Below are 576,716 nucleotides of genomic sequence, written 5' to 3' on the forward strand. Positions count from 1 at the left end.
CTGGAAAATATATTTTGATATCTATGAACATATAAACTCTCCCCTTTGTAGTGTTTTCTCAATCTATATCAAGTCTGCTTGATGTAGAAGAGAAGAAAACACAATGGAACTACAGAACCTCGAACTGTGGCCAAATGGGGCAAGTCCATCATTCTCTATAAAATATTAGAATCCAGGAATTTAGCAATGGATGATTGCTAACACTTACTTCCACTTTGGAAGCAACAGATATCTCCAAAATTTGAAATCCTGGGAAGAGAAGAAATTCAGAAGAATCCCATGGAGAACTTGATATATAGAAGGTCTTTTGTAATTTACTCACTAAGATAAGTATATTTTTAAGAACCTAAGAAGAACCTTCTAGGAAGTGATAAAAAAATCCAGAAGTCTAGTCCAGCATTTTGGAAGGAAGGAAGGGAGGGAGGGAGGGAGGGAGGGAGGGACTCCTGGCCCATTCTGCCATTCTGAGTCCATATAGAGTCCATTATGAGCCATTGACTATTTTATCCTCCACAAAGTTGTATAAGAGTTCTCCAATATTACACCTTTAGAGCCTATTTAACAGGTTTGAAAATCGCTGAAGCCATCCATCCACTAAATGGCATCTACAGTTGGTGGAGTTGGAGCACAGATTAAGTCTGAAGTAAATGTTACATTTATTTTCATAAGAATTGAGTCATGGAGTATGCTAATGCTTCCTTTTGTCTTGACTCTTCTTAGAAGGAATTTAGTTGCAGATGTGAAAATGATGGTGATTGTTACCCTTTTTATTACAAGATCAACCAAAGAAATGGTGCCTAAAGTTATTCACCAGCCATTAAACACATTATTTAGCAAGGCAAACATGAAGCAAGAGAGAAAAATCCATATAGATTTACTTCTTATGTGTATTTATCTGCATGTTATAAAAGAAGTGAGAATGTGCATTTGGGTAGTATTGAGATGAGTAATTATTTAAGGTTTCCTCTCTTTTTCATTGTTTGTATTTAAAACAAAATCTGGTTAAAAAGTCAAATGTTAATTAAAGAGCTGAATCAATAAGAGGAAAATTTAAAAGTAAGTTAGGTTTACTTGGTACAGCTGTCCTCACAATGAATTGCTCGAAGATACACTCCACAGTCTCACATTAGTATCATCAAGGACACTTTAAAACAGATTTACACAGTAGGAGGTATTAACATTTCTGCAAAACCTTAATGGGGGACTTTCACACCAAGGGAAAATTGAAAAGGGAAACATTTAAACAAAATGCAGATTAATTAACCCACAATTTTCAACATTCATCTGGCTATTAAAAGATGAGCCTGGTTGCTTAGCCCATCCTTGGAAGTTTCATGGCCTATTCTCTATCCATTCAGTAGTGGAGCTTTGAAGCAAAAAAAGGAGACGGAAGTAGAGGAGGTCAAATTCTAGACTGCATATAGACCCCAGTGATTGGAGATGTTATCATTCTCCTCCAATGCAATTGCCTTCTTGCTTCTGTTCTCACCTGGAATTGTTTTCATTTTATCAGTTAAGATATTCCCAGTCATTGTCATTTAATGTTTTTATTATCATTGATTGGACATTGACTTTTTTAATCTGTCCAGTAGAAGAGTTCTGACGAGTCACATAGGTTAACACATTTATATTCAAGGCAGAACTGGCTTCAGGAACCCAAGCTCCCTTTTACCTTGGAAGAAATTGGACACGCAAATTGATTTTTTTAATTCTTAAATAGCACTGATTCTTCTTGAATACTCCATACAAAGAGAAAAGTGTTGTATTGGTCAACCTAACCCACCTCACAGCACTGAGGAGGGAGAGCCAAATTTCACATGCTGAGCTTCTCAGAAAAAAAAAAGATCTTTCTTTTTCCCTTTCCTAGCTTTTATACCCCAGTCTTCAGATCAAATGGCTCCCAGAATAACATATTATTGCAATAAAGCTCAGATTATCCTTTTGCTTAGACTTATAATTGAAACAGATACAACATGAAAAGGAAAGGAAGGAGAAAGAGAAGGGAAACATGATAACTCGAGCAATAATTCATAATAGCATTCATGCTAATCACAATATTCAGTGCTGGGACTTAGATAGCCAACATTTCACCAAGAGACAGAAGGTAGAGATTTTTAGCAAACCTGGTATAACCCCAAGATTTACAGAAGGACAAAAGAATTCTTAAGAAAATCAGTAAGAGAAGAGAGAGACTCTACAAATAGCCCAGTTCCATGGACTGCTGACTATTGGGCGTGGGGGAGCAAAGGAATATGAGATGGGTGGAGAAATGGAATAGAATCTGTGGAGTCCTTGGAGTTCTCTGAGCTTGGTTGTTTTCTTGCAGACGTTTTGTTACCTGACCAGGTAACGTCTTTGGTGCTAGAAGGCAGTGGGATTTGCTTTCTGTTTATATACAGTAGCTTGCCCTGTTTAACAACAGCCTAATCAAGGAACTATCAAAGAGAAAACCATACCCCCACCAACACAGACAGGGCAAGCTATTATACATCAACGGAGGGCAAACCTCACTCCCTTCCAGCCCTGAAGATGTTAGTTAGGTAACGAAATGCCTGCAAGAAAGCAACCAAGCTGAGGGAACACCAAGGACTCCACAGTCCAACCTTGAGCTACATACATTTTCTTCTACTGGAATAGAATTTCCTTGTAAAGGCCTTGTCTGAGTGAACAGAACAGGAAACAGGAGGCCTTTGCATTAAAGCATTTTTATTACAGACTGGATTTTTTGCCAGTGCTATTGACTTCATATGGAGAATGAAAGGTGGACGCCCCCCCTCCCGCTCCCTGTTTAGTGAAGTATGATGCAATTCACAGATATGCCAATTGGTTTCTGCAGAACATCTAAGCCTAAAATGAAAGCTACAAGATTAGACCCAGCGCTACCCCAAAGACTTGATTTGTTCTCTGCTGGAGTCTTCATCTAAAACTCCATTTGACTAATAATGTGATGCCTTTCAAATCCTGTCCTGTATCTTCACAAGCGTGTGATGTTTGGCACAGTACTTATGTAGTTAACCATAGTGGCCGACATACTGATATCTCATGTCGTCTACAGCTTGGGGGAAGGTTAATTTTTTTTTTTCCTTTGGAGGGAGAAATTATTAAACTGACATTTTATTCCTCTTTAAAGCATGGTGGACTTTGAAGAAGCAGGATAAGAAGAATATTGACGCTTTTGAACTTTGGTGTTGGAGAAGATTCCTGAGAAAACAAACCAATGAATCATCAAACAAATCAACCCAGAGTTCTCACTCAAGGCAGAAATGACCAGGCTCAAATTGTCCTACTTCAGACATACTATGCTAAGGTTCAGCCCTCTGGAAAAGGCTGTAATGCTGGGAAAGGTGGAAAGAAAGAGAAGAAGAGGAGGACCAACAGCAAGTGGATGGACTCAGTTACAGCAACAATGGATGAAATGTTGGAAGACCAGAAAGACCAGGTTAGGGACAGATTGTCATGGAGAAAATCTATCGATGTGGATGCTAGGAATAAAACATGACTTGACGGCATATAATCAAGATCATTTAATTAAATCATTCAAAAAGTAGATATTATCTCATGCCAGTGGGGTCTGCAGGCAAAAGGGTGGTAATTGTGGCATCATGATCAAAACCCCACCTTTTGTACATATATGCAACTTCAGTGCACATAGAAAAGGGGTGGGGTGTTCACCGTTATGCTGTAACTGCCATCTGGCCTTATTTGACCCTCCCCTCCCCACAAAGGCTGTCCCATGCCTCTTACTGAAGCCTGTCTATTAGCTCCTGTTGGCCGTTAATAATTTTCATATTATTTTAATGTCTCACTATCTTCATATAAGCAGAAAGAATAGCACTCCTGTCCCACAGCATCTGTGTCTTCCAGCAATGTCTGCCTTCATTAACAGTATAAGCTGAGTCCATGAGCAATCCTGCAAAAGTCGTCGTCGTGTTCAAGATAGATGTTAAGAACTTTTATAAAGACCAATTAAGTTCTTGGCAGTGAAAAAGTGTGCAAGTGTGACTACCTTTCTGAAAATTAGAGAAAACGTTATCGCATCAACACACAAAGAACGGGTCTATAGATACTCATCTAGATTGTTAATTACATACCTGACAGCAAATCCAACAAACTATATTGAATAGATCAATGGGTTTAGCAGACATTTTTTTCAACAGAAAACTCCTACCTTAAGCTTACATTAGAAGAAAGACATCTGTTTTTCTTTCTTCCAAAACTGCAGATTTCATTATGCCCTCCCAAAATCCTATGAGTAATCAATCAAATATATCCAGCCATATTTTTGTTCATTTTTATTTGGGGGAATAAAACTAGTATCAGGAGGTACACTATTTTCCCCCTACAAAAATCTTTCTCCTTGCGCTCTTATCCCTAGCTTATCGTGTTTGATATTTCAAAAATAGTTTTGCAAGAACTGAACTTGCACAATAAGTTGCTCAACAGGAACATTTTGTATAATATTCCTGCTTCCATAATTTATCAGTTAACGCATTAAGCAATGCAGCATCTGAGATATGTGTATTAACTGACCTATTTTCTTCTTATTGGATCTGTGAGATGTGTGAGCACAGAAACTTTTTAAGACTTGGAGAGACGGGGGTGGGGGAAGCAAAATGTTCAAATGAATGCACCCCCCACCTGCAAGTGTGCATTCTCTTTGCTGTCTGCCTGAATGTAATTTTTTCTCCAGTGCTTTTTACCACTGAAGTTAATAGTCCAGAAATAGGGAATGGGTGGAAAAACCTTAAATAATTCTTGCTATTATATTTTAACGTCTTACTTTGGCTGCCTTGAATGAAAAAGTCTCACCTGCTCATTACAGACACTACATTGCCCCCTCCAATCCCATCCCCCTTAAAAAACATCCTACACCAATGGCTTTAAACTGTTTTTGCCAAAACACCAAGAAGAAATATATTTTTGCATCTTTTTTCTCTCTGTGTATGCATTACCTGAAGGCCTCCTTGTTGAATGTTGTGGACCACTGTAGGGCAACATCAATGTCCACCACTCTAGGACAATGTGGGTTGGAGAGGGATGTCTGTTGACTTCTCACCCTCGGTCTGGAGCTGACAGTGACTGCACTGGAAAGCAGTACAGTAAATCTCTTGAGAAAATTACAACTCCCACATTCCCTTAGGCAGCAGAAAGGCAGAGGAAAGAAGAATCAACACGGCGCCACTTGATATTCCCAGATTAATATGGAAATGTGACAGAATGGATTTCTAAAAGGAAATATGCAAAGCTAACTCAGTTTCGTATTAGAACAAACTTCCTATCTCTGCTAGAAAGACATGTCCAGATTTGTTATTATGCATTTGTTTTTTGTTTTCAAAATGTCATGCCTTTGGAGTAAAACAGAAGCTAAAAAACCATTCACAGTTCAAGGAGATTTTTCTCCTATATTTTGTTTTTAGCGGAATGGCTATTTTAAGCATCTTTACTTTCTTAATTTTATCAAGGTGTTATCCGGGATCTCAGCAAAGGGGGCGGGGGAAGGAAGGAAGGAAGGAAGGAAGGAAGGAAGGAAGGAAGGAAGGAAGGAAGGAAGGAAGGAAGGAAGGAAGGAAGGAAGGAGTTGTAATCAAAAAGTATAGAGTAATTAGATGGAGTAGGTGTTTGGAATTTAATATAGCATTTCATCTGAGTGCATGGAATAGTTTCAAAGGTGAGTCTACACTGGGTTAAAATCCTCTCATGTTATACAGTAGCATCCAGTCCTGGTTTTCTGGAAACTTTTAATTTTATTATATAATAGGAGAGAATGGGTTGAAATGGAGACAGAGTGCTTTATGTCCAGGAGGGAAATGTATGTAAGTGTGCTTATGTAAATGGAAGTGTATGTGAACTCATACACTTCCATTACATAAACACACTTACATACACTTCCCTCCTGGACATAAGGCAGTCCTAGACCTTATCAACATAAGTTTGCAGTGGCAAAGAGATGTCATTCACCTCCAGAAATAATTGCTGACCATTGAAATGCTTTGTATTAAGTTAAAGAAGGTTGGATTGGACTGAAATGGGATAGACTTGGTTTAACTTATAGCAGAAGATATGAAGCTTTGCCCCTCCCGCCAGGCAAATAGAAAGGAATGAAAAGTAGCCTTTATATAACGGTGGATGGGTGCATCTGGGGGAGGGGATATTTATTCATTCATTCATTCATTCATTCATTCATTCATTCACTCACTCACTCACTCACTCACTCACTCACTCACTCATTCAATTTATATGCCACCTGACTCCCAGCAACGTGAAAGAAAGAAAATTATTATTTCTTGCAAAGTGTTTGTTCTGGATGAGTTTCATTTGGCCGTTCTACTTTTCTTTGCTTTCACTAAGCCCTCTCTCTGTCCTTTCTCTCTCTCTCTCCCTCACACACACACATGCAAAAACACACTCACACACAAACACACACCTATTGTTACATTCATGTCAAAGTTATCTGGTTTTAGAGTGCCATTAAATCTTGCCACCATTAAAACAAGCATTACAAAATTAAGTGTATTGCCCAACTCTGCAAGATTACCATCCAGTTTAGGGTTTACTACATGACTGCAATCCCTTAATTTATGAAAGGTAGTATGTCAGCATTAATGCATGATATGTCATGAACATTAATCTCATATTATTTTATTTATTTTCATTTATTAATCAAATTTGTATAGCCACCCATCTCACAGAAAAGCAACTCTGGGCAGCTGACAATCCAATAAAAACAACAGATACATAAATAATCAGTATAAAAATATAAAATCAATATTAAAAGATAAATATGATTAAAAAAACAAATATACAAACTCTAGGCAAGAGAGAATAAGGGTATCTAACTCAGCAACTGAGCCATCTAAGTATGGGAGCCCCATGCCTGGTGACATAACCAGGTCCTGAGGGACTTCCAGAAGGTCAAAAGGGGTGGAGCTAATCTAATATCAGGGGGAAGAATGTTCCACAAGACAGGTGGCACAGCAGAGAATGTATGTCCCTAGCTTATGGTGCCCTCAACATGCCTTCTCTGCTGTTGTAAAGTCACCCATTAGGTGGACACATGGAGGAGATGTTGAACCGCTTTGTTCCCCAACTTTGACATAGGGTATGGGATCCAATCCTTCTAGAAAAAACAAACTGGCAGGTATGTAAGATTTTATGCAGATCTTTTGAGGAATGTCGGGAAGTTAAAGCAAGAAGGTGGAATACTAATCCATACCTGTAGAAGTTCACAAGTTGGATGGGATGGTAAAAGCACAATCAAGTTATTTTCAGGTTTTGATGTTTTTCTTTCCTTTTTCTAATAGCAGCCAGACAATTCTGGGGGTGAGGGTGTTCCAGAATGTGGGAGAGCTAACCCATGCCTTTATTGTGGGGTGAAGAGCCACATCATTCTTCTGAAATATTTATTCCCTTGGGAAAGAGACTACTATAAATTCATAGCACAGTTTTGGAACAGAATATTCCTAGGGAAAATTGCTGAGAGAAAGTTTCTGCAGTGCCAGAACTTAAAATAAATAAATAAATTACCACAATTAATTAAAAGTATATATAATATTTATTGAAGAAAAGTAATAACTTCAACAATAATGAGGTCCTGTTCATGTCTACTCTGGTATTAACTCCACGGACCTCATTTCATTTATTCAATTTGCTGTCATAGCCCAAAATACAAAGTCCACTGATTTTTATTATCTACCTGATCAGTACTCAGTGGATCAAAATCAAGTGTGATCCTGCACTTTGCCTATCCTTTAGGTTGGTCTTGTATTTTCCAACAAAATAGCATGGGGTCTCAATTGGATTTTATTTTCTCATCTGGTTGCTACTATTCATTCCTAAAGCAGGTATCTATAATTAAAAAAAAAAAAAATAACCAAGCTGACATTTTGGTAAGCTGACTGTAAGATAAATTAGATCCCCCCCCCTTTTTTTTGTTTGATGTGAAGTTTAACTTTGCAAAATGTTGCAGTGTTTCTTAATAAATAAAGTGTAATGTATCTGTTTTATTCTGGGTATATGCGCCAATTTTAAAATATGTGTACTTTCAAGAGCATGTATTTTTGAGCAAGAGATATGTTCCACCTTTCATGAGATAGGACATATACCCTTTTCTCATATGTGTGTTGATACTCAAATCAAGGAAAGAGGGTAATATGTGGCAGGGATGACATTAGCTCACATTTCTAAAGAAATTTGAACTGGGGAGTCCTTGGTGCTCTCTGAGCTTGGCTGTTTGCTTACAGACATTTCATTACCTGAGTAGGTAACATCATGATGATATTAACTAGTTGGGTAACAAAATGTCTACAAGCAAACAACCAAGCTCAGAGAGCACCAAGGACTCCACAGTTCAACCTTGAGCTACATATATTCTGTTCTATTGAAGTTTAAACTATTTCTCCAGATCTCTGTAAAATCAGCAGACGGATGCAGTAGCATAAATGCAGTGTTAAAAAAAAATAACATTTTCAATTTGTGGAAAGTCATGAGTCTTAATTAGGAATTCTTCGCTTATGTATCTCCACACATGTTGGTCGTGACTTTCCCCGGTTGGCTAAGCATTATCATTGTAATGGGGGCACTTTTTCGTGTTAGAAATCAACGGTACTGATGCTTTAATATTAGCACACAGTATTGTGTAGGAATGGAAGAGGTGCAATCCTTTTTAACTTACCCCAGTTTTCCCTGCTTGCTGTGAATGTGTGCTGATAAAACTCAGAGAGTCAGTTCCTGCATATCTGTTTTTAAGAATATAATTTTTATTGTATTGATATACAATGAATTCAATCAGCTAAGTAAGCTATTAGCTGGTTGTGTTAAAGTAGAACTTTAGCACAAATCAATTCGTTGCCTTCCATACAGCCATGATGAAATGAAAACTTTGTAAGATTCTGCAAGTTGAGCTTCTGACAAAAGGACTGAATCCCTGGTCCGTCATGGGGAAGCTACAGAGATGGAGTTGATGCCTTTTCAAAATTGTGTAGACATAGCATACTTATATACCATTGTCAAAGGGGTGGGGCTAGACCATTTGCTCCATCACACTGCTAACAAATATCCATAAAAGAAAAAGGTGATGATTTTCCTTGAGTCATCCTTAAATCCTGGTGACTTCATGGATACAAGCAAGGACATCCATGGGATAGTTAGAAAATTCAACATGGCAGCCACCACCACATGATCAAAACCTACTCTTCTGGAACATGCATCAAAACTATATGCACATACACAGGGGTGAAACTTTGATCATCCAGTCATAGCCAACACCATTTTTGCCCCCTCCTGTGCTGATGACCCTGGATATGTTAATATTGTTTTCTTGGCAAGAACAAGGACATATTTTGCCTTACCTTCTTCCAGAATTCTTCTTTTCAGTTTCTCAGTGGAACCTATGAACTGGAATTTCATGTTGGTTTCCTGCTGAAGTAGTAATCAAGTCCAACCTGATTAGTGCTTGGATTTTTGAGGTTGGCGAAGAGTTGCCATCTGTTGTCACTGAACATTCCTATAAATGGCATAAATCAAGCTACCATATCATGAAAGCTAGAAAGTCCAGTATATCTTTTTGGGGGAGGGGGGCTTACCAAAAAGTCTTTTAAATATTTGTACTCTTCAACTTCAGTTGAAATTTCTCTGTTTTGTATCGCAGCAGAATTGTCTTACAAGATCATAAGGCTAATACTTACATACTGTTTTGATCTCCTAACTTCCTCTCCAAGATACACAACAAAATTGGGGAACCTCTAGGCCTTGTCAGTATAGCTACATTGTTTAATCAAACCTTTTCCCCCAACATTGACTGATGAGGATTCACAGGATTTTAAATCCCTAAATTCTCAGTTGAAATGAACTGTGTAAATCAATGAAATATACACTTCAAACTCCTAAGATTTACCTGGTGGATACATTTTCACAAGTCTGATCAATATATGATTAGGCTAGTCTTAGAATAACTGATTGGTGCTCAAGTTGTCCTCTGAATGTATATTATTAGCAATCCAATATTGACTTATATACTCAAGCAATGAATTATAGTCAAAACACCGCAGGTGTCTTATTTCAAATTATCACTAAATCAATATACTTTTTTTAAAAATGTTATTTATAATTCCTCAAGCTCATAAAAGTAAATTCAAGTTAACAGCAGATATACTTTCATGTTAATGTGCACAGATGATACATGATACAAAAAACAGGCTGTGCAGGCTTGGTGTAAGCAGAAATATAAATATTAAATTTGCTCACATACTTTGGGTAATTAAAATGAAACACACATGCACAAATGTCCTTTAAGGAAATCTGTATAAAACTTTGCCTATTGTGAAAATACACTCCAAATCAAATCAGCAACAGGTATTAAATGCATAAAACTTTCCTTGAAACTTGATATTGTCTTCTTTTATATATATCAAATTTGCCACAATTCATGATGTGTACTGTGGCCAGTTTCCATTAATGGGAATTGTTAATGTTCCAGGCAAATTGATTTTTCTACATGCACTTAAACTGTAGTCTTCCCTCCACCCCCATTTATTTGTAATTCCTTTTGCTGATTTTTTAAAACTCTGTAGATTAGAGGAAATTGTACACAAAACTATGTAGTTATTAGGGAAACTTGCAGATGTCAACAAATGTAGCTTTCCCTGCATTTTCTTTTAAATTGCAACAGAACTGATTAAAATTTGAAAACTTGAAACACTTTTTTAAAGATTTTATTTAATCCCACCTTTATTATTTTTATAAATAACTCTAGGTGGTGAATATACCTAATACTCTTTTCTCGTCCTATTTTCCCCACAACAACAACCCTGTGAGATGAGCGGGCTTTCATGCCTAAGATGGGACTAGAACTCACAGTCTCCTGGTTTCTAGCCTGGTGCCTTCACCACTAGACCAAACTGGGTCTCCTTTTGTCCATCTATGGACTAATTCCATAACTTAGGTTCTTCTACAGTTGTTCTTGTTCTCTAAAGAGAGACTAGAGAACACAAAATTCTACTCAGTGGAAGCCACCAGAGGTGGAAGACTTCTAGTGGTGGAAGCTGGGTTGGAAACCTAATATGATGTCAGTTTCATGCTAGACAATGTCTTTAAAAAAACAAACAAACCCTAGATTTGTTAATTTTCAGGTTTTCTGATGTCTGCATACTGCTTTGATACCATTTTTCCACCGTAGCATTTTTAGAATGCAGTGCATATCCACTGACCTGCAAGTAAGGCCCATGGAACTTATTTTAAAATTAACTTTATCAGACTGCCCTGTTAATTATCCCACATTAACATTTGGTTTTTGTTTCAATTTGTTTTAATGCCATTTTTACCACTATGTTACATGCCCCGAGAAACCTCAGAAGAGTGGACTATAAATCAAACAAATAAGCTGTGTATTTGATAATCTAATCATCAGAATAGCCTATTGCCTTTATAAGTGAAGGTTTGATTTGTCCTTCATGACTAATAACTAGTGGTAGATCTATGTGCATTTTAAAACAAACCATGTAAGTTAATTATTCATCCTGTAGCAGTAAATTCCAGAAAATAATTATGCAAATCAAGGGCTCCTTCAGCCCAGTTATAAAGGCCATTTTCAATTTTTGTGCCAGAACATTGTGACACCAATTATAAAGTCTCTATTCCTTATACTTGATTCTAACATTGTAGTTGCACAAGCAGATGCTTCAGCTGGGAATGGAATTAGACTGTAATTTTTTCCTATTCAAATATTTATCACATTACTCCACACAATCTATTTCAGTCTTCCTCATCAATTTTATTATGTTTGTTATTGTCTGCATTGCTTTTCCTATTTCCATTTCTTAATTATTTCGGATGCCTCCATTAGTATATTCATACTTAAGAGTTTGCCTCGATATTTACCAATATCTCAACTTTTAGTAATGGACTTTTAAAGAAAAAATGGAGCCACAAGAGTTCTACAAAGGGGGGAGAAATGGCAATTCCCATAAACCTGTCTCCATGGTCCTTCCTGGCTAGCTAATTATATTTTAGACTTGACTCATTAGGAGGGAACCAACTGTAAAATATAAGAGATGGAACTCAGTGCAGACCATCCATGATTTGCATTTAGCCTAATTAAAAAGACACAAAGTAGTTTGAGTAGTGTAGCAGGCAAACTATGGTACTGAGTTGCTATTCTGTTGGTTATTTCTATCTGTTAAGCATTCTACTTTGTACATCATGATCATTTCATAGAAGTTACTAAGCTATAACAATGTTCTCTTGGTTTAGTACAAGGGTAGGGAACTTCTGGGACCCATCCTTAACTTTTGGGAAGAGCCTAGAGGTTGCAAGAGGTACAGTGAAGATGTAGATGGGTTTTGTTGAGTTTTGGGGATGTCTGCTTTTGAAAGCTCTAGTAAGCCTAGTTTAGAGCTTACACTCATTTTAATGTGTTTCCTCCTTCAAAATGCCAGGCCACTGCATTTTCATACATTTTCAGCCACCATGGTCAAAGAAATTCTGAGGACTGCCAACAAACAAGATTCAGTTTGTCTACTCCTGGTTTAGCATATTGCCTGAACCCAGAGATTGTAGTTGTCAACCATGGTTTGGGTTAGCCTGCAGCATAAACCTAGCCAATTATTATTGATTCAACGTGCAGCTTTTGTATGAAAGCTGTGCTTGCTTGCCCTTGTATATGGAGGTTGAATCTGTATCACATGTGCTATTAAAATGTTCATTAAGTACCCAGTGGTGATTGAAATGTACAGCCCCAACTGTCAGAAATTTTAATTGCTCCTGTAATTATGAAGTAACAGTTTTCTTTTTCTTTTATGCGATCAGTTGTCAGAAATCTCAAAGAAGCTCGCAAAATTCCTGTAGCTTTCAGGAATCACCTGGTACCACCTTCTCATTGTTAATTGTTTCAGGATTTTCTCATTACTGCATTAATTCATTTAGCATACCTGTTGTATTTCTTTTTATGACTGGTTTTGGAGTGTAATGAATTTTAAAAATTCCATAAACTGTTGTTTATGTTGTAGTTAAGCCATGGTTTAGCCCAAAGTATAAACCTAGCCACTGGGTTCCAGCTCATATGCTCTAGCTCAACTTCCTGATTTTCAGCTAAGGTTTTAACTTCTAGGATGTTAAACTGACACTATTATTTTTCAGGGTTTTTTCCCCTCAACATAAAGGACCCCAAATCACACTAGTGATTTAACTGGAGAGTCATGCTAATTTCCATAAATGTAACATGATCTCTACCATAACAGTACTTGCACTCATTAGCCTTCTCCTGTTGGCCTCTTAACATGGTATTTAAAAGACAGAGAGAGAGAAAGAAAGAAAAATTCAGTGCTTAATTTTGCAGCCTTTTTCTTCTTTTTAGTGAGGTGGACAAGCAACATAGGGTACTTCTACAAGTCAGAAGGAACATTCCCTTGGCAACGGTTACGCTGATGAAATTCCAGAAATACAATAATCACCAAAGTACACTTTGATTATTGGAAGCATGACAAATTGTACTCCTGAATTTGCCTCTGTCTCTAAATGGATCATATCTTATTCTGGCCTTCTCAATCTGCCATCATCCAGAATTTTGTAGGACTCATCGTCTAGTACTTCTGGAAAGCTCCAGGTTGCCTTATGGACTGAGAGTGATACATGCATTTACATACCAGGCCGTAGCAATTGTTAAATGATGGTTGTCACCACCTCTCCCAAATTATTAATCTCTTCTCCAGCATGGTCCTCCTTGTTGAAATTAAGTGCAAAAGGAAACAGGATTTCATTTATTCATTTAGATAGTTATAAAGCCTTTCATGCTCTCCCAGTCCTGGAGCAGGATGACCCGGGAGAATTAAAAATCATGAAATAACAATAAATGAAAGCCTTAAAATCACAACAAGCAACTGAAACTATATTAAAATGCTAAAACCAAAGTTACAAGAATCGCCACAAAAGATCCAGGAATGAAGATTCAAGTAGAGACCTGGATGGACAAATATTTTACAGCCTGCAAGATATGGTGCATGGTGCCAGCTGCAACCAAACGGGCAGGAAATTTAACTACTAAAGCACTAGGCTCCTCTATTGTAAGAAAGAGACCTGGACAAATCTTACAGAATCTCTATGGCACCCACTTCGTTCTTAGCAAAGCATTTCCTAGATCATTTCACATTCCCTGATGTTCAGATTACATATAATATGCCATAAATGTCTTGATATTATAGATCACCAAACCGTCCCTTTTTCAGTTTGTGTGGGCTGCTGTCAAATCAAATAAAAGAGCTCTATCACTGCAGGGGCTATACCATAGGAGCATATTATGATCCTTGCTCCCTGTTGTAATATCATCTACTCGTCCTATTTGAGATGGCATATCTCCAGCCTGAGAAGAAGCAGGGCAACTTTCAGACATCTATGGAAACATTCAAAAGATGTCTCAAATATGCCTACAACCTAGGAGATTTCGAGAGATGAACTTCACTGCTGTTTTGTTTCTCAGCACATATTTGTTTACTGCATATTAATAGATTAATTATAAATAGATGTGTGGCCTAATTATTATTGATGAGCAGTTCATTTAGTTTGTTTTAAATTTTGCTCTTTGCCAGGATGGTAAATTTATGTATAAGTATCATTTTAAGACACAGTCCGAGAGAATAAAAATACTTCATTGCCAACACGTATAGTGAGCGCTCCGCTTTGTTATGTATTGATTATTATTTTTCTATTCCATAGTTTCTTGACGCTGAGAGAATTAACATGCCATAATTAATAACATGTTGGACTTAGAAGAAGGAAACCTGGGTTGTAATTTTTGACCATATGTTAAGCCAATCATCAAAGGAGCTATTATGAGAATAAAAATGGTGACCGTCTTGGAGACAAGGACCCCAAGAGAAACTTGAAGTTCTTTGCAGTTATGAAGAGTTTCATATAGTCTAGTTTGCATACTTGGCTGATCTCCCAAAATTGAAATTTGCGATCGTCTAAGTGGAACATCAACAGTTTGACCCTAGTGTCTTCTCAATAGTGGGAATGCAGAATTAGGCATTCCAAAAGATGGCCTTCCAATTTCTGCTTGAAGATCTTTTGTGAAGGAGAGCTCAGTGCTAATCTCGGTCACTAACTCTAAGTCACTAATTACATATGTTCTCCTAATGATCATTTCCCTGTAATTTAAGACAGATTGAATACTGCCCTCTGGGGCAATAGTAAACCATTTTTGCTGAAATAATTCTTGTCTTTGAAGAATGCACTGAAGTCTTCAGATTCCTTTCTCCAGAGTATAGATTTATTTTTTTCAATCCTCCCTCACTGAAATGGAGTGGAAAAACAAAGCCATTGTGGGTCATGCGGTGAAACAGTAGATACCTTCAAGGGTGTACCACAGAGCAATAGACTTTCTCCACTCTTGTTGCGCAAAAGTGATATTTAAAATATGCTCCATCTGATGCTGGGTATACTAAACTGCCATCCAGAGTATTTTTGCTCCTTCATCAACTTGATCTGGCTCCCTTTTAAAATCATCTAATTTGAAGGCCATCACCGCATCTGATGAAAGTGGATTCCACAGTTCGGCTAAGCATTTCACTGCTTTCAACAGTATCACAAATCTGTGCTGGCAGGAGATAAGATGGTCAAATTTTCCTGAAGAAATCCTTTCTTTAGGTTGGATTAAGGAGGATTTAGAAAACTGAGTGCACATGACTATGAAATGCAGGCTACCCTCCCACTTAAGCCTTTGTTTCATTCTATTATAAACATTGCTTTTTAGATGAAACGCATGCAGTGAAAAATTATAGAAAATGTTTGCTTGAATGTGAAAAAAAAAAAAAGGAGATTTCCATAATCCATGTACAATATGGATTTTTTTTAATGAACAAATTATATAATTCATCACATTGGGTAGCTTTTGTCGGAAATCATACAATGTGTGAATACTGTAATGCAAACACAACATGGAAATTCACATATTCTACTAACTCTAGCAAAATATGAAATTTCCATGCTGTGCTCCCAGCAGTTGGCCAGCACACTTTTTAAAAAAAAAACAATATATATTATTTTCTTTCATTTTCCTGGCACATTCCCCCTTCCCCCTTCCTTCCTTTTCAAAAGCTTCATTTCTGAATTATTATTGGGGTTTGAATGTAAGGCATGCCACATGCTACTGAGAGCATGTTGGTATTTGAACATTACAGAGCCTCTTTACTTATATACACAGAAGCGTTCCCTTATTTAGAAATACAAATAACCAATTTATTTCTCAGGAGGGATAGCTCTGTGGGGATAAAAGACTGCAAATAAAACAATATCTTTAAAAGACCAGTTTGACTGATGCAGTCAAGCTTCCCTATCACGTTGCTAGTTGTCTGCCCATCCTCCATCTCAGAAGTAGAGAAGGAAAACAAGCTTGGAATTTGGGAAGACTACTGTAGTTGATCTCACAAACCATTCTTACACCAAACAAGGCTTGCCTAGTCAAGATACAGGTGGCCAGTGATCAAACACTGATTTACCAATGAGTAAACTGGTCAAGTTGTCATTGTCATCCTTCTAGCACTTGCACCCCCCAGGAAATTTTCTATAATCTCAATTTACCTTTGTCTTTGTTCAGGATAGGTGAGCACACTTTGAAATAAAGCTCTTATTTGGATGTGGAAAGTAAGAAGAGTGCAACCTGGTTAGTAATTAGATGAGAATCCATTTGAAAATACTGGGGTTATAGACAGGACTAGGATCCCAGTAGAAGACAATGGCAAATTACTTCAACATTGTGGCCAAGGCAATTATAGTTTGTTGACCATTCTGAGGCCCACAACACTGAAGTGTTCTCATATATTGATAGAAAAGGCTGTAGTCAGTAGTTATCCTGTAGCCAATTATCTGGATGCAAACAGTGTTAAACTTCATAGGGCTTCAATTTAATGAATTTAATTGAATATATTAAATGTGTAAGGCCACCCAATTTGAAATGACTCTGGGCAGCGTACAGGGTTGAAACAGCTAAACAACAACAGCAATTAAAAGATACAACAAAAGCAATTAAAAGATACATGACCCAGAAGACTTATCTTAACCCACATAACAAGATGATTGTTGAGAACCCTCTGTCAGTTAGCCCAAGGTTAGGGAGAAAAACTAGGTTTGGAGGGCTTTCAAAATAAGGTCAGGGGTTTTAGTAGACATTTATAGAATGCCACAGTTTGGACATGAAATCCCCATTTCTATTTCCCCATCAATAAAATAAACAATACCCCCCCCCAACACACACACACACACACTGTTCCTTCTTAATCAGCCTTCCTTCTTAATCAGCCTTCCTCAACTCTATCTTTCTCAACTCTTATCTTTCTCAACTCTATCTTTCTACTATGTAACACTCAGAATTCTCAACCCCCAAAGACCACATTGGTTGGGAAGTCCAGCTATTACAACAATGGCAATTTGGATGGTTTTAAAAAGAGATTGGACAGGTTCATAGAGGATCTTGAGATCAATAGGCACTTAGTGCCTCCTGAATCCAGGCAATGAATCTTAAATGCTGATTGCTGGGGACAACCAGTGGATGGTGAAAGTCACTCCCCAACCCAAGGTTCTCCCAGATTCATCTATTTGGCCATTGTGTGACATCAGATTTTGGGCTAGATGGGCTGACAGCCTGATCCAGCAAGGCTTTTCTTATGTTCTAATATTCCTATCTATATTGAACCAACTGACATTGTTCTCACAACCCTCAAAACATCCACCATCCACACTAATCCATACATTGTAGGTTGCTAGTCCCCCCCGCCCTTAAATGCACTTTGATCCTGTATCCTCAATCTACAGAGATGCTAATGTGAAGCTTTCCCTTTTAGTTTGGCCCTGGGCTGTAAACAAACAAACAAAATCCCATTTTGTGGCATGTTCACAAGTCTACTTAAAAATAAAAGTTCATCCCATTTGTTCACTGCATCCATCTACATTTGAAAAAGTTGGTGCATTTTCTGTGAAGAAACCTCAAATGGATCTGGAAATCAATAATGGTAAAATCTCATCAGGAGATTCTGCTTTGTGTTCACAATAACCTTTGTGTTACAATTCCTTTGTTTCACTAATGACTAATATAAGCTAAAAGTGTCATCTGTTTAATGACTTGTTTTGCTTCTGTAAATGCTTCAATCATTCACTTACCTTTGTTTACACAAGGTAATCAACAGATGCTTAGGGGAGGAGTCACCAGGTTAGTTACTGAAAATTCTGTTGTAGTGTCTGTGTGTCCATGTGTGTTTGTGTATATCTATGACAGCTGTTCATCTTCTATTTCACAAATTCCCATTATTTCTCCAATGACTGAAGGAATATTTCAGTAAAGACCAACCAACAATTTTGAATTCAGATTTCTAAGATCTACAGCGAAACCCTGGACAGATGTATTTCCAGTCTATCTCCATTGTATTTGTTTTTATTATTTCTTTTATTTTATTTGTTAAATCACAAATCTATTCTGTGTAACTTAATGCCTTTTTTAAAATGCAGAAACATTCAACAATCTTGAGTAATACCCAGCTCAAGTCCTAGTCTTATTGAACAGATTATTTAAAATTAAGACCAAAGGAAACTTTAAATATATACATATTTTAAATATTTACAGAAACCACTCTTCTACAAAATGGGTCAAAAGAAAACAATGACCAAAACATGGCCTGAACTAAACCCAATTTATTAATTTCCAAGATAGCTTTCTCTTTATCCATTCTAGAAGGTAATTATTTTAACAGCCTTCTTAAGTCTATTATGCATGTTTTATTACTTGTCCAGTTGAAGTAGAGATTAGATTGAAACTGCTATCAAATTTAAGGAAATCCTTAAATGAAACCAACCCAAAGTTCTATTTTTGTACATTATTAATTGAGGTTTTGCAAAGCATAACAAGAATTAGATTGCAAAAAGTATTGATTAATGGATTTTTTTTTCTGTTTTACTTGCATTTATACTGATGCATGAGTATAACAAATCCTATTGTTGAGGAGGCAGAGGAGGAGAGAAATCTAGAAGGATTCGTGAGATTACATTACATTTATTTTGTGTGCTATCTGATCCACCCACTGTACAAAATGAATTACATGCAGATAAAAAGTACTTCCATCTGACTCTTTGGGGGGGGGGGGCAGTGTTTAATCAATACACAAGGGCAGATTTACCAGCTGTTAATCATTTAAATTATGGTTACTACAGTAATTTTACTACAGGAGCAGAAAAGAGTGCTTAATGACTAATATAGCCCAACTCTGCATGCCCCATGCAATGTATAAAATCCAGTAATGAGAAGTAGAATAATAGACAAGTCCTGATACATCACTATGGCTTCACAAACAAGGGCAGGTAATTTGGGTATCCAAACTCTAGGGAGAAATTCAGAATTCTGGAAGCCTGCCTAGTTCTATACATATAAGTGACAGCTACTGCTGAGATGGGTTCCCATAGTTAAGACTCGTCAGAATTCTAACCTAAGTCAAGGTCCTCTCTGTTTTTATTGTTATAAGAGGGACATTGGTCATATCCAATGCCATGGTGGGAATGAAAAAATGCAGAAATGATGAAGGGATAGGAAGAAACAGTTTAACCCTATTTTTATTTAGATATAGATATTTCAGAACAGCTTATCTTCAGTTTTAAGAAAAATAATAAAAGGCATGATGATAAAAATAAGTATGAATTCGTCTTGGAGTCATCTGGATGGATTCCTGCCAGGGGAAGAATATTTATTTTAATTATTCATGCATTTAATTTATGAAATATTAATATATATTGGGAGAGACCAGTCTGGGCCTTTTAAATGTTACTGAACTACAACATCCACTACCCGTCCCTGTTGGCTATGTAGGCTGGAAGGTGACATTCAGCTGAATCTGAAGTTCCCTGCCCTGATCTATATCCTGCCTTTATCCCTGCCCATTTCTTTTGTGGCCATGCCTTTGGCATGTCACTGAAGACTGCATCTGGCCCTGAAAGTTGGCTGTATATTTCTGCCTTTCTCAAAAAATTGAGTTTCAACATATTGTGAGAAGGAACTTTGGGAGGAGATATTTTCATTAACATTAGGCATGGTCTCCATAGCTTTAGATTTAGACATGTATTTTTCATAATTTGCTTTCTTCTTTTTTATAAAAAGATACATTTATAAACAACTATCTTGATTAAGCATTCATGAATGCTGGTGAACTTATAGCTGCAAATAATTAAAAAAAAAACGTTGATGGTTGCCACATCACTTGAAGTGCCCTTAAGACCAGCTAGGTATGATTTCATGCTGAGCAGTTGCTGTAATATAGGTCAAGGTGACATGGATCTTGAAACCAGGACTTTTAGACATCAATGGATATTGATTAGGAGTTAAAATACATCAGGCATTTCAAGTCCCAGCAAAAACAGTCCAGAGGGGTTTGGGGTACTTTCAGACTAGAATTAAATATTGGCTTATCTCTCTCTCTCTCTATCCTATCATCTATCAATCATCTATCATCTATCTATCTCTATATCTATCTATCATCTATCTATCATCTCTCTCTCTCTCTCCACTTGGAATATGTCTGAGTGGTGTCTTAACTGGAAATTGCCAAGGCAATGCTTCCACAGAATCATTAAGTGAAACAGAAGACATCAAGTCAACACAGTGGCTGAGGTCTTAGGCAAATGAATTTGTTCCTGGAGGTAATAAAGCATCCTTATCACATAGTGCACAAGTTAATTAGAACCATATGAAGATCCATTCTTTGTGTGTGTGATTTGCACCTTCAGGATATGGTGTGTGCTTATACACTAACATATGACAATAGAGGTATCCTCCTGGGACTTCTGACTGTGTTGCTAAATCCTGAATGTAAATATGTACTTTGGCTCTGAGTTTAATATCATTCTGGGAACCAAACAGGCCACATCTCTTGGGTGAAATCCCTGCAATGTAAAGTTTAAGTACTGTGTCACTTTTTTTTTTTTTTTTTTGGCAAATGAAGAAGATTCATATTGCTTAAACAGTGGACGATGTTAGTGAAGTCATCTCAAGATATGGGGTTTTCCTTCCATTTTTTGTTTGTTTCTTGCTTGGCACGACTGCAGTTCTTTCAGAGCTCTCCAAGGTGAAAAATGGGGGAATATCTGAATCAAAGGCAGCGGGGAATTGGACTTCGACCCAGGATTACGCCAAGGAAAGCAAGTACAGGAAGACAAAATGATGTAAAGGCTGTCTCTGTATTGATTGCTATAGCGGTGGATTACTTTTCAGATAGCAGAATCTCGGAGCTCATTCCTTGGCATGTGCTTAGTTCAGCATCTGCACAAACAAATTATCATTTCTCAGCGATGCTTGCATGTGGAAAATCTCAGTGTTAATAGCATGAGGGAGGAGATAAGGAGCTTCCTCGAGCACTGTAGAAGTCAAAGGTAATTGTGGAATACAACGGCTTGCTAACTTTTCCACCAGCTAGCGACGCTGCACCTCTTGCAGAAACTCCTATGCAGACGTCAACAGGTGAAAAGGTTTATCAGGACTGTGTGAAATCAACCCTGATTTGGTTCCAACTGGTGTTTCAAAAAAAGCATGGCTCAGTTTGAGTCCATGCTTTGAGACTCCAAGAGCAAAGGGATTCAAACTCAACCTCCTTTGAATGTCAAGATGAAGTTTTAAAACATTGTCCTTGGGCAATAATTAGGAAACATCTGCTTCACTTTGGGGTAGAATAGGATAAAAATGGCAGGATAGTAGACTCTTTAGAGAACATTTATTAACAATTATTTGTTACCTTGTCATGATTGTTTTCCCTCATCTGAAACCTGCCAATATCAAATCTGCTCTTTTCTTTTTTCACTGAAAGACCAGCATTGTAGGGTGGAGTAAAAGATTTTTCATGGATGGAGCTGAAAACATGGATCTCTTCCAGCCTGCATTTGGTCCTATTGTGAGGCAGAAATAGCTGTAGTAGACTAGTTAGTTAGCGATATGTAATCTGGTTGGTCCTTCTGGAACTCTCAGTAGCATTTTGCCACTCTGATCTCTTCCTGAGATAGCTAGTTGATGCAAGCCTTCAGGACACCGTTAAACAGCAATACACATCCTATTTAGCTGAGTATTTCTAGATTATGGTGCTGTTAGACTTTTATTCATCCTTAGGTTTGGTTTCTTTATTTAATTAATTCAATTGGGGTGCTACCCAACTCCAACTAACTCTGGGGAGCTCACAACAATAAGTAACATAAAAACAGCAAAATACAAAAAAAAAAAAAAAATTAAAATGGTACAAAAATAACTGCAAAATTAGGTTAGTCTGTAGAGGTCCTCGTGGCTCTACTTTATCTCTCATACTACTTAACATGTGCATAAGATCACTGAGGAAGGTTGTAGAAAAGGTCTGGATCAATGGGGAAAAGAATGCCTTGCAGTTCTTCCCTTCCCTTCCTTCCCTTCCCTTCCCTTCCGTCTCACCCTCTCTCCTTTCTTCCCTTCCTTTCCCTGTTGTGCCCCCCCCCCCACATACACTGATGGAATTTTCTTGATAAAAGCAGGAATTTACAGCCGAACTGGGATGTGGGGAAATGAGTGTACCTTGGAAAATAGGAAAACAGAGTGTGGGAAAGTTTTACTTGTGATTTGAAGCTGGATGAAGTAAGAGAGAGAAAGTAAAAGATAGTGAAGTTTCTCATCAAGACAGTTGGGCAAACTTTTTTCCTGTAAGCTATATACTTGGAAGTTAAGCAGTGAAAAACCAAGAGGAAAAAACAGCGAGCTAAGAGCACCTGAAGCTACAGCATCTGAAGCCAGAGAGATAAGGAGGTGTCAAGGTGAGAAAGACTCAGTGGAAATGAAGCAGCAGCACTCTCTTGGAGAGTTCAATGGCAGGATACCTTTGAAGAGACGTATGGTTGGATTTGGCCTGGGAGGCCAGAAGCAATCTGTCAGTAGTATGTAAGAAGGCCAGAAGTACAGCAAGTGAGGCCATCAAAAAGGGAGCAAGTGGCATTTCAATGAGTCCCACCAGGAGAGGCCCACTGAAAAGGCCACACTAGCTGATGGCAGAGGGTAATGGGTGAGACTTGCCAGGGTGACTTCCTGGGAGAAAGGCATAGGAAATGGTAGGAACCCCAGGGTAGAGTTCATTCTAGATCTTCTGGCTGAGGTAGACTCAGTAGGCATTTAACCAACTCAAAGGTAAGCACTAATAATCTGTAGTGGGATTACAGGAACTCCTATATTTAACCAGGACAGAAGAAGAAGGCAGTACAGGCCTAGACCCCTGTGTACTCCCTGGTGAGGGAATTACACTATCATTCTGTAACCAAACTGCCAGCCTGAATCATGGGACATGTCATCCTAACTGCCTGTGCTTATTACCATCCTAAAGCAATTCTTAAAATATTTGAAATCTGGGAATTAGTTTGCATCAATGTCTCTTGACTACTCTGCTCTATTTCTTATTGCCTACTGATGTCAAGGAGTCTGTAAAAAACTTAAACAGTTATTCCCACACAATCTGGGGTTAGATGTGTTTGACATATGGAGTCCCTATCGATAGGTAGGTAATCTAACCCAGGATAAGGGATACAATATATTCCAGACAAGCATCCTTCTGTCTCCCCAACCTTTGCTCCCTCCCTCTGAAACCTCAGATATGATCTTAAATTCTGAGCTCCTCCAAGAAGACCAGGCTAGGCATGGCGTTGGCATACTCTCTTTCTCCTTCCTTAACAATGAAAACTCTAGCTATTGTCATTCACGTCTGCATTTTTTAAATTTAAGTAACTATGACATGTTGTTCACAGCTCTGCTCCTGCAAGTGGTTTGCAAGCTCTGGTGCAAAAAGCTGTTGTTGGAGGGTTCTCCTGAGGAAGACTCTTTACAAAGTATATTGCATCATTCACTGGATCCTATTTTGTTTCCAGCAGGGTTGAAAGTCTGCTGGTCTCGCTTTTCAAACGGCCACTTCTTTCTTCCGTAAGACCTTGTTCATAATGTATAGCCATTGGATTTGCTGCTATCCACCCAGCTTCTCAGAGCACTGAAACTGATGAGTGCTTGAAGAAGAGGATGGGTTTGGTAAAGTCCCCCAATTATGCATCTCTCCTCACAAGACCCTTCCTAGCTCTGCTTTAGATGAGCAATAAAGTCCACTCTGCAGATCATGTTTTTAGTCCCACGTGATGTTTGATCGCTCTTTAATTTTAATGTCACGCTCACCTTTTTTTATACTGGGTTGATATTTTTCTTTTAAAGCTCTGCTTCTAGTAGGCAGAGAGTGCAATTTACAAAACAACCAAATAATAAAGGCATAAATAAGTCACAGCTTTTTTTTTATTTTTTTTATGGTGACCGGTCAATAAATATTGGGCAACTGAAACTTCTCAACTGGATTTCAGTTGATAAAATTCTTTTATGTTCAGTTAGTGGTGACATTTTGAGACATCAAGCGTTTGAACTTATTCCCAAATATGTTTATAGGCCCTGCATAATAAAAGGCTTTTATTACTTTTTAGTATGGGGGAATGAAAAGGAAGCTTTAAATCTTGAGTTCTGAAGTGCCACTTTCTGACTTTAAAAACAGCAAAGCTGGAGGGGGTATGTGTGAGGAGACATCTTCTAGAAAAGGTAGGTTATGATATTGCTGCTTTCTTGCCTTAGTGGCTCATATATTTTCAAAAAAAAATGTAATCTTTTATGCATAAATGAAATGATTATCTAACCAAAAGTACTGTTTTTGTAAAGCCAGGCCAGGGTTTTATGGCCTACGAGATAGAAATGCATAAAAGGAGGGAGGCGGAAGAGACAAGAGGAGCTGCATTGCCTGATTATGAAATGTTGATGTCTTTCTATATTTTTCTTGTTAGCGTATAGATAGCGATGGCAGAAGGGAGAGAATGAACAGCATTTATCATATTATTTCGGAGAGTAGAACTATAGCATTTTAAATCATAAAGTTGGAGGAGGCCACACATCCAAATTAAATCCTCTCTGACAGGTATCTATGCAACCTCTATTTGAATATTCCCAGCAGACGGGACCCTACCACCTCATGAGGTCATTGGTTCTGCTGTTGAACTGCTCTTAATGGAGATTGGCATTGTCATTTCTCTACAAACCCTAATTCCTTAGAAGACAGGACTCCACCACCGCTGAAAAGGAAGGTCACGTTAGAGAATTTCCTCCAGATACTCTCTACCAATTTTTTAACAGACATCATTCCCCTCTTTGTTCCTCTGGAAGATGCAGAACGATCACCAGCCTTCTCAAATAGTTGTTTCTGTTGCAGAAAGAAGGCAGGGAGGGTGGGTGGCGTTTGCTGCCATTGCTAATGGTGAATCCCGCTCTAAGCCCTTGCTAGAAAACATCTGCACCCCCCTGGAGAAACTCAGTAGAATATAACCTCTCAATTTTTCTGCTGACATGAAGCAGGATAATTCAGGTTGCTAAATGCATTCAGTCTTTAATTGTATTTAATTATAATGTTCAGCATTAAGCTGCCCAGTTTGCTCGGAATCACTTACATACAGTAGTTCTTTACTACAAACCTGGGAACAGAGAGAGAGAAAGAGAGAGAGCAAGCAAGGTTTTCTAGCAAATGGGGGCTTCCAACCCAGCTCTATTTGATCCAGAACTGAATCTGCATCCAGTGCAGCTCCTTAGGAGTTTCTTGCATTTTGCTGACTTTAGCTGGAGCTCCCTTTATAGTGCAGACAGATGGTACGCTTTCCATATCAGCCAAGGGATGGAACTGCAGTATGTTGTGGCTAGACTCATAAGTGCTAGAGTGTTGGACTTGGATCAGGAAGACTTGTGCTGAAATCCCTAATCATCCATAAAAATGGTAGATGGCTGAGGTCTAATCACACTTTTTCTCAATCTATTTTCTGAGGACAGACGTTGTAAAAATAGAGAACTATTGACTGGACTCTTAGAAGGGCCAGACAACAATCGATTCATGAATGAATGAAAACAATAAATCAATCAACCACTTGGTTGCAGAAGAATAGGTTCTGTTCCAGCCAGGGTCTGCTGGTCTTCTTCTGGCAGGGTGCTGTGACCCATTGCCCTCTATCTCTCTACATAGTTGGTTCCTCTTTCCAGGATTCTACCACTTTATTTCCACCTGTGTTCACAGGCTAGAAGAAAAGCTGAAGTGCTCCTTTTGTGAAGGAATTAGGGGAAAAGCTTTAATTTTCTTTTCACAATAGGGGAAGAAATGCAAAAGAGATATCTGAACCATGACACGCTGATTGTCCAACCTATGCCTGTGTATTCAGAAGAAAGTCTGAATACATTGGGCCTTACTTCTAGAAAAAGAAATGGTTAAAATCCAGTCAGCAGAACATGTAAGTATAAATGGAAAGAAAATAGCAAGGTGGAAAGATGTTTCAGTTACATGCATATTCTCTTGATTTTGCTTGGTTAAAGAAGGATTTAAAATGCTACAAAGCAGTCTTGTCCCTGCCACCCACCCAGATTAACTGCAGATGGATTAGATCATAAATCATTTGTTCAAGGCACTACGTGATTTCCAAAGAAGAGCCCAGAGAGACCTTGTAAATAAATAAAACACTGTGTGATCTGGTCATTATGACGATTATGGTCAAATTATCATTGTTGAATTATTTGTCGCTGCTATACCTAGAGACAAGGCTGCAGGTGGCTCACTTCATCTAAGACATATTGAGGGTTCCCCCTGCCTTGCCTTCATGTACCTTAGTGAATATAGACAACAACTGACTTCATCATCAATTCACAATACGTGAAATATCGCTAATAAAAAAATGGGGGTGGGGGTGCGTGGAATAAGGCTCAGCTTTGGTAGCAAATCCATCTTTGGAAATACCACAACTATCCTTATTTTCCAATCCAGTTCAAAGAAAAGCACTTAAATTATTTGTAGAATTAATTAGAATTAATTTGAAAGGATTTGGCGGGGGGGGGGATGTTGGTCAGATGCTTTCTAAAAACAGCCAAAACAGAACAAAGGAAAAGCAGATCAAAACAAGGCAAGGATGCCTGCAGCAAGTCTAAAGATATACCAAGGGTTGTTGAGGGTTTTTTTGAAGGTACTTTAATGAAGCTATTGTTTATGTCTTGGAAACTCTCATGAGCTCATTATGTTGAGTGTCTTCACCTCTGAAGGGGTCCTAACACATCAGCCAGGACTTTGCCCTGCTGACTGGTAGGATAGTACAATGATTAGCGCTTCAATCAGTTTCCCTTCCCCCCACACATTACTTCTCCATATTTATTCTGGGGGCAAGGGAGGGAAGGGAGATATATGGAACAATGGCAAACAATGCTTAGATCAACCAGGAAGGATGGTGGAATAATACTAAGGCAGAAGGGTACCTTGACTTCAGTAGATTGGGAGGGAATTGGGAGCAGGACAACTGGGAAATCACCTGCCCCACAGCTTCTAGGGAAACAATGCAAAACTGTATGCAGTTTTTTGGAAGCAGCAGGTAAGCTGAAACTTCCTTGGACCAGCCCAGCTGTAGTAGACTTTCAGAAGCCTTTTGGTGTTGCAGGGATTCCATGTGAAAGGGGCCTCAGATACATGCTGAGTATTTGAAATGTAGAATACCCTATCGAGTACAGGTATGTGCAAATTCAATTTCATTAACAAGATTTGTTAATTGGTTGGGGATGGGGATAGTATTTTCTTCTGGACATTTTTTTAAGGATTTCAGGTGTCTTATAACACTTATGGTTGCCTGTGAAAGAAACTTAATTTTTCCCAAAAGCTCAAGTAGCAAAAATGTCTGTCCAGGAAACAAAAGAGTTCTTGCCAGTTGAACTCAGAAGGACTAGGAGATCTCCCAGTGATTTATTCAGCTCTTAATTAAATTTGCCATCTGCTTTTCTTGATAAATCCTATATGTTAAATTTTTAAAAAAGAAAGTATCAGAAAAGAGAAGGAACGCAAGGCTGGAGCACAGCAGTAGAGATTCAGTTCAAAGTGTGGATGGAAAGTAAGCTAAAAGTTCATAGGAGTCACCATAGGTAGATCCATTTATTGTGTTCACCCAAAGCCAAACTACATTATAGTCCATACATTGCTCTAATCCAAGTTTCTGGGAGTTGTAGTCCACACAACCTAAAGCTGCCAAGATTGAGAAACATTGCTCTAATCTATGGTTTGTTTTCATCATGCTTGGTAGCATAAGCCACAGTTACTTGATTCACACATCACTGCAAGCCTTAAGCCATGGTTGTAAATCACACGGCATGATAAGTCAAAACTAAACAAATTGCAGGATAGCTTAGCATAATGTGTAAATTTGATTGTGGTTTAAACAGAGCTATGAAATCTAAACAGTACTTAAAAATGGAGGATGGAATCAAAATTAAGTTTATAAGTTTTTATTATAGGGTCCTTACCACTATATATATATATTCTTTCTGTCATTAACACGTGATTTGTAAGCCTTTTAAGTCTTTATAAGTAGGTCTATCTCTTCATTCCATATGAGGAACAGGTGAAATGTTATTTATTGTACCTTCCTCTCAAAGCTATATGGAAGTTTTAAAAGATTTATTTTAAGTTGAGATGAAATCCCTTGATACTAAAAAGAGTGGATATAGAAACTGATTTGTTTTTTGAGGTATCTCTTGGCCTCCTGTTGTACATATAGTCACAGTTGAATTTACGAAGGAACTTTTTAAAACCTTTCCAAGAAAACGTTTTCCATTTTATTGCAATGCAGGCCAGAGCCAAGGTGGTATTTGGGGGAAGCAATTTTGATGTTATTAAATCATGTTGAATTACTTGGAAGTGCTGAGAAAAAAATCTGCAATATTTGCTCTGCCAAGTGACTGTTAACAGAGGTTTTTTTTTTTAATATTTAGTTTATAGCATGTTATTTATTCAAAAAATTGACATATTTGTTTTTGTTTTTCTTAGAAGAACATAAGGCAAATTGTATTAATTAGGCTATTTACATGATTTCCTAATTTAGAGAAAGGAAACTTGCCTTCAGCTAGCAAATAATTGGAATTACAATTGCTAGAGATATCACAAGTTGGTTAATTATGTTAGAGTCCATCATGCTCAGAGGCTAAGTTAAATGATTTAGTTTCACTGCCCTTCTTTTTATTTCCTTTGAGCTGTGGTAACATTATATGCACAATTTCATTGATGGGTTCACTATGACAACTCCACGCCTTTGAAAAATGAGCAGAACAGAAAACTGAGGCAAGAAATGGATGGGGTGGAGTCAACAACTTTAACAACTTTTCTAGACTTAAGTATAGGCTGGACTCACTCATCACAGTCAGCCCTAACATATATTGGTTTTGTTTTTACCTTAGAGTAAGGTATGAACTCCACCACTTTAGCTTAATGTCATATGTGAACATGACCATTACAATTTCTTCAGCAAACCATGGTTTAAAATCCAGGCTTAGCCTCATGTGTGAATTCATCCATTGCCTTAGTATCCTAGCTGTGGGGTTCAGAAGCAAAAATGCAAAAATGCACACCTACATACTGAAGTTCAGGATTGTCGTTCTCTAACTTACTGGAACATCTGTGGATCCTAGATCTAGATTCAACTTTGAGATAGGGAGTGCAGAGATGATAATGGAACAGGAATGATTTTGCTTTGCTTTTGACCTGACAACATTCATGGAGACTGTAGCTATGGCATTTGCAAATGCTTTATTTCACCCTTTAGCAATACATTCCAAATTTCCTTCCCCAAAGGTGGACAACTTTTTGTATCACTCAAGAACTATACCAGGAGTGATCTGTTGGGAGATGAACTACATCCCAATGAGGGGCAGAGATGATGCAGATGCTGGCTGGGCCAAAGCTGAAACTGGATGTTTCAGAAAGAGTTCTGGGACCCTTTTTGCTTTTCCTTTATCTCTTTCTGACACCATCACACAGAATTGCCAGGGTAGAAGAAGAATGCTCTTGTCAAGGGTCTGATTTGACCCCTTGCAAAGGACTTTTGGAATTAGGCTGAGGGCTGTATGGAGCCTCAGAGTCACAGTCTGCCAGATGTTGCCTTATAAGTTTGCCTCTCCTTTGCACATAGCTATCATTCCTAATTAATCCTGCAAACACCTCATGTAGTTTGGTCCCGGGAGAGGTAGAAAAACAGAAGAAAGAGAAACTAGCTTAACTGCTTCAGTTGCTCAAAAGATAGAGTGTGGGGAAACTGATTTGAGGAAAGTTTAGGTTCAGAGAGGCAGGTGGGAGATGAGGGGATAAGTAGGAGGGAATTTTATCCAGCTGTGTTGAAGTTTATTTTGGCTTTTACCAAGGAGCAGCTTGTTAGCCCTGAGAGGTAGTTCAGACAAGAAGCACACCCAGGTGTACTAGCTCTATCTTTATTGTAAGGTTACATTAACAGAACCTTGCAAGACTGAAAGTATTTCTCCCCTCCTCTCCTTTTAATCTCCAGAAAACTAGGGAGGCCACCCTCTGAAATGTTTCCCACACCCTCCCCCCTTCTATGGGCTAAGACATCTTTTACACACTGCCATTTGTCCAGTCTACGACTCTCTCTCCTGTCTCCCAAGGTCATTCCCACATTACACAGTTTGTGACTAATTCCAACATGCCCCATAAACAAGAACAAACCAGGGGTAATCTGAATTGGTTATTCTAGGATAACCAATTTGGCCTCTTGGATACACACACTCCTACCAGAAATTGGAAAGATTAAGATGTGGCACTGCTAGGAAGGCCACATAACTTACTACATTTTAGCTGTGCATCCAACATATTCATATTTGGATAAACAAATATATTTAAAGTTTATATTTAACAAATAGAACAAAAATAAGTGGCATCATGTACAGGCACACTGTTCAGGGAGTCATGGGCCACATATAGGTGTAACTATAATACAGCCATGTCTGTATATATTTAATTGATTTAGGATTGTGAAGTTGTTGGGAGAAGAAAAGAAAAAGGAAGTCACATTCATAAGTCTATCATGGAGCTGTCTACCTACATCTACAGAAATTCTCCAGAATTCTGGGTCCTATATATCTTGTCAAGCCCAGTGATTTCTCCATATAACCTGAATACCTTTCTAAAAGATTCCATAGTTCATGAATGAGCATTTCTGCATTCAAAATCTTCTACCAATGGTCTCTTGGACAGTAGGTGCTTTCTTTAATACTGAATGTGTTGACATTTTGGCCCTTGCCCACTGATTAACAGACCTGTCTGATACATCCAGGCTGTCTACGTCCTACTGTGAAAAGTTATGGGACCGCTGTTTTCAGGATTGAACAAGAACATTTTTCTCAAGGTTGGAAGATATAAATGATCTTCTGGAGAGCCTAACGGTGCAAACCAAGCCATGCTTTCTTAAAAGCAAGTTTCTCTAACTAACATAGGCTTAGTTCTGAGTAGAAATACTCAGCATTGTGCTGTCATTAGGTTCGAGACCAAGATGAGCTGTGTATTGACCACTTCCTTAGTCTTACACACATTAGGATAGTCATAAACTGCCCAGCTCTTTATAAGAAATTTTAATGAATTTTAAATGATAGTATAACGAGAGATTTTCTTTCCCAACAGGAAACCAAAGCTAAGAATGACACTCTTGCTCTGCCCACTTATTTTATTCTCATTAGGTCATGCAAATCATATTTCAAGCATGCATTTTGCTAGAATGGGACTGTTGGGGAGCAATGTCCTCTGTTATTCTGGGAGGAAAACCAAATATTCCTGCTCCTTTAATTTGTGCAAGCTGGGGATAAACAAGCCACTGGCTTCTAATGTAATTATTTCACTGGAAACCACAAGGGTATAAGGAGAGGATGGTTACTAGTTTTGATCATTAAAATCTATTTAAAAAAAAGAGGAATGGAGTTCACCTTCCCAGGACCTAAGCAATTTAAATTCCCATACATGTTGCATTCCAGCTGGGAGGTTGGGTTTGCAAACTCTGCAGGGCCATGTTCATCTAGGACAAGGTAGAGAAGGAATATATCTGTATCTAGCAAAAGAATATCTATTCTCAGCCAAGATCCAGGAGAAGCACTGGAGTGCTCCACATGATGAGATCCTATTTATCCAATATTAACATAGAGATCAAACCCAAGGCTGCCTGTAATCCCCTAAAAATCTCAGTGTAGCCATTTTGAATTAGAATAAAAGGAAATATTGTAATACACAGGATCATGACTTCATTATATTACAATTTATGAAGATACTAACAGCTGCCTATCCATCACAGTGGACTGATCAGACGTTAAATATTTTCATGCTACAAGTTTATTCTTTTTGTTTTTTAGGGTGATATGTTTTTTTCTAATGATGGATTTATTATTGTTTTTACTGCTTTTTGCAGTTGCCCAGAGCTATAAAGGGCCTGAGCAGCATGTAAGTTTTCTAACCCCATAAATAATACTCCAAACAACTGAAACATCTAATTTACCTATTCAGAAAGTGACCTAAATCTGATACGATGGGATTGCTCCTGATTTTATGCATTGAAAGAGTACTGTACCACCCGATAGCATGATGTTTTTGAAGATTGGGTAACTATATTAAATAAGGAATATCTACTCAACAGTTAAACTTGGGTCAGACTTGCTTGCATGTTTGAGAAAATGAATTAAACCAATATAATATTTAAAAAAATTAATCAGTCTCCAAGCTGGTGTAGCAGCCGTTCTTTGATAACACAGAGATTCAGATTTTTAAGTGACTGAGCTTCCATGGTCCAATGAAGAACAGGCAGGGAGTATTACTAATCTTCACAGCTTGATTGCTTTTTCTGATAGCATTACAAAATTAGCGGATGAAAGAATGTGTAATTTATCTGGGTCTACGCAAAACCATGGATGCAAAAATCTTCACTTGCAAAATTAAATTCAATTTGGCTTAGATATGGAGCACTGCCACTTGGATTTTAAAATGGCCAGTTGAGTGCAAACCCAATCTAATGAGAAATGGCACCACACCAAATTATGGGCAGTTTGTTTAAAGTGGGGTGTTATAGTAGTCCTGCTTTATTTAAAATCTTCATTAACAATCCAGTGAAGGTGTGATGGCTCATGTTAATTAAATTTCCCACTAATGGTTAATGAGGAGCAATTGAATGTACCAGCAAACATGAAGAATAATCTGAGATGTTCTCAGATCTTGGCCTACCTCCAAGATGGTCTACTGCTGGAATTTTGATGGATGGAACTCAAGAAGGATCAGAAGAGTGACAGATAGTCTTGGGATAAACAACTTCTATCAAATGTTGAGTTCTGGGGCAGAGTGATGGCAACCAGAAACAGATCAAGGTCAAAAACAGGCAAAGGTTACAGTCCAAGGCAGTGTCCAGAAACAAGTAAACAGAAGAACAAGTAATATTCTCATATCCAAGACTGAGCAGTTACCAAGGATCTTGCTGTGTTCCAAATAGCTCCTATATTCAGAATTAGAATTGGGGTTCTTCAGTTTAAGGGGTTAGACTTTAATCAATGCCTGAATCTAGAGCAAATCTAGAAAAAAAAAAAAACATGAGTCCAACTCTGGTAGGCCCAATGTTATGAGAACAGGCTTTCAAGGAATGAAAATCCCCTGAGCCAAAAGACTGACTACTAGATGATGGCTCTCTCATTTTCTTCTACACAGAGAAAGGAACACTTAGAAACACTGTGGAGCTGGGTGGTTTAGAGAAGAGTGCAGGAGACTGTGAGGAGAGAAAAGAATTAATGAACTTGATAGGACACCCTGTAAGCCTGATTAGTTCTGTAGGCCAGAGATTTCCCACACAAGCTCTTCAGTGCTCAAGATGCAAGAAGCACGATACTGGCTGAGGTAACATAATGAGCTTAACCCGGAATCCAGATGACCAAGCACAATTGCTGTGCTTGTATAACATGAGGTACCAAAATGTGGTTTAATGTGAAGGTTTTGTTTTATCAACATTCTCCATCAACAGAAGGTGTTCTAATACCCTGAAATACAAACTCCCCCCCCTCACTTTGGCCTAATTTAGGACACTGTGAGAACATAGCTAGAAATAATCTGCTGGAGGACCCAATCTCTCCTCCCCTCCTCACCCAACATCTCAGCAGGGCTTCAGAAAGTTGGCTCTGAGCTTTACATTTTAAAGCTCACTATTTTTAAATAAAATCCTTTCAAGAAGATTATGAACCCCAGAAGATGATTTTCGCTGATTCTGGGCCTTTTTAACTTAAGGGACAGATAGAAGTGGGCCTGGTGAGGTGTAAGTGACAAATAGGACAGAAGTGAAATAAAACATTAACATAGAAGTACAGGTGTTCACATGTGAGGAATAAACAAAAATAATTAGGTGATCATTGCACTGTGAAAACAAGATTATAGAGGTTATAAACTAATTTCACAGGAAAGTATTTTAAAAATATGGTTTCAGGTGATTTATTTGTTTTTTGTAAACAAACTCAAAGCGTACCCTCTCATTTATAGAATAAAAAGGCAGGGGGAAAAATATATTCCTATCACTCATCAGTAGCTTTAGGGATTGGTCAGTGTAGCTCATATTCATACAACTCATGAATCTCATAAGTGACAAAAGGAGGAGACAATGATTAAGTCATACATCGGGCCAAATCATGGTTGAATAAGTTACAGCTGGATTAGTTCACACATAATTCTAATTCTTAATATGGTTTATAGCATGATATGTGGAGTCAGGTATTGTGGACTGTTTAAAAAAAAACACACATGGCTTAGAATCCAGCCAATGAGTTCTTACAGCCAGGAACCTCCAGATCAGAGTTTGTTAATCAAAAACTCTGAGATCTGGCATAAAGTAATACATAATAGCTAGGATGAAGCTGTTCCTGACCAACTCAAGAATCTAAAGTCTGCAAATTGGTGGATCTTTCGAGTCTCCCAGTAGAGTTATTTTCTTGCTTTTTCAACAATCCAGCTGCCAGTTGTAACATTCTAATATATGGTAACTTCTGAAATATATCAGAAAAACACAGCTAAAGGTTTGTTTTATGTATGATTACAGTAGTCCAACTGCATTATAAGGAATACAAGTCTACAACCCTGCAGACTGGAGAGAAGGATTGGTGGCATCTTTTTAAAAAACATATATATATTAACAACAGAACCAGAGAAAACTTCCAGCTGTGCTTCTTATTTATCCAGAGTATACGTAAGTAGAACACTTGGCCTGGCAAACTGAATGAGATGACAAGGGCATGAATGATCATCTGCAATGCATCCTGTATATTCTCAGTGTATCCAATTAAGGTTACAACTAGTGAACCAGCTGAAGAAAGGCCAAAGGCCTCCTGGCTACAGTTTCCAGTTGCTCCACAAGTAGGGGTTGGAAATTTAAGAGGGCCCCCAGATTTCTGGGAGAGCATAACCCCATTGGGAGCCAAAGATGAAACAATCTTGGAATCAGTAGACTTCTAAATTAACAGCCATGCCATCTTGCTTGGGTTGAGTCTGAGGCTGTTTTCCCCCAGCCAGACCCTGACAATCTCCTGGCCCAAGGTCAGGATTTCTACTGCATTTCCCTCATTAAGACTGAGAGCCAGTTTTGCCTCGGGGTTAAGGCACCAGGCTAGAAACCAGAAGACAGTGAGTTCTAGTCCCGCCTTAGGCATGAAAGCCAGCTGGGTGAGTTTGGGCCAGTCCCCCTCTCTCAGCCCAAGTCACCTCATTGTTGTTCAGTCGTTAAGTCGTGTCCGACTCTTCATGACCCCGTGAACCATATCGCGCCAGGCCTTCCTGTCCTTCAACTCACCTCACAAGGTTGTTATTGTGGGGAAGATAGGAGGAGGAAGGAGTGTTAGGTATGTTCAGCATCTTGAGCTATTTATAAAAATAATAAAGGCAGGATTAAAAAATCTAAAAAGAAGATGAAAGCTATCACCACCTTATCTCTTTCATTCCCTCTTTGAAAAGAGAAGGAAAGTATGCAATCCCCACTTAAAACAGAGAATTTAATTCATATTCAGACATGAGTACAGTCTTATACAGACTTCACCCCTCTCTGTTCAGAGCTGAGGCAAAAAAGAAGACTGGGCTTATACAAGGATATTTGGAGTATGGCCAGTGTAAATGTCCCTATCTTTTTTACAATCAAATTTTACAATACCATTACATTTACAGTGTGATTCTGCCTAAATTCTTGAGCTTAGTGAGATCTCAGAGTGATCCCACTGGAGGACAGAGACAGAAAGTTGCACTCCTGAAATTGAACATTCCTCCAGCACTACAAACATATCAGCTCGGTAAAGAATTTGCTTAAATGTGTATTTACGGTTGAGATTCAGGACAATGGCATGAAATGCTAATTCCATTGACTGGAGACATCCTCAAACATGGAACAAATGTAAGTATCATAAAAAAGAACTCTTCAAAAGACTGAATAATAATCCAAAAGAGGGAAGGATTTAGCAGCCGCTTCACAAGGTTCTTAGCTCCTGACTCTTGAAAGACTATAAATTTCTTAAATGAAAACAAAGCAAAATATGAAAAGGTTACTTTGGTCCCATCTTTTCCTCTGTTAATTTAGTCTCTTTCCTCCCAATCAGGATAATGGCATCCAAAAATAGCCCCTGTTTTCTTTTAATTGCCTAATTCTCACCCTGAGAATTTCTTTGATAATTCCTGAGATGGTGGTCAGGAACTACATGCAATTGTTAGTACCAACAATGACATTCAAATGGAATCCATTTGGGGAACTCCAATCCATTTGTAGAGAAATAATTAAGCTGTTCCATTTGTAAGATAAAAATCTAGAGGGAATATGGGGAAAGTCACCAATGACCAGGGTCTATGCAGTAGAGAGAGAAAAATGTCCATTGAACAAATTGGTTTCTGTCTATCTGTCTCTTGCTGCCATCAGCTGGACTTCTCTCTTTGTCGGCATTTCTCTATTTTCATATTTGTTTAGCACAAAAAACCAAAGTAACACAAAATTTTTAAAAAATATCCACATTTATACCATAGATCTAACTATATACTCTATAGCATACACACACACACAGGGTCTAAACATTACTATTTGTCATTTCAGAGTGTTCTGCATTCTTCCTTTCAATCAGGGTTTTTCACAGGCTGTGCTACCCACATATTCTAACTGTCCATCTCTCTCAACAAGAAAAGAAAGGAGGGGAAAAAGGGCTATTTTTACAGTGCAATCATTTATTCCCATTGGAAGTGTAGCGATTCTATTTTCAATTGCACATGAAGTCATTTCAGGCAGCCCAAGCCGCAACAGTTGTACTGTTCCTTTTCATTTAGCGTAACTTTACAAAGAAGGTAGGCTCCAATGTAGTCATACAAAGAATAGAAATATCTTTCTCGTGGACAAAAGAGGTCGACCCAAAAATTTCTACTCCACGTCCCTTTTGCATGTATATCTTTAAAATGTATATTCTGCTTCTGCCTTTTCCCATGTTAAGAGTCTTAGGATCTTATACACAAAAAATCTGGGCTCCCACTAAGCTTAGAAGACATAGAATTTATTTGGAAATCCTTCCTTGTATGCAGTAAGTTGTGCTTTGCTTCGCCATTCCATATATACTGTGGGGCCTGCATTCTCTGTGTTTAAACTTTGGTCATTCATAAATCCTAGTCTCTATTAAGCAATGGGTCTGCTCAAATATAATAACTTGCTTTTCTTTTTATGTAAACTTTCAGGTATTTATATCCATGAACATCTAGCTTCGTGTAAATACTTAAATACATAGGTTTGCTTAGTTTCTATTGCATTTTTATTATGCCTTTTTGGTGAGCTGAGAATTGTTTTGAAATATTTGGAAGAGCAGCTTCAATAGGTAATTATATTCTGATTGATATCGAGCCTGGGAACTGGGGATCCATATCAGAACTCACAATTTCCTGAAGAATCAAAAGCTCATGAAAAGATAGGAATTGGTTACAATCCCTGTTGAGTCACTGGAGCCCTGGCAGATACCAAGGGTTGGTTAAGAGAGATACTCCAGGCATGGAGACAACAAAGGCTACCAAATTATCATTTAATTTGTTCTTTTATTTTTAAAAAGCAAGAAAGGGAAAACAATGGTTTGAAAGATTTTCTGCCTTTAGGGATGACATAATTTTACCCATTGGGGTACAATGAAGCATTTCCTGGAACTGTCTTCAAGTGTTCTGTTAAGTCTCCTCTGGGGCAAATACAGAATCTTAGAAATGGTAAAAGGAATTTCCCACTCTTGTTTATAGTGAGTTCATTAAGGTAGCATTGCTTTGAATGTTTTGAAACAGTTCTTCCCAGGTTCATTGTCATTTATGAAATAAGCTGCCAACTGACTTATCCTCTATTGCTTGATTACTGATATCTACTCTTGTCGTCATTTATTTCCCAGGCTGTCCACAATCTCTTGTCTGTTATTCTGGATAATATCCATCTCAGATTTGTTCAAGTTGCACATGAAGTCATTTCTGGCAGCCCAAGCTGCCAACAGTTGTCATAAACCTGGGAAGAAAGTCAGTTTGGACTTTCATTCCAAATTCTCACATGTCCTCTGTACATTATCTTCTCTGGGATCTTACCTCGACTGAGATCAGAAGCAAGGCCTCTTCACTGGCGGTACAATTCTACAATATTTCTTTCCTAGCAAAGTTCACTTTGACTGAGTGCAGATCTCAAGTCATTTAAGAATGGGATAAACAATGGGAAATAGTGTAATTCTGAGTACGGCAAGCTGGTGGGGCTTCCTGGGTATTGTGTGCTGAGTGACAACTACACAACTACAAATGTGCAGTTACTCTGATTCTTTCTTTCCAGTGAACATTTTGGCACACTTGAAGGTGCTGCCTGAAACTTTCCACACTAAAAAGTTTTTTTAAAAAAAATTCTCTTCCTTCCCTGTATTCGCCCCATCTCTTAATATTCAGTGGAAACTCTTCAGGCACCCTATATCACACTTTAGAAAGAGATCACAAAGAAAAGAAAAGATCCCACCATCACACTTTCTGCACAGTCCTGACAAAATCAGATTGTAAATTCCTCTGATTCTGACAAAACATTATTGCCTTACTGCACAGACTATTTATACCGTTTCTGTAAACGAGTTTCATTTACCAGTAAATATGTTGTATTGCTGGCCTGCATTCAGCTGTGAAAATCTGACTCCGTTCTTTCTGTCCCCTGCAGCAAGGTTTCTAGAATAGAAAATGTCTCTGGTAACCAAGCAGCAGTAACTTTAAGGCATTTAAAATGCATCCAAATAAATAAACATCACTAGGGGGGAAAAATAAAAATCTCAGACTAAGTACAAATGGTATAGTCCTCCACTGGATTGCTTCTTTTCAGAAAGGCAGCCTTGATTTAGCAGAAGGTAAATTAGAGTAAAGGAATTTGAAAGTTTCGGTGTGAAAGCTCATTTCTTCTTTTTCTTTTTAAAATAATATTTTTTTACACAGATAAAAGCTAATAGAAAACTAAAAAAGATATACAAACAAAAAAGAAAAAGAGAAAAGAGAAATACATCCCCCCCCTTTTTTTTTTTGAAAGCTCAATTTTTCTGACATAGGCAAGGCAAGCAATCTTCTGAAACGAAACCACCCACTTGGGTTCTAGTTGAATCCCCCCTTTGCCCTGTTCTTCTCCAACCGAAAGGATCACGCTCATCTTTGGAAGGGGAACTCTGGATGGCATACTGCAGTAAAAATACGATATAATAAAACCCATGAAAACAACTGAAAATCACAACAACAGAACACACAACCGGAGAGCCCCACTGCATCTCACGTCTCACAGGATGAGCTCAGTAACTTCTTGACCCCAATGCTCAAGGGAATATCTAGGGCTTCAGAGCCTTCCTAAAGGCTAACAGGATCAGGACTTAGTTAGATCTCAGCCGGGAGATCATTCCACAGGGCAGATGCCCTAAGGAGAATCAGTCAACCATCAAACACTGGAACTAAGTGAAGCCAGTGATGCTGCCATCAAGGTTACACTATTTTGCCACCAAAAATCATGCGGTTTAACTAATGCTTTCTAGGGCGGGAGAAAAACCTGGCACTGTTCAATTTGCTGAAAGAGAGTTTGCTTTTAAAAATGTCTTCAAGGAGAAGAGCATTGTAATGCAATGCTGAAAGATGGAGACTCGTGTCTTTGGACTTACTTAGTGACAAAGTAACCCTGCAGTGGGAGTATGTAAATGTATTTTTTGGATTTCCTGCCTTCCCATGCTTTGGTTAGATCCCAAGAGCCTGAATGATTTAAACAGTGAGCTGGGAGTTGGAGCCTATGATTTATAAGATCCCCTCTGATTCTATGCTTCAATGCACCAGCTTTTATTTCTGGGGGAAACTTAAGCAATTTTGATATATTTAATAAACATTTTTAGAGGGAATTGGTATGTTTCATCATTTCGAAAACAACCTTTAGGGGATGGTAAGCTTTCAGAATTTATTTTCCATGAAACCCAAATCCATTGTTTTGAAAGATCTTGTCATAAAAACTGGAAAAATGCAGCTGCTTTCCACTAAAGGAGCAAGGGGCATTTTGTGATGAGCCCCTGCAGATTTCTTGTTATTCCAAATTATGCATGGGAAGATCTTTTCCTAGGACCACAGGCATATTTCAAATTGAATTTCATGCAATCCTTGGCTAAAATTCATAACCTTTTGGCAGGATGATCGTTGCTATCTGCTCCTTCTCTCAGCCTGTGGAGAGAAAGACCATGTCAGAGACAGAATAAAAGAGGATGCCAGGCCAAAAAATGAGCATCATCACCTAGCTGATTCTGGTCCCATTCTTGCTTGGTTCAGCCCCATCCATGGGGCATCCTCAACGTATTTCCCCTGAATGAATTTATCTTGCAATAAATGAATGTTCTGGTTGAAGTACATGTGCGATTTGTCTTGAATATCTTTAGTATTGTCTTCAGCAGCTAAACAATTATGGAGAGGAAATATGTGTAAGGGTATGTGTAGGTGTTGTGTAGGTGTGTCTGTGTGTTTGTGGAAACAAAGTTACAAGTACCTACTAAGTTAAGATGCTGGACTAAGAACAGGGAGACCCAGTTTCTAGTCTTCTCTTAGGCATGGAAGCTGACTGGTTGATTTGGAGTCAGTCATTCTTTTTCAGACTGGGAAGTTTAAAAATATCTACCAACCTGCACTGGACCAGGGTGGTAGATTACGGTCCATAACCTTCAGTGAAGAGACTCTGATTTCAGCTGATAAAACAGCTGCTTCCCCTTGATTTGTCTCAAAGCCAGGGGAAGAAAACTATGTTTTACCACTCTGTGAGTCTCTCTTCTCTTTTAAAAACAGACAGCATTGCCATCCACCCCTTCCAAGTCATTTTGATTGTACAATAATTTAAGTCATGAATTTAGGACCCACTGCTGTTGGCTATTCCTCGACTCACTTTGTTTGGTCTGCTGTGAGATTCGGATCAGAGAGGCAGAATAACTCAAGAACAGAGAGTGATTTGGCATTATTTTGGGAGAGCAAGCAGGCATTGACTCTGGCATTCTCGGAGATCTGCAAAGTAATAAATCCCACTTCTGTCCTCATCTGGTTAAATGGTAGCTGCTGTCTGTGAAACTAGAAAGGCCAGGCCAGATCATTCAAATGAGACATTCCGGCTGGGTCCCCAAGTCATGCTAAGCCTTGGTTCTTAATAATGTTTTGTTGGACAAACTACAATTGGTGGGCTTAAGGTGTTATACTAAGCTATACTTTGTTTAACCATGATTTATTCTTTAATCCCAAGTAGCTAGGTTCACAGAAGATATTAAGTTGCTAATCATGGTCTATATATAAACTTAAGCCAAAATCCACCCCCAAAAAGAGCTTAAATATAATGCATAAACAATAAGTTCCCTAAAGACAGAGCTTCACCACATCATTCTTAACAGAAAGGTCAAGATGTTTTAAGCAAAGCCAGATTATTCATTTGTTCCTTTGTCCTCATCACTAATGCTTCTTACATTCCTCTCATCAGAGCCAGGAGTACTTATTTTCTAAACCCATGTTGTACATGGGAATTGCCATGACCCAGAATTAAAATTTGGCTGATAGTATCAGTGAAAGGGAGAAAAAAAAACCCTGAATATTCTTTTCAGAGACATTGTCAACAACATTGTCAACTGCAAAAAGTGGAACTTTTAAAAATTATTATTATTTTGGAAAGTTTTTTTCTCTTCTCTTCTCTTCTCTTCTCTTCTCTTCTCTTCTCTTCTCTTCTCTTCTCTTCTCTTCTCTTCTCTTCTCTTCTCTTCTCTTCTCTTCCTTTCCCTTTCCCTTTCCCTTTCCCTTTCCCTTTCCCTTTCCCTTTCCCTTTCCCTTTCCCTTTCTTTTTGTTGTTTTGGCTTCTTGTTAAACCTTTAGATACAAACAGCTGAATGAAGCAACCTGAATGGAATACCAAACTAGTGCATGCCTAGGGCAGCAAATATGTTTTAATTTTTTCCCCTGACTTCTGTCTCTCTGGTGTCTTTTTCTAATGGATTATGTATCAAAAGCTTCTCCATATTCTAAATTCAGAGTGTTCCACAAATGAGCAGAATAAAAAAGTTGTGCACATCTGCTTTCCTAGCCCTGCTGCTACCCTTTAGCACTGCCCCCATTACTTAGGGCTTAGGGACCTTTATCTGTCTAGCAGCTGGCATCAGAAATCAAAATCAACCCACTTATTCCAGGGAGTGTCCAGCACTGCAGCTGCTTGGAAGGTTGGCCTTACTGAGAGATCTGTTTTACTCAACAGGCATTCATAAAGAAGCTTTCCACTTACAAAGTTGATTTTGATTCTTGTTGAATGGCAAACTCTGCATCTTTGAATGGACGGAAGGTGTACCTCCATCAGACATTTGTTTCCAATTATTGACCAAGCATCTAGATGAAAAAAATAGCACTGAATGTCTAATCTTTGAATCATTGGTTTGGGTGTATAATTTCCTTCACTTTCAGTTCTTGAAATCTTAGGCAACATTTATCATGAACACTACCCCATTCTTCATTACCAGATTCATTGGTCTAATGACTGGTCTTTTCTGAGCTTTGGTGAAAAGCTTGATTTAAATCAATCTGCAAAATTGTGCTAGTTAGACAATGCTGATCCAATGAACACTGGAATAACTTCTGGTTTTACTGTTTCTTTGAGTTGCACTTCCCTTCATGAATTCAAGGTTATGCTTCATTTGTTCTTGTAACCCTAATATGTTTTCCATACTGTTGTCAGTGGGAGATTTGAGGGGTTCATTCACACAGTGGCTTTGCTATACTTTCCCTCCATCTAATAGCTGGGAGGAAATCATATTGGCCAACACTGCACTGCCCTATAGTGTGCCTTTATTGCACATTTGGAAAGAGGCACCCTATGTTACTCTTGGTATAGCTCCTCTGGACAACACTGTAAAGAGAATGATTGGCAGTTTTCCCCACTGAAATTTGAATTTCATCAAACGCAGGAAAAGCCACCACCAAATACTGTATAGAATGTTTGTCTCATGACAGCAAAGAGTTTGTCTCACAAACTGAAATGTAGCGATTGCCTGGATTTGCACACCCAAATGCAGCCGTGGCATAAAAGATCTTGGAGCTGGAGTTCCAAAGAAGAGTTTTGAGGCATGTTCAGCAGTGATGTGCTCTTGGATACATTTGCATAATTTTTCCAAAATATTTATTGATCTATTGACTGGTAGACCTATCAACAAGACGGCAAAGGAAAAATGAAGTTTTTGTTGCTTTGGGCATCTAGTCATTATCTGGATTTATGCAGGTAAGGTGCAGCCATTAGATAAGTGTGGTTGAAGAGCTGCAGTTTGAAAAATGGCTTTACTGATTCCTGGTGATTACAAATCACAGAACACATCAAATTCTGATCATCCAAAAGGGTAGAAGAGGAAGCAAATGAGGAAATGAGGCTTTCCCTGAGTGCAATGGCCGCTAGGAAGCTATTTCCCCACTGTGTAGAATACAGAAGCTGATCAGTGGAGACCTTTCAATTACACTTTCAGTTGCATCTGTTAATTTGGAGATGGGCTAGTCAGTTTAAAGTCCTTGCACTCACTAAGTTGCCTGTCTGGACAATCCATTAGAACAAAGCAAAGCTAGGATTCTGTTCTCCCTTGAAGTCAAAACAGTACTGCAGGACAGGTGCCAAACCCAGGAACCAGATGGAAAGGAGCAATCCCACAGCAGACCAACTGTAGCTGGACAGATAAACACATCCAGCTGTATCACCTCAAGTCCCTGCACCATAGATTGTCTGGATGGGAGATCTTTTTCCATCTTCCCTGGGGAAAACCCTCCTTTGTGCTCAGATATCTTGAATTAGCTTGAGCTTGTCCAAATTGGAGAAGAGGCCCACATTTTAAGTAGGGTGTGTTTGCACTGTGATAAGCAAGTTGTATGCATGAAACTTAGGTATTCAAAACAAGGTAAAATACACCCCCTTATTAATAAACTATTTAATGCTACTGATTTATGAATGAAATCCACAAAAAGTAACCCAAGAAGTAACCCTTGTCCTAAATAAATAGGGTATTTCCCCCCCATCAAGCCATTGCTCATTAAAAGACAGTGGCCATCAAGGAGTAAAGAGAAAGAAAGAAAGAAAGAAAGAAAGAAAGAAAGAAAGAAAGAAAGAAAGAAAGAAAGAAAGAAAAGTCCCCAGATGCCTAAAGTCACTTGATTCATGAAGTTACTAAACAATCAGTCATCTACCCTCTGTAGCATTTTTAATAAGTTCTTTGCTCATAAAACTGTCAGTCACATAACACCATGGAGATGAGCCTTGCGTTACAATGTGCCTTTTCATTTGGGAACCCCTCAACACTTTCAATATAATCTGTGCAAATAGGAGGCATATGATGAGTAACAAACTGGAAGGCAAAGTCAATAATGATGGCAGGTTTCATGTGCTGCTCCATCCTAATTTAGAACCTCTATCTTTAATAGGAAAGGTAAACTGGATTTCACGGTTGAAGATTTCCTCTTTAGTCCCAACCTGAAGGCCCTATTTCTTCAAGTAAAGTTGCATGGGTGGGGCTGGAGCTTCCTAACTTTTCTTTCATTTCAGTCTTTTACAACCCCATCCATTCCTACACATACTGATCAGCCAGTCCATTGCTCTTTTCTTCTATATATCTAACTACTCACACACACATTCATACATATTCATTCTATTAACTTTATCTCCTTACCTTTCTCTTGACCTTTTTGCTCTCTCTCCCAACTTCCCTCTAAAGCTGCCATTTCTTCTTTATTTTGCTCTCTGTATTGCAATTAAGTCTGGGGGGAAAAAAATCAAGGCTCCCTCTGGCATCTATGGGAACTTTCTCCAGCCCAGTGAGAAGAAAATTAATATGAACAAAACCTGGACTGCTTCATGAGGGGAAGGAGAGTCAGCTTAATATTTCTAACCCTCTCAGCCAGAATGTGCAGGCTTTCCATCACCTTCTGAACTCTTACAACCCTGAGTAAACCTCTATCTCCTCAACTAAAAACAAAGGAACAAAACTTTGCCCCACCTCACCTCATGTCAGAGTTCATAAGCAACCATCATAAATCAAATAAGTAGTGTTGTGCCAGATAGGAAATCTCCTTATTTTAATGGTGCAGAAGGGCTTTCCCCCTTTTGCACTGTCTTCTACCAATTGTGCTTCTTCATCCTCCTTCCCTCCACAATTTCAAATCCTGTTGGCTGATTTTCCATACTGACTGACAGGTGGAGAAAGCTTTCTGCTTGGAACTTTCACTCACGCATCCCGTAGCTGTTCTGCCTTCAGATTTTGGAATTATTTTTAGTCTAGACCAGACACCTGTACTTCTCCCCAAAACTAATGTTCAAGGTTGCGCCAATACTTTCCATGATTCCATAGCTTCATAAAGTGATTGTTGAGGTCTTCTGAGTATCTATATGCTCCTTGACTATTTAGCAAGATTGAAAAATAGGCTAGATAATATTCTGCTGTCTTATTATGATATCCAAACCCACTGCCTGCTACATTTACCTAATAGTACAACTGGCTACGTTAGTGGCTGAGAAGTATACTCCAACTACCCTCAAGGATGCACCATCGGAAGCCCTGAAGTTATTTGAATTGCTAAGGCAGTAAAACATTTTCCTAACATTTTGCCCCACTTGGCACCAATGTTTTGCCATCAATACCTGAAGATACCAGTCACCTTCAATGCAGGCATCGATACAGATAGGCCTGTCAGCAAGTTTTGGATTTATCCATTGAATTTGCTCTGTATTTTACAAACATCTGTTAATCAGCAGTCTGCTGTGAATTATAATGCAATAAAAGAACGTAGGACCCCTCATTTTATCCTTCAGCTTAATGCTCCAGCTGACAGTACTGGAAATGTGACACACATCTGAAATTCATGACTGTTCCGGGAAGTAATTTTTTTTTTTAATCATTCCTGATACCTAGCCAAATTTTCACTGATGTCTGAAGTTTACTGTACACCCAGTTCATCCCCACCAGTGAATATATCTTCCTCCCTTACAATTCATTTCTGGCTTTCTTTTTACTTAAAAAATGTAGTGACATCTTCCAGGAAGGCTGAAAATAAGTTGTGGCTGTTCTTTGGAATGATGTTCTGAAGCACTTCTCCAAGGGGGTTAAGATAATAGAAAGTGTAATGCAATGAACAGGACACTGGGCCTCTGAGGAACAGGGATGAGTCTAGGAAGTGGGGTGAAGCAAGAACTCTCCCTCAGGGGAAAACAAGCCATTCATAAGCTCTGCCAAACTGCAGCATTGCAAAGCAAACACCAGTTTTGATCCCATTTCAATTAATCCAGGGGGAAAAAATAAACCTGTTCATTCATCTCTGAAACCTGACTCTGAATAGGTGCAACGCTTTCTTTGAAGGTACCCCAAATGCTTACCTGCTTGCCTGTTTTTCTCCCACCCTCCTTCTCTTTGGATTTGTAGCTGTATTGGCATATCTGCCACCTCAAATGGCTACCTCTTATGTTTTTCCAGCCCAGCTTAATTTCGGTTTATCCCGGCACTGGTTAAATCTAGTCTGACTAAGGAGCTGAGTAATTGTTGAAAGGTTCTGAGTGTGCAGATCTGAATAGTATAGTTTCAGTGCTCTTCTTGGGCTTGTGTATACATTGTAGTTAGGACACCTGACCCTATTCCACTCCCTCCACCCTCATACACACAAGCACACTTGGCAAGTTGTACTACTGGCACTTTGTGAGCTAAAAAAGATGCTTGTTTCCTATGGAATAATACAACAGAAGCAAAAGTATAAAGCAGGGACTCAAAACCCATCAACCAGATATTCATTTACACTCTAAACTTAGTGTTATTGTTTTGACTTTTGTTTTCTTCTCGCCTTCCCTTTATATATCTATAGCTGTCCTCCTCCTTTGGAATAATATCTCACCAAACATTCAGATGGACCCTTCCTTGAGGGCGTTCAGAAAGTCTATGGAGGCTTAGTTACTCCAACAGGCCCTGGGGAATTGAATGATGGGGTTAGCTCACTAGCAATGGAAATGGCTTTGATTGTGGTCGGTCGGTCGGTCGGTCGATGTCTGTCTGTCTGTCTGTCTGTCTGTCTGTCTGTCTGTCTGTCTATCTATCTATCTATCTATCTATCTATCTATCTATCTATCTATCTATCTATCTAATTTGTCACCGTCCATCTCATTGAAACGACTAGGTTTAGTTGTTGGTGGTACATTCTTACCTCATATAAATAGATTTATATGGTGTATTTTTAGTCTATTTTAACCTGCATTACAGATGAGGAATTGTATGCCACTCAGATCTGTTTTGGGACTGGAGTGGCCCATAAGCCCTGTAAAATACTTACACCCATACATTTGTTTCATGTTGTTTTATAGTGTTTCTGCGCCACTCCAACTGACGTAGACTCTAGGTGGAGCCGAGATAGATGGACTCCCTCTGGCAGGTTTCGCACTCTAGGTTCCCTCTAAATGTATGACCCATGTTGGCTGGAAATTCTGGTTCTTCTAAGTTATAATCATAAGTCAACTGTAAGACACCACATTTTAGAAGGCTGTTAAGTAATGTGTATGACTTAATCCAAAGAGGAAGCTGTTGAAGTTGTTGAGTGGATCAAGAAAATAGTTCACATCTGTATGAACTAGAGCTGCATTTTTGTTAAGTTACAGTCTTCTTAAAAACAATGTCTAGAATCAGTTACTCATGAGCATACAAAAGTATTCATCATTAATCTGCTTCTCAGTGGATAGATAGATAGATAGATAGATAGATAGATAGATAGATAGATAGATAGATAGATTTTCCAAAATATCCAAGATAATGTGTGAGATAATATAAGCCATTTTGGAGCTGTTTTTAAAAACTTTTTGTTAAAATTAACTAAATACAAAAATTAAAAGACCCAATACATAGATTATAAAATTAGAAAAAAAAATTAAAAGGAAACAGAAATAGACAAAATGTATTTTTACAGATATACATATATTGATGAATTGAAGTCATGATTCATTAGTCATCCATAGCTGATCTGTATTAATCAGTTCTGCAAATCACTAAATAGTTGGAGCCATACGCTTGGGTTTCTAATGCCAAAGAATAAGTCTTTTGATTATGCATTCATTTTCTCTGTCCAAAGGTCAACTCTCATGTGATTGAGATAAATCTCAAGGTTGAATTAATACATGTAATTGCTTAATGAAGCTGTGATGGAACAATCACATAAAAAACCTCCTTATTTATATTATTTAGTGTGATAAACAAGTATATGTGAAACTGGTTCCAAAAGCACACCTTTGTAGATGTTCTGTAGATAATTGCTACTGTATACATGCATTGAAAATTCTACTGGATATGAGGAACATAGATAGGATGAAGCTGATCAGGGCAGGAACTATTTCAGATATTCTAATCCATTGATCTGAAGTTGGAAAAATACTGTTTTCTGAGTTCCAAACTTAGAACATTCAAGGATTCAATCAACAAGCTTGCTTCATTAAATCTCTGCTGATCTAAGCATCAAATGAAAATTCTAAGAATAAACATATCACACTGAGTGATTCATGCAAACAACATGGAAGAAAGGTATCATTAAGTTAATCTTAATAAGGTGATTGAAAAACAACCTAAGAAACAGGAGTGAGTTAAATGCTCTGAGAGATTTAAAAGTTGCTTTAGCATGGTGAGTGTCAAGATCCCTCAAACAGTGTTTGCTTCAAATTAAAATTTCTTACTGTAAATAATAACGGTGCTTATAGAAGTCACAATGTTTACGATTCATTTGTTGAAATCAAACATGGGGGTGTGTGGGGGAAGAATACATTTTCCCAGCTGAAAAGAGACAATTTAAGACAAATTGAAACTATTTAGAGGGGAAAGATGTGAATGAATGTGACAGGCATCTGCCAATTCTTTCAGGTTAGTCTTTCCCCTTGAAAATTCTCACTTTTGCTTTTTTACCATTCCCCCTCCTTCTTTTTCTTTCAGATTTTATTTTATCTAACAGACAAAAGAACTTGGAACACTTTTGCTTTATCTGACTTAGAAGAATGGAAACATAGATCCAACAAGTGATGTTCTTTCACAACTTGATTTAAACACAATGTTCCCCCCTGCCCCCCGCCCTCTAATCTCTGGCACAAACTGATTGTATTTTTTTTCCCCTTCAAAATCATTTGTAAGTACCATCAAGGAACTATCAGTTAGGTTGCATGGAAGAATGTGGAGTAAAAATAGTCACGTTCCTCTTTTTTCAGCATACAAAATTGTTTCCAATTTCATTTCATCTTTGTAACAACCCCTGGAAGTAGATTAGGCTGCAGGAAAAAATTGACTTGGCCCAAGCTTATTCCATAAGATGCTAAATAAAATAGAAAGATATTTAATATAACAGCATGAATCACTAATATTGTTTAACGAGTGAAATTCTTTGTTTCTTATGTCTACCCCCAAAATATAACAGGTACATGGCATGTCTCCAATATGAAGTTGCAAAAGGAGAAACTTTGCATGTTGTATTTCTGTGAGTCATACTTATTAGAGCCATATAACCCACTTAAGATAAGAAAAATGCAAAATTCAGAGACAATACCTTGATTAGCTTAGTTGTAGTTTTACAAAAGAGTCCTGAGTATGGATGGGCAAAATATTTTGAATTTGAGCTTGAAGTATTTCTAAGATGGTTGGCCAGCTTGTTCCAAGTTGAACTACTGGTTCAAATTTGAGCCATTTTGCACAGCCCTATGTTCAAGCTTTTGAGTTTTCAAAACTTCTTCATTCCACTTTCATTTTTTCAAGAGGAAGGGATAGATGGAAATCATTTGTGTAAGTCAGAATAGTAGCTTATTTTAGCCAGCAATTTTGTACCTTACAAAACTGTCTGCAGAACACAAAGAAATTTGAGGCATAGCATAATAATAGTAACTAATATAAATATTATAGTTTTTTCTCCAGCAAGAGTCTAATTGTGGACACTGGCCTCTTTCACAAGCTTGGTGAATTTCAGCTGCCTGATCTGTATAAAAGAAAGAGAGAGAACAGCTGTTACCCTAGAAGTGGTCTGTATGAGAAAAAGTGTGTGTACAGCAAGGGGAGTCATTGACCAGAGTCAAAATATTTCCACGAGGCTTCCTATTTTCATACATAGTCTCTTTGAGTTGAGGACATGGATTGCAGGAGAAGCGAACTGAAGACTAAATTAATTTTGTTTCAGTCACTGATTATACATAAAAACCAACAGTAATATGTGAGCCAAACAGACATCAATATGAGTGTAGTAATATAAGCTAACTTCAGATTATACCATTGATCAATACCTCTTGGGAGTGACATGCATTTGAAAGAAACTTAGCAACTTTCAATGAGATTTTTTTTTTCATATTGATAGGAGAAAAAGTAACTTAAAATATGTCAGGCCAACTTTTTCTTGAGTTATCCTTATAATATTTGCCATATTCCATTTAAAAGTGAAAGAGATATTTATTTATTCAATAGAAATAAATTAGCATTTGTCTTATCATGTTGTGTGACCCAGCCATTCTATATTATAATTTTTAGATAACAGCAAAGTCTGCAAACCAAGAACCTGATTGATCAGTTCACATCATGTCCTGCCTCCTACCCCATTCTTTGAGATCCTTAACAGAGAGGTGATTTTACAGAGTCTCCTTTCCCCTTCACCCCCAAAAAATAAATAAATCAGATGTGGTACAGAGTTACCAGCAAGAGCAACTAATCAGTGGTAATGTCTACGTTTGGAATAGTCCTTCTAAAAATACTGGAAGTTGAAGAGTTTTTTTTAATTCTACCAGGCTATTTTCATTGCTTTCTTTTCCCTTGGAAGGCAAATTTTATACAGTTACTACTTTAAATGCATTTTATGGTATTTTAAATATTTTATTGTAAGCTGTCATGGAAACATATTTGAGTATCAATCTACATGATCAATAAGTAAGATAAATGGGCTTCTGGCATCTAGTCTTGACTTGCTATAGAACTTAAGTAGTTTTTGCTCGCTTCCATTCAGTTCAGATAGTTGGCTTCCAGTTTCTATTTTAAAAACAAACCGTACACCCACGTATATAACACACACGTACACTGCCAGCGAACTTGAGGAACTTTTGTTTGCTTCATATAGAATTAGAGTATTGAGTGTAGATACTCCTGCTCCTCTTGATTTATGAGACTGTCTATGTAAAATATGGAGACGTCTAATGCTGCTTACAGAACAATCGAGTAATAAATGGGGATTGATATTGTAATTAGATCGGTGGTGTACCTAAATTACTGAACTATTGCTATAAGCTGTTGTAGGGTTTTGTTTTGTTTTTCTGTCCAGTTAAAGTATAAATCTAGAAGGCAACTTGCTTTTCTTTTTTAAAAAATGTCTTTCAGTCTGACATGATCCAGACTTGATTTCGATACGACAGATTTCAGCATTTTGTTTAAACTGATGGAATTCTGGGCTGCTTTGTTCTTCAGGCTGGGCCATCTTTAATATGTGTTTAGATATCATTTATAGGCGACTATACTGTATTCATGGGACCTACTGCATATCAGACAGTTGGTAACCTGTTACCCTCAGATGTTTTCGTCTTCAACATTCCTGAGCCCCCACCAGCACTGCTAATGGCAGATGATTGTGGGAGTGATCAATCTGAAGGGTTTTTCCCATTACATGCCTTCCAGATCTCCCAGACTGTAATTCCTAACTTTATGGACATGATGGCTTAAGCTGACAAGATCTGTAGTTCAAAAGCTGAGAAGGCTGAAACTGTTTGGCCTATTTCTTTGGAGGAACATTGGATATTAATTGGTAACAGGTTGTTCTAGTGTTTTGAAACCTAAATCATGCTTCCTTAAATCCACGCTCAGCCATGAAGGAATCTGGGCTTCTTCATCCAACTCACCACATGTTTCCTTTATGGTGTCTGTGGGAGAGGAGTCAGATTTGGTAAGATGGTGGATGGAGCATCATGAAGCATCACAAGCATGTTCATAAAAGGTGGAACTTACATCACGGCACTTCATCAGCCATCTTGCTGATTTTGAGGTACTCATACCTCTGCAGACTCCATTGAGTTTGCTTCTGGGGGAAAATTGAAAGACCACTAGATATATTGCTTGAGCTTCTGGATGAAAAGTGGGATAAAAAGGTAATAAACAGACAATGACATAAATATACATGGAGATCTGGATGTCAGCAGTATGATTATAGCTAGAAGAATTTGACTTGAATTTGCAGGCCAGGGATGTAATACATGAAATGCATTATTTTTAATCTCTCTCTCAGTATTTGGGTAGAAACTGCAAACCTATCACAAAGACTTCTCTAAAGCCAATAACAATATTATTTAAAAACACATTGGCTACTCCTTGTACCACCATCATAATTTTTTTCCCCAATATAACACATTATGTAAAACATAGAAAAATAATTCCATGCCTTCAGTAGATTACATTTTAAAATTAAACAGAGAGAAAGGAAGCACTGGAAGATGTAAACTAGAAGCATATGCCTTCTTTCGTTATACAAAGTGGGTTCTTATATTATCCTAAGGTACAACTGGATTTTTAAATCATGGTTTTTGGAACCAACCAACAACTGAGTTTGGATGTAGTAGTAAGACAGAAACCACAGATGAGCTCATATTGCTGTGGTTGAACTCATAATAAATTGAAAAAATATATAAATAAGTTATTAAGCAGCAATATGGTTTGGTTGGATTTGGCCAAGCAGGATATGTGAACTCAGAAGATATGCACTTATAAGGCTATCCAAAGGCTTTTCCTCCAAGGGAGAAAATGAAAAATCCAAAGCCAGACCAGATTTGTGAAGACAGAGCAAAAGCAATGGGGAGATACAAGGGCTGACCTGACCCAACATGCTAAGCCAAGTCACTTAAACACTTAGCAACTTGATTAAGTTTCCCTGTATCTACAGAAGAGGACGTGCTAAACCCTAAGACGATGAGGATCCTTTTCTGGTGACCATGGGATACCAAGCTGATTTAGATTTCTATGCATGAAGATCTTCTTCATCCTAGCATTCTCCCGCAGGTGCAGGGCCTGCTTTTTGGATCAACGCATGTGATCAAATGCAGCAACCAGGTCCAGCTAGATGATTTTCATGTCCACGTTAATTGTGCCCTGCCATCTTGGCTTCGGCCTTCTGCTTGAGCATCTGCCATCCATGTTAAAGTGGTAGGCAGTGCAGATGACTCTGCACGAAGATCACGGGTTAGCAAAACTTTACACTCTCATTCATTTATTCATTTTTAAGAAGTTTCTTGTAGGTTTTCTAAAGGAAGATGCCTGCAGTGAAATGTTATTATTTCACTATGAGGAATGAGCAGAGATGATTATCCTAATAACATTTCTTGAAGCAGGGGAAAAATATGGCTTATTTATATAACATATTAGCATTTGTGCCATATGCAAAACAAGTAAATAAATGTTAAACTAATATATTACTGAAAAAGTCAATATTGATTACTTTGAAGTTGATGTGCCAACTACTAGGCCGTAAAAATATGCTCAACGTCCAGTGAGGAAGAAAAATCTTACATTCAGAGTAAAATAAATTGCCAAGCTATAATTTAATCATTTAATCCATTGCAATAATATTTTTTTTGCTGTAATTTATTGTGCTACTACAGAAGCTTTTTTAATATTCAAAAATAGCACATTACCGATTCAGTGATGATGGCTATTGTAAGGGTGACATTACAAGAATATCATTGGGGCCATTTGTCTTTTAAACTAATAGTTCATTATTATAGTACATGAATCATTCAAAAGGGTTTTTTTTTTACCATTTTATTCTTCAGTATTGAACATGGAAAGTATAGTGGAGGAAGCAGAAGCATACCTGGTCTTCCAAAAACCTTCTTTGATCGGATGAGATCTTAGATAAGGAGGGGAAATTATAGCTTATTGCTATATTATTATTATTATATATATTATTGCAATGTGGGCAGGGTAGGGACTGAAGCAAATTCCATCCAGAATCCTGATATTAGTAAGTCTGGCTATTGTGTTCCCTGTGCATCCTGGCCAGGCTTGATGTTATCCAGAACAAATTCTAGATAGCACCCTTTGTACCCCCCCCCCAAATCTGTGATGATGGTAGTGGTTTACCTTCACTTAGGAGATTTGCAAGTTAATTAAAAGGCACCTTTGATCTTTGCTATAATATTTTCAGACACCTCTAGGCTTATAATGGACCAGGTACTTTGAACAGTGCTATCTTCTTTACTACCACATCCTCCTCAAATGGTCATCTGATGAAGGGACTTTGCCTGGTCACATAGGCCACCCAGGAAGCAGTGGGAAAAGAAGACTATGCTTTTCTTTTCTCAAAACATATACTAGGACCAGACCCTTTGAAGACTGTACTCATCTTCAAAGAGTCTGGATCTGCTGTGAGCACCCCAGACTTCTTAAACATAAAAGAAAAAAAAATAGAAGAGAACTCTTAGCTTTCTTGCTAACTTTTTAAGGCAAATGGAGGCCATCTGTGTTTCTGGATATATCCTGGAAATTTTTGTCAGGCAATTTTGCCAGAAGAAAAACTACCCATAAGAGATCATGAAACATATGACTCCTGTAGTTTATGAATCAAGGAGAGGTTGCAGATGTTCCTGACCAGATCAGTAGAAAGAAGGATAAGAGATAGTGCATTAGAAGTGTTCTGATTTTCAAACCCATCCTGTGATGAAGGTCACCCTGTGTTTTTAGATGATGGTCAAGAGCACCTAAACCCTATTTGTGGACAGATGATGGATGGATGGATGGATGGATGGATAAAGATAGAAAGATAGAAAGATAGAAACAGAAAGATAGATAGAAAGATAGAAAGATAGAGAGATAGATAGATAGAGAGAGAGAGAGAGAGAGAGATATTCTGGCTCATAACTCCAAACACTCCAGAAATGTGTGGTTGTGGTAGGTACTTATCCATCACATTATTCACTTGGTCCTTAGTCATGAGTTGAATTGCTGAATGTTGAGGGAGAAAAAAGCATCTGATCTTAAAACTTTGCTTTCAAACATTTCCATAAATGGTGGCATTGGAAAATTCCCCTGATTTATGCTTGCCAATTTCTCTTTGCGTTCTCCCCATGTGCAGACTGTTTGGATCTGACCTGCTTTTCAACACAGGTTGTGACAACTTTGTATGCTCAAGCTCTCAGCTTTTAATGAGCCTTGATTTCTTTTTTAAATCTATTCTTCAGCATTTCTTGAGCAAAGTCATTTCATTTTGCTTCACATTAATAATGTACATGCATTTAGGAGACAAAGCAAGAGTGTATTGACTCATCAGCACTGAAAAATTCTGCAATTACAAAACTTGTCTAATCTGCATAGACAGCAATAGTTTGGGGACTAATTCATACATGTTAACTCTCTTTTCATTTACTGCACGGCATGAGGTGAAATGCTGGTTGGTTGTCATAAAGCTTGGATATAAATTTATATCATTTCCACATATGGTGTTATCGTCACTATGTATTCTCCATGGCAGCCATGTACTCATCCTGAACGGCTCTCAGTGTGCAAAGCCACATACCTCTCAAAAGGCCATGGAAATACCCCAAACTAAAATGGAAACGCTCATTCTCTGCAAGCCTGTTTTATCAAAGAGCCATTTCAATGAACATGTCATTCTGCTTTCTCTGTAGACCAATGTCTGCAACATATAAACTTCTTGGGGGAGGGGGAATTAATAGATTTATGGAATAAGCCATAATGTGTCCCCACTCTGATGGGTCCAAATGGCTTTCTACGTTGAGCAATATGCAATCTGATGACATTTTCAGGGTTTTTTAAAAAAGGGAAAAAACAATTTATTTAATCGATTTATATGGCTACCCATCTCAAATACATGACTCTGGGCTGCTAATTCAACATGTTATATGTACAGGATACTAAACTCTGATAACTCTTGTTCTCCTTTTGTGTTATCTATCTGTCTGTCTGTCTGTCTGTCCTGATTTTAAAAGATTACATCAAATAAAGTTATTTGTTATGTGATTATACCTATAACTGGCATAATATTTTTCTTGTGCTTGGAGGTCATAGAACTTCCTGACCACAAAATGATTGGCTGCAGTATCTGAGAGACAACCATTGTTCTGCCCAGCCAGTGGAAAGGGGGACATTGTTATAATGGACTTTTATGTATGGCTCAAGAGAAATCAGATAGGACTGGAGGTTGTGGGGAGGGACTCACACACACACACACACACACACACGTTGATTACAGCCCTAAGGCCAGATACCATGGGGAGGGGCTCTGCATTTCCCCAACTCAATTAGCATCATTGTATGCTGCCAGGTCCAACATTGGTCATGAATGAAATAGTCATGACTAATGAATAACTAATTCATTAGTCACTTTCATTCATTTTTGGTGCAAACACAGCCCCAATTTGAATAATCTATAGTTTATCCCATAACTACACTTGATAAATTGTTATCTTTTCCTTTTCTCTGATTATGAAATATACAATAGCACTACACACTTAAACCTGTTTACTAAAAAGTCAGTTGCATTGAATTCTGTGGGTCTATACTTAGGTTATGAAATTATAATCTTGGGTTACAATTATAATCTTGGATATTGCATCATCTCTTCACATCTGTGAATTGTTTTGACTACTAAGGCAATGGTGGGAGACAAGCGAGGAGAATGGCCTTCACATATGTCTGATTCTAACCTGGCTTATTGTTAGTTAAATGAGTCTCTGTATTTAAGAGAAAAGGGGGAACTTCTTGATTCTTTCCCTCTCTTGTGCTTTCCTCTCTTCATAAATCTAATTTTTACTTTAAATGTTATGAATATCTGTTAGCATTCATTGACTGTTTGACTAAATCCATAGCCTGCATCCAAGACAAACATATTATGAACATTTTGGTTTTTTTAATGGGATGTTCTGCTACTTCATTACTGAGAATTTTTTCAGCACTGTGCTTATCTTCAGGACCATATTCTGTAACAAGAGCTTCTGCTGAATGCAAATCTCCAACAGCCTCAACCCTCGAAAATGATACAAGAGTTAATGGAGTTCTCCCTTCTCATCCAATGTCTTCTTTAAAACACATAATTAATTCCCAATTCTTCTTTCATATGAATAATTGGCTCAGCAGCCATTTTGTTATAAATATAGATTGGGTTTACTGCCAAAAATACCCCACCAAAAACCTATATTTGTATGACTACTTCTAGACCGTTTTTATTTCAAAAAATTGGAGCATTGTTTCCTTCTACTTTTGATATCTTGGTTCTGGCCATCTACTGTGGTCTCCCTCTCAATTTAAAGAGTCTTAATTGCAGAATAAGAGAGGGGTCAAAGAAGACCATAACTTATCTTTCCAAGCAGTTGAAAGAGAAGTGAAGAAAGACTGAAAACACGTTGTAACTATGTCAAAGACCTTTCTCAAGCTCAGAAAAATTGGAAGGCCTCATCAGTGGAAACAATTGGGAGCAGAAAGCATTCAGGAAAAAGAACTCTGAGCCAAACTCTTCTGCATGAAAAGTGCCAGGTTTCTCCCACCCAAACAGATGAATTTCCTGACCTGAAATCAGGAAACAATGTATTGGTCATGAAAGCTAAATCTATTTTGTCAGGAGGTTAACAGGGTGCTGCATGTAAATTGCAAATGCTATGAAAAATAGATGGAGTGGAAACATTTAATTTTATGAGTGCATACAGTTAGCTTGCTGAAGAGTCAGAATTTCAGGGTTGGGGAAGTGCAGCATGGCCAGAATCTCATTAACTGTTTGATGTGTTTGCATATGTGTGGTGCACATATTTAGGGACCATGTTTAGAACCGCTATATGTTAAACTGTTATGAAGAACTCTTTTATTTCCGAACTCTGTTGGCTATATTATTGACCCCCAGGAGAAACAGCATTAGGGACCATCACGGTTAAGAGATAAAACCAGAGCTTAGCACAAATGGCTTCTTTGAAAGTGTACACCAAATCTGTAGGCAGAGAAATGGACAATTTCTCCAAATTTCTGTATGGAAACAATTTCTCAACAGCAAGAATGATCTTTAATGGTGACACAGACACTACTACATGATGTCTCCCCTTGGAATTCATCTGGAAGCTGCAGATTGCTGAAGATCTGATGTATAATGAAAGCCAGGACATTCACATATATATTGTTTGGCCACCTGGTAGCTAAAGAAGTACAAGAACCCTTTTTTCTCCTTTGGGGAAATTTTGAAAGCAATTTCTCTTTCAGCAAAGTGAAGGAAAACTGATAAAGGAGGGGGGAAATCCTGCAAAATGTATCTGTCTAGCATTAGATAAAGGCCACCTAACTAAGCAGAACCTTTCTTATTTATTGCAAATGCCAATTTCTTTCACCACCATCTTTCCTAACCTATCTGTGTTTAGAAGAAAAATCCCTCACAATGTTGTTATCATCTCTCTGGGATGCTGCTCAGCAGAACCTTTTTTGGTGGGGATGGAGAAGGGTGTTTTGTGGGGGTGTACAAAACGCAGTCTCATTATGCATTGGAGGGGAAATGAAATTCTTGGCAACTTTGTGAAAGAGGTTGAAGTTCAACAGTTCTCAGTGTCATTTGCATTTAATCCTCTGTAAATGAAACTCTTTCAATTTTTTTAAAGGTAAAAGATCCCTTACAAAACAATGAACAATCAAGGATTTCTTACCTGTATTCTTTTGTTTGTTTATTCACTAAGGCTTCTTTGCTGTTATATTCCTGTGAGCTCTAAGCAACTTACAGAATACCTAGATGTAGGGTTAAAAAATTCCAACACGTTAAACACAAACCAGCATATCATGATAGAATGACCAATGGGGGCAGCACTTCTAAAGAGCCACATTTTTACAGTCTACTGGAGCCCAGTAAGGTAGCAAAGAACTAGATAATCAGGGTAAGCTGTTTCATTATTTTTCTGTAACTTGCAATTTCTTCTAAAGGCAAGCCATTTCTAAAGATCTTATTCCCAAAAAAGTGAGAGCCAGTTTAGTGTCGTGGTTAAGGTACCAGGCTAGAAACCAGGAGACCGTGAGTTCTAGACTCACCTTAGGCACAAAGGCAGCTGGGTGTCCTTGGGCCAGTCACTTTCTCTAACCCCTAGAAAGCAGGCAATGTCAAGCTACTTCCAAAATCTTGCCAAGAAAACTGCAGGGACTTCTCCAGGCAGTTGCCAGGCATCAACACTGGCAAAATAAATACCATTTAAAAAAATAGTCTCATATGTCCATAATGCTAAAATTATAGACAACCTTTTTATGCGTGATTCATGTTCTTCTTGTTGCCCAAGAACCAAATCAATAAAAATGACCACCCCTGCTTTACATAATGATGATAAAGTTCTGTATTTCTGCCATTTGCCATGTTTGTAGGAATGAATAGTAAAACCCAGATTTTCTTATTTGTATGGACTGAAAAATGTGGCAGGTGGAATACTACGTTGACTGTATAGTCTGTCTCTCTGTGTAGGGTGATGAGAAACATTCCATTTTGTGGGTGACAGGTTTGTTCTAAATATAACTCAACTGTGTTTCAAATCTGCAGGAAAACAAAATGAAAAAGGTATTCTTTGCAAGGTAATCTCAACTCAAAGTTCATTTTGTTGGGCTGCCTCATTTAATGAAAAAAATGTTTTTGCCTAATTAATCTAAAATTTGGCTGTGCTAAAGGCAAAATAGTTTTGGACTGAGCCTGAAAATGCAAACTGAGCCTAATGCCTTCTCTTAAGAGATTCTGAAATTTTAAACCACCCGCAAATATATTTAGATGTCTTGAAAGTATATATTGCTAACATTATTAATACAGTATCTCTAATTATAGGATGATTTTCATATAATTATGGAAATGTCACTAGTGCACAATGTTATACTATAAACAGCATAAAAAACCTTTTGGTAGAACATAACTGTTCATATAAAGGCTTTTACTTCCAAGATGGAGGAAAAAAAATATTAAGGGCATACAATTTTACTCATACCCAACTTTATTATAGCACTATAAGAAACCACATAGTACTGAAGTAGTACATTGGACCATTAGCTGTTGTCTTATTCTGTTGGGCAATAACTCTCTGAAGATTCAGCAGAATCTGGACTATATAAAGGCACCTGCTGTGTAAAGAAGCAGTAGAACAAACCCAGAATACATGTCTTTCAGGAACTTCTCAGGTTCAACCCACCAAATTTCTAGTTAAAAGGCTTAGGTATCAGTAATGGGAAAGACAGAAGAAGAGCTGTAATAAGTCAGACAATAGACCTATCTGGAAAACTCTAGAAATTCAGAATGTTTGAGAAAGCTGATGAATGACCATCACCATCTATGGATGAGATCTGGTCAGGTCAGGTTTCATGAAGATTACATTCCATGAGCATTCCTACAGCTGATCATTGAAATGACTGTTTCAGTATATAGCAGTTTCAGCACAACTGAATGTATTATCCTCAACCCCAATATCTAAAATTCTGTGGTTGCAACTGTGTGCATAATCTAATTCATGCAGGTTTTTGTGAGGTGGTGGAACTCAAATATCATGTGTTCCCAAATACAGCAAGAACAAAAGAATTCCACAAAGATTAATTTTTACTTGGAGCGTGATAAGAGGAAAAGTAAGTGACCAAGCAGCACAGTTTGCTATTTTTCATCTGCCAATGAAAAATTGCTTTCACACTCTGTCTATCTGGTTTCTTGCTGTGTCTGATTTTTTAAGAATGAAGAGCTGCACAGATTTGCCTAAAAGAAACCATATTTCTTAGCAATGGCAGACAAGGGACTCTTAAGTGTTCTGATAAGGAATTGATGATTAAACCATTAGAATTCTAAAAGTGGAGACATCAATCCTCATACAGCCAAAGGAAAATGACTTAAACATGTTATTTCTAGAGCTGAGCTGAAATTTCTTGGGAAGAAAACAGATCCTGCTACATTTTCTGAGAATTTAATTTCTTCAAGCTTTCCCCAAATTGCTGGAGATCCTCAACTCAACATTTTGCAGGAAGTTCCCACCCCCATACAATTTCAACACCCCCAACTAATTTAAAGCAGAAAAATAGACTATTTTCATATTATGGAACATTATTTAAATATTATTTGAAGGAAACACAGCTTTGATCCTTACTCCTTCTCTTCAAATCAGTTCCTTCCTTTATGATGAACCAGCAATATTTTTCAATCAAGTATTCACTGAAGTGAAATTTCTCAGAAACAAAATAAAGGTAAGAATGAAGAAAGCTACTATAGACCAGATTCAGAGGTACAGCAACTAACTAAATATTATTTTGACCAGCAGTGATTGTCTTGGAGCTGAGGCAGAGAAAGTTCTATCTCAGCCATACTACTTGATGGTGATCCAGGTGGTGGTAGCCCTTTGATTGGTGATCCAGGAACTGAACCTGAGACTTTCTCAATGAAGACTTCCTCAACACGGTGTCTTCCGGACATACAGCTTCCTTACTGCTATTTAATAGCTAATAAATGACTTTCATTGACCTAGACTGTATGTGTATATTAAAAAAGCACCCTGATCTCTTTTGGTTTTGATGTTAGAAGATTTGAAAATCCTGACCTGAAACATCTCCTGAACAGGAAGGCAGAATGAACAATGGCTCCACCTTCAAGGAAAAAGTCAGTTCAAGGCAACTATGTATCTTTGATGTGGCTCTTCCTTAAGAGAAGGAGGAACATCTCTGGCAGAGGAGATAGAATTCTGCAAAAGCCCCATGCTTTAGAGTTGATTAACAAAATGCTATGGCACCATCTTCCTTATCGATTAACCTCACTCATATGTTATCTAGACCTTCTTAAAAATTATTTCTGAAATTGGGTGGTAAGAACCACTTTCAGTATCCCAAAGATGGCCTTGTATTGACAATAGAACATGCATAATAATGCATAATATAACTTTGGTTTGTTTGCAGAAGGGAAGAAGGATTCTGATTGGACACAATATCTGGGAAATGACAAGGGAAGTTGGAATACTTGCATTAAGGCTACTGCAATTCTCCACAAGCTTTTCCTTTATCGTCAGAAAAGGATATTCACAGAATTCCCAGTAAAGAGTTTTGCTACAGCTCACCAAATTTCTACCAAGCTGTTGTGTACAGCTTGTGTGCTTGTGTGCAAAAGTGGAACATATCCCTCATTAGGCAGACAGGGAAAAGACTTGGTTTCAACTGTACTTAAACAACAAAGCAGTGTGAGTCCAAAACTTTAAAAGGTTATATCTACTGTGTATATTCAGTCAGGGAGAGATCAATACTGCTATTTAGTAGCTAATAAATGACTTTTATTGACCTAGACTGTATGTATATATTAAAAAAGCACCCTGATCTCTTTTACCCTTGTTGCCATATCTGCTTGCAACTGGAGATCTGTGTAATGCCTCTTCTCCTCCTTCCTTCAAATCTTCCCCATCCCATCACCTTTTCCATAAATCCTTTGACACAACTTTCCTGGTGTCCAGGCAGTGCAATAATTCAACCTAAGTATCTGAAATAACTACTTTGGCTTCCATTTTCTTTGTCATATCCTCCATCTTAACGTTAGGTTGCATCCTCGGTGTTGAATTTTTAACACAGATTGGAACAAAGACCCCTCCTTTCTGTCCCCTCCCTTACATAACAAAACAATCATAACAGTTGCTGCTCAAAAACCTTCAGAAAATCAAATCTATTCTAAAGTTGAAAATCAGAACTCTTCAGCTTTGGGAATTTTCTCTTTCCTGCTTCAGAATTCTCTTTTTAAACCTCTCATTTTGCTGCTCAATAAACCTCACAATGACATCCACTCTGCTGATTTGGCTAATACTAGTCAATGTGAAAAGTCAGCATATGAACTGAAAGTTCCCATAGCAACATAAATGTCTGTTCATCTCCGTCTTACAGTGTTTGACATTTTTATATTGATATGCCATTAATGCAATCCATGAATGCAGCCCTAAATTTCAGGTGTTTAGGGTTTGTCAGTTCACTTCAGTTCACTCCTGGCTTCAGGTTACTGTATTTATGCAAAGAGATGCACCAAAAGACATTTTCATGTTGCAGAAAATATTATCCTTTCTCTCTTGTACTGTAAATAGAGCATGGTGAGCGAATATAGCAGTAAACCTGAAGCTAGAGATGCTAACTCTTACTAAATCAATGCAGAAAAGCAGGGAATTCTCTGGGCCCACCAATGAGACCGAAATAACAACAGGTTTAGAATGGACATAATTGTAGTGTTTTTCATAATTGCAGGATGTACTTTAAATGCTGGTTTGAACTGAAAAACAATAACAACAATGAACACCCAGTCCTTTTCAAATAGTCTGACACTAGGCTGGGGGGGAGGGAAATCTGTGAAAAGGCTCCTAGGAGAAGTCTAAAATTCTGGATCAATAACCATCTCTCCTAGAGAGACCCTGAAATATAGAACAATATGAAAATGTTCTAGAAAGGGAGCCTGAAAGCAGGAGAGATTATTCTATAGAGGTCACAGCCATGTGGGGGATGACATTGTATTTTTTATATGACCCATCTTCAATAAAAGACTTTGGAATGAGAGTCTGCCAAAGAAACTGAATTACCATTGATTTTATGCTCGCCGTCCATTAGGACTGCAATCTGCCAGTCTTGTAGGGTAAAAGGAAAATGACATTCCTTTAGATGAAAGCAGATGCATCCTTAAACCTCCTCTTTTCCTTAACAGTCATTGTTTACACTGTTTCCCCAATTCCTTCATCTTTTAACTTAGCATTCTGACACTGTGTTCATCTAGTATGCTCTCGTTTTCCAAACCACAACACCATCAGATCCAGGAGGAAGTCCATGTACAGCCAAGGTAACATGACAGCACAAAGTAGCTGGTAGGGCTGGTGAGAAGATTGACTTTTCAGATGAAAGCAGAGTTTCAGATGAAAGCATGCCAGAGCAATGCTGAAAACTGCAAAGAAATCCTTTGAAGAGAGACTGGATGTCTAGAATGCAGCTGGCAGATTTGGTGATGATTTGTAAAGAGGAAAAGAGATATCATTGAACTAGCAGAATGAATGTCTCTTGTTTCTGAGTCAAAGCCAAAAAAGTAGACTGACATTTGCTTAGTGTCCTTTCCTTCACTGGTGGTTCCTGATGAGCTTATCTGGAGCCAGGAAGCATTTAGTGGACTTACCTTGAGAACTCAGCCAGAATAAGGCACATATATCTATCTACATATTAATTTCTCTTGACATGCTCTGATGTGCTTTAGGCCATGAGGGAAATTAAAACTGTGTTCCAGTTCTACAGTCTTCCTTGAAGGATAAAGCTCCAGATCAATGTGCTATGCCTGGAACACCAAAAACAAACCAATACACAGATAGCCATGTATCTTGACCACCACAAAACAGAATCTATGTAAGACAATTCAAAAATCCCCCAAACAGTTCATTTTGGAACTTTGAGATTTCTCTGTTAGAAAAAACATAGCACTGGCATTGACCTGGTATTAAAGTCCAGAAATCTTCATAGCTACAGTAGAACCCTTAAGATGAAATGTGGAAAGAGACTGCAAAATTCAAATCAGGTGCAGTGATGATCTCAGACAGATTGCATGCCATTCAGCCAATAGCATATAACACACAACCATGATTCAGGCATGTATTTGTATGGCAAAAATCGAATGTGTTCAACTAGTATCTGTATCTATGTGCAATGATTCAGATCTGTACTGTTGCTTGGGGTTTTGAATAAGGGACTTGATATCTATATGCAGATAATAAAGTACATGAAGCATACAATAGGGTCTTAACGTGCTTGATGTACAAGCATAGACAATAATGTCCATGCAATTTGGAATGTGACTGATGAAAATCAAAAAGTGTATCTACTTTTGCAGGGCTCTTGATATTCAGTTTTCGCCTCTGGAAAGACAATAGGATTCATACACCAGACAAAAGGGATACCATGAATGACTTTCAAGAATTCAGCATAAAGGCAGAGGAGAACCAGGCACAGTAGGTTGCTCAGATACAGTTAAATTGCCAGGATTTGCAGCCGATAAATGGCAGAGATGTTCTAGCAAAGGCAAAGAAGAGATGAAGCAGATTTACTCGAGATCAGGGTTTGAAGTTGTGCTATGAACATATGGGGCAACTTTCACAGGATGAAGCAAATTTAAGCTTCAAACCAAGCTTTTAAAAAATGTTGCTGCTGGTCTCTGAGGAAGCAGTTTGCTTTTGCTCTCCCTTATATTATTTAGGCCATTTGTGGAAGGTCAGGCCCTTGAAAAAGGATGGGAAGCATTAGTTTTAACTGATAGAAGGGGCAACAAAGAAGTACTCCTCACTGTTATGGCAAAATATGATTTGTGTCTGCTTAAAAATAAGACCGAAGGCAGGCCAGTGGTACTTCTAGATAAGTGTGCATGAGTTTTTAGCTTCCATCACACAGTAGCTTCTCCCCCCCCCCCCCGGTATTCCTTCACCTATCATTTCACAAAGGTAAATGATCTTTGCACTCCAGTTTTAATATGATAAATCACGAGCTGAGAGCATTTCTCTTACATGATGCTGGAATCTTTAATAAAACCTATACCTAGTAGATTCATTTACTCTGTCTTCTGCTAGTTTCAAAGCCAGGAAGCTATGTACTTTATTTTATTAGAAAAACATTATTATCCCACACAGCCCACCCTCTCCCCAACAGTAACACCTCTGTCTTGCCCATCCCTCTTCTGCATATTTCTAAGTAGGAAGAGCCAGTTGACGCAAGCTTGAACAGGCATAATCAGAACTCCGGCTTCCATGCAACTTGGGGTAAGAACAAGTTTAATCCATGCAGACCATGGCCAAGAGTTGCCATATAAAGCCCAGATCATTTTATTTGGTCTGTAGGTTCTGTAGTTGATCATATTATTCTGAGAGCTCCTGGCCACTCAGTCAGCAAAACATATATGGAAGCTTCAAAATACAATTAGCTACAAAGAAACATGTATATGTAATTTTATAATTTTGATGATATCAGTACCATTGAAGTGCTCAGATTATGAAGTACTCTGTTTATAGATTAAATTTATATTTTCCTTTCCTTCTGTGTTTCTATCTATGAGTCTATCCTATATATAAAATGATATCTAGTATTGATACTCTATTAGACAGCTGGACATGCTAATTTTGTTTTCATTAGCTCTGTGCATTCACATTTTCTTTAATGCTGCCAAATAAGAAAAATATGATGATTTTCCCCATGAAAGAACATGCAGCTATAATTATTCCTAAAGCAATTATTTTTAAAATGTCCATGCATTAAATTTCCAACTATTTTACATGGAATTAAAATGAAATGGATATATATTATTGAAGGACTTGAGTAGGATAGGTAGGGAATTGAGGTTTTGGTCCCTCTTGCCCAAACTGGCAAGAGGTTCAGAAGTTAAACCCTAAATTAGCAGCATGAATTTGGCTGCATCTTGGATACCAAGATGGTGCAGCATAAATTGGAATGGATTTTCATTTTCTTGGGCTAGGACGGAATACAGTGCTAATTTCAGTTCTGGACATTCATGAAGTTCCAGTGCCAATCTGTTTCTCTGAAACTCTACCTTCAGACCTAGGATGCAGCTACACTTTGTCCTGTCTAAAATGTGTTATGGAGATTCCTCAAACGATGGGCTGCCATCACTGCACATTCCATTACATTCTGTCCAGCAAAGTTAAAAATGTGATTAAAAGCGTAACGCCTGTGCTGATTTCTGCGGAAGGTAATATATGTCATTCACCCCTCGTATGCCTGCAGTCTTCATCCAATTGGGTTGAAAAAGCAGGGAAGTTATAGCTATTTGCATTCTTCTCTCAGCAAACTGGAATCTGTTTTTCTTTGCAAATGAAGATATTGCAACAGATTGGGTAACTGTACAGTTATCTGGATCTTATCAGACCATTCCTTGATAAGGTTGTTCAAAAACTTCTCTTTCTTCAGCTCTTGCATTAATGCAGTTTAGGGGAGATCTGATAGACCAAAAAAATGGAGGAGTCATATAGTCCCTGGGGGTTGTCACAGCTATTTAACTGGATTTCCTATTTGTTCATGATCTCGCATTCATTCTCATAGCAAATGCTTGTTTTATCCTTATCAAAGATTCTGCTGTGCCGGTGACATTTTTGCAGTTCTCTCCTTGTTGCTTTTGCTGCCAGATTTTGATATTTTTTTAGATTAACAAAAGATACTGCTATGACACCAAAAGCTTCTCTCCACAACCTTTCTTGGCACACAATTATCCCTCATTACCTGGTCATTGTATTCTGTGACAGATTAAACAACAGCCGGTTTTCTACGGTGACAAAAGAAAGCTTGCGCTCAGATGCCTGATTGTGTTAAGCAATAGCGTCTACTTTTCTGTTAGTTATTTCTCACTTTCTGCCCTGACAACTCACTTCTCCATTTCTCATGTTCTAGACATGGAAGCACCATTAGCCGTAATATTACCAAAATACAGGAAGAAGAAAGCAGGAGAAGACAGGTAATTCTGTTTTGCTAAGGAACATCAACTATTAAACATGCTGTAGACAAACCTCTAGCTTGTAAAATACCCCACCAAGAACAGAGTCCACTCAACTGCCCTATCCAGAAACAACCAAAGAAAAAGGAAAATGCCAAGCTCTTTTGAGGAACCTTCACTCAGCAATTCTTATAGTATATGTGATGGATGAACACAAGGCGACAAACAAACCCGTTCTCTGAACTTCCTGAAGAACAGATTGGACATATGTTCAATTTTTTATGAATATATACTTTTTAATCTCACCAGTGAGATGAAACATGGTTACTGCTTTGTAATCTTTAGAAAAAGTTTGGATTTGTTTCTTGTTCTGATACAAAGCAAGGAATAAAAAGGGAAGAACTTGCATGCAGCATAAACATATACTGTACATATCTCAGGTTCGTTATGAAAGCAGTGCAGCTCTTTTGATTTTTTTTTTTTAATAACCTAGTTGGGAGCAGAAAGAAAGCATAAGATTGCCTCTGATATTGTTCTTTGCAAGACATCGAATAAACATAATGGATGGTCTGAATCTCCCTCCCACTAGATTTTTCTCTAACCTCCTGCTTTGAAATAATTGTAATTGACCACATTGTTTGATAGGGCCTTCCCAAAGTTCAGCATCAGCTTTTATTTACAAGCAGGGAAGCTTCTAAATCCTTAGCCTCTCTGGACTCTGGAGTATCTTCCTGTCATTGACCATTTCCTACCTTCTTTGTCTTACACAGAATTAGACCATCTATTCTTCCATCTGGGATTTCAGGTGAGAGTTTCTTCAGTTCTACAGTTGAAACTTGGGATATTCTTCATGGAAAGCATTGCCTTACCACTGAGTTGCTGCCAGAAGAAGAAGGAAAACAAGTAGATAGGAATGGCCAAGAGCCCATTGGTACCTTTCATAAGTGTAGCATGTTTGTTGCCTCTGAACAATGATGGATTCAACAATCTCTGCCTATTCATAATCATACACACATGGAAGAGGGCAAGGAAGCTGCCTTCTATTGAATAATACCATTGGTGTCTCTGGTCCCTAATTGTCTACTCTGAGTTGCAGCCACTCTTCAATTTTAGATTGGAGGCCTTCTGAGCCCTTTTTGGTTAGGCAAAGAATTGAACTTAGAACCTTCTGTTTGCAAAGTAGACACTTTCCCGCTAAACCAGGCCTGGACAGTTTCTGGAATTGTAATGTTTGATGATATCATAAATGAGAACTGGACATTACTCAAGGGGGAGAGGGGAGAGGTGCCAGGTTTAGCCCTCTCTTGTGATGGGTAGTTAGGGAGGCCTTGGTCTGCAGGAGAATTAAGCCTCTGCCCTTGACCTCATAGTTTTTAGTTGAGTTTGAGTATGTAGAGAATAGTTATTGTGGTTTTCTACAGCTTTTGAAGGGTAGGCATGGTTTGTAGTGTCCATAGCTTTTAGTCAATTTCTCTACCTTTTTTCTTTTTAATTTCCTTTATGCAACTATGTATGAAATGGGGGGGGGGGATTTGCCTGGAGTATACTCAAACTTCCTTATATTAACATTAGTTGAATAGTTTGGATCTGTTTTTGTTTAATTCCCTGCCCCCTTCCCCACCTTTTTAATGTATGCAAGTTTTAAATATTGATTTAAGTTATTTTAATTTATTTTTGTAAATTACTTAAGGATATGATTGTATAGAAGCAGCGTATAAACATCTTAAATCTATCAGACAAAGAAATAGAACTAACCAATCTAAAGCAGCCTTGTTCAATGTTACTTGCAGCTCTACTTGTCAAAAAGAATGGAATTTATATTCATTTTTGCTCTAATCTGAGCTAAGCAGCCTACGTGTGGGACTCATGAATAGCTCCTTCATTGCAAAGAGTCAGTATTGATGAGTATATCAAAACCATATTTTGGTGGAGTAATACAAATACAACACATTTTCCTCTAATGAGATTTTCTGATTTCTTCCAACATTCTTGATCTTTTTCCCCTAAGGAAAACACACACACAGGCACACACACAAACACAATCAAGTGGAACAACCCAGTGTCTCAGCAGCATTTCACAGTTGTTTGGAATTATGAATTCTGATTGACTACCTGATGCTAAATCAGTAGAAACTGCCTGTACAATGATTGCCAATTGAGCAAGAACCCTCTTCAAAGTGGTCTGGATCTTTTCTCAGCAAACTGTTCAGTCTGTTTAATGCTGGCATTTCGTTATCCAAGATGTAGAACAGATTTCTATTTACTGAAATGCTAGTAGCATTCTATTGCTTGCCCATGTATTCTATCTAAATTAACACCCACCTCTCGTGTTTCACTTCAAGGAAAGAAACATTTACTCCCTTCCCAAGCTTTTGAAAATACAGCAGGGAAGAGAGAAACAAAGAAAGAATATAAATAACAAACATCAATAGTGTGTGTGAAGAATATTGTACATTTTACTTACTGAATTGTAAGGTGGGGGGAACAGACAAACAAGGCTGCAAACATGAATTTCTTCAGCAAGAACATTGTTTTTGTGCTTTTTGTCACCAACGTCTCCTGTTGTATCTGGGATAAAATCTTGAGAACGGAACAATCCTAGCAGTAGAAAATATGACAAATACCTTGTTGATAAGAGCAGTATTAGGGTGAGTTTGCGTTCTGTCAGGATATACGATAGGCCGGGATTAGGCGGTCCCACCAGAGTATTTGCAGAACCACCTCTCTCCCGTTGTCTCTGCTCACCTCAGCAGATCTAGCAGGGAGGGCATGCAGTGGCTCTCTTCTGTGACATTCAACAATGTCATCTTGTTGAATCCCAGTCATGCCTTCTTTGTGGTAGCTCCTTCCTGATAGAACAGCTTCCTTCCCAAGATTAAGATGGACCCAACCCTGTTAGCCTTTCATAAGACATTAAAGACCTGATTGTCCTTCATAGCATTTGGGCGATATGGTTTGGGCCACACTAGTTAATGTAGTTCAGTTGTTCTTTCTCAGTTGGATTGTATTTCCTTGGGCATTCAGTTTTGTTAAGCTAAAGTTGTTGTGTCTGCCACCCAGAATAACTTTTGGGAGATGGATGGTCATACAAATTGAATGAATGAATGAATGAATGAATGAATGAATGAATGAATGAACAAACAAAATATTTGTTCAATAAACCATGATTAAAAGAAACCATGGCTTACTATAATGTGTGTGCCCAACCAAAAACATCAAGAAAGGCAGGACTGAAAGATAATGAAGAGGGTGAGCATAAGACTTCAATGAGTGCTTTCAAAAGTGCTCAAACATATGCAGGGATTCAGGGAGGGCCCACCATTTAATGGCAAAGCACATGCCTTCCATGAAGAAGATTCCAGTTTCAGTCATGTTAAAATGTCTAGTCTCTTGTAACTCCCAATGATTACAAGATGTCCATGTTGTTTTCTTGGCAACAATCCTGAACAGATTGTCACTGCATTCTACTGGGACTTTTCTTTTTTTTTAAGCTTCCCAGTCCAGTCTACAATTTTGGAGTTTCCTGGTGCTCCTTTTGAAACATTAACTAACTCATGGCATCAGACTGGGTTATCTGAGGGACCGACTCTCCTCAATTACATCAGCCTGTCCCATGAGATCTGGCAGAGAAGGCGTGTTGAGGTTACCATCTGCTAGGAATTTACATTTGGTGGACCCCCAGAAGCAGGATTTCTCTGCCATGGTGCCTGCTTTATGGAACATTCTCCCCCGCCCCAAAGTCATTCCATCCCTGTTAATGTTCTGGAATCCCTCAAGATCTGGTTATGTCACCAGGCCTGGGACCCCCAGGGAACTGGTGACATTCTCAGATGGCTTCACTATTGTGGTTGATATATTCACTCTCTCCATGCCTTGTGGTTTGTACATTTTAAATTTTTAATAATAACTTAATTTTTAGTAACAAATGTTTATATTTTTATAATGATTGTTTCTAAGTTTGTTGTTTTATTTATTATTATGTGCCACCCAGAGTTATTTCTTATGAGATGGGCAGCCATATATATTTGATCAATCAATCAATCACTTGGTCCAACCTTGCTTCATTTTTCTATATCAGCCAAAGTTGTCTAGGTTCTGCCACCACTGCCACACCAAATAAGGAATCTTGGCTGAAACTTTGGAGGCATGTTGATGGAACAGACAGTATTGGGCTACTTGGAGTAATAGTCTGATCTGGATAAACAAGTCATCCTTCAGAAATTTAGGAAACCAATAGGAAGGTAAAAGAGAGTTAAAATATGCCTTAGTCTAACTCTCTTTCACCTTCCCACTGGTTTCCTAAATATCTGAAGGATGAGTTGTTTATTCTCACCTGCTTGCACTCTTCTCCATACACCGAGGTTGACTATATGATAGAGCACCTTCTATCAATGGAGGGTGTCCACCTCAATCAGAACCCTGAAAATTCAAGATCAAAGCTTGCATAAAGATCTTTCAAGGATAAGAAAAGCTCCTTAGAAACAGTCACCTTCTGAACATAAGAAGTAAGACAATGTGTTACAGCTAGCACTCACATTTATATATAGATAAATGTAGAAATATTTGTAAATGCAAGGGTACTATGTCTAAGGTGGGCTAAAGAGTTTCTAGAAAGATTACTCACAGGAGTCAAAGGTGCAGGACTCCTTTTTCTCCAGAAAATTGAATCTGGCCTCACCAATGTCATCACCTGCCTTGAATGAACAACTTCATGTCATTTTTTTCTCACAGTGACAAAGCCAAATCTTCTAAGCTCTCCTCTGAAAGAAACAAGTTTATATCCTGACCTTTTCTGTTAACCTTTACATTCCTTTCCAATTATTTCAAATCCATCTTGATAGAATAAGGATTGTGCTCAGAGCATTCTGACTACGGATAAACATGGTTTCATATTGTGGCATAAAGAGTTTTCCCTATATTTTCTTTACCATTCTGGAAGTAAATAAACTGTTTAACATTTGGACCCCTGCCACTCCTTAACTTAGATTTTCAATGAGTTATAGAAAACATTTGAAATCCTCAAAAGAAAGATTAATGATCATTTCATAGTACATGTTGATTCGTTTTTAGCCAATAATTCCTATTACTTCCAACCTGGAAAGGGTGAATATTTTTCTGTACAGTTGTGATGTTGCTTTTTGTTTCTCTATCCATCTTAAGTTTCCATGATGTGCACATTTGGCCATTTAAATCTGTTAACAATGAGAGCTTGAGGACATGTTATGAGCCCTGATGGATTTGTGTTCTCTTGGTCAATAACCACATACCTCTGAAAAGCCCACAGGCAGGATATCACCTTCCTATTTATATTCATATTCATCAGTACAGGTTTTCAGACATGCATTGCCTCTAACAAGGCAATTTGTAGCCACCAGACTACCTGGCATCAATACTCCATGATTTAATCTAAGCAGTTGTTGAAGCTGATGACCAGCATAATGTCTTACATTAACACATTCTAACATGCAAAGCTTGCTGTCACGATTCATACTCTGAGGCAGGAGGTATTCTGTGTCTCCTGAGCCAAGAGTATTTCAAACGGTAAGAAACAGAGGGAGAAGGAATTAAAAAAGAACATTGCAAATAAGAAAGGATAAATCTTGAAAGCAGAAAAGATGGCAGCAAATATAAAACAGCAGTGGTGTATGCCTTGATAAGCTGTTATTATGGAGAAAAACAAGTTGGATTCATCTTTCAAAAAGCTATGAAGGACAGAATGGTCAGTTGCCATGTGAAACTCACTGGGGATGATGAATTTCTCATTCCTGTCCAGGTATTCACTTCATGAGATACATCAGAGAACCAAAAGAAGCCGCACTGTGTACAATGAAATGCTTTAAAGGGCAGGCAGATACAATCCTGGTGGATTCAACAATGATAATGTGGTGCTTTGCTGTAACCAAGGGCAGCTGAACAACACAGCAGAGCATTGAGAATGATAACATAGTCGACCTCTTCAGTGGGCAACAGCTGACTAGTCCTATTGCTTACTATGGCAAAAGGGACTTTCATCACCAAAGTGAGTGGAGAGATCTTTACACCTGCCTGAACTTAAGAAAATCTAGGTGAACCAAACAATGATTTCAGTTTGGAGAGGTGAATCAATTATGGTATGTCAGAACCTAAAGTGTGGAGCTACACTGTGAAAGCATGACCTCTGCAGAGGTGAGGAATCCTGAAGGAGATATGATGAATACAAGGAACAAAAAGAGGCAATCTTTTTTTATAGATAAACCAAGGTGTAAAAATAGTTTGGGCAGTGGCTGATCTCATTCTCATCATCCCTTTGTAAGAAACTTATTGCAAGAACTTATAGTGCATCACTTTAGAGGTGCAAGAGTGGGATTCACAGTTCATCTGCACCATATCTAATCTGCACACAGCATCTAGACCAAGAGATGTATACTTCCCAATTTGCACTTCCCAATTCTGCATGGAATCTGGAGCACAGGTGTATGCCAAGCATTACATTGTTCTGCTTGTTGCAATACAACTTGCAACTGAAAAAAGATTTACATGAATACCCATATTAAAGAAAATTGAATCCAAAGTACATGATGTTTGGAAAAGAGAACTGCTTGGAAAAACCATGTACAACATGTGATGTGTCTCTGAACCAAATGCATACGTTGTGAGAAATGTTCAGAAATCTATTTAAGAACTTTTGCCCCTTTTTTAAATCTGTAAAACGGAGACAGTAAGTGACATCGAACTTGACTTATTCATCCAATATCATTATGGGGGTGATAGTGCCAGAATGTAGCTCTATCAACCCCAAGTATTGTCCACGCTGGCAGGAAGGGATGAATGATTCAGGATCCCCACCTCTGTGGTAGAACTTTGGCACTAGCTTTAAATTGTTTCCAAATTTTGAAGCAAGCAAGAGATGAATAAATGAAGTGATGAATAAAGAGATGAATGAATTTTTACATGGGGGATCTTGCAGTTTAGTTTCCATATTAATTGTAGGTATAGGTATGGCATGGACAAAGGAGTTTGGCTTTCTGACTCACGATCATCTCCAAATGAAAATCACCGTCCCTTAAAACTGCTGTTTGCTCCTTTCAGAAAAGCATAGTGGGTACTTTGCTGGAAGAACTAAATTTTGACCCTTCTTCAGGATGGGGGCTGGGAGGATGGGAAGCAGAATGAGAGGCAAGCAACTCCTTTCTCCAACCTTAAAAACCCTTCCCAAAGCTCCTAAGGTCACACTGCTGAAATTTAGCCATTATGCTCCTGAATTTCTGTGATGCAATTTTAGGGTATTGAAGGTTGAGAAAGGATTGCTGGTGGAGTGCTTGTATGTCACCAGCTGCCCGTTTCTGACCTGTGATTTTTGCCTCTAATGTGTGTGCACTTATTAAAAAAAAAAACAACCAACATGAGAGTTTAACAGCTAGCCATTAGCAAGTCAAATATTACATCCTCTTAATTTAAACACAGCTTGATTCCCAGGACTCATCTCCTACAGAATAAATGCCATGAAATTACCCAGGTTTTGCTCCACATGTAACAGATGAAGATCTTTATGTCTTTAGCCTCCTAATTTATACAGGGAAAAATCCAGAAATATTTAACAGGTTGGGTAATAATTGTCCCACGCTGCACTCCTGAACTGAAGCCGTTTCTATTGTGGGATTCTGGCAGCTTGTAACTCCATAAGGTTTAGCTTTTCTTTCCCCTACATAGAGACTGCCTGATGGTGTGAAAACATTGCTAATTAGCTATAAATACCTACTAGCACCCAAATACAAAGTATCATACAAAGAACAGCTGTGGTACTCGATAAACTCTTATTTTTTCTAATAAATCAGGTGGTTCAGACAGTTCTGAGATTGGAAAAAGAAGATTTGGTTTCACTCCCCCCCCCCTGCTTTTGTGGCTCGATTCAATTAATGAAAGATGCTTTAAGCGGCTGCTGCTGAAAAACTACATAAAGCAAGGATAACATGTGAAGATTTGTTTGGGGAGTTGTATAGACACTGCTGAAAGGTTTTGTGCAGCATTTTCCCATTCATTGGCCAAAGCAAACAGAATAATAAGTAGAAAGAAATGGAAGAGAGATAGAAAATAGGGAAGAGAGAGGGTTTTTTTCAAATGGAGGACAATGACAGAAAAAAGATGCTTGCTTCCTTTTTGTACTATTATCACCTTAAACACAAACTCTCAGCTTTCTTTGCACTCACAGGCTTTATGTAGATCTGAAGATTACACACTGGCAATGCCCTTTCCTTCTCAGTGTTGCTAAATGCAGATCCAGTCTTTAAATTGATCCCTTTCAATCAACTGTACATATGCTTAAAAGCCTTGTCAGGTTTGCGTGAGCAAAACGCATGAGTGGATGAAACACTTCAGATCTCAAGTGTTCAATGTCATTGTGGTTAATTAATCAATTTTAATCAGGTTTTGCATATTTATATATAAATCTTCTCAGAAGGGCCTACAATCAAAAAATTAAAATATAAGCAATAAAGTATAAACATTGCAGCTTACGACCACGGATATACTCCCAATATAAAAAGGTTCTTTTTTTTAAACAAAGAAACCTTGATTAAACCTGAAAAAAAGTCCATCACAACAATCTGCAAATGAAATATCAAATTAGTCAGGAAGAGATGGTTTAAACATGCAACTGAAGCATACCAAGGCTGGTATTTTTTTATTATCACAGAAGAGGTGACAAATTAGCATTATTATCTGTCTATTTCTTGGTTAGATTTATGGTCTACCGTTTATTTAGGAGGCCATAGTGGTCCCTCCTACCTTACAATCTTGTAAGGTAGGTTGGACTCAGAAAGTGAGATTCCATGGCTACCTGTTGACTTGAATGTAGTCTCCCTAGTGCCAGTCGAATATCTTAACTACTATGTGTATCTTATGAATATTGAGGACAACAGCAATCCTTTGTGCAAATTAAAAGAAAACTAGTGTTGGACAGGAAGAAAACTACTAGCCAATTTCTATATACAACACATAGATACACAATGCAATTCACTTTCGTCCGGTGTGGTGATGGTCAATTATTCCTTAAATTCTAGAAACAAGTAGTTAAATTTCTTGAAAGGCATTGCAAATAACAGTTAGTAGCAATTACATACTGTGTAAGCTATAAAACTCTCATAAAATCAACCATATGCTTAAAAAGAATCCTTAAAAAAACCATTAAAAAAATCAGTGCAAAAACATCACCATTTATTTCAGTGATTGACCAACAAAATTTATATTCAGTACTAAAATTAAAGCCATCTCATTGTGTCCATGGACTAATCTACAAACTTTAATAATATCTAAAATGTAAGGTGCTAGAACAAATACAAAAACATAATACTAATATCACTAAGATTAAAAATAGGAAATCAACTAGGAATGCAGTGCTATATAAATCTAGGTAATTGGTATGTTATTATATAAAATTATATATAAAACTAAAAATAACCAAAACAACCAAAAGTACAATTGGCTAACACAGAATGTAAAATTGCTAAATCACTAAAATCTACAGGCATTTCAAAACTGAATAGCTTTATAATATAACTTCACAATAGCAAGGCCCCCTTAATTTTTTTTTTTTTTTCAGCACCTAGTTCTTCTCATCTAAGTATTTTCTTGAAGATATTTCCATTTGGAAAAAAAAAAAGCCAAAAGTAATGGAAACCAAAGCTTAAAAAAAAAAAAAAAAGAAGACTGACTTAACTTCACAAAATCTTGTAAACAATTTTGTTTTGTTAAAAGAAAGAAAAGAAATGCAAAGAAATAAATGAGCTCAAACGCAATGGCAGAAATTTGAAATGAATATTTACCCCCTGTTGCTTTCTGAGAAATGAATGTAGCTAAATTTCATAGAAAGTGTGACTATATGACTAAGTGAGTATGTGTTAGGAGATCAGACTGGCAGCCCCAGGGTGAAATCTAGACTCTTGGGGAAAATGATTCATCTGCTTCTTTCAGTTATCAACCCAGAGTTAAAGATGGGTTGGTGGGGGAGAGAAAGAATGCCTATGTTTCTAAGGGACTCAACATTCTAGGGAAAAAATGGTAATAACAATCACCAATTCCTTCCTCAAGTTAATTTCACACTAAGGCTACATTCGGATATCTCACAGGTGTTTTACAGGAACACAGAACTTGCCTGAACTTAGATCAGATCATCGGTCCATCCAACTAAGCATTGCCAGTGTTTCTCAATCTTAGTAACTTTAAGATGTGTGAACTTCAACTTCTAAAATGCCCCAGCCAACATGCTAAGTGATAGCAGCTTTCCAGAGCTTTAGATAGATTTCATTTCACGTTACTTCAAGATGCCAAACACTGAACCATGGTTCTTTCATTTGCAAAACGTGTACCGCCATGTCCCAGGATCCCAAATTCTTCTTCAGGTTTATGTTAAGGAAAAAAGAAGAAGAAGAAGGCAGATTCCAGCTGAAGGTTAGATCAGTTTGACTAGAAGCCAGTGGTTTAGAACAGTGATGGGCTCTTTTTGGATGGATGTGTTCAAGTAGGGATTGGAGAGCCACCTATCAGGGATATTTTACTCTGGGTTCCTGCACTGAGCAGAAGACTGGTCTTGATGGCCTAAATGATCCTATCCAAAGGAGTGATCTAGATATCAATAGATATTCCAAGCAGCTTTTTCAGCATCTATTTATAAAATATCAAATAGGAGCATGCTGAATTGGAGGTTCAGGTTCAGGGGTTTGAAATATCCAATCCTCTTCTATGTAAACCAGAGTTGATGTGTCCCAGGAGACTAAGCCGTCACCCGTCATATACAACAACCCAGTAAGATCTTGATAAAGCTGCACTATCATCACGGACATGGGAATGTATTAAGCCACAAGACATGGCAGATCAGCTACCTTTAACGTGATGGTTCACATGTTATTGCCCTGACACACCAGGTAAGACACATGACAGGCTTCCAAGTGCAATTCAAGGTGCTGATTTATCACCTATAAAACTCTTCATGGTGCCCAGCCTGGTTATTTGCAGGGCTGCTTGTTGCCAACTGTCTCTGCTCCACCCATGAATCTCGCACAGTGGGCATGCTTCAGGCCCCCTCTACGAAACAGTGGACCCCAGCAGACCTAGGAAGCATGCCTTCCTCTATCACAGGACCTGCCCTGTGGAGCAGCATTTCCCCATAATTGAGATCATGCCGCAAATCTGTTCCCCCCCCACCCTCCAGGCATAGGGCCAGAGCTCTGGATAAGCCCATCTAGAAATGAAATTATTTGAATGAGAATAGTGAATGAGGCTTGGTGTTTCCATTCAGGTGTATGTTCTGATTTTGGTTCCTTTGTTTTTATGGTTTTACCCATATCTAAGTTGCCTAGAGTCACTATTGCCAATGGGGTGGCCATATAAATCATCAAAATAAACGAACACATTTCCTGGGATGGGTGCAAATAAGGAATGAAGGGTCAATGCTATTGAGGAGACAAAGAACAAATAAGGAAAAAATAAAGCACTTCTTCCATTTAGCCATTTCAATACTGGAAGCACAGCTTCCCATGGCTGTATTTCAGTTTTATTTCATTTTTTTAAAATCAGGGAATCATTCATAGACTTCCAACAAACCTTCACATTTGACACCCTCCCACACACTCAGATATACATAAATGACATTACTGATCAAGATTTTAAAGGAACTTTCCTACATATATTTAAAGCATAATGCCTGGATGTTTCTTCCCACTTTTGCATAAAAACAAGCAAAACACGGCTTCTTGAAAGTTGAAATAAGCTTTTAGAAGCATTAACACATCTTGCGTTTTCATGGGTCAAGAAAAGAACATGCTCTAGAGAAAAATATGAGATTTTGTTTATGTATGGACAAATGTTTTCCAGATGTGCAATCTGGAAACCAAACCACACTGTAGAGCTAGCCAACAATTGCAGGAAAAACACCCTGGTCTAGTCTATGTAGCTCTCTCTCTCTCTCTCTCTCTCTCTCTCTCATTCTCTCTCTCTTCTTTCACTGCATTACAATGATTGCTTGGCACTTGGGAGGAAAAAAAATTTTAAAAATCAAAATGACCATTTCAAACTTTTTAGGTCATCCAAGAATATCTTCTCTGCAGATCAATAAAGCTGCTACTGCGCTCTTGAACAAATTATTTTTTCTAGCGTTAAGACTGGCAAAGCATGAGAAATGTACATGATTCTCAGTTTTTACATAAGCTATCCTAATTTGCATTTCCTGGATTTAATTCCTATTGTGGGGGAGATGGGCAGGGGAGAAATCCAATAAATAAATAAATAAATAATCTGAGAGTTAGAAAATAGCCCTATGCCCTACCAAATCTTGTGATGTAGTTCTTTGTGGACCAATGACGTGCCTATCTGCCCTGTCCCAAAAGGCCTGTGAAAGTGTGCATTTCTCCAGACCTGAAGGAAGGGGAAGGACACCAGTGGTGGGATAACCTAAGCCAAGATTAGTTTGAACAAGATGACATCAAGGTATGTGTATTTCCTTTGTGGGTACTATTGGAGGGCACCATTTTAAAAATGTGGCCTTTGCAATAGAGTCTATTGGAGTTGGATGGCTATACTAACTCGAATGAATGAATGGATGAACTTGATCTGAAGTTTTTTGTTTTCTAAAGTAATTGGGCCTGTTCAATGAATTCATGACAGTAGAAATGGGAGGAAAGACATTTTTATTTCTTCTTTCTCCTCTCCTTTGCTACTGCTCCCATGGTTAGCCCCATTTATGCCTATTTATTTCTATAGTATGCAATAGGTTTTTGAGATTGAGAAATGTTTCTAATTATGAAGGAGGAGGGTGGCTACAGGGAGAAGGAAGACTGCATGGTTTGACCTGCAGGGGAAGAAAAATAATCCTCACATAATTGATTTTTCAACACATATTGAAGAAGGAGGGAGGGAGGGAAGGAGGGAGGGACTATAGCCACAACAAGAGTCAATGGAAATGTATTGTGTTTTCCAGAGTTGGAAAGAAACACATAAAGTACTTTATGCAATACAGATTTCTGTACAGAGATGGCCACAGAATCAAGCAGTTACATCAGAATCCAGCGGTTTCATTAGAATGATGAAACAAGTATTGAAACATTGTTACACAAGCTCCACCCCGTATGTGTGTGTGTGGGTGTTTCTCAATGCTGGTTTTATTTGCCTCCCCTTGCCCCTCCCTCCTGGGCAGATGCCCATAGGATTGTTCAGAGTGTACTCTATGTGAAGCAACTCTCTACTGGTTCTTTAGAATCAATGGACCATGACGTACAGTCAGGTCCAGAAATATTGGACTTTGACACAATTCTAACATCTTTGGCTCTATACACCACCACAATGGATTTGGAATGAAACAAACACAATGTGCGTTAACTGTAGACTGTCAGCTTTAATTTGCGGGTATGTACATCCAACTCAGGTGAACGGTGTAGGAATTACAACAGTTTGCATATGTGCCTCCCGCTTGTTAAGGGACCAAAAGTAATGGGACAATTGGCTTCTCAGCTGTTCCATGGCCAGGTGTGTGATATCCCCTCAGTACCCCAATTACAATGTGCAGATAAAAGGCCCAGAGTTCATTTCAAGTGTGCTATTTGCATGTGGAATCTGTTGCTGTCAACTCTCAAGATGAGATCCAAAGAGCTGTCACTATCAGTGAAGCAAGCCATCATTAGGCTGAAGAAACAAAACAAACCCATCAGAGAGATAGCAAGAACATTAGGCGTGGCCAAAACAACTGTTTGGAACATTCTCAAAAAGAAGGAACGCACCGGTGAGCTCAGCAACACCAAAAGTCCCAGGAGACAATGGAAAACAACTGTGGTGGATGACCAAAGAATCCTTTCCCTGGTGAAGAAAACACCCTTCACAACAGTTGGCCAGATCAAGAACACTCCCCAGGAGGTAGGTGTATGTGTGTCAAAGTCAACAATCAAAAGAAGACTTCACCAGAGTGAATACAGAGGGTTCACCACAAGATGTAAACCATTGGTGAGCCTCAAAAACAGGAAGGCCAGATTAGAGTTTGCCAAACGACATCTAAAAAAGCCTTCACAGTTCTGGAACAACATCCTATGGACAGATGAGACCAAGATCAACTTGTACCAGAGTGATGGGAAGAGAAGAGTATGGAGAAGGAAAGGAACTGCTCATGATCCTAAGCATACCACCTCATCAGCGAAGCATGGTGGTGGTAGTGTCATGGCGTGGGCATGTATGGCTGCCAATGGAACTGGTTCTCTTGTATTTATTGATGATGTGACTGCAGACAAAAGCAGCAGGATGAATTCTGCAGTGTTTCGGGCAATATTATCTGCTCACATTCAGCCAAATGCTGCAGAACCCATTGGACGGCACTTCACAGTACAGATGGACAATGACCCAAAGCATACTGCAAAAGCAACCAAAGAGTTTTTGACGGGACAGAAGTGGAATGTTATGCAATGGCCAAGTCAATCACCTGACCTGAATCCCATTGAGCATGCATTTCACTTGCTGAAGACAAAACTGAAGGGAAAATGCCCCAAGAACAAGCAGGAACTGAAGACAGTTGCAGTAGAGGTCTGGCAGAGCATCACCAGGGATGAAACCCAGCGTCTGGTAATGTCTATGCGTTCCAGACTTCAGGCTGTGATTGACTGCAACGGATTTGCAACCAAGTATTAAAAAGGGAAAGTTTGATGTATGATTATTATTCTGTCCCATTACTTTTGGTCCCTTAACAAGTGGGAGGCACATATGCAAACTGTTGTAATTCCTACAACGTTCACCTGAGTTGGATGTACATACCCTCAAATTAAAGCTGACAGTCTGCAGTTAACGCACATTGTGTTTGTTTCATTCCAAATCCATTGTGGTAGTGTATAGAGCCAAAGATGTTAGAATTGTGTTGATGTCCCAATATTTCTGGACCTGACTGTATTTCAGGTTGAGAACAACTTTAAAAGACAAACAGTATAAACATTTAATTTAATTTAATTTAATTTAATTTAATTTAATTTAATTTAATTTAATTTAATTTAATTTAATTTTTCTCTGCTCAACATTTTCTCTTGGAGGATGGGGGATATCTTAGCCATTGTCATGTTATTACATCGGGGGCTGTCTATGTTCTCTCAAAGGGCAGGAGTGGGAAAATCTAATACTTTCTATGCTTTCACTTAGAAATTCCATGGGGCACAGTTCTGAAAGCAGTTTTATCAAAATTTTAAGAATTCTACATTTCTTGGCTATGTTTCAGAAAGAAACTGTTGAACCAGGAGTAATCCTTCACTTCTCCAGCTTCATTCCATTTTATATAGATCATTCTGCAAGCAAAGTCAGTCTTTGAATCCCATCCATTTGTAATAACGATTAACTAATTATTCCTAATTGGGAACAGGTAATTCAATCTATTCTATTTCCAGATTGTGTCATTTTGCATGCTCTTAACTACAGTGTTCTTCTATTTCTGCACACATATTTCAGAGTGCATAATTTTCAGAGATAGATAGATAGATAGATAGATAGATAGATAGATAGATAGATAGATAGATAGATAGATGATAGATAAATAGAGAAAGAGGAAATTGGGGATTTTCTTTCAATAGTTGTAGATGAACATGAGAACATGTGGGGTTTTCTTTCATGGTTTAAGGAAGTAACGTGCTCTATAGAAAAAGATACTTAAACTGATGTTTTGAAGCATTAGGACTGCATTGGAATATTCGGAGAATGGCAAAATCTGTTGAATAGCTAAGCTCCGTTATTCCTACTAGCAACCTCTTATTAATACCTGAGTATTCCATTTTCCATTCTCAGCACATTTGGTGGCCACTTTTTAAAAAGAAACATAAGTAGTGAATTCATCATACCATGACTGGTCATCAACTATTGAAGACATTTTACGCAGTGTAATTGTTAACATAACATCCATTCATTACCAACTGAGCACACCATGATAAATGTAATGATGGAGTCATCAATTTAAGCGCGTCGCCTCCTACTATTTGCTAGAGCAATGGGTGACTTAAGACGACTTATTTTTATGGCATTGTACAGAAAGGTTTGATTTTGTTTCAACAGATACAGTTATTTGGGGCTTCCTGTTACTATTAAGGTTCTTCTGAGATGGACCTCATGAACTTAGAAAACATCATTATATTATTAGTATAACCCATTACAGTGTACCTGGACTGACAGTGTAGCTCATTTGTAGTGCACATACTTGCATGCATACTTTTAATTTCCAGTACCCCATGTAGTTTTAGAAAAGGATTCACTCTGAAATCTTGGGAAACTACTACTAAACAGTGTAAATCTGTGGTAGGCAGTTTGATAAATGAATACATTGATACTTCCTATACACCAGAACCAGTGAGGGATTTTGATAACTGCAGTTGGCATAGACTAGTCCATGCCAGTGTTTCTTAAACTTTTTGCTTTCAGGACCCTTCCCACTTTTAAAAATTATGGCAAACCCCAAAAGAGCTTTTGTTTGTATGGGTTATATTTTCAATATTTACCATTTTAAAAATTAAAATGGATGCATTCATAGAATACTTATTTTTTGAATCATGTAAAAATAACAATATCTAAACCCATTATAACCCCAAAATAAAATATTTTTCAGGAAAAAAAACCCTATATTTTTAAACAAATAAAAATAGTAATGAGAAGAGTGACACTGTTTTAACATTTTGCAAATAACTTCAATATCTGGCAAACAATTTTGATTTCACTGACCCCAAAGAGGGACTTGGGGACTCCCAGGGATCTTCAGACCACACTTTAAGAAATACTGGTCTATGGGACCAAAAATTTCTAATTTTTTTGCAATATTCTAGTTTTGTCTTCAGAAATCCCTGAACACATCCCTTGCCCCCATGGATTTTTGCCATGCTCAGGTTTCTGATTGCTGCCCTGAATGTAACTGATCAAAACCAAGATCAGCCCTCAGGCTGATGGAAGTTGTGAATGTTTGATTTAGACAATACAGCATTAGTGATACCAACTAGAAACTGTCTTGCAGCATTTATATATATAAAAAAATCACAGCAGTAAGTTTCCTGGAAGAGTAACAGCAGGAGGAGAGATTTTAAGCTTTGGGAGAGGTTTGGTTCTGAATGTTAATATTATTTAACCTAGTTGTGAATTACATCGTTTCCCATAATGCCAAAAGCAATCTCACATTTTGCTTACCAACTTGCCTCCTTGTATTGATAACTATATTAACAGGCAAACTTCCCTGGCCTTAGGTGAGCTGGTAAAGTTTTACAATTGCACAGCAGCATATCTTAACATTGGACATCATTTGCTTAATAAAGGAACGATGTGAGCAATTCCACAGAAGTCAACTCTTTCCCTCCCTACAGCTGTTGAGTTTCTGGATACAGAAACTGGTTCTAAATATTTTCCCTCAAGTGAAACAAATCTAACTAACCTCCATTTTGGAGGTGGGCCAGGAAGGGTAAAAAGTGAGTCAGAAAAAAAAAAAGGAGAAGAAAAGTATGTGAGGTCATCACCATTCCTCCACTAACAGGGTTCTTCCTCTTTTCTTTCCTTGTTTTTCTTTTCTTTTTTTACTCTTTCATTCTCTTCAAAGCTTCTCTCTCAAGCAGCAACTTTCAAGGAAAAGGCATATCCCTTACTAGATTCTGAACTTTTTGAAAATAAGCCACGGGCTGGCTAGGCCACTTGGGCAAAAGGTTGTCCACCCCAGCTCTAATGAATAGTTGTGCCTTTATACAGATACAATAGATACAGTCTGCTCTATTAAACTTACTTCAGAATAAGAACCACTAGGAACAGGTCTACAGCTTAAGTAACACATGCACATACACACAACTTGTACAAATGATGAGTGAGTTAGTAAGCAATGGCGTATCTAATATACACAATACAAGAATCTATTACAGAATTTAAGTGAGTGGAACATTTCAATTGCTGTTTGACTTTTTGTTTTGCTTGCTTAATGCCTCCCAGTTTGGGTCTGGAAGTTGAATTTGTGGGACAGGCCCTGCACCTGGAGGCCAACACGCCTTTTCCATATTTGCAGAATGCAACCCGTTCCCCAGCAAGCATCACACTGTCGGGTGGCAGTGGGGAGGTAGAAGCAGACGAGGCACTGCTTAAAAAGGTGGATGCCGAAACAAATAGTGAATTCACTGAGGCAGCTAACCAGTTTCCTCCCTAGTCTATTAAGAGACAGACTTTCAGAAAAGGAAACAAAGTTATAAAACAAAATTACAATGCATGCTGCAGCATATGGAACCAAGTAATAACTGAAATTACTACATTAGACTTAAATATTTTATGGTATTGTAATAGGCTCATTCAATAGCTCTTGATGCGGAAGTTAGTAAGACATTCGGCACACTCTCACTCACTAAAATCCCTTCATTTCCTACTTTAAAATCCAACTCTTTCGTAAGTGTTTTAACATACCTCTATGTAAGCCTGCCAGGGAGAGGGTAGCCTTAAAATTAACCATTGAAAGCCATTAGAGATAATTATCTTCAAAAAGAGCAAAGTTATTTTTCCCCTATGAAAACCCTCAGTCTCTGGAACTCCTTTCAACTCGAAGTTTGATAGGCACATTTGTTCGAGAAAAAGGAAGGACTGCTGTTTTTATAATGTGCAATTTTCAACTATACCTAAAGCATATAAATATTTTCCATGTGTAATCAAAATAATTTAATCGATTTACACTGGTACACAGTCTGCCCCTCTGGATGTAGTGAAACAGATGATGTTGGCATCTTTTAAAAAGTCAAACATGCTGAAGGAGAAAAAGAAATGGAAATAACATATTTAAAAAGAGGAGGAGGAGGAAGACAATTGCAATTAATTGAAAAAAAAAAAGTTTCATTGCAGAGTGAGACAAATCTAGCATAGAAAAATCCAAATCATGGTTTTTCTTAGCATGAGCCATTTCAAAACCATGGAAACTGGAAGCAATTTAAAAGTAAATTGATCCCCAATAGGGAGCTATGTAAGGAAATTAAAAGATAATCAGATCTCTAGTAAGAAAGCAGACATATACTGTGTGTGCAGTTTTGTCACTAGACCCAATGCTAAGATGAACCTAACAAGAAGGAAGTAAAATAAAAAGATAAATTGGCCAAATGAATGTCTCAGGAGAAATGGATAAGATATATAATGTTACCAGCTCCATATCACCAGCTCTGTTTAATGCAAATAAAAAAAAGGTCCCCTAGAAAACAAATTATTACTGATTTTCACATTTCATTATTACTGAAAATGAAAATGCACAAAACTCCTGAGTTTTGAGTCTGGAGACAACACAGCAGTCCCACAGTATACAACAAAAGATGTATTGTTATAAAGGTTTTGGAAAATCCAAATGAAAATAAAAGCCGAAGTCGTGTTTTTAGTCCTGATGGATCTGCTTTTTAAAGAAATGTTAAGAGCAGCCCACTGAGGGATGAGTAGATTGGGGATTGCTAAAGAGAGACTGCAACAAGGCAATCGGTGCTGGTGATTTCTTAAAAATGTAAGTCAAGCTCATATCATAGAAATTTGATGAAGTTTGACTTGGTCTTGCATAGAGAGAGAATAAAATAGTACCTGCCACAGGTTTTGGTTTTGTTACCCAACACATTTCTCCATCTCCTCTAACAATTCTCAGATGAAAATAGGGCTGACTTTGTAACATTATAATTGAAACACCAGGGATGACCCGAAGGATCTTTCTTGCTCCAGCACGGTCAGGATTACACATAGCAGAATATTCAACCATGTCTCCAAATGCTATATTTGGATTCTCTGCATTAATACATCCACCGCTGCTTTCAGAAGCAAAATGAGCAAGTTATTCAGGTGAAAGATGTACTTTAAAGACATATGTTGTCTACAATGCCTGACCAACTGTTCCAAATAGAATTCTGTAGGAGTATGTGAGACCAGTCAACGCGCCTGGGCTTTTCAATATTTACAACCCACACAAAAAAGGAGACATTACCGGCCAGAGATATCCAAACATACTGTACTATTTTATTTTATTTATTTATTTAACAAATGTATATGGCCGTCCACCTCATGCACAGTGACTCTGAGTAGCTTACAAAGTGAAATCCCCAATACAAAAACCCATTGACCCATTTTGTGTACGCTTACCCATTTTCTCCCTCCCCAATGTTCCACCCAGGCTATTTTGGAAAGAACAGATTAATTCAGGCTATTGAAAAGGTTAAAAAATGCAAAATAGATTTGTGAGTGTCCTGTCTGACAACATTGGGCCTCTGATTTTTGTGTTGCTACTACTTATAGTAGAAGGAAAAGAAATCTTGGAACAGGGAGTAGGGGAGGGTGAGAAGCCATACCTCCCCTACTCCCTGGCTTGGCAGTCTTGCTACCCTTCTCCTTCCAACAAAGTGGTCTCATTTTCACAGAGGCTATGCTGGAGAATTTCCAGGAAGCATTTTTCCACTCAGCCATGAAGTCTCAATATACAGTGTGCCATTGAATCCTAGTTGCTAAGATCTAATAAAGGAATAGTTATGAGTTATTCAACTTATGAATTTGTCAAAGATTAGGTGGACTGACTAGCCGCTCTAAAAAACAAGTTATTGGATCACCCAGGCCATTCAATTAATACAACAACCCTTTTTCTCCTCTTATTCCTCTTTTCCTATTACATTCATTGTAGTTTTCCTGAATCAATTTTCTCTTTCTTCCTCCTGTCATTCAGGGATTCATCCTCCACTTTTTATCAGAATTTTCAGGTTAAAAAAAACTCCCTTTAACCTAGACAAAATTTTCTAGGAATAGAAATATGGAGAAAAGAACTGGTGTAAAGAGTATAAAACAGAGCTTCACAGAATAAAACTGAGCTATTAAGCACTCCATTGCTTAATCTGAATACAATATTATTTCTGTGTTTACTCCCCAAAACACAGACTTTTAGAAAGCCACCCCATTACTAAAAAGTACTCCTCAGTTCAAAATAATGTTGTCTTTAAAAAACAAAACAGAACTCAATTTTCAAAACTTAACCATTTAAATTGTCAAATTGTTATTCGACCTGTGACTAGAAGGAAATATGGCCTTTTTGAACGTTTGCGCGAAGAGGACTAGGGGAGGGGAGGGGAGGAGGAGGAGAAGAGAAGAGAAGAGAAGAGAAGAGAAGAGAAGAGAAGAGAAGAGAAGAGAAGAGAAGAGAAGAGAAGAGAAGAGAAGAGAAGAGAAGAGAAGAGGATTTTTCTTAGCTGAGCAAGTTATGGCTGTTTTAGACATGCTGTTGGTAGGAAGGTGTTTGTGATTATAAGATATTAATTAGATACATATTACACAGAAGTGGAAGTAAAAAAAGAGAACCATAGGCCCATGCTGAATTTAACACAAAGACCTGGAGTTAACACCTATATGATGACTCAGTTCACACAACAAACCCACAGCTTTGCATGCTGTGGTAACCTTAGTTAGGGTGAGCTAAAGCCTGAACTTCAGTTACCACAGCATGCAAAGCTTGGCTATTTTTTAACTTGGGTTTTTGTTTGTTTGTTTGTTTTTGCAGCTTATAGAAACCTGCCTTGTTTACTTGGTTGATTATTCAGGGCCATGTGCAAACCCAGAAAATTCTTCAATTCTGTAACGTAAGTGTTTTCTGCAAACCCAAACAGAACATAGAGTAAAGCTGGTCAATCTCACCCCTCAGCCTTATCTCAAACTAACAGAATGTTTTTTGGGTTTTTTTTTTAAAAAAAAAACCCTCCCCCAAAGATAAAAATAAAGGTGGAGATATAAAATAGTGATTTACCAGAGATAAGGAGCAAAAAAGGATCTCTCGTTAATAACACTTGAGCGTCTATTCCTGCAGTGCTACAAACAGCATATTGCCTTTGCTTGGTGTGGATTTATAGGTAAAAGCAGCCTTAGATAAGAGTACAAAATAACAAATTTTTGGAACCCTGAAGATACGCTTCTCTGTACAAAGAGCAACATAAAATATGTCATGGTGTGGGAAGATAAAACTTTTATTAGGATTTACTTAGGACAAATTGCAAAACTTGTCAGACAAAGATCCTAGTTCCCTCTCTGGTCCATCTTTCACTTGGCTGCATTGAAAAAAAAGATGAAGTCTTCTGAGGCCACTTCCCAGGCCACCAGCTGAGGGTCCAGAGCAGAACTGCAATAGTGTTTTGATGCTCTACAAACACAAACACACAAGCACACCTAAAACAACTCTGTGGGTCTATCTCCTGCTTTTCCCATTTTGGCAGTTGCTGTTTTATTCCAACTTTAGCGTTCTTCTCTCATATAACTAATAGGTTGGTAATATTTGGTGTTGGGTCAATAAAATTTTTACTGTTCACCATAGAACCTCCCTTTCTTCTGCATCTCTGACTGAAGCATAGTTTTGGATCATAGAATTTCAAAAGCTACATCAATGATAACAGTAGAGTAGCTCTCAAAGAATGGCAAAATTATCAACTTTTTTTTTTTTTAAATGGAAACAATCATTTTGAGGCAAATGTGATATTGGGGTGCATTAGCACAGAGGAAAGTAATTGTTCTCCTCCCTGATCAGTTCCCATTTGCAATACTCTGTCCAGTTCTGGACATCGCAGCTCAAAATTGGAGCAAGTCCAGAGGGGGATTAACAAAGACTAGAGTGTGAAGATCTAGAAGCCAAGCTCTATGAGGAACAATTGAAAGATTGGGATATCTCTATCTACAGAAAGGTTTACTAAGGGGGCACAGGATGACAATCTTTGGAATATATACTCTATTGCCATAGAGGGCAGGACCAGAACCAAAGTTAAAATTACAAAATGAATTAAAGCTAGATGTCAGAAGGAACCTTCTGACAAGTCAAAGTTGTCAATCATTGGAAGAAGCTGCCACATGACATGGTATATTCTCCTTAGCTAGAAGCCTTCAAGCAGAAGTTGAATATTTGTCTGTCAGAGATGCTGCAGTACATCCTGGACAGTGGGTTAGATTGGGTGACCTCTATGTCCCTTCCATCTCTATGATTCTATGAATTTAAAATCCCTATTTCAGAACAATGCCTTCTTAGATAAATATATTTTGCCTATACCAATTCTCTCACCTAGGCATCTTCCTTCCTACAGAAATCATTTACAGAGATTAAAAATGACATCCCAACAGTATTTAGACCTTCTTCTCCTAAAAACATTTTAACTCAGAATTGCTTCTCGCTTCTGCTTTCTCCTCCTCCTGCCCAATTTTGTTTCCATTTGTTCTGTTACTGAAAAACACTCTAGGAACCTTCTTCAGTGCAGAATTAGGTATAAATAGCCAAAACAAATAGAACTAAATAATCAGTTCATTCACTTTGGCTGAGGTGTCTTGCATCCAACAGCAGGTCAAGCATAGGAAGAATGAGGGGCGGGAATTAAATGGAAGGTTTATATTAACTTATAAAGACAAGTTTGTGTTATTCTATCTGTATACTGAGGTCTAAATTTTGGTTTGGAGAAAGCAGTAGGGGTCATCCAGGATAATTTGGTAGATCCAGTTCAAGATTCATGCATAGTTCTGTGATCCATTCATCCATACATATGTACATACCAGCAAGCAAACAAGCATATATGAAGACTAGTGCTGGGAAAAGGAAAAGAAATCAGCTGCATCTTTCCAATCACTTTGATTAAAGAGAATTTCCTTTCAACATTTCTTCTAAAGGATAAACTGTAGCAGGGAAAGAAATTTTCTAGTTTTTTGTTTTTTGGTTTGCTTAGATTGCTGTGGTTCTGCAACCATTAAGTGGAAAATCTGCTATTTGAAAATAATTTGGGGAATTTCTTCCCTCGTAGAAATTCAGAGAAATTAACCTCTCTGGCCCAATTTCAAAAGAATTTCAAGAGGCCATTTGTCCCCGGCTTTAATTAAGAAGAGCATTGATTTTTTGTTTTGTTTTATTTTTATCACATCACACGCTCCCCTTATTTCTGCAACATGAACAAGCCATCAAAGTACATTTTAAAGACTGCACTAGCAAACAGAACATAGATTTTCGAATTTACTAGCTACTGTGTAAAAGTTCACCAAGAAACAGATGGGAAACATCTTGAAGGTTATGGTTCCTTTTTCAAAGATACGCTCGACTTCTTAAGGGGGAGAGACAGCGAGAACAAGAGATGTGGTGTGAAATATATTTATGTGCAATTCCTGTGATATATATGCGTGCACACACACACACAATTTCTGTGATATATGCACACAGAGTACATACAAAGTGTACACACAAAGTGTGTGTGTGTATGTGTGTGTGTATCTCACACAGAAATTGTACAGGAACCAGGAATCCATAATATATATAATCTGTAATCTATCAATAATGTGTGCGTGTATACCTATGTGTGCATATTTATATATATGTGAATCAAAGGAATTGTGAATGAATCCCTAATATTACATATACTATATAATCCATAAAGGGTTTCCTTTTATGTTCCATTATCAACACAGATAAATCTTATTCTTTATTCTGCAGATTATTGGTTAATAAGTCTCTACACTAGAATGAAAATCCATTTTGCATTGTCCTTCTAAGGCCTCAGGCATTTTTCCTTTACCAATAGAGCAATATCAAATGTAGTTGTTTCTCTTCTGCAAATGCCCTTTGGAACAGAGGTATCATTCAACATTTATGAGCTATATTAACCTTTCAGTCCCCAAACTTTCTGAGAACTCAACTTTTCTAGCAGTTGTAGCTTGGTGAACAACAACCATGAAAAAAGTATTTTCCTGTGTTGATTTCTGGTAAGACACCTAGATGTTTTTAAGTTGAAAGAATAAATATCATTTCTATAAAGCAATTTGTGGAGAAGGTGAAAATCAGTAATGTTAATTGGTTTAAATTAAATCAATCCTGCATCTCCTCTCAGCAAAACGAATCCATTTGGGATACATTCTAGACCATGTGTGAGAAGTTTATCTGGATTTTTGCTAGGAATTTTCACCTCAGATCCATTCTTTATTCAGATCACAGCTTTACACTTCACTTCTCATTTGTCCTTCTAATTCTGACATTCCTTGTTTGAATAGCATCACCATCACAATTGCCTTTGCATTTCCCTTGCATAAGCCAAAATGTTAGCCAACATTTTATTGCTGGCTGGTTTCCCCTAAGCAGTTAGGGTTTTCCCAAGTGAATTCCTGAATGAGGCTGTTAGCAGTGTCATGGTATATTCTGAAATGTGGGAACTCAACATGAACCTTGGAAGAAAAGGAAAAACGGTCCCACAAAGATATAGGCACACTATTACTCATAAAGATATCTTGTGTTTATTCTGTGGTTTACTTTCAAAGAAGTTAACATTGTAATTACAGCTGCCATCATAAAATACAGATTCTGAAAGCAAACCAGCAAAGCACTGATAAACTATCACAATTAAGTTTATAAAGCAGAGTTGCATCATTACCTTAGATAACATTGGGTTGAACTCACAAGTGCTAACTGCTGACTGCCTAGCTCAACTTGCAGAACAGGTTGAGTACAATAAACTATGTTAGCCAGCTAAAATGCAGATTTGAGTTGTTGATTATTAGAATTGCCAACTACTGCAAAGATGTACTATCCTTCCATTCAAATGGTGATCATGAACTAGGAACGTCATGAAAGATTAAGAAAGTAGCATCCGGACTCTACTTGATTATTTCCCTTAATGTTTTATTTCTTTTCTGACAATGCATCAAAGAACCACAAAACTTAAGAGCCTCTCTATCTTCTCATTTTCTCACCAGACCAAGGAAGGTCCACTTGCTACAGTGGTGCTCTGGCAGATGACATTGCTGTTCCTGCTCTGAAAATTATATGGAAGGGATGCTCCCTTATGTTCATCTCTAAATCATTCTTTTGCAGAGATATATATTACTCAGGATCCCAAATATCCTATGCCTTCACCATAGCATTATACTCCATATATATTAAGGGAAAAAAATTGTCATATCTTACTTCTTTACTCTTGATTTCTGCAATTTCTAATTCCAAATTTGTCAGGATGTAGTCGGGGATCTATCAAGGTTAATTTTTTAATACAAGAGGTTCATTAATTTCATGCAAGAGTCACTCAATAGCACCAAGATGTTCAGATAGATAGATAGATAGATAGATAGATAGATAGATAGATAGATAGATAGATAGATAGATAGATAGATATAGATACAGATACAGATACAGATACAGATACAGATACAGATACAGATATAGATATAGATATAGATATAGATATAGATATAGATATAGATATAGATATATAGCTTTTTTCCAAGGATACAGATGATGTTAAACCAAGTTTGAACTTCTTCTCCCACAGGGTCAATAATTTAGCTTGGGGAATACAGTAAGCTATTACTGGACACATGATGATAGAATTTTAGATAGCACTATTTTTTCACTTAACTCTTCAAGAAAGCATCTGGTGTGAAATCTATCTAGCCGTAATTACTAATACAGCTCTGCGCCAGGACTTCTGAGCTTCTTTTAATGTGTCCTTTTTAAATGTATAGCTTTGTATCTTGAAGTTTTACTGCTTCCTCTTTTTATCTTCTTCTTTTACAAAGACAGAGAAGCACCACTTTGTTCCCCAAACTCCAAAGACAGCATTTGCACAAAGAGATGAGATTGTAGAAAGGCTAGAACTGGTGTAATGTTAAGCCACATCAGCCCCCCCAATCTGCCATGTTCAGAGAATTTCCACCTGTCAGGAAATCTTTATTGAAGTTCTCTATAATTGTCTCCTAATTATCCTTGACCATCTTGTTTGACCCTGGATTAAGAGACCTTGTTTTTAAGTGATGAACCAGCTTAGTTAGAAGAGTGGAGGGAGAAAAAAAGTTCCCCCCACAAAGATAATAAAGGCACCAAGTTAAAATGGCATGCATCAAAATTATTTATTGACTACCTCACGATTTGGATGAAAAGAGTCACACTTGCATATCACTTGGAGCAATAGAACAATACTATTTAAACCAATAAGAGACACATCTTTAATTTGGAGATGGGAAAAGGAAGTAACTATCTTGTCCTGTTGACTACAGCGGCAATTTTTGGAAATCATCTTAGGAATCTGTTTGTGAAGATGGCACTCTTAATACATATGAGGGTTGTTCTTAACATTTGTGGACACTGTGTTCAGAAAAGTCTAAATGAAAAACAGTAGCATATGAAATAAAATGAATAAAACATGGAAGAAGTAGATAGAAAGCAAATAACCCTCTTCATTACAATAGAGAATAATGAGGCTTTCTTTCTTTCTTTCTTTCTTTCTTTCTTTCTTTCTTTCTTTCTTTCTTTCTTTCTTTCTTTCTTTCTTTTTCTTTCTTTTTTGGAAGCTAGATGATGCATTTAACTTTTGTGGACCAGATGAGAGCTGCATGAGTGATGCAAACCATGTAAAGCCACGACACAAGAAGACATTTTCTGATACATTCATTCCCCCCCGCCCCATGATTTTTTTTTTTCAAGGAATTGGAATCTTTTTAAAATAAGCTGTTATAGTATATACTACAATGATTCAGTGTTTCTTATCTCAGAATGGCAACAAAAGCATCTCTTTTTTTTTCTACAATGGACTCATCGAGATTACAAAAAATAGCACAAGAAGGCTGCATATGGCTTGAAGGTCCACAAGTTGTTCAAAGTTGCACTTGAGCTTCAAAGAATCTGAAAGATAGAAAAATCAGAATAGCCAAGGGGATATTTGTCTCCACTCAGCCCAGACCTAAATATATGACTTAAACACAAGACATAATCACATGATACATGATGAAGAACGACCTGAAGATCTTTAAAAGAGCTTTAATTGAACTCATGGAGGAGAAGACTACCAATGGGTACCACTTATGGTGAATAGAAGTCACTGCTCACTGTTGAAAGTTGGTTTCATGATATCAGTTGTGAACATGAATCAGAGACATTATTACTTTTATACCCCCATGAGTAAGAGACTGGCCAATTTTAATGGCTGGATTTTTGATAGCACCATTGCGGCTACCATCTTAACTTTGTTGACCATACCCTGAGGATACCCAGGATTCAGTAGTTCTTCTTTCTGATAAAAACATGCCACAATTAGCACATCTTTATATATATAAATGGAAAGAACCTGAAATTTAAAATGCCTGGAGAAAAAAAGCAAGATTGACAGGAATGTACACTCAAGCGGCAAACTCAGAATACTATTTTGCAGAGACTTGGATACCTGTTTGTGTTTTTATTTTTTTAGTCCCCTAATGCCTTTCAAAGTAGAATATCATTTTGAAATCATTCTCAGGGATAGAGTGTGATATTCTTGCACTTAACGGGAGTGGATGAATGTCCTGTTTTTCATTGCACAATCATCTCTCTAGCAGTCTGCATAAATCTCTGCCTACCCATGTTGTCATTAAATCCTAAGAATTTTAAATCCTCTCCCCTCCCTGGCTTTTTGAGATAGGGAAATATAGTCAACCAGGAGTCTTGAGAATGATAGAAACTTGTGTCACTAAACAAGCAAACACCAGCAGGAAAATCATCCTCCATCATATCCAGCAAGAATGCAAACTCAAAAACACCACCAGGAGAAATCGATATACTACTAAAACTTTCAGTGTGTTTATCTGTCTGTCTGTACCCTCAAGTTAGCCCAAATGGTACACTATACCACAACAATGTTTGAATCAAGGTACCTAAAATCCGCTAGCTTAAAGAATGCATAAAAAATCGGGGACTTGTGTGGAATTGAAATTTCCACAATGTTCAGACCAGCTTTATTCACAAAGTTGTGGCTGTTGCAGTGTCCCCGCCGTCAATGTGATTGTGATTTCTGATGCTCCCTACCCACTTCCCACAAGCAAAGTCAATGGCGAAGCTGGCAGGAAGTCGGAAGTTGCTCCCGTTCCCACTGCTTTTTTGCCCGCCCGTGTTTGTTCTGTTTATCTGTTTTGGTAAGTAAATATTAACTTATTATTGAAGTTCATTTGCCACTACAACTGTTTTTCTATTTATGATATATACTCTTCTTAGATGATCACAGGACCATCTAGCATGAAGGTAAAAAAACCACGGCCAGCCTAAAATTTAATGTTCATTCTGGTCACATCTGACTGCACTACCTTTCTCTCGAAGGATGACCCAATGGGTCACAGAGTTGTCTAGTGTGGAAAAAATTCTCCAACACCCTTGAGAACAAGAGGGAAGAGCAGAAGCCTCTTTCTCAGGGGAAGAAAATGAGAAATTGTAAAGCAGGTTTCACTGGTTGCTAATTAAAATCCTCTATGCCCTGACAAATCTCAGTGTTCTTATATGAGATCATCAACTTCATAAGCGATTTGGCAATGTTGTAAGATTTTGGGCTCTTACATACGTACTTACATACATAAGTACGTAGGGATACAGATGAAAGGATTTCTCCCACATAACAGAACTCATAAGTTTGAACTCTCTTTTAGAGGGAAGGGAAGAATTGGGTATATAAAATTAATAACAATAATGCTCTTTCTCTTACTGATGTATATTGAAATGAGTAGAGGGGAAAACCCATTATGCATTGGGCTCTTCTCTTGCACTTTGGAATTGAGAATTCTGCAGGGCAAAAACCGTAACTTACTATTTAAGAATATGGTTTGCCTTACGTTTTGCCTCCAAGGTCTGTAGTTCGTAGGATCCTGTAGGGCATTTTGTTAACCCCCATAACTGCCACCAGCAGCTGAAGAGAATGTCAGAAGCTACTTTCTATGTTGAAGACTGTGCCACAGGATGTTCCCACTCAAGGTATTTGCAAGCAAGCAAACACTTTTACCAAGTTAGTTAAGGGCATCATCTGCATATCCTCCTTTATACCTTATTAGGAACAAACAGTGGTTATCAAACAGTAATTGGTTGATGTGGTACAGTACGTGGGAACGTTGCCCTTGATCAGGCACAGCTAACACAAACTGCTTTTTTCTCTGGAAATCACAAAAAAAGGAGGCCAGTTTCTACCCCCTTCTAGTTTGTATACCTTACCAGTTACCCTCCTCCCGCCCAGTACATTGGCTGTGCATCTTAGCTGCATTTGCATTAGCTTCTGGCAAACTCTCTCTGGAAAGAAAGACCTGCTTTGTCTTCTCAGCTCTGGAGAAGAAATCCATCATAGGTTCTCCTTGGCTGCAGGAGAATCTCTGACACCAGTCCTTAAGAGACCGCTTGTTTGGAGAATCCACATCCTCTATCATTTCAATCAGGCACCTTCTCTGTTTCCAAAGGACCTCAGTTATTCTTCACAAGTGGCCTAAAGCTAAGCTGAGATCAGAAGATTTGTTCAGCAACTGACAGTTTTCCATCTCAGGGGAAATGCAAAGTATGAGCCATCAGAGCCAGTGAACTGATTTTGTGATACTTGAATGTCTACAATGCAATTTCTCCCTGTTGTTCCAGCAACCTACATTTTGACCCTTCTAGGCCATCCCCTGAATTATTGGCCATCACCAATAAATGTTTCTCCACTAGTATCAGCCATTGGACAAAGCCCTTCATAAGGCCTCCATTTTTTCCCCCACCATTTTCCATGGTCAGAGGAATATGCCTAGGGGCAATATGGTTTTGTAGGGTGAGAAACAACCCACTTCAACAAATGGCAATAAATTATCACAAGATACTTCAGCAGCATATGTCTTTGTCCAGCCGTGGCTGCAGATTTCCATGAACAAATTTCAGCTAAGCATTCTGACTGATAAATTCGTGGGCATAAAGTATAAATCTCTCATTCCGAAAGCCTATCTTGTCAAACACTCCCATTTATTGCCTGCATACTGCAGTCATTGCACAATGCTGTATCCACTTAGCATAACAATTCCATATTTCAAATCCAACTGTAGGTAATGCTAATTACAAGCAGATGCCAAACAGTATTCACATTTACCATATTTGCGAGCATAATACAGACTTATCCACCAGTGTGAGAGTACCTATTGCTTATTAATGAATGCAACACACGTTTTATTCAATGTTTGGAGGGGACATGTTTTCATCCAGCTTTCAAAGATTCTGAATAACCTAACCTATAAACGCGAACTATATCACTCTACAGATATTGTCAGTTGACAGAACTGGAAAACCTCTGTTTGGGAGATGGCAAGCTGGAACTGTATTTAAACTGCAGGAAGGAACTAAAATGTATCATTGTTTTCTATAGTATCATAGACACAGGAAGGGAAGGCAAACTTTTAGCAGCCAAGCTTGATCTCACATTCTCCTCCTTTTCCCTAGAGTCAAATGGATTAGGCTAGCATTAATAAGTTCAGCTCTTTCTAGGAAGAGATGGCACCATTGTTGGATTGAAATCCCACACAGATGTCACCATGGAGTGGGGATATGGGAAATTCATGGAGGGTTTGCTCTTGCTAAGCTATAAACCTGGATTTAACAAAACATGATTGGAATGCTCACATAATTTGCTATGCCTAAACAAATCGTATAATGCCTTAATGCAAGTATTATCAAATGTGGGGAAACCATGGCCCCCTAAAATAATGAATCAGTTTGTGCACATGAATAAAACAAATAGTTTCTTTGGGATTAGGGTTGGGTAAGACATAAATATTCCGTTTTCTAAAAGTTATGAAACTTAAAGCAGATTTTTGTGATTTAGGCTTTTATCTGATGTGATCATGTTTAGCTTTTCTCCCAATAAAATCTTTTTTCCATTTTGAAAGACTAGAAATTAAAGAGGAGGAGGAGGAGGAGGAAAAGAGGAGGGAGAGGAGGAAGAGGTACAGATACTGAACTTCACTAACACAGTTGATCTTCTACAGACAATCCAAAGATTGCACAGACATCAGGTCGTATACTGTTTTGACAAATAGCTAGACCCTCAGATTTAGCCATTTCTTAAAACTTCATCTAGGCATTGTTCCCCATTTTGCCTGCTTTGGGCTTACTCAGTTAAAGTGAGAGTGAGTTCCTTTCTTGCCTGCACATGCTTAATCAGCCTAACAAAAATATAACCCTCCCTGTAGGTTGCTTGTGATGCTCTATAGACACGCAACTGAGAACCCAGGCTTAATGTGATAGCATGTCACAAACCATCAAGATGATGGCTAATTCCCACAAGTTGCTGAGTCATAACTACTGCATCCCATTTGAGCTCAGCCACAGCCTTGATATTAGTCATAAGAAAATTCAGGCTGTTGCAACAATGGTTAAATCCTCCTCTCTAGCTTCCTAGTTATTCCAGCTGCTAAGGATACTCCAGCTGCAGGCTAAGGACCACAGCTTGAGACAGATTTAGGATTAGGATTTGCAATCTTCCAGGAAAAAAATCTTTGCAGCTCCAAGGAAGTATCAACAGGACCAAAAATGAATCTTTTGAGCAATGAGAAGGATGACAAATTCTCATCACCAGCCTTTCAGTTGGCAGGTCATGAATAAATTAAATGAACTAACATCCTGGGAGCCATCAGACATTTTGTGTGGTTGTAGGGAGCAGGTTATATTATTTTTGACTAGTCTCTACCTTGGGTTCTGAGGATGAAAAGGGAGAATACAAATCTTAGCACTGAGACACTGAAAATCTAGAAAGGGTTGGGATAGAACGGGGATATATAACTCCTGAGTTCCCTACAACCTATGATTTTTATGGCCTGCATCCACTTGTCTGTCTCCATCTGGAGCTGGGTATAACTCTGCTCTATGAATAGTTAAATGGGCTTCACTTTGCTGGCCTTATCTTGCTTTATTACTGCTGTGTCTCGCCTAAGCTAAAATTCCTAGTTAGGAAGGTTTTGTTTGGATAAAGTGTTGAAAGAAAGCAGATTTGAGATAAAACTCAAGGAATTTCTCAGAGGATTCTGCTTGGCATCAAGGGAGAGAAAAAAAAACCAAGTTAGAACAATCTAAAAGCATTTCTATTTAAAGTCCTAGAAAGCCATCAAATAGTGAGCATATGACATTGTGTCAGAACAAAAGGATGAATCCGCAACCAAGAATAGACGGTTACAATATCTTTTGGCACAATTGCCATAAGTACTTATTATGAGTGAAAATTACATAGAGGAGCACTCGGTTGCTATACACCATTGTTGTTCAATCAGGCAGCTGTGGGACCAGCATGGACAGTAATGATACAGATACTTAAGAAGAAATGGAAAGTTTTCTTAAATGATTCTATTTAATGGATGTTTATGACATCAGTTTCTGACATGCCATCTGTAGGCACTACAATGAGTGCAAATAAGTGGTTCGGAAAATGCAGGTACAAAGGAAGGATTACAATGATAATTCCTTCAGCACAACATGAAGGATGCAAATAAGATAAGAAATCACAAGCCTACCTGTGGTAGCCAAAGTTATCCATAATATTTATGTTTTCCTCATCTCATTTCCCAGCAACCTTAAAAATGAGTTGGTCTGGATGTCAGGTTAGGAGGAAATGTAATTTCCTTGTAAAGTATGGGAATAAATTACCCAAAGATGTCACCTTTAAAAAAAAAAACGTATATAAATATTGAGCCAATTATAACATGGCTGGGCACAAAAGAATCTGGGAAATAGCAAAATGGGCAAAATTAATCATGGATACATTTGACCCAGAATGCTGGTAATGAATATTTAAACACTCTTTTTGGAGGGGGGAGGCAAGTGACAAGGAAGAAATGAGTGGTTATACTAAAAAGCACAACCTGGAAAGAAAATATTATTCCCTTTCCTGTAATTAATTTCAGCTTAGAAGAGTCATCACAGGCTCATCATTATGGGACTGGAGACATTATTTGCTAGTTTTCTGGGGGAGGGGAGTCATGTTCAACACAAAGATTTATTCACTGGTTTATTTGGCTTTATTTTGTTTTATTTTTGCTGAAGCAGGATGCTGAAGGTTACGCTTGGCCTTCAGCACTTCGGGGGGAGGGGGAGAAAAGTTAAAATGTAGACAAAATTAAATGTTTGTTCAGGGCAAAAAGATCATCGTGCTCTCACCATGGAGGAAAAATACCTCATATTCCTAACCGAAGAATCCAGAACAGCAGGGGGGAAAAAAGACTTAGTTCTTGCTTTACAGGAGTTTTGATTTAGTTTTTTGATTTAGGATCCATACATATACTGCTCCAACTGGGGTTAATTTGTGTAGGACTAAATTTTATCTGAATCCTGTACCAAGAAGAAGTTCATAGGTGCTTTTTATGCAAAAGGTTTCCAACCAGGGAGGTCAGAAGTCTCAGGGTTAGTTTCTAAAGTTTTCACAAATGTGCTCCCAGGTGGAAAACCATGAATTTATGGCACTGGCCATTTTTAATGGCTGAAATTTGCAGCTATACTTCTCTGTTGTCACATGAGAGTCATTCATGTGAGTATTAAAACTAAGATGGATTACACAAATTTACTTTTACCTCTGTGGGTAGAAACCTATGCAAAACTGAAGATTTAAATTCAAGCACAATATGTAAGTTAGCTACTTGAAATCTTGTGAATACTACTTCAAATGGTATTTCATGTATATTATTAGGAATGTACAAAACTTAACATTCTAGATATAGGACTTTCTGGGAAGCATTGTAAAATTCCATTTTTCTTCAGGATTGCTTTTGACCATTCCAGGGGTGTTTCGCCCTGCAGAAGGAAATATTTCAGAATAAGCTAAAACTTGTTGCATTCAGGTTCTCTTGATAGGACCCTGAATGAAGGTCTACAGCAGAGTTTCTGATACAGAATACTCTACTGAACAGGGAATGGTGTCCTAATCTGGTGAGAAAAGATACTTTCTTCATTCAAAGTTATATCTACCAGCTGAAATAAGACCTGTTGGGCTTATGCTGCCTGATGAACCTGAGAGGGACTGAGTAGAGTTACACTGGTAAATGACTGTTAATTGGAAGGGAACTTGAAGACTCCTTAAGTGTCCCAGGGCGAGTCTGGAGAAGATTTCCAAGGAGAGTTGCAGGTTGGAATGTAGCCCAGACCAGAAAGAAAAGGACATTTTCTATTTTCTGCAGATGGCTTATTAGAAGGTGAAGTGATGGAAGGTAAAAGGTTCTATCAGCCACAGGGTATGGAAGCCAGTGCCAATCTGAGTGGGAGAGAATTTCATCCAGTACCCTTAGCTGTTACTTATTTCTCAGTAGAAAGTAGCATACTTAGAAATAGCCATGTATATGTATATACCAGACCAATATTATAGTGTGCATATATGTTACTATAGAACATTTAAGGTACATAATATTCAGTAGAGGAAAAAGATGTTCAAATGCCATTAGGTTGTCTTCCCGAGAAATTGGGGGGGGGGGGCAGGCAATGGAACGCAACGATCTAAGGTGTAAATTAGACTTGCAAAGCTTGGTTGAAAGTGAAAGTAGATGTTTGTGTTAATAAAATGAGCGGGGGGGGGGAAGCTTAAGAAGAATTTGCACTGTATTTTTAATCAAATCCTGTGAACTCACAAAAACCCATGATGAGGATATTTCACAGGTTATAAAACCTCTGTCCTTGAGCCAGATGGCCTCATGGATTACTTTTAGTGCCTGCAGATTTCACTTGATATTTGTGATACATGAGAAATAAATCTGACCACACAATATAAAAAGCTAAAATTCACTCCAAGTTGATTTAATGATTGTAGAAAACCTAAGGGTGAAGGGATATATGTCTGACCTTGGGACTAGAGAAGGAATAAGTGATCTGTTAAGGAGAAACTTTAAGAAAAAAATTACTCAGTCCTGAAACAAAGGAAAGTGTGAGAAAATAACCATGCCTTTATTTTATTCAGTGTAAGACAGGGCAAGAGAAATTTGGACAGGCTTTCTAGATTCTGATATTCCACCCTAAAATAGAACCCGTGCCATGCCTGTTTGTCAACCTTACCTACCTCAAAAGGCTGACATTGACAGAAATGTTGCCACTAACAGTCAAAAGTGTTTCCCTTGACTCTGGATGAAAAATTGATTTTAGAAACTTCTAAACCATGGCTAAAATAAGCTTTGAGAGAAGAGCCCTCCATTTTTCTTGTGATAATATATCAAATTTCTATAGACATTTAATCAGAGCTTTAATTATCATTGCAGAAGGATGTGGTCTTTTATTGTTATACTTCTGAGTGCTGAATTTTCAGTCTGTTGACCTAATTACTTTATGGGTCTTGACAATGTGCCATCACATAGTTAAAAACAGCTTAGCTTTTTAAAATTTAAAAGTTTTTAAAAATTAAAATCGCAACCACAAGGATTCAGAAAAGATGCCAATTATGTCTTTTCTGACTTGGAATGAAAGCTCTATTTTCTCCTCAAAAGCAAATTGTAGGTAGTCCTCTACTTACAACCATTCATTTAGCAACCATTCAGAGTTATGACGGCACTGAAAAAGTGACTTACAACCAGTCCTCACACGTACAACTGTTGCAGCGTCTCCACAGTCACATGATGAAAATTTGGGCTCTTGGCAACTGGCATGTATTTATAATGGTTGCAGTATCCAGGGGTTACATGATCACCATTTGAAAGCTTCCAAACCAGCTTCTGTCAAGCAGAATCAATAAGGAACTGTGTGATTCACTTAACAACCAGGTGATTCACTTAATGACCATATGATTCACTTAACAACCACTGCAAAAAATGTCATAAAATCAGGTACAGTTATGTGACGCCTTATACTTAATGACTGAACCACTTAATGATGAGTTTTCTGGTCCCTATTGTAGTTGTAAGTTGAGGATTATATGTATTTGGAGTCCCAACTCAATCAGATCCACAGTGGGATCTGATGATAAACCATATTTTCTTCATCTCAGGATATGAACTCATATTGAATAAGATTGTGCTACTTGCATCTTGCTGAGGTGAACAAGACTATCTAAGAAAACAGCTTTTTTGGGGTGGGATGGGGGTCTCTTCCTATTCCAAGTGGAAATGTGTCAATAAGTCTTGTATTTATTATTTAGACAGGACTGAGAGAAGGACAGAGAGATAGTTTGTTGTTGTTATAACCCAAAGATGGAACACAGCAGAAATAAGTTTTCAAAGTCATGTAATATCAGTCAAAGATGTAATGGTATGTGGGAATGACCTTGGGAGACAGGGCAAAGAGATGCAGCCAGGAGAACAAGTCTAGTTGCCTTCTATCTAGTCAGATAGAAGGCAACTAAGCCTGCAGCAGGAAAGTGGACAGGGCAAGAGGCTCAGAAGAGACGCTCTCTAGTTTCTTGGGTGGTAAAGGGGATGAGGGGAAAGATATACTTTCAGATTTGGAAGATACTGTTAAAGTAATCTTACAATACTACTTTACAATAAATGAGAATTAGCTCATCTGGCTGTGTTTCCTGTCCAGTCTACCTTGCAAGGTTGACATATTAGTTTTCAGCCTCCTGTTCTAAAACAGTGGCAAAGCAGGGTCCTCAAGTCATTGACATCAATGCCCAGATGGGGGACAAGGTCATTGGGGATGTGATAGATGCTACTAAAAGTAGTATATATTTATACTATATTATAGTAAATAAACACCTCAAAGCAGCAACTGTCTCTTGATTTTGGATATGTTGTAAGAATTGCAGTGCTAAGATCTGTAAAATTAGAGAAGGAGAAGGGGGGAAAAGTAACATTTTCTACAGGTTGAAAAGAAAAACAATCTGAAAAAAATCTAAAGTAGCCTTTGTGAGTGAACAATGATTCCACCTACACACAGGCTATGAAAGATTAAAAAGAGGAGAGAGAGAGAGAGAGAGAATGTGGAGTATCAAAAACGATTCCTTTCTACACAACAATATACAATTATGACATAGCAGCTAACAAGCTTTAGAGATAAGGAGCAATTATGTTTCCCTTGCTTCTGTCTTAAAACCTTATTTTCATAACCTTCTGAAAGGTAACCGGCCTTCCTCCTCTAATTGGGATTTTTACAATGAAACTCTAGATACTTGGTGATGATGAACCATTACTGACTACTTGCACAGGATAATCATGAGATTGCTGACATTTGAAGGAGCGGGGGGGGATTGCTTAGAAATAATGATTAATTTAAGGCCTATTTTAAAATTACTCCCGGAGATACAATGAAGGAACAATGGACTCCCAACAGTACACAGTACTGGTGCATTGCATTTCCAGCATCGCTTTCAGAAAGAAAAAAAGACTATCATGAGATCAAGAAAGTGGGGAAAACAAACAACAAATCAGTATGGCAAGGCTTTGGTCTGAAAGTTACTTGAATGAATAAATATGTTAAAAAAATAAAATGTTTCTTGTACCGAGACCCATAAAGACATTTTCAGGCACAGTATGGATTTATATCTGTTCCATATTCTCAATACAGCACTTCTAATATAATGATTCTTAAAATCTACATTAACCTTAACTTTATCGTACCATAGAAAATCATGCTATCTGAATCTCAGATCGTGACTTTCTAATTCTAAAATTCTTTTATTTCTCAGCAAAATCCACTCTTTCATCCAAACCAGCAGCAGGCTGCAAAATGCAATTTCAAATCAGATAGTCCCAATCCTCCTCATTCCTTTGCATCTTGAAGTATTTTATATTTAACTCTTGGTTTTTTCCTTGCCATACAAACTTAGATATATCTTTTGCCATTGTTTAAATGGTACAGCACTTGTCAGAACATGCATTGTTTGAAACAAAAACATAATCCTTGGCAAAACATTCATTTTTATCACAGAAATTCTCCTGATCAATGACAATTGTAATTTCTCCAATCTTAACATGCCCTTCTTAATTTTATTCTGTGTCTTAACATAATTATTCTGGTATAACATGCAATTCATATTAGTCATAGTGATACCCAAGTATTTCTTCTAGCAATTCCATCTGTTTTTCATGGTCATATTAACATCTTCATCTTTTGTTTATTAATTTTAAAACCAGCTAATATCCCAACATCCATTAGTTTTTCCATTAATATTTCTATTCTTTCCAGAGGATCTTCCAAAATTATCACTAGGTTATCAGCAAATGCCTGTAATTTATAAGTATATTTTTTAATCTTTATTCCAGAAATTCTCTGATCTCACCTATTGTCTTTATTCAATACTTCCAAAGCTAAAATATATAGTGATGTTGACATGGGGCATCCTTGTTTTCTGTATCTCACAAGGTATTGTTAATTCCCCATTCACAATTATCTGTGCCTTTTGTGAAGAGTAAATTGATTTCACCCATTTGATAAAATTCTCACCAAGTTCATATCCTCCAAAATTTTAAACAAAAAAACTCCAGTTCAAATTGTCAAAGGCTCTAACTCTAACTCTCAAACAGAATTATTTTTCTCCCAGTTTGAGTAATGCCAGATTGTCTAATTCCTTTTCCATTTCTCAGTTTATTATTTCTGTTTTACTTTCTAAAATTTCCACTTTATCATTAATTTGTTTAACTTCTCCTGTAAGGTGCCCTATAGGCTTCCAAAAGTGAATTTTTTATAAGGTTTGATTGCCTGGACCCAAAGAACATTTAGGAGCAAAATGCCAGCACTACCTCTCAAAAGAAACAAAATTAACTGTGGACAAAGGCAAACTCACTTGATTAAAATGGTTCCATGAGAAAACACATGCATTTTCTGCTCAGGCTAGCATAGCAATATATTTGCAATGATGGTGTTGCTGTTTTTGTTGAGATTATAGCATTTGGGTTCCCTGTGTGTATGTATGTTTGGATGACTTAAGCATAACACAATTGTGTCTGGGGAGAAGAAGAACCATAGCTTATATAGTCTGAGTATTGAACTAATAATTTAGTTGACCTCCCTGAACTACTGTCTAGCCACGTGTAAAATTAGGTGCATAGAAGAATCTAAACAATACGAATTTACTCTAGAAAATAAAGATTGATAGTCACCCCTTCCATTAGTGCAGGAATGGGTATTAGAAAAAACAGCCATCTAAGCTACAAAATAAATAATATGTTCACTTTGCTGTTGTTGTTAATGAGTTCAATCAGGTTCCTAAGCCATTTTTAATATCTATTATAGACACTATGTTCTATGTTCTTATATGCTACCTACTGCTTTCAAGAAAAATACAGAAGTGCTTCATGAAGACAATGCAAAGGAAGATAATTTTCCATTAATGAGACATTTGTTTAATGATTCAACTGTAATCAGTATTCTGATGAATCCTAAATTTTCTTAAAACTTTTCAATATTCATTTAATGAGAAGATCAGTAAAGATGAACAAGCTTAAAAAGTACTTTGCTTATAACTAACCATGCTACAAAATTGAGTCTATCCCATAATCTTGTGCTTCTTCATCTGAATATTGAAAACCTAAAATGAGAGGGAGCACACTCCTTGCATTCAGAACATCTTGTATTTGGAATGCTAATGGCTAAGAAGGAAATTAATTCCATTGCCTGGCCATTCAGAGTGGCATTGCCTTAAAAATGGCCATTGATTCCTCTGAGGAACAAGAAAGTTCTCTAGAGCTTCTACTGACCAGCCCAAATCTTTGCCAACCAGCAGAATTCTACTAGTCACTAAAAGCTAATGTTACTATAAATATCTTGCTGTAGCATTCAGAATATATGGTGTTCAGATCTTGATCTTCTAAGCCCAACCCATAAAATTCCTTCATTTGAAGAAACCATTGGAGGGTGCAACTTACTGGCTGAAGATTATGGTCCATGGGCTTGAACATGTTGCTGTGGTGTTTCAAAACAGTATCTTACTGAGCTACATGGACCAATGCATCCACTCAGTAGAAAGCAGCTTCCTAAGTTGTTGTCCATGGTGTCATCAGCACTCCAGCCCTGGGCTTGCTTGTTTGGACCATTGACCTCAGGATTCTTGGTCTGTAAAGAATTGGCTGTAATTCAAGAGCAAAAGAATGCTCTGCCTGTAGAAGAACCCATATTTAGTCCTCAGCATCTCTACTTTAAAAGATTCAGGCAGCAGGCAATGGAAAACACATCCACTGAATAGCTACTGACAGTCAGAGGACATTGTTCCCCTCTATTCCTAATGTCTCCCTTCCTAATGATACTGCTTTCAGATCACTGATTTCCTGATGAGGTGATTCAAAAATTTTTCTTAAGCCTGCTGGAGGAAAACATAGCCCAATCTATTTCAGCCGTACAGCAAAGAGAATATTGTTCTCTAGCTGCCCTTAATACTGGAAAAACAGTTCTGGTTCCCAGCTGACCTGTTAACTAGTATAGAAAGTTTGAGGTAATCCCTAGCTCCATGGATGGTATTTTCCCCCCATAAGGACTATGGGTACTGGCTGCCCACCCTTGTCTTAAAGGTAACCATTTCTTTGCCTCTCCTTTGAACATCTACAGTATAATCACAACAACAATGAAAAAGAAAGAACTTGAATTTCAACATATTTATCTCAGTTGTAGAAAGGGAAGGATTTGCAGAGAGTGGGATCAGCCAGGCAGAATTTGTACAGAATCTACCACAACTGTTTAACTATAGTGTATCTTCCCCCACCCCAAGTATTAATATTTGCTGGATTTGATATGACAAAAGTCAAAGATGTATATATGTATTACCAATAACTAGTATATTTATTAAAATAATGCAGAATGTGGCTGAATCTATTCTGATATATGGTTCTTGCTGATATGAGGGGAATGACAAATGTACTTTTCAATGCTTTACCCAATGATATCCCATTTCAATAAATGCTTCATACAGATGCAGAATGCAGCCAGAATTCTAAATTGAAGGAGAATGAATAAGGGAAAAAATACTGTTTACTGCAGATATGAGTGCTATGAATATTATTTTACCAATAGGGAGTTGCAGTTCAGGCATTCAGCCTAGAAAATTTTCTTGTAACTGCATTGTGTTGAATCTCTGCTGCCTATTTGCTTCCTCCTCCAAATAGGCAGAGTGGGACCTCATCTAATCTTCATTCTCCTACTGGCCTTTGATGCTAAGTTACCCCAAAGCGATGATGACCTTGGTCAAAGCACCAGAGATTTGGTTTGGCTCTTTCCTTAGTCCTAATTTGGAGGAAGTTAGAAGATACAAACATGAATTCTTGTTTCAAAACAGCCCCCTGATGACCTTCAGAATGAGATGGAGTGTGAGTTCATTGCATTACCTAGTGGGTGTCTAATTTTGCTAATCCAGTTCTGAACTCCACAATTAGTTCTAGCAAAGCTCCACCATCTATTTTCAGCAGGGTAGTCATTCAGCTGCTTTGGTTTCTTGAATCTCATGCTTTCTTAAAGTTAGCAGCTGTTTTAGTTTCTTGAATCTCATGCTTTCTTAAAGTTAGCAGGAGTAGGTTCCAGACTTTAGTTGAACCAAGGATCCAGATATCAAATACTAGAAATTAGTTGTGCATCAGGAAGCGAGTCTTGATCTGAAAATTAGGACTGGCTCCAACAAATATACTCAAACCTCAGAACCCTGCAGAGCAAAACGTACCAGCAGAAGATTTACATTTTAGCATTAATATGAGGATTCCCCAAATTGTAACTTGAGAATAACAGGAATGATGAGAGATAAGAAAGTTTGCACTGAAATATCTATCCATCTGAATGACTTTGCAGGCATAAATAAAACTCACTAATGAATTCATACCTACAGCAGAAAGCATAAACATATTTAAACATACATAAACTTGTAAAAATCAACTTTTGTAAGTTGTATACTTTATCATTATTCATAAATAACTGCACAGTAAGGATGCTAGGTCTGTTGGCCGCAGGTTATAATGAATGGATCTTGTTAAGCTAAGCAGATCTATATGTGGATGGGAAACTATCTGGAATTCCTATCCATTCTTGTTGTTTAGTCGTTAAGTCGTGTCCGACTCTTCGTGACCCCATGAACCATATTGCGCCAGGCCTTCCTGTCCTTCACTGCCTCCCTGAGTTTGCTCAGTTTCATGCTCATTGCTTCAGTGATGCTATCTAACCATTTCATCCTCTGCCGTCCTCTTCTCCTTTTGCCTTCAATCTTTCCTAGCATCAGGGTCTTCTCCAAAGAGATCTCTCTTCGCATTAGGTGACCAAAATATCTGAGCTTGAGCTTCATTATCGATCCTTCCAATGAGCAATCAGGGTTGATTTCCTTTAAGATTGACTGGTTTGACCTCCTAGCAGTCCAGGGGACTCTCAAGAGTCTTCTCCAGCACCACAGTTCAAAGGCATCAATTCTTCGGCGCTCGGCCTTTTTTATGGTCCAGCTCTCACAGCCATACATTACTACTGGAAAAACCATAGCTTTGACTATGCGGATCTTTGTCGGCAAGGTGACGTCTCTGCTTTTTAATATGCTATCTAGGCTTGCCATAGCTTTCCTCCCAAGGAGCAAGCGTCTTTTAATTTCATGGCTGCAGTCTCTGTCTGCGGTGATCTTGGAGCCCAAATAAATGAAGTCTGTTACTGCTTCCATTTCTACCCCTTCTATTTGCCAGGAATTGATGGGTCCAGATGCCATGATCTTAGTTTTTTTAATGTTGAGTTTCAAGCCAGCTTTTGCACTCTCCTCTTTCACCCTCATCAAGAGGCTCTTTAGTTCTTCTTCACTTTCTGCCATTAGGGTGGTATTGTCTGCATATCTTAGGTTGTTGATGATTCTCCCTGCAATCTTAATTCCGGCTTGTGATTCTTCCAGCCTGGCATTTCTCATGATGTACTCTGCATATAGGTTAAATAAGCAGGGTGACAGTATACAGCCTTGTCGTACACCTTTCCCTATTTTGTTCCATGACCGGTTCTGACTGTTGCTTCTTGGCCTGCATACAGATTTCTCAGGAGACAGGTAAGGTGGTCTGGTACTCCCATCTCTTTAAGAATTTGCCAGTTTGTTGTGATCCACACAATCAAAGGCTTTTGCATAGTCAATGACCTATCCATTCTACCTTTAGTTATATCATGGGAAGGCCAGTTATAAACATAAAAAGAAAACAAGAAAACTGACTCATAATGAAACTCAGTCAGAAAATCTGGGGAAGCAGGGGAAAAAAAGGAAGATTATTCTGAACCCTTCCCAAGATGATAAGGACTTATTTGTTTCTTGCTTGCTTTCAGAATTATTTAGCTAATGCAATGAAACTGTACTGTCTAAATGAAGAACCCAAGACTTACTGGGCATGTTTGCTTATTCAAAATGTAACATACATAACATGTATGAATATTTGAACTAGCCATTCCATTCCATTCCATTCCATTCCATTCCATTCCATCCCATTCTATTTTATTCTGTTCTATTCATATGGCCACCCATCTCAACTTCATAACTCTGGGTGTCTTAACAAAGTTTAAAACTCCATAAAGAAACATGTAACAGTAGCAAAACAATGCATGTTCAGTCAGCTATGGCAATAAAAAAAAAATCTAAGCTGGTCCAATGGAAGAACATCTTGATTTACTTTTAAAATTGTTGCTGTTTTAAGATGTTAATTGTAGACAGCCCAGATAGTGCTTAACGTATTCATGTAAAAAGCTCCACTATTATCCATGAAACTGATAGCTTGGCTTAGGTAAAGAGGGGTAAGCAGTTGCTATGAAAAAGTATCACAATTTTTATTGAATTTGAAACCAATGCTGAAGAAATGACATGAAGAAATTCTGTCTGATGAATATAGGCCACCCCTGAGCTATACGCACAACATGTGTCAGAAGAAAAGAGACAGAAAACTCTGGATCTGGATAAGAATGGAGCCCATTAATAAATACTGAGTTCGGCTTAAGCCAATATCACCATGCACTGAATTGCAAAGTAGATATTGATTAAGTCGAGTGCAAAACCAATATTTATATGACGTGACAATGCATTAAGGTTGACAAAAATAAAGTCAATGTATTTATATAAACATGATGTTACAAAAATGAAAGCAATGGTTTCTCAAGACTCTTGTTTACTTATTCTTTGGTTTTAAATGCAACTCAGAAAGAAGTTAAGAGACAATCTGGTAGAATTATGAAGGTTAATGTACAGTAGAACCATCAGATGCATGCTTTATCACTTAGGCATGGAAAGTGGTCAGAGATGAGTGAACAACCAGAACCAGAAGCTATGAATGGTCATTGGTCAGGTCAGGACGGGAAGCCAAACAAAAAGCACATTCAATAGGCAAATCCAAATATGAGCTGGAAGAACAGCCAAAGCTACAGGAATACTCCGTAGCTTAGAAATCTACTTGATTAAATAAGACTTAGTTGATAGAGGAAGCTGTCTTTTCCTACTTCTAACCCAAGTGGATATAGCAATTCACTCTCCACTTACATTCTGTCTTCCACATATACATATCTTTTCTGATGCAGGTGGACACAGTTTTCACCAGCTTCAGAACCACACCAGGCTTTGTATCACATAGCGATGGCTACACCAAAAGTGGATGGGGTCACAATCCATTCTGAAAGGGGTTTTCAGTGGTAAAGTGGGTATATTAAGCATGTTCAAGGTTTAAGGCATTCTTTGTCCTTTAACTATCCCGGCCTCTATAAATGCCAAGTGTCTAAAATTGGAGCCCCAACAATACTAGGCAGAAGAAATGCTGGTGAACAACAATTTTTACGCATCTACTGTCAAGTCTTTTTTTCCCCTAGTGTTGCATAAGATACAACATACAGCTCCCATTTTCAATTTCCATGTACTCTAAGATATTGTTTGCTTCAAGATATTGACTGCTATACGCTCTCAAGTTATATTTAATTCATCATCTAGAAACTGAATAATCTTCAGGTATACATGCAAGAGTTATACACATCTGAATATGTGTGCATAGTTCTCCATCCAAACTGCATCTGTGGTTACAGCTACCATAACTGGCCTGTAAAAATCTAGTAAGTTGTTCTTAGATGGCATCAATGACTTAGAGGTTTTTTAGTAGCTCTTTGCTACAACCTAGTATCCATCCAGATTTCTGCAGCCCAGATGAAGTAATCATAGTTTGGCTGAAATTACTCAATGTTGATTCAGTTCATGGCATTGCCGCCACACCCCCCCCCCCCCAAGAAATATCGGACAACCCTGAGGTTTGAGGAAGAATTTTAAAAAATTTAAAAACTTTCCCTCAACTGTCATCAGCAGATCAATACTCATCAAATGGTCCTCCTCCTGAGACAAGTTTTACTCATATATAGTGTCTTACTCTTGAAGAATTCAGCCGTTGGCTTCTTGTATGGCTATTTCTTTGTTTGATTATCAGCTGAACCTGAACTTCCTGCTGTTTGCACTCACTAGGACTAGGTGGTGGATCAACATTCTTCTTAAGGGCAGAGAAAACCTCCCCAGATCCCAAGAGGCCAAGTCCAATCATGACTCTCCTAAATGTCCAGGAGCTTCTTGATCAATGCAGCATATCCAGGAACAATTTACTTTTGACTTGGTAACTTTATTTCAGGACCTCCTAACCTAGACTAGAGACAGTCATTTTGCCTATTCTTTTCAAAGATATGTAACTTTCAGCCCTCACAACAGTGAAGCTTCTGAGACTGTGAACATAGAACAACAGTTCCTTTTTCAAAAATAACAAAAAAGTACATAGAACAAGGATTTTTGCAATTCATGGCGCATAGCTCCCTCTTCAATTGTCTGAAATGTATCAAACAATTTGAGATGTTTTTTTCTCCTTCCCTATGCTGGATACAGGCAGTAATCCAAGGAATGCCAGCAACAGCCATAACTGTCAGCATGAATCTTATTCATTTATATTAAAAAGTATTTTAATGTAAGGTTGCTGCTTGTAAAAAGTTGACAGATTCTGGTTTATCCCCAGGACAGATAAATCAGCCAGATTTGGCATTTTCATACCAGTGGAAAGACATAGGAATTCTCAATGGAAGAGGTCATGTGTAGAGAAGGGGGAATCTGAGACTATAGAATGCTATTTCATATGTCTCCAAAGCACTTTAAGATGATTAATTCCTGCACCCATGCAAAACATACCTTTATCATTAATGTGAATGGAGAATCCACACTACTTTTTTCAGTTTAAGTGAGGGTGGATGTTAAAATTATGAAATCCTAACTCGAACCCCATCATAATGGATGATTCCATGCCAGTCAGCCTATCTCAACCTGGTATCCTCTGGATGTCTAGACCATAAGCTCCAGAATTGCCACCAAGCATGAGCGGAAGGAAGAAAGTGCTTCTGACAGAGTGCTAGAGACTGTCATAAATCTAAATCTGTAACTGAAAGCCTCCTCCCCCCCCAAAATCAATGTGCATATGATGAGCCCTCTGGCTTGAAGGTCAGACAGCACTATGGACAACAGTCCTGAGTTTGACAGTTGCTTCATTCATTCATTCATTCATTCATTCATTCATTCATTCATTCATTCCCAAACCTATAAGAATCCCAAGATTCTGGGCAGCAGTTGGTTATTAATTTCTTTCAGAATTAAATTTTGCTTGAATTTCCCTGAAACTCATGGTTGGCAAGGACATCTGCAGACTCAGAGTTGGGGGGGAATCAAAAAGGTGCAAATGACAAAAATAGCATTGAGCTGTTGCAAGGCAACACAAGATCCACCCCTTTTTATACCATAACAACAATACCAGGCTTGTATAGTCCTAGCGTAATGCTGCTTTCATCTTTTTGACGAAGGTGCTGCATCCTGAAGATGCCTCTACTGGTTGTCCAGAAGTGTTGACATCAAAACTTATGAAGGCCCCATTGAAGAGAATGTACCCCATTTGTCTTTAACAGGGCCAGTCCAAAACATTTTGCTGTCTGAAATGAGAATCAAGATCTATTTTCTTCCATTTTGAGGTACAAGATCCGAAACTGACACTAGTTAAATCAGAACAGTCATTGTCTCATGATAGATCCTGTCTATTTGATTTAATAATTGCAAAGATCTTTTGCCTGTTTAAAGGGTCCAGAGGTCCATTTCAAGGTAAGAAAGCAACTGAAGAGAGAACAGAACATTTTATGATACCATAAATGTGATAACTCTTATTTAGACATTTTAATGATGCTTCCAGCCCCACTAATCTTCTTGGAAAAATGAAATTTTGACTCAAGGAGCTAAGTTAAAGTTAAAGTGATGTTAAACCCCCTGCAGGCACTTCATAGATATGCAATTTACAGACTGGGGATTTTCTGGAAAGAAACGAAGATGGGATACGCAGGGGGCTGAAGAAGATTATATTGGAATTTTTTTCTTTTGTTGTCTACATTTGCATTGGCCAAGATGGAGAATTTCATTCCACATCCTTCGGATATTTATAAATATTGGAATCTACTCAGTTCTTTGCTGCTGGAACCATTTCATTTATTTCAAAACTTGGAGCCGGGTGTACCACCAGCCAAATTATGTGGTAAGACTTCCTTTCTGGTTTGCATCAACTTCAGACAACAGGATGTGAGGTTCAGGATGGAATGTTTTCTTATATAAGAAAAATCAAATCTCCAAGTGAACTCCTGGTGAATTCATGGATACTTCTGTGCTGAAGGGAGTAAACAGTTTGAAGATGGATGTATTCATACCTACAATTAAAATTATACCGCTCTTACTATTTGTGAAAATCTCTTTAAGTAATGGCCAAGTAGTAGTTTCTATATTAGTGTGTTGCATTGAAACAGTTTCAAAATGCCATATAGAGCTAAAATTAAGGATTTCATTAATGGCCCTGAATCTTTTCCCTCATAATTTAATTTAAGTCTTTTCTCATCATTTAATCAACATCCTTTGATTAAACAAGCCTGCATGTGAATAGAAACTTGGAAGAATTGAGTCTGTTCATCCAGTGAAAACATCCCAGGAAAGCTTGTTAAGAGTTCCACCCTCCAGGTGAAGTTATAGGGACATGGACAAAAAAATGGGCATTTCTGTGGTAGCCCCCATACTTTGGAATTTTTTACTCCTAGAGGTTCATACATCTCCCTCCCTCATGGCATTTTGAAGATCTGTCATTGATGATTAGTGGTGTCCATCTTGGGATAAGGTGTTTGGTTCCTTGATACAATTTGTATATTTATACCCATATGTGAGCAAACAAATTTAATTTTGTTTATAGGTTTAGAGGGTACACAGATCAGCACATATGACTCCACAGCTTTGTGAGCTGCACTCGTTACCAGGTGCCATTCAAGGTGCTGGTTGTGACCTTTAAAGCCTTCATGTTACAGGGCCTGGATATCTGAAGGATTGCTTATTTTCAGTCATCTCTGCCCATCCGTATGGTCAACTAGGGTGGGTGTGTTTCAGGTCCCATCAATTAAAGAACATTATCTCGCAGGACCTAGAAAGTGTGCCTGCTCTGTTGTAGTTCCTGCCCAGTAGAATGATCTCCCTCCAGATTCATGATTCCCATCCTTATGTTGTTCAGAAAATCATTAAAACCTGGTTGTGGTGCCAGGTCTTGGGGACAGGGTGATTATGGAGCCCCTGTTTGGTTTGGTTTTGTTCTGGTAGGTTTATGGTTGATATTTTGCACTCCCAGTTTGATGTTGTAAGCCACACAGAGTTGTTCTGGAGTCAGGAGGTCTCAAAATTGGATAAATAAGTAAAGAAATAAATAAATGAATCTTCAGACACATGCATAGAAGTTGTACAAATCAAGTTCCTATTTTATACACATCCATTATCTGTAGACTACGAATGTCTACAAGGCTGACTTAAAGCTTTTTCCAATCTAGAATATAGAGGGACCACTTTCACCTTATGAAACATGACAAAACTAAGGCGAAGGAGAAAAAAAGTCCTACAAAAAAGACCATAGATGTTCTCTTGGATGTTGCTTAGCTGTTGAGTAGGTATTTTCCTTGTCCTGACATGACTCAGGTGGAGTCAGATTTGCAGCAGTTTCCAAAATGTATTATTACAGAATAATATAACAGCTAGAAATGATTTGGATGTGGATTTTATTATGGGGGCCAGGTCAGCTGTACTTCTATCTAGAGAATGTCTCTCCTCTCTCTAGAGAAGGAAAGACACAGTTGCCCAGTTTCTTCAGACTACCTCTTAGCAGATGGTTCATAATTCCTCAGTTCCACAGGAGGCAAGTGCTGAGACAGCAACATTCCAGTGGCTACTGCAAAGTGTGTATTCAACAACCAAATCACCATCCAGGTAGCATACATCCCAGCATGTAACATTGGTGAGCAACCTGTCAGTCAAGCTACAACCGGAGGAGAAAGATAAGTATCTACAATCTGAAGATGAGACTTTATTCATTGTAGATTAGTTTCTTTCAAATTGTCAGACCCTGCCAGATACAGCAATACATTTTAACTCTTCAGACACTGACCCCTTGTTCAGGAATTTGCTTACAGCAGAAACTCACAGCACAATATGGTGAGATGAACTACTTTACTGCAGACAAAAATGAAGCCGTATACATGCAGAAGATCTGCCTATTGCAGACCACAGCAATCCAAGCGTGGTTCCAATTACTTGTCATTATTTTCGTTTTGTTTTAATCCTGTGTTATATTGCTTTCTTGTGAATTGCTCAGAGCCTGCAGGAATTGAGTGATATAGATGCCAAAGTAAATAAATAAATAAGGATCTAAGCTCCAGAGTTCAAATTCAAGGCTTTTTCTTACCCACCTTTGGAATAAAAAAAATTCCTTTTCAAGGCTGTAGAAAACTGATGAGATTTGTGTACATAATGGTTCTCCCTACATTAAAACCTGCTGATCCACCTTATCAGCCCTTTTTAACAAATAAGTAATTCTACCTAGTGTTGATTCTGTTTTATTTTTTAAAAGCCTAATGCAGTGTTGTCCAAACTTGGCCACTTTAAGATGAGTGGACTTCAACTCCCCATGCTGGCTGGGGGATTCTGGGAGTTGAAGTCCACTCATCTTAAAGTGGCCAAGTTTGGACAACACTGGCCTAATGCATTGCCCAAAATGAATTTTCAGCCATGCTATGATTCTGTTTGCTTCTATTTTCCATCTATGGTGGACTTAGAGTTCATCTTTTCAAAACTGGGGAAGTTAATCACCACGTGTGCATTGTGTATGGGCTGGACCCTCCCAAGTCCAAATGGGAGATTCCATAGAAGGTCATGGAGAATAACAGGGCTAGGTTCCTGTGGGACTTCCAGATCCAGACAGACAGGCAGGTATTGGTCAGTCAATCAGACATTGTCGTAGTAGACAAGGACCAGAAGACAGCGGTGGTGAAAAATATAGTGGTGCCAAGTGATAGCAACATCAGGAAGAAGGAGCATGAGAAGCTGGAGAAGTACCAGGGCCTGAAGGAGGAACTAGAGAGGATGTAGAAAGTCAAGGCCAAAGTGGTCCCAGTGGTAACAGGAGCCATGACTCCTAAGCTGGGAGAGTGGCTCCAACAGATCCCAGGAACAGCATCAGAGCTCTCTGTGCAGAAGAGTGCAGTGCTAGGAACAGCTCAGATACTGCGCAGAACCCTCAAACTCCCAGGCCTCTGGTAGAGGACCCGAGATTGAGGAAGACACAGACCACCCAGAGGGGTGAGAGGGAATTTTTTTTTTTAAATGTAAACATTCCTATAAATCTCATGAGGAGAGCATGAAAGCACTGTCTTTTACTATGAGATAGTTTAAGTTTTAGGGCTGAGTGAGATAAGAAAAAAAGGGGAGCTTTCTGTTCAGTTCTGAGGTTTTACAAGTGACTGGTGTCCTTCCATGTGGATGTTTGAACTCCTCTGCCAGTGATATGCCACTAGAAGACTATCTCAGCATATCAAAAGCAGCACAAAGAGAAAGTACAAACACAGGCTACACAGAGCAAGCAAGTAAGTTGTTTTTGACTCCTAGTGACCACATAGATAGATTTTCTCCCTGATGATCTATCCCTGACCTGGTCTTTCAGGTCTCCCAATGGACTCATGGACTATAACTGAGTCCATCTACCTTGCTGCTGGTCATCCTCTTCTCTTTCCTTCCATTTTTCCCAGCATTAGAGCCTTCTGTAAGGAGCTAGGTCTTTGGATAATGTGTCTGAAGTAAGATAATTTAAGCCCAGTCATTTGTGCCTCCAGTGAGAACTCTGGGTTGATTTGTTTGATGATCCATTTGTTCGTTCTTGGCTGTGCAGTACACATTGCTCATCTGAAAATAACACAACCCTCCTTTTAATTTCCAGTTCACATTCTTCTTTTTTTCATTCTTTAAAGACAACTCAAAAAGAAGGTTGATGAAATCATATGCACAACTTCAGGATCTTTTTCTGAGTAGGATCGGTCAGACTTGGGGGTGGCTCAGAATGCAAAGAGCGAAAGGAAGGGGTAGCTGGGCTCAAATATATGTGCTCCCATTTCAGAATTAATTTCAGGAGAACTCTGTTGCTTTATCAGATGCTATAATTACAAGAAGTGCAGTGTTGACTTCAAATGAATATGAATAGAATTTTTCTGCAGGCTGTGTTGTATGAAGTGCCAGACCTGGGACTGAAAAGACAGGGGAGGTGATACAGAATAGGTGCGGGAAAGCCAACCTGCACTGATTTATCAGGCAAATTAGCAGGAGTGCAAACACCCATGAACCTCATTCTCAGGAAACATCACCACAAGTGGAATTTATCTGCAATATAAATTAACATCCACCTCATTGCCCTTTACTCATCTCAAATATCTTGAAGTATTCTCCCAAACTTCTACAAGACTGTTGTCTTCAGAAGACACAGTTTGATAATCATCTGCATTCTCCATTGCCTGTTTTTTTGCATTCACCTCTCCTATTTGATTGGATTTATGAATGAGAGGGAAATGTGTAAAATGATAGATCACCAGAATTTCATTTCCAAATCTTCTTTTTGGATAATTGCCCAGTCAAGATGAGATACATTCTAGCCATGCATTTCACTTGTAGATATCTGGTGAAATTTAATGAAAGAACAACAGTGATGAGAAATAATACAGAGGAATCTTTTACATAATAGAGTAGCCTTGAGAGAAAACAAAGCATGATTCAATAAAATATCAACATATAGTTCAAAAACTATATTTTGTGGTTACAGTACATTACTTTGTGGAGGTGGACAATTGTGGACAATTGTGTGGGGATTGTTAGAAACAATCCCCACACAAAGACAGTTATGTAGGAATGTCAATTGTTGAATTTAGGGGTATTTTTGCATAACACTTGTTATATAAAAATCTCAAACAAAGGAAGAGCACTTTTGTTATTCTTTACTTTTTACTGCTCCCACATACATAACACTTTTTTTCTTTTCTTTTTTATTACATGGAGAGGGGTATCTTTGTAAAGAAAATAAATATCAGTAGAAAATACTGATATTTCTCAACTCAGAGAAAGGTTGTTCAGTAGAGATATTGGATTCATTTGAGTTCATACCAGAAGAATCAGAGTGCTGAAGAAGTCTTCATACTTTATGACAAAAATATTGGTCTTTAAGGAAAAGAAAATATATACCACCTATAGTGGGCCAACACTTTCCTTCAAGTAGCCCAAAGGGGTGTGCAAGTTTTCAAATGCTCCAAAACTTTTCATTAGGCAAGTACTGTTTTCATTATTTAATTTATTAATTTAATATTTCTTTATGTTAACTTGCCCAATAAAGCATTTTTGGAAAATCTGAAGCTTTCACACTTTTTTCCCTGCCTGTTTTTTATTTGCTCTAATTAAGTTATTGCCTGAGAGAGTTTGTTGGAAAGCTAGGGTTGAGTCAGTTGAAAGATGATCTCAGAAATAGCAACTTGCTCCAAGTGGGGAGAGATTCGGGGAAAAGTGTCTCAAAAAGACCCTGCCTTAATTAACTCTCTATAACTGAAACTGGAAAATTCTTCTTGCAGTTTCCAGGATTCTGTATTTACCCCAAAAAGACAGTTTAAAAATCTGTGTTGTTGTTCTTCCTCGCTCTTGCCAGCTATGGGAGGCTTGAGTAAGTCCTACTACAAACGCTGGATCCTTAAATGTGCTTATATGTATCCATTCTGTTCCCCATCCTGCCCAGATGAAAATATTTCGATTAAGATCTGCCCAGGATCTTTCACAAATGATTCTTATACCAAGAAGAACTCCCCCCGAGACTTCAGTTTTCTCATCCCTTTTCCCATATTGATTTTATGAATCATGAACGGATAGCAAAGCCCAGCATATGCTCTGGATATCATGTGCTTGCTTGTGTACCCAAGCACTCAGTCACCCCTCATTACTTTACAAGTCTCTTGAGCACAAAGGGAGAAAGAGTTTCAACGGATTGGAAATCCACACTCGGTTGAGTGCACTGGCACATTAGTGACCATCTGCAATATATACTGAAGGGGAAGTCTGTAAGTTTTATTGGCTTTTCTGTTGGGTTCTGAAGAAAAGCAGATTCTTTTGTAACAGGGAGAAAAAATATGCCATCCAATGTTCTCTGAAAACAATAATAAAAAAACATAAATCTAGATGTTGAGGGAAGTTAATCAACAGCAGTTAAGAAGAGCTGGTGGTTAAGAAATTTATTTCGTAGTCAGAATATTCCATTGCTCAATCTCTCCTCTGTTTTAAATGAATTCCATAGTCCAAGCATCAACCTAGCATCCATGATTATTTGCTCATGGGGTACTATGGGATCCTTCCAAAATAAAGGAACTTAATGGCAGTTAAAGATCTTATTTAATGAGTGGGTTGATAAACAGTCTGTTTGTTCCATCCTACTCTTATTTTGGTGACTGTTTTAGGTTAACACCTGTTTAAGATTATTATGGATGTATTTTCCATAGAGTGTCCACAACAGGAGCAGCTAAGGCAGTCAAATTCTTGGGTACCACCATGAAATGACCCCCTCACCCCATCTTTGTAATATGTTCATGGGCAAAGGGGTGGACTTTGATCTGGGATTGTGCCTACCATTTTGGCCCCCTTACCCAATTACCAATTACCAATTACCCAAAGACACCAGATTCTCTGGGCTATCCCAGAGATTTCAGATGTATTGTTGTGGGATTTGGGTTAATACTGGTTTATTTGTTTACTGGGTTGATTTCTCCTTCTGTGGATCATGCCCTAGGAGGCTAAATACATAGGGCACAATTTAAAAGAAGTGGAAACTGTGTAAAGCAATGCAAAAGTGAACCGGATTGCAGTGTGTAAGTGTATAAAACAACGGCTGTGTGTCGCCTCATGCAGTGTCAAATGTCAAGGTGAATTTCCTGGAATGGAAGGGGATACATGCTGCTTTATGTGCACAGAGGGATATTTTATGTTTTATGAGGAAGAACAACTTTTCCACCAGAAAGCTATAAAATACTTAGGTTCCAAGGTTGGATGCCCTCTAGCTGTACACAGCAGAAAAGGATAAGTGTAGAAAAAAAGTGGAAAGGGGTTTTTTTTGGGGGGGGGAGAGGTTGGACTCCACTTTTATTGTTCCTTGTATAGCCTTCCTACTGATTACTTTTGGCTAGCAGTTCTGGATTGCTCTCAATCAGCCTTTACAAGTCAATAAATAAATAATGTGCTTGAATATTTGACTTGAGTAACAAGCCAGGTTTCACTGAAATTGCCTTTGAACTGGGCAGGCCTGCTCTCTCTCTTTTCTGCCTTACTCAGCTAACGTGCCACAGCATTCATCTGCTACCTGAAAAGCGATGGGCTTGCATCACAGGGGTGTCCATGGTGGGGGTTGAAAAAAGTCAAGATGATGGTTATGACTGTGCAATCCAAGCCCCATCTCCTTTTTACCTGTGTGTGACATATTGCAAGCACGTAAAAAATGTAGAACTTCAAGCCCAATGTCACGTGCTATCTTGACATTTTTCAACCCCACCTGCAAGACACCCTGTTTGGGCTACATGGTGAGGATTCAATATACTGCTATCAACTCAATGCCAAATTAAATTTCCAATCTCCTGTGGTTTTAGCACTGGGAGCTTGGAGTAAAGGAGTATGGATATAACCTTGAGGAAGGAATAAGCATCAACTTAACCCTAGGAAGGAAGAAGGGATCAGGAAGTAACTCAAGATAACCTCACCTTTATTCTGTTTGGTATAAGAGGGTAATCCTGTTAGGCTTTCAAGATTCTGTTGTTATAACCTACAACAACAAAGTAGAGTTCCTGTAGTCCTTGAGGTGCTTAACTCTGAACTGGCCTACTTTGAAGGGCTGGCACTGATCAGTTCCTTCAGATGTTCAAATTTCATGTCAGTATCTATAGAGTAAATATGGGTTGTGGGATAAAATTGCTGTTACAACTGAGACTGTAATCTTACACTATGGTTTCATGAACAAAACTACAGCAGTCCGATTCACTGATAAGCTTTCCATCATAGTTTGCAAATTGCCCCAGACATTGCACCAAGACAGGGTTTCTTCAATTAGCCACAGTTGGCTTCTCATTCAATGTGAACGAGGCAATTTATGACTTCACATTGGCAGGGAATTCAGTTGCATTCCCTCCTCATCTGGAAGACACCAAGTTGAGAAGACAATGGTGCTTACCATTAGCGATGGCATTTCAATACTTTTTTTTCTGAAGATAATTTGTTCTTCCTGCTGTGGCAATCAGAACCAACACTGTTGTTACCTTTAACTGCTATTGTGACTCTCTGCAACAAAGTTGTGTCTCTGCTGGCTTTCTAGTGCACTGTATCGAAAAGTGTTGATTGGTCTCTCTCTCTTTCTCTCGCTCTCTCTCTTTCTCACTCACACATACCCTGACTAACTCCCAGAGGTTAACCTGACATAAGACAACACTAACATATCCACAGTGCAGATTAAAATTTTTTTAAACAAAATTGTATAATAAAAGGGTTAATCCATTAATCAGTATATTAAATTAATGGTCAGATCTAAGCTAGAATGCTCTACAAGTAAACAATGGTGGTTTCAGTGTCTACCTGAAGGTAATTGGGGGCAGGGGCAATCTGATTTCAGTGGGAGACTATTTCAGGGGACCAGCCTTCTAGTCTCAACTCCTTTTGTTTCATGGATGTGGGGGACTATAAGTGGTTTCTCCCATGATGACCTTATAGGTCAGACCAATTCTAGTTGGAGTAAACCATCCTGCTATCTGCCTTTCTTTTCTTAAGAGGCTGAAAATAATCAACAGTTCAGACATTTCCTCAGGGGAAAAAAAAATCTGAGAAATTCCATCGCTGCTTTTGCTGTACCTCTCAGCACAAAAACTTCTCTGTCATTATCTAGTCAAGTTGTCTGAATCTATCCTCCAAAATTAAAGAGCCAAAAGAAGCTAAGCCTCATTGTCATAAGAAATAAAGACAGCCCAGGCCTACCAAATTCTCTTTTTCATTGAAAGCCATTTCCTTATCAAGGTAATAAAATAAAATAAAATAAATAAAATAAAATAAAATAAAAACAGTACAGTAGCTAGGTGCTACTCTATTGCTTTCTCATTAGCTTGGAATAGCTAGAAGCAGCACTTCCATGTTTTTAAAAACATGGCATTTTAAATCATAAGCAAGAATTGAGACTCCAAGTACTTTAAGAATTATGATTCTCCATTGATTCATCCAATTTCTTCTTTAATGAAAGAATTTGCCTGTAATTATTTTTGATAAATAATCCTGGGATGCTCGTTGCATACCTAGAATGCTTTCATAATTTCTGTCAATTTATAATTATGGCTGGAGGGAAAAAAAAACTTTCTTCAATTACTGGCTAGTTTAGCTTTGTCATACTGTCATGTTTTCTTTTCTTTTTTTCTTTTTAATTAGGGGTGTATGAATCAGAGAAGAACATATTTGAATTTGCGATACAAGAAGTCTATTTGATTTTGTAATTTAATGAATGAAATCAATTCCAATCTGTTTGAAGATGTGATAAATCATGTGGGTTCATATGCAAAGGTCCATTGAATCTACAAATTGATTCCAAGGCTTCTGATTCAGTCTAAGGTTCGATCTGTGGGAGTGACTTGACTGAATCCCCTTTGAATCAAAGCATTGCATAGTCCTAGTATGTCTATCCCAAACTGAATATGATTTTCAATTAGAACCATAGAATCATTGGTTGTTTTAGGAAGTCTTGCTTTGAAATGGTGTTTTAAATTCAAAGAATCATAGAATTGGAAGGGACCATAGAAGTAATCTAGTCAACCCCTGCTTAGTGACGGATCTACTACAGCCTTTCTGATAGATGACCATTCAGCCTCTGTCTGAAGACCGCTAAGGAAGGAGAACTTACCACTTCATACAGCAGCCATTAATCAATAGCTCATACAATCAGAAGTTTCTCATGATATCTAACCTGATCCTCCTGCTACCGTATCATCTTTTCTGTAGGTTAAACTTATCCAGATCCTTTAACTATTCCTCATATGGTGTAAGAAACAGGGAGATGTTGTCTACATTCCCATAATGTGCTAAGTTGCAAATCTCAGTGAATGAGCACCTACCATTGTAGACCCCTTGTGACATGTGGCTATTTAACCAAGGTTTGTACATTAACATATTATTGAAATCTTAATTGGCTACCACTTGTGGTTTCCTGAAACTAAAACTTGCACTCAAGTTGTGTGATACACTACAAGACTATTTTCCAGAAAACACAAAATATCGTTTTCAGGTTCCAGTGATATGGTATACCACAAAGCTTGATTAAAAAAACATGATGTTTAATCAAGGTGTTTTTGATTACTGTTCTGTGCACAATGAACCATTGATTCTATCCACATTATGCTAAGATCTCACATATTGAATAACAATTAACAAGCTTGTAAAATATACCAAACTACCACCACCAACAAAAACCTAGCTTCACAGAGAAGTTTTCTAATATTACTGAAACTTAACTTGCCTTGATTTCTACAATTTCATTCATCTGAGAACAAACCCATCTCCACTCCAAGATTCACCTCACATTTTAAAATTCACATTGAAAACCCCATCATTTGAAAACATAGGTATGCATATATGATTTTTAACAGCCAAGCTGAAATAACCCCCATCAAATTTTATTACCCCATCAGGAGGAAAATAAAAGTTGATTCTGTCCAATTTTTCAGAGAGAGGGAGAAATTCAAAGCTGACAACTGGAGTTTGATCTTGTGTATATTCAGCTGTAAATCTCTTCCATCCACTTCCTTCATGAGGCTATAATTTATGCATTAAGAAAACATGCATTTATTTGATATTTATCATGGATTTTGTTTTTTGTTTACATTTAGCTTTATAACCCATTCAGAAAACTCTTATTCTTGGCAGGCAAAAAAAGACAATAAAGAAATATCTTGGGAAGCAGTTTTCCCTAAGTTCCTTGAGTAGATAACTTGATCTTATAAGTACATTTTTGTATGGAATCTGAGGTTAAATGTTTCTTGTGAACTTTGGAAAAGTGCCCAATCTAAATGGCAACTCGGTTCCAATCTACATATTAATTTGGAAGACGTGAAGTCGCTGTTACTGTAACCCACCAATCACTGGCAACACGTAGCAGACCAAGCAGAACTTTCTTCCATCGCGAACAGTGAAGTGTTTATGTGAGGAAGGCACATATAAGTTTGGGGATGGGGGGAAATGCCTACATTTTTATGGCAGAGCAGCTTCTAGTCATCCCCAAATTTTGTAGGCTGCATCTTCTACATGATCATGGCAGATATTTAGTTTATGAGTCTGCAATTCAAGTATAAATTCTGCTCATACAGTTGGTTAATTGCCTAGTAACCCAAGTTGCAAGGGCCAAGATAACAGCTTTCTTGCTGGAAGAATGTATCTCAAATATGAGCACAATGAATAAGCACATTATGACATTAACCACACAGTAATCATAAATGCAACATTACATTCCAATGGGTTATTTTTATGTTGTCATCCATATTAAATCATACCTGATACAGAGAGTAAAATGAGGTGGAAATGCAAGTGGGGTGGAATAGCCCAAAGCAAGGGCCAATCTTCTTTATAATAACACAATGACCATAAAGCTTTCTTATCTATAAGAATGCATTTTTAGAAAATAAAAACAGAAAGTCAATTATTGGGGTTAGTCAGAAAGCTGTCTGATCAGAAATTGCAGACAAAACTGCATGGGCTATTCAAACAGACCATCAGGGGGTCATTTTTCATGATGAAAAGGCAGGATGATTAATTCCAAAACAAATATTAATAGCAGAACTTCAATTAATATATGAGGATTTTTTTGTTGCTGTTAAATAAGAAATAGGCAAGGAAAAACTTTCAGGTTTAGAAAGGGGGACCTGTTTCATAGCTGCTGTTTACTTTCTGAGGGAAGTCTGCAGTTCTGGTGCCAAGAAGATCTCTCCAATATGGATTGTCTTCCTCAAAAAATGGGGAAACGTCTTTCCATGGCACTGGTGGCATTTCTTCCATGATGGAACCCAACTTAGCATGCCTAAGATTCCAAGGGTCTTTCCCAGATAGGCATAAATGGAATCCAATCAATCCATTCAACCACTCTGAAGCTCCAAATTGGTCCAAAGAACAAGTTTACATTTGAAGTAGATTTCTCTCAACTTGGCTGCTTAAGATGGGTATTTTTGTTATTATACTCCCTTGGCCTTGGCCACTTTGCTAAGCAATTTTGAGTATCCTTCCCTAACTTGAATGACAAGGAGCCAAGGAACACAGCTTCCTTTTTCCTGTTAGACCATGGGCTAAGATGCTCTGGTATGAGTGATGGCAGGATAAAGCCTTGGGAAAAGTAGTTTCTCCATAAATTATGACTGCAGCCACAAAACTCCCAAGGAAATCCAAAATAAATCTCAACTTTCTGACATTTATTACACATCTAAATGAGATGCAGCAGATGTTGAACTGAAAAAATAAAGAGAGAGATATCAACAGTGAAGTTCGGCTACCATTTAACAATATTACATCGTTATGGGACAACATGCACAATATCACTGAGTTGTTAGGTACAAAGACTCCAAAACTGTTTCATGGAGTTTTCTAGCAGGTTGGACTCAGGTTGACTCACTGTTACCCATTAGAAGGAAATACTTACTCCATGCCCTGGAATATGTGAGGCAAATGTACCTCATCATCAACTTTTTTTAGTTAATTTTGCTTTGTCTGTAGGAACCAACGTGTCAGGTTCAATGGAGATTGGGTCTAAGTGAATACCGAGGAATAGCAGGGGATTAAACATCACAGAGACTAAAGATAATTAAACCTTCCCCTAACCTTACAAACTCTAGCTATATTTGATTGCCACTCCCATTAACTAGCTTAGTATTATGATGTCTGGTTATAGAACATCTCATTGAGGAAAAATGACTTAAGCTATAAAGCTATGTGCCAGAAATTTAGCATAATATTCATTTTCCCCTCTCCCTCTTTTTCCTAACTTTTCTTTGGTTTCTAAGACAATAGAAGAATGTCTGACTTGGCTTGCAATAACATACTGAAGCACAAACTAACCATTCACATTTCAATCTTACATGCTGTATGAACATAATCTGAGTTAGTTAAGAGACTACTGTGTTGTATGGATCCTAAAATGGATTAATCAAGTAAATCATGGTAAAGATAATCCCAGGTTAGCATGTCATATAAACACAATACTGTATCATTTGTTCAGAATCACACTTCACCTGTACACTTTGGCTTGCTGTTTGCATGGGCAAGGAGAAGCAAAAAATCAGAGTTCAAGAAGAAAGTATTTGAATAAAGTCAATAACAAAGTAAGAAGATCTGAAGCAAATGTTGAAAAATCAGGAGTGATGTACACTTCAAGGAAATCAGATTCAAGAGATAGCAAAAAGAGAACAAGTAAATAGAATCATTTTCAAAGTTACTCCAAAAAAAAAAAAAAAAAAAAAGCAAAACTGAGCTATGAGATTTTAAATTCTAAGAGCCCAATCCTAAACAAAAGTTTTAAACCTTTCCCTAGTTGTATTCCTGAATGATTATAAAGCCCATACCTGTCTCGGAGAAAGTTAGGGCTTTCCATCTTATGGAAAGCCCTAGGTCTAGAGGTCCAATCTATATACTGTCTTCAGTTTGGTGGGACCACTATAACCCCATCAACATTTTTTTAAGTGAAATCAAAATGCCAATCCCGTCAGCTCTTGAATATAGAACAGAGAGGGGTCGCCATCTTGTTATTTATCTCAGCCAAAAATATACTTTGGACTACCTATTCTGATCAGATGTATTTGCTTCCTTTCTGGACCTGTGGGAAGCCTCAAGTAGAACTGAAGAGTTTCCAAAAACAATTGCTCATTTTAATGACGACTGTCCAAATCCACAGGGCTCAAGAGCTTAATTAAAGACAGAGAGAAAGGTGACAAGGGGAGGAAGGAAGGAGACAGAATAAAAGAGAAACTATGAAAAATGAATGCTAAAGTAGTTGGAAATGGTCCAAGAGGGGGCACAACAAAAGGGATCTGGCACCACTGTACATGATTGATGTTTAAAGCTATGAAGTGTCAAGGAGAGAGAGGAACGGAATATGTCATACAAACACAATCCATGGAAATGGCAAAAGGGCAAAATATGTACTGATTTCTTTATTCCTCGGATGACCCAGTAGGTTAAAAACAACCATAAGGAAAACCATTTTCACATGTATAACATAATTTAGTGGTGCTCTAAAAAAATCATTCTGCATTTCTTTTCTTTCTTTTTTTTGGCAGACGCTTGTCATTAAGTGCCGTGAAAGAGAATTTGGTTTAGAAAATATTTCAAAAGAAAGAGAATTTGAGGAACCTTCATATGAAGAATGTGCCACAAAGTCTTTGCAATTCTTTAGTTATGAGGAGGTAAAGGAATGTGGGTGAATGTTATATCTTTCACCGTGCAATAATCTCTCTTTTTTTAAATAATAATTTTATTAAAAATTGCAATTAAAAAGATAAAAACTAATACAAGCTAAAAGAAGAAGAATAAAAAGAAAAATAGAATAATAGAGAGCACAGAAAAGAAAAAAATAGAAAGAAAAATAGTAAAGAAAAATTAAGAATATAGTAAAGAAAAAGAAAAGAAATGTATAAAAAAATTACTTCTCCCTTCATCACAAGTATAAACAATTTTAGTAACTTATCACCTTCCCTTAAAATACAACAAATGATCTCTTCTTCCCATATCCCATCTCTTATTTATAAACAAATCCTTAAAGCCTTGTCATTCAGTCCTGATCAGTCCATTAAGGGTTACCAGAAATAACATATCTATTTTAACCTTAATCAAATAAACCAACGTCATATTCCTTCCTTTTACCTTTAACAAACCCTTCAAATAATGTCCTAGAATTTGATTTCTTTTCATTTTTTTCTTTGTCCCTTCTCACAAAATTCTTCAAAGCTTTAACAAGTCTGTTTTGTAAATCCAGTATAGGAAAGTTATCCAGGTCACTCTTTTGGTATGTTGTTTGTATATCCCTTTTAATTATTAAGACATCAGCAAGTTTCATTTGTATGTCCAGTGTGGCATCTTTTTCCATATCATTCTTGTAGACTGTCATTTTTAAATCCACTGTCAGATCAATCTCAGTCTAGTAAAACTTGTTCCTCTTCCATAACATCTTTTAAACACAGTCTATTTATAGAGGCAGAAACTCTTAAAATTAACTCGCTGGCTCTTTATTCTGCCATGGTCACCAGCACTGCTTTTAGTAGAGCTGTCCTAAGTTCACCATTTCTTCCATGGAAGTCCCACAGTGCAATAATCTCTCCAGCAATCTACACTCTTTCTGGTTTTCCATACTTCCAGTAAATCTCAAGGGAGGAGATCCAGATGGAATTTCTTAATGGGCTCTTTTCAGAGCTCTTGGGAAACTACTGGAGAATTTCTCCTTCCCAAAGTGAAATTTGATGAAATTCTCCAGGTAACAGCTCTATCAACAAATTTGGTGGAGAAGTTTGAAAGGCCATTCATGTTCAGCCCTATGACCATGCAGATAAACTTCTCCTTATAGCACTTGAAGTGCCCTTTGGATTTCAAGACAGGAAAATCAAATAACTAATACAATATGGAGACCTTCCTTCTTTCAGATAAAAAGAAATAAGGCAATGTTCTTCACTAAGGAAAATAAATCAAATACACAGGTAGAGGATGTGGGATTCATGGACTGGCAATATGAAAAGAATTTGGAATAATAATTGGCCACCAATTGAGTATGAATCAGCATGTGACACATCTCCTAAGAAGGCAAATGCAGTTGGCATATTGCATTAGTAGAAAGAATTTACACATCATGGGCAATCATAATTCTACTAAATTCTGCAATATTACACACACCTTAAATCCCATGCTTCCTTCTGGACATGCTTTAAAAAAAAAATCAGAGAATCTGGGATATGGGCACATAAGAGCAATGAGGATTATCAGAGGACTGGAAACTAAGTCTTGCAAGGAGAGACTGGGAGAACTGGTTGTGTTTAACCTTGAGAAAAGTTCATACAGCAGTTAACTAGAAGACATTGGTGGCCGATTAGTAACTACCAAGCAGATTTAAGGCAGCAAGGATTCCTGAACTCTTCTGAGCACAGTAGCTGTTTCATACTGCCAGCAGTAGGGCCTGGGGTTAAACTTCTCCCTGCAATTTCAATGACTTCTTCTATTTTATTGATTTAGTCTTCCTTTTTTAAATAATTCCTTATTGCGATGATTGGTTTGTTTTGATTATTCATGAATGTTATTTGCTGCCTTGGAAGGGAGGATTCCTTTTCGAGCCAGGAGGAGAAATTTTTTTAATAAAGAAGACTGTCTGCACTTTGCCACCTGGCCCTCTGTTCTATTACTCAGAAATAAGTTCCACTGAATAAGAAAGGCTTATTCCCAAGAAAACAAGCCCAGGTTTATAGCTGGCTGCACATTCCAATGGATTGCCTTTTCGTGTCAGACTTATGTGTACAAATCCTTAACTACATGGTGTGTAAGTAATAAAATCTCCTTCAACTCACGCTTGAGTCCTAGGGACTACATGGACACATCCATGTTGTTTTCTTTGCAAAAATGTGGAAATCTTTGCCACTGCCTTTTTTCAGGAAGTTTTTTCAACTTCCCCATCTAGCCCTTCAAAACCAAGACTTTCAAGGTCAACGAGGTGCTTCTGTTTGCTGAAGGTAGGCTGTATGTGTATATATATATATATATATATATATATATATATATATATATTCCACTTTCACTAAACACAAATTTAGGAAGCAGAGAGGAATATAGTAGAAAGGAATGTCTCAATCAACATAATAATGATTCATCCGGCAGCATTATAATCTTGACTGTTTTTTTAACATAGATTTTTCATTTGGTTGGGGTAGGTAGAACAGGGACCATAACATTACTGAATGATACAGAAATCTGTGATTCTTAAAAGAAGGCTGTACTTAATCCAGATAAATACTATGGCTATATGTGAACAGCTATCAGATAGAGCAAATGAATCTGTTCATCCCATAATACAACAATGGCGGCATTCTGACCAGCTGGAAACAAGAGAGTCGCACTTATCTGCTGTAAAAAATTAAGATAGCCATTTTTATTGTAGATTTGAACACAGCATGAGTGCAGTGGATCAAAGGGAATGCATTTCGCTACTAGAATAAAGTCCATTCATATCATAGTTGGAAATATTTGCAGAAGGAAAGAAGCCCTGCAAATTTACAGAAAGATTGAAGGTACAGTGGGAGTATACAATGAGGTTCCTTAGTGGTGGCTGGCCTACAGGGTAAATAATGCTTCCAGATTCTGCTTTCCATTTTCCAAGAAGTTTTCTTCTTGTGAAAAAGAGGCTTCCTTTTTCCTATTTTATTATCAGGTGGAAGTTACAATTTATTTCAAATTCCTGAGGGTGTAGTTTGTAAAGTTGTTATGGAAGGTACCAAAGGACACTGCAGTTGCTATTTTTATCATTTTTTAATTCATTTTTATTTGTTAAAATTGCATACTGCCCTTCAAAACCAAGTTTATTCTGGAACTCTGCTGCTTCCCTATACTAACCATACTTCCTGTCTGAAAAATTCCTGTGGGTGGAATTCTTCCTTCATTTGGACAGGATTTGGACTGGAATGTGAGACATCATGGAGGCTGCAGGGCACTGGAAAGATGACAATACTATGAAATGTAACTTATTCAGCCATATTTTATTTTTTATTTATTTATTTGAATTTATAAGCCACTGAACTTCAATGGACTTTGCTGGCCCCCCTCACAACTAAGAGACACGCAAGACTCTTACACTCCACACATGATAGTTTTGCCAGAATGGTCTTCTCCTCTAACAAGCCGTTGGAAAGCAATTTTATTTTTGATTAAATTGAAGGGGAAATGGCTAAAAAAAAAATTAAAAAAAAATGAGGAAGCAGCAAAGCACTTGGGGAGTGGGAGTACAGCTTAGAATGAGCAATTTCTATGGGGTAATTTTTGCGCCAAGGCCTGCTGTTGGTTTTTCATTTCTAGACAAGAGACTACACAAAGCTTTCCTGTTCGGAAGGGACTTTTCCTAGGCAACACTAGTTACCATTTTTTCCCCCATGGCTTGGATTCCTGGCTTGATCCCATGATGTGACTTATCAGTGATGTTCACACATCTTGCATAGGTCACCAGTTTTAGCTATAATTTTTTATGGCTTAGAGTGTGATGGGAACTTAGATCATTGGGTTAATTAGTGCCTTGGCTCAAGCAGGCCATGAAAATGGGTTAATCCAGTACCCAGGTTAAGCATATAGTGTGAATACACCCTGCAAGCCTGATCTCTGGTGTACCTTTTGTTTTCTGTGTCACAACTGCCTATAAGGTTGGGGTGCGGGGGAAGCAAGCAGCTTTGGGGCACAGCATGACTCAAGAAAAGGTCAAATTTAGCAATTGAGCTTAGTCCGTGACCATCTCTCTCCCTAACCTACTTTGTCTATTGAAAGGACAGAAAGGTTGATTATCTTGAGCTTCTTGAAATGAGGATGGAAGAAAAAAAATTACAAAAAGGACAGCAAAATGGGAGATCAGACTGTTGAGGAATTTGTTACCTAAACTGATATCAGCAGATGACCATACCTGGCTGGCCTTAGAACTTAAGGAGGGTCAGGCCTCCAGAGCTATACATTAGAATGGGAAGTCAAAGAACATCTCAAAAGAAGACAGTAAGAAATCATTTCTGCACTGTTGCCAGTAAAAATCATTGAATGTCCCTGAGGTCATCAGAGGTTGAGCTTGATTCAAAAGAGATTTTACCTTTACCCCACATGATAAGTCTAAAATACTGAAACCAGTTGCCATGGCATAAAATTATAGATCAGCTGTTTCATCCAATCTGGCTGCCCAAATCCAAAATATAAGCACAATATTTTTAAGTCAACAGCAGCAGACTTAGATCGAGAAACAACTTGCAGCAAAATGAAATTGAAATAGTACTGTTCCACAAATGGTTTATTGTGTTCTAAATGCATCTTCATGCTGCACTCCTTACACACAGATTGGTATCTTGGCATTCTTATTTTGTGAAATGCTGAATTGTAGAAAAAGAAGGATCCCAACATAGAATATTAAAAAGATCACAGTAGTAGCAGATTTAGAAGCAAAAGTCTGGAAGAAATTGGGGAAAATTCAATTTATACTAAATACACAATAAGACTATGGCAAGACTGAGTTCCAGCAGGAAGTATTCTATTATAAATATCTGAGGTTTAAGATATAAGTTTCTCAAAGAATTGAGTTTCAAAATGGAATGACTTTACAGTATTAAGACTGACGATTGGGACAGCTGAAGTAATCAATGGAAAACACTGTCAAATCTCTGCCAAAATTTTGCAGCCCGCTCCAGGCAGGAATCTTCCCTGTTTTTTCTAGCCCTCTGAAAAAGCCATAAATGTTCCTCATGGTTGCAGCCCAAAGAGTGGAGTCAGCAATTTTTGCTAAGTACTAATATAAAAGAATAGTGTGGATGGATGGATGGGTGGGTGGATGGACGGACGGACAGACAGACAGTCAGGATCTTCTGAAGACTGGCAGAATCGATTAAACTTCCTATTCATCACTTAACATCCTGCCAAGGAAATTCCAACAAGTTTTGAAATAGCTTCTGGATTCTCTGAAGTACTGCTTCAAAACTAGACTTTTGCTTTGTGTATAAAGCCTTAGTCATTTGGCAAATACTTCTCCATGACAGTCAGGCTTCAAAAAGTTTCACCCAAAGCAGGTTACTCATTCTTTTGTTGATGTCCCTGTTACTTCTAAAGCTCTATACGTTTAGAGTGAACCAGGGAGGGAGAAGAAAGGTGGCATAATTCACTCTCAGTGCTATTTAAAATGCTCACAGGTAACCAACCATCAACCTCCATAAAACCCATAGGTGAAATCTAATTTTCATAAGCACCAATCAACACTGCAGATACTCTAGGCAGTTTGAAACTAATTCATGAGCATTTCACTGACAGAATGGAAAGGTCTAAATCTGCCCAATTTTTTTAAATTTAAAATGAATAATTCAAGTGGCTCTATAAAACATCTATTTTAAACGCATTATACCACAGCAGACAATGTTCTCCTTGGGGTTCTGTATATCATGATAACATTCAAATCATTCAGGGCTCTTGAGAAGCAGACAATATCAGAATGTCACCTGCTAGATATAATACTGCCTTTACATTTGCTAAGACACAGTCTGGTTGCTGCGATAAATAGAGGCCTTGCATATCTCTACCAGTAAGGGGTGAGATTGGGCAAGTAAGGAACAGAGTTTTTGCCTACTGGGAGCAGTATCTCATTTAAGAGGTGAGGCTGGTTGACCAAGATCAGAAGGTTCTCTCTCAACATCTAATCCATATTGGACATTTTTTATAATTAATATTTAAATATAATGGTTTTATGTTATTCACACTCGGAATTGCTGTCAGCCATTCTTTACAACTTCAAAATTCATAATCTGAATTAGGACAACCCCTATTGCTATTGCTTCAGCATGAGTATTCCAGTGGAATCGGATCTTCTTCAGCTAGAGAGAGGTGAGAAACTTTTTACTTCTAGCCTGGAAGCAGTAACAAATGTAATAGGTAGTTCTGGAACATTTTCTTTCCTCTTGATGGCAAATAAATTGGCATTTAAAAAAGAATATTTTAAAGAGAAAATGGATTCCAGTGCAAGTTCCTGGGCAAGCTCATTTGGTCTGATGGAAAAGATCTTATTTTCATTTCCCCTCATGAGAAGGAAAAGAATATTTTGGTGAATGCCTGGTCCTGGTTCCAACTGTATCAAGTAGCTGAAGGCCATATGTGACTATGTCTTTCACTGCATCATCAACTTTCCTGTGGCATTTAGTTTTCCTGATGGACTAACTTCACTTAAATCCTAAAGGATGACAGCACAAGAGACAGAACCCATGCATTTTGAAGACCAGCAGAACACATTTTTTCCTGCTAATTTATGCTGTGATGGGGGAAGAAAGCTCTTATCAGAGCATTTATCCTGAGCGTTTTATTCACAAAGCCAAGGCAGGGAGCTGTCACCAATAGCTCAGAGCCTTCATGGTTAACTGTTCCACTCTTTGCCTTTCTCCACTACCTCTTATGCATCCTCATGCATTTTGGCAATTCATCTACACATTCGCCCCTCTCTGCCAGGGGCCCGGCATTGCTAGAGAGGGAGAAGAAAATGAACCCAAGATCAATTGTTTTGGTCTGGAGAATATAATAGCTGGAGAGAAGGAATGTCATTATGCAATGTTCTTCCAAAAAGAAGGTCAGCTGTGCTTTGAAGAGGGATTAATCCTCCTAGGGGAGGCAAGATACAGGTTACATGGAAATATGAGTAATTTAGCTCCAGTTGGTTGAACAGTTTTAGAAAGTATCTGAACTAATAGAAAGCTTCTTAATTTTTCAAGGGCTAGTCCTTATGTAGCCAGATGGGCATTATCAGCATTCAAGAAGAAGCCATCAGATGGCTGTGGAAAAGAAAATCACTCACATTTTTTAACCTGCTTTTTATTCAACTTAAATGCTCATTCTGGGAGCCTTCAGGGAGCTGTTGAGTGGCAGGAATTGAAAAAGGTTCTACAGCCTTTGGTCACAGAATCTCATATCCCAAGAACATTTAGAAAAAAATTACATTGCCTCCCCTAAAATGCACCTCCCCCCCCCCCCATCTGCCAGCTGCAAACTGAGCGGTTGTGTTTTCAGGGAGAAGATTTGTTTCCCTGGCTGACTGCAAGATACTGGGATACTGGGCCTGTAACTATCTAAGACTCTTCAAACGGAAAGCAGTTGAAAATTAAGTTTTAGGGGGCTGTATTTATCCAGCTTGGCATCTAAAGTTTGTTGCCCTTCATCAGTGGCCAGAGAAGGAATTACCATAAAAGTAAAAGATGATTGTTCAATAGCCTGAAAAGAACAGAAAAGCAGATACACACCTATCCTTCCTTCCTTTCTTCCATCCTTCTTTGAAAGAATTAAAGTATCAGCAATTAAAAAATAATAATAATAATATTTATGTATTTATGTATTTATTTTTCAATTTATATAGCCACCTGAATGTAGCTTGGATAAAACCTAAACAGCCTTCATACAAATATCCTAAATGGAGCAATAAATAAATAAATAAATTTCTATCACCACTATCTATAAAACAGCCCTTAGCCTGTTTGATTTCAATCCCTCTTGAATAAATAGGAATTCCTAAAGTGGTTATAACACATGAGTGGTGTTAGATACATGGTCCATTAAACCTATAATTCATAGGTTATTAAAATGTCTTACAAGGTGGGAGGGGGGTTTCTCCCTTTTTCTGCCACAGGAGGGAAAAAGTTACCTGAGAATCTGCCTAATAGTGTCTCAAGTGGCAGAGATTTTAGGAAGGAAACGTTTTCAGTATTACCTAAAGATCTTGGGAATTCATCTGGGATTCTTTGGAGCAAAGCAAGTGCTTTTCCACTCCTGTCATCATGGTTGGTTGTCCAAACACACATAGTTCTCTTCACAGAATACTTGGGAGAGGTAACAAAACAGTTGGTTGCTCTCACCCCCAGAGGGTCCTGCTCAAATGTGGTCCACTATTTCAAATGATGAGATGGGGTGATGTTTCTCATTTAAGGCAACGAAACCACCTTAAGTAGAATCAGTTAAAATAGAATATCAAGTGATAAATGAGTATTTTCATTTCCCCAAACAATCCCCTTTTACAGACCACAAACTTCAATGCAAAAAAAAAAAAAAAAAAAGGAAGGAAGGAAGGAAGGAAGGAAGGAAGGAAGGAAGGAAGGAAGGGGGGAAGGAAAGTAGGTGAAAGAGAGGGAAATTACAGTGACCCAGAATACAGTTTAACTGTGGTTTAATCAATACACCAGTCATTTAATAACCCAAGATTTGATACAGCCATAAGTCAGGAAGAGACTGTGAAAATGTTCATGTTCGTCCACAAAGGTGAGACAGTTGGGTTGCAGACTCTCAACTCAGAACTGTACATTTGAGACCACCAAGTAGAACCAAGGTTGAATAAAACATTTCCATTATCAGAGAGTAGCATTTTAAGGTTTCTAAAACTCCCTACCCTCAGCACGGATTCTCTTTCCCAAATGAATATGCATCCTAGACAATAGATAATAGCTGCATAATATAATTGTCAGGAGTAGTTTGCTTCATCCTGAATAAACATATGCATATGTATGAATGTAAACGTGCAGGCATATTTTTAGCACTAGTTTAGCACTAGTAATGTTACCATTACTTAACCCCAGCTAACAGGAAAGGAGACATATTTTGAACTGATGAGAGATCTGAACCACTGTAAAGGCAGTCCTACATACCACAGATTAATGTGGACTGTCCACAACTGCCATCGTATGTTATAGAGCCTCTTACAAAACATTAACTATGAATACTGCAGTCCGATGTACTTGCCTGAAAAATAAACCTGCCTATCCATCTGTCTCCAATGTTATCAGCCTTCCAGAAAAAGTTGAAAACTTTTTAAAGCTTTTTTTTGGAGGAGGGGTTGGGAACTGATGCTATGTATTGTTTTGGGATGTTTTAAGATATTTATTTGAGTTTGCTATTATGGTGAGCCATCAAGAGTCTTCTATGATTGCGGCAGAATACAAATGTGATGAATAAAGCAATAAATAAATAAATAAATAAATAAATAAATCTCATCAAACCCACTTCTGATTCCAAGCATGCATGCATAAAATTGGAATACACATTATTCATTTTCATTTGCTCCTTGGTCTCTAACCATTAGATCATAAGAGAAAAAGGGAGGGAGGGGGAGATAAAGGAAGAGCTATAGCATGCTAATTTTCATTGGATCCATGAAATTAATTTTCAGGAAATTTCCTTCTTCTAGATCAAAGGCTTTGAGAGGAATGAGCAATCTACTTCAGGACCCAGTAGACTAAATACCAACATTATACAATTTTTTTTCTTTTTATAAATGAGCTATGTGAGAGACTCCTGTATGAAATACAGTGAAGGAAGAGGTATTCACTGATTAATGGATTAAACCATTAGTTTTGGGTCAAATGAACATGACAATTCAGACTGACAAATACAAACTGAGTTTCAGCTGAGAATTCTTTGAATTGCAATTAAAAGAGGAAACCTACTATGAACAATAAAAGTCTCATTTGAATCAAGGTTGACTCCTGGTGACTTTATCACACATCCATATAGTTGTCTAGATAACAATTGCCTTCTTGAATTTTATTTTATCTACTTTTTACCTTGCAGTCTATCCCACAGCTCTGGAAGCTCCTTGATGGTTTCCCATCTAAATACTAACTAAATCTAGGATTAACAAAATTCAACTAATTGGGCACTATCCAAAGATACAGATTAAAAAAAAACCAACCCTCTGCCATCAACCAACTCAGCCATTTTAAATGTTGGGATTGCCAGCAATGTATGCTGGCTGGGGAATTCTAGAAGTTGAAGTCCACACATCTTAAATTTGCCAAGGTTGAGAAACACTGCTCTATAATCTCGAATCAATGAGAGCCCTTCATGAGTAATCAAAGATCACATTTTAATTGAATCTTCTGTTAAAAAAAAAACCTTTGAATCATTAAAAAGGTCAGAAATTGTTAGAGATTCCATTAACTATTAATGCCTCTCCTTTACCATTGCCACCACAGCTGCCCCACAATGCAGGGGATTATAAAGTAAAACACCAAAATCACCAGAGGACACCATATCATTCTAAAACCACCAGGTTTAATGCATTCAACATTCAGCTATGTTGTTTCATCATTTATTGTGATTTCTGTACAACAATGTGGTTTATGGCATTTACTCTCCATCACCCTGAATAAACAAATAGTAGCTCTATCTTCTTATTAAAAGTTTGCAGAATTATAATATCGCTCTTTGTTCATTTCCACACACATGAGTAACATATACGGTTAAGTGGTGATGATTAAGATTGCAAAAATGGTTTTCCTTAGGCAAGGGAACCTATTACAAAAATGGTTTTCCTTGCAACTCTGTTCCATATTTATAGCTCCCTATAGGATCTTTAAAGGATCAGACTATCATAAATAGTGATTTACAAGCTATTTTTAAACTTGGTTACAGAGAGCAAAACATTAAATTAGTGCGGTGCCAAACATTCCTTATGGGCATTTCCCCCCCTAACATTCTCATTCCCTTTGATGGAAGAGGAATATATTCCGATATTTATTTCCAATGGAGAAGAAAATTTGGCCATTCTTGTGAGCAGAGAGGAACATTCTTGCCCTGTCCTATTAAGTGGCTTGTATAAATATCCTCTTATTTAGTCCTCTCCAGTGATTAATGGCCTCCATGACTTCTGACGCATCAAGCAAATTCCAAAAGAAGACACCACAAGGAAGCACTTCTCGAGGAGCTGTTTCAGACTGGGGGCAAATAGACACAAGCTAGTTGAAGCACGCACAATAGGAAAGCTGCCCTATGTCACCTTGTGATGAAAAAAACAAGCAAATCCACCCAAAGAAATTCTAAAGAAATTCTATAGTAGCCATTTTCATTCACATGCTGTGCTTTGTCTGGCATGTTGAGTAGTAGCTAGCCACAATGATGGAAAAATAACAAAACACATGTCTGACGCAACTATGGAAGTGACATCATGACATCATGGGGGGCATTTTGTCATTTTATCAACTCTCCATGGACGCTTATGGTTGAGGGTCATATTCCAGAAGTGAATCGGGGAAGAGGCTTTAGGATATTTTAAGGATGAAATGGGTCTCTTCATCATCTACAAGGCTTAAGGCAGGCTTTGTGCCCCTTAACTTCCCAAATTTGGGGAGGGGGGAAGCAGTCCACTGAGGATTTAGCCCCAAAGCAACTGGCTGATGGTCTATAGATGCCCCCCCTTTTTTTTGCACTCCTGTCCTAAACTATCCTGAAAATGGGGCAGTAGCTGCTCCATATCAGACCAAGGAAGGAAAGTTTCTCTAACAATTGCTCAAGGACAGGACTTTCCCTTAGCAGTTACACTGGCAGCAGCACTGGGTTGCTTTGTGTCTTCTCTTGAGATCCCATTGATGTGGTAAGGCTGGAGATTGCTGGAGGGGTAGTTTTCTAATGCCCAAAAGAACATTCACACAAACTAACTAGCTCACAACTAAATATATGCAAGAACCTCATAAGGTACCTCTAAGAATTTCACCAAGATTTTCTTTCCCTTTGAAAAAAAAAAAAAAGGAAACAAATGTCCAAAGATGAGTGTTTCTTATCAAACTGAAGTAGAACTGCAGAAGAAAAAAAAAATTTTTTTTGGATCACTTATTTCAGCATTGGTTGCACCCAAGATCTCTTCTCATCAGCTTTCTCCATGGTGTCTTCATCACACACCTTGAGTGAATTAAATTACCTAAAATCATTCAAATCCTAGCAAATGATAAATTATTATTATGGCTTAGGGCATAAGGACTGCTAGGAGGTCAAACCAGTCAATCTTAAAGGAAATCAACCCTGATTGCCCATTGGAAGGATTGATAATGAAGCTCAAGCTCAGATACTTTGGTCACCTAATGCGAAGAGAGGACTCTTTGGAAAAGACCCTGATGCTGGGAAAGATGGAAGGCCAAAGGAGAAGAGGACGGCAGAGGATGAGATGGTTAGATAGCATCCCTGAAGCCATGAGCATGAAACTGAGCAAACTCAGGGAGGCAGTGAAGGACCGGAAGGCCTGGCGCAATATGGTTCATGGGGTCACGGAGAGTCGGACACGACTTAATGGAACAACCGATTGGTTCAAAATAGGGAAAGGTGTACGACAAGGCTGTATACTGTCACCCTGCTTATTTAACCTATATGCAGAGTACATCATGAGAAATGCCAGGCTGGAAGAATCACAAGCCGGAATTAAGATTGCAGGGAGAATCATCAACAACCTCAGATATGCGGACGATACCACCCTAATGGCAGAAAGTGAAGAAGAACTAAAGAGCCTCTTGATGAGGGTGAAAGAGGAGAGTGCAAAAGCTGGCTTGAAACTCAACATTAAAAAAACTAAGATCATGGCATCTGGACCCATCAATTCCTGGCAAATAGAAGGGGTAGAAATGGAAGCAGTAACAGACTTCATTTATTTGGGCTCCAAGATCACCGCAGACGGAGACTGCAGCCATGAAATTAAAAGACGCTTGCTCCTTGGGAGGAAAGCTATGGCAAGCCTAGATAGCATATTAAAAAGCAGAGACGTCACCTTGCCGACAAAGATCCGCATAGTCAAAGCTATGGTTTTTCCAGTAGTAATGTATGGCTGTGAGAGCTGGACCATAAAAAGGCCGAGCGCCGAAGAATTGATGCCTTTGAACTGTGGTGCTGGAGAAGACTCTTGAGAGTCCCCTGGACTGCTAGGAGGTCAAACCAGTCAATCTTAAAGGAAATCAACCCTGATTGCTCATTGGAAGGATCGATAATGAAGCTCAAGCTCAGATATTTTGGCCACCTAATGCGAAGAGAGATCTCTTTGGAGAAGACCCTGATGCTGGGAAAGATTGAAGGCAGAAGGAGAAGAGGACGGCAGAGGATGAGATGGTTAGATAGCATCACTGAAGCAATGAGCATGGAACTGAGCAAACTCAGGGAGGCAGTGAAGGACAGGAAGGCCTGGCGCAATATGGTTCATGGGGTCACGAAGAGTCGGACACGACTTAACGACTAAACAACAACAACAGGGCATAAGGCCTGGTTTAGCCTCTCAACATTATGTATTAAAGGGAAAATAAATAGGAGCCATGGCCTTTTTCTATTATTTAGAGTTCAGTATTTTGTACATTAAATCCAGGACTGGAAAGATTATGCACAAATGCTGCATTTCCTTTCATAGCTAATAGTTATCTCTACATTCAGTTTGTCCATTTTTTCCCAGATTAAAAAAGAGATTGGCTTGCCATATATTCTCAAACCCCTTCCCCGCCCCATCAAAGACCCTCTGTGAGAACCAAAGTAGACACGTGCTAGCAAGTCTTTTGGAAAGAAAGCCATTGATTTTATAATCCCATCAATAACCAGAAGCTCAAACCTGCAGGCCATATCACATCAAAACTGTTTTTCATCTACGTGGGAAAAAAAGATAGAAGACACGTCTGTGTATTTCTTATGGAACCCTTCTTCTGTTGGAAGAAGGGGACACGTGGCTGCAATTCTCTTTCTCCAACTTTGGAATACTTTTGTCTATGTAGAGCAACATTACCTCTGTGTTAACTGCATTACACCCCATAGAGAGGTCAAAACCCTGCACGCTTGGTTTTTAGATTAATTCTGGGAATATGAGCTGAAAATGCTTTCTGAAATTTCCCCCTAATTTTCCTCATTTGATTTACTGAAGAATAAATTATTCTGTATCATCTAGGTTTAATTCATTGTTTAAAAATGGAATCATAGTGATGAAATTACATCATTTTAATAGCCTGTGATAGATAGATAGATAGATAGATAGATAGATAGATAGATAGATAGATAGATAGATAGATAGATAGATATTTTTCTTTAGATGATTGTGTATAGAGAGTTAATTATATATAATTTAAATGTGTTTTTCCGCCTTCAAACTGGTCCTTCAGATCTAGGTTTGAAATTAGCTCCCAAACATCACCAAAAGAAAATCAATTCGAAAGCTTCATAAGTGGAAAGTAGGTAGGAGAAGAAAACTTTCAGGAAATCAGAGCTGTTTTTACTTTTGATTACATGATGATGATGACAATGACGATGATGATGATGATGATGATGATGATGATGATGATGATGATGATGATACCACCACCAAAGGAGAAAAGTTGACATTGCCTGGGGAAGGAAAGGCTTTGTATAGGTCTCATGGTATATTGAATGGGCTGGTTAACTAGTCCAGTACTGGATGGGTTATTTTCACTTTTTACTAGAGTGGTAAATTGACAGTACTATGAGTCCTAGTCAATGGACTAGTTTTAGTGTCAAGAGGACCCCTTCTCATTGGGCTGAAGGTTTTCAGTGTCCAGTGATTATGGACATAACCCAGATGCCATCAAGGAAGTAGATTTCCAGGTAGCAGTAGACATCTGGCACTGGTTAGCAACTTCCAATGGTTCGTATTCTATGGCCTTTTCAAAGCTGGCCATAACTACAGTTGGGTGGAGAATCTGTTGCCTTTCTTCCTTCCCTTCTTTCTTTTCCCCATAATCTAAAGATTTCTACCTGTTTTCTAGGCCAGTTTCCAACAATTGCTGCTGCTTCTGTTTCTGCTATAAAATTGAAGGACACATTTGGGTGCAATATTAAACATTACAATCAGCAGCAATCTGGCATTTCCTATCAACAGCTCATTTAAGCAAGCAGCAACTGACTTCTTAGACCTTGATATGCTTGTCATTCTGATGAAGTGAATTCAAATACCTGAATTCATTTAAATGTCTGAAAACGATAGATTATTAATTTAAAAAGAAAAAAAAACCTTCTGTGATTTCAAAACTTTGTCTGGAAGGAGAAAATAAATAACAAATAACAGTCATGCACTCTATCAGTTTTTACTGAGGATCTGATATTTTTGCTCAGTGAACCCATACCTTGACAGGTGATGCATTACTCACTCCTGTGTTCAACTTGTCAAAATTTCTCTGATTAAAAAGAATTTTGTTTGGCACAGATTCTCAAGCCCTCCATCTTCCTCGCAAAGCCCAAAAGTTGTCAAAGCAACTTCTTTGTCAATGCACAGTTTTATTCAGATACAACCTCCCCGTTGCTGAAAACTCCTTAGTCCTCAACGTTATACTAAAGATGAATCTGACAAAGTCTGCCCTTTAAGGATGCTTCACACATATAGGTACAGTACATATACACATAAAATTTTTTGCAGGTACGTATCAAAATAAGATTGAAAGCACGAAGCAATTTTAATGGTTTGGATAAACTCAAATGAATTCCAAGGTATTGTTTTATTGTTGCATTAAGTAAGCAGAGATTTTATTTATTTATTTGTTTGTTTTTTTGTATGTTTATTAAATTTCTATGCCGCCCATCTCCCCCGGATTTTGTTTGTATTATTATTGTATTATTACATATTATACATGTGAATGTACAATACCTGACTATTTACAGATAGAGACTCTGTATTTGGAGAGATAGGGCTACGCTGTTAGTAATATTAAAAGAAAAAAAATCCATCATAGATTTCTTTTAAATCAAAATTCCATAGCCAATCAATCCGGTCTCTACAGATGGCAGAAAAGAAAGCCGTTCAGTGCCACTCCTATTCTTCTTTAGAAATGTTTGCCCAGTTAGTACCTTTGGGAGAAAGAGACATAGTAGTTATTAGGATGATGCTGATGACGATATTGATGATGATAATGACAGGGTAAAGCAAAATAAAAACAGCATTCACTACTCTATCAACCCATGATGTCATTGATTTTTACAATGAGCCATAATAGGGGAATGGCAGAGCTGGAAGCCATGTAGGTAATTCTGCTGTTTGCTTTCTTAACTGCGTGTCTGTGCTCATTCGCAACCATCATGCTTCCAAGATGACAAGTAATGTGATTTTAAAAACAAATTTAAAAGGTGGGCCAGAGATCCATTTTACTGTGAAGTCTTGCCATTTATTTTTATTTGTTTTATTTTTGGCCTTCAACCACCCTGTCAATTTGAAATGCTCTCAGAAGCCTTGCTAAAAACTGACAACCTGGTTTGTGACATTCTCATTATAGTCCTGGTTTTCCGAAAAGCTGGCAGGAAAAGAAAAGAACTTGGGGTATTTTGTTGTTGATGTTTTGTTGTTGCTGACACAATGCAGCAAGATGAATTCCAGATTCTTTGACTAAAACATACACATTAGTATCGTATGTTCCAGTCACATTTCAAGGATCGTCTCTTGCCCACAGTAAGTATTAATGAGATTATTTATTTCCCACCCATTCTGAGGCCTCAGAGCTGTAGGGAGCCATACAAGCTCAGCTTTTCTCTCCCCAAAGCCTGTTCTGACCACCTCTGCCCAAGGTCCGTTGTACAGCTTCTTGGCATATAGAAGCAGGACATAAAATAACCATGTAATGCTCTAAAATAGAAATATTTTTAAACACATCTCACCAAAATTCAAGGGAGAAAAAGCAGAATAGTTTGGCTCTGCCCACGTATGGGACATTGCCTGACCCACTTTGTATGCCCAGACTGTTCAAAAATATTAAGCATAGCCTATAGCCCTAAAAGGTTATTCAACTGGATCAACACCAAAACATAAGATGGAACATGTAAGCCCAAAAACCTACCTATACCAGTTTAGGCTACTTGTCCAGGTGGGACAGTTTTGACTGAGTTAAAATGTAATTGCAGGAAAGACTAGAGTGGGGCAAGATGTTTTCTCCATCATTAGCTGCCAATACTAACATCCATGTATTGGTGGTGTGTTCTGAAGAAAGATGCTGGCTATACTTGGCCAAACCCTCATGATCTGAGTTCTAAATCAAGTTGGAACTGGAATTACAGATAGAAGGATGGAGAGGAATGGGTCTTCTAGAGACATGACAGAAAGGATGGGGCCAGTGGGTTTGGTCTAACTTCTCCCACTCACATAAACACAATCTGTAAGGAAAGCATACCTGAAAGGAACTAAGAATGTGACCTGTTGACATAATTTACTGCCCTGCTTGTTGGAGACACACAACATACTAAGCTAGACTAAAATGGGGTTGAGTGATTTTCGGGTCAGTGTCTTGGTGGAACCTATCCATTGTTTTAGCTGGTTGGGGGATTGTGTTAAACTAAAATGTGTTTATAATTTTTATTGCTATTTGAATACAGCAACTATCTGCTTAACCTGGGTTTATGGTTTGGCATGTTGTGTGAAGCTAGCCATTCTGCAATGAAATACTGGCTGAGCTCAAACATTCCATTAAGCTATGAGTTTATTATCCCTGGTTTATTAAAAAGTAAGTGTATTACTATATCTTTCTTCTTTTTAGTTTGCATGGTTAGCTTTTTAAGTATATAGCTTTTACAAAATTTAGAATTAAATGTATATGGATTGTTCTTAACTGCTATTATTTGTATTGTTTAAAACCCTCAATAAAAACTGTAATTTTAAAAAAATGTCAAGGTCTTCTTTGAGTTACTTTATAAGTGTCATGGCCCAAGCTCAGGACTCAGATTCTGAATCTGAATCTGACCCTGGAGAAGCTGCTCCAGGATGACATAAGGCCTCCCAGCCCTGCAACCAACAAGTGGAGGAGCAGAGCAGCGAAGGTCTATGAGGCTCCTCACCAAGCAAGGGAGTAAATCTCCTGATTAAATTGGCTGCAACCTGATTTAAGAAGCAGTTCTGACCCATGCTCCCTTTGCTGGAAACAGACTCTTGCATAACCTTCCTGCAAATCCTGTTCATGTTTGAAACCTTGAACCCCTGACCTCTGGACTGGCTGACAACCCTGGATTTGGATTACTCTTTTGTGCACTCCTATTTAGAAAGCAAATTCTTCAGACAAGCCTCAATTTTGTTTACATTCCTTTGTTCGCTGATATCTCTTCAGCCTTTGAGTCAAATTGCTAAACTCCATAAACGGTGTGTGAGTGTGCATGGTTGAAACCTGAAGCAGGACAATAAGATGCTCTCTTTAATTATCTTCTAGTTCTCTGATTTGGCACTCAGACAAGGTCTTCTAGTATCTCATTGTCCTTATCAGAGAGAGATAAGTGTTCATTAATTGGCAAATGTTCAGAGCTTTGGCTGGGATGAGAAGTTTCTGACTCAGCACTGTCAGATTTTTCCTCTGCAGCAAAATTTGCATCCATCTGATCCTGACCTTCATCCAAAGATTCAAAGAACTACGTGATTCATATGTATAAGAACTAGATAGATATTTAGCTACAAGATGGAGAAGAAGCAATATAAGCATAGAAGAATTGTTATGATAATGATTATTATTTATTATGGCCGCCCACTGCAAAATATTCTGGGCAGTGATGATGATGATGATGATGATGATGATGATGATGATGATGAAGATGATGTAGCTGTATTATTCTTTTAGCTTGTGTTTTATATCTTGTCCTCCACCTCTTTTACTTTTAAACAGTTTGTTAATTGTTTCATTCTATATTAGTCTTTGACCAAAATAAACTCTGATTTCACTTGATGCAGCTATCCATATTGTCAAAGATCTTGGCTAACCTTTGGATTGCCCTACGTTTGTTCAAAATCAAACTATGCTAAACATCTCTTCCGCATTATTTTTGGTCTTACTCCTGAAGTTTGGTAAAAAACAGAAAATGATTTTGATTTTTTTCCCGAAAAGAAAAGAACATTGTGTTGAATAGAAGGACGAGTGTTTTGACTAGATACAAAATAGCTTCTATGTGCTATAGAAGACTGTGATTTCTACCAGATATAATCTGAGTTATTCATTCTGCCATTGGCAAACTCTACAGTTTAATTTCACTTACTATGTAGACCAGACTTAACACGCACAAACACCAGTTATAAAAATCCTTCATATATCTTTCCCCAGTTCCCTGAAGTTATTATTACTACATGCCCTTCAAGAATGTCATGTTAAAATATTCCATTTCAAGCCATTATACAATAGACTTTGCCATCTGGCTTCTAATGTCTGTGTGTATTTTATGTGGAGCCATTTTCAATTAGGTCCCAAGAATCTTTTCTCTACCTTCCTTCAGTTTCTACCATTTCCTCCATGATTAAGGCTGAACTGATCTCCGCTCTGCTGTGTTGCCCTCAAGTGGAACTTAAAATTGAATAGGTGTTTCTCATGGATTTTTACACAAAGTGTATGCTAGCGAAAGATGGGTCACTCCTGCCCAGTTGGGCAGATAATTCAATTTATGATTTATTAAGGTATGAAAATGACCATTATATTGAAAAAGCCAAGCTACCTGGAAACAAGTGTGAAACTCCTACACACAGAGAGATACAGACAAATGAAGTACCCTTGAAGAAATTTAGTATCTTAGCTAAACAAAAACCAAAACCAGATTGTTTAATGGGCTTTTTGTTATACAGTAATATTTGAAAGCAAGATGTTAAAAGGAAATACAAAATATGACCCTGTTGGAATTTCATTATGTATGTTGTGTTTGTCAGGAAGGATAGAAAAGGTTGCAGGTCAAACTTGTGTTTAAAAACACACTTTACTGCTGTTTTTAAAAATCCAAAGAGAGAAGATACAAATGCAGAATGAATTTTGAGCATAGTCATCAACGCTATTAAAATGCAAAAATATGTTGCCAATTATTTTTTTTCCAATCTGGAAACAAATGGAACACACACACAGACACACACAGATATGGACAAATGAAGTATCCTTGAAGATATTTAGTATCTTAGCAAAACAAAAAACAAAACCAGATTGTTGTAATGGGGTTTTTGTTATTCAGTAATATTTGAAAGCAGGTTGTAAAAAGGAAATATAAAATATGATCCTGTTGGAATTTCCTTATGTGTGTTGTGTTTGTCAGGAAGGATAGAAAAGGTTGCAGGTCAAACTTGTGTTCAAAAACACACTTTACTGGTGTTTTCAAAAATCCAAAGAGAGAAGATACAAATGCAGTATGAATTTTGAGTGTAATCGTCAATGCTATTAAAATGCAAAAGTATGTTGCCAATTTTTTTTCCCCATCTGCTTTGTATAAACTATGAATCTTCCATCAGTGGCCTCCCCCCCCCCCTTTTATATAGAAACCAATAGTTAAACATCAGAGAAAATGTTGACGTGTTCTGTCTTAGGGTAGATAACTAAATTTTTGATGTTCCGGTCTACACTGTAACATTCAAAGGCGTTCTGAGGCAATAAAAAAGTCTCTGGATGGTCCATGCAAGCTGAGTCGATTTCTTTCCTATCAGGTCTTATTCGGTGTGATGAAAGCTTGTACTTTCAAAATTCCTTCAAAGAAGATAATTTTGAAGAAATTCTCATGAAGCAGGATGGCGTTCTTGCATTTTATTTACTTGGAGATGGCCAAAGGACATGTATGAAAATCCTGTTTTTTATACCCCAATTAACTTTGAAGCCTTCTGTCTTCCCACACACCCATTAAATCCCAAAGGCCTCTTTCATTAGAGCTCCCACTGTCATTCCTCAGGGCAGATCTTATATTTGATTTCCCCCGGGAAGTCTGCAGAAATCACATATCTGATTTCTTAGCCCACAGATTTGGTGAACTTCAAAAGGCCACTTGTGCCCAACATCAGCTGGTTGTGAACAGTATCTAGTAAAGGGGTGGTAGCTACAGCATATTCATGACATTTCAGGTTACTTATTTTTGTTTATAAAACTTAATAGACCCTAAAGATCAAGAGGTAAGAGGTAAAGCTGGGAAAACTGAAGACTAGAAAACTCAATAAATTGCAAGAAGTAAATAAGCGCAAAGATCAGATGGCAAGGGAAGGAGAAAGGGGCACTTAAGAAATATGAAGAAATACTTCATTGCTAGAGGAGGCAGAAAACAGCAATTCTGGATTAGTTGAGCCTTTAGCCCTGAATCTCCATCAGGAGCAGATTGAGGCTTCTCATGTTGAATACATCATGACCAGACCTATCTCAAAACAAAATTCTCAGGACTAATGACTTCCGGTGGGAATATGGTGGCTTAAACATCTCTCTGCAACAGGGAGAGATGACACCACAGCTGGATTGGTGGCTGGCAGCAAGTCCTGGTCACCGAACTTGCTCCAGATTAAGGAGAAAGTGAGGAAATTGATCCATACAGTCTCTGGATGGCCATTCCTTGAAAGCTAATCATGGAGTCGAGCAGCTGGGAGGCAGGGGAACAATTTCCATTCACCGCTGCAGTGCAGCCTTTGATGGACACTAGAGCCAACCGATTCTCATTTCTTAAACACCTTGGTTTATAACTATTTTTCAGCTTAAGAGAGAGACCTTCCTTCACAACAAATAAGTAAATCTCTTGGGGCTTATCCTTATTTTTGGGACTATATTTTTAAATGAAGAAATAGAGTTTTAAATTAAGCTGATTAATTCACAAAAAGCTGGAGGAAAAGTGGAATTTAAAAGAGACTTAAAATTTACTTATAATGAAAAAGGCAGATTTATTTGTTGAAAGTTTATTTTTTTTACAGAACTCCATCTGCAATAATGAGGTTTGTCTTTTTTATGGGAAAATGTCTTGTTTTGTTCAGTTCTGTCTGCTGATTGGTGGGGCTTTAAAAACAAATACATTTATGGAATTTTTGTTCTTATATATGACAATAGTAGTAAGGTTCTTATATTTTTTTAATATATGATAACAGCACCAAGGCTTTTAAATGCATGAACGTGGCAAGATAAGATATTATCTATACTGGAACAATATTTGTGAGGTTGATGGAGTTGGCCAAGATGGCGAAATTGACAGTTTTGACTTAAGATAAAACATCATGTAATTTTAGTATTAATTGGATTGGGGGGGGGGACTTTTGTGGGATATAGATGAAATTATGTTGTATGGGTTTGATGATTAGAAATAATATGATTTAATAGAAATAATGGAAATTATGTCATAAATTTAGAGCAAGAATGTATATTGTTACTTATATGTGTTGCAGGGTAGGTCGGAAGTCAATTCTTTTTTCTCTCTCTCTCCTCCTTCTCCTTTTCTTTTCTGTACTTTTCCTTTTTACTATTTTCTCTTTTTCCAATTCTTTCTTTTCTTTTTTTCTTTTCTTCTTTCTTAATATTAGTTTTGCTTAGTTTTTATTGTTCTTTTTAAAAAATGAAGTTATTATAAAAAAACAAAATTATCAGAATACATTTTTTATTTCAAGTTCAGAACAACTTGAAACAGTTGTTTTGAGGTCGAAACATTTCAAGCGTGAAATATTTTGTGGATCCCTAATGGAAATGTTTTGTGGATCACTCCATTCATCCATTCTTACAAAAACAGTCCCAATAACTCTCAATTTAACAGGCTGTTCTTTCACAGCATAAATTCCTTTAAAATGGAAACATGTTTAGATACTAGCAATGTTCTTATATTGCTTTTGCTTGTTTTTTAAAACAGTCACATGACCGAGACATTCTGAAGGTGAGAATTCAAGTGCAAAATGTTAAGTATATAATTTTAGTAGTGACAGTTAGTGGAAACATTTATTTTACACCCTCCACAATCAAGTGCAAAACGTGTATTGTGCTTTTCACAGAGCTGCTATAGCCTACATTTATTCTAAACAGCTTTCGATAAACCATTGCCTGCAATTTGATACCCCAAAACAGAAAAGCACTAAAAAAAACCCCATTTTTAAAGAACAACAAATCTGGAGTAAATCTGGCAAAGTAAATAATAGCTATTCACAGCTGTGATATTTTAAATTAACAGTGTTGGTTTCTTTTTTTCTCTTTCAAATGTATAGGAGTATATTTGGAAGGGAAATGCCCCTCATAAAAAGAAGTAGAAGAAGAGGTTTACTGATTGAGTTTGGTACCCATCCATCAGAATGTTGTGGGCTCAAAGATTTGTGTACATCAATTTATGTACGTCCATAAATCTATAGTCCATCCGTCCGTCCGTCCATCCATATGTTGGATGGACTGGTGGACAGGCAGATGGTCAGACTACACATTTATGGACCTACGTAGGCAGTCTGCAGGCCCTTGAAGCCCCTCAAATGGCCCTGATTTCACTACTGTGTATTAGTTTCCCATCATTTTGCATCAAAAATGTAGGCCTATCACAGGTTTAATAAAAGGGAAAGAATACACTCTACTACTCTGCATCCAAAGGCAGAAAAAAAGGAAAGAGAAAATCTGCCTCATGAACAGGACACATATCTACCTACTTTGCATTATTATATGACAGATGGACGGACAAACAGACTATGCACATACAGACCTACATACTATGCATAGAAGCATAGGCCTGGCTGTACATACAGATATACAGACTGTATGAACTAAATGGACAGACGGACATAGTCTATCCATAGAAGAAGACATGACTGAGATTGCTGAGGTTGTGGCTGCTATTTTCTGATTCTATTCTTCAAAAGTCTCCTTCAGTAAGTTTATTGTTATAACATTTGGCATCATTTTACAGGCCAAATGTTTTACAGCATTTGTCTTTGGAGGCAGAGTGGCAGTATGTACTCTTTCCCTTTTATTAACCCTATCATAGGCTCATGTTTCTGATGCAAAATGATGGGAAACTAATATGCAGTACTGCCATCAGAGCGCCATTTGGGGGGTTCCAAGAATGTCTATCACTGCTGTAAATGAGCAAATGAATGAATAAATAAAATGAGGGGAACTAGAAACAAAGTACCACCAGTGCTCATGTCAAATGCATGAAGGCCAAACAACAGAATATCTACTGAATCCTGCCCATAGTTACAGGCAACCATTATTTTACCATCTACTTAAAGCCTCCCTGAATTCACCACAGAATCCCATTGCTGTTTTACCTGCCTATAAACAGGAGCCATTTTGAGGCAGGCTAGCAGTATTAATCCTGAGGCTGTCACGAACGCCTACAAACCGCTTTCAATAGCATTGATTTGGCTGTCAGAATGGGGAACATGTCAACATCTCAAGCTATCTAATTATAGTCTAGAAACCACATTACTCCCCTTGCATCTCTAACATAAGTTACAGCTGCGTATAGAAAAGGATATATATTTTGATAGAGATGCTTCATAAATCCAATTGAACTTGGTCTGCAAGACCCATAGAGATGGTGAGCACTATTAACACAACAGAAAGGAATCTGAGCTGGCATGTAGAGGTGGGTTAGAAGTAACCTTTAAAGCTTTTTGGGGAGGGGGGCAGCATTTTTAGAATTTCATTTTGAAAATTTAAGAGTTCCAACTTTCGCCTTTGAAAATGGATTGTTGTTAATGTTGTGGCTGGGGTGGTTAAAAATCACTCTTGTGAAATTGGGGGATGCAGTTTAACATAACTGAAAATACTGAGTGGTGGACTGACGTTGCTGCTCCAATTTATGCCTCTGTTTTAAGGATTATCTTATGTAGTATCAGCTTTATAGAACTAAAAAGCTTGAAACCGCCTAATGATGTGACCATTTATGGTTACACACCCCACTGCATCATACTTCATAATTGGTCAGTCCAATTATAAGATTGTTTATTTTCTTACTGCAATTTATGCTGCCTGCCATCTTGTAAGAAACCGATCTGGATCCTTGCATATGGAACTGGTAAATCTGCTGCATAGATAGTTTTTAATGGTCTTTCTGGAGAAGACTAAAGGTTCATTTAACCCAAATTCTCCAACCAAGGCACCTTTCAATGTGTGGACCCTGGTCCCCAGCTAGATAGGAATTCTAACAGTTGAGATTCAGACATCCTGGTTATTTTGGAGCAGCCCAAATTTATCTAGTCCCTCTGAAATGAAGCCAAGATTCACCTAGTCTTCCCAGAGTAGAAACAAAGATGAATCTACTGTCTTCATTGTAGCTAAAGAAACTGGCTCTGGGAAACAAGGTATATAGGGTAGATGAGTAACAATCCTCTCCAATCATTTGTTCCTAGATTCTCTTTCCTCCAAAAGTTGGATTACAAACAGATCTAAAAGGTACTACACTGGGAAAAGCTACTTGAGTACTCAGAAGATACAGCATCTCCAATCACAGACCTTCCATGTGTGACCAATGATGCTGGCAAAAGTAAAAAAGACAAAAAAAGCTGGGTTTTGCAGGAAACAAAAGCAGGAATTCTAATCACAGAAAAAACAAGGCTTGGTCACTCCTGCTCACCATATGCTGCTTCATCTATTTCTGACATTTGTTTCCTACCTTTTCATCAAGGAGTTCAAGGAAGGGCACTAGGTTCCCACACTCTTCCTAACAATCCTGTGGGATAAATCAGGCTGAAAGAGAGTGACCAACTCCAGGTCAATGCTGAGTTTTATGACTGAGTGAAGTTTAAATCTAGATGACCAGGCTTTTGTCCAGCAGTCTAGCTACAAAATGGCTGCAGACAGAAGTATAAAACAATGCCAGAATTTTCCAATTTTGTTTAGCAGCAAGTTAGATTTGCTTCCTCCTCCTCCTCCTCCTCCTCCTCCTCCTCTCTTTCAGTTTTCCAGTCATATCATGGCATTATTCTAAAGTCAGAAATAAAAGCAAGCAAATGAATAAAATCTGTGCAAACTGAAAAATCCTACTAGTATTTGACAGATTAAGAACAGGTGCATGATCGTGCTAGGCAAACCAACAGTTCACACAGCGTCTTCTCAGTGTGCAAAACAAACAAATTGAGAGGTAAAGGGGGGTTGACAGTAACATCTTCTACCACCCACTTTCCCAGCTGAATTTCTGTAACATTCACTTCAAAACAATTGCAATCTTTATTTTATTTTATTTTGCATTTATGTAACCCAGAAAAGCTAGTTGGCACCAAGGTGCCACGAAATGTGTGTCTATTTTTACTCATTGTCATAAGGAAAATAAAGAAGGGGGAAAGGGGAAAAATGCTCCAGAAAAGAAGTGTTTCAATTACTTAATATCAACAAGTTGGAAGGCCCAACATAAAAAGGAGAAAGCTATGTAAGACACTTGAAGGGCAAGCTAATATGCCCTCATTTTTATGTAGCCTTCAACATAAATTATCCTATAGTTTAACCTCTTTCCATAAAGTTAACAAAATCATGTTTTTTCCCCTTCTGCCCAAAATAAATGCTGTTGTTCATTCAATAACAGTACCACAACACTATACGCTATTACTTTTCCAACTTGAATATTATCTTGACATTTCTTCAGTACAGGTTTCCAATGTACTGTTTCCCATGAGGGTGTATGTGCGAAAGAGTTTTAAACTGAACTGTTTTGCCAATTGTCAAAGCCCTGGCCAGGTGCGAGACAAGTGGTTCTTCTAATTCTTTTAGATCCAGAGACAATGAACACACCAGTAGGTAAGGAGATTTTAAGCTTTATTGTTAACTCTAGCAAACAGATTTAAATACAAGAAGGAATGCAAGAGCATAATATAAAAACATAACATACCAAGCAAGATGATAAAACTTTTCCCCTACTGTCGGGAGCTACAATATGGCAACAGCAGAGAAACTCCAAGATGGTTTAGGTAACACAGCACCTAGCCCCAAGCCCTGTGTCCACATTCCCAATTCCAGGGGCAATGCCAGGGCTCTTCATCAAAGTGACTCTGTTTTGGAGTCCAGGGCTTTGAGAGTGACCTTGACTGGATGTTATACCTGCTCATCAAAAGAATCCAGAGCCTGGGAACTGTATAGATAAGCTAGTGCTTAACCTAAACGATCCCTAGGGTTTTGCTCCCCCTCCCACAGTAAAAGTGAAAAACAAGCCAGCTAAACATGATTATGATTCAAAGTGAGCTTTCTTAATATGTGCAGGACAAATCAAATTATGTCACCTAAACTCCTTGAAATAACAATGGTCTTCTGCATTACCATTACATTAGCACTGTTGCTTCTCCACAGGAAACTCTGGAAAGATGTAAATGGGGAGGAGACCCTGAAAGTCAGCTTGAAGGCAAGTATGAAATTTGGAGGGAATAAAATCCATTATACTAATTTCTGTAGAATAGATATGCCCCAATTTGACCCGATTTCTCAAAACTGCATTCAATTTAGCCTAGGCCATTTGATTTAAACTTCTCAGGTTCTTCAACAAACTAATGTATGGGTCAACTGAACATACCATACATGTTATTTTAGCTGTAACTTTGTCAAAGTTCCTTGGATGTACAATGCCAAATGTAATTACAGTCTAAGTTTTTCCCCTTCCACAGTACTTTGCTGGGGCGGCGGGGGCTGGGGGTGGGAAGGGGGGTATCAAAAGGAAAAAAAAATCAAAATCTATCCAAAATCATCACATTATCAGGGCCAGTGAGATTAACCTAGAAAAGTGTGTAGGCTTTTAGAATTCTTAATCAAGCTAGATTCTACTCAAAAAAATTTTTTTTTAATCTCTTCTTGGTTGTTTTTCCAACATAATTTATACAAATCTACTATCTGTTAATCAGAGTCTACATTACAGAAAGATTGGAATAAATGATATTTTCCATAATTTTTAATGAATGCAAATAACAAATGGTTTTCCATGTTTTATTTTTCCTGTTCTTGAAGATAAAGCTTTGTTCTGTCTCAGTTTTCTAAGCATAATAAAAGGGAAACTGTCCACACTCCTGGCTTTTAATGGAGGTAAACTATACTCAGTAATACAGTTTTATGGAAGAAGAAACTCAAATCCATGTTCATCCTCTCGCTATGCCATCTTAGACAGCAAATGTGAGCAATGCTTCATCATAGTCAAGTATTAGCCATTGGATTAGATAGAATGACAGTGAAATGCTTATTATTTCAATATACGTTCATTGTGTCCAACCTTACTTCATATCCAATTTGTAGAAGAGCTGTTAACCTCTTTTTGAATTTTTCAGCTGGCAAAGGAAGTTCTCTATCTAAAATATTCCAGAACCTGCCTGATATCATTCATATTGTCATAAAAAAAATCGGAAGGAACATTTTATTCTGTACTTGAATATTAAAACCTTAATCCTCACATTTTCCAGCCAAGTCTATTTTTGTCTCATAACCAGAGAACTTAGGGTACAGTATATTCACATATTTGGGTGAGTGGAGATAGCACTCAAGAGAAGCACTTTATTAGAATAAGAAGATATTCAAACATATTTTATTTATTTATTTATATTTCAAATTTAGATACCCATCTCACAAAAAGTGACTCAATATGGATAACATGATACAACTGCAAGTGAAGCAAACTTTAACATCAAGCTGAAATCTGCTTTAGAAAACTGTGTTTTCCATTGTAGAACAGGTTATTATTTTCCTATGTATAATTAGGGTGCTTGGCAATGTCTTCAAATTGTTCTGGGTGGTGCTTTCAAGCTAGCTTTACTATGGGAGGTGGCAGGGGGTGCTAACATGGGTGTTATTGTTTTCTGTTACACTTCTTCCCACCATTTGGAAGACTCTCTAGGTGCCCACGCGTCCCAATCTGAAAAAGCCCCGTGGGAGGAATTCCGTTGGGATTCAGGTGAAGTGTGGGAGACAGGCTGTCTTCAGATTCCTGGAGAGATCAAATCCATCACATCTTTATTACATTCATAGACCAGCATAAGGAGAGATAAAAGACAGGACATCCATGCACACTTCTCTACCTCTTCTTAACGAAATAGGCAGAAGAACACCACACTCTACCTATGAAAATTTATAAAATCAATTCTCTTTCATCAAATGAAAACAGTGAGGGGGGGGGGGGACAAGGAGAAATTTCTGGCACAGCTTTAGCTTTTATAAGGAGAACGAAATATAAAATCCAGCTTATAGCCAGCTTGTTTTCTCATCATTCTTCCTTCTTTTAAATGAACAACATAAGTCACTTGTATCACATGCTCACCCCCTATCTCTCCCCAAAATATCTCCTACAGCAATAGCTATTTTGGCAGCAGCTATTAAATATCATTCATTTATACAGGATAACCTTTCTCCACTTGATCCGGCATTCCTAACGGAACTAGTACATGGTCCAGATGGATTGAAGACTGGATACAATTCTGGACGAGACATTCTTAGTGGTATTGTATGTCACTTGTTGGAGGATGGGAAAATAAATTTGGATGGATTAACTGGATCAAAAAATTCAGTTCTGAGCATCAGCCCTGTTTACTGCAGTCATTTCTCTGTAACGCAGTTTTTTTTTTTCTTCCTCCAGACATAAAAATTCTTCCTCCTTGTCAAACTGTAGACACCCCATGTGTTTTTCTCCCCCTTTGAAGGAAAAGCTGGGAAAACATGTAATTTAAATGCAATAGCACAGTTGCCTGGCTAATACAGGTCTATGTGTTCTCTAAAATAACACAATGCAGAATATATTCTCTATGTTGAAATAGCTTTGCCCCCCTCCCCCCAAGCTTTTATTTATTTACAATCAGGTACGAAGGGCACAAATAGATCCCAAATTTGCACAATTCAATATCACAGTAAAACTTCCTAGTCAACTACCTTGATAGCTACCTCAAGGACACCCACTAAAACAGAAAGGCTTACACATATAGTGTGGTGTTTTATTTAAACAAGTATAAAGCTAGGTGAGAAAAGTTTATATATAAATATATATATATAAGGAACAAGTCTTTTGTGAAATATAGATGCCACGAAGCTGTAAAGCAATTTTCTTTTACTGCTACTTTATATCAGTTTATGGATGCCATTTGGAAAACGCTAGTCTGAATGTGGATATAGGTGTTAGTAAAAAGCAGTTAGAAAAACCCTAGGAGTCCTCTTGATCTAGCACTGATGAATAGATTTGGAAAAACACGTTTTATGCTGCAGTTTTCTTATTTGGAGGGTTTGCAAAGGGTCCAATTCACACATCAGGAGGAACTGGAAATTGAGGTTGTGAACAGAAATACATTTGTTGAGAGGTTGAGTGGTACGTTCATGTGTTGCACACTCAGGAAATTGTTTTGACTCTTTCAAGCATCCCCATTCCCTTTTTTAAAGAAATTGAAAGTATTATTGTATGGTATATGCTTGCCTAATCACGTTTCGCTTCAGATAGGCAAGGCCAAGCACATGCTTATCTTCTTTGTTGAATCAGCTGAAAGAAATCATGCAAAGGAGAGATTCCCCCTTTCATTCCATCATCTGATACTTGACTAGCTTTGACACAGGGCAAGGTAGAATAAGAACACAAGATAGATCAGATACCTGTAAATAGATCTATTTAGACCTACTGAGTTCGTCATTCTGCTCTAACCAGAGATCAACCAGAAGCGTCTGAGAAATTCCCAAGAAGGACATGAATGCTGGGGAAATTGCTCCTCATCTGTTCCATGAATCACCACTAAGAGGCAGGATGCTTCCAATCCTGGAAAATACACACAGTGATTGTGATACACATACCCCTATACTTGCCTTTTATAAGCCCTCAAACCTAGATTCATATGGAGAATCCAATCCCTTGATCATTTTGTCTGTTCTTCACTGTACTTTCTCCAGTTCTGCCACGTGGGAGTGGTGGTGGGGATTATGCTGGCAAGGACAACTAGAACATTGTGAAGTACACTTTTCAGGCTTCCACAGACCTTTAGCACATGCAAGGAATATGAGTATCCACCAGTTCAACAGCCAAGAGCCATAGACATGTACATTCCAAGGGAGGGAGTATTAGTCTACTTGAGAGTGAACTGTGGCCCTCAAACAGCTATGTGTTCTGTTTATGACTCATTAGCACCATCTGAAGGCCTGGAGTTCCTGTAGAAAAGAGTCTGCTAAAGAAATGATGGATGCTGGAACAATATTGGCGACACAAATACTCTATGACCTCAAAGAGGGAGAAATTGTTCATATCCTAGGTGATATTAACAACCTTGTTACCACTTGAATGTGAGCATTGGTCTGCATCTTTTCAGCATGAGTATAAAGACTGCTTTGGATTCCTGTGTTTGACCACCACCTACATCACTGGAACAAGCATGAGGGTTCTCTTTTCTGACAACATGAATTGTACCACTACATTGTATACTCAGCTTCCCACTCAGTTATGCTGAACAGTGATAGTCCAGTCAGCCTTGAAAAAAATTGCACCTTCCCATCTCCCTATGTTCAGAGATATGACTCAGGACTTCTGAATCCCAGGTATTAACAGATCTGTTATTTCCGTGTAAGCTGTGCAAACTGATCCAAAGAATTAAGTCCACTGTAATTTGGAATGAAGCATTTCCAGATGTAGCACACAATTATCTCTCAGGTGAAAGACAAATGTATTTCAAGAATTTCTTGATAAGGATGAAGTAATATTTGCCTTACAGCAACTGTCACTAGCTTATTCTGGAAACTGAATCATGGGTTTTCTAAGTACTGATCATAACAGGGGATTGTCAAAATCTGGCGATGACCTAATGCTTAATAATCTAGGGGGAAAATGTGATTTGCTGTTTGTCTGTATCTCATTATCTCCTGTGAGACTTCTGGCAGGTCACTATACCATCTGCGAGTACCTTGTTAGAACTTCCACTGTCCTTTCAGATCCTTAACTATCTCATCCATGTCATTTAATTCATATGCAGAGAGAGAAGAGAGGGAGAGTGGTAGGGCGAAAGAAAAAGACCTTTAAAAAATCAACTTCTTCAGAAGAAGACTGGTTGAGGGGTAGGAGTTGACACTTAAAAGCAATGAACACGTCTGGATGTAGCTGTGCAAATTGCTTTCCAAAGGAAATGTGCAGGACCTTACGTACAGCTTAGAATAAGCTATATTTAAATCTTACTGAAATTAATGGGATGAGCAAACTGGAATTTTGCCTTCCCTCTGCCTCTCCCCTTCCTCAGTTTCTAATCAGGAACCAATAAAGGTAGCTGGGAGGAATACAGCCTAACCCCCCTACCAGGCACCTGCTGCATTGGGCAAGAGGAAGAAATCAAATGCTGTTCCTTTCATTCAATTCTCCATTCTGCATTCACTTCTACTGCATCAAATCTGCTGGTGATTTGGGCTTTTGATTCATCTGTTGCAGGCAAAAGGAGGTAAGTAGAGAACAACTGGGAGGAGGCTGAAGGACTTGGGGGAAATGTCAGGCCTTTTCCCAGAACCATGTAGATTCTGAGTTGCATGAAGGGACAAGGAGAGTCACCATCTAGAAGTCAACCTGCAGAGCAGATTCTTGTCAAGGTGGATTTTCGTTCATCTTTCTCCTGTATATCTTATTCCACTTAGCCACTGGGACTTTTTCGGTTCTTAATAGCAGCACCTCTGCTCAGTGCCTGCAGCCAGTTTTCCAGGGTGATAGCTCTCCTTGATTGCCGCAGCATTTTGTTTTCCACAGTACATTCTGCTGGTGGTCCAAGTAGCCAGCTGAAGTACAACCCGTCTATTTTGGCATTAAAAAAAAAAGAAGAAGCTCTCCCTTATTTATTTATTTATTTTAATTTTTAAATGGCTTTCCCCCCATCCCCATGAGGGAGTTTTAAAACACTTTTGGCACATACAGATATCCGTTTGTGAATAACATAGAGTTGGAAAGAGTTTCTCAATGGAATAACTGTCGAACATTAACTATGCAGCTTTTTAGCCCCAGCAGTTTAAATAACAGGCAGTGTTGTTCCATGTTATTGTATTAAATCAATTACTACAAAACAAAATGTGGTGTACAAATAAGTGGTTAAGAAATCATGCAAGGAGATAGACTTCATTTTAAGGAGGAAGAGGAGGTGGCTGTTCATGGTGATCTTTTAAAAAATGGCTTAAAAATGTGCAAATAGCCACCTATTGGGGAATGCTCGATGGTTTTTGATCTATGGTTTAATGTGCTTAAACCAGCCACACAATGATTATAAAGTGTTTGATATCAAAGACCATAATGGTTTTGTTCTACCTTTGTGCCTTTGTTTATTTGATTGTTTATTTGTTTATTTATTTTTACATCACATTTATATAGCCACCCATCTCACAAAGCATTATTGAGAGCATTGTCAGTCCTTCCTTCCAGCTTGTCATCTACCAGATGTTTTGGATTACAAATCTGGGATTTTCTAAATTCAGGGAAAAATCAGCATAAGTCACAGGTTATGCTTACTTACATAATTATGTAGCCTGCTCATTAAGAGTGTTTGAATCCAATTTGATCCCTTTTGATTCACTGCTATCATTCAGATTCCTTAATTAGATTATTAGATTGAGTTGATCTAATTTGGAAAGTCAGTTCAATAAACAGCTGCCTGCACAACTATTGAATAATCAGATTGCTTTGGAGGAAACTGATTTGATGCAGTGGTTTGATCCAAACTGACCATTCAATTCAGAAAGTGAATTTATTTGGATATTTGACTGACTTGCTTTTGAACTGCCCAAGAGCCAGTCTTGGAGTATAGATGGCCACAAGATTGTGCAGGTCTCCTGTTTGAAATACCTACGTAGTCCTTCATTTTGCCAGAAGTAGGAAAACCTACAGCGACGACATTGCTGAAAATGTACAGAGGAGCTCATCTGCCATCCTTAAATTCCTTAAGACAAGAGATGGCCACTGTTTACCTACTCAAATTATTAGAAGCCAAGCCAATAGTACCACTTCTTTATGGTCCCCAGCTGGGCCCCTTCTCCAATTTTGCATCATTAGAACTTATACAATCCAAATTTCTAAGGTCAGTCCTTCAAGTCCCAAAATGTGTCTCTAATGCTATCCTGCAACTAGAGACAGGCCTCATGAAAGTGGAGGCTAGAGTGTGGATGACCATACTCAACTATTGGCTCAGACTCTCCTTTTTTCCCCTGGGTCTTGCCCCATTAACTATGAGTGATGACTTTCAATCCACATGGAAACAGGCAGTGGCAACTAAAATCTCACCCTTGGGCTTGTCTCTGGATCTTCTACTCAGCATGGGATATGATCAGGCCATACTACTCATTAAACAGCATGTAGCAGACACAGAGCACCAACTGGATCTAGCCAGGACCCCAACCTTTATTGGAGTGAATCCAACAGGTACTCTGCCTCCCCTATGGCACACTTAACTAAACTCAAAGTACCTAAACACTGGAGGGCCTTTACTCTGGCACAATGTCATGCCCTCCCCTCAGTTGTCCTTGAAGGCCAATACAAGGAAATTCCTTACCCAGAGAGACAATGCACCTGTGACTCTGGACACACAGACACAACAGAGCATGTGCTTCTCCAGTGCCTATATTACAAAGACATTCGTACTAGTCCTATCTCACCATTACTGCATAAATACCCAGGGCACACAGAACAATTTTACACTATTCTGTTGCTTTCAGATACCCACCCTCGTACAACATACAATGATTCTTGTCTTAGAACAACATTAGATGGAGCTTGAGGACTCAGTAAGAAAGTAAAAAAGTAGAACAGTGCTTTATGATGGGGCCTAGCATCAATCAATCAATCACACCAGTAGAATACATTTAAGAAAATGTCTGGGATTTCCTTTTCAAATAAAACAGCAGGGAGATGAATATCTACATTGATCTTTCTCAACCAATGTCCTCCAGATGGGTTGAGACTACAGCATCCAAATTTTTCAACTAGTCTAACTGCCTTGCTGGCTATGAACTTTAGAAGTTGTCGTTCCAACATATCTGGTAATTCTTAGGTTGAGGAAAGCTAACCCTTCTATTGATATGAATGTGATCTGTACAGTACAGAAGCCACAGTATGATGAGTAGAGTCTGGAAAGAACTTCCGGATTGAAGAGCCATTTTTCACTCCAAGGAAATTGGTAATTCAGATGGGCTGAGTTGATTATATTCTGGAAAAGTTTTACTTGAAATATTTCAGTACGAGCTTCACCTTACATGCTACTCTTAATTGTTTGATCCAATTTACCATGTGTCTTTAGTAAACTGGTGGAGTATTTTCATCCTAGTTTTTGAAGTTTGCCTGTTTACTCCTCCTTCCTCTTAATATACTTTACATGCTGCCTTTCACAGTTTCTTCTCAGAGCCATTACCTTGATCTTATGTTCCTTTTCTATTTATTTTCCATTAAAAGAGGGAGAGAAAAAAATAAATTTATAGGAGAAAAGAAATCAGGAGTCTCCACTTCCAGTAATTCTGGTACTGCTTCAGTGAAAGCAATAGGTTGAAAGCAAACCAACCCAGGAATGCCAGATTATAGTCTAGTTAAAAGAGAGAGAGTGAGAGAGAGAGAAAAGGATAATATCCCTTTGTACGCTGATAGATAGGAACAGTTTCAAATAGACTTTGCTCAGCATGTGTAAGGCTGTTAGATGTTTGTTCTGTGGGACGCCAAATGCATCCAAGACAAAACAGTGAGTTACAAAAAGAAAGAATTCTCAACTCTGGTATTAAATGCTCTTCTCCACACAAAGATTTGTCACTGATCCAGTCTCATATGTGGTAACAAGGATGGCTTTTGTCACTAATTAGTTCAGACAGTCAACAAAGCAAGCCAGGGACAGAACAAGGATGGGAAGTAGGAAGGACAACCTCTTTCTCCCCAATATTAACTGTCCTGCAGGTTGAAGAAACAAATGTCATATGGTGGCCACACTCTTTTTGATCTGGAAGTTATAATTGCAACAACCTCAAAAACAATTCTATTTGCCCATCTATCTGTCCCTCTGTCTCTCTTTCACTTACCAGTACACTCCTTTATTATTTCAAAGTTTAATCTACCAAATAGGAATGAAACCAGGCCATCTCCCTCCAGCTGGAAGGAGGAAATGGGAAGTGCATGTATCACTTTGCTGGAGACATACCCACTAGGGAATAAATCATTTTATCTTTTCTCCCGGTCCATTTCAGTTTTACCCATTTGTATGTTTATCACATCTGGTTTCCATCTTAATATTCTGAAGAGAGGCTGTTTAAAAACACCTGCATGAAATTCATATGTAATTAATGTACCTGAGAGCCAGTTTGGTGTAGTAGTTAAAGGTACTAAGCTAGAAACCAATTCAAGCTGGGTGACCTTGGGCCAGTCACTCTTTCCCAACCCTAGGAAGAAGGCAATGGCAAACCACTTCTGAAATCTTGCGAAGAAAACTGCAAGGACATGTCCAGGCAGTCACCAGGAGTCAAGATTGACTTGAAGACAATGAGAACCAGTTTGCTGTGGTGGTTAAAGGCAGCAGGCTAGAAAATGGGAGACCGTGAGTTTTAGTCCTGCTTTAGGCACAGAGGCCAGCTGGGTGACCTTGGGCCAGTCCCTCTCTCTCAGCCCTAGGAAGGAGGCAATGGCAAACCACTTCTGAAATCTTGCCACGAAAATTGCAAGGACACATCCAGGTAGTCACCAGGAATCAACACTGACTCGAAGGTATGCATACATATACACTTATACACACACACACAAACACACACACACACACACACACTCACACATATACTATCTTCACAGAACTTTCTTGATATATTTTTCCAACCCCCAGTCCAATAAATATGCATTTTTGCACATTGTAGTATGTTTTAAAAGGTGAAAAAACTAGATCGCAGGATTCAGGGAAGTGTGGAATAGGAAGGAAAACAATATTCCAATTTACACATTTGTTTTAGATTTGCAAAACTGCTAACTTAGTTTTCCATTGCCAACTGTTTATTTAATATATTTTATCCATTCCGATCCATGCCTTCACTCTTCATATGCGTGTGTGTGTATGTGCATGCATGCGCCTTTGAACCAGTGTTGACTCCTGGTGTCTGCCTGGACTAGTCCCTGCAGTTTTCTTGGCAAGATTTTTCAGAAGTGGTTTGCCCTTGCCTCCTTCCTAGGGCTGAGAGAGAGGGACTGGCCCAAGGTTACCCAGCTGGCTTTGTGCCTAGGCAGGACCAGAACTCCTGGTCTCCTGGTTTCTAGCCTGATGCCTTAACCACTACACCAAACTGGCTCTCTCATAATCTTGAGCTTCTCTTATTTGGCCCCAGTATCTTTCCAATGCAGTTCTTTCTTTTGTACACTTTCGAAAACATCTCCACACCTTGTGTCAGTTATAAGCTTTTTGCAAAGTGGCAAATGTAGTAGGTAGAAAATGGTAAAGTAAAAGCAACAACAACAAAAAAAGACAACCGACAAGGCTTAACTGACAAACTTGTGGCAGCATGAAATTGACTGTTGCGTGAGAGGGCTATTTTTTAAAAATTGCTCTTATTGGTTTGTATCAGAGATTTGCAAGCTGCTTTTCAGTTTATACTGAATGTCAAGAAGAAATGTGTTAAAAGAAATAAAATCCTTTTATTTCGATCAGTGATGAGATCATGCACTGACATACATAAGATAATACAAATTAACAAAAACTAACTCAAAATTATCACAAGACGAAGGTGCACCATGACAAACAATTAAAAGAAATTAAAGAAGCTACTTTGACCCAATCAGGATACACATGTTCTGGGTCTGAATTGGCAATTAAAATGTACATCATGGCACATCTTGGAAAGACCATAAAATTAAGGCAGTACACAATGCCACGTATTCTGACAGGATGCACAGTTTAGGACAGGACATATTCTATTGATTTATCCTCTTCAAAGCCAGGGGCACAAGCTCTCTTACGATCAGAGCTTTTTTGTATTTTCCAAACAGTTCTACCATAGGGAAGACATTAGAAGGTCTTTCTGAAATTGGGGATTGCTATATAGGAAAAATAATCGGCTAACTTCAGCAAGGGATAGCTAGAAAAACAGATGACTCTGGGCAAGAGAAGGAAACACTGAAAAACTGAGGACAGATTTTAGCATGCTGTTACATCAAACTGGAGAGCCAGTTTGATGTAGTGGTGAAAGCATCAGGCTAGAAAGCAGGAGACCATGAGTTCTGGTCCTGCCTTAGGCACAAAGCCAACTGGGTGATCTTGGGCCGGTCCCTCTCTCTCAGCCCTAGGAAGGAGGCAAGGGCAAACCACTTCTGAAAAATCTTGCCAAGAAAACTGCAGGGACTAGTCCAGGCAGTTGCCAGGAGTCAACACTGGTTCAAAGGCGCATGCATGCACATACACACATGAATATGAAGAGTGAATGCATGGATTGGAATGGATAAAATATATTAAATAAACAGTGGACAATGGAAAACTAAGTTAGCAGTTTTGCAAATCTAAAACAAATGTGTGAATTGGAATATTGTTTTCCTTCCTATTCCACACTTCCCTGAATCCTTCTTAGGGATTAGCCCTAGGAAACACTTCCGAAAACCTGCCAAACAAACTGCAGGGACTAGTCCAGGCAATTCCCAGGAGTCGACGCTGACTCAAAGCCATAATAATAATAATAATAATAATAATAATAATAATAATAATAATAATATCAAGCAGCTCAAATGTCTCTGTTTTCACATGTGGGCATGGGATTAAAGAAACTCTGCTTTATAACATGGAGAGCAGCCATCACAGGCTAGTCAGAATAGGCAAATTCTGTTGATGAAAACCAATAGAGAGATAAGCAGTACTATTTATATGCTTCTTTTGCACAACTCCAGTTCAGTAAAAGAGTAGATTTGTAGGTTCTCATTAATGAAAAATAAATAAAGTATGTGAAAGGAGGGGGGGGGGTGGAATAAATGCGCCTATGGTTCTTAATTCCACCCCTGGGCCTTTTCTACACCAAAAATAGTGTTAATTTGCTCCCCTTCTACTGTTGTAAATATTGCTCCCTGAGAAAATAAGTGATTTATTTGACTGGAACAAAATCTATCTTGTGTTTCCAAGTGGTTTAGGGTTGCATGATCTATGCTTGGATTGGCTTACTTAATGCTATTTATTGCCATATGAATGATATTAAGATAGATTTCTTCAGTTGGGTAAAATTACTTTTTCTTCTCCCATGCAATTTTTACTTGCCATAGCAAACAAGACTTTGCTAGTGGATCCATAACATAATTATTACTTTCCGTCTGCATTTTTTTTAATATAAAAAGCATTATATTCTCACTTTTTGAAAGAGATTCACAAGAGCACTAAACCCCTGACCAGATGAATGGTTCTAAAGGACATGAATACAATCACTCGGATCATCTGCAGGTCCTTCAACAGGTTACACGGATGACACGGCTATAATCAAACAAGCCTGAACATCTTGTATTAATGATCAGGGAAAACAGCTGCACAAGATATTTGCCTGGAGCTGCAAAACATCTCAAATTCATGCAATAGGGAAGAAAAAAAAGAAAACCTACACTTTTGCCTTGGGCTGACAAAGCCTTTAGACTGAATTTGGGGATGCATTGATTTTCACTTGTAGCTTTCAACAGGTCACAACCTCATGCCAACTTCTCAGGTTCCAAACACAGATTCTTAGATGATGGTAAAGAGAATAAGTTTGGACAACCCTATACAAACATTGCTTTTGTAGCAAACCGACTGTGGCCTAAGAGGTTATTTGCGGTGCTAAGCATAAGAAAGCTATTTATGGAAAATTGGGTTAAACGTGCCATGGCAAATTGCAGCTAACCTCAGTTTGTTGGTTGCTATCCATTTGGGTTGACACTCCAGTCACCTCCATGGTGGAGGGAGCCACTCTTTTTAGGAAAAAAAATGTGTGTGTGTATGTGTGTGTGTACATTATCAGATGGAGGTTCTCTCAATGTTGGAACTGTTGTTGATGGGTAGAGAAAGCTATCAGGAAACTGGGTATGTGTGTGTAGATCTGAATGCAGTATTAATATAAAGAATATCTTATATACCACACATAGTGACTTTCCAGAACATTAGCAGGGATCCATATTCTTTAGATATGGCCTTCTCAAATGATGGGAGCTTTTGGCACATCTGTTTGGCTTCCCAAACATCATTCTGAAAAGATACCACCAATCTCCCATTAATTCAAGCCTTTACCAACCAATAGCTGTTTATAGTAAGTGGGTTGTCCTGAAACCACAGGGAGCAAAAATGTCTGTAAACCCCTGTCATACAAATGTTTGGCCAGTTGCCTTGGCATGTTTCAGTTATTACACTGTAAGTGGGCTCCTCCGGGATTCTGGAGGAGGCCACATCTGCTCATTTGGGGATCAGAGACTAAACGTTTGTGTTGGACTTCTCCTACCATCCCTGTAATTAGGGGAAACCAGTACTATGACTCCTTGCTTTACCAGGTTTTGTTCTGTTTAGATCAGGAGAAAATTAAGTTCTTGGCTTCTTGCTTTAATAGTTTGTCCTAGCTTATCAACCATCATGAATGCAAGGTTGAATGATTGATAGATGTCCTCTTAGGATGGCTTCTGAATCATCCTCTAAAAAAGAATTACTTTTTCAGTGGAAGCTGTTAGTTTTGCTCTTCAGAGAGAATTCCAAAGAGTCCAATGAATCTTCAGCACGGGGAGTCTGAAATTGCCGCTACATCACCTCACCCCACCACAAATTCCACTTGCAGGAAAATTCAAAAGTAAATTTGAAGACTCCATTTCAGGCAGATAGTATCTTGGTGTGGAAGTCCAAAAGAGTTTTGTCCTTGTAGCTAGTAACAGTGGCACACCGTTTCTCCTGCTTCCTAAAATATCCTGTAGAAGACTCCCCCAACAAGTGATCTCCAGATTTCCATTAGTCATCATCACTGTACTTCTGGGAATAGGAACCAAAACATCTAGTTGTATCTAGTTAAGTTTAATTTAACTAGAAATGCCACCTTGGGATCAAAAGCCTTTCCTATCACCACCTGTTTGGGCACAGATTTGGGGTCTTCTCAAGAGAAGTATGGACCACTACAGAATTACAGACCTTTCCTTGAAAAGATTGAGCTGGGAGCTATTTCAGAGGCAGTTCCTACGTAAATCTTTTCTCATTTTTTTCCTTGGATGGGTATTCCTTCACCTGAACTTATATATTTTCTTTCCTGTGCTCCTAAGTAGTAGACTAGTTGGCACTTCAGTCTCAGAGTAAGAGGAGTTTGCCTCCCAAGTGAGCAGGGCCTCCCTTAAGTGAACAGCTACTTCTCCTGATGCTGGTTCTCCTCCTCCGCTGCATCCATACTTCCCAAGTTTGCCTACATAAGACTCCTGTTGAGAGAGAAGTAAATAGCAAATGACAGGAAGAAAACTCAAGAACTGCTGCAAAACAGAACTGACAACCCTGGCATGATGGGCAAATCCATCTGAACTGGTTTGAAGGAACTTCTTTGTTCCAAACATCGATGCTGAAGCCATCCAGTGTGGAAGGTGTACGCAGAACTGACATGGTGTAATGGCAGAGATGAATATCAGGAAAGAATTGGACAAACCCACTTTTTTTCTTTTTCTTTTCTTTTCTTTTCTTTTCTTTTCTTTTCTCTTCTCTTTCTTTTTTTCTTTCTTTTCTTTTTTTGCTGTCAGAATGGCTAAGTTTTTCTTGGTGCTTACTTTCTCCCCTCCATCACTTGTTCTCATTAATTCATTGAGTGACATATTTCAAAGCTGCAAAGGGGTTAAAAAAAGAGAGAGAATATACAAACAATGATAGGTGTCATCAGGTTGAAAATGAAAAAGAATAGCTGCTAGGGAGGCTGACAATCCAACGAAGTGAGGTGGTTACACGGGGGCACCAAAAATAGGCCAAAAAGAAAACAAGAAAGGAGAGAAGGTGAGAAAAAGAAAGAAAGAAAGAAAGAAAGAAAGAAAGAAAGAAAGAAAGAAAGAAAGAAAGAAAGAAAGAGGGAGGGAGGGAGGGAGGAAGGAGAGAGAGAGAGAGAGAACTTAGGGTCACATTTTGCAAGGGTCACTTCTGGGGACCTGCTGCCAGGTAGTGAGTTGGAATGAGGAAGTAAACAACACATTTCTCTTGAGTGAGCTGGAAGGACATTGTGATATGCTGCCAAATGGAAGGCAACATCCGTTTTCATTTATTTAAATTTTAAATGATTTATATTTCTTAATTTCACCTGCACACAAGCAGCCTTGGAACAATCAGTGCGTCAGAATACCATCGCATGAACGGAGCTGCTGAGAGGGGCAATTGGCAGGGATTCTGGTGGCCACAGATGTAATTTGTTTTTCCAGACAGGATCATGGGAACAGCTGTACCTGGATCTGTTTTTAAAGCCTGAATTGTCTCAACTGTTGGCAGGATGCACTTAGCCAAGAAGAGCTCTGGAAGGGAAAGTCAGTCAGTAAGTAACGTAAACTGTCCCTAAAATGATTTAATTGGCAATTTAAATGAGCCACTTTTTCTTCTCTCGTGTGATAATTGCAGTTATTTTGTGGAAGCACGGTTATGTGAAAAGACTGCCATGAATGGAGGCTACTTATCATACACAATGCTTGATCACTGCCAAGCAAACAAGGATGGGATAAAAGTTGGATTGTACCATCCTGTTCTTTAGAAGATTTTGTAGATGAGGTGCTTTCTTAGAAGTGAGCCATCGTTAAGAAGGCTGCGGGTCATTTATGAAGGCCGTGTGGGTGTGGGCGCACACATGAAAGCCCGCTGGAAAATGAAGATGTTACTTCCCACCATTGTGAGGTGGGATAAAAAGCATTTAAAAATGTGTAAAGGTGTTCATTTAGGTTTCACGTGTTAATGAAACAATGTAAACCAAAACTTGAAAGCTTGCAAAACTAATCTTCTCCTAGAAATCCCAGCCGTATCTACTTTGGTACTGCAATTGTCCCAGTGTCCCAGTGATGACGGGTGGCGGCTACCTGCCCCCTCAAAGATGTGGTTCCTGGCCATTGTGTGTCTGCGTTCTCCTAATGCGTTGACATGCAACAAATCAAATTGTATGATTCTCTGAGCAGATGGAGAACCATAGGCCCATTGAAATCCCTACAAGAAACCTAGAGTGCCTAGATAAAACACATGCTTTCCCAGTTCAACAAGTTGGGAGCAAAATGTCAGCATATCTCAGATGAAGGGAAAAATAGGAGAAATTTTTATGCCACCTTAAATTTTAAAAAATGCAGACTACCACTTTCGGACATGTTTTGCAAAGATCCATCTCTCTGGAAAAGGCTGTAATGCTGGGAAAATTGGAAGGAAAGAGAAGAAGGGGATGACCAGAAGGAAGGTGGATAGACTCAGTTACAGTGGTGATGCGAGCACTGTTGAAAGACCTGAAAGACTAAGTTAGGGACAGATCATTATGGAGAAAATCTATCTATGTGGTTGCTGGGAGTTGAAAATGACTTGATAGCCCATAATCAATCAAAAAACCAAAACCACCAGAAGTACCTGCAGAATCCAATGGAATGAAACTAAGATTGAGACATTGCCTTGCGACCTCTGACCCTTCTACCCAGGCATGTGATGTCATAACAAAAACACAAAAGAGACACAGCTTGGATTGCCTCTTTTGCCATTTGCCCACTCTGCAGACACTCCTGGGTGCCATTGGTTGTAATAAATAAAACATGATAACTAGGAGCCCAAGGAGAAATCATGAGAAACTGTGGGGAAGCTGGGAAAGAAAATTGAGAGATTAATGGTGAGACAGCTGACAGCTCATCTCGTACCAGACAACTTAGCCCAAGTAGAAGAGAAATCTGGAAAGAAGCATTTTAACACATTCAGAAAGATCCCACCTCAATTAACTCAGTATAAAAGACAGCAAGGAGACTGGGAAATTCCTACTGCAATTTCCAAGATTCTACATTTACCCCCAACTAGCATTAAAGACCCCTTACTGAAATTTGCATGGTTCTTGCTTCTTTGCTCTTTTCCCACTGTGTGGAGCTTGACATCAAAACCTTTTCTGGTTTTGCAGAATATATTGAATTATAAATAAACCAAATGAATTCAATTCACAAAACGTCCTGCCCTTTAAAAACTAACCAGAGTTAGAACTGTCTAAGCCTAGACTGTTTTGCCAGTGCTGCAACTAGGTCTTAGATTTGGAACAAAGGTTTGGGGAGGTTCAGGTTGGTTCTGGTCACTTTCAAAAGGATCCCATCGCACTTAGAAAGCCAGAAAGTCTTTTTCCAGTTCAAGTCAAGATTCAGGTTCAGCCAAATCCTGCCCACTTCCTGATCAAAAAGGCGAATACTGCTTTGAAGTCAGAAGCCAGCATTATGATGCATTGTTCTCCCTTCACTGAAAAGTTCTTTCATGCCTTTGTAGGCACAATTGATTTGAAAACCATTGAAGAGTTCCAACCTTTGAGAGCCTCAGATGGAGAATGGTTTATTTTGGCTGGAGGGGGAAGATAAACTTTTATTCTCCCCCCTCCCCCAACAAGCCAGCTGTCTCCAATATGCTAAGCAGTTTGAATTGCAGAAAGATTGTCCCCATGGAGGTGAAAAAGTGTTGGGAAACAACTCTTGGTAGGGTTGCTGGCATTTTGCTCTCTCTTTTAAACACATGAACCCACAACCTGGAACAATATAAAATCAAAGAGCAAAAGGGAGTTATGCACAGTTGATTATATGATGACAGACAGAATGCTCATTTGTTAAAACTATATGATTAGTTAATGTATTGCATTTTTTAATAGTGTCTTTCATTACACACACCGAGAGAGAGACACTCAAGGAGAATAACAATATAATTAAAACAATGAATGCATAATGACAGAAAGTAAACACAAGATTAAAGAAAGCTAGGTATAATTTAAAGCTAAAAAGACAGAGGTTAAACAAAACCCAATAACTTGGTTCATGGCCACATACCAGCCAGAGTTTCAGCAGGCAAGTATGGTGGAAAGACGAAGATGGGAAGGAGACCTGTAAGCCGCCGAGTGTCTTTGGATTGCAGCAGGATAGAAATATGAAAAATAAGATAAGTAAACTTCCTAAGATTGGAGGTTTTAGGAGTCAGGCTGAGACAGCTAAAGACAGAAAGCAGGGGGAACCCCTAACTTTCTATATCCAACCCACTGCTCACTCCAGGGCCCCTTGTGGTCAGCATGGTGCAAGAGCAGAAGAGTCACACTTCCAAAACCTTATCCAAATATCTTTCATTTTGTCCTTAGAATTTGAAGCAGCATGCTGAATCTTCAGTGCTGCAATGAAAATGTAATAAAGTTGCTTGATTAGTTCTATGCTATGTATACCTTAAACATTCTGACTCCATTTTCACCAACAGTCTTCTTCTCATTCTCAAGGTGTGTCCTATCTCTCCAATGCCACTTAAACACTAGTTTCTTCTTCTAGGCAACCTGACAAATTAACTTCGATAAGAAATGTATTTCTATCTTTGAAAAAAGCTTCAGTGAACAAAGAGAGACCAAAAGCTAGAAAGTAGAAGCAAATAACAGCAACCAAGTTCTCTCTCTCTCTCTATTTCTATCTCTCCTTTGTCAGGATACATAGACAAGCTAGAGCAGATGAGATGTTTTGGAAATGAAGTTGATGAAGGAAAACCATGAGCTCAAGTTCCCGCCATCAGTTCTCCCCTGGAGAGGAGCCCAAGACTGGTTCCTGTTAGCTGCCAAATCATGTTTTTCAGTTTATGACATATCACATTAATGCTGACTGGTGCTGGGACCCCCTGGCTTGGTGGACTTGCTTCTGGTTGCCCTGAATTTTCTCACTTTTAAATTCTCCATTGACTTTAATTAATTTTCCTCGGGCTCTTGTGTCTGGCAGGGCTAGACTTTTGCAGTTTCCTGATTAGCTGGCCCCTTTCTCTCAGATCCCCTTCTCTTTATTAAAAGAATGAATTGAACAACTAGTTATTGTGCTCAGCCAGCGTGGTTGGCTGTTTATTCTTCCTTCATTAAAAAGAAGAAGAAGAAACATGTGGAATAAAGAGGAATTAAGGCAAGAATGAAGAACAATTACTGCCAAGAAAGAATGAATGTCTGGAAGAAGATGTCATTATTATTATTCCTACTTTTAATATGATACATTCCAGTGCCTTTAGGGCATCAGATGTCACTCTGCTTTTCATAATGCAGCATAGTGAGGTGATGCAGAAGGATGCATAAACTGTTTTATTAGTAAAAGGTAAGGAAGGAAGGGGAGAAGAGGAAATGTTTCTCTGTTAGCTAAGGGACAGTTAGTTAAGCTGAGAAATAGCAAGACACCCTGAAAAAATATTGTTGCTTCAAGACAGGATATTTCTATTCCACTACTTTGATTTGATTCTTATTTATTTGTTTGTTTGTTTATATTTCAAATTTAGTCACTGCGCATCTCACTCAAAGAGTGACTCTGGGTGGTTTACAATAAGCCATAATAAATGCAGATTAAAATACAATAAAACAATGTACATCAGTCAATAATGTCTTCCAAGGCACTGATGGTAAATAAAGGTTATTAACCTATGGGAGTGTCTTCAACATCAGCTACACAATGGTGCATGCAATTTTTAAAAAGTGCCTTCCTTCAATGATTTCTGGCTCTTATCTAGGGAGTCCCCCCCCCCCCCCAGAAGTGAATATGTGCAAACTGTGTATCCAACTGTATATAATGGTGATGATGCTACATTTTACAGGTAACTTACATATAGTAATTTACTGTAACAGTTCAGAAGAGTGGAAGCATTTTCTGAAACTGGAAAATCAAATCTTTCTAAAGGAAAAATTAGTGGGATGTATTAAGATTAAGCAGGGGGTCAAATTTAGGTGCAGGGGATGAAAGTCCTAAAATGCTTCGAGTTTTTTTAAATGAAACTATCAAGTATATTTTTCATAAGGATGGATAAATTGCATATGCATTTAAGTACAGGTTCCTAATACATGTGAATTTTGCCAAGGGTCTTGCTTAATATAAAGCCATTCACTGAATAAGCACCAAGTTGCACACATTTTTTGCTGATACAGGCCTGAGCTGTGAGACTTACAACTACAAAATGACTGGGGTCAGGTTTATAAATTGACCTGGGAAGTGTGGATTAGCTAAATTCTTATCAAAATGGATACTAAATGAAGTGCCCCCCTTTCTCTTAATTTATGTCCTGCTTTTCAGCTGGCAGGCACAGATCTTGGAGCAGGTTCCAACATTAACTACCGCAATGCACTTGATGTGGACCAGCCTTGATTTTCTAATGTGCAGAAATGGGCTTTTCCTCTATGACCATGAAGAATGTTAGGCCTACTCCTTCATTATATTGGAAAAAGGCACCACTATATCCTTTTCATTTTAATTGATGTTTCTGTTATGGTTCTTTATAGATAAGCTGCCTTGAGTGATAATGCAAACAGAAAGGCGAGGTACAAGTATGATAAATGCATTGTCATGAAAGCAAGAAGCCATTTATCCATCTAAGATCTGAGAATGATGCTCAGATCCTATGGATCATATTGTATGAACATGGCCCATAAGAGGCGGACCTTTGGAGAAAATTCTGCCCCAAATTCTGTATAAAAAGCAAAATGACCTGAACAGAAACTGGAATATAGTGTTAGCTGATATTGGGGTGGATGGAATGGAAATGAACTGTTTGGAGGGTCACAGACATCTTCCTCTTAGCACCAGCCATTCTGAGAACAGAAGAAGAATATTTTTATTGTAACTGTTATTAGTTTTATGCTGACCTACAAGCAAAAGAAACAGACAAAGAGAAGAAAAGACCATGGTGATACTGATCTTTTGAAAACAATCATCTCCCCTGCTAGTAATCCTTGATCCAAAAGGCTTAAGAGCAAAGGTATTCTGGGACTGAAGCCTCCGTTCTGGCTGCAACATTCAAGCAGTGAAATCTTATTTTCATCACTAGTCATGTGGCAAGATCCTCTGCCATACCTGAGATGGTACAGAGTAGCTTAGGGTTCACTCCAAGTGTTAAACCTGGTCACTTTAAGATGAGTGGACTTCACCTCCCAGAATTCCCCAGCCAGCCATGTTAGGACAACACTGCTCTAAGCCAACTGGCACAGTCATTCTGCTTCATTCCATGAAGTTCCATTCAGCAACCCCTCACTACCACGCTCCATCCCCTAGCCTCTGCCATCTAAGATGGTCTCCAATTGTGTAGAAAGTTACGGCTTCCTTTGTTTCAAAGCTTTTGAGCCCCAAACTCAAAAGCAACCAAGAGACAATCATCCATATATTCCTGCAGTCAGTCCATGATATTTATGACCCGTATAAAAACTAAACTTCTTAAAACGATGCCACATTAAAAAAAAAAAAATCTTTATAGAGTGAGCCATGTTGGCAATGAATTATGAAGAGAGTTACTCCTTGCCTCCACTGTTATCTAAGCAAGAAATCTGACAATTTAATCAATTTGCAAAAGTTGGTGATGAGTACATGGAGGTCTACTGTACTGTTCAAACGAATGATGATGAAGAGACATTAACAAAATCCCACTGGGCATAACCCATTGCTTAGAGATGACCAGAATAAATGTCTGGATCACACCTTCCTTCAAAGAAGAAGTAAAACAAGACAGCCTAATCATTATTACAGTAGCAAAAAAGGAAAGGAAAGGAAAGGAAAGGAAAGGAAAGGAAAGGAAAGGAAAGGAAAGGAAGAAAGGAAGAAAGGAAGAAAGGAAGAAAGGAAGAAAGGAAGAAAGGAAGAAAGGAAGAAAGGAAGAAAGAAAGAAAGAAAGAAAGAAAGAAAGAAAGAAAGAAAGAAAGAAAGAAAGAAAGAAAGAAAGAAAGAAAAGACCTACATGCGTCAACCATGAGAGTTCATCTTTCACTTCATGCAAATTTTAAAATAAATGAGTTCATCGCACTTCCCTTTCAAGGCTGACAGACTGCAAAGGTACTGGCTGAACATGTTAATACCCAGGCTTGGTTGTCTACACACACGACTAGCACTCTTCATAATGAAACTGAATTTGAATGAATATTAAACTCTCATTGCTTTGAAAGTTCATTCCCAGGAAATTCTCACAGGCATGCCTTTTCACTTTCATTCCCCTCCACCTCCTCCTCCTCCTCCTCCTCCTCCTGTGTTGGCATAGGGACTGAAAGAATGTGGCTCTTTCCTGCACTACCAAAGCTATCTCTGGGCAGACTGGACTTCCACAAAATTAGGGAGAAGCAACCACAATTTGGGGATCCTCTAATGTGGCCAGAGAGATCTTAGAACACCTTACTGGCACAGAAAGGTGCATCTCATTCCATGGATGGGATCATACCAAAGATCAGTGCTACCTACTGCAGAAATTAAGAACCCATGGAGATAGGCCATGCTGACCTCTTCCTCAATGTTGCGGCCTTAACAGTTGTCCACCCAAATGCTGCAGGCAGGGGCAAAAGAAAGAAACACAACCTTCATTTTCCTTGCTCTTTAGTTGAGGGGAGAAGTGAGAGGAGACACCAAAGTAGCTCAAATGACTGTTAAACATGCTCAGTGAATTATCAAATATTAGCATTCTGTTGGAGAAAATAAAAAGGGGGGAAAAGGAGAGCAGAAAGGATCATTGTGGAACAGAGCATGGATAGATGGAACGTCTTATTGCAGGTGCTACTTTGAACACTCTAAAATTATAGCATATGGTAGACTAAACTCAGTTGTTTCTGTGTGTGGGAAGACACGTACTGGGGCAGAGATTAGCAGGGTGGCAATAAAGAAAGTGGGCAAACATATTTGTCATTCTTTTTGTGAGTTTCTTTTCTGAGGCAACACCACGAGGTTTCCAACTTTTATCCATGAATGCATGCGATTGTTTTGCCACTGTTCAATCTTTTCACTACTTTAGTTCCATCGAGAGCTAATGTCATTTAATGGCTTAGTGACTGGTCCTGAGCCATCCCATAGGCAGCTGGGGTCGAAAAACAATTGAACTTCCGACTCTTAATCTGGAAGTCCATTGTTCAGGGAAGCTGAGGGAGGCAACCCACCTTTTCTAGCTTGATTAAGTGTAGCAAGTATGCCAAGGAATGTCAGTGGAGTCACTGAAAGACAAAGGAAGCAGGGCCAACTTACACCCATCCCTCTGTGTCCACACTGACAAACCAAACTGGGGGAGATTTGGGGAAAAGGATCAGTGGCTTGACTAGGGCTGTGGGGAGATAAAAATAGAAGACTATGATCTGAAACGCAGAACTGCTAATTGTTCAAGAAGCCAATTGGGAAAATAAAATTGCCCATCTGAATTTGGGTTGGAAACCTTAAATCCTGTTTTCTTTTTGTGGGCATGAGGTTCCATGTGCACCCTTCCAGTTAGGTTTTCATTCAAAATCTGGGAACAGCCCAACATTGAGGGTACAAGGCAGACAATGGAGTAGTTAACGTAGCTACTACAGGAGTTGAAAATCCCTTTTGTGTGGGCAGCAAGCAATAAGTTGGCCTTTGCTTACATTACAATATAGAGGCTGAATAGAGAGCTGATCAACGAGTGACAGAGAATCTTTCCTTCCAAGCCCACAGCTGCATAAGAAAGCTGGAAAAGGAAAAAAGCTTTGAATGCAAAGCTTGTTTCTCCCCCCCTTCCCCCCATCTTTGAAACACACAGGGAGGAAGGGGAAACAATTTCATTTCATATTTTTTGAAGCCTGCCTTCTATCCCCATGGGAGCCCTTTTGCTAAAGGGGTCTATTTAAAAAAACATAACATATAAATATATTTATTAGTTAAATTTTATGTACCGCTTTAAACCTGGAGGCATTCTGGTTCTAGGGAAAACTCAGCTCACAAACACACGACCAAATAGCCATTTTTGAAATTGTTATCTGGGACAACACCAAGCACCTCTCCTCCAGGAGCAAATTCAAATCCAGAATGCCTTTACTTGGAAGATCCTATCTTGAGCCACAACATTGTGAGTGGCATGCACAGATGAGCTCACCAGGTGGTCAACAGGACACTGGCAATCCATCGGTTTTGTCATACTCCTTCATTAAGAATTGGGTGATAAACGTTATTTGGACATTTTGACTAGGTTGGCCTTCAAAAATAGTCAAGTACATTGTCTGCCGTAGCAAGCATTTCCTCTCTGGGCTGTAGAAATTAGGGTGATCTCTAGATGGTAGATGCAGAAGACTCTTAACCCTTTGCCACTACCTAGCTGGCATCTGGATTTGTACAGACCAGATATGCCTCGTAACAGTTGGGCCATGGTTTGAAAGAATGAAAGAATGAATACAAATAGGAACAAGCCTGCTCTGTATCTTCAGATGACTGCATCAAGGACAAATGTTTTGGGTAATGTGCAGTTGTGGTTCATTCAAACACAAAGACTCAGAAGGAGATGGTCCAGATTCCATCTTCTTCCATGCCAGAAGGCTGCTGGGGACAAATAGGGGTTAATTTCCATTCCAAGCATTTCAGCTCCTTGGTGTTAAGTCAACCTTTCCAAGCATATGGTCAGTCATATATATATTTCTATCAATATGCACAGCAATCCCTTCTGTAGCATGAAAACAGTTTGGGATTGTATGCTAGGTCTCACACGGATGGATATACAAATGAGTGGACTCTGCAAAGTGACATTTGAAAGAGCAAAAAGCTATGATTTTTGGCAGACATTTACATTCTAACCATGCAGAGCTATCACCTCTCAGGGCAGCAGTGGGAGGGTGGAGAACTGCCTAAAATTCTCAGCTTTTTATTGTTAATTAACATTGGCCTTGAGCCTCATCCAAAGGGTGAAACTCAAATACCACTCTCCCTGCCCACTGTAAACAAATACAGACTTGCAAATTAAATATGGCTGTTGGTTAATAGAGATATTTCCAGCTAGTCTGTACAGCCTTCAAAGTGGAAGGCAGTATAGCACCATTTTTGGCCTTTCCCCCAAGCACCCAACAAAAACTCAACAAAGTGTTACTGGAGAATTTAGCTAGATGGAGAACTTTCCTTATTCAACCTTGGAATTACTACTCTTTAGAGCTGTGTTCCTGAAGTGAAGGAGAAGGTATTCAGATAACACCGTAGATGAATGGTAACGATGCTTTGCATGCTGGTAAGATTTGCAACACCTAGTTCAGAGCAGGGGCAACTGCAGAGGGATCAAAAAAAGTCCAGATGACAGCCACAACATATGTGACACATGTAAAAAAGGGGTGGGATCACAGCTGCCACCATGACTTTTTAAACTCCTCCTATAGATGTCCTGATGCAAAGAGGCATATTTCCAGTTAGGGCGTCCTGTTTTGTCAGAATTCTCAACAAGTCTCCTGCTGCCAAATTATACCCTAAACCTTTATTTTGTTTGCTAGCCTAAAACCAGCTTCCTTTAAAAAAAAAAAAAAAAACAGAATTCTAAACCAATAATATTGGATGGAGCAGGAAGCTTTTATTATGATTATGATTACTGCTACAACAATGATTATAATTACTACTGCTACTATTATCACTATTATGTTTCAGAGAACTTCAACTCAATTGGTTCAGAAGATTATACTAGGAATGTAGGAGAAGTAACAAAAAGATACGCATCTGTTTTGTTTATTGAAAGGAACTATAAAATAAGACCACGGTGTTTTGACTATTCTTATGAAAACTTAAAAAAAAAATCTTTAAATGGATTGTCAGTTCAGACACTCAGGGAAATGTCTATATATTTTCACCAGCACTTTTTGAGTAAATGTTTGACTGACTCCCAAAATTCCTCTAACTAAACTGGGAAAGGTAGGGCCTAGTAACATTTAAAATTCAGCAAGAAATCCTTTCTAATATGTATTCTGGAAACCTACTCTGTTTCTTATGGAAATGTCACAGAAGGAAACCAACAATTGAAAAAGAAGTATGATTTTAAAAAAACACAATTTTCCCAAAATGAAAGTGAGTTTATCTGCTTATTTATTTTATTTTTCAGTGTTTTATATTTGCATTTGTTGTCACCAAATATGATTCTGGCCAGAGAATAGATAGATGGATAGATAGATAGATAGATAGATAGATAGATAGATAGATAGATAGATAGATAGATAGATAGATAGATAGATAGATAATGGATTGATAGATACAAGCTATAAAATCAGCATTTAAAAAAAAATCTATATTTTAGTCATATAGTTCAGTTTTAAAGATTCAAGGTCCTCATTTAAATGTCTGAGCAAATAGGAATGTTTTTAGTTTGCTGCCAAAATATAAAAATTTAAAAAATCACAACCTTTTTGAGGAGACATTATTAAGTTGATAACACATTTTACCACCACTTATACTACAGTGTAAGTCCTAAAATGGGCATATCCCAGTTTTAAGAAAAGAACTTCCCAAAACCTACTTCTTAGATCTCAATGCATGATCAAAATGGCATCATAATCTGTTTGAGGGCTTGGAAGAAGCCATCCATCCACAACCATTATGTCCTCTGAATGTGTTGGACTCCCACTCTGAGAATCATAAAGAATGTAGGGAACATGCGGTACTTCATTAATTAAATAGCCTCCTGCCCAGAAGAATTCTGCCTACCCTAAGGAATTTTCCAAGCATTGGTGGGTTCAAATTACAAGGAAGTAGATTTTGGTTTGACATCAAGACAAATTTCCTAAGGGTAACAGGTATTCAACAGTGGCATAGATGGGGGCGGGGGGGAGGGCATGGACTCTCCTTTGCTGGAGAAGTTTAGTGGTTAGATGGCCATCTATGAGGGATGATGTAGTAGATACCATCACCTGGAAGGGGGCTGAATTAGACATTCTCCAAATTCCATTCTGACTATGATTCTAATTGATTGTTGCAAATGTTGGTTTGAAGGTCATATTTGGACAGCATAGGCTAAGAGGTTTTTTAGCCTTCTGCTTTTAGAGCAGCTAATATTATTCTTTTATATAGTGCATTTTTATATACTGCATTTAAAAAAAATTCTAATAGCCTTGTAGAAGAGAGAAGGGCAGCCTGTGAAAGTACATAAAATTGACTTTGGCCATTAATCAGTCTAAGCCACTGTTATATTTCTGATCAGCATTTTCCCAGTCCTGTAATCTGAGATCTTTTAATTGCATTTTGTTATCATGAAACCTGATTATAGTAATATAAATAACCAGAAATGTCAGCTCTGGAATATAGTACTTACATGGAAAAAGATGGAGTTTTGTCCAATATTCTTGAGAACAGAACAGGGCAGAAAAGAATTAATTGCTGTTTCATGGTCATCCTCTTTTGTTTCATCAAGCCATCTCAAACCATAGACAAATACTTCTCATCATTTCCTTCTCATGGGCTGAGAATCTCAGTTCAAGAAGAAGTTCAAGTATAAATTATATTTATAATTATAACCCAACCTCATCTGAGGAGCCAAGGTGGGTCATCATTGTTTAATCTCATTTTATGGAGCCTAGGAGTTGTGAGTTCTTTGTCATAGTGAATGCCCTATGGAACAGTATCCTGCTGGAGACCCTGATGACCCTAATCCTTTTGGCCTTTCACAAGGCATTGAAGACCTGACTGTTTCCCCAGACTTTTGGGCTGGGAAGTTCAGTCAGCCCTGTTGGCTGATTTATTTAGTTCCATTCTTTGGATTAGAAGTGGAATTATTTTTTAAATAATTTTTAAAATTAATCATTTTAATCATTTACAAGGTAAAATGATTTTTACCTTGTTTCGGGGTGTCATTTTTAATATTGTGTTGATGGTTTTGGCTTTCATCCTCTGTTGACACCTAGAGTTGCTGCTGTAAAATGGATCACTGCACTAAATAAATAAAAACCCAAATAAATAAACCTGTTTAGACAGTGAATTCTTGGGTGAACTGAAATAGTTACTAACAAATTGGTTTCATTTAGAAATCCAATCAGTTCTGGGGTGATAATGAAACTTGCTCCTGGACAGCAGCTGTATATATTTAATATTTTAAAAAAATGACAGTGAAATCAGGTCTTAAAACTATAAATGGATTATATGAAACAAGTAAGCATGTCATGCAAGGTGTGGATCAACAGTGGTAAATCCATTTCACCAAATCACAACAGAGGGATATGAGATGGAAAGCGGAGTCTCTACAGCTTCAGAGATCATCCAGCACCTTCTTCTGCGGCTCTGGATTCAGACTATCATCCAGTAAGAATAAATATTTAATTTTAGGCATTGGCACCAGAGTGAACTTTTTTCCTGTCCCCTCCCTACTCCTTTGTCCTTCCATATCCTGATTTTTACCTTGCAAAACTTTAAGAAGGAGCTTTTTGCTTCCATTGATAAGGGGAAAACTAATTTTGTTTTAAAGAAAGAAAAGGTGTTCAGAAGGCAGCATAAACTGGACTAATGAATTAATGCAAAGCTGCATTCCCCCCATGTACCATTTTTCCCCCAGACATCCTCCAGTGTGATGTCATCTTTGCACTGCATCACTTAGTGCTTGAGCAGAGTTGGCCACCATGTATAGCTTTGCTAAACTCTGGAGATCTTCCACAAGACTAGTTTTCCCTCTCCTAGACAGAAATAGATTTTCCTCTTCCAACAAAGTTACAGAGTGGACTATAGCTGCAATGTGCACATAGTGATGTGACTAATGAGAGAGGGTTCCCCCCCCCCCTTAATGTTGCATCTTTTTGCAAAGGAAACAACAGTGGAGAAGAATTGGTCCTGAGAAATGCCACAAAGTCAGCTTGCCTCCACTACTGCTGGAGGCTATTGTCAGTGTTGCTAAGTAAGCAGTGAAAATCGTTTCTTTAATAGGAAAAGGCTTAGGTACCATGGTGATAGCTTTTTATAGAGCACCTAGCAAACAGTTTCAGAAGGAGGGGGTCTGCCACTAAGACAAGGGTTGAGAATTGTAACTATTGGAGATGTTTTGCAGCTCTCTGTTTAAAAAAGCAAAAGCAAAATTGACTTGAAGATTTTTTTTTTGGTTAAGATGCACACATATACACCAGTAGCTAGGAACCAAAGAATCCCAAATGCACACCTGAATAATTTGAGCATGCTTAAAGAAGATTTTTGCCCTTCCTCTGCAGCTCCTTGCGCATGATGACCCTTCAGAAATTTCACCAACCTTCAAGAACAGCACCTGGGAATTGAAGCAAGTTCTGGTGCACATGAGGAATATTATCTGAGATCCTTCACCAAAAAAAGAGACATTCTGGATGAAAATAAGGATGTTCTTCATTGAGCATTCTGTTTTCCAACATGGTTAGCAACAATGCAGAATACGGTTTAGATATTACAGAAGGTCATAAATGGCTTCTTGAAAGTCTCCACTACTAAAAAAGCCTGTGGGTGGAATTTCTTCCTAATGCTTTCCCTTAGAATTTCATGGAAGAAGGGTAACTAGAGAAGTTGCAGACATCTGGAGAGATGAGTGTGCAATGAAAGACACACCCATACATACACACACACACTCACCACTTGGCCACCTTATAATTAACCAAGTTCAAATTATTTTCTTGAGTAAAGCTATACTTTACTCAAGAAAACAATTTCAGAAGTTCTCTTTTTCTCCTTAGAAAGAGTTTCTGAAACAAATTGTCTTTCAAGGAACTGAACAAGAAGAAAAAAAAATGCAGGATAATTTTTCAGTTTGGACCTAGCAGATATTCTTGCTCTAGTAAGAGGACCAGTAGATGTAATGGAATTAAAAAGCTTAACCCTGTTCAAGTGATAGGAGGTAGAACTGAACCACTTGGTAAACAGTAGCTCAGGTGATTCCTGTTTGAGCCTCACTTGGGAATTTCTTTGTTCCAAAATGGCCATATTAAGGTCAGCATCAAACTATCCTGGGAGACCAACTTCTCTGAATTCCAGTTTCTTTGCTATCAACTTTTGTGTGTGTGTGTGTGGGGGGGGTGCCTTCGAGTTAAGCGACTGCCTGGAAAAGTCTCTGCAGTTGTTTTGGCAAGATTTTGGAAGTGGCTTGCTATTGCCTGCTTCCTAGGGCTGAGAGAAAGGGACTGGCCCAAGGTCACCCAGCTGGCTCTGTGCCTAAGTTGGGACTAGTATTCAGTCTCCTGGTTTCTAGCCTGGTGCCTTCACCATTACACCAAAGTGGCTCTCCTTGCTATCAACTGGCCTATTATTATTAATGTCAGTCACAGTTCAACCCTTGTACAGCCTCTTGTGCTCCACAGCTGAGTGTCTACTTCCATCTCAATTTCTTTGCCTTCACAGAAAGGGGAGCGTGAAGGTCCATGCATCCTGCTTTGCTACATTCCTGCAACTGACAATGTGTACATACAAATGCCATCAGCTTTCAATCAGGGACAATCATTTCCACAAGCCTACCAAGTAGAGAAATGTAATACAAAAGCAGCCGACCAGTGCTACTTGGGAAACTATTACAAAATGGTTTTGAGAAAGGAAATGAATTTTAGTCTCACGTAGAAGGAACTCAGATGAGAGGCCTCTCCCTAAAAATATAAAAATAAATAAATCTGGAACAGTAGGCTTTCTTTTAAGACAGAATATGAAATAACCAGTGCAATTATGTTCTTGTTTGTCATCACCTAACGCTGAAAGTATATCGTTTCGATTGCTGCAGATTTCATATTGCCACTTTGGATAATAACTACTGCAGGTGGTTTGGTTTCCATAGTTTTTCAGACTATAATACGAATGTTCTTTCTCAATTTCAGTAACCATTTCTGTCAAAGGCATTTCAGGATTTGCCTCTTTGGAAAAATGCACAGAACCTGCTTAACCAGCTGTAATAGTCTCCTAAGAACTTCAACTGTGCTACCACCTGACCGATTCTCTGACTTCTTGTAGAGTTTGGCTTCTGGGAAGATGCCTGATGGAGCAGGACACAGTCAACTGGGGTCCTTCAGATGCTGTGGACCAAAACTCCCAGCATATTCCATTAGTGGCCTGATTCCCAGCGGCTGCTGGAAATTGGGATCCAACATTATCCTGAGAAAGCAGCAGCCACAGGAAACCCTGATGCCAGAATAACACACATGTAATGCTAAGAGTTTGCACACAAGTGAGGAATCTGTTCCTGGCTGGACTAATGCTGGTCCTAGGGCTGACACATGTGATCCATCTGTCTCAGAACAAGTATGTACTGTTGGCAATTTCCCAAGAGCAGGCAGGCATGATATCATCCTCTAGTCTGTCTGTCTTTCCTGCTATGCATTAAAAGCAGTGCTGTCCCATTCACTTCTCGCACTTTTCTTCACTATAAGCATCTCTGTTCCAGTTGGCTACTCTGCACTGTGGCAGGAATGCCTCCTTCACTCTGGTCACTAGAGGCTGCCTTCCAAGCCTTTTTTTCATTTTCTTTTCCATTTTCTGAAAGTCTGAGGTCGGTTGGTTGGTTTTTTTAAACTAAGTTCATTAATGGAATAGTAACATTGTGGATTATACATTAAAAAAAAAAAATGGTGAAATTGACAAGAGTTCTGTCACTTTCCACTTCTATCCCAAATGACAAGTGAAATGGTCAAAGGCCTGCCTTCCTTCCTTCCTTCCTTCCTTCCTTCCTTCCTTCCTTCCTTCCTTCCTTCCTTCCTTCCTTCCTTCCTTCCTTCCTTCCTTCCTTCCTTCCTCGAATTTGTCACCGCCCATCTCGTTAAACAACTCTGGGCGGTTTACAAAACAATTAAAATCAATTAAAATTACAAAATTACAGTAATAAATAAAAAATAAAAAGATCCAAAATAATTGGTGATCACTCAGAAAGCATTATCAAGGCGCTAGCCACCCCCAGAGTTGGGTAGAGTTGTTATCTCCCCACGCAAGCTGGCCCAGCCAGGTCTTCAATTTTTTCCAGAAGGCCGGGAGGGTAGGGCCTGCCACACCTCTGGGGGGAGAATGTTCCAAAGGGCTGGGGCAATGGCAGAGAAGGCTCTGCCTCCTGGGCCCTGCCAGTCAACATTCTCTTGCTGATTGGACCCGCAACATGCCCTCTCTGCCTGACCAGGTGGAATGGGTGGATGTGATGGGAGTAAGACGGTCCCTCAGGTAACCTGGACCCATGACATGTAGGGCTTTAAAGGTGATAACCAACACTTTGAATTGGACCCGGAAGCAGACTGGGGCCCAATGCAGCTCACATAGTAAAGGTGTTATATGGGCTGTTCTTGCAACACTCAAAATGACCCGCGTGGCTGCATTTTGGACCAGCTGTAGCTTCTGGATACTCTTCAAAGGTAGCCCCATGTAGAGTGCCCTTCCTTTCTCCCTCCCTCCCTCTGTGAAGGATATGATGGGGAATAAACCAGGGGTCTCATACAAAAAGCTCATCAGTGCAAACCAAATGTCCTCAAAGACTTGCCCACAGAAAGGAAACTGATTGGCCTTTGTTCATCCCAGCATGGGGGCAAAGAATGAAGAAGCCCGGGCATCCACCAACTGGTAAGCATGGCCTGGACAGAACCCCAAGCCCTCGCTGTAGTGGAAGCAGATGAAAAAGTTGACATCTGGAAAGGGATTTCTCAAGACAACGTTCTTTCCATCCAGTTTACACACAGGAGTCAAGCAGTTGAAAAAGACAACGTGGAAAAGCCCTAGACAGTATGGGTAATGGTTAGGAATCATAGAATCTGGGAACCAGCAACATATCCATGTTGAAGTAGTATGATTTAAGGGAAGAAGAACTGACATTAACTAAGAAATAAAAAAATCAGGCAAGAAAAGGGCATCTTGACTACATATGCTTTCCAAGCCGCCTTCAAGAAAAGAACCTATCAGGAAAGGGCCCTTTCCTGGTTTTCTTTTGTGTGACATATACTGAAATTAATAGATTCTTTCAGCTTTAAGCTGCCCAAACAGTGGTACATTGGATGTATAACTTGTTAGGCTTATTCCTTATCATGATTAATGGCAAATCAGTCTGTAAAACATGGGTCATTCATCAGAAAAAGAAATGTGCCCTTAAAACAGGTGGTGGGAGAATTTGGCAGACTCTGTGGTGACAAATATTTAAATTTCTGTGTAATAGAACTAGGGATGGGAATTCCCAAAATGATTGGAGACATTAAGACCTTGAACACAGAACTCGGTTGCTCATTGGCTTACTTCTGCTTCCTATTTCCCAAGAATTCTACTTTTTCATTGCCCTGGAAAACCAAAATATGCAGCCAGTTACCTAATCAAGATGAAAAGGAATATAATTTGTAATTGCAGGGGGGGAAAATGTGATCTTGGGATGTGCAGCTTTCAGAAAGCTTGAAAATTAAACATAAGGGCCCTTTCTGAGAAGAAATATTATTAAGTACATCCAGATACTAGCACTTTTTTCCCCTATAAATTTATACTTCTGAGCTGAAACTCAACGTTAAAGACAACATAATCTTCAGATCCTCAAAAGTAGCATCAACAAATAGTAGATCAATTGTAGAGGTCTACAAGTAGGTCCTTGGTTCATACCTAATGGATCTCCAAGGGACTTTCCCTCTCAGAGCAAGTAAAACTGGAAAGAAAAAAAAAAAGCCTCCTGCCATTTTTGGTTTTGTGCTAATTTCCTGTCCATTAGCTCCAATGTTCCTCACCTGGGAAATACTAATAAACTGATTACTTTGTAACCACGCATCCACTCAGTTGTGTTAGTTTTAGAAGGCTGATCATTCCTATCTTGTAAATCTTGTGTGTAGTAAGTGAATAATTGACTCCATACCTTGAGCAGCCATGTTGCTTCAGTTGAAGAAATTATTCTTCTGAAATGCTTCTGCTGATCCAGCTGTTGCCTATAATACCTTCAGGTAGACAACTGAAGCCGTAGCAGTCTCTCCATAATAGATTTACATTTAGTAATAAAAATAATGTTCCCCTTATATTGCAATAGAACATCAGAGGGAAGAGGAGCGGGAATTCCTCCACTGATCCGGAGGATATGATAGCCTTTGCAACCTCCAGTTTCATGATTTTAGAAATCTGTATTTCTATGGTGCTATTATTCTGAATACTGTAGGAGACAGGAAAGTGGGTTTGTTGGTCTGGAGCATCAGTCTGAAGAATTGTCAGCTTTTCCAAAGGAAGGAAGGAAGGAAGGAAGGAAGGAAGGAAGGAAGGAAGGAAGGAAGGAAGGAAGGAAGGAAGGAAGGAAGGAAGGAAGGAAGGAAGGAAGGAAGGAAGGAAGGAAGGAAGGAAGGAAGATATTGCACAAATGACCTTGTCATCTCCTTTCTCCTATCCAGTGTTTCTCAACCTCAGCAACATGCTGACTGGAGAATTCTGGGAGTTGAAGACCACACATCTTAAAGTCACTGAGGTTGAAAAATGTTATACTAACCCACGAGGATTGGTCACTCAAAGAAAAGAGAAGAGGAAGAAGGTATATATTCTTTTTCCTGCTGTCTGGAAAATGAGAAAAGGAAAACATGGCTTACTTATTCCCTTTCCCTCCGTGATTTACTAGGCAGAAAACAAGGAGCAGCCAGTCATGCACCACAACAAAAATTTATAATATGCCTCCTATCTGGATTCAGTCCAACCACAATTCAAATGATTAATTAAGCTAAAACAAAAGTAAGAATTATGAGTGCTATAAAATCAATATACATCATAATATATTTACAGTCACCATAAAAATAACACTTACACGAATATAAAATCCTACACGGATACCCTGACACCCTGCTTCTGACTTCAGTAGCATTTACAACAGGAGACCCTACCACCTAATTTTACTCACTGCCATTCTCAACATTTACCCCAATCATTTCTACCTACTATTATCAATTTCTAAACAAATACGTATACAACTCTTTATTAAATGCATTCAAAAATGTATGGGACTGGAGAAGAAAAGGATGAAAATCTCATAACTGGGGACTCAGGTCCTGAAAAGCATGCAAACAGTCCTTCCTTCCCTCTCATTTTTTAAAATTTTTAGCAGAGAAAGAAGAAAGCAGAGTGGCGCATGGGAGAAGAAAAATGGGGGGAGGGCTGCTGAGATAGAAAGCATTTTATCCAAGGCCCTCTCTAGTCTAAAAGCCTGCTGTTTTCACTAGCTGGTCTCCTTAATGACACTTGAGATTTTTCAGTTACGAGAAATTGCCATTAAGAGGTAATATTCTGCTCCCTTATTGGGTTGTGATACTATCTCTTGTTTATCAGAATTAGCCCACCTGCAAAATTGCTGGCAAAGAAACATAAGTTGGTAGTGAGCACAGATGCTGTGGAGAGGTTAAATCAAAGTCCTTCTTGGAAAACACATCTTAATCCATCTCCTGGTGAAATGGCCTGGGCATGAGGAATTGAAGGTTGAAGGTTATCCAGAAGGACCTAAACAAACAAGAATTGTCTGTGAATCTACTCTGGTCCAGCTGTGTGAATAGAAGCTCAAGTTTAAGCTTGGAGGGAGTGTTTTTTGAAGTGTGAAAAAGTTCATGACCATGAGAGGACACCTGTCAAGAAAGAGAATTACCAAAGGAGGATTTTTCAAGAGAGACATTGGACACTTTTTCTCAAGAATGAAAGCAGTGCCTGCAAAAAAATAAACAGTGGATGTCTTGGTTTTCAAAGTTGGAAAAATATGCTCAGCTTGCATGACCTAGGTTTGGTTATTATGTGGCCATTTGCCTTTTTTTAACAATCCCTAAGTGGCCACAGTTCAGACCTCTGGGAAGAGTTCTTTATTGTCACTGAATTCTTAGCTATCTACTCAGCAGGAAAAAAGGGGTGCCGAAAAAGTTAGAAACTTGTAAGCCTTTCCTGCTTTTAACTGTAAATTGGCTTATCATCAGTTTCGACCATGCTCACTAGGGCACATGGGCCTCTAACAGATCATCTGTTAGAGCAGCTTTTCCTAACTCATTGTCCACCAGATCTCATGGAGCTACATTACCCATAATTCCAAGACAGCTTAACCAAAGCCCTGTTTTCTGCTTGCACTCCTATCTACACTCTTTATTATCCGCTGGCTGATTTCTTGTGTAACATTCATGTACACTCTAACCACCGTGGGGGTGATAGAATGTTGATGAAAAAGCAACTTCCGTGAGAAAAATGAAAGATCACCTTAGGTTGAGGGATAAGTCTCTTAAAATGCAAGAAGAAGGCTCTGCTGATGGCAGTGGTATAAATCACAAGCAAAGGTATTTGAGGAACTGAGGAATTATAGGCCTGAAAGCATACAGTCAAGAAGGCAAGGAGGAGGCTAGGACCTGTCTAGCTACAAATAAATATTATTCTACATACGTTTAATTATAAAATCACCGCTCCTGGCACATCTTTCAAGGCTCAGCAAGGTCAAAGGGGTGTCCAAATGATAGCAACTGTGACTTCACAAGGAATCAAAGCTAGGCTTAGTGAAAGAGTTAGAAATTGGATATGGGGAGAAGGGGAGGGGAGGGAAGAGAAGCTTAATCAAAGATGTAAAATTAATGTTTACAAAGTGCTGTAGAATCATGAGTTGGAATGAGCTATACTATACATGGTCCAAAAAATCTAATCACTCGTTATTATTGTCCATGTATTGCTTTTGCTCTTGCTCTGATTCCTTCCCTACATTAGCATGCAGAGACATTTCTCAGAGTCTGGCTTCCTGACACAAACATCATTGGTGGGTTTGGATCCATAAGCTACTAACAACAGAATGATTTGTTAAGGACTTCTTCCACTCTTCTCGCAGACACCAGAGAGGACGTGGTTTCTAACACTTCAGTAATGGTGCAAGAAATCATAGCAGCCATCAATATGTATTCATTGCATATACATACAACAGACATGCAGGTTGTTCTGCATAATTTCAACGTGCAGCTTCTGGTAGATATAAAAGCGTTTAATTGTTTTTTCACTGGGAATTGGAAGCTTTTTACCTGCTTTTCTCTGTTTCTTTGTATGTGTGTGTGTGTGTGCATATATACCAACTGGTTATTACAGGGCTGGATCTGTTCATATTTGCTCTTGCTGATACACCCAATTATTATTGTTGTTGTTGCTCACACGATCACCCAGATGTTTAGACTGGATTTGGGATTTTTATCCACCTATCGAGTCCTTCCTAAGGACCTGGGATGGGCAGATGTTGTTTGATGGTGTTAAAAGTATCATTGCAGGATGTAAGCTGTTCCAAGTAAAACTGCCTTTTGCAATTATTATTATTATTATTATTATTATTATTATTATTATTATTATTTTTACTTCCTGTTTTTTCTCCTAAGCTCCCTATTTACAAATTGCTCACCTGAACTTCCCCAACACATTGCAGATGCACTGGGCTATATTCTTTGAATTTGCTATGAATTTATGCAAGGAAAATATAATGCCTAAGGTGGACAAAAAGAATTAGGAAGGTGTGAATTGGTTTGTATCCACAGGTCTTTTTTTTAACAACAAAAAAGAGTGAGGTAAACCAAGTTATATTAAATTACCCTTCTAGGTATCTTGAGTCATTTAGCATGCGTCCTATAAAGAAGTTCATCGTATGGACCTTTGCACATGTCATGTATGAACTGATGATGAGCAATGGCTCTGCTGCTGCTTGCCAGATTGAGGACCCACCCGCAAAGCCTGAACGGTGCTGTGAAACATCCATCAAATAAATAAATAAATAAATATACTCAGACATATACACACACTAATCTCAGTGACCGTCCTCTTGAGTGCCAACGCAGTATTGCCCCATCCACCCAAAAATTGGAATTGTTAACATGCTCAGGTGAACCCCAAAGATGTCCCCCCTTTTAATTTAATGAGGAAAAACTCATACCAGGAAAGAATTCCAAAGATTCCCCAAAGACTAAACACACTGGCTGGAGAAGCATGAGAAGCTGCAGTGGAATGAAATGGAGCATTTTGGAAAAACGCATAGCTGAATCGATTGGATAAATCCTAACCAGAAGCCCTCTGAACTATAAATTGTGTTGCGATCCCCTTTGGGATATTATTTCAAGACCCTGGATATTGTATGGAGATGGTATCCCGTGCTAAGAACTCCACTTAGTTAGAAGTACCTTACTACTGGTCTTAGTATGTTATTCAAGCAGTATCAATACGTCTGACGGTGACATTTCAAGGGGGACAATCTACACCAAGATCATGCAATATTTTGTTATATATGCTGCCCTATGTTCATACTAAAGATTGATTTGATCATTTTATATCTTCAGTAGGTAATTTGGCATCTGTCATTATTAAAATTGACTCTATTCATTATTTTACAACCGGCTTATTTTTGGGGCCTATACCTACTTCTATAATCCTTCAACTTTTTTTTTTTACCCCAAGGTGAAAGGTTCTGTGTTCAACAACCATTGCCACATGAAATCTATGTCAAGCTATTGTAACGTCATCCCCCTCCAACGGAGCATAATACAGTCTAACAACTGCCAGGGGCCACTTGCTTTGCAAGTACAGTAGTAAAGAAAACAAGATCTTTAAAGGCAAGGTGGTGATTGAATGTATTTCCACATCTTGACAAAGATGCAAGTTAGCATTCCTTGTTGTTGGCATCCAGTCAGACCCTGGAGTGATTCTGATAACAACTCTGGGAGAAGGAGGGGAGAAAGCATCTTTAACTATCAGGGTGCAGTTTCACTAATGTTTCAGCCATAAAAAATAGATTAATATGTTTTGCTTGAAGGTTACTGCACTCAAGAGATAATTCCCCCCACCTCTTCTCTGTGTGCAAAGCCTCTTTCTGATTCATCTGCTTTATGGAATTTCAATCCAGAATGCTGGCACACAAAGTGAAACTGGATTTTGCAAATCAAAGTGGGGAAAATGACGATTATTCTCTATTCCATTTGCAGAGGCTGCTTTGCTGTGCAACCACTTAGCTGAAATATTTATTGGACTCTTAATTTCTATTCCTGGTGGAATCAAAACTCCAACAGCTTGTTACCCAATAAAATCTCAATGGGTTTTCTCCCCCTCCTACTTGTAATCTGATTAGAGGAGCTGTCATTGACTTAAGAGTGTAAGCAGCTGATCTGACTTGCATCTTTTATTGAAAAGCTCCATTAACGGTCCCTTCTCTCCAAAAAGTGATCAGTGACTGACATACTTAAATGCTATAGAACAATTTAAAAACAGAATGCAGTATTTTAAATGCACGAGTGATGGGGGTAACATTTCTAAAGTTACAATTGAATGATCTGTTTTTGCGGTATCTGTGTGATAGAAAGATAGATGGGAATTGCAGTGGGTTGCTCCAAGAAAGGAAACCTCATGTTAGGACATCTTCAACAGATGGTCTCCGCCAGATAACTGATTGTATTATCAAATCACTTTTACCTTTAAGAGTTCTATTCTAATATTCAGCCAAATGTATCCCTCAAACCCTCTGAAGGGGTAGCAGAGAATTAATCTGACACATCAGGCTAAGCTATGGTTACAAATCACAAGGGTTCATGCCTAGAGTTGCCATATTTGGGCTGCGGAAATCTGAGTATCCCCTAGATGGCAGCAGAGAAATTCAAAAATCTTTACTACCGTTTAGTGGTAAGTCCAAATTACAGGTAGTCCAGTGACTGTTTGAACTTACGACAGTGCTGAACGAGTGGTACTTATGACCAGCCCTTGTAGTTGTGGCCATTGCAGAATACCTGCAGTCACATGATTGCAATCTGGGCAGTTAGTGACCAGTTTGCAATTACGTCGTCACAGTGTCCCATGGTCATGGGATCACTACTTGCAACCTTCATTTTTGCTTCCCACAAGCAAATTCAATGGGGAAGCTGGCAGGAGGTCGCAAATGGCAACCATGTAACCTCGCATTTAATGACCATCTGGGATTCACTTAACAGCAGCAACCAGAAGTGCTGGAACTGCTGTCACTAAGCGGCACAGTCATGTGACATCGTGCTTTATGACCACTTCACTTAGCAATGGAAATTCCGGTCCCAAGTACTATTGTTAAGCAAGGACTACTTGTACTAAAAGAACCTATATTAATGAGAGCTATGAACCTAGGCAACCTGTCATTGCTCTGTTCTATATTATTTCTTTTCTTAATCTTTTCTTCTCCAGGCTAAAATATACCCAGTTCTTTCAATTCCTGCTCAGCAGATCTATATTCCTATAACAGCCATTTTCATCCTCCTCCTCTGAATGTTCCAATGTGCTTGTTCACATTCTTGAAACATAACAGACCAAAGCATCATGGGTACCTAACCAAACCATGAGTATCTGCCATCTAAGCATTATTTCTTATTAAATATTTGTTTTTCAAGGTTGGAGAAAGAGTGTTTTGTGTTTGGGGCTTCTCAAAGCTGATAACTGATCCTAGTTCACTTCTTGACCATGTTTGAATAATACACTTATCCATGGTTAATTTAACTTTTGGTTTTGGACCTAGCTGAAATTTCTGGGTTGTCATAGCACACTACACCATTAACTAACCATAGCTTGCCACAATACCTATAGTCACAAGCACTGTTTGCCTAGTGTGTGTTGCACAACCCACATTTTAGAGGATATTCGACTTCATGTGAAACAGAGCAGAGATTTGATCTGGCTGTTGTGAGGATGATGTAGTTCTGTTTGCTGTATGGGTTTTAATGGCTCCCAGACCGGTTTCAAAATTCACTTTGAGTTTTGGCAGAGACCCTCTTCTATGACTCAACACTACAAGAGACACCATTGGTGGCTAAATGGAATTAGGATTTCTTCTCTTTATCAGAAGTATTCATTAAAATTTGGTGCGCTGGGAAGCTGAATTGTTGAACATCCATCAAAGAAAGATGATGCCTTTGGCCTGGAGAGCAGAAGGCCTACTTTCTTTTCTTGATAATCATAATTCATAGTAGTGATTTTTAAAATCTAGGGTACAGTATACATTTATGGGGTGTGTGTGTACATTTTTAATTTGGCTGGCTTACAGGTACATTCCATGGTCAAGAAAAGCTTGGATGTAAATAATAAAATACATCTCTATTTTGTCACTCAGTTGCTGCAAACTGTCACTGTACTTTTGAGAAACCAGTACAATTTTTCCAGTTGCTGAGATTCAGCTTTGTGGCTGATCAGAAGCACTGCAAAGCTAACCATATCTCCAGCCAAGAAAGCAGAACCTCAGAGCTACCAGTCTCTTTTTCAAATCTGCAGGAGGGGCTGATTCTTGGAAATCAGTATGATTTGAGATTGCGTGTAAGGGAGGAAGCAATAATAAAAGACTTCACACAACATAATGAGACCAAGTTGAGGGGCTGCATTTTATTTGTCTCAAATGCTTCAGAAAATTGGATTTTTATTAAGTTTTTTGCACCTTAATTTCCTCTCCCCACATTCCTACAAAAGATTATTACATAAAACACTGGTTTAAAAGCGGCTGCACAGCCGGAAGGAAGATAGTCTGTGCACTTCAAGATATTTTATTGGTTTCTGTGAACATTAGGCATGGTGTTCTCACTGGCTACCTACCAGCAGACTGAGGAGGAAAAAAAAGAAAAGAAAGAAACCCAAGTTGCAGCAATAAAATTAAAAAGTTTGCAGGACACTTCTCCTTCCCTTTCAACTCCAACCTTAAGTTTAGCTGTGCATGATTTCTTTATTCCTCCTTTTATTTGTCGTCTTCTTTTTAACAGACTCTTGATCTCTTACTGCTATGAAAAACCTCAAATAAATTCAACTCACTTGTTTCTTTTAGAGATTAAGTTTTTACTCCCCTGCTATGTTTTAGCATTTGTCACATATTCAACCTTTAAAAGGAAACGTTCTTCTTTCTGTAAATTAGTAGGGGTTTAGTGGCTAATATATGCATAGCTATGGATTCTGATTAAGCTGCGTTGGTGTTTAGTGAGTTGGGGTTAGCCATCTCTTGGTAGCCAGAAATAGAAATGTCTCTTTTGTTGATGGATGCATTACCCAGCAGAGATGAAATGGCCCCAAACGGTACAAAAAACCAGATGTTGACAGATTTGGATATAGAGAGGTATGGAGACAGTCAAACTGTCTGCTTGTCAAGGTAGGTCAGGCCAGGAAACAGACACCACAAGAAATACTAAAACGGTACATTTTTATGTAGGCTATAATAGGATATCATCTTGAAAGTCTGACAGTGTTTCCCCTTCCCTCCGTTTGATACCAAAGAGAATCAGGGTATGAAAACTTTAAGCTTCTTTCTCATGCTGTCCTTCTTCTCCAGGAGTTAGCTCATGTTTTGCACATCTTCTCCAAGGTCCCTGTGTTCCTCTACACCAATGTTCTTCAACCTTGCAACTTGAAGATCTGTGGACTTCAACTCTCAAAATTCTGGATGGGGAATTTTCAAGCTGCCAAGGTTAAGGAACACTGCTCTACACAAATGAATTAATTTGAGGTTCTACTGTTTGAACTGATATATGTACCCTAGTAAATTTCCTGTTTTGGTGCTGTATGGCTGCATCTTCTGTGTGCAATAAAGCAAAAATGGCAAAGCAGCTTTAAATTCTCATTGTCCTCTTCTTCAAGCAAAGTTAGGAGTAGTGTTAGGTCTGGAAATTTTTCTCACTTGCTGAAGTAGAAAGCACCAAATAAAACTATCACCCACAAACACTGAAATCCAACTGTTTTCAGGAAGTGAAGATGGGAGACAGCACAAGAAGGAATATGTTCTGCCAAATGTTTTTTTCTCCTCTAGTCCCTGTATCTTCCTACTTTGCCCCCTTCTCCTTTGCCTCATAATCTACCCTTTTTCTGTTCTTTTCATTTCCTTTTTCTTTTCAACTCTTTTCTTACTTCTTCCTCATTCCTGTTCAGAGATCATTCATACAACTAACCCATCTTTCTTCCTTTTTTTAAGAAGCAACTTCCAAATGTGAGACAATATTGATATTAATCAGATGAGCCAAGTCCTTCTAGTCAATGATAAAACTTAAGCATTACATCTTTGAAAGCCCATTTGTCCATTTCCAAATGAAAGTATGTCATCTACAGCCATGAATAAATATCCCCAATCTGCTAGTTAGTGGGCAGTTGCTCTATCAACACACTGCTACTGCAGCACTCCAAATCAGGTATTGGCATCTTTACCTATGAACTCCTTTATCCATGCATATTCTGAGGATTGCAGGGTTGGAAGAGATATTGGAGGTCTTCGAGTCCAACCCCCTGCCCTTTGTCAGAAAACCTCTAGTGATGGAGCATCCATCCAGGCAGGCTGTTCCACTGCCTAATAGCTTTCACAGTCAGAAATTCCTCCTGATTTTAACTTTGGGGTTTTCTCTGTAGAGCTTCCACCCATCCTCAGGCATTTAGGAGAATATATTCATACCCTTTTCCCTGTGACAGCCCTTCAAGTCTTGGAAGATTGTGTCATATCTTCCCTTGGCCTTCTCTTCTTTAGGCTAAACATGTCCCATTCCTTCATAGTTCTTCATAGGACTTAGCCTCCAACATACACACACCTCTGTTGTTCTTCTCTGCACTGTTTCCACTTTCTCAGCATCTTTCTTATATTGTGGCAACCAAAATTGGATACAGTATTCCAAGTGCAGCCTGACCAGTGTAGCAGAGAGCAAATGATCACTTCCTGGGACCTCAACATTATACCTCTGTTGATTCTGCCTTGTGCCATTCTTATTTCTGTGTTTTGTATGTCTAAAGAATATAGCAGCATTGATCTGTCAGTAAGCTCCTTTGGAGAAGCTATTAAGCATAAAGAAAATGTTTCAGAACCACTTTTTTCTCTCCCTCCCCAAAGCTCAGGACATTTTGCTGTCCTTCTTGATACATGCTGATCTTTTTAATGAAATGATAGATATAAGAATGACAACGGATCCCTGAGTAGCATTAAAATAATTCTGTGTTAAAACATATTCCACTCCAAACCTAAAAATTATTTGATAAGGACAATTACCTTTGCTTTTCTTCTTTTCTTTCCTACCCAAATCCCAAGATTTCCCAGATGGTATCACCTCTTCTGAAACATCTTATAGTGTTTCAGTTTTTCCTATGTATATATTTATTTGATCATAACAGTATTTCTACCAACATATTTCAATCAAATAGATCTTCCCCAAGGCAGTTAACAATATAAAAATGATAGTAATAACAAGCACAAAACAGAACTCAAAAAGCCAAAAGCTATATAAGATAGACATAAATTTACTGATAGTTCAGCAGCCATTCAACACTATTCATGAAACCAGCCAGAATTAGAAGCAAATGCTTTCTGAATGAGCTATGTTTCTGTTGCCTGTGGGATGGGGGAACAAAAAGCGAACATAATGGAAGCGTGCTAAAACTGTCATGTTTCTGATAGCTGAAGTATAAAGACACCCCTGCCCCCCCAATAATAATTGGAAGATATGGAAATGCTGAAATAATAATAAGCCATGACATCAGAAGAGTTAAAGACATAGGGAGGTAGAAAGGAGCACTCTCCAAAAATGCTCAGGTCCAAAGAAATGAGTAGGGATGGGACAAAACGTAAATCAGATTAAATTAATATTAAATGTGAATTGAAATAAAAGTTAATTATTGAAATATGGTGAATAACATTTTCCATACATTTAACTGTTTCTTCTCTTGTCACCTCAATAGCAAATTTTGAAGGGGTTCTAGAAGAATCAGAGCTTTGGGAATCTACACACAGCTCTTCAGGTCTCAGAATGCCTATCTATGAACAAAGCAATTACTTCTCATTTTAATTTGCAACTCCTCAGCTCAAGCATTCTTCTCCCCCACCCACCCATCCATACTGCCTGCTAATTGAACATTTTTTTCTGGTGGTATGTGGGTCCCCCAGTGTGTATATCATGTGCTCAACTACTGAGCATTTGTCAAGATCCATCAGTGTGGATTTGACACAAGATTTGACACATCCATCAGTGTGAGGAATCCATGGAGAAGGTGTTGATATAATGAATAATAAGGAAGAGATGGAATAGCTTTGAAAGCTAAGAGCAGAATTGACACAACTGGATCCTAAAAGCAGAGAGGAGGTGTGCAATCAGGTTTAGTGTTTTCGATTGTCAGTGAGGTGGGAATCCATTAAATTGGTCAAATAGAGAGTGGTCAGTTAAAACAGAAACCTAGTAGCCACAGATATCCAGTGTGACAATTTTAAGAACAAAGAAAAAAAGTTGGAGTGGGAAAGTAGTATCATTAATTGTGTACTCAAGGCAACACATTTCTTCGGTTTGCTTGAAGAAAACTGAACTGACTTCATAAAGTATTACCTTCTCCACTGGAACTAGAACTGAAGATAAGAGAATGATGGGAACAATAATCAGTAAAATTATGCATGGAAAATGACCTAGGAAATCAGAGAGAACATGGAAAGGAAAGTCCTTTCAAATCATCCTTTCTACAGCTTCTTTTCTGCAGCAGTGCCCTGGGTTCAGATCCTTCAATATCTCATCTTCCCCCATACCAGATCTATGATTATTAGAATCCCAGTAATGAACTGAATGATGGATTTTGTGGGTAAATTATTTTGATTGCTGAGTTGTCATTGAGCTGTGATGCATATTTACTGAGCACATGCTTGTTTGCTGATGGAGGGAAAGGGGAGAGAAATCAATTTGAATGTGATAGCTGAAGACTGCTAATTTTACTAAGTGACTTAATAGTTCTTGTAAATTCCTTCCTGACGCTCATTTTGCCCCTCTTCAAAGCTGCTTAGTTAAATTGATGGCCATACGCATTATGGAGCCAAACAGCAATGCTGTTCCTTCCCATATCAAGGAGACCAGGAATCAAAGGGAGCAAAATATGCTGGGTATACACTCAGCTAAAAAGAATGGCTAATGAATGATGCAAGGAGAAAATTCTGTAACTTTTCAGTGACTTACTAGCCCTTTTAATAGATTCTGGGCACTCAAGAAATGGTTATTAAATAGGATGTGATCTTTATTGTTGGTCACAGTATTCAAAGCAAAGGATCCATGATGTCCATGATGAAAACAACCAGAACAGGTAATAAAATTTTGATATTAGTTGACAGGCTGCCAAGATTTCAATGTTCCTAGTACTGTATTTCTATAGATTTTGGGTTTTACAACTTCCATTCTTTATCAGGCCGTTGAATGTGAAAAGCAGTTATTGAGCTGTAGTAATTGGTTCAGCTCTGCTCAAAAAGAGTCAGAAAGGGTGGGGGTAGGTGTTCCTACCTTCAGGGTTTTAGGATACTCAATGTGGGTCTCTCCAGATATTGTCAGCTTGCAATTCCCTTGCTTTACAGTCTAGAAGATGGGAACTGTAGGTCAAAACATCAAGAACTCAGATTGGGGGAAATTGTATTAGAACTATAGGGTAGAGAATGTCTGTTCTTCCAATGATGTGGCTCTATATTTGTTTATTGTGTGACTGATTTGCTCTGTCACTGAATAGAAACAGTCTATTTCACACATTTTAAGGCCGGATGAGATGTGGTTTGTATTGATCCTTTCTTATGAACCTTTCCAACTGTGATTGCTGAAAACTGGTAGAAATTTTTCCACCATTTTTAAAGGGAAAACATACAAAAACAGTAATGGATGCTTTAAAATATTTAGAAAGGAAATAAAGCAAATTAGTCACACAATAAACAAATATAGAGTCACATCATTGGAAGAACAGACATTCTCTACCCTATAGTTCTAACACAATTTCCAATCCAAATCCAGGGGAGAAGTCTAAAATCCTAACCCCGTGCTCATATGACCTACAACTTTGCAAGCTTCCCACACTTTTCTTCCCTAAAATGCTAAACACATCGAAAAGATACCTATCCTTGTTTTAAAGGCTGGAAATCTTTAATTGTGCCTTCCCCAATACCATAGAATTTCTGTTACCATAGCTGATTTGCATTTCCTGGAGAATCATGAATTACAGCCGGACTTAACAGCAACTCAATAAATCTTTCCTTCTAATAGCAAGCTGAAATGGTTGGGTGTCAGTCAATTTGGAAGAGAAACAAGACCACACAGAAGCAAGACAGGGCATTCTCATTGCATACCGCGTATTCAAGGAACTTAAGCTACTTGCAGAAATAACTCCTAACTCATGTTTTTTGCTGGTTCTTTATATATATATATATATATATATACACACATATACACACACATACATACATACACATACATCTATTAAGAAAACCACAGGAGAGTCAAGTTTTTAAAGTGGGACTTAGAAAGTATGCAGCTTGATTTACAAAGTTTTTGTTAATTCCTCATTTGTTCTAATTAGCTGCACATTTCTTTATTTGCTTTGCTCTAACACCTTACCCTATTTTATTTCACCACCTAACATTTTAACTCATTACCATCACATCCACAGCTGCTATATACAACAGCTGCTGAGCCAGTCCAGGAAAAGAAAGTTTTGACAAGCCAAAGGCATCCAGTCAAGGCAGGAAGACCTACATGATAAGAAAAACTCATTATTTTTGTGAAAACTGGCAACCAGTTCACAACCTACTGGGCCTTCTTTTTTCCCCCTCTTCTGTGTCACTTTACAAATGAGGCAGACTGGTGAAGAACCAGTATAATATAAAAAGCTAATGAATACTAACCAAGCTGGGGTTGAACTGTGCAGAAATGTGAAATACATTGGCTGTAATTAAAACTGATGTTTAGATATTAGCTTCACGGATAAGTTTGTGGCTATACCACCACCTCAGGATTTTGATTGCTAGTTAAGGACCTAAACATTCTGAGTGGAGGATAGTTCTTAGATTTATCCCCCAGAGTCCGTATGTAAAGAATTTAATTCTGTATCTAATTTAATTGTCAGGCTGTATCCATGCTTGCTGTGGTTTAAACAATTTATTAGCACTTAAGGCCAAGCCAGAATTGATGGTATCGATCACATGTACTTAGAATAGCTAAGATGATCAATTTTAGGTTGGAAATCTGAAATATTCCAGGGCACTACCTTAATAGTCTTCAAGCGTGAACGATTGTCAATCCAATTATTCCACAAAATGAAGTTATTTCAAATAAAATATCTATGAATATGCTATAAGAACGTTTGTCAAATCAATGTTTTCTTTTTGCATTGAGCATCCCTTACAAGCTCCATTGGTCTGCCCATGTCTACAGTTTGCTGCTGACTTGGCATGGCTGGGAAAGTTTAGGAATACTGTTAGCACACCATTCATTCCCTGCCTTGAAAGTTGGGATAAACAGAAAAGTGGGGTATAAATTCAAGAATGCATGCACATTTCCTTTGCTACAGCATTCTCAAGATGTCTTAGACTTTTTTTTCTTTAGATGGCATTTTTGACCTCTACGTTACACTATGCCCAAACCAAGGTTCCAGCATTGGGAGTTCTGCTGACAGCCTGTATTTACAAAGGGAAGGACACATATTTGTTCCAGTTACAAGTCATAAAATTCTAGGGATGCTTTAGGATAGGCAGCTCCATTTTTTTTAAAAAAGTACATTATTATTATTATTATTATTATTATTATTAGTAGTAGTAGTAGTAGTAGTAGTAGTAGTAGTAGTAGTAAGATGGAAGAAAACTTAAAGAAAACCACAAGACAGTTCCAAATTAAAAATGCTGGCATTAAAACATATCTCTTAGTTGGTTTGTAACTGCCCAGAGTTGCCGGGAGTTGGTGGCATATAAATTTAATAAATTATTATTATTTTTATTTTGGTTGGTTGCACAGTCAGCCAGATGTTTACACTGGATTTGGCATTTTTATTCACATATTGAGTCCTTCCCAAGGACCTGGGATAGGAAGATGTTGTTTGATGGTGTTAAAGGTATTGTGGCAGGATATAAGGTGTTCCAAGTAAAGTTATCTTTTGCAATTGACTGATGGTGATTTTGTCAATGCTGATGGTCTTCAAGTGGTGCTCCAGATGTTTTGGGATTGCACCCAAGGCGCCTATTACCGTGGGTCTTATTGTTATTATTATAAGTATGTGCCAGAAGACCATACTGCACTTATGAGAGGAAGAAATATCTAAAGCAAATTATTTTTCATCAAATGGAATGAAAAATGCTAGACAGTGAAAAATAAAATTGTTTTGCACCAGACTCATTGGGTGCTATAAAACGAAGGAAGCCAGGGTGATTGTACAGGACAAAAAAAACCACCTTTGGTTTTTTTTAAGTACTCACCTTGTGCTGAATATGATTCTGAATGTCCCCACTAACCTGTGGTTTTTCTGTTTAAGTTTCTCCTCTAACACTAGTGATTTGGAGGATTTTGAAGACAAACACACTTGTTCTGTGATTAATCACACACGTCTAATTGGTGACATGCACCATACTCTTTAGAGAACTGGGGGAAATGATTTCCCTTACTACAACCATTACGTTCAGGAAGTGAGGTGAAGTACATAATTTTTAGGTTTGCTTTCAGGCACTAAATGAAAAGGGAAGATTCCTCAGAGACCAAAGCACTGTAATCATGGATTCTTTCTTTCAGTTAACATTGTAATCTACTGTTTAATTGCTGCAAGATTTTCTGGAGAACCGGTGATGTTCCATTGTTAAGCTTTCCCTACTGAAACATTACTTGTTCAGCCACAAAATACAATTTTTTTCCTGATTGATAGTATTGAGGAATGGGGCAAAGATGGGGACCCTTTTCATTTTGAAGTGTGGAAAAAATGTGATTAGGAAGCATAAAACATCCACTTCTTCAAAAAGAGGAATACAGGGGATTAAATCCTGACTTGTGGGAACTGCATTCCCTCCTGCAAGAACCTTCAGGGCCACTGTTATATTGTTAGAGTGAGATGTTGGTTTAACAAGCTTGTTAGTTAAATCTTTCCTCAATTTTCAGTTGATTTACAGAGCAACCCAAACTACCATGGACAGCTCCTTGAACAGTTGTCCAGAGAACAGTTCTGGAAAGATAAATCTACCTATTAACAATACATTTTTTTACAAAAAAGTGTTGGAGGGGGTGGTTGGAGGAAGTTTTAGATTATCTGAATTTTGCTTCTAGTGCTCCAAAAGGGCTGAATAAGGCCCCTATTGCTACTTCAACCTGGAACTGGTGTCACAAACATCCCCAATTCATTTCAAGTATGGAAAAAAAATTCAGAGTAGGTTGGGCCAGAGTCATCTTACATCCCCACTCTGAAAGAACTTCCCTCTGATTCCTGATGACCTGCTTAGTACAACACTACTGGGTACTATAATTTGCTCAGATCTGTTGGTATAAAAGTCCAAGGAGAAGCAAATAAATCAGACTTTTCTGAGGGTGCTGCTCTCCTTTTGAACAGGGTTCCACCCAAGATCAGATGGGCACCAACACTGTTGGCATTCAGGAAATCCATCAAGACCTGGTTTGGGAAGGCCTTTGGGGATTGATGGTTTGGTGGGTCCCCTCTTTTCTTCCTCTCTGTATACAAGTCCTGTGACCTATAGAAGTCCATCCTGCCCACCAAATCCTAGACAGGGACTTCTCAGCTACAAAATAACCAGGTATAGTAACCATATAAACTGTCTTGCCACACCTGACATCAAATAATCTTTTGATTCGGTCTCTGCCTTTGACCGTTGCTCTTTATTCTCTGGACTCAGTGCAGGCTTCCACTTTCTCTCTCTCCTCTGACACGTTATAGAATGTAAGGTGTCCGAGAAAGGAAACTAACTTTTTGAAACAATTCTTTCTAGCAGTAGGTTCCCTGTGTAGACAGTGGCCAAGGTTGGAAGCCAATAACTGTTGGGGGGTCTTCTAGTTTAGAAACATTCTTCCATAGTATTATGCACACATAATATATGAATAATGCATCAAAATATTTGTTGCTTAAAACACAATGTTAATGAGGCATTCTTCTAATGTGCAAGATTCAGTACCAAGAGAGGGATTTCAGACAAGTGCAGCAGTGATTCCTCTTCAGGGCCATTCTTGTCATTTACTCATGTGGATCGTTAGCCCTCCCAGGTAAATCATATAGGAAACATGACCAGATGAGCTACTTCTACTTTAATGTTAGGCTACATCAACCGAATCTTGAAAGTCTGAAAATACAAATCTCCCACTGTCCCTTTTTACCACCTGGCCAGCTATGACAGATCCTTTCTAGGTTTCTTTCTCTGCTGTTACTCAGTTGTGGGCTCCTCCCCCTTTTATCTGACCATTCCCTAGGTGGCATCTCTTCCCCCCATCTTCCAAGGTCATTCTCACATTCTATTACATGGATGAAAATAACTTTGAAGAAGACCTTCCTGTACCTGTAAATTCATAGATCACGTAATGGGACTGGATTGCAGGTTTCCTTCTACCAATGACAAGAAGAAACCTGATGTCCTTCTTCCAAATTGTGGAATTCCCTGTCCTGCTTTGGTCAGCAGATATCTACATGAAGTCCATAAGCTGCTTAGCCATACCAACCACAAAAGCAGAGATTTTCCTTGTTTTTTAATGCTGATCCTCTGCTTCCTCTATTTGCACGTAAAGCTTACGTGTGAGGAAAATTCCTCCTATTGACAGTCCAATTCTCTATTAACTGCCCAGGTTTTTTCCCCCCAAAACCATCTAATGGTTTGGTGATCCTCAAATTAGGCTTAACAGTCAACTTATCTCATGAATGGCAACTTAGCCTAGCTGACAAGAAACCTGGGAGGAGTTATTCAAATTATTTTCCACCTTAATGAACTCACTGTAAATTCCTCTTGCTGTTTCCAAGATTCTGTATTTACCCCAAGACTAGCATTAAAGAGACCTTCTAGAAATCTGTGTAATTACAGCTTCCTTGACCTCACCCAGGTGTGTGGGGCTTGACACTGTTGGGACAATTGTCTATCATGATCTTGCCAATTCTTCAGTGGGTCAAGATTCTTCTGTTGAGACAATAGCAGCCTCCAGATGAAGTATCCATGAACATGGCAATCAAAGGAAAGGTTGGTTATCCACAATAACTGTTCTTCTTTTTCCTTGGTAGTCTTTGAAAGATCCAACAAGAGAGAAAAACAGCTTTCTAAGAAATAGAATTTCCAACCAGCAATTCCCAAATTATTTTCTATTTCCATTCTACTCCAAAGCAGTTGTTCCAATCATCTATCTTACTCCAAGGCTCCCCAAAGTGGAAAATGTTATTATGTAAAGATATGCTGCCACAATCATAGAAACTTTGCAGAACATTCAGAAAAGTGACTTAAAAAAAAAAAAAAGGAAATATTCCCATTGTAGTCATTTTGCTATCTCATCAAGCAGAAATTAATTCCACATCTATGGAAAAAAATATTACAAGGATACAATTTATTCTCTGCTATTTAATACAGGAAGTAATAAAATTTTCTTGTTGTAATATACAGGATTAAGAGACCCCAGTGATGGTTTAACCATCAAATTTGATCTCTCCTCACCCCTGGTCAAATTATCTGTAATTTGGGTAAATGCTCGTACTGAATAACAAATGTTAATGTTCCAGGAAAAACAAATTAAAAATAAAAGCAAAGTGAATGAATCGAGGATTTAATCAGATCTTTGGGGTGTCCGCGTGTGTGTGTGTATGTGGAGGGAGGTGGTTATAACAGAATCAAAAAGTTAACTGTAAGGGGATGATGACTCATTTTGAATAGATAAGAAAAACAAAGTATTTTTTACAGTGCCTTCATTTTCTACTGCCAGTGGTCCCAAAAGAAGTATTATAGTTGAAAGAGGAAAAATGCAAGCTTGGGGGGGGGGGGGAGGAATGAAATGCCTCTTAGACTTAGAATAGAGACCTCTGGTGAGAGAGATCTGGGAAGGGAGGGAGGGAGGGAGGAAGGACCAACCAACCTCTGGTTCTGCTCCCTGCTGGCTTGGAACAGATTATGCTTCATGGCATGTGACTCTTATAAGACAAAACACTTTCTTATCCTGTAGTCTAGACTGGGAAATCAGATATAACGTCCCAGAAGAAGCAGTGTGAAACCACTTCCAACTACATGAACATATCCATGAAGTCACCCAGAGACAATTCAACTTGAGGAGTTTTTGACTTTATCTTCTCCTGCCCCTAGCATCATGTTTAATTACACAACTATGAGATGCCTCCATAGATAGAGAAACCAAAAGAGGTTGCCTTGGGGAAAAAATGCAGATTAGGGCTAAATGTAACTCCTGCTATAATTCAACCTCTCCTAACATGCTTTTGTGTGGTATCATACAGCCTAGCTTATGTCAAGGCATCAAGGAACAAAGAACAATTCAGCTGTATGGCAGAGTTTTGCATTCCAGATTGCAATGAGGAACATGTGAAACTGCAGCTTGAAAGTTGGAAGAATCAAAAAAACACCAATGGAGTGAAGAAAAGGAAGCTGCACTATTAAATAAATATGACAAAACTGTGCAAGCATGGTAAAGTGTATGTTTTTGCCAACGAAATCCTTGTGAGTACCAAAGTTGGGATTTTGTTTTTGTTCTTTTTAATTGCATTACTCAACGTCTTTCCAAAACAAGCCAGTTCGCAAAGAGGGGCAAGCTCTTTTGTTGGGTGTTTACTCATTCTCTTGTCTTCTTACAGTTTTCCCTTACCAGTCTGTCACACTACAAACGGTATAACTAGCAAAAGAAATTGGTGCATTAGCATCTATTTATTTTTAATGCAACTTTCATACATTAATTCTTTTCTGTGGGTGGTAGCAAGATGAACAACATTGCTGTTCCCTGAATGATGATTCTGATTTGATTTAAAATGAAATGAAACAAAAACGCTGCTTTAGAAAATCCCAGAAAGAGGAATTTATACTAAATCACTGGATTTAATTGAGTGACAAGAACAAAAATCTATTACAATCTTCTTGTTTGACTTTTTGGGATTGTAACAGCAGTCGTACTGATTTCTATCAACTATCCGCACATGGGGCCACAAATAATGTCTCCCATCCACAATGACCACTTGCAGTCCCCAGAGAATGGTTGCCACTTTTAATTGAATGCTACTGTCACCCAGAGGGACAAAAATCAACCCAAGCAATGACATAGTATTTCAGCTCAGCCAACCAAGAAATCCTGTTCTTTGGCTGCTTAGAATAATATTTGGGCGGTTGCCGCCACCACCACCACTTCCTCTCCTTCTCTAGAGAAGGAAGTGGAAGGCAATTTTTGAAACATTCCTCAAGAATTTCATCAAAGCTTCAGCATCTTTCAATGTTAAGCTTTCATTTTAAAGAGGCACTAATGGGCTGCAAGAACCACTTTAGAGCACTCCATTGAAGGTGTTCCCCCCTCTCCCCATTTCTGGCTCTAAAGGGCAGTGCTGGGTAATAGCAAACAGCTGCTGTTCTCCTTCCTACAGGTAGCAGTATTTCAACAGTGAGCAAAATAAGGCCTGTTGAAGACAGTAGCCCATATGCTCCTCTTTTATGGAAAGGAAGAGTGACTGAGTAGCAGGTGACATGCATCCTTAGGCCTCTAAGCTACATTGGGTATTTTTTTACCTCTTTCCCAGAATTATCCATGACTGTGTGCACATAAGCTGTATTTAGGCAAAAAGGGAAGGAAGAAACATTATGGAGAAAAAACTATGGGAGCTCATATGTCATGCGAGCGGATAGAATTTGTCAGCCTTACCAGGTAGACCAGACAGGAAACATGACCAGATGAACTAATTCTACTTTACTGTAATGTAATTCTACATTAATAGAATCTTGCAAGTCTGAAAGCACAATTCTCCCCCCCATCTCCTTTACACCCTGAGAAACTAGGGAGAGTCTCTTCTGAACCTCTTGCCCCACCCACTATGCAGCTGCAGACTATGCTGTCTCTTATCTGGCCATTCCCTAGGCACTGCCTCTTGGCCCACTCTCCCAAGGTCATTTCCACATATCACTACAGAATTTTAGCTGCTGTAGCTGAATTCTCAAATGCCTTGTTGGCAGCACGCACTGCATCTCAACTATGGGTAACCATAACTTGCAGTAACCTGTAGCTCCATGTGATCAGTTGCATTTTAGACAAAGAACCCAATCACTTGTTTGTGTCAAACATGCTTCAGAGCACATGCAAGGCCAAATGGAAGTCTTGGCTGTGGTGTAATTGTCCAGAACTTAGGTATACAACCTCTGGCATTGTAGAATGTGTTGGGGGGTTTGCAAATGGACAAAGCAGGAGGGACGTAGGTGGGATTAAATCAGAATGAAAATTCATTGTGTCTAAAAGAGGGGTGGGGGTCTAGATCTTCTCTGACACTATTTTTTTTCCATAAAACACACCCACATTTTTAAGGTTAACTTGTCCCTTCCCCTCTCCCTGGTTTTTGAGATTTAAACCCCACTATACTTAACTACTTGGAAATCAACAGCTGACATTTCTTCTGCAGCCTGAATTCATCATAGAAAGCTGGCTGGCTGTGAGGTGCAGAAAATGAAGAAGGGGGTGGTTTCTCACCATTGTTTCTTTTCCTCTCTCTGTGTTTGTCTTTTAAGTTGTTGCTTGGCTGAGAAGAATGAGCCCACGCTTGAGGTGGTGTCAGCTGAATTTCATCCTTTTAAATTAAGCATCACTTGTCGAAGTGGCTTCAACCTGTATTCTGCTAAAGCAAATGCAATCCCAGATTTATTCTGTTTGTGGACGAGCTAACACAATCAGAAGCAAGAGCAACTTGCTGGCAATCCCCTTGGGTCTTCCGTTCTACAGTGATTTGATTGGGTTTCTTGTAGGACTCTCTTAAATTTTTTGCCTGATTTGATTTCTGGTTGGGGTGTGTGTGTATGTGTGTATGTGCATATGTGTGTCCTGCAGAATGGAGAAGGCAAACTAAAAAACACAGGTAAGTTTTGCTATCTTTACAATAGCAGCAGAAGTATCAGCACTAATCAATCAGCTCTAATACTACTAATAATATATTGTGTTCTATTATATTGAAAGAAAGAGGAAAGTAGATTTGCCCATCCGTGTCTGTCGCATTTGCAATTTCATCTGCTAGAAAAAAACTGCCATTTTTTTTAAAAAAACATCAGGCTACCTGCCAAATGCCTAATGTTTCATAAGCAACTCCTAATTTTGAGACACAACAAGAAAACATTCTGCATGTTTATATCATCAAAGAGCTTACACATTTCAGGGCATTCTAGATTGGTTGAATTTCAGCAGCACAATTTAGGCCCATCTTGGAGGTCTGCAAGGGGGGGTGGGAATAGCTTGCCTCCCACGCCACTTCCAGTCCTCTCTTTCCTTTCTTTTCCTTTCAAGAAAAGCAAACAAGCAAAACATATAACGTTGTTAAAAATAAGCCATTCGGCTGTTTTTTGTTTTTCTTCCTTTTGGTGACCACCACTTCCTCAGTGAGAAAAAGTAATATATATGCAAGTTTTAAATAAGGTCCATGTCAGGCCTAACCCAAGGAACTCCAGGAGACCATGTAAATTCAGTCCAGCAATGTTCATTAGCTACAACCTCTAGCAAGAATCTTCCCAGACTGAAACCCAGCTCCCAAGTAATGCCAGTCACAACACTATGAATTCCTCAGGGAGGTGCCAGTCTCATCCTCTTATCTCTCTCCCGCTCCTCAGGAGATGAAAGAACATGTTTTCCTCCCTGAGTCTGGCCTCCATAATTCCATTCCATCACAGTCCACCCATTTAAAACTAAGGAAGAACCTCAAACATCTTCTAACCTCCACTCCTCAAAAAGTGAAATATTGTGTGTATGATTTGCTGTCCTCCCTCCACAAAATTAAGAATGGTCTCTAATCACTTCAGGGTTGTCAATCCCACATGCTTGATGAAAGACACATAGAAATGGAATCATAAAACAAATTCATCAACACAAGCATTACTGTGAGTCAGAATAGGGAGCCACTGGCCACCTGGGGAAAGGACAAGGTTGATGTGGGTCTTCTGTATGTGAAAAGGAGAGAGGGGAAAATAAAAGTTTTTTCTGTTGTTGTTTGAAAACTCCATTCCTTGACCTCTCAGCTTGTTCAGAGGTGCCAAAACCTCCTTGTGACCACTTAAGGGGTTCTTCTATAAACAACTGCTCCTAGAGAAATCAACAAGGAGATTCAACAGCTTTCTCTCTTTCTACTTTGCCAAATGGAATTAGCACCTTTAAATTCCACTTTGTCAGCAGGATGCTTCTCACTTTTTCCAGGGTTTGTCACCTTGTTGTATACATTCATTCCACTGTTTGTAACACTACCTGTGTACTTTCAACCTGCATGTGTCTTTTTCTGCTTCCGGATTGTATTTGGAACAAAAAGGTGTAGACAATGGAAGGAGCACAGAAGATATAGCAAGTTCTGCAGGATGGGCCTTCTAAAAGGAATGTGTGTATCATGACAAGTGATGATCATGATCATGATTCGTACCATTAGCATTCACGCCCTTCCCTTCAGCTGGAACAATGGCCGGAGGGTACTACAGATCAGTACATGCAACAGACCTTCTTATCAGTATTATGATAAAGACAGGACCAGGAAGGAAAAAAGGACGTGGATGGAAATGTAAAGAGAGAGAGAGAGAGCAAAAAACCTTTATGCACCCATTCTTCATGAAGAAAGGTCTTATGATGACTACCCATCATATAACTGGGCTTGTTAGCCTTTGTTCCTCTTGTAACCAGAAGAATTAGGACATAGTTCAAAGAGAGAAGCCAAGAATCACTATTCTTACAGCTGAGGCAATGGAGGGATTCTTCTTTCGGTTTTTCCCAATGCTGCAGTCAGGACAACTGAAGAAACTGGTGAAACTATTACAGGATGACAGCTGATCATTGATAGGTATCAAAAGCAGCTTTCAGGAGGTCATGATATTGTTATATCTATGCCACTAGGTTGAAAAACTGAGCAAGAATCAGTGTTCTTTCTCTTCCTCCTCCTCTGTGGAGAAGTTCATGGAACTGTGGAAGGAAACACTTCATACAGTAGTAGGAACTAAAAAAGCCAGGCCTCATTATAACTGAGACACTAGAGGAATACAGCTTTCAAAAAGTTGAGAGATTCAATTTGAAGGTGATTCAGTTGTATCAACTATCAGATTGAATCAGATGCCTCTGAATTAATTTTTGTTAATTAATTCATAAAATCAAATTAACCCAATTTGATGCTTATGGTTATTCAGACTGCACTAGAACCAGTCTGTGCATCCATAGAAAACCAGTTACCATGCCCGGTGCCATTTCTGAGACAATCGTAGACTTAATTCATTTTAGGAACTCTCAAGCTTCAAGTACGGATCCCCTTGGGACTGTGATCCTAATAGACAAAAAATATTTCAAGAAATGAGAGGTAGCCCCATTTTTATTTGAGATCCCCTAAATTGATCTTAGGATATCAGAGATGTCAATAAATAAATATTGACATGAACCCAAAATGTTTGGGTTAGGACTGGGAGAGGGACTGAAAAACAATGCTCAGCCATACATTTATTATAATGTAGAAGTGTAATGTGACAAATAATTTCAGGGAAAATTAAATGCAATACGAAGAAGCTGATTAAACTGATTGCTGCTGTGTTCTATTTTATTCACATTTCTCCTTGTAAATTCTTGTTTGTTTCACAGCCAAGCAGAAAGGCTGCCAAGAAGTTGTGTATTATCTCCAGGGTACTGTAGTTTCTCATATGGAAAAAAAGGACCTCAAGGCTGCTTGGGGTGGGGGGAGGCATCACATCTTGATTCAGCCTCATTTGTAGCAATGTGGGAATGAAGCCTTGGTGATCTTTGTTTACTGCTTTTGTTCTAGCTACATCTCCTCAATTCTCACAGGTGTGGGAATTTTGAATTGCTCTTCATCAAATTGTTCCAGCAGATGCTGCCCAGGTTATGAATTTCCTCAGTTACTACTTGCCTATGGATAGTTGTTGCCATATTGATTTTAACAGTTGCTCCAAGGAAGATGTGTGTGTTTTTTAAATTTCCTGTAGCTGGGCAAGGTGAACAGAGCAGCTTTGCAAACTACATAGACTGATTACAATGGAGAAAGAATATGGAGTTAGAAGTTGCAGGGAATATTCAGTTAAGAGCCAAACTACATGTTACACTTGATGCATAGCACAACCCTGTATTTCTGTTTTCTGTTTGATTAATTACATGTCTGCTAGGCACTGATTCTTAACAGAGAGTGTTTCTCCTTAAGGGTAAACTTATTTCCTCAATGACATTAGAAAAATCTTCCATTAAGCTTCTGGTAGTTTGGGAAAGGAGGTTCTTCCAATTGTGCTGAGCCAGAAGAAGTCTCCTTCCCTCCCTCCCTCCTGCATGTATGTATGTATGTATGTATTTTGCATGCCACCAATTTCTAGGCAGCTAACAATCTCATCATCAAACAAAACATCAAAGAAAGAGAAAGAAAGAGAACGACAAAACAACAAAGTCAAAGTCAAGAATAACACCAGAAAATTACAGTAATCATGTGCTCACTACACCAGTTCCAATCGAAGCATCCCTCTCTCCTGTGCAAGATGGAACAGGTGGTCTTAATAGCCTTCCTAAAGACTAGGACCAAATTGGGGAAGCACACTTCCAAGGCCATGTGAAATCCACAGCAAAATTTGCAGCAGATTGCAATCAGAGAGTGATCTGTCCACAAGGTCCAAAGTTCTCCACTTTCAGATCACATTTAAGCTGGCCCAAAACACAAAACAAAACCTATCTAGTGTAGAACCTCTCCAGTGTGTTGTGCTCCCAACAAGCTGGGTTAGATTCATGGTTTTCATGGCAGCCATGAACTCCTGGGCCCTTCACAGATGCAGACTGCCTTTCTAGAATTATAAATAAAGAAAAAAAAATCTGCAAACTAGGGATCATGCAAGTATATAGTTTGTCCAATGACTTGGCAAAATCCATACTTTTTTTCAGATGCCTTCAAAATGGGAACAACCGGTTATATATAACATAGTAAAAGTATTAAATATCTGAGGAGCAATCATCTTCAGTGTATTGAACTTGAGGTTTTAAGTCAACTGAAATTTAAATTACATCAACCTTAGCTTTTGTTCTAGCCTTTCTCATTTCTTGGTTTTGCCCCACTTACTTTTCAGTAATATTTCAACCAGTGGTCAAGGGTCATCCTTGGCCTAATGAAGTTGCACTCCTCTATATTAAGCTAGTGGGTTGCTGAGGGGTGAAATAATTTGGGAGCTTCATAACCCACTATGTAATGAGATTGTTATGAGGAATGTGAATGGCGCACACGCACACAAACGCACACGCACAGAAACACACTGCTTCAGAAAGCATTTCTGCACATCTTTCAACTCTTCCTGAATTCCATTTTGCTCACCTGCTAGAGTGGCCCACTTTATGTGCAGAGAGACCTGCAACATCTGTACTAAGAACTGGAGGGTCTTTTTTAGAGCATGAACTGTGCAACTTTGGTAACGAGAGTATTCCTGGCCCAGTCACCCAGAACAAAGGTTGTACGGGCTGAACAAAGGAAAGGAAAGGAGTTTTTGCTGGGAGAAAAAAGAAGTTCTACGTTACCTTGGAAAATGCTATGAAAGATGTAAATATGCAAACAAATTCTATTGCTGATCATTATATTTAGTTTAAACTTTTAAAACTAATGATAGAAGGGCTTGCCTTGATGTCCCATCTCTGAATGTTTGGGGAATTGTTATTTAGCCATTTTTTTCTCTTTCTTGCTATCACTGAAAAATATATTTAGAACTGGGATGACATCATGTTATTATTTAGAAAAATATGATATTTTAGTTTCATACCTTCAGGAGAGTTCGTCTCCTCTTGGGGATCCTGACCAAAGAGCTCAAATAAATGCATGTCTTCTGTCTTGACTATCTGTAGTAGGGAACATAAGTAGAGTTCTGCATACAGAATAAGAGTTTAATATAGGTTCTATTGTTAATCAGTGTAGCCTTTACAAAAGCTGTCTCTATTACTTATCCATCTTTTGAGCTTTATTGGGTATATTGACAGCCAGCAATTATATATAGCACTCATTCCTACAACCTGGTTAGGATTTCTGGCCATAGCTGATGGGTAGTTGGTAGGAAAAACAGCTTCAATCAATTTCCTATGGGGTTGCAATGGATGGAGAGAGAGTACAAATGGGAGAAATCAGGGTATTTTCTTTTTTTCCTTGGATTTAAGGAGAAGTTTAGGAATTTTGTGTTTTGAAAACCACAACAACCCCTCATTTAGAGCTTTCACTACAGTTCTTGAGTGTTTATTTTCAAAATGGCAGAGAACTATGCCATTAACTAGTATTAGTAAGAGTTATGGGGAGAGATTGTTCATGGGTTCAGAAAGATGGCTTTGAAAGCCTCAGGTCACTCATGTCAGCCTAGGGATTTGTGGAGCTAGGATGCTGAATTTGGACCAATAGGAGAAATACTGACTATACCCATGGGCAATAGAAGTCTTGCCTCTTTGAGCTGGTTGTCCTACCTTGCTTCACCCAGAAACCTTGCTGCTTCTACCAGCTTAGGAAAAACTTGAGAAAAAGAAGTTGGCAATATTTTTCTAACATCTCTGTAGCAGTAGCAGTCTTTGTATTAAATGGTTATGATCTGCAGTGAATCTGCCTTATTGGGGATCTTCTCCTTGGCTGTTTTTCAGTGTTACCAATATTCATTAATCTTCAGCGAGGCCCATAAAATCTAACATTCAGTCTTAAAAACACCAATGTTCTTAAGCAAGAATTGAAAGAAGAAAAAATACAACACAATCCTTTTCGAATACGATGCACAGAAGACAGTATTGGAGATAAGAGATAACTTCCTACTGTGGAGACTTCAGAGGTAGGCAATTCTGCCAAACCAGTAGGGCTTCTCCTTGGAAGAATAAAAAGCTAATATGGAAAAAAAAACAAAAAAAACTAGGGTCCTAGTTGTCAAGCAGAATTGGACAGAACAGAATGGCGAGGAATCATACAAATTCAAGACAGAGATTTGGAGCCAGTCACTTCTGAATGCACACTCCATTTCAGAACACTGAGAATGTCTGGCTGTTCTATGTTTATTCCAGATTCTATGGCCACAAAGTTGAGGTTCCAGGGGTGCTGGGGCCCTTGAAATCCATGGATTCAGCCCCTGACACCTCCAAAATTATAAATTTTGGATAGGAGCAACCGTATTAACCAAGCAGAATATTAATTAAGTGTAAAATTAAATAAAACTGTTGGGTTTTGTCTTGGTCCCATCCATAGCCTCTAGGAATGTTGCTTCCAACCCATCAAAGGACAATTTCAGTCCTTAGTGAATGGGTCAACATTGAGCAGGGAGTAGGCCAAGGCTTTGCGCTGACTCTTCGATTATTTAATGTATTATGGCTAATGTATGAAGACTGCTTTTGGTGACAAAGTGTATTGGTTGGGGAGGGACATGAATATACCGTAGATATATTTTTGTATGCAGATGATGTTCATGTTGGCTGAAAATCTAAATGATTTGCACTGAATTTTAGATTGTATGAAGCAACAAGAAGTATGTATCTGAAGATTAATGGATTAAAGTTAGTTGTGTTTGACAGGGAAAATGGGAGTGAATGGCTGAAAGTTATATATAAATGGAAAAAAACTAGAGCAAGTAGATGAATTTGTGTACTTTGGTAGAATATTTACTAAAGGTGGAAAAATGGTTGGAGAAGTATTAAAATGTGTAAATGTTGGTAGAAACATAGAAGGTAGTACGTGGTCTGTTGTGAGGAATGAGTATCTGTCAAAAGGAGATATAGGGAGATACAGCAAATGGTGTTGGTATAAATTAGATTTAGCTGTATTTCCTTTGCTTATGCCTTTAATTTCTTTGGCTTGCTATTTCTTACTAGGTCATATCCCTATCCATATGGAAGAAAGAAAGAAAGAAAGAAAGAAAGAAAGAAAGAAAGAAAGAAAGAAAGAAAGAAAGAAAGAAAGAGAAAGAGAAAGAGAAAGAGAAAGAAAGGAAGGAAGGAAGGAAGGAAGGAGGGAAGGAGGGAAGGAGGGAAGGAGGGAAGGAGGGAAGGAGAGGTGGATGGTATGGTTGAGAAGATGTCCCTAACTATCCCCCCCCCCATAGTTCCATTTTATTCCATTTGAATTCTTTCAATTGCATTATGCTTTCTTAAAACAGATGATTGCTTTTGTGGGGGAGAGTAACTTTGAGAGGCTTGACCACAAAAGTGATAGATAACAGACAACATACAAGTAAACATGAAAAAAAAAAAAAGTTTGATCTGGAAGAAAAGACATTGTTGGGTAATACTGCCCTTCCATTTAATTGAGGAATTGAAGAATTTCTCTAACTCTTTCTGGAGATATTGAGGATAATTGAACCTGGGAGGTTCTGCATGCAAAACATGTGTTCTCTCTGTTGTGGTACATTCTGAAGCAGAAGCAGTAAGGAATGTAAATCTGTGAATTTTACAGGGCTGCAATCTTAGTTTTGAAGCTCCATCTGCTAGGGTTTGCATAATTCCATTGAAATGTGGGACATTATCCTTTGGAGTGGTGCTTTTCTTTCTGTGAAAGCAATTATACCTCTTGAGATTTGGTGTTCCTTCCAAGGAGCCATGGCAGTATAAATAATACTTTTGGAAAGGGGTGTATATAGTGTGGAGTGCAAGGCAAAGCTGAGACTCTGGAAAGCACCTGAATTTTTGCAGAATCACTTAACTCACATCCACTTTTTCATGTCTCACAGCTACTGAAGTGAATGACTAAGTCAGGAATATGATATTTTGGAAGAATCCAATTTAAAGAAAAGAATAAGTACAGCTAGTCCTCAGTTAATGACTGCTGTCAACAACCATTCAAAGTTGTGATGGCACTGAATGAGTGGGACTTGCGACTGGTCTTTGAAGTTCTGGCCATCCCAGCGACCCCATGGTCACATGATCACAATCCAGGCACTTGGCAACCAGCTCACACTTATGACGGTTGCAGCATCCTACAGTCATGTGATTGCCATTTGCGACCTTCCCTGCCAGCTTCCGAGAAGCAAAGCCAGTGGGGAAGCTGGCAGGGAAGGTTGCAAGTCACTCCCACCATTTTTCCTCCCAAGGAGTCCCCTATGGAGCACCCCCTCTCCAGCCTGCATGCACCTGCTGCAGTACCCCCCACCTCACTCCATAGTACTCACCCACCCTCCAGTCTGCTTGCGAGCTGCCGAGGACTTGCAATTTCCATCTGGCTTCCCCGCTGGCTTTGCGTATGGAAAGCTGGCAGGAAGTCATAAGTTGCGGTCACGTGAGGTCCTTGTTTAGTGATCCATGATCCTCGCTTAATGACAGTAACCAGGACTGCCGGAAATGCAGTTGCTAAGCAATATGGTCATGTGACATCACACTTTATGACCACATCACTTAGCTATGGAAATTCTGGTACCAATTACCATTGTTAAGCGATGACTGCCTGTATGTGAATTATTTCTACCAGCCACCTCGCTTGGATATTTAATTTGTCTGACGTGTAGGAAGATAGATAAGTCTCTCACTGGACTACAAAAAGTCTTCTTGAAACCAGTGCAATAAAATCATGAGCATTGTCTCTTCCCCTACCCCTTCCCCTTCCAGCATTTCCATGACTTGTACACAGACTACTTATTTCTTTGTGTATCAGAAGCTAGACATTTAGTACACAATGGTTCTTTCACAAAGGCTCTTCTTTCTCTTAACAGTGGTTTTGTGTTTCGGCTTGAGGTATCACTAAGAGGAAGAGACAATAAATTACCCTTATTACCTTAATCATTGCAAGATTGCTGAATAAGCTTCACTCCATCATCTAGAAATCACATCCCACCAGCTGCTACAGCTTTTTTAAGATTAGCTGCTGCTTCCAAGGAGCAAGAATATGAGTTAATCAATATAAAAGGCATTACGAGTGCTTGGAGTATCATGTGCAACCAACCCTTCCATATAGTTCAGATTCTGATTGTATCTCTGGAGGGTTTACACATTTGATGTGAATTATTTCAGTAATAGGTTCCTTGGAGGCATTTCCCTTGCAAATTGCCAATGCAAATCTGTCTGATAGGCCAGATTTTTCTTCTTATGCCTCCTTCTCAGAAACGTTTCTCATAGCATTCTCACTCTCCATTTTGTTCCAGAGCTTGGAACTGTGCATGAGTTCTTACGCGTGAGGATAAAAATAGTTATGCAGACTGCCTAATGAAAGAAATTGGCCAAAATAGCACCCAGGGTATCAAACATAATCAGAACTTGTCTTACTAGAGGTGGCTCATCCAAAAAGCCATAATCTTTGCCAGCCTTTCTGAATCAAGGAAAGCAAACTAGTAATTACATGGGCAGCAATTTTCAACCTGACTGGAGGCTGCAACATGTTATGTTAACAATTCATTGTGGTGCAATATGTTCACCACAGGATATTTCTGTCAGTTAGCAATTAGATGCATTATTAGTAGTAGCAATACAGCTTGGTTGACCAGGGCCTACGTTTGATGCATTACTTCATTCAGTAAAATGCGGGATATCATCTTGCAAAGTGGTTCTCTGTTGGGATGTAAACAATTTGCACAAAAATGGCACAAATACTTGAAAGCATTAGGTATTCATCTCCACTTATTTCTAATGCTCACATCCATATGAATACCTGAAGGTTAAAATTGTGTAATGGAGAGGCAAAGCAAATACTTAAATCTCATCTCCAAAATATCTGGTCATGATATTTAGGCTCCCTTAAAAACCTTTGTGTGCTCAATAGGAGGGACTGAGACATATTTAGAACCCGCAAAACCTGTGAATGAGACTGTAATGATTCCAAGCAAAGGTCTTCCGAGGAGCCTGTGTACTAGAGGTGATGTGATTATCTTACAGGTGTGCCCCATCCCTTCCAGTTTTAGCTCTTGCATGGAGCAACAAGGGAACAAAGCAAGAAGTTGATTGTGTGATGTAACCAGACCAAGTTTATTGATATCTCTATTGATCATTTGTTTTTACCCTTTTTCTGTAATATTTCCTTCTTCATAGAATGTCTCATCTAATCCACAATTTAATTCTCAATTCCTTCAGGAGCAAAGGGGCAGCTGGTTCATCAACAGACCTGTTTACTTACCCTGAAAACAGTAACATGCCCTGGATTCATGACTTATTTTCAAAAACACAGCACCCTGAGAGAATAACACTGTCATCTTTTAGTTGGGTTTTACCAATTGCAGATGCATTTGATTGTCATCATGGGGCAGTTGAGAGCTGCAAAACATTACTTGGGATTTTATCAGCCTTGGCAGTATCATCTTCAATGACAGCTTTTTGGTTTGAGAGAGATTAAAAGAATACAAAAGGAAAGTCAGGCGTTTGAAACAGCTTGCCATAAGGGCACTCCACCAGCATCCTAACCAACTGTCAACAAAATTGATCTTCGCTTTTACATGGGTGGGAAATATGGGCAGAAGACTGCAGGCATATCAACCAACTTGAAAGATTTCACAAAAACTATCTTGTAGGTCTCCTGGCAAAACACTGGCAGATTTCACAGCTGTTCAGAGAATGAAAATAACAGATCACGAAGACATTGATTTTGCTAGGTTCATTTCTTGCAATGACCTATATCAATGCTACGCTTGTGGCTAATACTGTAATCCAGGGTTTGTCCTTTTCAGGGTTAGCCATCATCACTGGTTGCTGGTTTACTAACCAGGTGTGATGCTGGGTAGTTTCAGAATAACATGCCATTACTATTATTACCATATATAAAGATTGGTTTGCATTACAGCAAGACTGGAGAGTAGATATGGTTCTAGTAACAAGGCTGTTTCTTAATTGTTTAACAACTACAGCCACATCTACCTTCACCCCAACATATTACTGAAATGCAGAAGCTTGGGTTAACAAGAAGTTTTACTCTAAGCATTTTTGAAATTCCATTGAAATTTCTGGGTTCCAGAATTTTAACAAAACTTTATCTGTCCCACCTGGGAGATCGAAAGCTGAGTAACTTGCAAAAATCATAAGAGGACTTGCACTGACATGATGGGAGAAGGGAGGATTAGTTTTTTCCTCTGTTTTTAATTTGAAGAGTTTTTTTCCTCTTGCAATCTGTGGCAGGGAGCAAATCTCTACTGTGCTATTTTATTTGCTCTTTTGGCCCGCTACATCTTATACCCAATGGGAAATCTTCCTGGAATCAAGGAACTGTAAAGACTACTTTTGGGAATTATCTGAATAAAAATTCAGATAGCTGCTCTGCTTACCTTAGATGGGAACATCATGTTGATTAACTATCTGCATCTGTAATGCACATTATTTGTGTTAGAACTGAGAAACTGAATTTGCGGCACTGTGTTCTGCTGTCTTCTCTGATCACTGCACCCAGTGGGAACAAGATCAAAGGGGAGGAAATAACCTCTGTTTTTTCCCCTCCCAAAAGACTGAATGGAATATTTGGCATCAGGGCCGACCATGTCTTAATATGGAAACCAAAATTGAAGAATAAATTTGTTCTGAGTTAAAATGGCTTGAGATGCCATTAGAAACCTAGTGTCATCTAGTTCTAGGAACAGGAATTTGTGTTCCAAGAATGTCTGGTTCTTATGTAACATCAGATGCTGTCCTTCTTCAACCAGGCCTCATGATAGTGCTTCATCTTCAACGCTGGAAAAATATCTACAAATTCCAGGAAATGTCAGTTTTCTGGAAAAGAAACTTGCTATTTCTGATTTCACCTGCAATGGTCCTAGGACCAAACTTTGCAGTAGTACGTCTGCTGCAGAACTGAAATCTGGTTGCTGATTTACATGTTGCTGTCTTAATATGGATGATTTGCAAACAACTTTACCTGGATGATCTGACTGGCAAACAACTCTCTTTTATTTCTCAACCCTCATTTTTCAGAATAAGATCTCTTCTCAAAATGGTTCTGGTCCAAAGTTTTCTATTATGTTCTCAAACTACTACTTTCAGTCTGAAGCGTTCATTTTAGCGTCATAAATTATCTGAAACTGAATGGTGACATTTATCATGTTATCACAAGAATCTCAGTAACTCAATGCATTTGAAATAAAACAGACTGATTTTAATGTGCTCAATACAATGTGTGTTATATTCTTAATGTGTACCACCAGCAACTGACAGTTTAAAAAGAATATAATCATTTAGATTTTTTTTTAAATTAGTTATACAGAAGGCATTCTCCATTCTAAACAAATATATTTGATACTTTAAAATTTAAAACAAACAAAAACAAATCACCTTCCAAACCCTCAAATCTATAATGGTGTTAAGAAATATTAAATATATACAATATATTTGAAAGCAAAAGCATTTTTTTTTAAACAAGTTAAGAAGATCAGTTGTTGACCCAGCTCTAAAATAATCAAAACAAGTTTTCATTTGCAAATAAGGAATGTTGGCATTACACAGAAATAGTTTAGGCCTTTTAGTGCATATTTATAATGTACTCATCTTACAAAAAATATTTAATACCAGCCAACACAGAATTTTGTGGTTAATGTGTATTGAAACTGATGGAACCTAGAAGAAGTTAATTTTTACTAGATTAAAATTTAAATACAGTTTGTAAAGCTGCTCACTAAGAGTACATGGAAAAATGAGCAGTGTACATATCCCTGGCCCTAAAATTCTTTCTTCAAACTTTTTAAAGTGCAAAGATCTATGGCTATAACTAGCAAATATAAAGATTAGGGGAATATTCCCCCTGTCATGCATCCCGAGAAACATGTGGAAGAATTGCTTGAAAGGAGATCATTTAATGAGAAATCAGAACTCAGATTATAACCAGGTCACAGAAAACTGTTGGTGTCTAATGTAATGTGTTTTTTGTTGTTGTTGTTTCAGAGGTATTTATTCAGATGTGGGAACCATCAAGTATCTCAGAAACCCATGGTTTCAGACATCCATGCAGTGTTTAAGCAGCCCAGTTCAAAATGAGACATGGATTCCTCTCCCCTCACCCCCAAATATGTATCTGGAACTTTTTTGCTTCAATATAAGGTAGTCCCCAGAAATAATTGGGGGACATCCTGATATTGAATAATCTTTCAAATCTGCTGGGATGAATGGAAACCAATATAGGGATCCCACATACAATGCTGTTGATAGGATCTTAGTCGTCTCACGCTACTAAGTTATTAAATGAAACATTTTTGAGTATTAGAGCATTAATATTAATTCATACCTCTGTTTGTATACACAGCTTTATATATATTAGAATATACATACCAGGTACCTCATGCCTTATTTATGTGTTGATATAATGTGTTATAGTGAGGGTTTCACTATCCCTAATAGCGCTAGGGATTAACATAGGTTTAGAACAGTGTTGTCCAAACTTGGTCACTTCAAGATGAGTGGAGTTGAACTCCCAGAATTCTGGGAGTTGAAGTCCACTCATCTTGAAGTGGCCAAGTTTGGACAACACCGGTTTAGAATAATGCTGGAAACGGTGCTGTAGAATGGGAAAGTGACCTCAACATATTGATATTCCAGCACTGACCGCTATGCTATGCTATGGGAGTTGCAGTAACAGACTAACAGTAGAGGGGCAATTTCTGAAGTTTGGAGTTGTTTCTTTTACTTAAAAAAAAATACTTATAAACCAGGAGGATTGCAACCAGTTCTAAGTCTAGCTACCTTATGGATATAAATATGTGGAGATCAGTGGTTTGAATAGTTTTAACAGCTTTTTATTTTGATCTGTCACAGGACCAATTTGAATCTGTCCAGACAAGTCGGGAAAACCATCGACCTTCATCCATGTCTGACAATCAGTGCTGCTGAAATGTCTGTGTTTCCTCAGACAGCCACAGCTGGACTGCTTCAGTGGAAGCTTTGATGAACTTTACCTCAACAAAGTATTATTTAAATTCAGTTGCCTTGCTGCTTTTCTTCTTGTTATTAAAATGGAACCAACACATTTTCCCTAAAATGCAGATTTATGGAAAAGAATGGTAGCCAACGCCACACATTTTCTTATTTAACCCCGGAGTCTAATCAAGGCCGATCAGACTGTTTATTTTACTTGCTAATGTCCTAAATATTACCTTGTATTAACAAAAACAGTAAGTTGTGGCAGAAGCAAATTTTGCAGTTTACTGGAAAGGATGCCAGCAAAAAGCAAGCAGGGAAGCAATAAAAACTGTGAACACCTGGTTCAGATATGAGGACTACTACTCACTCTGGGGGAAATTGTGTCTTCTGAACCGGTTCCTAGCCTGGGAACAAATAAGCAAACTCATGTCAAATTAAATTTATAATGTCACTAATACCAAAGGAGAAAAGTAGCTAAGATGCTAGATATCCACGATGGGATTTCAAGCATGGACTTTGTTATCTCAAATGGTTCATGAGGAGCACCTCGACTGGATCAGGCCTACACTTTACTGACTGGATTTTTACATACTGTTGCTTTCCAGAATTGTGCCATTCCTCTTTTGGCTGTTCTTTGTGTCCTAATAGGAAAGGGGCAACAACTGGAGATGTGTTATTTATTACTTTATCTTCGTTTCTATAATAATATATTAATGGGTTAGTCTGAAAACACAGTGTGAGGAGACAAAGGGAAACCATCTTCTCCAATTCAAGGTGGCCCCAATCCAATTCAGGTCTCCGGGGGGGGGGGGGAGCATGTGTTAGATTTGAACTTTCTCATCCAGTGTGGCTTGCTGGTTTCTTTTTATGTACTTGAGAAGGAAAGGAAGAAAGAATGGCCCACGTGTAATAAAACAGCACTCTGAGGTAGGGTGTGTGTGTGTGTGTGTGTGTGTGTGTATGTATGTATGTATATATATATACAATATGTCTGTGTGTGTGTTTTGAATATAGCTAAATATCTAGGTATACAACATTATATATATTATATATATACATATGTCATAAGCTGGTAAATAGTGGTTAGCACTAATAGGTAAACTTCAGTCACTGTCATCTACATTTGTAATACAGATTTAGAAGCGTGCTGTTTAAAGTGACTTGTTTATAAATTTTTCATAGTGGTTTGGTTACAACAAATCAGTTAGCATTGTCTACAAGAGCGTTTAGCTTTTGGCGAGCTTTTATTTCTGCCTTTGCACTATCACTTAAATGCTGGATAGGGTGGTTGCAAGATCAAAGCACAAACTATGTTTATGTGAGGTGTACTGCATAGCCTCCTAAGCATGTGTGGGGGATTTTCCTTGAAAAATGACTAGTAGTTACTGATAATTTACTTATTTTTAAGTAAATGAAAGTGTGTGTGTGTGGTGTAGGCTCTACCCAAAGATATAGAACCAGAGAATTTAGCTTTATTTCATATACCTAAAGAGAGTTTTAGAATGATAATACTTGCAAATAGCTCTATATGCTATGAATAACTTGGAGCCTCTCCACTAATTCCTTTTTTCTTGGTTTATTCTTTTAAATTTCTTTCCCTGCGCATAAATAGATATGTGTGTTATATGTGTGCATATGTGAATGCCCATGCATTTATATGTCTCTGTGTGTTTTTGTGAGTGATGAACACATTTTTTGGTACTTTTTTGTTCTCAAAATTAGCAAATAAGGCAAGGGCAAATTAGGAAGATGTTCGACTTCTAGACTACATTTTCCTAGGAAGGAAAGTAAACATATGACAAAACAGGAATCACATCAATAGCAAAATCAAGGTTGTTTTTTTTAAAAAAAACCTTGAACATTAAAGTGAATAAAAAGTTATCAAAAGATTCAATTATCTGACATGAAGTTCAGAAAATACTTTTTGATTTTATAAATACAAATATCCTCTATTTACAATATATATTTTTCTTTTTGCTTTATTAAGGTACATGCCTTTTAATTTACATAAAATATTCCAAAAGCAGAGTGAGTGGGCTGAGAAAATTGAAGTACCAAAACATGCTTAGATGATATTCTGCATTTGCTCCTTTTTTAGATTTTTGTTCTTTAAAATCTCTAGTTGCCAACTATTGGCTTGCTCACCAGCAAAATGTCAGGAAATGAAAAATAATGCAGCCATAATCATTAATGGTACAGAAAAAAAAAATCTGTAACATGTTAAGAAGGTTATGTTTATAGATGCTCTGATAATTTCATTAATGTTTTGGCTTTCAATTTCTAGGAAATTACTTACGTCATTATGAGTTTCAATGCACAATTGAAAACACTGTAGATTAGAAAACACTTTGTACATTCACATGAGTTATCATTTTGACTTTATGTATTAAATGAGTTTTGAGTCTCAATGTGTGTGCCAGAGAAATGCAAATTAGACTGATAATGAAAGAACATCATTGCTTACTTTATGCCTATTAATAAATTCTTACAGAGTGGGAAAAAAATTCAGAATGCTATCTCTTTTACTAAAACTATTAGTCATTGTCGGAAAGATCTGTAGCAATATGTCAAGTGTGCCATTTGCTAAGCTGACATCCTATTTCTACAAAACAACAGATCTTATCCACTCCCTGTGAAATTAGTATGAGTTTCTGAACTTTACAGCAGACATAAGTAGACCCTCAAGGTTTGGTTCCTCATACAGCTGAACTTGTAAGCAACTCCAATACTGATAGATGAGTCTAAAGTACCTATGAGATGCTGGTTTTGAATCGAGAGGTTGCAACCTCCTCAAACAAGTTTGGTCTCCTTGTTCAGCTGGAAAGCTTACAAGGTCATCTTACAACAGTTGTCTACTGTAAGTGGTTAAAATCTGTAAGAGGATAAAACCTGATCTTCATCTTGCCCTGTGTTCTTTGGAATAAGAGTGGGCAGTACTGTAAGCAATGTTCTTTTTTCTTGGGCTAACAGAAAGTTATGGATAGCATTCATCTAGAATGTCTCAACAAGGAAGACATTCCCTGTTTAGCCCCTGCAGGAGGTTTTCAATAAGCAAACAATACATAAGATAGGTATACTTTTTTATGACTGATGTTCTAAGAGGCACAGAAACTTCAGAAAATTAAAATGGAAACTTTATGCATTAATGTAGGCCATTGATGTATACGGTCGTGGTTTTGAAACAACTTATTTAGGAATCTTAGCAATGGTGTGATGTCTTTTTAGTTGGTTTGCCTGAGTTTTAAACAACACTTAGAATGGTAATAGCTTCCCTCCGTCACCTTCAAAGTGCCTCAGAGTTGCTGCTGTAAACCTATTGGTGAGAATTGCTTTAAGGTATCTTTTTGCACCTCTAAGAATATTTCTCTAATCATCAGCAGTAAACACAGCACATTCCTTCCTAAGAGAGACACTTCATTCTCTGAAATATGCACACAGACATGCATACACACTGGGACAGAAAGTATTTTTACAGCATACCGCAGAAGTGTGATATTTTCAGTCCATTGAGGTTGATAATCTTTGGGCTAATCAAGAAAAAGTATGGGTCAAAATAGTCCAAAGACATAGAGAAGTGATATGATAGAGGTATTAAGGATTCTCTCTCTCTCTTCATTGTTATTATTCTAGCCCAAAGGTTGTGTACAGTCCATTTGAGTAAACCTAAGAAAACTAATTCTGACTCCTTACTCATTGATAGATTTAAACTCTGAAACTAAGAAAATACAAGAGTACTGGAAATCTGTAGCTGTAAAATTTATATAAGTGCCCAATTAAAAAATCCTTCTTTATATATGGTTGAAACTTGTTCTGCAAATGGTACAGTTTAACTTTGGTTCAATCCTATGATCTTGCTTAAAGCAGTGATAAGTATCTTTCTACCACTGAGGCTATAGATTTGTAATAAAGTTTTGATTGAAACCCAAAGAGCTGAATCCATCATGTTTATATCTTGAAATAGGATTCGAGAAAAATTGACAGGATACTGTCCCCTCATGTTTGCAAAACACAGTGTCTCATCTACTGTATCAGTACATCTAAATTCATTAATATGCAGATTTTTTCTTTTAATGTCAAAATAAGAATTAAAACTGGATCGCCGACCTGATCTTTTGATGCTGTTAATTTAAACAGAAAAATTATCATTCACATCATTTATGAGAACTGCGAATAACTCCCTTAATCATGTCTGCATTCTTAGTTGCCCATTAACAACTACAATACCAAGGAGAGAGAAAGAGAAAGGAATAGAAGCTGATATTTTAACACTGCTTTTAGCTCTTGGATATTTCCTTCGTAATATACACTAAGTGGTTTTTCTTCTTTTCTACACAGGAATGTTTGTAAAAATACATATTTATTCTTCTGGTTTTTATTTTCTAGAATTCCTTTTAAGTTTAATTTCTGCCCATGATTCTTCACACTCTTTTTACACCGTGTCTCCATTTAAAGTAAATAAAACAGCAGTTCTTTGGCACGGGGTGGGGTGGGGGCAATCATACCGCTGCGACAGTTCCATTCTGACGGGAACGTGACCTTTCCAAAGTTACTTTTCGGTTATCTGGAATATAAAGGAAAAGGAAAGAACCGTGTTAAAATTTTAAAACATGGATATTGCAATGTCAAGAGGTTTTCAAGCAGACTGAAATTCATATCAAAGGAATATCTAAATAAATTATTAGGATGTTAGATCGCAGCCATGTTAGAATGCAACTGCCAGGTGGAGTTAAAGAGGTATTGCAATCAGCAATAACTTGCTTTCCTAATCGAAGAAGATAGGGTGATAAAAGCATTGGAAAAATTCCGCTGAATTCTCTCCTAGGATATGGCAAGTGACAGCTAAGTGCTATGGAAAGTGTTACTGTTTAAAGAAGCTTTTCTATCCAGATGCTTTGGGAAGAAAAAAAAAAAGCATTCTTTTCAAGTGCAGGAAATTCACCAACTCTTACAAGAATGATTCCAACATGCAGATTATTCCCTACACACATTGCTGTCATAAAGAGATAGGATCTTCAATTTATAAGGAGTGAATAGTCCATTCCTACACATCCCTCAGATGGGTGATATTAAACAAGATAAACAGCAAATTCAGGATGAAATATTCTTACCTAGCAATTATTACAATGCATAATTATCACGCAGGGAAGGCCTAACTTAGCTAAAAGCCCAGTGTGAATCACGCATAACTGCAATACGGGCAGGATGAACGTATTCATATTTAATATAAATGTGCTATTTCCTTAAACTTGCTTGGCAGATTGTTTGCCCAGGATATTCAAGGGATGAGTAACATTTTCGCTTGGTGTAGACCTCGTACGTCAGCTCAAATCGCATGGCAATGAACAATTTATCAATTTGGCAATAAATCTGGCAGCTTATCTCTTTGAGGAGATAAAATAACGATAGACATTGAAAAGAGAATTAAACATTTGTTGGGCAACAAATGGCTTCAGAAGTATCAGTGAATAGTTCCTTAATCCACTCTTAATTAAGATACCAGAACCAAGTCTCTGAGAATTCATCCTTTTCTACCATCTTCCATTTTGGATACTCTCTGAACATCCTACATTCATGTATGGTACTGACAAAACACACAACTGCAGCTTCTTGATTCTATTACAAAATGGATGATAGGCCTAATCCTTTCCATGAATTCACTGGTTGTGACTGATGGGTTAGGAATTTGTCAATTTGAGTTCAGCTTGCACAACATGCTTAAATAATTCTGGTTCTCCAACAAGCAGAGACACCAGGCAAACATTTTGAAGGATACAGGTAGTCCTTGTTTAAAAACACCAACTGGGGCCAGAAACTCCATTTGACGTGACCATAAGTCGAAAAACCATCTGAGCATGCCGCTTAGCGACAGCAGTTTCACCAGTCCCGGTTGCCTCGTTAAGTGAGGATTACGAGTTGCTAAGTGAGGACCTTACATGATCTTGACTTTCCCATTAACTTTGCTTGTGGGACGCTGGCAGGGAAGGCTCCTTTCTCTTTTATCTGATTGTTCCCTATGCGGCGTCTCTTTCCCCCGTCTCCCAAGGCCATCCTCACGTTCCATCACAGAAACAGATGTAGAATATGTGTCGAAATGAGAAAATTAGATAGGTCCGACCCACACAGCACTCCAGGAAATCAATCCTTTAAGGCCACATGTTTTTGCATAGAAAAGGCAGAGCTGAACAGACCAAGATCCTATATGAAATGAAGTAAAGGTCATCTGGATGCCCGTTATATTTCTACTCCGGTAGCAGCCCATAACACTGAACAAGCAAACAGGGGAAAATGCAAACAGAACAGGTAAATGGGAATGATAGAAGCTGGTGACAAGCTCCTTTGGGCACAGCATTTTGTGCCCACTTCAAACACAGGCAGACAAATTAGATAGTTCTATATTTTTTAAAAGATCAAAGGGCTGGGAGACTTCTCTCCCATAATTCTCCCTACCCCCAAAACTGGGTTAAGACAAGTTTAATCATTTTACATGTTTTAAAAAGTAAGATAAAAATAGAGGAAATCTAAAGAAAACGTGGAAGGCCCAATCAAAACCAGGGTCCTACTGAACATGGGTAAAAGTGTTTATCAAGTTTTCTTCCTGAATCAGATTTTACCTCCTCTCAATGCTTGTCATTTCTAGGGTCAAAAGTTACTGCTTTCAAGACACGTAAGCAGTAATTTGGTCTTCAAAGTGGGAAAGACATGTCCAAGGCTGCTTTGGAGTGGAATGTACTATGAAAATGATAAGGCAAACCATGATCAAACATAGTTCTTGGGTGCTGGGTGAGGGGAGATTTCTCTAAAAGCACAATAAGCAGCTCTGTTACACATATGGTCAAATAAATATTTTAGGGAGAAAGAAATGGACCATAAATGTCAGGGGTCTACAAAACAAGAGGATGGTATATGTTTCACAAATCTGCAGTCTTATATATTGCTCCTCTCAATCATAGAAGAACATTTTGGAGATTGAGGGTGCAAGGAAAACAAATGTCTCCAGGGCACCAAAATTCTCTTGACATTTTTGCTGATTTATGCTGCCTTGAAGCTAGGTATCCTGGGAGTACAGCAAACTCTTGCTGTCAGAACACAATAGAGAACAAGTTGCTTCAAAAAGACTTATCTGGCACATCCAATTCTATCTGCTGGAGCCAAAATCTAATCAAAGTAGCTAAAAGGAATTGGATACAAAAGCAAGGTGGGATGCCCACCATACAGTGACACATGTCACTATAAAAGTCTCCATATCAAGGCACAACTTATATATTTTGTTCCTTTTTTGTATGAACAGCAACACTGGCCTCAGCTTTTGATAAGCTCATGGACAAGCGATTGCTTTGCTATTCCCTTCCTCCTGGCCTTGCTTCCAAAGGAAAGATTATGTGGATAAGTGAGAAGACAGTACTGCACCTTCCTGAGCTTGTGTTCCTTTTATGGGCCATGAGAATAGAGAAGGGAAAATGCATAGTTGTGAGAAAAAGTGGAGGAAGAGAAAGGTTGGGTGGGAAGGACTGTGGTGTGAGCTTGCCTTCAGTGGTGTCCTAGGGAAAGTGACAGTTCAACTTGGGTTACTAGCCAATGGATTTACAAGCAGAGCTGCATGGTGGTATGGGAGCAGACATCTGAAGTTTGCTCTTAGTCTTTGCCAAATATACTCATGCGTAATTAAACTAAATTATGCATAATATACACATCATTAAACTTTGGAATTTGCTACAGCAAGATAAGGTGCTGGCTACCAGCTTGGCTGGCTTCGAAAACAGGTTGGGCCAATTTATGAAAGTCCTAGGGATCAACGGCTATTGGCTTTGACAGCACCGAGAGACTAGAGGAATTCCTTGTGCAGTTGGCTGGCCACTGTGAGAACAGACTGCTGGACTAGATCGGTCAGGACTCTGATCCAGCAGGGCACTGCTTAAGTTCTTATGTCCTTAACCTATAGTATGTACCACCTTTACATGAATGTGACCTTAGCATGTCTTATTACCTTTTTATTTATTTATTTATTTATTTGACTTGTCCCCGCCCATCTCCCCACAACGGGGGACTCTGGGCGGCTTACAACAAACTAAAATCAGAAATACAATTAAAAGTTATAAAAACCAGACATTACAAAAATAAAAAAGCTAAAAAATCCAAGAGGCCAATAGGGGCCACACTAGGCTGCTAAGGGGCCAGCCAACCCCATTTCTGATATCCTCCCTCCCCGCCCCAGGCCAGATGGCAGAGCCAGGTCTTCAAATCCCTCCGAAAGGCCTGGAGTGAGGGGGCCTGTCTTTTGCTATTTCTGCTGTAATTCTCTAACTCTTGTTTGGGATGGTTCAGCTAGCTATAATGCAGTTTTTAAAAAGAGAATTCACTTGCTATCTTAAAATATATTAAGGATGGGCATGTTTGAGAAGTGTAAGAAGTAGCCATTTAGTCATGTTTCTGCCTTTAATAATTTTAGCTGAAACTTCCAGGGGCATAGGCAGATGGGGCCAGTAAATCTGCCACTTTTGTAATTGGGAATAAATTTCAAATATCTCTGCCTGCTGGTCCCTCCCTGCAATATAATAGAAGCATAAAAAAACACACACAAAAACTAGTCAGAAAGGGAGCGAGTGAAATGCAGACCTCCTTTTTAGTTGCAAAACCCACTTAGAGCTCATTTGGATACTGTAATAAAATGTGCCAATGTAGAAATGCACCGATATTGCATCCAATAGGCAAGCATAATGTAAATGCTTTCATTCATTTTTAAGCTTTGTCAGGCGTGACTGTTGTTCTTGCAACAGCTAAAATACAACAGTACTCCAGTAACTCAACTGATGCCTGCAAAGCAAGATGTACCTAGCTTGTAAATCCGAGCTGGAAAAGGAATTATTTCTAGGTTTCGCAGACACCCATGGCTGGATTTTTTCAGTTTGTAGAATGCAGGAGAACAAATCCTAACCTACTAGTAATTTTACAGTAATCTTTCCTTGAAAGAGATAGTCACTTTGCTGCACTCAATAAATCTTTGATATAACCCTCTCCAGCCTTAAAAGCTGATGGCATTTCTCAAAAGACATAACAGCATTTTAATTTCCCATCTCTATAAATCAAGTGAAGAGTCGCCCTGATCAAAACTTGCCATCCATTTCAAAACTGGAATTTTTGCATCTTTTAAAAACTGGGCTTTTTGGACTTCCTATACTTGAAAATTACACACTGGGGACAAAAATGGGCTTGTTAGCATCACCTTATGGGGGGGGGGGGAAATACACACACACAAATTTAAAAGCTCCCAACCTATGTTAGGTAGCTTGGGAGAAACCTACAAAGATTCCAGAGAGAAAAGAGTTTGCTCCCATCTCTCAGATTAGACTTTGGGTAAGTTTAATGTAGTACACAATGATAAAACCAGTCATCTGTACTTCGCAAACAAGAAAAGGAATATAAAGTTAAGTACAGAAAGTGTGAAATTGATTGAAAAGTCAAAACATTTTAGACAGCAAGGGAGTAATCTGACTGGAATTTCTGCACAAACTCTGCAGAAATTAATATGAATTGCAAGTAAACTTAGCAGCTCTGGATGAACAGATCAAAAGTGGGGAGGAAAGGAGAACTGGATCAAGAATGTGACTGCCCTTTCTTCCTTCTATTCTAGAAAGGGGGAAAATGAAAGATTATATGAATTCAGAAGGGGTTTTGGTCCCATATTTCCCCCAAAATACAGAGTTAAGTATCTGGGGAGTATTACTTTTATTTTCTCTAAACTGGGGTGAAGGAATAAGTTCAAAGACTGCCATAATGGAACAATATAAATTGGTTAAATCAAAGCTGATAAAGGTAAATAAACCACATAAAAAGAAATGAATGTCTCCTTAGCAATAACTTTAAAAGCTTTGCAAAATCTGCTCCTTCAGGGTTATTTGTAGCTGAAACAGAAGAGAAGATAGAAAGGAAGCACCCTTGTAAAGGCATTCATATTGTGTACACCTTTGGGAGGCCATGAAAGTGTTAGTATCAAATATTTATTTGTTCATTTAAATCTTGGCTCACCAAAACGCCCTAATGAGATGCACATTTTTTTTTTAATGATTTCATACAATTCCATGGAACTTTAGTACAGTAAAACCAATTGAATTGAGATCCACTTTGGTGTAGTGGTGAAGGCACCAGTCTAGAAACTGCAGGATGATGAGTTCTGGTTCCACCTTAGGCACGAAGCCAGCTGGGTGACCCTGGACCAGTCCCTCTCTCTCAGCCCTAGGAAGGAGGCAATGGCAAACCACTTCTGAAATCTTGCCAAGAAAACTGCAGGGGCTTGTCCAAGCAGTTGCCAGGAGTCACCTCTGACTTGAAGGCACCAAAAGAAAAGGAGCAATCCTAACCCTAACATGGCCAAATAAAGACATCCAAGTACATTTCATTTGCTGCCCAAAAGCTCTGTTATGGTATTTAAAATCAAATCAAATCTGGAGAAACAAAGCCAAACCCCAAATCAAAAGAGTATGACAGGAAGGGTGGTGATACCTGCTGATTCTCAACAAACAGGAAAGAAGCCACCAGCTGACTGTGGTCTGCAATCTAGACCAAAATAAAACTACCACCATTCCCTAAGAAGTAACAGGTTTTGCCCCCAGGAGTGAGAGGAATAAAGTATTTTATTAACATCACCCAGTAGACTGCATATCCTTCAAAAGCAATCAAGGTTTTGTACCTTTTAGAATATGGGTATGCAATCAATGCCCACCCATCCCAACCACTTTTGTGCAAATACCAGGCCCCTAGCATATTCCACAAAACCTTTATGCAGTCCTTGATCCTAAAAGAGTTGGGTATCCATGCTCTGGAAGTCAGTCCCAGCAGTACATCCATGAAGCAACTTGAACAGATTCTATTCTGTCATCCTTTGTTTTCCTTTAAGAACCATCTGACAAAGTTTGCAATAAGGTAACCTGATGCTGTGGTAGATCCCATCCCTTTGTTCAGAACTCCTTCCCAGGGGTATTACAGAAAGGATGATGTGAACTTGCAGAACAGAATAGCATCTCTGGGAAGATTTGGTACTTAATTTGTTCACACCTAGCTTTTGACAGATTTCATTATCTAAGATTAAATATAAATGTTTATTCCACATTAAGCTAGCTTAGGACCCAGGGATTTTGCTTCTTTCTTGATTTCAACTGCTTGCGACTATCATTCATCTGCTCCGTAAAAGCTGGCCTTGGGGAGAAAGGATGAGGATGATGGAGGTAAATGGAAGAAAATTGAGCCAGATGGCCTTTACTCTCTTCTCAAAGTATGATTCAATGACATTCCAAATTGATCTAAGGAAGGGCAATTTTGTACTTCACTGATTAATCCTTTTGTTGCTGCATAGTTTATACAGCATTTTTAGTCTACAATATACAGTATGTTATAAAATTAGATGTTGCTTGTGGCAAGAATGCCTCCTGTCATCACATAGTCAGCCTTGGGGATGTCAGACCATTAGTTTCAAAGGTCTCCATCTGTCCAAGGTAACCCACATACCTCGTGGACATTAAAGCCACCTTTGTTTATCATCCAGCTTGCTTCTCCTTAAGAATTAAGTCAAAACCTTCATTGTCTCAGGAAGTCACTGCCAAGCAAATACTTCATATGGGGTCATTTTAGATGAAACTGCACTAGTAAAAAGAATTAAAAAGCTACTGTGTCAAAAAGGGATTACTTTGCAAAGTAATGTACATTGTCAGCTGCTATTGCTCATAGTAAAGTTGCTTTCAAGAGATGGGTTGAGTTTAGCAATGAGGAAGAACTTTGGAGAAATAAAGCTAACTGTCCATAGGCCAGTGTACACAGAAATTTGACAAGTGGTTTGTGGTTAGCACCTAAGATAATGCTGAATCCTGAAAGGAGATTGAGTAAAACTAGTCAGCTTTTAGGAGAAAAGCCAACTAAGCAGGGACTTCAATTGTCTTGGAATAAAGCAAGCACTGAATGTAGGAAATACTGTGATGATCTCTCTTGCTCTAAGTTACAAGCAAGAGCTAGGAAGATTTAAGGCCTGCCTTCAGCGGAATTAAGTGCAGGGGACGGTATGACTATAGCAAAATCTGCTTCAGGGTGTCTATCAGGAGAGACTGCAGAACAATTAAATTATTTCTATCACTTTTAGTTTTATATCCAGCACTGAATCCAAACATAATGAAGAGGGATTCGGTCTGTATACCTCATAGGGGACTGTCATGGGCCAGTCTGAGCTGTAGCTAAGATGTGTGCGGTAAGAGTAGTGATTACCCCAAACTGCTAATAGACAACAGCAGGCCATTTGACAATCTCTGCTCTATATATGAGCTTCCAGATTAAGCCTATTTCTTTGGTCTAAATAATGAGATGAACTTTTCTTCCCTTCACCAGATGCCTTTTTTTCACACTTGTCTTTTTGCCTTATCCCATCCTTAATTATGTAATGTATACCACTTTTGAACTGACTTACTTGTCTGGAGGAAATTAGATTAATTGTATGTCTTCTCCTCTCCCCGCCGCCCCCAAAGACAAAGATACTATCATGACAATACAGTTTTTCAGAGCAATTCTCCCTAATTTGGTAACTGGAACTGTTCACAGCTGCCTACCTGCTTTCTATTAAACCAGACACAGGCTCATGCTGAGAATTTAAGAATTCAGATAATCCAAAAGCACCAAGTTTTAGTTTTGTCCAATGTACTAAGTCACATTTCACAACAACCAGGGAGAGAGACTCCATAACTGTACAACTAATAGTTAAATAGCATCTCTCTTGAACCTGCTAAGAATTTATAGCTTCAGGAAAGCTAATGGACCCATCATTGTTTGTATTCTCTTGCTGCTATTATCATAGTCCCTTTTCTTTATTCAAGCTCCACCTTTCATTCTAGTTTAAGTACATTTTTGGATGAGGGTGGTCAATCAGATAGCCCTAATGGTAAGGCAGCTAGTAGTAAATCCTTTGGCGAGTCTTAAAGCCATCTGTGGGTGAACTGAGATCAGAAAATATTCCAAGACAAGCAATTCCATTCCTTAAGTCTAGGAACCAGTTTTCTTATTATCTCCTCTGAACTTGCAGATCAATACAACAATTGTACCTTGCTGATTTATTAAATCCCTAACAGACTCTGAGACTAAAAAGAGATTTTTAATGTATCTGCCTTCTGATATCCAGAACAGTGGCACCCTTTCTTTTGGCTAATTAAACTTTTAAATCCCAACTATTTTTAAAAGTAATATAGTTTGAATAAGGCCTCCTAAAAATGCACAGTAAAATAAATCTGAGTGTGACCTTTCAGGATTGACTTAAGATGACATTTATTGGGATTAGTTTCCTTTGTAATGAGAACTCAGAGAAAGATCAAGTGACACTACCTCGCAGCACGGAGTCTGGATGATAATCTATGGGGTGCTGTATTCTATAAGGTCAAACTTAGGGAAGCTGCTGTTTTGGTATGTTGAAACGATGCAGCTATTATATGCATGGTTCTACAGACTTGTTAGAAAAGTTATGCATTGTTAATGAACAATTTTGTGCTCATCTCAACCCATTGGAATTGAGGAACCTACAAATTTAAATAAGTCAATATATCATTCCTTGGCTCGGATGTTGAGTTCATTATTAACAATCACCATAAACATTTATTTATTTGGTTAAATTTTCCCCATCAGGCTTTCTAACCAAAGTGTCCTTAAGGCAGTACACAATAAAATTAATGAAATAGAACATCGTACCTTACAAATCAACCATAAAGCCAATGGAAGGAAAAAGACTACATCAAGACTTCACAGGAAAACCAACCAACCAATCAACCAATGTTGATCATCAAAAAGCAGGTTGTGAATAGATAGGCAAAATGTTCCAAGATCTGGGCAGCAAAACAGAGAAGGCATTTTTTTTCACAATCACTTTATATGTCACAGATGATAAAGGAATATTGAATGGAGATCTCCAAAGGAGGAAGAGTTCACTAAGTAGTTCATATGGAATGAGATAATTCCAAAGGTATCTCCTTTTCAGTCCATTTGGAACTTTTCTTTTTAACACTTTAGCCATTCTTAATGAATGTTAAAAGAACTTGGATTTAAAAATGCTTAAAGTCCTATGTTTTAAAGTCTCTGAAGTGAGACTACTACAAATGTCCTACTAGAGTCCGCTCATGATATGAAGAAAGAGCATTAGATGCCATATAACTGATACTTCCACAGATAATCAATGGACTATTCCAGTACAGTAGCTCCATAATCCTTGATTAATCTGAGCCAAGACTTGCTATGTCTATGCCATGGAACCCATTTTATTGTCTGTAATTGTATTTGCAATATGTAGGACCAATCACACCAGAGTTATAGTTTTCTTAACACTGAGGTCCCACACAAGGGAACTAGAAGGAAAAAGAGCCTTAATTAAAGGAAATAACTCTCAAACCAAAATAAGTGCTGGTACACATATTTAGAAAATAAATGTTCTGCCCACCCACATCAAGATAAAACAGAATATCTTTGGCTCATAGGATAAAGTAAGTTTACGGAAATCTTATCTACTGTGTTACTTTAGTAAAATCCTTATGTAATATCCAGAATATAACAAGGAATAGACTTCATCTCTTGAAATAAAATTAATAAGGAGGCTATGATTGAATTCTAATTACAAGTTATTCTTATTGTGACTCTTTATTCCAGTCTCTTTTTATGTACTGTTTGTGAATAGCATCTTCTCAGCATCTTTCCTTTCCAAAATAAACTCTTGATTACAGTGCTAAATTCAGGCATAGGAAAAAGAAGAAGCAAACGTTAAAACCCCATCCAATACGTTGACATAGGACATATTTGTCTTCAGTAGGAATTGGCCTTTCTGTGTAAGAATGTGTTAACAGTATGTGTTATTAATAAACATTAGATTTTCTACTTTATTACAGATAAGAATGTCTTAACAATATGTGTTATTAATAAACATTAGATTTTATACTTTATTATGAATTGCTCTGAGTACGGTTTACACAGAAAATATACAAATTAAGTGACAATGAAACCATAAATAGCACTGTACAGATACTTCTAATTTATCCTGAATAATCCATTTTATACAGACAACTTGTCCTTTGAAAACTACGATCTTATACAAGTTAATTTTGTTTAAAGAACAAAAAAACTTGGATTTTTTTTAAACATCTACTTAATATTTCAAAATTAACTTAAATTTCTTCCAGAAATGCCATTACGTGGGACATTTTTTAAATGACTGAGAGCTGTTCCATTTCCATAACTGTAGCCAAAATTAGAATTATTCTAAAAAACTACCATATGCTTGCCTCAAGGGTTACAAGACAAATCAATCTCTTCTTTCCTTCCCTCCAAAGTAATTGGACTTTTAAATCACCCTGGAAAATAGGCCTCTTTGACAATACAAGCTGAGCCATACGTAGGCTTTCTCGGTTGGGATGCAGTGAGAATAACTTGGACTTAGAATTCAATCATGTCATCTGTATTACTTCTATTTCAACAGTACCAGAAGCATTTCTTTTTATAGTCTAGTTATTACACAACATTTTCTCTGTATGAACAGGGATGATGGTTGAGCTATGTTCCTGTACCTGTTGAATCTACAGTCAGAGGAAGCAGTCTCCTGTATCCAAGTTCAGCAGTGTGAGGGATACAAATATTGACTGATATCTTAAGAATATCTTTGCCGGCATATACTTTAAAATGACTTTGCACTATATGAAAACAGCTCAGGACTAAGTTAAGTGAACCACTGCCTCCTTCCATATTACTTATCCAGACCCCAACATCATTTTCAGAGGTCATTTGAGGGTCCTCCCTAGCAAATGAAGTTTGGTGGAAGTAACAGAAAAAGGGCCCTATTTTGACAGGCCATGTTGTAACTTTTCTAGTGTCAGGCAAGATGATATCATTCTTTGTATTTTCAAATGTTTATCAGAAGATCTTCTAAGATCACTTCTATTTAATTCTCTGCTGTGGATATTATTTTATTGTTGCTGCTTTTATTTTATTAAGTTTGTACTGTTCTTAGGGATTTTACCCTAGTTGATGTTCAGGGTTTAAGTCTTTTATGATTTGAAATGTTGCAAACCACTTAAAAAAACAAAGGCGACTGAGCAATATTTGAGGGTTGAAAATAAATAACTTTTTAAATAAATTCTTATTCAAAACCAAAACATGCTTTGCACTTGAGGTAATCTAATTCCCTTATTGATTGATTGATTGATTTTTAATTTCACTGGAGATTCTCTCCATGCCCTTATTTTGGGGGACAGTAAGTAAAAACAAGGAAAATCTCAGAAGAATATCAAGAATAGGAGCCGATAACAGGTTGTATCAACTGAGAATAACCTCTTAGGAAATAAAAAAAGGTGTATTTCTGAATGGCCTTACACTATTATCATTATCCAAATAACTCATCCATTTGACTTCAAGCTTCCAGCCATAAGCTAGAATGCTAGACATCTACACTTATCCCTTTTTAAAAACTGAAATTGATATTTCTATCAATCTGCAGGAACAGTAGGGTCCTATACTAGCTAGTTCACATCATAACAATCTGGGTGTAAATTAACAAATATTTTCAATTACATAATTGAAAATAACAATAGTCAGAACCTTCAAAGGACACTAAGTTTGTACTTCCTTTGCTGACCACCTTCAGAAATTGCCTATTAACTGCTTTAAAGAAACTATACACCTTCAAAATGATAACGCTGGAAACACCAGGTGAATGCCTTCAATCCTTAATAAAAGAAAATGAAACTGTATCTTTATAAGCTTTAAGAATTCAAAATAAACAACAAAAAGTAAGACAAAGTTTTAGCTATAGAAATTTTTAAACAGATTAAGGGCTCAAAAATTTTTGGAATATTTGATTTTGAATATTAAGACTTTGAAATTAACTTTAAATAATAAATGCATTTTCATGGGAAAGAAAAATTATTTTCGATATTGGAGACATAACAAGATAAGCAACTTATAATGGCGTTCAGAGATATTGTTGAGGAATGGCAACAGGACTTTGAATCAACAATGTCAGCTGTGTTGTGTTTTTATGAACATCCTGCTCCCACAAGAAGCTGTTATACCAGAAGATTCTGTTACAGAAAAAGATTTGAAACAAAACTTATCTGACATGATTATGGAAAACAACATGAACAAAATTTATCACTGGATATACCAAAAAAAAAAAAAAAAAGAGGCTCTAAAAATTAAGAAGGAAATAAAAATGCCAATTCAAGAGAGTAATTGGAATAATTTCTTCCTGCTGGATTTACAAAAGAAGTTTGTTAAAGTTTTGAAGAAATTCAAGACAAAGGATCACTTGAATGGATTAAAGAGCAAGACTATTTTATGTAAAAGGAAGGAACATAAAGCTGGCTTATTTGATCAGGGTTAAAATGGGACATGTTATTTTGGGGGGTTCTTTCTGGGCTTGCTGACATCTGGACTGGAAAAGACATTCTGGATTAGATTTGCTTACAGTTAAGAGTTGAAATAAGGAATGATGAGTTTTATATTTGTTAACTAAAGTGATTATTTTAGGGTTCTGTTTAGACTTCTTGCTGACAACTGGATTGAAAAAGACATTGTTTACTGGACTTGCCTATAGTTAAGAGTTGAGTCATGGGATGAAGAGTTTTATATCTGTTAAGCTCTTACTTATGAAGATGAAGAAATAGTGAAACTGTTTATACTTGTCATGGTGAGGGTGGGAAGTCACTTTCTTAGGTTTTTCTTTTCTCTATTTTTTCCTTCTTTTTTCTTGTACCTTTTATTCTCTTTCTCTTTGCAGTGAAGATGGACTATTATGATTGTGTGACATGTGGCAGCATTGTCACATGTAGCTTGCACTCTTCTCTGGCTCCTAAAATCACTAACGCATGGAGATGATCATTTTTTCAATATTGCTCTGTTCTCTCTCTCCTAGAGTTACTCTCTTGATGATCCACTCAACAAATCCCCAAAGGGCTTTATAAGTCTATGTTTTCTCCCACCGTTAAGTGGAGTTTGCAAACAGAGGATTCTTTACCCTTTACATCCTTATGCCTTTTGTTTTCCCAGGCAACATTTGGGCAAAGCTCTGTAAGAAATACCAAGCACCTAATCTGCATTTTACTTTTCATCATATTCCATATGTAATGTTTTGTGCTAGCTATCTTTGACACAGGGACAGAGTTCAGAAATATTGCTCCATAAAATTGAATATCTAGATAAACCATGGTTGTGTTAATGTATCTCTTGTTATAAAGCAAGGTAAGGTAAGGTTTTACTAAGGTAAAACGTGCAATGCTTTACTAATGTTGGAGTACCTATGAAGAAAGATCAAATACACACCATGCTAAGAGAAGCTGATGGGAAACACACACACACCCCACTTTCGCAAGTGAGGCACAGGCAGGCTGTGAAAGGTAGAGTGAAATCCTTTTGGAGCCCTCTCTTGAAACTGTTTTACTAAAACTTCAGTGTGAATTTGCTCTGTGGGGTTGTGTATACAGGTGCAGAGCAATTATTAAATGTGATATCTGAATGAATTTAGGTTCCCTTTAGAGCTTCAATGCTTCAGTGACCCCATTATTTTTCTCCCTGTACTCCCAAACCTGATCAGCTTAATTATTTTGACTAGTGAAACATTGAGGACATGAATTGCTGATTTGTTTAAAACCAGTGGGACAACTGAAAATACTCCACGGAAAGGAAAAACAGCCAACACATGAGCGGAAAAAAATGATGTCTATAATGTAGCACAGCTTGGAGATGGGACAGGCTCTGATACCACTTTGCATTATTGTAGTTTCTATATCATGCTGCATTGAAATTCCTTTTCTGTTTAAACTGAAATATGGTCTCTATTAAGTCTTAATTAGACTGTCAGAAAGTGGCAGTCTGGTAAGATTTACACAGAGTGAGGAGGTAGCTGATGTGATGCATTAACTAAAGCAGAATATGTGAATTTGAGGGAGAAAAGAACCGTTGCCCATAATAAGATATTTGACTGGGAACTATCGTTGCTTCGTTGAGAACCTATGTGGTTTAATGTCTATCTCAGGAAAAGGGCTGGGCTAGGAATGGCGATGATGGAATGGAACAGGATGCACGGGAATGCTAATTGCTTATATTACAGGTCTTGCCTGTTTCACTCAAGGTCATCTCCCTGATTCTCTATATCTGTCCAGCTGGAATGACTGCTAGCACTCCCGTGCATCCTGTTCCATTCTACCTGGACAAATGTAGAGAATCAGGGAAACGCTTTTGAGGGAAATAGGTGAGAACCATTCCATAAGCAAAGAGGGATGACATATTCCTTTGTCCTGGGAAATAAGACAGCATTCAGAACAGCCTCAGACAGGCTCCTTCTTGGTTTCCTGGGATATAAGAGGGAGGGGACGTAAAGTGCAATCAAGAATTTTGCAAGAAGAAGGTCAGCCCTTCAGGGTAGACTAGATCAGGAACCAGACTTCACAGGAAGACTAAAACTATACTAATTATAATAATGATAATAATAATAAAAAAACTTGCAATATAAAGGTTCTCCACTTATGGAACAATTCTTGCCTATTTCCCTCAAGGTCATCTCCTTGATTCTCTACAATAGATGAGAGGCAGGGCCTCTCTATTAGCTGTGCTAAGATCCCAACTGTATTTATTCTCTTAATTGTCATCTAGCAGCTGCTACTCATCAGGAAACAAGGAGATGAGATCCATATGACAACAACATTACTCCTTGAACTGCTTCCACCAAGGCCTTTGCAACCTCTCTCTCTTTCCAAAGAGGGTTAGGAGAGGCAGAGACAGAGAATCACATATATCATGTCTTCAGAATTATAGGCAGCATTCCCTAAATACTAGCAGAACAACAATAGAAGAGAACTATCACCTTCATGTTGTTTGTGAGCAACCTGCATGAATCTAGTTGGCTACCACGTGACAGAATATTTAACTGGCTAGATCTTTGTCCTGGTATAGTGTAGAGGTTCTGGTGTTTCTGGGAACTGGCATCTCTGTTTACTAATTTCCCCGATCTATTTATACTTAGAGAATATGATTTGTTACAAATCTTGTGAAAGCTGATCCAGGAACCATAAAAGAACTGGTCTAGAGTCTGGTGCAGATCTCAAGAAACAGGAATCTATCCAGAGGTACTGGGCTTTATATGAAATATATTTTCCATATTGCCCTTGGAGTTTCCCTTCTTCTTTTTCTTACATGCTACTTATCTGGTTGGTTGGTGACTGATGAGTAGATAAATGTGTTTTAAAATAAGTAAATGTGATTTTCATATATTATAGTGAAAATATGAGTGTCAGGACTATAAACCACAACAGCAGTTTACATAGGGATATAAATAAATGCTACATTTTAAGGCAATTAAAAAGTTATGACTATAACAGATGTTATCCTGCTCCCACCAAGGAAAGGGAAAGAAGGAGAGAAGGTAGAGAAACAATCCTGCAATACATACTGAAATTCAAATTTGTTCACATATTGACACATGATAATCATCCAATAACCAGACATTTTTCTTTTTTGAAGTGAGATAAACCTGAAACAGGTGAACAGATGACATCTACGAGGAGGACTTTTTGCTGAAACCTATGGGGACTTGTCTTTTTCCTAATATCTTGTTGTTTCCTGGCCTTCGGGTTAAGATCAAGTTTGTACTGTAATAATTTTGATTTGGCAGACTTCTCTCTTTATGGAGAGGTCCATTTGCTTGTGGTTCTTTGGGGCTCTGAAAGAGAAGCTCCATCCAATGGACCCTTCCCACCGTTCCACTCATAGACTATTCAATGGAAGAAAGCCTGGGCTGAAAAATGACTTTCAAGTCATCTCTCCACCCCTGACACAAGCAAAAGAATCACCCAATTTTACCAGGTTCCAAATTCCTGCAGTCCCTACTATTTTCAGTTTAGATGTATGCATGTATGTGTGTGCGTGTGTGTATTTACAGAGTGAATTGCTACTACATAACTACAATGTAGTTTAGATATTAGGCATTGAAATAATAAAAACAAGTTTTGTATTAAGTCAAGGAGCATGGAAATAAAGTAAGGACTTTTGAATTTTAAGAAAACAAGCTGTCATCATGCTAATTGTTTTTTGAACAGGATCGATTTGTCCTTAAAGGAATAAACCCTGACACCAGGGTTGTTCCTCTCCTTTTTGTTTCTCCCCCTAATGACATGCTCTGCTTGGCCTGCAATAAATATGTCTGTGCCATTTTACAACCCAATCTGCTTCTCTCTTGCTCTGTCCCCCTAACTTTTTTTTCCTTTTTTTTAAAAAAAGGAAATCACAAGAGACCGGCACCAGCATGTGCTTAAAGGCATTTTCTGACATCAGCTTTCACTTCACACTTCAGCTGAAAGCACCAGATTTGACAAAACACACGAAAGCATGAGAAGGCACTTCGCCTCCTAGCCAAAAGTGCCCTGACAGGAGTCAATACCGATTCCATCACAGCGCTGCAATGATAATAAAATGCTGCTGGATGAGAGTCCAGGGGAAAGCTTTTGGGCTTAAGATACTCTTTACAACGTTTTATTAAAGATGAGTATATAATAATGTATTTGCCTCAGCAGGACACCCAACCATTTTCAACAGCTGGCAGTTTATATTCCGTATGTGGGTTGTTCCATGGAGCTGGGCATCGTGTTTCAGGGTGAGAATAATTATTTCATGGAGAAGATAAGTCTTTGCTATGGAAGAGAGCTTTTGATCTGTTCATCTGAACCCTTCTACCATCTCACAGCAGCCAGCTGTAGCCAGCAATTGCTGGTAGTCCTTGTCAAAAACAAGTAACTTTTCTACACATCACTGCAGTAGCTTTTCTCTTGTACTTGTAATTGAAACATTTTTGGTCCCCTCCCTTCCAATAGCAGCAACTTTGCAATGGCCTGTAACTCACATGTAAAATGAAATGTTTTTAAATAATACAACAAAGGCAGCCTATCTATAATTATTATTTTTAGAATAAAATAGCAACATTTTTATTCATGCCTGGGCTAACATTTGCAATTCAGCAGTTTGCAATATTTAAATGGCATTGAATATGCAAGAAGACGTCAGAAGACTTGCTGGTGCAAGGAACAATAATTAGTGTCTGCCCACTGACTTCTTCATCGAAAGAAAAGGAGAAAGGGAGATCGTATTACAGGTTGGCTAGAGAGCCTTGTCGCTTACCTATGATTCCTCCACTATGCCCATCTATTGGAAAAATAAACAATACAGCATGATTCTCCAGCTATAAATTATTTGTGAGCAAAGATTCTTCCAGATTAAAACAAACATACAAACAGCTGAATGGAGAATACCCTGGGGTGACAAAACACACATTTCAGTTCGTGCTTTGAACGAAGACAGGCCCTTCTGTGTTACTAGCTGTGTATTAGTGAAACACTTAGCATTTACTACTAATGTACCTGATTTGTTAGATTTATATCCTGCCTCTCCAAGAGTTTTCCTCCTTCCTTGACGTTTTCCCCACAACAGTCACTTGGTAAAGGACAGAGTGACTGGTCCAAAGTCATTCTGTGAATTTCTCTAGTCAAGTGTAGACTTCAACCTTCCTGGTTCTAGTCCAGCATCTTAATCCAGTGTTTCTCAACCTTGGCAATTTGAATGCCGGCTGGGGAATTCTGGGAGTTGAAGTCCACACATCTTAAAGTTGCCAAGGTTGAGAAACACTGTCTTAATCTAACAACACACTGACTCTGGGATGACTGTTTGGGGATTCTTGCCCGCTCTCCAAAGGCCTCATAAGATCTTCTGAGATGTACGTTGGACCACTAAGAGGGAGATCAGGTCAAAAAGAGATAAACAGACATAAATTTACATAGGAATCTGGGATATATAGCATTTCAAAGCACACAAGGAGCTTTGTGGGAAACAGCTGGTTAAAATGAAATGAATAGACTTTAATAACTTTACACCACATCTGCTATTATTGGGGTTTCCGGGTGGTGGTGGTGGTGGTGAGTTTATTTAAACAGCCAGTAGTTTTATACAGATATTTGTCTGTACTATTTGAAGGCTGAACTGAGAAAAGCTTGGGTTAGGTTATCCAACTTGTGCTAGAGATCTTCGTGCATTTAGCAGGAAATTTGGAAAAGTCTTTGTAAGGATGAATGCTGTTATTATCATCCCAAGAACACACAACTAGGAATAAGACTTGCATGCACTCAATGTTTTCACTCCAGTTTAGGCCTTAGTATGTTCTCAGAAAGATTAGCTCTGGGTGAGATCCCTGGCTTTGAATCGTCGATCAGCTGATTAGAAAAAGAGAGCAGCAACACGAAAATACTTGTAGCATTACACACATACACATAACACAGATCACTGATTGCTAGACTTAAAAATACTCATTTTCTTGCCAATGCATGCAAAAATAGATTAGTTCCAAATGACTCACTGTAAGCTTCTAGATGAATTACACACATATCAATAATTTTCTGTACACCTTTTTTCACAGGAGTGCAAAAACTCCTTATAAGAAGCACTTGAATGCATCGTGTTTCCATTAAATTCTGAAATAGATTTTTGGTGGGGTCAGCAGCATGTATTCTCAAAGCATCTAATGTATATGCAGAAGAGGAGGAGGAGGAGGAGGAGGAGGAGGAGGAGGAGGAGGAGGAGGAGGAGGAGGAACTGTTCCTCTCTCTTGGAGGTATGGATCCATTCTGGATACCACAGTTGAAAAATACAATAATAATTACGATTAATAGTACTTAGTTTATTAAACTGATTTTTTTAAATGAAGGATTATTTCAATATTGCCCATATCGAATTAGTAGTAGTTGCTTGCTGGTTGTAGTGAACTTCTAAAAGAGTTTCCTTCGTTGAGATTATTGCTGTTCAAGCTACAACAATATGAAAGGCAGGAAATCTCACATACTCCTCCTTCAGTATCAGGCCACAGGGATAATTGGCAGGAGGTCACAACGTCCTCTGCCAGGACCATTGTGCCCAGGAGCATCCCAACAGCATCACAAAGCTGTTAAGTGCTCCTCCAAGTGCCTAGGCAAGAGAGAGAGAGAGACAGAAAACGGAATGGCAGCTTCAAATCCCTTGATGCCATGACATCCCGTTTTTTACACCAAAAAGTCTTACAACATGTACTGCTTTTAATGGAATGAACTTGGAATGAGACAGTGCCAAGGTTAACTTTGCTTCTGCCAGTGCCAGTTAGCGTCATGACTGTTGGGTGGCTGGAGAGCAAATGTTGCACTCTGACATCTTGTGGAATCTCTGCAACTTTCCATTCCATAATCCTGCGCTTTGGTTTCAGTTAATTTCCAACAGACGTTTAGTTGAATGATCAGAATGTTAAGCAGAATGTATAAACTCCTATAAAAATGCACTTTTATAAACTCAGAGAATATGAATTCTTTTTACTCTACATGAAGAGACACTGAGGGCATTCAGAATACTTTCAAAGTGAGTTCTTCAACATTCTCCAACAGAATAAGGCTAATTTCTTTGCCACTTAGAATTACATTAGGCTCGTTTATATGTTCAGTAGTGTAAAAGAAGATACTAGTTGGGATGACAGTTTTCTACACTTTGACCAAGAATTTTCTTAAGAAAATTATTCTGGATTATTTCTAACTGGGCAACCGCTTTTTCATTTTATTTTCAAACTCTGTCCCACACAAAAGCTGCACTACCATTTCGTTCTGAAATTCAATAGTAAAGAATTAGGAAAAAATGTTTGCACCTCAAAAATAGATTCACACATAAGTCAATAAGTGGTTCGTTTAATTTTGGGTTAGTGTATTGTGAGAAATTAGCCACCATGATTTGTAAACTGTACTCTCTTAGTGCATTGTATGAACCCAGCCACTATGTCTTTTTGGGAGAAGACTCAATTAAAGAAACATATCTTATCCCATCTCTTTCAGGAGGTTCCCATTACTGGACTTTTTTGAGGGGTCCCTTTGAGGCAGTGTTGACTCCTGGTGACTGCCTGGACAAGTCGCTGCAGTTTTCTTGGCAAGATTTCAGGAGTGGTTTGCCATTGCCTTCTTTTTCTTAGGGCTGAAAGAGAGGGACTGGCCCAAGGTCATCCAGGTCACCTCATGCCTAAGGTGGGACTAGAACTCACTGTCTCCTGATTTCTAGCCTGGTGCCTAAACCACTAGATCAAACTGGCTCTCATTTCTGCACGTAAGAAAGTCAAATATAGACAATATTCAGCATGGACATAACTAGATGTTTCTCTCATTCAAATGTTGTTAGCTTTTTTAATCTTTGAAAGTTTTCCACAATTTTCACCCATAAACACACGTGATGAAAATAATGACTGTGTTCAAATGACAGGCTTAATCGTGTTTTCCTCAATTAACTCAGTTTCCTGGGTTTGCACAATCTACTGAACCATAAACTAAGCCTCCAGGCTGGGAGCACCCAATGCGTTACACTGAGATGGGGTTGGTTAGCTTGTGGTTCAGCTTGCAGTGAACCAGTTCAGATACCGACTTCGTATTTATGAACCTCGTATCTTCATACACCCTATTCCTTCCCATCCCTTCCCATCCTGGCAATAACAAAACACTGTACAGCAAACACAAACAGAACTCTGCTTCAGAACCTTGCCATTCAGATTGCCTAGTCAGGGTAAGGAAAGAGATGACAATATCAACAGCCACTGCCTATCCTTTGATCGTCTATAAATACCTGAACAAGGGAACAGAGATTCAATGTGCATATATGTTGCAAGCAGACAAGAGGAGGAGATCGAGTAACTATGATACAGATAACTAAGAAAGCAGAAGATGTTTGTTTCAGAACAGCTGGTTAACTATTCTATTTTAAAGTGCCTGTTTCTAAATTCCTGCACAAAAACATTGCAGTTGGGTTGTTTATGATGGCTGCTTTTTAGTGATTGTAAGACGGAATGATTCCTTTGGACTTCTGGTCCATGATAGATTGATTGTGATCGTAATTTCTTTTTCATTCTGTTTTTTGCTTGTTTGATTTAATTTCTTGTTTGCCATCCAGAGTCTCACTAGGGAGATGGGCAGTCTTTATATGACTTTATATTTAGTAAACCAACAAACAAGCAAATAAGAATTGAGCAGCCCCCGCTGATTATGAATGATCACAATACTGTGACCTTTAGTCAGTTAATTATTAAACTGGCCTCTTTTCCATTTTGGCCTTCCATACCTGTCTTTTAAGCATCCCGCTGAACCTTTTGGTGCACATAAATTGTCTTCCTTTACAGCTGTTTTAATTGGGCACAGCTTCAGGAGGTAAGTGGGATTGTTCATTTAGACATTTTCCTGTATGAATTTGACTAGTGGTGTCCTGAAGCACACTTTCTGTTAAATGCATTTTGAAATAAAAGACATGGATCCACAATCCTATTCTGACTTTTACATTTAGCAGTTCTCCAAGAGAACTAATTGCTCAGAATGTTAATTTGAGCTTGGAAACAGCTTAACAGAATACTATTTTGCTAAACAGAGTACTAAATGAATTGAATACATGCGACAAACAGAGTCTTTCCATGCCCAAAGTGATCTGAATGGCCAAATGTAGGATGCTACACTAAAAACCACGAGAAAAACTATTAATATTCTAGCAATATTTAAAATGACTGTATTTCCTAGCTATCCTGGGTGTAACCAACATTCAAGACAAGAGGGCAGATAAGTGAAAAAGGAAACAGACAGAAACACTGATTTTAACTTAGACATTTAAAAAAAAAAAAACGTTATGTAGAGGAGTTTCTTTGGCCTCCTGGTTAGATATTGATAGGAAAACTCAGTTTCAAGACATCTGTATATATGAATCTAAATTCAGTGGAAATCATAATCTTTAAAATTATCACTTACAGCTAGTTATATTTAAACTGCCATAAACTTACATCTCAGAAGAACCAACAGATTCACTTTGGTGAGCTATTTTTTTTTAGAAAGGAATTTAAAGCACATACATTTAATGGAGAATTAAAAAAACAACAACCCAACACTCTGATCTTTTAAGATTCCTCCCAGGATATCAACTGGACAAATGCTCTAAGGGATACTGTTGAGTCTTATCAGAATATACAGTAATTTGTCACCAAAGTAAAGAAGGATCATTACTTGGAGGTTGACCATACAGAAAAATGCTTTAAGAAAGATCCATTAACACATTGTCTGTGAAAGTGTTTTTTACAAAGACTCTTCTGGTAAGATGTTAATGCAAATATATTCTTAATCAGATCAGAATCGTGCTTGATTAGTTGGTTACTACTCAGAATTGTAGTGCATGTGTTAGCACTAATTTTAATCTACACTTACAAGGCATCCCAACTGTAAGGAACTCCCTTTAAATAAAGCAAACATAATGTAATCAGGCAATGATTTGCCCACAATATTTGCAATGCTAATTTGGGGCAGAATTGAGCAGCACATTAAATTTCAGACCAGAGAATGACAATAAGAAGTACTGCCAGAAGAGAGAGTTGGGATTAGCTTTCTGTTGAAGTATAAAAACCTCACTTACAGTTTGTTAGAATTAATTAACTATTCAGCCCAGCCCAAACCGTCATTAAGCAAGCAAAAGTGACAGCCAGAATAATTGCAAGGCCTTTGCCTTTCAGCCCATGTAGTCCAAACTACATATTGTAAATTAATTTGAAATTTTGGTGGCACGATCAATCAAATGTGGTATGAACCAAATGAAGTGTAGCTTGATGGGAAAAGATTGCCCTCAGAATCCATGGTGGGAAATCACACTCTATTTAGTGGACAGCCTAATAAGCAGGCAGTGAATTGAAAGCATTAACTGGTGTAAAGGTTATGTCAGGCTTCCCATGTGCACCGCTGAAAACCTTGGCTCTCCAGACACCATCCCTGTATTCAGGAATTTACTTGGCTGAAGGTTCATAAATATGACAGCTTAGTTTCTTCACCGCAACCAAGAATGAAGCCATGTACACATAAAAGTTCTGCCTTCTCAGTCAAAGCTGATGTATAGGTCTTTAGATAAGGTTTAAAATATAGGCTTTTTCCTCCTGTGTTTCAGTCAATGGAAATTTTGCATTTCGCTTCCTGGTCTTGGTTGAAATAACAGTTCCCTCTAGCCTGAGAACTGCTGGTTCTTGCCTCACCACCTTCATTCCTTACAGGTTAATTTATACCAATTTGCCTTTGAGATTTAGAGAAGTAAATTCTGCAAAATGGAGTTACTAGATTCATCAGCACAAGTGGAAAAAAAATTATTCCGATCCCACACGGCTGACATTTCACGATAGAAATGGCTTGCTTTCCAGCGCTTTGAGCCCCTGAAGAATAAATGCTATTATTGGCCAAAAAGCAATGGCAAAAATCAGCTGGGAAGAATGGTTATTTGGAAGCGATAACAACTTATTTAACAAAGAGCCCATTTGACAGATGAGCTTGCAATCCCTCATCTGTTTCTGGCCTGATAAACCCAATTTCTAAATGAGAGACCCAGTACACTTAACAGGAGTTTTTACTTACACAAAACAATTAAGATTAACTTTAGACCAAGGGGATTGTGGAAACTCAGGGTAAAAGCAGCTCTTCCTGGTACCCTGAGGGCAACTGAGCTGAAAGCTCTTTTTCTGAACCTTAGCAGAATAGCTGATAAGGTACAAACCAGGCTGTGCCACCGCTCAGAACACACACACACACACACAGATCTGAATATGCAACTTGGATTCTTGGACTTCTATCAGAGAAATACTATCCCTGAAAAAAATAATGGTAGTATTTTACATTATGAAAAGGGAGATCAAATAATTAAGGAAACTGGAGAGGAACTTTAACTCATTAGATACAGCCACATATCAACATCTTCCAGTAGAGAATATTAGTATTGTTGAAATATATACACGCATAACTCAAATTTAATAATATTTAATTTTGTCTAATGATACAAGGGTTCTGGCCTCACATCATTCTGTGATACAGAGATGAGACAGGGCAGGGTCTGGATACTGAAATAAGTTTCTGTATCCCCTCCGTAGATCTGATTTACTCTCCAAGGAAACCGCCACTATGCAAGGTATACAGTAAAAGAGCCTTTTCTTTCCTGCTGAGCTTTGTTTATAATCCAATTTGCTTTATTAGTAGATATCCTCATGTGACAACCAGAAGGAAGAGAGCGCTATATCTAGCCTGGCCAGTTACAACCAGATTAGAAAAATGCGAAGAGAAAATAAAACGTATTTCCTGCTCATTTGTTGTTTTAATTGATTTTCCTTCAGAGAACATGAAAACTGAAACATAACCAAAAAAAAAAAAAATCTAATAAAAGTAGTTATTGAAAAAGCTATAAAACAAGCGATGTCTTTGAAGCAAACATTGTTGGATGAGTGAATAGCAGTCCCCAGAAAAAACAAGAGTTAATAAAGAGGTGGAGCAGAAGTTGTTTGTCTATCTATCTAATATAATCTCTCTCTCTCTACACACACACACAGAGACAAACAACACTCATTTAAATCAATAACTGCATTACTTAATTAAATTTGCTTTGATTTTGGTGTATTCACACTGTTTGTATTGTTTGCATATTAAAAAAAATAGTACACTAGGGTTTGAAGAGCGTGAAAAGTTGTTGAGGACAGAAAGTAGAAATGGTTCCAGTCAGAAAAATGGAAAACAAAGAAAATATGTACTGAATACATTTCTCAAGCTTGGTTATATATAAACGGTGTAATTTAACTTTAAGATGCTGTTGAAACATTTTAACATGGCCACCTCCTGCTTTTAAATTCACTTGGAAGTCCAGCTGATTAATTTCTTATGACAGAAAATCAAGATTTAATGAACAGTTGATAGACTTTAGGGATTTATAAAGTAAATGTAAATGATAGTTCAGAAAAAATAGGTATTATATAATAAATAATCTTATGTTTAAAAAAGAGGAATGAGCGCTGAAATTTAGTTTAGGCAGCTTCCCTTGGGATATTTTAGAAGTCTGAAAATGTTGATTAAATGAAAGGAAAAATCTGTGCATGTTTCAATACATACAGTATATATGTACAGTACAAAGGTCTATGAATTCATGGAAGATTTTATGTTATTTGTTGAAATACTACCACCCTTTGGCAAAGAGAGAAATAAAAGTTTCAGAAACATTAAAAACTAATAGTAAGTAATGGATTTATGGCCAGTTTGGCTAATTCCCCATATATGTTGCATCTGCTAGGAGAACACTAAAACACATCTACTGCAAAGCTAAACAATTATAATGAAGCCTTTCAGAAATTGGGAGTTGGTACTGCCTTATAAGCAGTATCTAATGAAATGGAAATACAACAAGAAGGTAGTCATGTCCAAAGCCATGTTAAAGGAGAAACCATAGTCATAACAAAATTATTTCAGTTTATACAAACTTTCAATGTGCTTAGCCCTGATCTGTTCTTAGTGAGAAAGGCAGTATGTAGACAGTGGCTTCAGCAACAAGCCACAAGGACATAATCACTGAAATGCTGTGATTACATACTTGTTTCTGATGTAAGTCCCTAAGTTGCAGAATTTGTACAACTATTTTATCAGACACATGTCGTCATTTCACTGCCGTTGTGCTCCAGTGTGAACCTCCATGAACATAAATCCTTTTAGCTCCATGGGATGCTATCATGTTCAAAGTGTTTTGACCATGTCAAGATAGATCTTGTGTTTGTTTTACTCAAAGAAATCAAATCTTGATTATTGAGCATACATGGAAAGAGACCAAGCCTAGACAGGACAAAGTATTTGTGAATATGTGTGGCCAGTTATATGTGATCCTGGGTCTTTAACAAGTACAGCAAGATGTCATAAAAATCAACTGTTGAGTTGGAGGGCATCGTGTACAAACTTTGTGCACATTTTATTCAACACATAATCTGGTGGCTTGTAGTAAGTAAAATAGCATAGTTTAAGCAATTTTATATACATTTTTAGCTTTCTTTCTCCTTAGGAAAACATTTTTTTCCTTCTATCTTGCCTTTACAATAACCTGAATAAAATCCACTTGTATGCTAGCCATATCTACCTAGAAAGGCAACAAAACATAAATTAGTTAAGGATGATTAAACAATTATTCCTGCACTTTCTTAATTTAAATACTGTTTAATTTTAACATTAAAATAAATAATATTTTCAGCACTGAGGCTGTTGAAGCATTTAACTTGACAACTATGTTTAGGAATAATCTGGAACACGCACACGAATCTGATGTCTCAACAGAAACCAATTTTGTAATTCAGTTTACCTATAAATTTCTAGTAGCAGAAATGAGTTCAAACTTCTAACCAAATTATTACAACCAATTCGTACAAATTCATTGTTGCTCAATAAATACTACCTAAACACTTAGCAATAATTATTACTGGAATTATTATCCATTATTGCCTTTCCGTGTCTTAAAAAGGTAGACAATGCTGATCAATGAACATCTCTACATTTAAAAGGTCTTTGTTCCCTTAGCTGGTAAGAGAGATGTGAGAACTTCTTTATTAACAGCAATATTTCAATCATGAGGAAACATAAATACACTTTGAATTATCATAAAAGATACACATCCCTTAGCCATCTGTAAAAGTTAACTGATTATATAGGATATTCATTAACAAACATCACAATCAGTGTTAAGTAAATAAGCAGACAATTAAGGAATTCTCAACACATAAAGAATAATGTTTTATGCAATGGATAATGTAGCCCATAAGACTAATTTCATATGATAATATACTTTTATTTTACTCACGACTACCATATCAGGCTAGAAAACTAGACTGCTTCTGAATTTAAAAAGTACAAGTTCTAATATAGATATTTTGGTGTGTACTGTGTTTATGTCCCCTTCACTGTGGAACGTATCAGTTTATTTCTTTTCTCTGTAAAGATCTGTAAGAGAACCACTTCTCATATCCGTGCTTGTTATTTCATAATGTAAGTTTCATATTATTGATTTTCTCATCTAATTTAAAGGAGCAAGACAAAAAGAGACATGCTTCATTTCTGCCACAACATAGTTCTGAAAAAGCCATCCTCATCTGGCAGAACTTTAGCCATTGATGGTGGGATTGGCGCACGCTGTAGATTCTGCCAACCCAGGAAAATGAACACTGTTGTTCCAGCAACCTTTTCTAGCAACAAATATGGACTATGGAATAAGAAGTATCCAGGATTCAAATAAAAATATTGTAGAATAACATTGAGAACCATTGCAGCTTACCGAAATAGAAGTCACTGTGGAACATGCAGGAATACCAAGATCTACATTTATTTTAGCATAAAAATCTTCCTTTTATGACTCAGAACAAAACAGAAGTCTCATTCAGTTAACTAAAAATGATATTCCTACTTCAGAAGCTTAGCATTAACCAACATAATAGCCAGCCATATGAAGTAAGGCATAAAGTCTAAAACTCTTACTATCATCTTACATACTGAATCTTATTAGCTCTACTTCTGGCAGGAAGACCAGTATGAGGGCATGTGACCAGTCTTGCAGGTCAAATGAACAACAACAACTCCGAAATAGGCTTGTGCAGGAGTCTGCCCTAATGGGTGTATTACAGACTGCACTTACTGAACCTTTACATCAAATTATTCCATCAATTTGTATAAACATCTATTCATTTATTTCCTGAGAAACTGAGAATTTCAGAATTTCTCAGACAAATTCTTAAGACAAATTAAATGTTATGGCAGTATTAATCAAGAATATGAAATATAAAGTGAACTATAAAGACTGGTTGCGTGATACACCTTGGACTTGCTCATGGTGGATGAATGTACCATGGAAGACCAACTGTTCCTTCTGCCACCTTCCCATCCAAGCTATGTAGAGTGGAAACAATGATCTGTGGCTAATTCTGGATTTAAGAAGTTATGTGACTAACGCATGGCATGGGACAGAAACAAAAAGGAGATCCTCTCCATACTTTGGGAGAATTTTTTAATAAAGACACTCTCAAGATAAGCATTAATCAGGGTAGGCATTTTCAAACAGGCGGCTCAGGGCAAGGAATGAACAGGTGAAGTTGTTAATCACTTGTGAACATGGTCCTATTAGGCTTTCTATGATGATCAACTAATAGAAACTAATAGAAAATCATGAAACACTCCTTTTAATGGAAGACATTTGTAGCATATCCATTTTGAAGGAGCATCCCCTTAAAATTACTGACTTTTAAGCGAGCTGAAAAAAAAATACTACCTAGGTTTCTGATGTAGTAGTAAAGGCATATAGAGATATAGAAGACTATGCATCTTGCCCCATATTGTGCCATATAAGTACTTAAAATTATTTTAAAGAAGGAACTATTTCCTAGGCTTCAGTTATAAAAATATGAAATAGGAAGTGGCTGGAAAGGAATACAATATTCAATGACGTGTTAAGACATTTTGAAAATAAAAAAGAAAAATGTAAGAAACACCAAGATCCCCCCCCTCTTTTGCTCTAATCTTTAAAGCACTTCAACTTTCCAAAAACAAGAACAAAGAATAATTCCCCCTCCCCCCAAAAGCCCCCCATATTTTAAGATTCAACATATCTGTATTAATTGTAGTAGAAATTAGAATTGATTCCTAGTATTTCAGCTCAAAAATGTGAGTACATTTTGACTAACACACTTTCTCTGCTTAATTATATCATGCCAGATATAAATGAGTTCAAGCATATTTATTTTGAAGAATCACTAACACTGACATTTCAACTGTTTGTGGCCCTTCTCTTTCTTTCTCACGGTATCCAAATGATACAGTTGTCTAGCTTCAGGCAAGAGTATTTGCTTCAAGTGTCTTCCATGTAGCATTGGGTAATAATTTTTTTCAGAAGATTTTTCCTTATGGATGCTTGAAAGGTTAGAATGCATATCCTACTAGCAATTCCTCATTGCCAAACTTTCATGTAAGTTCTGTAGTAATTGCATTTTGTATCTACTTCTGTTCCTTAGAATCAGAAACTTTAAAACATCTTATCTATATTTTAATTCTGCATTCAAGTGTTTGTGTAAATGGTACATCAAGACTTCTGCTGAGAATGTGGAGAGAAATCTGGAACAAATGTTAGCAATAATGACCAGGGGTGCTAGAAAATTTGCACTCTAGTTTTCAAGTTTGGCAGAGAACTCTACTAATTCAACACTTGAGCACATCTTCTTCCATTTCTTAAGAGTCTCATATGCAGTGTTCTACGCATTTTTGTTCTAATGTGTACAGAACTGAATTATATTAATTACATACAAGTCCCATGTATGGCTATAGGATCCAAATGATGCCGTGCTGTCAGCTGAAATTAACTGTAAGCATAAATAAATGATTTTGTTTACACACAAAACAAGACACTAACCTTCTTTGTGTAAGAGGTATTCACGCTAGCTTGGGAAATTAAGTTCCAAATGAAGTGGCTTTTTGGAAAACAATTCACCTTTGCTCATAATAACTAAGAGCTTCCCAATCTTGAGGTGTAGAGAATTTTAAAGCGTAAGAAAGCAGTACGACCGAGGGATGGAGTGCTCCCAAAATGTTAGACTGGAGATGGGAGTGTGTGCTGTGTGCGCAGTCAGAATTTCTAGAATACTAAGTACTCAGTATAAATTCTGGTCCAGGTTTTCTTTTAAAAAAAGAAAAAAAAAATGCAGCTCTAGGCATCTCTGCCACATCTACTCTATATTAACAGTTAGAAATATATTCCAAGCCTGTTCTTCTTAAATCACGTAGCTTTAATTATTTATGAACATTATACAGTGAGCTGCAGTCGTGAATGGAATTTCCATTTTTGGCATGCTCCACAAGTGAAATTTAGAGATAGTGGAACATTTTATCTTTCTGAATTTGCTGAGGATCGTATTTTAATTTGTATGTTTTTTTTCAGCATTGCACATGAATCGATGAAAGTAAATGACCGGTCTCAAAAGCAATAAGGATAAATACATTCTGAAAGATGCACAAGATAGAAAAAGAGAAAATACAGAGAAAATTAGGCAATGTAGGAAAGAATAGAGAAGCACAAATCTTTTTACAGTATAGGAGTGCAACCTGCAGAGCTTTATTCAAAAAATATATATAAAAAGCTTAAATGTGACCCATCAAGTTGAATCAATGAACGGATTCAGCTGCTAACAATAATTTACCTTAAAAAGTATGATGGCACAATGTGGAACATTAGTGTCTTGTGGTGACCTGCAGGACCTCCACACTAAGAAGAAAGGCTGCTTAGACAAGCTAGTTCTTCCTATTTGCCTTCCAAACCAGCAAGCTGCTTCTCTGCTTTGTGTGAGCTTCAAGAAAGCAAACTCCCCTCTCTGATCCCACTTAGATAAATATTTCTAGCTTTTGCTTTAACTAGGCACCCGATATCTGCTAGATACTTAACAATATAGCCAATCCTCACCAATACATAACCTTCCCTTGTTGATGCTTAAATTAAGCAACCTCTGGGGGTGGGAGAAAGAGGTTGAAGGGCTACAACACTTGCCCAATGAAGACAACTCCTGTGTGAGTGTTGTGTCATGGCAAACTTTCCTTGTTGCTATTTTTGCTCACCACAGCTGATTGAGGAGGGATCTCTCCTGTGCAAGTACCTAGACTTAATACATCTTTATGATCATGTCTGCACCCTCTGTCCTCTCTAATATCCAATCTATGGTTGCTTTAGCCAACAATAATAATTGAAACAGGATGCTTCCCAAACAGGTTGACAATCTACAGTAGCCTGATAAGACAATAAGATGGACCGATCAGGATGAGCTAACAATGTAGGGCAGGGTTGATGAAAAGAATAGAGCTAGTGCTAACTCAAGGTACAGGTATCTGATCTTAGAATTCTCCTTCCTATGGCCAATCATAATTAACCTAAAAGCATGTTAATATTTTTAAAATTATTTAAAGCTGTAGAAGTTAATGCTCCCTACAGCAGATGAAAAGGAAGAAGGATATGTTATAGAAATGCTAGGCACTCCATTGAAATCTAATTTGAAAGAACTGTAGATGGAAATTTCAGTTCAGCGGATGAATCATCTTGGTGGAAAAGGAGGGGGGAAAATCCCTACAGCCTTTGCTACCTAGAGGAATTAACTGGCACTAGAAGCACCTGTTTAAACATACAAGCTTAAACATGTGTTTGTACTTAGAACTGACAAGAATGCTAGATTTAACATTCGGAGGCTATCTAGAGACATTAAAGACTTGAAAAAATCCACTGCTTTGCTGTCACTTTCCCACAAACATCATGCAACTCTAAACCTGTAGATCTCACTGAGATTGGCAGAATCATAAAGCTCCACAGATGATGTCAACATTGGGAAGTTAATCTGTATTAAACTTTTTAGCTTTTAAACATTACTTAATTATACCATAAATGAATTTCTTCAGATTCATGAAAGAACTACCAAGAACGGAGCAATGGATATGTGTACAATTTATTAGCTTTTTTAAAAGAGCTGAGCTAGCTGCTATATTAATACTAGATTTGTGGTATGGAAAATGGTAGATGCTGTTCTACCAAAATGAAAATTTTGAGTGCTGTCATTGTAATAATTGAAATACAGGATTTGTGTGGCTCTATAGAAATCTGAAAACACCTACTTTGTACCTTAATGCAAAGGGCAATGCCATTGAAATAATACATTTATTGTGATAGCTTGTTGTTGGCTGACATTTTCTCTTATTTCTAGAGATTTTTATGTAGTGGAAATTCATAATGGATTTGCACAGAGCATGTAAGTTGTGGAAGGAGAAGGAGTAACATGGATGGACCTCAAATCAATACAGAGATTATACATGTTAATTGGTCCTTGCTCTCTCCAAGTTTCACTCTAGAAAACTAAGTAGTTAAGCTTGTTAAAGGGTGGTAAAGCTGATTACATTTATTAGGCATAGGTTTGCAAATTGATCTTGAAGAAAGAGCAAGTTTGTCTTGCTTTTATGTATACACTTCCGAATGAGCTCCTATTTGTTTTCTAAAATTCAGATGAGCTAAGCAAGAAGTTGTTCAGAAGAATTAAAGAAAATGTCAAAAATAGTATCCTGGATATTCAAACTACCTGATATTTTATGACACCCCTCCCCTTCCAGATTTATGGTGGTCCCTATCAAGAATCTAAAAAAACTTACTGGGCTACAGCCCAAAAAGATATAAAGACTTGACTATAGATCTTCCAAAGTGTCAAATATCATAGCAAAAATTACAAAAATGTCAAAACTCATCCATATTTAATACAAATTAAAATTATGGAATCCATTATTTCTCTGACAGCTGTGACAAAATCTTAGCCTTAGGTACAGTTTATTTTCTAGATTTATAATCAGAGTATGTATGCATGTATATGTAAAACCACATTTCATATTCTGCCAAGTATGATCTAATAGGATAGAAAGCTGATTTTATGTATATATCAATAGTAAGGGATGCTGAGCTAGCTTTTCCCACCTCAAAATACAGCTGGCCGCACTTCATGTTTCCACTGGCAAATTATATTTGACATTTAATTTAAAAACTAAGCTACCCTAATCTAAAGCTCTAGTACAACAACAGTGATAAAGCAGTGAAGCTGTCTACAGATCACATTTTTCCTAGTTCAAGATAATTTTAGTTAGAAGTAATTGAAAATACAATTTAGAATTCATTACTTTTGATGGTTAATTACACTAGAACAGCCGCCTTTCCCAATGATGATGAAGCAATAAAATATAATAATTTCCCCCTTCAAAAATTTATTAGATACATAACAGCTAAGAAATAATCTAAATGATTATATGCATTTGACCCCCCCCCCCAAAAGTTAAGGTACTCAATTGTGCTCTAGGTCTTATATACACTTATTTGTATATACTGGTTTCCTAAATAAAATATTTAGTGAATTGCACACATTTAATGTGTTACAATACAACTTTAAGCAGGCTACTCATTTGCAACATAAATGCAGTTGCATTTTTATACCACTTTGTGGAATGCAGAGCTTTTTTTCTTACAGTATTGGGGAATTTTGTCCCCAGAGCTTCCCATTTCAATACACACAAGCAACAGTCATTTCTTTCTGCTCAGGTTTTGGTACATCGCTGGCCTCTGCCTCTTTGGAGAGTAGTAGGAGAGAGATGACAGAGCTGATTAGATTATAATTAGACAATATACAATAATCTTCCCCTTCTTCCCAGCTCCACTCATCTTAAAGTGGCCAAGTTTGGACAACACTGTCATAAGGGAACCAGTCAAATCTGCACTTAAAGGAAGACTACTAGTATCTCATTTTACTCATCAAATTAATTTAAGAGTTTACTTCTTGTGTACGTGCTCTTTCCATTTGTCATTCAGAAACAAATGGTAGACTTCTTTATCATTTTCCAAAGCTTGTAGAATGTTATATTTTAGAAATATTTTGATATCTGGATGCTAAGTGTGAATTCACATGTGAATTTCCCAAGAGATGGGTTATAGATCCTTTAAGGTCAAAGATTCTGAGAGATTGGAAGAATTCTTGCCACTTAGCAGACATAAGACCTTAAAAGTATCTCAGACATATAAGCTTCAACATCATTTGTTGAACAAAAAGATGGAGAAATAATAAAAGTAATCTAGCCTTAATTGGTTATATTTCCAAATTAGCTTCTGTTGTGCTTGAATGCTGAGATAAACAGAATCCTTTTAGTCCAACCTCCCCCCATTTCATTGTAAAGTGACTTATCACTATTCAGATATGATGGCATAAGACTCTGAGTAAAGTTAGTTGTAAAATACCAGACACTGAACAAATTGAATCTGCAAAACAGAACTAAAATAATTTATGGAGCATCTCTCTATCTCTCTGAGTATCTCTGTGTGGTAGAGGAGAGAGGGAATGTCTTCTATTATATTTGATTCTAGCTGAGATCTCATTAAGTGGTAAATGTGCATTTGGGCTGTAGCTTTTCAGACTACAAATGAAAGCTCACATGAATAACTGTTCTGAGGTCCTGAAATTATCCTGAACATACACTCTTTTCTTGTCATTGTGGTTCGTTGGTTCTAATAACATTATTGTCCAGCCTTAATTTACTGTGGCCTTTAATGATAAATAAACCTTAACAAACTTTAACTAATTGCCCAGCTTTGGACAGAAAAACCAGTATGTCAGAGAGAAGGCCTTTCTTCCTGCTATGCCGGTTTCCTACACTTAGGAGATGATGGTGATGATGGCAACAAAGACAGTGATGATTATTTGCATAGAAGCATTCATTTCTACAACCTGTTCTACAATTTGACCTCTGAGAGGCCAGACCCAAACTTATCACTTCATTTGAGACCTAGATCTTAGATCCAAAGATAATTATAGAAAAGGAATCCCTAGGAATTAAACTTTCTTAGGTATTTTAGCTATTTAAAAACAGAGTAAGGGTAATCATATGCTTTGTTTTCATTATTTCAAGGAATATCTTCATCAGAGGAATTCTGTTGCTGTTGCTCTTCTAGTGACACTTTAACCACCTTTGTCAACATTCCTTTGTAAAATACTGGATGTGGGTCAGCTGAATGGATGAGCTTCACAAACCAAAAAAACCCTTGCATGTCTGATTTGCTCAACCTATCTCTTTTCATGTGATTTCCCAATGCGTGAGCCTAATCATTACTGAAAACTGCTTTCTTTATCTTCCTCATTAGAAAACATCAAGGCAGTTTGTCTTAATCAGAGGAGGCTTGCTCTGTTAAAGTCATTGCCATAGTTTGCTTAGCCTAATTTGTTAAATAACAAATTTCCTACTTTCAGGTGAGCAATATCACAAGCTTTATCATGGTTTTTTTATATATTTTATTTTCCTATGGTAAACTTGTCAACACAATAAAAACAAAGCCAGATGCGTGTTACAGCATTAAAGGATCTACACGGCTTCGGGCTTGTTAACTGTACCAATTCTGTTATATAACCAAGTCAATTCAGTTGTTGGAGACCTTACATTACAGATTAAAAAAAACAGGAGTATTGTGTAAGTGCATGGCCATAGTAGAAAGTCACTGAAATTGAGAAAGACTTTTTTTTCTTTTCATTTTTCAAGAAACAGAACAAACAGGATATGAAATATATATCCTTAGGCTACAAAACACTGTTCTGCACAATGCAGAAGCTGTTCAGTCAGAACAACAGCCCATTGCAGATTTAACATGCAAAGAACATTGCATTTTCCTGGCAATTTATTTGCTTGTACTTTCAAGAAGTATTGTAACAAAATTTTGGTATTCTTTTGACATCTTTAGTTGCTTAAGCTCTATACAGAGACATCCCTTCTAAAGCATAATTTGCAGAGGCTTAAACATAAATTATCTGTACATTTTACATACAGGTTTCACAAAATGTTGTATAAATAAATGGATATTTTTTATGTAGTTCTGAAACAGCTATGAAAACAGTCTCTTGATAACATAATACAGCACAGAAAGTTACAATGGCAAAAAATGGACTGAGTTTAATGTCTCCAATCATTTATGAAATATAACTAGTCTAAATCAAGCTGTGACTTTTTACACAGAAGTAAACAGTACAATAAAACCCCCTCTAACTATAACAACTACAAAAGTCCAATTGCTGTTACTGAGATGAAAATGCTAAATGGCATATATTATCATGTAAAGTAAATGCAGGTGGTGTTTAGGGCAGAATAATTCCCAGTTCACATTCTCATGAAACTCTGCAGGGAGAGAGGTGCCCTAACTTAATCTTCATTTACAGATACGGATGTGGAGTTGTATATTTTTTAATATGATGAAAGCCTGCTTTTACAGATGGAGTGGTAGCATTTATACCTCAGAGCCTTGGAATTTCAGAAAAGTATTGGGTAAAAACATACACCCACAGCCACACCACGGTGAATAATTAAATTATGCAGGAATGGAACTTGGGAGAATGAAAGGAACTAAAACTGACTCTGAAAGCAGAAAAATGCAGTAACGTTTTGAACATGGAAAACTTTGGCAGGATTTTTTGGTAATGCTTGACAGTCCATAAGGAAAAAAAAAACACAATTTCAAGACAGTTAAATATGCAGTGAAGGAAAAAACGCATACATCTTAACTGAGAAATTTCCTTTTGCAAAATCTAATTAGAATGCAAGTCTGCCAGTTTGGTTGAGCTGTACCATGGGGGGAAAAATGTTTATTTTGGATGGGTAAATAATTATGAGTTTACTTTCCAGGCATACCTTGGGAGAGGAATACTAAGAATCTATTCACTTTTTCCTAAACCAAGTAGCAAAACTGGCGGAAACCATACTGTTTCGTGGATGTGTAGCACTTTCATTTACAGTACAAAAAACCAGCAAGACAGCAAAACACTTTTCTGGATCCTTGGTATCATCCGAGATCTTGGACAATGGATAAAGGTAGTCATTTATCAAGAAATTTTAGATTGCCAGCTAAAGGAATAACCCTAATTGAATTAAAAGAGTTTTAACCAACCCTGGGGGGGCTGGTGCTCTGACAACATTCCCCAAGCCTTATAATTTTTAGTCACCATCAATTATCTTGGAGATACTTATTATTTATTTAGGATTAATTATTAAATTGTGATATTGTATTTTTAATTAATATTTATCTTTTCTGTAAACCGCCCAGAGTCATTTTTTAACAAAATGAGTGGTGACACATTTGATATATAAATAAATAAATTAAGCTTGATTTACTTCTGAATCAACATTCATAGGATGAGTGATAAATTATTCCTTTTTTTGTTTTGTTTTGAGGAAGGGAAGAATAAAATAGCTCCTCTGTAACTGATCTGAAAACACTGAGACCAATTTTTTTAGAGTATTTACATTTAAATGCGCACCTCTCATGTTCAAAGTGGTGATGGGGATAACATTTTCCTGAAATAGAGGAAGTAGAGCAAAGAGGATGTACTGGAAAGAGGAGTGAAATTTGTTAACACCAAAGCACAAGTACCAAATTTAATTTAAACTGCAATTTGTTTTCTAGGTTCAACGGCTGAAAGCCTAATGCAGTGTGACACATCCAGTCAAGCTCATAAAGGTTTATATTTGCCAATATTGCATGGATTGCTCACTTTACAAACACAATTTATGATATAAATATATTTTTATAGAGACTTTTCACATGCTAGTGATTTAAAAACTAAAAAGCAATCTGGATGAATTGATTACGTATTATCAAGTCAGACTCAACTCTTAGTGACCACCTAGAGATATTACAACTGGGAACTCTATGGTGTCCCCAGTGTCATACCAATTTGGTACTCAATTGGGCATCATGACAAGGCACAGATGATTCCCAGTTGTGGAGTTTTATATCTACATTCAATTACAGTTCCAAGAGACTTATTCAGCTACATTACTAACACTTGAATGATAAGTATTATGCCATCACAACAAATGTTCTATTTTGTAAGTTGTGCGATATGATCTGGTTTGGAAGAGGCACAGTTGAGAAAATTAATATAGTTCATAGAGTTAAAAGGTCTAGAATGGTTGGGAAACCTAAATCCTTCACGGTCAGGATACAATGCATTGACTATACCACCAATGTTATTACAGATTAATATTAAAATCACTACAGAATAAATCTCTTAAAGTTTATCCTTAGCTTATGACTCTGTCTTTCTGGCAGGTACTCCCACCCCTGGTTTATAGGGATCCTGACTGAAAAGGACTGATTCACTTTCTAACTTATTTGTGGAAAATGGATCAAAGATAAAAAGTGTACTGTCTTTCTTAGGTATGCTGTTTCTTGAACATCTTCTAGACAGATTGCTTTGTGCTCACAAGGCCTATTATATTCATTTTATAACAGAAGGTTGGCTTAGAAGGAACAGTATTTACATTTGAGCAGAGGCAGTATCTTCATAGATTCAGACTGACAAGTTAGTTTTGAGTTCTCTTTCAAATTGTACTCCAGCCTGTTCTACAGAACTTGAGTTACATCATGGACTAAAAAAAGGTACAGAGTTTAAAGTGTGTATACCCACACACACATATACAGATATGGGGCAGAAAATAAGTACACTACTTTTCTTTCTGAAGACAGTTTCTGATTAAAATTCATGTTGTGAGGGTTTTAGTTAGTTTCCTTTATTCTTTAGGACAATAACAGACTAAACAGCAGACATGCCATTGGAATTGGAGGTCAGTCATGGAACTGAGAACCTATTTCAAGCATTTCTCGCTAATCTGGCTCTTTATGTATCTAAATTATTCATATCAACAGGGGAGCTATGGATGAACAACGCCCTCCAGGAGCAGAGAGAGACAAGTTTCATTACCAAATATTATTCCAAGTAAATAAAGCCAATAGGTGTTCATATAATCCTGGGGTATATATATTGTCTTTCAAATTCAATTATTGTTTCATTTTTTTTCCTTCTGGTTTCTTGGCCATTAATTTCATTTTTAACAGCTCGGAAAAAGTTAAAAGGCTTTACAAAAGAGGAAACAGTTTTGTCCTTACACAAAGACTAGTGAGAGAGAGCGAGAGAGCGAGAGAGAGAACGCGGGAGAGCCTCCTGTGGATTAGGTCCGTTAAAAATCAGATTATTTCCACAGCATTCTTTCATTATTCACCTGCCAGTAAAATATGTACTCACATTGTCTCTGTTTGAATGCCTATTTTTATCCATCTGAGGGGATATGGTCATTTCTGTATTTTATTACTGAGTTCTTGAAGATTTCTGCCCCTCCCTCTGCGTAAAGCAAGCTTTTCTTTTCTCAAAAGTGGGCCATGTGCCTCTAAGGAGAAAGTAGTGCATTATTTCATTCCCACCTTTTCCTCTTTTTTGGCATCTCTGAGCCCTGCTATGCCCAGAAGTGCTTCCACTCAAGTTGGACCATCAAATCAATTATCTCATCAGTCTGCTTTCTAAACATGAATGGCAATGAATGACAACAGGCGAAGCAAACTTCAACTATGATTTGTCACTGGTAATGTAATGTTTTTGAATAGACACAGTTAGATGAATGAGGCTGGCAATTTGGCCAAACTCTTCCCCTTGCAGATGCACTGTGTCACATAACAGGTTTTGCTTTTTAATAGAGGTTATACCTCTTTGGAGTCAAAGTCGCAAAGAAAAGGGGGAAAAATGGTATTAAGAATCATTTTAGCTACATAGACATGTCCTCCTGACCTCCTTCTATGGATTGCTTTGGCCTTGCAGGAAACACCGTAGAACAGAAATACCTCTCACTGTCTCAACTTAGAATTCTTGTTCCTGCACTGTAGAAAAATTCATTTGTTTCCTGCTGCCAGCACTCCATTAAAGGAAGTATTTGTTTTCCCTAGTTTTTGAATTGCCTTCCTGGAGAGGTTATCAACTTTTTGGTGCTTGATGAAACTCTTCTTTTCTCCAGATCTTCTTATGTATCGTTTTGATTCTGTTTTTTATTAGGTAATTTGATTGCTAGCTTGCTTAATACTTTGGGGTTATTGTTTATTGGATTTATAATTATAACAGAATTGTACAATGTTCAGTTAATCTTTGGAAGTGCAGAGACAGAGATAAATTACTTAGTGATCTGGTAGGATGATTTTCAATTTTTGGTTACTCACACTTTTACTGTGACACACAACTGATAAAATTTTTACATTAAAAAAAAGGGGGAGGCACTTATTTAAAAGAGCTTAGCTGTAGATCAGCTCCGGTTGGTTCCGTATCAGGAAAATAAGGCCACTGCATTCTGTCACCATGTCCCTATTTCACAAAAGCTGTTGCTCTGAAAACAGAATTATTCATTTTAGACTATTTATATGGTAACAATGTGTAAGGAAATGTCCCTTTCAGCCCATGTCTCTCAGCATTTCAAGGAAGAACATTTCATGTGTAGACCCTGGATGATGGGCAGAAATACTTTTGGGAGAATAAATTACAGAATGCAGCAATGTAAGTAGAATTTGCTACTGATTCAGAAAGTCTGAAACGTATTCAGAAAGCTCAGGTGTTAATTCCAGTTCTGTTTCATGCTATGCCTTGAAATACAGAATTCAGTGACCCTGGACAGAAAGATTGAACTACCTGTTCTACAGAATTAATTCCAACCATACAAGTAATAATTTCTTTTCACGGCCAGGGTTCAAAATACAATAGTTTAATGGATTTCCTTTATATATGAACTCTTTTGCACCTGATTTTTAAAAAATACCTTTCCTTTGAACATGAGTCGCAATGCTGTAACATTGAAAACAGAACCAGGCATATTATGGCTAAATACTTTGAACAGAACTAACTATACCCCAGTTACTTAGTACTCATAATGCGAATGAATCAATTTTCATAATTTTGGCTTCACATTTGGTCCTTTGTCAATAGACTGACAAATATTTTAACTGTTTTTTAACTATTTTCTTGAGTATCATATTCATACATGCTAAATGGGTAGGGATTGCTAGAAAGACAGGACTGGTTCATTAATGAGCTTATTGCCCTCTCTCTCCCCTGCTAAGCTTCCTGCATGCACCACCCTCATTTAAGAGAAATGCATAGAGGTTGGGCAGAGAGATGTAGCTTTGTACGGTCCTCTCCCTTTCTCTCTACTCTGCCAGTTGCCATGACAGAAGAGGACAAGTGCTCTCATGGGTTGGCAACTGGGTAAAAAAATAAGAAACAGAGAATACGGATAAACAGGCAATGATGATATGGAAGAGATTTTAGATGCCATTTAGTCCAACCCCTGCTTGGTGTAGGATTCACTACAGCACAGCTTACAGATGAACATCAAGCCTATTTGAAGAACTCCAGTGAAGGATTACTCACTATTTTATTTGGCGGCTAGCAGCTTATACAGTCAGGAAGTTCCTCCCGAAATCTAGCCTGAACCTCCTTCCTTGTATTTTTTAATCCACTGATTCTGGTCATTCTTTCTAAGAGAATAATACTGTATTCTGTGCGACCTCCCTTCAGACTGCTTCATATCTACCTTTAGCTGTGGTTTCTGTAAGGCTACTGCAAAAAGTAATGAAGATGATCTTGATAGAGATCTTTTGACTGCTCCAATTTACATGGGTTCTCCGGCACTGAACTTCCTAGTTTGGCCCATCCAGTGGGGCTGACAGCTACACATATTCAGAACTTTTAACCATTCCCCACAGGACTTGGTTTTCAGATCCTTCACCATCCTGGTAGCCCTCCTTTAACACTGGAGTCCAATCAGAGCAGAGAAGAAGGCAACAATTATTTCTTGTGGACTCTATGTTCCTGTGAAAGCACCCTAAGATAGATTTTGCTTTTTTTTAGAAGCTGCATCACACTGGCTTATGTTTAACTTGTTGTAGACAAGGTCACCTAGATCCCTTTCACACATATTACTGCCAAGCCAGATGTTCCTCATCCTATATTCCAGGAACAGCAAAACAGAGGCTATGTTATAACCTGTATATAAATGATATAGAATTAGGGCTAAGTAGTGAGATGGTCTCTCCCAACTAGGAGAACAGGTTCAATGTTAGCAAGGATAAAATGATGCAAATTGGCACAAACGTCACCTCTACATTACTGAATCTGAACTAACCATGGTGGATTTGGAAAAAGCCTCATAATGTCATGGTGGACAATTCAGTGAAAATGTCAACAAAGAATGCAGCTATTATTAAAAAAAAAAAGAAAAAAAGGCAGATTCCATGCTTGGAACCAAGCAACTGAAAACAGAACTTCCAATGTAATAATGCTGTTATATATTTCTATGATGATAATACACTTCAACTATTGCATCCAGTTCTAGTCCCCACACTTTAAGAAGGATAGAAAAGCTTCAAAAAGAATTAGAGGGCCAGAGCAGCTTTCTTCCAAGGAGAGATTATTGCAATTGGGGTTCTTTAGCTTGGAATACGTTGAGGAGATATGATAGAAGAATATAAAATTATGCACAGCAAAAATGTGGAGAGAAATTAGTTCTCCCTCTCACACATGGTTAGAACTCAAAGTCACCTACTGAAACTAAAAGGCTGCCAGAAGTTGTGATGGCAGCTAATTTAGATGATTTTAAAAGAGAACTAGACAAGCTTATACAGGATCAGGCCATAAATGACTATTAATATTGACAGCTGCTCACTATTTCCTGAATCATAGGGAGCATATCTTAAATACGGATTGTTGGGAATCAACACTGGAAGGGGGTTCTCATCTTCTAGTCCCTGTCTGAAAGCTTCCCCAGTGCATCCAGCTGGCTGCTGTGTGACACAAAATGCTGGATTACATGGATCCAAAGCCTCATCCAGCAAGACTCTTTTAATGGTCTTTCAATTTGCAAGCTTTTTTTACTTTTCCATTTAGCACAAACCATAATTTACCACTATGTCTAAATAAATTGCAGTTTCTGTTCGAGCTGGAATTGAAAATCTATTTTAAACCATAATCCCAACAGAGAATGGAGCCTCCAGCTTGTTTCTAACCTTCCAAATTCTGGTTGCCTGTGCTGTTCAAAATGGATCATTCACCTCTTAATTTAAAATTTAACAATTTGACAAAGCAATTGAAACAGTGGCCTGTAACTTCACATTTCACTTAAAGAGTGAGGCCATAAAGCACATGGGGGAAAGGATGAATATGCACGTATATACCACTGAGGCTGGCACTGGCCCTCAACCTAGAAATATCTGAAATCTAGCTATTTTTCCTTGATTAATTAAGCTGCTGTCACCTAACTATCCCTTATAAATGCAGATACCTAAAACGACTTAAATTTAACCTGAATTTTCTCATTTATTCCTTTAAAAACAGGCTTGCAAATATATGTTATTAGTAAAAGTACTATCAAGTTTTCCTCATTTAAGGATTTGCCTTTCTTTTAAAAAAAATTGAAGAAAAGTAGTCCTTACTTAGCACCTTAATATTCATTTCCTTTCAGATATGACAGCTACCATCTTGGTAAAGCAGCTTTTTTTTTTTTTTAAATATAGAATCTTGGTTTCAACTTCTAATCATCAACTGGCCCTAACAAGGCTCCCTATACAAAGCAGCTAAACAACTAGCTAATTTCAATTCATTCTGGTGAAGAATTAGAGCAAAGTAATACATTTTTAAGCAACTCATCTTCTTCTCGAACAACATAACATCCATGGGTGATCTGGATTAAAAAGGAATAAAAAGAAACTATACTCAACTAAATACATAAAAATGCTTAAAGCAAACAAAACATTTCCTGCTTTCTCTTACAAAGAGAGTTTCTTACAGTGTCCTTCATTCTATGCCCGTCTATTAAAATCACATTATATTACATAGTAAGACATGTTTGTGGCCCAAACGGCTAACTCTACAAAAGCAAGGTTATAGATATCTGATGTTGAGTACACTGCTGGAAGAAACATATTTTGCATTACCTGAACTTGTAAGTGTGGGAACTATTTTGGTAGGATTTGTGAACAATAAAGCAACAGGCAGGTTGTAGAAACATTGATATGATGAAAGCAAGTAGAATACTTTTGAGTGTTCTTTTCAGATCAACTCTATTTTTCAAATACTAGTGAGGCAACAGCAAACAAACAGGCAAAAAAGTGTTAAAATTTAGAAGCTGGGCTGCATCAACTTGCACTAGCAGGTTAAAGACTATGGTAAGAACAACAGATGAATCACTGTGCAAGAAAATTCCATGATGCACGGTTACTGTATGACACGCACATCAGTCTCAAAGCCCCAAAACATAGGCTCGGTGCCCTTCCACAAAAGTTCCTATCAGTAAATCTTATTAAAGTAACCACAGTGTTTCATCTACTCGTTCTCTATTCTGGAATGCAATTCCCCTTAATAAACCTTAACTGTTTTGTGTTATATCTGGAGAAAAAGCAACAAAGAATTTGGTGACATCTTAAAGATTCACCTGTTTATAATGGTATATGTTAGTGGTCTTTAAACTTAAATCCATGACAACTCATCAAGCATCCCACATTATCACAGTAATGCTACCTCCAAGGTATAAGTGAAAAGGATTCAAAAACAGCTACCTTGACACAACTTAATATTGAAGTATACTTATAATATATGCATCTGGCAGACAGATCTTGGGCATACATTTAATGAGACCCTTGTGCCTGATAACTAACAGCCACCTCCTTAGTGTTCGGTTTATTTGAACCTGGTATTTCTATTTTGCATTTACGGCTATTATAGTGGAGGATGATGCATACAATGAGAATTATGGCAAGGGCAGTTACTTTTGCCTCAGTCGCTATTTTATTCCTCTTCATGGCATGTTCTATTTTTTAAGAAGATGGACTGAAATTCAGGATCTGGGATTTTAACCTTGGGACAAGCTGAGTAGTATATAACAAACCTCCTCTGTTGACTATCAAAATCCATTGCAAGATAAGAGAAGAAGCTACTTAAAATCCCCAATCCCCCTTATTCCAATGTTCAGATGAAGTGGTGTCCCACTAGTCCAAAAAAGTTTATGCTATAACGGTTATTCAAGTCATTGTAATATTGACTGTTCCTGTAGATCAGGAAACTTGAGAACTCCAAAAGGTATTTGCAGATAGTCTTAACAGAGCTGGACCTGAATGTCCCACTTTGTATTTGACTAGCTTAAGCTAGGGCACTCACTACAACCTATATGTCAGATAATATAATGATACGTGGGAATGACCTTGGGAGATCGGGGGGTGGGGAAGGAGAGATGCTGCCTAGGGAATGATCAGATAAGAGGGGGCATAGCCTGGAGATGTATAATGGGAAGAGAAAGAAACTCAGAAAGGAACCTCCCTAACTTATCAGGCCATAAAAGCGATGGTGGGAGATTTCTACTTTCAGACTTGCAAGATTCTGTTAATGTAGCCTTACAATAAAGTAGAATTAGCTCATCTGGCTGTGTTTCCTGTCTGGTCAGGCTTTCCTGGGAAGGATGACAGATAATGAAACCATCTGGTGAAACGGAATTGGTGGTCAAATCATGTGATATTGATATTGTATCAGCTACGCTGCATGCCGGCCAGTGGATTTCAAGGTCCAGTTTGGTACTGACTTTTAAAGGGCTCAAAAGCAGAGACCTGAAATACTTACAGAGGTGCCTTCTCTCTGACCTGCCATGTTGTAATAGAACTACAGACAACAACGGTTCAAGTGGCTGCTCTAGGGGAAAGCAGAGTCCCAAGTTTCTGTGTCTCTTTGCTGCCATCTATTGGTCTTCTGGATCTCTGCAACCTAGCTGTGGTAGCCCTAGCCTCCATACCAAGATCTGCTTCTCATGCTGAGGTTGTGAGTTTTTCAGCAGTCATTTTAACAATAACCTGATGTTTGTAGAACTCTGTTCCCAATGAAATGTGACACACATCATCATTATTTGCCTTTCAGGAAGAGATGGAAACTTGCTTACCACTGTTTTTTCCCCTAATTTAAGGATTTTATGTGGGTATCATTGTGGAATTGCATTTGGGCTGAGTGCTGTGTAGTATTACTGCTAGTCCCTACTGTTCCATTCAATTGTGTTTATATTTCTAGCTTCAACATTCATGCTTTTTAGGAATTGTTCTAAAAGACAGAAGGAGCAAGAAAGGTAAGTAAAATACAGCAACCTTCTGGGTTTGGCAACAATTTTATGTGTAGGAAAAGAGAGCCAGCGTTCCTTTCTTAATCATCTAAGAATCTCTCTTTAGCTTACATTCATTTTCCAAACTCAAATATAAGTGCTTTGGTGCATCTCTATAAATAGAAAGTCAGAAAAGGCAAACAGAAGGAAATAAAAAAAGCTAACACAGCTTAGAGTAGGTCAAACCCACTAGCAAACAATCTGTACAAGCACATCACTGTCTGCCATATGTTAAAAGATAAATGTTTCAGAGACTGTTTAAGAGTACAGGTGCAACTTGCAAATGTTTGGCCTTAATATCAGTTGACAAGGTCTTTCCTTCATCCCCCTAGGCCCCTTGCTACAGCTGCTTTACGTTATCCATATGGAATAAAGCATTGCCTGTGGCTTCCCTAACATACCTTCACTGGTTTTTAATTTGCTTGCTAGTCCTTACTGATGTTCCATTCCTTGCCACCTTCTAGGAACATGATTATGATTTTCACTCTGTTAGTTTGACTACTGCCAGGGTGATCTCTCTACAATATTTCATTGTATATTAAGACAGTTCTAGTTCCCTGTTTTCAGATGTTTATTAGGATTTCTAGAATCTGAGCAGTTCAAACACAGCCCTTCTGAGAGGTGAACGTTGCTCCTGCTCCATCATGTCACCCAATATACCTAGAACTTTTCTTTTCCATGGAATACCTGAGAGAACTTGGGTTTTTTTTTTTCATCATACATGAGAATATGTTGGTTCTCCTCCTCATCCTCCACAGTTCTTCCAGAACCTACATTCTACCACATATATGAATTATTTAATTAATCTAACTCTAGTTGTTAGACATTTTGTTTCAAGCTACTCAAGGAAAATAGGGATAACCCAAGAGGGCAACTCATTATTTCCTGATATAGACTTCCCTTAGTATTAGAAAGCTTCCTCATCCAGTGCCCAATATATATTCAAATAATTGCATTTTTCTCAAACAGGAGGCTTAGATTATATATTCCATTTACACATTATTTAATTTTCTTCAGTAGAGCAAGGCACAAGCATTTTGCTCAGTGTCCTTTTCAAGATGTTTACTGTAATTGATGAACCATGAAAATCAAGTCAGTAATATGGGAGAAAGTGCTTTAAACCATCTTATTTTGAGATAGGACTGCTGCTAAAGAAGCGAGAAATAGAATCTTTAGATATCTGAGAAATGTACCCATAAAATAAGAGAAGCAAAACGAAAAACCACCCCCAAACCTGTTTAGGATTTATGTTTCTTATCTGATAAGCTCATTTCCTAAAAATTAGCTGAAGCTACAGAAATGCTTGAAAGTCATAAATCTGTGGCTTATAATACTTGATACTTTCACTGACCTTACACTGTATTCTTCAAAGCCTGATAATGCCATACTAATAAATATTGATTCATGCTTACATTACCAGACATGCCATTCCAATTTACAGTTCATCCATAATTCTTGCAAAATTAAAACACCTGAGAGCTCAACAACATTTACAGTAGAGAATTCATGCTACCAGGAGCAATTCTGGTCCTTTTCTCGCCTGCTTGTCTGCCTATTTGAGCATATGGGCCGAACCACAATTCTGTTTGGAGAATAATTTTGAGTTTCTAGCAATATGACTGCACAGCGGAGGACTCCAAAATTTACATTTGATGGAGGCCAATCTTCCTACAGGGTTACTGTAAAATTGATTTTTCTGTCAATTCATCCACGCTGGAAGCATTTCAAATAATATATAGTCAAATGTGTAACAAATTTATAATCTCTTGTATATATATTTCAAAATTCAGGAAGATAGTTGAAAACACGCTTTTCTTCAGTCAATTATATCTAAATAAACAAAGTATTCTGTTTTACATATTAAGCTGAACTACTCCCCTCCCTCCTCCCACCCGGGCTCCTATATAAAAAAACTATACAAAATGATATGATGGTGTGATCATGTATGTGCATTTAAGTTGGTCGTGGAAGCAACATCATGGTTAATACCTTTTCAGTATCTACTCTAGTCTAGCAGACATCTGCAAAAGTTATCTATTTATGTATTTATTTAACTCAGAAAAGAAATTTACTTCTGAGGGGAGGAGGTAAAGGATGGCTATGCGGCAGCCAGAAGCCAAACTTGTATGCAAAGATTAAGCCACAGCCTAGAGCTGATAAGAAGCGTAAGAACTAATCAGCATTCACAAAATTTCTTGAATGAAATTGAATGGAAACATACTCAGCTTTCTCAGAAGACCAAGAATTTTCTGAGAAAGCTCAGCAACACAAGTTAATTATCGATACCTTATTGCAAGGTTCTCAAATTCCACCTACCACAGTCAGCTTCCTTGAAACAGGTCTCCATCTCTGCATATTTCTCCCTGTGATTCTACACGGAGACCTTTAAAGTCATTACGTGTTCTACTTTGTGCTGCTGCATCGTACGAGATACTTGCAATGCAGAAATGCTATTCCTTTTCCAACTATATATCTAAACCCCTTTTTTTAAAAAAAGGAGTATCTCCATATTCTCATATTATAAGTATAAGACATTTCCAATTTCCTTTATTGTATCATTTGTTATGCTGAGTACAACTGGATCTGGTTATTAATTTCCCCTTAAATCAAATTCTGGCTGCTTAGAATTTCAATTTCACAAGTCTTTAATGATCTGAACCATATCTGGACCTCATATTTTCCGCCCATGTTCGCAAAGGATTAGCAATGAGCACTGGCATGCTACGATACAAATTACAAGTGTATAGTGACCACAACAATATGCGACATTCAATTAAGCTTTTGTTATAAAGCAATTTCTTCAAAGTTCATAGCCCAGAAGCTCAGAAAATTGCTATTTAGTTAGGAGATACTATTCATGAAATCAGCTTGATGCACAATAGAGGGTTGGTAATGTATCTGTCTGAATTAAAGAACTACAATCTTACCCCGGGATTTATGTTTTCACCATAATGCAGAGTTCCCAACGGTTAAAGGAAAACCGGTAGTCCTGCTCACCTGTTTGTCTGAAAGGCTACCAGGGTAGGACTTGAATGTTGACTCCACATAATGCTACTCCTTTCGGACAAAGAGCTGGAAATATCCTCCCAAGTTCCCCGGTTCTGTGCTACCATCTGTACAATACACTCCACTATTATTTAGAGTTAAAATTCCACAACATAGTAGCCTACCTTGATATATTTTGGCACTGTTATTTTAATTACTAGATTAAATAATACTGTTTTGTTTTACAGATATATATAAATGTAAGATGGTTGTTATTGTATATTTTGATTGTATCTGGCCTTAGGGCTGTAATTAATGTGTTTGTGTGACTCCACATCCGTTCCTTGTATGCCTGTCTCTGCTACCTCACTTCAGAACTGCCTCATGTGGACATTTCTGTTTGCATTCAACCTGCTGGAGCTCCACGAGGCAGAGAGCTATTGCATTCATATCTATTATGGGCTTCCTTTAGACCTCTGATTGGCCACAATGAGAAAGAAAAAATGCTGGGTTAGAAAAGACTTTGGTCTGATCCAGCACATAACTGACAACAGTTTATGTGTCAAATGTAACTGGGAAAGAAAAATAATACAATTATTTGTCCCACAGTTACTAAATTCAACAGAACAAGATGCTCAAAAGTGAGCACCTGTATGGTTTCTGGAATACTGCAAGAACTTTCTGTTGCAATGATAGTACACATTGCGTTATTAATTTTAACATATTCATTACTTGGGAATGCAACACTGCTTTATAACCTGCTTTAAGAATGAGAGGGGTGGCAATATCTGAAAAAGTATTATAAATCAGAATGAATAGCTTCATCCATTGGATACAGCAATATAATAAGTTTTGATCTGACTTCAATTATTGGAGATAGAGGAGGTCTGTATTCCATTGTATGTTAGCAAGTAAACTTACTGGGTCAAGGCTCTTATCTCTCTGGCAAGCCTAATTTGCAGGATCTTTGTAGGGCTTGATGAATTAAGGAAAAAATAAAAAGAACTGCTATCAAATCAGCAACAAAAAAATGCATTGTGTTCTTACAGCCCTGGTAACTTTCCAAGGAGACTGTAAAGAATACGGATGTTTATGTTTGCAGTTTAATGTTTTGTAAGACAAAGTTGCAATTTGAGATTTGCTAGAGCGGAATGCAATAATTACAGCTGAAAACTAGTGATGTGCGTGCAAGAAAAGAGGCAGTTCAATGTGTCATTAGAGCATTTATTAGCTATAAGAAGTAGGCAATATTGGAGGCGATGAAAAAGGTACCCGATAAGCTTTTTAAACAAGTAGAGAACACTAATAGAATTATGCATTTTGGTTTAGCTCATCCACCTTTTAAACACACACACACCTAAAACAAGTATTTCCACCACAATCTGGGTTTAATATGGATACTGCCAATTTCTCCCTTTTCTAAAATGCTAAATACTAATTAGTTCCAAACTCTTTCCTCAAGCATCATGCAAGACACATCTGCTGAAGCAATCAGAATTAGAGATAAGATTCCGGTGGCTATTTTTCTTCCACTCAGTATTATTTGGAACCAGCTTAGTACTCTCTAAGCATGCAAATCAGCTGGTGTAAAAATCCCAACATTTTTGAAATGGGAAATATTATTAGGTAAGAGAGATACAAAACAAAAACAAATCAAATTCTAAATACAGAACTATTCACTGCTGGCCATGCATTTGATATTTATATGATCATTTGGCATTATTAACGACAAATTATTAAGACAAATGAGGTTGCCATGGCATCAATTCATCTTCACTCTTTCCAACAGCAGATGATTCTTTTTCTGAAACACTCTTCACAAAAACAGAAGGAAAAAATGCTTTGTTTCTCTCAAACTGTGTTTCTGTGTATCTAGCCATCTGTTTATGGAGTAGACTTCTCTGTGGACTCTAAGAATGGCAAAGATAAAGGAACGGAAGACAAGAAAATCTTCACAGATGGTGCAGATCTTCTACTGATATAATAAATGAGAAAGTGGTTGAAATGACCTAGTGCAGTGTTTCACATCCTGTCTGTACTGAGGTCCTCTAGAAGAAGCAGAAACTCTGGTGGCCTACCTCTGAGTCCAAAATAACCACTTCGAGGATGAAATAACAGCCACCTCTTTGCTAGTCAAGACAGCGGTGACCAGGAAAGAATTTAAATCCCCACTCTGTATTTAGCTTAAAGACTAGACATACCTTGATATTAAGATTTAGGAAAGAATATCAAAGATCTGATCCTTCTGTCTGTGGGCAGACAGAGAAGCAACATGCTGTATGAAATTATAATGGATATTTTCAAACATAGCAAAATAATCTATGGATAAGAATTGAGTAAGTCTTGCATGCTGTTGAAAACAATTTTTAAAAGTAATTGTATTTCTTACAAAGTCAGCCATATATATTCAGTGCCATACAGAAGCCCGGGTTCTAATCACCCACCATTCCACAACTGAAAATCTCTGGCACAACATCTTAGTAAAGCTATGTGCCCCATTTCTATTTATAATGGATCACTGTGGGTCAAGAACATTTTAAAAAAAAGTTTATCAGTTGGGAAAAAGAAAATATTAATCACAAAGATCAAGCCACAATTCCTAGTGTAAAAGAACAGAGACTTATGTCAAGAGTTCAAATATCAAAGAGAAACTGCCAATGATTTACATATGCAAAGATGGTGAGATCTATACTCCAAATATCTACCATTATACATTTGTTCAGTGTTCGTGAGATGTTTTCCAGTGTTGTTCAGAATTGGGAACACTGAAAAATAAATACATTGGAGAAAACATAGTCTTGGGAGAAGTTTAGTATTTACATAACTATTTTAAAAAAATCACTACTCCATATTATGTAATTTATAAGCAAACAAATAAAACATAGCAGTGTTTCATTCCAAATGTTATTTTGCACTGAATATAACTGCATAACAACTTAAATAACCGCATAATAGTCATGCTATTTATTCTAAACTTTGCAGATGGCTGTCTCGAAAGAGAACGAACTTCTCTTTGGTTCAAAGACGTTAAATACAGGAGTCCTCGATTTATGACCACAATTGGGACAGGAATTTCCACTGCTAAGTGATGAAGTCGTAAAGCAAGATGTCACTTGACCACATCTCTTAGCGACCGCAATCCTGGCACTCCCCATTGTAGTCGTTAAGTGAATTCCACCAGTCATTAGCTGACGACCCATCCCAATCCAAGCCATTCGATCCCTCCCAGTCCTGAGCCTCAGTAAGGTAAGGGACTGCCTCCAACTCCCCCCACCTGCCTATCTCCCCTCCCCCATCTCTGCCCTTTTGGCCATCCCGGACCCTGCCTTGCAGGGCGGCAAGCGGCCCCAGAACTGCATGGTTCTGGGATTGCTTGCCACACCCCAGGAAGCTGCAGCCGCCCCAGCCCAGTCCTAGCCACAGTTGCCCTTATCACCCTGCACTCTGAGGCCTCTGCCACCCTGCGCTCTGCCACCCCAGCTGACCTTCTCCATCTTCTTGTTCCCGCCGCTTATGAGGCGTGCCTGGCCTGGCTCTTTGTGAGGCAGCTGCTGGCCACATCTTCCCCAGGTCTTGCAAGATAGGCAGGCCAGGGGAGTTGAAGCGTCCCTGTGGTTGTAAGTATGGGCAGGCTGCCAGGCACCTGAATTTTGATCACATAACCGTAGGGGCGCTGCAACAGCCGTAACTTCAGGCACCAGTCGTAAGTCCCTTCATTCAGCGCCATTGTAACTTCAAATGGTTGCTGAACAAATGGTCATAAGTCAAGGACTACCTCTATGCTAGTCTTTTTTTTTTTTCTTTTCATAGAAAAAGATCAATAATGGAAGTGAAATATTTTGGTGGCTTCTCTCAGACATCAATGTTCTTTCCTAAAATGAGCAAAGAACGCACAAGAATGCATACTGGAAAAACAGAAATATTTTCTACTGGAGTTGCCTATGGGAAAGCATATAGTTAAAATGTAAATCTCCCACCTGAGCTTCTCAGTCCTCATAGAGGATTGTGTTACTGCTTTACCCCCAGGTCAGCCACACAGATGTGAAAACTACAGTAGTATGTACTAGTCCTCTACATTTCAATACTATATCCTCTGCATCTGATTCTTGGATAAACCTGCTGCTAGAAAAGACATAATCTGTTTTGATGGGGAGGTTTGTGGACAACACCATGGACTAATGGAAGGAATAAAGGTTGTACCTGAGAATATTTCCTTCACTTAGTATGATTTGGTTCTATACTAATGTAGTATCTAGCATCCTTCTGTATTAGCCTAAGCCATATTGGGAATCGTTTTGCCTGGAAGTGCTCACAGAATTAAAAATCTCTACTCTTGTCATTATCATCTTTTATCTTCCTCCTCTTTCTCTTTGGAAGTAGCTGGAAGCGTACAAATTGAATCTGCAGTAACAGCATTTTGTTTTCTAAGTAGATGCATAACAACAGATATCCCATATCCAACTTTCAATATTAACAGAGGCAAGGTTATCAAAAACAATTCTCTCTCAGCAAAGTCTCTCTCTAACCTGCAAAGAGGGGAGGTAAAACGAGCTACGCCATAGGACTATTGGGCAGGAGCAACTAATAATACTGAGAGATTGCCACAGAAACAGTTAACAATGGCTTCAAGTTAATCCCCAACCTGCAATTGAGTTCTAAGAGCTCTGAGTGTTGCAGGACTCTGAGCGTGGCCTGCAGTGTTCTGCATAGATTAGCATTTTCTCCCAGCAACAGTTTCTTCAGATTTACAAAATTGTTAAGATGAACTGCATTTGCTTTGGAATCTGAATTTGTATTAGAGTTATAAACTATTAAGAATGCTTACCTTAAGGTGCTGTCTGTGGAGTATTGCTACTTATTCCCTTCCATACTTGCTCCTGATATAGGAAGCTAAATAGAATAGCTCACAGCAAAAGTATTTGATAGTTGATAACCAGAACAAAGTTGGGTAACTGATGGCTGGAACCACAAGTAACACGGGGGCTTTATGACAAGGGCCACAGGGAGTCACTGGGGCTATATTAGCATACCTGGAAAGCCCAGAAGGGATTGGTGTTTTTTAATTATGCAAAGGCTATTTTAAAGGTTCACTATATTTTTCATATGCTTCCCATTTCATAATACTAGGAAACTCTACTGCTAATCAACTGTGTGGAGATAGAGGGACCACAATTTGTTCTCCTCTGTACAACAGTTTCTACTCACTAGTTGATATTAAAGAAATATGGACACAAAATAGATAACTAATTTATGGGTGCAATTAATGTGGAAAGAACTTTTTCCCCTAATGTAGTCATAAAGGCACCACCAATACATCCAGTGGCTTATGGGACACCTAGTTATGAGGCCGCTACTATTCTTGTGCATTTTGATACTGAAGCCAATGAAGATGCAATGAAATAGTGAGCATTTTAAAGTATTATTCAGGCAGCTTTATCATTTTTGCATTTATTTGTTTGAGTTTAAACCTACAGCAATCAAAGAAGACTCTTGACAGTTTATAATATATCCAGTTAAATACAATATAATGATCCATGATAAAAATTAAACAAAAATATTTCAAAAAACAGCCTAACCATCTCCCCATTACACACAGATCAGCAAATCAATGATAGCTTCACTTCCTACCTTACATTTAAATAGCTGATGGATGGATGGACAGACAGACAGATGTTAAGTGAACTTCTACAGGGAGGCTGCCACACAAAGCAGGTCAGTCAACCAAATGTGGGTTTCCATCCCTCTTACTTTCTGAAGATACTCCCTTACTTACTCCTTTTCAAATGAATAAACATTTGAATCTGAACAGTATGGAATTTCTATGAAAATAACATTAAAACTGCAATCAAGTTTTGTTAATGTAAAACTTGCTTTGCGAACAATTTATAATTTAAACCAAAAGATAATGTTTCCCTTGTATTTCTGCTCTAGTTATTATAAATCTTGGTCTATCAAATAAAGCATATGAGACAAGTGATTTGGGTATGTGTGTTGGGTTGCTTGAAGATCTCGTTATAAATAAAACATTTTTCTTTTATAATTGTCTATCTAAAATATTACATCTCCCTGACAGTTTTAACTATTACTAGAAGTCTTTTCTCCAAATGCCACATTGCTAGTGAAGGCTCAGTTAGTGAAATAATCTGCCATTACAAAGAATTTCTGGATATGCTTCATTTTATCAAAGTGTTATTTAAAATACGGTGTCCAGAATTCAACACAATTCTCCAGAAAGTTTCTGGAGAATTGGGACTCTATTCAAGAAGCCTACTGTTGTGACCACAAGTCACAACATAGCATAAAAAAAGGAATGAAATTAGTAATTAGAAGGCGGGGTGTGTGTGAGAAAGCACACAAGAGAAGTTAAGATGGAACCAATACCTCATTTGAGTGCTTAAAAATTTCAATATTCAAAAAGAAAACATGGCAAAGATGACTTGACTGCTAAGAGTTGGAATCAACGAATTGATTCCTAATACAGCCAAAATTAATGCAGCTAAAGAATGCTTCATTTTTATTTAATAGTCACTTTACCTTGTTGGCTCACATTCAGTTCCTGATGCATTAAGAATCAAGATTTACATAGATTCTTTTTACCAGTACTTTTTAAAGCAGAGAAATCTCCATGATTGGCCATTACACAACGGAAGAATAATAGCAACACTTGAGCAACATGCCCACCCTGATGGGTCTATATTTTCCCAACAAGTCACTAGTTCATCCTTTTGCTTTGGACCAAACTCACTCCATCAGTAGAGGGAGATTTAGAGGACTTTTTTTTCCTCCTTCTTCCGCCACTACTGTCAGTCAGCAAGGATCCACAGCAAAGACCAGCAGTGTGAACTTCCATGTAATCACAAGCTCAGTGATGAAAGTATCTTAAATGGGCCTTCTTTGATGATAAAACATTCCACAGAGCAGATGATTTGGGGATCGGCCCTTTACATCTTAAGGCATTCCAGGCTGTGCATCCTGAACTATGTAACTGTTTATATTGCCACAACGGGATCCATTTAATATCCCATAATACATAGCATGCCACAGTAAGAAAGCTAGTTCCAACCTTGAACTCTGCAACAGGTTATGAGAATGACTGAATGAACTGATATGTTGACATTCTACAAAGGCGCAACATCTTTCTTCTGCAGCCTCTCACCACTGAATATGTGGCATAATATAAATGTTTCCATTGTGTCAAACAAATATAATGTTGGTGTTATTATTTATGCTTCTAGTAAAAATGGTTAGCCTTGACCATTTGCTGAAATCCTAGCTATGCAGAGTTTTATTCCCGTTTAAACAATATAAGGTAACAAAATATATTTTTCCTTCTGCTTTTTCTTTGATAACGAATTTGTACTTAAGGGTATCATTAAAGGGCAGAAAAGATATATAATGTAACCTGATTCACATCATTAAAAATCCCCTCGTAATTTTTTTATTTGCAGCTGATACACATATCAGAATTATAATAAATCAAGAGTACATACATAAGTTATGTAACCTAATAAATTGGAATATGGTTAATTGGAAGACATTTGCACTATTGCTGTTTTCTATAGCTAAGTGGTTGTTTCTTATAAATTATGAAGGCTTTGAAAACTATTTTATGATTTTTTAAAATTTTATTTTCCATGGAATTCTCCACATAACTCAATAACTTATTGCATTCCAATAGAGATAAATAGATAGAAAAATTCTTCATTATTAGATGGTGGACATCAGTCTAAAGAAGAAACAGAAATCATATATAATATCAGCAAAATGGAATAAAGGAACCACAGAGCTAATTCAGTAAAAATAAGCACGCCAACAAGTGTTACAGATGGTGAATGTTAGAAAAAAAAAAGCTGGATTTGGACAGGTTGCCCTTGGCTTATGTCTCTAACGTGGCTTGCTGTGGAAGAAACAAGCCAAGGTTTCCATTTCATTCATAAAATTGAATTGATGACATATCAGTATTTGGGATTTTTATCTGCCATTGATATCCAACTATTTTTAACTGTTATCTCAGCTGATGCAAACACATAGTCAGATCTTGAAATATCTAAGGGTATTGAACCTGGTTGGTACTGGATGCAGGACTGACACATGCCCTCATCAGCACCCGCTTGGAGTAGTGCGATGCACAGTGCATGGGTTGCCCTTTGAAGAATACTTGGAAGCTTTAATTTCTCCAGAACGTGGCAGCCAGGTTGCTGGATAGCACATGTTGGCATAAGCTCATAACAACTGAACTCTGGGCCCTGCTCTGGCTCCCTGTTTGCTCCTGAGTGCAATTCAAGGTGCTGGTTTTAATGTTTAAAGCCCTACATGGCTTGGCATCATAATATTTACCAGGCCACCTTCTCCAATTGTTTTTGGCTCATCCAAATTGAACATCCTGGGAGAATCTGCTAGTAGGCCCTGACTTCTGGAAGGTAAGGGGTACAGCTCCATTTCTCAGTTGGCATGCCTGTACTTTGGAGCACCCTTTCCCAAGGAATTTATTCTTCCCCAAAGCTGTGAGCTTTCTATAAGCAATTACAAAGAGAGCATTTTCAGAAAGCCTTTGAGACATAAGTTGATATCAGTTGTTTTAGCTCTATGCATGCTAGGATTCATTTATATTGCTATTTTGTTATATTTATTTTTAATAGATCAAACAAAATAACAACATAAATGATTTTTTAGTGTGGACATTGTATTCTTTGTATTGATGGAGATTGTAACCGCTAAAAATCTCTTTGATTGTGATGGGGATAAACCCATTAAATACAGAAATACAAAATAAGGTGAAAACAAAACAAAACATGAAGGAGGCAAAAGTAAACTGCTTTCACATTGTTGTCAAAAAAACAACTTTGATGACTCTAGTCATAACAGAATGAATGTCTATATATACATAGACATATATACATAGAGAGACTTGTGATACTATTGTAGACTGAATTTATACTGATCTGTATTTTTCTAGTTGCTGGATCCAAAGAGAAGTGTTGGCTGATCTTACAATGAGAAACGATTTTGGAAGATCATAATTCTGAATTTGAAATAGCTCATGATACTTAATCAATTCATAACACTATTCCAACAGATACATCACTCAAGGTTAAAATGAATTTTGCTAAACTTAAGCTGATTTGAATAATCAAAGATAAATATCAAGTCGAGTTAGGAAGAAATCAATTATATTTAAAGAAATACAACATTGACATAATTTTGAATTAAACAGGTTTTTTGCTTGCCATAGGACTACACACCTCGCTGTAGGATGGAGAAAAAGAGTGAATGCTCTAAATGAAATAGATCTTTCAACTAATTCCTAGTTCTTGGACAAAATGCAAATTCAAGGAGCAATTTTAGCTAATTTTAGGAGGTGGTACTGAAGAGCAGGTTAAAGAGATGCATTAATATGCAAGACAAAGTCTGTGCATACAATGGAAACTTCCTTCCTTTCCCTTTTTTTTTAGTAATCTTCCAAAACATGCTGAAGACAATCTTCCAGCCTTCTAAATTAGATGGTGGTGGTGGTGGTGGTGGTGTCTGGAGATTGCAGGGAGAAGTGGAACTGCCCTGCTTCTTATGTCTCTGTCAGGAATTTGTTTAAAGCCCAGTTTGATTTTTTGCAAATACATCAGCAGGTGACGTTTTTTATATAATTTCTCCTTGTAGGTCAGCACCGCAACATCCAACTGGGAGAGAACTGAAAGATTAAACTTCCTGGACCAAACTCATAACATTTTAAAAACTCAGTATATCCATATTTTTATAAATGGAGTTTTAATATAGTGTGGCCTGATTTTAGTCTTCGCTCCCAACACACACTGCATTACCTATACTCACATCATCTCAAGTGACAGCCTCCTCTTCTCTACATGCACACATGCAACTCATCTGTGAACTAGAGGGTAGCACTACCGATGTTATCCAATCTCTTTATAATTTGGGAAATGCTCCCTAGTCACCTGCTATGTGTTTTAACACCTTTCAGTTTCATTTAATTCCTTTCTCTTTCCTACCTTATTTTTCTGAATTCAGCATTGGACAACATACAACTGTATTAAATACAGAAGATTCTCTCAAGAGCCAAATTTCCTATTGTTATTATATTAAAATGCCAGTTTGATATTGTGGAGCTCCTCCGCGTAAAAGAGACACATTGCCATCTTATTCTGCTTCAAATACCCCTCTCACCCAACAGATCCCCCAAATGCTATTATTTTGAGAACTGGCATATGAAACTAAATGGCAGCAATGGGACAAAGAGACTTCATACAGTCAGGTTCATATCCTGTCATCCATAGAAATTAAACAGAACATTATAATACGCTCTCAGTGAAATAGTGTCAATGTTTTTATTGGAGCTTCCTCTTGAATTAGTTGAGTTTGCATGTCAGTACATGAAATAGTCAAGGCACAGTCTCATGACACCAGTGATAACACCTAGTTGACCCTGAAACATAGCTAGATAGACAGACAGACAAGTTCTTACTTGAGTGAGAAACCAGCAGGGAATCCCAGTAGGTTAGACTGGGAAGTAAAGAAAAATCCAGGGGGAGGAAATGCAACTACTTCCGTATTGTTGCCAAGAAAATTACATGGACATGTAGCTAAACTTGACTCAAGGGAATCCTTATCTAGAAACAATATTGGGGGTGAATAGAAGAACTCTGATGGTTCAATGGCACTTGTGGCTAAAGGACGTGAATTAAAAGTGGATCAGAACAGACAGATTAAGCACAAGTTATGGCAATTATTAACAGCAATTACGTTTTAGGAAAATTAGGTAGCAAATCACCTCTGTACTTTAATAAAGAATGTTGTTGATTGTATCTCTACCATGATGAAAAGCTTCTTCCCTTCCCTTCTAAAAATTCATTTTGTACAAACAAGGTCTGAAGTATTGTGTAAAAACCTATCTCTAGTTACAGTGTTCTTTTTGTAAGGGCATAGATCATAAAATTAATTACATTCCAAGAGTAAGATTGGGGCCAAATGCTTTTGCCTAAAGTATTTCAAAGGAAAAGTTGCTGGCCACAAGTATATCAGCCTCATTAAAATATCACTTTGGGGAACAGAAAATGCAAAGTAAAAATGTAGAACGGCAGTACCGAAAATTTAGTAATAAAACAAATGCTGTAGAAGATGAATTAGTTTATATAATCCTTTCCTAGCATGGCTTCCACTAAACAGAATTTGGCAAATAGTTTCCTTGTTTCTAATTAATGTGTTTTGTTCTCCAGGGCACTTAATATTGACAATATAGGTGGAAGCCTCTTGCAAAATACTAAACATATAGCATAATATGTCTTTTGAAAGAAACAGTCTCTCCTCTCCCACACCATTTACACCTACTGACCCCCAAAGTGTTCCCGCTTTTAAGCTTCACTCAGCAGGAACTGCAGAAGTATGTCAAGGAGAGTAGCAAAGGAAGCAATCAAGCCAATGGGACTCTACTTTAATCTCATTAGTGCTGTCAGGAACCTTCTTTTGGAGTTTCCTACAGAATTCCTGTTGTCTGTTTTTTCATCCCACTTCATGTGTGAGCCTGAGAGCAAAATCACCCAGAAATACAGATTTGATACTACAATTGTGGTGACCATATGCAAATCACTCTCTTCTTTCTGTCTAATCCAGATGGTCATCAGGACCCTACTGGATATAGGTGACATATCTGAAAATGAAATCTGGCAATTGATTTCCTTGTTTATTGGGTTTTTTTTAAAGTGCTTATTGTTGGGATTAATTTACTTAAAAATTATTCTGATTGTGTATATCTCTGTTGTCCTCAAGTAAACCACAGACTTCTTCAATTGTTCCATCTCGTATTTATTAGGGCAGTGCAAATCTTCAGAACTGATGCTTCTCCTCAGCTCCTCAGAACGGCTGTCATGAAGAAGGAGACTTATTCTTTACTGCCCCAGAGGGCAGGGCTGGAACCAATGGGGTACAACTACAAGGAAGGGGATTCAGGCTTGACATCAAGGGGAGCTTCTTGGCTGTAGAAGTTGTCAGCCATACATATGTGAGTCATACTAGATACTAGAGTATCCATTCTCTGTTTGAAGACCTCTGTTGATGGAAAACTCACCATTTTATGCAGCACCTCATTCCACTGGCTGAGCAGGGAGATAGACTGGATGATTTTTAATGTCCCTTCAAACTCTGTAATTCTATGTATGAGTGCACAGAAATGTCTTCCACAAATAATGCTGGAAAAGTAACTAGGAGTGATGTGAAGCATCTCCATAAAAAGAAGTATGTTACTTACATGGTGGGAAGTACCACTCTGGAGAAAATTGTGGCTGCCTTGCAAAGGCCTTATATTTTTAAGCTGTAGAATAACGTGCCACAGCATTTGCATGTAGTACAGAGACATTACCAGTCAGATGCATCTTAGTTCAGCCTAAAATACGTAATGTCTTACAGCCTCAAGAGTTAGTAGCTAAACCATTTCACAGTGATAACTACTCGGCAGCAAGAAGGAAATTATAGCATGGAGCAAGCCTGCAGATGCAATATTTCTGAACTAGGACACTCCTAAAAGGGCAGTAGCTATTAACGTTTCTAGAAGTTTAATTTTATAGTAAAAGATTTAGCAGCATAGTGAAAAGTAAAAAAAAAAAAATGATAGAACAGTTAGCTACGAAGGAAAAGAAATAACTTAAGCTAATATTAGAGAGAATATATTTCAGAATTGGTCTTGTTTTATCATCTCATAGCTTATGGCTAGGATAAAAGGTCATGGATAATTGGTGAAAGAGTGAGGAATGCCTTTCAAAATGTGACCCTTTCATAGTCTTAGTTGAAGCAGGACATGCAGGATTGTTAAAGGAACAGGCATTTTAGGACACTGACATTTTTAATCACTGAATCATTAAATCACCGCCTTAAAAAAAAGTTTACAGAAGATTCAGAATCTACACTAAAATCACCCCACACCCCCAACATCAGCAATGTCTATATGTAAAAGTTGGAGGAAAAACATTAACAGGTGAAAAATCTTTGCATATGTGATTCAAAGTGTATCTGATGCAAATATACCATGTAAACATTTTGTTTGTAAGAAGTTAATTAAAGTGCATTCCCATAATCAAAGCAGACATTTTAAAATATGTCATTCAATTAAACTCAAATAAAACTATATATTTTTTTAAAAAATAGAAAGTTAGATGCATATACAAAAACTTCCAATTCTTTCTGCTTTATGTAGGCTGCAGTCTTATACCTACTTAAGAAGATAGCCTACTTCAGAAGACAGCTTTGCCTCTCATGCAAGAAATATTATGAACTTCAGGGGAAAGATGAACAAATGATATAAAGAGGTTGTTCTTCTGAACTGCACATACCCACCAAACTTTGCACTGGGACACCATGCTGTCCAGCTGTGCAGAACTTTGGATTTGATTTCAAAAAGATGCTTTGGACCTGTGGGAGGCAGCCAAGTAATCTCAGGAAAAGACACAGTTGCTTTAAAGAGCTTCAGATATGTGCTATATTTATACCCCCATGTTGGCATGCTATACAGAGATCTTGGGCATGAAACACTAGCATGTAACATTTTTAATGGCATGCCTGCTTCTATATGGGCACCTCTATCTAGCTGAGGCTTCTGGATTTGGTCATGTAATCTTCAGAATGCACAGAGTACTAAGTGACATTTATAGTACATTAGCATGGGATCAATATTACAGCCGGCTAGCTAATTTACTCTACTGGGTAATCGGGGAATTTGTGGAAACCTTCTTTGAAACTATCAGATGACATTAAGTCAGTAAACAAGTTAGAGAAAACATAACTGCTTGTCTTAGCAAAGAGAATCTTCCTTTATATCAGTGTTTCTCAACCTCGGCCACTTGAAGACGGGTGGACTTCAACTCCCAGAATTCCCCAGCCAGCCATGCTGGCTGGGGAATTCTGGGAGTTGAAGTCCACCCGTCTTCAAGTGGCCGAGGTTGAGAAACACTGCTTTATATGTTGAAATATTCAGTCTTTTTATTTATTTTTTTTCTTTGCTAATTTCATCGTTCAGTCACAAATTAATCATGATGACTTTCTGAAATAATTACGTTGATAGTATATAACTCTACAATATCATTTAAGGAACCTGTCCACTTATTTCTCCCTAAAGGTTGCTGTTAAAAGTCAATATATATGGCCATAGTAACATGAATGCAAACAGGAGGAAGAAGATGTAACCACATTCTCCACTCAAATTACAACCCATGGAGCCTAAATGCACCAGGGTCAGACATTAGATCCTCTGAGATTGAGAGGATGAATTTTCTAGAGTGTATATTTTGATCTCTGTTCCATATAAAACATAGATATGCATGTCAAAATGCAACCCCCACAATGTACATATTTACATCAGATGTTGGCTTGCAAATATGTAAGGGAATATCATGTCACTGTGCACATGTCATTTTTCTGTCCCTGTGGTTTGCCGCAGACACCTAAGATGCAAAGTTTGTTCCTTCCTTCATGTGTTGACCACATTTAGAACAGATCTGAGTCTGTGGAAAAGAAACGGTGGCTTTCAAGTAAACTACGATTTATTTAAATCACATTTGCCAGACTCCAGTGAGGCAGCAAGCTATGGCACAAAACAAATCAAGCCCAGTAGCTTCCAATAATGGCACATGAGGGATTGGTGAAGAGAAACCTGCTATGTGCCATCCTTTAGCACTGCTTCTGAAACAACTCAGGAATGTTCATTAGCATGCATTTAACAAAATTAACAGTCTGAAGGACAAGGTACAAATTTACCATAAAAAATGAAGATTCATAATTCATATAGGCTAAGGATTGCCGTTGACTCAATTTAATTATTTTGAACATTTTTAATGATTTGCCACAAACTGTGGAGCATTATTTACTTTTATTTACAGTGGTATCAATCAAAACAGGAGCACCTTGAACTTTTTCCTGTTGCAGTTATTATAATTATCCCATTACATCCGTTGATTGCATACTGATGTCCTGCTGGTATTTCACTCCTAAACCAAAAGATACTTCCACTGAAACTCATAAAGGCCTTGCCCCACTACTAAGACCCTTGCCCCACTACTTTGCTTTCGAACAGCAGCTGTATTTTCTCCCCTTGCCCCAAATTCAATCGTTGTCCTACCTTGAGTCCTTGGCATTCGTTTCCTGCGATCCCTGAATGCTTCCCCAGACTGCAGTGCTTCCAGAAGATTATCCATCACTCCCGTCTCATCGCCTTCTGTGAACAGCAGAGGAAGTCAAATTAATTGCTTTGCAATTAAGGCTGTAACACTGGGAAAAGTAATATGGAAAGCAAAAGTAAGGTTACATTTGCATGCCAAAAAGCACCAGATTAAAGACATATATTACAGGGCAATGAAAGCTGTCAATTTCATGCAGAGGTATTGACTACTTTGCTTGTTAAGTTCTATTAAGTGAAATTGATGCAACCCAGCCTCACTTCTGTTTTTTGAGAACCTGTCTTGTATCTTACTGATAACATGGAACCCAGACAAATAAACAGGTGTTGACTTGCAGCTGCTGTTATCCTGTTAAGATCCTTAGGAAAGATTCCCTGAGCAAGAAGCTGGAAAATCTTGCAGCAGAATTAATACATATTAAGAAATTTGAGACTGTGGTACCATCAACACCAGGTTCACCCGACAGTTAGTAACAAGAAGGATTGTTCCACTATTTTTCAGTGCAAACAGAGAGTTTCTTAATTTTAATGAAGGAATAAATACACATAAACAGGCATCTGTTTGTACCTGTCAGTTTCACTTAAGTATCCAGGAAAGCAACTGCCGGCAAGAGTTTTGTTTCTATTAATCTGAGACATTAAAATCACACTTCACACTTGTAATTTTTCTCCTCGCCTATCCTTATAATAATTATTCTCTCAGACATAATTTTACTACTATTTGTTTACTCTGACAGAGAAGCTGTGAGAAATGTCCATAAAAAGCAAAGTTAACTGTTCAGAAATAAATAGGCAGGGATGTTTAAGTTGCAAAGGTGTTTAATGTCTGAAGCATTCAGGGAAGCTGGCTGAAGTTTCTCACTTTGTCTGTTAATCATTGGCATGTTTAACTTTATTTATTTTTCCATTACTTACTGGCATTTTTAATTTAAGTTTTTCTATTCTGAGAACTTTGAACAGCTTTTGACAATGTTAAATCACGGAGGGCACAGATACTGATAAGGTCATAGAAGACCAGTCAGCCATGTTACTTATTTTATCCATATACGACTACAGGGTCAACTTCAAGATAGAGGGTGATTTTCTTATACACGTTAGTGGATTGACTAATCAAATAAAATGTCATCACAAATTAAGGCCACATAACATTACATTAATTTCATTTCTCTAAATGCATTTGATTATTATTAAGTACACCAAACACCACTTAGTGAGAACTATACTATATAAAGTATTAAATCTAAAGTCTCCTATCCAGTGTAAGATTTGAAAGAAAAAATAATCATAGAGAACTATAGCATATTCATATAAGTATTACTACTGTAGACCCCAGACAGAAATGGAATGATATAAGTACTTGAACTTGGTTGAGCCAAAATTAAGCACTTCTTGGTATTAGAAGATTCCCTTGGTGGCATACAATAAAAACGATTATATAATACTATTTTAGAAGGAGGAGGAGGAGGAGGAGGAGTGGGAGGAGAAGAACTGCCACCACTATGCAAATGCTGGAAGAAAAACCATCGTGAAAGGAGTCAGACACGTAGGACCCACCCTCCACTCTGGTCAAAGGCCTGGGGAAGAGCTATGGTTTCAGAGGTCTTTTGAACACAACCAGAATGGGGCCTAAGATATAAGGCCTGGGAATAGGTGTTCCAGTGGGCAGGTGCTACGACAGAGAAGGCACACTTCCTGGGTCCCATCAGGTGACATGCTTAATGGATTGGTGAAATATGGTTCTTAGCAGAAGAGTGCTGACTAGCTACAAGCATTCCTGAAAGGATAACACAACCACTTTCAGCAATAAGCAGCTGCTTTATCATGATGTACTTACAACCTGCCATTGCAATTTATATTTCTATCACCACAATAAGTAGCAAGGAATGAAATAATATTGAATTACTGTATTCCAGCTTGAAAAAGCACATGCAATATTAATTTAGGTGTACTTTTTATACTAATTACCAATTTTGTGAAAAGCAGTTTTCTATTTAATGCTTCAAATGTCTTTCAATATATTTTAAAAGCAACAGAGAGAAGGGGAAAAAATGAACTGAATGTTAGAAATCCTTTATAAATCAGTTGCATTGCTATTAAAAGAGGCCCACTTAATTGCTGATAAAAGCTATTTTCTTAAAGTGGATTTTCTATTCTACAACTAGGAACTATTCAGAAATGGAACACTCCACTCCACTTCATACCCAGCGATAGTTTATAGCAATTTGGGCATGAACAGAACAAGCTATTAGGTGGAGATCAGGAACAGTGCTCCTCAATCACACCAGGTTTCCAACCTACATGAATAACAGTATGGATCTGACATTTAATCCATCTCAGGAGCAGCTCAAAGGGATTAAACTAGGTTTGCTTTTCATAAATATAATTTATTGGAAAAGTCAGTGCTTGTACTATACAGCAGATGTTTCTGAAGTATTTGTAAGTCCTGGGAAGCAAGCAATTTCAGCATAGCTCACAGACTGCTAAATTAACCTAATGAAATGTCTTACAGGGGTAGAAACCAAAGGCTGAGATATCAACCATATACATAAATCAGCATCATGATCATAAGCATATATAAGAAGTATACTGTTTCTTAAGCCTTAAAATAATTTATGGCCATCAGTAGAACAATTTTCCCTCAGTATTTAGATATGAACTTATTTTCTTTATCTAAAATAGAATATTTATCTCTCTCGCCATCCAAGGTTTTCTTCCTGGATCAACAGTTGATAGTCCATTCCAGTTAGGAAGAAAGCAACAATCCCCCCACCCCCCATTTATTACAGTGTCAAGTAAAAATTCTAATACTTTCAGCATTAACTGTAAGATGAATGAGAATGAGAATATTAAACATAGGTGGGTTCTGAAAACTTCCAAAACAGATGGTGACAAATGGAAGCAAGTTCAGAGAAAGCAACCAAGATGATGTAGTCTCAAAACCACACCCTACAAGAAATGGTTAAAGGTTATGGGTGTATTTAGCCTACAGAAAAGGTGACTGAGGGGAGAATATGATAGCACATATCTGAATGGCAGTCACATTATTGTCTAATTCCCCAGACAACAGGACCAGAACCAATGGTTTAAAATTACAAGTAATGAAGTTCCAGCTAAATATCAGGAGGAACTCCCTGACTATATGAGTTGTCAGCCAATGGAAACAGGCTGCTATGTAACTTGATGTGTTCTCCTTTATCTATTTATTGAGTGTGTGTGTGTGTGTGTGTGTGTTATATGGCCACCCATTTCACTAACATGTGTCTGGATGGCTAACAAAGGTTAAAAAATGTAATATATAAAATACACATCATGATAAATTAAAAATACAAAGTGGCTGCCAAAGAAACCATGCACAAGAAAGGTGGGCTCAATTACTCTCCCAAGCCCAGGAAGACAGCCAGCTCTTCCAGGCTTTCTGAAAGGTGAACATGGTCAGGGCCAACCTAACTTTGAGTGATATGGTGTTCCAAAATGCAGGCACAGCTACAGAAAAGGCACAGTTCCTGGGTCCTGCTGTATTACCATCCCTGTTTGGTGGGACTAGGAAGCAAACTGGAAGCAAGCTTAGCTTGCAGAGCAAAGGTGTAACAAGGTGCATTCATAATAGCCCATGCTACCACATTCTGAATTGAAGCTTCTGGATGTTCTTCAAGGACAGCCCCATGTAAAGTGCATTGCAGTAATTCACTCAGGAGGTGACCAAAACATGAGTGACCATGTGCAATGCTTCATGATCCAGGAAGGGACACAACTGGTGCATAGCACGAAGCTGTGTAAAGGATCCCCTGGCCACAGTTGCCACCTGCCCTTTGCTAGAGGTCTTCAAAGAAAAACTGGATAGTTATTTGTCAGAAAAGCTGTAGTGGATCTTTTACTAAGCAGATTGGATAAATTATCTCTATGGTCCTTTCCAACTTTAGGAATCTATCTAAATAGTTAGGGGGGGAAATTCATTACTGTAGGTTCTGTTCTATGTAAGACACATACTACGTAAATCCAATGATCATTTTACAATCTAGACAGAAAGAGACTGCACTTCTGAATTTTGTAACAACTACAAGAGCATCATGACATAGTCCTGCATCAAAGATTATTCTGATAAAAACTTTAAAATCTATTTTTCATTCCACCTGCATTACAGAGACCACTTTTATTTTAATTTTTGGTTATCATTACACATTTGACTTTCTTTTGTTTTTGTTTTTTTGCCAGTTCTGAATGCCCCACTGCCAAAGAAATCATGATGTTGCCATTGTGGCACATCTCCTTAAAAAATGATCAGTCCAGAAGCTCCAATCAAAAACCAAGTAGTAGTAAAGTCAGCAACAGACTTTGCACAAGGTTAACATTTTCATAAGTCCAAATATCAGCTACCATTTGGGGATACAGAATTTAAAATGAGCAAAAAGTATGATGAAATATTTGCAAATGTTAAGGCTTGCAATAATGGTTGTAAATTCCAACATTGTTGGCAGCCCCTAACTACCCATTGCCTCTACTTTATTCCAGGCTCTCTTTTTCACAGGCAGAAAATGAGTGTAGGCTGTGTTGGCATGGACTGCAATGACATCACCAGCCAACAGGTGCTGGCTCTGGGCTATTTCTAATATGACACAAGCTTAATTCTTCTCAAAAAAACCCTTCAAACAATTATAAATCCACTATAAAAAGAAATAGAGGGTCCATCCTATATTGTACATACTTAACTACTTTATGAAATATGAACAAAACAGATACTGGGATATTCATATAAATTCATTGTAGTGCAGGAATAAAGCTTTCTGGATTTATTTTTGCATTTTCCAACTTCTCTGTTTATGCAACCTCTGCTTGCTCAAACATCCATGCCACGGGGAAAAATCTTACATAGGGTATTATGAGATGGTATAAATGGTCCTTTCCAGGGCTGATTCTATTAAGTCATTTGCTTGAAAATTTCTCCTCCATCATGTTCTTTTAATGGATTCCAAGATAGCCTATGCTGCAATTTAAATAGATTAAAGCATTTGGCAGTCTTACAACAGTTAACTATCTTACCATGTGGCACTTCTGTCAACAGGAAAAGAGGTCATTTGTAGCCTACAGCTAACCATAACTTGTTAGTTGCATGGAAGTCCAAGGAAGCTAAAAGGTGCTAAACTAAAGTCTAGGCTAGCTCCTGCTTATGACAGTTAGATATTTACCATGAAGATTTATAGTCATCTGAAATCAGTGTTGACTGTATTTTCACAGCTTCCTAAATGAATTCTACATGCTTAGAAGGATAACCTTGAAGGCCATGTTTTCCCATACACATTTTTCTTCAAATATGTATAGAATAATAGCAACTTTTTAATTAAAATAGGACGAGGTATCCCAACATAAATAGGTGAGCATCTGTTCTGAGTTGGAAAAGAATGTGAAATCTTCCTTATATCTCAGTTGACTGACTGACAACACCACAATGGCAGGGTGGGGGGTTTTTTTGGTCAGCAATATACTAATTGAAATGTTCAGGGTTATTCCAAGGAGATCCTTCAGAATGGACCTATGGCTTCCCTCCTGGCTTTTTCATTATGTTTTAAAACAAACAAAAAGTTAATTACAGAGCACACAGATATAGTTAATAAGGGCAGTTAGGGATTTGGGTAGTAATCAAAGAAGGATATACATGCAGAAAACTTTAGAAGCTTGACAAGAGGATGACCTATTAATACGCTGCATATTTTACAGAGCTATGGAATAAATAATCTGTGCCCCCCTGGACAGAAAGAAAAAGGGTAATCATCCTGACATATTTCCCTTGTTTCCAGTAAATTATATATGAATGACTAAATACTGACAGCCTTCACAGCATCAAGTAGGGTATAGTCATGGATAAGATTGTAGCCCAATGGTTGGTAGGTAAAATTTAGCTTCTTGGGGTTGTCCTCTTGCAATCCTGATAAGGCACAACAATGGAGAATTCCAGCTTATGTGTGTTATTCAACACCGTCATAGAATAAGCAACATGAACGTAATCATCTTTTTCTGTTGATGGTAGACTTTCCACATCGATCAGAGAGCAGGGGCTATAACTCTCCAAAAGGGCATGCTGTGTCATTTTAAGCCAGGGTCCAACTTAAACATTGTACCCTGTTTTGTTCCCTTGGTTTTTATACATGAAATGGTGCATAACATGTTCTTGCCTGAAGAACTGTATTATTGGAGACTATTATTTCCCTGCCAGACAACTAAGGAGTAAAAAACCACTCCTTGGTCCATCCCCTTCAGGGTCAAATTCAAGTTCCAAGCAACAGCCACGTTGTCTTCCAAATTTTTTTAAAAATGTTTGCACTGTATCTCAATCACAAAATAATCCAGTATACTGGAAGAAGAATAAGGGCAAGCAAATTCATTTCAGTGCCTGGAAACTTCTAATGTTACTTGGCTGATCTTCCTTCACAGGCTACTTTTCCCTATTAAATAACTTCCAGAGGCAGACTGCTATGCCTTGCTCGCTTTTCTGCGTAAATATCATCATCTTATTTACAATGGCGCAAGAAAGGCTTTACATTTGGAGTCGCCGACTGAGAATGGACTTCTCTTTCAAATTTCTGTCTTTTAGCATAGTACCCTCTTTTGAGAACACAGGGGCACAGAGAGCATGCCTTGAGTCACCTTTGCCAACCATTTCATCTTTGGGGCTTCAGGATCATTCCGGAGGGGCATTATCTTGATTCTTTCAAAGCCTGAAAGTTCGAAGACCATCTTCTGTCATCTCAACAGGAACATACGGTGAGGAAAAAATGGCATTTAAAAAACAGGATTGGCAGGAATAAGAATTGAGGTGCTAACCGTGTACATGCAAACTGTAATAGAGATCAGATGATTTTCATGGTACCGTAAACCGAATGGCTCTATTAGCAACCTTGCTAATATTATTTTATTCAGGATTTGAAAGATTCACCCTAACCTAAGCTGGGAGGGAGGGAGGGAGGGAGGAGACAAACCCTGCATAAATCTACAGGACCACAGAGATAACTTGAGTCTGATATTTCACAGTACTCTAGCCTCATTAAGAAAATGAAAGCACAGAACTGGAAGGTAACACAAAAATAGCACCTAAGGTGATCGCCTTTTACTTGTTTAGCTTCATGATACAACAAACATGCTAGCAAATGTTCTGTACACTCTGGAAAGCATCAAAATAAGCACACTGCTTGGTTTCTTGTCTTTTTCAACTTTCTGTATCAGTGTTACAATATTGAATATTCCGTTTTCTTTGCCTGTCTCCCTGGAGATAAGAAATTAAGAAATGCAGGAGTGCATTCCTGAAACATTGCTGTTTGCAGTCATGTATTTAGATTTAAGTATTTTCTAGAACTTCAGAGAAAGATTGTGTAATATTTTAAATTCTGAATAGTGAACTCTCTTATAGCTGGGTTTTAAGATGTCTGAAACCACATGCTAGGGTCTTTTTTTCCCCCTTCAAATTATGCGTAAAACACTTCAAGAAGTAGTCATATCTATCTGGCAGAACTAACCATATGAATGGAGTTTAAGAGAGTTACTGTAGCTTTTAAGAATGCAGTAACATGAGGAAAGGAATCCAGTCATTTATATATGCACAATTCTCCTCTCTTGCTTGTTAATAGCAATAAGCATATGGAAAAGAAATTGAGTAGAGCGAGACAGTATTTTTCTTCCCTTGGCTTAAATAAAACTGACCATGTTTTATACTAAATAACTCATTACTTCATATTATATGGCATATCATCAAACTGAATATATTTAATAGAAACTACAGCCAGACTTCAGGATTTATCTTTAATTAGAAGAAACCTATACAGATGTAAAAGGGCACTTTCATCATTTGTGAGTTGCTTCTGATGCTGATCACCAAATGTATTATTTTTTTACCAGGAAAACATCACAGTGCTAGGAGACAAAGGGAATAATGACTTTAATTGGTCAGGATTTGTTTTAAGGTTTCATGTGTAACATCATCATCATCATCATCATCATCATCATCATCAATTTATTTTATTGCTTAAGGGATTACTTCCTTCTGTTTGTTAGGGTTTGGTTCGCAGCGTCCCTTTAATACAGGCCTGAATAACATACCCCACTAAGCCCACTCTTTTGGACTGCCCATCAAATATTCCTACTACTTTTTGCAGTTGCAAAGAAGTAGAGCTAGGGGAAAAGGAGGCTTTTCTAGGCTTTTTTTAAATCAGTATTGGCTATAATTTTTTTCTATCTGCCAAAAGAACGGCAAAGAAAGTTCTTTGCTCAAACCATGTGTTAATATGACGTACATACGCAGATACATTATATGGACTCCAACAGAGAGCACTTTACATTTCACTGTCAACCTGAATAGGAAATGAAGATGTCAGAGTGTGTTGGGTTGTCTCGAGGTGTTGGTAGGGTATGACTGGAAGCTAAGTAGAAAAAAAAGGGACACAGTTTTCAGTGGAATATATGTATTAGAAAATCTATGGAATTACTGTGAAGTCCTTGGGGTTCTCTGAGCCTGGTTCTTTTCTTGCAAACATTTCATTACCTGGCTAGGTAACATCTTCAGTGCTAAAATGGGATGGGGTTTGCTCTCTATTTATGTGCTGTGGCCTGCCTTGCCAGTGCTGGTGCTGGAGGGGGTGGGGGTTTTGTTTTGCTCCTCTGGAAGTTCCTTGAGTAGCTTATGTTTACTGCTTGATTGTGTGCCTGGTGGTAACCTTTGCTTATCTAGGTGATGATCGCTGATGATTGATTGCTGGTGAGGCGATCTTCTGGTCTTTTGTCTCTTTTGAATAGTATGTAGATGCTGTTTATCTCTATGTGTCCCTTATTTGCTGCCTTGTTTGAATACCAGGCTTCCAAGAATTCTCTTGCATATTTGGATTTGGCTTGGTCTAAAATGCAGACAGTTTCCCAGTTAAAATGATGGTTGAGTCTGTCCATGTGTTGTGAGATTAAGGAATTTTCATCATGTCTTCTGACTGCTCGTTGGTGCTCGTGGATGTGCTCTGGCAGTCTTCTGCCTGTCTGTCCTATGTAGGGTTTGTTATAGTCCTTAAGCTGTCTGTTGTAGATGACTCCTGTTTTTTCTTCTTGGGCTACTGGATCTTTTGGTTTACTTAGGATATTTTGGAGTGATTTTGTTGGTTTGTGTGCTACAGAGATGCCATGTGGTTGTAATGGTCTGTTGGTGGTTTCTGAGACATTTCTGATGAATGGCAGTGTGATCCTTTTCATAGCTTGTGTAGGTTGTGTTGTAGTAGATGGAATTACTGCCTTCTACCAACTATGCTCAATCTACTGCTTCTATACCTTCCTTCGAAGCACACACAGTACATTTCCAATGTGCTGATAAACTCATTTATTATGTATGTGTATTGTTAAACTAAATATATTATTTTCTCTTTTTTAATGGGTTGACCACTACTATGATATCTGCAGCAAAGTTTTATCATTTTTCTATATCCTGGCATTGCTCCTAAAAGTACTTTGAGTCCTACTTATTCCTCAGATGTAGGACAATCAGGTATCAAGTATACCAAGATGCCAAATCCAGACAGCAATTATTTCAAATTTCCCTTTGCATAAGGGAAAAGTGTTCAAGGGACCGTAGTGCTTGGGTTACAAAGCAAGGTATGTAATATTTCTGTGGTATACTACTCACTAGAAAGGCACAGACTGTGCTATACAAATGGTCTTGTGAAGATAGCTGAGGTCATGATGACTCTATGGTGATGGAATGAAATGGTTTCATCATTCATCCAGATTAGAGTGGTCTTACCCTCAGAAATCCTGTTTTAGCAATCCATCAAGACATCATTTGTCCTTGTGATGTTTCAAGATTTTTTTTCTCCTTTGATCAATTATCATGATCAATGAAACCAAAGAATGCTCATGCATGTGATCATCAGACTGTTATAAACCAGATGGTTTAGGTGCATTGCAAAGGCAATTAGATGACAGATTCACTACAGATAAAATGTCTGTTACAATAACTATACTTCATACATTTCAGAACTGCATTAGTTACCTAGATCTGTCAAGTGAAGTTAAAACTGACTGATGTATCTATTTTAACAGCAATTGGGTCTCTTTACATTGGATTGTTAATCAGTAGGACAGAATTAACTCTATTGCATGAAGTACAATGAAGCTATTCACAATAATGTAATTTTGAATATTAATAGACATGGGCTTAGGGTTTAGCTATTTGGATGCTAATGTGTTTTCCGAGGCGAAATACCTTGACATGCCAGATAGCCGTCAATCCCCAATAATGAACTCACTCTATTATCTTCATCTGTGTTAAGGGAATGTTAATGTACCTTTCAAAACAATTAATTCAACACTAATTGTAAGTGAGGCAGCTCATTCTTTCTTTTATTCTTATGCCACTAAGTTTACAGGTTATTTTAATTGCCATGGTAATCAGTGATAATGAAGACTGAAATTGTTTCTGATTAAGTAATATGTGCATCAAAATGTTTTCTAATACATTTTTTGCATTAAAACCTTGTGCTCTTCCATGCGGCCTTTGCTCCATTCTACATACTTACATGCCTTATAAGACATTTCATAACTGAATTGTTATATAGGCTTAGTGTTACATAAGATTATAGATTCATATCCAGATTGAATGCAGATTTGTGTGTACAAGTTATGTAATAGCTCCATAAATTTCTAATATTCTTGCCATAATTCAAAGTGGCAGGGAAAAAAAAAAACAACCCTGTGACTTGTGATCTGAATTAGACTTATTATTGTCCTTTGGCCCCTCAACTGTCTCTTTTGTGCAATGAAAGGCAACTTATATCTAGAGGAACAGTGCCTATGTGGGTGTATATATGCACACATACTTAGCGAATTACGTTGGAGAGAGTAGGCAGATTGTATGGTTTGTTTGGGGGGTGAAATGTACTAGATGAACTGGTCAGAACTTGAATCAACAATGAAATATGTCTTAAAAAGACACACTGAAAGGGTGGGGAAATGTGATAATGCAGAGCATAGCCTTAAAAATCCTTTCAATTGGAAGGATCAACAGAACATTAATTTGGAATTAGAAGGGAAAAAATATGAGTAGAGCTTTGCTGAAGCTATCAAAGGAACAAACCTATTACAGCACAGTATGTATACAAACACATACCTTCAATTTTTTACAAGCTAAAAAAAACCCATAAAATAACACACCACTAATTATTTTGCTGAATAATAGATTACGAATCAAAGATGCTCTTTTTTTAAAATATTCATGACAACCTGTGCTGATTTTATTGTAAGGCACATGTGACTGGTTCAAGCCCACAGGAGTCCCACTACCTCAATTCACACTCATTACATGATTTATTCTGATACACAACTAATATACCTTGGCATCTTGTATAATATTTGTCAAGAGAGAAATATTGCTATTTTTACTTGGACTGAATCCCATCAGATTTGCTCACTGGGTAGAAAGGACAAGCTACAGTCACACACTGTGCATTTTTATGTGTTTTATGATTGGGAAGGATTAAGCTGTGCCTCACCACAGAACTGAAATGATCACAGAAGGGGGAACCGCAAACTGCAGAGTGAAGTAATCTCTCGTTCAATCTAATTCATATCTGTGTCATCTCTCTTCTGTTTCGGAAATCCAATGGGATGGAGAATAAAGCATGCATTTCAACAGTCCTTTCCAACTCTGCAAAGCAGAGATATTAAGAGCCTATTGATTCTTTCCCTCCCTTCCTTCGTGCGCCCTCGCTCATCAAATGCCCTCACACACAATGAAGTGTCAGTTCAGCTACCCAGCAAGCTCAGCGTGGCTTCCTATATCATATCCGATTGTCAATCTGCAAAGCTCACCAATAAAGCTAGCTGTGGCAGCTCACGGAAAAATGGACCATTGAGAGAACATCCATCTACAGTAAGGACAGCCTCAAACTGCAGAAGAAAGGTGTTGACTGCCACTCACCCTCTTAGGAAGACGCTTGCAAAATATTGATAACTTAAAAGCCTAAAACAAATACAGTTATGCTTCTAAAGAAAAAGCCACATGTAAAACTCATTGAACTCAATACGAAAGACCTGAGAAAATGCAACATCTAACAAATAACAGTACGAAAGCGAACACAGCATTAAAAAAGAACCTCTGTGAAAATGTTTGGAAAGAGTTTGTTCTCTGTCATTAATACCGAGTTAAGTGTTTTTATTACCAATCTATCAAATCTTGCTTCATCCAAACCAGTAATGTGGCCTTACCTTTATTCATGTCAATCAGTTGCTTTTTCTTCCGTTGCCGCTCCAATTTTTCACGTTCTGCTTTCTCTTTTGCAAGTTTGGCTCTCTTTGTCTTCTCCTCCAGTTCTCTTCTTTTATGGTTCTCCTTCAATGCTTCCTGTAGTAATAATATGAAACACAGGAGTCTATTGTTATTTATGTACAGCAAATTGAGGAAACCTTGTTTATTATAGACTTGGCTTGTATTCTTAGTTGCCTGGAGGGGAGAGAAAACATACTGTAATGTCACCTTTCAAAGCACCAGGGGGATTACGGTTTCTTTAAGAAACAATACTACATGCTGCATTTTTTAATCTGGTAACCTTTTAACACACAAATCACTCCAGAACAGGACCTCCAGAGAGTAAACAGGTAACTCCAGACAGAAGAAAATTAAATGAGTAACAGACTTTTAATGGATGACTTCTGAGCAGTGGAACAAGTGCTCTATTAAATATGGATAAACTTCAACATAAAGTGGGCATTATACTACAACCACTCACAATCAACTGAAATGTATTTATTTAGAATGGACTGCTTCTGGAGAACCAGGATTTAAAGATGTGCCTGGCCCAACAGGAAAGTAGAGAGAAGATACACACACACACACACACACACATATATATATATATATATATACACACACACACACACACACACACACACACATACACAGAGAGAGAGAGAGAGAGAGAGACTGGAGCGTCCATATGCACTTATGGTTAGCTTTATTTATTTATAGCTTTATGATTTGCTCAGGTCACTCAGACAACCAGGATGCAAGAGTAATAAAAGGGACCAATCCCAGAGAAACACAGCTTGCTTACTGTAACTATCCCCCTACATGAGGACTATTACTCTATTTCTACAAGTTTTAACATAGAGACGAGGATTTTCCAAATAAGGTTTGGAAAAAAGAAAGAAAGATAAACAGTAGAAATGGTAGCTCTGAGATTACCATTTAATACAATCCCAGAATAAGGTAAGCACAAAAAAAAATACTTCGTTAAAAGTTGGAAAAACACTATTGTCGTAGGCGACCTTCTAGTTATCTAGATTTGGGATTAAGGAAAAGACCTCAAATGCTTCGGGACACTTGGGAGCACCTGAGAAGAAGGAACAAGATGGATATGACTCAATGGGCTCTCATAGTGATAGCGAGAACCCAAATGGGGAGTAGAATTTGATATGAATTGTGATTTCGGATATGAGTTTCCCAATTTAGTCTAGGGTTATTTACTGCCTAGCCTGTTTATTATTACATAAGAGCAAGATACAAAATAGTCATATTAATCTTCACTGGGTTAATACAAAATATACACTACATACCCTCAGTTGCTATGGCCTACAAGTAGTTGGCCTGTAGTTTTAAGACCGTGGCAAAATAAATAAATAAATAAAAATAATTCTATGGATTAAGATAGATTTGGACAATGTGACCTGATAATCGAAACAAAACTTCACTATGTCCTCATCGGAATTAGAAGTCTAGTAGCTTAAAGACTTTTTGCCTGCAAAAATGAATATAAGGGATAGTGAAGCAAGAATGAGGCATATATTCAATTTTGGAGCCACTTTCTGAAACAACTAAACTTCTTGTTGTTCCCAGCAACCACCAACCCTAACAAATTTTTACTTTCGTTACATTTTTTTTCTTTTCAATAACCTTCCGGTGCTCTGCAAGTTGTTGTTTTCAAAACTGCCTCAGGCAAGTAAAAAAAAAAATGTTCTGCCCACTTGTCAAAGAGGTTTTTTTTTGGTTGTCGTCGTCTCAATCAGCAGACTTCAGAAATACATAAAAATCCTTACTGATGCTGCGGGGATGATTTCTAGATATTCAGCTTGATGTGCTTCACGGAAAAGGCAGATCTTAGCTAGCTAAACAGACCTGAGCACAGGGCAGGTTGTGACCGATAAATTGTATTGAATAAAAGGCTGTAAAGAAATGAAATTGTTTAGACAAAATAAAAAGCCAGCTAACAGGTGTTAAATTATGGGCATCACTTGCTTCAGTATCAGTCTGTCAGGAAATGTAATTGTAACAGTACATTGGAGGACTTGATCAATCTGTTCCAAAAGTCCAGGATTTGCATCACTGCCCTACCTTAATTTTGATGGCCTATGAAGTCAGCATGCTGAATCTCCCTTGATGAAAGAGCATGAGAACCAACGTACAAGGGCTGAAGCCTAATATCAGGATTCAAAATGTGCATAAAAAATCAATAAAAAGGCTAAGCGTTTCCATTTTAAAAAGCCAGATTACCTTTATCTTTATCTGCCCATTTCATTTGATTTTTTTTTTTTTTGGTGTTTAAAGATAAGGGGAAATGGGAAAAGGTTTTTTTTATTAGCATATTTTGTTCTTTAACGTAACTGGATGACTGCAAGCGCTCCCTTCAAAGCAGCACTGCATTTTCTGCTGAAATTAAATGTACAGTATTAATTATATAAATGCATAGTAAATACTGATTTTCTCCAGGAAAAAAAGAAATTCCAATGTAGAGTGGATACACAGTAAGTTCTACACATTCTATACAAAATTCTTTTGTGAGAAAAATAAACTCTTAACCTAAGTTATTAGGTTAATAAGTTACCTTGTACTGATTCTACTTTGACTAATATTGAAAATATAAATGATTTTTTACTGTTAGGACTGGTCTCTGCAACACTTTTAAATAAATAAATAAATAAATAAATAAATAAATAAATAAATAAATAAATGAATGAATGAATGAATGAATGAATGAATGAATGAATATCGCTCCATAGCAGCAAAAGCACAATTGTATCTTCTTGATTGGGATGGAACATTCAAGCTGGAAGATGCAAATTAACTGCTAATTGAGAGGATTAGTTTTTGGTCCTATGAGTTGGAAGAAATGCTTTAGGATAAGAATAGACAGTTCCCAGTTCTGCCAGTCAGAGCTGTCTAGAATTCTGTGTTTGTGTGTGTGTGCAGAGTGATTTTTGTTTGTTTGCTTAAAAAAATAAATCCTTTCACCAATCTCTTTGTAAGTTGGCTGGCTGATAACAGTCATTATCAAGCAGTTTTGTTTTGCTGGAATGGAAATAAAACATTCCAGGCAGTGTTCTGTTCCAATTTCAAAATAAACATCCTTCCATTTCATATATATCTTTGTGAAGTAGAATAATCCAACAACAGATGCATCTTGCGATCTTGCTAAAGACATGTTTGCACTCATGTCTGAACTTTTTTGGGACTTTATTCTTATTATTTCTAATCTCCTAGACCTCTAGTTTTGCTCCTTTTTCCATAATAAAATGGAAAGCTATCCCACCCTCAAAAGAATAACACTACCGTTGAACAGAAAATAAGCATGTTCAAACTCCTTTATAACGCTTAAAGTGGTCACATTAACGGAAGACCAGGGTGAAGGTGTCAGAGTCACTTCTCTATAATGAGGACAATTTCATTATGGAAAAAAAAATCAATTATAACTACAGAAAGTACAAATTACAGATGTTTGAAAAAAGGAAACAGTAAATTGCATAAAACAGATCAAGTTAGCATGTCTTATGTGGCTACTGTCATTTAACAATAAAAAGAGATGATTAAAGTATAAATAACAAAATGGTAACTTTTCTACTTTCTAATGAGGTGCCAGGAGAAAAAGGCATAAATGAAAAACAAATGAAAGAAAAACAACTTGGTGGCAAGATTTTTTTTCATGCAGAGAAAAATAATAATAAAGAAAGAAAACATCTAAGTAAGTAAGGTTATTGAAGCTACTGACTCATCTAGAAAACAAAGTAATTGGATAGAGGGGAAAAGGGATTAAACAGCACAGATTTTTTTAGGAAAAGTTGCTATCTGCTTGATAAGTCAAAGGGTGAAAAAGTATTTCCTTAATGACAAAAAGATCATCTTTTATTTTCAATGTAAAGTCTATCTGAAACCTCATCTGAGTTAATTGAAGGAAGAAATGAATCCTTTGTTTGGGAAATTGGATCCTTAAGATAAGTTACATGATAACAGAAGGAGTTCAGATGGAGTGGGGAAAACAAGATTTAATAGTCTTCTGTTTTCCTACTAGGATTCACATCAGCTACATTGACTGGTATTTTACTGCTTCACCACAAATAAAACAGAAATGAGTTTATCACACATCATACCTATTTTTACAGGTCTGACGAACAGATCTTTACACACTGACATGGTTGAGAAGAGAACTGCAATGATAAATTGTTAAAACTAAGAAATCACAAATCTTTTTTGGTATTAAGTTATAAAGTAAATGTGCAGTTATATCCAAAGACCAGTTGTAGTCCTAAAAGCTTTCTTTGACATTTACTAATCAACTAAAACCCCACAAAGAGGAGGAGGAGGAGGAGGAGGAGGAGGAGGAGGAGGAGGAGGAGGAGGAGGAGGAGGAGGAACCACCACAAAACAGACAAAGTAATAGGAAATGAAGAAGCTAAAGTGCTCTGGGACTTTAGAATTCAAACAGACAAGCACCTGCCACACCACACCCCAGACTTAACAACTGTTGATAAGAAAGACAAAAAAGTCTGGATAGTGGATACTGCAATACCTGGAGACAGCAGAATAGAAGAGAAAGAACTGGAGAAAATCACAAAATATAAAGACCTGCAAATAGAAGTAGAATGACAAAGATACGGCAAAAGAAAGCAAAGATAGTGCCAATAGTTATAGGCGCCTTAGGTGCAATCCCAAAACATCTGGAGCACCAGTTGAAGACCATCCGCATTGACAAAATCATCATCAGTCCATTGCAAAAGGCAGCTTTACTCAGAACACCTTATATCCTGCGACGATACCTTTACACCATCAAACCGTCAAACAATACCTGCCTATCCCAGATCCTGGGGAAGGACTCGATAGGTGGATAAAAATGCCAAATCCAGTCTAAACATCTGGCTGACTGTGCAATCAACCATAATAATTTTAAAGTTGCAAGATAAGGAAATGTGTTCTGTGTTGCGGGCCATTACCTCAATAAATTCTTAACTCATACAAAATTAATACACAATAGAAGGCCAAAGTTTAAAATGGCTAACCAGATATTTCCCTAATACTGCTGAAAAAAAAGTGCATGGGCGCACAAATGAATCCATCCATCCATCCATCCATCCATCCATCCATCCATCCATCCATCCATCCATCCAATCTATCCTTATGAAACTGAAAACTCATCCCCAAGGAGTGAATAGAAGTTCTTGTTTCAACAAAACAAAAATAAGCAAACAAGACCTTTTCAGAAATTGGTACCAAAGCAGTAGACGAGCTCTGTGTTTCCATGTTTCCCAGTGGGTGGTGTGAAACAATAACAACAGACCCAGTTCGCATTCAACATTGCACAGAAACATCAAGCTTGACATGGAACTTCTGAGAGATGTCATAGAAGATTATGATTCTTGGCAAGCCAGATTATTGTGATAAAGCTTCTCTAACTGGCAGATAAAGACTACGGAAGCAGCAGTATGGAAGAGCAATACAGCAAAATACTTCATTCTGTAAGGAGCTCTATCCTTGCATATAGAATCCCAGTGATTTTGTGAGTTAGCTGAAAGACGCTCAGTACAGAAGTTGCATATATTATTATTTTAACACAAATTGGATCAAAGGAGTCAGCTCAGAAGCACTAAGACTGCTTAGTGAAAGGTGAAAGTGAGCACCTGAATTAGCAACATAAAGATGTTGTGTCTGGAGGTGAGCTGGAGACCTAGACTAAGGTCCAGGTTGTTCCAAGACTGACAAAATTTAAATTTTTGAGGTAGTTTGCTTTTGCTTTCTAAAAGAAAAAGAAAAATCCTTCTTGCAGGACCACACTGTCACACAAGCACTGTGCCTGATCAACTGCTTGGAAGCTGATATAATTACAATTCCACGTCTTTGGGTTTCTTTTTAAAAGTAGCCCAGGGACAAGTAACAAACAAAAGGAATGGCCACAGATTGTCTCTGAAGATGTCACTGCAGATTCATCAAAGGTAGTTGTGTAGCTACATTCTAGGAAGATCTAGGAATACAAAGAATGCTTTTTCTAAGTGCTATAGTTTCTAAAAGTACTTCTACAAGTTGTTAAAATTATTCGGAAATAGCACCCACTACACAAACTGGAAACAATGCAGGCTAAAAGGCAATGAAGTAATATTCCCTAATTTTTAAAACAACGTTGAGTGCACTCACATTGATGCAAGTTCACCAATGAATCTTTGAAGAGTAAGAAATTCTATAAACTACATTTAAGAAATGCACTTAATATGACTTGGTCTCTTGTTTTGAAAGAATGGAGCCGAAGCCATCTATTTTCACAAGCTGGGGTGCATTCAGAGAGAGGGAAAGAGAGCAACATAGCCCTAAAATGAGCAGGGGCTGTCACCTTAAGTGATTCTGCTACAGATGACAATGAAAAATAATGATGCCAATTCACTAGTTTCAGATAGTCACCAGAAACTACTATGCATGTTTTGGTGGAATACATGGAAATAGTGCAATCTGTATTTTTATTCCATTCCATTTACTTGTAATGGAACCATGCACAAGGGACACACCAAGTACTTCTAAACTGTTTTACATTATTTTTGGTATCTACTGCTTAAAGCAAAGCTGTAAGTCATTTCAAAAAGTGAATACATTAATCGAACTGACAGTTGCAGCCTTTTTGAAACAGAAGATGAGCAAACAAGAGTTGTGTTTAGTCTCTGGATGATAATGATGATTCTTCTCCACGCCTTAGCAAAATGTGTTCATGGGAACTGCAAACACTATAATGTATGCCTAAGTCTATGAGGGCTACCAGATCTGGGTGCAGAACTCTGGACAACTACGAGATGACAGTGTCTTCACTGTTAAAGAAAAAACAGCCAGTTATTTTATCCTCAAGAGTGCTATTGGTTGTATTTGTGTATGCTACTTGTACAGGTTTTCATTGATCTCAGGGAAGACACACACTTCATTGTTTGTTTTACTAAGACTTATGCTTTACCTTCAGACCACCCATCACTCAGATTTCATCAACTTCTAATCTGAGAGAGGGTTCTTCCCTTCTTCCTGGATCTACTTTTGAGAATTATCATCAGAACATTTTCACATTAAACCTTGACAATTAAGAAAAGCCTCACTAATAAGGAATTGGGGAGTTTAAAATTACATTGACTATGGTCTCTGTGGTGTTCTCCATTCATAAAAGTAAGGCTTTAAACTTGATATTTTCCAGTGGGAAATGACGGTGAAATATGCTTCGCTATTGCCAGTGATTCTGTTTCTGTTGTACTCATCTACCTAACCTTGAAGAGTCACCTTCACAGCATTTCATTTCCTAGGGAAGAAATAGCAATGACATGTAAACAAAGCCTGTTTGCTGAGAGTACTCTTAAGATCAAATTAATTGGTCATATCCAATTCATGTTACATAAAAGACTGAAAGAAATACCATCCAACTTCAAACAGCCCTACTTGAAGCAAACAACAAATTGCAAACATCAGGGAGGACTGAAATAAAAACTGAAGAAAAATGAAATAATCACACTTTAAAAATGTCACCATTTTGACTGCATGATGTCAAGACACTGAAGGATGAGATTTGGTCTGTAAATCGTCCAGCCCTGAAGCAGACCAGTTTTATTTCATTAATTAAAGAAGTGGCATTATTGCTAGACATCATGAAATCCAATTCATTGCTAACATTAATATCTAAATTTTGATGTGGGCAGGCCATGCACCAGTGTAATGAAAGCCTGTATTTCATCCCTGAGAATTGATTTTGATTTTAGAATGTATGAATTGTCTACCATTGAATTATTCTGTAGAGGCCCTGCTAAATCTGATCTCACAAGCAGTCCTAAAACAACAACAACCCTGTGTGTTGACTAATTCACAATTAGTGCTTATTGTTATAAAAAACAGCTTTGAATTTGAATAACTTCCACAAAAGCCTATCTGTCTGTATTGTCAATTATTAAACTTAAATGTTTTCCGTATATTTAATTCTGGGATGCAAGGTGCATTTTTAAATCCTACTGTTATGAAATGCAGAATGGATTTTCTGCAGAGCTGATACAATGGTACCATGGGATATTATCTTATAATATTCTATAGATATGCATGCAGATATACACACGCATAGAAGGGCAGTGAGCTTGAGTCACAACAGTTCACAGTCCAATTCCCCTAAAATAATCGAGGGAGGGGGGAAATTTGCTGGATTCAGTTTATTTATTTATCACATTTATATGGCCGCTCATCTCAGAAGAGGTCACTCTGGGCGGTGTACAACAACCAATAAAACAACCAATATATATATATATATATAAATAAAACAGTATTATAAAAATATAAAAAGTCATTATTAGAAATGAAAAGCACTATAAAAAATTTAAAATGTACAAACCACAAAGAGAGAGTAAAAACATCAACCACAGCGGAGCCATCTAAAATATCTCCGGTTCCCCCAAGCCAGATGACATAGCCAGGTCTTGAGGGACTTCTGAAATGATAGCCGGGATGGAGCTAGCCTGACTTCGGGAAGGAAAATGTTCCATAGGGCGGGCACCACAGCCTACAACTGACTTTCAGAATTGATTGACTTAATTGGATTCAGAATTAGCTTGAAACATGAGTTATTTTTTTTTCTTACTGCATTCACTGCTTGTGAATCTTCAGGATCCTGAAGAAGTTACAGGAGTGGGGGCTCAGAGGCAGGGCTTCAAAGTCACAGCCCCCTCAGCTCTGGAACAGCTGGCCTCCTGAGCTGGTTGACTCCCTCCTTGTTAATATTCAGAACAGTGATTAAGATGATTCGTTTTTAGACAGACTTTGGGGCATGTTTCTGTACTGGAACCATACTGCAGATTCATAAGTAGCTCTACCCTGTAACTCTCTCCCCCCCCCCCCTTAATTCATGTTAAAGGAATGAATATGAAACACTGGTTTGGAGAGGTGTGTGTGTGTATGTCTTCACATCAGTATGGACTCCTGGCAACTGCCTGGACAAGTTCCTCCAGTTTTCTTGGCAAGATTTCGGAAGTGGGTTGCCACTGCCTTCTTCCTAGGGCTGAGAGAGGGGGACTGGCTCAAAGTCACCCAGCTGGCTTTGTGCCTAAGATGGGACTAAAACTCACAGTCTCCTGGTTTCTAGCCTGGTGCCTTAACCATTACACTAAAGTGGTTCTCAGTGTGGAGGTACTTAGATGTGTTTTGATGATCTATAAAAATATGATGTCATTCTCTATGGCAGATGGGTAACCTTCTGAGATGCCATTGTGCAATGTCATATGATTGGAATAGGAATACCTATTTTCAAAAAATAAAATAAAAGATGCTATCTTGAAAAATGGCCAAATTCCATTAGATTTTGCTGATCTCATTCTGGACTCTTGTATTCTTTCATTCTGGTCAGCACCCTTGAAACCCTGTGAGATTTCAGCGTAGGAATGTTATTTCAAGATGTGGCCCATTTTAGTGTTTAATTTAAGAAGGGTTTGCTGACATTATTTACAACTATTACAAGTGCTGTGCTGCCAGTCCCTACCCTATAGAACAATGTTTCCTCTTCAAGTAAAGATCATGCAGTTCATGAAGTGTGAAACCAGTATGAGGTGAAATAATAACCTATAAAGGAGATCTAATTACCACTCAAAGTTTACTTGAAATACAAGAAAGTAATTCGTGAATAAGATTCCAAAGCAGCAGAAGAAAGATGAGTAAATAAGCAAGTTGGGGGCACCACATAACATGCTCTTTTCTTGAGTACCAAGTTCTTTCTGTCCCGAAGGCAGAAAACATTTTCATGATAATCTATAGCAGCAACAAAGCAGAAAGGAACTGAGAAAGGTCTGAACCTGTAAGATCCATCCAGCTATCTTTATATCTTCCTTTCTTCTTGATGCTTACTAATAACGTGAAAATACCTTATTTAAAGGGAACATTTCTTTGGAAGTTGACATATGAGAGGAAATGGAAGACCTAAAGGGATATATATGTTCTCGTTTTCATGCTCTCATCAGAAGAACTGTAGTTAACTTTCTTCTTCTAATTTTGAAAAACTTCAGAATTTTCCATGCATTTGCTAATGCTTAACATGCCACTGGCTGACAAATCTTTCAATCAAGATGGGATGTTAGAGCATCTCTAAAATCCCTTGAAGATTAATCTACCTAGTTAGACATCCTTCAATTCTTCTTCAAGGTCTTCATTAAAACTAATATTTAAATCAATTTACTATTACCTAAGATTCTATCACTCTCTGATACTGATTTTATTTATTTATTCATACATACATGCATACATATTTGGGGAATAGAAATCAGAGAAATAGATTGTGCATTGGTTCCACCTCTTGAACTAATCATCCTGAGAGTTGAATGGCTTTTGTCCTCTGTGAAATCTGACCTCATATAAAATTTGTTTAATGCAAACACAGATGTCCTGCATCCATAAATATAACTATCCTTCTTTGTAGGAAATAGGTATATGCACAAGGTAGGAATGAGACACCATACTAAAATAATAGTAAATTGATTTGGAATTTACAAGTGGGGGGTAACAGAGAGAGAGAAAATATTATAATCATCCAGGTCAGCGTTATGCTTTGAATGTAGTAACACAACGTGGAAAAAAATTACAAATACATTGTAACAAGGTTGTAAGGAGAATGAATCTGGACTGTAGATGTATACAACCTATTTGTATCATGTAGCTTACAGAAATCTCTAGCTTTACTAATTTGATTTCAATTTAGTTTTATAAATTATATTACGTTATATTACATTACGTTACATTACATCGCATCGACTCATCCCACCCGGTCAGGCAGGGAAGGTATGTTAAGGACCCCTTTGATGAAAGAATGTCGACTGGTGGGGCCCAGAAGGAGAACCTTCTCTGCTGTTGCCCCCGCCCTATGGAATGCTCTTCCCCCAGGGGTGAGGCAGACCCCTACTCTCCCGACCTTCCGGAAGGGGCGAAGACCTGGCTCTGCCAACTTGCATGGGGCGAGAAGAGGGGCAACCAACCCTGGGGGTGGCTGGCACCTTGAAGATTCTCCCATAACCTTTATTTACCATCCGTATGTTGGAAGACATTATTTATGTATGAACATGTTTTTTATTGTATCTTAATTAATATTTATATACATTTATTTTATACTTTATTTATATTTATATTTTTGAATTTAGACACTGACCATCTCACAAGGAAGTGACTCTGGGTGGTTTACAATAAAACAACAAATAAATATCAATTAAAATACAATAAAAACAGTCTAAAAATACAGTAAAGCCAAACACATACATAAATAATATTTATTTATTATTTTACTGTAAACCGCCCAGAGTCACTCTTGAGCAAAATGGGCACTAACTAAATTTGAAATATAAATAAATAAATAAATAGCTAGCTAGCTAGCTAGCTGTTCATATGCCGATATACAAGTACACAATGTTTTGTAGATACTGTACGCCTTATTCATCAGCAATAATTTCCGATTATTGCAGAACTGTAAAAATGCATTAGAAAGATGGTTGGCTTTTTTTGTCCTTCAAAAATACTGCTGTACTTAAAAATCAACAATAAAATTAAAAATGAATGTAGTAAAGTTATACTCTAAGAACTGTTTTGCGGTGCACACCAACTGTTGATACAGATTAAAAGCTTGCTGCTGGCGATAGTCTTCTGTGTGCTAAAAACTGTATGGCAAGTAGCTGAGCAACACTGATAATTCTAGGCAATTTGAATACTCCCTGAAGGCAAGTATTGTATTCTGGAGCATATGTCTTTTTCCACCCCTTCCTTATGATGCAGTTAATTACAACAACCCACAAGCAGCCACTGGGAACAGCATCCGCAAGAATCCAATTTAAGGAGGAAGGAAGTAAAACAGTGAGACGGGGTGGGGGCTATCTAATAGGTATAGATTAGATCTTAAAATCTTAGAATTCAGTTTGTAGTATGAAATAAAAAGAAGGACATAGGATGATTTACATGGTAAGTAAAGTTTCTGGTTCATTGTGCCAGAGACTTCTACTAATGGATTAATTTTATCTACAAGGAGAATATTATATTAGTTCATCTCAATACACAGAAGACCCTCAATACTGCATTTAATTTAATTCCACTGTCATCAATAACCAGACATGGGGATTGATATTCAACCAAAGCATTGTCAAAAAGCTTCATCAACACTGCAGCCACTTAATTGTGGATTTCCTTGTCTTGTTCCAAAAGTACAAGTTGAGAGCCAGTGTATCATAGCTGCTAAGATGCTAGACTTGGACAAGTTTTGTTTCCACTCACCACTGACCTCATTATGTGACTTCGGGTTAATCACACTCTCTCATCTCTGCATTACAAGGTTATTGCTGTGGAGTTAGTATTCAGAGAAATTGTCTACATACCCACCTTGAACCCTCTGAGAAAAGGCAACCAGTAAATGCAACCAATCAATCAATGAAATAAGCATATTATTACAGGATTAGTCAGACATGCTGTTCTGGAGTGCTTAAACATCCAAGTTGTTTTTTACCCACTCCTCCTATCTCACAGTGGTCTATGAAATCAAATTATAGCTTCAAGGCAGACTACATTAACCCAGTTTTTTTATGGATCACTCAAAATTCTAGTTCTATTTGCCAATACCCCATTTCTTTCCTAGAGTCTAGGATTGTGGGATAGTTCTTTCTCTCTTCTTTGAAAAGGGAGAAATACTTGACTATACTGGGCAAAAACAGACAGTGGTTTCCATGTCTATCATTTCAATCTATAAATATGTCGTGGAAAGATCCCTCAACTATTCTCTCTTTTCTTGCCTTCTGCTTTGCTGTCAGAGTAGAAAGAGGGGCCACAAGTCACTACATAAAGCAGCTATTATGTGATCCTTAAATTTCTTTGATGGTTACAAAAGTCAACTCATTGTTGGATATTTGCTGAACCACATTGAGAAAAAGCTTTCCTGACATTAGCTATCCTAGGAGCACCTCTTCCCTGAAAAGCTATTTCTAAGAGTTAGAACTATTATGAATAGCCTTGGATATGTTATGATTAGCAAAAGCTGGAGGGGATAATAATTAATAAAAATTGCTAACTGGAATAATCCTTTAAAAAAGTGAGAGTGCTTTATATTGTGCAAGTAGTTATTTGCTCCAGCTTAACTGTTCTTGCAAAATCATTCCCCCAAATTAAATATCTCTTAACAGAATCTTGTATATGTTGTGGTTACAAATAACTTAGTTGTTGTTGTTCTTGTGTTGCTGTCTTTCCCACACATATCAGATAGGGATTCGCAAATTTCATATGCAAATTTAAATGCAAGTGAGAAAAATGTGGAGAAGCAATCAATACCTAAATCCTACTGAAATCAATTAAGTCCCCATTAAATGTGCTCAAAAATATTTTTTAAATAGGTCTGAGAAGATGTAACTAATAATCCATCACTGCTTCCCTATCACAGGATTTTTATACAGATTCCCAAAAGAGATTACACATCACTTTCTAACTAATAAATACCACTTACACTGAAAATATAACAAATAATTATATATAAATTCAAGATCTAAGGGCAGAACAAAGATGGAAAAAAGCAGAATATTGAATGGCAAGTTGAATATGCAGCTCGCATAATCAGTGATCCATCTCCTTCAAGGACCCATAGTTCGAAAGAGATGCTAATCCACAGAAAGAGAATTTGTTAAGACAGTGGATAACATTCTAGAAAGAAGCATGCGCAAATATATAATGGCACATGAGTGATTAATCTCTACTTACCAAAAATAATGTCCGGAATGTACTTAGGTCTCCAAAGAATTCCTCAACACTCACAGATTTAGGATCAAAAGTGAAGTAGTCCCCCAAATTATCATACAACTTTATCATGTTGTTATGCATGTTGGACAACTTTTCATATTGTTCTCTGGCACTCTTAGCAAAGCTGTGTTCTTGTTGTTAAGGAAGCTTGAATGAATAATACAACCATCCTACTTTCTAATTTTTCCTTTGCCAATGTTTGATACAAAAAACAAGCTTTCCATATTTTAGCAAGCTTAAAACCAAACCTTCTGAAAATAAGGATGTCTCACACTTGCTTGATTCAAGTTCATTCATGTACAACTGCTGGTTGTTGAAAGAAATCACTGTTTGCTCGAGTTCCTTATCTTGAGCAATCTGTGAACAACTAGGTTGCTGGAGTTTTGAAGCAAAGACAGAGAAAAGAGTTAGCCTTATATCCCACAAAAATGACACTGAACAACACTTATGGGGGAAATATTCTGTGAAATCAAAGATATAATTCTGATGTGTTCCTGTATTTTAGGATTCTGGAAATGAAGAGTCATAAAAATATACCCCCCTTTTTTTAAAGAAAAGGTAAGTGATCTCACACAGTCCAGATAATTACACTCAGAATAAACCCCAATAAACCTTAACATTATCAACACAGGGCATCCTTGGAATGGCATGACACATAAATTGCAAATATAGTTCTGAGAAGTTACATAACTCCTAATCCAATAAAGTTGTGCCTCTTGGCTATTCTGGGGCTGCATCAAGAGTACCCTGAGAAACTCGTATGAACAGGGGTATACTTAAAACGTCGTAAGAATCAAAACCTCCTAGCAATATTTAAACGAAAACATCTGAGGAATAGCTTGCAGAATTACCGTGGGTGTGTCAGCAGTAGCGGGTGTATGTTGGAACTTCTACGCTGTTGCTTGCACGTTATTATGCTTTTTTGTTTAATGAACTAAAATTAAGCAGGGAACAAAAAATAACACTGTTCTAAGTGCTGGGATTGCAGCACAGTGAACATACTGTACTTAAAAAAAAAAAAAGAATAACTGAAGAGGACTTGAAATTAACCTAAGATCTACTTGACCTTCATAACAATTTTAGTTACAAATTGCATAATTGTCACCTGAAGTGGAAGGAAGCAATTTCATACAGAAGTTAAACGTCAAGAACAATGCACATGCAAATAAAGGTTAACATTTTATTAAGGTAATAATTAAGTCATACCTTTTCATTCTTCAACTCCAAATTCAATAAATGCTTCATTAATTTTTTTAATGCCAAAAATAAGGGGGGGGGGAAGCGATTAGTAACATTTATTCTTTACCAAATAGTAGCTTGCATGATGCTGTTAAAGCGGTGGTTTTATACAGCTGCTCAATGCATGTTCTCCCTTACGCTAAGGCAGCTTTTCTAACGGCCCATTCCAGGGGAACTCCATAAGCATTTGTGACACATGTAAAAAAAAGGACAGGGTCATGTTGTCATGGCTTCCATCTTGACTTTTTTTTAACTTCTCCTGTGGATCCTCTGTCCATAATTCTGACAAAAATACACCTGAAATGGAGAAAGATTTAAAAATCAATCCCTTTGTAGTACAGATAGAAACACACAAAGACACACGCATGCTAGATTGAGATGAGTGGTCTACAGACTGTTTGTGACCCACAAACTACTTTTCCCCCCTGCCAACAGAATTGTGCGAAGCATTGGAATGACTAGTTGGGTATTCAGTCTTCAATAGGTCTAGGACACACCAGGCACTGAGAAGACAAATGATACCTATGTTATGCATCCTTGGCCAAACTGTGTTTCCATGAACAGAAATTGGCAGAATGTTTTTATGATATTGTAATGGTATGTGGGGATGACCTTGGGAGGCAGGAAGAAGAGCCGCAGCCTAGACAATGGTCTGATAAACGAAATTTGAGTCTGAGGGAAGGGTGGGGGTAGAGAAAGTGTCTCAGAAAGGACCCTCCCTAGTTTTTGGGAGAGTAAAAGTGAGGGATGGGAGGGGTACTTTTAGAATTGCAAGGTTCTGTTAATGTAATCTTACAATAAAGATAGAGCATTCATTGTTGTGCTTCTTGCCTGGACTACCTCGAAGGGCTAACAGAAGGGCTTTCCCCTCGGCTTCTTTGTGAAATTTCTCTAGCTCAGAAATACAAGAGTATTTCTCCTCCCAGTAATTATCAATAACATTCAATATTCATTCCCAAACCTTTATCTTTCTTCCTCTAAGTACTTCAGAGTTGATTTGGAGGTAAATTTCAGAAGAGAGCCTCTCATTCCTAAAACAAAACAAACATTGGTTTTCTTCTCCACGTGATAAGAGTTGAATGAACTCAGTGGTGAAGAATTATTGCCTTATATTTGCAGACTTTTTAAGGCAGAGAACTTAAGAAAGCCCCTGGAAACTATTCTGGTTCCTAAATTAAATATATGAAAGAAAAAGTGCAATCTCTATAAATGCACCAACGCTAAAGATAAGGATGGAAAAATGTAAGGAGAAATATGCCACGTCCTTCATAATAGCAGCTCTCTCTTGCTGGTGTGGAATACAAAGGAATGCCGACCAACCTGATGGAATAAATTGACATAGAAACGAAGAGGAAAGAAGAAACTGAATAGCTTCCAGAGCACAGCCAACATAACTGATTTATAAAGGACACGTGAAAGAAATCTGAAGTTTCATCCTTCACACTGTAATGTTCTATGAAAGCTGCCGTTTCCGAAGAGTCCCCCCCCCACTCCATTTTCCCCCCCAATGAACACTGATATGAATATGAATTGGACACACTTTGGCAGAAATGGAAAATAACGTGGCAACAGAACTGTTAAATGAAGGCCATGTCACTCCACAATACCGTTTACTTCTTTCTGGCTTTGTGGAAATCCATAGAAGCCCTCCACCTTTCTAACAATCTGCTTTTCTAGCTAGAAAGAACAGGAATGGATGAAAAAAGAGCTGCTGGTTAGAATCATTTCTTCTTTTTGGAGAGAGCGCAAGGACAAATACTATATGATTTGGCAGAGTTGCAATTTCTAAGCCTTCATTTTCATATTACGTATTACATATTACATGTCCATTTGATAATAAACATCTTTATATCTGCTGAGCAGCTATTAACAGCATGGAGTTGCCTTGGATGAAAAGGGATGGAAGAAAGTCACAATGTTGTGTAGACTTTTTTTTCCCCAAGTGAAAACAGTTAATATAGGAATGGAATTCAGCTGGCCTTTTCTTAGTTATAAACAGGAATGTATCATTGCTGAATAAAAGAGAAAGTAGTGTGGGTAACATGTTTCTCTTCTTAAAAAGGAGGGGAATATGATTATATAGCAACCATGAAATGAAGCAGCTGAAAAATGGCCACCGGCACATGAAGCGTTTTTGGCTACTTTACTCTTTCATTAACAGCAGCAATGTATAAATACACATAAATAGAGAGAGAGAAGATGATTTCACAATTTTTAATACTGTTCAATATTCATTCATACTATTTCTTTGAAGAAACCTCTCTCAGAAACATATACAGATTGGGATAACATCTCACACTAAGCACTAATGTACTTGCCTTAGTTTCAGCTTTGCATGTTCTACATATCCAGCCATAAATTATTTGATTAATATCCTACCTTTATGTTGTTCATTTCAGTATGGCATACATAATTCTCCTTCCTGCTATTTTCTTCACAACATTGTGAGGTAGGCTGGGGTAAGAGAGAGAGAGAAACTGCCCCAAAGTCACCCATCCAAGTTCTGTGCCTAAGAGAGAACTCGTGGTCTCCTGGTTTCTAGACCAGCACCTTAACCGTGACACCAAACTGGCTCTCGTTTTGAGCCATTATGTTATAAATGGTTATTTATGAGATACCATGTTGTATGAACCCAGTCAGCTGTGGTTGATCTTAATTAGACCCCCCCCCCTTTAAATTCTGAAACTTTAGGAGGCCATTATTTCAGGATAAGCTCTTCTTCCATAATCTGAGCTAAACCAATGCTTTACTATTGCTCAAAGATGGGTAGTGGTATGTGGGAATGACCTTGGAAAATGGGATGGAGAGCTACCAACTGGACAAGCAGCATGTAAAAGCTATCTCAGCCCACAGAAGGAGAGGAGGCATGGGAAGTGTTTCAGAAGGAACCCTCCCTAGTTTTCAGATTAGCCATACAAAAGGCTCCCTGCTAACATCTGAAAAATGTATTACTGGCTATTCTTATAAGGTATTTTCAATGATTTCAAAGCACGTAGGCTAGGAAAATCATGGCAAGAGGGGGATGGATTGGAAACACACAAAGAGATTGGAAGAACCAGTGGTGTTTTGTAGCCTGTCTTTTAATAGGTTGTTCCTCAAGATCTATCCAGTTCCTTTGATTTGTGTATTGCTCTTGTGGGGTGGGTAGTTTCGTCAGACTGATTGGTTTAATTCCATTGGCTGAGGATTTCTGTCCAGTGGGTCAGAACAAACATGATTGTAATGTAGAGCCTGCCCACAGAATATATTGGTGTTGCGTTCTGGAGAGAAGCTGGAAGTGTGTAGGTATGCTTGGTGGTTTATAGGTTCCCTGCACAATGTGGCATTTCTGTATCCACTGTGTAGTTCTACTGCGACATCAAAGAAGTGGGCTTGTTCAGTACATAGTCTCAAGCTAAGACTGATGGTGAGATAAAGCTGTTGAGCTGATTTTTGGCTACCACAAACCAAAACGACGGTCCTCATATAATGTATACAATAGCTTTATCCACAGTACATCCCCCTTTCCCCCCCGTTGTATGTACGGCATGAAGCTGGCCATCCCTAGTATTTTGCCTTCCCAACGCTTTTGCCAGATTTCCCAAATCTCCAGCTGGTGGTCCTAGCTTTCTTTCCAACTATAAGGTTTACAACAACAGCAAAGGGCCCCTTGGTAGTGATAGCAATGAACACTCTCCGAAAGGTAAAATAAACTTTCAAAACATTTTGGAAAACTAAACAAAAGATTCCTTTGAACTGAGTTAATAGTGACTTCATAAACATGTCCAGGTACTTTTCAAGTGGGAAACAGTTTGGCAATGAAACTGAGGTTTCTAGACAAAGGCTGAGACCTGCCTCCAATACACAACTTTGCAGGAAGGTTTTTGTTTTGCAAGGAAACCTGGCAGCAATTGAAATACAAAGGGTCTCCCAGATGCATCTCCCTGATGCTCCTGTTCAGTGTGACAAATTGCTTACTGTTGCTACTGTTTGTTTCCTTATTGACTCTTCTGCAAAGTGAGACATAAAACTCTCCCAGTGACAAAGGACAGATGAGAGCTTGCTCAAAAGCAAAAAAGACGAGAAAGCAGAACAGCAGTTTGCTAAACTGCCTGCGCCCAAATTCGTGCCAATTTCTTGTAAAAAAGAACTCCCGCTGGTTTAGAGTCACAGTTATATAAAAGGAAATAAGGTTAATCCGCTCTGTCAAATTATTTCCGATGTCCCAAAAAGCCATTTTAGATCCCTCCTCATGAAAAGAATTTGACTGGCATATTAGATGAAAATAATGTACTTTTTCACCCAATAAATCCCCAAAAGATATCAATTAGTAGATATTACTTCATAATCAACATTTATTTTACAAAACAAAATCTTCACATATAGCTTGCTGGGCTGCAACATGCCAAAGCAAAACCAAAGCCACAGGAAATTAGCTAGCAGATTCAGAGTAAGCACTCCAATATCATAATGCAATGTCAATGTTAATGCCAACCTAAACTGGAACGCTGCCAATGGGTCTAGTGAAGCTAGGGAAGAAGCCTTTAATTCCTCCCCAACGTGGTGTAGTTGCAAAGCACATGAATGGGAAAACACAAATGTAATAAATATCACATGAGCGATCAGGAAAATAATTTGGTCCACTCAAAACAATTTGATCCACAATTGGTTAGTTATGAAAGCCAGTTTTAAGGAAAACCGGAGGTCTTCAATCAAAGAAGCTGGTGTTGCTCCTAAACTTCATAGTTTTAAAGGACCATGAAACATGGCGGACAGTAACAACTGGGAAATCCAATGCGACTCGGATAGTTGGCACACAGACTGTAATCCCAAAAGTCAGTTAAGACACTTCATGCTTAACCCAGTGTTGCATTTCTCAAATCATCAGGTTTTGACTTGATGAGTTGCCAGGTTCACATTATCATTAATATATACAATGATGACCCAGAGGAATGGAGCTACTTGATCAGCAGTGATCATGAAAATTCTATGTAAACTCACAGAAATTTGATTTCCATATTTGGCAGTGGGAACTGAACTGAAGTCACGGTAATGTGAAAGATGGCAGCACCAAGGGCTGATTATTATCTAATGTTCAGTCTAATGATTGAGTGCCTCTGACTTGCATGAACATGTCAATGAGAATTAGAAGCAACATGTGTCTGAGTCTATCAGTGTAAAAGAGTGGAGGAATTTGAGGAAAAAAGTGCAAAATCTTATGCTCACAGGCTTTATATATCTTTAAAATGAGATATTCTGTGCAAATATATCTGCAGGACAAGTTCACTTGGATTTCCAATTCCCTATGATTTGGGTACCATCTTAAACATCATTTGAGGTTACTTGCAGCAATGTTCTTAGTTTTTGGTTCTACTGCTAGTGTGATCTCTGAACATCTGTTTCAGGTGATGTGTCACAACAGTGCTACACAAGACCAAATTGATTCTCACAATTAAAGAGGCCAACAAAACTGGTGCATGACACTAATTATACCACATTTATTTTTAGAAATATTCTGTCTGAAATCTAATAATGACTATACACATTAGCATCAAGAGATTAGAATAACAGCTCAGTGATGGAAAAATTCACAATTACTCAATTGACACATTGCATTGATATAAATCAGCCACTAAGAAGGACAATGATCCAATTTTCCCAATGGAGAAAAACATGGTTAATAGTACAATTTCTTTATTTAATGACATAAAGAATGGGTATAAAATGGGTATAAAATCTGCAGGCCAAGAATTATTTCATCTTACACTAGACTTGAAGTCTGCCTGGAATAAGTGGAACAGCTTCATCTTATCCTGCAAAGATATCAAGGAAATGATAACCCAGGCTCTTGCCTTTATGCAAGATAGGCAGAAGGGGCAACATAATTTGTTTATGCCAGACACATTAAAAGTCTAAAACCATTCTAGATGGATCCCACAAGAGTATTCATTTTTATTTCTCAAGTAAAATCTTCTTTAAATGTTTTTAGAATTCTGAAGTCAAAATTGATTTGTCATGTTGGGTTAATGCAAATTAACTATTGGTAGATTTTCAAAAGATAAACACTTTATTAAATTTGGATTTGTGCTTAATGGATTCTGAGCAATTTGAAGGTCAAGCTATATTCAAAACCAAACAATGGACATGGTTATATTCCCCTATTTTTTCCCCATTTTGATTCAAAACAAATGAAATTATACTCTCCACAGTATCATGTCTGAATTGCCATATTCAAATTGACAGTCCAGGCATGCTTCCTGAGAATTTGTCTAACACTTTGATATATGTTATAATTTAAAGGGGAAAAAAACCTTAGTGGGTTGTTTTAAGCTCTAAAGCTGTTATTCAGCGCCTACTGAAACTGTATTCATTTTGTGAGAATACAAACATCCATTTCTCAAAATTGAGAAAAGTCCTTTGTTTCTAAGAGATTGGCTGAGGCCGAGGGGAATGCCAATGTTTGTTTTTCTGTCTTCGACTTCAGTTACTTTTACTTAGTTCATTATTTATTTGTTTGTTTGTTTATTTATTTATCACTTTTATATGGCTGCCCATTTCACAAAAAGAGACTCTGGGCAGCGTAAAACAATCAATAAAACAACAAATACATGCAAATGCAAATATATAGTTAGTTAAGTAGTTAGTTAAGTCATAGTTAAGACTAGTGGGCTGAAAAGTTGTGGTGCCTCAGCTCTTTATACAAATATATCAACTTGGAAGGATAAAAGAGGCTGCTGAAATACAGAGGCATGTACACTTTGATCACAATGCAGATTACATGCACTCAACACATCGATAAATAGACTATTGAAAGCAGGACCCAGTTTTCCATCTTGTTTTCTGACATACTGATGGATGAGGGAAGCACTCAAACAAGGAAAAATGTATTATATTTCATGTACCAAGACCTCCCAGAAGCATTTCCCCCTCCTTGGGAATTCAATCACATAGTCATTTTGAAACTGGAAACTATATTATGGCATAGTGCATGATGCTTAAACTTCAGTCATCTTTCCATCTTTCTGATAATATCCCTAATACGCTGGAATTTATCCTACTGCTCTTTGAGAACAATACAGTGGGATAGGACAAATTTTCTCCCCCTTTCTCTTTCCTGATATCTTGCAAAAAAAAAAAAAAAAAGCTTTCAGCATAAGACAAAAGGACAATAAAAGCCATTTGGATGTCTGGAAAACGGTCTACGTAATCTGCCCATTATCCGTGTACTCTATTTTCCTTCTTTCTACATATAGTCAAACAAGATTTTGAATATTACAAGATAAGAGGAGAGAGAATGAATTGAATAGATTATGTATATGTAAAGCCTCCCACGAGTAGCAAGGGAAAAAATTGAAAAAGGAACTGGAAGAGTTGAAACACAGAGGCTTCGACAATAAATTACATCTCTAATATTTGAAGTTTGAAAGTAAGGTCTGCATGAAACCATTTAATGTAAGAGGCTGGTGACCTTTTGACAATCCGCCCTGCAATATGAGAGAATAGAGATTGGTCGTGTAAACCTAGGTTTTGCTCATTTTAGAATTGTTTTTCATCACCAAAGGCTCTTTTCTGTTTCTGTAATACGGTAAAGTCAGATATGGCAAGGCAGCTTCGTTCGAGAAAGAAATAAAAATGAACTCCAGTTTAAGCAATTATTTTTGCAACGTTTATGCCATCAAGGCTTGGGTTAGTCACATTAAAACATTTCAAAAGGAGGAGATAGCACATTTCTTGCGGGAAGAAGCAAGTAAAAAACAAAACTTGTATTGCTGATGTAATCAATTGTGGGGGAAAAGGACAAATAGCATTCCTTAAGCCTCTTCAAACCAAGTAACAAAGCTTATTATTTGCATTTATGGGGGGTTTTTTGTTTTGGTTTAAAGGTAAAGTATCTGTTTTAAGGAAATCAGGAAACGGGACTGTGAAACAGCATTAACTGAACACTGAAAAGACCCTCTTCACAATATTCTCAAGATGGCTGGCTACTAAATTCCTGTTAAACAGAAATGGGAATGCAGTTTTGTCTTCACCTATAACAGCTTGCTAAAGATCCCTGTTGTGAGCTAGACAAGACATCATATGCTGCATTATAATCGGTAGATTATTGGCTAGGGAAGTCAAATAGCTTTGACAGTGACTGCTAGTTTAAAGTTCGGTTGTTAAAGGCCCACTTGGAAATCCTAGAATTGAACCTGTAATCGTTGGCATAAAAAAAAAAGCACTCTTATAAGCTAAAGACATTTGACCTCAAAAACAGCAAATGGTCATACCTTGAAACAGATGAGCATTTAATTTATCCAAACGACTGTTAACCCCGTGCCTACATATTATTTATTTATAAAATCAGTTCCAAGAAGCTCTTAAATCTCTTAATAAAGAGAATCTCTCTTATTCTTGCTTATTGCCCTTGCCTCCTTCCTAGGGCTGAGAGAGAGACCGGCCCAAGGCCACCCAGCTGGCTTTGTGACCAAGATGGGACCAGAACTCATGGTCTCCTGGTTTCTAGCCTGTGCCTTAACCACCACGCCAACCTGCCCTTCCTTCACTGACTATTTCCTGTTATTTCCCCATATTTAACTCCACAAATAACAAAACAGCAATAATAAATGCTACCAGGGTTGGGTCAATCATCACCATTGTATCTTAATAGTTTTCTAATTTTAGGTTTTGTAAGCCACCCAGAGACTACTGGAGCGGGTGACCATAACCAATATAAATGAATAAATAATAATAACTTTATTGGCAACGATTTGCAAGTGATCATGAATACTGTTATTTTGCCATTTATAAACTGTTCAGATATTTAACCTGGATACCCAACTTGTTCCATTAAATCTGACTTCAAATGATAAAAATCTAGATTATCTCAGTTCTAAATATAGAACACTGGAGCAGTGTTTGAAATTCATATTTTCTTCATAATTCATGATGGATGCAAAAAACAGAAATCTCTATCCATACACAAATTAGAAAATAACTCTGGGTATGGTAACAAAACAAAATCATAAAATCAAGAATACTGTAAGAATAAGAGTTGTCCAGTGCATCTTCCCTGGGGAATAAATTAGGTAAAGAAAAATCTGCTGCAGCAACGATTAAAAGTTCAAAATTGAAACAGATTCACAGATAAAACAAGCAAGGCAAATATACATGCGCCTTGTGCCTTAAGTTTACATATTGTTTCCACAATAATTAAATATAAACATTGTGAACAAATTTGTGAAAAATCATACCACCAGTTGTTTACTAAAACAATGAGAAACTAGCACCAAAGCAAATAATTAAAGAAAGAGGACAAATTGTGTCTCTAACCATTCTTATTAAACAAGTCAACATTGATTTTCTTATGCGCTATTTTTTTTTCCTTGATGGATTCCTTTTTTTTTTTTTCCCTTTTCTGTCCCTCTCCTGTCTCTTTTCCCACCCCTGAACTCAGTGAAAATGAAGAACTTTTGGAGCCAACGGAATAGAAAAAAAGATTGAACTACAACCAATCAATTATGTATTTGTTTGGGGACTAGAATTAGGGAGAATAGCTGTGCCTTCCTTTGTGGCCGAGGGAGAAAAACTGACACTAAAAATGACAATCAGTGTTGCCTTTTGCTATGGTAGTGTTACAACCTATTTTATATCGCCAAATCTCCAAAGCTCTTTGTAGCATCATGTCCATAAAGCAGGGGGGGGGAAAAGAAAGATTAAAAACAATCTGCATTACATTGCCCTAAAATGGTACATTTTCTTGGTCTGCTGTTGCTTTTTTTCCAGCCTTCCAAAGACCACCATGGATCATGACAGAGAGAGAAACCAAGTAGAAAAATGGAGGAAACAAACTGATACGACACTTAATGAGCTCAGGAGACCATGTTCTTGTGCAAGTTATGTTACTTCCAAATGATGTAGAAGTGAGTTGGAAAAATAATCTGCCAAGGACAATATTACCATTAGTCGTGTTTATCCTGTAGGGAAACGTTCTTTTTTTCTTAAACTCAGTTACCAAAGATTTTTTAACAAAATGTCTGTGACTGGAGCCTGATACATGCAAAACATTTGCTCTACCACCGAGTTCATTTAAAGATATATGAAGTACTGTGTTATTGCACAGTACTGTTACACTTTGAAGCAAAACACAATCTTTTGATAAGGTTGCATTGTGAGTCAACAATGGTTTCCAACCAGGAAGAACAGGAAACCTTGAAATAAATGTTACTATGAAAATATACATTGGTGCCACATTAAAATGGGTTAAAAGTAACACTGACTGAAGGAAGGATGTATTGCTGAAGATGTGAAAAATCAAACACAACGGATTGATCTCTGTTTCGTACACAGAGATACTAAGCAAAACACAATAGCAAACATTTTTTTAACACTGAGTCTTTTTGCATTTTCAGCATATGCAATGAAGTTATACCAATAATGAGTCTATTAGGCTAGCAGTGAAATGTGCAATGATGCTATTGTGTAAGCAAGCTCTAAAATTTTTAGAGAAATAAAATGTGCTCTTTTGGCTCTCCTTTTAGAAGTAGTCCTCCATGTCATTTTGATCTAATGAACAAAGTTTGATTTGTGATGTCAGATGTGTGTGCTATATAAAACGCATGCCCCCACATCTTATAGCTTCTAGACTCCATATAGAGATTAAGCACATTCTTGAAATACACCCTTACAGGTTCTTTCCTAGTATGTGGTTTTTAAGGCAAATTTAGCAAGAAAATTCAAAATGTTATGGAAAAAGAACAGATAGATTTTAATATTTGAAAAACTTTATGGTTGAAAACATGCCATCAGTGACAGCAGCCACATGATCATAGTGTAGAGGGGCCTTAAAGTAGGATATAATGTAACTACTGTATATATTCTATGACTCAGGTATCAAACTAGTGGTCTTCCAAGTCATTTTCTGTGACTTCCAACAAGACGTACTGCACTTTCCCATTCAAGAGTCGTGTGCAATCTAGGGGTCATCCTGGACTCACAGCTCCTGCCCGATAAGGAGGTGGCTAGTGTAGCCAGGAAGGCCTTTGCACAACTCCATCTGATGTATCAGTTGCACCCTTCCCTAGATTGGGAATCCTTTCAGACAGTCACTCATGTCCTAGTCACCTCATGTGACTACAGTAATGCAATGCAGTCTACATGGGGCTGCCCTTGAAGACCTCTTGGAAGCTTCAGGCAGTCCAGAATGCAGTGGCGCTGGCAGTTATGGGCATGCCTAAATATGCCCATGTAACAACTCTGCTCCTGTTGAGTAGCACCACCTATTCTCATACTCTGTGAGAGGTGCTGCTTCTGAGGCAGCTCTGAGCAGGATACAAGTAGCGAGGAGGCAAGGCTTGGTCACAGAAGACAATCCTGGAGGCTGGAGCTACCCAGGGAAAAAAGAGGCAGCAGGAAAAGGAGGAGCCAAGTCTGTCTACCCCACTACAAGGGTCTTCCTATCAGACAAAGGATGGATTCTGCAAGCAGGAAAGGGGAGAAACAGAAAAAGGATGGATGGATGGATGGATGGATGGAAGGAAGGAAGGAAGGAAGGAAGGAAGGAAGGAAGGAAGGAAGGAAGGAAGGAAGGAAGGACGGACAGATCTTAGTGGAATGGGTTTCCTGTGTTCTCAAAAAAAAAGTTACATATCAATCCAATAATAAAATAAATATTGGTGTTTCAGTTAATGAGAAACACTGCCAGCTAAGTGGTCCCCAAAATGGTTCTGTTTTGCTGTAAAAGTTTTTAAATTATTTATTTATTTAATAAATTTAGGTGTTGCAGCATCCTGTGTTATTCTTCATTTTCTTCGTCTAACTCGTGTTATCAGCTATGAAAAGCATTCAATTGTTGCAGCCCTCAGGCTAATGCACTATTCTTAACCAGCACTTGTGATGATTTCACGTTGAGACTCTTGCTTATTGGCAACATAGCTAGTACTACCTGTTAAAAAAATGCTTCCTAAACTAAAAGCTGGGAGTGGGAACAGTCATATTACACAACTGTAATATAACTGCTTTTTTCTATTGCAATTCCTGATGCTTTTTTTCCCAAAAGTCCAACAGTTTCACAGTGGAAAACAATGCCTAACTTTGCTTTATACAGGCACAATGGGGTGCTGATACCTACTTTGGTACTAGGGTGGTTTGACGGAAAGAGGATATGAATCCTATCGTATCAATGAATACTTTTTTTCCCCAGTTTGAGTCAGGACTATAGTGTACAGTATGAAGAATACTAATAACCCAGAATCCTTTGTTTCAACAAGCATCCCTACAGACCTTGCAGGTGGGGTGGACTAAAGACTGACTCAGTGATTGCCTTATCTTCCACAAAAGCTTCAGACAGCATAGTTAGCGTGGGAGATGGACATTGATGACAGACTGAGTCTGAATACAATGGAGGCCCTCTAGTTCTCCACATATGTCTGTAGAGCTTAGAAAGCAGAAGTTTGATTTTTATTGGGGTAGGGGCAGTGCCCAAAGGATATATGGCACCTACAGGCTATATTGACTGTCGGCCTCATCTCCTGCCAATGCAAAGATTTGCATTTTTAGAATGATTTGGAAAGGGGGCAGCGTTGGCACCCCCTAAGCTTTGGTATCCTAGGCTAGTAACTATGCAGCCTTAGCTTAAAGCCAGCCCCAGGGAATGGTACAGAGGAGGATTTTACGCAGGAGTGATACAAAGAAGTAAAGGATTACATTCTGCATTTTTTCTCCAGATGCTTAAAGTTGCATTCTTTCAGGAAAAAATCTTCATGTTAAATGCTAAAGCATATTTAATGTAGGTGAAATTTAGCTCTTAACCTGCCAACATGAAGAGAAAGGACAGGTGATAAACATAATGCTAAGCCTACATTATTTATACAGCTCTACCTTATATTCACTCAAAATCTATAGGAAGCTTGAAGTAGTTAAGCTTGAAGTAGTTAAGTTCTGCTGAAAATGATAGGAATATGTATTTAAGTGAGAACATTCCTATTCAAACCACTAACCACTGTTCAGAATGAATGCACTGCACAATCTAGACATTTCTTTTCCTGGAATAATACTTAATTCTTAAATCAACAATAAGATCCTACAGAGAGGTTCCATTATGCAGAACAAAACAAGTGAACAAAATTGCCATGGGAACAATAACCTTTGTCTGTCTGAGTAACCTTTAACTCAAACAAATGGGCAAGGGATGTTTTAAGCATAGTTCTTGTAAGATACAAGTTGTGAAGCCCAGTGAGAAATAACCCCACTATATGAGATCAATCAGAATGATTTGTTCTATATCTAAGGTCTAATTTACATGGATAGACTATACCCACTATATATATATATATATATATTGGTGGTTGTTCTTGTGCTACAACATCCCCACAGAATCTAATACAGCTACAAAGAATTTAACAGGGCCATTAATTGACCTTTTACAGACCATGCTTCAAGCCATATAGGAAACAATAAACAGCTTTGTTCATATAATATAATAAAGATAATATAATATAATAAAATATAATATAATATAATATAATATAATATAATATAATATAATATAATATAATATATGAGCATGAAACTGAGCAAACTCAGAGAGGCAGTGAAGGACAGGAAGGCCTGGCACAATATGGTTCATGGGGTCACGAAGAGTCGGACACGACTTAACGACTGAACAACAACAACAAATATAATATAATATAATATAATATAATATAATATAATATAATATAATATAAATATAATATAATATAATATGGCAAATAACCAAGACCTACCGTATCACAAACAATTGCTCTCCCTTCTTCTGAAAATTGCCCTGTTGGTCATGATCACTCTTAAAAATAAATAAATAAAACCCCAAATCTGTTCTTGGAGTTGAATGCACATAGTGAAAATATTAATTAACCTACTCAAAAAAATCCATTAGGGGTTAAAAGTATCTAAAAGTAGCCATTCCCTTTCATGAAAATGATATTATTTTATTTCATTTTAATTACAGGAAATGCTTTATCTGCACTTTAGGAGAGAACATAAAACTCAACAAAACCATTTAATGCAAAATGAGAATAATCTTAGAAAGAAACTAATTTTACTTTAGAATTTTTCATTTTAAATGGGCATTCCGCAGTGGAAAGAGGAAAACAATTACCCAATTAGAACAGGAATAATAACATAAAAACATTTTATCTTCCATTATTTTTTTAATAACTTTTTTTAAAAAAAATCTGCTAAGCCTAGTGTAGTTACCACAAAGGAAAACAAGTTTTTTTCCCCCCTACCCCACAATAATGATCTTCCAGGTGGGATGGGGGTTGTCTTATATTTTCAAAATAGGAGGATATATTATTTGATGAGAATGATCACAAATGGAATGAGAAGTTGCTTCTGACTCTCTTACAGTGAAGCCTTTAGAAACATCCAAGGATAGATAAATGTTTCCTGTGCTTATTTTACTGGTCTTCACCTCAGTGAGGTGGAAGACTATGATTACTTCCCTACCTCTCTGCAGATACTCACTCCTTACTTAGACAAACCACCTCTCCTCTCCTCTGCTGTTTAGTTTTGTTCCCCTCCTGTTCTCACTACTTTCCTTCCCAAAATAACTTTTTCTTGGAAGGAAGGATGGATGTGTGAGACGTGTATATGGGTATGCCAGTCAGAAAGTGGTTTGTCTGTTTGCAAATGCAGATGGGGAATCAAATGCATAAACAATGGACCTTATTTTAGACGCAACTGATATGAATCAGTAGTTATTCATTTAATTAATATTAATTTGGTCTATCTTCTCTCATACACACATAGCCCAGGGGTTTTGTGTGTAAGAGTGTGTGTGTGTGTGTGTGTGTGTATGTGGCGGGGGGGGGAATATATTTAGAACTGATTTCATTTGGAGTTACAGCTCCAGGCTGACAAAATGAAGAAGCTGTACAATCCATAGGACTTTATGGATATCCATAGTCACAGTTTCCCCCTGTCCATTCTTTTTTTTCTTGGAATTCAGGGCTGCTTTCCTTTCAAGGATCTGCAAACTGGTCATTGCAAAGTATAAATCAAGGAAAGGCCTTAATTTTATTCAGCATCACAATTTCTTTGGGACACAGAGAAATAAAGAACAGCTGGACGCATATTTATGAAGCTTCAGGGAGTCCAACAGGCTCTGAATGGCTTTGTTTATGCCAGTCTATTAAGAATTAAAACTATAACCTCTTTCTCTTTGAGCATGCAAATGTTATTAATTAAATAATGTTGTGTGTCAGTTTCATGACTTATCAATCAGAAGGGGAAGTATCTCCTTTTTTTAGAAAAAGCTACTGGGGGATTTATTTGTTAGTGTGTTCTGTTGCAAGTTGAGCTATGGGAACAAAGGAAGCTCCTCATTATATATGCACAACAGTGTGTGTGTGTGTGAATTCTCTCCACTGAAAAGGGGCAAAGAACACTAAATTAAAGGTTTATTTGGGGCTTTAGCATCCAAATGCACAGTGCTGTTCACTGTCCCTTGTTCACTTCTGAAACAAGACAACAGTTGCATGTTTTCTATCTGGATTCTCTCAACCATTTCTTCAAAGTACGCAGAATATATTTGTAGAATGGATTAATTTCATTAGCTATGTGCTATTGAATTGAGTAGAACCTCTGTGGTCAAATGACAGCCATCTTGACCCATCTTTAATAATAACAACTCAGCTCTTCTAAGGACATTCCAGGAATCTTTTTAATCCAGTCCATCCATTTTATCCATTGTCTTCTCCTCCTACTTTCTTCAACCTTGCCAAACAGTACTCAGTTTTGATTCTCCATTATTTATGCTATTTTTTTCTTGATAGACAATAAAGCATTTAGTCTGCTTGTAAGTAGAGTTTCACATGAGATTTCACAGTTTTCAACTCTGATTGTTACTGATCATACCATTAGCGTAGGAATTAATAGTCTTTGGTTTGATAAAGAACAATATCTGAGATAACAACATAATAATTTATCCTAATTTTGGAGACTCTGGATACCAAGATGTGGAGATACTTTTAATTGCACTTCACCCATGTGAGCCACTTTGCCCCTGCTTCATCGTCATCATCAACCATTTAAGTATTCTCTCATTAAATTTATGCTTTCCATAAAATTTCCTCTGGGGGTTGTGCAGGCAATTTTTAGACTCAACCTCATATTTTATTACTCCCTGCCCATGTTTCAAGTCTCCCTAGGCTCTCTATTATTGCTCTTCCCACCCTATAGTTTGCGTTACTGACACATTTATTATATGTGAATTTAATTAAAATTCTCTTTAGTTTTTCCTACAGATCTCATAGAAAGGTTCTTAAATAAAGTGAAGCCCAACACAGGATCCCTGAAGTACCACACTAAATCTCTCAGAGTAATAATACACTGCTATTCATTACACTCTCCACTCATTCTCTTTCTCTTTTCAAGACCACTGAGGTTCATGATGTCCTCCTATAGAAAAATAAAAGAAAAGAAAATAAAGCTCCCACGTTTGGGCCAAGCATCATAACAAGTGCCACACTGTGGTCCGAAATGTTTGGTGAACACATTTGCTGACAAACTGCATATTAATCTGTATTAAGGGAAGAGGATTAAGTTCCCTATGGATGTGAATGCAACTCTTTTAGTTTCCTCCTATTTCTCTTAGACAGCCTTCTCTCATCCCCAGCTGTTCCCCATCTCAGAGCTGGCATAAGGGTTCTTCCAAATCTGCCAGGGAGGTCCCACAGATAATTTCCTCACTTTATCACTTCTGGATAGCTATGAAAAGAATTGGTCAGAGATAGCTAGAGGTTGAAAAAACTTTCAAAGAAATGTGGCCACATTGAGAAAAACCCTAATATTACCCATTCTCCCCTATGTAATTAATAATCTTGATGGCTAAATCTGAGTTGGAATTTGCGAAGCTGGAAAACAATACTTCTATGACCTAATTTCTACAACTCCCTTCTCAAGTCTTAAATAGATAGTAAAAAAAGCTTTCACCCTAAAATTGTTGCAATTCCTTTTTTATCCCTGTAAATGTAGTCTGGTCCTGAAAACTACAATTTATCATGATTAATCACACATGTAAAACAGATCATTGTAGATATTGATCAGTCATGACAGGAGAACTCAGATCCTCCCTGCCATCTAGGCATTCAGAAATAAAAGTACATTATATATCCTTTATGAAATACATAACCTGTTTTACGTTCCTTTCCAAATGACCAAGTTCCCATTCCATTAATACAGAATTAGTTTTATTTGTAATGCTGAGAGCAATTCAGTCTCAGACTGAAATGGTATAATTTAACACAATAGAATCTCACGTCTATCAGTGTGATTCAATTTGTGAGCACACTTCTACAGGAAAAGGCTATAGTTTGTCTTTGCACACAGAAACATATTGTAGCCTACTTAAAATGTTAATGACACAGAAGAATTTGTACGTATTTGTATGTATAGAATCTAGGTCCAATAGAAAAGGGTATAAGTAGAAAGAGAGAGGTAGAGTGGTGGTGTGAATCAGCTATTTAATAAAATCTATTATATAACTGGATATACTGTAATTCATTTGTAGCATAAATTTCGCAGTTAAAACTACAGATAATACAGGTGAATGTAAATACATGTTAACAATTAGGTTCATCGGATCCATTAATATCTGCGTATATGTGTGAACCTATTTTTAAGATTGCTATTGGATACATTCTGTTATCTGAGCTGATACATCAAATGGAAGGGTCTAGTTTTTGCTTTTTTTTAAACAAAAATCTCAATTTTCCACCTGTTTTCTTGGCAAGCACAGATATGCTTTTAAAGGAAGTTGTACAATAGTTGTTCCTATTGCACACAGAGTGCTTTGTTGTATTCATGACACAAAGAAAGGGCGAAACAGAGAAAAACAGCTCTGTAGCCAAAGGAGATTTATGAATTGACAGAATTGTATATAGCCCAGATTTGACACTTCAGTATTGCAGAATGGATGAGCAGATCTCAGAACCTTAGGACTGACTTTGTTCTTTATTAGAATTGTGTGACTACAGCCAAAGGCAAAACTGGGCTCATGTGTATATACGTGTATGATCTGAATGGAGCTTGGCTTTCAAGTGAGAAATCTGAATATTTTTTAAATGGCAGCCTGTTGAAGAGAATGACCCTTCTCAACCTCTCAATTTGAAAACAAATGTTTGTAACAAATATTTTGGTTCATTTACTTTATATGTTAGATTTATATTCTGTCTGACACACCAGCTCAGTTTAGTGCATATAACACTTCCTTGTTCAGTTTGACGTTCCAGAAAACCCCTGTAGGAAGTTGGGCCCAAAGTCACCTATGCATATCCAAAGCTGAACAAAGTCTTGAAACTGGAACCCATATACCACAGTAACTTTTGATACTGTTCCTTGTGTTATTTTGATATTTTAATCAGACATTCATTACTGAAGGAAGAGTACATGCAGTGTAGTTTTACACACACACACACACATGCATGCACATGCACACAGAGATACACATACACACACAATTTTGTATTATTAAAATAACAGAGACGACATTTTACCTCCACACACTCACAATTAGAATATACAGTCAGGTCCAGAAATATTGGGACATCGACACAATTCTAACATCTTTGGCTCTATACACCACCACAATGGATTTGGAATGAAACAAACACAATGTGCTTTAACTGCAGACTGTCAGCTTTAATTTGAGGGTATGTACATCCAACTCAGGTGAACGGTGTAGGAATTACAACAGTTTGCATATGTGCCTCCCACTTGTTAAGGGACCAAAAGTAATGGGACAGAATAATAATCATACATCAAACTTTCCCTTTTTAATACTTGGTTGCAAATCCGTTGCAGTCAATCACAGCCTGAAGTCTGGAACGCATAGACATCACCAGACGCTGGGTTTCATCCCTGGTGATGCTCTGCCAGACCTCTACTGCAACTGTCTTCAGTTCCTGCTTGTTCTTGGGGCATTTTCCCTTCAGTTTTGTCCTCAGCAAGTGAAATGCATGCTCAATGGGATTCAGGTCAGGTGATTGACTTGGCCATTGCATAACATTCCACTTCTGTCCTGTCAAAAACTCTTTGGTTGCTTTTGCAGTATGCTTTGGGTCATTGTCCATCTGTACTGTGAAGTGCCGTCCAATGGGTTCTGCAGCATTTGGCTGAATGTGAGCAGATAATATTGCCCGAAACACTGCAGAATTCATCCTGCTGCTTTTGTCTGCAGTCACATCATCAATAAATACAAGAGAACCAGTTCCATTGGCAGCCATACATGCCCACGCCATGACACTACCACCACCATGCTTCGCTGATGAGGTGGTATGCTTAGGATCATGAGCAGTTCCTTTCCTTCTCCATACTCTTCTCTTCCCATCACTCTGGTACAAGTTGATCTTGGTCTCATCTGTCCATAGGATGTTGTTCCAGAACTGTGAAGGCTTTTAGATGTCGTTTGGCAAACTCTAATCTGGCCTTCCTGTTTTTGAGGCTCACCAATGGTTTACATCTTGTGGTGAACCCTCTGTATTCACTCTGGTGAAGTCTTCTTTTGATTGTTGACTTTGACACACATACACCTACCTCCTGGGGAGTGTTCTTGATCTGGCCAACTGTTGTGAAGGGTGTTTTCTTCACCAGGGAAAGGATTCTTTGGTCATCCACCACAGTTGTTTTCCGTTGTCTCCCGGGTCTTTTGGTGTTGCTGAGCTCACCGGTGCGTTCCTTCTTTTTGAGAATGTTCCAAACAGTTGTTTTGGCCACGCCTAATGTTCTTGCTATCTCTCTGATGGGTTTGTTTTGTTTCTTCAGCCTAATGATGGCTTGCTTCACTGATAGTGACAGCCCTTTGGATCTCATCTTGAGATCTGACAGCAACAGATTCCACATGCAAATAGCACACTTGAAATGAACTCTGGGCCTTTTATCTGCACATTGTAATTGGGGTACTGAGGGAATATCACACACCTGGCCATGGAACAGCTGAGAAGCCAATTGTCCCATTACTTTTGGTCCCTTAACAAGCGGGAGGCACATATGCAAACTGTTGTAATTCCTACACCGTTCACCTGAGTTGGATGTACATACCCTCAAATTAAAGCTGACAGTCTGCAGTTAAGGCACATTGTGTTTGTTTCATTCCAAATCCATTGTGGTGGTGTATAGAGCCAAAGATGTTAGAATTGTGTTGATGTCCCAATATTTCTGGACCTGACTGTATATCTATCTTCATAGCCAGCTCATATAGTATAGGGTGAATATAGAGAATTTGTATGACTCACTAAAATTGCTGAGAGAGAGAAGGAATTCCCTACTGGATATTATATTTAATCATAGCTGATGAACTGTGTATTTTTTAATTTAAGTAGACAATTACACTGTTTCCAGAATTGCACAAAGGCAAGAAGTGGGTGTTGAGCTTTGTAAGAACTTCCCACTATATTATTAAATCTCACCTAAATTCATTTTTACATTCATTGTTTATTGTGTTTGTGATCACAGTTGCAAAAGATGGATCATGACAGAATCGTATCAGCTTGAAGAGTTTTAGATTTCAGCCACTGTCCAGTGAATTAGTAATTATTACAGTCAAATGCTCTACCAGTGAGTTCCTGTGGTTTCTCCAAAGCTGTGTTTCAGTAAAGTATAGCGTGTTGATATTTAAAATGAATACAATAATTTGTCCCCAACACCCCAGTCAATCTAGGACTTCAATGGGGTGGCAGGAAGGCAATTCTTGTAGAACGTCTTCCTCTTCTTTTTAACCACATCCTACCATGCTCTTAATTGTGAAGATCTGCAGATTTGGTGCACATGCTTCTCTTGTGGAAGAAGCACTCATTTGTTTAAAAATTATTTTAAAAATATTTGGGAAGAAAATACACGTCAAGGGCACATCTTTCATCATGACTCTGAGATCTGCTATTTTGACCCACACACTGCGGAATCAAGCAGATATCACAATGCAGCAGGAATGGGATCATCTATTAACACTTTCAACAGTGAACTTTAATTCATAACCATATTCTCTGGTTTTCCAAATGAACTTTTAAGTCGGGATGGCACCTGGTATGTGAAGAGGGGTGGGCAGGGGTTGGGGTGAGACTGTGTTCTTATTTTACTTAGGGGGCAAGTTGCAAAACGTTCCTTGTTAATCTAGTTGAGTCTACATTGGTGGAAATATGTACCTTGCCTTTTTACTGAGGGCTGCTACCTCGGTTTCATTATCAAGCTTTGTGTGGGAAGAAAGCACAAATCCACCTACCAAACAGGTAGGATGGGAAGAGCTTCTTCATCCTGATTGACTAGTATGAAGATTTGAGTCCAGGAACCCCCCCTGCACCTGATCAGCAGGGCATCATTAGCACACTGACAAAGAATACTGACAGAATGTTAATGACATTTACACCACATCAGCTATCAACACCTGGGATTTCCCGAAAGCTCCTTACGGAGGAATAATTCACTTAAACTATTTTGAGATGCCATTTCTGTACAGCACATTTTCCTTTGCAGACAGATGAGGATTACACCATTACATTATTACTAACATTAAAACCTCAGCATTTTCTCAGCTAACGTCTTCCCCAAAGTGAGCAACAGGGATAAACAGACAAATAAATTGGAGCGTTGATCTGTGGTGATCCAGGTTTAATTCACCACTCAATTATGGAGCTCACTAAATGACTTTGAGCTAGCTTAGATTTGCCTACCGCACAAAGCTATAGCTGTGTGGATAAAATAGAGAGGGCAGGAAGATTCTAATAATTGCCACCTTGAACTCTTAGAGGATATAAACTAAATAAATAAGAAATGTACATGATGGTTTTGTACAGAGGCACTTTTTGTAACACTGGAAAACAGACAGCTGGGGAAAATAACCTAAATGGATATTCTAGATCAGTGCTTCTCAACCTTGTCAACGTTAAGATGTGTAAACTTCAACTCCCAGAATTCCCAGCCAGCCATGCTGGCTGGGGATTTCTGGGAGTTGAAGTCCACACATCTTAACATTGACAAGGTTGAGAAGCACTGTTCTAGATACATCATCTATTACAAGGAAATGCTTTAGGTTTATATACATCACGCTGTATATAAACTTAAATATGAATTTTCATTCATATTGGACGAAAATCAACTGTTCCCTTTTTCCACTGAAGGAAAGGAACTTTTTGATCAAATGGAATAGTTCTGCTATAATCTTTTCTAAGCTCATGTGTAGGTTACCCTGTGATACAACTACCTCCTTGTAAGGAGGAGGGTTCCCCCATATATTGCTATCACTGACTTCCCCACCCTACCCTGAAGTACTGTCATGCAATCTCTAGCAGAATATCTATTTTACGCATGTAGATGTTTCTGCTGTTAATCCATCTGCAATCATAATGTCTAAGCAGCATTAGTATCTGCCCATCTCCTGAACTCTTCAATTCAGAACTCCACTTCTTAGAGAAAATAAATGTGAAATCCAAGATTTTTGTCATAGGTGAAATAGGGAGTAGCATCTTATTCCTCCTCCTTCAAAGGCCACAGGGAAAAACACAAAGGGTTTTGTCTTTGGCCTTAAGACAAGGATGAAGTGTTTGTTACAGAGAAGGGGAGTGATTTGTTTTCTTATTTCTAAGGAATAACAAGTTCACAAATTCACCAGCTGATGGGGATACTTTGGGTCCACGTGCGTATATTAATTCTCATGTTAGATTTTAACCATTCAACCTTCCCTGTTTCTACACAATGGGGAATCTGACATAGTTATGAGAAACTAGGACCCTGCAGTGTTCTAGATTTGATTCCAAAAAAGGTGCTTGGAGGTGTACAGCAGCATGACTGTAGCACCTACCCATAGTTTGTTATGAGCCAATAATCTGTGCTTTAGGGGAAAAAAATACCCCCAAAGTCTGAGCCCCTTTTCTGCTTGCAATTTAACATAGCTTACAAAAATACATATTTGTAGGATTAACAGAAAGGGTACATAAAGTCAGTAAGGAATGGAAATTTGATCACCATAATTTCTCATAGCAGATAACATAGATTTAGCATTTATTACTGCCTAGGAATTCACATTGTTCTGTGATGTTCCTTGGGGTTGTTTTTAAATCTGATGTGATTTAGCAGGTAATGTGAACTCACCCATATATTAACTATAAGTAGTTTTCCATTTCTATAGCTTAAATAATGTTTATATCACAAACAAAGGAAAATAGTATTTTTACTATGGTGGAAGTGACGAAGAATAGATATACATATTTTAATTTACTTCCCATTATGTATGTAGAGAAACTGTCTAGAGATAAATTCAATTTCTTCTTTGGATTAACCTTTAGATTCCTATATATTAAGCAAAATAGGCATCTATTGCTTTTTTAGATTATCTGAAACCATTTTTCCTCCTCTACCATCATCTATTTTGTTAAAAATAACCTAACAGTTTGTGCTTCAAATTAGATACCAAATGTTTTTGCTCCTTCGTTAAGATATTAATGTTATTATCCAAAAATACATTATCTTACCAATTACAGGAGCCAGAGAACAGTTAAATTAGTACAATCAAAAACACAGTACTTGTTTTATTGAAGAGCTTTGGCATTCGCTACTAATCTGCACCATTTATGCCACATGTTTTCTTATCACTAATTACAAAATTATGTAGGAATCACAAAATATTTGACTTTCTGTGCAACTGATAAGTTACAATGCCAGCTTTTCTCTGCTAATAGAATAATGAGAGGAAATGAGCTAAAAGTCAAAGATAATTACCTCACTGGTAGATCACTGTTATGAAACACAAAAGTAATACATATGTCTGATCAAGGGAAAAAAAGGAACATAGTTCAGTTGTAATACTGTGCGTTGGCAATACCATGGGGAATACTCAAATATAACAGTGTCAGCATCATGGCTAGTCAAGTATATGTTACAACCACAGTTCAATACTGTCTGTAATCCTGGACAACCTCAAAAATGAATATTTTTGTAAAGAAAAGGACAACTCAATATCAACAGGCATGTGGGTCTTTCTCTCTTAGGTGCAAGCTGGGACATGATAGACATATAAACTTGTAGAAATGACTGAGGTATTAAAACCTGGAGTCATCTAATGAAGATAAGGAATAGGAGGTTCAAGATAAAAATAAATATTATGGAACTTGCTACCAGGACATACAGTGATGGTCACCAGTATGAATAGGCTGAAAAGGAGATTAAACAAGTACATGGTAGATGGCTACAGTCAGATTATGCATGCAATATCAGAAACAACAGGCCTCTTAGTATCAGTTGCTGAGGAGCACAAGTAGAAGAATGCTGTTGTGACCCCTTCCTGCTTGTGAACTAGATATCTGATTTGCTGCTATGGCAACACGGTACCGGATTTTGATCATATCCAGCTGTTACGTCTAACTAATTCTTATGGAATTAATCAACAAGCCATGTAAGTCATACTCGTAAACAAATCCTATCAAGTTCAATGGGGCTTATTTCTCAGAAGGTGTTTACAGAGTTGCAGTTTTAAATCATTTCAGCTATTTGGTTCTATGATAACCCTGAGTTCCTCTATCTTTCCTTTAAAAGATACACAGAGTAAAAAATGCCACAAAGTGGACAATCCCAATTAAGAACAACCAATCATCTGTACTTTACTGACATGAGATGCAAAGGACTTTTGTTTTAAAATGCCTTAATTACCTGCAGAAAATGAAGCACAGTACAAAAGTCAGTTCCAAGTTTGTGAGTCTCTGAAACTGCCTTTCTTTTCTTAAATTATTAGAGCTAGATTTCTCAGCTTATTTTTGCAAAAGCCTCATTAAAGGATGAATTTTCTCAAGTAGGAAAACCGAGAAAAAATGTCAAAGTAGTGCTGGTAAACCATACTTGAGTTTCAATGCACAGGACTGGAGCATACATGCGTATAACAGTTACAGAGTTCAACAGAAAGTATTCTGAGTTGTCCCAGATGTCAACAAAGAATCAATGAACTTAAAAATTACATCCTGGGAACCATTTCTTTTTATGATGCTCCCTAATTTAAAGGAAGAATAAATTAAAACTGTTGCAGCTACTATAGAATCTTGAGAACAAAAGATAATAGTCAAATACGATAGAGACATATTTTGTAGAAGACAGGTCTGAGGCTCCCTTTATGTTTTCTGGAATGCATGTTAGTCATTAGTTTTTATTCCAGAATGCTAGGTAAATCTGATACCTGCAATAGCTGCTAGCAATTAATTAATTCAATCTACAATTATCTTCTTAAAACTGACTCTAAACAGCAAACCTCAGGGCCTGTTCGTATTGCGTTTGTGTGCAACTATTTTTTTTTTTAACTTTGGTTTCCCCTTTGCTTAATGAAAAATTCTGCAGAACTAAAAAGCTTTCCAACTCTTTGGCATCACTACTGGGCCTAATAAAGATACTTACTATATTCTCCTCTTTGTTAATTATATTATGTGAAGAAGAAAGAAAGAAACAATGTCCAATCATGTACAGTGGTACCTCGGGTTACGAATTTAATCCGTTCCGTGACTCTGGTCGCAACCCGATTTGTTCGCAACCCGAAGCAAATTTTCCCATAAGGTTCAATGTAATTACCGTTAATCCGTTCTGGCATCCGCGGACCACGCGTCAAGGGCGGAAAAACAGCCGCGGACCACGCGGCAGGGCGGAAAAACGGCCGCGGACCACGTGGCACGGGCAGAAAAATGGCTGCGGACCATGTAGTACAGGCAGAAAATGGCCACGGACTACGTGGCACAGGCGGAAAACGGCCGCGGACCATGTGGCACGGGCGGAAAAATGGCAGTGGACTACGTGGCACGGGCGGAAAACGGCCGCGGACCACGTGGCACAGGTGGAAAAATGGCCGCGGACCACGTGGCACGGGTGGAAAATGGCCGCGGACCACGTGGCACGGGCGGAAAAATGGCCGCGGACCACGTGTCATGGCGGAAAATGGCCGCGGATCCGGTTCGTACCCCGAGGCGGAGTTCGCAAACCGAGGTAAATTTTTGCGGCCGGAGCTGGTCGTAACCCGAAAAGTTCGTAAGCAGAGGCGTTCGTAACCCAAGGTACCACTGTATAAATAGGATGCTCATCAATGGGCACAATTCTTTCAGTCTACTATCTGGCAGTCAGAAATAGGTCCTAAATGTGGAGGTTCTCATGGTAACAACTAGTAGATGGGTTTTTTTTTTTAAAAAAAAAGGTAATTCACATATATGAATTTTTGTGATATGTACAAATGCCCCCTTTTGCCAGTTTCTAACTTACCACTCATCATTCTTACTAAATTGAGATCTAGTATATAAACACATATGCCGTACACACTATTGCACATTAATACAATTGCACACACATCAAAACATTTGCCTAATCAAGCTTGCAGGACATAAGAAAGTTAAAACAACCAGACTTTCATCAACGTATCCATCGCCCACTTAAAAATATTTTTCTTGTTCAGTCACCTATAGCTCAAATCTCTTTAGCGTATACACAAATGTGAATGAAAAAAATCAAGAAAGCAATCAATCAATGAACAGGGAATACTGAAACCAAGGTCACTTTATATTTGCTTCCTCAGTTGGAGAGATCCACCTGGTGATTTCATTATGTCTTTTTGTCTAACCGTTCTAAACAATTTGGTATTGTCAGCAAATCTGGCTATTTCATGTCTTACCCCCAAAATAGAGCATTTATAATGAAGTTGAAAGGATTTCTTACCTTATTTATTTCAGAACTGACACAGATGTTCCAAGCTTCATCTTAAACTGCCACAAGTAGCCAAATGAAGTTGCCATTTTCGCTCTTGTCCAGCACAGGCTCAACTACTCTGGTGAGAAAATCACTGAAATACCATTATTTTGATTAGTGCAAGGAATATATCAAGACAAAGCCCAATTCATATATTCGGTACTATAACTAGAATAATCAGAAAGAGGAGGTAGAGATTCCTTTGCAATTGTCAATTTCACTGGCTTTCATATGGGAAGCTTTCATATGGGAACCACATCACATTTCTATATGACCCTTGACAAACAAACAAACAAACACTTTCTGATCAAACAGAGGATTATTTCATTCAAAACCTATTCTAGGTTATGTTACTTAACATTATAAGCAGGACATAATTCACATAGTTCCAAACAGTACTGTAATTATGCAAAGGATATGACCATTTTTTCAAGAAATTTATCATGAGGATCTTCTGTTTTGGGGAACTTCTTGATATTGTTTTCCAAACACTGTATCTGGTGTTGCATGGAATCAAGATTGCCTTTAAGACTTTGAGCTGAAACTGAGGGAAAATATGGTAATTCAGAAACCAGATCTGGACTTACGAGGGGAGAAAAAAGCTATGTCAGAAGTAATATTTGTGAAGGCAGTGAAGATAATTCCATTAATATGTGCTCTCATTTTTCTGAATTACTGCTCATAAAAGTTCTACTATTCATAAAATAAAGGGAGATATATAATATAATATATGAAATCATCATGCTTAATGTGAGAATGTCACTATTTTATTCTGCCATTAGTTCAAACTAATCTAGTTCTATTCAAATTTATTGATAGAAATGCTAATATTTCATTCCTTTGAATCTAATTTGTAGATTAAACAGAAACTAAGTTTCAAAGAGATTCTATCTTAGCAATACATAAAGTTGATGATTTAAAGAAAATCTGCAGAATAGATCTTTTTCTCTCTTTCTTTCACTGAAATGACTAGATCTGTAGAAACTTCTAACTACTGAAAGTTTTTAACTGGTACTTTTAACAACTTTAACCTAATGGGATAATGCAAATTATTGATATTCCAAATAGTTGTAAACAAAGACACATGCACACCATAACACATCACTTTTGTAATTAATTGCAAAGCAGCAGTTATATTGTTCAAATTAATATTAGATGTTAATCAATTACTATTATTTTATTCACTGTGGAATATCTTATCTTTTCTTTTAAATTATTCTTAGCTTATTAGCGTTGCAGCGTAATATTATAAAGTGTAGAGAAAAAAGATCTTCAAAGGTATATATATTTTTCCAATTATATATATTTAAATGTATACCCTGCTTTTGAAATGAGTGTTAAAGCATTTTGTAAATAGCAAGATGATGATGGCAATTGCTGAAACAAAACCAAAATAACAACAACAACAACAACAACAATAATCTATAAATATAGTTTAGGCAAAAGCATTACAGGTGAAAGAAACAAAGAGTATAGAAAGAAAAATGATTTGTTCACAGTCATTTTTCTATGTAGAACTGAACAGGAAAACCAAAGTGATTGTTTACATGTTATAAATTTCAGCATGCATGCATTTGTTTCCATGGCCAATGTTTTAACATATAAAAGTAACAAAAGTACTGTTACAACAAGTTATTTCTTCAGCAATACCTAGGCTCCTGATGATTAATTTCAGATACAAACCATGGCTGTAAAAGTGAAGATTATACATCGTGGGCAAATGAAATATGTAACTGCATTTTGAGTCTTCTGTTGCCAATATTAACAGAAACAGGAGAAAGATTAAATGGTATTCCTATGAACCCAGTGAAGGAACTATGATTCTGAAGATGCTTTCCATAAAGCATCAATAACAATGAATGACTATCTCTGTTATTAAGTAATTTATTTAGTATGATCAGTATGGCTCCAACAGCATCTGGTACTTCTTCCCCCCAAGCACACACACACATATGCACAAAACATCCTATCTATCACAGCAAATGATTTCACAACAATTATATAATTGTTAACATCTAAATAAATTATTAGTGTCAGTTATGTAAAGGGCTGAGTCGTCAAATGTATGAGAACAGAATTGACACCAACTGTTGCTCCACTGTTTTGAAGGGACATAAACCAGAGATCCCTAAAGCTACAACTGGTCCAAAATGCAGGGTGCAGGCCATTCTGGACATACCATAGTATGCCCCTGGAACACCACTGCTTTGCAAGCTAGCCTTCAAGGCATAGGGCTGGATTATTTGTGGGGCTGGGTATCTCCAATTATACCTACCCATCCCACAAGGCCTGACCAAATGGGTATGGTTTGGGATCTCTCTATAACACAATATAATGCAGGCTTGACTTCTCCGTGCAGGGCCTGCTCTTTGGAATAGCATACTCATCCACCCTTTCCAAGCCTCAACTGCGTTGGCCTTCTGTAACACTTTACAAACTTGTTTTTTTCCCCCGGGCATTAGGCTAAGATGTAGACTGAGCCTGTATAGTAAATGGTTTGGGTTGCTATGTTGGGTTCAGCCTCAACCTATGCTATTTTTTTGTTTGGCTTTTACAGTGTTTATGTTCACTGATTACCTTACTGGCATTTTTAATCCTACGTTAGTGGCATCAGAGCCACAATTTCCAAGTTAGGTGGTCATATAAATTGCATGCATCAATAAATACACACAGACACACATACAGAAACATCCTAACTTGTCCTTAAGGGAAGGGGGAAGTAGTATAAACAGTCCATCTTCTGCAAAGACTCCTTCCACCCACAACTGTTCCTAGAAGGGTATCTCAGGAACCTTCATGTCCTGAACGGTAGGAAGAAGTAGATTAAGAAGTTTTCCAAGTATAAAGAAAAAGAGAGTGACAGAGTGACAGAGACAGAGAAGAAACTGAAAACAACTGCGAGGGGGGGGAGGTCATTAAAAGACTGAGAAATAGGTAAACTCCCATTAGAGAACAAACACAATGCAAACCTGATAATCAGACCAGAATATCCAAATTTCCAATCACCTGGCAAGTAAAAAAAAACAGCACTATTGCTATATTTTGTTCCCCCATCCTTCTCCTTCTGAATAATTTCCCTTGTGTCTCATGTCTTTTATATTCTGAAATTAAGAACAGTTCAGTAGCAGGAGCTAATTACTGATTTTTGTAAAGCTCTGGCTGAAGGATGCTGTATGGATACTACAAATCAACAGCTAAATAATTTGGACTATAGTTAAGTACAAACACTTTCATACTGCACATTTATGGGCAACACTACACCAGGAAGACACTTTCAGGGAAAGAGGTTTGCAGATTATAGTCAATGCTCATTGAAAATGTTACTTTGTGAAGAAACTCTGATGAAGCTTAAGCTTAAGCTACAATTTTGAGTTGAGAATATGACAAATGCTAGAATGGATTTGATCAACCTTCCTAATGAGATATAAACTTATACAACAATATGAATTACTCTTGTACTTTCCCAGCATATTAGAACTCTAGGACCTGAAACAGATTTTCTAGCAGTAAATTTAGGACAAATAAATTTATATAGCCGCCCAGAGTTACTTTGTGAGATGGGGGCTATATAAATGTGATGAATGAATGAATGAATGAATGAATGAGAATGCTTCACCAAGCACACAACAAACCCTTAACATAAAAACATACTGTGGTAACAAGTTGTCTGAGGGAATATTTTGCACATAACTTGCACTGTCTTAAAGGGAAGAAAAACAGATAAATTGGTGAAGGCTAAATCCAGTCATAAGTATTAACACTGGTAGCCAGAAATAGAAGATTGTTTTTCAAAGTCCAGGATTATATCTGTGCTTGCTAAAAAGCAATCCAGATTCACTAATATTTTTCCAAACACACAAACTCAAATTGCTTGAATGACCATGAGTGGTAGATACACCCGATGATGAAAGACAGGTTAAAGATTTCTGTCACAGTGTAATTTTCTTTTCATCACATCATATAAGCACAAATAATTCAAAACCAGCTTTTAAACAGATTATTACTTAGGGAGCAATTCATCCTCGTGAGTGTCTGGAATACGGGAAAGGTCATAAGACTCATTTCTTTGCCGAGACAAGTAATTTGCTAGACTTTTAAGCATTCTGGTTGTACAAATTGCCTACAGAGAAAAAGAGGAGGCAAGATGGAGAACATTTTCCTCCCCCAGATTGCCTGTCTTGGCAATTTCTCTTGCATGAGTTCTGTGGTCCGAGGTATTTCTTGGAAGAATGTTGAGGATAGTGCTAATAATTTAAGGAAACAAACTTTTATTTTCTTCTGCTAACTCCTTCCAAGTCTCAACGGGAAATCCCTGTAGAGATATGATAGACAGTTATAATGCCTAGGTTCATGTCAATACTTCTGTTTCAAAGGTACAAAAATGTGAACAACTGAAGAAAAAACCAAAACCAAAATAAAACCAATTCTGAAGACTTGTTTGTGTTTTGTGAAGTTAATATGGTTCTACTGAAGTACATATTTTTGTAGTAAAATCGAAGCACACCAAATATATGACAAAAATTTGGAATAGATGATACTCTACTTGGTTAGGTTTAGTGTAACAGAGTTGAGCCATGTGAGTCTGTATGTGTGTGTGTGTATGCGCGTGCACACACATGTAAGCACACATAGGTCATCCTGCTTCTCTCTGGGTTTGTAATAATGATTTAGAGGGCAATCAAAAACTATAAATTATAAACTATAAATTAATGAAGTTCATATACATTTCAGATAATGATTTAATAAACCAGTTGGGAGTGTGAACTATGGACTGGAATTGCATCTAAAGCACAACACTATTAAGACACACACACACACACAACCATCCCAAGAATGACAACAAAGAAAATATAAAGAATCTGAAGATCAAAATAAAATAAAATTGAATAAAATAAAGCAAAAAATAAAAGCACCCTAAATAGGTAATGCAACTGATTTTATTTTCATACCACTACTCAGATGCTGAGAATGTTAAATAGCACTTGAAGAATAGACAATTAGAACTTAATTGGAATTTTAATCCAGAATGTCTTTAAATCCTCACATCCAGATTCCAACACGAATACTTTACAATTCTGAGAATTCTATATGTTTCACACTCTTTCTTCAGCTAAAGAACTTGTCTTCAAGACAGCAAAACAGTTGCTAGGATACTAGAAGAAAGTTTTAATAACTACACTGTTTTTATCCAATTTGAATTCTGTGAATATTCTACAATATAACAAAGGGAGTTCTAGCAACAAAACAAAATTATACATATACCTCTCCTCTTCTCTTTCCTCCACCCCAAAAGAAAATGAAGAGAGATGACTGATGATGATGACAATGACAGATGGGCTATTAGTGAAGGAACTACTGAAGGTCCTTCTGTACTTGAAGGTATAAAAAGAGTTGGGTTACGAATTAAGTTGTGCAAATACTGAATAGCATCAAAACATGGACTATGTGGAAATACACCTTAGTAATTATGACTCCGTAAGAGAAACACTCTCAACATTTCATCATCATCATCATCATCATCATCATCATCATCATCATCATCGTCATCATCATCAAATCTTCTTTTTCACTGATGCTTCCTAAACACATCAATGCTCTGCCCAAAACAGGTAAGCAGAAAGGAAGAACACATCCACCACTTTCCCTTCAATATGTGTACTGATGAGAAGCAAAAGTGGAGAAAAGCACAGTTTGCCCTGAAGAGTTGCTTTTTTTTAAAGTAGACCCATATTTGTACCATACACTAATGGATCTGCCCTTGCAAAGGAGAATTCAAGTTTCAGTTCTGTGCAATATCAATAAAGAGACTTAGGGGACAAATGACAATGATGATTTATTCGCCAAAGTATAATCAGATTATATTGCTTTCAAGCTACTGTTTTAATTCCAGTGAGAGAAATGGAAGAACATCACACGAGGTATTCTTTACTTTAAATTTTTTTATGGCCTATGTTCGCCTTCTGTGTTGTTATAATCCACACATTCAATGTTTGTTTTGGGTGATTTATCAGAACACTATCCCTAAACACAGTGGCTCAATCTGAATGCTACAAGAGGCAACCATTCCTGGTTTATGGTATATATATGATATAATAATAATAATAATAATAATAATAATAATAATAATAATAATAATAATAATAAAAAAGGAGGAGGAGGAGGAGGAGGAGGAGGAGGAGGAGGAAAAAATTCCCGAAGCAATACAAAAAGGAACATAAAAAGCACATCTTTAAAGCCATCATACATTAATCCTGTCCTTGTCTTTCTATTCTAGAAATTTTATCTTGCAGAAAAATCTTACTTCATCATAGAAAAAACAGTTTCAGGCTGATCTGTTCATTTACATGGGAAGGAAAGACAGAACAAATTTTAAGACAAGAGTATTTCACAACCAATCTAGCCCAGGAAGGTGTCGGGCCTCATCAGAATTTAACGAGACATTTAATCTCAGAAATAAATTAACTGACATTGTAAGATCATGTTTAATGAGGCAAGAATGCGAAAAGAGCTATGCTATAATGGTAGTATAACCTATGAAGAATAAGTATAAGACTCATCAATTGTTTGCTTTTCTGTACAATACAGACAGATAGACTTTCAAAGTTCATGATTAAGGCAGTGAGTCAGCCAACATTTCTTCTTTTTCTTTACTGCAGTAAAACAGATGATACATGGAGGTGATAATTACAAGTGTAACTGTTCCACGAACATTTCATTCGTGAGCTATGAGCTGTGCAGATTCCAAAGTTAATACCAAATCAGATGTGGTATGTACAGATCTTTTCAGTGCTTAAAGGCAGATGGAAAGAGAGAAAGTAGTTCGGATTATGCTGACGCTAATTTAAGGTCGACAGAATACCTAAGGTTAAAAAAAAAAATAAAATCTCCTCCCAGGCCCATAAATCAATATAATCTGGGTTCAGTGGCACAACCTGGACAAAAACAAAACTCTACCAAACATGTCAACCATAACTTTGGCCTTATAAATGGAAAGTTATCCAATAGTGATCAATATGGCATCCTACACATCTTCAGATATGAGCTCTAGATAATTTAGAGAGGATTCAGTGAAGGGGGGGGGGGCTTCTTCAGTTCCATCCTTGCCACAGAAGTGGCTTGATAATGAGCTGGACTGAATTTAAAGCAAATTTCTTCCACCTGCAGTTCAAATTGCTTCACTGTCCTGAGCTTAGATATTAGATATTGAGCTGGCCAGGTTCTACAGAACAAGTGAGGATACTTAGGCATGACTCAGTCATGTCAACTTCCCAGAAAATTCCAGAAAATGATCAAGTTGTATTTTTTTCTCTTCCCCTAGAGCCAAGTGGAATCTAGCAAAATCCAAACGTTCAGCTTAAATTTCAACAGGATATAAATTTGCCCATGATAAGGAAATAAATATAAAATCACCATCCTCATATCAGCATCTCTTGCCTAAAAGAGGGAAAAAGCCCTTGGTATTATAAACATTTGTGTGCATGGCTAGTATCTCCTAAAGTAGAACAAAAGTACAGCTACGTACAGCTATCGGATGAGCACCATGCACAAAAAACATTGTGACTGTTGGGTTTCTACTGTGTGCTTTGTTAATGGCTGGAAACAGACTTGGATGAGACACCATTTTCACCTGAATGCTAGGTAAAACTTGATTCTGATAATACCTACACTTTCCAACTCAACTGTAGCCTTCATGGCTGAGATATCTGGCCCTAGTTTTGGACTTTCTTGCTTCTTCATTTCCCACTTTTTATAATAACTGGTCTGATGAAAACCTTGAACCTGCTATTATATTGTTCTGGACAATCCAATTAAAGGGCAACCACTGTGGGTTATTCTTTAACATACCAACAGTCAATCACAAATACATTTCAGAATTTTAAGATGTACAGCTACGCATTGGAACAAACAAAAGAGGCTTACAGAACATGTGGGAGATATCTAAGTAGACAATGTATATGTGTTAACACACACACACACACACACACACACACACATATACACACATATATATACACACAAATAAAATCTACCCAAACAAAATATATTAATGGATAAAAGTGTAACAGCCTTTACTATTTGGGTAACAAAACTCTGAAACTGTCTCCCCAGAGCATGCTGATGTAGAATAAGCAGCCCATAAATATTTAAGAGGATATGTAAAGTGAATAATAAAATAAATAAATGGTAAAGTGAAAAGGGGCAAGCAGAATGTGTGTGTTTTTCCAAGGGTAAGCAAAACAACCAAGCCAAAAACAGTAACAGTAGCTAAGTGGAGTAATAAATTACTTTATTAAAAGAACACTTCAGATAAGTCAAACTTAAGAAAACGCAAACCCTTCCCACTCTGGCAATACAAAGGCAGTTTTAATTTAGCTTAATAAAGTGAGAGTCGAATTAATAATTAAAAACAGGCCAACATCTTAATTTAACTACATATTGAAAGCAAGTGTCTGCTCCAAAGACACTGCAGCATTTGAATATATGTCCTAGTAGGGAGAAAATAAAACTAAATTGGGAGTATTGATGGATATACAAAAGTACGGTTGATATGCTTTGGAAATATTTTATTGTTTTGCAGCAGGAAGTGAACATAGTATGAAATGTATCCTGCAGCAGACCATTCTGTGACAACATGGCACAGGAACAAACCACTAATAAATTTTTCACTGTATTACAACAGCAGAACTGAAGGCTGGAATTGCAACCATCATCTTAGTAGTGATCAAATCACCTAAGAAGCCAACAGAGGTTTTTCTGTGCCTATTAAACTTCAGATTATCACCTGGCTGCTAAATTCAAACAACTGGTTCTTCAGACACAGACTGAACTCCTGGATACTGCAGACTTGCCTACCTACTTGACCCAACTCTAGAAAGTAAAACAAATAAAACCACAGCTATTACTTTATGGAACAGAAGAAAAACCTTTTGGAGGGGACATTACTCAGAACAAAGATGTCTCATACAGCTGCTTCCTATTTTTCTGGAAAAGGGCAACTGTGCTTACTTGCTAGCTACCTCTTTTAGTAGGCCGGATTCTTACATTCAGCCACATGAATTCAGTGAAAACAAACTTCTGCTAAATTAATGTCTTTCATGCTACTGTAGGTTATTTTTTAGGTTTTGTTTTTTAAAGTTCTCATACATAAGGAGAAGAGCCATATGCTGCCACCCTTTAGACCTTCATAAATTGTGATAAGTCTCCTAGTGCTTTTGATTTCCTTCAAAAGCAACCTCAGGACCCAGCAAATACCAACTTATTTTCCCCTTAAATACACTTCATTTGAAAAGCTCTTCTGATGAATTGAATTAGGGTGGTTGGATATTTTTTCAGTAAAGTGTCTGACATGAATGCATTGGGAAATTTCAGACTTCACAAGTTCATTTTAGGTGTATGGTTACAATTTCCATCAATCCCAACCAGCTTGGACCATATTAGGATTTACTGGCCAAAAAGTGGTTTCCAATCAGCATTAAAATTTATCAATATCTTTTCCCTAAGCAAAGCTGTCAATTTCACCATCTCAGCCAGCTCCATCAATTTCACCATCCATTCTTCTGTGTAGGTAATGTCAAATCTTTCCTTAAGATAAGAATTATAGGATGCACAATATAGGGGAAGATAGACAGAGAGAGAGAGAGAACATTCTTTACACCTTCATCTATTGGTCAAACTATTTGGATGACGCCAACTCCAGGCAATGTAGGAGCACAGGGAGTCCATCTATGGTTCACCCTATGGCTTGCAAAGGCCTAGAGAATTTGGCTGTCTAATGTCTTGACAACACAGCAATCCAACTGTGCTCCTTTTCTGTCAAGATCAATAGCCTACAAAACAGGCATAAAAAAAAAGCCAACTTTCTTGTAACCCAGGACTCTGACTGCGCCAGCCATTAGCAGGGCAGAGCAAATAGGGCCAAGCAAATAGAGGAACATGAAACAAGTCTCTTCTGTGATCTAAGAGGAAATTTTAAAAGTTTTACACACACACACATATATTGTAGGGAAATAATGAACATGACATTTCTATTACATAATGTTACATAATACTGTAGTATAACTAAAATTAGAGCTAAGTATTCAACATAATTTTACTTCATGTTTTAAATACTAATTGCACTTCCTTTAAGAATCAAAAACTTCTGGAATCATACTACAAGATTATCATATCTAGATTTGTATCAACAGTTATCTGCTTTCTTTGCTCTCTGCAGTTAAAAAAATGTTGGAACAAATTCCTTGAGCTATCAGCTTTTACTGGGCATGCTTCACTTCTTTCTTAGTTTTATTGTCCAACCAGTACATTATTTCTCTTAATGGATACACAACCTCTTCCCTCGCCTCTTTTTATATGGAAAAAAAGATAGTAGCACAACAAAATTGAATTATTTGCATTTCATAGTCAAACATAATATTCAACTGTGCTATCAAAGAAATATGATGCTCAAGGAAATGCCTCCTGGGCAGCTCAGCTTAATTTGATAACCTACAATAAAAAGTCACTCTAAGATAAAGTATGTATCACTCTATTTTCATACATCACTCTAGTTTTATGTACAATAGTTGTAATTGCAATTAATAAACAATCATGCACTAATAATCTGTGCCACATATCTACAGCACAAATGAAACAAACAGTCTAGTAATGGACTGATTCAAACACAGCAATAAACCAGAATTCAATTTTATCAGGAACAACCAAGCATTTTGATGTATAGTATATAATTGTTCTTGCTTGGCTTCTCCTGATATTTGAAGCAACTAAACTCCATTCATCCTTCATGCCCATACATATAAAGACATTCATACTGGGAAGATCTGTCACCAGAGTTAGATAACATAATACTATTTATGAGGATTGTCTTTGTATGTGTTCAGACAACAAGGTTGAGTCTGTGGCACACATGCTGCTAGACTACCTTTATGTTACACTTGTGCCTGTGATCTCACTGAACCATTTATTAACAAGCTTTCCTACCTATCACAATCAGCAATTACAGACCATCAGCTGTAAGATCACTGCTCTGAAACAGTCAAGAGGGTCACAGAATTCCTAGCTGTAGCTATGCCCATTAGAAACCAGTGGGTTTCTCCACAACCATCTAAGCCCAAGTTCTTCCCTTTTCATTTTTCTTGTATACAACTGTTGACTGCCTTGTTCCAGGTCTTCCCACCAATCTGTGTCCATAACTTCGATGCCTTTTATCATATTTTACTCTTTACGAAGTTTGCTCATTATGTTGACTTCTCTTATATTCTAAACAATGGCTCTTGTAAGCTTTTTAAAAATTTCTTTTACATTTTACTGGTTTTTTCCCCCGTATGCTCTCTGGCCACTTACTAATAAATAAAGTAAATAAATAAACCCCATTCCATTAATGGTTTGTTAAGCAAAATGTTGATAACCCAAATCAATAAGTAATAAGAATTTATGACCTACTATATGTAAAGTCATATATCATACTGCAGGCCACACTGGTTGCCAATAGGTTTCCAGATACAAGTCAAAGTGGCAATAAAGCCTTGGCTCCAGTGTATTTGTAGGACTGCATTCTCCAAGGACAACTGACCTATCCAGTATATTCTCTTAGATCAAAATCACTACTGATTCCCCCATTTGGGGGATGTTACAGCACCCACAAAGAAGATGTGGGTGCTGCCTATATGATAGAATAGCTTTCCCCCTGAGATCAAGTTCATCCACACCCTGATGATTTTCTGGAAGTCTGTGAAAAATGAGCTCCTCCGGAGTGTTTAGAAAGTCACAATTTGGCATCATTAGGGATTATTAAATATTACTGTGCTAAGTTTATGTTTCTAAAGATAAAATGTTGGGAGGCCATAGTGATTACAGTTCATAAAAAACTAACACATTTCATTATAACTACAATGTATAAATGAGCCTATTTCTATCAAGCACATCAACAGAAGAATAGAATAATAAGAATGAAATAATTTCTCTCTCCATCGTCTGGCTTGATTGCCACTTCAATTATGGAAGTGGAAAAAAGTGAGAAACTAGAGATAGTCATTCCTTGTCCCATTTTTGTGACTATTAGGTGAACTACTAGGAAACCACTTTGTGCTAATTATCACTATAAAAGTTTTTTTTAAAAAAAGACATACTTCTACAAATTCAGTTCTTCTACATTTTCATCACTGTACCTATAAAATAGAGGTGGTACATGAAGAATTCATGACAACTTGAAAGGATGAACATACGAAGCTGCTACCCGTAATTAGCTCTTATCCATATCAGCAAAGAACGGGCCAAACTCATCCATTTAAACTGATCCTATGCAGTGGTGGCACACAGACTTTTTCTCTCGTTCATACCTACCATGATAAACCAGAAACAAACCATCTATATGATAGCTAATGGCACCTGACTAGTGTTACTTTTCCTGAACCCTTTTTTGATGGATGACAACACTGAGTGTTCATGTATTTAAGAATGATGCACAGATGAAGACCAGGCACTCCTTCGCATAGTTTGCATTGCATTCAGCTCTTCTGCCACAAACTACACACTGTTAAGAATACCTGATTTCCAGTGAAAAATTATTTCCAGTTCAGCTGGCACTAATGTCTTCCCTGTCAAATGCTTAAAATGAACTTTCCAGAACAAGCCTCAAGCAACTGGCTGCTCTAATGATAATCGCAGGCTGTTCCATCTAATTCACTACACTGGTGGGAAATACAACACACAGCACTAAATTCCAAAGCTGTAGCATTTGAATCCCAGGATGTTAATTAGCAGCTACTTTAGACAATGTAGCAAACAGCATCACCTGACTGTCAATCTCATCACATTAACCCTCTGGCTTGCTTAGCATATGAAAACTGTAAGCCAACGGTTTATTAATAAGGAGGCATGAGCTGAGCACTATTGGAAACTTTTTAAAAGGTGATAGACACAATCACAATAACACAGCTGTCTTCCTGTACAGACACACAGGATAGTTTGAGGCTGATAAATATGCATAGGTATTTTGGAATTTCAACAGGTAATTTTTGCATCTCTGAAAAACAAGGCCCAGAAATGTCTTAGACATGTGAATCAGAGCCAATAATGACTCATAATGTGGAATTATGTATGCATTTAAATAGTCTTCTGTTTTTAAATTTTACTGAAATTATTCCCAAGTGTTAAGTTTATCAAAAATAATATATTTTGAAGGACGTGTAATCCAATCAATACCCTAGCAATTCACCTCGCTTCCACCCAGCAATCCATTCTCTTTCTGCCTTGTGGAGCTGTATGAAGTTTGAATGAGGGATTCAGTATGAAGGAGACTGGGTGAGATCTCTTCTTTGAACTTAACTGAGGCATCAAACACAGAAAGATGTTTTCAAAATATGTGTGTATGGGTTTTTAGAGATGCAAAATGGAATTTCCAACTTATAAGGGATTTTATGAGCATTAAAAAGTAGGGAAAGGTCAATACTGGGATTTATGCAAAAAGTAGAATAAAATTAAAACTAGCTTCTTAATCTCAACAGATGTTAGTCTATTTTTACCATAAATATTTTTTCCCCTGTATTTTGAATTTTGTATTTCTGTTGTGACTGATCTGGCACTGCAAATAAAAGGAATGATTTAAATTTAAAATATAGGGGAAAAATCCCAAGGCTGAAACACTTAATAATGAGAAGAAGATATCAACTGGGTTTTGCCAAGTTTCTGCCAGGTGCCATGAATGGTACAATGGGCAACGTGGCAATACATGAATCACTGACTCAGTGTCTGTATCTGGTCAGAAACACATATAATTGTTGTACAGGAGACTAGTATATTTGTCTACAGTCTCCATAATAGATAGCGTACGCATTCAAACCAAGGTATCTTGAAATACAAACATATACCAGAGTGTCACTGAATTATTCATCTTTGGTTCTTATTTCAACATGAAATAAAAACTGCAGGACTCTTATTCTGCTATATGTGCTTAATCTATGTTGATAGTTCATTAAAATATAAAAAGGAGTATCTTCATGCCTTTTTTCCTCTCTAATCACAGTTTGCATAGCACACTAATGTGGCTCTCATCCTATGTTCTCTAAAAGGCAGAAGGCGACAAGCAGAAAGACACAAGTGGTATGAAACCAATTTATTAACACCTGAACTTCAGTATTTCTGAATTAGAAGAAGAGGAAGAACAAGTAAGCACAGATAAAGGGCATTTCGCATATCCACAGTCAAAGTGAGAGAGTAAGTAATAAGCACATTATCTAACTAGCAAAGTGACTTTTAAAAATCTTCAAGCAAAATGGGATTCACAGTTCACAAATGTAATATGCTGCTTTGGAAAAACTGTCAGTGGAAGAATTTACCTTAACCTACATTCAGAAAACTTTGGTTAGGAGAACAGTGTTATTAAACAACACAAGTACAGTAAACATTCTTACTCAACAAACTTCCCAATTTCATGTCTTTTCTTTTCTTTTTTGTCATTTGTATTATTCATACACCGATATTTTTCTTCTAATTTTAGTCTCGAGGGTTATCTCTTTTAATGATTTTAGATTCAAAAAGAATTTTATTGGGGGAAAAAAGTTTAAAAATAGAAGGATAGGTCATATTTAGGCCAACAGCAATATTTTGATGAATATCAGGATTCCTGATTTTCCTCCAATATATTTACAGAAATATGGCCCTCAAAAATCTTAAAATTAGTAGGGATTTAAAGATAATTCTCTTTGTCTATATCATTATGACTTTGCTATTATGGTTCAACAATGTTTATAGGTCACATTAACATATGCTCAAGAATTGTTTCATTATTTACAAGCAGTCTTCAAAGTCAGTCCAACTTATTATAGTAGTCTATTCTAGAGATTACCAAAACTGAGATGATTAAGATTTACCCTAGGAGGTTGTAATTAACCCCATTAGTATAAGGGGTGTAATTAACTGTAATTAATAAAACTGAAGTTAATAAATGCAGTTAGTACATTATGGAACTCCTTTAAATCCTCACTTCCTTGGCTCCTACAGCATCCCAATTCATTCATGCAATTAAATTAAAAAAAAAACTAGGAGACAGTAATCAAAACCAAAGTCATATTTCTGCATTTCAGAGGCAAATAAAAAGCAAAGAATCCACACTGAATAAAAAATGCAGACAATATTCAAGCAATGAGAATGGAAAATAACTTTTTTCACCATGGAACAGCCTTATGGCAAAATTAAGATACAGGAAGTATAAACTCTCTGTTATGTTCATGGAGATTTAGCAACATAACAAGAGGGAGGGAGGGAGGAGCCTGAGAGGCAAGATTATTTTAACAGTTTCTGAAATTCTCAGAAATGTTTATCAATCATCTAGAGTCAAAGCAGGATTCCACTTGTACACAAATCTGCCAATTTTCCAGAAGCTACCACATAGCATGAAAGAAAAGGAGTTTATGCTAGGCTGAAAGAAAGAGAAAGACTCTTGAGAAGTTTCATCAGAAGAATATTTTTATGTGAAGATTATTTGAGGCATCTTTTGGGTAACATCACTTGGGTCCACTCTGATTTGTCATCCCTCTGTGTGGGTCTTTTGGATTTGACTGTGGCATGATGGGCTTGTTTTTGGGGAAGAGTTGGAACTTAATGCTTCTGAGGAAATGGACAGGGTCCTTTGTGGAACTTCCTATTTCCAACTGTATCTGCCTGTTTTACAAAATCCAACAGAGTGGGCATCCTTCAGGTCCCTTCTATGAAATAGGCCTTCTCTGTTGCAGTGCCTGCCCTCTGCTGGGTACTGGGGCAGGGTGCTGGATAAAACCAACTTGTAGAGGTTTAGAATATGAATATGATAGCCTCAGTTGTGCTTTATATTTTTTGTTTTTATTCTTGTTAGCTATTCTGCTGTTGCTGTTCTTTGGTTTAACCCTGTTTTAGCTGTTCAGAGTCATAATTGCAAGTAGGGTGGCCATGTAAATCAAATAAATAAATACATCTTGCAATGTAATTAAATCAAATAGTAAAAGATATCATAAAAAATAAAACCATTGCTCTATCATTCAAGAACAGGATAAAATAATATTGTTGTTGTTGTTCAGTTGTTAAGTCATGTCTGACTCTTCATGACCCCATGAACCATATTGCGCCAGGCCTTCCTGTCCTTCACTGCCTCCCTGAGTTTGCTCAGTTTCATACTCATTGCTTCAGTGATGCTATCTAACCATCTCATCCTCTGCCGTCCTCTTCTCCTTTTGCCTTCAATCTTTCCCAGCATCAGGGTCTTTTCCAAAGAGTCCTCTCTTCACATTAGGTGACCAAAGTTTCTGAGCTTGAGCTTCATTATCAATCCTTCCAATGAGCAGTCAGGGTTGATTTCCTTTAAGATTGACTGGTTTGACCTCCTAGCAGTCCAGGGGACTCTTAAGAGTCTTCTCCAACACCACAGTTCAAAAGCATCAATTCTTCAGCGCTCAGCGTTCTTTATGGTCCAGCTCTCACAGCCATTCATTACTACTGGAAAAACTATAGCTTTGACTATGCGGATCTTTGTCGGCAAGGTGACGTCTCTGCTTTTTAATATGCTATCTAGGCTTGCCATAGCTTTCCTCCCAAGGAGCAAGCGTCTTTTGATTTCATGGCTGCAGTCTCCGTCTGCGGTGATCTTGGAGCCCAAATAAATGAAGTCTGTTACTGCTTCCATTTCTACCCTTCTATTTGCCAGGAATTGATGGGTCCAGATGCCATGATCTTAGTTTTTTTAACATTGAGTTTCAAGCCAGCTTTTGCACTCTCCTCTTTCACCCTCATCAAGAGGCTCTTTAGTTCTTCTTCACTTTCTGCCATTAGGGTGGTATCATCTGCATATCTGAGGTTGTTGATGTTTCTCCCTGCAATCTTAATTCCAGCTTGTGATTCTTCCAGCCTGGCATTTCTCATGATGTACCCTGCATATAGGTTAAATAAGCAGGGTGACAGTATACAGCCTTGTCGTACTCCTTTCCCTGTTTTGAACCAATCGATTGTTCCGTGACTGGTTCTAACTGTTGCTTCTTGGCCCGCATACAGATTTCTCAGGAGACAGGTAAGATGGTCTGGTACCCCCATCTCTTTAAGAATTTGCCACAGTTTGTTGTGATCCACACAATTGAAGGCTTTTGCATAGTCAATGAAGCAGAAGTAGATGTTTTTCTGGAACTCTCGTGCTTTCTCCATGATCCAGCGAATGTTGGCAAATTTGATCTCTAGTTCCTCTGCCTCTTCGAAACCCAGCTTGTACATCCGGTAGTTCTTGGTTCACGTACTGCTGAAGCCTAGCTTGTAGGATTTTGAGCATAACCTTGCTAGCATGTGAAATGAGTGCAATTGTGCGATAGTTTGAGCATTCTTTGGCATTGCCCTTCTTTGGAATTGGAACATAAACTGACCTTTTCCAATCCCGTGGCCACTGTTGCGCTTTCCAAACTTGCTGGCATATTGAGTGCAGCACTTTAACACCATTGTCTTTTAGTATTTTAAATAACTCAGCTGGAATACTGTCATCTCCACTAGCTTTGCTGTTAGCAATGCTTCCTAAGGCCCACTTGACTTCACTCTCTAGGATGTCTGGCTCAAGGTCAGTGACCACACCAGTATGGACATCAAGGACATTAAAATCTTTCTTGTAAAGTTCTTCTGTGTATTCTTGCCACTTCTTAATCTCTTCTGCTTCTGTTAGGTCCCTGCCTTTTTTGTCCTTTATCATGCCCATCTTTGCACTAAATGTTCCTTTGATATCTTCAATTTTCTTGAAGAGAACTCTAGTCTTCCCCATTCTATTGTTTCCTCGATTTCTTTGCATTGTTCATTTAAGAAGGCCTTCTTATCTCTCCTTGCTATTCTCTGGAAATCTGCATTCAGTTGCTTATATCTTTCCTTTTCACCCTTGCTTTTCGCATTCCTTCTTTCCACAGCTATTTGTGAAGCCTCATCAGACAGCCATTTTGCTTTCTTGCATTTCTTTTTCTTTGGGATGGTTTTAGTTGCTGCCTCCCGTACAATGTTACGGACCTCCGTCCATAGTTCTTCAGGCGCTCTGTCTACCAAATCTAATCCTCTAAATCTATTATCACCTTCACTGTGTACTCACAAGGAATATGATCTAAGTCATACCTGTGTGGTCTAGTGGTTTTCCCTACGTTCTTCAATTTAAGCCTAAATTTTGCAGTAAGAAGCTCATGATCTGAGCCACAGTCAGCTCCTGGTCTTGTTTTTGCTGTCTGTATAGAGCTTCTCCATCTTTGGCTGTAAAGTATATAATCAATCTGGTTTCGGTATTGACCATCTGGTGATGTCCATGTGTAGAGTCGTCTCTTGTGTTGTTGGAAAAGAGTGTTTGCTATGACTAGCTTGTTTTCTTGACAGAACTCTATTAGCCTTTGCCCTGCTTCATTTTGTACTCCAAGGCCAAACTTGCCTGTTATTCCGATTATTCCTTGACTTCCTACTTTAGCATTCCAATCCCCTATGATGAAAAGGACATTTTTTTTTGGTGCTAGTTCTAGAAGGTGTTGTAGGTCTTCATAGAAGCAGTCAACTTCAGCTTCTTCAGCATCATAAAATAATATGCATGTGCTTAAATATTCCCATCCAATGTAACTATACCCAAGTTTGATTCACACATATAATCCATCTGTTTTGGTGAACAGCTTTAGTGAAACAGGCTGCTATAGCTTATTCACCAAGCACAGAATAATAAAAAATCCTAGCTTAGAGTTTTGTGTGAACTCAGGCACAGAGTTAACTTTGCTTCTAAACATATGTAAGAATGAAAAAGAAACAGTTCTTTGTTCATAGCTATAAATAATCCCACTCTTTATCATGGTGTTTCAAAACCATGACCATGACCTGCTATCTTTTGTCCCAAAGTACAAGACATGGAATGATGGTGTTAAGTTACAGAAAGGGAGATTTCAGTGCATCAGAAAGAATTCAACAGAGCAACCAATGAAAAAGGAGGCAGCAAGGTGGCCTTCCTGGGTGCAGAGGTTGGACAGCTAACTGGTAGAGATGTTTTAATTCGGATTCCTGCACAGAGTACAAAGTGAGACTCAATGGTCCCTTCCTAACAGAAACCATCCAAGATATAAATGTATTATTTGCAAACCAATTTTGGTGGACTATATTATGTTTGCACTCTAGAAAAGAGAGGAAGATTTACCCTCTAGATGAATTTTGTATTCTTATTATTGGATTCCAGGTAAGCTTTTTCTGTTTGTTTGAAGACATTATAAACATTTTATGTTTATTCCTTTTTTGTTTCTTAAAGTTAGCCTTCTTTAAAAGTTTCCTTTGATGCATATTGTTTATTTTGTAATAGTTTTACAGTTTTTGAATCAGATGTCTAAATCAAATTGGCAAATCCTTTTCAGTAATTAAACGAGTGTCAGTAACTGAATCAATTAAGATGATTCAGAGACTTTCTATGCATGGGCAGAATCTTTTTTCCAAACCTAAGCATACATTTATATTGCATTTTGCCTGATTCCACGCCCCACATATGTAGTTCTATACAACTTAAATTCAGAATTAAATGCATAGTGGTTATAAGTAATTGAGAAATATTTTCTGCTCCCGTGATATGATTTATTTCTAGAGCTGCCAAGTTGTTAGGAAATTAAAATGAAACACACAGAGTGTTTATGTGAAATCTGTATTGTTCTATAGTCTTCAAGAACAAGCCAAATCATGCAGTGAACTAGAAAAATGAAGATTAGTTAAAGAGAACCCCATTCTAATAGCAAGCTCTCAAATTAATTTTGCAACACTAACTGAAAGGGGGGTTGGAGAAATGAAAGCTAAACTTACAACTTTGTAGTAGTAGCATACAAAAGAGAAAAGTCACTTGAAAAAAAAAAGTCAATTTTTTGGTTTATTTGCTGTTTTTATTCCAGAATAGTGCCATCAAGTTATTGCATTCTATGGCTTGGCTTGCCTTTAAATCAAATTCTGTTTACCAATAAAGAACAGGTATCTTTTTTTCCCTAACCTCTCCAAATTTACTTCCACCACACAGCTGTATTTTAAGGCATACAAATGCTCTGAATTAAGTTAATCTTTACTGAAATTTTGTTTGCACTATATTTCTGCCAGCACAAGCAAGTCTTGTTGTATGAACAAATTGCATAATTATGTTTTCATCTAACACTTCCATGAAATTTGACAGAATCCAGATTAATCACCGATTTCTTACTCTATAGTCACATTAATTACTTCTTCATAAATCATGGGTTTGGCTCATAACACATATTTAACCCTGCTTCAAAGACCCCATAATTCCATATCCCCAGTTCACATACCCGGTGTATTTTATCTGTGTTAAGCTACAAAACATCCTGTTTCACTACAGGAATCCTTAAAATGAGGTTGGGTGTTCTTCTTAGTGTCCATGAAACAAATTTTGTTTTATATTTCTGTGTTGCCTTATTTTGCATTTTCAAGATGATTAGGAATGGATACGTTCCCTGAATCAGGAGAAATAATGAGAGCCAATGCATTCTGATTAGAAAGCCTGTTAAAACGAATCTGCATTAGAACTGCCAATGTAAAACTAAAGAGGGTAATATTGTTTCACAACACTTTAATTAGCACTTCAGGATTTGCATGTTCTCCCTCCTCCTCAAATGTCAAAGTTCTTCCTCTTACACTAGTCATTAACACAGCAGAGGAAAAACAGAGCACTCAAGTTCAAAAAGTCTTAGTTTAACAGGGTGCCATATTTGGTGTGTGGTTTTTTTTTTTGTTTTTTTGTTTAAGTATGACGCATCCTTTCAAAGCAAGGCATGAAAAGTCTGGATGAACTGAAATCAACACTGTAACAAGAAAGCAATTTTTGAAGGTTCCAGGTTGAAAGTTTAAACATGAATGAAATTCAAATTGTTTTGATTTGATGAGTACTTTGCAGAATTGTAAGCTAGAGGAATATTTCCTCTCAGTTTATCCCTCCCCCTGTAATATGTTAAGTCAGAGTACTTGGGTTTAACTATAGTGCAGAATAATGAAAATTAGTCTGGGCCATTATGAACATCACAAGGCCTGTGTGTGGGCCTGCTGTTAAACAAACAGACAGACAAAACCAATTTGCTAAACTAGCCCTCTTCCTTTTCTTCCTCTGAATATTTTTTTTAAATGGAATCCACAAAAGATAACTTTCAATCATGGGCTCACCTGAAGAATCCAAGGACAGAATCCAAACTGAGGATAGAGATGTGGAGCTGATTCACTTTGACTAATGGAATCTCCACATCCAAACTGATAAAATGACATCCCAGCAGAGCCATTAATCTAAAGACCCAGAATCCAGTCTTCTTTCGGATGAACTAATTCCTTGCTTTATAAACCTAATCTCGGAGTTAGGATTCTTTTGATCCTGAGAATGCCCCAAAACGTCTTCAACCAGTGCACAACAGTGCACAGCTAAGTGTCTTTGAGTAATGCAGGAGACTTTGATTGACAAGGAGAAAGAACAACAAGTGGGCATACTGATAGCAAGGTCCTTCCTCTAGACATGATATGAGTGTATTCGACAGCCTGGATAAACACAGAAGTGCCAGAAAGAACCTTCATGGATAAATCAAAGGAGGAAGAATAAGGGGAAGCACATGGAATACAATTATTCAAGAAGTTGTGAAAAATCAGCATCACAAAAAGCAGGAAGTAACCACAACCTGATAATTCATGACAAATGGAAGAATGAAACCAATCTACCCATTCAAACTGGGAAGTAAAGGAAAGTGAGGAGCTAAGAGAATAAAGAGAAACAGGATATGGATGGCTATGGATTGTACACAAGGAGAAAATGGGTAGGGTGGAATAGGACATATGGAGCACGAGAATGATATTTAAGTGCATAGAGCTTGTTGAAACCATCTCCAGCTTTTGAGTCTCAGTAACAGGTTAATCACAATCTACAAAACATACACTGGCATAAGAATTATCTTCAGTATCTGTAAGTATTCTGCGGAGAAGAGAGGAAAGGAGACGAAGGGAACTATTTCTAATAATTTAAATGGTGTATGCATAATTTTCTCTCACATAGAAGTATCAACATAAATTGAGAAATAGAAATCCAATTATGAAATCTGACTTACGAGCTCTTTATCATGATTTCTTTATATGCATTGTCCACCCCTTCTGAGCAACACAATTAAAGTTAATCAGCTTTAAATTATCTTGAACAGAGCATCCTTTTAGTCGGTCAACACTGATATCTCAAAAGTTGAGGCTGAACAAATACCCATAGAGTTTTGTGCCACCAATAAGGAACCCCAAAATATCCATTCACATTTTCCCTGTGGATTTCTGTGGATCATTTTCTACTGATTACAGTTCTTTTACTGAACATTTCACATTTGAATATATTAATTAGCTTTTCTGCTCTCTCCCTCTCTTTTTTAACTCAATAATTGTGGAAGTTAATGTGCACTGAGCATTTGTTAAGGGGGGGTTGGGGTGGGGGAGGAGGGAAGGGAGAGAGAATCTGTCCTAGCATTTTATAATCCTTCCTTTATGGTACAAAAGATAAAGGAACATACATATTCTGAAAGTATCCTACTTAAAGATGTAATCACATTAGGAAAAACAACAACACCAAGCTCTCTTATGATGCTTTTCCAATCTTAAACTATAAGGATATCGATTGCAACAAATTGTGTAATTCCACAAGTACACAGCAATTACTGCTTGGTATATCCTCTTCTCATCCCTACAAAAGTGTGACATCCAATATGCTGATTTCCCTTGCGCAAGCCACTCAATGATTCCTTATGATTTCATTACAGTGATGTCTGTTTATGCTGGGTGTACTAGCTTCATTAATCAATTATTGTGAACCTACAAGTTGAGTAATTCCAGGACTTCATTTTTTTCCAACACGGTTGTACTGGTAAGTCCTGAGCATTTTCTAATTATCATTAGGCTAACCTAAATACTTCCTACTGTCTTTAAGACTTATCCTAGGACCTTCATTTTTATCAACAAGGCTTCAAGCAAAGAACTTCTCAACACGCACCTCTCAGAGGTAGGTATGTTAGTTTTATAGCAGGGTTCCTCAACCTTGGCGACTTGAAGATGTGTGGACTTCAACTCCCAGAATTCCCCAGCCAAAAAGACAGAACATTTTCAGTTGTGATATTCATTTGCAGAGTGCTCTTTCCAGGGGAATTCACCTTCATCTTTTAAGCAGGTATCTTACTATTCTCTGGCTTTTTAAAAAGTATTTTAAGCCTGAAGCACACTATGCTTAATTTGATTCTACTTGTATTTATTGCTTTTAATATTTTTGTTTTGTTACGTATTTGATTTTATTTACTGTGGCTTACATACTGCTCTAATCCAGTAGGACTTCCCTTCTGAAGTAAAAGGTTAAAAACAACATTATATAATGAAACAAAAATACATAATACTAATACTAATACTACTACTAATAATAACAAGCACCTGCCACACAACACCCCAGACTTAACAATTGTTGATAAGAAAGACAATAAAGTCTGGGTAGCGGACACTGCAATACCTGGAGACAGCAGAAGAGAAGAGAAAGAACTGGAGAAAATTACAAAACATAAAGACCTACAAATAGAAGTAGAGCAACTGTGGCAAAGGAGAGCAAAGATAATATCAGTACTAAGAGATAATTTAGGTGCAACCCCAAAACATCTGGAGCACCACTTAAAGACCATCAATCAGCATTGACAAAATCACCATCAGTCAATTGCAAAAGGCAGCTTTACTTGGTACAGCTTATATCCTGCCACAATACCTTTAGCACCATCAACCAGCAACATCTGCCTATCCCAGGTCCTTGGGAAGGACTCGATAGGTGGATAGAAATACCAAATCCAGTCTAAACATCTGGCTGATTGTGCGACCAACCATAATAGTAAAAAAAATTGGTGGGAACATATAGTTGAAAAAGTAGTCAAAAATGAGCAGGTTAAAATATTGTAGGATTTCTGAACACAAACTGATAAAGTTTTGGCGTATAACCCATCAGATTTAACTGTGGTTGAAAAGAAGAAAGTGTGGATGATTGATGTGGCAACACCAGGAGACAGTAGAATAGAAGACAAAGAATTGGATACGATCATAAAGTATCAAGATCTGAAAACTGAATTTGAAAGATTATGGCATAAACTGGCAGTGGTGGTCCCAGTGGTTATTGGCACACTGGGTGCCATACCAAAAAACTTTGGACAGCACTTAGAAAACCTGCACATTGACAAAATTTCCATCTGTCAATTACAAAAGGCCACACTGCTTGGAACTGCATATATACTACGCCAATACATTACAACATCCTAGGTTCTTGGGAAGAACTCAATGTGAATGAAGGCCAACACCAGTGAAAGAACTGGCAGCTGTGATTTCACGTTGTTGTGTATATAATAATAATAAGAATAATAGACAAAATCACCATCAATCAACTGCAAAAGGCAGCTTTACTTGGAACAGCTCATATCCTGCGATGATACCTTTAACACCATCCAACAACAACATCTGCCTATCTCAGGTCCTTGGGAAGGACTCGATGAGTGGATAAAAATGCCAAATCCAGTCTAAACATCTGGTTGACTGTGCAACCAGCCATCATCATCATCATCATCATCCCTAAAGAAGATACTAGAGGCTGTTGGGGGAAAAATCCAACTACAAGGTGGGGAGGGTAATTTATCTTAGACCTTTTATGTTTAGCTGATAGCTACATTAAAATGATTGGCACGTGTCATTACAAAGTTGTATTTTAATTAAGGAATACAAATGCCAAAATAAAGACAAAAAAGACTTGAAAAGTCTGGAAGTTAGATTATATTATGCTTGACAAACTCATGGGTTCTCTGACTGAACACAATCATTTTATAATATTCAGTATAAAATAAAGTTCCTTTTTGAGACAAGGTCAGCTGCCAGTGATTATATGGGCACATCCACATAGTTTTGCCGGCAACAATCCAGAAATGGTACACCATTGCCTCTGGGATACCCTCCAACCCCATATGTACATCTGGATGATGGAACATCTAGTTATGAGCAACTTTTTGCTAATTCAGACCTGCTATAATTCAGATCCAAAACTTTACTGAAGAAAAATTAGCATAAGCACCAGCACCATGGTATAAATTCATGAATGCTACATAAAGTTCTGCAATAGGAAATCAACCATCTGTTTCTATTTACATAAGTGATGGCAAACACTGTTAAATTCATTACATTTAATTGATAAGGCCCACATTTAACCCAATCTGAATTTAATTTAGAAACCACCTTCACATTTTATCCATGTGTACCTACAGACCTGATGGCCAGGATGTTCAGCTATGGATATTCCTGTGTCAGAGTTTGAGCTAGTATTTTATTGATTGATTGATTGATTGATTGATTTAATTTGTCCCCGCCCATCTCCCCACAATGGGGGATTCTGGGCGGCTTACAACATACTAAAAAACATGAATACAGTTAAAAGTTATAAAACCAAACATTAAAAATAAAAATAAAAAAGCTAAGAAATCCAAGAGGCCGCTGGGGCCACAGCATACCACTAAGGGGCCAGCCAACCCCAATTCTGATTTCTTCCCTCCCTGCCCCAGGCCAGATGGCAGAGCCATGTCTTTAAGTCCCTCCCAAAGGCCTGGAGTGAGGGGGCCTGTCTCACCTCCGGGGGCAAGACGTTCCAAAGGGCGGGGGCCACAGCAGAGAAGGCCCGCCTTCTGGACCCCGCTAATCGGAGTTCTTTTACCGTGGGGATCCGAAGCCTGCCCTCTCTGTGAGATCGGGTGTGACGGGTAGAGATCGTGGGGGCAAGGCGGTCCTTCAGGTAGCCTGGCCCCATGCCATGTAGGGCTTTAAAGGTGATAACCAACACCTTGAATTGGACCCGGAAGCAAACTGGTACCCAATGCAGCTCACGGAGCAGAGGTGTTATATGGGTCCTTCTTTGGGCCACAAAAACCGCCCGCGTGGCCGCATTCTGGACCAGCTGCAGCTTCCGGATATTCTTCAAGGGTAGCCCCATGTAGAGTGCGTTGCAGTAGTCTATCTGGGAGATAACGAGGGCATGAGTGACCGTTCGCAAGGCATCCCGATCCAGGAAAGGGCATAACTGGTGCACAACCCGAAGCTGTGCAAAAGCCCTCCTGGCCACGGCTGCCACCTGCTCTTCGAGCAGGAGTCGTGAGTCCAGGAGGACCCCCAAGTTACGCACTGGGTCTGTCTGGGGCAGTGCTACCCCATCCAGAACCAACGATGACAACGTCCCGGATACAGAAGAGCCATTAACCCACAGCCACTCCGTCTTGCCAGGGTTCAGCTGGAGCCTGTTGTTCCCCATCCAGACCCTCACAGCCTCCAGGCACCGTGAGAGGGCGGAAACAGCATCACTTACCTCACCAGGGATGGAGATGTACAGTTGAGTATCATCAGCATACTGATGATACCTCATCCCATGATGACGGATGATCTCACCCAGCGGCTTCATGTAGATGTTGAAAAGGAGCGGAGAGAGAACCGAACCCTGAGGCACCCCACAAAGGAGAGGCCGAGGATGGGACCTCTTGCTCCCTATCACCACCGATTGGGATCGGCCCCAGAGAAAGGAGGTGAACCAGCCCAAAACTGTGCCACCCACCCACATATCCCTGAGCCGTCCCAATAGGATACCGTGGTCGACGGTATTGAACGCCGCTGAGAGATCAAGGAGAGCAAGGATGGTCGCACTACCACCATCCTGCTCCCGCCAGAGATCATCCATAAGTGTGACCAATGCCGTTTCCGTTCCATAGCCGGGCCTGAAACCTGCCTGATAAGGGTCCAGATAATCCGTTTCCTCCAGGACCCTTTGGAGCTGCGAAGCCACCACTTTCTCAACCACCTTCCCCAAGAAGGGGAGGTGGGAGACTGGACGAAAATTGTCCAGTATAGTAGGATCCAGGGAGGGCTTCTTGAGGAGGGGGTGCACCAACGCCTCTTTAAAGGGTGCCGGAAACACTCCCTCCTGCAAGGATGCCTTAACCATCGCCTGGATCCAACTGCATGTCCCCTCCCGAGCTGCTTTCACCAGCCAGGAGGGGCATGGGTCCAGATGACAAGTGGTGGCCCTCACAGACCGAAGGACCCTGTCCACTTCCTCAGGAACAACAGGATCAAACCGTTCCCAGTTAACTGGGCAAGAACGATCCCCCAGTATCTCCCCAGACCCTGCGCCACACTCGGAGTCCAACTTGGAATGAATCTGAGCTATTTTATCCTGCAGGTGCTCTGCAAATTCCTCCGTGCGGCCCTGCAAATGCACCACCACATCCCCCTTACCCAGGAGGGATTTGGTGATGCCAAACAGGACCACCGGGCGGCACTCTGCAGACGCAATAAGGGCGGAGAAGTATTGGCGCTTCACCGCCCTTATCGCCACAATGTAGGCCTTAATAGCGGCTCTAACATGTGTTCGGTCGGATTCAGTCCGTGTCTTCCTCCAGCGGCGCTCTAGACGTCTCTTAACCCTCTTCAGCACCCTCAACTCCTCCGTAAACCACGGGGAGTGTCGGGGCCGGCGTGGCAAGAGAGGTCGCAAAGGCGCGATCCTGTCCAAGGCCCCGGCTGCTTCTCTATTCCAGGCAGCAGCCAGGGCCTCCGCTGGACCGTGCAGCAGGTCCACGGGAATATCTCCCAGCTCCCTCTGAAACCCTAACGGGTCCATCAGGCGCCGGGGGCGGACCAATCGCATGGGTCCTGCCTCCCTGAGGAGGGGGGTGGCATAGGAGAAACTCAGGGTCACCAGGGTGTGATCTGACCATGACAACCGGGAAAGCTGTACATCTCCCCTCAGGTCACTTTGCCATTGCTCAGACAAGAAAACTAAATCCGGCATGTGGCCACTATCTCGGGTTGGGTCCCGCACAATTTGAGACAGGCCCATGGCTCCCATGGTAGCCATGAACTCCCGAGCTGCCTCAGAGGATCGCCCCAGGGATGGTAGGTTGAAGTCCCCCAGAACCATAAGCCTGGGGAACTCCACCGCCAGCCCCGAGACGGCCTCCAGCAGCTCAGGCAGGGAGGCTGCCACACAGCAGGGAGGCTGGTACAATAGCAGCACTCCCAACTGTTCGCGGGCACCCAACCTAAGAAACAGTGTCTCACAGCCAGAAACTTGTGGAGCAATGCCCCTGAAGGCCACTAGAGACTCTCGGATGACAACAGCCACCCCTCCTCCCCTGCCCTGGTATCTTGGCTGGTGCCACACTGTAAACCCAGCTGGGCACATTTCGGAGAGGGGCACCCCCCCCATAGGCCCCAGCCAGGTCTCGGTGATACATGCCAGGTCTGCCCCCTCCTCAGTGATCAAGTCACCTATGATGGGGGCCTTGTTTTTAACTGACCTGGCATTAAGCAGCAGCAGCCGAAGGCCAGGGTATAGTATAGTTACAGACATCAATGTTAAGGCAAATTCTGCGGCTCTGCTCCTTTGGGATCATATGAAAAGAAGGCTAATGCCATCAATTTATGTAGGCTAAATGCCTATTACCTTTTTACATTTTACAAAGCGTTTTCTTTCTTTTTGCAAAATGTGGATGGGCACCTGGACAGGTTTTTCACTTCTTTTCTTTTTTCCAAGTTAAAATGTTTCTGTAATTTTACTAAGCTCTGATTTTAGTAATTCAATCAGAGGAGAAACATAGAATAGTGTAATTGCACACAGAGTTAATAAAGTAAGTTTTTGAGGTAGTTAATGAGTTGAAAGGTGACTCATCTGTGTTTCAAAGTACTTCACTGTAATGTTTTATGCCAGCAGTTCTCAAACGTTTTGGTCTCAGGACCACTTTATAATCTTAAAAATGATTAAGGACCCCAACGAGCTTTAGTTTATGTGGGTTATATCTATCAATCTTTACTGTATTAGAAAGTAAAACTGAGAAATGTAAAAAATATTTATTTGACTTTGTAGACCCCTGAAAAGGTCTTGACGGTCCCCAGGGATCCCGAGGCCACACTTTGAGAACCACTGTTCTATCCTATTATCATACTTAACACCATAGTAAAACAAATCATTTGCTTGCTTTCTCCTAGTCAATAAACAGCTAGAAAAGAACTATCCATTAGTATTACCCAACTTTACAGTTTCCACCATCCTGCAAGGTCAAAATTCAACATTTCAAAACAATGGACAATGTTCCAAAGACTTTCCACATTTTAGTAGATCAAAATTACTCCCTGTCTTATCTCTTGATATACCTTTGCTTGCGCTTTCAACATGTTCAAGTTCATCTGGAAATTTTAGGATGTCCTGATATTTCTCTTCACAAATATCAGCCAGGAAATGCAACAGAGTGGTTTTTTGATCAGATGACTTTGTATCTCTAATCTGCAAACGAGAAGAAATAAGAAAGAGGTGAAACATTATTTCTTAGGACTCTACTTCAAGAAATGCCTTCTCAACATATGTTCTTGGACTTGCTTGCAAATGTAAATTAATTGCAATTCTAAGTTAACACCAATATGAAATGTGGGTTTAAAACATTATTTTTAAAGAAGCCTTATTTTTTTTTTAATTGCAGCTTTTAGCAGTTTATAATTTTAGTTCTATATGTTCTTTTTTCATTATGTGAGATAAAGAGGTGTTCCAAAGGAAGAAAAATAACATTTTTTGTTTTATATGACTTTCTCCTGAAGAAGCATGAAATGCTGTCTATACACAGAGTGGCTTGAATCTCTCATCCCTCAGATAAATGATCATCGATGGCTCTAGAATTATATATGTGTATGTGTGTGTATGTATACACACACACACACACACACACACACTCACACTAAAATTATCAGGATATGTTGTTTCTTAGTTGAACAACAATGTGGCAAGTCAGACATAATAGATGATTTACAACTTATGCAAATATTCATTTCTTAACAACCAACTAGAATCTGCCTTCCTGTAACTTAAAGCCATTATCTGTACCCCGGACTTTGGGATAACAGAGACTATGGCTTTCTTCTGCATGTCACCCCTTTAGATGCTTAAACCATGCCAGTGTATTCCCACCAAAGGTCTTTTTTCAACTCAAAGCATGCCCAGTTCCCTCTTTCTCTTTGGAAGGCTTGGCTTCCAATCTCCTAATTGCCCTTCTTTGTACTTCTATCAGTCTAGCTAAAGCCTTCTTAAAATGTGGTGCCCAGAACAAAGAGGAACATTACATCCTGTGATTTGCAAGCTCTCCTTCTATTTATGCAGCCTGAAATTGTGTTTGCCTTCTTTGCAGCCAGATGGCTCTACTTCAGTTTCTGATCAAATATAATTCCAAGATCTTTTTCATGTGTACTGTTCTCAAGCCAGTTACCCTCTGCACATATTTCAGTTGGTTTCTATTACATGTCTCTGTTCTGTTCTGCCTATTTCTGCAACCCACCAGGATCATGTTTTTCCTCACCCAACCCTGTCTATTCTGTTAACAGAATAAGCATTTAAGCACTCCCTGTACCATTTCAAGTCATTAATAAAAATGCTGAAGAGTACTAGACCCAGGCCTGAACCCTACTGCACTCCATTCAACACTTCATTCCAGTTTGACAAGAAACTGCTATAAACATTATATGACTTTTGTTTTAAATGAGATGTGGATCCACTTAATAGACATGACACCCAGCCCAAATTTAACTTACTAATCAGAATGTCTACTGCATTTCACAATCTGTTAGAACAGCAACAACATCCAGTCAATTTATAGATGCAAAACTTTCAAGGCTACCACAAGATGTGGTAATCTCCTGACTGCTAATGAGGCTATGGTTTTATTCAAATACTTTTTTTTTCCCTGAATCATAGTTGTATAAATATTAACAGTTCAACGAATCAACAATCATGAATGCTTCAGTGCATATATCAAAACTACTACTTCTGCTTGCCAGCCTTGATGCAGTCCATGAATTCTAATGGAAGTCTTTTATTTAAGCAAAATTAAGTCCTGCATTCTCTGCCAAGGGTTGTTTACAAATTGCTGGTTTCTTCAATAATTCCACATGCTGCAGTATAACATCCGGAAAGATAATGCATTTTTAAGGATTTGCAATCAACATAAAGACATTAGTTTTGCAGCTAGAACCAGACAAGTTTAATGCATAGCTTCCGAGATGTCTTTCTACATCTGCCACTGAAAAATGCCCTTCCCCAGTGGTTCATGACTGAAAATGCCTAGGGCCAGATTTGCACAAATAAGCAGCACTGCGGTTGATTATTTCAAGGCAGCCCTTGTGGCAAATTATTGGGGATTTTCACTACAATCCACTCAATTAGAAAGGGTAAGAATGCCATCTGTGGCTTCTAGGAGATGGAATTCAAAGAAGGAAGTATGGGGAGAAAAAGACTGAGCTTAAACTCTTATTTAACGAACAAAATTGATCTCTAACTTTTTTGCAAACTTACATACCTCCATCCACGCTCATTATGCCACTCCCATTCTAGGTAACCTCCCCCCTCAATGTATGTTCAAGTGCTGTTCCAAACCCAGTAACCTGAGTTTAAACTCTAATTATAGTAGTGGTTGTATAACAAATTGTACAGTAGTGATACAATAACAAACCAGTCGTGGACTGCAAAGCCAACATTGGAAATGGTCTTTTATTTAGTGTTACAGATCACCTCTGTAATTAATAAGCCAATAATAACACAAAGAGCAAGGCTCTTCATGCCATGATCAAAGATACCATACCACGAACATCTTTATTCCAGTATTTTATGTTTTCTGTTCATTTCTCCCTGCCAGCCATATCTACAACCTGTACTTATGACTTACATCCCACAGACAATTTATAACCATATATTAGTAGATTGTTTGTTTTATTTGACATTTAGATTCAGCCACGAATCTTTTTTTATCACAGTGATTATGAACTGTGACTTTTTAATTGCCCTTATTACAAGCTGTATTTCATAAATAAAACTACGTGAATATACAATATAAGGACAGATTAGACTTAAAATAATATAGCTGTCTTTCTAAAAAGAAGATGTTTTCTCATCTCATTTTTTCCAAACAACTGTGATCTTGGCTGCCCTCATTAACTCATTTAGAATAGAAGTAGATAAAAGTAGCAGCTGAACCACAGACTCAGATCTAGATATATTTCAGCTGCTGTTATTAATGATGTTCTTACAGGATTATCTATTTTCAACTTTGCAATGACAATATTAAAACAAAACAAAGCAAAACCTGCAAGAATATGCATGCCTTATTTCAGTAAACTAATTTACTCTATAATCAAATGGTGAAATGTGTAAAACAATGATTTACCTCAAATGTCCCCAATTTTCAGCTTATTCTGAGACAAGGATATTATTTCTTACTCCTACTCACTTTAACACCAACTATTATAGCAGGAGTAAATTTCCCAGTAGAATTTATAGTTGAATTGGACCAAAAAAAAGTGTATACATATCCACTTAGCTACTGCATACATACAAGATCTTACAGAAATGAGTCTTTAAAGATTTCAGATAAAGGAAGGAAAGCACTTAAAAATTTAGTAAAAATGACAAAAATAAACACAATCTTCCTAATTCACTAATAAGAAACAGTGACTGATGTTGAGAATACATTCACGTTATAAATTTATTCCTTGATTAAAGCAATGTTCATTATGGATTAATACTGACACAAATTTATTTTCTCCTTAATACTAGGGATTGAACAGTTTTCAGAGAGAAACTACAATGGTTGGAATTTGATGTTTGGGCCAAATCCATTAGTTTGACTGTCTCATTCAAACACACAAATGCATACTGTACATTTTCTAAAAACTTAGTTGCAATTGCGATTATTGAATACTACCACCACAACAAAAGCCATCCCAAATATATTTAAGATATTTATATCGTGATAGTAAGTGTATCTCCTTGTATGGCCCACTAAATTTAGAGAAATGTACCCAGTAATTCACACAGTATTAATTATGGGAAGGAGGAACCATAAATCAGGTTAATCCATGCTTGAATCATCTGTATGTCTGGGTATACAAAAGATTTTATGGTACCTTTTTCATAACATGCTCTTCCAAATGATGCTTTAATCTGCTCCTTTCCCCCCAGCAGTCTGCTGCTTTTGCTATACCTTTTCAGTTTGCATTAAAGCTATTATTTATTGTGTTGCAGCTGCTAAAAAAAATGTTATTTCCTTCCCAATTCAGTTGGATAATGGTCAGTGAAATTAAGCTGTCCTTTGGATTAAACCCTGCATTCTCATTTTCCCAGATTGGGACCAATGTACTTAGCGCTGTTCTTTTTTCCTCTCTTCACGCTCACATACAAACATGTCGGGGACCGACAGACTTCAGCTGTAGTTAGATTCCCACAATCATTTCCAGAAGTCTTAGAGTACATTATTTCTAAAATAGAAAGCTGTGGGTTCTTCATGCTACACTATTCAAGGTATTAAATCAAGCTAGGCAGAAAGAAAAAAAAAGCAGATCAGAAAATCTGACCTGCTCTTAAAGACTTGTCACTATGGATAGGACTTGGGAACTAGAAGTAACATTCTAGTTAAAAAGGTGGGTTTCTTTGGCAAAATAAGTTATTTTAGTCTACATTTCAAATGGTTGCAGAAAAATGTACTAGAACTCCAACAAAGTATTCTTATACCGTTTGCACTCACCTTGCAAAGGAAACTAATATTAAAACCCAATGACTGGGCATTTCTTGAGCCAGAATTCATGTAGTTTCCAATCATTAGCACAAGTTCTAAAAGCTTACTGAAGCTCTCACTTTTCTTCAGCTCCTCACAGGCAATTGTGACTGCCATGATGCCAGGTCTGATATTGTTGATGTGCTCTTCAAACGTCAGCTTGAAAAGGATTCCTTCGAGACGAGGCCGCAACATTTTCACTGAGCTCATCTGGAATGGAAAATGATGAGCATGTATAAAAAACTTTTTTTCAGACAATAAAACAGATGAATAACAATACTTCTATGGGATTTTTCCATGCACATAGGAATGTACAACATATTTTAACTAGGTACCTGTTGACTGGTTGGTTTTCCAACTGAAGGAAAATAAAATCTCCCCCAGGTCTAATTAATTTCTTTCATATATAGAGAGAGAAAGAGACAGACAGACACACAGACACACACACACAGACAAAACGGCAGTTTTCTAAGCAGCATTTTTGCACGCGGTGTGCCCCTGCCTTCTTCCGGGGGCTGAGAGAGAGAAACTGGCCCACAGTGACCCAGCTGGCTTTGTGCCTAAGGCAGGATGGTCTCCCAGTTTCTAGCCTGGTGACTTTCGCCACTGCATCAATCACTTTTAGCTTGTTTGTTTGTTTGTTTTGTTTGTTTGTTCGTTCATTCATTCATTCATTCATTCATTCATTCATTCATTCATTCATTCATTCCCTATCAAGCTTAATAGTCTTTACAAGCTTAGATGACTTATTGTTTTGTATGTAAATTTGCAAGGGAGTCAACTTAACAACACAGTTAACTAAAGCAACCAAGAAACAAAATCTGAGGCAAATGGTACCTACAGATGTACCTCCCCATTTAACTTAAGTCTTGCCTTGCTCAACTTTGCACTGCCAGAGATAACAAATGTTTGTGATTACTGGCATACAATTACAGAATAGCTTTAACATTAAAGAAGGATGAACCTGGAATACTGAATAAACATTACAATGCACATAATCTCAAGATTTTTTTTTCTGCCTTCCCAATAACACATCCTGTCACATTACATTATTTCTCCAAATAGTTTTGTCAATGTCAATGTCCATTTGAGGCAGTAAAGATGTTCGCACATACTTAGAAATAAATATTTTCTACTCAACTTCTCATCTCTGCCTCTTCTTCACTTTCTTCCCATTCACACTGGTATTAATGTATTTTCTTAAAAGACTTAGAGCAGGATCCAAATCCTCTAAATTGAATATGGTCCTTTGATTGAGGTGTTTACTACTGTTGGTGTCATCACGATTTCATCAGTCGTACTTATTCCATTAGTATTTCATTAGTATTCCATTAGTATTTCATGTATTTCTGCACTCATCCTGCCTTTCCCTCTCTTCCAATCATTTCTTAAATCCAGAGGAAATGTTCCTGGCAAGGCATCAGGACCAGACACAGATGCTATTGATTTCTAATTCCTAATTCATTTTTTCCCCTTCTATGGCCACTTCAAAGAGGAAAATGAGGAGCACTATTTAACATAGTTAAAGTCAGGAAACATAAATCTTTGAGGGGTCTTCTGTATTTGCATGTTAATACTGTTATAAATTAATGTTATCATTTAGAATGAACAAAGGCTCATTACTGCAATCAAAGCTTGTACCATCCATAATTTGAGGTTGATATTTTCCAAAGTGATATTATTTGAAATATTTCTATACACATTTAGAAAAAGGATAACCATTATAAGCAAAACTCTGGTTTCAGTATCCTATTAGCTTAATCAAATAAGCTAAATCTTGCTGAATAAGATTTGTAGAACTATATTTAATCTCCATTAAGAAAGATGTTGATCTCCACTGCAGATCTTCTATTATGGTAGGTAACAGCATAATAATTGCGCAAATAATATTGATGTATACAAATAATGGCATTGACAGATACAATTACTAAATGTTTTTAGTATCACTGTAGAATTATAACTCAGCTAAGCCATGTAAGCCTTGAAAGCAATTTGACTGAAAATGATGACAGTTGTCGGTTGTAAGACTTGCATTTTATAAGACTTAGATTTTGATTTTATGATTCACTATGTAAAGTGCCCAGGGATATTGAATACAATTGGATATTATGCGAGGGTTTATTTATATTATGAAGTCATTGTCCATCAAAATACTACCAAAGGAATTTCATTTTTCAAGCTGATCCTTTGCTATATTAAAAAGAGGAGGGAGCAACAACAGCTTTTAAAAGCTGTTACAAGTACTTTATTTCCCTACAAAGCATCTGATAGATTTATGCTTTTGCTACTTAAAGCATTTCCGAACAGCTTTTTCCTTCTTTTACCACATAAAATAATCAGACACATTCACCCTGGAATAGATGGTGGATCTCCTTCAAGAGGGTTATTTTTCTGTCATCATGAAGTGAAGGTCAAATGGTATTCAATTCTTAAAAGGAATTAATCTATAATTCATGTCAGATTGAGAAAAAATAATTCCTCTAAATTGTGTTCCAATCCAATCAGGAATCTATATGTTTCAAAAGCTTGCTTCTAATATTTTAGAACTGAATACATTTTTTTTTTGCCTAATATTTTTTTCTGATCTTTCAATAGAGATTAAAGACTGAGGAGGAGGAGGAGGAGAAGGCAAAAGGGAGTGATGCAGAATAGTGTAGAGAGAACACAAGAAATAATAAATACAATAAGTTATTGTACTTGAGATATGTGTGTGACAATTAAATTGCATATTTGTTGTTAATGCATTCTTTAGATTACCATGGTGAAATTCAGTAAAATATGTCAGGAAGTGTTTATTAAATACTAGATTATTTCTTCATATCAGAGAAATCCCAAACCAGAAACATTAAAGCAATGTCAAAACTATGAATAGTTTTATATCTGAAGCTTAAAATATCACGATAGTAACTTTTCTTTGATTTCCATCATTAAGTTTCATCTTCCTCACATTCTATGCAGAACTTTTTTTATTATTCTAGGATATAACTCCAAATGCTGTACCTAATTTGAAGATATAATTCATCTTAATGTTTCATCTAAATGAAAATGTGATGCTCCAATTTTCATGCACAAATAAGAATATTAAGCTAATTAGTCTGTTATAATAAGTCACCTAATTAGAAAGTGTGACTTTTCTAAATGAATTTTAAACATCTAATTCTGACCTTTATTAGATTTGATGGGTATATTGATTATCCAATTAAAGCCTTATATTAATCATTAACTTACCTAATTTGTATATGCAAATAGGTATATGCATTCTGAAAAAAACCCTACACCTTCCAATACAAATTGCATTTTCAACCATCCTGTACTTTTTAACACTGGTGTTCAGATTATAATAAGCAAGAGTCCTTTCAGTCATGTTATGATATTTAACTGCAAGCTAAATGAGAGAAATCTACAAAAATGATCAGATCTTACAAACCCCATAGGACCTCTGAAGTGTTAGATGTATTTGCTTAGCACTGACTTGTTCCTCTAATTCCACCATTTAACAAGGCTGCCTAACAAACAGCACATTTCATATGTGTGTATGTATGGAATTAGGTTTCACACCAAACAGATATGGTAATACAAAGGCAGTGAAGATGGGTCAGAGATACTGAAAAGAACAAGAAGCAGGTAAAGCTTTCCTCAGTCCAGCAGAATTCTTTGTAATACATATAACAATAACATAATTTTATTCTTGTGTAAGCTGTGGATTTGCAAGTAAGTAGAACAACTGTCTCAGATTAACTGTCCCTCCCAAAATGGAGCAGCAATCCTATTTGAAAAATTTAGAAACTCCCTACTAGTTTGAACATGGCAAAATTCTTTCATGAATGTGATGATTCTTAAATGGACTATTATCTGGATAATTATAGCATTTCACCATGTAAGATGTTGTTTGAACAGTCCATAATCTTATCCAATGTTTTCCATTTACACTGTGGGGCCATGGGGAATGAACTGTTCAGCTTCTGAAAAATTTGCTCAGCCTAGAACATCTGGGAATCCAAAGAGACCAACAAGAAGCTTAAATGACAACTATGAGAAAATACGGCTATTCTGTTCTAAAGCAAAAGACTTTCACATGTCTTGATGGAGCCCTAAGGGAAGATAAACTTACACAAGAAACAAAGGCTTCTGACAGTGTAACAGAAATGAAACCAGAGTGGTTGCAATCAACACCTACAAAACTGTTAATATAGAAATGTAGTTCAAATTGAGTGATATCTTTTTTTTCTTGCCATGTAGGTTTTCTTTTCCCAAACTGTATTGTAGTGTTCTATGAAGCAATATTTTAGCTTCAATTAAAACTGTAACATCTACTTTAGAGGAACACACTAGATGAAAACAACCAAATTATACTTTGTGTTTTGTAACATTATTCTGACCCATTTTTTCTCCCCAAGAATCTTATAGCAGTATTAATGGATTGAAATCTTTTATTCCTGCAGACCACTCTTCAGCAAAGTTGCAAAAAGACATTCCAGGTGGCCCAATTAATTACACCATCTGACCAGTGATTAGGCATCCAGCTAGGTGGCAACACCTAGTTAACCTTGGATGATCATGACAAACAAAGTCAGGCATGATTAAGAGTTTTAGCTAGACTGTACAGTGGAAAACATATCTCTGAAAAAGAGAATGACGAAGACTTCAGTATTGTTGCCAAAAACCTTCATGGATGTGTCCCTAAAATCACTAGAAGCTGAGTTTCACTTGAAGGAAGAATCATCTTTTGGGACACAACCTCAAGGGAAATTCACTCTTGAAGCAGCCCAATTCCTTTAAGAATGTCCTGCATATCAACAAGTCATTCTTATACACAACATGGTCTAAATGTTGAATGTCAATGATTACTTGATATGATGAAACTTTTTTATGTCAATGCATAATTTGCAAATAAGCTATCAAGCTAATATGTGCTTAATTCTTCTCATTCATTATTTGACAGCCTAACAACATTCAAACAGGACATTTCTCCTCCATAATTCTTGTTGTTTAGTAAGAAGTAGAAATTCAACATGTTTGTTATTGAGATCGATTGATCATGTGCCATTATATAGGTGTCGACTCTCAGTGACCCTTATTTGTCCCTATCCTGATTTTTCAGGTCTTCCAATGGTGCACTTATCTCCACTATAACTCAGTCCATCCACCTTGTTATTGGGAGGCAATGATTAATTCTGATCAAGTAACGTGGGGGATTAATACCTTTTTTCTTTATTTGGCAAGGAGAGCAGATCTGTCTTGTAAAAGGCATTATTTTCTACCAATCAAAGGATGAAGCAATGTGTACTACTTTGGCAGACATTTTGTGATAATATTTTATAATAAATAATTATTATTATTATTATATATTATTATTATTTTATATGCTGCCAAACTCCCAGCAACTCTGAGCTGTTTACAATTGTTAAAATATTTAAAAACAAAGAAAAACACAGAAAACACAAAAACAGAACAAGACAAGAGAACAATGATGGCAAAGAAAATAAACCCGGAGGGGAACAGAAAGGAAGAAAGAGTCATCCTCTCCAAAGGCCTGGGTGAAGAGCCAGGTCTTTAAGGCCCTTTGAAATACCAGTAGGGTGGGACCTGTATGAATTTGGGGGGCAATATTTTGTATTGATTATAATATATTACTATATGGAATTTATTAGTAAACCAATGAATATTGATATCTTTAATATATAAAGTAGACTTTGTTCTTTGTTTCTTACCCTTTTTCTCTTCTTCTTTGGTTTTCATTCCAAGGGACTTTTTTTTTTTTTTAGTGTATTTTGGTGTTTTATCAATATTTTGTATTTTGAAAAATAAAATATTTTCTTTAAAAAAAAGGACAATCAACACTTGAGGTATGCAAGAAGGAAAACATTCAGAAATGCTTGTATTATTTTTCTCAACTATTGCAAGTAATTTTTGGATATTGTGCCCAAGAATAATTTGTGGGACCCTGGTAATAAGTACTCTCAAGCACCTCATCTGAAAAACTTTGAACAAACAATTTCAATTGAATCTTTCTCCCTCTGAAGCTAAGAGAATAGAAATTCTAAAATATTTCTGGTCTTCTTATAACTATGAACAAACAAATTAAAAATCCTCTCTAAATAACTTTCCAGCATCAGAAGTATATATTTTCCCAGAAGGGGAGGGGAGGGGAGGGGAGGGGAGGGACACGATTCAACGTACCACAACTCCAAACTGTTCTGGCTCACAGAGATCATCATATTCATTCTTCAGTTCAGCTAAGGAACTGAGTTCCTTTTGTTCAGGGAGATTCTTAACCAAGTTCTAGTGTGAGAAACAGAAAATTAGGATTACTGCTGTCCTCTCCCTGTTTCTCAGATACTAGGGAGGAAAGTCAACAATTAGAGGTATACATACTGTCTCACATGCACACACATCTTCCTCCAAATATACAACAGTGTCTTCAATAGTATGAAAAAGTGGTTTGCAATAGTTAAAAGATTGGGTCTCTTGAATGTCCTAAACTTGAAAAATGCATTATAGCTTCAAAGGATTATTTTGATATTTATTGAGCAATTATGTTCTTCATGAAAAGCAGATTTTTTTTCTTAATTCACAGGCAGGCAATCCAGAGATATTCACATTTTAGGAATTATTTCATTCGCCACCCATTCAATATACTGAAAACATTTCTGCAGAGTTTTAGCAAAGGATTGTGTATATCCTGGCTCTGAATATAATGGGGGGATATATTATAACCTTGAAACATTAGACTGTGTGCCAGGAACATGCCAATAGTCTCTTTCCATATGCCCATTCCACTCTTGGGCGTGAAAGAGACGCTTCTGTGTGATTCATGAAATTGCATTTCCTATTCATTCCTTCTGAAAAATTGTTCTATAAAGCCTTATATCAAAACAATTACAAATTATACATCAGGGATACTTCATTCCAGATTCTGGAGCCATCACTGATAAAATTCTCTTCCAGGTAACTGTTGTTGCTGTTGTTATTGTTATTCCAGAATATCTTAATGAAGGTAGTAACAGTAGGGTTTTATAAGCTGTTCAGTTAGGGTATATTTTGGAAGACTTTGGGTGATAAAAAAATAATAATGGCTGCTTCAAAAAGATCCTGAAAGGATACCTAACTAATAATTGAAACCCACCCTGATCATTGCAAATTTATTAAAAGCATTTCCTTTCAACAGCCTTGAATTATTTTATTTATTATGGGGGGGGGGGGGGGGAAGGTTGTAGCACCTGCCAAAGTGCAATATGTACTTTGGATAGCAAGGACTAGGTATAAAATGAAAATGAGAGAAAGCTAGGCTCCTGAGCTTAGAGATTATAGGAAAAGAGGGAAAGTTCAGGGAATACAGGAACAGAGGAGGATCAACTTTCAACATTCAGCATCAGAACTGAGTAAAGAATTGTTAGTGGGCATTTGCACCCAGTTGGGATTATTACAAAATTTTGCTCTAGCAAAGTTTGCTGTCAACTGCTCAATAGTTCTTAGTTCTCCGGCCAGAATGCTCTCACCGTCACCTCTAACACATTGGGAAGCATAACAATAGGTGGAAACTATTTTTAATATGATGCCATTTGCCCTAACAGCACAAAGGAAAAATCCTCCTTGTGCTTTAGAAGGAAAATGCATGCGGATCTCAACTATATAGTCAACTGCGAACATTCAAAAGGGAACAAGTATCTACACACACTGACAGTTGTGCTGCAATTGTGAGCTCTGTGTTGTTTCAATAAAATATTGAAACAACACTTCTGTATTGCTTACCAGATATATCTGCTTAAAACACTTTTGTTGTGTAGATAGGCTATGTGAGTATAAGGAGAAACTTAAGATAAAACACATGCCACAGTGAATAGCTCAGAAGCTATACCTAAGGTCACTTTTAATGTGACTGGCTTTTCTGTTTCCTACAAATCAGGCAGAGTGAAATAATTTTATAAATACTCTGGAGCAAGGTGCAAATGCAATTCATCAACACCTGCTACAGCAGGACATTGTGAGTTCTTTCACTCTCACTAAACTGCAAGAAAAAATAATTTATATTGCAACCAACCATCATTACCAAACATTTCACCAACTGTCAACAGCCTTCAAGCTTCTCATCCCTGTTATCACTGTGAAGACAGTTATGGGATCCAGGATATACCCAAAAGCTAAAATGTACTTAAGAATAATCAACCTCAGATGGAACAAAGAGTGCTTGAGTTAAATAATATGTTCCAGAGCCGTTCACTGCTTCCATTCATAAAAATAGATGAAAATGTCATTAGTGCAGAGAGGACAAACGAAAGTTACAGCCTTTAGAGAATATGCAGTCTCCATTACAAGGTAGCTATGACAATTGTTCGCAGGTCTCATTCCATACATGAACCCCTTATCTCAGCACATTCATAGTTACATTATAGTTCAACATTTTACATAAAATCTCTTTTTGAGTGGCACCTTACACATCCAGCTAGAGAGAGGAAAGTAAAAAGCAAGGATTTGTGACAGCATTGAAACACCAATGTATTCCATCTCTCATGCTTCATATCTCTAATTTTGCAGTATGTCAGCACAGTGATGTTAAAAACCACTCATTAAACAGAACTGAGACATTCAACTACTTTTCACATTTCTGCAATAATTTAACAGCATTCCAGAAACTTTATTTTCTTAAAATGTTAATTGAACACTTAAAGGTTAGTTAAGTGAAAATATTGAACCAGGTGCCCTTTCTTGCATTCAAAAATATAACCTTTCCTTCCTGTCTCAAAACATCTCATTAAGTTACGCAGTTCTTGGCCATATTTGTGGCTTTTCTTTATTAAACCTATCATAACATATACAGATGAGTTCTTTCACAAATTCAAATGAAAGCTTTGTTTTCAATTCAAAGTTATTTCTAACAGGCTCTGAATTGGTGTACTGAACAATTTTGATTCTATGACTGCTTATTATATTTTTTATTATATGCAGCATCAGAATACTTCATAAAAAAATCAGACTATTTGTCAATCTACTCCACTGTTGCCTATCCTGATTCTTGTTCTCTATAACCCCATGCTTTCTGGATATAGTGAAGCAAAATTCAGATTAACTAAATTATTGAGATGACTAAAAAGAGATGACATAAATAATTAGGTCGTTGCAGTATGCTAAACAGGAATTCTAAATTATTATGAACCAACATGCATATTTGTGAATGCGGTCCTCCCTCCCCCCGCTTTTTTTAAGGATTATCTGCATTCAAATTTTTCAACATGTTACTTTGGTCATAAACTAGAATTTTAAACACACCCCTCTCAAGGCACACAATCCTCACATTTGATGGGAGTTTTAACATGATCCACACCCAACCTGAAATGCTCAGAGAGCTTCATAAAAGCATTCTGAAGAGTTAAATTTGGTTCAAAGAAAATGTCATGGTAACTTACCTGAATTAATGCTTCACTTAGTTTTGCTTCATCTACTTCCAATATAATATGCTTTATTTCTTCATAAGGCATGCGGAAAGATCCCAGGAAAATAGCTAAAATGACACACCATCATAAGAGAGGACTATTAAATGAATGCCTCTTGTGCATTTTAAGGGGAAAAGTATGGATTTTATCAAGTACTATTAATCTGAAGACAAGGTACTATCTATTGCTTTTATGCAATGAAGTTACAGAGTGAAGGATAAAATATAATTTAGAAATGTAAGCAGCATTATACAAGTCTGAGGATAACTGTACAATATCTGAAAATGATGCTTTTGTTTTTTAACTGTATTAGAAACAAATATATTGAAAATGTTAATGCTGTTGAGTTCTAACGTTTTAATTCTTAGATTCCTGAAAGGAAACAATCACCACCAAATTGAACACGAGTCCTCATGAAGAGGCAACCATATCTACGTCAGCCAAAATGTGGCTAAGATCTTTGTGACATGGTTATTTTCATAAGTTTCTGTTGGAAGAAGTGGTATCTCTGCAGAATACAGCTAATGAAAACAAGGGCAGAGAAGACAATTTAACCCATTCCATTATAATGGTTTACTTCTAAATATCAAACAATAGATATGCTCTTTATACTATTTTTGAAAAGACTGAAAAAGCTCAAATGAGCCCTATATAAAATATATTACATACACAAATTTTGAGCAGTCTTCCCATCCAATATTCTTAACTCTTTAACTTTCTTCTTGGGCAGGATTATCTTCCTTTCCTCCACATTCTCCACTGTCTTTTTAACTACAAAGCAAAAGCAATATCTCTGGTTATTTACACACATTGAAACCTTTAAAATGCCACAACTGATTTTCTATAGGTTCTTAAGACCTTGCATAATTAAAACCACAAAATATCAAGTGAATATGCACGTTTAAAAAAGACAGGATAAGAGGGTCTTGTTTTTAAATTCAAACTTCTTTATTTTTTTAAATTTTAAGTTTTAATTCAAAACTTTAATTTAATTTTTTTTAATTAAAGAAAAACCTTTGCTTTGGGATCTAAAACATGTTCTTGCTAAAGCCAGGCTACTATGGGGTAATTGAGAGTTTCAAACCAATTCCAAAATATACTGTTGGAGAGCCATCCGCCCTTTCCATCAACCCAGCTATACTCAACTGGTTGTTGCTAAGATCTAAATGGTTTACCACCATTTCTATTTCAGCATGTTAGAGCCTCCTACTGGCCACAGCCACACAATGCCAAACTGTATTTTACTTATTCTACAATCATGCAAGCTACTTTAAAACACAGCCAAGGGAACTGAAAAGAGGTACAGCTGTTGGGGAAGGCAGAGTTAAATGCTTCATGAAACAAAGTAAAAGCAGGCATCTATATTAAACCTGTTGGTAAGCAACCAAGATTTTGTTTTCGGTTAATCCTGAGATCTATTTTGCGAGCAATAACGCATTTGTTTATTGAAGCTGGAGACGGAAAGCTGATGCAAGATGCTGTAAGAGATTGTTTTCCAGATGACGCTTGTGTTATGTACTACCCGTGCAGCTGAGGAAAGAATATGCTGTTGTCCTGCCTACCCCTGAAATTAATGGATCCCCCAGAAAGGATAATTTTATTATGACACCTGCTTTATACTTGCACTTGTAACCATGTCATTTGCCAGTGTGAACCAGAAATGTAGAGGAAATTAAACCCAGCCAATTGTTCTGGTGACAAGGAAAACCCAAAAGAAGGCTGTAATGGTTCAGAGACTTAATTAAGTAAAACTTCACTATTAGCCTATCCCAAAATCTGGAAACACATGGGTTTTGAAAATTAACAGCTGCATTCTACTTAATGTACTCTCACACCTGATCATTAACTCAATTACTGAACTCCATTAAACATTACCTTTACACAATTTAATGGTTATAATGTTAAGACAAAGCAAAATATTGTACATCAGCGGTGACAAGATACGGTAGAGGGTAAAATGCTCAAATAAGGAATTTTAAAGGGTACGCTTCTCACCCTGGCATGTAAAACTGAACTGTAAAAATTATTTTGATTTGGTTTATTAAAAGGTCCTCCTGGAGCTCAAGGAGATATACACAGCATACGTCTGGTTTTGTTTGTTCCCAGAACAACTCTGTGGGGTTGGTTTTGCTGAAAGAGAGTGACTGGCCCAAAGACACCCACTGAGCGTCCATGGGTGAAGGTGGAGCTGAAGCTGGGTCTTCCTGTCCTAGCACAACATCTTAAACATCACATTGCCTACAGCATTACTTGATCCATCTAGTAATGTAAGATAAAAGAACATCAAGTTTCCTCAATTCTATCTTCAGCTGTCCAATTTTTACACAACAAGTTAAACTTATCTTTACACAATCCCATGATAAATGTCAAAATATATTTCTACCTTACTGCCTAGAAAGTGTATCATCCAATTTACCATTCCTGGGTAAGAAAAGGTTAGCTTCCACACTCGTGATCACCTCCCAATACAAATCAACAAGCAAAAGTGTTATCAGTATAGACTAACAGATCACTGCTAAATCTTAATTCCATGATCCCAACAAGTTTAATCATTTATAATTATTCACATCAATCATTCAGAATGAGATCATTTGAGCTAGTTAACATTTCTGCCTTTTTCCTTCTCAAACTGTGCATCCTTAGTAACAATTTATTTGATTTGATTAATCAATGCATAACCTGTCTTTTTGCTTAGGGAAGCATTCGTGTTGACTTTCAACAATAATATATATAATGTACACAAATATACGCAACCATGTTCATTTACAAAATAACACTACATGCTTTTGTCCCACGCAAAGGACACAACTGTCCAAACCAATGATTAGACTATGCTGACAACTCTGCTTCCCCTGGGGAAGTATTTTATAGAATAGATCCATGAAGCAATACCTTTAGCAGAAGAGTAAGAGTTATATACAATAGCAGGCATAATGAAAGTAAGCTGCCAACTAAGACAGAAAGATCTGTGATTTTGACAAATACTTGCTAACATTTAATAGAAAATAGTGCTGCCAGATATCTTGGAGCTTGATAGTCTTTAAATGGTCACCCGGGTTTTTATATACTAATTCTGTCACTTTGTGAACTTCTTAAATATTTCTTGATCTAGGGTCACCCACCCAGTTTGGTACAAGGAGAAGCAACAGCTACAGGCAAACAGTGCCTAGCCATTATCATAAAATCATGTTAATGTTTCATCAGAAAGTAAATTTCAAATCCAGTTCTCTTGAAAGCCTGCTTTCCCTACTTAATAGCAGTTGCTCCTAGAAATTAAGAATAAAGTTTTTAGTCCATTTTTGTATTATGTTATTTAATGCTGAAAAAATTGGGGAAGTCCATTTTGATGAACTTCCTTATAAAAGTCCCCTCCCCCTTTTCAGGGAGGTCTCAGTGGAACTTTTCTTTTTCTTTTTCCTTTTGCAGAACATAATGAAGCAGGCCACTCTAGCGTCAGTCTCTCTGCAGCCCCAACCACCTGCAATATTTATGATATTTTGTCTGAGAAATCATTCTTCCTCTTAGTAAAGTCGACACTGATACGAAGGGAGCTACCATATTCAAGATATACTGCATTTGTTCTGAAATATTTATTTGAAATACTGTCACCTTAATATGATTTTCTTGATAGGCTATGCTCTTTTACATGGAAGAAATGCTTTTGCTTTAAATAGGGGGGAAAAAAAAACCAGGGACAACAAACTTGTAGCCAGTACTAGGTGCACAGAACAACGTGCACCTTCTCTCTACAAGCCGCTTTCTACAAGCAGAGTAATTATTTTCACAGAAAAATGTTGCCTTTCCCCAAGGCTCATTGTTCTTGTTGGAAATGTAAACCTCAGCACTATTATTAATTAAGTTGCAGAGGTCTCCTGTAGCTCTGAAAATGCATTTGCTTTACTTATACTTGAAAGACACACACATATACACACTAAAGCTACTAAACCCTCCCTCCCCCCACAAAAAAATTGTAAGGTGCAGGTTACTATCAGGGGTAGAACCAGAGTTATTAATACAGAGATCCCTTTGCTCTCATCAACTTCCATAAAATTATGATGGGGCATACAAGACCACAGAAGAGTAAGTCTCTCAGCACTGTTCAAATATTTGCAACGGCTCAGATTATTGTTCAGTTCCTGCTTTGCCATTATCAAATACTGCACTGCATGTCAGTAAGTCAGAGAAAGTTCCACCGCGCAAAACTATTTTGTGTGGTCTGTATGATCCAAGGGATGTAAAAGGGAGCAGGCAAGTTATGGTTCTATGGTGGCAACCATCCTCTGCAGAGAACCTCTGGCCACGTCAGCTCACAGGGTGAAGCAGAGCTCTATACGTGGAACGCTGTACTGAATACTGAATGATGAAACCACAGTGCAACTGAAGAACCCGGAGTGTAATAACTGGAGGTCAGTACTGCACTGTTTAAGTTTCCTCAAGGTGATAGTCAGATCTAAATTTTGTTCTCATGAAGTTATAAAACACCGTATTTAACAAATGAGCAAATTACCTTCCAGGCACGTCTCCGTCATGATGTTTTACCCACACTTAATTAAAGACAGGCAAACAATCAAGCATTCGGAACCAGTTGTAGTATGCAGAGAAAATGAATAGAAAACATCGCGTTCTGCTGCTTTTATTTCTCTAGTCAGTCTTATTCTTTTAAAAATAAGGGAGAAGGAGATTCTTTATTAGCTATTAGCCTTTTAACATTATTCAATACCATGTTTAAGTGGCTGTCTCCTCCTCCATTAGGTTGCCAGGATACAAATTCATTCATTTTCTTCAACAATCAAATTCATTTTCAGGATGACATATAAAGAAAGCCAACGGTATTATTTCTATGAAGCACTTAATACTTCAGTAATGACAATATTTCTCTGAATTCTAAATGTGTATGTACGTGTACATGTGTGGCGTGTATGAAAATGCAACAGACCTCAATCAACCTCTTGTTTATTTGTCGAAGTGTTTAGTTTTGAACACAATCAGGGTAGCAAAATGTTCAGGAGGTATACACTAAACCAGTGCTTTTCAAACTTGGCAACTTTAAGATGGGTGGACTTCAACTCCCAGAATTCCCCAGTCAGCTGCCTGGGGAACTCTGGGAGTTGAAGTCCATGCATCTTAAAGTTGCCAAGTTTGAAAGACCCTGCACTAAACTAAATCCCTGGGAAAATCCCAAGACAAAGTCATCTCTGGTTCTCCTGCTGAGAGATTGTTGGCCAACGGCTTTTGAAAGATCTGCTTCGTATCTGCATAAATAAAGTATTACAGCATCCACAAGTTTTTCCAAGGTTCCTGCAGCTGCTTCTGTGTCTGGATATGCACGCACAGACAACACTTCCAATGAGACTAGCAGGGAGGCAATGTGATTGTGTGCACACATGCACAGCTCTGAAGCAGCACTGAAAAGGATGTAGCTGCTTTAACACTTCAAGAACAGTGTTTGTGCTTACATGCTTTGTGAAGCACCTGTTTTTTGGAACAGTTTGAACATCTCTATTAAGTATTAGTCATTGCACTGTAAGTTATTAATAATTGCCCTATTACTTTAGACAAATTGCATGGTTAATCATTCTAATACATTTCCTCTAAGTATTTTGTTTCTTGGACCTGCTAACAAACATGTATTTAAATTGTTACCGGAGTAACTCTGAAATCAACTTCACTTAATAATTCAGTGTTGAAGACGAGTAATAAAGTTAGGTTACCCTAAAAAACAGCTACGGGTATGTGATTTAAATGCAATTCATTGCTTGAATAATTGTGAAGGGAGAAGTATTGGTCATACTGCAGTTAAAATCAGGAAGGGGGAAGGCAAGATTGGACAAGGAGCAGACGATTACACAGACAATAGAAGCAAAAACACAAAATGGGACCACTGAACCATGGCAATGAGACTGACCAAAATAAACTGATAGGACTATTCTGCAAATTCAGAAACATTCATTACTAGACAGTATGACTGGACATACTTAGAAAGGCAGTTAATTCTCAACAACAAATGAGAAACTAATCTCTCCTGGACCATACTTAGATTTATCATTCTCTTTATTCTTCTTCTCCTCCAACAAGATATAACATTTGCTTGTTTGTTTATTGACTATTCTGCAGCCTTATAATACTAATACAATACAGCCAGTAAACATACAAGACCCACGTGATAAATCTACAAGATAAACATGAATGCCATTTAAAGAACGGCTAAATAGATGTTCCAGCATACAGTTCCAATATTCATAAACAAGGGCTCTTATTTAGTTCTAATCACAAAGTGTTGCTTGGTCTATGGGAAACATCTTGTCTCCCAATATAACAATCCAAGATACAATTCCAGACTTAGCTAGTGGGTACTCAATTGGGCTTACCATCTGAAAGACTTTCTCTGCTGTTCCTTTTGACCCTCAACCAAAGGGAAGATGCTTTTTGGCACACAGCAGCTTAATTCCCTTTCTATTCTAGAAGAAATTTAAAAAAAAACACAAAAACAACAAAAAACAACAACAACAAACAACAACAAAACCAGAAAGCTGCTTTATCAACAGCAGATAACCCAAAGGACTAGGGCACTGTTCACCTTCTCAGCCCAAAAAGCTGAAAGTAAAAGAAATCTAGCAGTTATATTGGAAGCACTATTAGTGAAACCAATTTCAGGAAGATGAGCTAGTTCTTGGGTAAATGCCACTTAATATCTTGCTCGACATCAATAAATTTAGCAATACCATCAGCGTTTCGAGAATCAGCTACAATTGATACATGATGCTAGAATAGGTGTTTATGCAGAATAAATCTTGAAAAGATCTTCATCCGAGATTTTCAAAACATCTGCTAGCCACTCCCATTTTCCAACCCCTTTACCAGCAGTGACTGTAGGAAGCATCTGTATTTTCTTCTGTGTAATGAAATTACACATTGCATCTGCATTTGTAGGTAAATGCACTTTCTCCCAGGGACTAATCAGGCTGTGTGCAGACTTCTTCTATGTGTATTAATGGGTCTAACTACAGCTAGTATATATGCTGCCTGTGTGTGTGTGTGTGCTACTGTTTCTCCTTTGTGTTACAACTCTGTGTCTGCCTATATGGGCCAGGAAGCACAGGGAAGGGGCATATGCTCTATTCTGGGTTGCGTGACCAGGAAGGTGGAGGGTAGGTGGCATAAAAGTGAGGCAGATTGCTGCATTTAAAGTTATTGTCCATCTGCCTCTCCCAGGGGGATGTATTGGATTTTTCTTTTTTTTTTCTGATTTCTTTTTCTTTGCAGCCTCCAGCTGGGTTTGGTCAATTTTCAGACCCATTTTGCTGGCTTCCCACCACACCAAATCTAGTCCCATTCTGCTCTAAGGGAATTTGATTTTTATATGTCACGGGGCTGCCCCTGAAGAGTATCTGGAAGCTTCAACTAGTGCAAAATGTGGTGGTGTGGGCAATTATGTGTGTTCCTAGAACTGAACACCTTACACTGCTGCTCTGTGAGTTGCACTGATTGCCAGCTTGCTTCCAGGTTCAAGGTCCTGGTTTTGACCTGTAAATCCCTACATGGGATCACGTAGTTAAATCCCGACATGGGATTATGGCATGGGATCAGGCTATTTGAGGGACCACTTCTCCCTGGTTACATTTACCCATCCCATCCGGCCTGGGAGGAATTACAAGTTCCGTTTGCTATGGAGTTCCATCTGACAGGACCCAGGAGGAGATCCTTTTTTGCTGCTATGCCCACCCTTTGGAACATCCTCCCCCCATAGTGAGATTGGCTCCAACTCTTTCATTTTCTGGAAATTCCTTAAAATTTGGTTTGGGGGATCCCATGGAAATAGGGAGCCTGTGAAATGGCTATATTGCATGTAAGACCTTGAAGGCACTCTCCCGTAGTCTTATTTATATGTTTTGTTTAATGGTTTTTAAAGTTTGATTTTTAACTGTTCTGTTTTTATATTGTATGCCACCCAGAGTCACATCTGTAAGATGGGCAGCTATTTAAATTTTACACACACACACACACACACACACAGGGTATATCAGAAGTCAGGCCCCACAGGCCAATCACAATATGCGTTATTACTGTTGGCTGCACAGTCAGCCTGTTGTTTAGACTGGATTTGGAATTTTTATCCACCTATCCAGTCCTTCCCAAGGACCCAAGATAGGGAGATGTTGCTGGTTGATGGTATTAAAAGTATCATGGCAGGATGGAACCTGTTCCAAGTAAAGCTGAGTTTTGCAACTGACTGATGGTATTTTTGTCAATGCCGATGGTCTTCAAATGGTACTCCAGATGTTTTGGGATTGCACCCAAGGAGCCTATTACTACTGGTACTATCTTTGCTTTCTTTTGCCACAGTCGTCCTACTTCTATTTGCAGGTCTTTGTATTTTCTCCAGTTCTTTCTCTTATATTCTGCTGCCTCCAGGTGTTGGGATGTCCACTATCCAGACTTTTTTGTCTTTCTTATCAACAATTGTTAAGTCTCAAGTGTTGTGTGGCAGGTGCTTGTCTGTTTGAATTCTAAAGTCCCAGAGCACTTCAGCTTCTTCATTTTCTATGATTTTGTCTATTTTGTGGTCCCACCAATTCTCACTTGCAGGCAAATGGTATTTCTTGCAGATCTTCCAATGCACCATTGTTGCTACTTGTCATGCTGTTCTTTGTAGTCAGTCTGTGCGATCTTCTTGCAGCAGCTGACTAGGTGTTCCACTGTTTCTTCAGCTTCTTTGCAGAGGCAGCATTTGCTGTCTGTTGCTATCTTCTTGATACTGGCTTTGTATGCATTTGTTCTTAAGGCTAATAAAATCCATATGGAACAAGAACAAACAAGACAGAGGAACAGGACAGCAAGTATAACTTAAGATGCTCTAGGAGCCTTCAGTACCTCTGGACTAATGATTAATTTCATATACTCTTTCAGATACATATAGTACCAGTCATATCATTTGACTGTAAAACCAAAGCAACTTGTTTAAATTACCTACTTCCTTTCAAAGGTCCAAAGAGATAAATTCTGTTTGTCCTCACAGTGAGATTACTTAGACAGAAACATCTAGATTCCACACAATACACAATTTATGGGCAAAAACATGATTATCCTTCCTTCAGAGGCTTTAAAAACAGATTGAATAAAGTCATGTATGAAGATTCAACAATCAACAATTTATGAATACAGTTCAACTGGTTCAAACAAGACCACACATCAAAACCTAAATAAAGCAGATTGACACACTAACATGGATATGGGAAAAAAGAACATAAAAAGAAAAAAAAAGGAAAAATAGAATTCCTTTGCAACTTGACTGATCGCTGTGAATGATCCTAGTGACAGGCTCTAATAAAGTATTAATATACCTTGATTGCTGGTAAATCCCACTCCCCTTATTTGCAAAGACATAACCTTCAGCTAGTTCTTGGGAGAAAAACAACAACATCATGGAGGATGAAGCAAGCAAGATACAGAGAAGGCTGTGTGAGCAGTTAAGGAACCCTGAAAAGATTTATGCTGTCATTTTGGAAATACACTGCAGGATCAGCTGCTTTGTGGCCTGGTATAAAAATACATTTGTTTTCATTAGGATCTGCTGATATATTATCAATAGCGTTATCACAATGTAACACGTCACACGTGAATCAATTCTTAGATCTTAGGATACTTATTATCCTTAAAAACTAGTTTATTCTACATCTGATCTGCTCCCTTCAGCTAACAATCACAATGTTTGCGATATGCTTACACGTGGGCAGGATTTAGCCTCTCTTCCCTCCCCTTCCTGTGGTCACTTCTGGTTGTGGTTGATGTTGTTCATCATGACCACTGCACAGTTCCCACCCGCCCACACCAGGTAATTTTGCTTTTCCACATTACAAAGATAAACTGCTAAGAATGGCCCCAAATTTTATATCTAAAAGGCACAACAAATTTATGCCTCTCTGAACACATTTCCTTTATGAGACAAGAGAAAATATGCCAGAGGTTGGACATGCTGGTAAACTGCCACGGAATTTAACTCTGATGCGGAAGCAATATTGTGGTTGTTGAATTCAGTAGAGACCTCAAAGTGGGAAATTCATATACTGCATGCATTAAGAAATACGTGAATCCAAATATTCCTAGATTATTCATCAAGCTCCCATTCTTCACTAATGATGATCAAAATCAGTTTGCTTTAAGGACGAAGAAATAAATTGACAACTCCTCACAAAAGATGTGTACGGTTGTGATGCACGTTTTATGTACAGGCTTCTCTGTGTGTTTAATCGTTTGCTGCACTGTCTGAAGGTCTTTAAGGAACAAATGGCATCATATTATCTCAAACGGTCTAATCAACACACTTTTCGCTCTCTGCCAGCTTCTTTTATTCAGCTTTGCAGATAGTTTTGGTCAGGGATTTCAAAATTAGTATTCTGAAAGAAACTCTGTTCTTTCTTAATATAGAGGTATAATGGGGACATAAAGTTGTGCTGATGAGGAATATTATGAATTTCCAGAAGTTTCTATTAATGCTCAACTGAGGCATGAAACTGTAACAAAAGGCCATCATGCATGTTTGAAAATATACGCAGGTTATTACCAATATATATAAACCATCAAATTCATCAGGATTATCAGCTTTCTGCAGCATTTCAATATTATAAATGCATTCAAGTCCTATTTTTATTTCATTGCCCCATTTAGAATCTAAATAGTCTTAAGCCTCATACCAAACTAAATTCACTTAAAACAGATTAATATTTAGCAAGGCACTTGAAGAAAAACAAGCGATTGCATTGCCTTTTCAAATGCTGGTATTTTGGAATAGTTTTCCCAGATCATTAAGAACAGATCTCAATTGCCCATGTTTGCATGACATAATAACGTATTAATCATGGCTTAATCCACAGTGATCCCCATTTGCAGCCAGCTGAGGGACGCTGTACAACCTTTCCTGCTTTGCTCCTTCCTTGGCTCAAGAAATTAAGCACAGCTTCCTGACAGACAATTTAAAACAATCCAAGATCTGAAGCCAATTTTATACTAAGCTTTAAAGATAGCTTGTAAGCCTGGCTTACATTCGGAAGTAATTAACCATACTCCTCAGTATGGATGTAATGAAAGTTTCACTTAATTGTAGCTTTTGTTTTTGTTTACCCACTTGAACAAAGACAGAGATGTAGCACAGATGTTCAAGCAGCCTGCACTAGCACACTTCAAGGACAACGTGGTTTATTAAGCTTTTAGATACTGGGTGTATGTAGCAATGTCTAAGCATTTTTTTCTTCTTCTTTTGTGACCACTGGTGAGTTTCTCTTGATATTCATTATACTAATTTAGATCTTATATGCCACACTTTCTCTGCCCAACAATAAATTTAAACCAAATCACATCAGGATTTTTCTCATAATAGAAAATAGCTGTTTCTTCCTCTCTTACAGATTTTGACTGCGTTTTTTTTCTTCCTAATTGTCTGTGCATTATCCAAATAAATATTCTTTGCTAATCACTTTCCTTTCCTTTGTCTGAAAATCATGAAGCAGCACACTGTAGTAAAAAGGCCTGCATCTTATTGACATAAACCTTATCATAATTAGCTCAAGAAAATAAAACTTAGTCTTTTTCAAAAAAAAAATCCATTTTATTTGATCCTAATAAAAAAGTAGCCTATTCTAGTTATTTGACTCATACCAACTTCTTTTTCTAATGGTCCAATGCAGTTGTCTACCATACCTTTTGAAGATGAAAGAACAGAGAAGTAAAGAGAAAAGTAAACAAATTACTGGCCTAATTGTTCTACATTTTTCTAATTATGTGTTGCAGAACACATGAAAAGGGGGATACGATTCTGATTCTAATACCCATTAGTTAAACTTACTGAAATATGTACACACAGATCGCAATGCAAAAAACAATGTTTATAGTGATGATAGTAATGATCTTTTATGTGGAACATCACTGACATAGCTTTCCCCACAACTTTCCTATAATATGAAAGTTGAGGTATATTTTTAAAATCTCCAAATGGCCTAAGTTCTGAATTTCTTTTCATTAAACTCATGCAAAAATCATCCTCTATAATATAGATGGCCCATAGATCAAGACTACTTATACGAATGTATCCATATTTCATGCTAATTAGTCCCTGAACACATAATCTCTCTCCCTTGAGTGTCCATCCAGTACATGTGTCTCTGTCCTCGACTGCTCATTAAATTTGCCACAGTTCATTTGAGCACCGTATCATTTTGACTGAATTAGACATTTTAGAATCCAGAGGCTCTTGCTCACTTCCTCCTGCGGATTTCTTACAAAATCTTTACAAGCAGAGCTCTGGTTCTGCAGCAGAAATAATGTATACAGTAGTCAATATGTTCTCTAAATGAATAAACAAGGTTATCACAAAGGTAGACCAATGTCCTTAATGCCTCAATTGTGCATTCAGGTTATATGCCCTGGATCTGACAGGTTCTGAGAAGCAGCAATCCTTATTCTGTTTAATGGGGACCTTGGAGACCAACAAGGCTGAGAAAAATACAGGGCTTAGTGTTATACTGAGGCATCTCCTCAATAATTGTAAATCCCAAAATCACTCATCCTGCCCCCCCCCCCAATCTCTGTCACTATTTAATTTTAACATGGACCATATTAAACAGAGAATGCTCCTTAGTAGCTAAGATAATATTCCCATCTGTCTGGATCATATACAAATTAATTCTCCACAAATATCAGTAGGTGGTTAGAATGGACTAACACGGCACAGGCAGATCTCAAGTGCATTAGGTGAATTTATTTCCTAGTTGTGTTGCTATGCTAGCTTTCTTTTTGCCCTCTGCCATGCGTTAGAGAAAGCCAGTTCCTAGAGGGGCAGCTTTTCTTTCACAAATAGTAGCATGCTCAAGATAAGGCCCTCTAACCCCTCAAGAACCACAGTCATGATTCATACTGACAATTTTCAGTATGCAAAAGGTCTCTATGCAGAAAAACTCTTGTTTTCATACGGAGAAAAAGCTTCTGCTCATTGCATGTCAAAGGTAACCTTATGTCTTATCTTGCTAATTGGATTGCCGGGGCCCCCACAGTTGTCCATCCAAGGCTGGAAAAGTGGAGATAATGACACCGTTGCAGATACTGCCAATAGCAAGTTCTGTAACGTAACCCTGTGTGGTAAACAACCATTTGACTGGAAAGCTGTATCCTTCAGTACAATAAGCGTAAAGGGAGGGACACTCCTAACAGTAAGGCAGCCTATTGTAAGACTGAGCAGTTAGGACTGGGTGCACAGCTTTTTTTTTTTTTTTTTTTTTACTACAAAGTCCACACTTGATTTCGAGTGGTATAATGGGACTACTTCTCCCTCAAAAAAGTAGTCACCTAGCCTAGAGCAAAAACTGAATTTGTTTTCATTTCATTTCTCTTCAGCTAAAATTAAATAAAGCAGATGCAGTAACTCTCTAAGTTATTATATTTAATAATTTAACCTCTGTTACATTAAACATGGATAGTTGGTAACCAGTTTTGAAGGTCTGTGGGAGCCAAACACAAGGCCTTCATGAAAACATGTGGTCCTTGAGGCTCAGCTGATGCACTTCTAGTTTATTCTATGAGAAGAAAATGTAATACATTGTGCTACAATGTAGAGACCACCATTGTTCTACTCCACAGGAAGTGACAAACTTAAAGTTGTGAAGCAGAAACTGGTTCTGCAGATTTCTAGAACTTCTATCCTTATCGAAGAAATTAAAAAGGTTTCCTGAAATGCTTCCAGTAAAGACTGAATGCATTTGTGACATATTTTGTGATGATGTGATAGAAGGAAAGGCTTCTCCGGTGGCTGTTTTCCAACTGTCTGTTGAACAAAAGAGGAACTCAGTGTTTACAAGCGTCACTATGGCTGCAAGCATTGGTTTGGTTGGGCATCAGTGGAATGTTCCTCCTTATGGAGTCCTTTTGTGGAAGGATGAATGAAATGGCAACTGATGCTCTCTCAATCAAAATAGACTCACATCCCCCTACAACAGAAGCAGGTGCGATCAAGCAGCCAGTGTTTGCCCAGTGGCTTCTCAAACAAAAACTTTAACAAAAGAGAGAACATGCAAGCAATTCCTGGGAGGCCCACACAGCAAATCTCTTCAACAATAGCCCAGCTGCAGTAAAACCCCATCCATCATTCTTAAGGTCAATTTGCAATCCATACTCTTCTATAGAAAAAAAAATCGTGAAAGCTCAGTGAGAATAGGGTTCAACATCTAGAGATGAATTCTGTTATATAGCTATTTTTTTTAACACAACTATTTACTCTTAGTGATTTAAATCTTAAATAAAATAGGGCAATAAAAGTGGGGGGGGGAGGGTAAAGAGATGATCAAGACTGCACTCCTTTGCAAAATTTCTTGGCAGCGAGGTCTACTGAAAATCAGTGGGCCTTGCTTCCAATTAAGCATCCATCAGATAGGGCTGCAAGAACAAGAGTACAGAGACATTATTCTAGAGTTATAAATCAGCAAGGAACACATGGAATTCCAGCCAATTTCAGATATACCCACAAAGCATAAACAGGTATGCTTCAATGTATTTAGGGGCTACATAAGACACTTACAATAACTATAACTGTCCCCCCCCCCCCGACAAACTTTTAAACATTCTCAACTGGAATTAATAGCAGATTTATTTATAACTTAACAGTTGTTCTACATATATTTTGAGACACAGTCGAAACTGCAATTTAAAAATTGGGTGATCTCTAACTTAAAAAAATGTTTTGTCTTAACATAGGATGACAAACCAGTATTGTACCACTGAGTTACCAATAACTTAATGGCAGAGTACTAAAGTCACAAACACATGCCACTTCATCATCTTTCATATTTTGATCTAACATTGGTAACCCAGATACAATCTAGTTACATTTCCGCACCTGAGGATTCATATCTGCTTTGCTTCAAACTATATTCCCCAGATATAAACTTCCCACTTAGCCATCGTCATCTGTCTGCCATTCACAGACATAATGGGGTATGTGGAAGGATGAAAAGAAAGGAAAATCCACGCTGGAGATATCAAGCATGACCTATCAGAAGATCAAGAGAGCCATCTGCAGTTTGAAACCCAGATGACTGTGATGGTTATTTATTCTTCTGTTTCCATCAATCACCTTTAGAGATTTCAAATTCCCAAGTCAGTGCCTGTAACACAGCAAGCATATCGCCCTTGTGATTAACATCCATTTGCAACTTCTGAGCCAGCCTTGTTCACATCTGTGCCCTCTTGTGGCTTTCATGTAAATCAGAGAGCGTTCTATCTGCACAAGGAAGAGCTATGGTTTGTTTTCTCCTTATGGGATGAAGATGCTTGCGTTAGCTCCAGAATTTTCCATCTCTGCTCTTTGAAGATGAACTATGCAACTTACACCCATAGGATATTTTTAAGCAGAAAGCTGTTGTACACAAATTCGTGAATCCTAATCAATTTCATCATCTTGCATCTGGACAGATTTCAACATTATTTTAAAAGTTGTCAGTTTCAAAAGCCGGACACCAAGCAGGTAAACTTCAGAGAGGTATTGTCATAGAAATAGGCAAAACCAAAAATGTTGCAATTTATGTTTGTTCATTTGTTTTAAAATTCACTACACCTAAGTGTGAGTACTCTTCTATTTTCTGAGAGAGGAAGTGAGGAGGAGCAAGTGCCAGCAAGTAATGTAAAAGGATGATGATGATGTTTCAGAATTTACTGTGGGTAAATTATACACCAATTAGTAACTTATTGGTCCATAAAACAAACATTTCTTTAGAGTGCTGCTATTATCCTTCACTGGCAAGGTGAGGCAAACTGAGGCAGAACTAATATAAATCTTTAGAGTAAAGGTTTAATTTGCTGAATAAAGCTTGATAATTGGATTACAATTTGCAATAAAAAATCAGAAATGCTGCAAAAGAGGAAGTACTTTGGATTATACTGATGACCCAAAACCAGAGAATAACAGGCAAACTGGCCACTTTAATTTCATTAGCAGTTTCTGGTTTTCCAGTCCTAATAGTAAACATAAAGGACTACAATTGGTCATGTCAAGAAAACAGCATGGATGATTCTATGTAGCTCACCAAGAATTAAGCTTAATTTAAATGTAACTTTAGTTTACTTTATATATTTAATGCGCTAGATCCAGGTGAAATGCCATTAACTTTAATGTGTCTACTTTAAGTACAATTATGGCTAGGTCTAATCTTGTGAATTAATCTGTCAAGAAATCAGCCTGCATAAATGAACTAGCTATGTCTTAGTCATTTGTGCCAAAGAACTGAGAAGATGTATCTTAAATCTCTCTTTCTCTCTCTCACACACACACATACACACAAAATTTAAATATGTTTCTAACAATTCTACATGTTATACCTTTTTACCAAATTTCTTTAGAGACTCATATCGTTTTCAATTATGCTTAATGACACCAGCTCAAAGTATACTTTTCTATTAATCAGTTAACTTTTATAGGCAATATATATAATGGGCAAAATGTATTGTTACTAGAGATTTGTAGAACATATTCTTTTCCATTTATGGAACAGCTTGGTAATTAACTACTACCTATATCATGATCCAACATGATATACGAAACAGAGGCATGTTATCCAAGATATTCAAGAAATTGGTGTTTAGTGGAATAAACCAACAATTGTTCAGTGTCTTATCCACATATATCACCTTGATCAATAAAAACAAACAAAATATAGTAATCAATGCAAAAACTATTAAATTAGTACTCTGACCATTTATAACTGAAAGCCTCCTGCTAAAACATTTGGCCAAGCAAACTGCTGAACAACTTCTAAAAAAATAAGACACTGGAAAACCAAAAACCTAGCTACATAGTTAATTTCTGTCAACATTCACCTTACAAAAATGACCTCAAAGAAGAGTTTACATTTAACCAATATTCTTTCAATATACTGCAATACTAAATAGAGACTGTAACATTTCACAAGGTCATTACTTAAAATAATAAATAACATTATGGCCTGTAAAGTCATAATGTAACTTTTATAAACCCCTACCCAAATAACATTAATAAGGTCAAAAAGCATTAAGAACATTAATAAGGTGTTCCCATCACCTTCTCTCCCCCCTCCCCCCCTTTTAATATGACTCTTCTTTTTAAAGAATGAAAAGTTTTCCTCAAACTCTGATTAATTACCAGAGTAAAGTCTATTTTATCGGTAAGTGTTCTCAAGAATATCAGCTACACAAAACAAGGTTTAAAGCAGACACTGTCTCGCAGTTATTTACTTATTACTGGAAAGATACATATCTTTGCAGGCAGTATTAGAATTGATGAAAGAGAAACACATACTTGATCACATTCAACAAAATATCCTTGGGAAGTTTGCCCAACCCCAGCTCTCAATTATTTGCAAACCATGGGTTTTTGAGCAGAAATGTCTTCCAGAGAATATGTTAAAAAAAAAAAAAAAAAAGCAAACTAGAACACAAGGTAATTTTCACCTGTTCAGAGTTTGGTTTTAAAATTCAAAAATCACAAACAAGTTTAACACAACTACATCTTACTGACAAAAATCAATCTATTTTGTGAGTAAATTACATGCTAAAACAGACTTTTCCATAATCTGTCCAAATCCAGATATTAAGAAGCATTTGTCAGACAGCAATTACCAAGAGAACGAAAGTAACCTTTTAAGTCAACTTTGCTGGTTCTATTACAAGTAACATTTTTAGCTATGCTGAAGTTTCAGTGAATCTTTACCTGATCTGGGCAAAATGATTTTATCTATCAATTTTGCATGGCCGCCCCTCTCACAAAAGGTGACTCTGGATGGCGTACAACAGACTGAGAATTAAGAACTGAAATATGATTGACTATCTAGAGGAAGCTAAACAGTCTATTCCAACTGAAAACTGTGAGAACTGCCAGGAGTTGCCTTAACGTTCAAAGCAATTGTAGCAATCTATTTATTTAAAATATTTGTATGCCTACTTAAAAAATAAGACAAACACTGTGACAACAGACTCAATTACTTCACATTCAATGCACAAAAAATGTCTGGCAATACTAGTTTTTATCTATCAAAATGACGTGAGCCAATATTCATCAGAGGTTCAACAACTCAATTACTACATTCACAAATAATTATACTGAAATATTTGTACTCAGATATAAAGATGTGTATCCAGAATCCAAATGGATGGGGGTGTTTTAATGGACAGTCCCTCCCAAACGTATGCATACATTCCAAACTGAAGCTGAAGAGACTTTCAAAGCAATTCTGTAATATGTCATAGTGGGTCTGATTACTTGGGGGACCTCCTGTCTCCAATAACACCTGCCCAACCAATTTGATCCTGCAGGGTTTCTTCGACTAAACAATGTTAGGATCCCAAAGTGTGCCTTCTCTGTAACAGTACCTGCCCTCTGGAACTAGGTTCCCCCCATGATCCGGATGGCCCCTACTCTGCTGTTGTTCAGAAGAACTGTGAAAACCTGGCTCTTCACCCAGACCTTTGGTGAGAAAGAATGAGACTCCTTGCTTCATCGAACTTGCCATCTTTTATCTTTATTTTTTTTATGTTTTATTGATTTTACTGTAATTTCTTTGATTGTTATTATGCCATATTGGATCTGCTGTTCAGACAAATCAGAGCAGAAGGAATTCCACAAGAATCTTCTCTGTATCAGTTTGAGCCACAGGCAGAACATTCCTTGTGCCTCATACTTAAATATATTTTAAACCAAAGACCTCAGACAGAAAATGCACTATATTTTGCTACCACTCGTAACACCTTCAATTATTTCAATGGCTGTATATAAAAGGTTTAAATATTTCCATTACTTGCTAGACTAGATATTATAAAGGCGTCCCTCAAAAGTAAAGAACTTGAATCTTCTCATTTGAGGTTCGTATATTCAGACTTCCTCAAGAGGTGGTGGACTCTCCTTTTCTGGAAGTGTTTAAAATAGCAAATAACCACTTATTGTAACAAGGGTTCCTTGTAACAGGCAACAGGTTGGATTAGATGACCTCCAAAATATCTTCCAGGCCTTACTCCATTATGTTAGTTATGCAGCTGTAACTTGCTATTGTGCCCCAAGAAGGAAATAAAAAGAGAATGGCACTGTTTTCCAAGTGTGTTTGGAAATCTGTCAGTAGCTCTGGAATAGGTTAAGAATAAATCACCATCTAATTTTTTCCCCCACTTTGACAGCAGAACCAAAACAGTTGAAGGATTTTCTACTTTTCCGCCAGATTAAAAAAAGTCTAAATAGGAATACTTTAAAGAGCATTTTCAAAGCATATAGCAGGCAACAAAAGAACCAACACAATTAAAAACAAAAACAAAAAACTGAAGGGCATTCAACTGTATACTACAGGCTATGCAAATTATGTGGGTAAATAATGTTGTTATTATACAAAGTAAGGCGGTACTTTTTGGGAGAATTTTAAGAAAATAATAATCGTAAGTCAAATGTTATTGGAGCTCCCACACCATACCTTCTGCCGCATTTCAATTTAAGTTGGTTTCAGGGAGTTAAAAGCATATTTAGCACATTTGCATAATCAAAATCTTTTTGATAATCCATCAGCGTTTGGATTCCTGAAGATTTCAGTCTCTGTGTGTGATGACAAATCTACCACAGCAGGTATTGATGGACTGCCTTCACCATTATGAATATGATGGATTAAGAGGATGGCCCTCCATCCTACTGTCACTCATGAAGTCAGTGGGACCTATCAGCTTATCCAGGCCTTTTCTATACGAATCTTGGATGAATTGTTTTTACTCCTGCTTTTGTTTTTTTTTCCCCACACACTTTTTACAGTGCGTGATTATATATTATTTGTATCATCTACTTTAATTTTTAAAAAATCACTTCAATGTGCTTTAATATAGCAAGTGATATAAAAGATATTCCATTTTATTCTCCACTTTCAACTAGGGTCCTGACATTTCAAACGGCAACACTACAACTCACAATACCTGGCCATCATCTTCACACAGCTAAATTATTTATTCTGATATACTTTAATTTATGGTTATCATATGGTTATAATTTAAGATTTCATAAAATAAGACAAATAAAGGCAAGATATCTCCATTTATATTTTTAACAGGAACAAATATAGGATGAAATAAAATGGACTGGATATAACACAAGAGCTGCAGATAGAGGTGGGTGGTGGGAGGTATGGATGGTGGGAATCTGAGGGTGGACCACACTCAGGGACATTGGGGACACCATGAATTGTCCCAATGTCTTTCCCTCAGTATTCACCCTTGGGTCCAAAATACAGCAGCGCAAGCATGTAATACTCATGTGTCATCGCCGCTATGTGAGCTGCGTTGGCTACCAGTTGGCTTCTGGGTACAATTCAAGGTGCTGGTCATCACCTGTACAACTCTTCATGGCATAGGGCCTCGTTATCTGTGAGACTGTTTCCCATGGTATTTGCCTGTCCAGTATGTTCAGGCAGAGTGGGGGTACTCCAAGTCCCCTCAATTAAACACTGTCATTCTCTGGGACAGAAGAAGCATGCTTTCTCTGTCACTGACCCTGCCCTCTGGAGCGGCATCCTCCCAGAGATGGTGCCCACTCTCTTAGGGTTCCGGAAGTCTCTTGAGTCCTGGCTGTGTTCTCAGGCCTGGGGTTATTTGCAGAGCCCCTGTTGTGTGGGTAGTTTTTGTTTGCTTGTTTTATTGTTACGCTTGGTTTTGTCTCGGCTGTTAGACTGTGTGGTTATGTTTTTGTTTAAAATTTGATATTGGATATTGTAAGCCATCCAGAGTCTGCTGGAGTGGGACAGCTATAACAAATGATCATCATCATCATCTGCAAATGAGGAATGGCTGGGTCTAAATAAGAATTTAATATACTACTTTCAACACAGAGTTTTTAACTTGATTGGAAAAGTAACACTGCAACTAACCTAAAAGCAACACGAAGTATTTTGCTTTAGGGCAGGAAAGAAAATGCAAGCCTACCATAGCCCAGGAGCTACTATTATGCTGTGCAATTTACACAAAAATGTGTCTTGTTTGCAAAGGCTAGAATAAGTGTATCTGTGTACGTCATAACTTAGGGTACTCAATAAGGTATTAAAATCTTCTATATCTATACCACCCAGGCAACACAAGCTGAGCTTACGCAAGAAGAAACCTAATAGTTTCCATTCAAGAGTGAGGAAATAAAAGGTTCATTCCATTAGCTATTATAAAACTGAAACAATCTAGGATTCCATCCTGTTTGGGAGAACATTATATGTCATTCATTCTTCATATCCTAGGAAAGAACTTTTGAACCCATGACCTTGCTTTTGAGCTTCTACTATGTACCACTCCCTTAAATCATTGTGATTCTATTTTATCTTTTAGGTCTAGAATAGCAAAAACACTGAGATGATTCCTGTTTTCTCCTTTACCTCAACTGCCTCCCTTCCAGCCCATAAATACTATGCATCCTTACTGCCAACTCCTTCTTGCTTTCTCTGTTATCTCCTAGCTCTCAAAACTTAGATTTTATGGTCACATTAGTAGTAGTTTTTGCACTGATCTCTAAGGCATAATCTGTGTAATATTATTATCAATCCACATACCCATTACTGACAGATCATTTAAGAAAAGAGAAATAATTACCCTTCATCTGTGTGGCAAAAGTGAGTGCCAGCTTGGCAAACAGATCTGGATTTTCAAATTTTTCATCCTTAGCTTTTACCCAAAAACAATGTTCTTGTATTTCATGCGGTTCAACCTGAAATGAAAATGAACCTAATTATATACTATCAATTTAAATCACTTAACCCTCCACAAATCATGACAGTGGCAGATCATTACATCTGTACATCCTGCAATCAAAGCAAATTATTCAAAGATTGAAGTTTTCAATCTTCTCCATCAAATGAGAAACAAGACGCTTAAAAAAAGGAACAAAAATATAAGTATTCTTCAAAAAAGATGGTAAAATCTGCTTCAGTAAGAGTGTGGTGGCATCTTATGTTCTACCTAGCTGATGGCATCTAGCTGACCTTGAAAGCTGAGCAGGACCTAGTTAGTATTTGGCATAATAAGAAATCCTAGAGATACAGACAGGGAAGTAAAGAAAAAACTGTCTCACAAGAAGGCAAGGGCAAACCACTTCTATACTCTTACCAAGAAAACTTCATTCTTTTAGCACAACTGGTATTTTAGTATATCTGATGTTTTAAATAAAGGTATGGAAAAGTGTTTAACCCTTTTTCCTTTGCAGAATCCACAGAATGAAAGCTGAGTTCGTTCTAAGGAGCTCCTATTATTATATTCCTCTCTGTTTGCTTCTCAAAATCTAATCCAGTGCATTGGAATTATGTTGCTATATTGAACATTACATTGCTAAAATGAAGATCTATTCAAACACACTTTCCAGCTCATGTCCAATAGGATAATAATAAGTAGTGTTTATAGAACTCAACTGCAAGCCTGACAGAATGTTTATTGTGTTGTGCTATGCATTCATAATAAATAAACACCTTAGAAAAAGATAATCTTCAGAAGTTCCTGTCCTAAACTTACATAATATTATGCACATATTATCAGCTTCCTACTGCTCATCTACTACAATAGAATACATAATAATAAACTGATTTATAGATGCCACTTAAATTATTCAAACAGAACCCAGAACAGTAAATTATTAATAAAAAGCAAGCAAAAAAGACGTTTTGCAATATCTATTTTATTCTTGGATTTTATTCTTCATATAGATGTAACATGTCCAAAATGTGTTGAGGTATTCCCCACTTTCACCCCATGGAGAAATCAAGGTTATTAAAACTAAAATTACATCCCTCGCCCCAACAGGCCATTACAGCCTGCCTGAAACATTTTTCTATTAAATATAGTATTATAAACTAGTTTATGACCACAATGGTTTATGATGGTTTTTAAAATATTTTATTGAATCTGTACCTTTCATGCCAGAGGGAAAATGATAGACTACATTTATACAGATATATAAAACAATGACCATGTCTGTCACAGCTCTAAGTAAGAGCTCCCAATATCCCTTAAGAATATCCCCAACCACTAACAAGTGTTAAAGATTAATATACCAACAGTCCATGGAAAAACGATTAGCTTCAAAAATAAATGAAGATTAAACAACGTCATTTGTATATTCAAAACCATTTCAGCAGCATGCAGGCATTATTCTCTTTAAGATTAGGAAAAAAGTTAGAGCAAATGTTCAAGATGTTTGATATAGATACCTTTGCCCAGTTGATTCTCTTCATGGTCACTTCTGGGCTGTACTTCTTCTTTGGCTTTATCCCAAAAGGCAGCACTGGTGTAGCTACTAGAGAAGGAATGCCACCAAACATAGGAGGAGGAGGAGGTGGCCCAAACCCTCCAAATAAAGGAGGGGGTGGAGGGGGTGCACTTCCAGGTAGTGGTGGTGGAGGTGGAGGAGGAGGAGGGGCATCAGAAACTGGAGGGGGTGGTGGTGGTGGTGGAGGAGGAGGAGGAGGAACACCACTTGAAGATACAGAACCCTACAAAAGAAAGATTTGGGATAAGGAGAGGGGGAAGAGGAAAAAATGTTATCCACATGCCATTAAAAGTGCATAATAAATTGCATTAAATAAATGTATTAAATGGCAATCTAAGAAAATTCTTATTCTAGATATCTCCCAGCCATGATGTAAGTTCACCCAATTATGTTCTGTTACATCTTATTCAAGCATTTCACTGAGTTGAAATCCATCATGAATGAAAATATGGTCATAGGGAAAAAACCATTTTCAAATCAGTAGAGTTATGTAACAGAAATGGGTTACCTTTTTGGCACTTCATTGCAATAAGAAGCAGCAAGTGCCATGTGTAACTTTGGTAAGAGTTCCTTCACATTAAAACAGATCAAGAGAATTAATGAAGTGAGATTTGAAAACAAGAAAAAGGGTCCGTTAACAAAAGTACATTCCAAGGGTTTTAGGATATTTTTATCTATGTGGTATTCATAGAACTGTTAGAGGAGAAGCCAACTAGCTGAAACTGAATTATAATCTTAAGGTTCCCATATTTAAATACTCACTACCTCAGAAAATCAATTTTCTAAATTACGTTAACTGTATAGGCAGGAAAATTAGGATGAAGAGCCTATTCTTAGCGGTGATTCTTAATTTTTGTACTAGCAAGGTAACTTGAGGGAAATTCATTATCTGAACTAATATCAGCAATATCATAACACCTTATGAAGCCATGAACAAAACACCAGCATGTCTTCTTTTTGTAAAATATGACAATACTCTTATAACCACTCCATAAATTGAATATGTACTCATTAGGATTCTTTTTTAGAATAAACTCAACCAGAACAAATGAACTTTCAATGACAGACTATCAAAAGGCTAAATGTTCATTATTTTTAAACTGCCTATAAAAATTAAAATTAAAGATTAAATTCGTTCTGCTTTTTTTTAAATCCTTCAACTTTAAATACACCTCTATGTTTCTAACAATGTTTAGCTTCTACTGGTACTTAATCTTAAGTATCAAGGATATTAATAATATTATATTTTTAAACATATTTTGTAAGCATTTAAATGCATTAATACAATAATGAGATTTTAAATAAAACCATTTTTTTTTAAAAAAAGAGGATTCTTCTATTTAATTTCACTTTGATGCTCAGTATTATGGGTCCCTCTTATTGACATCTGAGTAGAAGAAACCCGCATCTCTGCCTACCTTGAACCATGAAATAACATTTCTTCTTCCAGCCATTCTTAACATATATTTAGCCATTAGCACCTTATTTCCTTCAAATCAAAAATCATTTCAATAGGGTAACGATGCCACTGAGTTATGTTACCTGGGTCCGCAACTGCTGGATTTCAGCTTCAAGTTCTTTGATTTTTTCTTCTCGTATTTGAAGCTCAGCTTGGGCTTCCTGACGAGCTGTAAATTCTTCATCAAACTGCAATGATCACCAGTATGGAAATAATCATTAATCTTGGTCCAAACTTAATACTGCTATGCAAGAATGAAAGATTGAGCAAAAGAAGTCTGTCTGGCTTCCTGGACTAGTGAAAATAATGCCAGGGTGGTAGAGGGGTGGGCAAGGTAATCACAGCAAAAAGTGTCTTGAGATAGTTTCCTTCATATAACTGTGAACTAGCAGTAGGCTTTTTCATTATAAAAAAATTAGGTTAAGCAATGGAAAGTATTATTTATTCTAATTAATATATGTGGAATTGCCCCAAATGATTAACTGGAGATGGGAAATCCAGTGGTTAAAAGTTCTTCACTCAACATATAATCCCTGGCTAGCCACAGAAATAGGTTAGAGACAAACAGGAATGTTTATCTTAAAGATGATTTGGCTAAAGCTCTTCCCGCATAGGACAGGACAGGAGATAATATGTTGCCTACAAGGGCTATTTAAGGACTTCAAGCTAGGATAGGGCAATCTGTAAGAGACACATAAAAGAGTTCCTATCACACCGACTGCACCAATTTCAATTAACACCTAAGCTCTGCCTGGTTGCAGAGGCATCATTCAATTATTAATTTAAATAGCTTAATTTATTATTTAAATAATTACTAATTATCCAAGTGCATGCTTTTTTACCATATCCATGTACAGCTGTATTCACATATAAACATAACAACACTAAATTCTGAAATCTAAGACCTTAAAAAAAAAAAAGTAAATTACGTAGAAATATATCAAAGAAAGGTTTAGAAAGGCTGCAATATGAGGAGTTGTTTTGTGCCTACCTTTTTGGAAAAATCTGCAGCTTTCTGTTCACTTTGTTCAACCTTTGCTTTGTCCACACAGCTGTCTGAAAGGATTCAAATTATAAAGCCCAACATAAATACCATTTTAAAAGTCAAAGATGTACAACATCATACAGAGACAGCACTGCTTCTGACAGGAAGCAAATAGTTTTTAAAATTATCTGGATTAAAAAAAAATGTTCTTGAACAGCCTGAGATTTGTTTTATAAAGGATTTTTTCAAAAAAAAAAAAAAATTATGCTGAAGTACTGAAGCCTTCCCGGAATTCTCTCTCCTCACTAAAACTTTTATTTTAAAAAAATCACATATGCCTATTTTCATTTTTTTTTTTACATTTCTCAAAATATTCAGAAATGAAATTAACACAGATCACAACAGTACTGCAGCTGACAAAAGCTAAACATGTAATCATTCTTCCTAAAACTCTGATGATAATGCATTCATTTCTAATCTTCCTGCTCCAAAATCAGTGGAATTTCGACATGAATATGGAGAATGTCTATAGCCAGAATAAACAAGAGATCACAAAGCACTGAATCATTAACACATGCTGTATATAAATTCCACTAAAAATATAGGAACAGGACAAGTACCTTTTGGTCTCAGCAATTTCAATAAGAAACTTTTTTTTCTACCCTCCATTCACTGAAATCAAAAGGACGTAACTTTCGATGACCCACTTCTTACGGTAGAAAAACTGACCCCACGAAAAGAATTCTTAAATTATAATTATGAAAATAATGAAAACAGTAAAAAAGACGCACTTACCTACTAGATGCGTGAAGTCTACATCCAGCCTCCCTCTACACTTGAAGTCGGGATCCATACCACTACAGTGTAATACTATCTGGGAAACACATTCTTCTATTATCTTGTAATACTGAGGGCTGGTGTGAAAAATAAAACGCAATCATTTTTGTAATAAAGAAATTCTATAGGCACACTTAAAAATGGAGAATCATTTAGTCTACCTAGCAAGCAGGATGAGATCATCCATTTTCAAGCATGTGACAACTGACTGATTCAGTGTAACTGTTTAATTTGTGTTAGTTTATTAATTTAGATATTGAGGTAGACATGCTCTGGGCCCTCTCTCTGAAAGAACGCCATCTTGTGTGAACCAGGAAACATGCTTTCTCTACAGCAGTACCTCTCTTTGTAACAGGTTTCTCCCTGAGATCTAGATGGCCACATCCTATTGGCCTTCCAGAAGGATGTGAAGACATGGTGTTTTCCTCAGGCGTTAGGGCCAGGACACTAGTGAAGCATGATTTGCCTGCTGGTGTGTAAGGTTTCGTTTTGAGGCATCTTGGTTATCATCTGATGACTATTCTTAATTGTATTCTGCAGTTCTACATATATACATACATTTATATACTGAATACGATTTTTTAAATTGTTAGTTGCCCAGAGTTCCTTGTTTAAAATGGACAGCCATATAAATTTTCCAAATAAACCAACCTTGCATAGGTATAAATATCCACAAGGAATTGGGTTGGGAAAGAAAGGAGAAAATGATCCCTTAGCTTCACACTTTCTGAAGCTATTTCCACAAGCTCAAGATGATGATAAATATGGACATTGGTACACAGTGCTAACCTGAAGAACGTCCAGAATGGATCAAATATTTGCTTTCTCTGTGCCAATTACTCCTTCTCCTCCTTGAACTAGATAAAAACAAGGGCACTAGAATATATTTCACTGCTTGATTGCTTCAGGGTGTGTGATCATAATTTTAAGGACTGAGCATTTTATTTAAATGAAACTGCTTATGGACAATGGTAACACTTTCTTTCCTTGCTTCTACAATTTTTTAATTTCTTTTCCTCCTTAATTTGATGCCTTAAATACATAATTTGATGAAGAAGTCCAGAATTAATAAGATTTACCTGAACTTAGACTTACACCTGAGTAGCCCTCGTGTTTAAAGTTTTCTGGTGACTTAAACAGAATCACAAGATCTGTTTTACCTCCCGCAAAAACATAATGGGATCTGATCTTTTGCAATGGAATCAACTTGAAGGTATTAGCGGTTAATTTATCAAGGAAAAAGAAATGTCTCTCTGATGGTTCTACCTGAAAAGAAAGATAGGGGTGCATGTTCCCTTTACTACATGACATGCTCACTTAATTAAAGAACAGGATGCACCACTTAAAAATAAAAAGCAGAATAACTGGCTTACCGTATGTAATAATCATTCCTAATGAGTAGAAAATGTTGTAAAATTGATAGAAAGTAGTTTTCTGACGTTGTTTCTTTCAACATGTTATATAACAGGTGGTAAACTTCATTCACATCAGTAAAAGGACCATTAAGGAAATGTCAAAATAGCTGAACCACATATAATGACTATAGTTTTTGAAAATCAAGACTGAAAGAACCTTGAAAATTCTTCTACTGCGTTACAAATATTGGACACTGACTTTGAACTCTAAACTAGGACACACATTTTAAATCTCCATTTACTACCACAACAAAAAATTAAAGTAATATTTTAAATGCTATTATTTAACACTGGAACGTTTAATTGTTTAATGTAGTGATCTTTGGATTACTACTAAACTTAAGCTCCCTGTTTTTATTTTTCAATATGAGGAATGTCCAAAACTAACAATACCTCTAGCTCTTTAAGTTATTAAAACATATTGAAACAGTTAAGAAAATAAATCCACACAGTATCAGTGGAGATAGCTGGCAGCCCAAATACACTTAAAAAAAAAAAGACAACACATTAATATTTTGGGTTTTCTAAAACTGTAAGTACAAGGCCTGCCACTGATAGGGTGTTCCACAAATGTGGGGCTGCTGCAAGGAAAAGCTCCAGCCTGTATCCTGGTAAAGGAATTCTGTAAGTTGTGACTTCAGTATTATGAAATTGGAACACCAAGGGAATAATGGGGCAATAAATTAATAGTGTACTAAATAAAGTTGAATATAACATATGACTTGCAATAGCCAGCTACTTATTTGACATCCAGCCTTCATTATACATTAAAAAAAAAAAAAAACACCCAAGTATCCATTAGGTGTAAAGTTATTGTGTGACTTAAACAAAATCACAAGGTTTGTTTTAGCTCCCACAAACACACTAACATGAACCCAATAATCTGTTTAGTACCAAGAAAAACGTTCAGTATAAGTATTGTCATTAGTCTTAACTGACCTATACACAATTTTAAATAATTACCACTATTCCTTATATATTTGTCAAAAACTTCTACATGTATCTGCTTCTTGTACATTAATGTAACTTATTCTGGGTTCAAAGCTTTCTCATTCTCTGCTACTGTTCAGTTCTAAGGAAAACAGTATAATTTTTTTAAAGGATATTCCATTTCCACTTTGATGTCATTGAGACGATGGGCCAATTCAGTTAAGTCTTCCTCTTTGTTTTCATCAAATACTTTCAACTGAATATCAAGTTCTTCATTCTCTTTCTCTTTTAAGTCCTAGTATTCCATAAAGTAATTTGAACAGTTTACATCTTCTAAATGTATAGTACCATTAAGCATAAACAAATATTAAACACTCATTCTTCAACTTCGTACCTGCACATATCTGGGAAAGTCAGATGGAAATTGAAACTGGCTGAATTTCAAATAAAGTTATTAGAGTCTACCATATATTCTCTCCCCCCTGTTTACGTTTGTGATTGTTTCATCATAGTGAAGTTCATACAATTCAGGTCCTTCAATGTTTTGCAATGTAACAAAAAAGTATCAGATTACATAACTTTGACACACATCCCAAATCCAAACTTGGCTAGACCAAATAAAAAATTGGTCCAATATAATGGTTCAGAACCACCTTAACTATTACAACATGCAGTTCTAATCAAATTATTTAAAACATCAACGCTGCTGATATATCCAACCACAACAGTCCCAAGTATGGCATTTTAAGAATTCTGGTAAAACTGCTGCTATTCTGCTATCAAAATTGTGAATGTCTATCCCAAGAAATGTGTAGTGGAAGAATCACTTTTGCCCAAGCATTTTATGCATTTTATGTATAAAATCAAACTAAAACTACTATCGTCAGTTGCTCAGAATCTTATCTTAAAGTCTGTTTAGTTTTCACTCAGTACTTTTCTCAACAACATGAAATCTTTCCACAATCTATTTATAAAGCATGATATTGACAGCATTTAACATTGTGAATTCTAAGAATGGACCAGTTATATCAAATTCATTTTTCAAGTTCATTTGCCTGTAGTGAGGTAGTATTCTTGGCAGAAGAAGCTTTTTTCCCCCTAATACTGCTAAAACATGTAATTCTTCCTTCTAAGACAGGAATTTTTAACCTTTTTATGACATGGACCTCTTTGAGAGTCTGGTAAAACCTACAGACCCTTCTCAGAAAAAAGTATTTAAATGCATAAAATAAAATAGAGATTAACTGTTGCTTTATCTTTGACTGCTTTTTCTTGTAAAACATCCAGAGCACATTTTTTGAAGTGGATGGCCATGTAAATTCTTTAAAGAAACAAATAAATAATATAGACTGAATTACGAAGGAAGCCAATTATATTCATATAAAATTACCAAAATTAGAAATAGGTAATATAGTAATATATGTGCTTTTTTATTAATCCATTAAATCAGTAACAAGACAATGGATACATTTAAAAGATGGACATGTTAAAATTAAACATTTTTGGAGTCTAGAGGCCATAAATCACTTTGTTGCCTACTTTCATTTTGTTTTTTTTGACTATACTTAAAAATTGTTGAAGATAATATGATGCTGTCCTGACAGCTGTAGTCCTCATTTACTTAAATGGTAATTGTGTAATATTATCAATCATTAAGAATCTCAAAATGGGTTTTCCACTAGTGTATGCAGTTTCTATTTATGATTACAAAATATATTAAGGAAATTATAATGTATTCTGCTATAAAAATGTATTGTTTTTGTGAAATTTAAAGCTTGCATATTATATTTTTGAATCCTGGTACTTATACAGGTAATTATGGGTTTATATCAAACCAGTGTGGCCTAAATTCAAGTATTATTTAAATATTAGTGTGAGGTTTTATTTGTAATGCATTAAAAGCACATGCATCCAAACTTTTATAGCATGCCACACTAGTGATCGTTGGGATTAATATATCACCTTGAAGTTTTTACTATGATGCTTTTAATCCTGTAGCTTTCAAGTAATGCTCCATAATCACATTCAAAGATGGCAACAGAAGAAGGGGGAAGACAAGGTGTGGAGTCTACAATAAAAATGTCAGGAATGTGGAATCTGTGGTTAGCCATAAAGAAAACAACTGATTATATCAGTGTTTCTCAACCTTAGCAACTTTAAGATGTGTGGACTTCAATTCCACACATCTTAAAGTTGCTAAGGCTGAAAAACATTGGATTATATCAAGTGATGATCTTTCGATCTGCCTATCAAGAAGGTAAGCTAGATATATAACACCTAATATGGTGATAGTTTTATTGTTTTGAATGTTTATACACTCTGGTTGTTTAAAGATACCAATATAGAAATATTTCAAATAAATAATAAAATAAATGCAGCGGCATAGACTTGTCCTTTTCTTCAAGGATTCGTAGAAAGACAATAGGATTATCTGCAAGGAAAGGAAGCAATCTGAATGCACTGTGCCTATCTTACGACAACTTAGGCTGTTTAAAAACTTTTTAAATACACCATCATAAATAGTATCATCTAATGATTGTAAGAATATGATGATATACTGTATCAAAAATGCCCGCAAAGAAGTCTACTGAGCTCCGGTTCTACCATAAACTTGGGAATTAGCATAGTCAGTATAAGAATGTTTCTTTCTAAAATTGGAAATATCAGAAATGTACTTAATTCTGAAATAGTCCCATTGACAAGTAAAGAAACATTAGGGTTATACAGGCAATAAACTCAACAAAAATATATATATAATAAAAGATCATCCAATCATTAGATTAGTAACATCTCTCCATTTTAGTTTTTATAGATATTTAGATTTTATTAATCTCAGTTGCTATTTCAATTAAACAGAGAAAGGTAATTCTGTCTTAATGTCCCTTAAATTCTTATTTTTAAGTGGCTTAATTATACTCATAAATTATATTCACGAAAAGCCAATGTGGTGATTTGAGGTCCTCAGCAAGAGAACCTGCAGTTGAAGAATAAAAGATTTAATTAAATGTGTGCGTCTGTCAGTCATGATGGTTTGCTATAAAATAGGCTGCACAATAACTGTCCTCCAAAACTACTGTGTAATTGATCAAATTTGCCCATGTCCTGCTTTATTAAATGTTTACGTGAGTGATTATATCCGGTAAACTATTACCTTCCCTTTATCATTCTGTATTTTAGTTTTTATTAAAATTGGAACCCCAAGTGACCAGTCAAATTAAAATCTAAATTATGACAAAGGTTATAAAACCATCTTCATTTGCAATCTGTTATCCCAACTGCATTTTACAAAGTTAAAGAAATTAGAAATATAGCAATTTCCTTTGAAATGTGGGGGAAAAAAATATAAATACCTTCAAAAAGAAAATCTCACCTAATACAATATACTGTGTTTTGCTGTGCTATGAAAAACAATATATCATGTTATGTTTCAACATGGTAATGATAGAGAAAAGTGAGGCAAAGTTACGTCTTGGTGAATTTCCAATATATATTGTGCTGCTATATAGTTTTGCAATCGCAGAATCCTTTTCTTTCACTACGCTCTCTTTTGAGGGAGCAAATGGGAGAGTTTGGAAGTCAGAATTTCTGAGAATCATGGCTTATCGCAAATAAACAAGGCTCAGGCCTTCACTAATGACTTCCTTTTGTCAACGGGAACGTGGTGCCTATATTTGTTTTCTGAACTGGAATCCTCAACTTGTCTCTTAGTATCCAAGATAAGCTCAATGTTTCCTACTCTGACATATTTGAAAAGACAGAAACCAGGGGTCTCTGCTCAAACCTCATGATAAACAGACAGGCATATCAACGTATAAAGGCATTCAGAGACACAACCATGCCTACATTATGCTATGACTCCACTCAACAAGGTTGTCGATCCCTCTATTAGTCTAGTACAGGGTTTCTCACTTGTATGTTGGGGAATTCTGGAGTTGAAGTCAACACATCTTAAAGTTGATAAGGTTAAGAAACACTGGTCTAGTAAGTTCCTAGTAAGTTCCTACAAATATTTTTGGCATTTGTTGATGTGGTAACATTCTAAAGCAGTATAATGGAAGAGACAACTTAGTTTAAATGACAAAATATTTCTATAATGGTAGGAATGTTTATTTTACAAAGTTTAGTCAATGATGTTTTCACATTATTTAACTAAGAAAGAAAAAGAGGAAGCAAAGACTTGAGGAAACTTGCACCCATCTGACAAGGATATAGAATATCTTCAAACAGATCATGACTGGTTACCCATCATCCTAAGTAGAGGTCTCTGCACTGCAATATTTCCTCACAAGTCCCAGTTTCATACTTAAACTTCAGGATGAAGCTGATCTCTCACATGCCACTTAATATCCTGAACTTATAAGCTTTAAAGGAAAGCTGTACTCAGCATTTACTGGCTATTTGCCAAGGCATCCCTTTTCCCAACAAGAGTTGAGATGACCTAAAAGATGCTCTACATCAACTTCATTTGCAGAAAATATAATCCAAGTCCAACCTAAAATCTAGGAAAACAAGCTTTAAGAAAGGGCATGCTGATTAAATTGAAATAATGGATTTCTTACTTTGGTAATGAAATAATTCACTAGAGGTCTAAGAACATGGTATTTTAAAGCTCTAAGAAAAAGATGTGATGCATTTTCAGATATCCCCAGCAAAACATATTACTTTTACTGCATTTACGTGATCAAATGCCAAGTGTTCAGGGCTGTGAAAAATTATAGCTGCATGCTATAAAATGCAAAAGGGTTTGCTCATGCAAACACAGTTGCTGGAGATTCCCATGTCAACCATCTGTACCCATTTAATAGTGTTAGACACCAGTAGTGACTGATGTGTTACATAAAAAAATGCAGAGCCTGTAATTAGGCGTAAATATTGTCCAGCTGTATAAGAACCAGAGAATACTCCTATACTCTGATATGGGTCATCAGGGTTTAAATCATCTGACAAGTGGGTCACATTTCAGGAAGCCTGTATGGTTTTCCTTGTCCCCCACAGGCATTTGGATCTTAAATTCTTCTGCACGCTGGCTTATCCAGTCAGAATTGGTAATTGCTTTTTCTATTTAAGAGTAGAAGAAGCTAAAATGAACTACATTGCTCAACTGGAGAAAAAATCTCAACTAACTGGTGACTTCCCTTACCTCAGATACCTTGTAAAGTGGTTTTCTGTCAGAATGAAGATGCTACCAAATCATGTTTAAACAGAAGACCATCATCTTTCTGACCATCCTTTCTGCAATGAGTTTGACCCAAGCCAACTTTTTAAATTGATGCTTTATGCAAAATGAATTAGAATATTTGGTCCCATTTTTAGGCAAACAAGATGCCACGTCGTAAACTGCTTCTAAACGATGCCGAATGTGAGAAGAATTCACTCACTGTCACAGTGAAAATTGACTATTTTTGTACAGCACTGGGAATTTTGCCTGAGTCAGAAGCCTTTATCCTGGTAATTTGTTTACAGAAGCAGTAATTTAATTAAAAAAATTTAATTTCCAAATACAGGAGACTATTACTCTGTTCCTAAGACCATTAGAAACATTAATGCATAAAGAGCTTCTGCTGCTGCCACGGCTTTCTGAGAAAACACATATATATTTAAGATGGTAATATTTAGTTCAACCTTTTACAAATTTGGAAAAAAATGATTAGTAGTATACACATTCATAGTATATGTCACATAAATAATCTGTGTTTATTATTAACTTTGGAATTGGATCTTTTTCATCTATGCAACAAACAAACTACTTATTCACATTTATGTCTCCTCTGCAGATTGTTTGGGAATCAAAAATCAACTACTGGCATTGGTTAAAAGCACAGCTTAATTTTGAAAGAATGAGATAAAGACCCGTACTTCTATAGTTCCTTTTCTAACTGGTTCTGTGCAGAACAATTCAAAGTGCAAATAATTCATTCCTTCATTTGCTTCTTATTCCTAGTAAATGAAATATTTCTTAAAGAAATATAGCAAATGAAATATTTCATTTACTACATTTAAGAGACTCAACCATAGTACTTGCTCTACATAAAAACAGAAAATAGCTATTTTGTGTTTCAAATTTAAGGGGACTTTTTTAAAAATGTGAACAGCTTCTTTGTTAAGATATATTATATGTTATACACATAATATACTTTCCTTACCTAAATAAGTGTAAAAAATATATATAAAATCAACAGCGTGTACAAGAGGAACAGTTATTTACCACAAGTGTAAAATATTTCATTCCCTTACAGTTTCTTAGAAGTCATTTTGAAATCAGAAATTAAAGCTTAAACACAGCCAGCCCACAGTCTAAGTTACAGTTTGATTTAAAATTTGATTCTCCCTGTCACAAGTTCATGACACTATTAACTATCCAATATACACTTTAAAATTCCCTAGATCAATAAAAATGAATATAAGCAATCATTTGTCATAAAAAGAAAATTATTTTCCATTGTTGAACGTTTTTAACGCTGCAAAATTTTGCTCCCATTTCACAATGATTAAAAATGATAAAGAACCATTAAAGTCACACTTAGCCATATCCTGCAAGACTTGTGTAAGATTTATAAGGCAAGCAATCACGGTACTTGGTGCATTAGCACTTCTTTTGCAACTAACTTACTGGTAATATTTTCTTTAGCCCACAGCGCAGGAATTCATTCCTCAAGTGTACCCTAAAATCAAGATCTTCTGGAGAAGTGACAAGGGCATTTATGAGCTGCATGCAGGCAACCTGTAATTAGAAGTTATGGTTAATGTAGCTTATCAGAATCAGCATATCGAATGCACATATGCAATAAACATTGGAGAAAATAACAAATAAATGTACATTCTAACTAAAAACTCATTTCACAGAGCAGTACAGTGATATACTTCACTATAATATTGTATTGCCAATAATGTATCCACTTATTCATACCTCTATGAAGTATGCATTAAATGGAATGTCTTTACAGGTGGTCCTTGCTTACTGACCACTCATTCAACAACCATTCAAAGTTACAGCGGTGCTGAAAATGAGGCTTACGACCAGTCCTCAAAGTTGCAACTGTCGCAGCATTTTTACGGTCGCATGATCACCTTTGCAACCTTCACATCCAGCTTCCGACAAGCAAAGTCAAAGGGGAAGCCAGCAGGAAGTTGCAAGTCACGGTCATGTGACATCACACCTAACAACCATGCCACTTAGCAACAGAATTGCCGGTCCCTATTGTGGTTGGTAAGTGAGGACTACCTGTAGTAGAATGCTGTTGTTTCAGCAACAGACATCATACTGTCAATGGCTTTACAGTCATTAAAAGCAGAATAAATGCTAGAAAGTAGTGAAAGAAGTAACTGCAAACCATGTTTAGAACAAGTTACTAAACCTTAATTTTTTATAAGCAGGCTAAAAGCACACACACACATCAAGATCATTCAAGGGAATAAATATTCTCAAATTATTTTATCAGCACAGCAAGTTGTACATGAAATCTATCACTTGACCATCCATAAAGTGAATATAATTTTAATATGTAAAATGCTACAAGCTGGTAAATTCTTCCAATATACACATGCCTGTAATACTGTCATTGTAGTTGCCTGAATTATCCTTGTTATGTTACAACTATGACATAACTGAACAAGCCAAAGTACATGTCCAATCAGAAATTAATAGAGAGAAAAGGTGCCATCTGCTGTGATTGTTTTTGCCAGGAGAAATTCTGGCTTAATTGCTTGTATTAATACTGGTAGAGAGACCATTTCAGTCAGAAACGAGTTAATGAGTCTTGCAGTTGTACCTTCAGTCACGGAGTTTGGATCTGAGAGTCATAAAAATCACCAAAGTCCTTAAAGGGGATTCACTTTGGAATCGCTATAATGGAGCGTATCACATGGGCAGCATGCATAATGCTATCAGCACCTATTTCTATTTCAGTGTTCCTATATTGCATGTGAAAGCTGAGTATTTGGGGTCTATTTATCTAGATCAATAGGTATCTCTTAAGGCCATACTAAAGTCACTATGTGCTTAAAAAAAAAAAAAAACCAAGTAAATAAATTGTCAGTAATTCCATTTCAAAACCAAGACACTAAAATAGAACGTGATATATTTGATGTTGACAACACACAATTTTATTATTCAAATAAGAGTAATTAGCATCAATTCTACTAAGCCTTCTACCCTTGAGAAGAAGTGAAAATAATAACGTTGACCAGGAAACGTTTCAAGTATAGTGTCGTGAAAATAAAAAAACAGGTGTTGCAACATTAGATTGAGCAAAATAGCAAATTATTGACTGATGGAAAGGGGTTGAAATTCTGAAAAACTAATCCCCATTTAGTCTATATGACCAAACGTCCAGCCTAAGCTGTTATTTAGTCTAGCATTTTATGGCATTTACAGTGGAGGGCCTCTTTTTCTTTAAGATTGTTTTGTACATCACTGTTACTATGAAATATTATTGTTAATTTTATTTACTACTGTTTTTATTGTTGCAAACCATTTTGTAGGTATTAGAAGAGGAGGAGATCTTCTCACAGAGCAAACTTGGATGGCAATTACATTGTCCACCACAGAGCTTGCATTTGGGGGGGGGGGGGAAGGATATCACTGCATCATAACCTGACCTTTTGGGGAACTTAATCTTTCCTTTTGGCTCCTTCTAGCACTCAAAGTTTTCATATTGTCATGTCAAGATTACAGAAATAATTCTTGTCTTATGGACTTAACCTTACAAGACAGAAGTCACAAACTCAATCATTATCTCATTCACATGGTGGCATTCCAGGGCTTGATTTTATCTCTGCAGTGATTCAGGTCTCAGATACAATATGTGAAAAGACTTGCACTTTGAACAGTAACTAGCCATCCAAAGAGTTCTATTTCAGCTATTCCCAGAGATCTTAGGCTGAAGAAACATCTTAGCGAAAAATGCAGAAACTCTACCATTCACACATCCTACTGTAATGTTACATTAATAACTGCAAACAGATCATGGGGAACCAGGGCTTTTAGTGCACACAAATGGTTGTGAGTCTTCCTTATATACAGAACTCTGGAAAAATGATTTTAAAAAATAAAAAGTATATAAGAACAAGTTCTATTCTAAAATATGCTGTTGTGTGTAGAGGAAAGAGAAGCATTTATTTTACCATTCTATGCTTTCATAAACAGTAAAAAAAAAAGAAGTCAATTTCAGTAAATAGTGAAGTTCTAAAACTTATAGCAATGGTGTTTCAAATGTGTTTATGCAGAGTATAAAAGAAGATTATCAAGCTTTTGTTATACAGCTTTGAGATGAATATTTATTTATTTGGGATCTGCAACTGCTACCCAAAACAATGTCACCAGAATCGAAACTGTCTACAGCCATTTTATATTTTCCTTTTGATACAGGTAGCAATTAAAATGCATTGTCATCTAATCTAATTGTCCAAATTGTAATCTGAGAAAACCTACCTGTAATTGCAGAGCTTCATGATTTTCAAGCCCCTCCACTATGTTAGCAAATCGTTCTCCGTTGTTTCTCTCAGCTGCAATTGTTATAGCTCCTAAAATTTTGTCCAGCCTGTAACAAAGATTTATTTCAATGCAATGTAATATATGCATGTACTTTATCAGATTATTCAGAAATCACACCTCTGATTCTTAAAAACATGTTTGCCTGTTTTGTAGCACCTAAAAATCAATCTGCTACTGATCAAGGAAATAAATCCTTGTTTTTGTCGTTGCTGTTGCCATTCCTTCAGTTCTTAAATAAAAACAGATTACCATTGGTTTGGATCCTTAAATAACTAATTTGAGAAAGTTCATGGAAGAAAAACGTTCCACCCTGTATTCTTCCTTGCAGCTAACTGTGCCCACACTTGAAAACTGCCCCAAATCTAATGAAATGCACTTTAGTAAGGCCTTGTTGCAGGAGACCTAAAAGAGGAACATTTTCCTTTCGAGAATTTGTTTATTTAACTTTGACATGAGAGGATAGTACTGACCTGGAATGTTGTTACCACAACGACACAGGTATCCTATCTGTTATGTAAAAAAAATCCATTTTTTTTCCTCTGCATTTACTTGTACAGAGGCTGCCTTAAGCTATAGTTCCCAGAAGGATACTGATGCAGAGAAGAGACAAAATGCATGGAAGAAATGTACTTATCTGATCCAGCATAATGGGATTTCAAAATGGCTACAGGTAGACCTCAGTTAATGATGTTAATTGGGGCTGGAATTTCTGTCATTAAGCAATGCAGTTGTAAAGCGTGACATCACATGACAGCGCTGCTTAGAGCCAGCAGTTCTGGCAGTCCCTGGTTACCGTTAAGTGAGGACCTCACATGATCTTCTGACTTCCTGCTGGCTTCCCCATTGACTTCGCTTGCGGGAAGCCAGCAGAGAAGGCTGCAAATCGTGATCGCATGACCGTGGGATACTGCAACGGTCAGAACTTCAAGGACCGCTCATAACTACCACTTATTCAGCACTGTCACAAGTTCAAACAGTCTCTGAATGAGTGGTTGTTAAACAAGGACCACCTGTTCACCCATATGCTACTCTCTAGCAACTAGTACTGAAATCATGCTCTCTTTGATTTAGGAGATAGCAGCTGGCTCTATCCTCCAGATGAGTGGCCATGAGGCCACCATCATAAAAGAGCTCTTAGTCTCCTTGGAAGTCAAGTGCCAAGTGGAAACATATGGAAGTCAACAATATAAAAGCAAAATGATAATTACAGAATTTACCCTAGGAAATAGGGTTTATAAATTTCTTTAATAAAATAAATGTTAGTTTCTGTCACTTACATGTTTTCTTCTCCAACAATACAAATGGCAGAAAGTATTTTCACTGTTTCAGTCATCATGTTTGGTTGTTTTGGATCAATTGTTCTGGCAAGTAAGAGAAGGCTTCGTTCATCTCCTAGTATTCTTTGTAGTCCATACTTGGGGGGGTAAAAAGAATGTTTAAAAATATCAGATTGCCAGCACACCCAATCTTAAATTCCTATAACCCCTAAACAAAGCATATAAATCACAATGTTCTGAATAAACCAGATTTATTCATGAGATCCATGCTATCTCCTCTGTGTATTGTGACTTCTAGTCTATTCCTCAGCCCAATTTGGACACCTGATTTTCAGGTTCAAAGACCTTTTCAGGATACCTGAAAGATGAGCTTCTTCTTTTTATACTTCCCAAATCTTGGGTTCTCCAGGATTTCCTATCAGAAGGCTACTTGACGAAGATAACAGCTCCAATTATGGAATGTCATTTTTTGATATGACTTGCCTGGAGCTTTTTTAATGTTCCATTCAGAGGCATTTCTAATCTGCGATTTATAACTATAAATAGAACTGCTAGAACTCCTGCCCACCAGTCCGTGCTTACTTTAATCAGCTCTGGTGAACGATGTCTCTCCCGGGGCCTTTGCCATTTTTCAGTTGTATTATTAGTTTGGAGATTTCATTTGGAGTGACAGGATGCCAATATGGTAGGTTCTCCTGAATCTCTTTGTTATAGAGTTACAACTTTCAGAAGCATAAAGTGATCAGTAATAAACCTCCCATGTGGAAACCATGATTGGAACTTCTAATTTAGGGCTAGTTTCTCTCATATGGTCAGAGATCATATACCAAAACATGGTATTATCCCCAATCTTGGAGGCCTGAATCAATTTTTCCCAAAATTTATCATGTGAAGCTATAAACTGCCCAGAGTATTCTAAATCAGCATTATAGAACAGCACCATCCTATAGAGTCAATGGAAAAATGAGCCTCACCAAGTTCAGTGAAACATACTTAAAGAAAAAAGTACAGGATTCTAGCAAAAACATTTCACATATACAGGAAATGCCTAATATTCTAGAAAAAGGGTGATATCTCTATTAAAATGTTGCAAATACTGCACATGCTGTATTATTTTGGCCATGCTTATCAGGGAGATAATTTTATTTCATGATGGAACCACAGCTTGAATGCTATATAACTTGTTATTTCCCTGCCTAATTTGGCACTTGTTGTCTTTTTTTTTTCCCCCTATGAAAACAACTCCCTAGAAAATAAAATTTCTAAAGCCTTGCCAGCAACAGACTAACAACATGGAAGTAAACCCAGAAAGACATTTTGGTTTCTCTGTATTTTTCTGGACACCTGTTTAGAAATACTTTGAGAATAGTTCAAGGATTGTTAGTTCAAGGTATGGCATGGCATTACTTTGCATGTTTCCCTACACTTTCTTCCCAAAATTTATACCTCTGATATCACTAAATCTGGCCTCAAAGATTCATAGGAAGAGTGGAGAGATATATCCAAAGTTGAATTACTCATCCAAGTTTTACATTTTATGATTCTTACAGTGTTATCCCAGGATCCATAGCACTGGAACTTGTAATGAGCAGAAGGAATGATCTTGAGGGTCAAGAGGAACAGTTGCTTCCGAGACAATAGTCAGATAAAAGAAACCTGAGTCTGGGTAAGAGAACTGTAACTGAGAACTGTAACCTGAAAAAATGTCTCAGACGAGATCCTCCCTAGTTCTCATGAAAATAAAGGGAGGGAGGAAAAAGTACATTCAGACTTGGAAGATTCTGTTACTGTATCTTTATAATAATAAAAGTAATATTGGCCTGCATGATTTTGATTTCCTAGCCTGGTCTACCATGAAGAACTGACCAGTTTAAAATATGTTTTTCCATTTCTCAAGGCTACAGGAGAAAAGGAAAAGCTTCACTATACTTGATGGAGTTTTCAAGCCATGAAATAACATATGGATTGGTTTCGCCTTATTCCAAATTCTTCACTTCGACAGCAATATTAAACTACACGCAAACCATCATCATTAGTAGATCAAATTTCCATTTCATTAAAGTCATCTCTTTCTTTAAAGACTGTCATTCATTACCATTAAAGTGAACTTATCTGAAGAAAAAAATCAGTCAGGGCTGAAATTCTTACCTTATTATTCATAAATGCTTTGAGGCACTGTATAAGCTTATGTTGATTCTTCTTGTCAATACTTTCTTGCCTTAAAATTAATAGTAATAATAACATTAACTGATGGTTCTACATTCATCATCCCTTTTGCTTCCTCTTATTTTTTCTTATACTTTCTGTACTTACTGTCTCTTATCAAGGAGTTTTTCAAGGACATCCAAGAGAAGCCCAAGGCCTTCATGACCAAAATTGTTAACCCAACTGTAAAACAGTAAATTGCAAATTAGTTTATGTTTGCTCTCTTGTGCACTGGGAATACGCATAAACATTCTGATTACTGACTATTGCTTACAGATAGGAGTTTCAGTATGGCTTATGCAGATGTTGAACTTCTATATTTAACAACATAGTTAACAGGAATATGTACTCAAAATATAAGAGGCATAATTCAGTTATCAAGCAGCAGCTTTACAAATGGAAGATCCAAGGTTTAGGATAGGGTTGGAAAAACTCCTGTTTTAAACTGTGAAGAACTACTGCTGGCAAATACAATATGTTGGATCAAAGTCCAAGTCAGTATAAAATAGATTTATATGTTCTTATATAAAACTGCCATGAGTACCACAGAGCACAAACATATGCTGACCATAACATTCAGGTACTATGTAATTAAGAGCTACAATAATTTTTTATTTCATATGAATTTTATTTATATGTGTTTATATCTTTATTATTTACTAAAAAAAAAAGTCATTTACTGCAAAATTACTGGATAATATTCTTCACAAACCATGATCCAAGATTTTGATACTAAGATAAGTTTGCTGAAAAGTTCCTACACAGATTGAGTAAAGCCAGAGAGCAAAAAGAATTTCCTCTATTACAATTATATAATTATATTACAAATTGTTTGCTGCACAAATATTTATCTGGAACAAACACAAATATTTATGTGGAAATACTCTTTCTCCAAATTATTTTTTGTTCAAGTGAAATGTCCTACTTCCTTTATTTAGTTTCTGAATTGTAAGTGTAAGGATAATTGGAAAATGGTAACTGACGTTTTTTTAACTTTAGGCCATTCCCTGGCACAATATTATTATTATATTATTATTATTGATAGTTTGAACACTACATTTTGCCTTTTCTCCACTGCTACTAGAACAAGACAAAGGACAAGCGAAGCCATAAATTACTCATGCCATCAATAAAGTTTCTCAGTGGAATAATAAAAAAGCAATATTGGAATACAAACATATTCTCACTTTCACCAAGAAAAACAAGGAAAACACATCCATGGGTAGGCAACTGATCTCCTGTAAAAAAGGAGATGTCTTGTAAAAAAGATACATGTGCGCAGTATTAAAGGGCAGAGTTCCTTCTACTAATGGCACTCTACCCTCATCATACAATAGAAATCACTGAACAACTTCAACTGAAGTGAAAATTCAAAACTACTTGAAGAAACTCAATCCTGTTCCAAAAACAGATACAAATCTCAGTTTCAACCAATATCTGCTTATCTTTTCACCTTAAAAAAAATGTTTGGGATTAAACAAAGTGTGTGTGTGTCCTTACCGTCACACATTTTTTTAAAAAAAATTCCCATCTACTCTCCCCATAATACTCTTCCAAGGGGAAAATTGCGGGGGAGAGGAGGGGAACCTATATTTAGAGCGAAAAGTTACAGAACTGCCATAATCAATGTTAAGCACAATATAGATCTCATTTTATACTGGTGCCATGTGAAGGACCACATTTATAGATGCACTATGTTCACAAAACTATAACCATTTGACAGTTTCCTCTGGAATTTACACTTTCTTATTTTCTAAACACGTCTATGAAGGCAAATCTACTGTTGGAAGGCATTTAAAACCTCAGCCTTACACTTCCCAGGAATTAACTTTATTCTAATTTGTGTTCCCCCCCCAATTCCAGAAAGTATTGTCTTGACATTTATAAACTTGGTCCTCAAATTCTTCCAATTTTCCAATCAGATGAACTGCCACACAAATACAAAGAATTAAAATAAACAGACACAACTTCAGCACTATCCAGTTTACAATGCTACATTTGACTATTTCAAATTACTTATAGTCAGCATCTAAAGTTTAGTCCTGAATGGAAGATGAATGAGGAAAGCATTAAAAGTGTCAAAAATTCCGTAACACCCTGTTAATGCTTCAAGCGTTCTGAAACTTCAGTTATCCACTAAACCCTAAATAAGATTTGTGCTTCAAAAATTTATTACTGCCATCCCCTCCTCACCTTCCTTGGTAAAACTCAAAGATTTTGGACATTCACATGAAGAACATCAAGGAGCAGCGATTAAATGCAGAATAGCAGAACATTTCAGCAGTTGGGTATCTGTATGTGTGTGTGTTCACTCTTGTTTATTAGTTTACTTTTGGCATGCATGCAAAACTCAAGTCACTAGATGTCTCTGCAGAGCCATCAAGGTTACAACTGATTACCGTTTGAGAAGCACTTCAGAATATGCATTTTAAAGAGACTCAAGAGGCATTAGAATCAAAAACACTATGAAATAACAAATGAGAATAGGACAAAGAAGGGACTCAAAGACATTCATGGCACCAGCAGTAATCCACACAAACCTTTCCCAATTTTCTATAACTTCTGAAAGATCTTGGCTTTTGCAACTCTAGAAGTTAAATTTGCAGTGTTGCTGTTACTCTGGAACACTTGTTGTACAGAGGATCAAGCCTTGTGGTTTTGCCAGATTTTAAACCAATGATGACAGGATAAGCTGATGGCTTTAGGTATCCTTTGGTCTTTCTTATCTGCACTTCACTTCACTTCAGCTTTAAAGTAGGAGTGAACAACCTGAGGTGTCTCCTTTTTGAGGCTTCTGAAGCCACCTGTGTTCACACTGATCAAAAAACTGGTGGCCGCATTTTCTGACATTATGAAATGGATCCCCCCCAAAATATAGTGTTAAGTTCTAAATTGTAACAAAGCAATTTAATTCATGAAAACAAAGGGGAGGGAATTTTTAAAAGAGAAGATTGTGAACAATTAATTAATATCAGGAAGAATGCCTTCACCTCTAAATATATTCAAAGGCTGGTGGTGGGGAGATAAATTTTAAACAGAGTAACTGAAAATATTAAAACATTTACAAAGATACTTTTCTGATAGAACCCAATACCAAATTCAGTTGTATGTTAAAAGGAGATTTCAAAGTCAGCTGAACAAAGAGAGCAGCTGAAACTATAGAAGCAACTGAGAGTACCAAAAAATAGATAAGCCTAGGCATCACCATTTAACAATAAAGGACAATTAAGACTAAAAAAATGACAACTAAAAGGAAAAGTGTAGGGAAAGTTTGATACCAGCCTGGCAAAAGAGAGATAACACTCATTGGCGAGATGAATGCTAGAGCAATTAACAGGCAGGGCAACCACAAAACAGTTGATGGAGTTGGTGTCTTAGACTCAACAACTCAGACAGCTTTGAGAGTCTCTCAAAAATAAGTCTGAAAGGACTCGATTCACCTTTCTTTGCCTTTATTTTGGAACTGACACATGAAGGTCATGTTTACATGTTGAATTTCTTTGCTCCCTTCACCACAGTCAGCAAGAGAAAAGGATTCTTAGAAATGGATTTTATACTATTCAAGCATGTAGCATACTGGTAAGGTTCAGCAAGGAAAAATAGTGCATTTTTCAAACAAACAATCAACAGCAGTTAATGTTAAATAATATAAACCCAGACCAAGAATGCCTGTTTATAAATAAAATGGGTTAAAAGTGAGGATCATTCATACTTTCTTTTGACCGGAGCCTGGACAATCCTACCAAGCATGGAAAAGAGTGATTATGGAGGGTGCCTAGGTGAGTTATAGTTATTTCTGATACACTAAGATTTATTACATAATTTGCTTAATGTCTCTGGATAGAACCTGCTTTTAAAAACTCTGTATAATGAAATTATTCTTCCTCAAACTACGTATATTTTCATGTGGTTTATTATTTTCAGCATTTCTTCTGTTGCCAGGTCTTAAGATACCAAACTCACAGTAAAATTTGAACTTCGAATACTCTCCTTACAGTTTTGCACAAAATGGGAAGCGCTATTCTTTTAGAAGACAGCTTATTCCTGTCTGATACCTATCTTCAAGAAATCAGGGTTATTTCTTCCAAAACATAAGGTGACAAAGAGAAGAAATGGCAATGAAGGTACCAATGACCCATGCATTAATAATTGGAAATAAATGCCATTTTCAATAGCCACTACAAATATAGTTTGACTTCCATAACAGCCAAGGCACAAGCACAAGATTTTCCTGTTCTTATGAAGATCACTCAGTTATGATTAATATTAGTATTGTTGGTCACACAGTCAGCCAGATGTTTAGACTGGATTTGGCATTTTTATCCACCTATCAAGTCCTTCCCAAGGACCCAGAATAGGCAGATTATGTTGTTTGACGGTGTTAAAAGTATCATCACAGGATATAAGGTGTTCCAGGTAAAGCTGCCTTTTGCAACTGACTGATGGTGATTTTGTCAATGCCGATGGTCTTCAAGTGGTACTCCAGATATTTTGGGATTGCACCCAAGGCGCCTATTACTGCTGGTACTATCTTTGCTTTCTTTTGCCACAGTCGTTCTATTTCTATTTGCAGGTCTTTATATTTTGTGATTTTCTCCAGTTCCTTCTCTTCTATTCTGCTGTCTCCAGGTATTGCAAAGTCCACTATCCAGACTTTTTTTTTCTTTCTTATCAACAATTGCTAGGTCTGGTGTGTTATATGGCAGGTACTTGTCTGTCTGAATTCTTATTCTTATTATTATTTATAAGCCACCCAACTCCCAGCAGTTAAACCAGGCAGAAGACATTCTATCAGATTCTATTATGCTGCCAGTTACTTTAGTTCCTGAAAGCAATATATTTTATTCAATCATTCATAATTTAGTAACGATATTACATAAAACTATAACCTCCTTGGCATTTTTTAGAGACCTTGTTTATTTATTGTGCTTTATTCTTTTCTTTATCTGTTTTCTATTTGTGTGTGTTTATAGATTTTCTCCAAAAAGTTGAATAAATGTTTTTAAAAATCTATCATGCAGGACCTCCTGAACTTTTCCAGAGGAAAACTACTAAATGAGAATTGGAACAAGAATTTTATAGGTATATACAATACTGTTCTCTAGATCCGAGCCTCTTTGCTAGTCTCTTTTCCTGCATATTTTAAGCTCACATCCATGAGTACCATAATTCCTTTGTTTGCTGGAAATAAGAAGGAATTCCCAGAATAACAACGTGCATCTGTATTTTTACAGCAACTCTTTGATCATACAAGTATAAACAGAACTGTGCTATTTTGTATGTATAAATTATTGTTATGCAATGTAGACAGACTACTTCCTTATTCTAGTACCCTACCCCCATCCCAAAAAAGATGAATATTGACAAGTCACATGGAAATAAGTATTACATATATTAGTATAGCCGTGAAATAGTACTGTAATAAATATGAGTGGGTTAAGAATCCCTCCGGAGACAAAAATGGTCAGATCCACATCAAATCCACTAATAATTTTATCCTTTACATGAACCCCTTGAAATATAAGAGATTCCTATTAGCAAATCCATGAAAGGGGACAGAATATGCTGCTTATTGTTGCCAGTAGATAAGATCCTAAAGCCAGTACTCAACACACTTGGGTGAACAGATACTGAAGAGCTGAAATGGCCATTAAACTATACCATCCAGCTGCAACAGAGGAGCGACATCATCCAGATTGATCAGGTTTTGCTTATTTCCCAATAGCCTTTCAGCGACCAATCATTCAGGCTGCTATGAAGGGAAGAGGCACTCGCTCAACTGACACAGCAAAATTGTTGGGCTTCTCTTCAGTGATCAAGTTAAACACATGTCTAATTAAGGAATTCCTTAATTCTGAGCTTGCTGTCTTCTGCTCATCTTCCAATTCCTTTCAAGTTGTCCCTTTTGGAAGCCTGAGTGCAGGGACTGTCTCAGCATCACCTGCCTCTGATATTAAATCAGGAAATGCAACAGGTTGGATCCACAATAAATTAGTTGCCCAGATACAACACAGTAATAAACGGGACTTGAATTAGCTGCAACAGTGTAACTAGTCTAGTCCAGATCCAGTTCATGATTGTGTACAAAATTCTAACAGGCAAAGGAATCGCTCCCTTTGCCCCCTTTTTCAACTCCCTATTAAGATAGGGTTGAATTTCTGGAAGGGAGACTTGCCAAAATCCCTTACATACCAAGTGATACAAATTGTCAAGCCCAGTTTAATGTATTCCAATTACAAAGTTAAAGACAGCTTGAGGATAAGTTCTGAATGCAACAAGGCATAATATTAACAAACAGGCCATATGTTTGTGCATATAGAAGTATTCACAGCTTACCCATCAACAGCTTTAATGTTCAGCCCTGTGCCTCATTTACCAGAGGTAAATAACAGGATCGGTCCTTTCAAATCTGACGCTAAAAAAAGAAGAATCTATCCTTCCAATACAGTTTCAACGAAAGTGGTTTCATATATGAACATATAAACTCACACGAGTATCTACTATTTTGGAGCAATTCATTTTGTACAAGTCACTATTTTGTTTTTAAAGACCTACTACTTTGCAGAGATCTAAGTGAATAACATTCTAACAGAAAGCAAAAATACACCCATTAAATACATGGTGTTTTGATGCGGTTCATGTAAATTCTAGATTTCATTTCAACTTGGCATATAGTATTTTACAAATTCCTACTTGCAATGTTTCTGAATAATAATTTCCAAAACCTACCTTACTGGATTGCTTGTCAGAGATACCCTCAGAGACTCTAAGCAGTTGAGAAGTTTTTCCTCTGAGATACCTGATCGTAGTTCGTGGACATATTCCTGCGACGAGAGTGTGCACTCATGTTTACTGTTTTTCAGGCCTCCCTTAATAAGAAAAGCAATAAGATATAAATTTATTTTTGGAAAATTATTTCCTTCTGTCTCCAGGTTTCACTTCTTAGTAAGTTCTCTGTATGTCCAATGAACCTAAAACTACATAACTCTGAAGATATAATTATTTACTTAACCAGACACAGGATTAGGTTATTGGACTGCACAGTTCCTACCCCTTCATTTTAGACTTATCCTCTCACCCAACTTTAGCTCAGATCTGAATCAATTTAACCATGTAATTCTAATCACAGTCATAATTCTCATGGGAATACGGTTTTAAGAAGATACTTTAAAAAACGGCTTAAGTCCTTGGTTTCAAATCCCTAACAGAGCCATCCAGTTAAAATGGGTGCCTTAAATTCTATATGTGTTCTATATTCTATTATTGTGTTCTATTAAGTTCTATATGTGGAAGAAGAGAATGGGCATATACTTTTTTAAAAAAAATCATGTTTTTTTTTTAATAAATACACATATGAAAATTGTTAACGAATTATCACCATTACATAAGCAATGTTAAAAGAAACATGATAAAGCAAATAATAGCACTTTAGTTTGTCCCTTTTCTCAACAAAAAACAAAAAGTAGCAGACACTGATTTGTGCATATCTAAAATATTAATCCTAAATGCATTAGAGATTTAATTTTTCTCCCAAACGTTAAAGCTATTGTTCTGGTATTGGACTCATCACTGAACAAAATGATACCAAAAGGAACCGACACCTGGAAAAGTTAGCTGATATCAGTTCTTATATAAGATTAGCAATCCCCAATCTATTTCTTGAAGTGCTCAGTCTTTGGAACTTCCAAGATTTCTGAAATCCTACCCAGCTCCTGCCAATCAAGAAGAATCTAGACAGGGTCTCTCTCTTACTTTTCTACCTTCAAACAACTCGGGTCCTCTACCACTGCAAGCAGTAAGTAATAATAACTCTATTCCCACTCTGCTGATTGCATGTAAATTTGGGGATGGTTAGGAGATGCTTTGAATCCACAGCCCCTCCAAATATACTTCTTGACAACCCCTCTGCACACCGCCTTTTGAATAACCAACCTAAGTTTTGTTTTTTTTTTAAGTTGAGAAGAATAACAGATAAAAAGGGTGAGGATGGAGGAGAAAGGAGTAGGAAAAAGGAGATTCCCAATATCATATTTTCTCACGTATATCTATAGCTTTTCCCCTAATCTGGCAGGGAGAATTTGAAGCCCTGCTGGGAATTCTGGTCTAACTGAACATTTTGCACTCAGAATATTAAGTTTCTACTTGTAGGCTAATTTTTAGTGCTTATGCTACTGGAAATTATTGTGTGTACTAAAAAATGCAATGTGTACTGTATATACAATGCCAAAAATATTTAAACAGATGTTCAAGTTTCAGCACAAAACTATCCTAAGATCCCTAAAATGTACGCACAGCAGCTTTCCCAATCATGTTTACTTACCTTAGTTAACATACAGGACTGTAAAATTTACACATGAAAGATAAAGCTTCTGAGCTTCTTATCTGTTTATTTCTCAACTTTCCATCTCTTCTATGGCTGCTTTAGCTTGCTTTAAAATAGTGACTAATAACAAATGTTATGCCACAATAAGAAAATAAGCCAGGTTTAACCTAATCAAGATGTCACAGCTGCCCAAACTAATATTGGTGTATTAGATACTGTATGTCTTGGTCATTTAGCTACAGTGTTAGGGTAAGTTCAGATGATCTACTTCTAGTAATTTTAATGAGATCCGGATTTTTTCCCCTTTTAAGTCTATAATAAAGTATCACAGGACTTTTATAATTAAGTGAGGGACAGAAGGTGAGAACACATTTGCACACAGGGGAAAAAAGCAAACTAGAGTAATGCAGTCTAATAAACACTACTGCCTTGCCACAGCCCACTCCAATGAACAGACACATGCACTTTCACCTTTCTGCCCATTACCTTGTGGGATATATCAGAAGGTAAACATCCTTCATAATGTTGATTCTCCATTACACCCACATCATAGCATGCACAACGGAGTTCAAAGTCATTCATTTCAGGCAGGGCAATAGGCACACGTTTAACCTCTGTACCACTTCACATTTTTATATCTCCATTGATCAAAAGGGTCTGCATAATGCAAACATGCAAAGCCAATTATGGAGTACAAAAGTCAGAAGGCTATACTAATTAGTGCTGGAGAAGAAGGAGAATATTTCACATGCCAATAATAATAATTGCATCTTCAGCATTTTTCTGTTGCCGTCCAGAAGTCTCTAGAGAGCTGCAGCCTAACTTCTAACCTCAGAAAATGACGTAAGACATGCATACATTTGTGTTATATGTGTAGCAATATCCAAATCTCACTTTGTGTAGTCTTAACATCCTTATTATAGTAACTCAGAGTAGTATGTAGAAACAGCAGATAAAGATTATACAGGTAGTCCCGGGGTTAACAACACCCGGATTACAGGTGACCCATAGTTAAGAACGGAGACCACTGTAGCAAAATTCAAGTTAAATACACAATGATTTCAGTTAAATACACAATGGTACGAGTTCATCACACAATACTACTTATACAATATTATACAATAATGTTGCACACAAATTCAACTTAAAAGACAGACCTTGGGAATGGAACTTGTTATTAAACCGGGGACTACCTGTAACTAATTCCTTGACAGCCAATCTCAAGTCCATTAAAGTGGCTGGAAACAACTGCCTAAACATTCAAGACGTATGAAGAGGATCAGAGAAACTACCTGAGAAATATCTATCTACAGTGATAACAAAAAACAACAAAAAAAGATTTTATAAACAATTTAAACAATACATGATTTAAAATGTATCTCTGCTGAATAACAACTTCAGAAAGTGAAGAACATTATGTCAATGCTTGCAAGTAATGTTGCCTTCAAATAAGACCTGTGTCTGATAAACACTTCACAACATTTTTGCACACGTTGTCATTAGTTAACACAGATGCATTTCTAAACTTGGTAAGATAAAAGGATTTGCATTATCTACAAAGCAATATAATTGCTGTTTATGTAGAAATAAGCAGGAAAGAGAGAGCCAGTTTGGTGCAGTGGTTAAGACATCAGGCTAGAAACCAGGAGACAGTGAGTCCCAGTCCTGCCTTGGGCACAAAGCTGACTGGGTGACCTTGGGCCAGTCACAAGAGAGACTATTAGCTGGACAAATCACAGACCATGCTGAGAAAATGTATCTGGCACCATGTCATCAGATGGAGCAACTACAGGGCAGGGTGCCTTCTATGGGGACTACAGCTACTAACCGGCTGGATGATGACATATGTGCCATTCTTCAGAGAGCTGATTTATGTGAGGACAAGATTAAGCTCTACAATTCTGTGATTCAGAGGTTTCTAAGACTGACCAGACAAAAAGAGTCTGAAAAGGACAGACTGAATCTCATTTACCCCCTGAAGAGCCTCAGCCACTTCTGACATTGCCAGAAAAGCCATCACTGCTATCTCCACAGGACACAACAATGCATGAGGTCCTAAGGGGCATGAGCACACATTACAGGAAAAATGCTGAACTTCTGCAAAACAAAATGAAACAGCATCAGGACATTTCAACCTGGGATGATCGTGGTACCTTTTTACACAAGGGGGTACCTATTCCTGGTACTAATATTTTAGACTTGGTGAAAGGGGCCTCACAATCCCCAAACTTACTGAGAAGTGGAAACCTAAAGGATGGGGTGAATTTGTGAATGCTATGGCAGAGGTGAATGTTCCAACATCCATGCTGGGGTCTATATCTGTTAAAGACCAATTAGAAAAACTGAAAGAGTCTGTGGCTCCTTAGATGGACTAACTGTTACTAGCCCTGACTCTGTTATGACCGCCCCTTTTTGGACTCGGATGCTTCTGTTTACTGGCACCCCATCTAGACCTTGGACGCTAAATCCTAGAAGCAGACAGTTTGCAAAATTTGTAATTGTAAAATTGTAAAATGAATAAAAAACACTGGGAAACAAGCAAAAAGTTTAAGTCCTTGGCTTTATTTTATAGTAAGGCAGACATGCCTGCATACAGTGAAAATGGGTGAATGCTTCAAGCCCCCTCCTCAATTTTATAGTTTTTACAAACAGCTTTACCATTTGGTCATTTTTAATATTGTCCTCAGAGTACAGCTTTAAAATATTTTCATAATCCACACCTTTAGACCAATTCAGGAGAAAAAACACACAGTGCTGTCTGCAAGTCACTGCGTAGGAGTGTTGGCAGTTGAAGCTGGTGAAATGTGTACTCCTCAGCTTCCTGCTCTAAAAACATCGCTATGGTTCCAGAAAAGTTGGAGCTATCTGGTGGTCTTCCATAAGAATAAAAAAATTCACCATATCCAAGTGATGGGAAGTAGAGGGCCAGCCAGTGTTCACCAGGCAGAGTTTGAGGATGGGTGTTTACAATTAATCCAAAAGGTCTTTTGGAGATTTGTCTCTTGGGTAGCAGGTCACAGGGGTGGACCCCTAGAAAGCCAGTATTTCCAGAGAACAAACGGAGGAGCTGCAGGGTGTCCATTCTCACATAGAATCAAAAAGCAAATTCCTGGTGTGACTTATTTCAGTAAGGTTTTCAAAGAATGCCTAGAGAATCACGTTGATGGTATTGGAAAGGGGTTGCGCAAATCTGATTTCTGCTCTGAGGTGACCATTCCTGATCAAAGAATAGTACTCACAGCACCCCGATCAGGGCTCAAGTCGAAGCAGTACAAAGTATGGCTAAACTCTTCCTGACTGATTAACCGCAGTCTGTCTTTCATACCTTTGCCTGACACTTGCACCATCTGCATGCCTTCACTCACAAAAAGACTGTGCTCATAATCAGGCTGAAGAGGTTTTCCAGCGATCTGTTCACCATCACAATACAGGGCACAAAATTGGCATTGCGGTGCTGAAAATTGAAAGGGTTTCTTTCATAAACCCCACTAAAGCTGCATTGTCCACAAACCGAATCTCTAGTTGTTTAGGTAGCTGCCCCAGAAATAGGTTTCCCTGCTTACACCCAAGGCTGCCTGCTGGAGTGCTGTAAACCTTCATTCCCACTCGATCAATGGGATATTTGGCAGTGGAGGTGAGCAAAGCTTCTGCCTTACCCAGGCACACTTCTGGCGCTACTTTCATACATTTTACAAAGAGAGAAGCCAACAGGAGTTGCACTTTGTAACTCTCATTGCCATCCTTCATTCATTTCTGCTTCTTGTGAGTTTGACTTTCACATCAACCCCATTCATCAGCTGGGGTTGAAAAAACAGATCGCTATGCAAAGGGCCAAGCAGGTCGCACTTACAACTCCCGGCTGTGTGTCTTGCTCTCACTCTGAAACCCGAGTTGCCTGCAGATGTCAGCAGGGTATTCTCCATGAGTGCTGAGTCATCTTCGTAACCCCCCCCCCCCCCCGCTGTACATTGGGTTCCCAAGCACATCATCACCAAAGCTCAAAATCAGTTCAACGATGACCCAATAAGAACAGCAATGGTGGCTCTGTGTCATGAGGCAATCTCCCAAGGTAACATCCAGGTGGTTAAACAGAGATCCTATAGAGTAGTTTAACAAAATTTCCTCATCTTTCAGGATTTTAAACAAAAAAGTCCGGTTCAAATTATCAAATGCTTTTTCTGCATCAAGACAGACCAGTGCAGCTTGCTTTTCATTATGCTACTCCATGTTTTCTAATATATTAAGAATATTTCTAATATTGTCTCTTAGTTGTCTTTTGGGCAAGAAGCCACATTGGTCTTTATGTAACATAGTTTTTAAAAGTCCCCTCCAACATCTGCCTCCCCACCAGAGATAAACCCACGGGGGTGGGGGAACAGCCCCCAAGGCCCTATGGCTGTCATAGAATGTTGAAAATGGTCAATGTTCAAAATAGAAAATGTAACATTGAGCCCTTAGCAACCAAGATGTTGTCCGATCCTCTCCCAGAGTCCCACTGCCTTAGAGATGCTTAGAATGCTATATTTATTATGCCAGTATTTCAACATTTTCTCCCATATGAATTCCAATTTCAACCTTGCCACAAGCTTTTGGGGTACACTAGACCGCAGGGTACAGGTTTTGAGTTCTGTCTTTATAACCAATTTAGCAACTTCTCCCATTCTAATTCAACATATCTGTAAGGAAGTAGGACAGCGTCGGGATAGTGAGCGCATTCCTCCATCCCTATCCCACACAAAGACTTTTACGATGAAGGGAGAATGAAAGAGCTGATGTTGCCATTTGTTTTGCTCGATCCTGGAAAAACTAGGTATAGCTTACTTAACGACTCTTCGAAAACTGCAAATGTTATTTCCAAATCAGTGGAAAGCTGCATACACAAAAATGACTGTGTAACCTATGAGTACTAGCTGTGCAAAATAAAGCTTAGCTTGTCTAAACACTGCTGCAGTCCCAGCTTTAAGCGGATGTCATGCTTCATTCGCTAGCTACATTGAAACGTACCCTAGGGTAACTCAGATGTAGTGCAGAAGATCCAGAACTGAGAATCAGAAATTATTATCCTTACGTAGCAGTGTTGCCCAAACATTTAGCAACCGTTAGCTATCTTCCTGGACTAAAACTGACAAGAAATAGTTCACTGAACTCTCCATAATGTATGTCATTCTCAGATGTGCTTATAAATTGTTCTGGTAACTTATCCTGCAAATCCAGAGTAATCGAATAATTTTAATGTTCCACTCTTTCATTCCACATGATCAAAATAGAAATAGAATAGGAAAAAAAATGTATAGAGAAGTTTTTCTTCAGCACTTATCAATACCCTTGGTAAATTTCACATAGGTAAATAGCCTTTAAAGTCTACTTGAGTGTTTAATCAAGAAATTAATGGAATTGATGAAAAACAGAGCAATCACTAGTTACTAATCATTATGTTTGGCATACAGGCAGTCTCAACTGGAACCCAGCTGCTAGAAAACTTGAGCAGGAAAAAGGTATCATACTCATGTCCTGCTGATAGATTTTCACTGCTGGCTGTTATGGGAACCGAACATTAGTCTTGATAGATTAGACCAGTGTTTCTCAACCTTCTCAAACGCTCCCCATGCTGGCTGGGGAATTCTGGGAGTCGAAGTCCACTCATCTTCAAGTTGCCAAGGTTGAGAAACCCTGAACTGGACAGACTGTTGAGTTATCCAGAATTTTTTTATGTTCTACCTAGCCCTCCATATGGACCACATGTAGACAAAGATTGAGTTCTCAAGACGTCCTCAGAACAGCATGGACTACATCATGGAACTCCTAATGTATTCTCTCATTTAACGTTTTATTAATCAGGAAGACAAGGTATTAATGCACTGCCCTGGGCTTTGAGGGTATCCAGCACAGCACCTAAGTAGAACAGATAATGGGTAAGTGACAGATAGATTTTTATCATGACCAATTTGCAACTATAAAATTTCCTGTATCTATTTTGCATATTGAAGCAAGGTGAACTCCTTTTGTCATATTAACCCTTAATTTCTTATTTTTCTTTAAAATTAATAAAAAGGAACAAACTCCTGTTTGTAGCTATGAAAGTAGTGATTTAAGAACATACTATTTATGTTTTATTGCTTTTTTATATCAATTTATATAGCTGCCCGTCTCATAATTGCGACTCTGTATGGAGAATACAGAATTAAAACCAACAGAAATAATAACAATAAACAACAATACAATAATAGCACTATGGCACGTAAAGGGAATCAAATTCATACCACATAACCAGAGTCATGTCAGAGAAAATCACGAAGAGGGCTCACTCAACCTTCAGGTCCCATGCTCAAGGGACTATCCAGGTTACCACATAGTTTTATTATTGCCTACTGACCCAAAGTTTTTTTGTCCAGTTTCCAATACTATTTGAATGCATGTCTTATTCATTTTATAACAAAGCCATGATATAACATCTTTGATAGATGTTACCTTCCTACTGAGTTGGCAGCAGCTAAGCTACATAATTCAGCTTTTATTCTTCTACTGAAATATCAGCTAACCAGTTTGCATGGCTGTGATTCTCTCAACTTTGAAAAAGGAGCAAGCATCTCTTTACAAAAAGACTACATCATATCTGTAGTTCGGGTAAATTGCAGGAAGTTGGCTTATTTCAGAACATTGGTTATTATTAATAGAGAATTCCTAAAGCTCCTTAGCTTGACATAGTCTCTGCCTGAATTTAATGAAGTCAAGTCAGATATTTTTTTCACCCACAGCATCTCTAATAGGATTTGTATGTGTCTGATAGTTAATTATATCAGGGACCACCCCAAGCTCACTAATCCTTTTTGTGCATCTTTCAGCAGTTAGACATACTAGATGAAGGTATTTCGATTTGCACAACTGTATCAACCATTAAGACTATTAAAACTTAACAAAATATAGAAAGATAATTAAGAAATTGATAAACACTAATTATCACGCAACTCTTCATCTGCAACTCCTCGAATTTATGGAATTTGTGAATCTTCACAATTCTGCCAGTTCTTCTTTTGTTACCTGAGAAGCATGGCTGCTGTTTCTCTGTATCACTGCATCAGACTCTTCTTTCAGTGACTGTGTTTTGATTCTATTAAGAACATCTTTCAGCAGGCAACAGTACTTGGCCAACCTTGTCTGAATGCAGAAGCTAAGCAGGGTCACTCTTTATTAATACTTGGATGGAAGACAGCTATGAAATAGGAGGGCTATAGCCCATACTCAAAACACATCCCAAAAGTAGAAATGGCAGATCACCAGCATACTGTTGCCAAGAATGTGTCACCAGGTACTGACTTCGATTTGAGGATGCTTTTAGTTCTACTTCTGAAGGACATAGATATCATTTCTCGAAAAAGATGATTGTGTTTCAATCCAATATTTAGGGAGCACTGCAGAATATTTTGTAGAGCACTGCCCTACAAAAGTGGTAACCGTGACAATGAAACATGGTTTACTGCCCAAGTATAAACAATGTTGCATTTGAATTTGCATGCCATCTTAGTCTCTCATACATCCAAGGGCAAAAAATAAACCAAACTTAAATCTCAGGTTACCACTTAGCAAGGGTTTTTGTTTGTCATGCGCGTTGCACAGAACAATACTTTAGAATAAATGCAAATAGTGTAAAGGCTTCTAATCTCAGAGAATTCTGATACACACACTTGGAGACATATTCTAAATTATACTGCTTTCTTGGAAACTGTCCTGCATCTTGTCATTTCTGCTTTCCTTGAGACTTACCACTTAAAGTCTCCAAGATTTAAACAATTTGCCACCATCCTTATGAACTACCTAAAGCTAAAAGAGCTTTTTCTTTCAGAGCTCAGATTTCTCCACACTGAATTTAAGCAACCTTGTGAAATATGTAAATAAACCAATAAATTGTCATAAGGCAGTCACTGAAAATAAACTTCCTGAAGTCACACAGGTTTCCGTGATTCCTGGGGCGGGGCAGGGGGGATGTGAGAAACAAGGAAACAGCATTCTGCGGCAAATCACTGCCACCTTTCCAATTATTATGCCATTTTTAAATATGCAGTGATAATTCAAGCATTTCAGTTCTTTCAAAATTGATATTCTTGAAAAATGGTTTTCAAAATCCATTTTCAAAGCCTTTCACCTACCTATTCCCAACTTCTAGCCACAGTTCAAAGTGGATAATTCTTAACAGGATTACTGTCTCACAATTTTATTTTTGCTTGCAGCCACCTCTCAGTATAACTCTGTTCATCTTCTTTTGCTATAGACATGCTAATATAAAATGCTAAAGCTTGAACCTGTTTCTTTAATACAGGATTCAGATATAAGGAATATGAAAAATGATTCAACCTCCAATTTTATTACTTAGCTGCTTATCTCTAATGAAATGTACAAAAATGCAAAGACCAGTACTTATTTTACACAGGAAGAAAAATATTTATATTACTGCACAATATTTCACCTTTCGAGTACATTACATCTCTTAAGTTCTTCGTAGCATGAAGTTTCACATAAAAAACCCTGAAACAATTAAAGAGCTACATTTCAAAATTATTCCAACTGCTCCACTGAACTATCTTCATTATTATTAAAATGTATAACTTCTCTAATTCAAGTTACTAAAATAAATGCTTCAGTCTTTTTCTGTTGTGCGTCACTAAATTCCATTTATGATTGCTTCTGAGGACTTGGGGGCTGTAAATGGGATTATAAAAGTGCAGCAATAGGTGTTATGTTAATCTAACCCATCTTCCCAGAACATAAAAAATAACCTTCTAACCTCACTTAACCAAGTGGCCTAAAATAATATGAAATACCAGTGCTGGTAAAATATAACACAGCCCGGGGGAACAGAACAAAGAAAACAAAAAATAAGAATTCCTCCCTACTTATTTCATTGTACCTACTATCTCTTTTTCCCAACATGTATGGGTTCCAGACCTTTTTATCTCTCTTTTTAGAGAGAAGAAAGAAACTGAAAGAACTCATCTGCCAATTTCTTTTCTTTTCTTTAATCGTCATTTGCCTCCTACATAGCTCAGCCACAGGAATTCAATCACACTGACCGAGCGGAGGGGGACAATCAGATTTACTGTTCGCTTGGGGCAGACGGGTTCAAAATGTTTAGCTTGTGCCACATATTAAGTGGATGTGTGCCACATATTAGAGACAATCCAGGTACCAATAGGGTAGAAGGGAAATCCCAGGAACACCCAATCATCAATATTATTAATTGAACATTAACAATTATTTTCTTTCATTAAGTATTTCTGGAATTAAGATTATACAATAATATTGATTCTTGTACACCTAGTTCCCCAATAGCAGCACCTTTAGTATTCAGTGATGTTTGGGTTATTTCTTATATATTACAGCTTCAATGCCCCAACAACAACAAAATAACAACTTCACAAGAAACATCGGAAGCACCACAAATACAATTTGTTGCCAGAGGGGGCAGCAGGTAACCACTGCACAGCTTCCGCTAGATCACTTTTGAGAATGCTGGCACTTCTAACCTTTGTGTGTGTGTGTGTGTGTGTGTGTGTAAATCTCTGGATCTTAGTCAATATCTGCAGTAATATCTGACCTACTTCTCAGTCAGATTTTACACCTGAGTACCCAAAATACCTGCTATTAGGTATTTTAAAGATGAATCCTTTGATCATCTGTCAACTGTGCCACCTAAGAAATATTACTGAAACTATAAATTGTATTGAGATGTTACCAAGAATCTGATGACTCATAGATTCTGTAAGAACATAAGAGCCATGCTGTTCAGATAAATGTGGTCCAGCATTTTACTCCTTCCACTGCCAATCAGATGCCTAAAAGAAGCCACAAGCAGGATATGAGTACCATGTTTCTCCATAACTGATATATGGTCTCATGAAGAATAGAAAAGTATGGGTGACTGAAAAGAGCCATTTACAAGCTGGTTCTCAAATGCTGGCTCCGTAGTTGGTCTGCTTCTAGGAAGCGATCCTCAAAAAGAAGCCACTTAAGGGGCTACTAGTGCATCTACAAAATGATATTTGCAAAAGACTGGAAGTACAGCCTCACCCTAATGAATCCAGGCTACAATGGGATGACCTCGGTTCCCATCTTATCCTCATTCCTGTTTAATAGGGTGGAAAACATTTGTTTCATTCCAATTATTTACTCTTTGATTAAAGTTACAGAATGGCAAGAACTAGAGTCACTAAGATGTAGACATACCATCTAAATGTAGTAATTAAGCTATTCTACTAGGACTGGGGGAGCCAGTGAAGCTCACTGGCTGACTTTGGGCTGATCATTCTCTTTCGGCCCATTTCACCACACATGGTTATTGTGGTAAAGAAAAATTGAAAGTGGTGCATACCTTATGAGCTCCTGGAAGACAGGTAGAATATAAATCTAAATTTTAAACTAATTTAATCTAACTTAAGTTAGCTGAGCTAAGTTACCATACACCACTGATTTCACTGTGATAATTGTGCAAACTGTGTAAAATATGGATTTTACCAATTTAAACTACTTAACTTTCGCTGTAATACGCCCAACTTTTCAAGCTCAAGAGGGACAATAAATTAACAGGTAATAAGTAATTCATACCGGTAGAGAAGTAAATCTAATATTGCAACTAACAGCAATTAAGAAGCTTTATACTCAACTGATTTATTTTTCTTCCTTTGCATTCAGTCCTTGTTCATGATAAATTATACTTTCAAGCATAATGTGGATACAGTTTCTAGTTTCACTGCCATCCCAAATTGGGGTTCAAAGGTATTTTCTTTCTTTCTTTAATACAGTTGACTAGAACTACAAAGGTATTTTATGACATTCTCTTTTAATGTACATATTGGTCAGGAAGGGAAAGATTAGTCATCCATGTTTTGTCTTATATTGAATTAGCACTCAATTTTTCTCTGTTTGAATAGATCAGAAGAGTTAATTTGCTATCATAGGAATGGATTACTTCTTTTTGGCCACAACTTGCTTCCTCAACCACCCATGGTGGCATGATGTTTTCAGGGATGTGATGATGTTCCATTAGGGGAGATACCATTTTTTACTGAATTTTATCTTTGGTGGGTGGTTGGATTTAAGGGTAGGAAAGAGAACTGGGAAGTCTCTGGGAGACAATCATTCCCACCATTCCAAAGCACAATTTTGGACTATTGGAGACTGGGGAAAGTGGGTCCATAAGCCTCCTGCTTCTATTCCTTTTTTTTTTTTTTTAAGAAACAGAAGAAACTTAAAGAGTATAGCATGGAAGGGAGCACTATAAGTAGCCTACAGATTATCCATTCCTGTGTTACTAGATAAAGTGCCATTTATGGTAGCTGGGGATAACTCTGCTTTGACTCACATCCACTACCAGCAATTGGATAAGCAAGCCAGTCTATTCTTTTTTCTCTTTATCCATGGCCATTTTCCAAGATGTCCTACTTAAACTTGTTGGGAACTCACAATGTGTAAGTGCAGACGTCTATAAACAAACAGCTTTCTCAAAATTTAATGTTTAGACTGAAATCTTGTGACTATACCTCTGATCTATATTTCTTATGCTTATATTTCTAACGGTTGCATTGACTCTCAAACTAGCTTTTGTGACACTTCAAAATCAGAGAAAAATTATTTCATTATTCACTACAGTCCAACCATCACTTTGGCATTTTAATTTGCAGACTGTTTCTTGGAACTGCTGAACTGCTTTCATTCTTAGGGCTTAATACTCTAATTTATCTTATTTATTAATCCACATTAATATTCCATTAAAGTGCTTTAAGGTGACTTACAATAAAAATGAAAACACAAGTACACCAATCAAAAACATTAATGAGATAAAAGATGTAACTTATTGCTGATCAAAACCTTAACAACTGAAAACTCTTTTAAAAAATAACTATCTTCAAAAGTTTTCTAAAACCTAAAAGAGTGGCAGCTGATCTAACCTCAAAGTTGTTCTAGAGAAAAAAGCTATGACTGAGAATATAATTTTCCAGGTCAACCTCCCACACAGCAGTATCTGAAGCATCCTCTCTCTATTAGAACTTGAAGGGTGGGCAGAATTTATTTGGAGTAGCCAGACTTGAAGGTTGCAAGGGCCAAGCCAGTTGTTACAGCATCTCTAATCAGTTTCACTGTATCTCCCAGGGTACCTTGCAGGGATTCACAAATACAGTAGCCTGGAAGTTACCAAAAAGCATAAATGCATGCCATTTTTGGGGGGGAGGGGGATAGGAAACCAGCAAGAAGCACAATTGAATGAAGTAGACTAGTAGTCTCTAATATCTGGAAACAAAGGAAGACAGAACGCCTCTTACAACAACTTCAATTGGTGACACCGCTGATGTTACTGAACTACAAATACCTACATACCTAAGAAACAAAAGCAATGGTAAGGATGCTGAGAATTGTCATGTTGGATGCTATGTTACTTTTCTAGCCTTGCTTATAATCTTAGGATCAAAGACTAAAATGACTCAATTGCTATGAAATGCACCCATGCATGGCACAAGGTTCCTTACCAAGATTTGGGATATAACAGAAGTGTGTATATTTTGTCTCACAGCTACTACATCTAATAAATTTGCGTCCCCTACAATATGTAGGCCCTTCTTATATTAGCACACCATGAATAGCGAAAGAAATGCAATTTGTTAGTGATCAATCAGTCAGTTTAAGGATAGAACTGATTTTTATTAATACTGACGTTCTCAATTCATCAAATTCTCAATTATTCCTTCTCAAGGCTTCATCTGAATGTAAGAGACCGCACATTTGTCATAGGAAATTTGGAATAAAAATACTTAAATTTAATTTCATTATCCTAAATGTATAGGCCAGAATTACATTCAAAATGAATCTACTACATCAAATTAGAGAGACATGCAAATAGTCAATATCAGATATAATACTGGCATACAATCTGTATATTTTTATTGGTGTTATTTCATGCATTTGAAGTTATGACAGACTACAAATATACTCACCGGAACTTTACTTCCAATTATCTGCATGCAGTGATCAATGGAGAGAAGTGATAGCAATAAATAAAAACAAAAACAAAAAAGTACAGTAAATAAGCTGAAGCATTTCACACAATCCACCAAGTGTTTAGTAGTTAGTAAATTGTTAAAAGATATCTAAAATTAAAACAGAGAAATATTCATAAACAAGCAAGTCCTATAAAAAACTATAAAAGCAGATACTTTAATTGCACATATCCATAACAGTTTAATATAAACAAGGGGACTTGTTTGATTAAGAATACAGTGTGTATTAGTGCATGCAAAAAGAACAGCAAAGAATTCATTAGGTATACATTTTCACAAAACTGCTTTTTTTTTTCCCTGAGAAAAGCTTGCTAGAGGTTTGACAGCTGCAGCAAACAGACTAAATTGCAGCAGTACTTTTATTGCGTTTTCACTCTAAAATTTAAATAGCTCTCTATTTTCATTAAGTGTATCTATCTGAATGCCAGTCATAATAAAAAGTTGCATTATGTTCATTTTATAATTAACAAATAATTAACTATTATATATAATTCTGTGTTCCCACCTTTTAAAAACAAGGTGATTGTAATACAAGATAATTGTTTTTGCAATTATCACACCAAAGGGTTCACAACAGGAGAGAAATTGTTCTCCTGACTCTATTCTAGGTTTGATTCCTAAAGACACTGGATAGGAGAAAAATATAGTCTGAATCAGGATAAGGAAGAGCAAAAAAAGTGGAGAATAGAATGAGCCAATCCTATTCTGTAAACGGCTCTTGTGGCATAAACAGATGTTTGCTTTACCAAACTTCCAACAGCATACTGGGCGAAAAGACACAAATCTAGTTATAGCTTCAAGGAAACATCTGTGCAATCTCACACTGTGTGATAACGGCTAGCGGGACAATGTCTAAGGAGCTACAGAGACAAGTCAGATATTCCTCCATCATCTTCTCCAAAAGCTGTAGCGGAGCACAGGAGCACTGGTGACCTACTGTTCAACGTAGGGCAAGACTGTACCTAATGCTGGATCTTTTGCCAACTACCATTAGATGGAAGAGTACAAATATATTGCTATTCAGAGCAGACATCTGATACAGAGGTAATGCTTTAATGCAGACATGCAATGGAATACAGGGGTTAAGAGGCCAAACGGGGACCAGAAAAGATCTGAGTTCAAGTCCCCATTCAAACACAAGGCTCACTTGGAGGACTCCAGGCAAGTTAGCCTACACTTCTTCGCAGGATTATTGTTGTGGAGATGTTAAAGGAGAACCTTATTTTTGCTGCCTTAACTTTTCAAAGGAAAAGCAACCACTAATATGAACACTTAGATTCCAATGGAATCTCAGACTCAGAACCTTATTTAAAACCCCAGAATGAGCTAGGCAACTAATACAACTAGTAGTACAGGTAGTCCTCGCTTAATGGGCACAATTGGGACCAGAATTTAGATCACTAAGTAATGCGGTCATTAAGCAAATCATTACATGACCAGACCTGATATTATGACCTTTTTTGTGCCGTTCATTAAGCAAGTCACCACGGTTGTTAAGTGAATCATGCAGTGATTAAGTGAATCAGGAAGTTCCCCATTAATTTTGCTTGCTGGAAGCCGGCTGGGAAGGTCACAAATGGCAATCACGTGACCCTGGGACGCTGCAATTGTTGTAAGTGCAAGCTGGTTGCCAAGGTCCCAGATCGTGATTATGTGACCGCAGGGGCACTGCGATGATCATTAACTTTGGGCACTGGTTGCAAGTCATTTTTTAAGCATGGTCATAATTTTGAATAGTCGTTAAATGAATGGTTGTTAAGTGAGGACTACCTGTATAACAATCCAACAAAGGAATGCCATCAAACAGATAAATAAAGGCAGTAGTTTTGGCTGTTAAAACAAAGGAATTGCCTTTATTTATCTGTTTGCTGGCGGCCCTTGTAAGATTGTTATACCACCAGTCCTATTAGTTTATTTATTCTGGGGGTTAGGGAAGGTTTGAGAAGTAAAATGATGCCAAACTCCATGCAGAGTTTTTAAGGCACCTCTTAAAACCTGTCCCCAATAATTGGCCAAAATGTCCCCATGGAGCAATTTTCAAGGGCAAAATGGTGCCTTATGCCTTCAATTCTGCCCTTTAAACAGTCAGCCCTGGCCATTCCAATGGGATCACACACCCAAAAGTCATACCACAGCTTCCAGGACAATACTGCCCCAATGTCAGCAACACAGAAGATTCTGTATATATTATTCCGTATTGTTCCTTTTTATTCTGAAGCACCAAGGTCCTTTCATATTCACAGCAAACTCACTGTTGAAGCTCCACCGACAACTAACTGGTACCTACGTACAGCATAACAAAGGCTTTGACAGCTAGAAGAGCTTGCTTTCCCACACAGCTTCATAGATTTCTCAATTCATTCTTTTTATACCACATCCAAGGGATGAAATGGTATATGGATGAAGAGGAAACAAGGATGATTTGCAATTTCAGAAACATATGCAGTGATATCATATGAATATGTTTATTTCATTTATTTATTTATTTATTTATTTATTTATTTATTTTTCCCTTTTTTTGTACTTCGTGTAACACTGCTTACCCCAAAAGGGAACAGCATGATGGATATTAATGTATGTATATATGTACAGTTGAGTATACTATTAAAATGTTTGCATGTATTCAACTGTGCGTTTTGAGTTGCCTGCCTTCTGTTCCCCATTTACAAACAAACTGGGCAAACATGAGCATAATCTCATTTATGAGTTTGCTTTAATATAACACATGAGTATTCATATACTGTTATCTGCATTTTGCATTCTGATTTAGTTATGTTAGAATAATTATAATTCTGCCTTTAGGTATTTGAAAAAGAGAACTGAATATGCAAGCTTGTGTTTCCCAAATCACCTTACTATGAACAATAACTTGAGCACAAAACTAAGTAAAGATTTTTTGGCATTTCAAAGTAAAACCCTATCCATCACATAATTCTGTCGAAAATAGGCTAGTGGCAAAAATCACTTATCAGTTGAAACATATTTCTGCCCTTGGATACCCAAGCAAATTAAAGAACATGAAACCTGTCTATGCTGGTAGTGGTACCAGCTTGTAAAATAGTATTGAACGAGGAGGAGGAGGAGGAGGAGGAGGAGGGGCTGCTGCTATTGTTTTCATCTTAAAATGTTTCCTATTTCGTTTGCTTGGTACAGCAAAAACTATTTTGTATAAAGGATGACATCTGAGTAAACTTAAAATCTTAAGTCCTTCGACCTTGATATTAACAGCATAAATTGTGTCATTCGCTACCAGAGTGCCAATTTGTTTTCATAAATACAGAAGAACACTGTAATAGATATGCTGTGGTAGTCTGGAAGTCACAAATCCTTATTTCTATTAGCAGAACACAAGCAAATACAATAAATTTCATGACTTCTCTAAGATTTTGTTAAAATCCCATCTATCTTGAATTAACATAATTAATTATGAATTACAGTGGTACCTCGGGATACGAACGCCTCTACTAACGAACATTTCGGGTTACGACCAGCTTCGGCAGGAAAATTTTACCTCGGGTTATGAACTTGCCTCTACTTACGAACCGGATCCACGGCCATTTTCCCTGCTGTCACGCAGTCGCGGCTTCCTGTGGGCGAGGTCGCGGTAGCAAGGAGATGTTCGGTGAGGCTCGTGGTGTGTTTTGCGGTGTTTTGTGAAGGTTTTTGGTGTGCGTGTTAGCATGGCTCCAAAGAAAATGCAGAGCAGGCTTGGCGGGAGTCAGGCTCTGAAGAGGAAATTGCCTCGGGTTGCGACCAAATTCGGGCGGAGGGCGGAACGGATTAACCGGATTTACATTGAACCCTATGGGGAAATTCGCCTCGGGTTGCGACCAAATTCGGAGGGCGGAACGGATTAACCAGATTTACATTGAACCCTATGGGAAACTTTACCTTGACTTGAGACCAACTCGAGTTGCAACCAGAGTCACGGAACGGATTAAGTTCGTATCCCGAGGTACCACTGTATAATTTGTATAAACGTATCTGAAGTACAGTATTTTAAAACTTGAAAAATGAGTTACGATGTAATTCCACAGAATTCAGTACCACCAAACCAAGGGCAGACTGCTTTATTAGGCCCTGAAAGGTGTTGACTGCTTGCCCTTGTATCTGTATCTTAAAACAACCAGTTAGAATCAAGAGCCTTTTGTAAAACTACTTCACAGAGAGAGCATTGCTTGCAAAATTCTCAGAGAATTTTAAATAACAGTCCTAACAGCAGTATGTAGGATCACTCTTGGACCAAACAGTTTTAAACATCACAAGACAGGATAGGAAACATCACAAGGCAAGACAGCCTAGGAAAATGAGTTCATTGATCCCAGCATTTATTTAAAATCGCACCAAATTTATAGCATCAGTCAACAGGCAAGCAGTTATGAAAGACGCTTTTGCACCTTCAATCAGAAAGTCCAGATTTTTGCTATCATGCATGCAAGAGATACGGTGAAAAAGCCTGATGATTATTCCAGAGCAGTGGATTTAGAATACTTATTGGTTTACTGTAAAGAGAGAATCGTGTTTCAAATTACCATGCAGTTGTGAGATATGCAATACATTCTAATTAAGGCTTTTATCTATCCTTGAAGGCATTTTAAAGGATTTCAGGAGGAAAGCTTTGTAGGTACTCTTAATAATGATAAACTGAAGCAGAAATTTAGAGATTTGAGTGGAAAACTGCAGATGTTGTTAAGAGTATTAGTCTGACCTATCTTGGGAAGTGAGAGAGGTACAAATTCTACTTACAGATTTGGCAGTTGCAGAAATGTACTGGACAACCATTTCACGTTTTGTGGTCAAATCTTTATTCCGTAAAGGAGCTTTTCGTTCTTCATTTAGATTCATGTCTTCCTATAAATAAATAGGCATAACATTGCCAAGATTGGATTATTATGTCATAGTTTTACTTAATCTTCATGACTGCAGATGCTAAGAATTGCTCTACATCTAGGGAAAATATAGGGATGACTGGTTTACTTTAGACAGGCTATTTCTCATCATTATCCTAAGCTATTAGTTTATGGAAACAGCTTTAATGTACACTTCAAACTCTTCCTCTTCAGCCCCCATATTATACCCAAAGCTGAGACTGGAATTAGCACATCCACATAGGAAGAGATATCTGCCTCAGTTCAAAAACTGTAATAGGTCATCAAAGAATATTTATTCCAATAGAAATTTAGAATTGCTGGAAAACAGTGTGAGGATTGAAGACACTTACTATTTTCTCTACTGCCACATTATCACATTAAAAAATTGGACAAGATCCTGAAAATATGGTTACCATAACTTGCATTAAACATGGCTTCAAATGTTTTCTTTTGATATAATGAACCCCGAATTTTAAAATACTTAGGAATGACTGTGATAAAGCTAATCTGAAGCTGAGTTTAAATTCCAATCAACTTTAAATTTAAGCACTATATTTAATACACACACACATATATGTTTTACTTCAGAGTTTCAGTTTATTACAGTCTTAAATGAGTACAAGCAATGTGTCCATCAGTGCTCTGTGAGTATTTATAAATCTGTCTTAAGAGACAGTAAATAAAATGTAAGACAATATTAAAATACATTTATAAAACAACATGATTAGGAATCTATCTAGCTTATAAAGTAGTATCTAAAATTATATAAAATGTGATTTTAAAGGATTTCATGAAAAAAGCTTTGTAGGTACTCTTTATAATGATAAACTGAAGCAGAAATTTAGAGATTTGTGTTGAAAACTGCAGATGCTGTTAAAAGTATTAGTCTGACCTATCTTGGGAAGCGAGAAGGGCACAAATCTAAAATTACAAAAATGTGATAACTTCTAAAATTACAAAAATGTGATGGTATCTAAAATGTACATAAAATGTGATATGTAAAATTACAGAAAACATGGATAATATCTAAGATTACATAGATATGTATATAGATACATTAAATTTAATACATTAGATATTACATCTGTGTAGCAGGCATTTGGCCCATCAAGGTCCAGTGGATCTTATATGATTTTGAGCAAAACCTAGCCCCATTGCACGGTAATAAAAGGCAGTTCATCTATGAGAAGCATCTGGGCATAGGCCAAGTTTGAACGACCAGGATATCTGCTAATCAGAGGGAGGATAAATCTGATCTGAGTGTCTCTGTAAAAGAAGAACATGTTCTGGGGTTTCCCCCTCTCCAAAACCACAGGGACGAAGCCTTTCAGTCAATGGTATTTTTTTATATTTGTCATCCGATTCTGCAGAGGGGAGAGCTTGACTTCAGGTGAAAGAGAAAGCTTTCCAACGGCTGGGTTTTTCTACTTCAGAGTTTAAAACACAGTATTCACTAAAAATCTATATTAAGTTAGGATGCCAAACCACATGCTAGACTGCTCCAAAAGCAAGTCCATCCAAAATATCATACTGTAACAGATTAGTTTTTGTATTTTCAGCTATGCTCCGTTCAGCTTTGAGAGGACAGTTGCTTTACTACTTTTATTCTTTAGCTCCGTAGTATGTCAGAATGCACATGAAGTGGGATATGGAAGTGCCAAGAAATTCGTCAGAATTTATTTGCTCTCATTAAAAGATTAAATAATACAGGGCACCCTATTCCCACTACATTACAGCCCATTTAAAAGGGAAAAGCAAGCTGATGTTCGACTCCTTGCGGCACGTGACCGCTCATCCATATGATCTTCTTGGCATCAGTATTGAAGTGGTTTGCCAATGCCATGGGCCAGGATCTTTTCTGATTTTTCAGACTATCATCTGTCCAAGGACTAACCAGACAGATACAGACACACACCGAGCTGCCAAGCCAGACAAGGTTAGCCAAGGGCCGCTGTCAGCTGAGGCTCTTTACTCTAAAGTAGAGAGCAAATAAACCTCCAATATGGTACTTCATACAAGAGAGCAAGCAAAGCTTAGTCCCCAGATAACTAACTAAAGAAGTCAAATGATTGCCATGAAAATATTTACACCTGAGTCCCATGAAAAAATCTCATGAAAGTTTCACAAAAGGGTTTGTCCTTTTAAAAAAAAAAAAAAAATCTGAACTTGAAGCAACAGCAACCTACATGAAATAAAAACAGCAAAATAACAATTGAGCCTTAAGAATATTTTTTTTGTAATGGCTTAAGTATTATAGACCGAAACCTATATATATTACCAGACCTCAGCATGATGGACTTTGCATACAAGTGACTGAAGATCTGTTGCAAATTACATAATTTGCAAAAAATTATATCATTTGTGCCATGCCATCATTAAGCAATTGACATCTGCAGAAAGATATCACCATGCGAAAGTCATAAATTGATACAAGTTGCAGAATTTCTGTAAGAACATTACTGTGTAAATTAGGTAAATCAATCGCCAGAATGCCCTACTTTCTGATTGACTGGACATTTCTGAATAACTTCACCCCCTCCCCCAATTAGTCTGTTAAAGCAAGGTTTCACTGTGGATGGGAGAGAGGCTATAGGAAAATAAAACATAGGAAGTTTGAACAATGACAATAATACAATTAACAAATGCCCATTCATAAAATTGTTGTTCACAATGCAATCATTGTTATTAGGTAGTAAGCTTCAACATGTTTTGTTCAAAAAAATAAACTGCAGAACATAGCTCAGTTAACACTTTATGAATCTAATTAAATGGACTATAGCCTCAAAACATATATTCCATAAAAAAGGGAATGGCCTCTTTGTTTTTGCTGTAAAAAGTTAACCCAGTGATAAATACGAGGTAGGAGCTGCTTTAAAATCTTTGTAATCTTCCCAACAAAACTCTTAATGTTTGCTTTGTAACTTCCATCAGGAAATAACGGAAATAAGGTTTATTTATTGGACGACTTTCATTTTCAAATACACTTTCGCTCACTGGTGAATTTGTTCCATACCCATAAGCATCCTAAACATTACACAGTACTTTGAGTTGGAAACTATTAGCAGCTAATTGGAAACTACTGAAAAATTGTCTTTATGGGATAAGACATCATCAAGCTATTACATGCAATTATGTGGTCACCGAGAAGATGAAAATGTCACAAGGCTGTCTGCTGGCATTTGTATATGAAGTAAAATGTGCTTTCTAGCCCTCTACTCAAGAAAACTAATGTCAAAGCCATGTTAGAACCCTCACTTACTGATCCATCATCAAACCTTAAACTTTTAATTAGTTTTCTTAAGGAGAGGAACTGTTTTACTCAGAAGTTCAGTGATTTCATAGTTGTAAAGACTAATAACACAGAACTCTCATATAATATGCTGTTCATAATATAGATACATGTCCACTGAGAAAATAAAGCTTACCATCATTTTTTCAAACAGGTCCATAACTTCTTTTTCTGATAAATTCATTGAACGTTCATCAAACAGTGGCTGAGCAACTGGCAATTCATTTATAGAAGCCTGTGAGTCAATTGGGTGCTGAATGAGAAGTCTCTCCTTTTTGACACCAGATTTCCTAAAACTAGTTATTCTGTCACGCTGCAAAAAGAAAATAAATATTTTTAAATGTTGATGTCTAGGGGAAAATCCATTTACTCATTACTTCACATGCTAACAACACAGTAATAATCATGCCAAAAATTAAGCCATACAACTTATTTTTGAGACTGTACTTCATATGTTTTGTTTTACCTAATCTTTGCCTATTGCTTAGAATCAGGATGATATATGGTCTATTAAAATATAGAATCTCCAGGTCTTGAACCAAATAACTTTTGAAACAAGAAAAGCCAGGTTTAAATTGATCCAATTCTTATTCTGCATCCATTCCTCCTGCTATTAATCAATAAATAAGGCACAATCTCACTGAGATTCTAGAAATACGTTCTTCTATGAAGTCTATTTTAGGCCAATACTAAAACCCACTTCATTTATAAAATTAAAATAAGTTATTTAAAAAACACTCAGATTTTGAGAACATTGTTGGATATCTAACACTTAATTTTGTTCTTATATAATAAATTTACAAAATCATGCTGCATTCAGCTTCAGCTGTATAGGTATACATCATAGTCTAAAAGGGCCATCATTTCCATAAACTGTTAACTGGAGAATATTTAAACTAGGTTGCTTATGTAAGGCCTGAATCAAAGCAGTTTAAAGGACTCCAAGGTATAAGTACAGTCTCATCATAGAAACAAATCAGCTGTAAAGCTGCCTTATATAAGGTAAAGTTACATGCTTAATAACATTAGTTGAAGATAACATTAAGAAGCACAATGTTGCAGGCAGAATGGCTTAATCTATTGTTTCTTTTAGCAGTGCATGCACGCCTGGTTGTGTATTAGTAGAAAAGCATCTATTTCTGCTTTGCTTAGACTGAATATATTCAGTATAACAAGGATCAGCCAAAGACTGGGGGCCATTTTGTATGATGCGAAATCTGCATGATATGAATTAGCCGGATGCAACTCAATAAATTAAGGAGGATTCCACTGAAACGAGATATGAACTGCAAGACAACCAATGCTCCAAGTACATAAGAGTGCAAAATTGCAGTAATGGCCAATTTCCTCCAAGGAGGTCTGAATTTATAGTATCTGTTAAACTGGAGATTCAAGGTTTTTTTAAAAAATAAAATAAAATAAACAAACATCTCATTCGTAGCCAACTGTGCCATAATTGACATGCAGATAGCACAGATTAGTGGCATGTTGATAACAACAATGGGCTTTGGAATCAGAGTACGACGTGGCATCAGGCGAATCTACCTACTTCCCATTTTAGAAAAATTAAAATTATATCAACTCATGGAAGGCTGGTACTCAGATACTGATTTTGATCTGCCAACACCATTAGTCACTGCAACCAGCCTTTAATTTTGAGATTTCCTTGGAATACATTTCTCAACAATTAGTTGGAGGAGAGAGAAGATGTTGGTAAAGACCAACATGTGACCCAAATATGAGAACCAGTTAGGATGTTAGTGGTTATTTATTGGAACACTTCATATGTCTCAAATTGCTATTTATAATTAAAGTTATGCAATATATTATAAGCAACATGCACTAGAAATAATACAAACCCACATATGAGGATCTTACCACATCATCTGCCAAAGTTTTTATCTGAAGGTTCTATTCAAATCAAGAAAACAAGAAAATGTGTGTTACCTAACAAATTAAATTTAGAGCTCCCTCTTTTCATTTGTGTTCAAACCTTTTCTTATTTTCTCACTAATAAATGAGTAAATACTCCTCAGAAGGTATCAATCATACTGTCATCACAGAAACTTCCTCCTGAGTGCAGGTATTGCACGACACCATTTTAAACCCATCTATTCAACCACTCAGCTTTCCAAAGAGCTAATTCATGCAATATATTCTTTTCATTCTGCTAATTTAGATTCAACACAAAACAAAAACTTATAATTGGAAAACTGGGTCTATAATTTATGACATTTTGATCACTAAGATTATGCTGCAAAGCCTTAGAAAGAATTCTCGAAATACATCTAATGTGAAACAAGAAGTTAATTTCTAAGGTAACTTGGAAGCTTTGATAATGTACTGCCTGGCTGTTCACTTCACCAAAATATACAATGTGGTCCTAAAGGTAGGATAAAGATTAGGTAGGCACCATGTCCCAATTGCTCGCTCCTTCCTTCCTTCCTTCCTTCCTTCCTTCCTTCCTTCCTTCCTTCCTTCCTTCCTTCCTTCCTTCCTTCCTTCCTTCCTTCCTTCCTTCCTTCCAACATAGACTTGAGAAATTGGCAGGCTATGACTCAAACTACCAGGTTCCAACATTATCATTCTTTACTAGAATGCTTCTATGCTTCTCAAAGACTTTCAGGGATTCTTAGAAAACAAAAATAATAGAATCTGTTTTACTGGAAAGCTGTCCACTTACTTCTGAAGATAATGGTAAGCCAGGATGATAGAGACATCCTGGGAAGTTAGAACAACCACCTCACCAGATTTCCTTTCGGTAAATGGCTGCTATGTAACTGGTTACACATAACATATTTGCCACTTAATCTCCAGAATACATTGCCAAAATTCCAAATATGGTCACCAGCACCCCCACCCCACACCAAAATACCTTACTTCTAATCAACTTATCCTTGCTTTCATCACAATTCTTCAAACTGCTGAAGTAGCACATCTGAGCTAGGGTGGTATAATGGTTAGGGTGTTGGACTGGAATTGGGGAGACCCAATTGTTCATGTCCACCCTCAGGCACCGAAGAGTCGGACACGACTTAACAACTAAACAACAACCCTCAGGCACAGCTCAGTCAGCAACTCTAGACCACTCTCCCCCAGCCCAGCATACATCATTGGAATGTAGGGGGGGAAATGTGAGAAGGGAACATGATGTATCTGATCTTGAGCTCATGAATAAAAGGTGGGGTAGACATCTAACTAATGGTTCAGCAGATACTGAAGACTTCCAGACAGCCACTTACTTTAGGAGCAAAAACCTAGTTTTTTATCAGCTTGTAACTTTTGAAACGTCCTTCAAAAGACGACACAGGTCTAGCTTTTTAAAAACTTTTCAAGATTTATTACAGAAACTCAGGGTCACTGCTGCTTAAGCAGCAATCTCTTATTCTGCTAAACAAAAACATTTTCTCTGGGAACAGTAGCAAAACTGTTAGGTTCTTAGTCTTGCCCAATGGCTAATTTCATTTGTTTTGTTTGACCCATACAGTTGTGACTAGAACATTTTCTCTTTTGTGTTATGTATTCTAAAATATTTTTAGAAAGTACACATAGCACTATATTTCTATTTCATACAATAACTCGAGCAAAGCTACAGTATTTGGAAAGTTAGTTTGAAACTATTGTTGTATTCTGGGTGTATTCCCAAAATTTCTCAGCAACATGCCACATGTGGTATTAAATTCTGCTATACTTATTTATTCCAATATACTTCATGATATATAAGATTCTTCATTTCAAAGCTCATCACAAACAGGAGGGAAAGCTATTGTGGTACAATCCAGCTTGTGTTCTAGCTTTTAACTAAGACTGATTAACTATTCCTGTAACAGGAGAGGAAGTCTTTAGTGTTCAATCAATGTTGCCATCTAAAGGCAGACATAATTCAAGGTGTAACTAGTCAATTATTGCAACTAGCTTCCTTGAAGTATGACTTGAAGTTTAGCTCCATTAACAGTCTGAACTCAATCTTGTTTTAATTGCGGGACTGAGATGGAGAAGTCTGGTCTAAAATCCACTTTTATTCAACAGGGCACTGAACCGCAGGAAAAAAACACAGATCACTTTTTCTATCTCTTTAGAAAATTGAATCCATACTGGATAGGCCATAAGCAAGCAATTTCTACCCTAATGCTTGGTTTTATCTCTAAAACGGCACTGCTTAGAGAAATGAGCAACCTGACATGGAAATACAACATGATTTCAATGCTGCTCAATTTGAAAATCTCTTCCGCCTCCCCCCCACCCCCCCAGTATTTAACTGGTAGAAAGAAGAGGAAAAAGACAACACGTATGAACATTTCTATTCTCAGCTTGACCTTAATTTGCCACTTTAAAAGCATGTTTGTTAAATTTCAACTTGCACAGCACTCATAAATCAGATAATGAGCATATAACGTAAACAAATCTCCTGAAACAACTAACGCTGATGCATTACTAATTAGTAAATCCAGCCCCCACACAAGAGTATTCTAAGAAAGTGTCTAATCTTATTTAATTAGTCATGAGTTCTACCACATGGAATCAATTCCAATTAATTCCACTAGGAGTCTCCAAACAACTAGGAACACATCACGAAAGTGGCCGGAAGCAACAACAACTGGAAATGTAGAGCGGCACACTACACCAGAAAGAAAGAAAGAAAGAAAGGAAGGAAGGAAGGAAGGAAGGAAGGAAGGAAGGAAGGAAGGAAGGAAGGAAGGAAGGAAGGAAGGAAGGAAGGAAGGAAGGAAGGAAGGAAGGAAGGAAGGAAGGAAGGAAGGCAGGCAGGCAGGCAGGCAGGCAGGCAGGCAGGCAGGCAGGCAGGCAGGCAGGCAGGCAGGCAAAAAAGAAAAACCACAAGGACAAGGATGTGGGAGAACATAACTGGACCTTCCACAACAGAGAGTATAATTTGCTTAACCACTGACAGTGTAATTGGCTGGGTGACAAATGGTACAATTGCAGTCTTTAGAAAAAAGGACATGTTTATAAAAGTGACACTAGCTTATCCCAAGAAATGTTTTTAAGCTGATGGAACAGCACTTGATGGACAAGCCACAGGCTTTTCTCACATAAAAGAAAAGAGGTCAGAAAGGACTTCATTTCAGGAGTAATTAAAATCAAGCATGCAATTTATTTAAATAAATAAATCACAGAGTTCACGTTCACGCTGCTGCTCCTGAAGCGCACAGGTTTTTTTCCCCTTAATTTAAAATAAACTGGACTTCTCAAGCATAATTTATTGATTATGTGCCATTCAAGTCCGTGTCAACATTTAGAGACCACATAGATAGATTTTCTCCAGGACACTCTGTCCTCAGCATAATTTATAGGGCCTCCTGTTGGAGTCTTTTTTCCAAAAAAAAAAAAGCCTGTCCTCAAAGGAGGGATAAATTCCAATTCTTTAACACCTGCGCACAAGAAAGAGCTCACTGAGAGCCAATTTAGTATACTGGTTAAGGCACCAGGTAGGAACCAAGAGACCATGAGTTCTAGTCCTGCCTTAGGCACGAAGCCAGCTGGTAACCTTGGGCAAGTCACGCTCTCTCAGCCCTAGGAAGGAGGCAATGGCAAACCACTTCTGAAATATCTTGCCAAGAAAACTGCAGGGACTTCTCCAGGCCGTCACCAGGAGTCAAGACTGACTTGAAGGCAATGAGAGCCAGTCTGCTGTGGGGGGTAAAGGCACCAGGCTAGAAACAGAAGACTCTGAGTTCTAGTCCCGCCTTAGGCACAAAGCCAGCTGGGTGACCTTGAGCCAGTCCCTCTCTCTCAGCCCTAGGAAGGAATGGCAACCACTTCTGAAATATCATGCCAAAAAACCTACAAAGACTAGTCCAGGCAGTTGCCAGGAATCAACACTAACTCAAAGGCACCAAAAAATCTGAAATCCTTAAAGTGAAAATTTCCTGAAAGTAGCCTAATTTTTACTTTCCTGATCAGTTAAATGTTTTGCCATACACACAATGCTGTACAAATAGCCAATTTTGTCTCTTACTAATGGTGTAATGATTTTGTAACAATCTCCGCTTTACTTGAAGAATAAACATAATTTGAGGGTTCCTAATAAAGTAGAAAGGCAATTAAGGGTGGCATTTTTAGCTATACTTTTTCCACTATCAATCCTGTACATAGTTTTGCTTAGTAAGCCATTCGGTTCCCCAGTATTACAGTATTGTCACTCACATGAGGATCACATCATCACATCTTGTGTAGTACCAGCAATAACCTTCTACCAAGAGGAAATAAAATAAGCCAACAAAGAAAAAATGTCATGGTGAGTTTCAGTTATTGTTAAACAAGTAAAACACCCTAGTGATCATTAGCTATTCCGACACAGTACTACTAGCAGGTCATATTTTGGTTAAATGACCAAGAATAACTGGCAGATCTACTCAACGGGATCTAAAACTGAGGTGATAGGATTGTTTTGAATGAAAAGCTAAGAACTTTCTCTTTTTCTCCCATCACAAATTTGGGGAAGGGAGCAAATGCAAGACCTTATGCTTGCGGGGGGGGGGAGGACTGTGCACAACAGAGTACTGTGACCTGTAGGCATCTGGGGTGTAAAGATTTTTATTTAGTAATCTAGCAATCACATGTGACTTACTTGTATTTTCATAAAACTGTAAAAACCTGGCTCTTTCAAAGATCGGCTGAGATGATCTAATCCCCAATAATATATTTGGGTCTTTAAGTGAGCTTCCTCCCAGTGACATTCGGTATTTATCATTGCTGTTTTGTTATTGTCCTTTTCTTCTTCCTTTCATACTGTTATTTTAAACCTTACTTTGTAAGTCACCTAGAATTATTTCAGTGCTTCAGGTTATTGTGCTTTTCTTATTGTTTTTATGCTATCATTTTAAACCTACCCAGAATTACTTCAGGGCTTGAGGCAACATACAAGTGAATGGGTGGATAAATAAATATATAAATGCAACAGCAGACCAGCTGCCTGTCAAGAGTATGTTCACTCCATTAATTTCTATTGCTATAACTAATCGGGGTACTGCAAAACAGACTAAGTCTCTTTTTAACACGCTTGCAAAGAAAGCCAAACTCAAATGGACCTGATTCAACATCTCAATTCTTATTCAGTAGCAGGGAACAGGACAGTATTAAACTATATGCTAGATTCATTGTTATACAACTATCTTCAGACAAAGCAATTTTATAATTCAGAGAATTTGGTACTTTGAAAGTTCAAGCAAGTGTAAGTTTAAAAATTGAGGTTTCTATCTCAAGCATAAAATAAATATAGGACTAAGACATTTTTCTACAAAGCCTCACCAAGGGGGAAAAAAAAAAGTAAATTGGTCAAAACCCAATATTCTTTCAGCTCCTCAAACCAATCTACAGATTCAAGAATAGCTTGACCCTCTCTTCCTGGGACTGAATCTTTCAGAGAACAAAGAGAAGAACTGCAGATCTGCACACTGATTCATGCAAAAAAGAAAATCAAACACAGAGCTACTACACCGTGAAAATGTCAAGCTGGAACTCTGGTCCCTAACTTACTAGCTTTTCAGCCCCAAAGAGTTTTTCCATGGTCAAGTTGTTCAACCCCCTACTTTCATTCTCAATTAGCATAATCCAGAATCATCCTATATACATTTCTACCAGATTAGACTTCCAATGGGTCTCTACATTTCAGGAAATGTGCAAGAGAATGGGAAAGAGAGTGAGAGGTACAGAATGCATGGCTAATGAGGTTTATCCCAGGTCAATCCCAGGCGAGGGAGCGTGAGAAATCCCTGCAGAGAACTGAATGACACAAAATCCTTGCTACACTGAAGATACTGCAGTTTTTCTACCTCTTTAGTCTCTTGGCAATTATCAATTTGGCAGAGAATAAATAAACTTTGAACATACGGACGATGGTTGAAGTTCATCTTAAATTATTATAGCCAATTGTAAAATAACATTAGATCTGTTTCTCTGCGAAGATGATTATGTCTTGCTTTAATGAAGGTATACTTACACTATAACTGGAAAAGCATTATTTTCCATTATATGCTATAGATATAGGAGCTTTATCTACACAGCTCTTCATTTGGCACACCTCTCAACCACTAAAGTAACTTAAACCAAGCTTCATATTGGTTCAATCTAATCAAATATTTTCCACTTGTACTGCTGTTTTGCAGAAACATTACGACAAGCACCATTGGTCCATCTTGCTTTAAACAATTTGTATAACAAAGCAAACCAAACAGTAGGCTTACATATCAAATTCCAAAAACTGCCAGAAGATCACTTTCATTTTTTTAGCCTAATAAGCAAGGACAATCATCATCCATTTCATTGGATGCTTGAAGTTATTTCTATACAGAATAATTTCATGTTCGTTGCTGCTTTTCCAATATGGTATCAAGTCAATGTCAGCTACAATAAAGCAAATCTACAATGAAATAAATAAAATAACAAATTTTGATCACTATTAATGCTCTTACTCAGGCCAAGTGTAGTCAGTCTCTTACAGACAGTGCAGTAGCAGGTGAAATATTTCTGTTGTGCTTCTTAAACATTCAATATAAAACGTTATTTTATTATACTACATTGAGGTTGGGCACTGAGGTAAGGCATAATGTTATCTGTTTAGCTGTGGCCTAGCCATTGTCTGAATCAATTTAGGTTTATAAATCATGTTGTACACTGAGTGGCCTGCAATAAACCAGCTAATTAGTTTGTTAAATTGTTAACAAACCATGGATTACTGCACCATGTGAACCAGGTTCTCAAATACTGTGTTTTATGCTCTTGCTCAATTCATTATGTTTTCCCCTGTTTAGAGTATTACCGAAACAGATCAATTGTTAGTGTTACAGAGCACAATGATATATATTGGGGTACTTTCTAATTTGTTTGAAAGCCTGAATACCTAGTTAAATACAAAGAGGCCATTGTTTTGTGTTTTGTACTGCAGTTTCATTCTGAAATATGCCCACTTCCAGAAATATATTGAGAAAGTTCTGCTGGAAATACAGATGTATGTCACATGCATTCTTCACTAATACTAAGCCAATCAAAGAAAAATACTGTATGATGGACAAAGTACTGTTGAAATCGCCAAATGTTTATCCAAAAGTCCAATTGAGTTCATTAAAATGTACCCCAAACCACTGAATTAGATTGCAGCACTTGTCTATCCTATCTTTATTTCCAGACCAGATAAATTAGGACATTCTGATGTGGCCACCCACACTCCAATCTCTTATGCTGACCGGGTTGTGATCCCATGGCTACTGCTATGATGCAGGCACATCCTCTCAAAGCACAAGATAACTAGCTAAACATGCATACATTTCTACATAATCAGTCCTAATAAAGATATTGTTTAATATAAAAAATCCCAAATCCACTAACAAGGCAATATGTATTAATTTATTTCTTTGTCTTGGAAGTTCACAATTTGCTTCCAATTTGCTTGCATCATAACAATTCTGAAACTTATATGTTTACACTAGAAACTAAAATCTATTATGGAATCAGTTTAAAAAAAAAATTGCTAGATATTTTTTTTCAAACATCCTTCAAAGATGCTAGTGGCCTAAACTAAGTTAGAAGACCTGAAGTGTCAGATTATATTGAAACATAATGTAGAATTTTAAGATTAAACCATGATTTAGTTTACATGAAAGTAGGAATATGAATATGCAAAATGCTGAGTTTGAGTATTTCATATTCCATTCTTATAAAGCAGATTTTAGTTTGGTGCAGAGATAAGCAACCTTCTTTTCCACATATATGGAAACAGAGAGAGAGAAAGAAAGAAAAACACATACACGTATACATTGCCTAGCTGTGGAGTCCTTGGGGTTCTCTGAGCTTGGTTCTTTTCTCGCAAACGTTTCATTACCCGGCCTGGTAACATCTTCAGAATGGCATGGGGTTTGCTCTCTGTTAGGGTTAGAGTTAGAGTTAGGGTTAGGGTTTAGAGCAAACCCCATGCCATTCTAGCACTGAAGATGTTACCAAGCTGGGTAATGAAATGTTTACAAGAAAAGAACCAAGCTCAGAAAACCCCAAGGACTCCACAGTTCAACCCTGAGCTACACATATTCCCTTCTATTGATATTGCCTAGCTTCTGAAGGGCAAAAGACCATGGCTAGTGATATGATCTATTCTGATGCCAGATCTTAAGAGTGAGAATAGGATAGTTTTTAAAGGTGAAGTATGTATATTGCCCCCTCTCCCCCAAGAAAATGTTAAAAAAAAAATGCTGCCCAAAATAGTTTTTTTGTGCCAAATTTTAGCAGTGTGACTTTGGGGGGGGGTCATTAACAACTAATGGGGCAATCAGATTTGGTTTGCATACCCCGTCAATTTGCACAGAACTTGCGATTTAAAGCAACGTCCAGTTCACCAAGTAAACAACAAAACCAATCCAACTTTATTTAGCAATTGGCTAGAATTTATTTTAAGCAGTAATTATTGGCTTTTGCATACAAACAAAATGGGAATCTGCTGAAATGAAGCACATTTATTTATAAACAAATCTCCATGAAAGAAACAGAGGGGAAGAGAAGATCTGCAGGATAACTTATTATACAATGTTGAATTATGGTTTAACATTACATACAAGACAGCCTAATGACTGTGAACAATGTGAACTGTTTTAAGATGAGGGAATGTTCATTATTGGTAAGTTTCATATATCGTCTTTAGAAAGCCAGAACTATAAAGGCTGTCAATTGATTATTTTCAAAATAAAATTATTCACTGAGAGTGGGGGAAAGGAAAGGTGAGGAAATTAAATTGACACTGTAGAATCATAAAAGCAGAGTTACATTACTGTTTCTACATATAGTAGAAATAAACGGAGATCTTGCATAATTCATCAAGCCTTTTCCTATTTTAAGGGGGTGCCAGTTTCAGTTCTCTTACTCCTTAGTTTCTCAATCTTATCAGAACACCAGTGATTCTGCATGTCAGGAATCCCATAGTTTAGAATAAAATGCATCCAATCCATACATCACAGTAATGATGAATTATGGGACTATACAGTGAAATAGCATCCTTGGAACTTCTAGCCATCTTTCAATGTCCTATTTGTTTCTTCAACATGTTGCCCAGAGCAGCACATTCACTTTCCATTTTGAAGGTTTATTAAGTTTAAAGTGTCTTTACAGTGTGACAGACTCATGTCAGCTTAACATTTTCTCTGCTTTTAAGAGACCAGTTTAGCCAGACGATTGAAGATCACTAATGTGATCTTAATTTATCTGTATGTATCACTGTTTTTCCTGTCTGTTTTAAACTCTGAATTGACTTGAGAGTTCAGCATAAAATAAATTCCTGAATAATATTTCGATATAGATCATGCTGCATATTGTTTTGAGGCTAATTCACAATGCATAGAAATAACTTGATGACTCAACTGAACATGTGTAAATAGAGGTGTCCCCACTTGTATCTTGATCAGCAACACAACCAAAGTGGATGTACCAAATCAATATTTTTAGCTCTAAAATGTTTGCACATCGAAAAATGAAAATAGAATTAATGTCTGTCAGAAGCATAGGAGTCAACAACAACAAGCACTATTTAATGCACATATATAGTCTTTCTAGTCCTGCTTCCAATCCACCTCCTATTATTTAGAATTAGAAAATGCTCAGATTGTGCAATATCCATGACAGCTCTGAAGAATTCCTAGGTAAAGATGGCTTATGACATTTCAACCTACGCTGTGAAGCCATACTCTCAATGTGAGCCACATTACAATGTGTTTCCAGCATGAAATCTTCAATTACTGTATAACACTATAAATATGTTCAGAAATAATGCCACTAATGTGTTGAGAAAAAGAGGAGAGTAAGGGAAATTTATATGTTTTAAATCAACAGAATTGACTATGGGCAGTTGTTTACTGAACAGTCTTCACACTCCTATATACCTGTTTGCCATGGGACAATTTATCAAACTGAAGCTGAAAACAGAAATCTGGAGGAAAAATGCTATCGGCATACATAAAATGTCAAACAAATTCTAAACCAAGATAAAGAATATTTAAAGGAGGCCATGTAATCAGCATCCAAGCAATAAAACCATGACTAATAATCCTTTAGACGTTTCACTGGGGAAGTTGTCATACTAAAGTCAACACAATGGAATTCAAAACACATTGCTGCAATTCCTGTGCTGGGAAAGGATTCAGAATTCCAGATTTAATAAATCTGCTTGGTTTTTACCTGAAACAGATGTATCTTATTACATTACTGAATGCATATTCCACCTTTTCTTATTTTATCCCTACTATAATCCTGTGAGGTTAGTTGGGCTGAGAAAGTATGACTAGCGAGAAGTTGTCCAGTGAGCTCCCTGGATGACCAGAACTTGAACTCAAGGGTCTAAGCCAATACAGTAATACTGAATGGATGTGTCAACAGAGTTTATTGAGTTTATTGAACACACATTGCTTTATTTTAAGTCCTTGAGAAAGTATCTAAAGGAATTAAACAGTTATTCTAGGAGACTGTTGAATGCTTAGATCTGGGGGAAAGGGCAAAAGGAACTTGTTTGAAAAAAACGATGTATGGCAATACGTGCGTGTGTGTGTATATATACACCAGAAGACAGCGGTGGTGATAGATGTAGCAGTGCCAAGTGACAGCAACACCAGGAAGAAGGAGTAGGAGAAGCTGGAGATGTACCAGGGCCTGAAGGAGGAACTAGAGAGAATGTGGAAAGCGAAGGCCAGTGGTGGCAGGAGCACTTGGGGCTGTGACTCCTAAGCTGGGAGAGTGGCTCCAACAGATCCCAGGAACAGCATCAGAGCTCTCTGTGCAGAAGAGTGCAGGGGTAGGAACAGCTCAGATCCTGTGCAGAACCCTCAAACTCCAAGGACCCGAGATTGAGGAAGACACATACCACCCACATCCCCAAGAGTGAGAAGGGATCTGTGTGTGTGTGTATACACACACACACACACACACACCATTTTTCTTTTTAAACCAAAGCATGCTGGTCTATAGGGAGACAGATTTATACTGTCATCATATATTGCCCCAAGAACCATTGCAGAAAGGAAATATTAATATTTGAGACAAGAAAGCTAACATTACAATTAAGCTAACACCAAATTACTCAGCCATAACCATAAAAAATCACTGTCAAAGATACTAAGTTTTGGACATTACAAAATTAAATTGGGACATATGTTCAAAAGAAGCGCTCAATTCTTTTGGAGGAGTTGTAGGCTCTGCATCCTTCTAAAAAAAAAAAGATGCTAATAGGTGCCTTTATTTCATTCCAAACTAATGGGGAGAACTAAAGCTGTGTGGTCACTTTGTCTCTCCTTCCCAAGATGATTGTTGTGTCTAAGATTTGAGCTATCCATGAAGAAACCAGTGGAGGAAGAAGAAAGCAAGAAATGGCTGCCCACTCATTATATCTGAGCTACATCTGTGCAAAATGACACTTTCAGGTTATAAGACTGTCAAACTTACAAAATTAGTTTATTGGATTACCACCCTGGTAAATTATGTGCAAGGCAGTTGCCACGACAACTTCTTCAGTTACATGGCCAAAAATAAACAGAACAAACTTTCTCAAGGCATATTTCTTGCATTATGAACCGAAATGACTTTAGCTATTTTAGAACTCCAAAATCCAATACTTGGAAGTTCAGGCCTGAAACGTCCTCCCAGTTTAGCTGTTTTCAAAATCTCAGTTCTAAAATCAATACTTTTGTCAATCACCAGAATTTAACTGCTTGATTTCTAAATGCTCACCCCCAAAACTTAAACAAATAAAGATGTTTTCAAGTTGAGCGTGACTCTTTGTGATGGCATACATGGAGTTTTCTTGGGAGTGTTACATTAATGTGGTGCTACTGCTTTCTCCCAAGATGAAGGGGTTTTTCCCCATAATTTCCCACTCCAGCCTCTGGTCCTAGGATTCCCTGGCAGCATCCCATCCAGATACGAACCAACCCTTTCTAGCTTCACAAGCCAGAAAAAGTCAGCCAGATGCTGCCACGTTCAACCCCATTTGGATTGATATTATCCACAATATGTACCTATATTTAATATCGATTAGCATGTTAGCCCATTCCAGAGTCACTTATGCTTAAGCAACCAACTAAAAGTAGAGAAATGTCTCCACTATTCCCATCTTATTTTTCATCTCCATGAGCACCCAGGAATCTCTTTTCAAAAAGTAATTATTTTATATGTCACAATTTCAATCCAAAACAAGCCTCTGTGACATTTTTACTGCTATTTTTGGGGAAAAAATGAAAATAAAATAAACCTAGAAAATACCAACTGGTTCCTAGAATACTGACTGAAAAGATACAGAATTAGCAAACTACATCCAGCAGTGATTGTGACATCCAGGACACACTAGATGGTTGTGTGGTATAATACACTACACATGGCTTAATGTTAACATTAAGTGTACCATGAGAACATGGCCATTGTTTATTCTGATAGTTCTGTTGTTTATGAACTGCATTTATTATTACTGCAGATTTTATCTAGGTTATAGCGCTATTCTGCATTATTGTTTATTTTTCTATTACAGTTTTATGTTATACTTTATGCTTTCCATTGATATATGCATGGCTGGAGGACTGAAATTATTGCAAAGTTTAAAAGCACAATAAATAATGATAACAGTAGTGAAAACAATGTGCTACTGACAATATTATTTCCAGGATAATATCCTTCCACATTATCTGGGAAAGGAAGTTGGAGAAGAACCATGAAGCCCAACACATAATGCAAAGGATGGATAGACACCAAACTCAAGTGTTAATTTCAAGACTGGCTTAATTCAAATGTGAATGTCAGCAGCTTTGTGTGAAAGACTGTGGGCAGCTGAGAAAGGAATGGAAGGAAGATTAGATATAAAAAATCAAGAGACAGAACATGAGTTTGTTGGCAGCTTATCTCATGAAGAACAACTCAGCCTAGGAAACCTGGGAAAATTCCACCTGAATGAACTCACTGTAAGTGAGGGTGGGAAATTCCTCTTGTAGTTTCCAAAATTCTGTAGTTACCTCCAGACTAGCATTAAATATACTTTAGTGAAATCTGTTAAATTCTTGATCTTGCCTAGCTCTTTGTATCACATCATACCACTTTGTATCAAGTCACATACAAAAGATTTCCCATTAGTAGCATTGAACCACAGACAATCATTAAAAAAAAAAAAAAACTGTAATCCAAGGCCATAGCCAGGAAGCCAAACATCCCTCACAAAATAAAATCAAAATTGGGTCTCACAATCTATGATCTAGGTATACAAATCCCTCCCCTTTAATACTGCCACACAGACACCATTGCTTTTCCTGGGATTGAGTCATTCATTCCGTATAAACTCTATTATTTGTTTTGCTTATAATTAGACTTTCCATCCACAAATTGCAATCAAGGCTGATAGTCATAGCAACAAAACAAAATACAATTAAAAATGCATTACTAAAAAAGACATTGCAGACACAGAGTTCAAGGAAGTATATAAGGCTCTAAATATCACATTTTATCCTTAAAAGCTGTGAGACAGAATGGCTTTCATTAGGTATGCTCTGCTTCTCAACCAATGGGAATTTGATCTCAGGCTTTCACATCCCTCCTGAATCCTCTAACTGCTGTATTATCTATGTTACAATATGCATCTGTAGACATAAAACAGAATGTATTCTTTCCAACTGGAGAATTCTTTGTCCTGCTCTGAAGTCTTGGCCAAAAGGATCAACCCTCCAAAGACACCAATATTCCGTATTCTGAAACAAGTACCTTGCATATTCATACTCAGAATTACAATCATACAGCACCATGGAACCATTTTTTTTCATAGTCCAATCCTGTACCGTGTATAATTAAGCATGCTTCATTCTGTAGTTGACTGAGCCGTAAGATTTAATCAAGGCAGAGAGATTATAATTATTCCTTTCCTTGCACACAACAGTCAAGAGTAGCAAACACTTCTTACTTGCTTCTATTACCCAGTTATAGATTCTGTAGTATAAAATGCATGATTTTATAACCCTGTTCATCTGTGGTAATCATGACTTCAAGCATGGTATGCTGAATCAAAAAAAAAAAAAAAAAGTAGGACTTCTAGCCTTTGGGGTTTTTTTAAAAAATTTTTAGTTGAGTTTCAGAAAAGAGTAAAATACAGAAAGATCAAAAAGAAGAAGAAAAAATAACAAGAGAGAGAAAAATACAAAAAAAGCCTTTGGGTTTTTTTTTTTAATTGTTCCCCAGTGTATATTTGATGCAGTGACAAAGCCTTAGGTCTGAACCCAGGTGTTCCCATTAAGAGAACTGCAGATAAAAGGAATATCATACGCTGAATGTATGATATTCTATCTTGCATTCAGTCAGGACACACAATTTCTCCTGCAGCAATATTGTGAGGTAGATCTGGTGCAGAGAAGGTATCTCGGGCCCAAAGTCACCCTCTGAGATTCCACCGGTGAGGGTGGACTGCAACCTGGGTTTTTCAAGTGGTAGGTCAGCATCTTAACAACTCTAACCCACTGGTTCTCTCAATTACTGTTGCAGAACCACTGTATATGATCATACTAGTAGCTGACCCAATGTAAGACAGCACTACTTTCCTGCACTGAAAGTCATGCAACATAAAGTTGCATGTTTATCTGTATTAGAAGATTTCCACAGTTCCCATTCATAGAACCAGTGAGGCAGTTTACAGCAAATTGCTGTAGTCAAGTACTAAAACAAAATGTTTAGATAAAATCTAGAAATTCAGGACAATTTTAAATACTACACTTAGCCTACATTTATGTGTATTATCTTCTTTATTTCCCCTTCGACATTGTTTCTTTTGAGATAAAATTTATTAATGTTTTATTGGAATTTTAAAAAAAAGTAAAACAAGCCAGTTTGGTCTAGTGGTGAAGGCTCCAGGCGAGAAAGCAGGAGACAGTGAGTTCTGGTCCCACCTTAGTCATGACAGCCGGCTGGGTGACTTCGGGTCAGTCCCTCTCTCTCAGCTCAACTCACCTCACAGGGTTGTTGTTGTGGGGAAAATAGGAGGAGGAAGGAGTATTATGCATTTTTGCCGCCTTGAGTTATTTATAAAGTAATAAAGGCGGGATAAAAAAATCTGAAAAACCAACAAAATAGAAGGATTTTTTTTAAAAAAAATTCTCAGGTGCCACTTTTGAAAGAAATCTAATTTTGTCATGATCTGCTAAAAGGACACAGGTCAGGAAGCTGAGGAACCAAAAGGCAGTACAGTAACTCAGCAAAGCAGTTCGAAGGCCACTGCTAACCCAACTTTAGGGTCCAGCAGAGCCATTGGTAGATGGAACTATATGTCCATAAAGCAATTAAAATTACTATATTCATGTGCAATCATGTTTACATGGAGAAAGTTCATTTTTCTGGTAATCGTATTAGGATCTTAACTTCAAAGTCACAGGGTCACTTCACATAATCCATTATTTGATTAATTATGGTTTGCTGAAGATGGCACAACTGGCTTCCCATATAAAGCTTAGACCATGATGGCTTACCACAATGACTGACTGTCTACACTGTGCTAAGCCAAATAAACCACATTAATTTGAATCCAGCCACAGAACAGAGAGATGTGAAGTATTGTTTACCTACTGTTCACAATGCCACGTGTGCGTCTTAGAGAGTATTAACAGAATTTCCATTGCAAATAGTGCTAGGCATTTAATAGCCTGTAATTTAAAACACTGAGTATCCACTTTGCTGTTTTAATTACAAGTTGCTTGTTGTGAAAATTATGTTTTACCTTTAATTGGTTTATCGCATGCTATTGTTTTTACATTTTGTAGCTTAAGGTAATGTATAAAGGACAGTATATAAATACCCTAAGTTCAACGTATTATTGACTAGAAATTTCATTTGCATCTCCTGGTTTCCTAAAAGGTCTCACATGTGTTGATGAAACCTAAATCCTTCCTCTAAAAGCTAACTTAATTGCTGTTATTACTATACCCAATCATTGGCAAAGCAGAAAATATTCAAATAGGTTTTATACCCAATGTCCTCCAGACAGAAGATTATTCTTGGATCTTCACTAGAGAGAAGACTACAGAAATGCATCAGGAAAGTTTTTCTAAGTCTGAAAATACCAGAGAACAAAGTTGTTTTGCATTTAACTTCTGTTTATCATTGTGCTGCTGCTGAAGTCATACCCTGAAAAATTGCCAACTCCACTCAAGACTTCATAAAAGATAAAAACAAAAAAGTGTTCAAGTCATAATCTGTCCTTCGGTCCTCAAAGAGTTGCCAACATCTCAAACAGTACATGTGCCCCTTAATAGCAATGGGGTGGAGAGCTCATGAATCTCATTTGTGGTCTCCACAACGTTGACATTGTACCACTGAAAATCAGGAGTGCAACTATCAATTCAGACAGGTGAAAAGGGTGAGAATGGGTAGGGCTCAGTTTACCAAATGCAAGATTTCTGAAAGTGAAACATGTCTATGCTCTTGTTTAGACAGTAGGTTAAAAATTGGACTGAAAATGTTCAGCCCTGCTCCATCTGGAGATGTCACCAGAAAATTTCCCGTGTTGTTCCAGACAACCAATAAGCTTAAGCTGATGCACTCAGGCTAGAAAATGTGGCCCTCCAGATATTACTGAAATAATAACATTAACTGAATTGGCAATTGCAGCTTCTCTGAAAGTCAAAACAGCAAAACTAGTGAAAGAAGATAGCAATCACTTTCTCTTTCCCAAAGCACAGGTATGTTCAAACACCTTACTTAAGGCTCTTCTTGCCACTTTCAGAGACTCCCAATTTTTGAAGCAAGTCCAGCAGCTATGCTTTTAATAAACTTCTCTATTGCCCAAGCTTTTGTGTAAATCACACAATAAAAGCTCGATCAGCAATGCTATGGAAAGTTCCACCTACCAGTTGCTCCACCTCCAACTTTTACAGTCGCCTTCACCAACCTGATGCCCACCAGATGTGTTGGACTTCAATTTCTCTACTTATGTAGAGTAGGAATGATGGGCGCTGAAACCCACAAGGGCTGGACAATACCAGTTGAGGGCACTGACATCTACAGGGAAGGAGGAAGCAAATGACACATGTCATCATGCCTCCATACAAATGCAATGTATGTGCTTGCATGAGTCATCACAATGCAATTACGTAATTTCATCATTTGTGCAATGACAACGTGATGCATGTGACATTCTGATATCATGGCAACTTGTTAAAGACAGTGCTGGCTTAGGGAAAAGGAGGGAACTCATCTGAAGAGCACTAGAGTGAAGAAATCTGTTCCAGAAGACATAAACACCAGGCTATGGGGCAACCCAGGCTTCTCTGTACAGCATGCAAGTGACGGCAATGAAACATGCATGTAACACTCCCCAATACGCCCCTCTAACTGCATCAGGCAAAGCAGCTAGGCATGACAAGAGTTTAAGCTCAACTTTTCTGGAGAACCACAACTTGGGAAGGCTGTTGGATAACCAACATAGGAGAGAAGACCAGAGAGCCTGGGTTGGAGGCATTCATGAAGCTGTGACTAAACCACGGTTTAGCATAATCCCTAAGCTCTGCCATTCAGGCAGAAGCAACAGAGGGCCTCCAAAGTGGGGCCAATTACCCAGAGAGACCTCTACGCCAAAGGCCCAGTGCACAAACCAGCAAACCCACAAGGTTTTGCACACCAAGGTGAGGCTGGTTCCTGCAACATGCACAAGCCCAGTTTACTAAGCCACAATTGGCTGACCTCCCCACAACAAACCCAAACCTGCTTTGTTTAGCCACCGTTTATTAAAAAAGCAACAGCGGGCCAGGTCCCTGCATCGCGGAAAGCCTTACGGGTTTTCGCCACCATTTCCTGGGTTCGCACAACCAGGAAGCCCCGGTTGCTTCACGCGACCCGGGAAACCCGGGTTGGCTCAGCCAGGATTTCCTGGGGCCATGCAACGCTGGAAGCGCTGGGTGACTTAGCCGTGGCTTGCCCAGGTCTTGCCGGGGGGGGGGGGGGGGGCTGGGCAGCTTCGCCCGCCTTCCCACAACGCCTGAACCCGCAAGCGAGCTCCCCCGCCCACCCGCCCGCACTCACCAACTTGGGCTTATTCTTACTCTCCTCCTCCGCCGGGCGCCCGCCGCTGCCGCCCCGCCTCGGGGTCCCCTTCCCCGGCGGGTCCTCGCCACCGGCCCCCTGGCCCTCCATGCCTTCTTTTTGCTGGCCGCCTGGCTCGCCCGCTCGCCCGCCGCGGCTGTCAGGGCGCTCAGGAGCGCCTCTGCGCATGCGCCGTCGAGAGGGGAACGAGGCGGCGGCGGCGGCAGCAGAAGCATCCTCCCTGCCTGTCTGCCCAGGGCTGCGAGAGTCGCCCGCCAGGGCGCACGCGCGGGAGCGCGCGCTCCCTCTCCCCCTGCGCACGCGCGCTCCCCGGGGCCCGCCGAAGCCGCCGTGCTGGGCCGCTGCCCTCACCTCAAGGCTGGTCAAAGAGGACCCGGAAGCGTCTGGGGAGAGAGGGCGCGAGAGAGGAAAGCCTGGCGGAAGTCAGAGCCCGGGCTGGAAGGGGAGGCGGGGATGTGAGTGGTAGGATAGGGAAGCTGTGGAGGAAGAGGGGGAGGGAGGGGAAAGGCTTGACTAAACGCCCATCACCTGGGGAACTTTTTTTTTTTTTTTAGGGAGTTCATGATGAAACTAGGCAGGCTTGCAATAAAGCAAGGCATATATAACCCACATGCCCATAAAATAATATCTTTAAATGCATGCGCAGATCAGGGCTGTGGCTGCTTAAAAAATCACTTGCAAGAAGTGTTTCAGAACTGAAGCAGCAGCAGCAGACAAAAGCTGTTGATGCATTTATAAACCACTTTGGTCAAGGTGATGTTAAACAGGGCCCAAAAGTAACACTGACAGCCAATGCAATAATAATAGTAAAATGCAATAATACACAGTAAGAGAAATACACTATAACAATGGTTAGAAAGTGCAATGAATAATTGAGCCACTGTGCTGTTCTTATTGTTGCAAAGCTTCTAGAACCCCAACATCCTGGTAGGACCCTTGTATAATGCTAGACTTTACATGCGTACTTATGTAGTATTAATGATGTGCTGTATTTTTTAAATTCTGTGACTTGGTCTTGGACCATAAATAAATAAATGCCAGGCTTTGACCCTCCTTTAATTATCTTTTCTCCGGCTCAGTGCTCCAAGCAACATTGTGTGACTGAGAGCTATTATTTAACTAATATTTCATACAGTCTTTTGGAATACAGTAATACTACACTGGGATGGTAATAACCACAGAGGGTCAAGTCTCTGCCCTGTTCCGACATTAATTGGGGGAAGTTCAAAGGCAAAAGGATCAGAGATAAACCACGTTGCTTTTTACTTTTTTTTTTCCTTACCCATCTTCCTCACCCAACCTCAGTCATTTTATCTACAGCCCAGATAGTTAATTTATGGTTTGCCATGTAGCCATCTGAATAAATTAATTAAACCAAGATTAAAACTAGCCAAGCTTAGCATGGAGAACAAAAGTAATGCAAGGCATTCAGTTTTCCTCTCAGTCATGGAAAATCATTGAATAACTTCAAGTCTGTTATTGTCTGTATTTGCATAACATACTTATTCATGGTTGACTGGACCATGGCTTATCCAATGTTCTTGGTTTGTACAATACACAGGCTGCATTGCTACCACAAGAGAAAGCCAAATGGTTTACTAAGCCCAACCAGCTATACGTGCATAACCCACTAGGCTAAACCAAAAAATTACCATGTTTTACTGCAGTGTGTAAATCCAGCCCATGACTTGGCCTAGACCAATGGTTCTCAAGCATCTTGGTCCCAAGGACCCTTTACATACTTAAAAATTATTGAGGACCCCAAAGAGTTTGGGGTTATATGGGTTGTATCTACTGATATACTGTATTAGAAATTAAAACTCAGAACTGTTAAAATATTTGACTTCATGGACCCCATGAAAGGGTGTCAGGGACCTTCAGGGGTCCCCAGACCACACTTGTTGAGAACTGCTGGCCTCGTCTTTTCAAAAGTTATAACTAGGGCTCTCCATTTGGCTACAGACACTATTCTTTTTAACTTCAACATTAGGGAGTGACTGTCAGAATATCAGCATTGTTACAGCAATCATAAAATGGTAGTAGTTAATGCTCATTTAATAACTATGCAGTGTATAAAATGAAGGCATCTTTTGCAGGGGTGACAACTCATTTTGTTGATTAACAAGAGTTCCTACAAGCGTGGAATATTCTACCTTCAGTTGAACATTCATCCCACCTTTCTGACTGATGTCAAACAACTTGAGCGTAAATGTTTCAACCTGTGCCTCCTTCATCATGTGATGCATGAGCTTTTCACCAAATGTTCTTATTAAGTTTTTTCTGGAAATGGAATGTTCTTTGGCACAAGTGATGCGCTTTTACTATATGATCCTGAATATTGTACAGAGAGGTTCACATGCAATACTTTGATGCACACCGGTATGTATTTATTAAATTTCTTGAATGCTTCATGGATTCAACCACTTCCTTCCCCCCCCAGGTACAAAAAGCTCCTAAGCCTTGAAAGTTCATCAGAGTGACTTTGAGCTTGTTCTTGCAGATACAGATGCATAAGGCAAGGATCCAAGAAATTCATCAAGAGCACTCTCTGTGGAGAAGCCTTCAAAATTGCCTTAGGAGCAAATACATACAGATCTTTAAAAATACTAATTTCCTGTTTGATTAAGCAGAACATCAATGCATGGTCAGTATGATTTCTGTTGATATGGAAACCAAAAGGCTAAATCTAAGGTTAAAAGCAATACTCATTGTGCAGATGGGGGAAATTACTGAGTATTAATTGCTTTCAATTATTTAACCATAATTTGCAGCTGTAACTACTGCTGTCATCATCCTCTCCTAAGGATATGTTCTGGGAGAGGGAAAGTAATAATGGCCACTTTCATATACTACACTGACCCATGGTTAATTTTTTATGGTCAGTTGAAAATTCAGTTACCTGGATTTGCCCAGCACAGTGAATCAGACTGCTTACATTTGTATGATGACAAGTCACAAATGATCCAACCATGTTTTAGCCCAGTTTGTGATACTCTAAACTGTGTTGACTGTAGTTCAGCGTGTCACATGAATTCCAACAGTTGGGATATTTAAGTAAACCCTGAGTAAGCCTATGGGTTGAACACTGACACAATCAACCACATTTTAGTTAGCCTGCTGAGCAAACTGAACCAACGACATTTAATAACAACTGCTGGTATGATGCTAAGCTAAGTTTCACTGAAATGTGGTTTATTGAATTAACCTGATCTACATTCATGCAACCTTTTGAACTATGGCATTTTTTAATTCACTTGATGAACATAAGATGTATGCAAGCATCTTCTCTGTCTTAATTACTTGCAAAATGATTATGAAAAGGGAATATCTTTAAAATGTTTATAGTAAAAGTGTTGTAATTATTGAAATGGTCAAAATCACTATAAATATTTGTCAGTAGATGCTTGTACATTTGACTGCTACCTATACTAACCATTGACATCAATATTTCAGGCTTTTTAAAATAAATAAGCAAATAAATGAGCTGTGTTTTGACCTCTGTAACTATGCCCTATTCCTTAACTGTCCTCTGCAAGAATGATTTTATTAGTTTGCTGATAATCCTCTTCTGATTTCAGAATCTGGAACAAGCTTAACTTATTTGCTATCTACTTTTGCTTTCTCTTGTTTTGAGAACCGTTATAAGTTATGATAAACATAAGACCCATTTTACTAAAGTTCAGAAAATTCTTAGTTTATAATGAAGTAGAATATTTTTTTTCATATAAACTAAACTTTGTATGGATTAAAAAATACAATGCAGCTTCCTGATCGAACAAAAGTAAGGGTTTTTTTAGCATTCACTTTGTTTCTAATATTTTGTATTTTTAAATGTTGTCCACTCTAATGCTTGATTGAACAGAAAGCCAAGGTATAAACAAAAGTTTTTTTAAAAAAAAGATAAAAACTGATTCTGCTCCTTGTGTTTAGCAGATCATCTCATGGTTGATGACTGAATTTATTGATTGATTTACACAAAGGGGCTATGTCACAGTGTTTAATTCACATTAAATAACTGTGGTTTGTTGAATATATTAGATGAACCAGCCATTGTGGGTGATAAAGTTTTATGTTTTATTTTTGTGTGTACTGCTTGACTGTGTTCAATTTGGTCAACAAGCCATGGATATATCATGGCTTGTCTAAATACAGTGGTAAACTGATTAAACCAGCAATTAAAGAAGTCATAAAATGTCATAATACTATAGCGTTGTTATAGTTTAGCCAACTATGATTGATTAATCATAAACCATGGCTTGGTCATATTACTCAGACTTCAGGATATGTTCCAAATCTGGCCTAGAAGCCTGCAGTGATTTCCTGTAGAATTTCCTGTGTTTGGTTCCGTCTTATTTCAGCTGCTGCGACATTGCCCTTGAAAAATATCCAGAACTTGCATCTGGCACAAAATCTGGCAACTAAGCTGTTAGGCAGTGCAGGGTGCAAGGGTCATAACATCTCTGGACTGGCATATCTGCCCTGGTTGCTAATTCCTTACTGGACACAGTTTACCATGCAGGAATGAACTTTAAAGAAATAGCTTAAGGCCTGACAGTCTAAGGGACTCCCATTCCCATGATAAATCCTGCCTGATTGTTAAGATCTGCTGGAGAGGCCCTTCTGAAAATTTCTCCTGTATCCGTGGTCCATCTTTCTGGAGAAAGAGAGGGTTTTGTCTTTAGTGTTTCACACCTCTCTCTCAGTGTTGGAATATCTAGGTTTTCCCTAGACTTTTAATTATTAGATGATTTTAGTATTTGAATGTGTGGGTAACTTTTCATAGTCTGAGTTTTGCTTTGTTTTGTTGTAAATATTGTTAGCTGTGATGAACACTCACCAGTGGAGAAAGGCAGGGTATAAATTAAATACATAAATAATAAATAGTATTTCCCCCGAAGTATTCTTTGCAGTAAGTAGCACATAACAGCAGCTGGGGATGATTGCTGCTGATACCTTTGGCAAGAAATCGATGTGGTTTCTACCACTAGAGTATGTTCCATAGTGAGATCCCAGAGCTGATTTTGTTTCAAAATGAAAGCATTTGTGATCACAGTACTCTAATTAAATACATTGTGCAGAATGGGTTGAAAGCAGTTGTGGCTACTGAAAGGAAGTCTGCTATAGAGAAAAAAAAAGGGAAGTCTAAAAATCATATCAGAAGAGCATTGTTTGGACTTGTTTAGGTTGCAATCCAATGTCACTTTATGGCAAAGTAGACTTCCTTGAACTCTCTGCATGTTTGGTGTTGTGAGTATGTTAAAAACTGTTTGGGTTCTATTCCTGGGCTCTCCAAAGTGTTTGGCTGCCACTTGGGAATTTGAAATATGTGAAACTTGCACTTAAAACTGTGAAGTATTTTTCTATCCCAGAACATCAGAGAATGTGGACATGGGTTGAAAGGTGTTATTGACCTTAGAAACATACTTGCTTCTCCTGTTCCTTACTTATCTACTCTGATACTCTTACCGACTTGGTTATATAAATATAAGAAAACAAGGTCTCTAAGCTTCTAAATTTCACGGTTCTTTGTGAGATATTCTGAGCCACAGTAAGAGGTAAATAAGGGCAGGTTATATACAACCAAAACATCTGGGTTTCTCATTCCACCTGTCCTGTCAGTTTTTAAAATCAAAGTGGAGGTGAAACAGGCAGAAACTGTAGCTTCAGATTTCAGATGAATTAAAATGCCAGCCCCTTTAAGTGGAGCAGCTGGTTCCCAAGATGAAGGGCACAAAAAATAGATCTCCTGAAATCTCAACCTTCTGAACAGACATGGACTGGGTTCACACCGCATACTGAATTGAGTTCTGTGAAGTGGGCAAGGATTGTTCTCTTTAGTGAAGCTTCGTACAAACACCCTTTTGAAGCTGTTTCAGAAGGGGAGATGTCCTCGCTTGTTTCGAAAAATACAGCTGCCACATTCGGTTGCGTTCCTCTGCCCGTCAGTTGCAATAGCTAAGGCAGTGTTGTCCAGACTTGGCCACTTTAAGATGAGTGGACTTGGGGAATTCTGGGAGTTGAAGTCCACTCATCTTAAAGTGGCCAAGTTTGGACAACACTGAGCTAAGGTTTGGTGTGTGTGCAGTGCAATGGTTGGACGAGGCCTCAGAAGAATGTAGAGTGCCTCAAAGAGTCATAAAAAAGAGAATCATCTTGCCTTGATGTCTTTATTAAACGTCTATGGCCGCCCATCTCGCTTGCGTGTGACACTGTTCAGCAGTATTACTCAACCTTGGCAACTTTAAGATGGGTGGACCTCAACTCCCAGAATTCCCCAGCCAGCCATTAATGTTGTCAAGGTTGAGAAACACTGCTGTACCCAGTTAAAGCACAAGTAAAATCATAGTCTTCTACCATTAAAAACAATTAAAATCTACATTTAAAAATACACGAATAAAAAGACAGAGGAGAGTGCAATCTAACTATATATGGCATAACCATTTCACTGTCTCCACATTTCCTTGGGAACCCCAAGCCCGATGTTATGATGATACAAATTACTTTGGTGAGGCAGAATGCAGCCTTCTCATACATCCCTAATGCCAAGCCACAATTGATTTTCCTAGTTTGTGGCTGAGTGTGTCCTGTGAACCTAGCCTTTATGGTTTGTCCAACCATGGCTTGTGGTTTCCTATGTTGTATTAGCCCAGCTAGTTATGACTGATTGAGTAGCATGTGGTTAAACAAATGTTGGCTTTATGTGTTGTGTGTAAAAGCCATTTTGACTTTTTGTAAAATGGGAAGCATGCTGCATGGTCCTTCACAACCAGTGATTTAAATATGGAGGAAACTGCAAAAGCAAATACTCAGAAGAAAGATATTATGAAGTCACCATAGTGTTCTGAAAAAGATGCTGCTGTTTTAATAGTCGCATTATCTTTTGTAAGTGGATTCCTAAGCGGCATGAGCCTTAAAATTTAATGAATGTAAACAAGATGCTCTCCCAAAACACTTCTTCCAAATTGTATTCAAACCAGGCACAGCCCTCAAAACTCTCCCGCGATTAAGCCCTTGGATTTCTGACCGTGTGCTGAAAAAAGTAGCTATTAGCCATCTCTTCCAAAGCTGCCACCTGGGAAGAACAAGGAGAAGATCAAGATTAGCTTCTGGCACTGGAGAAGGCACCAGGAATTGCAATGTGTTTGTATTTAGTGTATCTAAGATTGCTTTGACATTAGAGAAGCAGGTTCTCCAGTCAGATGCCTGCTATATCCAACCGTCTTAACACCTTCCTATCTCCAAATGTAATAATCTCTGAGCACTGCAAAACACAAGCTTTTCTCAGTTGTGTAATGGCCTGTAAGAGCTACTTTGGGAGACAAGAGAAAGAGCCACAGCCTAGTAGACAACCGTCATGTAAAAGGTATCTCAGCCCACAGAAGGAAAAAGGGCATGGGAAGCATCTCGGATGGGACCCTCCCTAGTTTTCCAGAGAGTAAAAAGAGAGGAGGGGAGAAATACTTTCAGTCTTGCAAGAGTCTGTTCATGTAACCTTATAATAAAGATAGAGCTAGTACACCTGGGTGCGCTTCTTGTCTGGACTACCTTGAAGAGCTGACAAATTGTGATGTTTGACCTTAGCATATGCTTACTACATTTACAACTTTTATTAGCAGTAACAGCAGTAGTAGTAATATTAGTATTAATAGTACCCGCAATAACGATAAAAGATGCACTTCAAAGTCCTAGTGGTTGTATTAGCAGCATATATATCACTGTTTTTAAAGTAGTAGTCATTGACTTCTTCTTGGATTTATTAATTTCCCCATCCTGCCTATTCCTCAGGATGGCCTGGTGGTGTCCTATCCAAGTAAGCCCTGCTTAGCTTTTCAAGACCAGCCAAGGTTGGCTTGATTCTGCCACCTCCTGGTCAAATTTTTATGATGATTTTCTCCTTGAAGGAGTCTAGAGAAAATCTATTCACAATAAAACCACCTATGGTAAATTACTTACTTTATTGATCTGTGGCATTAAACTGTGAGTTGTACTATAATTTGTATATCTATTTTAACCTAACATTCTACAACAATAGAATACATAAGCTGCTGCTCAGAGTTGATATCCATTGGAGCGGCATATAATCCCAGCAAATAAATAAAGGGAGTGAAAAACAATAGAAATGCAACACTTAAGCAATGTATGCATCATTTATAATCTGTTTTTTTTCAGTTCCAGGGAGATGCGGCAGGTCTGTTGCTCCTATAGAAACCTGGCATGAAGTATTATTAAAAGCATGCCAGCACCCTGAACGTGTTAGCCCTTTGAGATAGGCCAGATCAGGAAACGGTCTCCACAAGAAATACTGGAACACTGCTTTACGGATATAGGCTGTAGTAACAGAATCTTGAAAGCTTGATAGCGTTTTCTCTTCCCTCCCTCTTGTACCAAATAAAGTTAAGATGGAGTTAGCTTAAGTTTCTTTCTAATGCCTTCCTCCTCTTCCAGGTTTAATTCATATTTTGCTAACTGCCACATTCATTCTTCAAGGTCATCTCTGAGGTTCTGTACAGTGAGCAGGTTCTGCTCAGGAGGATAAAGAGTGGCCAAGTATTTAAGACTCACCTTGTGTTCTTGCTCCTGAACTTGGTAAATTATTCTGTCTAGTTATCTGAAGTTCAAAGGAGTGTGATAAGTTCTAATGGAAGTCTTTGAGTTGAAGCTGTTATGATACTAAGCATTATTATTATCAATTTTTATCCTGCCTTTTTTATATATAACTCAAGGTGGCGAACATATCTAATTAAGTAATTATAGACCTTTTGTAATTCTCCAGGGTTTGGTATTAGGACTCTACCTAATTTAGATTTCAAAGCTCAAATCTTGGTTTTAAAAGATGCTATAAACACATTTTGCCCAATTTCAGTATTACAGTAAAAGGTGATTCTAGAAATCCAGAAGCTAAAGTGGGAAGGAGACAGTGGGGTTAGAACCTATGATATGTTCTTGATCTTCCAAGCCGTGCTTTGAGGATCAGCTCAACTAAATCGCTGAGATGAAGAAACATATTTTAGACTTTAAAAAGACAGAGGGAGAAAGGTGGATCCTATTCTAATCATGACCCCAAAAATGGGGTTTCTGTTAGAAATTTTTTTTCATAAGTCAGAGAATTAGATAGTTGATTTGTTTTTGTTTTTTTAAAAAGTTGTTTCTGATACAACAGAGAATTTATGTGTGTTGAAGAAAATTACATTAGCAGCAGTAGCCATGAAGAAAGACCCACCCAGGCTAACGATGTCACTGACATTTTAGAAAAGATTTACAAGCGAAGGTTCCTCAAATTCTTAATCAAATGAGACAGTTAGAAGCCAGGAAGGATAAAAGTCATGAGGCAGGGGCTGGATAAGAGGAAAACAGATACCTAATCCCAGTCTATACATTTCCATTCTTCAGTGATGTAAGCTGGAGCCCCAAGTGTGCCAATTGTTTCTTTTCTGTTGCTGTTCTGGAGTAATGCACTGTACGTGTACAAAAGATGAAAGTTTGAGGCTTACCAGAGGTTGCCATCTGATGAAAAGCTTGATGCTCTTTGGTAGCCGAAACTCAGCAGGAGTTTGGTAACGCCTTTTCCAACCAGCACATTTTATTGAAAGGTATAAGGTTGCTACCAAACGATAACTTTTAACATAAGAGAAATGGGAGAAGACATAGAAATCATCCATGCTTGGCTACAAACAGCAACATGTGATTCAATGCACATAGTTCTTAAGTTTGAAAAGCATTGATGGGAAAATAAACTGCCTGAAAGTTAACACGATTCTTTTAGATCCAAGCCTGTTAGGAAGCCAGAAAATTTCCGTAAGATCATTAGAGCATATCCTATAATGAAGAAGTTGAGAAAGGGAGTTTAATATTACCCATCTATTATGCCACCTGCCCTTATTCCAAGGCCTATCGGCAACTTGAAGCAAGATCCTGTGTCTCTGCAAGATTAGTTTCTCCTCGATGTCTTCCTTCACTGGAAATTTTTGTATAGTCCGTACTGTCCATGGACTAGAAGTGCACACAGATGCAGAAGGGGCACCTCTCAGGAATATCTGAAGTTGAATAGATCTTTTCCAGATGTTGAGCATTAGACATGGTGCCCAGAAAAATTGCAGCTAAAGTGTTCCCATCTATATATCGCGCAGCAAGACAAATACAAACCATTATAGTTTCTATAGTTTATAGACACTGTAAATCAATTGGAGTACAAAGGGGAACATCAGAAGCCAAATACTTATCTCTGGGGGGGGGGGAATCTCTTTTTTTTTTTTTAAGCATTTGTAAATAATACAGTGCAGATAAGCTCAAAGATTTATATTCATTTTCATTACCTTAAAAATAAAGTACTTTGGTGTGGTCAATCTTTTATTAATTTTATACTGAGCATTAATTGTACAACTTTAGTCATCCTCTCATTACTAAACATCCGTGTACTGATATTATGTCTTTCAAAATTACATCTTTGTTTTAAATAAATAGTATTCCTACTAGGTAGGATATGCTTGCCCATGCATGGTCCAAATCACATTTTGGTCTTTGAAACCAGACCTCTGCACACCTGAAATATCAACTGGGTTTAATTGGTTCCAATTAAATATTTACAAGAAAAAGAAATCATATTTAGATTTTGTCTTGGTTTCATTTATTTTGAGGAATATGCCTCCCTGTGTAGCACGCAGAGAAATCAGTCCCTCTCTAAAATTGTATCTTGTAATGTAGGAGATCTCGCCAAACTTGCTAGGAAATTTTCTACCACATCATCATTGATGGATTTTATTTATGGATGAGATTGTTCTACTTCACTGTTATTTTAACTAGAAATTGTATTCACTCAGTAAATGTCAGGTGTTGGCTTATTCAAGATTAATCTTAAAACAGCAGCTGGCAGATTGATTTGGGGAGCTGGAAAACTCTGATCCCTGTTTTTCTTGTCATTTTGCAAAGCACAGATCAGGTTATTGTTGAAGCAATCAGACACTTTTTAATTGCTAAGATAAAATAATAAGCAGCATATGATGAGTCATATTGCCTGGCTGGATTTGGAACTTGGGCGACCAAGTATGAAAATACTTCTGAGAACAAAATAAATGCTTTAACAACCTCCTCCCCACCCCTGTTTTGTTTTGTTTTTTTAGTGGTGGGAGGGAGTTAGATTTATATTTATTTCAATGCCTGGAAGAACTTTTTGGAGAATATAAATTCTCCAAAGTGTAATGAGATACACTGTAAAATTAAAACTATGATGATTAATACCTAAAGTCTTCAAAGTGTTTATTAACTTAATTTCCATATACAGTAGTGGGTCAGACAAAAGCAGAAGTAAATTTTGCCTGTAATATGGAGTTTGGATTATATTGTATATACAAGTGGCTATTAATGTTGTACTCTGTAGCAGCTGTGCAAGCAGTTTTCATTCTGATGGCATTATTTCAGGAATAAAGTGCATTGTAAAATCATAATTTATAAATAAGGCTCTTATCTATGCATGAATATTGATTACCCTTTCCCACAGAAGTGCCAAAAGGAACTTCCAGTTTATGACAATTCTTTATGGTGATTATCAATTATTTCTCAAGGTGGCACATTCTTATCATTGCCTTATTACAGGCAAAGAAGAAGTTAGTTTAGGAAAGGCATTGCCAGTTGGCTGAAGTTATCTACCTGATGGTGCAACAGAATTTTAGCTAAATTGTAACTTTTTTTTTATTTGCTGATAAGCAGAAAATTTAGTGGACTCCAGCCCAGAATAGCATATGAAAACATACATTGTCATATGCTTCAAATGTGTAATGAGTCTGTCCATTTGGGAGTTCTCCAAAGCTTCCTCCCCTTCCTCTTAATATTATTTTAAAATGAATTGGTGTGATGATTTTAACAGAGAAAGACCAGTATTACTTATAAGGATTCATAATGAGCTCATACAGTTCTCTTCATGCGGTCCAGAATCATGGATTAGAAATGAAAGGAACATATTTTTGGAATGAGATACACTCAGGACCTCCCGATTTTCCATCAGTTTCAGTCCTTGTTTGGAAATACAACCACTGAATCAAGCGTGGCCTGGAATTTTGGGAGCAAATGACCTGAGATCCTGATGACCCTGGAGCAGGCTCTTGTGTATGTTGTATATAGTGAGCAGACTCTGTTGTAAAGCCCATGTTTTACATACTCTAATACCTCCAACACCCTCAGTTAAAAAGGATCCAATAGGAGAAGTTGGGGCGAAAACAACTCTGCCTGAAGCCGTGGAAAATCACATAAAAGTTGAAGCTATAGGTGGCTGTCCACCTGTTGTCAAATAAGAAGTCTCGGGCAGCACTACTAATGGCCAGATGGTAGGAACCATTCTACATATTTTGAATGAACAAAAATAGTCTAGACTAGTGCATAATTTCCTACTCAATGCACGTGGAGATAGAAATGCCCAAGGCAGAATTGTCTTTCCTGGAACGTGTTGGAAAATTACTATGGATGATTTCCCGTTTACCCAGCCCAATCCCAGTCATTTCCTATATCCAGATCAGAGCAAGCACACACACCACTCAATTTAGCTAGTAAAAATACAGCTTGGTGTTCATTTATTAAACATCAGCAAATATCAAATCAACTGGCAAAAGAAGGGATGGAGAGGGACAGACAGGAAGAAGCAGCAAAGGGCAGAAGACTTAATATGAACAATCTACACTCTCTGTATATATATCACAAGGGACGGACCTTTCCAGAGTCACTGGAAAAAAATACTTCCAAAAACAAACAATACTATAGATAATTAGTGTGGAAAGTCCCAAAGGAAGTGATCTTTGGTTATCGCAGCTTTAACTCTTTTATATACGTAACAGAATAGAGATAGAAAGTAGAAGAGCAGATAATCCTTCCTCTACTCTGCACTACAAAGGAAACAATTTGTTGGATGGAGATGTATCCAACTGAATGTAGGAGAATTACATAGGGTGTTCTGGTTCAAAGGTCAGGACTAGGATCATCCATGTTGAAGTCCATTCTCACCCATGGAAGCTCACCGGGGGATGGTGGATCAATTACTCTCATCCCAACTTAACTACAGAGGAGTTGTTCTGGAGGAAAAAAAACTGGAAGGAGGTTTCCAACTCTTGAGCTTTGGGAGAAGAGATGGGATAAACATTAGAGGAATACAAATATATAAGTGAATAATGCAAGCGTTCTCCCTTTTCACAAGGATCTTCATCTCAAAAGACGTTGAAATATAGGGAGTTGAATTCCCTATTAGCTGGTCAGAGGATTTTCCCTGTAATAAACTCTCAGATGTGGCATATGAGCTACAATTTGCTTAAACAAAGTTTCAGTCAGGAGGAAAATTGAATGCATGATCAATTTTATCCCAACTGCAAATTGTAGATTAACAGCCCCAATTACTGACTAGGAAGTCGGTGGTTTTCTTTTATAAGAAATAGATGAGATTCTAGCTAGTAAAAAGAAAATGGATATACCTGTGGATATAGTATATGGGTACATATGCTGGAAGCGATACTTTAACTGAACCTTATTTTAAGAGGTCTAAGGAAAGAATATTCATTGGATCGCTCTCCTTTCTTCTTACTCCTAACAATTTTTTCCAGTTTTTTTCTGCCTTGAATGAAATGGGAGTGCGCAAGAAAATATTTGCTAGGTATATACCATACTTGAAATCTGGAAACTTGTCATGCAAATACAGGAATATGTTTTTAATCTATAAAAATTATCCAAAGGTATAGTCCAGAATGTTTACAATCTTCCCTTTATACTGGGTTTATACCAAGATGGACAAAACTTCCAACTCTCACCAGTTACTACCAGGATGGCTAATGATGGCTAATGAGAATTGCAAGCCAGTAACAGATGGAAGACCACATACATTGTCTGTTCCTGGCCAACTAATAATCCATACTTAGCAGCAGCAGTGCAGCTAACTAAAATTCTAGAACTTTCCTGAAATGAAAACTGAACATTAGAAAAGTGAAAGAGATGAGGCTATCAAAAGGCATCTCTGAAAATGTAGGGCCAGAGTTGCATTGTCTCTGTGGTCTTTTTAGTTACGGTAACACAGTTCTATTCAGAAACTCGCTGATACAGTGGAGGAAGCATCTGTGGAATTTATGCACGCGTTTAAGGAAAGTTTCAGTTTTAGGTTTCTCTTGGTTGGTTGGTTGGTTGGTTGGTTGGTTGGTTGGTTGGCTGGTTGGTTGATTGGTTGTTGTTTTTTTCCTCCAAATAATTTGATTAGATTTTAAGATAAGAATAATAAAAACTAACAAAAACTAAAGATTATCTTTTTCATTCTTTATCTTATTAAATAAAGAATGAAAAAGGAAGGAAAGAATGAAGAAGAGAGAGAGCAAAGTCAAAAGAGAAGGAAGGAAGGAAGGAAGGAAGGAAGGAAGGAAGGAAGGAAGGAAGGAAGGAAGGAAGGAAGGAAGGAAGGAAGGAAGGAAGGATTTCCGACTTTCCTCACAAGAGATATAAGTAACAATTTACACTAAACTCTTACTTTAGGTTTACAGCATAACTTTCATTTTTTCTATTGTCTGCTATTATTTCTAATCATCAAACCCATACCTCATCATTTCATTTTTTTCCATTTCACGCAAAAAGTCCAAAAAAGGCTTCCAATTACATTAAAATCACTCAGTTCTTTTTTCCAATCAAAGCTGTCAATTTTGCCATCTCAGCCAACTTCATCAACAGTTTTAGATTTCTCTTGTAATGCTGGAGCGTTGGCATTCTAAAAAGATGGGGTGAGGAATCAGAAGATCAAAGGAAATGGAGAGATTGTTTTATGAACTGGACAAATTTTACACTTTGGGAATAATTTGTTTTTGAGAGGGAATGGTACCAAGTTTCTGTTCTGTTCCAAAGAGTCTAAGGGCCAGATCTGGTGTTATTCAAAAGCTCTATGGAGAGTTTACTATGAAAAGGCCAGTTGCTTAAAAATGTGAAAAGTGGGAAGAGCTTTCTGTATGGCAGGGAGTGCAGAATACTGGATTAGATGGATTTTTGGTCTGAACTGAGCAGGCATTTTGCAAACTCTGCAAAATCATGGTTTCCTTAATGCTTTGTTGAATAAACCAGAATCCATCCATGGCACCAAGTCATTAAGCCATGGTTTACAATCCTGAGTGGCTGGGTTTTACTCAGCATGCTAAGCTCCAAATGAAGCAAATGCATTTGATTAGTACAGTGAGTGAGCCAGGCCTTGTAGTATGTCATCCTATTGGATCCTAGGCTGTTATTTTAATAAAACACACACACATATGGGCAGGGTAATATTAACCAAATCAATAGTATTATGAAACAGCTGGCAAAGCATCATTCTCTTTCTCAATTAAATTAATCATGTTTGTTGTGCAGAGAAAGGGAGTGTTCTTATTTGTTCAGCTGCATATGGATTAGTTTAAATTTTAGTGCCCAGATGACTTTGCCATTTGGGCAAACCCATAAGACTAATTGTGTACCTAGAGTTGCTTCTAATCATTCAATTTTAATTCAGTTGGAACAATTGAATCACCTGAAACAAACTTAGTGGGATAAACTGCATCTTACCAATATTTTGGAATGGAAGCCAATGATTATATGGTTTCTGAGTTGGGGAGCTTTTGAAATGAAGTGCTTCAACAGGGTAGGTGGAGGAAGGAAAAGCAGTGATATTAATATAGCCACAATGAAATAAAATGATTAAAGAATGGTATAGTAATTTGTCTTATGCCCACACACGGCATAGAACTTAAAGGTATTATAAAAAGTGATTTAGGAAAGGGGACAGGGCATTAATCTAGAAAAAAATATGTATAGTATGATATTAATGCCATGCAGTAATATTACACTTAATAATAATGGTTAAATGTATAGGGTTTAATCTAGATGAATCATGCTTGTACTAGATCCATTGAGGTCAATACGATTTGGGGTTCTGACAATCAAATTAAATCCCATCGATTTCTCTGGGTTTGCTAAACATATGCTAAACTGCATCTAAATTATTTTTCCTCTGGAATATTCATGCACACAATTCTCCCACCAGCTAGGCAATTGTATATCTGTCTAGTCAGAAGTAAATTCTGAGATATATTTAGTATAGATTGGCATTTACTCCAATTATGCAGAAAGAGCTGCTATTAAAAGTGGAAATTATGTCAGAAGAAGATACGCTCTTTTTCTTGGAAATATTTTTGCTTGGTGACTTCAAGCCTCAGTCTCTTTGGTTTGTTTTAATGGTGGTTATGGATATATACAGGCAGTCCAATCTCATAAGGAGGGATGGACATCCAAAGAATAATAAATAAAACTTGGAATTGTTCCTGTAGGCTCCGTTTACAGGTTCCGATGGCAGGTTATATGTTGGGCTGTGTAAACTGGTTAGAAAGTGCAATATTCTTCCATTTTAGAAGTTTTACATGCTGTTCTATCATCTAGTAAATAAACACTCCACATTCGTTTTCCACAGGAAAACAAGCCAAGTTAAACTAGAATGTACTAATAGCTCTGATTTATCCTGCCCTTCCACCTTTAGGGACAGGACCATCTCAATGTTACCCTGTTATTCCTTCCCCAGAGAGGCTTGGTATTTTCAGTGCTATATGAGCATTTTCTCCCAAATTAACTTTCTGTTGTTATTTCAACATAATTTTCAAGGCATTACAGAATTATTGGCATTTGTAGCATTGAAGACCTGAGACCTTTATTTGGGGTGACTTTGTTGCATCTCCTCACCTTTGTTCTGTTTGCTGTTTATCTTCTGGTTCAAAGTTGATGGTTGTGGGCTTCGTGTTCCGTAACTTTATGGAGTTATTTTTCTTTGCAAGTAAGATGTCCATATTATTAGGGTTATTATTAGAAAGAATATAAATCTTGTACATACAATGATTTCATTGTTCACTGGAGTTCTTTCTGCTCAGGTTTGGACAGGGATTTTGAAAGGTCAAAAAGATGTGTTCTAAACTGCCAGCAGCAGCTATCTCCATGTTACTCAACGACGCTGTTCTTGGCAGGCAAGAGAGCATTTCTGTACGAGTCAGCATGGTGTGAATACTAAGGCTATATCTCTTACCTACCTATCATCTTTTAAGCTCCATCTTCCAGCACAAGTTCCCATTTCTGAAGCTCTGAACTGGATCAGGTATTTTCCAGGTGTGGGTTCAAGCCAAGTCATTTCGCTGTGTCAGCCCTTTACATGCTGCTTGAGGCAAACTATAAACTCTCCATTTTTGGATAATGCTAGCTGAATTTTCAACACAGGAGCCAGAGCAACATCCCTCACCAAATCTGAGAACAACAGGGTGTATCTCACAAGTATCTCTGTCTCCCAGCATGTTGCTATCACTCCCTGTTCCTCCAGATCTTCTAACTGATGGCTACTATCCTCTGTGTCATCACAGAGAAAGTTAGCCTTATCTTAACCTTGCCATGTAGAGGTAAAGAAGGTTATAAGGAGGGGAATAAAAAGAAACATCTATACCAACTCTGCTGAAATGGACACACACACCCCCTGTCCAATGACAGAAGAATGACAATTGTTATAGTATGCCACAGTTTATTTGCAAGAGCAATTATTCTATTAGACTTTTTTTCCCTGCCTTGACAAATACCATTGTGGGGGAATGCTATTCACCTTGACAATTAATCCAATCACCAAGCTATTCACGAGCACAGATGCTGAGAGCTGATGCTTCATTTATTTGCTATGTTCCAGTTCTGCACATCAAATAACCAAGCTAATCAAGTTATTGTTGGTACTTTGCATAGAGCAAGCAATGAATAATACCTTTCCACAGGAAGTGCTTTGGAAAGTTTTCAAGGGAGGCTGGGAAAGGCGTAAACACCGAATGCAGTGACGTTGACAACAGGCCATTCTAAGCGGAAGCCATTATTGTTGACAAAAAGTAGTTTAAAAAATCTGCTGTTGTTTGTATCCTCCATGTTTCTATAGAAACAGCAGAGGGGAAATTGGCCATTAATGGAAGAAAAATGGAGAATTTTCACACCTTAAAAATAAAGGTGCATTTTACTGTATGTATCAAGCACCATGGGTTTACATGTATGGCCTCATTGTTCTGTATTTAAATACCTATTTATGAGGGTGTTGAACCATCTTCACTCCTGTAACAATAATATTTCTTTTCATTGCCACTGTTTTAGATAAACTGGCAAGGCTCTAGGGAACTTTTCATTATGAAGTTTGGGAGTGTCCAAGCAAAATCTTAACGCCAAACTTCCGTCTGGTTTTGACATAATAAAGAAATTGTTGCAGGAAGAATTGGCTGAAGGTGAGAATACTTCTGGATTTGGAACACACATTTTGAACTAAGTTTAAAAGGAAACAACAGTGAGAATGGTGTTTTTTAAAGCCTATGGCCGAAGTAGAATGAGAATTATATAATCTTTCTTCTCATTGTAGAAATATCTGTTAGGTCAAGTAGCCTAGATTAACAGAGCAAGTGGTACCTAACCTGATTACATATTGGGTCTGACTCACAAATAAGTCTAAGCCATTATACAGTTTTGTCTTCCCATTATGACTTAAAAACAAAGAAAGAAGGTCACAGAGTTTTCACATAATTTCACGTAAATTTTAAGTCTGAAAACTTAAATTATTTAAAAAAATAATTTAAGTTTTCAAACCTGAACAAAAGGGAAAGTGTCTTCCTCCAGTATGTGACATCATGATGTCGTAGTCTCATAGCCCTTGTGCCATCTGGCCACCAGAAATAACATTAAATATTAAATATTTCAAATGATGAAGGCCTGGCAGCCTAGTAATTAGTTCTGTGCTAGTATTGCAACAGTATGGAAATTTACTTGAAACTGCTTATGGAGTAGTACTTGAACACTTCTCCTGGCCATCTTGGTTTATTTGGAGTTTAGCTTTGGTACTCTTCTCTGTGGTAAGCTAGCTTGCTTGCAGTTGCTTTTATTTGAGTTTCTCAGACTTTTGGCAAGCTCTTGACAAGCTTCTTCCTCTGATTCTTTCACTGGTGCAGCTGAACGGATGATCTGGCAAGTCGCCCTTTGAACCATGCCGTGCTCATTTCCTGGCGGATGTTCAACGGGACCATTCATAACACTGAGTTTACATGACTTCACAGCCTGCTTTACCATTGTTGGGCACTGCAGCATGCTTTGTAGACTGGGCCAAAGAGCAAAGTTGTAAATCATTGCAGGTAACTTATTTCCTGAATGATACTGTTCCGGAAGGATTTCAATAACTCAGAGAGAAATATTTCAATTTATCCTGTTTTTAATTGCTGCTTGCTTGCATCCTGAAAGCCTGAAGGAAACCTGAGGTGGATCGTAGGAAACTTTAATGCATTCTGTTTGCCTCAATATTGATTAAATGGATTTGTTCAAGTGAAGCAACAACAAAATATTTACTAGGTAGAAAAGAATACCTTCTCACCACCATCATGATTTAGAACAATAAAATCTATACTTTCCCTGTCCTGTTTTTTCTGATCAGTTCAGAATTCTGCACCTGAAAATATTAGAATGAAGAAAGTGTTGCTTGTACTTAGAGTAGGTGATTCACAGTCCATGGGTATATTCACCCCCAGTACCCCATTTTCAGTCTTGTACCCTGAGTCTGCAGCACTGAACTTTGGCAACATTTTCAAGTGTTTTTTTCCTAATATTTTTGAAAGTAATTGTAGGGATGGGAACAGGAGATTCCCAGAGACCACTACTACCATTCCTGCTCTTAAAACCCAGAAAAAGGTTGACTGAAAAATTTTAGTCCTGTCCTGGTGAATATCCCTTAATGGCCTTCTGTGGCCTTCTGGAAGGTTGGTAGGTTAAGATGGGCCCCCACATTTCAAATATGGCCTGCCACTTATCTAGGTGATTATCACCTGATAACTATGGTCCATCTAGCCCAGCTCCATAATCTTGGCATCTTCCAAATGTGCGGACTTCATCTCCCAGAATTCCACAGCCAACATGGCTATAATTGAGAATTCTGGGAGTTGAAGCCCACTCATCTGAATTTGCCAAGGTTGCGAAAGATTGATCTGGCCCAGGGCCTCAAGATGATTAAGTTCTGCTATTTCCTTCAAACTGGCATTTGACTTGGAACATAGGTTCTTCCCTCGAGTCTTGTCTCCTTTTTTTCCCTTTCATTGTTGTGCAATAATTTTTGACACTTCCTCTCTAATCATAATTGTTCTCTTTTCAACTTTTTTGTTTGAGAATTAACATTTGCTTCCCATTATTTTGTACAGCAGATGTTCTACAAGTTTAGCCTATTCCAGGACTTTACTGCCTATGCATTGTTTACCTCTCTTCCTTTTATGAGCCAACTTCCATAAGATGTTTGAGGATGATTGGAATCTCCTAAGTGACTGTAGCATCTGACAGCCATCTGTGTAGGTGTTCCTTCCAGCCTTTTCTTAGTTCCTGTATCACAGCTGGTCACCTAGTCACCTGGCTTGTTTTAGTGGCCCTGTGAGAAATAAGGTAATGCCAGCATGATCCTTTCCTTGCAATTTTCTTGACTATCTGTTGTACACAGAAGAAGCCAGATGTCAATAGCTATCATGAGATGGGTGATGGGTCTATTGGGAAAGGGCCTCTTAATGGACAATTCTGTCAAAAGTTTAGTCAATGTTGTTAGAGTGTTCCCCACTCAACAATGAAAACCCTTGGGCCAGTGACACTCAAGGATGTTCAAAGATATGCAAAGAGAGAATGCTAGGTACAGCACCTGGAGGCCTGTGGAGGAAAGATAACACTGTAGAGAAAATGTAAGACTCCCCCTTAAGAGTAAAAGTAACCCCCGCAGTTGAAAAAGCCCAGTAGAAGGAGTACCCCTGAAAGATACTTTAAAACAAATTCTATTTCATCTACAGTAATTAAATAAGAACCATTAGGAAAAGAACTCTGGAGAATATTTATATCTAGCACTAATACATACCGAACAGCCAGAGTTGTGTATGGCTGAGTACAGGGTACCATAAACATAATTGGTGATAATCACTAAGTAGTACTACTAAAGATTTTAATACCTATAGTGGGATATGATACTTCATTGTAGCTTGGTACGAGAATGAGATGCTCATCCTATGGAGCGCTCCTGTCCAGCATGTTGCTTTTAGTTCAGAGATGATGTTCCTCCTGCTCAGTTCTGGGTCCTCTGTTTTTTTGCTGTTCTGTGCCAATAGCTTTCATACCACAACCCTCATGGAGAATTAATGTGAAGTTCAACCCAGGACTGCTCTAAGCATTTTATTATTTTTTTTTTTCAAATGAGTGCATTTAGATAAACTGGGATGCTAGCTATCCAAGAATGCTGGCTTCACACATTAGTCCTGTTTCAACTATTTTAGATCATCTTTATATGAACTTCCCTTTCTATGTTGTACTTTCAAACATGTTAAGCTACTCTGCCTATCATCCAACTAGTTAATGGGCATCCTGGATAGAATTGTGATCTAACCATTTTGGAAGATGTGTGCTTGGGTAAGGTTGCTTAGATACTTGGGAAAAAATACTGGCATTAAAAAAATATATTCTGACTCATTTTGACTTCTCGTAGAAGAAACCTTCAGCCAGAACTGCATTGCATCAGGAAGAAAGAGGTGTTTGCATAGATGCACTGCATCTAAGAATGATACAGAGTTTCCTTGTATGACTTGACCATGGAGCTCAATAAAAATGGGAAAGGAAGCAAAATCAGACAGAAAAATAGACATAAATCCATACAGTCATTAACAGTGGGCAGATGCAACCTATGAAGAACATGGCAATTTGTTTCATGTATGAAACAGATTAATGCTAATTTTGTGAACAGCTGGATAGCAGGATGCTCGATAATGAGGAAAGTCATTTTAATTTGATTTTAGTCTTAATTTTTAATTGAACTTATTAGGGGTGCAGCAGGGAAAAAACTTGCTCACAGCTGCTGACATAAAAAAAGAAGAAAAGAAGAAGCAATAGGGTTTTTCTCCTTGAATTAATTAATTAGTGTGCTCAGATCCAAGAAGTTTCTAACACGGGGGAGTTCACAGGTAAAGATAGATTATCCTTTATTTGGCACACAGCTGTACATTATGCAGCTGCTCAGAGACAGTGACAAACATCAGCAGGGTAGCAATAGAGTGGTCTTGTACCAATTACAAAGAGCCTTGTAATGCTGATTTAACTGTACACTGGCATATGCCAGGTTATAGTCATGCCACCATTCATAGTCTACAGGTCATTGATAGGAAAGATTGCACAAGAGGTTTTCAGTGTCTTGCTTGTTTTTTGTCTTAGCGGGATGTGGCCTGTTAACAAGTATAACACAAGCCCTTTGAAAAGTCTCTAGGGTCTTTGAAGAACTGTATGCAGCTCTGGAATCTCTAGGTTTGCAACTGTTCAGTAATCCTAATTATGTGCCAAGAGAGAACATTTTAGGTATTTGAAATGTCCTCTTCGTGGGGTAGAAGCCTGCTTCCTGCTCTTAGGCTGATAATGATACCATCAGAGAATATTTTATTCCTAGGTTCCCATCATTTTTTATGTAGTGTCCTTTGATCAATGAAGTAGCCTCCCTTTGAACTGCATCCTCATCAGTAACATTTTTGGTCCCATTTTTTACATCTTTCAGTAAAACAATGCAGACGACGCTCATCTGACTCATGATGGATTATCAATCATAAACAACTGTTGGGGCAATCAGAAGATCAAGTGTTGTCTATGTTTGCTGCTGCCACAGTGATGGATTATCCTGATATGTGATGAAAGTTATAACACACCACCACCCTGTCTCTCTCTTTCTCTCTCTCTCATTCAAGAGTTCTTTCCAACTTGAATTGCAGTCTATCACTAACAGTAATAACCAGCTTTTTTTTCTGCAGTGGTTTTTTTTTTCCCAGACAACTGTGAATTATTTGCTTTGGATGCAAAGTGTATTTCCATTTTTTTTTTCTTTTAAGCTTAGTCTGCCAGTGTTGCAAAGGAGTGCAGGAAGCTACAGCTTGCCTTTTCCCAAACTGGTGTCCTACAGACTTGTTGCACTTCAATTCTTAGAAAGCCGAGCCAGAATGTCAGCTGCCCTAGGTAGACCAGACCAGGAATCAACTCCATAGGAAGATTGAAAGTACTTTTATTGAGATTGGATATAATAACACCATCTTGCGTGTCTCTTTGCGCTGGACCTCCTCCTCCTCCTTATAGTTCAGTGTGTTAGGGAGGCATCTCCCTGAGCCACTTCTAAATATGATCCTATTGTTCTGGACTTAAAAAATGCTCCAGCCCCTTTTGCCTCTTTAACGGTTCCTGCATATCTCCATCAAGGTCATCTTCCTTACTTTCTCCACAGAACATACCCATGTTTGTCAGGGATTCTTGGACATTAGCCAATAGATCTAGTGGGATATTTGCCATAAAATGTGCAAAATGTCTAAAGAATGCAGAAAGGAATGTAGTCAATAATGCATGAGCACCAATGGACTTGATTAGCTAATAAGAAAAGCTGGCAAGTATTAAACATCTATGGAGTCTGAAAGTTGCTTTAAATACAAGTCAGTTCTAATAAACCAAGCTTTTTCCCCCCTTTTTTTTTGCATTCTTATGTCAGTTCAGGAATGGGGAAGACAAAGCATAATTTTATACCAAACCTTCAATATTTTTTTGAGATCTTGCTGCTGCTACTTTCTGCTGAACAGTTGAGGAAGTCGATGCAAGATATGTTGATCACCATAATAATGAGAAAGATGGTTATACTACATGGGATAACAAGATGTGGGAGTAGTCCAGGAGGGGTATAATTGCAGTGCTGTTAGTTTCTAATATTCCCCAGAGAGCAATTACCAGAACCAGTAAGGAAAGTTGCAGGAAGACAGTTCTAAACATAAAATTGGAAAGCAAAAAGCTTCCAGGGCCAAATGTTCACACTGTGTAGCTGTTTGTATTGCTTTTGTAACCATTGGCTTTGTTTTCCTAATAAACATTGCAATGACGTACATAATAGAATTATTATTAAAATTGATTTTATGCTTCCCCTCTGTTCTCAGATATTGTAAATCTGTATTTATCTTGTTTTCTGATTTATCCCGTTCTGTGTCATTGAAGGGCTCTGTGAAGCAGCGTTGCACAAGGAAGAGTCATCGGCTTCTCATTAATAGTTCTACTTATGCGATTGGAAGAAAATTGAAAAGTTCAGGGATCCAAGGGCACATTTTTAGATGTGCTGGGATACAGCTGCATCATCCTTTGTGTTTCAGGATGCACAAATACGTTGAAATAATCTACAGAAGGACAGACCCACCATGAAGCAAAGTTCATGGGATATGGGCAAAAGCAGGAACTGATGCCCTAGTGGTGCAGTAATGACCTTTGAATGGAAGTGGGTAATCCCATGCTGTGTTTCAGAAAGCAAAATGTTTTACTACTTCGCAGTATTTCTAATGTTATCTTTTTCAGGGTAAAAAATAGGTTTGTGCAAATCAGCCAAGATCAAATTCAAAGGTGGCAACATTTGAGTTTTCAGTGAACGCAAGATTTGATTCCAACGCATTCAAGATCCGATCTAAGATTAGACTATAGGCTATAATAGGGAATGCATTTAGCTGCAACCTCCACATTGCCTGCAAAGAGCTTCTAGAGCAGTGTTGTCCAAACTTGGCCACTTTAAGATGAGTGGACTTCAACTCCCAGAATTCCCCAGCCAGCATGGCTGGCTGGGGAATTCTGGGCATTGAAGTCCACTCATCTTAAAGTGGCCAAGTTTGGACAACACTGTTCTAGAGAAACTATGCTCAACCACTGCACATATGTCCTATCCCAAGCGAAATAATTATTTAAAAAAACAACTTTCCCAAAAAGTAAGCTCTTAGTAAAGGCTGAAGAGTCTATCTTCTCTGGCATCTGTTTTTCTGGCTAGTAGACCTGTTAGCATGATTCATTGGAATGATGTGTTATACGGTGCTTCTGTTGTGAAAAAAAGAAGGTTTGGGAAATACTCTGTTAACCCGACTATGCCTATAATAAACTATTATGGAAAGGAACAGTCTACATCATATATGCAATAGTCTAACAGAAACCGTGCTCTTTCAGGCCCCCTATACAGCTAAGTCACTTTTACTCCTTTCAAGCAAACCCATTTCTGTCAATTCTAAAGAAGGGTGAAAAAGACAGCAAACCCGTATTCCTATGAGTGTTTTGATAAGCAGAGTTTTTATTCAACAAATCAGAACTAAACCACCCTGGGAGGGGGGTGTTTTCTTGTTTCAATGAGTGTGGTTCCTGATCTCTACCTAAATGTATGGGGAAGCTGATTAAGCCAAATCTTGATACTGAGCTTCTTGGCATGCTCAACTTCCTGACATGCCCTTTGTCAAAATAATAATAGGTGTGACTATAAATAAACGTGTCCGTACAGCCAAGGAGCTTAAATCAACAAATATCCAGTTTAGCAGAGTAGCCCATAGAATGAGTAATGAGTCTTGGAAAAAAAGTTGGTGTTGCTTTGCAGAAGTTATGAGTTAGAATTCCAAAAATGGTGGCTTTTCTAATAAAGCTATAAACTATATTTGCACGACCCGCTAAGCCAAAAAGCCCAGTTCATAAGAAAGAAGAAATACCTCTCTCCATGTGTAGCTTTTAAACCAAGGTTTTCGAATTCCAATGTAGTCATCAGTTTAGCCTGCCATACAATTTAAATTCTAGTTTCCATTCATCCAAAATGACAGCTACTCTGCATTCAGGCAATATGATAGGCCTAAATCTTTGTATTTAGTATCACATAGAACAAGCATTCATTAACTTTTTTGGCTTAGCATATCAAACCAACAAGCCAACACAGCCATAGAGGCTTGCTTCTAGTCTTAAAAATAGATGACATGAAACAAAACAAAGAGAAGCTTAGAACATTACAATTCCTTCTATCTATTGGAGTGGAATACAGCCCTTTAAATAACTGAACTGCTAACAGAAGTAAATCAACACAAGAACTATGTTCCTTGAATCTAATGGAAACTAATTATCCTGCAGCTTCAGAAGTTATTTCTATAAATTGCCTGGAACACTTTTTAATAAGGTCTGTGCAAATCAATCCAGAGTTCTCACTTGATGCACAAATGACCAGGCCCAACTTTATTTATTTATTTCAATGTATATAGCTGCTCATTTCATTTATGTGACTCTGGGCGGTAATAATAATTTTTTGGACATATTAAGCAAAAACCAAATCTCTTGGGAAGTCTGTAATGCTGGGAAGGGTGAAAGAAGATGACCAACAGCAAAGGCGATGTACTCAATTGCAGTAGTGATAGGTGCACCATTGGAAGATCAGAAGGATCAGATTGGGGACAGTTCATCATGGAAAAAAAATCTCTATGGTCACTAAGAGTCAATGCTGACTTGATGGCCCATAATCAATCTCTTTTTTTAGTTAGGAGACAAAATTGCAAGGGGTAGGGTAAAAGGTTCCTGGAATGATGTATTATATTCCAATAGGAGAGAATATCCGTAGATCATACTTGAACTGTGGAGTTCTTGGTGCTCCCTGAGCTTGGTTGTTTGCTTGCAGACATTTCATTATCCAACTAGGTAACATAAGTGCAAGTGAATGTGGGCTTTGCTGCCTATTTAAGTATGACGTGTTTAGAGTGGGAATCATCGATGTCTCTGTAAAAATAGGGCTTTCAAATGGAGCAGAAAAGAGGCAGCATTTTTGATAGAATTTAAATTTGATATGTGCTGCTATCAACACCAAATATTAACAGATTGGTTTATAAATGAGTGTCATATAAAGGTTTCGGTAAGTATTTCAGATCACACTGATGGGAATAGCAGTCTGTTACTTGCCTACCTTAGGATGAAAAGAGAAATTTTATATCAAATTGGACAGTGGTCCATCCATCTCCATATGTTCTACTACAGACTTGCCAAAGTTTTAGGAAAGAATACCCCTACTCTACCTGAACATGTCAGATATGGAAGACATTTTATTGGAAATTCTGTATTTTACCACTGAAGCATTGGCTGGCTTGTACATCATTCTACCTTAATAGCATCACAAGCATCTTATCGCTTATCCAGGATGGACAACACAGTGCCCAGAGACATCACTGAGATCTTGGCTACTTAGTATCTGCTAGACTTCTCGTGTTTCCTGTCTTTTTTTCTTCCTTCAGATTTTAATTTTAAAAAATGAAATAGAAACCTGGCATGCTGTAAAGGCAAAGTTACAGTCTTTAGCACAATTCTTTATTTACAGTACAAAGAAATTATTTACAAGAATTGGTCTCAAATATACAAAAACTCCGTTGGCATTCCCATTTGGGGGGTGGGGAAGGAAAAAAAATTCCCAGGAAAGTATCTTCTGTTACACTTTTCATAAAGCATGAAGATAAATACAGTTTTGTATCATCTTAACAAGAAATCAGAGATCATTTCTATGGGGAGCCTTTCAGGTATTATAAGGAACAGTTTAAAAAAACAGCAGCCCAATAGAAGCAAACGATGAAAGAGAAGAGCCAATCTCGCCCTTTTTAATTTCTGAATCATTCATTCACTTCTTCAAGAGACCATTATCTTGGTTTTCAAACTCTGCTTGGGCACAAGAAGCACCGTCCATGAGTACTAACACTACCCTTATTGTAAGGTTACAGTAACAGAAATCTGCAAGTATTTGGGGGAGTAAAAGTATTTCTCCCCTCCGTTACTTTTACTCTCCCGAAAACTAGGGGTGGTCCCTTCTGAGATGTGTTCTCCCATCCCATCCCTCCTTTGGACTCAGATTTCATTTCTCTAGGCGGCTGCTCTTCCCCCTGTCTTCCACGGTCATTCCCACATACCATTACAGTTGATGAGCCCTATTTACTTTCACCTGAAGATAAAGACATAAAATACACTAAGGTTAAATACCCATCCTCCTAAGATGCAGCTTGAATGCTAGGAAGAATTAAGAATGTCTGGCGTAGATCAGCTCTGCTTTCTGCAGAAGGCGGCATTATAATCAGTGGGAATTACCCATATGGGGTTTAAAAGACAGGGTGCTAATTAAGCCTGCAAAACAAACAAATAAACCAAAGACCTGGAAACTTCTTTCAAGCTACTGCCTCCGGTACTTGTCTGAACATTTTGGATGATAACTTCTAAATTAGAAGGATTTAAAGTCACATTTGGCGTGACTCAGGTGAATCTTTTGATGCTGGATGTAAAACTATGTTGGTGTTACCATGTTTTGTTTTTGTTTTTAGTGTGTGTGTGTGTGTGTGTGTTAAGAGATCAGGGCTTACTTAGCGGGCCTCTTGCTGTTCATTGTTGTAGGAATCAATCTTTTCCATTAGGCCTTCATCAATAATTACTTGAGAACAATTGCAAAGTCTAATGCTGCTAATTTTCTGAGTTTGAAAGCATTTCAAACAATAACTCATTATACCACCTTCCCTGCAGAGGCCATTTGAACCTAGGCAGTTGGAAGCACTGTCAAGCCTCGGTTCAATATTTGTGGTGCGTACTACCAAACCTAGTTTGCTATAGATCCCTGCCTAGCAACAACTTATCAATAGCAGTTTTACATCATTCCTGATCTGTAAATATAGTTGGTCTCCAGTCAAGCATGCTGAGCCAAAGAATTGAGCATTTCAGCAGAGCGACTCCTGGAATTTGACATTGGAACAGGTTGGGAAAAGTTTGGGCTGAGGAGCCAAAATAAAACTATGCTTTGCGCTAATTAGCTGTCTCTCTCATTATTTAGAGGTATTTTTTGGTTTGGGCTTAAGGGGAGATTTCTCCCACAGTGGAAGAGGCTGTTTCAGTCCCAAGTAGCTCTTATTTTACAGTAATAACAGTAAAAATGATTGTCAACGACATGACTGCAATGTTTATGTTCTTCAAACTTACCATAATCGGTAAGAGAAGGCCAATAACTACAAGTAGGTCTTCCTCTGAAATGTTGGGGGTAGGGAGTTGTTTGGTGGAACAAAGATTCTTCGATAGAAATTTTTTTCTTTTTTGAGTGCCTTCAAGTCAGTCTTGACTCCTGACGACTGCCTGAACTAGTCCCTACAGTTTTTTGGCAAAGGTTTTTGGAAATGGTTTGCCCTTGCCTCCTTCCTAGGGCTGAGAAAGAGGGACTGGCCCAAGGTCACCCAGCTGGCTTTGTCCCAAAGCGGCACTAGAATCACGGTCTCCTGGTTTCTAGCCTGCTGCCTTAACCACTACTCCAAACCAAGTCTATTATAGATTGATTTAGTGGGATATAAAATACAACAGGCTGAGAACTTCTGCATTAGAATATCCGCTCGGCACAAATTACTGGACTCAAGCTAATTCTCATTTTGTTTTGCACAGAAAACAGGTTGATTTTCTCAGAATTTTCTCAGAAAGCTGCTCTTCAAAATTAAAAGGTTAAAAAAAAAACCCTAAGGATTAATTTTTTCCTAGTTACTTATTTGCTGGTCCAACTGATTTCCAGTTCAGTTTAGGATTGTTTGTAGCTGGTTTTAGAGACTAAAATCAAATGATTTACAAGATGGAAGCTGACCAGAGGCAATAGGAAAACTGCAGCATTTTCCCTAAAATACACCATGAATTCTATTTTGATTTCAAAGTTTCTCTAACTTTTTTACTTTGCTTCTCTCTTCCAAAACGTAGCATTTTTTAATGTACATGCTCACCACACCTTTGAAAGAAAGAAAAATTACAATGGATCTGTTTGTTAGTTGCTTGGCATGGAAACGAACAAATAGTTTACTCATAAAGTAAATAGCAGCCCAGTTCCCTGATCTGATTCATGCACTGAACTAAGACACGTTGTGGTTTGTTGGTTTACTATGTTGTGTGAGCTTGCCACTGTATTTGGTAACCATAGTTTATAGCTCAGTGTGTTACATTTATCTACTTTTGTACTTTGTTCTGTAAACCATGGTTAAGCAAACTGAAACTGATCCACACATTCTGCAAGTATTTTGTTGACTACTAGCTTACAGGTAGTCCTCAGCTTACGTCCATTCATTCAGTGACCTTTTGAAGTTACAACAGTGCTGAAAAAATGAACCTATGACTGGCACCTGAAGTGAAGGGGCACTTCAACTCCCCCTACCTGCCTATCTCCCCCTGCATCTATGCCCTTTTGGCCCCCTGTACTCCATGGTCCCTGCTGCCCTAGCTGACCTTCGCCATCTTCATCCTCCTACTGCTGACCAAGCATGCCTAGCCTGGCCCTTTGCCAAGGGGCTCGCTTCATGCAAAGGGCCTTGCTTTTGCCAGCTATTGCTGCTGCTGCTGCTGCTGTTATTTTTTATTCGCACTCAATCGTGACCGATTCTGCGGTGACTGCCTGGACGAGTCCCTGCAGTTTTCAAGGCAAGGTGTTTCGGAAGTGGTTTGCCATTGCCTCCTTCCTAGAGCAGAGCCCAGCTGGCAAGCGCAGGAGGCGGGGTTTCCGTGGCTTCGCACCTTTTTCAGGCGTGTGCGGCTTCCACATTACCAGCAACTGCTCCCGTCTCCTTTGCAAGGCACCACCAGCATTTTTCCTCCCACCAGGGTGAGAGTCCCCATTTATCTACTCACAGAAGTTTTTGAGCTGCTGGGTTGGCAGAAGCTGGGGAGGAGACAGGAGCTCACTCTGCCACGTTGACCATTTCTGGCCGGCAACTTTCAGCGTCATTAAGTCTCTGCGCCACCGCGTCCCCATATTATTATTATTATTATTATTATTATTATTATTATTATTATTATTATTCAGCAGCATGGGGAAGGCCAGAAGTGGTTTCCCCAATGGGAAAGCACCATAGAAGATGAGACAACCCCCAGCACTTTCCTATTGGGCAAAACTGCTTCTGGCCTTCCCCATTGCTTGGCATTCTTATATGAGCTATCCTGCTGGGCTGGGCTGGCGAGCCACGTGTAGGAAGCATTCACCCAAGATAGCATGGAGTCTGCGGGTCCAAATAGGAGACAACAAAGGCAGCAAGGTACTTCTGCTTTGGCTGCGGCAGCTGGTTGGTGCGGGGAACTGAGACAGAAGGCAGCTGGGCAAACAAATGCTTGCTGGTCCTTGTTGGGCCAGGCTGGGGCAGCTGAGGCTTCCAGAGGTGGCTTCGAGCTGTGCTCGGCTCAGGGGCTTCTTGCAGCTAGGGTACACTGTGTGGTTCTGGGGCTGTTGGCTGCCCTGTGAGGCAGGATGCTGGGCAGCCAAAAGGGCAGAGATGGGGGGGGGGGGAATAGGTGGGGGGGGGCAGTTGGAAGCAGTTACTGAGTTACTGAGGCTCAGGCCTGGGAAGAACCAAGTCTGGAATGGCTTGGATTGCGGTGGGTACTCAACTAACGACCAGTGGAATTCGCTTAACAATGGCAATGGGGAGTGCTGGGATCACCATCACTAAGTGATGTGCTTATGTGACATCTTGCTTTATGATTGCATCACTTAGTGATGGAAATTCCTGTCCCAATTGTGGTTGTAAGTTGAGGACTACCTGTAGTGCAAGGTGTAAATGCCACCACTAGGAATTTAAATGGAGGACAATTTGGAGAGCAGCTTCTAACAGTTATAGTTAAGACTCACATCAAGGAACATAACAATCTCTTTTGTTTTTCCCCAGTTGGAAATATCACAGCAGCATGGAGATGATGACATCACACTCTGGATTATTTTTCTTAAAGTAGAAAACATATTTTTCTTAAATGTTATGCCAGGCAAAGGTTTCTTTCAACAATTGTCCATCCTTCACTTTATAATTCAAAACTTTCGTGGTTATGTTTTATTTCATTTAAATTAATGTTTTTATTACTTAGTGGGAATTTTCTTTTTTCCTTATTTAAGCTTTGCTTTTTGAAAAGTGTAGAACATTTCCGGCCTTGGGTCTTGTCAGCCAATTCAAAAATTAAAGTAGGGCAGATTCCCCCTGCCATGCCCAAGCCATCGTGATAGAGGCACAGCAAGCAACCTTTGGGTTGGTAGATCTTTTCAGCACTCAGGAGCAGTGAGGTCCCTAACAGATTTGTTTCTTGAGTCTATTTAATAGTTTATAGTTTATATGTTGCTTTTGTGTCAAGAAAATTAAAGTTGTTTGCACAGGAAGAAACAATGAAAACAAAAAACGGACTTTTCAATGGCTGGATTACAGCACTAGGATTTGGGAATTGTAAGGGTGGGACAATTTTAATCCATCCAGCAAAGTCTCCCTTAGAGAAAGTGATAAATGGATTTCTTAGCCAAAAAAGGAAGGGAAGGGAAGGGAAGGGAAGGGAAGGGAAGGGAAGGGAAGGGAAGGGAAGGGAAGGGAAGGGAAGGGAAGGGAAGGGAAGGGAAGGGAAGGGTGAAAGAAGGGTATATGGGATGACCTCAAGATCTCAAACTTAATGAAAAGTGTAGTGAGCCAATGTAGAGGGACACATGCATATGCTGCTGAGAGCTACAATTCTCATTTCAATTCTGCTCATGAGAAAGGGTCAGGGAGGTGCAACGCTTGAGGATGTACATCCATTCTTGAGTACAGAGACTGTGACCAGGTCACCTATCTCTCTCTTCATCACCACCAGGCAGTACACACACCATTGTTATGTTTTACATTTTCTTCCTTCCAAGACACTATGTCATATTCTGAGTGAATTAATGTTACAATTTCAGTAGGTTATACCAGAAGCCCATTTGCTTGGATGTCTCAGTCCTCAGTATTGATGGCATCAGCTGGTTGGTTTGCTTACTCAAACACAGGTCATTCACCCAGTACTTTAGGCTAACATGTGGTTGTGTAGTCTTTGACTCTGAGTTTGGTCCCTATCCACCCAGTATGGTTAATTTGTGGTCCAATGTGTTATGCAAGCCCAAGGAACTGTTAATTCAGTAAGCCACAGTTCAGTCAGCCATGGACTGGTGAGTTCTGTGGACAACCAACTGATTTAAAAATCAATTTTTAGAGCCCCCATCTTCAAAAACAGATCCACAAGATCTCATTAGGTACAGAAGTAACATGTATAGCAAACCACTGACCCAAGCTGTTTACATTGTTAAAGCTTTCAGTGAAAAGATAGGAAATGGTTAATTCTGGATCTAGAAAAACAGGAAGCAATAGATATTAGTGAGAAGTTCTAATGTGTGTAGATTTTTGCATGTGGACTTCAATGTTTAGAACTGCAGAACGTATGTGCTCACAGCCAGGTTTTGAAGTTCAGTTAAGCTATGTTTCAGTTAACCATGGTTTGCTGAATTAGACAGGGTGGCTGGATTTGCCCCATCCTTTCTGTATACGTGTTTTAGTGTTGCACAGCCCAAAGGGGCAGAGCCTACGGCAAAGCCCAACAATGCTAGCTTTGCTATTCTGATGAAAGGAGCAAGAATCTTGTGCTGCAGTTTGCAAAACATGCTCAGCTATAAACTATAAAGGTTGACCTCATCCAATGTGCTAAACCATTTCTTAGTCTTGATGTGATGTGTCAAGACAGTCTTGGTCTTCATACAGTTTCCTCTATGAATGTGATCCTTTGATGTGCACTGCTTCAAGGGCCTTGTTGCTTCTGTTCTGACCCATAGTTAATCAGGACCCATGAAGATTTGGGAGTGCCAGTGTGCCTCAATGGGCAGTTTGCTGGGAATTTGCATTTATTGATTGAAAACTCGCTTGGAGTGAAAAGTGGCACTTGACATGTTTTCATTTTCTCTTGGCAACTTTTGTTGTACCGCTAACAATGAAAAATGCTTGTCATTAGCAGGGGGATGCTTTGTTTTCCAACAATGTGAACATGTTTGTTTGGACGGGGTGGCTCAATCAGAATAGAGCGTGATCTAGCATATGATAAAAATCCAGCATTGCCATTAAGTATTGATGGAAAGCACTTAAGTACCAAGAATACAATTATAGAAATGCTTAGGAGCCAGCTTTGAAAAATACTTAATGGGGTATCTGTCAGTTAAATTGCATATCTGAGGAACAACTCTAAGCACCTTTTAAAATCATGTACTCCCTGTAATTGTCTAGTAAAATATGAGTACAAGTGTGAAATATTAGTCCATATATGCAGAGAAATCACTGGGGAGTCTTTCTGTTGAATCTTGCATAGCTATTCCAGGATTTCAAGCCAGCTCAATGCACGGTTATGCTTGCCATGGCTTGTGAATGTCAGCACACTGGCGATTCCCAGTGGCAACTAACCAGACAACAACTACAGTTTTTGTTTTAAAGAATTTTTTTTTTTTAATGGAGATGCTGTCAGCTGGAATCTCCTGGCATGTTGGCTTAGCACAAGATAGGAAGCCAAAAACAGGCTATTTCAAAATGATAAGTTCAGTAGTAGAGCAGTGATTGGACATCTGGAGGTGATCAAGCCTGCTTTGTGATTCCTATAAACTCCGTCACTGGCTGGAGGAACAAGCCATTCACCATGTTACTGGAATAAACTAGGTTCCACATCATGGTAAATCATGGATACTAATCACAGCAGCTAGCTTCATCTAACATGCTAAACCAAAAAGGAAGTCCGCATTTGAGCTTAATCCAAAGGGTGAACCCGCATTCTGAAGCCCACGTCCTGACTCGGCTTTGTCTACTCCCTTTCCGGATATCATGCACTTTCCTTGCCTGATATTAATGGCCATTTTCAAAATAAATATGTCAAACTGCCATATTTGTAAATCGGATGGCCTTTCGGTTGGATTTCACAAATATGCTCTTGAACTGGGGAAGTGCTAAACCTCCTGAGGGCTGCTGCTGAGCCTTCATTAGTTCTCAGCAGCCCGGAAATTGTTCACTCCTTATGAGTCTTTGTCTGGTGGAAGCTGGAGTCGCATTTCAAACTTTTATAAAACGGTCCTTTGAGTCCTTGTGACAGATGCTGTCGTCGGTACAGATGAAGCCATTTATTTCCAGGGCCCAGGTCTCTACATAAAATGTGGATTTTTTTCCCCCTACAATGGAACTAAAATTTTTGAAGCCAATTTTAAAACTGGGGAGGCAGAACAAGGGGATATTGTTGTTATTAACACAATCCCTGATTTTATAGAGTTATACATTAATGTTGTTGTTAGTAGTTCCATATTAATTTGCTGAGGGATTTAAAGAACGTTTTTAAAAGTGCATCATAAAACTATACCTAAATAATATAAAACACAGGTAATCCTCACTTAATGACAGTAATTGGGACTAGAATTCCCATTGCTAAGCAATGCGATCATAAAGTACAATGTCATGTGATTGTATTGCTTGGCAATAGCAGTCCCGGCAGTCCCTGGTTACTATTGTTAAGCGAAACACCATGGGTCATTAAGCGAGGACCTCACATGACTGCGACTTCCAACTTCCTGCCAGGTTCCCCATTGATTTTGCTCGTGGGAAGCTGGCAGGGAAGGTCACAAATCGCAATTACATGACCGCAGGATGCTGCAAATCCAGGCTAGGTGCCAAGTGCCTGGATCACGATCACGTGGTTGCGGGGGTGCTGTGATGGCTGGAACTTTGAGGACTGGTCATAACTACCACTCATTCAGCACTGTCCTAAGTTTGAATGGTCATTGAACAAGTGGTTGTTAACTGAGGACCTCCTGCATTTTAAAACATTGTTGATTTAAACATATGTATTTAAAAAGTGGAGAGAAGAAGAGAAATATTTATTTATTTATTTATTTATTTATTTATTTATTTATTTATTTATTTTCAAATTTGTATGCCGCCCATGTCCCCCAATGGGTGACTCTGGGCGGCTCACAATAATAAAAAAAGAAAAAACACAGGACTCTCCAGACATAGACATAACCTATAAATATAGGTTTGAATAAATGTATATTGAATAAGCTTCTGGGTTCATCTAACATGCTCAATCACTGGAAATGTCTAAGAAGCTTGTAGGCTGTCCAGAGAAACTTGATTATAGGGTAGATTTAAAAAAATCACAGATAAACCAAGGAAATCAGTTTTGTATGTTTAATTTTTTTTATTGATAGAGATTTAGATGGAAAGGAAGCTGGATTAAATCCATGTTTAACCCATAAGATTCATTGGTCAGGACTTGGACAATATCTCTCAGTTGAATTCACCTCATAGTATTGTAGTTAATTTAAAACAGGTAGATCTCCAATTGTTCTATTCTGAACTTTGGAACCCAAACAAGGTATGGCAAAATAATATTTTGTGAGTAATCTGTAAGATAATAATAAAGTTATTAGACAGACATTCAGGTTTTAAAAAAATTCTAATAGCTTGAAATTGCAGTCCTTACCAGCTAAAAGGGAGTCAAACTGGGCCCTCTCTTTAAAATCAATTTATGAAAATTCCATTTGAAATTTGGCTTCAGTAAAACTCTTAATTACAAATGGATTAATGGCTGTTATTCAGACTGGCAGAGATTTTTTAAGATTTTAAACTAAGCCTCTCTTGAGAATTCATCCCAGCTAATTTGTTTGTTTATGTTTTCACCGTACAGTTTAATTAAGTAGTCATATTAAATTGTCTTAGGTTTATAGGCTAGGGAGTTAGCCCTTCTGGGGTGGCCCATTTTTAGGTAAGGGGTTTATTTTAGGAAGGGTTCTGTCCCTGTGCAGAAGAATGGGGTGGGATTTTTGGTCACAGGTCCAGGGTGTCCTAAGAGTTGCTGGCTTTACAGAATTCAGCCATGGAGGGAACTGGTCCACGATGGGACTGGGGAGGGTGGTGGGAGGTTAATTTTCTTTCCACACTGAAAACTTTTCGTTACTGAAAAAGCATGGCCTCTGAGGCTAATATTAGTCATGGCAAAAAAACCCATCCACATATATAAGCTTTCTTAAGGCAGGAGTTTTATCCTCCATGACTAATCATAGCACTATGCATGTGAGAGTTTTGGATCAGTGCTACTGCATAAAGAAAATTGTTTAGAGTACTTTCTCCTGTATAATCCCAACCTACATGGACTATCGCTATTGATGCACTTCGAAAGTATAAAGAATTTGAAGATGGAACTCCTGTGTTCCACCAAGGTTGGTCCTAATGTTCTGATGTTATCACAGAACCTCTCCATTTCACTTAGATATGAGTATAATCTTCTCTTCAGCATTTTGCAACCTCCCTAGTTCCATGTAGGTGCCAGGAGAAGCCATCAGAGGACGTTCCTCCCATAGGGCTTATTTCAGGTAAGAAAGAGAGGATAGCCATAAAGTGATAGAGTGAGGGCTAACACAGAAGTTGTTTAATAATAATTTCTTCCAGTACCTCATAATGCCTACCTTCAAAAGATCACCTAAAGAAATTCTAAATCACTCTGAGAATGAGGTAGAAAAGTAAGGAAGAGTTGGTTTGTGAAAGAGTTGGATTTAGGAATGTGCTTAAATCAGAACTTGATTTAGAAATTAGGGCTATGCAAATATGTGGATATGAAGGGTAAAATGTGTTTTGGAGTGCAGGTAGGTATGCGTACAGCACCTGCTAAGAACACCTTAAAACAGCTCTGTTTTCTCCTGGATTTGCTCAGCTGCTCTCCACAGTTGATGCATAATCCCAGGAAAGAGGCATTTGGTTTAAGAAGTTCCCAGCAGGTGTTTTGTGTGTGTGCCTGGGGGAATCACATTTGCTGTTCAAATCCATACTTGCACACAACCTTACTAGGAATATGTCTTTCTTTTCAAGGGCTGAATCCCACACAGCACCTGTCTCTCTCGTCAGTAATGCTCGATTCTTGTATGAATAGTCACTCAAGCAAGCTCGTCTAAGTTTTGGATGCCTAGTGTGTCAAACGCAGAGAAAAGAAGACGCATATATAATAACAATATGAGGAGGGGAAAAGCTCTCCTGGAACTCGGAGGAATAACTGCTTGGTGTTCAGAAAAACAGAATAACAGATACGGAATGGAACGGATGATTTTGAGCTCTTCTGGGCACAGTTTAAATTTCCTGACACATTGTTTATGAAATGTCCAGAACTGTTTCAAGGTCAGCCATGTCTATGTCAGCTAACATATTAGACCAAGCTTTAAAGGAAACAAGGCACCTCCCGTTGCTGTCGTGTTGAGTTTTCTCTCCTGAAACAAAGAAAGCAACCTAAGCAAATTTTATAATGCTGGGAATTGCCAGAAGGGTGAGAACACAATACAACACAATAGGTGTTGTTTTCCATTATGCTTTACATCCATTGTTATTTTTTTATGCCACCCAGTCTCATATTGTTTGAGTTGGGTGGCCATATAAAGGTTCTAAATAAATAAAAATCTTAGAGTTCACTTTCATTCACTAGACCACAACATAATGCAACTTATTTTTTCTTGGCTTAGCATGCTGTATGAAGGATCGATAATGAAGCTCAAGCTCAGATACTTTGGTCACCTAATGCGAAGAGAGGACTCTTTGGAGAAGACCCTGATGCTGGGAAAGATGGAAGGCAAAAGGAGAAGAGGACGGCAGAGGATGAGATGGTTAGATAGCATCACTGAAGCCATGAGCATGAGACTGAGCAAACTCAGGGAGGCAGTGAAGGACAGGAAGGCCTGGCGCGATGTGGTTCATGGGGTCACGAAGAGTCGGACACGACTTAACGACTAAACAACAACAACAACATTGGGTGATTTGAGGCCGTTGTGGTTTATTGAATGAACTACAACTAAAACAACCGTAGCTTGTATGCACCAGGACAATGTATGGATTGTATTAGCTCTTTGTATGTCTTCCTACAGCAAGTTTGCATGAATAACTAATGCTATAGAATCCAGCCTTGTCCCTCCTTTGATTTCTGATAAATTACAACTATCCTTATCTCTGACCATTGATCACACCCAGCTGTGAGTGATATGAATTGGAATCCAACAAACCTAGGGGCCAAATGTTGATTAGATCTTATGGTCCCTGATATTTGGGAAATTAAAGGATATTTAAGGTCCCTGGTATTTGGGAAAATAAAGCAACCCCATTTTATTAGGCCTGTTTTTCCTCCTAGATTAACTTTCTTAGGTAATGATAAGTACAATCTCCTTTTGTTCAATATGATGGAAATCGTTAGAAGTTCAAAGTGTGGGGTATTTTTATGAACCAAACAGTTCAGCCCAGGGGCTAACTGTATTGCTGGATATTTAATCTTATCTGAGGCAATCTCAGAGACAAAACAAGATAGAAATGCCAGTCACCCTGTGAAATGGGGAATAATGCTGTCATGGGCCAATTAATTTCATATCCAAGGATGCTGCCAAACTGATCTGTTAAAAGACTGAGTAGATAAATTGAGGGAAGAAATTTGTTCAGTGGACAAAATGTCATCAGTGTACAAAAGTAATTTAGATTCTCCAAGCCCAAACTTTATTTCTGACTCCATGGTGTATGATGCATAGCAAATATTAATAGCCATAATGCTAGAACAAATACAAGAAACATGAAGCTGAAGCAGATGCCTGCCTCTTTTTATGCTCAAAGAGTGAAATTGGAAACTTTGGCTGCCTTTGGTTCCATTTTAGAAAAGCACATGGAATGTTCCATCTCCTTTTACAGTTCTTGGAAAACTTTCTCCTAGTTGGGGGGTCGGGGGGGAAACAAGGCATTGAAGGAAGTTGCTTTACAACACCTACCTTGGAGTCTATTGTCTAATAGTCCAACTGATTCTTCAGCAGAAGTTCTGAAGTTAAAGGGAGAAAATGTCGGGCAAGTTGATTACTTCCTGTTATTTCATCTTCCTGTACCCAAAATAAATATAGTAGACAGTATAGTTTTGTTTGCGGGGTTGGCAGAGGGATCCATTAGCAGAGCTACAGCCATATCCAAGAGTCTCTTTGGTGTGATTGCAACCAGGCAAGAAGGTAGAGTCCTAGCAATTTATCATGATAGCCCTGATAGTAGCATTCAGCTGGGTAAAAGGAGGTTTTAGAATATGCCTGGTTTCCCTTCAATTACTGACAGCATATCAAAAAAGGAAACGTAGCTGTCACCCTGCCATGAACACCTTTCTGTTTGAGATGAGGCTGGTTGAGATTGCTCTATCAAATTCTTAAATATTATGAAAGCAGTACTAATTCCTATCTTTTTAGCCCTAAAGTTCCTGTGATCTGAATTCCCTATAGGCCACCTACCTATGTACTTGTTCCATATGGTTAAATAACGTCAGCGTGGTTCCTGAGATACTAAAACTCTCGTAATTTTCAGCATCATTTCCAGCATCATGATAGATGATAAGATTCATAGTGCAGGAGCATTTGAGGTCTCAAGGTTTGGAATTGTATTATTCCAATACATTAACCTGTATTATTGGACCACTCATTATTCCTCACCATTGACAATGCTAACTAGCGTATATAGAAGTTGCAGTTTGTAAACATCTGGACTGTGGTCAATATATATTCAAACATGAGAAGGTTAAGTAATTTAGTTGTATTTTAGCATGTTGTGTGAATCTTGTCATTGTTATATGTAAACTATGTCTTATGGTTGAGCATTGTTAGACTTCTTTAACAGAATCAGACTGGAAACAAACAGTCCAAGAACTCCAGTGAGTACCTCTGCTTTCAATGAGACATGTATATAAAGGCACTTCAAAGCAAGTAGAGTCTCACTTTCATTCTCATGTTCTTTTGATACGAGAGAGGGGTTGCTTGTCTTTTATGGAAGGCAGTGTAGCCAGCTCCTCCAACCTGTTTTGGAAATACCTTGAACCTCTTTTTTACTGTGTGAACCAGTTCATGTATTACACATGAACCCAGCCAACTGTGGTTTATTCAGCAAACCGTGATCAAGCAAGCAATGACTAAATGTGGTGTGAAAATCTAGTCACTATGGAATAAAGTGCCATGTTGATGATGTAAGCCTTGTAATTAAATATAGCCCATTCCTCAGGGCCATTTGATCCTTGATTAGCTTTTTGCTAACTAATAGAGATTTGGCTTTTTTTAAAATAATGATTTAGGCTCTTGTATTGTTATTGTTGTTTTCAGGCTTGCTGTGATGTTTTTAAAAATTGTTTTTATTCTTAATATTTTATTGTCTTAAATTACCCATTAAAAGTATTAAGGGTGACAAGGTATATTGTAAATATGGAGTTTTCTATATAATTAATCCAATAGCAATTTTGCAGAAGACTTAAATATGGACAATCATACTTTAGGGTCTGATTAAACCTCTGGTGAAACCACATCTCTTGATTTGAATTGGATTACGTAGAACTGTATTATGTCCTTCCTCCTTTCTCTGATTGCTGTATCCAGCTCAGAAGTAGCCCTGAATTAACATTTTATCATCATCATCATCATCATCATCATCATCATCATCATCATCATCATCATCATTCTTTGTCAAATCCGAGGTTTTAGTCAGTACTACATTCTAATAAATTAAGGCATTTTGCAAATCCAATTGTCCTCCAATATTTTGCTGTGTGATCTGGTAATTTTTGCTTCATATTCAGATAATGAAAACAGTTGCAGAGGTCTAGAATCCATGGGAGAATGGCTGGAAGTTTACAGGAAATTATTTCATGAGGCAGAAAAAATAATGCACAATACAATTCAGCTCTATAATGAGTCAATTATAAGTCATTATAAAGGAAACTTGGATTTTTGGGGGTGGGTGGGTACCTCCTACTTATACTGAAAATGTTTTTAAACTTGTTATCCCCTTTTAACTTTAGATTTTGCTTCCACCAACTGCCCTTCCAACGTCCTTTTGTTGTTGTTGTTGCATAAAAACTCTGCATATCACTTATATTTTCAGTGGGTTTACATTTCTAAGCTGAAAGCCACATATTGACAATTTCATTGATTGACCTGTCAGTCTCTGATGACCCCAGTTGTAATGAAACGAACTATTGACCAATAAAAGATTCTACTTTTCACTGCATAAAATTATACATGCATTTAGCTATATGAATATGGGAAATTGCTTTTGCTAGCATTTTACTAGTATCTATTTAAAAAAACAAAAACAGGGCTCTAATCATGACATGAATTTAATTTTTCTGATTGCAGAGATAGCACCACAAAAATACTTGAATTTTATGTCCATATGTTCAGAGGTAGTTTTGCACGCTGCAGACAAACTGATGAGCCTTTTTTTTAAAAAAAAGTCACTGAAAGAAAAATGTGTCCTGCAGGAATCTAAAGTACTCTGTTAGTTTTGCTGACATCTAGTGGCTAATTCCATCATGATGAATTCAATTTATTTTTATCTTTCTCCTGTAACTTAAAAGACAAAGAATCCGATAGTCATTAAATAACAGGCTGCGTATATAAGGGGGAAGAAACAGTATTGTTAACTATATCTCAGTTGAACAACTACAATTCAGAAGCTGTTTCAGCTGTATCTAATTCCCCCCAAAAGCATCTTGACCAGACAATAGGAATTGATTGGTGATGAGGCCAGATGGACTTCTGAGATTAAATATGTTCAGGCACAAAGGTTCTACCACCAGTATGCCTTTGTTTCTCCTACTGACCAGCAAAATATAGATGATTGTAATTGTAGTCGTTCAAATATGAATTCCACGCTTTGTATAAGCTAGCTCCTGACGTCTCAGAGTGCTTGGCCATGATAAAGTTGGGACTTCAATTTGAACGGACATGGTCCCTTTTAGACCTTCTCAGTCAAGATAAAGAGGTCCGGCCTGGAAAAAATAAAAGGTGTGGAGTGGAATGAAGTGATCTATGAGATGGGCCTAATTCAGCCCTTACCAGGGAAGAAAACGTTTGTTTGAACGGAGTGCGGTAAAGATAGGCTGTATTTCCGCCGGCTGATTTTACACATTGTGCTAAGCCAACTTGTGGTGGGCTTATGTTGTCATAGCGAAGGGCACAATATTTGGGGGGGGGAGGCTTGAGAACCACATTTCCCCTTTTCATGGTCTGCCTGAGGCTGACTGCCCCAAAATAATGGTGAGGGAAAGGACTGCGGCTAATAATTTCCTTTAAGCAGAAATTAACTTGCATTGATTAAACACAGTTGTTAGGATTATTCCCTATGCCTTTCATAATTTTCACTTTTACAATTTTGTGGTGACTTTTTAGAGGGATGCTGGGAGGACACCGCATGGTGGGTTTTTTTGGGGGGGGGGGAATCCATAGCCTGGGGCCTGATTGCACTCCCTGGCTCAATAGATGACATGACCCAGCGAAGGGACTGATAAGGAGCTTATCATTTATGATGTGAGGAATCCTTTATTCCTCACGTATAAAGTCCTGTGTCAATACCAATGAGGTGCAGCGTCTCTTTTTGATTCACATGGACGCTGAGGCCAGGCCTGGTGGCGGGAATGGGTGCCTGAGGTGGGCCCTTCAGGCTTTTGGAGCTTGCGGGAGGGAGGGAAGGGAAAGGAGGCAGTGGCGACCGCGTTTCAGCGGCAGCGACCATGTTTCGGCAGCAGTGGCAGCGTCGTAGCTTCCATCCCGCCGGCCGCCTTGCACCATCGCTTGCTCCCGGTTCCCCAGGAGCGGGTCCCGGCCCGAGGCCTGACGCTCAACAGCCGTTCACACTGTGGCCACGCACGCTTGTGCCCTCAGGGCTGGTTCAGGAGCTCCTTCCTTGCGCACTGAGGAGCCAGCAGAGCTGGTGATGAGAGGCCCTCTCTGGCTCCGTTTGTTGAGTACTTCAAGCCAACAAGATGTGGTAAAATAGGATTTATGGTTTACCCCGCTGTGTGAACTCAACTCATTGGGAATCAGTAAACTGTTGCCGAGTTAAACTATGGCTTAATGCGATATACGAACCTAGCCGGTGACTTGAGCCCGATAATTATGAGCTGGTTTTTGTCCAGTCATCAACAAAACCTGCACAGTGGGGCAGTCGCTGACATCTGTTAAAGACAGGCCTTTTGAAAAAGAGGCTGAAAATCATTAAGAAACACTAAGGGTGGGAAGTCAAGCACTCAAGTGCTACCAAATAGCAAAAGTTGGTCATATAAACTTTAATTGGCCCCCTAATGCACATGCATTACAAAAGCATTTGATCATATAACTGAACATAATAATTTTCTTATTGTTTGGGATGTTCGCCTCATTAGAAGCAAAGGCTGGACTGTGTTCACTGAGGGGGTAATTATTCAATCATCCCTTCTCCTCATCTTCCTGATTCTGTGAGTGGTCCCATGTCTTATTACTGCGCACCTTCCAAGCCTAATGGCGAATATCATACAATTAACTTCCTAAAGGGCAAATCTATTATTCGCATTGCTATCTTCATGGAACACTTTATTTGAGTGAGTTAATTTGAGAGCACATCCTGCAAAGAATTTTGATTGCGGCCAAGTGTGTTGGCCAGCTCGTGGCTACTCACAACTGCTAGAGAACCTGAATATGCAAAATGCTTCTTTGGTGCAGATCATCATCTGTGTCGTCCTGCATTCTACGACTGGCCAGCTGGATTTCTCTGGGAGGTGCCCAGGTAAGACATAACACCATCATCTGATACTTTTGTGGAGTTTCCATTTAGCTACCATGGATAAACAGGGCTGTGCAAAATATTTGAAAGGGTGCTTTTTAAAAGGGATTAGTACAAGCAAAAAACTCCTTAAAGCTTTAAAGCAGCTATGTCCTGTAGTTTTCTATGTCCTTTAGAAAACTCATGCAGCTACTTTGAAGATTATCTCCAACTGTCAGGCTTTGCCCAGACTGTGTCACAGACTTGACACAGCAGGCAGAGATAAGCAGACCTCTGTTTACAGATACTAGAAGAGGCATTAAATCAGAAAATAAGCAACTGCCAATGATAAGTTTCAAAGCATATACTCAGTATATTACAGTCCCAATGTTCAAAGTTTATAGCCTGCATAGGTCCTGTATAGAAAATGCTGACTTTCTGATTGGGGGAAATGGAAACTCTCTAGTTGCAATGAAAGAAACATTGCACCAAGCCATAGTTTGGTGCCCAAACCATAACTGACTATATTCACACAGCTTACTAAACCAAAGAAATCATGAATAAGTGCAATGCATACATCCTGTCAGTCTGTACCCATTGTACTTTGTAATTTATAGTTTATGGCCCAAGGACCATTTCAGATTTTTAGGGGACATCAGGACCTATATTGCCAAAGTATGTGAGCCAGAATTTTCTTGAGGGAAGCTTCAAAGATTTTAAGAGGCAAGATTAGAGCATTAAACCTCTGCAAGCCTTAAGGCACCCATTGCCTTATCACTGCCTACCAAAATGCAAAATGAAAGAAAAGAAGATAGCAATTTTTTTTTCTTTTATCTTTTTTGGTTCTGTCTACTCTGAAGGTGCTTTGTGGTTTATATCATGCCCTGGAAGACCATCTGAGACCATGAGTCTCATTTTTTACACCCTTAGTTTGTGATTTGATTTGCAAATCTAGTCAACGGTAGTTTATTTATGAAACAATACTTAAACCAACTAGGGCTTAGTGTGACCAATGAACATCTGCTGAGGTCAGGTGGTGTGGGTCAGTTTGGGTCCCTCTGATAAAACAGTGTCATCTATCAGGACCCAGAAATCATGCCTTCTCTATTGCAGCACCTACCCTTGTAGGATCTGTATGGTTCCCACCTGGATGATGTTCAGAAAGTCACTGAAAACTTGGTTCTCTCAGGCTTTGGGGCAGGATGGTGGTTGAGCCCCCATAGGATATTTTGTTGTTACAGAGAACCTGCATTCTGTAAGCTTGTGATCTGTTCCTTCTTTTTCTTTTTTCTTTTTTCTTTAATATAAGCTACCAGAGTCTTCTGGAGTCAGATAGCCTCCAAATTGTATTAAATAAAATAAATAAAATAAACCCATCCCCTCTAACTTATCTCAGTTGGCTCTAGTCCAATAATATTGGCTTAAATCCAGCTTCCATTAAATGTATATTTACATGTGAACTCTTCCTCCTGCTTCAAGTTTATTTTATTTATTTAAGAGATTTGTATGACTGCCCATATTAAGCACAACTCTGGGCAGCTCACAACAACAATAAAAACTCCTGAACTATAAGAACCATAAAACCATTCAGCAATGGGAACTTAATACAGTACTCCAGACAAGATTTTACCAGAATGGTTCTAATATCTTTTAAATAACATTTCATTTTCTCTTCTGGATGCTGAAATCTTGCTTATTCCACCTCTCCTGATCCATTGACTAATGATTCACCAACCATTTTTAATTTAATCTCCCCACTACATGTCTCCCTCCTGCTTGCCCTGACAATGGTCATCTTTGTTGCATCAAAGCCGTGAGACAGCTACCTCTTCCACTTACTTTGTGTCTCTCTTGAGTGCAGTTGTGAATAAGCTATGGGGATTTATTGACAAAGCAGAGGAATTCTTTGTTTGCATGAGTTAATCTTCTTTTCTCCAAGGCATTAATCTCCTTCAATAAAGATCATCCAATTTGGATTCAGCACTTTAGGGGAGGCCTTCTTCCCCTGCTCCCAGAAACGTGTGGCAGAGCTAAATGCTTGTGCCTATTGACTTGGAAGCACAGTGATCCATAAGGCAACGTGGAATGGAATAGTGAGTAGGGTGCATTTAATCCAACATTATAACATGTAGCACTTTTTAGCTCCCTGATGTATGGAAATAACCAGAGAATACAAAGACAGAACTTTAGAAGCTGCCTTGTCTTGGTTGAGTTTCTATAGCAGCGTTTCTCAACCTTGGAGACTTTAAGATGTATAGACTTCAACTAGTGTGGTTTACTGAATGGAAATATATTTGCCTGGGTTCATATGACATTCTAAACTATAAACCATGATTTGGAAACACACTAAGTTCCCACTGCATAAACAAACAAGGCACATTCTAGCTTAGCATGTTATGTGAACCTGGACATTGACTTCATCTGTTAGTTCATCTGGGTTAATATTGGTGGGGACTTTTTTAGAGATTGAGATGGGGGTCTTTCTTGTCTCCCCTTGATGATGCCAATAATGTGGAATTTTAGCATCCAAAGCTTGTGTTCTTCTACTTAGTTACAATGTTTTTGTCACTGTAGCTGATTCCCCTTCTAAAGATGAGCCAACACCCCTTGAGACAAGAAATTTGGAATGCCTATCCATGGCTGACCAAGAAGACCCCAGTCCTTTAGAATAGGGTGGTCTGTACCAGTTTTCAGAAGGTGTAACGGTATGCGAGAAAGACCTTGAGAGATGGGGCAAAGAAATGCTGCCTAGGGAATGGTCAGATAAGAGAGGGCAGAGCCCATACCTGCATAATGGAAGGAACAAGAGACTCAGACCCTAGCTTCTCAGGCTGTAAAGAAGAAAGTGGGAGATTTGTACTTTTAGACTTGCAAGATTCTGTTAATGTAGCCTTACAATAAAGTAGAATTAGTTCATCTGGTTGTGTTTCCTGTCTGGTCTACCTGGGAAGGCTGACAGAAGGTGCTTTGAAAGGACCTTAGGGATGTGAAGATGTGCTGTCTCACATAGAGAGGGGATCTAGGCGACCTTTCAATCCTTGGGAGCACTGATGTAAGAGGGTGCAAACCCAGACAACCATTTGTCATGGAAATGAACCCTTTAAGGGTTCAACAGCAGAGTCTCCTTGGAAATAAAAATCTGACTGAAGACTAGGAACTCTCCTTGGAATGAAGCTCTCCATATTTTATGGATAAACTGCAGCTGAGATTTGGGCATGGCTCCAAGGGGCAAAACATTCTACTCAAGTTTGCTGGTTGCTGGAACAACATTTGAAATTATTTTACAGGCTTGCAGTATTTGATCCCCTGATTATTTCTTGGTCTTTACTTCTTTGACTGGGCTGATATTCCTACATCTTGAGTTACCATTGTTTTAATTATTTGCTCATAGTATTATGGTTATTCCTGATACTTGGCTTACTTAGCTAGCCTAAATTTAATTCTAAAATCTTATTTCAAATTTATCTGGACCCATAGTCCATTTGTAACTTTCTAAAATCAAAGTTTTAATCACCTTTTTGCTGTTTATTCCAAAAAACATTTTTAAGTTTTTAAACTTGTAGTTAAAACTTTCTTTTGCTAAGGGTTGAAGGAAACTCACCTGGTTCTGTTAAACTTGTCAATCCAAAGGTTTCCAATAGCTGAAAAGCACTTAACAATCAATTTTTGTAAGTAATTAGAAAAGAAACTACAGGTAGTCCCTGGGTTAAGAATGCCCGGGTTAAGGATGACCCATAGTTAAGAACGGAACCTATTGTAGCCAAATTCAAGTTAAATACACAATGATTTGAGTTAAATACACAATGGTTTGAGATCATGACACAATAGTTTAAGTTCATTACACAATACTACTTATGCAGTATTATGCAATAATACTGTTCTGGCTTACATACAAATTTGACTTAAGGACAGACCTTGGGAATGGAACTGATTCTTACACTGGGCACTACCTGTGTGCAAACTTAGTGTCCTTTCAAAGGCACCAACCACAGTTTGAGCAAGATGGCTATTCCCTTGTCTCCCAGAGCTCTAAACCCGTGAGAAGCAACTGTCTAGAGCACTTGTGGGCGATCTCGTCCTCTCCTTGTCCAGAGACGAATTACAAAGAACCGGTCTACTCGCTAGCTCTTCATGCCACCATGGTCATCAGCCCCACTTTTTGTGGAGCTGTCTTCAGTCCACCATTTCTTTCTCAGGAAGTAGACCCTCCCAAATGTGTTTGACTTCGGCTCCCGTCATCTTATTTGGGAATAGGGGAACTGAAATAAAGTTCAAATAGGATGGTACTCAAAGCTGCAACAGTACTACAGAAGCCAGTAGCTTCTGTAAGAATCTGTAGCTCACCTGCTTTTTGGTCCAGTTCTTCATTTGGTATTCCAATTAGGAACACAAATATATGTTTTGAATGTGTCCAAGAGGTTTGAAATGCTTTTTTTCCGTTTTTTTATTCTATGTAGCATGCTGCTTTGGCTTTTCTGTAGCCCTTGGGTCAGACAATCTATTTTTCTCAGAAAGTAGGTGCAGGAAAGTCATTTTATATTGCTGCTGGATAGATGTTTAGGTTTGTTTTTTTAAGTGCTCTGCGTTTTTTCTCTTTGCAAGTTGAAAAGGGTTGGCTAGCAGAAGCTCTTGTAGTTTTCTCTTGGATAGGCTTTAGAGTAGAAGTCTGCTTTTTTGGGGGGGCGTGGGTAACTCAGAGATGAAGTGCATCTGCAATGCATTTAATCATTGCCCCTTGATATTATAAGACGTTTATATATCAGAAGTTTAAATTAAAGAAAATATATTACATAGATTTTGATTTGAAGAAGCTCATTAATCTGTGTTTGCATTTGATTATACTAAACTGAAATCACTTAGGATAATTCACCTTATCCTAAGGTGAAATTAGGAGAAAGGAAGAAGTATATAAGATCCAAATCTCAGCATTGTTAACTTCCATATAGGGAATTAAAACAGGGATAATATGGACATGTTTTTCAGATCGTTGAATGAGATGCATAAATCCATGGATTATCAGGGGCAGAGGTAGCCTATGCAATTGTGGAGTTGGATGGGACCACAAGGATCATCTAGCCAGTGCTCCGCATTGTGCTGGAAAATCAGTTACTGTAAATCCAGCTTTTCCTTTAAAACCCTCAAAGATGGAGAACCCACAACTTTCATAGCTAGACCATTTCACTATTGTACAGTTCTTACCATCAGGAACTTTTTCCTTATAAACAAATAAAATCTAGGTAGCTGCAATTCATGCCTGCTATTTCTAGTCTTTGTTTCTGTGGTCATGGAAATTAGTTCTTGGTCATCTTTCCTGTAACTTCCCTTTATGTACCTAAACATAGCTATCATAACATGTTCTAAGATAAAAGATGAGGGAGTGGGCAGGAATGTGAAGTGTGTATTGGTATGAAGATGAGTGGAAATATGGTTGACTAGACATTAGGTTGATGCAGGTATGGAATAATTACAGTATGTATGTATGTGTGTATGTATGTATGTATATATATTTCATTAAAAACTCTTAAGGAAAGCAAATTAATCTGTGAGCAAGAAGTTCAGGAATGGAATGTTTCTTGGTGGCCAAGAATAAGCTGTTTCGGATGTATGAACAGACACTTTGAATGTCTGATAAGGAGTCTGGTCTGTTGACTAAGGTTCAGTCCAACTTATTCCTACAAAAAAGTTATACTTTCCTGTAATTTCACTATTTCTGTATTAGGAATGAAAATACACAGAAGTAAAGGATGCCATTTGATGCAAGCAAAACAAAATGGCATGAAAGGACTTTTGTCAGCAGAACTAATGTCTTCAAATGCATCAGAGATTCAGATGGAAATCCACTACTGCTGGCTGTCTCTCCTAAAGGCATTTATTGAGGAAGCTGTTATTCAAAGAGGGCTACAGCAGAAAGTATTATTTAGTTGACTTTAACTGATCTCAAAAAGCTAAGCAGGGACAGTAGACCATAAGGAAATCTCAGAAGTGTAGACTGGGTTGAAAAGTACAACCCAAAACAAAAACTTCATAGGAAACCACATCTGTATGCCTGCCAAAAGAACTACATGAGTATATCTATGAAACCATCCAGCATCAAGCTTTATGATTTGTTTTGCTTAACTCCCACAGAAGGCCTCTTTCTGTCTTTTCCCAAAGCTATTGTGAAAGTGACCTAACTTATGAAGGAGAAGGAGGTGTTAGTTGTTCAAAGAGACACTTTTGATTATTTCTTTTCTTTTTTTGTTTTAATGGATGGCTTTTATTTGATGAATATCAGTGCCATATGATGGATATTGAAGAGGTGAGTAAAATAGTCAAATAATTAGAATATTGGTGTTGAGGTGTCTGATAGAATAAGTGAGGGATGACAGAAGTTGCAGAACAACAATATCTGAAAGGCCATATCTTGACGTAGTCCTTAGATCTCACAGAGCCATAACATGGATTGCATGGTTCTGGCTCCAGCTGTTAGGTAGACCCAGTCACTGTGTTTTATATTACAATTATGTACCAAGCCAATCATTGCCTATCCTTTGTGTGAAGCCTTAAATATGTGCTGCTCAATGCACTAGTTCCATTAACTGTAGAGCTCCTGGAAGTTGTCTAGATGTTGCCTTCTCGATGTACTGAGAACACATAACCATCTAATGCATTGATGAGAAATTATGCTGAACCTCTACCTGCTGAACCTCAAGAGAAAGGTATTCTAACAGAAATGAGTCGGATCATTCTTTTGTGTATCATCCCATATTGAAATGGTGCCTTTGTTCCCCAACTGTGTTTCTCTCTCTCAATCTCTCTCTGTCCCTCAGTCCATGTTCTCGCCTAGACAAGTTCATTACATAATGAAATAGTCATGAAAATTCTGACCCGAACGGGGCAATTGTCCAGAATATGTCTTTGTGTTTTAACAGGGTTTGTGAGTTTACATTTAATATTTGTGATTCTAGCAATTGTGTGCATTTGCATTTTTTGAAATGACTTTTGTGCTGTGCAAGGACTCTGCAGTTACTCCAATATATTATCCAAATAAAAATAGAGTATGCATAAATGTTTGCAATTTGCATTTACCCTTAAGGTACTTATAGTACTCCTGCATTTTTAAAAGCATTATGAGCTAAGGGTCCTCTGTGTCAGGGGAATGGGAAACTTGTGCTGGTTGAGTATGTCTAAGAAAATGCAAGAAAAAGAGAGAGATTAGTGAACCGGATAAAGATTTGTCTCCCTACTAAGGAAAGGTCAAAAGCAGATCAATCCAAGGGATCAAATCACATCCTAAGTTCAATATTTTAGTAGGACCCAAATGGAAGGATTCCTTTTAATAATCATGATGTAGTCATGATAGAAGGAATCGTTTTAATAATGGAAGAGGTCCTCCTATAAGTGTTATTCTCCATCCTTGATCAGAAGCTCCATCAAGCAGCTATACTGGACACTGCCCCATGATTTTAATTGCATTTCATATCTTCAAGGCATAGCTGTACAGGTTGAACACAGTAACTATATGTGCTAATATCTGTAAATCAGTGGTTTATTCATGTAACAATTTTTTAAAAAATATTTGCCTCAACAGTGGAATTACCTACAACAGTTCCATTCTCCCTGTCTCCCCTTCCTAAGTCAGATTTTCAGGTATCTGCTTAGAATGTTTGCCCTTAAATCCAGCTCTGAACTGAGCATAGCTGAGATTGGGATAGTCTAACTTGTACATAATTACAGTCTCAAGCAGTCTTAAATTAATGACAGAGATTCAGACCCAGTAGCAGCAACTAAAAGTGGCCTTTTCACCAGATTTGAGTTTTTCTTCCTTTCTTTTTGTTCCCCCATCATAATTTTTTCAGCAATTGACTCTGCAATTGAATTCCAAGGAAATCTCTCAGATTGTGTATTGATGAGGACATGGCACCTGTTAGGGGTCCCTGCCCACTGCAGGGTCAAAGTATTGATTTTTTATTTTTATTTTTTTGCTCACTATCTTCTGCAGTCAGGAACATTTGGAGCAAAAGAATGCTGGTTATTAGTAAGCAGGATAGATTGAAAGTGTGATGTGGCAGATGAAACATGCATTGACAATGTGCTAAGGCTGGCTGGGTCCTGACGGATATCCCTATTGATTTTTGCTTTATCAAAAAAAAAAAAAAAAAAGGAATGGTAGTTAGGACTGCAAACAGAGAGAGCTGATTTTTGCTCTTTTGTCAACCATATGTTTGTCATTATGGTGAGCCAAGTCAGCTATTCAGTAATCTGTATTTGCTATCTCAGGAAAGGTTAGGAAAGATCTAAAGCTGGGAATTTGAGGAAAAGGGAAGAAACAATGGTAGGGGAAAGACTGTGGCTGGACAGTTGAGCATGCTAGGGAGGTTTCTTGGATCTCTGATCAGAACAATTCCTGAAATATAACTTTATAGTCTATGGAATCTTCCTGAAGCTACAGGGATCTTTGAACCACCATGCCGTGTGGTCAACCACACAACTGGAATTTGCAGCTTCTTAACAAAATCTATTTACATTATATCAGGTGCCTCCACCATTGTGTTTTCATTGAGGCACTAAGGTAATGCTAGTGTTTTAACTTCAGTTGGTTTAAGATGCCGTTCTTCTACAGATAATAATGTGTGTTATTTAACTTGTTTTCAAGGGTGGAATGCCAGTCCTGATTTATTTGGAGATTGTCCTGTTCATTTTGACAGGCAGACCTTTGCCTGAAGTCCTAAGCAGATGGTACTTGTTTATTCAATCATGCTAGGGTGTCTACAGTAGGGATGAGCATACCATCCCCTCACTTGCTCAGACTGACCCCCGTCTCATTTTCACATTTGCTTCCCACACCTGAAAGGATAACTGCTAACTCATCATCCTTCCGAGTTACAGAAAGAGAATTTCATTCTCTGAATCATTTCTTTTAACCTGACGGCAGCTTTTAAGCACTTAAATAACACCCGAATCACTTGAAACATTTGTCTCTTAATGAGTGGTATAAAACCACCTTAAAATAAATGGAAAATAAACTCATTTTGCAATGCAATGATTACACCTCATTAATTTCATTCTTTTCACTAAACAGCCTAACTACTCTTTTTAATACACATAATTGGGGCAGAATACACAATGAACTGTTTCCTTAAGTGTGGCAATATTTTGTGAAGGATTTAGCAGCCTGTGTAATGCAAACAAGTAAATGGTTAGTGTGTCCAAAGCCTCCAACTATACTATTAGCATGGTTTTGTTGATATGAGGATTTTATAGGCCTTTGTTATTTGCTGTCTACTAGAAGCACAACTTTTTTTTTTAAAGGATTAATAACCTTTTAACCCAACAAGGAGAAAATTAAAATGCTGACAACCAAATGGACAAGCATTATTTAATCCTGGGTCACAGGCTAAAGCGGGACTAGGTTATAAATGTGTTTTAGAAGCCCTTTAACCACTAATATGTCACATCCTCTTTATTTATACCCTTACCATGATGATAATATTAAACACATATATAGGGTTTCTGAAGACTGGCAAAAAACAAACAAACAGCAGATTTCAGTCATCCTTTATAACAATCCCATAGGGTTGTTAAGATTTATCATTGCTTCTATTTTGCAGATAGGAGGGTGGAGCTGAAACACGATTTACTTAAGGCCCATAAATAATTATTGGGATATGGTGATATTTGGGATAGAGAGCTACTGTATTAAGTCCAGGAAATCCCAGTTCTGAGCCCTCACTGGGTTTTTAACCACAGAACTGCCTTTGGGAATCTCCCTGGAAAATGAAATATTGTTAAGTTTTAAGCAAGTAGTTGGTCCCTTCTTGAAGTAAAAAGATTCTTGCCGAAACTGAGACTTCATCTGGACCTCAAATTCTTCTCTACTTCAATATATTTTGTGGTGCTTTGTAATATTGATAGTCTCGTATAGCTTTTTGTTGCTGACTTGTCTGATATAGATCCTGCTTTTCTTTGCAGAGGGGATTTGAAGTATATAGCTTGCTAAATCTTCTGTAACTGTGCCCCTGGTTCAGATTCAGATATTGGTATACATTTATATATGCCTCTCTACCCTAAAGTCTGATATGCCAGGACCCACTTATAGCTTCAAATAAGCAGGGTATAAGTGACCCATGAGACATTCTTGTGCTATGTTGCGTCTCCTATGTAACTTGTGACCCCAATTTCTTTAGCTGGATATGGTTTCTGCATCTGATTTGGAGGAAAATGCCAAAGTATTGCCTAAAATTAAGTGAGAGTTCAGGCTCAACAGTGATTTGAGAAGCAAAGCTCCTCCTGAATGCAGACTTACTCAGAATTGGAGTATTTATGTATTGTGCATTGTTTGAATACACAGATTAAAAAAAAAAAAACCTTAAAAGGGGCTTTGCTTTCTAAGCAATGGATGGAATTACAGCTATGCAGACTAAATTCCAAAAATTTACAGAAGAAGTGCAGAGATGTAGCACCTGTTAGTGACACATTAACATATATTTTCAGGATTGTATGACAACTGCACGATCCTGGAAAAAGGGTGCTGTTCTGAAGTACCTTTTCAGAAGCAAATTCTAAGCACTATACAGCCTTAATGAGAATATTTATTTGTAAAAACCCACCTCCAATTAAACAGACCCCATTGGCTATATCTTGATATTCCTGAATTAAGACTGAAGATTTGCATCTGGCTGAAGATCCAGTTGGATGCTGGTCTAGAAACCAGGAGACTATGAGTTTTAGTTCTCTCTTAGGCATAGAAGGTGGCTGGGTGACTTTGGGCCAGACACTCTCTATTAGCCTAACCCATTTTACAAGGATATCATTGTGGGGAAAATAGGTGGAGGGAACATTAGGTATGCCATGGTATATTAGGAGGATGGATGGATGGATGGATGGATGGATGGATGGATGGATGGACAGAGAGACAACTGTCTGTGTTCATGGGATAGACTTAGAGCCAACCCAGTTACCACAGATTTCAGACTGGTAGTGATAAAGATGCTTTGTATTCAGCAGACTAAGTCATTCACCATAGTCACAATAAGTCATAAACCCTGATTTTGAACTGCACTGATAAGGTTCACCCAACATCATAAACTAAAAGCAACTACATTATGGTTTAGTGAAAAGTTTGAAATTTGTCTGATCCTCATTTAGAAGATAAATGAATGTGTATGAAACAGCCCTCTGTGGAGATTTTTCCTAGCTGCAATCCTCTAAGAAAAATAAACCAGATCTCAAGCATTTTTTAAAATAGAACCAACATATGAACATACCTTCAGTAATTAGAAAATGCTCTGTGTTCTGTGCTGGATCCAACCCTTAGCATATAACATATGGTTCTATATAAGTAACATCCTTGGCACGGCAGTTTGCTGCTGCTGCTTAAATTGTCAACATATATTAATTATAAGTATGTGTCTTTTTTGCACAAGATACAGATTTAAAGTAGCATTTCTGAATGGAATGCTTGGCAGTATAGCATCTCTGGCCTCTTGATGGGAGCTCTCTTATCTTTTAACCAGGCTGCAATGATTTTAAAAGCAAAGTGGCCTGCCAACAAATGGGTTTCAATTCTTTGTGTAAACCTTGGGGGGGAAAGTCTTCTTGTGACTAAACAAGCTGTGACCATTATGGAAAGCTAGCTGTTAAATTAAGTCTGTGCTGACCAGTCTGAGAGACTTTTGTGAAAAAGAAAATCTATTGTTGCTGAATTTCAGATTTTGGGGAGTGGACAGTTTTCTTGTCCCTGAGGCATGTTTTAACAAAATCTTAAATACACTTTCTCAGCAGAGATTTTAAATCTATAGCCCTCCAGAGGCTGAACATAATAATTAATCATTGCTAAAATTGACCTCAGATATTTGCAAGACCAAAGGCCATTACTGACATTCTACAGAGTGGGCTCCTTTGAGCACAGTGGGGCTGATTGAGCAGGCCTGCATAACATTACTGTAATTATTTTTTGCATAACTTCATAAATGCTTGTCATATCTCTTTAATAATAAAACTACTTTCCATCACATTTACCAATTAAGATATTAAAAGCATTGGAGATATCTAGTACAATCAAGAAATGTGCCTCCTCATCCCCCTTGTCTTTGTTGAAAGTAACTGTATAACTGGAACAGGTGTTAAAATAAGGTTCATATATGAATATTTTCCCTGTACTACTAATGGAGGGGTGGAGTTAATCGACTTCACATGCTCGTATTCATAATTAAACAATACCAGTTATTAATGGTACCCTACCTATAACCTGATAGATGAACTTTGATTGTGCTTTGTGATGGAACCATATCTTATTTATCTTGTTATCAAGTGATAGGATGTCAGGTGATCCTATGAATCCTAAACTTAGAAATAGATTTCCCTCTTCTCTTGCCATCAAGTGATATATGCACATTTGTTGATTTCACACTTGTCATCAAGTACATAGTCATCAAGTGATGGAGATTAAAAAACAGGTGGACATTTATGAACTCAACTCAGTGATCAAGTGATGGAAATCAAGAGATATATACATATTTATGAACTTGGCCATCAATCAATGGAAATCAAATGATCTGCATCAGCTAATCCATAGATTTCTCAATATCCTGTTTGAACAGGGAATTATGTTTCTTGTACTTTCCACCACCCTCTGGGTTTTACCGCTGAAGAAATATGGAACACACTCTTTTTTTTCTTTGCCATAATTTTCAGATTTAATTGGCTTCTGTGATAGTTATTTACGCCTCATATTTTATTCATTTTTCAAATGTCAGGTAGGATTCTGGAGGGGGGCAGACTTCTTGGAATCTTTCCCTAGCCTCCCAGGTGAGACTAATTAGCATTCTTGGCACAAATGCAATCCTAACTAATTTGTTATTGAGCTTAATCAAGCTATCACATCTAATTTCATCTTCCTGTAAAAACTCATTTCAGGTGAAATTATTTCTTTCTGCTGCTGAAAGGGCCGTGTCGGCATGAGCCACGTCAACTTTGCCCCCATTTTCATTTCTCACTGCTGGGCAAGGCACTCAGTTGCCCTCGTTGTCAACTCTGCTTTCTTAATTCCAGACTGTTGTAAAATTTCTCAGAATTATAGAGTTGATAGTATAAAATGGAGTGTGTGAACTTGGTTTTAGCCAAATCTTTATACTGCTACTCACAAGAGATTTTAAAGGAAGCTGGTTGGTCTTTGCTAGATGTACTTTCCAGACAACCATGGATCATGCGATAGTCATAATAGCCCATCATACTAAGGACACATGGAATATTTTCCTCCCTTTGTTGTGAATTGGTGAAATCCTTCCAGGCCCTCCAAGTGATGGCTGTAATTTGCAGAAGGTGCGTTTGTTTTACAAAATTTTTTTCCAGTAACTTAGTCCTAGAATAAACATACCAGTCAGTGACTTCAGAGATCTGTCTCTGCTACTCTTTGCCATCTGTTCTGAAGTAAATAGGAACTGTACAGAATGTCACTAAATTCCTCCTCGTTTCAAATATATTTGGATAGGGCAGTCTTTCCCCAACAAACTTTCAAAATACGTCTGCATTGCAATTCTCAGAATACCCACCAAAGAAAGCTTTCTTTAAAGGGGAGAGGGAAATGGGGACAATACCTCTTGCCCTATGGGTACCTGTGGGCCCATATGAATTGTAATGTAGTATTTGAAATGAGCAGATGAAGCAATGTATTTCATTCAGGGTAGTGAAATGAACTGGTTAAAATAGAATGGTTTTTTCTGTCATGTCATGGGTTTTTTCTGTGGTTGCCTGTTTCCTGGGCTATTTTCTACAAAGGACATACAACAACAGAGAAAAGATTACTCTGATGTAGAGTAAAATTGGGGGGGGGGGCACTAGTTCCCATGCCTCTTAGAGTCTAAAAAAGGCCCTGAGTATTCCATTGACCATATCATCATCTGACAAATATAGATAAAGGAAAGATGGCGTAGGAGTCCACTAGACTGTGTCCTTAGTTGCGCTTGTGGAAAACCATAGCCTTCCTGAATTGCTGAATTTCCAGTACTTCTCCAGCATCTCTGGAAGGATGCAGGTTTTTCATCCCTGCCTCAAAGGATTTGTTTTTCATTATTTAGTGGAGGGTTTTTGACTTGATACCTTATATCAGGCTGGTTTCTGAGCTGCAACTAAAAACAAAGGCTCTAAAAAAGCAAGGATTTTCTAAATAGTTGGACAAATGCCTGGTAAAGAATTAATTGTTCCTGAAAAGTCTGTAGGAGCATACTCTAGAAATCCCAGGAAAGGTCTACCTGCTGATGGAATGGTGATCTTTTCTTGGAATGTGCATGTGGATAAAGACAAATGCTCGAATTTAATAAAAGATAAAAGGTTCATAGAAGTGCAAAATGTACCATCTGTCTGTGCTTTTTGCAAAAAGCTTATTACTTGACTCATCCGTTCTTTTGATGAATGCCAGAATTGAACTGTAATGGATCCTTTTATAGTGATTCATATTGTGTGTGAAGAAAGCCACGGCTCATTCTATTCATCATTTGAAGTATTCAAACCCTTCTTCATGTGCTAAAAGTATCAAGTATCATGCTTGGAGTAGATATCTCTTGTGAGCAGAGAGTCATTTCTTTTCAAGTGGGTGCCCTTAATGGTTAATAAATATCTGCATAATAATGTTTCTGTTGACTTAACACTCATGTTTATATATTTTTCATTTTTTCGCCATTCCTGCTGGCTACTTAAGTCATTATACAGTGCAAATAATCTGCCTCACTGAAGAGAAAGAGGAAAAATAATATGAGTTTATCTTGACTTTCTGCCACCATCACTTTGCATAATTTTCATGGCAAAGCCTTGGCTTTTGTGCCTTTTTCAGAGACAATAGATGTTCTGGCATTAATTTGAAAGTAATATGTGAGCTGTATGTTTTCATTCTAACAGCAGTAGAGAATAAAATATTGTCCTTCTGGGATTGTTGGAAGAAGTGTTGATCATTCCAAAATTAAACTAACAATCAACAACTGGTGGTTGTGCAGGCATTCAGACCGTTCTGTTTTGATGGGTCGGAGCAGCCTTTCTCCAATGGAACAGAAGAGGCATATTTCACGTTGGAAAACCTTCTAACTCATACAGTGAAAGATGGGGTTGGATTGAAATCATCAACAAGGATCAAGGACTTCTTGGCTTGGTTTGCCCATCATGGCAAGTCATTTTTTCCTTAAAAACAATATTAGATTCACAGATAATGCTATAAAACCTACAGCATATTCTTAAAATCCTCGGTTTAGTACATTAAAAAACAAACATTTCCTAGATTCAGGCACTGTATAGCCTTTCTTGGCACCAATTTAACTCTAAAGATTTGATCCTGTTTTCTACTGCAATTTTATTTTAAGTTGTGGTAAGAATAAAATGGTGCAGGAATGAAATTGCTCATGAGATTAAGATCACAAGATGTTGTAGAGGCTGCTTAGAAAGAGGAGAAAATGCACTTAAACTAGCTATTTTGTTATAAAATATTCCATTATTCCAGTTTCTTCTTTTTATAGTTGACACAACTCTTATCCAACTGGATGCTTTCCAGATGTTAGGATGATAAATTCTAGACCCTATTGGGTGAAAATGCCAAGAGTAGCATTCCCAAAATATTTAGAAACCATGGATTGTGTTTGTTTATTAATATCATTTACCGTCAATGAAGCTCTAGGAGGCACACATCCACTAATCCATTCTTTTATCATAACAACAGTTTTTGAGGTAGTTTGAGATGAGACAAAGTGACTAACTCAAAAATCACTTAGTAAACAAAATTCCATGACTGAGAAGAAGCTTGAACCTGAGCTTGCCCAGTCAAACCTTCTGATCACCGCATCGCCCAGGTTCTTCATCGAAGGCTATAAGCTTTCTTCATTCTCAAGTTTTATGAGAAGGGTATGATATGAGGTGTACAAGTCTTTCATACTGGAGAACATGAATGTTGGAGGACTTTAAAATAGTGATGTTAGCATGCCCAAGTGCATTGTCTGGATATTTATTTATTTTATTTTATTTTATTTATTTAAATTTAGGTACCACCCAATTCCAACTGACTCTATGCATTTTAAATTTTGGTCTGGTTTATTATTGTGCTGTAACCTATAGTGCAGTTTTTATAACACAGTAACACTCTAAAATGGGAGATGAATGAATAGGATAGTGATAGCTCTAAAGGTCATAGACCAAAAGATAAATGCTGCATTTAATTGTGTTCACTGGGTAGTAAACCATTATTACCATTCACAACATTATTGCATGTTTGAGTGTTTTAAATCAGGATTTCTTTCTAATGAATAGCACTGTAGCCTCAAACTAAAGACATAATACTGTACAAATTCCATTTTTCATCTCCACAGTATAGGCTGTGAAGCTGTGAGTGGCATAAAGAGGCATTTAGAAGTCAAAGGGTAATTTATAGGTCACACTTAGGATTATATGTTTTGAGAACCTAGAAGTTATAAGAAATAACTTTCATGCAGAAAGCTAGCACATCAGTGTGAAGTTAGGGCTTGAATGATGTTTATCCCTTAAGTGACTTGGGATTAAATCCTACCAATTGCAATTAGACTTACTTCTGGTTTAATTGGCAAACATGTATGAAATAGAGGCTTAATCAGTATATCAGTATCAAACATCTGTGCTTTAATCCCATGTTGAAAGTGAGCATCTCAAAGCACAGGTTCCCACATTTCAAATCTACAGAAAGAGAAACACAAAACATCTCCTGTGCAAATTAGGAGGAAAAAGTCGCAGAAGAAGGCAAGGACAGATCCCTTCCATTGTGGTCAGTGCACCAGGAATTAAGTCTTCAGTCCAGCTTGGCAGCAATATCTAGCCAACCTTGGCTGATCTTGAAAAGCTAAATAGGGTCAAACCTGATTAGTACCTGGATGGCCTCAAGGTTGGAAAGGAAACTCAATGTCCTGGAGGAAGACAACCATTAAGTACTTTTGTACTGTTGCCAAGTAAACTGCATGGAGATGTCCATAAAGTCATCAGAAGTTGACTTGGAGTCAACTAAGTTTTATTTTTTATTAATGAAATAGAGTCTGTCTGCAGCTCATTGCTTACTTTCCTAATATTTGAAACAATGAGGTCTTTTGGAAGTTCTGGGGTTTTTTTCCCCAATTTTGTAGGAATATATAGTGTACTGGTGAACATCTAGACTAGCAATAACAACCTAAATTGTGTCCAGCTTTGTTAATATAGAGACTACAGTTGATTTCACTGCTATTTTCCATTTTCTAAGATATCTGTCTATCACAATAAGATGGAAAATATTTTGATTCTAACAGCTGGAATCTTTATTTCAAGAAATCAACAAACATTTACTAGCTGCTTCTTCCCAGCTAGTTTGATCCCCCATCACAACTCGACCCTATTCTTCACTTGTCTCAATTTAAGTGTTGGAAGGGCTGCCATCACCAGATTAACAGTTCTTGAAACTTAAAACTTGCTATGATTTTGTAGAACTTTGCTTAGCTTAATAAAAGATATTGCCTCTGTGGATTTCAGATTTTTTTCCCCTCATGTTCCATATGGCAATGTTTGCATTTTATCATAATTGCCAGGTTTACAACAAAGGAGTGGTTCTCTTTTGAACCCCTGCACTTCTGATGCTGGATCCAAAAAGATGGTGATAAATGCTTAGCTTCTCCTGCTGCCAAACAGCCTTTCATTTGGAAATAATCCACACTCAGATATGAAGATGCCAGGAGTATGCCAATGAGGGTGAGAGAGTGAGGCATTAAAATGTGGAGCCTGCTGGCCCCTGAAAGCTCACCCTCATTATTTTTAAGGTACAAAGGTTTTTTTTTTTTTAATATAAATTAGTACTCAAAGGATTCTGTTCCTTCCCTCGACTGCAATACACAGCTTCACTTTTTGTTCAAAGCTATAATTTATCTACTTAAGAGCAACAGCCATCTGTTTAGAAAAGAAGTGAAATCAAAGCTTAGGTAGGGACAAAAAAGGGGGAAGAAAAACTGTACAACATTAAAAATGATTTCTAAGCTAACAAGGAAACAGAATTATAGTTAAGATGCATTGGTGTTCCATCCCTAAGGCAAATTATTATTTTTTTAAATACAGTCTTGGGAGAGGAAATTTGCATTCTTAATGGCGATCTAGATGCATTCATGCTACTGTTAAACTAATGCTCTCAACTAATCTTGTCTCCCCAAACTCGTTCCCTTCAAAAGTGTTGAGGCAGGAATCCCCAGAATTCCAAGTCTTTCCCTTTGCTGACTTGGAATGCTGGGAGTTGCAGCACTACTGTATCTATAAGGCTTGGAGAAGTTTGATCCTTGGAGGTAGAAGAGGGTGAAGAGGAAACAGCCTTTCGAAATTGCCTTCCAAATTTGTAGTCAGAAAAATTGGGGAGACAAATCCTCTGAACTTCTTCAGAATGAGAAATTCTGTAACAATTTATTAAAAGCAGGATTCCTCCTAGGAATCAGAAGAAATGGAAAATGGAAAAACAGAAGAATGGAAAATCGGAGAGGCTGCAGACCAAGGAGACAGGATAGTTTCATGAATCTTTGGCCAAGGTGAAAGAACCCCATATAAGAACCTCACCAAACTTCCATGTACATCCCTATGACAAGCTCCAGGGGTAGACAGGACTAACCTGTAAGATTCTGATGGTTTTTTATTGGTTCCTTGAACTCCATGGGGTGGACTGAATATTCCATATTTGCAACATATTGTGTGAAGTGGGCCCTAGAATCAACTAAGTGGTAGAGTGACACAGCTGTTTCATATTGAATCAATTTGTCCTTTTTTTTTTCTCTCCCCCCTGCTTTTGTTATAACATCTGGTGTAGTAGTTGAACCTATTAAGAGAGATGTGTGTAGAATGCAGGCATTTTTAAGACTACTCAGTGATTCTACTGTACAGAAAGTCCAATCAATTAGAAAGATATCATGAAGGAACTAACAAGGGCCTGAGACTGAAAATTGGTACAAAAGAACTATTTCATGAAGTACCTTAAAGAGCCTTTAGGAGTGGGAAAAGTATATCTGTTCCCTTAATGAATGGCAATGTAACTTCATGTCTGCTTATAATGGCTTAGGTATGCTATTGTCTCTAATCAGTTGGAAAAGAGCTGTTATATTTTCCCATTGTTAAAATAGTTGGCTAATAAGATGTCCTAGCATGATATGGGGAAAATACTTTGCACAAAATGGTAAATATAGAATGATGCTAAATTGCACTTGGATCTCATTGAAATCAGTGTCAAAAGTTAGGGCTAACTTGTAGCTTACTGATCTCAGTGGGACTTCTGTGCAGGTGAACCATTCTGAAGTGAAGCTAGTATTATTACTGTTAGCATTATTTGCTGACAGTATTACTAATCATACTGACAAGATTATTTTATTGGTTTGAATACAATTGTAATGTATTTATGCAAACCAATTTACATCTTGTCTACTAGTGAAAATCTTTGAGGCAGCTGATGGTATATTTCAAATGGGCTACATAAAAATGTAATTAGTTAAGAAAAGCGTAAGTTCTAAGCTGTGCTAAATATCATTGGTTATGTGAAGGGAATGTTCATAGTTCTTAAACATTCTGTATGTTCCTACCATAGAACATTGATGGTTCCTGAATATCTCTGCCTTTGTTTGTCTATTTAATGTAGAACTCAACGTATTTAAGCCACAGTAGCCTTAACTGCTAAACCATTTTCCTATATACATGCCACAACTACTCCCCTTTGACATGTATTCTCCTGGACTTGTAATTTGTGTTATATCAATCAGTGCCCTTTGATTCACAAACTGTATGTCTCCATAAACTGCAAAATTCTCAAGGTTACTGATAATGGGGGTGTTTACATTTCTCTCCTTTCAAAGTAGGATGCAGGTTCAAACTATTAGAATAACAATCAGTTTGATTACCATTCACAGTTCTCATATGCTAAGTACCCTCCAATACAAGGTGCCCTTTTTCTGGACCAAGAATGTTCAGATTCCTGTGTACCCCTTACTGTATTCCTTCTCAATTGTTGAATTGAATTGAAGAATTGACAACAATTCTTTGTCAGTGGTCACAATGTTCATCTTCAGTCTCTGTAACCCTATATAAAAACTTGGTTGGTAGACTTCAGCACTCTTTTCTATTAACAGCAGTCCCATGGCTTACTTTAACTTGCAAGCTTTAATAAAACAGTTGCTGGATTCTCTCCAGCCATTGGCATGTTCTGATATGAGTATTTCTACTATAGTTGAAACCCCCATTTGTATTTGGGAATAAACTGCAATCCAGTTCTTGTGTTTATATGGATATAATGTGATTGGTTTGGTTTGGTTTAGAATATTATGTGAACCCAGCCACTGGCTTGTAATTCATGATTTACAGAAGAGTTGCACAACTGGAGCGCCCATATATTCTCTCTAGACTGAGTGCAGCCCCTAGAGTCTTATAAGGTGTTACCAAATTGTGAGGTTACATGTGACAGACTCTTTGGAAAACAACAATATACGACCCCTAAAAATTGCTAAGAATAAAATTGCATGAATTGACAGAACACCAGAAGAACTGTTTAAATCTTACAAGATGGTACAGTGTTAAAGTGCTCCTTTGTTTGTAAACAGATATAGAAAACATGGCAGTGGTGAAGAGACTAAAAAATAGTAATTTATGTTCTAATATTGCAAAGGGCTGTGCTAAAGAACGTTCAATCTAATGAACTTATTTGCACATGCTGCTAAAATATATCTCAACAATACTTCAATAATATAAGAAACAGGAATTGCTAGATCTATAAGTTAGATTTGGAAGTGGAACTAGAGATCATACTGCTACTATCTGATGGATAATGGAAAAGTCAAGGGAATTTTAAGACATCTGTTTTTGCCTTAGCTTTTGAAGAGCACTTCTAATTCTGGTTCACCCTTAAAAACATGGTTGTAGTGGGCCACCTCATCTGCCTACTGAAAAATCTGTATGATGGCTAGGAAGCAACGGTTAGGAAGAAATATGGAGCAACTAAATGATACAGTAATGGGAAAGGAGTGTACCAAGATTATTATACTGCACCTTATGTCTTCCACTTACATGCAGAATATATCAAGAAAAATGCTAGATTAGAAGATACAGAAACTGGAATTAAATTTGCTAGAAGAAACATCAACAACTTTAAATATGCAGTTTACACCTGAAAGTGAAGAAGACTTGAGGAATCTTTTGCTGAAGGGGAAAGAAGAGAGTGTAGAACCCTATCTGCCACTCGACATCACAGCAAACCATATTATCACACCAGACAATGCCAGCCCATTAGAAACAGGCAGAGAAGTTGAAGTAACATGCTTTATATTCCTAGGCTCAAAAATTCATAAGGATAGTGATTCTAGCTATGAAATAAAGTGATGCTGGTTACTTGGAGAAAGAGCATACTAGATCTAGACAAAAGATTAAAATGCAGAGATACCAAAGGTACATATTGTCAATGCCATGGTTTTCCCACTTGTAAGATATGCCTTTAAAATGTAATGCTAGAGGAAATTGTTGAAAATACCTTGGACCACACAAAGAACAAATAATTGAATGCTAGACAAGGTGACACCAGATTGCTCATTGGAAGCACTAATAGTGAAGCTGAGCTTTAATATTTTGGGTGAATAATGAGAAGAGTCATTGCAGAAAACCCTGATGTTTGGAAAAATCACAGCAATCAAGGGTCTGATAGAAGGCAAGGCAATTAGATACTATCATTGACACAAGCATCATGATACAAGGATTCAGTGAAACAGTCACCATCAGACAGTCCCAGCAAAATGATGCCTGTTGGCTTACACAGAATGAGAAGTGACTGAACAATAATAAATAATGCCCCTGGGTTCTACTAGAAATTTAGTACAGCTTCATTTGGGAGTAGCAGAAGTTTCCATGAAACAGGTTATAAACCGAGTTTTATTTTGCAAAAAGAAGATATCTTTAGAAGTGAATTCACATTTGAGAATTATTTTTCAATCTCTTGGGTTGACATCCTTGATTGTGTGTGTGTGTGAGAGAGACAGACAGACAGACAGACACACATCCATAGAAGTAAACCAATAAAGCTACCATATGAGTTGGATCAAACCCCATTGAAAGGATAAGATTTCAAAAGTCCATTAAGTCTTGGTTAATGATCTGTTAATTGTTTCCCTTCAGTCTCAACTTGTTTGAAGAGGTTGTGCCCTTGATTTTTGTTCAGGCTTTCCTAACGCTCCTGCACTGTCATCCTCTAGGCAAAGTGTTTCATTGAAGTACAGGTGTGCTTGGCAGGTATCATAAAAGTCTCATAAAAAGTGCAGATGTAGATAGCAGGGGTGTCAGGTGACATGCTTGCTGAAGTTAAAAAGCTGGCTGCCTGTGTATAAATTAAGAACTGATTTGTTAGCATGCTACCTTTCTGATTGCCCTGCCTGAATAATTTTCTCTGCAACCCCAGACTAAATATGCTATTTCACCAGGTCTGGCTATGACTCATCTCCCTGCATTGGTTTCCTCTCGCAGATGGCATCATTTCATCTGCCGCATTAAGAGTGACAATTGACAGTGTAGAACTGAAGCACTAGAATGCTCTTCCACCATGAATGTATAATCTGCAGGATAAATTTTCTCTGATTCTATATTTTACATGTGTGTTTTAGAATGAAAATAGAAATGGGTGCACACACATGTATAGGCAGGCAATGTCATGAATACATGCATGAAATAAGACAAAACTAATCTAATTCCAAGGGCTGTCATTGGTGCGAATTGTTGGACCTTTGCAGGCCAGAAATAGACAATGGGAGGCAAACAGGAGGCAGCTGTTACACAAAGGGAAGACAATCCAGTTCTCAGTGCATGAAAGTTGGTTATTTTTCCAGTTCTGCCCTGTTGCATTGCAACTGGTGCCTTCAAATGCATCTGATGATTTTAGCTGAGACTGTTTCTCTATGGATCTTACAGAGCCACATGGCTTTTTGGAGCAGTGTCAAAGCAAGCTGATTTGCTTGGCTGATGAAATAATAGCATTTTTGGAAGCTCCTGTTGAGAGACATATAATGTATCTGAAATATATTTCAGGCTTTTCCTTGAGATCTAGAAACAAATTAATTCAAGCGAAATATATTGGATTTGACCTTGAAGAGAGTTAATGATCTGGGGGTTGTGGTTTCCATCACTTGGCTTTTGGGTTTGCATATGTTGGCATTATCTCAAAGGGAGTTTGGGAAGAAAAAGAAAAATGTTTGCCAGAAGCCACTCCAAGTTTCTGAAATGTCTGGATGGGTTCCATACCAACTATTGAGTGATTTTGCATTTTCTGCAATGATGGAGAAGGGTTAGAAGGCCTTAAGGGCAAAAGAGTTGCCTTAAGACTTACATATGCTATTTTGCCCTCTGCAATCCTTTAACTTCCCTCCCAAAATGGGCTCTGGCCCTGCCTATTTACTAAGTGTGGCCTTCAGTGGACCATAAAAGCCCTCAAGCCCACTGATGTTTTGTACCCCTGCATTGTCAGCTGGCTGTGCATGTTCTCCATAACAATGTAGTGTTGTAATTATGTCATCTAACAGTAGAGAATATAGAATATGAACTGTCAGGTTCTTGATGTTCTCTGAACTTGATAATTTTCCTGCAGCTGTTTCAGTACCAGGCTAGGCAACACTGATGATGTAACCTAGCCTGTAATGAAATGTATTCAGGGAAACAGTCAAGCTCAAAGAACACTAAGAACCCAATATACCATATATCTCATGGCCTAATTTAATGCCATTGTCAAGTATATGATGTTATAAAGGTAGGGCCACATTTTTGTTCTTGGTTAATGTCAGTTGCTAGGTCAACCATGAGTAGCAGACTTAAAGGTTATATTTTCTATGTGTAAGAGATTTCTCTGAAGTGTTGAACTTTAATCTTTTCAGCACAAAAAGTATTGAGAGATGTGTTGCCTTTCTCTCTGTCTTTTTTTTTTCTCCCTTAAAAGCCTGCTCAGTAGAAGCTATTTTAAAAATAAAAAGAATGTACAATTGTGGAAACAAAAACTACATTTAAACATTTTTTGTGCATGGCACTTGCTATCCTCACATATTCTGTATGTTTTCAGAAAACCATTACTTCCAAAAGTTCTACTGTATTTTGTTAATTTTGTAAAGTGCTGCAAGAACTCCAGTGATGGAAAAGCAGGATTTAATTTTTAAAAATAAAGAAAGGGTGTTCCCCCTACCCGTAAAACAACTGCTTAACTTTTCCATCAAAATCAAGGGGACTTCAGCACATTTAAATTTGGCTGTGCTGAGCCCCTTTCTGTTTAAAACAGCTTTTGGGTGACCTCTGTAAGTTTTAGACATTAATTTGTTTGCAGTGTTTCCATAATGAAAAATAAAGCTAAGTTAAATAATACTTCCCCTACATTTTATGAGCTTCTTTTATATTCTGAGACAGAAGCTTAATGGCCTCTGACTGTAGCGGTATAAACTAATGAGAACCATTAGAAGCTACTAATCTTCTAATCGAACTTGGAATTGTTGTTCTACACAGTCAGGACCATCCATGGAGCAAGCTGGATAGCCATCTATATCTTGCTATTAGTGGATACAGATTGTGATCCTGGGAAGGGAAGAGAACAAACAACCAGCAGGCTGATCTGGCTGGCTTTTCCTGCATATGAAGGCTAAAGTCAGCTTTCATGTAAGAAGGTCAGTGAGGCTGATGTTGAAAAATCTTCTACTCTACAATAGAATCTATTCTAGAGTTTTTCTTCTTTACATTCCATATTCAGTTCAATTTCCAGCTCAACACTTGTTCATAAAATGCTCCAACAACACCAGGCTACTGAAGTTATGTGTGGTTTCTCCTGTTACTTTGGGAAAACATATTATTCTTGTGCCTAGAGTAATGGGTAAAGAACATGTACACAATAACATCTTCCCGATCATGTTCCTCCAGTAACTTGTGGTAGGAGGTTTACTGCTTTCAACACTGGGAAGCAATATATAACCATCATTGTTAACTGTCAGTGGCTCAGTCTACACACTGTACTCAGACATAATACAATTTATTTTGTTTAGCACATTGTATAACCTAAGCCATCATTGCAAGCCATGATTTATCACATTGTGTAGTATGGAAATATACCCAACTCTTACTTAGCCAATGTGTGGTTCAGAAAACTGGGAGTCATTATGATATATAAATGTAGACACTGATATCTTTTCTCTCCACTTACTGGTTATTCTAATCCAGCAACCTACATTCCAGGATCTCACAAATACATTTTCCCCACATTACCTCCAAATTACCTATTTAAATTAGATGTGTAATGGTATGTGGGAATGAACTTGGGAGACAGGGCAAAAAGACACAGCCAAGGGAATGGTCAGATAAAAGGCAGCTTAGCCCACAGCAGGAATGGGGGCAGGGCAAAAGGTTCAGAAAAGATCCTCCCTAGTTTCTTGGGCTGTAAAGGGGATGTGGGGAGACAACTACTTTCAGACTTACAAGATTCTGTTAATGTAGCTTTACAGTAAAATAGAATTAGCTCATTTGGTCATGTTTCCTGTCTGGTCTACCTTGCAAGGCTAACAGATGACATGATAGTTACAATTAACAAATATCTGTGGTAATAATATCTCACCATCTTTATTATAACATTGATACATTTTCATGGCTTGGAAATGAGGAGTAGAGATAGATATCCTTGCCCAGAACCTGGAGTTCTAAGGGAAGCCAAACGTCCTTTGCACCTTGACATCATTAATTGTTTATATCCATTTACATGATTTTCATTTTAGAATTGCATCTTTTCTCCTCTTAGTTCTGTGCATTTTATATCTGATTGGATATTGCTGCCATCAGGAATCTAAATAATGTGTTGGCCATTGAATGGCACATACAATTTGGACCATGAGTGTGATGACAGATTTACTTTGCCAAAAGCTTTTTTCCTTACTTAGCAGCTGTGCAATCAAAGGCTTAAAATCCAGTGGTTTCCATATACTCATATACATATACTCATCTTCTTCCTCCAGTCTCAAAGCTTAAGTTGTACAGCTACAGCAGGATCTCCTCTGGCCAAAGATGACAATTTCAGAGCAATGTCTCTCTTTTTCTTCTTTACATTCCTTATTCAGTTCAATTTCCAGCTCAACACTTACTCATAAAATGCTCCAACAACACCAGGCTACTGAAGTCATATGTTCTAGTAGATCAAGTGACTACCTCACTTGAGTACACCTTTACAGTGTACTCCTAAAGGTCATCATGCACCATTATATCTCATTTTTAATGGCTCCATTAAATTCCTCTGGCTGTCTGAACCTGGGCCAGTAACAATTGCTGAATGTGCCTTACTGATTCTAGACTAAGGAAAATTTAGTTGGCGGGACTGTTTCAAGTTCAAATCAATAATTAAAAGATCCTATCTGTTTCTTTGTTGTATACAATAAACAGATTCTTAGACTGAGTAACAATCACAGTGAAGCTAAGGTATTTAATCAGTCACTAAACGTGCAGCTTATAGGTTATCAGTAGCTGCAGTGAGGTGATCAAAATGTTCTTTGTGGCAGGTTTTCTACTAATCTGCACAATCTATGCAAACTATGAAACTGAGGATTGGAAGCCCTTTCCCCAACCAAAGAGTGACGGAGGTGATAATTATTTAATGAAAGAATCAGAGCGACTAGGCATAATTCCTCAAAGCCAATTTTGATTGGCTGGGTGAGTTTAAGGTTCAGATGAATAATATTAGTCTGACACTGAACAGCTCCTTAAAATGCATATGGCTTGCAAAAAATGTAGACGAGCACTGCAAATTTGCTTTTACATCTCAGCTTTGTGCCTAAATCAGTTTTACGTTCGGTTTTATTTGCCTTTTCAGTTTTGATGGTTTCTATTTTTTTTTTCTTACAATAAAATAAAGCTGTCTTCCAGAGAACTTTGCCTGCCATAACTGATCTTTTCATCAATAATTAGAACAAAGCAAAACAAAACAAATCCTGATTCCTTTGCTATTAATCACAAGTAACAATTGCTGGCTCTGGATTTATGAGCAACATCACGTTTCAGAACCAGGAGTGAAATTTGTACAGCTTGGAACTGCTGCATCATTTACCAACTGAGTCTTCCTTATAGTGTAGTTTAGAAATTTAGTAGTATTTTTGGTTTTACATACTGCAGTTATTTCCTTCTCAGATGCTGAAAGGGGAAACAGGAATGGTGAGTTGACTATCTACTTAGCATTTGCAATGTTCACAGTGAGAAATGAAAGGAGAGTTAAGTACTTGGCAGGGCACTGAGTCCCTTTCAGAAAGGCAGACCTCTAGTTTTTCAAATTCCTGTAGCTCATTCCAAAAGCATGTGCAAGGGGTGTTAAAGTCAAGATGGTGGCTGTGGTTTTCCAATCGAAGGCCCACCCCCAATGCATGTAAAAAGGAGTGGGGCTTTGATCATGTGGCAAGGCTGCCATCTTGACTTTTGTAACACCCCCCCTTGTGGTCACTCCTGGCTCATCACAAGAGAAATTCCAGCTATAGGTTTCAGACTTTTCAAAGAGAAATCCGATGGAGATTTCTGAGTATGCTCCAAATTTCCAATTTCAAGACACACTGCCAACTTAATTATATATATATATATATATATATATATATATATATATATATATATATTCTCCTCCTACTTGGGAACAAAGAGGAGGTATGAAACTAAGGATAGGAAAGATTGGGGCAAAGGAAAGACACAAGTTATTCCACCAACCCACTATTTTCAAATTTCCAAAAAACATTAGGGAAATGTCGCAATCTTCCCACAGAAATCTTGATAAAATCTCCAAAATATGAATTCAAGATGAAGAGAGGAATACATTCATCCATTTCTATTCTACAAGCAGATATCTGATGCTTGTCCAATAATATAAGCAGTGAAGATTCTTAGTTGGAACCTTGTCAAGTATTTAGACAAAGACTTCCCATCTCTGTTCTCATAGCAGAGAAATGTCACTTACCTACAGTTAATATTAAGAAAACAGCAAATACAAAGAAAATAAGGTATCAAGTTTTCATCAGTGTTAGGAAAATTCTGTGAGTGCAATGACCTTTGTCAACTGATTTAAAAAAAAAAATCTCACCACACTAAGGGTAATGCGGCATCGTTCTTACTTCTTTTTATACATGTAAATTGGAGCAGTTTCATTAAATGACAATTTGTTCTCTCTCCCGGTTAAATGAATTTACATTACTCAGGGAGAGTGCCTTAACAATGAGCACTGAAAATCATTTGATTTAAGCAGGCAGAGATTTTATGTTGAAAGCTTGATGGGCTTTTGGTTTTGTAGGATGACTTCATTAAATGGATTGTAAATATGTGTGTGTGTGCGTGCGTGCATGTGCGTGTGCGCACATGCGCGCATGTGCGTGTGTGCATTGCTTCTTTTCCTGGTCTCCTCTGATTGTTTGCATGGGCCCTAGATGTGATACGCTATTTTTGGAACCTCTGTATTCCAGGATTTGATTTTTATTCCCAAAGAAGGAAGGGAAAGAGAAACATTCAGCTGGATGAATAATTTTGGGTTCCAGAATGTAGATGCCCAGTCCATGACTCTGGACTGCATTTCACTATTTGTGACCTGGTCCACTGAACTCCAAACCTTGCTGTTATTGAATTGTAGTTTAAAATATCTACAGAATAGGGGGGGGGGGAAACTAGATGAGGAATAAGTTTAAAAATGAGTCTAGCTTTAATTAATAAAACCTGAATCACATGTTGGGTTCTGCTTTCTCTTTACCCACTTGCTTTCTCCTGTTTTGTCAATTTTGGCATGAGTTGGCTGCTCCCCTGCTCTAGGGCTGCTGAGATTTTGGGGTGTGTTTAAGCAGTGGACTTCTGCTGGTGGTTCTACCATCACTGCAACATTATGGCCTCATTTTAAGATGGCATGATAGCCAAATCAAGCCAGAGGGATATGGGAATGCCTGTGGGATTACTGAAATTCACAAGTCCTGATTTGAACTAACTAGAGAATTCATTGGTCAGGCACTTTTAAATCTCCAAGGGAAATCTGTCATGCTTTTTCTTGACAAATAGACCTGACAGAAGTTCAAGAAGAAGCTTTAACTTCCTTAGGGAAGATGATTGTGTGTTATGTGAACACAGCTGACAACCAATTTAAGCCAGTTAGTTTGACTAACAATGGCAGTTGCAATAATGCATCCTACGGTATTAGAATACTGAAATAATAATTTTAGAAGAGTATGAGAATATTGTTACTGACTTAGGTATTATTTTTAGGACAGCCAGCCCAGATTTTAACGGCTGTCAATCAATAGCTTAAACAGTCTGGATGGCAAAAACTTAATTGAAATATTTTCTCTTGTGACTCATACCAAGTGTCTGGATTCAAGACCTGCCAAGTTTTTTTCCCCCAAAAGTTTGGACAGATGGTGCTTCTGTTCTGATGGACAGAGGCAGAGAGCCAGTACTTCAGCTGCCAAGATGGTACAGTGTATCTTTAAAAGTGAAAAAAAAAATGTTGTGTCCCAGTCTAGAGAGTTTGACAGTGAACTCAGGGTGTCCCCTAAATTCATATAGATTATGAAGGGTTGCAATGAACTCCTTAAACCAACACTTCTCCATGGAGTGGAAATAACCTCTATTGGTATAAATGGTATCCATGTTTCATTCAATTTATTTGTGTTGAAGGGCCTAATATTGAGTTGGAACCATGTAGGCCCAGAAACTATTGCATAAATTGTGTCAGATCTTAGGGTACCCCACCCCCATTTATGCAAGTAACATCTCCCATCTCATTGCCAGTGTCTACATATAAAACTCCATATTGATGCCTATAGAAACTCCCTTTGAACTACCAGGGTGTCTCTCTTGACCATAACCATAGCATTATATTCCTGGTTACATTCACGCAATACACTAAAGAATGATTTGCTACTATCTAGATGCATACAACATGCAGACAATTAACAAGCTACATTTTGCTTAGTGTGTTGTCCATAGGCACCTTCATCCTCATCCTTCTTATCTTCTGCAGTGCATTATGGTCAAGACAAGTGTTCCCACTGCTGCGCTCCTTCCTCACTTCTCACCAGCCAGTCCCCCTTCTGCCCTTATTCTTCTTTCACTGCTTTCCTCCCTCCCCCCCCCCCCCCGCCATGGTGAAGAAACAAAATTCAACTTGCTGCTCTGCAGGAAAGGGGCAAAAGCATCCTTTGGTGCAAATGAGCATCTGCACTCATCAGTGTATCCAGCTGGCCAGCTCCAAACTCTGAGTTTAAAAAGAGAAGAAAGAAACATCACTACAGTGGACAAGATATTTTCTGCAGTCTCATCATTTGCTGCTCTCTAATCTTCTAGCATCTCCTGGGGTTGCATTGCCATCACATCTTGCCAACTTAGCCTTTCCCCAAAGGAGTAATACTAGCAACATCCTAGGATGCTAACCCATTTTAGTGTATGAGGTCATGTAGGCTGAGAATGTGGGGCTGGCCTGGAAGATTTGAACTGGGTTTCTAAAATGGAAGCTAATGTAGCCCCTAAACTCATTTTCAAGCTGATTCTCACCCTTTCAGAGTATCTCTATAGGCAGCTTGGAAACTGTGCATTAACATGAGAAAAGGAAGTTTTCCCTGTCTTTGTGATTGATGGTCAAAAACTCCAATTTTCCTATCAGTTTCTGAAACTTTAATTATATGGCAGCTATATATTCCAGGAAGATGTAGGCTGGTTAGATTATGAAGAAGTGTGTGTGTCTGTGTGTGGCAGAAGGAGGGAGGGAGAAAATTTCACAGCTTAGGTGAAATTCTAAAATAGATGCATCATAATTTAATGCAGGAATTATAGCAGAATTTCCCCCATCCTGCAGACCTCAACTCCTAATACACACACTTATCAAACACTCCCAAGTGATTTATTTTTATATACACATACACAAATAACACACACACTCACACAATATACAAACTATCACCAATCAGTAAGCATGCCCTAGGTTTGATGTTGGTAGCAAATAAAATAGTATTAAAAAATCTTGGCACAATTACCCTTTGACAGCACAGAAATTTTCCATTCCAGCTGGTCATTAGGCCTTTCCAACTGTTGGTGTCTCATGCAATCTGCTTTAATAGCTGCATATAATTAGCTTTGTACAGATCACAGGCTTTGGGGGGTAATATTCAAGTCCAAATATCAAAATCCAAAGAAAGATAACTCAAAGGGACATATGTTCAAGGCAGCCTTCTCAGTGCTGTCTTTAGCCCTAAAGACGGTAGTAGTGTTGATTTATGTATATTAGCTTTGAATCCTGATATGAAAAATCTATCAATTACTTTGCTGCAGAAGTTCTGGAAAGAAATAGAGCCGGTTGACATAAAAAGCAATATGTCATCTGAATATATAGATATCTTTCAGAGTTTTAATGCAATAATGGCTTCAGAGACAAGCCTGACTTTGCTAATCTTAGAATTTTCTGGGAACAAGAATACAAGTTCTGAAGAATAGCACTGATGGGAGTCTCACTCTTAGATAATAAAGTTTCAGCATGTTTTATATACATTTAAACTTCATGAGTATGCTAGCCAAGGGTTTATTTGCTCTTGTTTCACAATAATGGGCAAACATGATTTGTCAAACCATGGTTTCTTGAGAAAGCGATGACTTAAAAATCAAATAAATTCTGATTCTAGTCTTGACTTCTGGAGGAACAGTGAGAAGTCTGTTCCTTTTCCATGATAATTGCTACTATGCCATCATTAATATATGTTTTCCTTAGATTAAAACACCCACCGTCTTCAGCTATAATGTGTAAGATAGTGTTCTGTAAGATTTATAAATGTCTGGGTAGGCTGGTTCAATCCATTTGGATTACATGAGTTGAAAAGAGGTAGAATAGGTTAACAAAGCTCAGACTAACTTTCTTCTTTAAATTAACTTTAAATCCCCACAAGTCTCATTCTCTGGCTCCATTAAGGCCCTTCCTCCTTAAATTGCTCCTTTGGGGATTGTCTTCATTTTTTAATCTCTTCCCATTGATAGTCTTGCTTGTTAAAAGAAGGAATATCCAGAGCAGGACCTTAGTAGGGTCAATTGGTTGTTTCAGGAACTAAATGTTGGAGTTAACTACCATATCATATGGTCTTATCCATGATCCCTCAAACTACCTTGTGGCCTCAGGTGTGGTAGAGATTGCTATCCCATCAAAAAAGTTGAAGAAAGGTTATGTATTAGTCCAGTTGATTTGGGGATATGGAATAGAAGGTGGAGGGAGGAGTCAAAGAAAGAATCCTGTCTCAATCTGTGAGTGCCAGTTGGCTTTGCTTGCATTGATCATTGTTATGGTCTAATCTGTTTTGGGACGAAGATGTTCTCTTTCCTTTAAAATGAAGGTAATGCTAAATTAATATCCTAAGTCTGCTTCAGAATCAAAGCAACATTTAGTCCCTACCCCAGCCCTCCAACATCTTTGCTTTCCAGGTGAAGATTCAAGCTAACTACTCAAAGTAAAAATGAAAATTACAGGTCACCAATTTTTGGGATACATTAAATAGAGGACTACTCAGAATTCAGCTGGAAAAGACTGAGAGTAATGGGTAGAAGAAGTAAATAAGGGCAGAAGAAAAAACAAATGTAAATGTTAGAGGATCTCATTTTCCTTGCTGGAGTATTGATTTCTTACATTCTCATCTGATATCTGAGATGACTAAGCAGAAAACTACCTTCAGAGGCATCTTTTCAACATGAAGGGGGAAGGATGCAAGTTAGAAGGGGAATGATAGATGTTGGCTCATTAGAAGACACCAAAATGCCATTCTTCTTCATGAGGGATTTATCGTTTTCCACCTTGTTCTGCACTCATCTTAATAAGCATTTGATAAATGCCCATTTAGCTGTAATAGAAACATCACTCTTCAAATCTCAGTTCATGGGTCATCTTTCAAAACATTGCATCTTAATATGGTGGTGTGGGGTTGGAGAAGACTATATGAGCAGCTTTTTACAGGTCTACTTGATTATATTAGGTTTCAAAAAAGCTCCTGGGGGAAGAAACAGAGAGAATCTCTCTATTTCCTCCCCCCAATGTAGGATAATGACAGAATTGGAATTTCATCAGGAGTGATACAGTATTTATGATAAAATAGAGTATAATATGTTAATACGTGTCAGTGCCGAACACCTTATGCAAGAACTCCACTGGAAGAATTGGTCTCAGTGGAAATTTACATTGTTAGAGCAATATGTATTCTGGCTAAACATAAAAGTATCTTCAGAAGGACTCCTATAATTTTAAATGAGGGCATTATGGAATGTTGTGTTTAGGTGGAAAGTATGATGAGGAAGATGTTTCTACAAATAGTTCCAAGAACTGATTTAATGCACTAGTTTTGATATATTGGTTCATGGACACTTAAAGGAGAAAAATCAACTTATCAGGAATTCCCACAATGCGTACCTTCTACTGTATAGAATTTTAGCATTAATTGTGATGAAGTTCAAAAAGTGATGAGATAATAACAGGGTTACTTTCTTTCTGTTAGGAATATAGTTAGGAAGGAACTCCTTAGAGAAGAGTTTGAATTATTAAGGTTTTTACAGAATATGTAGTGAATTAATACAATGAATTCCACTGTATATGATGGTTTAAGTTGGACACAGAACAAAATTCACATGCAAAGGACTGTTCAGGCTGATTTTTTTTTTTTTTTAAGTGTTTCAAAACCCAATTTCTATGTAGTGTGATGCTGAGATTTCTCTAAAATGGATGCCTGGAGCTCCATTAAGGCTTCAGCAGGAGGCAGCACCTAACTATCTTGTCTGATCTTGGAAGCTGATCATAGCTGATCCTTGATATTATTTAGATGTCACTGTTTGGGAATCCCAGGGCTGTAGAGTAGACTAGAAAATTGAAAGAACATCCCAGAAGAAGGCAATGAAATAATCTTGGAAGAATGTACCATAATGGCAAGCCACTTCCATTTCACTACCCCAAAATTTCATGGAAGCAGTTACCTGGAACTTAACTCAACTGAAGGATGTTTTTGGGCACATTAGACTGACTTCTGTAGAATGGACATAACAGATTTTATATTTTCTTCATACCAGAAGATCCTGGGAGACTCCTGAATGCAACCCAAAATTATTTTGGAGCTTACAAGGTTTAATTTGAATATCTTCAGGCTATTTTTATAAAATACTGAAACCTGTTCAGACATTATATAAACAGGAATGTTCACCATGTAAACCCTCCAGTTATGTCTTGCTTTTAGCCAAAGATACTCAAGTGATGTGGTTTCTCTGTAGGTACTGACATGTCCATCATGAATGTCTGCAGGAGGAAAAGCCATGTGTGAACAGCTTCTCACTTGTTGAAAGGTGAGTATCTGCTGAGATCATTAAAGCAATGAAGGATGAGGAGGTGTTTCCAGAGAGGTCAGATGATGAATACCTTGGATTCACTATAACATAATGGAGATAATCTAAATGCTGAATCACTGGTTGCATGTAAATTTTCCTTCCTTCCTTCCTTCCTTCCTTCCTTCCTTCCTTCCTTCCTTCCTTCCTTCCTTCCTTCCTTCCTTCCTTCCTTCCTTCCTTCCTTCCTTCCTTCCTTCCCCAAATCAGCTCTTACAGATTTGAAACCTTATGCAATATTTTGTGACCTGGCCTAATAAACATTTTGTTTTGCTATGGAGTTTAAAATTCCGTATTTGAAATATTCAGAAGATTTTTTTTAAAGCATCCTGAATAGTTTCCTTACTATGATCTCTCATCCACTGACTTATTAACAGCAGTCTTCCAATGCAGCAGATTTTGGCAAGGTTCTATTAGGTAAATAAAGTAAAAAAATATTGAAAATGTTGCAGTGTATCAAGAGAATGGCAGTTTAATGCTATGTGAAAACTGCTGATTCCTTCATTTATTTGAAAGGATAATTTTCTGTGCTTTGATGTCATAGTACCTGCAATTGCAATGTTAAATTTCCTGTACAGAGGGAAAAAAAATGTTACCTGGCAGAGGAATACTGGTTTCAGATTTACTTGTCCCAGTGGCTTTATTCTGAATATCATACTCTGCTGCCTAATACAGCCTTGTTCCTTGTAATCACAAGCTACAAAGCAAGCTTGGAATTGTTTGGGGGGAAAAAATCTGAATGTTGCAAGGTTCCCCCTCCCCTTTCTTTGCCTTTGTTTCCTTTCAACTCTTTATGTCAATTGGCAGCCGAAAAGAATATGCATCCAGGGATTTGTCACAGGTTCCCCAAGCAAATAAACATCTTAGATCACTCCCCCAATTTTGGAAGAAGAACCAATTGTCATTCAGCAAAAACTGTTGATGGTTTTCTGAAATTTTCAATAGATTGCTCTATTTGGGGGGGGGGGAACAGTTTTAAGAGGCTTACATTTAGATATAAAGTGCTTATATGCGTATCTACACAAAAACACTGTATTTATATTTGTATGTTAGGCTTTTCTGTTTGTGTAAAGAAAGTCACACTCTAATCAGAAAGACGGCAAAATAGATGGATGTGTGTGAAACGGATGACAATGAAAATATGTAGGACTGTAACTCTCAGTTAGTGTATACTGTATACTTTCTCTAATGTTGTTATACAAAATAGGAGGTACTTAACATGTTATCAGCCTTTAATCTCTCAAGTTCTTGAAGTCTCTTTTCTCAAATAGATGTGTATCAGCTCATTAAAGATTTCTGTCTATCAAAAGTGACTCCTGGGTTACATATGACTGGTTGAGTCTTGTTATTGCAAAGTTGGACCCATGAGTTTTTGCTATTGCTACTTTTTTGGATGTCAGAGAAACTCCGATCCAGATAATTTGCTTAAGTCCAGAAATGCATTTTCTGATATTGTTTCACCAAATTATATGTAACCCTGAACACCCAAAATGTTTATCAAATGATACCATTGTTATACGTGACCCTGAACAAGCAAAGTGTTTATGAAGTGTTATCATTGTTGATCAATTAAGATAACACTCCTGATTGTTCTGCAGATTTTTTGTAAACAGGAAAGAACAATATTAAATTGAAGTTCTGATAGAAATGGTTAATTTCCATCTAAAAAACAATATGCTCATCTGTGTGTATGAACAGGGAGGTGTCTGTTCTTCAGGGACATCTAATGTTCTTCAGGGATACCTAAGTCACCTGAACAAAAATGCATTTTTTTTTTTACTTGATTCTCTCTCCCATTTGAAAGTTTATACTATCTTAAGTAATACCTTAATGAACTGAAAGTAATTTCATTCATTTATAATGGGTTCTTAAATGAGCGGCAGCCTTAACATTTTAAATGATGTTTTATGCTATACAAAATTGAACTTAGTTAATAACTTATTGTAGGTGTAATCAAAAGAGATATACAGCAGATGGATGAAAACTGTACTGATATAAATCCACAGAAATAAAATAAAATATGATGTTCTATAGCTGAAAAGTATATTTCAAAAGGCGACTAGCTTGACTTTTGTGTAAATAACATGACATCACTAAAAGGGCAACAGAGGTGGTGATGGCAAATAGGGCAAAATACATTTAAAGAATAATTATGGCCTGAGTAGATGCTTGTGGGAAGACACAATCCTTTAGAAGGTAAGAAATAGATTCTGATTCCAGGTGATTTTCTTTCAAAGACATGACATTTCTATAGAGATGAGAAAGTTCTGCCCTTCGCCACTAAGACAAAGTGTCGTCCTCCCCAACTTATGGACCATAGAAAAAGATAAGTAAAGATGGATATAAATAAAGCCAGTTTGATCTAGTGGTTAAGGCTCCAGGCTAGAAAGCAGGAGGCAGTGAGATCTAGTCCCACTTTAGGTATGAAAGCCGGCTGGGTGACTTTGGGCCAGTCCCTCTCTCCCAGCCCAACTCACTTCACAGGGTTGTTGTTGTGTGGGAAAATAGGAGGAGGAAAGAGTATTAGGTATGTTCTCTGCTTTGAGTTATTTGTAAAAATAAGAAAGGCAGGGATTAAAAAAAATCTAAAAAAAAACTTAATAGAGCAATACAGTCTATAAAGAATTGAGTTTAGGGAGCTTTCCCCAGGAATTGGTGATAAAATGAATCTGAATCCAAGCCTTCGTATGGAGTAATCAATACTGAGATCTTGGTTAAGTATAAGTAATGATATATTTCTTCTACAAGAAATGTATAGTGCACAGGTATGTTTCTCCAGGCTCACAGTGTAGAGTGGACCCTGTGTCTTCATAAGTGTGTTTATGCTCACAGCCTGAATGAATCTAGCCTCATATGTAAAATTATGTTTTATTGTAAAAGGTGATCTTACGGACCTCTGTATTTAAAGTTGGCAATGTATGAAATAATAAGATATTTTCTATTCAAGTGTGCTTGTACTCATAAATCATATAGCATTTGAATGGATAAAGGGAACACAAGATTAAATTGTAAACCTTGATCTTCAGTTAGGAAGGATGTTACATTATTGACTGCAAGGCAGTTGTCAATTTATGAAAATGATTTGTAGAGAGCCAAGATACAGGGAACATTGTACACTTTTTTTCACTGGTTGCTTTCATATTATTTGCTCTTCTAAAGACCAGAAACAAACATATTACTAAGAAGTAAATATTATTTCAGCAATGTAAGGGAATGTCAGTCTTAACTGGATAGCTTGTCTGTATCTGTGTTCGTAAGAACTGAAGCTGGTGAGGTAGGAACCAGCAGTTCAAAGGTCAGATAGCACCAATATGTCAACACTGAGAATGGTCAAACCTCTGTTAGCTCAGGAGGAAAGAACCTAGAATTTAAAGCCTGGACATGGACACTGGCTTTGACTTATCTGCAACTGCACTTAGACCCACTAAGCAAATTCCTAAATAAGGGACTAATGTCTGGAGAACTTAGATTCAGAAGCTGTGCCTGGGAGAAGCTTGGCAATATGTGTATAGATTGGGGTGAGCGGGAAGAAATGAGTCTGCATTAGGCAATCTGTTTACAATGTAAATTGGAGAAGCTCCTTTAGGGGTTATGGTGCTAATCTCTAGTTGAGAACAAGTAGCATGAGTAGTCATCTTTTACATTTCCAAACAAGGAATGATGGATTTCAGCAGCAGGGATGTTCAGAAGGCTAAATCATTAAAAGGTTTAGAACTCTGCAGAAGCCCTAACTCCAGCACTACCTTTTTTCCCCTAGTCAGTAGAAAACCGACTTTGTCCCATTTCTCCTCCTTCATTCTCTCTTAAAGGATGCTGGAGAACCATTCAGATAATCAGGCATGAATGCAGTTTTGCTCTCCAGTGAACTCAGCCTTCTTCTCAACATTAAAAGCAAGAGAGAGAGAGAGGAAGATGCTATGCCAAATTGAAGTGAAAGGGAGAGAATACTGGGGAGGCGAAGCTGATGGGATGAAGTGATGCTCTCAGGTGTATAAAGGGGTTTCAGAGGGCATTGGGCCAAGGTGCTCTGAACCCCAACAGTGCCAGTAGCAGCATAGGGTGCATACTACAAACATGCTTTGCTTCCCTTTTATTGTTTTGTGACCCTTAAAACTGAAGATGCCTTTGAAGAAGGCATAAATGGGTGGCTTTACTTCTGTTTCCATTTCTCCAGCTATGGAAATTTGCCAATGCCTGTCTCATTTGCTATGTAGTCCATCGTTCTGATTTTGGCCTTGCTGGAAGGTATGGCTTAGGTCTGACATTCAAAGCCATTTTCCTATTAATGTCAGCTAGACATTTTCATTAATGATGAATTTAATACCTTGGCTAAAACCTGTTCATTCTGGGGATTTAAAAGAGAAAACAAAGAGAGGGGGGGAAAATCATCCCTAAAAATAATTAAGGACTAGTGGGTGTAATTTTAACTGTATGAAATAATTGATTATAATTGGTTCTTCTAATGCTTCTTCTCTGATACATTTTTAGTCTTCCTCAATTTTTCATTCTCTTCTGATGCTGTCTAATTTTGTTTTAAATGATGTATAACTAAAGAGCAAATGTCTGCTATTTTTTTTTTAATCCTAATTAATTTTTCCCCAATTCAGGGTCAATAACAATCCTGGGAAGGCAAAGTCTTATGAAACTATTTACAGCCACATATGCAAGTCTCATGATTATTATTAATTCAGAATAATCCAACAGAGCTCTTCTCTTCTCTTGTTAATGCTCTTCTATCACACTTATGTGTGTACAACAGGTGGTGTATAAAGAGACAACAAAACTAATCTGTATTATTTTATATGTTTTGAATGGAATAAAAGCGTCAGTGGAAAACTTAGGTTTCAGTTCTTGTTGATCCACACCTCCCATAGTTCAAGCCAGCTTGGCCAATGATGAAGGCCGCTAGGAGGTACAGTTGGGAAAATTATTGGAATAATGTAAATTTACTGATCTCTGAGCCCTTGATTTCTCCCGCAAGGAGGCAAGTCTTGGGGGGAAAACAGGTAATATGGCAAACTGCCTGGAGAATCTTGCTGGCAACAAGATTGCGCCTATTGACAACTCCTTACCAAATACGTATTTTTCCAAGATCATGCTGCAGCTGTGGAAGGCAGCTAAACAATCCCATGAAATGATGAAGTTGCTTTAAGGAAATGCTCCCAGGTGCTTTGTGATCATACTCTGATGCTCTGAAGCACCTGTTTATCTACACATTCAAAGAGTGGCACAATCCTATGAAATAATAGTTGCTATTGGAATTCTGTAATAATTTAAGCTTAATCACAGGACTTATCAAAAGATATAACTACATGTTGGAAATTGCTTATGCAGTAACGATCTGTTCATCTCATTTTTACCTTGCAACAGACATAGAAGAGAATTACTAAGAATTACTATTGCTAAGTATGGTACCAGGAATGAAAAGGATATTGAAGAGATTAAAGGGCAAAATAAAGCAAAGTGATGAATGTAAATAATCTAAACAGCTCAAGTATTTGAAAGCATCTTGCTTATGGAATTTAACAAATTATGCTATAGAGGAATGGAAAAGATTGAGATAGGAATTAGAGCTGTTTATGGTATCAGGTCATGCAATTGATAGGCCAGATGTAGAGCAAATAGCAATATTGCCAAGCTTCTCAGAGATGGGGGAAAGAAATAATCTATATTTTGTTTGCTTAGAAACACACATGAACCTCTAAAGAAATAAATTAGCTGTGTAGCAAGGCTTGTAGGTTTTTGAGTTTTTGGTGGTGGAAGCGTGTTTTCAGTTAAGATGAAATGAAATTGTACAGAACAAGAATATAAAAAGAGACTGAGCATTATTGCATTCCTGGTGACAAGCAAGAGGATTTCTGCCTTTGTCTTTTTAGTCAAACAGGTCATTCAAAAATATGTCAAATAATGTTGTCCAAACAACCTAAATCCAAAGAGAAAGAAAGCTGTTTTCTATGGTCCATGAACACTGGGCAAATATCCACTTTTTTCCAGTTTCAGGAGAATTATGCTGGTACTTGGCTTCCAACATCTCTCAGAGAGTTCCTATTTCTCTCAACAGGGAGAAGAAGCGAAAGTATACTGTCCATAGGAGCATGGTCAGGTAGATCTCTAGCGAGACTGAGATGTCTGGAAGAAATGGAAATGTCCTTTTTGCTTACGCAGGTTGTGGTGCAATCTTTATGAAAGTTAAGAAGGACGACAAGCAGCCAGTGATAGTGCTGTTCCTTTCCTTTGCTATGAGGCAGAGAACAAGGAGAAGCCAAGAAGTGGAAGTCAGTCATGGATTAAATCCTCTCCTTTCCATTTCTGAGTTAGCAGGGAAAAGAAGCATTTGCTCCGTAGTTTTTCCTCACTCAACACTGAGTGTGAGGATTGAAGTACTTCTGGCACACTTGGAGGAGGAGAATACTTCTGGCAAATTTACATGAGTTCCAAGTTTTGCATAGATTATTCTGCATATAAAACTGTTATGCATAATTCAGGTTGTGCTTAATATTCATAAGTTGGAAAGAGAAGCTGTTGTAAGAAATTGAAACTCTACACTCAGACTACTTGGTTTTATCCACCCTTTAGTTTCTTTGATTTTACCTTAGGCACTGTTCCCTTTCCTAAGGGTATACTTTTTATGAAAGGGGGAAAGGATGATTAAAGTAGCAATCTTCCTTTGCTTATTGTCATTGCAATACAGAATATTGTGGAGAGACAGTGATTTGCTCAAGGTCACCCAGCAAAATTCATTGTGGAGTGGGAACTGAACCTGAAATACCCCCAACAATAGCTATCTAGCTTCTTCTGGAAAAACTTCAGGGAAGGGGAACTGTGAAAACTATACCTGGCAAGATCAAAAGCCAACAGCCTAAGACAAGAATGGTGTGTTGCAATAGCAAGGAACAGTATGAACCATTTCTCCCTTCCCCAAATGGGAAGCTTTTAACTGGTTAAATTATTTGTATAGCAAGAAGAGAAACAAGAATTTAACCTACTATAAATGTGGCTTAGATTTCAAGTTGGAACTTGCTGTTCTTCAAATGCCACCCCACCAAGAGCTTATAAATGTCTTTGCCTTTGAATTATTGCCTGTGAGGTTTCCAGTTTCAGTACTGGTGGCTGGGTGAAGTTTGACAAGAATCCTTTCTTCTCCAGGTACTGGTTCCATTATCCAACTAGTCCTTAGAGGCAGGCAAAGCTTTGCTTTGAAAGTAACTCAAGTAAATAGTTCATATTGCTTAAAACAAATTGCCTAATCGATTTGATGTAACTGAACTGAAGGTATTCTAAATGCTTCAAAGGTTCTATGTACTTCACCACACACACTGTTTTTTAATCAAATCATCAACATCTTCAAATTGATTTTATTCAACAATCTGAACCAAAAACCTGAATGGAATCAACTCTCCAAATCAAACTGCAAAATAAAATTAAATAAATTCTTAGAATTGAATCATAAATTTGATTCTCATTGCAAATTCAAATTGAAACTTGGCTGATTGATAAACTATTTGTACCATTAAAGTTCAGGGCATTACAAGAAGGGCTGCTAGGATAGTGCCAAAAGTTGCCAGGGTAAAGTTTGTCTAGCAAAGAAGTCATTGTCCTAATAGCAGTGACGTCTTTGTTTGGCACACTGAAGGCTACATAAATGTTTCAGTTCCTTTTATCTTTTCTAGAATAAGGGTGTTCAATTAGCATTGCTTCTTGTTATTTATATATCAATCCTGAGAACTTGATGGGACTTCATGGGGAGGGGGGGAGGGAAATAATTCCATTGTTCTCCCCATCAAATACCAGGATCAGAGTTTGTATCTATGTAGTGAGGAGCTGATGTTCTCAGACTAATAATATCCTTCAAGTCCACCAATACCTCCTAAACAAATAGAAATCACAGTATTTTAAAGATAAAGACCAGACCAAAAAGCACATTGAATATATTGTACCTAGGTTTCTTGGGAAAAAAACCACAATCTTTATAACTGGGGTCTTAGTACTGTTTCTACAAAAGACAACACATACCTCTTAAACCCTTGTAAAATGCTTGGCAATTGCTTGTGTAATACGCCCTCTTGGACAGTTCCCAACTTGCTTTAGCAAATCTTTCTATGGATCTGTTCTGAGCACTGTTGGATACCTTCTCAGTTTTATGAATGCAATGAGAAAACTGAGTCCCATCACTCAGCATGGGTAGGAACTTACCCCCAAATCTCTAAAATTCACAAGCTACTGCTGCTAGATATGATTGTATATTAAAAACAAGAGGGAGAAATTTATGGAGCTTAAAGACAGCTGGATATCAGCTTGTGTGTCAGCTGGACACATTTTTATCACTCCAGTGTCTATAGAGTTGATGGCTTAGTCAGATAACAATAGAAAAGTAATAGCCTGGCAAGCAGGATAAGCAGTTATGTCTATATAATGGAGCCAGATTGTCCTCGGTGAAAGTATTTTTAAAACATTGGTTCCAAAACAATGAATTTCATTAATGAAAAATGCTGGTCGGATTCATCAGAAAGTTGTGTGGTGTGCATAGACATGCACACTCATCCCCATTATTCCTGGTACTGAAAAGCCAGTTTTGGAATATGGCATATTGACTCAGTATCTGAATCTACTAGAGTCACTTGCCAAAAGACTGGAAATGTGATAATTTTTGACTTTAGAAGAGGAAAGAAAAGATTTACTGCCAGTTATGGGTGTTAAAGGGCTATGTCTAATTTATCACCCTCAAAATGGTGTAATAACTCTGCCAGGGTGGTTGTTAAAATTGGGGGGATGCAGTTCAGAAGTGTAGCATGAAGACCTAGAAACAAGGTTTTGAGTGAAGCTGTTCTGGGATGATTTAAGCCTATGTAGTCCTTACAATCAGTAGCATGTTGTGTGGACTTGAGAGGTGTTAACTAAGAATCCAGAATACTTGTCAAGACCAGCCAAAAACCAATCTACTGTAAATGATTTCAAGCCTAAAGATTATTTTGGATATCCATCGAGGCAAGCGACATGGCATAGGATGCCAAATCAAACCATTTGTTTAGCCAGAAAATGTAGTCTGGCAGTGACAGTGCTCAAGATCTGCTGTTTGTGTTTCTTGTGATTGGACGTGCTGTGGTTCAAGATGAGACCTTCTATAGGCAAGGAATACGTTCTCATATAGGTGGTGATTATTCACCTTTTGAAATGTCTTGACCTGAAAATGTTGTTTCATCTAGGAAAAAAACTAGCTTGCTGCTGTTCTCTATCTTTCCATTTCAACCTTTTGGTGTTTTAATAGAAATGGGGGAATCATGTCGGCAGGCATTTACAGTGCAGGTGAAGTCCAGCTTCTAAAAAGAAATAATATTGTCACAAATGTATATGAGCACATATTGTCCTGCCTCGGAGGCATTTGGCTGGCTATCACTGAAGACCATGTCCCATTTATTCATTTATTTAATTTACCTACTATGAATATGCTCTACCTTTTTTTGCCCCACTGTCTTTTTGGGGTTATGTCAGTTTTTCTGAGTGCAGCACGAAACATAACAGGGTTCAAACATTGTCCTAATCCATGGTTTGCTTAACCATGGATTTTTAGCTAAGCCATACATCACGCTAAGCGAAAGTCAAACAAATAACGCATTGGCTTAGCTCGATGTGTGATCTCAATTAGCATGCAGCAGTTAGTCAACCTCTATGTGTTAAGGCTTAGCTTACAGCTCAATGTGCATGGCATGCAGATTTTCCTTTGCCACAGTCTCTGGATGCCTTCCAGAGAGTTTGCAGGGCTTTCTGTTCTTTAATGTTTTGCTCTCTTAAGCTGCCCGCTGTTCTACAAAAGTGCCATCTCTTTGCCCCAGGACCCAATGATGTAAATTAGTTTGGGAACAGCTCAAGAGCATTGTGTGTTTTTACCTCTTGAATGGCTTCTAAAATGCTGTCTGTAGTTTCAGGTGGTAGCTTCACATTGATATGGGAAAACTCAATTTGAATCTGCTAAGATTAAAGAAGAAGAGAACCAAAAGGCACCCTTGATAACATCCGGGGGGAAAGCACCCAGCAACTTTCCTGGGAGGCCACATCAATGGAAGTGAATTGCAGTGACAAAGTATTTCATGCAGTGGGGGAGTTGAAAGTGAGGCTGAGCATGGCACATTTTGCTATTAGTTTCCATGCAATGAGATTGCATCAGTATACATTTTATTGGGGAGAAAAATATAGCACTGGCAGCCATGCCGAGGGAAATGGCTTGTTACAGCTAGTATTGTATTGATTTTCCAGGTAAGAAAAGCATATTATAGTAAGCATGTAGCTTACACTTACCATTATAGATATCATTAGATTACTGAGTTCTGCTTGTTAGCTTCATTGTGTAGGTATTTGTAGAATTGCTGCATATTACTGTACAGTGCTGAGGTCTTTTTTTTTTAAGTGTATTTGCATTTCCTTTGGCTGCTTCAAGAACAGTTTTAGGGAATGCCTAGATTATTACTGAGACCCAATATGAAATTGTTTGCATGATTGTTCAAGTAATGTTTATATCGTTTTTCACGAGTGAGTACCTAGGCCCATCAATGCAGCAATGAAAGTCTTCTTGCATGGATGAGGGTATGGACAGTTAACAGTGCCCTATTTATTTTTGTACACACAAACACACACATACAATTGAGGTTAAAGAATATTCTTGGTTGTTCTTGGTGATGATCCTTGGAATCATACAATTCAAATAGTTCTTACTGGCCATCTAAGAAAATTTGGAGCAACCTCTACCAGATTGCTATGTCAGCTCTAAAATCTTCCCACCCAGGTGAATCCATAACTTTTCTGCAAAATTAAGTACATGGTCAAACCCTTCACACTGTCAAGAGTGAACTTTTCATGTGTAATGGTGCAGGATGCTTAGTTGCTGTAGCAACTTCTGGATGGCCTCTAGTGCTTCATATTATATATCCAGGTGCCTTCCAGATGTATGGACCAGCTCTAGAATTCTCAGCAATGGCCATGCTAGGTGAAGAAGAATTGGGAAGGCTATTCCAGGACTTTAAACGTCCAATTTCCTTCCTTGAAGTGGCCTGTGTATTTATCCAACATAAAAAATAAAAGTGGCAGTAGAGCAGTTGAATATATTAACAAAAAGTAATCCAAGATACGCAGATGATTCACATAGCTGCACAAAACAGCTTTCAACCAGGGATGAGGGTGAACATATTCTCTGGTTTCTCCTGGAAGCTGATGCAAAGGATCACCTATCTTGATTTGCTTTCTGATGATAAAACACATGGCTCTAGGTGTGGGTAATGTCTACTCTGGTGTAGTGCCTTAAGAGCCACCTTTAAGTAAACTGCATCTCTTTTTGCGTGAGTAAGTAATAGAAGATGACAGTAAAGAGAGATCAAAAAGGAGAGTCCAAATTATTATGGGATTGCCCATATCTCTTGCTATAAGTTAGATATCATTCAGAAATGCAATCAAGAGGGATTAGAACTTTTTTTTTAAAACAAAAACTACCTTTAAGGAAGATAATGTATGCATATAAACACACACACAGACATACACAGGCTTTTGAGACTTCTTAAATATGCAGCCTTTGTAACTCAGTTGAAGCAATTTAAAGTCTAGTATTCAACGTAGCACTTTGATCCACTTAATTTCATATTCCGAAGTTTTAATGGGTATAATATTAGATAGATGATCGTACTATTAATTTAATCTTTGACAGTATCCATATGGTGCTTTGGAAATACATTTCGCTTCTGGAGCGGGTTTTTGAATTCAAAATAATTATAACACTCTAGGTGTTGCTACTGTAAATGGCACTGTGATCTTCATCTCTGTATATTTCCTTATGCATGCTCCTTTTACTTTATCATTATTTTCATGGAGTTAGGAAACAATTAGGTTTCTAAAACATATATATATATATATTAAACTGTTTTTCATTTTGCTACGATTTAGTAGTCCCTCATGGGGTAGGATGATAGAAATAATACCTGGGTCTCACAAATTGTAGTAAAAAAAAATAAAAAAAATCACAATTTCTTTGCTATTTACACAAAATACATTAAACTTAAGTACCATACCAAGACAAAAACAAGGTTTGATCATATTGGTTGGAATATACCCTGAATAAAAGACTTGCAATACTCTTTTTATTTGATATCTTAGGATGTACCTATAGAACAACTTTAAAAAGGATCCAGAAAGATGGTAGATCCATGAGGTAGCCTCGCTGCAGACATTATATTATTTGATGTGATTTGTATAACCACCCATCTCACAGATGTGACTCTCGGTGGCTTATAATAAAATAGATAAAAACAAAATAAATAATATAAAATAAAAACACACAGCAGCTGAGGTTCATAAAATAACTGTCAACAAAGCCAAGGGACAGGCTCTATTACACTTCCAGGACCCCAAGGCCGGGAACAAAATCAAGTTTTTAGGGTCTTGTGAAAGGTCAGCAGGGTCAGGGCTAACCTAATCTCAGGTGGAATGATGTTCCACAGGGTGGGTGCCATGGCAGAAAAGGCCCTCCTCCTGGGCCCCCCAGCTGACACTCTTGAGCTGATGGTACCCAGAGCATGCTCCTCCTGTCACACTGGGTGGAATGGGTAGAAACAACTGAGGAGAGATGGTCCTGTAAGTAGCCTAGTTCCAAGCCATGAAGGACTTTAAAGGTAACTACCAGCACCTTGAATTGCACCCAGAATTGCATGCATTGAAAAACTGATGCCATTAACTGCCCATGCTACACCATCTGAAGCTTCCAAACACTCTTCAGGGACAGCCCTTTTAATATTGCATTTAGAAGCATTGTAAGTTTGGAAGCTATCAGGACCTGTGATTTATCCTTGATGCACTACCTCCAGTAACTTCCAGAAGAAAGATTTTCAGAGTCTCCAGCCAGATCAACCTCATAGATAGGGAATTTGATGGCTCCAATGTAAATGTTAAATGAGAAGAAGAAAATATTATTTTCAGGATTAGTAAGAACTTGAAACCAAAATTCCCTTTGTTCCCTTAGTGATGATGGACATATATTGCTTTCAGCTTGTTCAAAATATGTAATTGTTTTGTATGCCTTATGGGGGAAGTCAAAGAGGGTATCAGGATGATGTGGTTTTTGGATAGCAATTTGGAAATATTTCTTGCTTACCAATATATACATGGGTCACATCTGAATTCATCCATATTTAAAGTCTATCCACTGAAATCAGTGGGACTTGTTAGTCATGGAGTAGGTCGGGATGCAACTCAAGTTGAGGACAAGATGGTTCCAGATGAATGTGTTGTGCTTAGAAGATAATAAATATCTCCTTGAAAGCCCATATTCTCCTTGAAATGTTGCATGGATATTTCTATTTGAAAAAAAGAATAATGTGGATTCTTTGGTGTCTGACAATCATAAGGATAAATCAAAACCATGTGGGGGGAAACAGTCTGTCTTAATGGATCATATAGACAAATTCTAATTTTAACAATTTTTGACAGATGGAGACATTGGTGTGTCAGAATATAGTCATTTTGCCACAAATACTGTCAAGGAAGCTTGTCAAAATGGCTGCAAATTGCTTCTCCAGTTATCTTAAGGTGTGTGATGGCTGTTAAAACCAGAGCTGCGGTCACACTTAGCAGTAAATAGGCAGCATTACTGAATGGCACATTAAAACATGTTCACCGTTGCCGTTATCACCGTCATTATTAAGGGTTTTCAAAAAAATGAAATTGAACCGTGCTCTTCGTCTTTGCAAACCAAATCCAATTATTTTGTTTTCCTGGACAAATATCTCTGTTTGAACTTGGACTATGTAAATTGTGAAATTAATCAAATTGAAAGTTCATGGTGAATATTAATGTCAACTTCAATTAATATGCTGGAATGAAACTCCTTTCTACTTGGCTCCACACAGATGGAAGTTGGGCCAGGCACTAAAAGTCCAAATATTTACTAACTTCAGCTACAAGTTTGGAAAGGAAAAGGTTACAGCAATATGAGGTGACAGTTTGATTTTTCACCCCCATTTGCCAATGAAAATGTTTGATGGGGAATTTCTTCTTCCCTACCTTTGGAGTTTGGGAATATAACTAAAATAGTCAAGATTTCCTTGATGAACACCGCCTTCATGACAACTGTGTTTGTTTGTCAGATTTATATGACCACCCATTTCACCCAAAGTGGCCATGGGTGGCATACAATAAAACCAGGAATTAAAACAATTTACAAGCCCATTAAAACAATAAGAATAGATAAAAGAAGACCATGACAGGGAAGATGTTACATACAATACAACCAGCATGCAGGGTCTCTATTACCAGGGGATCCCCAGGCTTGCTGAAAGAACCATGTTTTGAGGGCTTGTATGACTATAATTTGCCATTGCCTTCTTCTGAAGTTGCTTTTTCAGCTTCCCAGTTTAGCCCGTTGCCTTAGTATTTCTGGAACTTCCCTATCCAACTAATAAGCCCTACACTGTTTAGCTTTTTGAGATCAACCAAGCTTAGCTAGGTGCTGCTATCTTTCTGGGTTTGATAATACAACTACCAGAAGCCTTTTCTGTCTTATCTCTCAGGCTTCCTCCTTAGGTTTAATGTGACGTTCCATTGGGGGCCTTTTAAAATTCTTGGCTTGCTGTTGCTTTTGCCAGCTTTTTGAACTTCAGGTTTCAACTACGTTGGGCTTTCCTGAATTTCTCATGCATCTTCCTTCCATCACCTGTAGTTTAAAGATGAATTTAGGAAACAAAAAACATCTTCAAATAGCTTTATTCCTAATTCTGTAATTCTTCCATTCTGTCCAAAAT

At 37.7% G+C, this 576,716-nt stretch overlaps 1 protein-coding gene and 1 long non-coding RNA gene across 6 annotated transcripts; both read right to left on the bottom strand.

The window, feature by feature from the left end:
• Window positions 1-224,565: 224,565 nt before the first annotated feature.
• Window positions 224,566-483,630, bottom strand: DIAPH2 (diaphanous related formin 2). 4 transcript variants are annotated; one of them, XM_088151771.1, is made up of 28 exons: window positions 483,365-483,630; window positions 465,221-465,253; window positions 463,479-463,655; window positions 459,929-460,033; window positions 455,120-455,140; window positions 440,546-440,685; window positions 433,925-433,999; window positions 433,760-433,829; window positions 431,612-431,748; window positions 430,272-430,380; window positions 427,452-427,562; window positions 421,018-421,136; window positions 419,870-419,986; window positions 418,455-418,573; window positions 417,666-417,730; window positions 416,758-416,862; window positions 415,157-415,438; window positions 413,550-413,664; window positions 392,613-392,714; window positions 391,917-392,011; window positions 388,693-388,794; window positions 382,483-382,722; window positions 378,077-378,206; window positions 349,290-349,415; window positions 320,897-321,060; window positions 307,138-307,273; window positions 294,856-294,951; window positions 224,566-230,902 (listed from the first exon to the last, which is right to left on the bottom strand). In XM_088151771.1, the coding sequence occupies exons 1-28, from the start codon at window positions 483,551-483,553 to the stop codon at window positions 230,838-230,840; spliced, it is 3,345 nt and encodes a 1,114-aa protein (XP_088007897.1). In that variant the 5' UTR covers window positions 483,554-483,630; the 3' UTR covers window positions 224,566-230,837. The 4 variants fall into 4 exon arrangements, with proteins under 4 accessions (XP_088007897.1, XP_088007899.1, XP_088007898.1 ...); XM_088151773.1 differs by lacking the exon at window positions 465,221-465,253; XM_088151772.1 differs by lacking the exon at window positions 455,120-455,140 and having other exon boundaries at window positions 483,365-483,629.
• On the bottom strand, window positions 321,069-349,282 carry LOC148214426 (uncharacterized). Of its 2 annotated transcripts, XR_015798098.1 has the most exons (4): window positions 348,842-349,282; window positions 323,136-323,205; window positions 322,242-322,471; window positions 321,069-321,310 (listed from the first exon to the last, which is right to left on the bottom strand). It is a non-coding gene; the product is annotated as an uncharacterized LOC148214426 (long non-coding RNA). The 2 variants fall into 2 exon arrangements; XR_015798097.1 differs by having other exon boundaries at window positions 321,069-322,471.
• Window positions 483,631-576,716: the final 93,086 nt, after the last annotated feature.

This window comes from Python bivittatus, unplaced genomic scaffold (assembly GCF_059951505.1).
Source record: "Python bivittatus isolate LINGU-HERP-01145 unplaced genomic scaffold, Pbiv_v1 ctg000670_np1212, whole genome shotgun sequence".
NCBI classification, from domain to species: Eukaryota; Metazoa; Chordata; class Lepidosauria; order Squamata; family Pythonidae; genus Python; species Python bivittatus.

Coding starts and splice junctions, on each gene's coding strand:
- DIAPH2 (XM_088151771.1), bottom strand. CDS start 483,553: ATGCGCAGAGGCGCTCCTGAGCGCCCTGACAGCCGCGGCGGGCGAGCG. Junction 455,141..459,928: donor TTTCTGCAACTGCCAAATCT/GTAAGTAGAATT, acceptor CACTGCATGCAG/ATAATTGGAAGTAAAGTTCC. Junction 294,952..307,137: donor ACTGATTGACATGAATAAAG/GTAAGGCCACAT, acceptor TGCTGTTCACAG/AAGGCGATGAGACGGGAGTG.